The sequence below is a fragment of the Brachyhypopomus gauderio genome, chromosome 3, assembly GCF_052324685.1.
Source record: "Brachyhypopomus gauderio isolate BG-103 chromosome 3, BGAUD_0.2, whole genome shotgun sequence".
Classification (NCBI taxonomy): domain Eukaryota; kingdom Metazoa; phylum Chordata; class Actinopteri; order Gymnotiformes; family Hypopomidae; genus Brachyhypopomus; species Brachyhypopomus gauderio.
Window position 1 is genome coordinate 21,890,994 of NC_135213.1, and position 471,893 is coordinate 22,362,886.

Sequence of the window (471,893 nt, forward strand, 5' to 3'; positions counted from 1 at the left end):
TCATTGGCTGCCTGTGTGGCAGCCTGGACATTGTGCAGTGGTGGCAGAGTTCTGCAGTGAACCACAATGATAAGCGCGGAGTGGGAGTGTTTATTCAAATGAAGCAGGATGAGGATGGAATGTGACATCACATCAAGTAGCCAATCCCAACAGCCGAATCCCATGTCCTCTGTAAAAGGGCCACAGTGGGCACTTCAGCTTATCCAATCCTTTGCCTGGTTGATACAATTACACAATCCTCAGAACACAGGAATATGTGGACTGCCAAGGAAAATGCATTATTTCCAAAATAAAAAAACTGGCAAGCCAAAGGCAATATGTACCCAAATATTAAATAGGTCCTTTTAACACTAGGCCATATATCATTACAACTGGAGTTCATATTTGTTTGTTCAGTTGATGTCAAAGCCTCTACAGTTCAGTTACAGCAGGGTAATATTTTCTTTTGGTCTGTTTTTCATCATTGTGACTTAAAGCAGCTCTTTATACAACATCCTCATCTTAAGTAAGGTCACCATCACCTCTGTCCTGCAGCTAAAGACAATGCATGGAAATCACATTCCACTAGATGAGCGAAACGCACTGTATGAATAAAACGTTGGCGTGAAGAAGCACATTCAGCTACACGTGGGCTACGAGCACGCCTGGACACAGCCACACGGGTTCTGACGGGCTCGACAGGAACATCTATAATCAGTTATGCAGGATCACAGGTGAAAGGAGTGGGTTGCTGGAGCAAACATCTCCACGGCTGCCGGGTCACAGAGCGGCTTGTGCCTGATGAGGAAGGGGAGGAGCGTAGATGAGGAAGGGGAGGAGCGTAGATGAGGAAGGGGAGGAGCCTAGATGAGGAAAGGGATGAGCGAGGATGATTGACGATCTAGGGGAGGAGCGTCGAGAAAGGGGAGGAGTGAAGATGAGGAAGAGGAGGAATGTAGATGAAGAAGGGGAGGAGTGAAGATGAGGATGGGGAGGAACATAGATGAGGAAGGGCCCGAAAAGAGTGCGCACCATGCATAACGGCCACGCTCGCAGTCTCTGGTCAACGAGTACTCCCTCTGCAGTGACATTTATCTGGCCTTCCAATTAGCAGTGTTTTAGGTACGCTCACAGATGAAAATCAACTTCACAGTATGTTGTAGTAAATTTGTGAGTAAACATAGGAGATTCACTTTTACATAGTGAGTTATAACTATACTATTCATTAGAGTGCAACATACTCACTAGCAAACAAAACTCATTCATTTATTCATAAATTCATGGCATAATTTATGCATATGACATTATGCATTACTCAATATATCATGGTAATTAAAAGTTTAGGGACAAACACAGATAAATGGCAGACATACAGACAGAGACAGATACTCAGAGAGACAGGCGCCTTTGGCTGTCTGGCCTTCTCAGTGGTCTACAGCTGGATTTTGTTTTTCACCCTCATTCTCTAGTTGATGAATAACAAATATTCTAAAACTAAACATCACAACTTTCATTCTGGCTTATAAGGACGTACCTTCAAAACAGCATACTGGTGCAGTGTAAAGGATGTAGATATTCAAAACTGCAGTGACATACAGTTTTCAGACATTTTTGGACAGAGGTCCTTCATTAGGCTGACATGTGAGAAAGATATTGTATTGAGTTCCTAGGACAGCTGATGAAGGACCTCTGTCTGAAACGTCCTGGTTCTCTGGGAACTGTCCTTCTTTTACTCTGGTGTGTGTGTTTTGTTTAGAAATATTTATTCAACAAGTCCACTTTTGACACAACATAGCAGTTAAGTTTTATACATTTATTCAGGTATCAATTTCACTGTTCTTTTAAGGCTGGTGGCCATTGCAAGACAGCCGATATCTGTGAATCCAACTGGGTACAGAAGGAGCTTCATGTACGCTACACCACCGAGTAGAGGAGGTGCTTCATGTACGCTACACCACCGAATAGAGGAGGTGTTTCATGTACGCTACACCACCGAGTAGAGGAGGTGCTTCATGTACGCTACACCACCGAATAGAGGAGGTGTTTCATGTACGCTACACCACCGAATAGAGGTGTTTCATGTACGCTACACCACCGAGTAGAGGAGGAGCTTCATGTACGCTACACCACCGAATAGAGGAGGTGTTTCATGTACGCTACACCACCGAGTAGAGGAGGAGCTTCATGTACGCTACACCACCGAATAGAGGAGGTGTTTCATGTACGCTACACCACTAAGCCCATTCAATACAAAAGACTGCAGAAGACGCAGGGCTTAACACAGCCGTTATGGCAACGTGTCCTAACACACGAACAGAGCACTAATGCAGACTAATGGCAGTGCCATTACATATACAATGCATTTCAACAATGTACTCATTTGAATATGATTTCATTTCGATGTACATTATGAGTTTAACAGTCAGTAAGCAATGACATTGTCATTTGTCATGGGGGCTAAATGAAATGGAAAACGCAGTGTGTGTGTGTGTGTGTGTTTGTGTGTGTATACAGGGCATCCCGTTGCGCTCCAAGGTAAGACTCCAAGGGATTTGTTCATTTGCTGGGTGCAGTTCCACCCACTGATGTAGTCACTGCTAGTTCATACCGGGTGTGTCCCGTGCAGTTAGCTTCTCTACAGAGACGAGAGTGGAAGTTCCCATCATGCTTTGAGAGGCATGGGGTAAAACCAGCCCCTCCTACCTTCCCCACACAGGCCAATACATTAACCTTCAGTTAAGCCAAGCAGCATGTTTACGTGTACACCGTTGTCATGCCTTCCACTACAACCTTCGTTTTCTTTTTTCTGATACACCATGAACTTTAGACAACATTTAAGCACTGGGGGGGCAGTAATGATGCTTGGCTTTGTCCAACTATTAAGCTGTCGTTTAAGAGTACTGTAATATGTTATTGCACCTAACATACAATATAGGTAAAATTAGGCATAAAATAAATGTGTGTTTTGGTCGAGTGGTGTATGGGACCATGTGCAGCTTGTTTGACCATGACGCCACAGCTGTCGTCATCACTGGAGGTTCATGTGCATGTGAGAGTTCCATCCTGATTGGTCCTCAACAACACTAAGCACCACAGTAACAGAACGCTCCACCGCAGAACCCAGACACAGGAACCCAAGTGGGTTCCAGACTCCACCCCTGCAGAACTCCCGCATGTCCTTGGCCAAGCGCAGCCCCGACAGCGAGTCCTCAGGGTGGGGGCCGCCACCCCCCCCTCACCGACCAGTTACTTCCCACGCAAAGCCCATGAGTCAGAGGTCAGCAGCTCTCCCACTGCAGGTCCTCCAAGCAGAAGGTTAAAGGTCGCCGCTCTGGGGTTCAGGGTTGCGGGCCTCGCGGCTGGAGCCGCGGCCGTGGCGGGAGAGGCGTGCCGAGGATTTGTGCCGGCTGGTCTTGGTCCCGCCCTCACTGGAGCTGGGCGTGTCCCTGCAGAAACACAGATCCGTGACCTGATGGGCGTGCTTATCTGGGCTAGGCTGTTCAGCACAGTGACCCTGAAGACTAAGGTGACCCTGAATTCACAGTGACTGTCTGCATCATTCTCCAAACTGTTTAAGGTAATACTGGAAACAAAAAGTTGGATTTCTGTACTATATAATAAGCTGTTAAACTAAAACGGTTAAATGCACTTTCAGAAAAAAATTACATCTGTAATGTTTGACATGCAGCATTATATAAATAGATAATAATGAAATCATAATGAAAGAACATGGGAAATATTCACAGTTGTATAAACAAACAGATTGATTTATTTTCTGTTTGAAAAAGCACATGGCAAACAAAAAGGTATGATCAGATCATGCATACAAGTTTGCTCAGCACAATGGAACATGGTGGACATGCTTTAGATTCAGCTGTGAGAATCGCTAGCTTAAAGGAATCTCCTTAGTTTAGCTGACTCAAACAATCGTGTGGAAATGTGGAACTGTTTTCTGCACGCAGTTGTGGGTGTGCGGAGAGACTTGATCACTATGAGATGAGCTCTACAGCGAGGGTCTCTACGGTTGCTAAGGATGAGAGTTAAAGGCAGTACCACATCCCTGAGGTAGTACAGAGTGCTGATCAGAGATACACACACACACACACGAACGCGCACGCACACACACATGCACACACGAACACACACACACACACACACACACACACACACACACACACACATACACACACACGTGCCATACAGTTAGATAGCTCCAACGCTACCTCACTTGCTGGCTACCATGACAACCACACTAGACAGGAACCAGGGGAGCTATCGACCATCTGAGAAAATCATGCCCCTGTGGCTTCTTCATGAGCATGAATACAAGGGTGTGTGTGTGTGTGTGTGTGTGTGTGTGTGTGTGTGTGTGTGTGCGTGCGTGCGTGCGTGCGTACGTGTGTCTGTGTGTCTGTGTGTGTGCGCATGCATTTGTGTGTACATGTGTCTGTGTCCTTCTGTGTGTGTGTGTGCATGCATATGTGTGTCTGTGTGTGTGTACATGCATGTGTGTGCGTGTGTGCATGCGTGTGTGTGTGTGCCGGTGGGGAGACGTAACAAAGACATCAGAAGCATGGTTGATTTTCTGCCCTGAGGGTGGGAGTCATGTTGAGGCCACGCTGTGGTACAGTGTCTCTGCTGGGACACACACACACACACACACACCCCGCATCCTGAGAGGAGAAAGACTCCTGTCTGTTTCAGCCATTTACCAAGACTTCTATTAATGACTGCTGGAGGTTGGAAGAGAAATGGCCATCAGAGTTCATGATACTTTGAGCTTCCTTTCTGCCTTTAACTCTGTTTCCTCAGGCCACAGAGACATACACACACACAAACACACGCACACATGCGCGCGCACACACACACACACACACACACACACACACACACACACACACACGTGCACACACACGTGCACAAAGCAGTGAAAGGAAATGGCTCTCTCACAGAGCATGGGCAGGAACACAGCTAATAATATCAGGACTGATAAAGGCTGAGCTGCAGTGAGGAGATGTGTGAGTTTAGTAAGCGCAGAGCCCTGAAACACGCACACATGGCTGCATGGGTGCTGCGTCTCCTCTATATACACCAGTACACCACTACGCCTTCAGATCAGGGTGTGTGTGAGAGAGAAGAGCGAGAAGAGTGTGAGTGAGGGAATTAGAGAAAGTGTGTGAGAAAAGGAGAGAAGGGGAAAGAGAGAGAGAGGGGGGGAGATGGGGAGAGAAAGGGGGAGGAAGAGAGATGGGGAGAGAGAAAGGGAGGGAGAGAGAAGAGGTGGGGAGGGAGAGGTAGGGAGGGATGCCACTGAGCAACTTTCAATCAAGCCTGAACAGCAGGGAGAAGTTAGCCGCAGGTAAGTGGGGCACTGCCATCCATCCCCCCTCTCCCACAGACACTATTCAATCTATTCATCCATCTCTGCCTTCACACACACGCACACACATGCACACACACTCTCTCCCCTTGTCGCATACACTAGTCTGTACACAAAGAGACGACCTGAGCTGCAATCTAAACAGCAGCCATCCAGCCCTGGCGTAAGCCCCCCAGAACAGAGCAGCTCATCTCCCGACCACAGAACCGCCTGGCCCAGGCCAGCGTGCTCGACGCAGCAGGGAGACCTTTTTAAAGACCAGCCCAGGATAAAGGAGGACGGCGTGTCGAGGTACGCGCTGTGGGCAGACCCAAAGAGTGTCGGTCCAGATGCCACATTAGCTCCGTGGCCAAGACGAGGGCAAACCGGGCGTGTGCGCCATGGGGCACGCCCCTCACCCCGACCCCCTCCTCCCTCGGCCGGCCGCCCTCGAGCCGAGCCTCGTCTGCTTCAAAGCGCTTCCCGAGTGCGGCAGGCGTGCTTTGTTCTACAAAGACCACGCCGCAACAGGCCTCGTTGTCTAAAAAGATTGGCCCTCTCCTCCCTCACACACACCCCACACATGAGCCGGGGCTCTGCTGTAGCGAGGAGGATTCCACACTCGCGTGCACACGTCTGCAGAACTTCACATGAAAGGGAGGCCAGCGTGACGGACACGGCTCTCCGCTGCACCTCCACCGAACGGGGGGGCCAGTTGGTGGAGGTCGGGTGAGGGGGGGATTTGGGGGCCTGTTTGTTTGAATGTACGGGAGCGGAGCGCGAGAGGGAAGGTCTCAGAGATGTTTGCTGCCGCATTCAGAGGAACGAGCTCGTAAACACGAAACAACAGCGGCACTTAGTAAAGACCAAACAGACGTCTGCAGCACCGGCACCAGAGCACACAGCACCGCACGGAGGCGTAGAGCAGCAAAACAGACACTGCACACGGTCGTACAGCATCAGCCATACTGTGTCCTGAGAACACACCCCAGCAGACTGCACTGTAGGCTGTGACCCACATTTGGGCAGATACCCACACACATACCTACACACACACACACACACACACACCTCACACACCTCACACACCTCACACACCTCACACCTCCTCCACACCCCAGTTGGACCCATCAACGCCTCATCTGGCTCGACGTGCAAATGACATCAAGCCGAAAGCCATTAGATTAGCTCACGATCTGCTGAGCAAGGATTCCCTCTGAATTGATCCTGATCACTCTGATGCAGGGGAAGAGCGTTCTTTAATTAATCTCCTGTTTGTAATTGGAGCTGGCTGGGAGTCCGTGTGCTGACAGGAACTCGGCGTTATCCAGCGCGTGAAAGGACGGCAAAGCTGAGAAACAGATGAGCCAAGTCTGGGCTCCGAGACGTGGTGGAGATTGAGCCAGTGAGACTGACGAATGACAGATCCACGCCGCACCATTTACAAACACACACGGCGCCAGCAGCAGCGTAAATGACATGATGAATTATACAAATGTGATAGCAAAGCGCTTTAGCTTGTGCTTTCAGCAGTGGACCCCTAAATGATGCCACCTAAAATATCAGTCTCCACAATACGGCAGCAGGATTTATTCAACGAGCTGAGTGTGATGCAGTGTGTGTATGTGTGTGTGTGTACATGTGTGTGCGTGTGTATGTATATATGTGTGTGTGTGTGCGCATGTGATTATGTGTATGTGCGTATGCGTGTATGTGTGCACGTGTGTGTGTGTGTGTGAGCACGTGTGTTGTGTGTGTGTGTGTGTGAGCACGTGTGTTGTGTGTGTGTGTGTGTGTGTGTGTGTGTTGTGTGGTGTGTGTGTGTGTTGTGTGGTGTGTGTGTGTTGTGTGGTGTGTGTGTTGTGTGGTGTGTGTGTGTGTGTGGTGTGTGTGTGTGGTGTGTGTGTGGTGTGTGGTGTGTGTGTGTGGTGTGTGTGTGTGTGTGTGTGTGTCTGTGGTGTGTGTGTGGTGTGTGTGTGGTGTGTGTGTGCGTGTGTGGTGTGTGTGTGTTGTGTGGTGTGTGTGTGTTGTGTGGTGTGTGTGTTGTGTGGTGTGTGTGTGTTGTGTGTGTGTGTGTGTGTTGTGTGGTGTGTGTTATGTGTGTGTGGTATGTGTGTGTGTGTGTGTTGTGTGGTGTGTGTGTGTGTTGTGTGGTGTGTGTGTGGTATGTGTGTGTGTGTGTACCCACAGGCAGAAGGGCAGCAGCTGCAGCAGGGTGTCCTTGCTGGGCTGGGCGGTGAACTCAGGCAGTGTCTGGATCAGTTTGTTCATCACCATGCGCAGGTAACCCTGCAGCTGCTTCCGCCGCTCCTCCACAAACTTAGCATCCTACACACACACACACACACACACACACACACACACACACACACACACACACACACACACACACACACACACACACACACACACACACACACACACACACACACACACACACGCAGTGAGAACACAGGCTGCAATATTTACATTGTGCATAAATTCCTCGGGTAATTCCTCTGAGTGTCTAGTCTCGCATCAAATGACGTGTTCCTGAGGAACAGACAGCAAACTAATAAGAGACTAGGAGAGACGGAGAGAGAGAGATGGAGAGAGAGACGGAGAGAGAGAGATGGAGAGAGAGACGGAGAGAGAGAGATGGAGAGAGAGAGATGGGGAGAGCCGCGGTAGAAGAACCACTCAGAAAACGTGAATGTGTGAGTGGGTGAAGAAACGTGCCTGGGGAGGTTCCCCTGAGGCCCGAGGAGCCGTGCTACATATAGGATGACTGACAGCACTTCCTCAGAGCCTGTGACAGCCAGGTGAAGCAGACGTGCGTCTGGATGTCCTGTATCTACGTGCAGATATCTGTACACGCGTGGTCACGTGACCCTGTCCATCAGAACATGGAGCTCGTGTGCACTCTTTAGCCCACTGTAGGCACAGCCAGACTAGATTGTGCTTACGCAATGACGTCCTAATAGTGCTTCCGCGGTAACAGGCGTGAAAAGGCAGGGACGCAGGTCATGAACCAGGACGCAGCGGGGGACGGGGGACGTCACGTCGGCTTCCCCGCATGGCCTCTGCATGCCAGGTCACATTAACTGCTCTGGCTCTGTCCTCACGTGTCCTCACGTGTCCTCACGTGTCTGCCTTAGCGTGGACAAGACAGTGGAAGATGCACCAGATGCACGACGCTCCGATATCGCAAAGTCAAGGCATGTGTTTAAAAAATATATAAAATTTAAGTGTTTTAAAAGAGTTATTTGAAATGGCTTTGAGAATTTCTTTGTCTTACCGCTCTGAGGAGGGAGAACAAAGCCACCTTGAAACACCACAGTGTGTGACGAGAATACAGACGAGGTGAAATGATCCCTCATGAAGAGGCAGGAACAACAGAGGAGCAGTGATGGGGGAGATGGTCAGGGCAGAGCACACGCCTCTTAAACACCCAGGGCGAGGTGGGCAGTGTCCGGGTGAGTGATCCACTGGGCCTGGCAAGACGGGCATCTGCCTGGGATGCGGTCATGGGGAGGGCCGGGTGCCCGTGCTGAACAGAGAGGATGCAGCGAGCACAAAGAAGAGTGGGAGGCCGGCCAGCACATCAGAGCAGCAGTGCCTTCCCCAAACGAGAGGCTCAGAACTGGGCTAGAAGTGCGGGACACCAGGTCAAGCTGCTGGTGACTGCAGCAAAAGGAGGTTTCAGGGTTTAACCGGGGCTTTTGTGGGCCCGATGTCAAACCGCTGATCCCAGGTCAGTTTTGGACTTCTTTCTGAACTGTTCAGGTCAAAGCAGCTCAATTCACTGGATCCAGCTCAGCTTAAGAGCAGGCAGAGACAGGTCAAGATGTTAACTGCAAACTGATTTAAAACCTGCAATAACTGTATAATCCTTAATAATGAATGTGAAAAAAGCTATAATGGACAAGGAGTAAGTTATTATGGTGTCACATACGAAGATAATTTAATTTAAAACAAGGGTGATTAAATGAAATTTTATAGGAAGTCAGTGTGGCTTCCAAGTGCTGTGTGCATATGAACAAGATAATACGTTGATCCTTTTACTGGGGATCCCCAGCCTGCTTTTGTGGTACAAAACCAAATAGTATATTAATGAATCTCTGACCCTTTCATTTAATGAAATAGGCTACTGGGAAACAAAGGAATCAACAGCACCAAGCTAATATTACAGAGGACTTACACAACAGCACTGCTCCTCAAAGACACTCCCAAAAGCTTGAGTAACCCAGACCAACGCCCTGGACCGGGCCAGTACACTCTCCCACACATAGGGTAGGGAGGTTAGGTGGGGGGTGAGGTGAGGTAGGGAGGTTAGGTGGGGGGTGAGGTGAGGTAGGGAGGTTAGGTGGGGGGGTGAGGTGAGGTAGGGAGGTTAGGTGGGGGGGTGAGGTGAGGTAGGGAGGTTAGGTGGGGGGGTGAGGTGAGGTAGGGAGGTTAGGTGGGGGGTGAGGTGAGGTAGGGAGGTTAGGTGGGGGGGTGAGGTGAGGTAGGGAGGTTAGGTGGGGGGGTGAGGTGAGGTAGGGAGGTTAGGTGGGGGGTGAGGTGAGGTAGGGAGGTTAGGTGGGGGGGGGTGAGGTGAGGTAGGGAGGTTAGGTGGGGGGGTGAGGTGAGGTAGGGAGGTTAGGTGGGGGGGTGAGGTGAGGTAGGGAGGTTAGGTGGGGGGTGAGGTGAGGTAGGGAGGTTAGGTGGGGGGGGTGAGGTGAGGTAGGGAGGTTAGGTGGGGGGGTGAGGTGAGGTAGGGAGGTTAGGTGGGGGGGTGAGGTGAGGAGATGAAGTGGAGAAGAGATGCTGGCTCCTCCTCTTGGGCTCCTCCTCTGTTGGTCATGTCAGCACTGCCACTTTAATAGCGTGAGAACGAGGCTGTGTCCATAACTGACTGTAACGACGGAACCCTCTCAAACATTCAGGATGGAAACGCGGAGGAACGTGATGGGAGAAGCAGGTAAATCCATGCTCCTAGCACCAGGCCAGTCCCTCTCTCCATCTGTTCAGCACACCTGCCAGGGGAGCCGGGCGACTGACTGTTGTGACAGGTGAGCTCAGAACAAGTCTTCCACCAGTGTCCACTCACCAAAACAGCAGCGCTGGAGACCAGCACACAGGGGGACATCTCAGAAGCAGAGGGGAAAAAAATAGAACTGGGTGTAGCTCAGTTTGGAATATGAGGGTAAAGCAATATTGTGTGTATGAGACAAGTATTTCTGCGACAGTTAACAAAGTTGACAAATGTGTTGGTTCAGCAATTCAGCAGCTCCCCATAGAGCAAAGCGCCTCAATACACAGAGGCCAGAGTGAGTGGTGGGAAAGGGAGTGTGTGTGTACCAGAACTCCTGCAGGAGTCTCGGCCCAGTGCAGGGAGCAGGACGTGACGTAGAGCCACCGGGCTCAGTCGTTCCCACTATACAAGAGGTCTAGTCATCTGCAGAGAGAAAGTGCAAGAACCTGGGAGCAAACAAATGGGCTGCAGCCGTACACTCGCATCCTGCTCCCTACCCCTTCCTCCCTACCCCCCGCTCCCTCAGTGCTAGTGCTAGGATGCACACGACCACCCTCCACACCAGCCCCATGTCATTCCTCTGAGCCACAGCATGTAGATTCTTTCTGCAGCAGCAGTCCCAATTCACAGAGCTGCTCCAGCTCATTCGCAAACCGGGAGTGTGGTGGGATTTCCCAGCCAGTCTCCACAGTGCAGGGGACCCCAGCAGCACACTCAATCTGAAATGTGCCATACAGCACACACACACACACACACACACACACACACACACACACACACACACACACACACACACACACACACATAATTTCAATTAAGACTTTTTACATTTGCTTGTCTCACTAGTTTATCACTCTTCTTACACTTCTGGCGGCTCATGAATGACACATCAGACTGAGAGGAGCCCCAGGACACCCTCTGTTCCTCCAGGGCTCTAGAGCTGGGGTCCAGGTTTGAGGCCAGTTGCTTCATGTGAACAGGACCATAACCATGAGTTGGTATGTAGCCTCTGAGGAAGGACTACCCATCATGCTCACCGCTCTGAAGCACGGGAAAGATGAACAACACTGCTTGCTGATGTTCAGCTGCTCAGTTAGACCATTCTGGTTTTCAGCAAAGCCTATCCTATACAGTGAGTTCCCGATTAACGACGGGTCTGGTTAACGACAGATCGGAGTTACGACCGACTTTTTTTTTTTCCACGCGGTGCACAAAGGAGCAGTGGCAGCACAGTGGAGTGTTGTGTTGTGTTGTGGAGTGTTGTGTACGATAAGCTGAGGCAGCGTAGCCTCCACCGCAGCCCATCTCGGCAACGTGATCACTTTTTCTCACGCTGTACGCACGCACAAGAACATTGTTCGTTTTTTTCTATACTGTATTTACTATCAAAGCGTATCTAAATCTAGGGTCACACTTAACAACGAAAACTGCTTTACGACGGACTTTTCAGTCTCTAACATCTTCGTTAAGCGGGGATTCACTGTATTGCTATAATGATCTGGCTAAATGTATAACACCATGCGATGCATCAAAACTAGTCAAATAGTGCAAGAGGAAAGCTAAAAGTGTCACATGAGGATGTGTGCACTTAAGTCAAGCACAGAGGAGGCCGGTGAGGCCTGTAGAAGTGGGGTTATAACATTAGAGTATCTGGGGCACTATAATGTAAAGGGTGGTGAAGCTTGAGAAGATCACATGTGACGGCTCATGAGGGGTGGGGATTGAAAGGCTGGAGGCAACTTCCAGTTGAGTCAAGGTGGACTAGTGTGAAAGGGACAGGACGTTGTCCCGCAGAGCCACGAGCAGCAGGACACTGGGACAACAGATGTGTGTTGACAGTCAGTTCAGCACCAAATATCGACTGCAAACTTCACCTGGTCTTGCAAGTTCCTCTACTACATCATCAGGAAAACTTGGCCAATTCTCTCATTCAGTCTTGGTCATCTCCATATTAGGCTACAATAACTTGCTTCTGGCTCGTCTTCCCCTTTATGGCACCAGACCAGTTGCCCGCCCTATTTACTGCCTCCAGAAGGTCTACCATGTCTCCCCCCTGCTGCACTCCCTCCACTAGCTCCCTGAAGCAGCTCATATCCAACATCAAACACAGACACTCGACTACAAAGCAAAAACGAACCAGCTCACCTTCTTAAAGGCTCTCCTCAGATCCCACTGTGTACCAGGTTCCCTAAAGGCTCCACCTGCTCCTCAGATCCCACTGTGTACCAGGTTCCCTAAAGGCTCCACCTGCTCCTCAGATCCCACTGTGTACCAGGTTCCCTAAAGGCTCCACCTGCTCCTCAGATCCCACTGTGTACCAGGTTCCCTAAAGGCTCCACCTGCTCCTCAGATCCCACTGTGTACCAGGTTCCCTAAAGGCTCCACCTGCTCCTCAGATCCCACTGTGTACCAGGTTCCCTAAAGGCTCCACCTGCTCCTCAGATCCCACTGTGTACCAGGTTCCCTAAAGGCTCCACCTGCTCCTCAGATCCCACTGTGTACCAGGTTCCCTAAAGGCTCCACCTGCTCCTCAGATCCCACTGTGTACCAGGTTCCCTTCGAGGTTCCAGCATGACTCAGCTTGAACCTCCTTTCCTCAAGACACGAGGAAGACGCGCTAGGAAGTGTCTTCTCTCTCTTGGCACCCAAGTGGTGGAATGCAGCTCCCTTGACTGCTCGAACAACTGAAACACTGGCTGACTTCAAAGATGCACTCAAAATACCTAAAAATGCACTTTAATTCGAAAGAACTTTGTTTTCACAGACGCTTTTTTGCTGTACTAACTCGTCTCAACCAGCGCTACGGCCTCTGTTTGACTAGTTTTGAACTACATCTTGTCACTTATCTATGCCAGCACGAGGTTACGATTGCAGTTCCATCCTCTGGTATCCCCTTCAAGTTACACTGTTGTTGCTACTAGTCTCAAATCACTCTCTCCACACATCATGGCTATATCATAATCATTCTCCAAAATCTGCAGTGGCCTACCATAAAGCCCAGCTCAAACCATAGGATAACACTCTCTATCATAAAGCCCTGCTCAGATCACAGGAGAACCACTCCACCATAAAGCCCTGCTCAGACCATAGGATAACCACTCCACAATAAAGCCCTAGTCAGACACAGATCACAGGATAACCACTACTTCTTCACCTTCAAACTCTGGATTGGCCCTGCTTTCAGCCCTACTCTCCTACAGACACTCCTCATTTCCACTTTCTGTTTGTCTGCTGTTTGATCTCAGGCTTTCAGACCAAATGGCATTCTATCTACGGAATGCTGTCTAAAACATAAAACACCCTTGAATTCGTTGGACCAGTTTAATTATCATCTCAGAACTCATCTGTTCACCTTCTACTCATAGGCCCAACTTTCTACGGATAGATCCAGTTTTACTCATAGACCCACTCTTCTACTCATAGGCCCACCTTCCTACTGATAGACCCACTTTTTCACAGACCCACTCTTCTACCCATAAACCCACTCTTCTACTCATAGGCTCACTCTTCTACCCATAAACCCACCCTGCTACTCATAGGCCCACTCTTACACCCATAGACCCACTCTTACACCCATAAACCCACTCTTCTACTCATAGGCTCACTCTTCTACCCATAAACCCACCCTGCTACTCATAGGCCCACTCTTACACCCATAGACCCACTCTTACACCCATAGACCCACTCTTCTACTCATAGACCCACTCTTCTACTCATAGACCCACTCCTCTACCCATAGACCCACTCCTCTACCCATAGACCCACTCCTCTACCCATAGACCCACTCCTCTACTCATAGACCCACTCCTCTACCCATAGACCCACTCCTCTACCCATAGACCCACTCTTCTCGTAAACTAAACAAGCCTATCCGGGTGTGTATTTATGTGCCTAATTAAGTTTGATGTGGTGAATTTCTTTCCCACATTCTTGACACGTTGATGTCCTTCGGTTTTGTCCACGGACTTAAGCTCCCTGTAGCCAAACGCTTCACTTACGGTACTCCATCTGTAGCCATGGTAAACATTTGTTTACATATAAGCCATGGTAAACATTTGTTTACATATAATGCTTCTCTCCGTTTTCCCACTGGTGATAAGTGATGTTGTGATACGTCACGAGAAAAGGGGCTGCATCCCAAATCACCGAAACAAAAGTAAGAAATAATGGCAAAATTAATACACAAAGAAAGTATTTTTCTATAAACCGCATGCAGCGCCTGGACAACGAACCAACTCTTATTGTTGATGAATTCGAGTCGCGTCAAGAGTAATTAGGCATGAGTTTTAAGTCAGGTCTGAAGTCTTTTTGTAGGTGACTTCCGACTCAAGTCGAGTGCCCATCTGTGCTGTATATGTAAATGCAAATACACTGGCTTCTTCTATCAACTTCATGAGCATCAATCCCACATTCAACAAGTTAATGGAAAATAAAGGGTAATTAATTTATTTATACACATACATAATTATTACCTCTGATAATAATAGTGTATTTATAATTAGTAATCATTTATTAATCTTTAGGAGCCACGAACATGCTTGAGGATGTCCCATCTTTGATTTTCTGTTAGAGAAAACCAACCTCAGTAAGAGAACCCACACGGGCCCTATGAGCAGGGAAGAGCTGATATTAGAAGAGGCATGTCCATTGCCCTGTGTTAGCTGGAGGGGAGGCAGGCTATGTCACACTTTACACACCACCACTGAGGAGTGGCTGCAAAGGACTGTGGCAGGGGACAACAACGGGATTAAGAGCAGCAAGACAGCTGATCTCAGCGGCCGTGGTGATAACCGCCAGGGAGAGGGGAAAAAAACGCTGTTGCCATCAAACCTCCACCACCATGCTTATTACACTGTAAAGCCTCTCTCTGTCTCTCTCCCCGGGTCCCCACCTCTCTCCTCCTTGTCTCTTTCCCCCTTGTCTCCCTCTCTCAGCCCTGCTTTCTTGTTCTAACAGAGCTCCGAGGGCTTCTACACTCTAGCTGGATTAGCACGTTGAAGCTCCTGCCAACACTCTGGAGGCAGGTGGTGAGTGGTTCCTCTGCGGTAAAGGCCGAGAACAGAGGAAGCCTTTCTGCTCACTCTGCCTCAGCCCAACAAACCCATGAGCCCATGGAACCACAAACAATGCTATACATAGTTTTCCTGGACCACTATCATGACTAGGCAAACCTATTTTTGCTGGAGTACTATCAAGGCTAGGAAACCTTGACTGGCTGTACCACTACCAGACTAGGAAACTAGTTTGGCTGGACCACAAGAGGCTATCTAGTACTTGTCACACAACTGCACTTCATCACTAGACTGAAATGTGCTTAGCTTGATTGACAGTTTCCATCAATGGGACTCAGAGAGCAAAAACACCTCTTTTTGGCAGACTGCCAGGAAACGGTGTAAACTAAGTTTTGTTAATTGACATACTGCTTACAATTGCTTGTTTTTGTTAATTGGCAAATTGCATTTTTAATTGGCCAAGCTGTTGCTGGGTCCAGGTGAATTAACTACATCAAGATAATGGACAGTGCTATCAGGGAACAGTGCTATCCATTCAATTCTGTTGTTTGTTCTCAAGAATCACATGTGACCATGACTAGCCAGTGTTGCTGAAATATGCCACACTTCCCTCCCTCCCTGAGAGTGCTGCTAATTTGTTCTCATTGCTGGTTATGGTATCAATGGAGAGCAAACTTGCAGTCTCCCAATGATTGGACGAACACTTTTCTGTTGTGCCCGAGAAGTCCACCAATGAGAGACTGAGAGAGAAGCCACAGGGCCTGCCTGGCACCAGCTCGGAAATCTCAAGCAGTGAGAGAGGAAGTGATGTCATGAGTCAATCATCACCAGCCACCACTAATATGCCATGGAATAAGCAAGGAACCTGGATGGGACCAGAGGGGCTGCGGGGCAGAGAGCTGGGTGTGGCCACAAATAACTTCTGCCAAAGTAATCTGCTTTGTTCAAGCAGAGAAGAAACGGTCAGAGGGAAAATTCAGCAAGGATGTAAAAGATCAGTGCACATCAAACTTTAAGGCACTGATCTGGCCATCAGTGCTTTGTGCTGAAGGACGAGTGAGACTAGTGATTTCAAAAGGTCAATGGACCTTCTTTTGCCTGTGTACTCTGAAGTCCTTGATCAAAATGGCCCTTTTGGTTCTGAACTTCCAAATGCACACAGCGTTTCCTCAGCCTCATCCTGAGATCCATACACAGTGTATGTTCACGCTACGTGCTGAAGCAGCCCACCCACTTTCAGGGAGATTTCACATAGCACACACACATACTTGGCATATTTGCAGAACATGCTAGTATTCAGGGCTACAAGGGACCCAACACAGGTGGAGACCTGACTCTTAATGAAGATGGGCGAAGGGGATAGAGAGAGAGAGAAAGAGAGGGGGGGACGGACGACAAGTGTGTGTAAACCAAGGGCACCAAGTGTGCAAGGGCTGCTCTCACCTTGTTTCCAATGGCCTTTTTGGGGGGGAACCTGAAGGAGTCGACCTGGGGGAACTGGGCCCTCAGCTGATAGTGCAGCGCTCTGAACTCAGTGTAGCGCCGGTACACGTTCCACTCGTTGTCCATGATCCTGATGTACACCTGAAACGAGACACAGCACACATGCCTCAACGTCTTACAGGTCATCAATGGCCTCAGGTTGCCAGTTGATTCCTTCTTGTTATTGTACTATTTGTTCTTTGGTGGGACAGTCCTGAAAATGCTGGTCATCCAGGCCAAAGGTTGGTCAGTTACATGAAGTGAAGGAGGGGTGGAGGAGGGCGGCGGCGCCATGTTCACACCTGCCTCTTTCCTCTCCCCTCTGGTCCTGGCAGACACCCTCACAAGATCACACACTTTTCTGTCACGCTGTATGTCCACCAGGCATACGGTGCAGTGTATTGTGTGTTCGTCTGTATCTGTGTGTGTGCGTGCATGCATGCAAAAGAAATTTTCTGCGATTGTGAGAAGCACAGAGACCGTAACAAAACATCCTAAGGACAGTAGTGAATCTTTAGCTACATACTAAAGAAGAGAGGAAAAATGATCTGATTTCCTTTCTGGGAATGTCAAAGATGGGTCAGAGTGCTGGTTCCTAAGCTTCAATTGAGTTATCGTTTGCTTTAATGTCAGATTTTAATCACCCGTCAGTATGTCATGGGCCTAAATGAAAGGGCACCTGAGAGCAGGTGAGTTCTCACACATTTCAAAATGAAACAGAATCACTGATGTCCCCAACACTCCGATTCAGTCGTGCTATAACAGTAGCCAAACAAATGCACTTTGACTCCATATGAAGTCAGCACGCTTTATTGTGGTCATTTCTAGCGACAGCACCAGCCAGCATGAGGGTGCGCTTGTTTAAGAGAGCAATCGCGCCGGGGGCGGGGCTAATAATCATGCTGCATCAAAGCGCCAGATGAAAGCAGGAGCAGGCGTGTGCACACGACAGATCCCAGATCAGAGTGGTGGTCAAAGGATGTATGAGAGCTTTGCATTCCTATACTGAACTCGGAGAGCACTGATATGGACCGACAGTGACAACATGTCTGACCAAGTCATTCACCCAAACGCTTGAATTACTGAACTACGACAGCTGCAGGAAACGTGCCGATGCAGCTGATGTAAGGATCTGATGAGGAAGGGGGAGCTGTGACTTGTGTGGAGTTTCATGACATGGTGTTTTATATGATTATAATTAACCTGCATTAAGTATTGTGGGCAGTCTATGCACTGGCTGTGTAAGAGCATCTTTCTTCCAAGCTTTGTAAAAGAGGAGACCCTAGAATGGCCTGACTGGCCTTCACTGCCAAACAACCCATAGACCGATAGCCTGGAGGAAGTTTGGAACTGAAATCTCTTTTAGTGATCATGTGGATAAGAGTTTTGTCTCTAATGACCAAAGACTGGTCACAACACCCATGTTAAAACCTGTCAAAGTGTCTGAAGTGCTTTCTTTGGAGAAGGTTTATGCTGCGAGTGCTAAAACGTCACTAGGACATTTTTTCTTGTTGAAGGCTAAAAGAACACTAATATCCACCACAATAACCACACAAAACCTTTAGCTTTTTTGCATGGTTCTGTTTGGTTTGAAGTGTTTCATGATTGCGCAAAAATCTGAGTTTAGTTTTTTTTTTCCCATTCTCTGAAGAAACACTACTCGGTCAGTGCCACACTGATTCTGTAGAAGAATCATAGACAAATCTCTTTAGGCTTAGTTTTTATCTTCTTTGGATTGATATGAAAAATAATCAGACCTGATCAGAATTTGTTCAGATACTGTCACAGCTATAAGAGCCTAATGCACTCTCTCAGCTAGAGGAAGAAAATTACAGACTCATGGTGCGTTAACGATAACATAATCCCATTGAGTGAGCCTAAATAGCATACATATTTATGGAAACAGATCATCCGCTAAAGAGCCAATCATTTCCCCTCAGTAATTGCAAATTAATTGTTTTTTTTTAATCTTTAACAACAAGTGATTGAGGATGGCCAAGACACTACACCAGCAGAAATCAACTTAGTGTTGATATAAATAACATCATAATTTTATTTGTATCAAGACATTATAAGATACTGGAATAGGTCCAATTAATTAAAGAAGCCAAGGAAAAGCAGCAAGTCTCGTCAAAAGTCATAATAGACATGCAAAATCCAACAAGATCAAAGCCCACATAAAAAAAAAAAAACACACCCAAAAAACCCTTTGCTAAAATATTCACATTCAACATGCATTCATATCTGGGCATGTAAACCACACATGCCTGTAAAGTGCACGTGTGTAAAATGCCTGTCAAGAATGGAGATTTTTCACATCCTTCCACACACAACATCACTGTGAAGGAACCCTACAAGATCTTTCAGTGTGATTGAGGCTCCGTTTGTAGCATGTTTGTTAATTTATTTATTTAGGAAACAATAACAGGGGAGAGAAAAGAGCAGCCAGAGTGAATGATTCATACTAAAAGCAAATGTCAGCCTGGGGGAGGATGCTAATATTTTGCCCAACCATGAAGGCATTTACAATATCTCATTATATTCTTATTGAAAGAGGAAGTGTACCTCACCAGGGGGACCAAGAGAAGTGAGACACACACACACGCACACAAACACACACACACACAAACACACACACGCACACAAACACACACACACACACACACACACACACACACACACACACACACACACACACACACAAACACACACACACACACAAACACACACACACACACGCACACGCACACAAACACACACACACACACAAACAAACACACACACGCACACACACACACACACGCACACACACACGCACACACACACACAAACACACACACAAACACACGCACACAAACACACGCACACAAACACACGCACACAAACACACACACACAAAAACACACACACAAACACACACACACAAACAAACACACACAAGCAAACACACACACGCACACACACACACGCACAAGCAAACATGCATGCACACACGCATGCTTGCACATACATACACAATCGTAAACTGGTGTGAGAGAACTCCCTAATTGGGTATGTTGGTGAGGGTACGTGGGGGGGGTTGGCGGGTGGTGCTAGTGAGGCTGGAATGTGCTGGGTTTGAAATGCTCCTGTGCAGCTGTGGTAAACGCTGCGGTCTGACCCCTTCCATCTCCGCCGACGCCAAACCGAGAGGCCTCGTCCTCCCCTCTGCAGGGAGCCAACAGCTACCTAAGGACACCATGCACATCACACACACACACACACACACGTGTGCACTCACTCCCTACACACATAAAACCCAAACCCACCCACCCGGCTGAGCCACTCGGCAGAACCGGAGCCGTCAGTGGATGAATGACTGAGCTGTCAGTGTGATCGTGACGCCCCGCGCCTCGGCGCTGAGCTGGTGTGGTGAGCTCTTTTAAATACGCCGGATTAATTCCAGTTGCTCTAATTCACAGTGTGTTTCAGTTCACGGCGAAAAAGCTAAAACAGAATATCACAGATACTGAAGGAACTCATCTCTGTTCATGATCACTTCCTTTCTTAACAGGTGACTTTTCTGGCCAAGATTCTAGTGCAAATTGGCCTCTAGCTGGCCTGTGTCCATTTCACACGGATTCCTTTGTGCACTCAATGAGCTGCCTGTGTAAAAGTGAATAGTGGCTCTGGCAGCAGGAGTGGACCCACCAGAGGAACACTCACCTATACAGTCTAATTGCACTGATTTTACAGCCAGGACTTTCCAGGCTAAAGCAAAGACAGAAGCTGCATGGAACAGATCCTTATCATTTGACAGCCACCCAAGTTCACATTCTCCTCTACCAAATCTACAGAGATGCAACATGTGCCAAATTATGCAGAAAATAGAATTCATTTGGAAAACTGTCGGGAGAGTATGAGGAGAGAGGGAGAGAGGGAGAGGGGGAGAGAGGGAGAGGGGGAGAGGAGGAGAGAGGGAGAGAGGGAGAGTATGAGGAGAGAGGGAGAGAGGGAGAGGGGGAGAGGAGGAGAGAGGGAGAGAGGGAGAGAGGGAGAGGGAGAGTATGAGGAGAGAGGGAGAGAGGGAGAGGGGGAGAGGGAGAGTATGAGGAGAGAGGGAGAGGGGGAGAGAGGGAGAGGGAGAGTATGAGGAGAGAGGGAGAGGGGGAGAGAGGGAGAGGGAGAGTATGAGGAGAGAGGGAGAGGGGGAGAGAGAAAGAAGGAGACTGAAGCAGATCGATAAGGAGAGAGGGAAAGGGAAGGAGAGCAGAGGTAGAGAAAAGGAAATAGAGGGAGAGAAAGGAAGACGCAGAAGGAGAGAGAGAAAGCGGGAGAGGGAAGGAGAGAGATGGAGGGAGAGAAAGAGGGAGAGAGAGTAAGACACAAAAGGAGGGAGAGGGAAGGAGAGAGATAGAGGGAGAGAGAGTAAGACACAAAAGGAGAGGGAGAGGGAAGGAGAGAGATGGAGGGAGGAGGGAGAAGGAAAGAGCAGAGAGGGAAGGAGAGAAGGGAGCATTAAGGAGTGAGGAGGGAGTCCTTAATTAGAAGTGTTCAGCAGCAGCATCTGTCAGCTGTGAGCCGAGCGCTGGAGCTCTCAGGTGAGCGTGGGGGGGCGGCCGCTCCAAATGACATTTTGTCGCCAAGAGAAATCGAAATAGAGCTAGGATATGAACGTAAGACACACACACACACACACACACACACACACACACACACACACACACACACACACACACACACAGCTATGCTAAAGGCACCGTGGCAGCTGGGCAGTGGAGTGCTACCTCCGCCCAGCTCGCAGGGGAAGCCGGGTTAAACGATCAGCCATAATCCAGCGCTCAAGACATGACAGCCTAGCCTTATCCGCCCTCCTCGAGAACACACCGGCAAACAAGTGGAAACACCGGATCACTGCGCCGCTGCCGTTTACAAAAGCCTAGTGAGCACCTTCTCAACAGAAACTAGGAGGAGGAGGAGGAGGAGGCGGAGGCGGAGCTTCAGGAAGGGCATACCTGACCCTCCAGCACTCACCACTATGCCACGCAGCCTGCCATCCAAACTACCCACAGAGGAGCTGACGAACAGCGAGGAGCGCCTGGGTGTGGGCGGGGGGCTAGTGGGAGTGGGAGGAGCTGGCCGGGTCGGGGGCTGGGACGGGTCGGCACGGCGTACTGCTCCAAGCAGGCGGCCAAGGGCTTCATCCAGGCGGCCTTCGAGCAGAGGCAGAGGGCCAGTGGGAGCCTCACCAAGGAAGAGGAAGAGGCAAGAGAGGAAGAAGATGAACAACCGCACGTGGCATCATCAAATCAGCACAGCGTGGAGCCCAGGGAGGGGGAGGTGTGCACAGTTAGATGGCTCATATAGAGAGCAGCGTTCAGAAGGTAACGTTGTCCCCCTATTTCACATGCTCTTCTATTTATGAACAGACAGTGGTTGTCAATATCAGCTTCACAATAAAGAGCCTTTTTCATGAGTGGGGGGCCTAGCAGTGGAATCTCCAGGAGGCCAAGGGTAACATACAGGAGCCACGCATCTCTCAGCAACCACGCGATGTCCAGCACCTGCCGTTGGTCCAGCGCCTGGAGCAGGCACACACACACAGAGCAGCAGGGAGCCCTGACCCTCCGCATGGCCCCGCACCTCTGACTGGTCCTCAGGGTTTTCTGAAAAGCGCCTTTCCCACCCTGCCCTCTGCAAGGATGGAGGGGTTTCATGCCGAGGACGCGTTTGCATTCCTGGAGTTATAAAAGCCTGAATCATTTAGAGAGTTGTGCAACAGGCCCTCGCTGCACATTTGGCATCGTGTTTTCAACCTCCCGTTAAGCAGAAAAGTAGAAAAGAGCAACATTTGGCTTCAGCGGTTCTAACAACACGTAGCTGGGAAGCTCTTAGCTGGCGTATGGAGCACCCGACGCACTGCTCAGCATTTCACAGATATCACACGCATCATTCGGGGACAGACGTCCCAGGGAAAGTCCTTTGCTTGCTTTTGGAGGGAGGGGCGTGACTCTGGACACACACCTCCATGCATGTGGGTTGATACCTGATCAGGTGTGCTTCACCTGAGATAAGGAGGATCTTTACTGCCTGAACACCTGAACCATTTTTCAAAGCACAAGAGAAGATCATGCAGAGGAGACGAGAGGGGAAGGAAGGAGAGTAGAGGAGAGGAGAGGAGAGAGGAGGAGAGGAGAGGGGAGGAGAGGAGAGAGGAGGAGAGGAGAGAGGAGGAGAGGAGAGGAGAGAGGAGGAGAGGAGAGGGGAGGAGAGTAGAGGAGAGGAGAGGAGAGGGGAGGAGAGGAGAGGGGAGGAGAGGAGAGGAGAGGGGAGGAGAGGAGAGGAGAGGAGAGGGGAGGGGAGGAGAGGAGAGGGGAGGAGAGGAGAGGGGAGGAGAGGGGAGGAGAGGAGAGAGGAGGGGAGGAGAGGAGAGGAGAGGGGAGGGGAGGAGAGGGGAGGAGAGGGGAGGAGAGGGGAGGAGAGGAGAGGGGAGGAGAGGGGAGGAGAGGAGAGGAGAGGGGAGGAGAGGGGAGGAGAGGGGAGGAGAGGAGAGGAGGGGAGGAGAGAGGAGGGGAGGAGAGGAGAGGGGAGGAGAGGGGAGGAGAGGGGAGGAGAGGAGAGGAGAGGGGAGGAGAGGGGAGGAGAGGGGAGGAGAGGGGAGGGGAGGGGAGGGGAGGAGAGTAGAGGAGAGGAGAGAGGAGGGGAGGAGAGAAAGTAAAGGTGAGGAAAAGACAGGGAAAAGCAAAGAATAAGGGAGCAGTTGCCCGTTCCCTTAATCCATCCCAGTGGTCAGTGGGCTTTTAGTGCTCCGAGGTGGAGCTCTCTCATCCATATAAATGAGCAGTGAGTGCAGACTCCCCCATCGCCACAATGAGGACGAGCAGATCAGCCCAGCTTTGTAACCAGCACCAGTTTAAAAGGTTAAACACTCTCACACTCACACACACACACACACACACACACACACACACACACACACACACACACACACACACACACACACTCTCACACACTCTCACACACTCTCACACACTCTCACACACTCTCACACACGTACACGCTCCTTCGCTCACTCATTTTCAAAGAGGATTTCTAACCACTCCTACCTTGCTGAGATTAGAATTACATGAAAGATTTTCATTCAAACCTGTATATGTTTTGAATCTATGGGTTGAAACAGGGTAAGGCAACATGCAAGTTTGTGTCAAATATTTACAGTTTAAGGTTCTCCTAATCAGCTGAAGGTCTTTAATAATTATCTATTTATCAACAAGCACTGCATGTGCAAGACTTCAATCAAAAGTAACAGCAAAATTGCCTGGGGGCAATCGTAAACGCTCACAGACTCTGCCTTGCGATTAATAATAGTCCAGAGATGATCTGACTGCAATAATAACCCTTATACTTAGTATCATCACAACTCTCATTATCATCATAATCACCACCAACAATCACGTGCATCATTATCCCATAATCAGAATACGAATACCTGCAAAAAGAAATCTGGTTTGGATCCGGCCAACTTACGCCCCCCCCCCCCCATCCCTCTTGATTTGCGATGCGAGATGTGTTCTGTATTAATGGTGTAATTGTTGTTAATTGTCATCCAGTGTGCTGACTGGTGCTTCTCTAACCCTTGAACTGCAATGCGTCCTTCAGTTTCCAAGTATTATTAGAGCTGGCAATGCTGTGTTGCTGGTCTTAACTGAACAAAACAGTCGTAATATTGTTTTCACCGTATGAAGGCAAGTGACAGGTGAAAGGATGCAGTGACATCGATATTAAAGGCTCTGCAATATCTACCAGTGTCCTCTCTGGAGATGATGACATGAATTATGCAGCTACCCACATTTATACAGACTTATCTAAATTCAATAGACGTGGCTTTATATGTGCATATTCAATGACATCAATACAGAAATTAACAATAAACTTATATAATAACTAGACAGAGTACGCATAGCAGAGAGTTATATTCATATTTCCCCCTGCCCCCATGCAGACACATACATTAATAAACACACACAATTTCCATCCAGCCACACTAATCATAAAAAATGGGAAGTGTTCAGAATTCAAATAAAAGGGGTGAGAGAAGAAGGAAAACCAAGAGGTATCAAATCTCATTAGCCTAATAAAAGAAAAGAAAAGAAAAGAAGGCAGAACTTTGCTGAGCTGGGAGAACCGTCAGGCTCAGCTGCACCGCTGATCAAACCCAATAACTGGTTGAAAACAGCTGGGTACGTCTGGAACGCTGGAGCTAGAATGCAGGCTCGGAAACTCTGCGGTTGGTCCTGAACCTATTCCCACATGCTGCCACAGGGCGGAGCTACAACTGGGCCCCCAGCGTTTCAGCACACAAAACCAGGCCCTGTTCAGCAGACCCCTGCTCAGCAGGGTTGAGAGTGGACCTGACACGGCCTGGGTCTTCAAAAGGGAGTGTGGACCCTTTATCAAGAGGCAAAAATGGATCCTTTCAAAATGCCACCTTTAGGCCACGGAGAGCATAAGGGGCTGAGCCAATAACACTGCTGCTAGAACAATCTGGGACAAGTCAATCAGTCCTGGGCTGGTGTGGTGTGGTCACCGATGGATGCTCCAGGACCTGACTGCCTCCGACATCCCATAATAAATAAATGCCCATCGCCACAGCAACAGAAGGCGTTTTGAAGAGGTGGGCTGCCACCATTAACACCAAGAAGGATTCTTCTGCTCACACGAGCAGGAATCACACACAGGCATCTTCGTTGGCAGACACAGAGTACACAAGCCAATGGGCAGGGACCACAGAACACACCCTGCGTGGTGGAACATTAACACGAGTGTTTCCTCTGATGCAGTCATTACACCCTCTTTTTTAATAACCTTTTTTCTGGAAAAATCCTATAAGCCCAAGCAATTGGTTTTGCAGCAGCTGTTATATTTTTTCATTATGTGACAAGAAAGGGAAGGAGTCAAATTTTTCACAGCAAGACAAAGCGGCGGCAGTATTACTGAAGATCACTTACACTCTTTCCACAGGCGTCCCGAGCCACTCGCCTTATTTCATCGAGCACAATTTCTATGTGGGGATTTCTCCCCCGTGGGGAGAGCTCCATTCAGCAGGACCCTTTTTTCAGTGAAGCCCGAAGCAGGAGCTGGCTGGTTGGCCATGGGGTCTCCTGGCCTCCCTGAGGAGAGCATGAAGCCTCCAGCCAAGGCCCTCACGAGACCCCTGATTACACTGAGCTCACCATACCTCGCTTTTCTTGAGGGAGGCATGATTATACATGAACCCCAGTGTCCCACAACCTTCAGACGTGAGCCATTTGAGTTCATCCGGGGCCTTTAAGGTTCACCCCAAGCATCCTATTCACCCAGCTGACTACCAGTGCCAATCCAGAGAATCTAGCATGGAAAGGACGCATTGTAAGCCACAACTGCAAATTAGACAACAATACAAGGAGGAGGTGGTGCTGTGACCCTTGACCAGTCATGCTGTGACGGTAAACCACCACCCATAGGTCAGCAGTGGGCAACTGTGCTACACATAGGGTCAAGGCACAACAACTCTGGTAAAAACCACAAATAAGGAACAAAAAAAAACAGAGCAGGGCATCAGCTGTCACTGGCGCAGTCTCAGAAAGGCGCTGGTTACTGAGACTCTGCTTGTAAGCCAGTTGCCGTTCATGCTGCTATTCTGGTGTGGGGGTAGCTGTCCTGGCCAGTCAATACTCAGACAGACAGGAGTTTACTGGACGACGCTTGAAATGTCCCGACCAGTGGGAAGGCACTGGTGCGGAGGGGGAGATCGTATACCAAGCAGCTGTCCAAGTCACTTCAGCTAACCATCTCCCCAGAGCCCATGAACGAAGCACTTCTTACGCAAAGGGAAAAATGCCCGTGTGCCTGCAAGCTTGGCTATTCAACAGAGAAAGAGCATGATGGCAGATGAACATCAAAGATGTCCCGAAGAACAAAAAGAGGACTTCCTAAAGAACAAAAGGCATGGTGAGTGCGAGGAAGCAGGCCAGCAGCATTGGAGATGAAAGGAAAAACTTCTCTCTTCACCAAAACAGTCACAGAACGCCCCAAGGAGAAAGGGATGAACAGCACTGAAACAGAACTTTCAATCATCTGAAGGTCCAGTGAGAAGAAAAGGTTATGGGAGAGGTTGACAGGTATTTCTTTCTTGCTGTCACAGGGAATCAAGTGAGGACTTAATTGGAGACAGGACAAAAAGTGTGCAAAGGCCTACGGTCACGATACTCAGGCTTCAGATCTGGTTCTGGGGGACCTGTCTCACACGCCCATTCAAATGTAGAAAGGGCTTGTTAAACCAGTGATGGCTTGAGTCAGGTGTGTTGAGAACAGATAAAACATGCAATGCAAGGCCACTCCTGCTAGGTTTTAATCAGCCTGTCCCAACTGGCTAAAGGGATCACTGGATTAGTTTCAACAAATAGAAGTCAAATAGAGCATTAACCAAAGGAACTTAAAGAACTGTGCCAGATAAAACGATCAAAAGATTTTCCACAGTAGCGATAATGTCCTGTAATGTGCTACTGGAATCAGTCTGTCTGGCACTCTCCCTCTAATTCTCTCGCTGTGTGTCTCTTTTTCTGTCCCAGTCATCCTCACACACACACACACACACACACACACACATCATCTCTCTCACTTTCTGTCTCTTCCGCCCTCCCTCTCTCTGCAAGGGTGAGCTGCTCTGGTAAAATGACTCTGGTGGGATAGAGCTACACACCCTCCACTGTGTTGGATTGCAGTGCAGAGGCTAAAGGGAAGAGCGTTTAGGGCATCACGGACTTCAGGAACAAATGCGTAACCTTCCTGCTTGGCTTGTGCCCATTTTCACATGTGCCGAATGAAACCCCTCTGCTTTAACTCGAGGAGTTCGTGGGCCAGCCTGTTGAAGGTGAAACCCAGTCTGTTCTCAGTGCAGAACCCCGGCAGGCCACACATGGGTGATGCTCAATCACGGTTCCATCAATCAGTGAAAAATTAAATATCGGTATGTTTCCAGATATGGGAACACAGCCGTGCCATAAGTGCTTGTGTGGGAACGAGTCTTCATCAGTCTTACACAGAAATGGGAGCTGCACAGATAACCGGGTTAAATCCAAAATGATGGAAAATGTGAGCCTTCCACCATGCACGGTGCATAGGGCAGACTGGATTCTATAGGGTTTCACCATAACATTCAACTCAGGACAACAAACAGAAAGATTGTGCCTGTGCGTGTGTGTGTGTGCGTGTGCGTGTGTGTGTGTGTGTGTGTGTGTGTGTGTGTGTGTGTGTGTGTGTGTCTGCATGCAGTGTTTATAGGGGATAGAAATCAATTCTCTTAGCCGTTAACCAAGGCTGAAAAATTGCTTTGGTTGAACAGCAGCCTGAGACGCCCGACAGTCTAAGATGTGTCTGGGTGTCAGCCCGGCCCGTAATGTGGTTTCAGGCTAGGGACACACTGACCCAGCGATCTGCTGTCACACAGTGTCAGACCATTGGAGGGTATCCGTGACTGGTCAGCGTCTGTAACTGGTGTAATCTAAACTTTATAAGGGTGTTTTTGTCACATTGGCTTGATTTACAATGGTGGTTTGCTAAGAAAGTAGTTCTTTTTACTGGAGGCATTTCTGCCCATGCCCACCAGTCGGACCTCCTGGGCAACAGGGTGAGGTAAGTGAGGCGGGTGGCGGTCAACTTCCAGAAGGCGGCCGTGTGCGGACAGGACGCGGTACCTGGTATACGTGGTAGGCGTTGGCAGCGTGGCCTTGCAGGAACACGGAAGGGATCCACACGTTGATGAGAGCCCGCTGAGCTCTAGGGAAGAGAGCAGGGGGGGTAATGTTGAGAGGGGGTCGCCCCGGATCAACCCACTCGCATGCAGCCCAGCAAAGCCCACTGGCACTGCTCCTCAGTTACCCCAGTCCCGCAAACACAGACACTTCTGTCAAACACCTGATGTTTTCATTATGCAATTTATACAGTTAGAGACTGAAGCAGAAGGACGGAGTAATTAGTTACAGCTGTATGAACAGCCAACAACTTCACCGCAGATTTAAGACTTAAGAGTGATTTTACTTCCCCAAGATGGGGGAGAAAAAAAAATCCTGATAGGTTTCATCGCCCAAATGGTTTTTTTTTTATCTTGGTGTGTTGGATATTTTGCTATTAAGCAGCCGAGACTCGCATCACGGTTGCTATGGATTAAGAACCACAGGAATGAAATCGTTACAGCAAAGTGATTTTTCAAACAAAAATGAATTTCATGTCCAATAAGCTCATCAATGGTCTTTATGAAGGGCAGGAGCCATTAATATGGCTCCCAGCATCCAGACCGAGCCTCGCTGTGCTTTTCATCCAACCTTCATCAATGAATGATAGGCAAAAAAAAAAGAATATACCCTTTAACATTTCAAAGGTTCAAACTTGGTTCTTGGTGTTTGCAGTGATGTTTCTCAGAAAGTGTGAGCGTTCAACAGCTCCCTGTAATTTACCTCTCTATTCTTAGACCATTCACTCCAAGTTACCATGACGCAAGTGCCCTATATGGATCCAAGGGCAACTTGCAAGGCAGCGAGGCCTCTTGGGTCCGATCCCCTGCTGCCTGCCACTCAGAACAGGTGCTGTGCAGAACATGTCCGGAGCGAGAGGGCGCCGGTACTTACGTCTCCACGTCGGACAGGCTGGGATCGTCGGAGGTCTGACTCAGGTCTCCAGGCACCTTCACCAACAAAAAACACAAGATTGTGGGAAAACATGCCTTTGCATGTTGGTCTTGGTTAAAGTGTTTGAGCAGTTTAGATGTGGTCAGAGAACAGCACACATTCTCATTGGAGCCTTTAATGGTTTTCTGAAGACCTTCAGAATGCAGGTGTTTTGGTGAATGATGGTGTGCGTGAGGAGGATGAGTCTGACAGTGGAGGTGAGATTACCAGACTCTCCTGGTCATCCCATCCATCTCCTCATATTGGTGTAAAAACACTGAAGCCTGTAATGTGCTATATTCTAGTGGCCCTATAATAGAAGATTACTGCACACTGCTGAAACGCCGTATTTGGAAGGGAAAAAGTAAAGCTCAATAGCTAATACATTTACCTACTACACTAATCCCTTCCCCTTAAATCATTCAGGGCCTAAAGCAATGGGACTCTAATCCTGTGTGTGTGTGTGTGTGTGTGTGTGTGTGTGTGTGTGTGTGTGTGTGTGTGTGTGTGTGTGTCTCCAGTAAGGATCACTGCACTGTGGCAGCCTGCAGTGCTGCAGGGTGTGTCTCCAGTGCATCACCTGCCCTCGCTGACAGCACAATCAGAGCCCAGCAGAGAACAGAAAGGAGAGAGAGAAAGAGAGAGAGAGAGAGAGAGATGAGAGAGAGGAGAGAGAGAGAGGAGAGAGAGAGAGAGAGAGAGAGAGAGAGAAGCATAGAGACAGAAACAGAGAAAGACAGAGTAGGGATCACAGAGAGAAAAACTCCATGTGGTGACAGAGCCAATCCAGGAGGAAGCACTAGGTTTAGAAAGCAGGGCTGTGTTAAGAGACTGAGAGAGTTATTGATTGAAGGGATGGCAAACCTATGGAGGGAGATAGAGCAGAGAGTGTCTGCATTGTAGAAATGAGAAAAGAGATCTCACTGATTCCCTAGGTATGGAAAACAGATCTTACTGTGGTGTACCATATATGCCCATAGGTGAATGCTTGTGAGTGTGTGTGACAGAGAGAGTGTGTGTGTGTGTGCGCGCCCCCACACTCACTGGCCCCCGCAGGTCGATGAGCTCCTGTCTCATCTGGCCAATCAGGATGTCTTTAGCCATGAGTGACCGATACAGCTTCTCATTAAACTCGATCAGCTCACCGTGCATCTCAGCCACCTGCAACACACACACACACACACACACACACACACACACACACAACCGCTCAAAACTGCACATCTCATTACCCTCACACATGCAAAAATAACGAAATAAACAAATAAGCAGTTAAAAACATGTCGCATCAACCATTCCACGCCACCACCAGAGTGGCAGCAGTGCTACGCCAACCCCCCCCCCCCCCCACTCACACACACACACACACACACACACACACTAACACACACACACACACACACACACACACACACACACACACACACACACACACACACACACACACACACACACACACACACACACACACACGCGTGAGTGGGCCGGACTACCTCGCACAGGTGCCCCGCTACGGCAGGCGGAGGACAAGCCGGCGCTCATTAGCGCACCTCCACCTCCACCTCCTCCGCCAGGCCGCTCATCAGCTGTCTCCGCCCGCAAGTGACGGACGCGGAGGAGACGGACGCGCCGCTCATTTGCTTATGGAAATCACACGTCAGTGCACGTTTGTGCAGGCAGGGCTTCGCCTGGCAGACGGATTATGTCAATTCTGACACGTTTGTTCCGATTACCGCCCCCCCGTGCTTCAGACGCAGGCTTCCCCCCTCACACACACACACACCATAATGTGGAGAGATCAGTGTGAAAGTCAGGTGCCGACTGACACGAAAGTCAAACTCACTCTCCAGAAACCAAGTGAAATGTGAGGAGATGGTTTAGTAACAGTGACACACGTCCTGTGACCTGCCGGTTTGGATCTGTGTGCTGGCTCCAACACCTGGGCCACCAGGAAGGAGTCTGCATGGCATTTACCCGACATGAATCAAACCCAAAACCACCAGCTGAGGAAATAGTGTTTGCACACATTATTAGTAACCTTTACCAAACCACCAAAACACTACTGCTAATACGTTTTTAGTAATGATTACAGCTAATCAGCTCTTTAACCGATGTCTTTAATATTTGAAGAACTCAAAGAATCATACTTTAAATAGCGTTTAGGCATTGCTATTCACAGCATAATAAATGTATTTGCAAGTTTATTTCCTTCTTCCACCTTTTTGACAAGTTAAGAGGGATTTCAACACCCCCCCCCCCCACACACACACACACACACCCCCACACACACCAGCTCCCCCAACACTCACAACCTCTTCAGCACATGAAGCGTGCTGGTGCTACAGAGCTTTGAACACACAATTATGAAAAACATCCAATCTGCCTAAAACTACTTTAAATTCGCTGCTGGCAGGTGGAATGGTGGCGGAGCTGAGGGAGGGAGGGAGGGCCAACACTAGACTAAACCACCGCACTTCCTCACACAGGGAGAAACTGTTGCAAATACCTGCTTGGCACAAGCGTGTGAGAGTAGTCATCTCCAACACACACACCGGGTCCGCCATACACAAGCGTGTGAGAGTAGTCATCTCCAACACACACACCGGGTCCGCCATACACAAGCGTGTGAGAGTAGTCATCTCCAACACACACACCGGGTCCGCCATACACAAGCGTGTGAGAGTAGTCATCTCCAACACACACACCGGGTCCGCCATACACAAGCGTGTGAGAGTAGTCATCTCCAACACACACACCGGGTCCGCCATACACCATCGCACCACATTCACAACTCTCAATCACCACAATTATTTATTGGGTACCCCAGTTTTCAAATAGGGCATTAAAAAATGGGAATTAATTATTAGCGTGAAAGAGACCAATTAATTTTTGTGTGTGTGTGTGTATGCCTGCATGTAAGAGAGAGACAGAGTGAGAGAGAGAGAGAGAGAGAGAGAGGGAGGAGAGAGACAGAGAGAGCGGAGAGAGAGGGAGCGAGAGGAAAGAAAGAGAGAGAGAGGGAGGAGAGCACCCTAATCACTTTGCCATTTCTCTGGACACCAGTAAGTAAGGGTGTATTTTCAGACATAGGCCATGTGCTGCGGGTGCCTCCAATTTTTCAAAGCGGCCGACAGGTTCACGCCACTCAGAGGCTCCTCAGCCCATCATAGCTCATTAGTGAGCTACAGGAGGAGGCTGAGAGAGCAGCTACCCCTGTGCTCCCATCCTAATGACGGCCTGGCAGCTCTGACCCATGCAGCTACGACTCTAAACGCACTCCACAATTAGCCAAGCCCAGCAACTCCTGTGGCATCCGTGTGGAAGGCTGTCCACACGCAGGACTCCTTCAGCGCTGATCCGGGGCCATGCCCATCCCGTTTACGCTGGGTGTTGTGTACGTCGGGACCTCCACCTTCCCACAGCTCCACCCACCGAACCTTCTCCGCTGCAGACGAGAGGTGGCGTGTTGGCTGGGTCAGGGGCGGGGTCGGCAGGGTCAGGGGCGGGGTCGGCTGGGTCAGGGGCGGGGTCGGCTGGGTCAGGGGCGGGGTCTCCGTGGGCTCCTTTAAGCCGCTCGCAGGAGCCGCGTCGGGAGTCGAAACACCACGAAAACATCCTACAGGAGCCGGCGGGCTCTCTTTGGGGCTGACGGCTGGCCTACAGGGGGCAGTAGCGCACACAGGCGGAACAGCGAGGGGGTAGGAGAGCTCAAGCAGCACTCCTGAACAGCAGAGACTCCGGGAGAAGCGGGGGGCAGCGCGGCCCGACGCAACTCTAATGCGCGTAATTGGATGTGAAACAAGTTTGAAGCACGAATGGAGACGACAGGCTTAGCAAACACAACCAGACCTGAACTGGCAGGAGAAGGGGAGGGGTGTGTGTGTGTGTGTGTGTGTGTGTGTGTGTGTGTGTGTGTGTGTGTGTGTGTGTGTGTGTGTGTGTGTGTGAGAGAGAGAGAGAGAAAGAGAGAGAGAGAAAGAGATGGAGAGAGAGAATGCATCCTTGTGTCAGTGTGGACTCCCAACAGATTCTCTCAGACAGAGGGAGTTTAGTGGCTGGCTGAGAAGTTCCTAATAAGAAGAGAAAAATGCAGTGGGTGTGGAGCAGGACGGGGAAGTGACAGAGGCAGAGGGAGAGGAGACAGACAGCCAGGAGGAGACAGACAGACAGGAGGAGACAGACAGACAGGAGGAGACAGACAGACAGGAGGAGACAGACAGACAGGAGGAGACAGACAGACAGAAGGAGACAGACAGCCAGGAGGAGACAGACAGCCAGGAGGAGCCAGACAGACAGGAGGAGCCAGACAGACAGGAGGAGACAGACAGCCAGGAGGAGCCAGACAGACAGGAGGAGACAGTCAGACAGGAGGAGACAGACAGCCAGGAGGAGACAGACAGACAGGAGGAGACAGACAGACAGGAGGAGACAGACAGACAGGAGGAGACAGTCAGACAGGAGGAGACAGTCAGACAGGAGGAGACAGACAGCCAGGAGGAGACAGACAGCCAGGAGGAGACAGACAGCCAGGAGGAGCCAGACAGACAGGAGGAGACAGACAGACAGAAGGAGATCAAGAGACAAACAAAGAACGAACGACAGAGGGAAGAGAAAAAAAGGAGGAAATGAGATGCAGGAAACGGCACCTCACTTAATTCAACCCCCTACTTACCCATAACGCACCAGCCGCTCTGACACATCATCGTCATCATCTGATTAGCTCATCACCAGTCTTCATTAGGCAAAACATATAACCCAGTTCATGAAGATTACAGCTCACTCATGATGAGATCAGAATTACCCTCATGATGTATAGGACAATTAATGATTCCTATAGCTATAACTCAAACATCACTACACATCAAGACACACAATGTTCAGCCAGATGTGTACGCTCCCCACTGGGTAATGTGTGACTGGATGATGTTAGTCTTCACAAGGTCATGTGATCAATAATATGGCTAACGGTGAAGCTTTATTCTCATACGATCCTTTTGGAGGAAACACACACCATATGGTGAGACACAGTGGAGCAATGATACAGGGCCTTATCATGCTCAGTTTTAATATGGGGTAGGGGGGAGAGGAGGATATAGGCTGAAGAAAAGAGTGAAAGACACTGTGTGTGTGTGTGTGTGTGTGTGTGTGTGTGAGAGAGAGAGAGAGAGAGAGAGCACATGGAGCAGGATGTGCACAGCAGGCTACGCGACTCAGCGGAGCAGGAAATGTGTGTAAGTGAGAACACACTCTGGCCTGGGAGTGGAGCCCCAGAGCGTCTAGAGGATCCTGGCGCAGAGTTCCACGGCCCTTTAAATGCGCTCGCCACCTGCCAGGGCACAGCAAGCAGAAGCTCGCTCGCGCAGAGCCGACGCACCGGGCTGCCCGCGTCCTCCCTCGTGCGGAGCGACATTCGGGTCGGGACCTGCTCGGGCTGTCAAGGTGTTCGCAGCGTGAGCCAGACAAACGAGGCCAGGTGGACGGGTGAAGTTACACTCCCATGCCGAGCCTCTCTCCACCAATCAGCACGTCTGCTCCACACCTCTCCCTTATTCACAAACTTAACGAAGTCCGCTACAAAAGAGTTTATCAGAGGTGACGGCTTATCTGATCCAAGGTCACAGGTCGTTATCCAAAGCTTTTGAGCGGGCTTAGCCCAACCTGATTGGGTTTTAAACATTAATATGCCCCAAAGGAAAACAATGCACGCCTGGGTAAGAGCGGCAAATCGATAGGAACAGGTTTGTTGCAGCCATCACTGCAGCGGTGAGGGGCGGAGCATCAGAGAGGGGCGGAGCTGATTGGACAGAGGAGACGTATTCACACACACGTCTTCACATCACCATCGACATCCTGCACTCAAGTATTAATGGAGCAAACCAAGTCTCTTTAACGACGGCCCATCCTGCAGCCCACAGGTGTGGCTAAGCGCTCAGCAGGGATCAGCATCCCCCCTGCCCGACTCTGGAGGTCCGGGGGGGGAGGGGCGAGGGGGGAGGGGGAGGGGCGAGGGGGGAGGGGGAGGGGGGAGGGGCGGGGGGGGGAAGGGTGAGGGTGGAGGGGGGAGGGGGGAGGGGCGAGGGGCGAGGGCACACTCACCTCGATGAGCTTGCGCTCGTAACTGGCCGCCAGCTCCTCCACGTCTGCCACAGAGCGGTGGGGCACAGGCAGGACACAACCGTCACAGCTCCTCACAGTGGGGAGCACTGCAGGGAGATCACAGCAGCTCGTTAGCCCCAGGGCCCACACATACACACACTCACACACACACACTCACACACACACACTCACACACACACACTCACACACACTCTCACACACTCTCACACACACACACTCACTGAGGACAGCAGTCACAGTGCCATGCTATCCCCACAACCCTTGACCCACCACCGACCCCACACTGCAGGGAGGGTAATCGGAACGCAGCATTAGCTCCAGAACCCACGCCATGCAAACAGCAGCCATGACAGGAGACTACCAAACACCGCGGGCTGGACAGACTTGCGGGCCCGATACTGCAGACCTGATACAAATTAACTAAATTAAATGGATTTCACTTTGTTTTGTTTTTTTTCTGGACTTCCACATATCTACAGGCTACTTTGCTCCTTCTAAACACTTTTCAAAAATCGTTTCTTACTTAATGGCAGAAAACAGAGCACAGCTAGCCTGCAAACACCTAAATTAGTTTCAGAGAAGCGCTCAGAGCTGCTGGAGGAGGCTGAGCTCTGACGATTTCATAAGAAGTGCGATGGAGCTGTTCCCCACCCTCCAAACTCAATTAAAAACTTCAAAAACTCAACTACTGACAACACACGTCGCCTCAGCCTCTGTGAGCAGCAACACGCCTTGGGGGAGGGAGCAGCAGAAACTTTCACTCAGACAGAAAAAAAAGAACTCAAGCCTCTATGCCGCCTGGATTTCTAGCGAGCGATCATTCGAGTCCCACTCTCTTGCTAATCCCCGGGCTCTCCTTTTCCTACACAATGAAGCGTTCCAGGCTCTAGAGACTGGGAAATTGATCTGAGGTGGAGTGATGGTGGGATTAGGACACCAGGGTCTGCGGCGAGTATCAGGCCAATGCAGACGACCTGATAAGGGAAGGGGGGGGGGGGGGGGGGGGGGGGAGTGGAGTCCGGTGGGCAGCGCGGGGCAGGGAGGTCGTGCGGCGACGGGGCGACGGGGCCCGAGGCGCGGCCGCACAGGGTCCCTCGGAAGCACGCGGAGAGGGCGCGAAGGACGGCTCGACGGGCCCGATACGGTCGGAGCGTTATCGCTGCACCTGCACACAGTCTCCTGCCATCTCACCAGGCGGGCTTATCTCTGCTCTTCCAACCAGCACAGCACTGCTGTCAGCAGGAGAGCTGAAGAACAGCCCACGCCGTGGATTCTGGGACACCGCCAACCCGAGACGTTCGTAATAAGAGGTGTGGGCACGCCTTTGTGTGCATGTGGGGGGGCAGTGTGTAGCCCAACATTATAAAAACAGGCAGGGTGACTAGCTTGCAATAACTGTACAATTTAACAGTAATTTTGAGTCATTGAATACATTATCAATTTATGAGCACAATACCACTGAGACATTCTTCATTCCTTTGTATTGATTGGGCCAAGTGACAGTGACATGTTTGTTTGTAGATTTCAGCCTGTACATGAGCGCTGAGGTGACAGAGGCTCTTCTTCTGCCCCCTCATCCTCATTGTTGTCTTCTCATTCAGTTCAAATGTCTTTCAATTCAGAACCCCTGGACTCCCAGCTAGACACCTGCTGGGGATTCTGGCTCTCCATCCCATTTATGCTTGCTCTAAATGTCAACACATGAGAACTTATATTAGGACTTAATAAAACTACAGCTAGATTAAACCACACTATAAGGCAGACATTAGGAAGGTGTATGTGGTTGTGACTGAGAGTGAGATTTTGGGGAGGTCGACCTTCTCACACTATCCCCCCTCCAGAAGAGCAGTGCTGAAAATTAAATTAGCCATTATCCAATCTGCGTTGAGCAGCCATTTGGTAGGCGGCCCCTCGCTGGGCTGTTGGGTGAGGGTTAGCCCCGCCCCCCGCCCGTACCCTTCAATCACGCTGACTGTGGACACACGTTCCGCATCCCCCAGCACCGCTTGTCGCCGGGGTGCAATCAACAAAATGGAGCTAATTCACTGACAAGTGCCCTTGAACCGTGAGTGTCAAGCTTATATAAGCTTCTTCATGGGGTAATAATAAGCATGTGACAGAAGCATAGCGAGCTCTAAGTATCTGTGATGCAGCCGTCGCGGTGAAAGTGTGGTAAAAGGGCCCTAAACGCCGGGCACTGGCAGGGAAATGCTCCTTCTGCAACTTAACAAGAACTCCTGCCATCTGTGCCACGCTGACATAGAGCTCTGTTCATCAGCCCAACTCTGCAGACTAGACGCGCAAGGTCATGACGACTCTATCGTTAAGAGGAACGCACGTCCGCCGGTGGAGGTCTGAGCAAACGGATGCAAATGCTTCCAAAAGGAGATGCTAACTACCCGCGCTAACTTCCGACTCCAGGCCCGGGAAGACAAGCGCAGCTGTCTCCGGCGACACGGAGACGCACAATCGCAGTCTGTTGCCGTGCTACTCAAGCAGAAAGCAAAACATGCCGCAGAGTTAATGACTGTGTTGATGAAAGTAATCGCCCTCCATTTTACCCATCAGGCAGCAGCCGCCTCCTGCGAGATAAAGATGGCGTATCGTTCTGTCGCGGGTCCGTCTCCTCAAATTACCGGCCAGCGCCAATTTCACAGCCAGACGTGGAAGTGCATACCAAACAGGAGGCAGACCTTAGCGGAGACGAGTTCCCCAGACCCCCACATGCTTTTAGTAAACGTAAGCGCTGACCTGCCCGTGAGCAGATTTGAGGTCATTCAGCACGGTGCACCCATACAGGCAGAACAACGGCTGGAGTTACAAACACATACAAAACAAAATGCTTCATTTGAGACTGGGACTTCCGCAGTCATGAATTTCAGTCTCTTTTCGGCCAACACGCAGCTCTGTTTCTTTTTTCCCCTCACGTCAAAATTGTCTGTACTCTCTTCGGCCCCATAATGTTCCCTTCACACATTCAATAATATCCCATAATGCCCAGCACAGAGGGGCCATTCCCCTCCTCCTCCTCCTCCTCCTCTTTTTGAGTATGAGGCAAACACCTCCTTTATCTTTGGTCTTCCACCAATCAGAGACAGGGCGCCCTCTGTGTGATCACATCCCTGTATGGGGAAATTGAAATAGAGATCAATAAACGAGTGCAGACTGATAACAGGCCGTCGTCAGGGCCTACGCTGAGGCGATAAGGGAGACGGATGGAGTGTAGCTCTGGAGTCGATGCACCAGACCCAGCCACAGTGCCTAATGCGCTGGAACACAAGGTTCGGCCAAAAGGACTGCAGTTTGGACCAGAGAGACCAGTGCTTGCACTGAGCCTAGAGCTTACTATAGAACCCACTAGTACGACAGAGCCCACTCGTACGACAGAGCCCACTCTTACTATAGAACCCACTAGTACGACAGAGCCCACTCTTACTATAGAGCCCACTCGTACGACAGAGCCCACTCTTACTATAGAACCCACTCATACGACAGAGCCCACTCTTACTATAGAACCCACTAGTACGACAGAGCCCACTCTTACTATAGAACCCACTCGTACGACAGAGCCCACTCGTACGACAGAGCCCACTCGTACGACAGAGCCCACTCGTACGACAGAGCCCACTCGTACGACAGAGCCCACTCTTACTATAGAACCCACTCGTACGACAGAGGCCACTCTTACTATAGAACCCACTCGTACGACAGAGCCCACTCTTACTATAGAGCCCACTCGTACGACAGAGCCCACTCGTACGACAGAGCCCACTCTTACTATAGAACCCACTAGTACGACAGAGCCCACTCGTACGACAGAGCCCACTCTTACTATAGAACCCACTAGTACGACAGAACCCACTAGTACGACAGAGCCCACTCGTACGACAGAGCCCACTCTTACTGGGACAGAGAGGGGAAACAACACAGAGATGTGGACAATTAGCAGAAAACAAAAAAATACCAGAGGAGCTGCAACTCTCTATATTAGGTACACACAGAGAGGAACTGGACTTTTAAGCTATTCACAAGCTGTCTGTACTGTTCGTCAGGCAAGAGGAGGTTTACATTTCTTACAGAAAGCCCAAATGCGCAAGTCATGATTGGAATGAAGACCAGCAGCTCTGATGTATCACACTGAAAAAATATGACATGCCAACCACAAGTCATAAAAAGGCATTTTATGAGCCATAAAGAAGACATTTTACACTCTCAGTACGAAAATCTGTGATTGGCCCATCACTGCCAAAGCAGGTGGTGAGGATTCCGATTCCAAAAAGCTTTATGAATATGTATTTAAATGTTGAACATTATTCAAATTTTGCCACAGCCATGCCCTGCTCAATACTTAGCATGCAAGGTTTTATTTCTACAGCTCAGTGCTTGTATAACACTGCATGTCAAATGAAATGAAGCTGTTGAAAAATACTATCTCCCACTCTGTTCTGGGTTTTTGGTTTTGGAAGCATGAGTGTAGTCTCAGTATGAGTGGACTTCTAAAACGTTAAGACAGCTGTGAAGAAGCAGATTAAATCACCCTCGCCATTTACTGTTTCACTTCTCTCTCCAGATGCTTGTTAGGGGGTTGTTTACTGCAGTCTAAAATAACTGTGTGTTTACACTATGAGAAAGAGAGAGAGAAAAGAATTCCTCATTATTTCCATTATGATCAAAGCAAGTATTTATTATTTGACCTAAAAATGTCATTGGAAATGGCGAACCACTATTGCCATGGCCTATTAATCTGAAAAAGAAAAAAATAATAAAATATTCCGAACTGTACCAGCGTTTGCGAGAGGCAGGCACACAATGCCTCTGCAGTAATGATGGCTGGAAGAGGCACCATCATTTCCTGCCCAGCTATCAGAGAATAATATAGCAACCATGGGACCAATGGGCAGACAACAGGGGCCACGCTAGGGATCCGTGACATGCAGCATTTCCGTCAAAGGTGAAAGAGGCCTTGGAGAACAGGAAGGCAGGGATCATCAGCCGTGTGTGTGCCCAGCCGCGCCCCCCCCCCCCCCCCCCAAGCTCCACGCCGTCTAATAAAAACAGCCGGCGATCTCATTGAGGAGCTGGAGGTGAGGGATGCCTGGTGTTATCAGAGGGAAGCTGCTTTATCAGGAGCTGAGCTACCCCGTTGCAGGCACCATAATTGACTGCCATTTCCAAAAAGTCAATCTAATTGCTTTTTCGTTATTGTGTTAATAGCCTTGACAGTGGTAAAGGGAGCTGTCCCTCCCCGGGAGAGAGACTAGAGCGCACAGGCGATTAATTCGCCTCCCTGCGATAATTAAATGCATGACGGCAGATAAACTCTGCCAATGACTAACGACAAATGTTAAAGTGGGTCAAATCAATTATTTCAACATGAGGGGTGGGGTAAACCTGCCCCACCCTCGACGGTCCTCCCGCGTAGGAAAAGCCCGTCGCAGCACTTAAACGAATCGAGGCCCGCCACCCGCACGACCACTCGGGACCGGCCGTGACCGGGCAAGAGTTATAAAGCCACGCAGCGCCGTTCGTTACCGAAACGAATGCAAAGGTTCCGTCACGGCCCAACTCTTAAACGGGAGTAGAGGAGTCATTCGCACAATGATTCGATTAAGATCATGTCTCAGCTTAAGAAGATACAGCACAAGCGAAGTGAGGAAGTGTTATTTTTTATCCCCCAACTGGAAAATCTCCAAAGGTAGTCAACGGCAGTCCGCAGCCTCATGAATGTCGGAATTATTACTCATGATACGAGCTGATCTCGGAGAGACAGCAGAAGGATGCACTTACTCTGGAGGTAGTCTGCCAGCCCTTCTTCTGAAGATGATGGAGATGTTGGATTCTGTGAACATGACCTGGTCAGAAAGACCGGAGATGGGAACTAAGCAATTCTTCCTGCCCAGAGAGACACCAGGTAATGGACAAACTAAGGCACCGTTCTGATGGCAACCTTCTTGGGGAGTCCCATGTAAACATGAATCCAGGTTTCAACTGTAGCCTGTAGCCTGCTTCAACTGTAATGGTAGTAAAATACAGAAAGCAGTATCCTGCAATGCTCCACTAAGACTTGAACTAAGACAGCATGGAGTAAAAAATGATTAATAACTCAAATCAGTAACAAGGTTTTCTACATCTATCTACAAATAGAGGTCATTTTTGCCTTCTTTTCTTGAAGGCATTAAAAAGGATTTCTGTCACATGTCAAGTTCAAAGCTAACCCTAGTGGAAGGAGCTGAACTTTTGTGTTTGATCAGACTATTTATGTTATGTTATGAGTTCCTTTCGTTTATGGGTTCTGATGAGGCCAATTTCCATTCGAGGCTGGGCTGGGTATGGTGAAGTAGTGTTGGAGACCACGCACACATTAACTATTGATGTCCCCATCTGGTGAGCAACACAGCACTGCGAGAACAAAAAACGAGAACAAAAAGTCAGGAGTCAGTGAGGCACTCGCCCGCAAGCCGATCCTAATCCCCTCCCTAATCCCCTCGCCTCCCCTCACTCAGATCTCCCCTCTTCTCACGCAGATCTTCTCCCCTCTCCTCCCCTCACCTCCCCTCACCCAGATCTTCTCCCCTCACCCAGATCTTCTCCCCTCACCCAGATCTCCCCTCTCCTCTCCTCCCCTCACCCAGATCTTCTCCCCTCTCCCAAATCTCCCCTCACCTCCCCTCACCCAGATCTTCTCCCCTCACCCAGATCTTCTCCCCTCACCCAGATCTCCCCTCTCCTCCCCTCACCCAGATCTTCTCCCCTCTCCCAAATCTCCCCTCACCTCCCCTCACCCAGATCTTCTCCCCTCACCCAGATCTTCTCCCCTCTCCCAAATCTCCCCTCTCCTCCCCTCACCCAGATCTTCTCCCCTCTCCCAAATCTCCCCTCACCTCCCCTCACCCAGATCTTCTCCCCTCACCCAGATCTTCTCCCCTCTCCCAAATCTCCCCTCTCCTCCCCTCACCCAGATCTTCTCCCCTCTCCTCCCCTCACCCAGATCTTCTCTCCTCCCCTCACCCAGATCTTCTCCCCTCTCCCAAATCTCCCCTCTCCTCCCCTCACCACTCCCCTCATCTGCTCATAGAGTTGATAAGAAGAAAAAAAATGCTTTTCATTTCATTTCAAATGAAATGTGCTCTCTGGCTGATAGAGAATTAAAAAGAAGCGGTTGGGGACGAGTGGGGGATCACTGTCTCTGCATTCCATTACCAAGTGTAATTTAGCCGGTTCCTATTTTGGGGCTGGGGAGGGAAGAGGAGAGAGGCTGTATCTAGGCTGGCAGCGGGACTGGGTGACGGCTGATGCTATCACAGCTCTATTATGAGAGCGAGCAGAGCAAGGCGGGCCAGAATAGCAGCTTTCCCTCACTTTTCGCGCCCATCAATAGGGTAATTGAACACATTCCTCCAGAGAGGCCTGACAAAGAGTCCCCTGAGAGGCCATGAGCACGGCACCTACGACCCTCATTAAAACTCCCCTGCTTTGCAGATGAGCTGCGACTAGCAGGGCCACTGGAGGTCCTCTGGGCAGCCCAGCTCCAGGTAATCACATGCAAATGAGGCTCCAATGCCCCTTCAATGCATTCAGGTTCAACACATGCCACAAAACTCCAGGGCGCAGCTACAGGACGATCCACCGGGCCAGAGCGAAGCGAAGAGGGACTCTTTACACTGAGCACGTCATTTCCTAAAATTAGCCCGTAATACACTGTCCAGAGCTGGGACAAAAATACACTGTTCTGTGGCTTCACTGGAAGTGACTGAAATTACTGGCCGGTCATTTAACAGCAGCATCTTGCATGAACCTCGTTCTCCCACTGTTGATGTCTTAGAGCACATGTGCGTTAACATGCATTACAACAGTAGCTTAATCACAAAAACTGTACAACATCTATCCTGCAGTTGTAGTGTAGAAGTAATGCATGTCCAAATTTCACATTTACTTCCATTCAATATGATCTTGCACATCTTGGTCATTTGCAGCAAGAGTTGTACTTCAGACCCAAAAAGAACATACGCCGAGTGCCAAACGTGGTTAAAGCATTCTTAATCGGAAATCGGCTAGATGGTCTGTATCATCTTTTGGAACTGCAATTAAATTCACTTAAACAGTTATATAAGAATGATTATGGTCGCTGATCCACATCCTTGGAAAGGTTGCGATATAGGGACAAGAGCCAATCAAATCAATACAAGCAGTCTACCAAATAAGGGCAGTGATTTCCTGTTTGGCTGCAGAAAAAAAATGAGGAAGGCAAAAGGCAAAAAAAGCTTCATAGAGAAGCTTTGAGAGAGGTGGTAGCAGTAGAGCACCTGGAGACGGCGTGTATATTTACACTGAATGGCCACTTTATTAGATACACTTGTCCATTCATGCACGATTGGAGCTTCCTTATACATAAGTTAGACACGTGAGCCCAGGGGACAGCATAAAATCAGGTAAACATGTTTTCCATATATTTAGTTTCATGGTGCCGTGTATCAGGAGGACAATGCACCAATACACACAGCAAGACTGGTGACAGACTGGTTTGATGAAAATGAAAGTGAAGTTGAACATCTCCCATGGCCTGCAGAGTCTCCAGATCTAAATATTATTGAGCCACTTTGGGGTGTTTTGGAGGAGCGAGTCAGGAAACGTTTTCCTCCACCAGCATCATGTAGTGACCTGGCCCCTATCCTGCTAGAAGAATGCTAGAACTATTGTGGTTATATATATATACACACACACACAAAAATCAAACAAAAAGCATGTTGGCAATTTCCCATACCACTTTACAGGGTGATTTTCCAACTTTGTCATTACAAATAAGCTGGCCTTCAAGCAGACTCCAAGGTTATCACACAAAGTAGGCCCTGAGAGGCATGTCTTTCTGAGCAATTTAACAGCAAATTCTTCCTTCCCTGCAGACACACTGCCGCCTATCTGTAGTACAATAAGCTGTAAGTGCAGATCTGCTCATTTTCCCTCCCACATGAAAAGGAAATGTAGTCGCGTGATGAGATCCGTCCAAGGAGCTTGTCGCTAACAGCAAAAGCTAATCTGAAACTGATGAGTGTTATTCTGACGTCTGTCTTCCTTTATAGGTTTCACCAATCTCGATTTTCTCGTGCAGTACAGATTTCAATACATGCACTGGGGGAATTGGCCAATGATTAGTACCAATCCTATACAAGTAATCTTCCCCCCTCCTGTTTAAAACCAGTACACCTCATTATGCAGCGCTGACTGAGATCATTCTTCTTTCTAGCATGAAGCCGTAGCTACACATGCATTTTTAAGTTGAGAATTCCACAGTGAGGTGGAGGTGAGATTTGAACAAACACAGAAGAGTTCAGTGTATGGGACTGTAAGCAGCTGTTATGAGAGAATGTAGAAATTAAGGATCTGAGAGAAATAAAGGAGGTTGTAGGGAGTAAGGATATGAGAGAATGAGGGAGGTTGTAGGAACTGGAGGAGCCCCCAAAACCAACCAATGAAAGGCTCTGATGGTAGTGAGGAGCATTTTATAGTGGATATATGAACAGTTACCAATGCAACTCACTATGAATGGAGGTGAGGTGAGCAGATAAACAACAGTATCACTGCCACTGCCAATCCAATAATGTTCCTGGGTGACCCAAGACATTTGCTCCACATTGTGTGCCACAGCCATGATCTCCAAATGACCTATAAATGAACTGCAGGGCTGCAACTCCACACCCGGCTGGTTTGAGTCTTAGGCGACCAGCCACCGTCGGCGTGAAGATATGAATGACATCATGCCAGTCCAAACAATCCACAGTCAGCGTCTGCAACCACTGTTTAAATGCAGTGAAGCTTTTTACCTACACAGGATTCCCATCTGGGATTTCACAGATGACAACAGACCAAGTGCTCTCACTCCCAAATCCCAGTATATAAAAATCTATATACAACCCCTCTTCCCTTATATAGCACTGACAATGAAACAATTTACATTTCATACCAAACAGAAACAATCAAAGGTGCTCATGAAGGTTTTAGGTGAAAATGTGGGTTGGTGTCAAAATTCAAGTTGCTATAAGAGAAACATCAGAGACATGGAAAAAGTCTCAGAAAGTGGTTGTTGTTTTTGTTGTTTTAGTCCAAGTATTAAGGCTGAAATATGTCTACATTGGTGATGATGAAAATGACATACATTTGTTTGCAAGTGCATATGCCTGTATGCATCTTAACAGCGCATGGGGGAAGTCAGATTCTTAATATGGTTTCAGACTCCTTTTTTTCCCCTCATCAATGTATATACAGTACTCAAAAACTAAAAAGCAAACTCGATTGGAATATTCTAAAAATGTATTAAAAAACTACTTTCCTTTGGCATAAGTATTCATACCCTTCACTTTGTACTTGGTTAAAACACCTTTTGCAACAGGGATGGCCTCAAGTCTCCTTGGGAATGATCATACACAAGTATGGCATAGCTTTCAATTGGAGGTTTCTCCCACTCTTCTTAGCAGAACCATTCAATGTTCAGGTGGGCTTGGCCCCATAGGCCACCATAGGACTTTCGCAGTATTTCTCTGGCAGTATGATTCGGCTCGTCATGGTGAAATGTGAAACTGCGCCCCTGCCTGAGATGTTGGGTACTCTGGAGAAGGCTCTCAGCCAGGATTGCTCTCTCTATATTTTTTTACATCCATCTTTCTTTCTATCCTGACTATTCTCCCTGTCGCAGAAAAACATCCCCACAGCATGATACTGCCACACCAGTGTTAGACTGTAAGGACCGTATTAATGAGGTGATTCTCAGGGCCTGGATTCCTTCAAACACACCACTGGGAACTGTGGCCAAATAGTCCAAGGTTTATTTCATCAGAACTGAGGATCTTGTTTCGCTGGGTCTGAGAGTTGAGGTGCTTTTTTTATGAACCAAAATAGTTCCAACAAGCGTTTTAGTGAAGAAAGGCTTCTGCCTTGCCAACCTAGCATAGAGGCCTGATTGGTGGAGCGTTGAAATGATGGTTGTCCTCATATAAGTTTCTCCCATCTCCATAAAGGAACCCTGGATCTCCTTCATATTGGATTCTTGGTTACCTGTCTGACCAAGGCCTTCATCCCTGATGGCCAGGCAGTCATATCTAGGAAAAGCTTTGGTCTTCCATCTTAATGATGAATGCGGTTGCTCTCCTTGGCTCCGTCAAGGCTGGGGATGTGGTCCTGTATCCTTCCCTAAGTACATGCCTTGCCACAACCCCGTGTCGCCGGCCTACGGATAATTCTCTCAATCACGTGGCTTTCACTCTGACACACGCCATCAACTGCAAGTCATTACACAGTGTATCCTTCCTAATAATAACCAAACAATTAAAGTAGGCATTACGTTGAAGCCATTTAAGAGGAGTCTAAAAAAATGTCTGTAGATATGTCTGTATGTGTGGGTATGTAGCCTAAGGGAAGCATTTATGCATACACATCTTTCTAGTTAATAGTAATATTGCATTGTATTGCTGGCCTTTTCATGTACAAATTGCTGCCTCTCTTTGTAAGAAGTCCATTGGGTTGTTAGTGTAGCCTGGCTTTAGACTGCCGTGTGCCAAACAGCGGCTAAATATGTTTCATCTTCATCCATCGGAAGTCAAACTGTTGCTGAAGACTTCCGTTGTTATTTACACGTGCACTGTACGGAGAGCCTCCTCAAGGTTGAGGAGAGGATGTTGTGTTGCTGCAAATTAGGTATATCTCTTCCTCAGACATGCATGAAAACACACATAAATAAGCTCCAACATGCATACCTAATTTAATCTAGCAGGAACCTGATTACAATTTAGATTAAATGCCATTAGATATTAAGGCACTTCTCACAAAGCATTAATAACCTTATGTATTGTGATGGGGACTTCTGCTGATGTTCCTCCAAACTCGTATGTCTTATGCATTTCTGATAGCAGTGACCATTAACATAACATTCTCTCACAGGTTTCAGGCGTCTCAAATAACCATCATATCAAAGAAAAAAGACAAAGCCGCAGACAAATAATCAGGGAACTCAATAAACAGCCTCCACTCCGCAGTAAATGGAGGGCAATTTTTGAGTCACATTTTCTGGCTCCTCGTAAAGTGGTGTTCTCCTGAAAAACAACAATAAGAAAGCGGGGGATGGGCAGGCATGGAAGAAATCGCATATTAAGAAAACCGCAATATGTAGAAGCAGGCCGGGCGCTCGAAATGGCCCGGAGGTTCTAACGATGCCTTTTCTTCTGTGCTGGAATAGGGAGCTGCGGCCAGAGATGTTTAAGAGGAGAGCTCAGCTGGTGCAGACAGCTGCTCCAACACTTCACCAGTTTGGCTAAATTTATGCTGCATGCTAAACTGACAAACACAAAGAAGAGCACAAAATAATTCAAACGCTCTTCTGTCTGACAAGAAAGAACAAGTCATTTCTAATTTGACAAACACTTGGCTAACTATCCACCATCTGCCCTGCTCTTCCATTCTGTCAAAAGTCTCAGGAGAGAGAGAGAGAGAGAGAGAGAGAGAGAGAGAGACAGACAGAGAAAGCAGAGAGAGAGAGTGTCTAGCTGAGTTTACCTCTGGGCTCAGAGGTCCAGATGTCAGTCCCAAAGCACACGTGAAGCACGTCAAAGATGCTGTGTGTGTGGTTAGTGCAGAAAAGCTGTTATGAAACTACTTTCATATTCAGTACAAATTCATCTCAGCTATAAGTTTCAGCTGGATTTGAATAAACGTTCCTGAAAGCCAGCGAGTACAGAATCTGGCCACAATGTCCAGGAGCTGATTAGGAAGGCACTTCCAGAAATCAAAGGATTCTGTCTCAGAAGCCAAATTGTTAATCTTTATTCATACTGAAAATACTAATGCTTTGCCTCCATCCAAATGTCATCATTTGAGGGGGAAAAATTAAATAAAATGAGATGAGAAGGTGTGGTTGCTGGACACTGTGCACCAGTTTTCTATTTAATGACCAATGTGTGCTATGTGAGTGATTACAAAGTGAAGAGAATGTTACTTTTACCATCATCTTAACTTTAGGGGTGGGGGGTGGGGGTGTTCTTTAGTAAAAAAAAAAAAACTTATCTACATAGGAAGCATCTTCCAAACTTTTATTTTCATCTTCTCTGTGCGCTATATGAAAGATGAGAGTCGACACCACCTCAAGATTCATTTAGAACCAAACAAGGAAGGAGAATTATCTGAATCTTTCTAAATAAGGAGACAGGATATTCCACTTTGATGGAAAATTTTCTCTAATCCAGGTTTTCTTTCTACCTTATCAAGCACTGGAACAAAGCCAAGCAGGCAAGCTAGATGTTCAGTCAAAATGAATTTTAATCTGTTTAAATTAGTAAAGATCCATCTAGGCAATTTTCCTTGCCTTGAGCTGTATTTGCATTATTTTACACACATTGTATGTCATATGACTTCATGAATCACAAACATCTCACAAGACATCTGCTCAGAGACACACAGTCAGCAACAAATGCTTCCTGACACTAATGGAAACCCTTAATGAAAAAGACCTAATGAAAAGCTCTTAATTAAACCTTCACCCAAGCTCTTAAACAGAACATAGGACCTATTTAAACATCAAACCACCACCAAAACCTAATTATATTATCATGCAGCATACAACAAAAGAGCTTCTGGGATCAGGAGGCCTTAAAAGGCTGTTGAGATGAGAAGCCAGTTCTAGCTCTTAGATCAGAGTTTCATCAGTCAGGAGAGAGCAAGGAGTGCCTCCAATTAGTGGTCCGCCACACGAAAGAGCGACCAAAGCAGACGTCTAATCTTCCATTTTTAGCTACAGACCCCCATCTCAGAAGCAAAATGCTGATGCCCACTGCTGCAAAACATAATCGAATTTAATCTTCAGCTTGAAGGCAAGGTACGACAGGGCCTCTAGGAAGCACTGAAGCCCTTAGAAAGCCATGACAAGAGGCGTTATCAGTCAGTCAGTGCGGCGAAGCCTTCTGTAGAATGCATCCAGATTACAGCAAGTCATAAAAGTGCTTGAAAGGTCTATATTAAGTTGTTTATTAAACAGCACAGTATACTTTTCACACAGTAAATTAAGAAGCTTATTAACACAGCCACATAAACTGTTAACTCTCAAAAGGATATGAACTGAAGGGTCCATCCCACTACAACCACACTGGCCACGAACCGTCCAGTTTCCCGATACCGAACACTGGATATTGTCCTTGTGCCCACCAGTATGATGTAAGGTGTAGGTGGGTGTAGGTGGTGTGTGTTGGCAGGGTGTGGGTGGGTGTAGGTGGTGTGTGTGGGTGTTAGTGGTGTGTGGGGGCGGGTGTAGGTGGTGTGTGTGGGCAGTGTGTGGGTGGGTGTAGGTGGTGTGTGTTGGCAGTGTGTGGGTGGGTGTAGGTGGTGTGTGTTGGCAGGGTGTGGGTGGTGTGTGTGGGTGTTAGTGGTGTTTGTGGGCAGGGTGTGGGTGGGTGGAGGTGGTGTGTGTGGGTGTTAGTGGTGTGTGGGGGCAGGGTGTGGGTGGGTGGAGGTGGTGAGTGTGTTAGTGGTGTGTGTGGGTGGTGTGTGTGGGTGTTAGTGGTGTGTGTGGGCGGTGTGTGGATGGGGTGTAGGTGGTGTGTGTGGGCGGTGTAGGTGGCCTCATCAGCCCGCCTCATTAGAGAGAGCCAGTGGGCAGCGGGCCTCTGAAGTTCGTCCTTCACCTGAGCGACGGCACAGAAGGAGCAGGCGTGTCGGACAGTCAGCTGCTGCTCCAAAGTTGCTGACACAGCTCCCTCACAACGAGTCTGAACCTCCTCTCAGAGTTAGACGGAGGAGGTGACGTTCGGGGGGGTGTTTTTGTTTGTTAGACAAACATAGTTAACAAACAAAAACAAGAACCTCCCTGTTCATCATCCTGGATTTAAAACCTGAACTTGAGTCTTCTCCGGCAGATCAGTGAGGCATGCTCTAAATCATCCGGGGCGGACACGCTCACCTCTTCCCCCTCCCCCTCCTACAGGAAGGCAGAACAGAGCCTGAATCACAAACACCGCGTCCGATATCCACCGAGTGCTAGGTCTCAACGGAGGGACCGTTATGCCATGGGCCTGCACCCACAGAGGTGTCGAAAGACCGATGGCACACGCGACAAAGAAGCGCAGGCGGTGCGGGACGGACGGGCCCGGCCAGGTGCTCCTCCCGCGGGGCGCGGAGGCAGAGACGGAGCCGGCAGCACCGGAGGCTCGGCGGGGGAGAGCGTGCAGATCCCTGTTTAACCTGCAGGTGATGATTAAAATGTTCATTAACACTGTTCATTAAGAGGTGATGGGGACGTGGTCCCCTGGACGGTGGGCCACCTGGACCCGCAGGCCTGCACTCTCACTTCCTCTCCTCCACACCCCCCCCTTCTGTTAAATTAAGAGCAGCCTCCCCCGCACTCACCGGGGGGGGGTGTCTATCTGGACGCGTAAGTCAAAGTAAACACAATAACCTGCAAGCACTCATCTGCACCTTTTAAGACAGTACAGAGGGGCCGGAACAAACCGGCCTCAGTCAGCAGGGGGCGACGTGGAGGGCGGGAAAATGAACGGCCGTGTAATGAATATGAAAGATGGAATTATTAACGCTCTTCCAGCTAGGCGGGTGAATAATGGTGCTCATTGATTCATTAAGCGTAGCTGACAGCAGCACACGAGCGCATAGTGTGTGTTTATTCAGTCGTACCTTGTGTCGTAATCCTTTCTGGGATGCGAGATTCATCATGCACGGATGCACAGAGCTCACAAATAAATGTAAAAAATCGATTTTTTTATTGGAAATGCGTAAATCTAGTTTAAAAAAAAAAAAAAAAAAAAGCACCCTCTTCTGATTAGAGGATATTTGCAGAGAGGGTGTCTATCGTGACACTACTAGATACACAGCAGTAACCACACTGGACAACAGCCACATACTATGGTTCATACTGGAGATCCTTAGTCACTACACACTACTGCTCTTACGTCTGAGGCTGGGAATAGTTTCTCTAGGGTTACATGCCAGTCCTCTTATGACCCAGATAATAAGATAATCCGATAACTCCACGGAGGACGAGGGCTGTTCCACCACTTGCCCTTGCGTTTTGCTCTTTTTAATAAAGGGAAATTTGATAAGTGCTTCTATACCATCTTTTATCTGGCAACTCTGCAGCGAAGCATTTAAAGGGTGGCAGACGTGATCTAAATAAACATCACGACGCGTCGGTACGGGTGATGGTCGGTACGGGTGACGGTTCCACTTTGAGCGCGTCGGGTCAAATCTCAGCTGAGGCGGCAGCTCACGTGCCTTCTTGAATTCGTAGCAGGAGCCCAGAAATGGGAATATAAATATACAAGCAAGCGCAAGCACTCCGACAGGGCATGATGGGAAAAGGCTCGTTCTGGGCACCTGTCCATCAAGCTGAAGTTTCCCCATCACCCTTTCAGGTGTGACTCAACATCAAGGTGGGGCTACAGCAGGGCACACCATTAGTGTGGCGACGTCTCGAGTGTCACGAGGGAAGGGGAGGGCTTTAAACACGGACACAAACACACACACACACACACACACACACACACACACACACACACACACACACACACACACACACACCCTCAGAGTGGCGCTGCACAGAAGAGGCAGTTCCTCTAGAACATTAGAGGAACGTAGTGGCTGATTACAAAAGGTTTGTGGCCATTTTCTGGCACTGCACATGACATCCAATTACGCAGATCTACTGAGGCACTACAAACCCTAAAGCTCCCTCAAGACCTTCAGCATGTGAAGTCCCACCACCAAAAGGCTGCCTTCAGCGTCATGTTTGTTTGGATTGTACGCCCGTAAGCACCTTCTCTTACAGTCACGTTTATGATCGACCGCCCCCTTGGAAACAATCTGTTAGTGAATGACATGCACATAATTGTAAGTTCATCTATTTCCGAGGGAACAATAAAACTGTGCGATATAGACTTTCCATGCGACAGCAGAGCACAAAGCCCACTTGCTACTGTCTGAAAGAGAAATGAAGCCCCCTACAGCACAAATTTCAGTAAAATAATCACGTCCATTTTAAAATACTTTAAACAGTGTTAAGTTATACATGGGCACAGAAATAATAAAGCCCTCTAAGCTCCATTTTCACAAACAGTAGTTTTATTATACAATTACTCTAGTGTGTCCCACCTATCAAGACCCCCAGAGCGGTCAGAGTCTCTGAGGATATTCCCTTCTCAGGTGACACTGATAACTACCTTCTCCTCCCAAAATGCAATTAGCGATTATTTTTCCCCCAAAATCTACCACATTAGGCTTATTTGGGTTGGATTCATCCCCAACACCTCACAGGATTTTCATCCTCTAAACTTTTATTAAAAGCCCCTAAGGCCACGCTAAAAAGCCAGCATCCTCAGAAACCAGGCTAATGAAAAAGGCATTTCTGCCTCTCACTTTGCGATGGGGAAAGACACAACGTGCAGCTCTGCAGCGGTTTGAGATGTCGGCCATTTTAAGTCTGGTGTGCAAACATGTGATGTGTGCGTGAGCGTGAAGGGCAGGACTCACGGTCCACGCTTTGGCTTCCTTCCCTCTTCAGCATCTGGACGGCACCCACGTACTTCTTCAGCTGGACCTTCAGGACCTCGTTTTCCCTGCAGGAAGGAGAGAGGGGGCGTGTCAGAGCCTGGGACGCCCACAGGTCCCGTGGGCTGGTGCGTCTGCTGCTTCAACAATTTGCGCGTCTTTTCGAGCTTCCAGTGAAGGCAGGCATGAGAGCATATGAACCCGGACACCTAGTTGGCTTGGATCGTTTTATTATTGAAATCGCAATCATAAACTTGCTTCGGATGGCTAGTATTTTTACTGGAACACACAAGTTTCAAAACACAGACAGATGTAAATGAAATTTCAATTTTCAAAAAAAATAAATAAACCCCACCTTTAAAGCACTTTAAAGTTACGCAGATCTGTGACACACCAGAACTCCCACGTCTAAAAGAATGACTGCACAATCCGAGCCGATGCAGTGTGCGGCCTGGGCTAATAATGAGCTGATTTTCAGGTGCTGTGAGTAACTTTTGGAAGGCTATTTCCCGAGCCGCGGGACATGTGTTCTTGCAATAAGCTGCACTGATTACCGCCGGTTCAGGAAAAATCAATCAGAATCAATCCAGCTCGAGACTGTGAAAAGCAACCTTCCCTATTCTTACACGCCACTGCCGTCGTCCCCTGATCACCCGACGCTTTGCGGACTTGGGCGGCCTGCCAGAGCGATTTGGGCGGAATCCTGAGTGCGCACAGGGCACCCGCGTCGTTAACGGGAGGCGGAGAGCTCGGCGCAATTCCGCAGTGATTTAATTAAAGCTAACGAGCGGCGACTCCTCTGTGGGCATCTCGTCGACGCCCAGGTGAGCAGCATCGATCACACCCGCCGTCTCCAGCCTCGGGATTCTCGCGCGCCGGAGAAATGATGATGGCTGCACGAGGACAGCAGTGCTGGTGTCTCCCTGAAGGGCGGCGATGGTGGGGGCTGGTGAAGAGCACGGCAATAAGGGAGAACACGTTTATCTAATGAGCCCAGCTTGGGCAGCCGCTGTAGATCATGGCTTACACGTATACACATGTCGTGCCCCCACACGGCCGACTGCAGTAATTAGGAGGTCTATACCTCCATGATCTATACTACAAACATACCAGTATTCAGTAGCCTGGGGGATGAAAAGCACTTGAATAATTGGGACTGATCTTTCATTCAAAGGAAAATTCTGACAGAAATATTTTTTCCTGCACTGCTCTGTGTCCATGGGATATGTTTAGTCCTCACATAATTGGAAGAATTATTAATGCTAGCAGAGCTAATATCTGCAGGAAATGAAAATGTGATTTTTTACATTTTCTTGCACTTTGGGTTTGGCACAGACAAAAGCACAATTCTCCAGCAGACACAGCGATTCTCGTTTCCACAACAACACTGGACCCACATCTACCATAAAAAAGGGATAAGAAAGGAATGGCTCCAGCCATGATGCGCCAGCCTCTCCCTGGGATCTCTGTGGAGCCTGCACACACACATCTGTGTCACAGCGCCACGAATTCCCAAAGCATTCTGGGTATTAGAGGTACCTCACAGTAAGGAAGTTCTGTCTGGGTTTTCACAGTACGTTCACAAAATTTTGCAACCATTGCAAACATATATGATGACATCGGGCGTGGCCATATGAAGTTCAGCCCTGCGTTTTCCCTTTAAGCCTTCAACCATCAGAACTGCAGTCTCTCGCTCAACGACGCGACGCGGTGATGGCGTGTTCTTCCTGGAGACAACCGTCATGCTTTCCCAGGAGTGCCGCCGGTCCCGGTTGCCTCTGGGGTAGCAGAGGCAGACCCATGCCTGCAGATACGGGTCGTGAGGGCGCTCCATGAGGTTCAAGGGGGCGGGGAGGACCAGCGTGCCTCTCCCCAACTTACCCCCAGCCCCACCCCCAAACCCCAGTCTAAATGGATTCCCCAACACCATTAGTGAAATTGGATCACAGAAAGGGACCAGAACAACAGGGACACTGTCGTGCAGCTGGAGGAGAGACAGCCATGGACAAGCAGTCGCCCGACACAAAGACCAACAAAGGTGAACAGCCTGGAGACCCACGTGAGACAGCGTGACGGAGGGCACACGTGCGTTAAAGAGGGGGATGTGTACAGAATGACTAGGCACGACAGGCGCAATCTGGCAACATCAGCACCTCTGGTGCTCTCGCTACCCCTGAACCTGCAAACGGAGAAAATGTCAAGTGCTGAATATTATGCAGGATCAGGCATGCAGGAGGGGCAGCGTTAATGTTAGTGAGCTACCGGTGCAGGCACTTGTGGGCATGGCAGAAGTAATGTTTGCTGGCGGGCCAGCACAACGTCCAATCGGATTAAATCCTCTCGTTGCTTCTAAAAGCCAATCAGAAACCAGAGACACAGCACATCCACAGCTTTGTTGTGACCGTGCAGGAACTTTGCAGATGAGGAAACAGACGTTTTCAGGGCGAGTCACCACACCAAAGCACTCACAACATTATTACTGTTCTTCCTAATGATGAGAATAAAATATCTATTTACAAAATTGTGATATGATGAATTATATAAATTATATAATTTCCATGCAGAATGGCACACTGACTCTATGATTCACGTTCAATACTCAATATAAATAATTTAAATCTGCTGTATTTACTTTGTAATCAGGAGATGTGTGTTTAGTGAGGTGATGCCTGTGGTCAAAATCGTGTTGTGAGAAACTGGGAACGCCTGCTTGAAGAGAGGAGAACACAGTGCTGTATATCCTGGGTTTCTATAGGAGCAGGTCCGAGGAGGCGGCAAACACTGTTTAAAGCCAGAATGGTTCCACACTACCGCATTTCACCCCCTGGCGCCACCTCCACTCACTCCACCCACCATGTCACAAGCACATTTATTTCAGTCCACCACATTAACAAATGGCGATAGATGTGTGAGCACCCTATGAAATTAGTAAAATGTGGTGTTAGGAGGCTTTTTACACCCCAGCACAGCTATGAAACTAGAGCCCAAAGTGGCATGGCACACGTACACCAAACAGAAGCCCCCATCAGCCCTCAGAGAACCACCCATCAGCCCCCAGAGAACCACCCATCTGCCCTCAGAGAACCACCCATCAGCCCTGAGAGAACCACCCATCAGCCCTGAGAGAACCACCCATCAGCCCTGAGAGAACCACCCATCAGCCCTCAGAGAACCACCCATCAGCCCTCAGAGAACCACCCATCAGCCCTCAGAGAACCACCCATCAGCCCTCAGAGAACCACCCATCAGCCCCCAGAGAACCACCCATCAGTCCTCAGAGAACCACCCATCAGCCCTCAGAGAACCACCCATCAGCCCTGAGAGAACCACCCATCAGCCCCCAGAGAACCACCCATCAGCCCTCAGAGAACCACCCATCAGCCCCCAGAGAACCACCCATCAGCCCTCAGAGAACCACCCATCAGCCCCCAGAGAACCACCCATCAGCCCTCAGAGAACCACCCATCAGCCCCCAGAGAACCACCCATCAGCCCCCAGAGAACCACCCATCAGCCCCCAGAGAACCACCCATCAGCCCTGAGAGAACCACCCATCAGCCCCCAGAGAACCACCCATCAGCCCCCAGAGAACCACCCATCAGCCCCCAGAGAACCACCCATCAGCCCCCAGAGAACCACCCATCAGCCCTGAGAGAACCACCCATCAGCCCTGAGAGAACCACCTATCTGCCCTCAGAGAACCACCCATCAGCCCTGAGAGAACCACCTATCTGCCCTCAGAGAACCACCCATCAGTCCTCAGAGAACCACCCATCAGTCCTCAGAGAACCACCCATCAGTCCTCAGAGAACCACCAAAGACACTGCATGTGGATATCTAATGTAAAACAAACACAAGCTAAATGCTGGGAGAAGTGAATGATGGGCAGCTCCATGAGGCGGGTGAAGGGCGGAGCAGGTGATGGGGCAGGTCAGGGGGCGGAGCAGGTGATGGAGCAGGTCAGGGGGCGGAGCAGGTGATGGAGCAGGTCAGGGGGCGGAGCAGGTGATGGGGCAGGTCAGGGGGCGGAGCAGGTGATGGAGCAGGTCAGAGGGCGGAGCAGGTAATGGGGCAGGTGCCACGCCAATCAGACTCTACATGCCCCCTCGCCTGCCTGTATGCCACGTCATCCCCCCATTAGGTGCCACTTAGCTGCAGGATGATCGGGGTTTCTCTAATAATAGTGCACAAGCGACGCCATGAACAGCCGCAGACCTGCGTTAAGACCGCCCATCTGCGTGTCTTCGCCCAGACCGCCTTCTTCACGTTGGCCGCCTTCCTGCACCTGGGCATCTCACGTCAGAGTGGGCGGGGCCCAGGCTGGCTGAGGAGGTGCGATTGCGTGAGAGCGCATGTGTGTTGGCCCGGCGCTGAGACCCACGTCCTGAGCTCCACCCACCGTGCTGGCCTGAATCAATGCGGCAACAGCTCGAAGGATCTCTCACCGAGATCTCTCACCGAGCGACAAGCTGAGCTCTGCCAGCCCTCTCCCTTATTTTTAGAGTGTATTGACTAGGAGAAGATCATGTTTGAGTCAGACACTTTGACTTCACTGCTCCCACTGCCTCCCGGAGCAAAGACGGAGACTGAAAAAGCCAAAAATAAAAGAGTGGCCTAAATCACCCCTGCTTGAGCAGGAAGCACGAAACTGCATGACAAGAGTTTCAAAGGAGGAAATAAAATGTAACTTTCTGATTTGGCCGATTTTGTCTTAGAGAATTCTAGAATCTTCCGAGCATTCTGGGCAGGTGGGGCGGCGAGCGTGGGGACGTGAGCGGCGAGATCAGAGAAGGAAGAGTGGCTACCTCCCGAGGGCGTGGACTCGGACGGTGTGTCTCTCCTCCAGCTCGGCCAGTTTGGTCCTCAGGCTGTCCACCTCCAGCCGCAGGCCGGCCGAGTGCTCCATCTCGCCGTCCAACAGACTGCGCAGAGACCTGCGGAGACGCACAGTTCAGCGATCAGGACACGGGGGGGAGGACAGAACAACAGGACTCTCCAGCAGCGGATCTGTCTCAAATGCGTGAGAATGATGTCACGTGTGTTCAAAAGTGTGAGTGCAGGTGGGGGTGGGACTCACGTGTTCTGCTCCGTGAGCTCATCTTTCCTGTTCATCATGGCCACAATGGCTTGCCGTAGCTCGACTGTTGGGAACAGAGCTATCTTAATAAGGCATCAAAATAAGAAGCAGCTCAAGCGTGCACGAGTCACGGAGCGACATAGGATTATGGAAACTATCTGCTTCTGAAAGAACAATAATAATAAGATTCAATATCTTGCTGAGATTTAGGGTCCCATGCAGACCTGTACTTTTGTCATTAATGAATACTGTTCCAGACTGCTGACATTTTCATTTATGTAGTACCACTGAACTAATAAAGGGAACTTTGTGGTGCTTAAAATACCAGCCAGACACTAATTTCTTTTAAGTGAAGGTGACAACAAAGAGGAATACACTTCTAACGACGCAGCGAGACTTACACTGCTGATTTCAGTTAAACAACCAACTACCTCCATACAAAGAAGGGGAGATGGAGGACTTCTGAGAGTGTGCTTTTATCCAGGAGCCTATTGTGACAGTTCTAGCAGCAAAAAAAATAAAAATAAAAAACTCTAAACTAAAAATACCAGTGGGAAGTAACGCCCAACTAATCATGGTCCCCGTAATGATGCAAGAACGCAATAATACAAATGAATGACAGTCAACAATGAAGAAACAGACATTTGTATCCAGCGTGCAGGCGGGGAGGAAGTACAGAAGCAGGGCAGGGCACACAGAGGACGTCCACGCAAGAGGCACCGGCCCCGCCACAGGGAGGAGGTGGTGCGCTTCAACACCTCCACCGCTAACCTGCCTCTCCCATTTGCAGGAGAAAAAGACCCAACACTCCCACCAGCTTAGCGTCATTAAAGCCAGCTCAGAAGGATCTGTGGATGCAATTATCTACATCAAAATGGCTGCCCCCCCTCCACACGCAGGGGGCTGGAAAACCGTGCAAGATCTCAGCAAGAGAAACCCTTAAAATGTCTGGATTATTTCTGAGGGAGGTGAAGGTCTTGTCAGTGAGCACTGAAGTCAATATCGATCGATTGTTCTCTACCTGGGAAAACCAAACCATAACGCACACTAGAAGCCCGAAGGGTTCCAACACAGCCGCTGTTTACTGTACCCATGTAGAACAAAAATCAATAAGACCGAATTAACTCTTATAGTGTCCATTTGAGTCCAACTCTGCATGGTTCAAACTGAACTCACTGAACAGATTTTGTACCAAAAAAAAGAAGAAAAGAGAAATTGTGAGAATTTGTTTCAGAAATTGTGCAACAACAAAAGAATGAAACACATTTTAAATTAATTTTGATTATGTGTACGTGAAATGACAGCTTCTGCAGGCAAGGTCTGAGAGAGAGAGAGAGAGAGAGAGAGAGAGAGAGAGAGAGAGAGAAAAGTGTATGTGTGTGTGTTTGTGTGTGTGTGTGTGGGTGGTACAAGGGGAGGATCCGCCTGAGGAGTCCGGCAGATGAGGCCGCCTCCTCCCCGGAGCCTCCATCTGGAGGTGAAGCACACCCTGGTGACTAGTCCACACCTCACACACACACACGCGCGCGCGCAGGACAAGCGTGCACGCATGCACACACACACACACACACACACACACACACTCACGTGCCCACACAAAATTTATGAGTAATCGGAATGGCAGAATGCACACACAAAGATACATGTACTGACACACCCGCAGACAACCTCAAGGTGATATTTTGGTATTTTATTCCCTTTGTTTTATTAATAGCTTGCCAAATTAATAAATAGAGGGCTGTTATGTAATTCTAGAATTTTTTGTTTGGGGGGAAATCCATAAAGATGACATTTTAATTCCTACTGTGTCCAGAGTGGGACAGGGCAGGACAGAGCGGGACATGAGCAGGACTCAAATAGTGACTCTCAAGGTGGCACGCCTTCTTTTCTTTAATAATACGCCACATTCGCTGCCCACGGAGCACAGAAATATCAGGTCAAGTGTTACATTTCCTCTCTGCTTTTGTGCGCACAGATACATTTCAGAGCTGTGTCACGCTCCAGTATGGCACGCACACTTTTCCCATCTACCATCTTTCTATCTGAAAGCCAAAGGAATGGGCTGTGCTGCCGCGAGCTCTGTCTCAGCGTGGCGTCTCTACACACCACAGGACGCTTGAGCTGAGCCACGTCTGCCACTGAGCCAACAGTGCCCTCTTCTGGAGAACGGTCTCTGCACTAGACGCTACGGGAAATAGCAACAGGAAGGAGACCAAGAGCTCCTTTTTATGTTTAAAGAAATATTACTTTCTGATTCTGTCCTGGTTAAAGCATCTCCGTGCGTTCACAGATAGGAACCATGTCACCGTACACAGCCAAAACAGCATGGGCGACTGAACACGCGTGAGCCTGTGGCCATGTGGGAGTGGCATCTTGGAGGATCAAACCCAGTTAAAGAACTCTCTCTGCCATAGCTGCCTAAACTATCTGTGGATCCATCTAGAGGACTTCTGAACAACTACTAAGTATTTTTCCCTTGATGGTAAAGTCAAGGCAAGAGCACAGAACCCTTCTTTTAATATACATGTTGACAAGTTACACCAAAGAGCTCTGTGCTATTCTAGACTCATTTGGGCTCTCTCAGCATGTGGTTGGGAGTACACACTGTCATGGTCACACTCTGGATATGGTTATTTCAAAAGATCATTACTGCGTGGTCTATGAAAAGAAAACCCGGAATGTCAATTCTAAGAAGAGGTTTATCAATGACAGAACAGCACAAGCAAAATGAGCACGGCACCATATGAATCATCAGGATCTGTTGATTATTTGTTGAACAATTTCAACTCAAAAATTGTTAGTGTTATGGATGAAATTGCTCCACTCAAAGCTAAAACTATTTCAGGTAAACAGAGAACACCAGGGAGAAACGCTACTGCAGGAAGGCTGAACGCAGATGGCATAAAACAGGGGTGCTCATTACGTGAAGGAAGTGTCGGTCGATCGCGAAGGAACGTGCATAGATCTCGTCACATAAAATAGTAGTAGATGAATCGCACATCTGCAGTGACGGTTGTATTTGGATTGACATTCACGGTAGCCAATCTGCAATCCACTCAACAAATTACGTTCGCCACCCCCCCGCTCAACAAATAATGTTCGCTCCCCCCCCCCCCCCCTCAACAAATTACGTTCGCCGCCACCCCGGTAGATCTTTCTGACTTGGTCATCTTATAAGTAGCTCGCAAGCCGAAAACTTGTGGGCACCCCTGGCATAAAACAAAACTTCAGATTCACAAAGAAATATATAAAGATATGCTGCATGCTTACAGTATAATTATATGTAAAGCAAGACAAACCTTTTAGTCCAACATTTTCAACAATAACATTAACAATAGCAAATTACTCTTCTCATTGGTTGACAAATTAACTAATGTGCACACACAAATGGTCCCTGAACTAATATCAACCCAACATTGTAATGAGTTTACCGTACTTCTTTCTTTAACAAGAAGATATTAGTCTGTGTCTGCTCACAAATCAGGCTGTGATTTGTCCATCACCACATAAAATGATCATGGAAATGCCACAATTTAGTGCTGTTAACAATGAATTCTTAATTGAGACAGTGAGGGACCTTAAATCATCTACGTGCAGCCTCGACCCTCTACCTACTACCTTCCTAGGAAGAATGTGTTTTACTCAATAGCAGATAACACACTTCACATAGTAAACACTTCACTCTTATGGGGTGTTTTTACTAATGCACTGAAAACTGAAGTGGTGACGCCTCTGTTAAATAAGAAAAACTTGGGGGCAACTGTGGTGAGTAATTACAGGCCCATCTCAAATCTACCATTTAATGGGGAAATAATTGAGAAAATCGTCTTCAAGCAACTCTGATTTTCTATCTGCAAGTGGCTGTTTAGACAAATTTCAGTCAGGTTTTTGACCTGCTCACAGTACTAAAACTGCTCTAATTAACGTAATTAATGACATTCATCTGAACACTAATTCAGGTAAGCCGTCTGTTCTAGTACTGCTTGACCTTAGTGCAGCCTTTGATACTGTAGACCATGACATTCTTATAAATAGACTAGAGAAGTGGGTTGGTCTCTCAGGAACAGTCCTAAAATGGTTCAGTTCTTACCTGCAAGGCAGGAATTATTTTGTTGAAATTGAAAATAAGATTTCTGAAAGAGTGCAAGACTTGGTGTTCCACAAGGTTCGATTCTTGGGCCATTCTTATGTAATTTATACATGCCTCCACTTCTGCGACAGATCATACTAGACTCTGGGCTGTCGTACCATAGCTATGCAGACGACACTCAGATCTACTTAGCCCTTTCACCAGACAACTACAGTCCCTGTAACTCTCTCTGTAAGTGCCTTGAGCACATCACTAAATGGATGGATCAAAACGTTCTACAGTTGAGTAAAGATAAAACAGAGATTATTATATTTGGTAATAGCAATGAAAGGCATAAACTAGCTGCCTACTTAGACTCTAAAACGCTACACTCTAAAGAGCTAGTTCTTAACCTAGGCGAATTAATAGATTCTGATGTTTTAGCAGTCACATGAAATCAGTAACTAAGTCAGCCTTTTATCATCTTAAGAATATCAATAATATCACAGATTTCTTGACAAAAGCAGATATTGAGAAACTCATTCATGCTTTCGTCTCTAAAAGGGGACTGTTTGTAGCTGTTTGATTGTCTCCTAATAGAAAGACAATCAAACAGCTACAGCTGATTCAAAATGCAGCTGCTAGAGTTCTCACTAGGAGTAAAAGAGGTGATCACATCACCCCCATTCTTAAGTTCTTACACTGGCTACCAGTAAAAAAAAATGTTTTAATGTAAATTGTCAATTGTGATTTTTCACCGCAATCGAAATTTGTCCTCCGCTTTTTACCCATCTGTGCAGTTAGAACACACACACACACACACACACACACACACACACACACACACACACACACACACACACACACACACACACACACACTCTAGTTATTACTAGGGGGCTGTGGATCACACGTGCCCAGAGCGGTGGGCAGCCATAGCCCGGCGCCCAGGGAGCAGTTGGGGTTAGGTGCCTTGCTCAAGGCCACCTCAGTCATGGCCTCAGGTCTGGGAATCGAACCCACGCCCCTCCAGTCACAAGACCAGTTGCCTACCACCAGGCCATGATTGCCCACAGTCAACACAGTACAATACAGGATAGACTTCAAAGTGTCTATACAAACTGGTCTATAAATTACTTAATGGTGTAGGACCAGTGTATCTATCCAACAGGCTGCAGAGCCATGAGCCAGGCAGAAATCTTAGGTCACGGGGAACTAATCAGTTAGTCGTGTCAAAGGTAAGAACTAAGCAAGGAGAGGCAGTATTTAGCTATTATGCTGTTTCTAAATGGAACCAGCTGTTGGAAGATACTAGCAGAGCTCCAACGATGTTTTTAAATTCAAGATATTAAAGATATTTATCTTTTATTTATTCTTATTTATTTTCTGTGTTTCCAGTTTTATGATTTTATATTATCTTTTCAAATTCTTTTATCTTAATCTTATCTTTTAATTATTTTATCTTTTATCTGAATATTATCATTTTAATTCCTATTTAATTTCATTATTTTATTCATTTTAATTTCTACTTTCATTCCTTTAAAATCTTGTTTTTAATTTTATGTATTCCATTTTGTGGGCAATGACCTTCCCAAGGTGATAGACCTCGGGTCGTAATAAGCTTCTTCTTTTCTTGTGTAAAACACTTTTAATTGCCTGTGTGTATGAAAAGTGCTGTATAAATAAACCTGCCTTGCCTTCTGCCTCCACCGGCACATGCAGAGAAACAAGGCCAAAGGTATGTGGACACCCCTGCTATTTCAGCTGTTTGTGCCACATCCACTGCAGGTGTGTAAAGTCAGGCACACAGCCATGCAAACTCAGTACTGGCAGCAGAATGATGAGGCACAGTCAGGAGATGCCCAACTTTGCCACGTCAGTTAGTTAAAGTTCTGTTCCTCTAGCTGTGCCCCGGGCAGCTGAGTGCGCTATAACTGTAACACAGATCAGCAGCAACACAGACGGGAAGCGCGAGAACACGGCGGGACGCAGAGCGGGACGGTGCGCCGTTGAAGCACGGGGCGCAAGTGCGTCGTCCGTCCCGTTACATCTCGCTGCAGAGATCCAAGCGGCTCGTGGGGACAGCGTCGGCGCCACGACTGCACGTCTGGGGCCCTCACCAAGTGGATCACCGTGGCTAAGCAGACACACGCACGCCTAAAGATCGCAGCGCATGATGCTAAGCATCAGCTAGAGTAGGTTAGAGCAGGCCACTGGAGCACGGAATGGCAGGACCGTGTTATCTATAGCGACAAATCACACTTCACCATCTGCCGTTCTGATTGGCCGAGCCGGGTTTGGCAGAGTCCATGAGAGCGCCAGCTTCCGGCCTGCGGACAGTAAGGGCTGGTGGTGTAGGGATCATGGTGTGGGGCTGTTCTGCAGGGTTTGTGCTAGGTCTGCTGGTTGCACTGATGGACAATGTTAATGTTACAGCGTTGCTGCATACATTTTACACAACTTTACCCTCCCGACATTGTGACAAGGTGGTTTCCTGTCCCTAAAGACGTGACTGTGTGTGGTGGAACTCCGGTAGCCTGCACTGAGATCAGGTAACAGGTGTGACTGAACACACATGGCTGAAATGCTGGCCGAGCTTTAAAACCCAACACACGGTGAGGTGCTTCAGGGTCTCTGAAGGCTTCCTGAGGTGGTGTAAAGTAAGCTGAAGGCAGGGAGGTCTCCAAGAGGGTCTTTACAACTTTTAAAACAGAATACTTATTTCGTTCAATAAGATGTCATATGGTAATTCAATATTATTCTCTTTTCCAAATAACATTACTTTTGCTTTGCTTTTACAAAACCTTTTAATAAATGCAAGAGAGAATATTAGTAATAGCATTAGTAGGAAAATGCATTTAGCAGCCATGAGGAAACAAACAGCTCAAGGTTTGCTATTTGTTTCTAAACTCACTTTGCCCACTAATACACTAGGTCCTATAAAAATTATAAGACCTACATTATCTCCAACGGAAGCCTGGCTTATTAAAGTAATACATAAACCTTTCCCAATTATTAGACCATTAGACTATCGCTGGTATAATAACAGTAATTAACTATAAATAGGATTTAAATGTTCATAAAAATAAAATCCTTTTATTATGAGACTAAATGTTTAGAGCTATTACTTAGAAAGTAAGCTAGAAAGTTACTTAGAAAGTCCCAAGACATGTCAACACAACATGGAGGCAAGTAATACGTTAGTTCCTTAAAACAGTTTATTTACTTCTAAGGTAATATAATTGTTAAAGTTTATTATAAAAAATAAAAATATTTAACATCAATTACTGTTTAAAACGCTTTCAGCCAACAGACAGCCTGTTCATCTATTTATTTAAATATGGGACGAGAGTCAGCTTTATCGCCAGACTGGACACAAACACGAAGTAGTGTAGCATGGCATGTCTACAGGAAGCAGTGGTGATGTATTATAATTAATCAAAGAAAACAGATTCAAGGCTACAAAGTCTAACACAACTGCATTAGTATTAGTGTTCATGAGTAATGTAAATTAGCTGAAAGATGCCAGGAGCAGTTTTTGGAAGTAATGAAGGCAATTAAGTAATGAACTTCAATGAGACAGCCTGATTCTAAAAAGGAAATGAGCTATAATGCTTTGCTACTCGTATAAGTTTTATGGGCTGTCTGCGGTGTCCCCAGCAAACTAGTTCCTGACAGTGCACAGCCTGATCTCTGGCTGAGGAGGAGGGCCACGTGCTCCTCTGCAGTGTGATGCCAGCCAACGGGAGGCAGTATGGTCATGTGTACACAAGTGTATGCCTTCAGCAACACTCACACTTGTAGGTCTGTAGCAAAGCAAGGGGTACGTATTGAGGGAAGGCCGGGTAAACATGCCCTAAGAAAGTTATTACTGCACATCGCACCACACAAATCCATCCTAACACTACAGTGAAGGTATCTGGAACTCACCCACGGTCATGGAGTCGGGCAGGCCAGCAGTGACCAGCATACTGGACACAGACGCATCCTGGGTTGGAGCGCTGGGCTCCATGCTGAGGTGGAGAGAAAGAGAAAGAAAAACCACGTCTCAGGGAGAGTCTAGCTGCCTGGAGCTTACCTCAGCTCCGCAAGACGTGCCACGATACGCACGACCCAGAAGAACGCTTACCCGAACCGGTCTTGATCTTGCAGGTTCTCAGGATCCACAGGTGGCCTGGAGGCCTCGGTTGGGCCGCGCAATCCCTGCATCTCTACAGAGCTCGCAACTGAAAGGCACACGCTACACACCTCAGTGCTGCTGATACGAGTGTTACTTGAACTGGCTGCAAGTACCTCAAATGGTGTTAGCATGACTTAAAAAAGGCCCAAAGCCACACACCTCAATGCTGTTGTGCACAACAACTTCACAAACAATGGCACACAAATCCCAATAATATTCGTGCTGGATTTACATAGACAATGGAAATGCAGATCGTGCCTCACAAGGACACTGTGATGGATCCAAACAGTCAGAATTGGACTGACCAGACGGCGGTGAGGGAGTGAGGATGGGCAGACAGGCCACGCTGCCCTGGGAGACGCACTCAGACGTGGTGACGGGGATGAACGCATCCGAGCTGTCATTGTCAGTCTCGGTAATGATCTGTCTAGGACTCCATGTCGACACACTGGACAAGCTCCCGACAACAACACTGAAGGAGAGAAAAAACAACCCTGGAACTCGTTTGTCTGCTCTGAAAACACAAATATATATATCCATCTACATACACACACACACTTCTCACATTTCTGCAAATATTTTATATCTTTTCATGGGGGACTTGGATATAACTCAAGAGTAGTGAGTGCACAGCTTGTATAGCAGTGTAGATTTACTGCCTTCTGAAAATAAATCAACACACAGCCATTAGTGTCCAAATAGCTGGTGACAAAAGTGAGTACATCTCACAGTGGACTTGTGCAATTGTGCAGTTGTCTCTCCCTGGTGTCATGTTACTCGTTAGACTTACAAATCTCTCATACTGACCACTGGAAATTCAACATGACACCTCATGGCAAAGAAGTATCTGAGGATGTGAGAAATAGAATTGTTGCTCTCCAGAAAGATGTCTTAGGCTAGAAGATTGCCAACAGCGAGTGTTGCAGAGGCTGAAGAAGCTGCAGATCGGTCAGTGCCCAGAGCACACGCCACACACTGCAGCAACACGGCCCACATGGCCATCGACTCAGAAGGAAGCCTCTTCTGAACCTCATGCACAAGAAACAGACAGGCAGTCCAAGCACGATCCACTGGGCCACACGACAGGTTTCCAACATGATGACGACCCCAAACCGCCTTGCTGAGAAAGCCGAAGATAACTGACAGGTTAGCCAAGCATGTCTCCAGACCTACACCCATCTGACCACACATGGAGCATCCTCAAGTGGAAGATGGAGGAGGTCAAGGTGTCCAACATCCACCAGCTCCGTGAGGAGTGGAAGAAGACTCCAGTAGCAACCTGTGCAGGTGAACTCCATGCCCAAAAGTGTTATGGCAGTGCTGGATAATAACGATGGTCACACAAAATACTCACTCTACGGGTACAATTTGGACCTCACTGTGAGGTGTACTCACTTTTGTTGCCAGCAATTTGGACACTTATGGCTGTGTTGAGTTATTTTCAGAAGGCAGTAAATCTATACTGCTATACAAGCTGTGCACGTACTCTAAATTATATCCAAGTTTCATTTCTATAGTGTCGTCACTTGCAGTGTCCTGCACCCCAACCTCCGACATAATGGATAAACGAGAACTCACTGTTCTCCACTCCCAGGCTCCTCCCGAGGCTCTTGCCGGCATTTTCCGTAAAAATCCTCATCGTCCTCTTCGTCGTTGTCGACGCTCTTCGTGTCAGGGAAGAGGCCGTTCTGCGGTGGCGTTTCAGCCCAGCTCACGATCCCGTGCTCAGATTCGGCCAGACCGTTGTGAGCGAGGGGCGACCCCACATGCTCCATGACCTCCGACCCCTCGTGAGGTGCCACGCTTTTCCTGGCAGCCCCGCCCACCCTGTCAGCGCCCTCCTCCTCGTACTCCGCCCCCACGTCCAGGTCGTCGTCGAATGAGATAATGTTGGTGATCTTCTTCTTGCGTCGCCGCTCCTTCCTCAAACCTGGATCTGGAGAGCGCAACAGAAACCGGGAGGCGTTACGCGCTTAAGCCACCAAGCCGTCGTTCGGACACCAAAAATGTTCAGGCAAAACGTTCAGGTCCCCTCACAGTCATTTTACAACAAGCAGCACAAAAATAGGAGCCCCCATCACATGGAGCTAAAATAAAAGATCTCTCGGCGCACGTGTAGGAAGCTCAGTCGCTCCAGAGTGCTGTGTCGCCCCGGCCTACCTGCGACAGTGACGTGGGTCAGCACAGGAAGCGGGTCGGAAGGGCAGTCCGGTCGCAGGGTGAAGCCGGGCACACCTCCCGTGGCCGTGCCGATCTCACGCAGCAGCGTGCTGACGCCCTGGGCCGACTCCTTCCACAGGCTGCTCATGCCCTGCGTGGAGCCCTTCAGCAGATGTGACACAGATGGACCGGCGCGCACCTGCCCGTTCAGGTCAGCGTTGTCGATGTTGATGGCGAACAAAATGGAGTTGAGTCCTGCTCGGGGTTCAGAAAAAAGCACACATTCGCGTGGGCACTGATCAAAGACCCAATTGATAAAAAGATCCTTATAGTTTTACAGTTTTCAAATGTTATTTTCCACAAGCTGAATAAAAAATAATAAATGGTTGGAAAAGTAAAACAACGACTTCTAGCAATTTGGTTCAGATATGAGTGGATTTCCAAAGTGAAAAGTAGAGGTGCAAAGCTCAGTGTGAACGAGACCACTGACCTGCAGCCATGATGGGCAGCATGCTGGCTCTCTCCTCATCCAGGATAAACGCCCACTCTTCATAGAAGGCACTGAAACACACATACTGCTTCACCTTGCATGCAAGCAATGTGCAGTCTTCTCAGTTACTTGCTTGGATGAAGTTATTCTCCCAGAACTGTGGGGGGTTAGGTTGGGACGGCAGCTGGGTTAGGGCGGTGCGGGGCATGGCCTGGGTTAGGTTGGAGAGAGGCGGGGCGGAGCAGGTAGTACCTGGGGGGGGGGGGGGGGGGGGGGGGGGTAGAGCGGAGCTGGGGCAGGTCGTAGCTGAGGCAGGGCGGGGCGTACCTGAGGCGGGGCAGGGCATACCTGAGGCGGGGCCGGTCAGCCAGCAACATGTGCAGAGAGCGCTCCAGGGAGTGCTCATTGAGGGCACAGCGTAGCCACGCCCGCCCGCGGCCAAGCTCAGAGGAGATATTGCACAGCGAGTAAAAGCGCTGCAACTCATGCCGGTTCAGGTGCTCCTTCACGTAGCACCAGAAGGTGAGCTCTAAAACACACACACACACACACACACACACACACACAGCAGAGAAAGTGTTCTGTCATACACTATAACACCACGTTCACTGGCGCATCTGTTAATGTAGCCGTTTTTGAGACTTTTCTGAATTAGTCACAAATCATAACATCTAATTTTATAAAAATGACTCGTGTCTGAGATCAGAAACATCAGTAGTTTATGAGGACCTGAGACAAACAGGCAGGAATTTTCTGTTCCTCATTCTGTAAGTTGCATGAATATCTCAGATCTCAGAGTAGGCGGTCATTTGGGGTAACATTCCAATTACTCACACAATCCACAAGACTGGTGTGATTTATTCATGTTTAAACAAAAAATTAGCAAAATGGTCCTACGAGACGTAGTGGCTTTCGGTTTCAGTGGCGGGATAACTGAATGAAAAGTGGGGGCCCCACCGTCACACATGTGAACACAGGAGCCCAAGACTCTGATAAAGTCTCTTTAACAGCAAAGCAAGAGAACAGCTTCACAACAGGCAGCAGTAAAAGAACAGAGAAGGTCAGATTGATCATTACCCCAACACCTTTCCAAAATTATCTCAGTATAGCTCCAAAACACGTCACTCTTGTAACCCTGTTATGGTTCTTAACATCTATTCTTGGTGATCATAATAAAAAGGCCATGTTACCAGTTGAACTTACAGCAAATAAAATCAAAGAAAAAGTAAAGCCGACCATCGCCAGCTCAACTGCAAAAACGCATGCAAAACAAAATATCCAGAAACATGACACTAACACCAACACTCAGCATCCCGCTAACAACACTGAGTTACAACCAAACAAGCATGTCAAATGTTCCTAACGCTATACTCCTGACTTTCACCTCACTGTAAACCACTGTGCATTGATAAGTGGTATCGTTCTTAGTCCTGCTGTTGCTTTTTAAAAACTAAACCACAGCAGGTGCTGGGAGGGAACCTCAGAGACAGCCCGTTTCTCCTTTCTGCCCGTTTTCACAGCTCTCGTTGCATAACCATCTGGTTTCAGATGGCCTCTGCACACCTGCAATCCCTCACTGGGCCTTCTGAAGCATCTGTTTCCTCCCTGCAGGTACTGCAGGTACCCTTTGTCACTAAAGAGACTCTTTGTCTCCCAGGAATAGAAAGAAAGACACAAATAATGCCAGCAGTGCATTTAACGAACTTCTGTGAAAACAAAGTGTCTTCGAGGGCTTGGTTCTTGGGAGGAGGGCAGTGCTTATAAGGGCCACTTCTTCACAAGGCAAGCCCTCACTAACCATGAGAGGAGGGCCCGCGATGCTTAGCTATTGAATGGGATGAGCGCAGCCATGTTACCTGCTTCTGTCTTGCTAGTGAAGCCTGCTGCGTGCTTGATGGCGGCAGCTGTGAGCGCGAGGCCCCGGCTCTTGCGCAGGCCGTGCTGAAGCACAGCCTCGAACTGGGCACACAGGCATATAACTCTGTGGAAACACACACATACACACGTCAGCCAACTGTCACAGGAACAGAAGCGTCATAACAAGAGTACACAGCAGAATCCAAGTGAAGGTCATGATTAGTGAGTAAACACTAACATCTCAGTTATAGATTTATATATTTATATTAAATATGTTACATTCAACAAATACACAGATATTTCACAACTGAAAGTAAGTCCTCATAAAAGAGAATTTCCATCTGACCTGCTATCAGAGTCTGAAGCTATCTCCTTCCTTCCACCAAAGCGGATTTGGCACTGAACAATTATTAAAACAAAAACATCACCTTTCAGGATTTGAATAAGATGATCCAATAACCATTATAGTTTAAGGCTTAACTATTTTTTTTCCATTGTGTTTACTGACATTCTCGCCACATGCAGGCAGGACATAACTGAAAATAATTTATAATTTCAAATATTTTAAGTGGATTATGTTAGAAACAATTCAAGTCATTTTGTACCTGTTTAACTGCATCCAGCAGTCTCTCTAAAAGGTGCTGTCTTTTCACATCATTTTGCTGTGTGCCTGGAAGGTACAAGGTTCACATCTCGTACTCATTTACTACTAATCTGTTAACTCCATTGTGCAGAGATCTATGGTGAATTTCAGAACCACATCTTCTGTGTACATGTCAAGAAATAAGGTCTTTCCATACTGATAATCAACTGAAGATAGCAAATGTTGTATTATTTTTAATAATGTATAAACAATACATTACATGTGTCATACACACAACTTTCACATTTCTGACCAAACCACAAATTTTAACATGTAATTTGAACATTTTGGGCAGATACTCAAATCTGGACCTCAAAACCAAATCCAGTCCTGGATTTTGTAATCCGTTGTGGTTTATTAAATGATTAATGGAACTGGTTTGACACTTTGCCATAACACCTGATTCCTAGATCCAGAGAGTTGTAAATCTTTAGGACCTAGACCTTGAGCACTGTGATTTAGATACCTCTGGTTTTTGTTGTTCTTAAATTTAACAAAATCTAGACATGTTCACGTTATACATCGCCAAAAACAGTGTTTCATTTTGAGATATTAAACACAAATCTGACTACACAAGTACATGTACTTCAAGTACGCTCTGTTTACAAATGTACATTCATTCAGCAATCCATAATTTACATATGAAAGTTAATGTTCTGATTAAACGTTAGCTAGCTAGCAAGAAAAAACAAACGCAATGCAAACGTGGATTTAGTGAAGTGGAAATAAAGACTCAAGACTAAAAGTGAAAGTAGATGCACTCTGAACTTAACTCTGTCCACAATCATTTACATGTGGGTTTAAAGGGTTTACATGTAAAGGGTTTAAGCATAATTCTGTTTCATAGCAGATAAAACATCGAGTCCCAAACTGGGTAATCGTAGGTGTAACTATGGAACCATAAATCTAAGAGGTTTAAAGCAAAACTTTGAGCATTAGTCAGCTGCCCTAGCTAGCTCGGCTAACTCGTACGCTACTGAGTGTGCAGTGTTGCGGATGTGGTGGCATAGCCGAGATAGCTGTTTTAACTATGACAAAAATTGCCCAGAACTAGAAATGGTGCCAACTCTAACAAAAAGTACCACAAAAGTGGCGTTTCTCTAAAAAATCTCTCATATTTGCAACTCACCGTTCATTCTGTCAATCCAAAAAATATTAAGTTGACTCCTTTACTATACGGCATGAATAGAGGGGATCTTCTTTAAATGAGCTATAGCAGCTGTCCCGGACAGTGTCCAGACGGGTTTATTTTACAGGACAACTTCACATTTTGAATGATGGAGGAGACACTGTGGTCGCTGCGACTCCAGTCAAGAGGACGCAGGAGGTGGAGGGACTCGGTCGGCTAGCGCGGCGATGAGATGACAACGAAGGCCTGCTCAGACAGCCCACACCTCTCTCTCTCTTTTTACGTGTGCGGAGACAGTGTGCAGCAAAGTCATCCTCAATAGTCAACTTAAAGACTGTCCCTCCGTGTCTTTCCAGAGGACATCTTGCGCCAGCATGGGGAAGAGAGCTAGCGACCTGGCTACAACTCCAACTGGAACGCGCTTCGTCAGTCACCTGATGCAGCACTTTTGTCATATGACCGTTTCGGTTATTTATTTATTTATTTGTTTGTCGACAAGTAATTATATTTCATTCATATCTATATCTAAACTTATTTTAAATAGGGTTCATATTTAAAAATACATATGTAGTATGTTGTGTTGACTGGTGAAGAGATTACTTGAATTTTAAACGTCTAGCTGATATGCGTTCCCCTGCAATATTAGCGGTTAGCAAATACTGTTCCATTTTTTTATGAGCATATCCTTAATAACGTTATCGTGTATCTGGAAAATTATTGTTTTGTAAAATGAATGATCTCAGACAGTAAAAAAGAACTTCGGCACGGAGCTCTATCTCCTCGTTTATTGTAAGTCGAATGTTTCACACATAATACTAGAAAATACTATTTATCATCTTTTTCAGCAAGATATACTTGGATCACAGTCACTTCAGTTCCGGAGTGCCTAACCAGCTTTCTTGTAGCTCAGTTCCTAACCATTACAAATCACACTTGACCCAGATATTCCATCTTCAAACGCTGAGTATGGTGTAACAGAACAGGGCAGGACGGATCTCCAGCAGCAGGGTCTGGTACTGCAGAACAGCAGTCCATGCGCTCAGTCAAATATTAAACGTCTATGCCCAAAACGGCTCAATAAAACATACAGCAAATAGGTATTTGGTAGTTTGTTGCTTATTGATTGGCTAACACTTTTTGATTATTAAAAGATGTAGTCCTTCTTCATGTTTTAAGGAAATCCAAATATTGTCAGTCTAGTATATCGTTAGTCTACGAAGTCCTGTGTATATAGGTTTCCAGATGCACAATGTGATGTCCTCCATGTAACAAGTGCTACAAATTGAATGTTTGCACCGTCTTCGTTGTGACCAACACAGTGGCACCTTCCTCTGTAGAGGGGAGTGGAAGGGTGGAGTTGTAGAGACACATTGCCCCCTCTATGTCCAGAGATCCACTGTCACCCACATCTGCAGCATCAGATTGCTCAGTCGATTTAGAAGATCTTTCGCATGCACACGTCTCTTTATCTTGAGATGCTATTAAGGGATAATAAATGGATTTTTATCTCCACAAATCAGTTGTTTCATAGGATTTGGCTAATGCAAATGTATTTAGGAGGATAATTATTTGTACATTTTTATAAGTGCAATTTATAAGTGTTAAAATTGTCTTTAACAATTGTTATATTGTTGTTATATTGTTATATTGCCCATATTTAAGACAACATTTACAACACAGTAAAATACTATACCTTTGGCTATTAGCATAATTTTGCAGGCCTTTTGGCGTATGACCTGCAGAATTAGAGTCAGTACAATGCAAGTGACAAAGGTCAACGACAGAACTATGAGGATAATGCGGACACTGTGGTTCTGTGCACCTTCATCGCCTGATGCTGTGGAAAACACAAAGCAATGAAAACCTTCTGAGGTAGTTCATTTTATGATTTTAGTTCTGTATTTTATTTTATTGCAAAAATTAATTCCAACCTAGGAACATTATTTCAACCAAACACGTTACGCTTCCTTTTTTGCCAAAAATCACTCTTACCCAGTCCAATGACATACTCACTAGATTGTTAAGACTTGTATCAAGTGCATATGAAAGAATTTTTAACAATACTTACATGAGGAAATCCTACAATATGTTGCACAAACGGTGGGAGGAGAGTTGCATCTAAGGGAGCAATGCTGGCAGCTCTCAAGAAGCCCATCATAGTAAAAGTCCTGAGCACATTTACTCTCAATCACTGGAGTTACGTAAAGTACAAACCCTAAGCAGAGGATCATCTTTCATTAAGGGCTTTGTGTCTACCCAGTCAGAGGAAGGGCAGCATTTATATTGGTAATATGTAAATAACTACAGAGATTGGGGAAGTCCCTTCATAGTTGCACAAAGTCATACTTCAAGAGATGGGTTAGTCATGTGACCATTCATAATAGAAACCAGTCCCTTTTCTTAATCACTCTCACTATAATTCAAGATGAAATATTTTACTCCTAGTTACTTCACATTATGTAAATCTACAAAATCACTTCTTTACTCTGACTCCTCTTTTCTCTGACTCATTTTTTCTGATAAATACATGTAAATAAAGCCGTCTTGTTATAGTGTAAAAAGACGCATGTTGTACTTGTAGTACTGATATTAAAAGAGATCTTAATTCCAAGTGCACTGACAGTCAAGACATTCATATTCAATGTTCTATTTTAAGTATTTGCTTAGATGTACTGAAAAAGTGCAGGAATAAAGACAAAGTCAAATGTAAAGGACAGAGGCACTACACAAAGCTGTGTGCGCAGTGGATACAAACATTTTTGTATAAAAAAGTAATCATTTTACATAGATGTATTTAAAAAATAATCATATAAATATACAGCATCAAAACACAGATAAACACAGAAAAAAAATCCACAGTATGTCCAACATATTCTAGTGAAGCACTTTCTTGACCGTGCCCTGGTGCAAGTTCTGTTTTTTATAACCCTGTGGGAAAAAAGGTTGTGTTACAACCAATCAATATTCCTCACAGTGCAAAGTCTGCAACAACTGTTGTAAAAGATAAGTTTGATTTGATTCTCTCAGCCAGCCAACTCCAACCACTCTGTAGAGCATAGGCAATAATTAACAAGCTGCAAATGTACGATGACAAACAAATGGTGTTATTTCAGCAATTAATAGTTTCTAATTAATGTCTCAGTGGATTGTGGACGTTACCTGAAACTTATACTGAAAACGGCTCTCTGCTGAAGCTGTTGGATGTGCTCTGTGGTCGCATGCTTATACAGGAGATCATGGAGATGGCTGTTGGCTGGTCTGCTGGCTGCAGGCTGCTAGAGCCAGTTGGCTGAGAGTTTTCCCCCAGTGTGCTCTGCCTCCCGTTCTTCCTGAAAGAATTTCTGAGCCCACTTGAGAGACGATCAGAGACCCTCTGCGCGACAGCAGAAATTCCTCTGTTCCTTTTATACAGCGCAATGTCATCTTCCAACTCCTCTGGAGGAACTTCAATGTTACCAGTGTACCAAAACACCCACCAGATGAGGCTGAGAAAAATGATCACAGCTCCAGCATAGATTAAAAAGTCGTGGAAGAAGATGCGCCAAAATATTCCCGACATGAGGATCAGGAGACCCAGAACGTCATGGACCACAGCAAACCAAAATGCACATTTACAACGGCCAACGCCCTCACCACTTTTTTCCATGGTGATCATTCACGCAGTCGCTTTTCTTTATCCAACTGATATGTAGCATTAAACTACAATGATCATATTTTTAAAAATATCTGTGGTACCAGATAGACTGCAGACACGTGCGACAGACACACTGAATAGGCGATCTAAAACATGACACCCTTTAAAAGTGGGCAAAGGGCATTGTGAGGGATTAAACCTTTGGCAAGTACCTGCAGAACAAATGACACCCTTATCTTACATTGTAGCATGAGCAAACTTCTGGCATGCAAAAGAGGTGATTTAAGAGAAAGTGGAGAACTGAAAAATGTGGTCAGAATTTCTATATTGTGTATATATATATATATATATATATGTTTAAATATACACATACACACAAACATACATACACGACAACTCTATCAGGGTTTCATTTATCTACTTAAAACATCTCAATTACATATATTTCCTTTCTGCTTGCTTTTTGATCATAACATAACATGGCCTATAACTGCTTGATCAGTGAATTCCACTCATAATATATCCAAAGAGGGATCACTCGTCTTCAGCCCATTACGCTTTAGTTTGTCTTTGATGACGGGCAACCACACCAATGCAACGATGAGGAACATCAACCCAATTGATAGGCACACAGGTCCCATGACTTGTGGCACACTGGCTACCTCATTTGCATTTAGCAGGTACAATACAATAGCGGTACATAAGACCAGTGCTCCAATAACCATGACAAATATGGGTTTGTGGTAGTATGTCCAGAGTGGGCGAGGTGCAGGTACAGAATCCTGTGCATGATATAAGGGACTCTGGATTGATGCAACAGTCACGCTGGTCTGTGGAACCTCTGCACTGGAGAGCATCCTGAAGGAAGACTGCAAACATCCACTTTGTCATGCATGCAGAAAGCCACGGAATAACACTTATTAACCGCGACAGAACCCAACATTTAAGTACATATCACATTGGAGGAATTACCTCCAAGTTCAGTAGCTTACATAACTTACCAGTGTGTAAGAGGTGATTCAGCACCTGAAGTAGCTCAGCACATGAACACAAACCCTGCACTTAGCCTGTACACGTCTACCCACGTTCTCTTCAGCACTGTGGACAATACAAGTGCTCGCTCGCATGAACTTCCACTGATGTTACAAAAGATGCAGGAGGGGCAAAACAAAGCTCGACTCTGCAAACAAAGCTGCCGGGCATTACGTCGGTCTCCTGTACCACACAATAAGTCTTAGCTCACCTTTGATTAAATTATTTTTTTGGCACACTAGTCAAAATTTAAGGGGGAGAAGTAGCAACAACCATGCTCCTTCAGGTCATGTGAAATATATATATATAATATGCGGCGAAGCTGATATTATGAACCACAGTTCATACAAGCTCACCAGCCCCATAACACACTGCCATCAGCCAGAAAAAGCAAACAGCAGCTGGTCTAACACAGGGCTGAGGGTCCAGTTTGCACCACAAACAGCCTGTAATCAAACACCGAACGCTCTGAGAGCTATTGCAAACACAGACGTGCTCTCCAGAGAACTCATGGCTGAAATTGTATGTAAAATGACATGGACAAGTCACAAAGATAGGTGATGACTGAGCAAATACCATTTATTTATTGTAAATGAACAAACTGGTCTTATAGAGAACATATGTACATGAGGGTGACATTTTAGGCAGAAAATCCTTTTCTTTTCCTCAGGGTCTGAGCCTTTGGAGTCTGAGCCTTGGGGGCTTTTTTGCCCAGCTTTCTCTGACCCCGTTTGCCCTTCTGGCCCATTCTGTTCACAGTCGGCTTGGAGGTTTTCTTTGGTCCTTTTGTGGATGGGACCTGTATGATCAAAATTGGATTGCTTTCAATTTTCTGCATGCACAACACACATTTCCACAGTGCAGAAGAAGCATAAAGCACCCACCTCCAGCTTTGGCTTTTTCCTTCGAGACTCAATAGGTACCAGCTGTGGAATCTCTTCATCATCTTCCTCCTCAGCCTGCTTCTCTGTGATCTTGTTCTTTGCCCTTTTTGTCCCCTTGAGATAAAAAAGTAAAATGAACATAATGCCATAACCCGTCTTCACAAGGCCAGTGGCTCAGGCAAAGCAATAAGACACATGCAACTTTTCCCAGTAAGAACCATCAGCCAATATACCCACAACAGCACACTCGCATTACGCATATCTGTGACTTACAGTTCAACCATACACATGTTTATAGACTAATCTGAAATGATCTGGCAGCTCCAACGTGAGGCAGAACCTCGGCAGCCTGAGGGGCTTTAACCCAGGCCCACCTTTGCCAGCTTGGTCTTCTTTAGCTCTTCCTCCAGCAGTGTGAGGTGACTCAGGTCTGAGCTATAAACAGGCAGAGCCACAGAGGTGCGAGACTTCAGGTGAATGATTTTGATGTTTTTTCCTTTCTGCACAAAGAAAACAAAACATTAACAACTCTAGTGAATAGATATTTATATTCATTCATTCATTAAAGTTTTTATAAAGTTATTTAGGAGTACTCCATAATGAACTCACCATGTACAGTTTGGATGAAATGGTGGTAAATGCAGTGTTAATGTTCTCAACTATTTCATCTGCAGTCATTCCAGAGTTTGCTATATGCACCATGCTGTATGGGGGGGGGGGGGGGGGGGGGGGGGGAACAAAAGGTTAATCAGGACACTGGGAAAACAGTGACATTTTGGATTTGGTTGCTCATGAGTCAAAGGTTGTAGGGATGAACTCCAGTGGACAAAGAAGCTCGTCTGGATAAACTCTGAGTTTCTCTGGCACTTTGTTAACCCATGCCAATACTGAGCAGGTGGAATGGGTTTGCAGAAATGCCCTCTGCTAACTGCAGACATGAGACGATGGGTTTACCAGCAGGCGCCTTTCTTCGTGACTTTGAGCGTGGTGCCCTGAATGAGCCGGTCCATGTCTCTGGCCAGGTGTTTACTCTCCATGTCCACAGACAGAGGTGCCCTGAGACACACAACCACACAAGAGAGATTGAGAATCGAAAACAAACAGATTAACATCAGAACAATTACAGAACTAGGCTAATTTAAAGGATCTGTTCAACTGAGATAGCCACAATTTAAAAGACTAAACCAAAATGAAGAAAAAAAAAATCAAATGAATCAAACAGCTTCATGTTAAAAAACCCATAATACACAGAGGATCTTTATAATGAGAGACACTTTTAAACAAGAACTTACTTCTTCCTCTCATAAAAATGCCGCCCAATGTGGGAGGACAGATGGCCACGAATACGTGCATCAGACAGAAAGATGTCAAAGTTGCTGAGCAGCTTCCTCTTAGCCTCAAATGGCTTATATTCAGTCTTCAGGACTTTGAAGGGAATCACCTAACAGAACAGAGAAAGCAGCTGGAATGGCACTACAGTCGGTCAAAATGTCAATTAGCAAGCACAGTAAAGCACAGATGATTTTGTTTCAGGGTCTGTAGAGACAAGACCCAACGAGGTCGGGTACTCGTCTGGATTTACTCTGAATTACTCTCGCACCACTTTCCCCTTCTTCCCCCACAGCCACAGAAGGACAGGGGTTGCTAGTGCCAATGCAAAAAAAACCCACACGCCCCACCACCCTTAACACACACACACACACCTCGGTGACGTGTTTGACACCCCTCTGCGTGAGTAATTTTTTGTAGAACCTCTCGGTCTGGTCTGAGGTCATCTTCGGCTCATCCCGCGTGAAGAGGCACACCTCGACGGACTCATTACGGAAAGGATGAGGCAAAGGACTGTGGGGTGAAGGCACAGCAGACAATGAGCGCATGAGAAGAAAAAACCCGAGGGCTATACCCCTTACTTTAATGAAAAATACAAACCATACTGTTCATGCAAGGGCATATGCAGTTTAAACCTGCATTATCAGCCTTTCCTATGTGGTCTTGCAGTTTAAAGCAGATGCAGTGCAACACAGAATATCCCGGGAGTGGAAGAACAAAACCAAAATAAATGGGCCATGAGAACACCAGCTACTTATGTGTGCATTTTATAAAGATGACATTAATGAAGAATTCCAAGGAGGATGAAGTGGCTTCTGTTGCACATAGAGCCATGTCACACTCACATGCGAATGTTCTGATCTTGTTTCGGGATCTTCCACAACGTGAGGAGGAGGCTGATTTGTTGACTTTCGGTCAGCAGAGAATTCTGGGATGACGTGCTCTTCAAAAACGCCTGTAATGCCTGCACCGACTTCTTCACCTGCAGTATAGGGAAGAGCAAACGAAGGATAGGCTTTAATGGCACGCGTCATTGCTGACAAAGATAGATGATCACCATGACACTCAGGCTTCAGGACTTTGAAGGGAATCACCCAACAATGACAGAACAGAGAAAGCAGCTGGAATTGCACTACAGTCGGTCAAAATGTCAATTAGCAAGCACAGTAAACTACAGATGATTTTGTTTCAGGGTCTGTAGAGACAAGACCCAACGAGGTCGGGTACTCGTCTGGATTTACTCTGAATTACTCTCGCACTACTTTCCCCTTCTTCCCCCACAGCCACAGAAGGACAGGGGTTGCTAGTGCCAATGCAAAAAAAACCCACACGCCCCACCACCCTTAACACACACACACACCTCGGGGTGTGTGTTCGACACCCCTCTGCGTGAGTCATGTTTTGTAGAACCTCTCGGTCTGGTCTGAGGTCGTGAAGCAGGTGTAGACAGTCCAAGCTTAGTAATGCTTAAACATCACCATAATATAGTTATGCGTGACCTAGCTGTATTACAAATGACATCTAAGATGTTTCACCGTTTATTTACTGGAAAAAATGCATTATGGAAGGTGAACACTGACGATGTGAATGGATTGTTAATTTATTTAGGGACAAAGTCGGCACTTTGAAATAGCTCACTAGCTAACAGCTAAGATTGTGGTAAGAGTGCTGTCACGACCTGCCTGCTGTAGTTGGAGTTCCCTGCCATTGGTTTTCTCATTCTTATATTGGGATGGTCAACCATTGACTGCAGGGGCGATTTTAGGATCTGGTCTTTAGGGGTGCCCAGCCCCCAGTGCTCACAGAGGCACAATACCAAAGTATTGCGCAGGTGCAGAGCAAGTTTTTTGCATAATATAATATTTAAAAAATGTGTTGAGCCAGGGGGTGCTGAGCAACCTCACGGTGGTGCTCTAGCACCACTAAAAATACCCTAGCCTCGCCCCTGATTGACTGTATATATAAGTGGACTGGACGACGCGAGTGAAAAGTGAAGCCTCCGTTAGTCAGCTGCCCTCTAGTGGCTGGCTGCAGTACAACTTTTAACCCCGCCCATTCCCATGTTAGTGAACGGGCCGGACGACAAACTTAATTTTTATTACACGTAAAATAAGTTTTTTGAGCAATTATATTTTGTCAATTCTATAAGACCCCATTGCGTTAGTATCTCTGCCAGTGTTTTTCTCTACGATAAACAGATTTTATAGAAGTTATTAAGTGTTACTTAAAGGGGTGTGGCGATAAGGTGTTTGACAGTTAATAGCTGCGTTGGTTGACATCTAATACCAGGCGCTCAAACGTGAACGCGAAACTCTCGACAACAATATTAAAACCTTTTACCTTTGTTTATTTTGTAAAATGTCTAAAGTGTCTATACTGGTGGGTGTATCCTAACGAATGTCGGGGCGGAGATACGGTCTCTGGCGGAGATACTGTCCTGCCTACTGGTTCTAATGCGCATGCTCTGGCTCCAATTTTCAAGATGGCGGTGTCCGTGCGGCCATCTTGGTGGCTTCAAAAACTCACAATGGGAGTCAACGGTGACGTACCGTCCATTATATATACCAGGGGTACTCAAATAGAAATGATGACGGGCCACATTTTATTTTTTTAATCACTGACGGGGCCGGTTACGGGGGGGCTAGCGTAAACTGTCGGGGGGAGGGGGGTATGGGGGTGAACGCATTTGGGCGTCTGCTACCTGTTTGTTGTTGCCATAAAGGCAATCCCCGGCATCGTCTTGAGATCGCGGTGCGCGATTTCAAAATAAGAGCGGATAGCGCGATTGAAAAAAAAGATTCCTAAAAAAAACACTTTTCAAAACAGCTCGAGGGGCAGAGATAGCCGCTATTTGAGTATGGGGGATATATACGGTCAATGTGGTCAACACGGAGAACTGCCCTAGTGGTTAAAGACTAAAAACCTGTTGCTATAGTTTTACTGGTCGCATGATCCATTACATTTTCGGTAGCTAATGTTTCGAAGATTACAAAAAATATTTGCTCATTCGAGACATTCCTTTCATTGGAACAAACACCAAAGCTTGCAGCTAAAGGTATTAAACATATCCGACTCGAATGGGCGATAATAACCAAGTTATGTATGGCTCATATAAACTCTTCGTTAGCATAGCTGTCCTAGCTAGTGAGGTTCGTTTTCTGAAGATCAACAAAGTTTTGGTTAGCTCGCTAGGGAGCTATTTTTGTCACATATCAGGGAAGACAACGTGATATACAAATGAACATTCGGCTAACGACTAATTAGAATAAAATAAAGAGCTACCTGATAAAGGTCGAGAGCGCAGTCTGCCACCGAAGGTTCCATAGTACACGTGTGTAGAAAGACCTCAAGGCGCATGCGCCAGTTACGTCACTGCGCAGTCAATGACGACAACACAAAACAGCCTGTTATTTTTTTCCTACAATAATTTTAATATCATGACTTATTATTATCATGACTTAATACTTATTAAATATTAAATACTTAGTGATGGGAAATTTCTACTCCTTTCCGGCTTAAAAAAACATTTAAGCAGTTTTTATGCAACTTTTCTGTCCAAACCGAACGTTTGTGTACTTTTTTCCTGATTAGCGCTTCCTTGTGTAACATTTGCAATGCCATTGTATTATTGCAATGGAAACACTGGAAAGAATGGAAAGTGCTCTTGGTAGCGTGTGGCCGTCATACCAGCAATAAAACAAAATGGGTATGTCCACTGATGCCCAGTCTGAATCATTCTTTTCTTTTAAAAGGATGAAAAGCTTATACATGATCTACATTTATTTGCTTTAAATAATCTATTAGAAAAGGGAGATGCTATCTTATAGATCAGGCGTACTCAACTAAATTTGTCCGCGGTCCAATTTTGGCAGATACCTGTGACCTGAGGTCCGGTGCGGCGGGGGTGGCGAACGTAAGTTGTTGAGCGGGGGTGGCAAACGTAACACTCGTGACGAAGTGCTTTTTCAATAGCCCTGAAATAAATGCTCCGTTTTTTTTAGGTCCGTATCCAGTTTATCAGGAATGAGATTGGGTCCGGACAGGACTGCGTTCGGGTCCGGATCCGGACCGCGGTCCGCCAGTTGAGTACCCCTGTTATAGATGCACCTCCAGCAGGTGGCGCTGCAGATCAAGAGCCTCTGTGAGCTGAACAGGTTTCACATCAGAATGTTTTGTTTATTTAATTCATTCTTAAATAATAGCCAACAGGAACGTTTAAATGATCAATTGAGAATTTTTATTATTTAGTAAGGTTGATGTTAAGATACCTGGCAGGAGTATAGAAAACAGTGGCTCTGATAATGAAGTGTGTCGGCAACTGTAATATTAAAGTCACTGTACATTTGAGTGATTTTTGTGACTTTAGAGTAAGCAATTTCTGATTTTCATGTATATAACCTCTGTCTTGAGTGGGATACTCTTTGGCTATGTTTAGACAGTAAGCTATAATGAAAATTTTTCTGATTGGATCCATATGTTTATTAAAAAAAACCCAGATTGTGGTTATTAACTAAAATGCATGCACAAAGCACAGCAGTAATGATTCCTGGAAAAGAGTGATCATCTGACATAAGAGGTGGTCAGACGGGAGATGTGCGGCAAGAAATCAGATGTGGCTACCTGGCTAAACACTACTCGCAATGGCTCCATGCTCTTCCTGTGCTTGAGGTCCCCAACCAGTCTGAATCATGACATCACAGTATGAGAAAAGGCAATGCTGCTGACCGCACGTGGACCCTGTGTGTGGTGCCAGTGGAATCAGCTTTTAATAACAACTTCTGTCACAGCCATCCATCACCAAACCCTTAAAGGCTCAGGTCACCTTTGTCTGAGATCTTTTTTTTTGTTTGTTTGTTTTAAATACTTTCTCCCCCTATTATCAGACTGTTCGAGGACTGTTAAAGAAATGGCTTTAATCCTCCAAACAAGAGGGCAGTTGAAAAGCCAATAGTCTAAAAGATGATTGCATCCATTTTACCATCGAATGTGGGCGGAGAGCACCTGGCTGTGGACATGGGGCTACATGAGTGGCACAGCTGCACTCTCAATATGAGAAGGCCATCACACTGAACTTTTGGGGGGGGGGGGGGGGGGTATATGATATTGTTCTTCCTAAAACATACTCTCATTTTGATATTGTCCTCTTTCAAACATATTTCTCTCATTTCTCTGTAATCTGCAGTAAGAGAGTGGAGCGGTACGGAGGAGTCCAGTTGGGAGTCCGGTTGGAGTCCGGCTGCAGCCTCTGCCTCTGCCCGCAGCACAGCAGAACCGTGGCGCTGGGCTGAATTAGTCCTTCTCTGGTACCAGCTTCAGCACTTTGCCGATAGCAATAGTCTTACCTGCAAAGAGAAAAGCCTTCATTTAAACTGCATTCCTTCAAGCTATGGATTGTTACGTCCTCTGTTATTGATTCTAATCCTCAATAACAATCCCATACGTGCAAAGAAAGCTCAATGGGATATACTGTGATTAAATAGATGCTTTGACCCTGAATAACAATATAATTAAATGTAAATAACCTTGGATTGGTTATTTAAATGATTAACAACAAGGATTTGTAAGAACACCTTAGGATAGTGAAGAATAATTTGATCATTCTTCTCTATGCAAGACTATAACATTATGATGCTTCACATGAACTCCCAAATGACCGCAGAATGTACTGAAGATCAATCTTTTCAATACAGTCAGGATCTTACCCTCATCCCTCAGAGTAAAGCGACCCATCTGGGGGAAGTCTTTAAACGTCTCTAAGCAAATAGTTCCCACTGTTCTGAGGCGGGCGATGCAGACTTGGTCTTGTTTGACAAAGCGTGGACGGGTCTTGCTCTTCTCTCCGGTCTTCTTGTCCACCAGACAGATTAAGGCCTTTTGGCAGAAGAGCATCAGAAGAAGGGTGCAGTGTTATGAGTGAATCAGGGATGTGCACACACATCTCCTACGTGTTACGAGAAGACCAACATCCCCGTCTTACTGTTATCTGCACTTCCTCTATGCAGGTATGGATGTGTAGGACTGCATTGTAACCTGGACATATAATGGATTTGTGTTCAATAATGACAATCTGGAAAACAAAACAAAAAAACAGAAAGAGTGTGAGGCACAAACATGATGGACACTCAGAGAGCAGCTCCAGTTAGAACGCTACCTGAGCGTCGAACGTGCGGCCCGAATGGCAGAGGTTCTCAGCGTTGCATAGGATAAAGCCCGGTAGGATCTCCTCTTCTTCAATGCCCTTCAGGCGCAGTTTGAGGTTCTCTCCAGGCCCGGCGTCATCTGTCTCCAAGTCGTCAGACAGCAGGCTCAGCACCTCCACAGTGTGCTGGGAAACGTACACGCACGCACACACAAACAAACACAGGCACGCACACACGTATGCACACAGATCCAGAGTCACTCGTATTCAGACTGCTGGCCGACAGAATACAGACAGCGAATATGAATGTTCCACACAGTCGTACTCTGTTTGGCATCATGATGAGCTGCTGTGCTTTGCTAATGGTGCCAGATTCCAGCTTCCCAAGGACCACCGTGCCCATATCCTGTAGACACAGTTAAAAGGGACAAAAAAAGAAACATCACAATAGAGGCACAGGACAAAAAGAAGCCATTTCACTTTCTGCTTGTCAAACGTGGTCTATGATGACATCTCATTCTGAGTCACTGTCCCAACCGTAGCACAGCGTAGCCGCTCCAATTATCATGACCTGAATCTCATTACAATGGCTGCATACAGCTTATATCAACATGTTGGCTTCGTAATCTGTTTATAACATGTAGACAGTATGGAGCTTTCTAGCAAGTCTGGTCACACATTTTTCATTTCGTACTGTTTAATTAACAGCACTTATCTGTTTCCAAAGAAGTTAAACGGAGGTTATTTCCTTACCCTGTACTTATCTACGATGGGCAATCTGATAGGGCCATCACTTGATCTGTTGAAATTTGGCAAGCTGTCCAGGTGTTGAATAAATGGTAACCCCCTAAAGAGGCAGGGGTACACATAAGACTCACTGTTTAAATGACTTATTAAAAAGGTTTTTCCATTTATTATTCAAGTCGCCATTTTAACACACCATAGTGGCAGCCAAGAGCACATTTACAATAATGGGAACACGGTGCCTTGGCGCTCTACTAGCTACCAGCTTGAGTGACTGCGAGGCACACACGTCCTCCACAACATGAAGAGCCAAGTGTTCATCTGCCCAGCTCCAACACATCATGGCCCAGAATGCCTCAGGAAGAACGCTAACTGCTCAGTTCAGTCCAAATGACCCACTCTGATTGGCTGCCAGGACTCGGTACGGACAGGGAAACGTTCACTTACGTATACCAGGGACACAGCTCTGAAGACTCCTTTAGGTTGGCTCCTGTCAGACCAGAGCAGGGCATGAAATGGATATCTTTCTTTGGGTTAAAGCCCACCTTCTTTAGAAATGGCACTAATTTCTCCTTACATTCTTCATATCTGTGGAGAATAACTAATTTGAGAAGCATGTCACAGCCAAAGTAACAACATGAACTAAACAGTGTTTTTTTTGCAGCCACGCAGTGAACTCATTATTTTGATTTCGCTATGAACAGGAGCCATCTTTCATTCACCTGTCCAAACTCCAGTTTACAGTGGGGTCATCCATCTTGTTGATGAGGACTATCAGGTGCTTCACTCCAGCAGTTTTGGCTAACATGGCGTGTTCGCGAGTCTGCCCTCCCTTTTCGAAGCCTGTTTCAAACTCCCCCTTTCTGGCAGAGATAACCTTGCAAGAGACAAGAATTTAAATTAAAATAAGGAAAGCACCTCATTGTGCCATGAACAATGAGGACCCAGCAGAATAAAAGACAACCCTTGGCATTTTTACTACAAAGACCTAACAGATTCCAGATTCAGTCTCTACACTGCGACCCTGACGATGCCCCCCCCACCCCCCGAGCAGTGGGGCTGAGAAAATAAACAGTGGCAAAACTAACAGTGTAAGAAACCCACCAGCACGGCCAAGTCAGCCTGCGAGGCCCCACCAATCATGTTGGGTACAAAGCTCTTATGGCCCGGGGCATCCAGGATGGTGAAGTGCTTTTTTTCTGTTTCAAAGTAGGCTCGTCCCACTTCAACAGTTTTCCCCTTGTCTCTTTCTTCCTGGTTTGTGTCTAAAGCCCAGGAGAGATACCTGTAAGAAGTCACTCAAATGTTATCCCAAAAATAATTTTAAGCAGCCTTTGAAGAAATGCTTTATAAAATACAATTCCAATCTGACAGAGACAAAAGAGGTTTCATAAAAACATTTGCATATTTCCATCACAAAGCCTTCTTACCATGTCTCCCTGTTCTTCTCTTTTGCTTCTCTTTCATATTTCTCCAGGGTTCTTTTGTCCACCATACCAGTCAAATACCTGGAGGAAACAGCTCAAAATCCATATACTGGCTTGAGCTCACTTTTAATCTAAATAATAATGTATTCAGGTTATACATCACTTTTTTAGTTTTCATTGCAGGATTGTTTGAAATATTTTTTTATGATGCTTTTACGTTTGATAACGTTGACTTATATTTATATATTTAAATGATTTCTGCATAACCCACATGATCTGTCCACCAATTGTTGACTTGCCAGCATCTAAGATAAAAAGAAGGACAGTGATTGTACATCTGATCTCTCAACAATCGTTTAACAAGTGATCATAATTACAGAAAAATACAGTTACTCGGCACTCAGACATACCCACGTGTCCAATGAACACCACATTAACGTGCTCTTTCTTCGGGGCATCGGGTGGTGGAGGGGGCAGTTTTGGAGTGGGCATCTCTTCATCCTCTTCCATCGTCTCATCCTGAGCTTCATCACCAAGGGTTCCGCCCTCCTCCATGGCTCCGCCCCCTGGCGCCACCTCCTCAGCCTCCCCCTTTTCTTCCCAAGTCTCGGCTGAGCTGGCGTCTGTTTCTCCATTCTCCACAGTGGCTAGAAGGACAGCACAAGATCCCGACCCGTTACTCTCAAATGAAACTAACCAGTCTCACATCATTGCTACAAAGCAACACAGCATTTACCATTGACATTCTATAGCCAAGTTTGACACGTTGATCTGCCATATATTTAGATATGCAGTGTCTTCTCATATCCGAATATACAAAGTGACAACAGAAGAAAAGGGAACAGCAGGCAAACATTACTTTAGGCAGAAACAATACTAATCAAAAACAAAACTGCATTAGTCCTTTCAAGCACCAGGGTGATGACACCTTCCTGTCCTTACTGCTCAATTGTAGCACAGCTTTGCTGCTGGGAAGTCAGTTGATCTAAATGCTTTGTGGGAAGGCCGGGTAGAGGGGTCTTTTTTTTGTGGGAGGGCCGGGTAGAGGGGTCTTTTCTTTGGCAATGGTGCCACAGACTGTAGCAAACTGTTAAAGCCTCTTTCCATATTCATATTAGCTGAAAAGCATGCCACGTATGTCTTTCCATATTGCTTTAACTGGCCAATCAGGGTTCTTCTATAAAATTCTCAAATAACTCCTCAGTGTGTTTAAGTATTGTTTATTTTTAACATGCAAAATAGTATTTCTATATTTAGGCATTATGTACAGGGCAAACATGAGTCTCCTGATGTAAACAAAGTGTGTTTACCTAAGCTAAGCCACAGAGAGACAGAAAAAAACAAAAAATAAAAATCTCTGGATTCAGGGACTACTTAATGCTCCTTAAATTAGCATTATTTAAATGAACCTATTTAACAATGTAACAGTCCAGCTATAACAGTCCAGTATTAAATGTAATATGCTGTGTAATAGTTAAAAAAACATGTTTTAATGTTTAAAAATTGTGAACAGCTTGAGGTGGAACTCCAGAAAATAAATGACTTTTTGAGGTAGTTCATGTTTGTCCTTTTTAAAGCAGTGGGATAATATAATAAAGTGAAATATTAATAATTATCTTATTTTCTAGTCACTCAGTGTCTGGAGTAGTGGTGGCTACAGAAATCAAGCAGAGAGAAGACCTGTAATATGAGTATATAGGGCTGCACAGCTAGGCTTATGTAACAATGTCCAGTTGGCCTTTCCAGAGTTAAACCAACAGTAATGGAAGCAGTAGTGCCACACCCTAATCCACAGGAAGAACTTTAATGTGCCACTACTGAAAACTGAACTGCAGTTTGCCACATCTGTTCAAATTTCAAAGAGACATACCCATTGATTCTGAGATCTCCATGTTTGCAACTGTATCTGTACCTATGGAGAGAAACAGGGACTGTAACTTAATAGCTTAGATTGCATGGAGCTGTCTGGTCATTTGCACAGAGCAGTACTAATGCTGTTTAGATGCAGCTGCTGATATGTCAATTAACTGTGTGAAATAGTGCTTGGCCAATTTCCGGATACAGGAATTACAATCTGAGTTAAGTATAGACATAGGTGGATTAATAACAGATCATTTAGAAATTAATAGCTTCTGTTGTGAAGGTATAATTTCGATTAATAGCTAGATATGTCCTCAATAAAATGCTTACTGTTTACTAAAGTACTTAGTGTTTTGCTAAGTACTATCTACTCACTCAAGGCTGGGAACAGCTTTGGGGACCCAGGGACTAATTATGCAACTGCGTGGTTCCATCTCTAGCAGGTGGCTTACCAATACAATACTCAAGTGAGACAGTTGTGCACATGCTAGAGATTATTACAAACCCAAACCCGTTAAGGCTTAGACCATAAGATGCCCTGCTGTTGGTCACTATTATATCACTAGTTATACACAGAAATGTACTGTGCAGTGCCATTTCATTAGGAAGCTCGCCCAAGTTAGCCAGCAAGATAGCTAGAAGTGTTCACTGCCACCTAGTTATTATATCTTAGGTCCGTCGACTCCGTGTGCCAGCTAGCTATGTAATTCGTAGGTTACGTTACGTCCTTCATTTCCCCCGATACCGAACAGCCAGAAAAAGTTACAAGTAACGAAATATGACCGAACATCTCTGGCCATTGAGGTATTATACAGATTGACAAGGTTTGTGTTATTGTAGCTAGCTTCAATCCATAATTTTGTTTAATCTCCGACAGCTTCCACGTAAAAAATAATAAAAATATTTTTGCACAACGTTGTCAACTTAACAGAGTCTCTAGCTACTTTAGGTGGCTGGCACACTTCAGTCTTCGACGCTAACGTTAGCTAGCTAGCAACCGAGCTCGTTGGTGGAGTTCGCGTTTAACGTTGCTCCGGACAGCCTTGCTGCGGGCAAATCGTGTTGACAGTCGTTACCGTCGGAGCCGGCGCTTTCGGGGAGCCCTCTCGGGATAAAGGACGGTACAAATTCTGGCGCGTTGACGTTGAGACCGGTGAAGGCGGACTGGAGCTCGGCGTCGGCTGGGGCCTCCACATCGTCCTCCTGCTCCCAGGAATCAGGGGCCGTGTCACTCGTGTCCATAGTGTATTTCTACGGCTACGCCGAAATGTCTCGTCGTCAGGGCTAATAACTAATACGAAGTTAACTATGAAAATAAACCAACTTGTGTCTTAAACAAGTATTCAACGGCCGTGGTATCTGAAAGACCCAAGAACGTAGTTAACTTAAGTCATGAGGTGTCTAGGCTTCCTTGCTACGGCAGAAACGTAGTTGGCTGCTGCTGGTTCTTGCACGGGCTCCCCGTGTTGAGTGTGAACACAGAAACTGTGGAGAAGATCTCGCACAAAACGGCCGCCAAATGAATAGTTTTTCTCATTTAACAATCCAGTGGTTTAATTAAATTACATTTAATGACACACAAATGAACTCAACTAAGCAATTAGAAAATAAGCACACAAATAAAAAAATACTGTATGCAAATATGAATACATAACAACTTAGTCTTGTTTACAAAACAAACTCTTATGTTAACATAAATTCTGTGGGAGAAACGACCACTTTATTCCTTTGCGTCCGTTACCCCTCCAGCAGTAATGGCAAAAGTGGCTTCATTTTCTGGCATGTCAGGGCTTGAAGAAAAGGGAAAAACATTTTCACAAGGAGCAAATACTAATTCTAACTACGTATTACTGATGTCAAGTTCTGATGTCAAAGTTTTTTGTTGTTTTGCTGTCATGATGTAAGATAATGATCCATGGTCATTCTTAGTTATTAAAGTACTTTAGTTGAGCTGGCATTTTATTTTCAAAATAGTACCTATCAAATATTTTGGCAATTCTCATTTCACCACGTCCTTTCCTCAGACTGATGCGCGTGGTGGATGCGTGTGCCAGTATGTGACCTCCAATAGGCTTCTTGGGATCGGCCTGAAATCTGCAGTAAAGTGGTGGCAGTTCAGCTACATATCCTAAACACAGCTAGTCATATTCATTAGATATGTCCTTCCTTAAAAAATACAGTGTACACTGAGTAATTATATTATGTATTCCTGTTATTTATCGATACCTATTAGGTACCACTGTTTTTTCAGTAAAATCTTTGTACTCATATTGTAGCTGATGGTAACTTGCCTTATTTTCTGCACCATATTTCCAGTGGCCTCTTTTATCAAAAAAATGTTGTAAAAACAGCGTAAAAAGTATCTGGATATTTTGTGAATAAATTTCTATATATCAGGTTATGCTGTGTTGATGTTTTTGCACAACTGCATTTACAAGTGTATTTATAGTAAAACGTAATATTATAAGCATCAAGCTACACATTCAATCTGGTCCAAACCAGGTCACCCATGATTCAGGTCAAGGGTCAACAACATACATGGTATGCATTACCCCATTTAGCCCATCAGTTAATGTCATAGTACTATAGACGTGTTAGCAATGATGGATTACAAATGACTATAAAATGTATGCAGGCTTAGTATATTGTCCTAAAAGAAGTAATCACTTCATGTTTGTGCTTCATATTCACAGGGCACTTCACAAAGTTGACAAACAGAATTTGTCTTTTTTTTTTCCTTTTCCTTACGTCATCCCAGCTCCTGGGTCCGCTGTCATCTGATTAGTGACAAACACAGCAACGTTGTACTCTGTTGATAATAATACCCAAGAATGCTTTTAAAGTCTTTTAGACATTATGCACTTGCTTTATGTACTTTATTTCACTGCCTTGTCCATAATAACAATGAACAGAACCATTGGACCATGATGGGTACAAGATTTTGATCGATTTTCTGCTTGTGAACATGAGGTTGGACGGTTTTAGCAGAGCAAATCTGACCTTCAGAGATCTTCTGCAGACGGGAGAGCATCTGTGCCAGCTTCTGCTGCCTCTCTGCCAGCTCACCTCTGCCAGAGAAATCCACCCGGAACAGAGCCATGATGGAGTCTATGATCTGAAAGAAAATAAATCCATGACAGTTAATGGAAACTTCACCAAAAAGTACCACAAGAATCAATGGAAAATATGTTGAGTATAGAGCATATTAGTAAAGTGTTTTTTTCTTTCTCTACTACTTACCAAGAGCTTAAAGACACCTCCCTCTTCATGAAACTTGGCTGCAACAAAGTCTAACAGTTCCATCTGATGTTCACCTAAAAACGACATACAGAATGATGTACAGTTGTGATCAAATTTATTCAACCCCCACTGAAATAAAGTGTTTTGGCCAGTTTGACATTGATTTTGATCATTTCAGTCATCTTATTTACAATTATATCAAAGAGGCACTTATAAATTAGACAAACATAACATAATATTTATGATGGAATAACCACAAATGTCTTTACTGTGCTCACATCATTATCAGTTTTATTCAACCCCCTAGTGACATTATTTTTTAGTACTTAGTACAACATCCTTTTCCAGTTATGACAGCTTTCAAGCGTGAAGCATAGCTTGACACAAGTGTCTTGCAGCGACCTATGGGTATCTTTGCCCATTCTTCATGGGCAAAAGCCTCCAGTTCAGTCACATTCTTAGGCTTGCGCACTGCAACTGCCTTCTTTAGGTCCCACCAGAGGTTCTCAATTGGATTTAACTCTGGTGATTGCGATGGCCACTCTAGAATGTTCCAGCCTTTCATGTTCAACCATGCTCTAATGGACTTGGATGTGTGCTTCGGATCATTGTCCTGTTGGAAGGTCCAACGTCTCCCAAGCCGCAGGTTTGTGACTGACTCCATCACATTTTCCTCCAAGATCTCCTGGTACTGAAGGGAATTCATGGTACCCTGCACACGTTGAAGCTTTCCTGTACCATTAGAAGCAAAACAGCCCCAAAGCATAATTGACCCCCCGCCATGCTTCACAGTAGGCAAGGTGTTCTTTTGTTCATAAGCCTGGTTCTTCCTTCTCCAAACATAGCGCTGGTCCATTGTCCCAAACAGTTCTAATTTAGTTTCATCTGACCACAGTACACTGTCCCAAAACCTTTGTGGCTTGTCCACATGACTTTTGGCATACTGCAGTCGACTTTTCTTGTTCTTTGGAGTCAGCAAGGGGGTGCGTCTGGGCGTTCTGGCATGGAGGTCTTCGTTATGCAGTGCGCGCCTTATTGTCTGAGCTGAAACTTCAGTGCCCACATCTGACAGGTCTTTTTTCAGTTCCTTAGCAGTCACGCGGGGATTTTTCTCCACATTTCGCTTCAGGTAGCGCACAGCAGTCGCGGTCAGGATCTTCTTTCTGCCACGACCAGGTAACGTTTCCACTGTGCCCTTTAACTTGAACTTGCGAATGATACTTCTGATAGTGTCTCTTGGAATATTTAACAACTTCGCAATCTTTTTATATCCATTGCCATTCTTGTGAAGAGCAATAACCTCTTCTCTTGTCTTCTGGGACCATTCTCTTGCCTTCACCATGCTTGGAAACACACCAGTAGATGTCTAGAAGGAGCTGAGTATCACAGTCCTTTTAAATCTGCCTAATTGGTGCTTATCATGCTTGATTGCTGCTCGTTGACATCCACAGATGTTTTCAATACCTGATGGAAAACACTGGAATGAACCTCTGTTCTTAGGAGTGGTAGTCGTAAAGGGGTTGAATGATTGTGTCAATGAAGAAATCACAAAAAGGCCATTTAATACTTTATGACAAAAAAAATTGATGCTATCTTAGTTGCATTTAGTTCTTTAACAAGTCCTTGTAAGATTTCATTATGAACACAATTACAAATGTGCACTGAATTCCATAAAACCCTTCGCAGCATTGGGGGTTGAATAAATTTGATCACAACTGTACAAAAGATCTGCTTAAAAGCAGACACAACTAAATTAAAGGCTAAGATATGCATAACAATACATTTGCCAAATCTGGGCTCTAAGAGAACAGTCTTACTAGTGTAGGCACGGGCATATAGCACATTATCAAGGACTGCTTCATGATCCACGTTAAATCTGTTTGCAATATCCTTCAGCCTGTCTGGGCGACTGATATATTGATTGAGGCAAAGAAAGCTGTGTAAATAAATGTGTAAATGTGTATGTGTAAAATAAAAAAACCCGGTAGCAGAAAATGTGCTCACGAGATCAAGTGAAAAGGATACAAAGTATTTTCAGTATCGATGAAGACGACCTTGCCTCCAGTGTACCCGTCCTCACCAGGAAGCTGAGTTGTTACTTCAGTAAAAAAGATACAGATAACATTTTTTTCAGTGTTTGCTGTTACGTAAGAAGTATTGTTCTTTCATTACATAATTCCATTTTTGGCACTTACCACAAAGTGTATGAGAGAGCTGAGTCTTTCCAGTTCTGAACTCTGCAGAGTTTCATGAAAAACAAAATCACACAAGAAAGGCCAAAAGGTACAGACACCTGAGCACAATAGAGTATAACTATAGGAGCATAACAGATTATAACTATAGAAGCATACCTAGAAGCATAACAGTATAACTATAGGAGCATAACAGAGTATAACTATAGGTGCATAACAGAGCATAACTATTAGAAACTGCTGCTGACCTCCAAAAGCCTCTGTGATTGCCATACTCTCTACTCCCCCTCCTAGAAGTTTACTAGAAATAAATATCAATGTATTTAATTAAATGTATTAAATTAATTAAATATAAAAAGTTTTATACTTTGCCTAGTATTAACTTGAGAATGTAGAAATGTAAAAGCAACCATATATACACACACATAACAGATTAAAAACTGTGATGGTGAGCAGCAAATAGAAGAGGGAAATAAGCTCAGAGTCCAAAATAAAAATGACTAGATGCAGGCATGAGGCAGAGTAGAAGCTAGAAGAGAAGCACATGGCTAACAACAATAAACAAACACATGAGAGGGAACGGCAAATAGCTTCCAGTTTCAGAGTACATATTAATCATTCATACTAGTATGTTTTAAGATAAAGAACTGAATAATAAATATATGGTTTAAGAGGGTAATAACCACAATATGCAAACTCTCTATGTAAGACCAAAGTATTAGCTTGAATTCAAGAGTAAACTGTTCACATGTGTGTGGTTACTTGTACCATCACCTAATACAAATAATCAGTAAAATTTGTCATTTCCAACCTGACAATTAACACTGGGTTGAAATGTCCTATTTTTAAATTGCAACTTCTTACTCAAACTCCAAACTGCCTGTTGTGATGTGGAACACTTGTTTCCTCTTCAAACTGTATTCAAAAGCTGTCTGAAATCCAATGATCTTCAGCAAAGCAAAAAAAAAGTCAACAGAGGACTCTGCCTAAACATTCACTTCCTACAATCATATAAAATCATTATACAAATTAATGTGGGAATTCCAAAAGATGCATACAAGCCAGCTTTACCAGTAACTTCCCAGCAGCTTCCTTTATTTTTTCTACTTTTGCTTCAGAGAGTCCCTTAACACTGCAGAGTGCACGGCGCGTGGTCATTTGAATACCCTTCACTGTACAAATCCCCACAGACTTCAGTTTCTTTATGTCAGCCATGTTCTGTGGGGTGGACAGCAAACGAAATATGCAACATAAATTAATTATAGCTAGTGTTGCAGTGACCAACACCACAGTGAGTCCAAGTCAAGAGTAAGACTTTTAGTAGTCAAGTCAGGGTCAAGACCATGACCTGCACTGATCGAGACCTAGGCAAGACATAGACCTGATTAGACTAAGAAAAAATCAATTAGTTTAAAATTCACTACATGTTAATTATTGTTCATTATGCAAGTTATATATGAATAAATGTTATATTTTGTAAAAAGAAATAATTAAATAATGTATAGCTTAATATTATTGTTCTAACATTATTATTAAGTATTATTATATTGTAGTTTTAGTAATATAAAGGTATTTTAACTTTTGGGAGCAAATGATGGTGAGGTTACCACATGAAGTCAACTGAACATAAACTGTCAATACACATCCGTTTTTATTGTTAGTGTGTCATGGTAGGCCGCCTCTTCACAACACTCCACCTCTCCTTCATTCCCCAGATCTCAATCACCCACCTACTAGTTAACCACTGATCACCTCTCATTATCACGTGCACCTGTCCCTCATTACTTTGACTCCCTTTATAAGACCACAGGTCCCACCACTCGTCACTGTGCATTGCTTGCGCTTACATGGACCTGCTGCTGAGTTTTGAGCTCTCTACGCTCCTCTGTCCTATTGTACATATTTGAGTCTTGAGCTGTGCTGTGTCTTGTATGGAGATGGACATTAAACCAGACCCAGCACTACCTCCTGTATGTGCTGCTGCTTCTGTCACACTATTACAGTTAGGCTAAACTAAAACATCTCAATCAACATTTCAATCTTCCCTCAAATAAAAAACTAACCAGTAAGCCATCATTTAAAGGAACAATTAGGCCCTGAACCAGCAACGGACCAACCTTTCTGTTTTGCTGTTCAATGTCTTAATTTTAGCTGCTTTGTCAAGTCCTCAACCACAACTACACCACAACAGCTAAATGACTTTTACCAAGTGTGATGGCTATGGCTTGAAATTTTGCTATAGATGGAGGGATGAATTAAATGATACAAGATCTAGACAGACAAGTGTTGTCAGTATGAAATGCAGTTTTGGTGCTTATCTAAATATCTGAATTTTTCTGTGGGTTCCTATAAGAGAATAAGAGGTAGGAATTAAAGACATTAACAGTTGAGTGTCAAGAAGTGCAGTTTAGTAATTGAGCATAGTAGTTTAATCAGTGCAACACAATTGATTTGTCCTTTACAGCTGAAGGAGTTATAAAATCATGGACTCATATGGGAGGGCAGAGGAGTGAACAAAAGGTTAAAATAAAAAAATTAGTGGAGAAGAATAAATGCATGTGATGCAGATGGGTTATTTAGATGTTGGGGTAGTTATTGAGGCCTATTTGTTTGATTGGGTAGTAGTGATTAAAGTATATAGGCTAACGAGTTGTTTAGCTGCCCATGTTGTTCCATGTTGAGGGATTGAGGATGAGAATTGGGTGTAACAGATGAAAGTGGCCTACTGCGGCATAACAGAATCTTAAATGTTTCCAACATTCCGCCATTCGTTCCCTATAGGAAAAAAGGAGCGTAAGTCCAAAGAGCACGAGCGCACTATTTCTGTATGAGATCTACGTTTGTGCCGATGTAACGGTTACATCTTACGGTTAAAAATGTTAAAAACTTGTTTCAGTAGAATAATAACTACAAATAATAAAGAGGAATGGAAGAACATAATGTTGGCTTTATATACTGTTGGCTTAAATACTATATTGGCAACAATCATAAGAAAACTAAAAAAATAAATCTGAGAACCGAATGTTGCCTTTGTCAAGCTAACAGTTACCTCAGGCAGAGGTGTCGCACTCGGTCTCGAGTCCGCTTCACCGAGACACAACGTCTCGACACAGCATTTCAGTAATAATACACCGGTTATAACTGATAGTTAGCTACCTTATATCAGCTACATGTCGCTCTTAACTTACAATGCCATATTTCTGTAGGAGATCGATGTCTTGAAAGAAAGATTCCTGTGGGTTGCAAAATAAACACAAATTATTTATTTAGCACCCAATTACGTTAATTGGTGAGAACTAAAATTATCATTCTACAGTAAGCCTGAACTATTCATCTTCCCAGAAAGCTGTTAACCTCATACTTGTGTTCCTAGCTAAGAAGCTAACAAGATAACAGCTGTAGTCACCTCATCATCCTGGTACCCCCCCTCATCTTCCACAACTTGGTCCTCCGCTGATTTCATACTATAAGGAGCCGAAATAAAGTATATAATTAGGTTACTTTGGGGAATATCGGGGGAAAGTTCGTTAAAATAAGTAAAATAGATTTCTGACAGGACACCCGTGGCTAATTTATTTGTTAAATCTACAAGCATTAACGGTAGTTAACCAAGCTAGCTAATTAGTTATTTGTTTAACTTTAGCTATCTAACGTTTGCTTCCGATTTAATTGACATCACTACAAGTTTTACAGTTATTTTATAATATACGTTTGCCAGTAACGTAGGTATCTGTATTTTACCCGTAAACTAGAAACGCAGTTTACTGACAATTTAAATCTTTAATGAGATGTTTGACACTACAAAAACGGACTAAGCTTACTTGATCTGTCGCCACTTGGTTAACAACAGGGCTCGCGCACGTCGAACTCCTGGAGACCAGCTTTTTGCAAACTGTTCATCTTTGTTTTATATTTAAATATATGTTTCAAGTGAAACACTTTAACCAGTTTATACATAAATGTAACAAATTGGTAGTAGAGATAAATATAGAATATGATGTTAGATATGTTACTCAATATTGGACAACATCTTAGGTCACACCACTTTAATTTTGTAACTAAAGTGCAAAACCTAAGGCGCAAGACTTAAAATTTGAAAATATCTTGGCGTTATTAAATCGCCAAGATATTTTCTGAGGCGTTTTCACTTTTTGTTAGCTCACACTCCCTGATTTAGACTAGTTGTTCTTCTTCTTTCGGCAATTCCCGTTTAGGGGTCGCCACAGTGGATCAAACTCCTCCATCTGGCCCTGTCCTGAGTGTCCTTCCACTGACACACCAGCCACTCTCATATCCTCTACCACTGCATCCATAAACCTCCTCTTAGGTCTACCTCTCCTCCTCTTGCCTGGAAGTTCCATCCTCAAGACCCTCCTACCAATATACCTCTCCTCCCTCCTCTGTACATGTTCAAACCATCTCAATCTCGCTTCTCTAACTTTATCTCCAAAACATGCTACATGTGCTGATCCTCTAATAAACTAATTTCTGATCCTATCCTTCCTCGTCACTCCAAATGAGAATCTCAACATCTTCATCTCAGACACCTCCATCTCCCTCACCTGTCTCTTTGTCAGTGCCACTGTCTCCAGTCCATACAACATAGCAGGTCTCACTACTGTCCTATAGATCTTTGCTTTCATTCTAGCAGACACTCTTCTATCATAGATCACCCCAGACACTTTATGCCATCCACACCACCCTGCCTGCACTCTCTTCTTTACCTTTCTTTCACTTCCTCCATTACTCTGTACCCTCGACCCTAAGTAGGTAAACTCGTCAACCTTCACCAAATCAACTCCTTGTAGCTGGACCTGTCCACCGTCTGCCCTCTCAAACACACACATGTACTCTGTTTTACTCCTGCTCACTTTCATTCCCCTGCTCTCCGAAGCATATCTCCATCTTTCCAAGCTCACCTCCACCTGCTCCCTACTCTCCTCACCAGACAACACATTTCCATCTTTATCCTTTATCATCCTAACCTGCTGCACATCCTGCCCATCACGGTTTCTGTCTGGCCAATCTGTACAGATCCTTTTCCCCTTCCTTAGTGTCCAACTTCTCATACAGCTTGCTATATGCCTTCTCTTTAGCTTCTGCCACTGCTCTCTTTGCCTTACGACACCTCTCCTTGTACCTCTGTCTACTTTCTTCATCTCGCTGAAAATCCCAATTCTTTTTAGCCAACCGCTTTCCTCTCAAACTTTCCTGAACTTCCTCATTCCACCACCACAATTCCTTGTCTATCTTCCTCTGTCCTGAGGTCACACCAAGTACCTTCCTAGCCACATCCCTCACTGCATTTGAAGTCTCATCCCAGGTATCCAGAACACCACCACCATTACCCAGTACCTGCCTCACCTCATCCCTGAATTTTACACCAGTCTTCATTCTTTAACTTCCACCACCTGATTTTGGGTTCCGCTCTCACTCTCTTCACCTCCAAAACCATCCTACATATCACCATCCTATGCTGTTTAGCTACACTTTCCCCTGGTAACACCTTACAATCACTAACCTCTTTCAGGTTTTGTCTCCTACAGAGGATATAGTCGACCTGTGTGCATCTTCCCCCACTCTTATACGTTACCCTGTGCTCTTCCTTTTTCTTAAAGTGTTAACTACAGCCATCTTTATCCTTTTAGCAAAATCTACCACCATTTGTCCTTCTGTATTCCTTTCTTTAACACCATATCTACCCAACACCTCCTCATCACCACTGTTCCCTCCACCAACATGTCCATTTAAATCTGCTCCAATAACCACTCTCTCTTCTTTAGGAACCTGCAAAACAACTTCATCTCTCTCCAGAATTATTCTTTCTCCTCCACATCACAACCTACCCAAGGAGCATAAGCACTGATGACATTCATCATCACCCCATCAATCTCTAACTTTACACAGATCACCCTGACACTTACTCTCTTTACCTCCACTACACTCTTACTAAACTCATTCTTCAGGATTACACCTACTCCATTTCTCTTCCTGTCTACACCATGATAGAAGAGTTTGAAGCCACCACCAATGTTCCTGACCTTGCTCCCCTTCCACTTGGTCTCCTGTACACACAGTATATCTATCTTCCTCCTCTCCATCGCATCAGCTAGCTCTCTCCCTTTACCTGTCATAGAGCCCACATTCAACATACCAACTCTAATCTCTAACTTCCTGCTCTGCCTCCTCTCCTTCAGCTTCAGAACCCTCTTCCCCCCCTCTCCTCGTCCCAACAGTAGTCCAATTTCCGCTAATGCCCTGTTGGACAACAGCACCAGTGGCGGTCGTTGTTAACCCGGGTAAATTCGGTATAGAATTGCTATTTTTGATTCGCATCATTTGAATTGGCAGTTTTTACACCGGATGTCCTTCCTGATGCAACCCTCTCTATTTATCCGGGCTTGGGACCGGCACTAAAATACACTGGTGTGTGCACCCTACTGGCTAGACTAGTTGTTAATGCAGATAAACGAACAAATTCCTAAAATGTGGCACAAAATTCTCAAAAACTACTAGTAATGGTGTTGGGCATATTGACAAATTAATATTCGAAGCTACAAACACCACAAAGCCTACTTTAAAATGTCTAAGCCTTGGTGTTCACTTAAGCACACAAGTGACTTGCCCTCAATAACTGGCATCTGACTTACTCTAGTTTGTGGCATTAAAGATCTGAAAAAAAATTACAGTACATAAACTACTACAAATGTTAACTGGAATTTACCTAGATACATTTATTTATTTTAAAATGAAAGGTCTCTCTGGAGCATAGACATATTAAGATTCAGCATTCAAGCACACCAGAATATAGACCTTAATATTTGTTTGGGTTTAAGTTCATCTTTTTTATTCTTCAATGCAAAACAGTCACAAGTAAAAACAATTTACTGAGACCATTGTTAAACAAAATTCTCTGTGGACTCTATGATGTTAGGCTACGGCTTTTGAGTCTTCTACTTTAAATTATCTTAACATTTATATAGGACATTGTTGGTACAGTACAGTACAAACAGTACCTTTACCAGGCATAAACATTCATCCCAACAATTTGAACCTGTGGATGTTTACGTCTTTCAGAACCACCATAGCTTCATAATCTTTTTATATTCCATTAGACAACTTTCATAATGGGCACTTAACATCCAAGTGTTAAACTATATTTTACATTGGAACTATGTATGCATTTAGGGCAAACACAAAAAATACTCTGACAGTCACTGCGTTACTTTCAGAAACACATGTAATAACAGAGCTATAACAATGATGCATTTTCCATGCTCAAAATGTTACACAGGAGACTGAACAAGAGACGCAGGAACCTTGTTTTGCGGCTCTTTGGAAAGTACATTCACCCTTCTCCTATTCACATACAAGTTCCGCAGTGTGTTGACCCAAGCTGTGTTTCCTAGACGTCCATCAGGAGGGGCAGCTTAAGGGTGGTGCAGGGAACGTGCTCTCAGAGTTTTCCAGGAGCAGGGGGCATCATTCCAGACATTCCACCAGACATCCCAGCATTTGGCCCTAACAAAATCTGTTTGTGTGATACGAATGTAACATTATTAATTTAAGTGTAGTTACAATATACAAATTATATACGAGAGATGCTGCAGATTTTTGTGAGTCTCATTTATTACAAATCCTCAACAACAAACTACTTTCATTGTGCTGTCGACTGGCTGTCACATTTACTGTAGATAATCTGCAGATAATGTTTAGAGAAAAAGATACTCCTAACCACTGCAAAACAGGATGAAAGAATTTCATGTGAAACTGAAAGTCTGAATTTTGCAGAGTTTGTGGAAACAGAAAGCAGACAAACATATGCAAACACTGTGAGGTACAATATGAATGTGTTGGCCGGTCCCCACCTGTCTCTGCTGTTGGAGCTGCTGCTGCTCCAGCTGTAGTCGCTCCGTCTCAAAGACAACTGGAAGGACCAAAATCATAAAAGAAGTGGTGCCTACCCAGAGTGCACTGCGGGAAAAACTAAAAGAGAACAGCAATGTGATGAGCACTTCACAGACCATGAAACTGTTAGCATAAAAACTGTATAAAGAATGATAAATTCTATTTTCTTTTTTTATATATATATATATATATATATGTCAAAAAAAAAAAAAGAATGACAAATGACATCAAGCTCACAGTCATATATACAGATAGACGTGTACAGGGAGATACGGGCTGACCTGTAAAGTCTCTTTGCTATAGACAATGAGCAGTGCGCAGACACTTCTGCAGCTGAGCGCAGCGTGTCTGGGAACATCTCTGTCAGCCCCCACAACCTCTCCAGCAAGGTCTCGTCCAACTGAGGAGAATAGGAAACAAGAATATGAATTACAGCATGCTGGAGACACATAATTTATTTTAATACTGAGCCAGATCATTAGACAAAACACTAAGGTTCAACACTAAGGTAGGTGCCATGTCAAGAAATCCAGAGTGAATTCCCTACCCCGTTTTAATGAATATCAAAAGTGGCACTCGCTGTTTATGGATGGGTTTCAGTTACTGGACGGGATATTTTTTATTCACTTATTTAGGTTTAGGTACACGTGGATTGGTTGTCCAGTAGAAGGTAGAAAAAACCAAATTATTAACTGCGTGCGCCAATTACACACACACACACACACACACACACACACACACACACACACACACACACACACACACCCAATGCACATAATCGATTAGCCATGAAAACCCCTGTGATTTATGGAACCACCCCTTTCCTGTAGATAAGTGACCTTGCAAGCAAAAATAACATTAAGGTAAAAAATTTTAGTTTTCATGTAACTTGCAGAGTCATTACAGCAGAGAAAATTAAATAGCCAAAAAAACATACCAGCAAGCTACACGAATGGTGGTTAACTTAAGGTTTCATCGGTTAGCGAGCAGCTAGCTACTTAGATAAGCGAAGAATTACAAGCTAGATTTTAAAAACGACCAGGCCGAATGTTTCTGTTGCGGTAGCTAATTCACCAAAATGGACTAAAGTTTTCAGACTTACGTCTTCGTCTTCATCATCTCCTTCAATCTCGTCTTCTGGGGGCCGTGTTTCAACAGGGCCCGCGTCGGGAGATAGTGTCTGTATTCCAGCCATTAACGATGTTTCCTAAGTAGCTAGCTAGGTTAGGTACTTTTTTTCCAATGGGAGAAAGCTGACGATATTAATTTGCCCGTTATTTCTGTCTTTCTATTATTATTCTTGCTGGTTCTACACTGTTAATAACCAGCTTAAAAAATAGACCAGAAAAGCACAAATTGGTCGTGCGAAAACCGGAGGTCAATTCGGTTACATGTGCAACGAAGGAACACATTTCATGACTATTTCTGCACATTACGAGGAAAGAAAATTGCGCCCCCTGTCTGTAGAGAGGACTTTCTACAGATTGTTTGATGCGCAACATGTCCCAGCTACAGTAGCAATGTTACAGACCTAAAAAGTGTCTATTTGGCATAAAATACAAGCTGATTAACCACAATTTCTTGAACGTTCATGTTCTTAAAGCAGAAAAAAGTGATAATGATTAAAAAAATATTTCTTAAAGGGCAATAATAAATAAAAATAAATTATATATATATTTGTATATTTTGTCCATATTTCCATTTTTTATAAAATTTTCATTAGTAGCCCTAATTCATTTTTTAGAGTTCCACACTCTGTCGTTATATTTATATTTTCATTTCTTTATACGTTACCATATGTAAACCACCTCTGTTGCAGTCTATTAAATGTTTTAATGTGGCATGTCGATTTCGCCAGTCCATATGTTGTTTACGAGCGTTGAGGAGGCTGTGGGGGCGTCGATGCCACGCCCACATTCTCGAGACCCTGCGTCATCGCGTCGAGGCCACGCCCTCATTCTCGAGTCCCTGCGTCATCGCGTGTTTTTTATGAATGAAACAATCCCACGGACCGCGAGCGGCTGATTCCGGGAAAAGGCGGATTGCTATGTTGTTGTTTTAAAGTTACGGAATTGTGTTGATGCGGATTTTACGCGTGTAAAGACGAATCACCTCGACGATTATTTGTTATCCGGCTACGCCACAGGAGGAATTTTCAAGAAAATACGAGGCAAGCCGTTTTCTTCTGCGTTTGTTTACAACATCGGTAGTGTAGCGAGCTGCCCACCCCATAATCCTGACTAGCCAGCTAGCTTGCTAACCTAGCTTAGCTAGCCAGGGAGCTAACACCCAAACGGGCCTGTCATTGTTTCTTCTTTATGTTAATTAGTATAGTAATGGCCTTTGATTGACGGGCAAATTACCCCGTCTCTTTTAGCAAACTAGGTTAATTAGTTAATCTAGTTGGCTACATAGCTAGTTTTCTTCGCTAAGTTGGGCTGTGTTTACTAGCTAGTTAAGCTAGCTAACCTGTGATGACTGCATGGCGCTGCTTTATTAGTTAGCTAGATGGTTAACGCGATGTTCACTATCGGGATAGTCAGGATGGCTGTGTTACTTCTACAGTAGTGTGTGTTGATCGTGTGTCAACATGCACATTCGTGTTGATACATTCAGTGTTGTGCATACGTTGGGTCCTATAACCATCTTGGCTAGCTGAAATAAAATGGTGAAGTGTAGACCACCTATATTTTATTGGTTCTAGGTCATTAAGCTTGTATCTTGACTTACATTTAATTTAAATGTTGTGACCTTAAACTCCTATTTTGCTAACCATTCTTTCTTAAAATGTTAATGGCGTTACTAGCATAGACATTTTTTTCTTATCTTGCCACTAGTGTCACTGCTAGTTGGATGATAAAGCATGTTGGCTTCCTCGTCTGTGGGCAGTGGGCCTTACGAGCTAAACAACAGCGGTGGAAACATGTTGGTGTTCTTACAAAACTGGAAACCATTAGATGAATAATTATATATTTGGCTGTATGGTGAACTGAAGTAAATTCAGTAAATATATGGAGGCCGTTGGTTCCTAAAGAGTTGTGCTGAATCACCGTGACTCGAAGCCAAACGGTCACACTCTGTGTAAGCGCGTCGTGGTGCAGCACCGTTGGTCCAGCACTTCCTATATGTCGCATTTCGTGGACATTAGGCAGCAAAGCGAAGTGCTTCATTCACTTAGATTCACACCACTGTCAGAAAACGTGCATCTACCTGTAAATATTGCAGAGATTATGCAGGGGACGTGCGGATTCTCATTGTGAATTGACGACAAAATTGGAACTAGTGGGTCATATGCTTTTAATTTTCGATGTATTCCCGATTAATTTTTTTAATACCACGACTTCGAAAATTTAAAATATTATAAATTATTTGTACTTCTAGCAGAAACGCCCTGACAATTTGGTAAATGTTTACTGGTCATATACCAGCATAATGCGTTGCGTTCTTATTGAACAGCTGTCAATTCACTTGAATTCGCTTAGCCTATACATTTTTTTCTGTCTTCAAATTATGTGAAAGTACCGATCCATGAAAGTCATCCCGGACTTTCTGTAGTAATAGACTAGTCCTGGGTTTAAAAGGCAGTGAAGATTCTTTATTGTAACTGTGTTGAGCATGAAAATATTCTTTAATACTGATCTTGAGGTTAATGAGTACACCCTTTAAATTGGTATTTACAGGCTTCTGAAAAACAAAACAATGACATCGGATGGCAGAGCCAGCAAAGCCCTCAAGGTAACATTCTTTCCATTTACAGTTTTGTTCTGTCAGCATGTTTTTTTGGAATTAAAGCACATTTTTTTACAAGTATAGATTCTTTACAGAAAACGGCCATATAGATGTGGCACCTGCGTGTCCCTGTTTCTGAAAGAACCGGAGTGCCATCACTGCCGTTGGGGTGTCCTCTCTGCAGGTGAAGAGGGAGTGTGGCGAGAACGTCCCCGTGCTGTCCGACAGTGAGCTCATGTCCCTGTCGGTGCGCGAGCTGAACCTGCATCTGCGCGGCTTGTCCAGGGAGGAGATCCAGAAGCTGAAGCAGAGGCGGCGCACGCTGAAGAACCGCGGCTACGCCGCCAGCTGCCGGGTGAAGCGCGTGTCGCAGCGCGAGGCTCTGGAGCAGCAGAAGAAGGAGCTGCAGCGGGAGGTGGAGCGGTTGGGCGCCGAGAACGCCGGCATGCGGCGGGAGCTGGAGGGGCTCGGCGCCCGGCTAGCCGCCCTGCAGCGCTTTGCCCTGGGCTTGGAGTCTGGAGGGGGTGGCCTCCTGGCCACGGCCCCGCGCCTTAATACAGCCTCCGTCATCACCATTGTGAAGAACCCCCAGCAGGGCCATGCACCCAGAGAACAAGAGGCAGCCTAGGGATCGCTCGTACTGGCAACATGCACGCATACACACACGCACATGGGCAAGCGTTAAGGTACACAGCATAGACCAGATGCAACGAGTGGACCATTTCAGCTAAAACGAATAACTGATGACTGGCAAACATTTCAGATAAGGAATTATTTAATAGCTCTGTCATTGAAATCAGTTATATTGGTAAAGAAGATATGCTTTCACGTGGTGTTTTTTTCTTGTCTTCGCCCATCTCCCACTACTCCATGTATATTAGTCCACCATCGTACCACAAAGTTGCAGTTTATTCACATATTGTGTGTTTGTGAATTCCACTGTTTTGTAAACATCGTATAGGCTGGTTTGTATCCCACTATGCCTCAAGCTAACGATAATACAGTGCATAATAGTCTTTATGCCTCTATTAAAGGTATAATTGGGTTTTTGGAGCAAAAGATTATATTTGACTTGGATATTCTGGTTGATGGTTAGCCAGTATAAGCAAGGTTTGATTAGAGTATTGTTGTTCTGTTTACATGTGGTTTAGCTTGAAGACGTACTGATTACCTACATGCTTTTGATCTAACATGGAAAATGTAGTCATAACTGTACAGGTCTTCTTTACTGGAGTTATGACTGAGCTTGACTTATCTTTGACTACCAACTTTTTATAAGTTGGAAACTATTGCTGGAAAATACTCTTAATTGCAGTAATGGAACAGACCAGTAGAATGCCATGTCAATGCAAGTTTCTTGATACATTCCTATACATTTATTTTAAATACCTAATCTGCAACATCATGATTTATTTAATCTGTATTTAAGATGAAGACCTTAAAGCTAATGAGTGCTGTGATTTTACGTCCAAATATTGCTTATTGTATGACTAGTTTGGGGATATTTTCATGTCTAATTATTGTAATGGATATGATTTAATGTAGGGTTCACTGTTTTGATGAGCAGTTTAGCCATGCAGGTGCTTCCGTCTTTCTGGTGCTGGAGTGCCCCTTCTCTATACGGTATTGCAATGTTTTTTCCTGCTTTAACATATCTGTTTTAAACTTGCATCAGGTTGGTTAGTAAGCTGATGAGTTGAATCAGGTATTTTAGGAAAACCATAAAATATGCAGTAAGGGGTAACTCCATATCCAGGATTTGGGGAGCTACACCTAGGGATAAGGCCCTTTTACTGGAAAATGATTCAGTATCTGTGAAGGTCCTGTTTTGTGCTAATGCAGTATAGTGGTTTGTTCGTAATGGTATTTTTGTATTTAAAAGTAGAATGATTGGTATTTATAATGACAAAGTACATCAGGAGGTTTAAGGAGCATCGAGTGAAAGGTGTGAGATTAGACAAGTGGCAAAATAATGACAGGAAGAAGTGAGAGGAAGTGCAAGAAGGTTTGCGGAGGAAAGGTGGTCCTGAACGTGTCTGAAGGAACAAGACCGACATGACTTGTGGCTGTATGTGATCACATCAACCCATGGTTGACAGAGATTGCCAACTATTAGCCTTACTAACTCCAGCAAAAAGATGTAATATGCTGTAGAGGTATTGATATTTCTAAATGAAACATTTTTATTGCCGATTCCAATTAAACGTAGTTGTTTCAATGTTAATATTGACAGGCATCTGACCTAGGTAATATCACGCTCATTGGGCTTTGTTTCTAAACATGCTGGATGTTTTGTGATGTAGCAAAACACAAGTCTTGTTTGTATTTATTACTTGTATTTTTCTATGGTAAAGTAAATATATTGTCTATTTTATACCATTAATTGAAATAAATGTATATATTGTACATACATTTGTGTGCACTAATTGAAAGTGAAGCACTGAAAACAGGTGACCAAATTTGTATTTTTACAGACAAAATCCTCATTTATTGTTTTTCAACTTTGTTGGACATGACAAGTAAAAATAAGCATAATCTCTTAAGGAATAATATACAATAGCATTAAAAATGTAAAAAATAAAGAGTTTACTTGATCCCCACAACTGTTATCTCAAATATCTTCTAGTTATTGTAACATTGCATGGGGGTCTCTCGAAGATATTAAGAATAATTTGGGGATTAGCTTTCTAAATTGCATAAAATAGTAACAACAAAGAAAGCCTGTAACAGTTACCTGAATGTAGAGGACATTCGATTGCCCCCTGAAAATAGCATTGTGCTGAACATCACAGCACCTTTGGAACACTGGGACCTCTTAGTGCATAAATATTGTCAGGAAGCATCACCACCCACCAAAAACAATATAAAAGCATGTACCATAAATCAGCTGATGTGGCCAGATATTTATATTGGCCTCTACTGTATAAATATTGGAAAATTAAATATTTTACTCCAATGAGCAGAATGCTTACTAAATACATAAAGCCCACAATATGTCGGAGCCCAGGTGGCCTGTAATGAAAATAGTGCTACCAAAAGAGTGAGCCACGGAGGACCATGTAGAAAAGATCAGAGTGGCTCTTTGTGAAACAGGAGTGGATGAAATATTGAAGATAGAGCTTTCAGGTGAAAGTAATGAATCAGCCTACCATATCTAGTTCAGTTTCCATCAAAAGCACAAAAACACAAAACCTTTATAGCATAATTTATACCATGTAGTTAAAATATATTTGGGATTTATATTAAGAGTTGTTTTTCTATGAATAAGCAGCATCAGATATATCCTACACTACTTCAGCTCATAACTATCGCTTAGTTTTGTATGATCCCAACACAACTAACCCAGATAGTGGGTTTACTGCAGCGTCTGACAGACTGATAGAGGCCTGTGCTAATCTCTAGCCTGTGTATAATGCCCCAGTTACAACCCTATAATCCAGTCTTCTGAGCACTCCCCCTTATGGGGGCCTAGAGCAGATTTCGCTTCATTTGTAACCGTCTCAAGTACCATCAAGTGTCATCTCATAACCTCCTCATGTCTGTCCCTGGCTCATGAGTCAGAACGAGACCGTATTCCAGACAGCTGCCAAATATTCACTGAGATCAGGGCACACCGCAGAGTCTGAACATCACAATCTGTAAACACTGTGGGTCTGACAACGCTGAGCTTAAACATGGCAAGCAAATGTGGTTGTTGTTTGTTTTTAAAAACATGACTTGAATATGGTGCTAGTAGCTTTTATAAATTCAGTACATCAGGGATTTTGGTTTCTCTTTATTGGTGAACACAAGGAGAATCCAAAGACGTGTCAGTTCAAGTTTAACGTTGACAAATGTCCGTGTCCACTTACTAACCTATATAAATATTGCCTATATTATATTAGGTTATATATCCCCTAAACTAAACCATCTGCAAGGCAGAGCATACCAAAATTCCTTCTCTAAAGACTTATTTCACCAGGTGAACAAAAATGAAAGCATGTAATAACGTAAGCAGCACTGAATCTAATATTCTAACAACTTTCAACGATCATTGGACTAGTTGTCAAATCCTGTACCGATATGGCCCCTACTGAACGGAACCATGAGCACGCCACTGTAGTGCAGAATCCACCCCAGAGAACTTCTGCGTACATACGTGGACGTGTGAGGGAGGCTAGAACTCATCATCAGAGCTAAGCAGGAGGGTTTTCTCATTGTCTCGGGCACCAAGCGAACTATGGTTCCGGGACAGGGGGGGTGCGGAGGTGCCTTGTTCCAGCGTGGACTGCTGGGTGTACTGTTGGTAGGCTGGCGAGAAGTTGTGGATGGCATCCTGAACCATGTCACCAGGGTTCATAGTCTCCTTCAGGCTGCTTGAGATGCTCTTCATAGGCGCTGAGCGTCCTGGGAGAAAGGGAAGAGGGCAGAGTGGTCATTACAAGCCTAGCAACACGACACACAACTTCTTCTTAAGGGAAGAAGACCGGAGAACAGAAGCTGGCTAGAACGTTTTTAAAAAAATCTATAAGAACATCTGTGGAAAGGAAGATAAGAGAGTACGCGAGGAAGCAGCGTGTGGCCTACCGTTCTGTCCGTATGTTTGAGCAGGGCCTTTAGGCAGCGTGAAAAGGAATAGGAACGGACAGGAGAACCCGAAGAGAGTGCAGCATCGGAGCAACAGAAGGTTGGAAAGGAGGGATGACAACCAGCGAGAGAGTGACGAGAGTTGAGAAGGGACAGAAATGAAAGGTGTGAACAGAAGTGTCGATGAACGGAACAAAGTGGGTGGAAGACAGAAGGGATGGAAGAGAAAGGTTTTTAAAAAAAAGGAAGAGGAAGGAACAGAAGAGTAAGTCAATCACGTCAAAGGAGCTGTGGTAGATGTTCTTCAAAGAGACGTGATCTAAATGCAAAGCAGTACAAGAGAGCTCCACGATGGCTCTAAAACCCAAAGCTGGCACGCCCGCCTCCTGTTGCCACCTCACCCTGGGAGTCCAGACGCTTGTCCATGTAGACTGTGTAGGTGAAGGCATGGCGCAGAGCCAGCGCCGCAAAGAACATCTCCACGCAGACGATGAAGTTCTGATAACCGGCCGCCACGGTGCCCTCGCCAACCGACACCTCCGGCGAGCTGATCTGCGGGATGGTGCCGCACTTCTCCAGGACAGCCAGGAGCACACCTGGAAAACAACATCCAGCACCATTAGGGGCAGAGCATCTCACTGCCGGAAAAAAGTGAGTGGAAGGCAGCAGCCCGGGGTGGGGGAGAAGACACGGAGGAAATGCCGACTCACCTTGCCAGAAGGAGAGGAAGATTACGGATTTGACCATTAAAAACTTGAGCATGGGGCTGTAAGGGCTGAGCAAGTCTCGTGTGGCAAAGTAGAAAAGGAAGAGGGCGTAGAGGGACAGGCTGACAGACACGTTATAGATGATGGTTACGTACAGGTAACCGCTGGCTACACTGTTACAGCAGAGGGCAGAAACAAAGAGCGATCCGTATTTCATTCATTTATTCAGAAAGCATTTTTATTCAGGTTATATTTGCTTTTGAAAATGACTACTATGTGCATGTTATGCTATTCGAATGAGAATGTGTACTTGAAGTCTCCGTCACGATATTTCCCGAATGCCTGAAGGATGACGGTGACTGCAGCCATCAGAGGTTTCACCACACAGAACTGCAGTGTGGCCTGAGGACGGCACAAGGCCCCAGTGTAATGAGGGTCACTGTAATCGGCTAAAATGTTTAGCAAATACATTTAGAAATGTGAAAGAAAACAACACTTACCTGCTTGCAGAATCTGAGGAAACCAATAGAGTACGTTTTGCCCCAAAGGCAGCAGGTCCCATACACACAGCTGGACCTTCAGCAAAGGGAACACATTATATAATGAAGAGAAAGACCTCGTCTGAACTTACAAACACATAACTGCCCTCTACTTTCCTATAGCTGGGCTGATTCTAAAAAGCTGCAGATGTTCAGAGCTTGAGAGGACGCAAGACTCACTCAATAGGCTTCCCTCTGATCTCCGCCATGATGGCACTTTCACCTCCTAGGTACTCATAACAAAGGCTCAGGAAGTTGTAGATCACAAATGCTGAGTTAAGGAACAATGATGAAGTGAGAGAGACAGAAAGAGAGAGAGAGAAAGACAATTCCATATTAGCGTAGTCTAGCAGTAAACAATGCTCACAAATCCAGTGGGAGATTAATCTATCTATATACACACACCTGCTTTTGTTTATGCCTCAGTAACTCAGACAAGAATCTGACCTTTGATATTTCTGTTAGCATCTATATGTCCAAAACTCTTGCTGGGGGGGATTTGGGGGGACTGACTGTATTCACTCCAGCATTTTGGGAGAGCTGGGAGCAGATAGCAGAGCAGCAAGATTCCTTTTATGGTCAAATACTGATCGGTTAGAGCGGACCTTGTTCTTTGAATGTTGTGCCCGTGTGTCTTGTTCCTGTTCTATTTCTGTATCTACAAGATGAGACTGTCGACCACTTTAAATGCTTAAACTAGACAACACAGACACGCAATGGCCTCAATTTGCATACTGGACTACATCCTTTTAATGGCTTTTAGTGAATTACAAATGAATGCGAAGTTAAGAGATCAGGGATTGTTGTTTGAGTCTTACTGGCCACTGCTATTTTTAAATCATCTGCCAGTGTTTTAATTTCAATTTTAACTGAAGTCTCACTTCACCCATTATGTGGACCATGATTCTGAGTACAAGACAGTTGCTTTACTAGAGCAATTAAAGTGCAAGACAAAGATTTCACACCAGAGCAGAAATAGCCTTTTTAACTTATGAGGTTACTGACCTAGATCATAGATTAAAAGATTTTATTTTTTGGCACCAAAACTCTGAATTCATCTCTCCCATTTTAGCTCCAACACCTAAGCCAACACCTCATTTATTGGACCCTAAAGTTTCACACAAAGCTGAATACATCCCTTTAATCTAAATAAGGACAGCTGGAAGGGTCCTCATTTCTTCTGGCACTTGAATGTAATAAATTACATGGTATGACACAATCATGATATGTCTGTCATTTAGCAAGTTAAATATTGTTGGTAAGATAAGGTAGGATTTGGAAGATGACCGCAATTAAAAAAAATTATATTACATAAAATATTTCAATAAACCTATTAGCCAATTAAAATGTAATTTCGAAATAGAAATTTACTCATAAGCATATGCAATCTTACCCAGTCATCCTAAACACAAATCATAAATTAATCTTGACGAATGACCAGAACTTAAAAAAAACAAAAAACAAAACAAAAACCTCCCCACATCACATGTGCCTCTTCATCCACCTCTTGAAAACATGTACCCTGCAGGTCCCATTATCTGCATGAGGTCCAATAACACACACAATATGGAGGAACACGGCTCTCCCAGGCGTGAACACAGCAGCCTCGCTGCTAGGCCCATTCCACGCCCCCCCACCGGTTCCATTTGCCCTCGTCCCATGGTGTGTTAGTGCGCTGAGCTGTGAGTATGTGCTGCCAGTGTGTGGGTGCTCAGTGTGGGTGCGAGCGCTATATATATATATATATCTGCCTCAGGGGACACAGCTGCCCGCCGTGGTTGGCTGCTGCTTCAGTTGGAGAGATAGACACAACCACACGCAGCTGACGGGCTTGTTACCACAGCCGTTGACTTTCCTGTCTCACCCCCCACAAACACACCCCTCTACAGGGTGTCTGTCTCTCCGTCTCTCTCTCTCTCTCTCTCTCTCTCTCTCAACCCCTCCCTCCCCCAACACGTGGGAACACTACACCACTGACAGCAAGGGTGACAGCAAGGATCATTCAAAATAAGGATCAGACAAGACTATTGAAAATGTATAAACATTACTTGAGAGAAAGCTGTTTTAAGGCAAGGATGGCAGGCTCTAATTGTGTAGTAAGAACATTAATTTCAGTGTCATACTACTTACTGTGGGATATATACAGCACTCTAAACCATCTATAGACAAAAACGGATTTAATCAAATCACATTTACTTCAGCTTTTAATGTCGTTTTAGTTTTAAAAATCATTTACTCGCTGATCTAATAATGAAATGGATTCATGTCAAAGGGCAGGTCTAGTCCTTTATCCACGAGCCAACTCCTCCGTAGCCTCTCTATAAATGCTAGCTAAACAGCTAAACACTGTTGCTATGAAACAGGCCTCACTCACAAAGTATTCTCAGCAGACCAAGTACATGAGGACAAACAGGCCTCACGCCTCAGAGGCAGCTCCGAGTACACACTGCAGGCTAATATAAAGAAACAGCTGTGGGAAGCCATACGGACCAGAGGACTCCCCAAGTTCACCACAATCTCCATATGAATTTCAAGCTGGCCCAGTGTACAAATGCAGCCGAACCTCTCACCCTCGTAGCAGTCCCGGACTGTGTCGAAGTAGACATAGTACTGGTCATTGGTGAAGAAGAGGAGGCTCAACCATGAGTCGAAGGCGTAGATGGGCACGATGAAGAGGATGCGCACTATGTGTCTCTGCTCATTGGGAGATCTGTAGTAGCGCAAGTGCATGTAGATCTGGAAGGGACAGAGGCACATGTTCACAGTCCGAACCAGTCCAGCGGGCCACTTCCTTTATTATACTTAAAGTTGCACTTTTCAGTTTGACTTAAGAAACAGTTTACCTTGCCCTCTGCCTTCCTTTTACTATTACTGTCCACTTTTATCACAGTAAACCTAATTTCCTGATATACACATTTATTAATTATATTATAATGCTTGAAGAGAGAGTATTTTCTTCATTTCTATAAAGAAGAGCTAAGAAATTAGGCTATGAAACAGAATGAAAAGGCTTTCTTGTTCGTTTCATTTCTCAATATCAAGAGATAACAGATGCAGGCTTTTACCTGGTGACAAGTAAACAGCAGTGCTGACCACACGAAGAAACCAGACAGAGCTTGTGCTGTGGTGGTCATGAGGAAGATGGGCTGTTCAGGGGTGAGCAGCGGGACCTCAGGGACCCAGGAGATGTTAGGCCCTGTGGGGTCCACTGTGGATGGGGAGCCAGGGGCCATCACAGCTGCTGAGTCCTGCCCAAAGAGTTCTGACAAGGGCACGTCACGCCTCTGAAACCTGTACATCTAAAGCACAACAGAGAGAACTTCAACCTTTAACCCTTTACTTCTTCCCTACAGCCTGGTCTTCAGCATGTCTGATGCCTTAAGTGACTCAAGCAAAAACATGCAGAACACTTCTGAAACATTTAAAAGCACATGCTGAAGCCAAACACGAATAAATATGTTAGACAAAACATTGGAGAATCCTTAACTAGACACGAGTGCATGGCATTGCATGTCTAATAAACAAGGGCCGTGAATAAAACCCAATGACTGCTTAGCTTAACTAGAAACCAGCTACCTGCCCAGAACACATAAAATAGGTCTTTAAAGATGGGACTGTCACCAGAAGGAACATAACCAATGTCACACAGCAACCAGTCATATATTACTATGTATGCAAATATTGATTTTTTTCTAGAATGTCACAGACAGTATGTCATGGTACAGCTGACAAAAGTTAATGACACATATTGAGATGAAAAGAAGAGTGAACCTAGAACATTAAAAACAACATTATTTAACTCACAACTGATTCACTCAGTTAAAAGTCTTTAATGTTTAAATATATCTGCTGTACGTCTGTCCGTCAAACCGGGAAACACTCAGGTTTGGCGTAGGCAACACAAAGTCCATTCAGTCTAGACTCAAATTCATTCATTGATTTATATAGCGGACTGGATCTATGGCTGGATAAATCTGTTTATAGACTTTTTTTCCTCTATGACTCAATTTTTAATACATCATGTTTATATATTTATCTATTCACTTAGATACATAAATACAAAAAATTACAAACCTTAGACTGCAATAGTTCGCGAAACTTACCTTATTTGTTTTCCGAACCGCTAAAAAGTGAACAGTAAAATATTTTGGACATGAAAGAGATTTACTTACCAAATGCAGTAATGGTATCTCTTAAAACAAATTGTACACGGGATCACCGAGGACTGCAAAAGAGAGTTGGCCTTAATTCCTCAAAGCCATCACTGTTCCCAGTCATCCATGTTTATCTTCCAGCGCTTTACAGGAAAGCTCTGCGGGTAACTCTTTGCAGTTTTAATGGTGCCATGAAGTAACCACACTATGCAAAGTATATGGTAGCATTCAGAAATGTACATCTGTTATAACTTTAATTAGAGTTTGCTCGTGGAAGTCCGTAATATAAATTTTGCTGAAGAACACTGTACGTACTCTCCGAAGGGATTATCATAGTTGTGCGGAGATTAAACGGTGAAGTTGCAGGCTCCGTAGACGTAAAGCCAGCGACAACTACAGGACTTTCCCAAAATGGTTGAACTACTCACGACCTTTCAATATAAAAGTCTTTCTTGCGTCGCAATGGAGTGCTCAATTCATACATGTACGTTTTCCAGAGCAATCAGTTCACGTAGTCTATTACATTAAGGACATATTCGTTTATTTATAAATCAGGGTACCATGGCTAAACATGCCAGTACAGAACTTTTTAGATTAAATCTAGTTCTATATGCCATATATTTCTATTGATCTGACATGAAGACACATTGGCCTGTTGTAATGCTTGGGATGTTATTTAAATGTTTTAATTGGTTGACATTGGTTGACCCCTGGTATTCTTAACATCTTGGATAATTTCAGTGTTTTCCATGCTATGCAAATACAGAAATTTTCTTTAATGTTTCACTGCATGATTAGTCCATTCTTCACCTAACGAAGCAATCATTAAAACCCAATTGAACACACTATTAGTTTCTTAGCTTGTTCATACAATATGTCAAAACATAAAAAGATGTTTTCCACTATACCATCTACAATAGCATGTATGACAACATACAACAATTTTGTGGGCATTAAAGTAACTGTGCGAGTGATACATTTATTTGGACTCACACTTAATAAACAATCAGATTTAACCTTACAGTCAAAGAAGTTATTCCATATCATTCCCAGTATCAGTATGTCAGACCACACAGGAATAACAGTCAAGTTGTGGCCAAAGGTCCTCATATCCAGTGATCATTTATCTGCCTGAGACTTGTGATCCAAAATCCTGTTGTCCATGGCTGAATCATGCCTCTTCATCTATTGTGTCTATTCAGTCAAACTCGCAGTAACGTTCAGCACTTCAGAGTCGTCATATTGTGAAACTCTTTGTCCAGTGTAACAGAGTGGTCACACACTTTCTGCTCCTTTGCCCAACTTCTGTTTCTTTGTCCCACTGATTTATATAGAAAGATGAATACAAATGCTTTAGGGGAGTTGTTTGTTGAAATCCTAAAAAAAGAAGAAAACAAAACAAACAAACAAACAAGCAAAACCCATAAGAACACATTTTAGCTAAAGTGAACATTTTGGCAATTCTCTTCATAGAACTTACCTCCTAAAAAGAAAAAAATGGCTGCAGTTGTCAAGTTCATTTCCCCATGTGCTCAAATGGCACACTAACCTGAGGAAAAGAAAAGGTGTAGACCAAGAAAAAACAGAGAGACGTTCAAACTTGAGAGAAGCTACAGTGAGAGAAGCAGTCCAAACACCTGAGTCTAGAGATGTGTACCTGTGGGGGAGTGATGCGGATCTGATCATGGCGCAGTGGGAGATCAGGGGAGGCGTTGGCTGGAGCCCCCCGGTGGAGGCGCAGGCACACTCTCCTCTCCCGCTCGGCTCCTCGCCCTGCTCTGGGAGACGCATTCCCTGGAACCAAACACACCACTGCCATCACGCCGCAGCTCCACCAACAACGTGTGTGTGATCACCTGCTGTGGAGCTAGACAGATCTTTAAAACATCTGCGTGCCCATCTGATTCTGTGTTGGCTTTAACAAGCCTCAGAGCTCACCGGACTGAGGCACGCGTGAGGCAGGGCCGGAGCTGGTCGGGTCTGGGCCATTGCGGACTCTGTTGGGAGCAGGGAGGTTTGGGCCAGAGGGCAACGCCCGCGCAGCAGAACCTTGCGGTGCTCCCCCAGTTCTCTCCTCCCGCTCCTCTGCTTCACCTCCTCTCTGCTCCTTCTCTTTCTCTTCTGCTGTCCTGCTAGATCCCTATAACGGCCACAAACAAACAAAAATGGACAGGATCTAAACGCCACACAATGTCCATCCACAGCATTTGTCCAAACTCAATGTTATTTCCAAAGCAGAGAAACGTACAAATTTCAGCATGTTCCAGTCAAACACATAATCGTAGGAGAAACCCTGTCTGTGGAAGAGATTTCTGAACAGCTGTCTCAGGTAGGAATAATCAGGTTTGTCATCAAATCGCAACGAGCGGCAGAAGTTCATGTATGTGGAGAACTCAGCTGTGCACAGAGACAAAGGAGAAGATTAGTGAAGATTAGAGTGCTACAAGAGACCCAGTAACAAGAGCCACAGAGATGATCTCACAAAGAACAGAGAGAGGCATCATCAGGCAATCAGTGGAAAGCAGTGATACGGACACCACATCTGATTTGCTGTCCGTCCTTCTACTCACATGGATAGCCCTTGCAAAGCACTTCAATGGGGGTCGACATCTTCTTTTCACTAATTCGCTCATACTTCTGTCTTTTGGTGGCAGCCTTGAGACCTTGCCAAGGCAGCGAGCCCAGGTTAAAGTACATGAGCACATAGCCAAGAGACTCCAGGTCATCCCGCCGAGACTGCTCTGTGGGAAGAATTCATGTGCGTATGTTAGAGAACACGACAGCTCCGAGTCTCAACCCGTTTCATTGACCCACCACATCTATCATTACTGGCCCTACCACCCTCTTACCAATGCCCAGGTGGGTGTTGATGGAGGCGTAGCGGGCGGTGCCCGTCAGGTTCTTGTTCTCGCGGTAGGGGATGTGCTGGTGGGTGCGGGCGTCCCGGTACTTCTTGGCCAGGCCAAAGTCTATGATGTAGACCAGGTTGCCCTTCTTGCCGAGACCCATCAGGAAGTTGTCTGGTTTGATGTCTCTGTGAATGAAGTTCTTTGAGTGGATGTACTCAATGCGACTGATCTGGAGAGAGCAGGCAAAGACCAAAGTCAGTAAATAAGCAGGTTGGGGGAAAATATAGGTTACAAAAGTGAAGAGTACATTTAACATATATTTAATATAAACTTAATTAACTGGTAGTGATCTTTTAATTGAAATGTAGAATCACTCCTAACATGAAGCATCTCTCATAGGCTTTCAGCACTAGATTCATCCTTTTACCATCTGGTCTGCCAGTAACAGCACAGTCTTAAGGGTGAACTTCCTGGAGCAGAAGTTGAACAGGTCCTCCAGACTTGGTCCAAGCAGCTCCATCACCATCACATTATAATCACCTTCGGCTCCACACCACTTGATCGATGGAATACCCACTAACAATAAAAAAGAAGAAGTTAAACTAACAAAACAACCTGCCTTCTTGATGCAAAAAACTGAATGTGATGAGCATCACTAAAGTCCCACCTCCTCCCTGCATCATCTTGTAGAATTTGCTCTCGATGTGCAGCTGGGGATGCTTCGTCTTCACACTTTCCAGTTTGATCGCCACCTCCTCCCCTGATGTAATATTTGCACCTGGCGAGAAGGGGGTGTGGAGTACATTCTGCATTAGGGATTCAAATACATTTCAAAAAAGTATTAAAACTACTTCAGTCTAAACAAGACATTTTGTAATTAAACAGTAGTTACCAAGGTAGATGTCCCCAAAAGAACCACTTCCAATTTTTCGCCCAAGGCGATATTTATTTCCAACACGTAACTCCATGATTTCTTTCTAAAGGTTGCCTGAAGATGAAAACAAAATTATTAACATTTGTTAGCCGTCAAAAATGGTAGGTTTCCTGATTAGGTTTATTAGCAACCTGATACCAAAGCGTGCAGAAACACGTCCTAAATTATATTTTATCTAGGTGACCACTATAATACTTTGTGTATAAATGATTTGATTTCCCAAATGACGTAGTCGTAAAAAAACATATCTCCTATTCATTTTCAAGTGAATCACATAAATTGCTAACGTACACAGGAAAAGTGAAGCCGTCTCATCGATACTTGATCTGATTCCTGGGCAGGCTTAAATGCAGGCTGTTAGCTGCCGCTGAACTATTAAATGAAAATAATTTGATCTAGATCTGTAACGTACCGCGTGTAAAGCTAATCGCTACAAGCTCGGTTTGAAGAAATGTGCAAATTAAGAGGGCTGCTCAAAAACATTTTTTTAAATCACTGGCATGTTACGCGTTTGCATAACCACAGCAGCGAAGCACCAGCAGGCCACACTGGAGGAGCCGATTGTTTGCTGCCGATTCTGTTGCAGCCGCACCCTAGACCTTGTTGACTCCAGGGCCACCTCTGCCCACCCGTTAGCGACGATTTTTGTAACCGAGGACGATTAAATAAATGCTCTATATTCACGTCCCGCTTTGACCTTAAAAGAGAGACATGATGCCTACCTGATATGAGGGTGATGAAGAACAGGGGCTGGTCGACGGGCTGGCGGTGGTAAAACAGGACCCTGGACAGCGAAGGGTGTAAGCCTGATTTTAGACGTCTCATTCCAAACGAATAACGAATACTGCACTTCGAGTAAGAATTTCTAAACCCTTGATTCTTAAATTCTAGGTCTTGGATTGACCTACTTGCATTAGCAAGCTACCTCCCAACCTTGTTTGTATCCCAGCGCACTTCTGACAAAAATGATGTCATTCATAAACTACCAGAAGGACCCGGATCACTTCAAGGGGCCGCGCAATTGAATCCCGTTTGTTCTCAGGTCTCTAAAAACTGACCAAACCGCACGAAAATGCGTTATATTTCTATTTCACATTTGTCCGAACCTTTATAGAGGCGTAAATATGGCTTATGGCTCATTCTATAAGAGCAAAACTTGCCTATTAGCTCATTATTATATTAACTTATTTGACAAACGGACCGTTCGACGAAGGTAGGTCTCTGCCACTGATGTCCCGTGGCAAACTGACACATAAAATGAACATGGACCAGCAGTTTTCTCTTAAAAACACTTTAGTATTGGGAAGACATTTTATTATTCCACTTTGAAGACAAATATGCACAAATAAGACACATTTTGCACACCACAAAGAAACTTCAATTCAACCTTTATTGTCGTGTTCTTTTGTTAAATTAACTTCTTTTTCTTGTAAAATCAGAAAACAAACAACCCGAACAGGAGTGATGAAGCCTGCCTTAATTTAAAATGGTACACAACAACAAAAATAAACAACTGGTAACTTTTAAGTGTTCCTAAAACATCCATCCAGCTCAGCTTGGTACAACAGATTTGGCATGTTTCAGTATGAATGCCTTCAGTTGGTTATTTCTTCTTTAAAAGAAAGAAAAAAATAAGCTTTTCTCTTTAATATTATTGCAATTCAGACAATATATAAAACAAAAAAAGGCTGCTAAAACCACAACTTAAGAAATATTAGTGCCAATGTTCTTGAACTTGCCATCTACACTCACACATACCTGCTGCATACACCTATGCAGCACAGACATACCCTGCTGCATACACCTATGCAGCACAGACATACCCTGCTGCATACACCTATCCAGCACACAGACATCAATAGACCTGAAATAAGCTGTCATACATACATTTATTCGCCTCCCTAACCAGCATAATAGCACACGCACGCACACATTCACTGATGCCACATTAATACTCCATGTCACCACCTCCTCCATTAAGGGCTTCTCTCATGCACGCACAGGCCAAAAGGGCACCTTGTACAGCTAATTAACATCCAAGTGATCATAGTCATTATGACAAACTTGATTGAGTAGGAGGGAAAAAAAAACAAAACAAAACCGAGGTCAGCATCTTAAGGAAGAGAGACATCTCTGGATTACACTGTTCCACATTTAAAACAAAGACACAAAACAGTCAGACATCAGAACAGCGTGGCCAGGTAAGTGTGTTTGACTTTGCCAGTAAATGGGAGCTGTAACAATATGAACCATCCTCTATGTTGAGTATTCAACATCACAGAACATTGTATGGTGCATATACGAGTCTTTGTATTTTCTTACAGTGCATGCCTGAGTAATGCTGTCTCAGTATGCAAGTGAAATCTTACATAAACTCAAGATTTAGGATTCATCCAGTTGCATTTGTGTTTAAGTCCAACTGTTATCTTTTTTTTCTTTGTTCTGTTCAAGTCTTGCTGTAAAAGTCTTCATTTAACGGTAAAAGGCGTACGAGAGATGTGTGGGCATATGTGTCCGTTTGTCAGTCAGCAGTTCAGCACTGCAATACTTGAGATGCTGTGCTCCGTACTCTGAGGCCCCCGTTACTCTGAGGCCCGTTACTCTGAGGCCCCACGCTCCTGAGGATGGACTTTAGACTGGAGACCGCATTTTGGAGAGCAGAGTCAGGAACACGACTCAGGTGAAACTGATGTGTTAACAGTGTGTGTACATCCGCAACCAGTGTTGTCTGAACTGTTATGTAATGCATTTTTGTATGGTACTGGTAATAATGGAATTATTGACTTTTGAGTGTGTATCTGTACCATGTGTTTGAGTGCTTGTGTTGAAGTATGTTATGTTGGCAAATGTATTTGAAAATTTCTTTAAATTAATGCATCCTGTGTCTATCCACGGAGTGAATGTATGTATATTGTAATTCTATTGATCTGAGTTGATCTGCAATAACTTATTTGTTGTACTCAAGTCTTCATGATGTATGTGCTGTTATGCGTGTGCGCATGTGTCTGCGTGTAAGTGAACGTGTCAGTCAGATGGAGTCCGAGCCTCCACCCAGCAGGTCTCCAGGCAGAAGTGCTGCAGGGCTGCTCATCTGGTGTCGGTCCTCCAGAGCCGGAGTTCCCCACAGACTGCTGCTGGGGTACCCAGCCGCCATCCCCCCCCACAGCCCCTGCCTGCTGGGCTCCGCCCCCACCGCCCCGCCACCCACTCCGCTTCCCCCAGCTCCGTTGCTCCACTGAGCAAAGATACTCAGGCCCGGGCCCTGGGCAGAGACCGGGTCTGGGGAGCTGCCCGTACCGTCCAAGCCCTGCCAGCTGGAGCTCGTAGGCACGCCTCCTCCTCCTCCTCCATTGTTGCCGCCTGAGGCGGCGCTTCCTCCTCCAGCCCGTTCTCGCTCTCCACCAGGGACGCCTCCACTCCCACCGGCACCTACTGCACCTGCACCAGACGCTCCTGCTGTTCCCGCCGGCCCACCCCCACCGGTGCTCCCGGCCCCTCCAGCCTGGGAATGTGCAAAATAGCGAGCGACCTCCTCTTCGCTCACAAACTCAGCCAGGATTGTGGTGTTACCCAGAACGCACCTGAGGAAAGAGCCAAGAGCTGGGTTTGGCAAGGCTCAAAGCAACATGCTTACACACGCGGAGGACTAGCGCACAGACTTACATGTGCAGAGCACTCTGAGCTTTGGCTGCTTCTTGGCGAGTACTGTAGCGAATCAGAGCACTGCCCTGGGTTAGACCAAGGTGAAAGGTCAACAGAGGACCATGCTGCATACAGATAGTGCGCAGGGTAGAACCATCAATCTTAAAGAGAGGAGGGAAGGGGAGGGAGAGAGAAATTAACCTGTGCTGGTTTGCAACAACACATACAGAAATTCATATAATTTAATTTGCTTTCTCAACCGCCAGATTGACTGTTTGGTGTCAAACCTGTACTGTGCAAATATTTGCCATTTCCAAACAATCTCAAGCAACCAAATCAGTCTGTCTGATCACCAGCAGCATACCTGGGGAGTAAGATTACTCAACACCAGCCAACAACTTCCCCTTGAGGCGCTACCATCACTCCATGCTGAACCTGTCACACACGTGCAAACACAAACCATCATGTATCTCCAGTTATGAATCTAAACAGTCAAGATTTTTTAATGCTGTTACTTATACACAAATGTGTGAGGATTCAGAACACATCCTCAGGAATCAAAATATAATTTGATTGGCATTCTGATGAACAAAAGCATGCTTCACTAAGCTATTACAACTTAAAAGCAGACTGCTGGATACACAATTAACTAAACTCTTGATTTATGTTTCACATGTTGAGAACTGAAGTCCTGAAATTACCAGGCCCGTATCTGCTTTCCTGGCTGCCTCCAGAGCCACTCCAGCCCCGGCCCAATCGTGGAGCTCCTCCCGCCCACGGGGACATGGAGGGCTGCTTCTGATGACTCAGTCCAGGAGGTGGGCGTGGCATCTGGGATGTGTTGCGATTAGTCTTCCAAGGCTTGTTGTGTCCAATGGGCTCGGGGGGCCAGCTTGGCTTGTACTCTACATACTTAGCTGTGGGTACAGAACAGGAAATAATCATGGAGCCTTCCAGCTATTCATACAGGGATTTAAAATACAAAAAGGGAAAGAGAGAATCCAGCTAAAGAGAACCAGCTAAAAAACTGAAAACAATTATCCCTACTTCACCACAAGAGAAAATGTGAAACTGGGAGTTCTGATTCTTTTTCCATTGAATTCCCTTGCCAATTCCCAGCCCTGCCTCCACCTCCACTGGGAGACCCAAGGCAGCCACATGCTTCCTCGGAGACATGAAGCCAACCACAAAATATTATCAAACCACTACTTAAACAACACCTTATGTCAGCTGAACACGCTGGCATGTAAATGGGCAAATGCTCAGGCTTGGCAAGAACTGTTGTACATCAATAAGTGAGAGAGAACCCAAAAGACCGCTGAGTTCCTGGGGTTTCCCACCCGTGGGTGGCTAAGGTAGTCAGGTCCTGCTAACAGCACTGCCACACAGGAGCTGAATCAGTGCTCTTGCCTGGGTTGTGTGCATTGTTGAGGGGACTGTCTGAGGCACTGTAGGGCCAGGCACCAGGTGAAGGCAGCAAGGTGTTTAGGGAGGGGTTGGATTCTGGAGGAGGAAGCGCACACACACACACACACACACACACACACACACACACACTACAGTTCATATTTTTAACTTACAAGCTTTCCAGTTCTGTCTGTCTGTCAAAAACCTTATCTGCACTTAGTACCTGTGTTATCTCTTAGCAACTGGTGCTCAGGATCATTGAGGCTTGAAACTGCAGATGAACTCATCATACCGCCAGGGGTCATGTAGGGGTCAGATTCAGGGTCAACACTCTGTATTCCTTTCCAGGGCACCCCCGGCTGGAATTCTACACCACACCGCCACAACAGATGGTAAACTCACTTGATAATGAACACTGAAGGCTTGTGTACTGAACACTCTGAACACTGAAGGCTCGTGTACTGAACATGCATCTCATTTACCTGGAGGCCAACTGGACGTGCCCGTCTTGGCTCCCATCTTGTTTCCTGGACTTCTCTGCCAGCCATCGGAGGAGCCCTGGAGAGGCCCCCCCAAACCTTCCACCCCCAGCAGCTCATACTGAGAATAGGGGGAGCCGCCTCTCTTCATAGGAGCAGCCATGGGACCTGGTGACGGGAGCAGTGAGCATGAAGGCAGGGCAGAACCAAACCCCGACTGGACCTGCGCGAGGCCGACCCGAGTCCCGCCAGGCACGGCACGGCGAGCGGACCCGACTCACCGTTCTTATGAAGCACGCTGTCAGGAGAGGAGGAGGCTGGCGAGTGGCCTTCCATCATCCACTTAAAGCGCGACTGCTGCCCCCCACAGTCCTTCAGACCGCCCACCATGGAGCCCAGCTCGAGACCAGAACCGAACCCTGACAGGACCAACGTAGAGGGTCACTCGCGGGGCTGGGGTTGGGGGAAGGGCGATAGGAGAACAGCCGAGAAACAAAAAAGACTGAGCTCAAGCGATCACCTGAATATGCGGCCGACGGTTTTTGATGCAGGTCTGCCACGGGGCCGCCCAGGCCGGCGTGAGAGAGCGGGTCAGACATGGGCATCTTGGGGCCGGCGCTGCCGTGCGAGGGGGAGAGTTTGGAGCTCCCTCCTGCAGGGCCCACCTGCTGCTGTCTCTGCTGCTGGAGGACAGCCATGATTCTGGCAAGCTGCAAAACAAACACATTCCAATCTGCTTAAAGAATTTTTTTCTTTTCCCCACTTTTTCCAAACCAGCTGGTTAATGGAGGCTAGCTGGGCTGCCAATTCGACATTGTCTAAAGGAAATGTAGCCCTGTAATTAGCTGCAAGAGTTATCAATTCATTACAAAAAAGCCTAGTTAAACAATGAAACAGCTTCTGTATTATGGTCACATAAGATACCAATATGCTAGCATACTGCAGAAGCAACATAGCATAGTTATACAGTTGTTATACATAGGGCTGAATGATTTTGGAAAATAATCTAATTGCAATTTTTTATCTATAAATTGCGATTGCGATTTAAAATCGCGATTTTTTCCCACTGTTTTCAGGAAACTGTTTCGGCATTTTTTATACAGCTCAGATACAGGGTTGCGGGGGGGGGGGGGGTTGTAAAATGGACTAAATTTAAGTATTATTATTATTATATCGTGATCGATCGATCGCCTGTTGTTGGCGCCAGAGCGAACTACTAACTTTTTAGTCTAAGACGCTCAATGCGTGAGAGTTGGCAACCCTGCAGGTATAGCAACTTGGCTAAAATATGTGCGTGAGGGCGTTTGGTAGCGCATATCCAGTGTGTTTAACAAAGTCATGAAGCTGGGCTTGTTCACTACATTAACGGGCATCATGTCATTCACTATGAACTCTGTTACTGCCCGAGTTATTTCAGCCTGCCGCTTCAAATTATATCCATAAGGAGTTACACTTTCAAACGGTTCGGTCAGTGAACCCTGTCTGCTGGACCTCGGTCAAGCTATGCGCGCTTTTGCGATTCATCCGCGCTTTAAATCTTATTGCGCCTATATGCGTGATTTTACGGTATTTCGCTGCTCACCGCATACTAAGGCTGTATAAGCGCAGAGAAACACTTTTGCGTATTTGAAGATGCAGCACTGGTCGTTGGCATTTTAGCCTTACAAATATCATATGAGGCTTTGTGGTGTTTTTTTAAATGCTGAAGAAGGTTTGTAGTGTTACCTCGCGTCATAGCAACAGTAGCAAGGCACGTTTTGCAGGGTACCTGACGTTGAGCAGCATCTTTTTAAAAGCCAAAGTAATTTCACACAACTGATGTGCTGCCCCTCTTTGGTATTAGACTTTCAGTTGTGTCAGCTTCTGTCGAGCCTGAAGCCATTGTGCAACAAGTTAAAGTGCGCTGTGTTAACTTCACTTCTCCACCTCCCTGCCTCCTGCTCGGGTTTGCTCCGTTCGTCCTCGGCTCGCTCCCAAGTCACGTGACCAGTTTAAATCATTTGACACTGTTGATCATAACATTTTGATGAATGAACTTTACAAAATGGGATTATCTGCCCAGACTGTTAATTGGTTTTCCAACTATTTATCTGGTAGAACTCAATGTGTTCAAGCTGATGGGCTTAGTTCCTCCCTTCTTCCCGTTTCAAAGGGAGTGCCTCAAGGCTCCTTACTAGGGCCTTTGTTGTTTACTATTTATGTTAATAATTTATGTGATAACCTGCCTGCTGCTGAATCTCATCTTTATGCTGATGATACTGTTATTTATTGTTCATCCTCATCAGTCTCACAAGCTTTTAAACTTCTGCAATCTGCTTTTGACATTGTTCAGTCTCGTCTGGCTGGGCTAAAGTTAGTCCTCAATGCAGAGAAATCAAAGGCTATGATATTTTCAAATGGTAAGCAGCTCCCACCTTTACTCCCCAGCTTGGTAACTGCTCAAGGGGTCGAAATTGAAGTTGTCAGACACTACAAATATTTAGGTATTTTGATTGATGAGAATCTGTCTTTCAAAACTCACATTGATAATTTGGCTTCAAAGATAAAACTTAAATTGGGATTCTTTTTTAGAAATAAAAATTGTTTCTCACAACAAGTCAGAAGGCATCTGATTATGTCAACCATTCTACCTCTATTGGATTATGGAGATATGCTATTTATGAATGCCTCAGCCCGACAATTTAAAAAATTGGATGCTGTCTATCATTGCGCCCTGCGTTTCATGACTAACTGCTGCTATAAAACCCATCACTGTACCTTGTATGCAAATGCAAAAATTCCGTCTCTGACTAATCGTAGACTGTCTCATTGGCTGTTTTTCATCTACAAATGCATTCTTGGGCACCATCCTTCTTATTTATGCTCACTTCTGACTAGACCCATCAGCCATTTCGGCCTGCGCTCTCAAGACATCATTTTGATGCAGGTCCCAAAGGTCAGAACAGAACTGGGTAAAAAGGCTTTTAAATATTCTGCCCCTTCCGCCTGGAACAACTTGCAGAAGGAATTAAAGTTATCTTCTCTCATCACTCTGGGGAATTTTAAATCAATTTTAAAGGACAGACAAAACAGATCATTTGGCTTCTGTAATTGTACTAATATTTAACTGTATGACATTTCTTGTCTATGTTTTTGTGTATCTGTTGTTGTATTTTAAATGTTTTATGTGGCTGTCTTGGCCAGGACACTCTTGGAAAAGAGGTTTTAAATCTCAATGAGTCTTTCCTGGTTAAATAAAGGTAAAATAAAAATAAAAATAAAATCGCAGCCTGTGCGATTAGACAATCGCGTTTTTAAAAATCGCGAAATTATCGCAAATGCAATTAATCGTTCAGCCCTAGTTATACGCTTGCTATACAGTTTATTTATGATGCTAGCAGATAAACACAATCTTGACTAAATGGACAGTATATTACCTAGCCAGCTATTAGGTAGATGTAAGCTATCTAAGGGCAAAGACAGAGCAGTCAGGTGATCTTCCCTGGGAGGGGTTCTTCTGCACAAGTCCAAGGCCCGTGCGGGGCTGTGGTCCCTACCTGCTGGGGGTCTGCCTGACGCACGTTCTGGGGGAACTTGCGCTGGTTCTGCAGGAGCTGCTGCTGTTGCTGGGGCTGCTGCTGTTGCTGCAGGAGCAGCTGACAGGCCTGGGAGCGGCGAACCAGAGGGTCACACACTCAGACAGACACCAGCCTCACAACCGAAAACGTCATGACTAAGGATTAAACTCACCAGCTGGAACTGGATGTGAGGTGGGTAGATGCTGCTGAGCATGGCGATGTGCTGTGGGGAGAGCTGAGGAGGGAAAACCCCTCCCCCCACCCCTCCGACGCCCCCGCTCGGAGGCGGCATCTGTTTCAGCACAGAGCCCGGCACCTTGACGACGGGCCCAAACGTGAGACGCACAGATAAATAACAAACACGATTGCTGATTATGTTTCATTTACAAGACTGTAATAACTTTTGTTTTGTTGCAGCCTCCATTATAATGTAGTACCTGATAAGAACAGACACTACAGTGAACCACAACAACAACACAGTAAGACTAACACATAGTTTGCTAAACCACGGCTGGGCGGTCAAATAAACAATATCTGGTAGGAGAGAATTTTCACACTTGTTGTTGTACCTGAGGCGACAGGAACTGATGAGGCACTTGAGCACGTACGGTGGGGTTAATGGGCGATACACCTGGCTGGTGCCTGGGTTGGGCCATCCCACCACCAGAACCAAATATGTGACCACCCATCTGTAGAGAGAGACAGGCAAGACAGCATAAACACACATTCATATAATTCTCAGAGTGGTACAAGAGTGAAAAGGGGGTGGGGGTGGTTGGGGTGGTGAAGAGCTTACCAAGAGAACAAACATCAGAGGCAAGAGGGAGCACAAATGGGTTTTTGTGGGAGTCATATTGGGATTTGAGGAATGGGGGCACTTTGCAGACAACACTTATAGGTAAAAGGCCTGGGGTGATGCAGTGTGGACTATGATGGGCTAAGTGAGATACAGTGGCACAGCCTTACTTGTCTAGGGGGATTGGGGTGGTTGTAGAGGGGAGAGGGCTTGAAGACAGTGGGCGGAGAATATGAAGAACATGGCCCCTCCTCCCCAAGGCACCCATCCTGATTGGTGAAAGGCAAGGTCTGCTCATCACAGCGAGAGCGAAGCAGACAGGGCCAAATACAGGGGTTGACAAAGGAGGAGAAAAGGTGCAAGAGAGAGAGAGAGAGAGAGAGAGAGAGAGAGAGAGAGAGAGAGAGAGACAGACAGAGAGAGAGACAGACAGAGAGGGGAAGAGAGAAGGGAGGTCGAGGAAATTCAGAGAACACAGGGACACAGAGGGCGCTCAGTTAAACGAACGGAAAGCCTAAGTAAGAGTGTTCTGAGAAGCGGAGTTTAAATTACCTTGTCATAGTAAGGCCCAGGCTCACCAGGCCCCGCCTCTTTGGAACCAGGGGAACGGAAGACTCCTCCTCCTCCTCCACGTCCTCCTTTGCGCATCTCTCCATTGTAATCACTCAAACCCATACCTCGCTTGTCTCCGTCCATCTTCTTCTCTTGAGGAGGGCCTGGGGCCAGGTCCAGAGGACGGCCACTGGGGTCCTCTCCCTGCATAACCATATCGGCATGAAGTGAACAAATTCAAAAGCTGCAGACATTTTAATGTGTTAACACACTATTAATGAATCAATACACATGTTATTACACATCAACCTATTTTCACTCGCTCACCAGAAGCCCCATGTTTGAAAACTGTCGAGTCATAGGGTTCATCCAAGAGTCACCACTCTTTATTGGACCCTGAAGAGGGGAATACCGACGAGCATTTTAAAGTTTCACATTACAGCAGCTTCAAGATTTCGGTCATTAATTCATTAGCTCAATAAAGTTTTAATACGAGATAAAATGCCACTCATTTGGATACAATCACCATGCAAAAGCAGCGTAGCGCACCTTGTTGGCCTTCTTGCCTACCCAGCCCCCAGAGTTGTAGGAAGAGCTGCTGCCTTGTGAGCCAGCGCTGCTCCACACGACCCCTCCGTCCTCCTCCTCCTCCCAGCTGGAGTGACGTGAGGCGCTGACAGAGCCCTCTCTCTCACCCCAGCCTTCTTGCATAGACTTTGAACCTGGGGGAGACAAACATATTTGCCACTAATCCCAGACGGAGCAACACATAAATAAATAAACAAAATAAATTGTATAGCTTTGCATTTGACATAATGATGACTGGCATAACAACTTGCATTAGTTGCAAAGTAAATTGTGTTTATATAATATGTTAATTCCTTGTAATAAAATGGCTCACCAGGTTTGACTGGGTTGGGTGAGGGATTACCCCAACCGGAGGCATTCCCAGATTCGTCTGGGTCACCCCAGCCAGAGGGCGCTTCGGCAGGCTTGCCCCATGCTGCCGTGCCATTATCCACACACGGACTTGAGGGGGAGCCACTCCCTCCCCATCCGGATGGAGCTAATAATGAGTCAGAGGAAGAACAGACAAATCAAACCTTTACAACCTTTAAAGTAATGCACGTTGAATGCAATTTTACACTTTGTGCGACTATACATGATTTGTATATTTGGACATCTTTATGAAACTACACTAAAAAATTTGTACTAAATGAACTAGTGGCATTTCAACTGTTTCTATAATATACAGGTTTCCTTTCGTCAGACTAATGTCAAGTAAAAGTGTGCAGTAAAACAATTTTCATGCAAACATTACAAATGGTTCTCATTACCTTGACAAATATTTTGTCTCAAGATGTAGCAAACATTTCTCTTACCCACTGCGGTGCTCTTGTTGGATGAATGCGTGTTCATCTCCCTGTTCCCAGGGCCTGTGGCGGTTCTCCCTGATGGAGGTGGAGGACCCTGCTGCTGAGCCTGCACTGGCTGTGCCTGGGCACACGGGCCATTGTTCTTGTCCCAATAATTCACATAGCTGTAGTTAGTGGGATCACCCCAGGCAGATGTTCCATCATCTATTTCTTTTTTCCTACTTATTGACTGTGGAGAAGGCTCTTCCCAGCCACTAGGTTCTGAGCTGCCTCCAGGGCCACTTGATATTTGGGGTATGGGCCCTGAGGTCCATCCTGAACTTTGGCTCTGGGCTGAAGAACCTCCTTGTCTTCCCCAGCCTCCTTGCATGGCCCCTGTATCCAGCGACTGTGACTGCTGGGGCTGTGATTGTTGCTGCTGTTGTGCCTGACCTTTTAGAGAGGCCGAGTGGCTGTTTGGCATCTGTGAAGGGTGCATGTTCCCACCCCAGCCCTGGTGAGACTTGCTACCCTGATCCCCCCCTCCCCCGGTTTCTGTACCTCCTTTTCCCCAAGCTTTCCTTGGAGCACCCTCATCCCAGCTGCCCCATGTACCTACTTCTGAGTCTCCACCTGTACCTCCACTGTCCTTCCCATCACCCCACCCCCCAGTGTTTGCTTTGGATTCCCGCTCTCCCCATTCACCACCACCTCTCTGCCCCCAATTCCCCCCATTCCCTCTCCCCATTTCCTTCCAGCCCCCAGTCCCTTTCTCCTCCTGGCTAGTTCCCCAGTCTCCACCAGCTCCTGCCGCTGTACCCTGTTGTCGAAAATCCCCCCACCCGCTTGATCCACTCTCCGCTGCGTGATCTCGCCACTCTTGTCCCTCGCTGCCCCAACCTTTCCCTTGGCTCTCAGCTGAACTTGACTCTCCCCAGCCTCCTGAAGACTTGGTCTGCCCCCCTGCTGCATGACTCATCCCGGCTTGTGGACCACCAGGGTTTTGGACACTGCTGCTAGATGGTGGTGGGCCTCGACTGGGCAGAGACGAACTGCCGCCACTACTGTCCCAGCCTTCACCGGGTGAGACAGACGGGGGTGCAAGGATGGAATTTGTGTTCAGGTTGGTGTTCTGAGATGCAGCAGGAAGCAGAGGTGAAGCTGATGGAGCAGCTGTTGATGTGCCAGCTGAGCCAGAAAATGGTGGAATATGGCTCGGTGTGTTCATTACAGCAGAAGATCTGGTTCCACCCGTCCCCCCTCCAGCTACCTCCAAGTCCCATGCCACATTCTGTCGGATCTTGGTCTGTCCCCACCCAGTGTTAGACAGCACTCTGGGGTCCAGGTCAGTCCGGCTGAGCAGACTCTGTAAGGCCACGTCAGAATTGGGAGGAGGATGATGAGAGCGGTGGTGACCGTGGTGCTGATTGCCACTTCTCGAATTACCTCCACCGCTGGAGGATGAAGTACCCTCACCGGCTCTGGCTCCCTGGCCTCCCCACTCACTGGAGTCTCCTGCCCCTCCCTCCCCAGCTCCTTTCTGATTGTCCCAAGCTCTCGTCATAGTCGAAGGTGTGGAGGACGTAGCCGAGGGTTTGCCGACACTGCCGCTGCTGCTGCTACTGCTCGAGCCGTCTCCATTTCCACCACCTGGATTGCTGACACCACCTGAATGACCCCAATCCCCAACTCCCCCACCCCATGCTCCCTGAGATACCCCAGACATCTGACAACCACTTCCCGTGCCCCATGCACCCCCGCCCCCCGGCCCTACTCTATCGTCCTGCCCACTGAACCCCCATGAGTTCACCCCCTCAGCAGAAGCAGAGCTCCCTCCAGCCCCACCCTCCCACGCATCAGTCCTAGAGGCACCCGTTTTGGAATTTGCAGGGAAAGGCTGAGCTCTCCAAGTAGATGAAGAGGGGGAGGAGGAAGAGGAAGCAGAGAGATCCCCACCCCCTGTACTTCCACAGTCTACATTGCCCCCTTCTGCCACTCCTGTATTTTTTGGTCCTGCTCCTGGCTCTGGTGCCGCGGCACCCCACTCTCTACCGGATGGCTCTATGTCTCTGTATTGCATTTGGTGAAGTTGGTGCTGATGAGAGGCTTGATTCACAGAAACAGGGTTGTTGGCAGACGATGACGTCGAGCTTTGGAGAGGTGAGGGGCCGCCCTCTGTTGCAGCTGCCCCAGCTCCATCGTGCCCCAGCGCTGGCCACGCAGAAGGGTTGGCATTAGGGTTAAAGTTGGCACCTGGAACGCTGCAGTTGACACCTACAGAGCAATCAGTCCCTGGGAGAGGGGAGGCTTTGGATATGGAGGGCAACGACCCTGCTGCTACTGCATTTCCTCCCATCCCTCCCTGGGACCCCCAAACAGCACTGCTAGGCTGTATACATTCATTGTTTGCACAGGAGGACGAAGGAGGGGAGGGGCTACCGGAACCGACACCTTTCCCACCTTCATTCCCTCCTCCCACAACCTTCTGCTGCTGGAGGTGCCGCTCACCCCACGAGGCGTTGCAGTTCAGCACTCCACTGCCCTCCGCTGCTCCAGTTACTGTTGTATCTCCTGTTCTGGCCCCGTCCCCGGCAGCAATGCTAGGCCATTCCTCTAGGTCTGACCCATCCACTATCACCTTCTCCCTGCCCTGAGAGAGGGGCTGGCTGCCAGAGCTTGCCCCCCACATGGAATTTGCATAATTTGAAGAAGTAGTAGTAGAAGAAGCAGCGATTGATGAGGATGACGTGTGGGGCAGAGAGGGAGCAACTGGACCTCCAGAGCCCAGGTTGGAATCTGCAGCATGAGCAGACAAGAAAAATCTCTTCAGAACATGATTCCATAGGTCCTGAACTCTCAGGCATATGGGGATTAGTTTATTTTATATTGGGGGATTGGTTTCTCCTATACATTACATTTAATGAAATGTTATAACCACAAAGATGTATCTATGTACTTAAGACTCAAAAGCAGCTGAAGTAAAGTTGTGTGTTGTGTCACAAATCACAGGGCCCGCTGCCAGCTGTTAAGAGGTTAAATTAGCCATGTTCATAACTCTCATAAAGCAGATCAAATAAGTCACTAAACTGCATTCTATTTCTACTCAAACTGGTTAACTGAACTCTGGAAGCTTCTTTCATTTACTTAGTTAAAACAATAGTTTGTTCTATAATGTGAATAAAATGCACAATGGTGGTTTACCTGAGGCAGCAGCCACCGTTGCATTGGGGCTGTCTCCCCCACTGTTGCCTCCCCCCAGCAGCATGGAGGACAGTGGTGGCTGGCCCCTCTTCAGTAGCACTTTGTGGTCCTGCTGGCAACGGAATCGAGGGGGCACTTCACGGGGCATGTAGCGCTGGGGGGCCTGGGTACTGGGGGAGGGCTGTCCGTTGGCCACCGCCGACCGCTTAGCATTGTTCCCACCCTGAGGGGGGGCGCCAGCAGCCGGGGTGGCGATGGAGGAGGTTGTAGGAGGGACAGGGCCAGGGCTAGGGGAGACTGAGCTGGGGGTGGCAGGAGACTGGGCAGATGGAGGCTTTGTCAGTTCTGGCACTATCCAAGAAAAAACATTTATCAGGATCAAATGCAAAATCAATGAAAATTCATTAAGATTTCCAAAAACATATGGACATGCACAACAGTGAAAAATGCATAAGCAACAAAACATTAACTGTTAATTGAATGTAGTTTAAAGTAGTGGAACGTCGTGGTAACTGAAATATTCAAGCTACACGCATAAAAATGGAAATAACTGAACTCCATCAAATGAATGCAGAAGTCATAACTACACTGTAATAACCAAATGAGTGAGCAAACATAACAGAAGTACAGACAGATCATCATGAATAAGGCAGATTACCTTTGTTTTTTTGCTCAACCACCTGAAACATAAAAAGTTCAAAGTCAACAAAGCAAACTCTTTGCAACACATAAGCATTAACACAACTATAAAGTTACGGAACTAAATTTCACCATCACTTTGGTTTCTCCATTACAAAAAGTGTCAGATTTGGGTATTGTAGGATCTTGCTCCCCAAAAATTAGATGACTACTAGTACCAGTTAAAAAAAGAAAAACAAAAGAATGAGTTGATTCTCTGTAACTAAGAACCACCTCCAAAACTATTTTAAAAGATTTACCTTTTGTGAGGATTCTCTTTTCCTTTTATCTTCCTTTTTCCTTTTCTTGTCTTCCATGAACTGCTGTTCCCTTTCCTTATGCCCCTTTTCTAAAATAAGACCATTGAAACGGTTTATATATGTATACTGTTTAAACTTAGAAACAATTAACTCAACGCAAACGAAACCCCGTACAGTAGTCATGTCGAAAGCACCTCTGCCTTCATTCTACAACTACTTTTGTTTCTTAGATCATTAGCTAACTAACACTAATCACCTTAAATGATACAGACAGTAGCTTTGAGATGTTAGTAATAATGACAATGATACCTGACTGTCTCCTGCCAAAATACTGCTCAAGTGCTCATCTGGCAAACAAACAGATGACTACGATGTTGCACACTGTTTATTGCTAGCTAACCAATTAGCCTGGTTGCATGTATATGCACTCCTAAAAAAATAGACAAAAGGCATACAACTCAGAAACCAAGCAAGCCTGTACTAAAACCATCGGTCCTATAATACCCGAGAGCAGTGAAACACAGTGTGCCCTGCTGCACTGCCATCACACACAGTCAGGTCTGAGGCGCCAGCCATAGAGGTTCATAATTTTTGACACTGCTGGCATTCCATTCACCCGCCCATTTCCTCGTGAGCATGCAGTTTGGTGCAACAGTGCGTTCCTTTGATTAAATAATATAATACAAGAAAATATTATAACAAGGCAACATTGGGATAATTACAATACGAGTAAAGCCCATTAGCCACGCCGTTCATTCTAAGTTCAAGACAGCGTCAGGTGTCGAAAGTAAGTGGATAAAAGCACGTTAGCTGGCGGAGCAATTAGCTGGTTAGCTAGCTAGTAAGTGAGCAAGCAATAATTGCCATTAAACTCGTTTTCAACTATTGTACAGTAATCGCCTCGCGTGTTACAAAACAAGGGATTTCAGCAGGCAATAAACGAACGAGCTTACAAACTGAAACCAGCACCGGATGACAACTCGCACCAAGAAGCTAACTGGCTAAGATAAATAAGCGATGCTCTCCGTAATCAGTCACATATTCACGGTCTTTTGTTAAACGCGCAACTTCGAGTCGTGTTTCTATCGTCAACTATAGATACCGTCTGTGGTCGTGTCATGGTGATATTAAACCACTGCTTAGCTACTGTAGACAGAGCTGGAAACGCGTCGCTAGTCACTGAAGCTGGAAGACCGAGTAGCTTGCAGTGGCTAAGCTAAGCTAACTTAGCCAGCTCGTCAGTTTAGGCTAGCGAGCTAGTTAGCTCCACAGACCTCTCCTGTCGTCGAAACAGTTTCGCAACGTTAATTCTTCAGTCACAAAGCAGCAATGTTTAACATTTCGAGTGCACATGAATGCGGTTGGGTTAGTAGACTATACTTATGCAGCGTATCCCTCACAACAATTCACTTACCCCAGGAATTACATGAAATGTAGCTAGGAAGCTACTGCTAAAGTGCTTCAGTGCGAAATTCTAATTTTTGAGGCATTCGAGGCAACTTGAAATGCAATACTCCATCAAGAGTACTCAACGGCTAATTATGGAAATGTTTTCTCTACAGTGCTATTCTGTATCTACGTAATACGACAATGTAAACGAAAAAAGCAAATTCGTTTTAAAGCGCTGAAAAGTCAGTTGGTTGACGGTCGGCCATTTTACTGCTCGGTATGAATCGTGTGTCTGATCAGCTCTGACGGAAGGGGGGGTAGCGAAGGGAAATTTTTGACCTTCAGTATTAAAAGTCCACAGACTGCTATTGGCAAAGATTGACACCGACTTCCATTTTCTGTTGACTGGTTCTATACGTAAAGAGAAAGTGAGCGTAAACCTTATCGATATTTATTTTTCCTTCCTCCCTTCTGCACCGACTACCCAAATGACGTCATATTTCAAAAAAGAGTGACCAAAATGGAGTTTCTGTCAATCTGTGGCATTTTAACTTAAAACAATTATACAGGATACATCAAACATAGGTTTATATCAAGTGAATATATGCAGTATTTAAATGATTTCCCTTGTCGCTTTATGTCACACTTGCAAAGGGCCATATAGGGGTTTATCGAAAGGTGTTTTATGAGATGCCACTAAGTGGCGCTATTGACTATATAATAAATAAACGACAAGCATTCCTAATGTCGCTATCTACATGAGATGCATCCAATTGCACAGCCGGAGAGCCAACTGCAGTTCTAGACCTGCAGTTTTAGACCTGCAGTTCTAGACGTGCTGTAGTTTTAGCCATGCGCCACCTAGCGGCTCGGAATGTAGCTAACGACAGCCAACCGCAGTTCTAGACCAGCAGTTCCAATGCATGCCGTAGGCTCAGGGGCTTGTATATTGTAATAATCCATTGTTTATTTGTTAAATAAGCCCATTGATTCTGAATTGTTTTAGCCAAATCTATAACATTTGACAAGTTTTAAACGATAATGTACACCACATTTTGTATTTAAATAGAAGTAGTACGCCTCATTTTCCCTGTTCTTTTAGGGAGTTTTGATTAATTTTGTCATTTACACACACAGCTTGTCTCCTGAAGATATTTTATTTTTAATTAAACTACTGGATTACTGGCATAGGCTATTTTGTATTAAAAATCAGCAAAAATTGCATAATGTCAGGATGCTTTCAGTGAGTAAGCATACGTTTCCAGAATGTTAGGAGTGATTTATTTTACTCGTATACCTTCATTGGCATGCAACTAGCAAATATTATGTGATACTTGGGGTTTTTCGCTCACACGCCACACATCCGATTTCTCACGCCGAAAAAAAATCTAGTTTATTTACCTCTGATCCATATCTATGATTCAATGAGTTACCAGTTCGCTCTGGCGCAAACACTGGCGACCGATCGATCGCAATATAATACAAATTTTTGTCCATTTTACGTTCGCCACCACCCCCCCCCCCCCCCCCCGGCAAAAACTTACGTTCGCAGGACTATAGCATTTCTCTCAAAGTCGAAGTAGCTACAAAGTAGTCATAAAGGTAGCCAGAACTAACGAACTAAGACACACTAACGCTAGCCAGATTCATCCTTCATGACATAAACATTACGATAACACAAAAATGACCTTCAGACCGATCATATTTACATTTACATTTATGGCATTTAGCAGACTAAATATATGTGTATCATATATTAATATGCTCAATTGTATCAATATTCAGAACATAGTCTGGGTTCTTATGGGTTAATAATGATGGGGAAATGCTACTTTAGCTTGCTTACTACTTTTAGTATTAATAGTAGCGTAGTAAGTGCTAATTTCCTTCCTTTAAGTTGTTTCAAATTTAATCAAAGTAGCTACTAAGTAGCCATAAAGGTAGCCAGAACTAACGAACCAAGACACACTAACGCTAGTCAGATTCATCCTTCATGACATAAACATTACGATAACCCAAAAATTACCTTCAGACATTATCATATATCTATCATATATTATTGTTGCTTATAAATATTCTTCCATCTGCTCCCGCGACATACTAAACACTATCTGGATATTACGTTACATACATCTAAAACTACGGCACGTCTAGAACTGCAGGTCTAGAACTGCAGGTCTAAAACTGCGGTTGGCTCTCCGGGTGTGCAATTGGATGATGTAGATCTACATCGATGGTGGTGTTTTTAAGGAAATCATAAAGTTGGAGGGTTATGGGTCCACGAAAAAGAGGAGTAAAGAGAGGAGCGGAAGATTTGCCCGAAGTGCAACATTCGAGTGCAACAGGTGAACCATCAGAAGATGGTGCTGCAGAAGTGGCAATGGGGAAAAGGTGTAGGACCAAAGGACAAAAAAAGTACATCGGTGCTCATGTGTCTATATCAGGTAAGTTCCATTTTGCTTATTCTCTAATATAATTGAAACAAAATGCTAGTAATTTAATAATTTCCCTCGCTTGTTGAAGGAGGCATATGGAAAGCAGTTGAAGAAAGTGTTGCTATAGGGGGTCGCAGTTTTGGCTTATTTCTGGGCTCTCAACGGTCCTGGCAAAGACCTGCCCTCGATAAGGCCGCTGCTGTCAGATTCCAAGAGGCTTGTGTTCAACATGGTTTTGACCCGACACACATTCTGCCGCATGGATCCTACCTGATGAACTGTGGCTCTCCAAAGGAAGGTATGTAAGCCGCAAACCTACAGCTGATGGTGAAGGCGTTACACTAATAAACGCCTGCTAAATCAGACTCATTGATTAGAGAGGCATACCAAGTTAGACGCATTTCCCGGATATTATGAAAAACATTTTCTTTATTTATTGATTTTTATTTATGTATGTATTTATTTGCATTTTTACACGGTTTGATACAGAATACATCAGATCTACACATAACACAAATATGTAGTTTTATGTATACAAAGTATGTGCCACATATTTGAGGTAAATGTGAGACACTCTTATATTTTTAATTCTGAGGCTTTTCCCTGTTTTCTGCTCAGCATTTGATTGACTGCCATGTGCAAACACTGATACCAAGTCCCAAAGAGAAGCACATCACACATTGTTGAATTAGCTCATATACCAAACCAATTTTGCTTCATGAAATCATTTTCCATCTTTTTTTGTCTATTGTGTCCAGGAGACAAAAGAAAACACAGGTGGCAAATTATTTTCATGGGATCACAGAGACTTTATAAAGACAGTGTGTGTATTCTGTTCCATCTCTGCCTTGATTTAGATGTGTTTGGAAAGAGCCAGGCCATGCTGGTTGATGAACTGAGTAGATGCAGCGCGTTGGGCCTCACTCAGTTCAACTTCCACCCAGGTGCCTCTATGGGCTCTGGCACAGAGAAGTGCATGGAGAGGATTGCCCAAGCTATAAACCACGCTCACCAGCAAGTACCCGCTGTTATTACTGGTAAACTGGTCTGATCTCATGTCACCACAATAACAGATTAGACAGAACGCATATGATTGTGATCAGCTGAGGCATCCACATGTGGTTACAGCTCGGTGTAACAACTGTGATGTTGCACTTCTCTCTCTGTTGGCTTTCAAATTTTTTGGTAGTGCTTGAAAATATGAGTGGACAGGGAAGCACTTTGGGTGGACAGTTTGCTGAACTGAAGGGTATAATTGACCGTGTTCACGACAAGACACGCATGGGAGTGTGTCTGGACACATGCCATGCATTTGCAGCAGGTAAGGAGTGATGGAAAGGGTGTCTTCCTCTACCTGAGATAGAGTACATTTATATACAATATATCGTAGATTGGATAAAACGATATTTGAATGAAAAATATTAAGTAATGCAGCATCACACCAATAAGACATGTCACTGAAATCAAAATGTTAAAATAGTTTGGCCAATTTGCAGGTTATGATATTTCTTCAACGGGAGGCGTGAAGTCTATGCTTGAAGAATTTGACCTGGTAGTTGGCCTGCATTACCTGAGAGCTGTTCATCTTAATGACTCAAAAGGTATCATTATGGGATATCATCCTCTCTATCAAGTCATGTTTTCAGTGCTTAATAAAAAAAAGGGGGGGGGGGGGTAAAATAGTTTAAAATAGTTTCATCACACATCGCAAAACTGTTATTTCAAATGTGTTTTCAACATTGGTATCAAAGCTCTTTCATACTGTCATATTTCCAATAATCTGGACTGTTTCAGGTAAGTTGGGCTGTCACCTGGACCGACATGAGGACATAGGGCGTGGCCAGATTGGGATCCCTGCTTTCCGAGATATTGTGAATGAGCCTCGACTAGACAACATCCCTCTCGTTCTTGAGACACCTGGCCGGTAATTTTTAGCAAAGCTAAATAAGAGGACATTAGCAATGGAATCAGCGGTGTTCACTTGATCTCTCATCATGTTTCACTCGCATTATCTCTTTACAGCACAGGTTTTGAGTATGCTGAACAAATAGAATTGCTCTATTCTCTCTGTGAAGACTAGAGAGAATGCGGTGAACCTCAAAAAGAAATATGGATGTTTCACAAAGGACGGATCATCTTATTTTCTTTAATTATCCTTACATACTGTTATGTTTGTTTTTATATGTTTATTTCTCACTGTGAAAAATATAATAAATACAAACTTCTTTTGGACTAAAATCTTTCATGCTGATGTAAATAGTTTCTGTGATGTAGTTCTAAAATTGCAGTGTATGGAATTTACCATTTTTATCAGCAGAGGGAGTCAGAAGCCAGAAAATATCTCCGGTCCCAGCATCAAAATCTTAAACAAAAGTTTTGCTAACGCATCCTTCGCACTGTAAAGTTTCTAAAGAACTCACCTCATCACACAGTTTTTCCATTTTCACATTACTGAGAAGTGTTCTCCCTCAGAGTCAAGCTTGTTTTCACTATTTTATATGAATGGGAAATATGTCATTCTCCACCTTCTTCTGCATCCCACGTCTCCCCCTCAAGGGCAGATGTTCACATGCTGAAAGAAGCCAACCAGACCACACATGAACATCGCTAATCTCCAGTAAACACCATTCCTCCCACTGCTCTGGAGGTGTCTAGACATGGAGTAGTCACAGGTCAGACAAGGCACCAAGGTGAAACCTTTGTGGTACATAGCTTTAACAGCTAAATAAAATCACGAGGTGTTTCTAGACAATGAGACATCTGACTGAAGCTGCAGTACTTTTTGACTGTGGTGGAGGGGCCGACACAGGAAGCATGTCTGAGTGTGAGTTTCAACAGGAAGGGAAAGGTGCCTGGTGTAGGACACTTTTTTTCTCCGATTCAGTGCCAGCCTACAGGAAATGCCAGACAGGCATGAGTCTGAACTAACTGGCCTCTAGGAGTCTGCTTTGCACCTCAGGGCTAGACAGTGATTGTTGAGCCATAAACATCACACTTCTTGACTTTATTTAGTATGTATACGTTAAAAAATCTAAATTCCTGTATAATTTTAAGCCTATAAGCCTAAGGTAAATTCAAATTAAGCATAAGTCAAATGTGTGACAGAATACCTGTTACAGTCTCTGTTAGATAAAACTGGCCTTTGCTTACAAATACTGTTGTAATAGAGGTTAACACAATGTAACAACAGCCTAACAATTATAAGTGTAAAGAATGTAATGACCACTAGAAGTACCAGTAGTCTATATTGGTGCTTTGGGTGATTGTGAAGTGATTAGCTCTGTTACTGGTATCATGAAGAGCTCAGCTGGGGAAGAGTGCAGGGGGGCACATGCCCTATGCTTTGGTGGGTCATAGAGAGAGTGCGTGTATACCATCTGCAAGATTATAGCACATACTACATACCCCCCCACCCCCTCTTCTTTCTCTGTTATAATTGCATATTCATCTGATACAACATGTAATCTAATATAGCATCAGCCAGCTGAGGACAAATATAATTCTAATTTAGCTATATCCATTTTTAAAAGCATAAAAAAGAAATAATAAAATGCAAAAATGTTTTTTCAAGTTAATTTTGATACGATTCCTAGATATTTTTTTTTACATTTATACATAGCTGATCACAGCAGTCATGTCAAATAAAATGGAGCGAGTGACATGTAAACCTTCCTGCACCCCTACAGACTTGCAACGAAGTAAACATTTCACGAGGTGAAATCACACTGTGCTTAACTGTATAAGGACTTCTGTGCTTCTCCACGCCTGCCCTTGACCATGGAATGTTCCGGAGAGTAGTGGCTGGGCATGGAGCCACGAAGCCTCAGGCGGCCCATCAGACCAAGCAGCCGCAGGCTCCGGCCTGGTCCTCCACCAGTGCTGTGTGAGAGTGAGCCTTGCTCTGTGAATGCGGTGTTTTCTGAGTCTCCATAAAGCTGGTGCATGTCTCATGGTCAGGGGTGCATGTGAGAGATAGTGAATCTGTATGGGGTTATAAAAGTTTACTACTGCTTTTTTTGCAAATAGCAAACAGGTCACATTTAGCACATTTAGAGTAGTTTTATTTTTCCAAAGGATCACTTTGTAATCTAATGCTTAACTAAACTTTGTTATATTGCAACATTTATAAAGGCATAGTTGTTACGCTGTGGCAAAACTCCATGGATTAAATTTTAAAGTCCCTTCAATGCAGCATAAACACACACACACACAAACACACACACACACACACACACACACACACACACACACACACACACACACACACACACACACACCAGTGAATGTGCCAGTCTATTTCTACACTTATACACCCATTATCACAACCCAACATTTAGACTCCATTATTTACTGCAGTTCGGTATGCTAAAACCTTATATGCAAAATTGTAGTATAATGTGGATAGGTTTTTTCTGTGATTTACCTTTCCTGTTTAAGTAGATGACATCAGAGCAAAAAGCAAGCACTTAACAGTCCCCATGTTTGTTTTAATAATGAGAAATTTGAATGTACTTATATTGAATTTGGCATTCACAACAGTCTGAAGGGGAAGGAGAGGAAGGGCTATGTCATTTTGCGTGTGCATGAGTAAGAGCGAGAGCAAAGGAAAACACACACACACACACACACACACACACACACACACACACACACAAACACACTTACACACACACAGGCCCTGGAGCAGAGGTGAGACTGTCATTACTTACAGCTCTGGACACACAATCCTGACCTCTAGTTTCTAAAAATGTTGACCATGCAGGGTAAACTAAGTAAACACACATAGTTACATAAGTTATCCTCTTCAGTATAATCACATCAGCAGATTCAGGATTAGGTAGAAGTCTGGCTTCTTCCATGGGACCAGTTGCCTCCTGATATCCCAACCTGCAAGCCTGCTGCCCTCGGTCACACATCAAAGTAAAGAGCTCAGATGATCGCCAAACAGCAGAGACTGCTGGAGACTTCAGCAGACACATCCTTCATGCACCAGAAAAAAGTTTAACAAACGGGCCCTCGGAGGCAATCTATTATTTTAACCTTCTTTGGAAGACACTGGCCATGACAGCCGTGGAGCTGAGTGTCTATGTGCAGTGTGTGCATGTGCGGCTTTTCCTGTTGTAACCTCGTACCAGCACAGGCCCAACCTCACTATTGTCCATTGTCCACATCCCGAGCCACACTTCCTCACAGGCCAGAATTCACGGAAATGGGAACGAAGTCCAAACAAATTCCTTGGGTTACACCTCCACCCCATCTTGGTGCACTCCGCCATCCGAGGAGCCCAGGGCTTCTGGTGGGCTTGTTCCCAACAGGATGTTCATTAGCGACGCACTCTTCAGGAAGTCGGGGACGGAACAGGTGGAGATGAAGATTCACATCTCAGGCTCGTAGCAGTTTTTATCATGCTAATGTATTAATACAATCAAATGTTTACAAAACTTGCATGACAAAACTATCTTCACTCTATTTTTGTTTTAACTTTAGAATTTTAATATTGAAGAGTCATAATGTTTCTTTTAGTCTCCACCCTTTCCACAGCTTCCCATTTTACCATGTTCTTTTTCAGTCTGCAACATCTGGCTTTCATAACCTAAGTCAACGCTGCTTTCCAACTCCTAATGGACTTCAAATAGGAGGTCTGGCCACTGTGCTGTGTCTGCACCCTGGCATAACAATTACATAAATATTTGCTTTTTAGGGGGAAATTGATGGAGGGGAATATGAAACAAGATGTTATGGTATTTCTGTCCCTTAAATTTAATTGGTAACTGATTACTAATTACTGTTGTTGGAAACAAGAGAGAGAGAGAGAGAGAGAGAGAGAGAGAGAGAGAGAGAGAGAGAGAGAGAGAGAGACAGAGAGAGAGACAGAGAGAGAGAGAGAGAGATGCAGAGAGAGAGAGAGAGATGCAGAGACAGAGAGAGAGAGAGAGAGAGACAGAGAGACAGAGACAGAGAGAGAGAGAGCAGTGTACAAACACATGCACAGACACTAATACTGTACTGTATGTGTGGATCAGAGAAGTACTGAGAAGTGTGGATCAGGAAATAGCTTTTAGGAAAACAAGTCTGCAAAGATTTTCAGCAAGCTAATAATTCACAGCAATGACCCCTAAACCCATCACTCATTTCACAGCTCTGAAAAATTGAAAGATCCTGGACAAACTTAGCATGTGTCCATTGCATTAGGTCTCAGTTTGAATGGACATCAGAATTATTTTAACAACTTATTTATTACCTCATGGCATTTAATTTTCAAAAAGACAAATTAAATAAAGCCGTTTATTATGGTATTGCTTGCGTTACTACCGATGACTATGCTAGACAGTAGTTTAGACAATGGTGTTTTAGTCTGTAACTAAGGCACAGAGTAATTGATTGAAATGACAGATGTTAAACTGGGCACACCTACACCTTCATTCATCTTTGCTTGAGCTTCCATGAAACTGCACATGAGATGTGTCCATTTTCAGTGCACATGCTAAAGAGGGTTCAAATCTGGCAGGCTGTATAACCTGTGTGAAAGCCTTGTTTTTTTTCTCTGATATAGCTATGTGTTTATTAACCCCATGCACCGCCCAACTCTCTGTAGAGCACAGTTAGGTGTTGAATTAAAGCCCCTGGACTCATTTTGGTGTATGTGACCAAGCAGAGACAGAAATTATTACGACTGTGTTTGGTCAGTTTGCGTATTTCACAGGCTGCGCTTGTTCCGTCGCTGAAAGTGGTACCTGCTAGCTTTAGTAGTCTGAAAGCGGGTGGGTAAATGAACCCAAGGTCGAGTGCAGACACAGGCATGTAGAATAGTGTGATCGCATTTGCTATTTGCACTCGCAGACATACGTTGCATTATCGAGATATGCTAAAATAACTGTTCTCCCATGTGAAATAAACCTCTCATATTAAATGACTGCTTTCCTGTACATAACTCAGTCTCTTAGACATGGAGTGAACCATAACTAAACCAGCTAACATTTTGCATACACGTTTTTGTGATTTACAATATTTATAGTGATATATTTTCCTGTTCAGGGTTTTCTTTGTTCAGATCACATATGGCTGCATGATCCTGCCTGTTGTGTCACTTACGCCGGTCGTTTACGTTGCCAGCGAGACATCACGGTCAATCTTTATGCGATCTGACACACCCCCCGAGTTCTGTGCGAGCAGCATCTCGAGTTTTTGGAGCATTTAACTACTATAAACTTTATGAATACATATATATTTCTTGGAAATCACGTTGTTGAAAATTATTCTAATGCATACCTCTACTATTAAAATGATTGTAAAACTAAACACGCACTTTAGCACCAGGATAAAGTTTGTTGTGTGTTTTGCTACCTCTTTTCCATCACTATGATTTTTCACTTCACCATGTCAGAGATTCTGTCTAGTAAAGAATTACACGTGAAGTGTAACCGCAAATGGGTTACCCAGCCTGATCCCATGAAGAATCTAATAAAATTCTATCCATTGACAACTAGGTTCAGACATTATCATCCAATATCAGTAGGCTATGGGTGACACCAGCCAAAGCATGGCCAAGAGACATGTTGACTTAAAAGTGGGAGAACACAGACTCACTGTTTCCAATCAAACGCCAAATCCACTGGCTTCCTATTTCCCTGTTTCCATATTGGTTACCATAATTCTTCTCTCGTCACGTTCAGGAAACAGCAGCATGATCTGTATCTGTACAGAAGGGATGCTGGCCTAGTCTAAACACGGAGGAAGCACAGAGATGCAATCCTGCCTGCTCCATCACAGGGCATGAACATCAGCCATGATTGCACAAACACCAGCAGCAGCAGGAGTCTCATGGGCTAAAGCCAAACACGCCAGTCACTCCGCAAGAGGCAAGAATGGGAAAAGGCCTGCCTGAATAAGACCAACAGAACAGCCAGACAGCAAACAGGGAAAGAACTGTGCACAAAGTCATGCAGCTCTTGATTACACCAAGACTAGGGCCCCATGAAAGTTAATCTTTCAAAACATACAGGCACTCTAATTTACCAACACAGAGAGGCAAATGTTGGAATGACAGGAATAGAATTCTGAATCCTATTCTCTTTGTCAAAGGCAATTTTCACAGTTAAACCATGTGTGAAAATGACCAAGAGCTTGTAAAAATAACGTTTTGTCTGTGAAACTCTTCCTGGTATGCACTGTGGCGATACAAACGTCAGCTCTGTATTTGTTGTCCCAGCGTTCATTGTGAAGCAACATTGAGGAAGGGCAGCAGGACATCCATCAAGTTGGTGCTTGATAAACATTTCCATCATAAGTAAAAAATCAGGGCTGGACTGGCTCCCGTTGGCTCTCTTCTCAACACAAGAATCACAGCTGAGCAGCTAGAATACCAGTGGTTTCTGTGAGAGAACTGTTGGAGATGGCAGAGAGACCCCATTTGAGGGTAAAAGTGCTTGATTTAGAAAAAAACCCACTGCACTAATTTCTGTTTGTATAGGGAGAATAGACAGCCCTATATAAAGGGTGGTGAGTGAGATGGTAAAAACTAGTTCTAGTTAGAGACAGTTAGAGAGTTATAGGTCAACAGATGGGTGGATCTCTTAAACCTATGAGGAAACAAGCAGGAGCAACTATAGGGGGAAATGGATTATGGAAGAGTCAAAATGTAGGGAGAGAAAAGGCTAAAAAATTTAGCCTGGCCTCCCTTTTGGGACCAACATCTGAACCCAGTCCAAAAGCTACATGTTTTTCTGAGCAAATAGCTGGCATGCTTAAGCAGAAGCAATTGTTTACTCTGGGAAGAACTGGATGGGGTTGCTTCAAGGAACAGAAAGAAAGCTTGGTCAAAGAGACGAATATGGTGGTTAGAGGAGCAGAAGCAGAGATTCATCTAATCAAATTTCCAAATGTTTTCTATTAACCCTTTTAAGCATAAACCAAAGTTTCACCACATGCTTAGGAATGCGCGAGTATAATCAATTTTTCATGGAATTTCTGTTATCTGATCATTTGCTGCCGTCAATAAGAGTGCTTTAGATTTTACATGGTTTTAAACCAACCCTGGCAACCAAAGTAACCTATGACATCTCTATGGCTCTGTTTGTGGTGATCTGGCAAAAGCATATGTTCTTTGGTTGGCTCATGTTTACCAGAAATGCACTGAAAGGTTTCAGAGAACTGAAAGAATTAAAGACATTCTAAGATTTATAGCAGTGCATTAAACACTTCGATCTATTGATGAGTCTATGGCAGCGCTCCTGTTTGTCATCTGGCATCCTAATCTAAATGCTGTGGGTGTAATTAGGACGTGGGTAACATTACCGTCTATTTCAGTATTACATACTGAAAATATTTCTCGGAAAGTTTTAGTAATGATTAGTAAGAACAGCTGTAGTAGGACTAGTGGCTTACTGTGAAAACCGTTAGGTTACATCGGCTGACAAGTCCATACTGACAGTCAGTCTACATTATCGTGAACGTTATAACGCCATTATGATATTATAACTTTTAATAACGAACCCACTCCTGGATTTGACCAGTATCTGCGACGTGGAAGTCAACTTCCTCACAACTATTAACATGACATCGTTCGTATCGGTTTATAGAATGTCGAAATGAGTAAAACTGTAACCAGCATTTCATAATACATCTTCACGCGTATTTCCCTACGGAGACAAAGAGGCTGCACACTACTGCTAAAATAAGAGTTTTCCTCAGTCCACGAAATCCGCCCCTTTTTGTCCCCTGTCCAAATTTGCCCTCAACTTGAGCAGACCGCTACTTCGAAGTGTGTGCGTCAGACCCAGTGGTGTGTATTGACCCAACGGTTCATGGTAAGAATACCAGACGCTCAGTGGAAAAGTTACAGGCTATCAGAAAGCAGGAGCGCGTAGCCTGCTGGAATGTCACACGCACGGACTACATGTTCAACGACCAACGGCTGTGTGCTTAATTGATCTTTATCAGGTAAGATGGCGTGGATGGCTACGAAAAACGGGTTTATTTTAGGCTCTAACTGCAGCTAGCACGTCAGATGTTGCAATTTGAATTCGATTTGGCTTTATTAATTCTGACAGATTTTTACACGTGGCTGAACAATCTGTTTGTATATAGTATATAAATATAACAAATTATAGAGTTAAATATTTAGGTGACTGAGAGATTACTTCCAATTCGAGATGCTGTAAATTTAGTATCATGTATATGGCACAGCATTGCAGCCGAACACAGCACTGTTCAAGTTTAGATTTATAGAGTTAGGCTGTTAAGTCTTACAGATTCTACCACATTGCAATACTAGAATGTATTTTAAAATGAGAAATAAATCTGAATATTGACACATACTAATATTTCTTGATGTTTTTTATATGCGTGGGGTAACAAAAGATCTTTAATTATTTATATAACTTTTAGCTTGATCTATATCCAGTCTCGGAGGCAGCCTGCTGGTTAGTCATAGTCAGTGTGAGGCCTCTCTCAATTGGTCACACAAATGAAAGTACTCAAAAATGAACTGCACAGCACAAAGAAGTTTCATAGTGTTTTTATTACACTATTAGAGAATCCTTCACTGTACTAACAAACCTTTATGCACTGCTGGGAAACACATCTCAAATTAACTGTCCAGTCTTTGATCAAAGGTTGGGCATCATCCAGGCCTAATGGATTATGGACATATGGCATAGCATCAGCACACTCTTATCCATACAGTATAACAGTTTGCTTCTTATTCATTGTTGTATAATAGATTGGTCGAGTTGTTCTATTAAAAGTATATGACCTAAGCGGTATTACTTTACATGGTTATGCTACATTAACATAAACCACCATGAACCACTTTTTAAATTAAATGGTCTTGGTCTAAAGTCTAATATGATAAAATTGGTAATAAAAGTTCGATAAGGGAATAATCCAAGAAGACTTGAAAGAAAATGCATGTTTGATTTGACAGTGTTTCTATAATAGGGTGCAAATCTGATTCATTTGTGTCCTTACAAAAACATGGTTACCCTGGGAAGGAGGAGTCATGGAAGTAAGGTCACTTAGTGGGTGAAAATAAATGAGTCTATTATCTCACTTGTTTGTTCACCTGGTTAACTCAAAGGGCAGGCCCACCTGAGAGAGCTGGTCTTTCTCAGAGAGGAACGAGGAACAAGGCAACATAATGAGAGTGAGACTTTAACTGAGTCTCTGTGTCCTTCACATCGTGAAATAAGGCCCGAAGCACATGGCTTGGATATGCTAACAGACCTATATCTTTACAGTAAAAGGGAACACGAGGAGCGGATCAGATGATACGTCTCCTGTCCCCCTGAACAGCAGGCCTGTTACCCATATACTGGCAGGCTAGTGAGGATTTTCAGAAGAACCTAAACATGTTTCCAATCTCAGAAGTAGACACTCTTCAGTAGGGTCCAGTACTGTTGTGTCCGGGAATGTGTTCACACACACGGGTCCCATTATTGTGCGGTTTCAGAAGTTTACATGCAAACCTCCCTTATGACTACGTGCCTTTCCTGGTTTTCAGAACAGAGCAATGATTGCATTGTGTATATGCTTTAGGGTGCATCAGGACTTATACCAGGTTTGTTTGCCTGCACAGCCTGTGTCTAATTTTGTGAAGTTATCTGGCAGCATGGTTGAAAACTTTGCAGTTGTCCATGCATTACTGGAGCATTGTGCTGACATATCAGGCGACATTGGTGACCTTCAGGGCAGTGACTGTAGGCAGGACAAACAACTGGAACCCCTTTATTTCCTCTTTGTTCCATTAGTTTAGAAATAGGTGATTAATTCATGATAAGAACCTCTCACTTAAAGTTTTGGGACCAAAGTCAGTAGGATGTAGATGACAGGTATGTTTATTAGAACATTTCCAGTTGTTACAGTCATAGCAGACACCAGCGTGTAGAATCCAAACAGGCAGAGGTAAATGTAGGCAAGTCTACTATCAAAATCCAAAAAAAGAGGTGAATTAAGGTGTGAACTGGTTAAAAAAACAATGTCAAACAAGGAACAAAGAAATAAGGAACAAACTGATGGCATAACACTCACAAGATTTCGCAAAGGACAGTGATGGGGATGATATCACATACAAGTGACGGGTTCAGATAGTCATGAGGAAGGCGGAGCAGGGCAGAGCTAGGGCGTGATAGGCCAGACAGTTGGGGAGACTTGTAAAGATCTATGACTGTGAATTATATCGCGACAGGTTGACATTTGATAACTTATTATTTAGCCGATAGAATGGAAAGTCTTGATGTTGATTTACAATGTGATGTTCTAACCTCAGTCTTCCCTTTTAACGCAGGCTGCTTATCTTCAGAAAACCCCTCACAAAATGCCAAATGGACTGATGGAGGCAGAGTGGACTGAAGGGAGGGACATGAGGAGACAGGTGATTGCATGGTGAGGGCAGAGTCCACTGGCCAGGACCTTGCGTAATAACGCAGGGCTAAAAATGCAAGGCTGCCCAGCTGTCATAGACAGAGATGTTGTGTTGTTCTGGCCTCCCTCAGTGAACACAGCCTACAATAAGAGCCAGGGCAGAGGTCATAGAGTGAACAAGGATCATGGGAGTGCTCGGTCTGACTAATTAGGCACAGGGAGCTGTTTCTTCAGCTGATAGCTCCATCATTCAAAGGATTTAGAATGATGTGATGCTCATGACTCAAAGTATTTTTTTATACTTAACTGCTTTGATAGGAATCATGCTTGTGGGTGGATGACATCAGTTTTGTCAGGGGATATTAACACTTTATTAGCACAGTTTTGAATTTCACATACACTACTGCAACAAGAAGGACTGCTGATGTGCTTCGGGCCATAGAGCTCGCCATAGCTGAAACAGGGCTGAGCTGTTCTCCATATGAGGACGTGGGACACAGTACAGAGTGGGATAAAGAGAACCTACCACTCTTAAAAGGGAAGTCAGTTGAAATAAGAGGCCGGGAATTGGAGTGTGGACAAGAACAAATTAAAAGGCTGTCTGGGAGCTGACGTAACCCTGTTGGAGCGCTGTAATAATTCATTAATGAAGTCAAACGTAACATGTGTGGGAGGTCAGTCTCAGTGGAAAGCTCATAAAACAGAAAAGCCTGTAAAAGTCTACATCTTTGTCAAAATCTTTAAGAAGCAAATGCCATTACACATTCCTTATAGAAACAACAACAAAAGACAGGTAAGGTATGGCAGTGTGTGTTGATTTTCTGATAATATTTTTAGATTAAGTGAGTTTAGAGGATTTCTGTTGTGATAGCACTGGGCATCTTGGGTGGTTCTGGCTATAAATAATTTTTCAAAATTTGAATATTCAAATGGTTGCAGCTGTGCTTTGTAAAGAACTTGTCTAATTTTTCTCAACCCAAAAGTCAAAACCTCTTCACTTAAAGCAGTTCTTTTTGCCATACAATATATTTAAAATGACCATGATTCTGTGTTATTTGCAAAAACTAAATATTTCCGTCTTAATTTAAGGTCCGTAATTTAAGGAGTCACTTGGAATTTAGACATTTTGGAAGAAACGGACTTTAGCCTGGAAAATTTGGCATGGAACACCATCTCATTTTTCAGAGTGTAGAATCAGCAGGATAACCAACAGCACAGCAGTAACAGCGCAATTATTTTTGTATCTCGGTACTGCCCGCTCATACCACATGGACCACGTCACTTTCTTTCTTTTTCTTTTTTTCAAAAACAGAGGCTTGCCGATATTTTCTTAGCATTTGATCTTCCCCGGCACACAGTAGTGAGGGTTCTCAGATTCACTGGAGAAGGAATACTTGGTTTCAATCCTGAACCACAAAGATATCTGCAGCTGGAGCTGGATTTATTTCTGAACTTGTGTTTTCTAAACCAGAAACCCAAAACAACTGTGCAGCCCAGCATCTCTGACCACATACACAGTCCAAGTTTCCAGGAATTGGAGACATGTATATTTTCAACTTGCTTGTATCTCAATGGGATCATTTTGGATATGGACAGGAACCAGTGGCAAAACCCTTTGTGTACCTTCTCATGGAAAAACCTCTTTGAGAAACATTTCACTCAACTGCAATTTTTCTGTTCTACTCCAAGGAGCTTTGAGCTATGCATAGTTTTACGTGAATGGTAATGTGTGGATAATTTCCTGTCTAGATTGGGCCAGATTCTTTTCACCGCATAGGAGAAAATCTGAACAAAAAGCCTTGCTGGAATAGCAGGAGTTCTAGTTGGAATTCTAGGACCTCTGACTCTGGGAACCTTTGAGCTGTGCTTTTGTGTGGGTTTATTGTCAGCTCAGGACCTCTGTAGTCATGAACCTGGGCAAACTGTCTGGGCTGAAGGGCCTGGTATCACACTCCTCTGGGAAGCGACGGTTCAAAGCTGAGCTGACCCCAGACATGATCAGCCCTCCGCTGGGCGACTTCCGCCACACCATGCACGTGGGCCGGGGCGGCGACGTGTTTGGGGACACCTCGTTCCTTAGCAACCACGGCGGTGCGGGGAACGGTGGGGATGGAGACTCGCTCACCGCCTCGGAGAAGAGCGAAGGCTTCTTCTCTCGCACCCTACGCTACGTCCGCAAGACTCCAGACCGGCCGCGGGGGGGTTCCAAAGACCTGTCCCCACCACCTCCACCCATCTCCCCCATTATAAAGAACGCAATCTCCCTCCCCCGTCTGGATGTGGACTCACCCAACGGCTGTCCTGTGAAGGTGCTGTTTCCTAGCTCCCCGAAACCTCCTGAGGACTCCACTTACTCTTACGGTAAGAGCAGTATGACAGCACACCAGACCCTTCACCTGGACATCCTGACTTTCATTTATTCTGGGATCAGTTCAGTGTTATATCATGTTTTGCTTATATTTTTTGAGAATTCTGAAGCACTTGGTGTTATGCTTCAGAGCTTGAGATTATAATCATAAAATTGTACCCTGAGGCAAATTCTTACAGGCTTAACAAAGGCTTTTCTCACTCAGTAATTAATAATGCCCTTGAATGTCAGTACACATTCACACCCACACAAATCACCTCTACCACATACAAAGTAGTGTCTGAATTCCAGTACTACTCATATAAATGTAAGCCATGCCTCACTGTCTGATCTCTTCCGTATACACATATAACCAAATGCACGAAATAGACCCATAGCATAGCAGTCTATTTCTCCACGTTGCTAAGAGGTCTAGAGTTACACTTGTGAGTATGGAGTCCTGCGGAAAGCTTTCTGAAAATGATTGAGCCTCCATTTTCTCTTTAATGTTACCAACTCTGCCATGTTCAGAGTGTTTTCGTCTTCTCGATCTCACTGGGATCCCCCATGCTGAGTCACCCTTCTCTGAGCCAGCATACTCACAGAGAAAAATAAAAGGTGCTGTAGAAATGGCGGATTAAGGACAGACTGAACTATGATCTGTGTGTAGGAGTGGGTGAATTTACAGTACAGAATAAGCGACATATTTTTCATGTAGATTCACTGACAAAGTTGGAGCCTCTGGTAACCAGTTTCAACAACTCACCCATAAACTCAATTTGCTTTTCTGACAGTGATGGAATACATATTAAGCAAACAACATGGAAACAGACAACTCTGTGGGTTCAAACATGTTCACTCCAAATTCTCCACTACAAAGCATTTTGTTTTGGTGGTCATGTATTGAACAGGGACACGATTTATTGTCTCAGTGTTTACATAGTACATTGTTTGTAGTATTTCATGCCTTTACTATATTGACCTTTTGTTTTTCAATACATTTATTTTGTTGAAGTTAAAAATGTGATTTGCTTTGCAGTCTCTATCCTTTTGTCAGATACAATCACTGCTTGATTTTGTGCATGCTGTACTTATGATTACACATTAAATGAAGGGCAGTGCATGTCTGCATTTCTTTAGGCAAAGCCTGATGAATTTAAGGAGTGGTCTGTGCTGTCACAGCATGAATTAGGCATGAAAATGTACAAGGCCCACGTATTCTGGACATACTCTTAGTCTTCACTGCCCCCTGCTGGAGACTAATGAATCAAACCCCCTCTTTCTTCCTCCTACATTAAAGGCAGCAGCTCATGCGTTATCATACCAGCAGTTACAGGCACCGTCTGGTTTCTGTCTCACACTCTCTGTAGGGGTGGAGTCCGGTTTTGTCACACTGCCCAGGCTGTCCCGCACAGAGCGGTCCTCGCAAGGTGCCTCTCCCTCGGGCTGTGCTGCCGAAGTCCGCCGAGGGTCTCTCACAGACGGGGGAATGCTGTACCTCACCTGCCCTGACTCCCTCAGCCCTTCTGACTCCATGAACTCCTTCACTGTCGACCTCGGCCCCTCCCTCATGTCAGAAGTCTTTGCCATGATTGACAGCCCAAATGCCCACCAGGAAGCCAACAGGTCCTCCGAAGTGCCACGCAAGCCGGAGCCCTCCTTTGGGCTGGCCAATGGAAGCACCATGCCGGACACGGACACGAGAACCTCATTGGTGGATTCCCTCCTGAGGGAGGACTCTGAGGGAAGGAGCCGCTTGTACGGAGCAGAATGGGCCTATGGGAACATGGTAAACGGTGAGACCCAGAAAAGGGGTGTGGCCAGCGACCTGATGTGGCCCTCCCACGTGGAGGAATGTGGCATGGAAGCGGAGAGGTTCCAGAAGGCCACCGATGTGCTGGCACGTCACTACGGCAATGGCAGCACGACACACAGGAGCACGAGCGGCTCCCAGAGGAGAAGCCCCTGTGCCTATCCAGAGGATGAGGAGGAGATCAAAGTCTAGCCTTGAAATAAGGATATGCTACAGCTCACACTAGTTTACACATCAAATGGAATCAAACTGAAGCTGATACCCTTGACTGAGCATGTTTCGCATCGACGGTCTTAAGTGATGCACAGGACAGTGAGGTTGAAAAGGTAATGAAGTCTGTTGTATGTGTGTCGGGGCATTTGAAGTGTAGTGTGCGTGGTGACAGAAAATGAAGAATGTGAAGAATGTTTGGAGTTTATCAGAAGTGGACACAGCATTTAATACATGTTTGAGTGAGATGATTAGAGAACCAATTTACCTTACTATCCTTTTGCTTTGTTTAAATATGAAAATTGGTTACATTATGAGCCAAAGAGCAGGAATCCAAGTAAGGTAGCATTCAACCTTCAGAAACTAATTGTGAGAAACACTTTTCTCTGTCAGTGGAGTTAAGCCTACAAGTGTAGTAATAAAAGTCTTACATTAGAAAATATATCACATTTAACTCAAGATATTCAAGGTAAATGCCAGTGCCTGCTAAAAGCCTTTTTTTCCCCTAAAATTAATTAACACGTTTTTGTGTCTTTGTTGTGTCAAAGTCATTTTTTTGTAGTCATTGTGTTTTTAACCATCCATGTAATTTATATGGTCTTTTTTATCTGGGACAGTTGTTTCTGTTTGTCAGGGTTATGCATACATTCTGATGCTCTATGCTGTGATATCTGAAATCAGGCCACACAGTATATTTTTAACAGTCCTGGATTTTTTTTTTATATTTACTGTAGTTTATTGAGCAATAAATATTTACATATACAAATAATCTATGGATTTATAAAAACACTTTTGCCAGTTTTGTAATAAAGTTATCTTTATACAAACATGTTCAGCACATCAAAGCTGCAGATTAAGACAGCTAACATAATGTTTGTTTTAACTTCTTTTTATATAAAGACATAAGAGTTGATTCCTCAATCATGTCATGATATATGTTTTACATGTACGGATGTGCCTCTTTGCACAGGAAATATACACAATGCCAATATTCCTATATAAATGATACCAATACTATTTGTAATAAAATAAAGACAACAAAAGCGTGAATGAAAACACTATTTTACATGTGACTGTAATTTTCCTACTGCAGATTATGAATACTCGATCACTCGAGGGCATTCTTACACGTATTATGTGCATTGGAGCACAATTCTGAAACCCAAACATTTTCATCTCTTAGTACAAAGGCTGATGTAATCAGGCTTGAGGAAAACAAAAACGATATTTTGCTAAACTGTTATATACATGGAAACAGCACAGCGTTCCCCCAGTCAGAGACACTGATGGAGCTGGCGCCGCCCTGCAGGACGCACTCACTCAGCTAAGGACGACAGCTCCTTCACCAGCTGCTGGGGTGGCAGAGGAGGGGGCACTTTGGGCCTCTTGCCCTGGTATTTTTTCTGCAAAGCTCCTTCGGGGGGAGGGGAGGGCGGAGCTTGAGGCTTGGCCGACGCTGGCGGTGGTGTTTCGGAGATGGTGTGCACACTTGCTGGATAGCTTCTTGGCATCGGCATCGGAGGAATTCCAGTCTGGCTCGAGGGAGCAATGGGGGCTTTGGGCTTCCCGTAGTTTATAGCAGAATCTTTGTTATACGACCTGCTCTGAATGAAGGACCTCCTTGCTACAACACAAAAAAGAAAAATGACAATTTAGGACAAGGGGGTTTTTTTATTTTGTTTTCAAAATTTTTTTAAGCACTGGGCATTACTGCAATGTTTGTGTAAATGGAAGGCATCATACGTTTGAAAGGGGTGGTGATCTTTAGTGTGGCTTCTGGAGAACGAGGAGTCGAATCTGAGTGAGTCACCGGACCACTGGAAGTCTTTGGTTCCGTTTCAGCCTGACTCTGGAGGAGCTGGGGCGTAGGTTCGGATTTGGGTCGGGGCAGATTTTGACAGGCGACTCGATTTGGACCTGGGTCCTGAGCGGGTGCCTGACCATCCTTGGCTGGACCATTATTGTCCCACACTGTTGCACCACGCTGCAGTAGGCCAGTCCTAACAATTACCCCTGTCCCGAAGACGTCTGTTGAAGCTGAGCTAGATGGGATTAAGGAGAAGAGACTATATCAGCAGTACCGCTGAGACCTAAATTGTTCTTCTCATAAAATGGAATCTGTTGATTTCCAAATGTATATGCGTTTATGATGAAGTTGTTTTATAAAAAACTTGAAGTACAGGATTGAACTCCTGTGTAATTAGCTAATACCTGTCGGTTTTTGAGACAGAAGCAGTTGGGGAAGGCGGAATGATGCTATCAGACAGGGACCTTTGAGGTACAGAAGGAGACAGTACTGGCAGTTCTGGAATCTCAAAGTCAACCTCTGGAGAACAACAGTGTAAAGGCAGAAGAGTGGCATTAATATAAGGGGGACTGATATAAACTGATTCTGTATATATCCATTTCCCAGCAGCGTGGTGGTTTACCTTCAGGAAATAAGCTCTTGGAGTACTGGATCAGTGGTTCTATAATTGTTACGACCTGAACCGAGGAGGCTGATGCCATGTCCAGTAAGGAGGTCTCCCTTGGGGGGGGGGAAGTGGGGGGTTACAAAAAATATCCCGGAACAACACTTCTTGATCACCTTCTCTGTTGCAGTGTGGTGAAGTGAAACACCTGTGTGTGTTTAAGTGCGTGTTATACTAACCCCTCAATACGAGGCCATAGGAGGTTGGGTCCAAGCACTATTGCAATATTACTGGGACTCATTTTGTTCACTGACTGCTGCTCTGATAAACACGCCAGGAACTGAATAAGGTATCTGGGCCAGGGAGGAAGTGGTTAAAAGTTAGTCTTGACAACTCCAGTGAAATTCAACAGACAAGAGTTTCAGGAGAACTTACCGAAGGTTGTTGTAGTTTTCTGGTGGTAGTTTTATCAATGCAGCTCGCAATTGATCCAGTTTATCCTGTAATTCTTTCTCTCTTCAAAAAGAGTTAGGGACATGGAATTACAAATTAATGTTGGTATAAAAGTATGCATGCATCTGAGCATTAAGTGCATGCTTTGAATGTAAGTGACTCCAGTGCACAGGAGAACTTACCCTGCAGCTCTGAACCAGTCACTATATAGTTCAAAAGTCATCAGTGGTTCTGGTAGCTCTCTTAGGTAAGACTTCAGAGCACCTACCAAGGCATTCAGTCCACATGTCAGTACTGACATGCAATGATTTGATCATAGCAGACATTAAACTAACGAACAAAGCACCTTGACTGATTGGAGTGTTATTGTTGAAACTGTCACCTCCTGCCAAAAGCCGTAAACACCCACATACCTCAAGTCACACTACAGACACCATTGTCAAAATCAGGTGTGACATATCAGGCATGTCAGATTGACTCTGACTGCTCTGGTCCTCTGACCTGCTACAGCGTGAGGATCAACGTTGAACTCCATTTGGTCCACAGCCCCTGAGTCCAGACTAAATTTCAGCTTCCTCACCACCGAGGTGGCCGCAGCCAGCCGGAACAGGCCCTAGGCAGGTCCGACAAGCCATATGAGGTCATGATCAGTAATAGGAACAGAAACAGTTCATATATAAACCACACAGAAGGTCTGGACGCTTAGTGATGTGCACGTGCATGTGTGTAGATGTGTGTTTCCAAACATATTTTACCTAAAAATACTAGCAATGCTAAAAAGGAAAGATAGCATAGACTGAAAGCACATTTATGATAGTAAATGCAAACAAACAAGTTGCTTTTAAATGAATAGCGGCAATAGCTCTTCAGGCTAAAGTCAGGATGAAATCATCTCACCTCTTCCTGGAGCCCAGTGCGCAGCAGCATGTTAACACACTCTTGAATGGGCAGAGCAATCTCTCGGTTGCAGCTCCGCAGGTGTGAGAGTAGCGGCTCCCCATACACTTTCCTTATAGAGAGTCCCACCTGGGGCTCTGTGTTCACACACCCACACACACACACACACACACACACACACAAGAAATGGTTCTATCTGCTAATTAAAAGAATTTAGATCTAAACCCTGATCCAGATGTTTACTTCTGCGTTCCACTTTGCATTTCATTGGTCCTTACTTGAAGAACCTGCAGATCTCTGAGCACTACATCTGAGCAGTAGACAGTGATCCTATATACTAGTAATCCCGTGTGTGAGGGATGAGACCACACACTACTGCAGCATTCCTACCGTGTACCAAAACTAACAAAGGATTCTATACAGGGATTACAAACGTATTTCAACTACTAACTGCTCATTAAACAGTTTTATTAAAAACTAAGCTAACCCATATGTAATTAAATGTTTTATTTATCTATTTTGTTATTGGTAAAAATGGATGCCTTGTTCTACTTGATTCTGTTAAAGAGAAACTAACCTGCTTGACTGTGACTTTCCTTGAGTTCAGTGATATTTTTTTCCAAGAATTCATAGGAAGCTTTGTGATGTTCAGCCTGGAGCTCTAAAAGCTACAGGGAGTAAACAGTAAGTAAACTCTAACTTCAAACATTTCACTTACACCAAAAGCATTCAGTACTCACGCGAGTGAAGTAGCTGGCGTACTCATCTTCTTTAGTAGCAAAATGATATAGGTCTGCTGAATACTGATCCTATGAATGAAAACTAACATTTTACTTCTTCCATTATGAACACTGTCTAAGATGGCAAATATGGTTTCTCAGTGAATAAAGAGAAGCATCTATTAGGAGCCTGTACTAATGAATGGATTTAGCCTGTACTATTAGTAGCGACTTAATCCCTTCTTTAGTACTTGCTAAATCCCTTCATTAGTATGTGCTAAATACCTTAATTAGTACATATTAAAATTCCTTCATTAGTATGTGCTAAATACCTTCATTAATACATGCTAAATCCCTTTATTAGTATTGGCTAAATCCCTTCATTAGTACGTGCTAAATCCCTTCATTAGTTTGTGCTAAATACCTTCATTAGTACATGCTAAATCCCTTCATTAGTATGGGCTAAATCCTTTCATTAGTACATGCTAAATCCCTTCATTAGTATGGACTAAATCCCTTCATTAGTTTGTGCTAAATACCTTCATTAGTACATGCTAAATCCCTTCATTAGTATGGGCTAAATCCTTTCATTAGTACATGCTAAATCCCTTCATTAGTATGGACTAAATCCCTTCATTAGTATATGCTAAATCCCTTCATTAGTACATGCTAACTAATAAAGAGATTTGGCCCATACTAATGAAGCAATTTCACCTTGATTGCCTCCAGTCTCCTCCAGGCTTCTTCCACTTCCTCTCTCAATCCGTCCTGCTTGGCCTGGGGACCTGTACTAGCCTGGGACCTGAGCATATCAGAGTGACAAGAGAAGCTAAGATCCACACAGGTTTGTGCCCTCACCAGCAAAAGGCAAAAATCTGCACACATGCAAGCTAAACATCACCTGCCCGGGCAGTGCAGGGGTAACATCTACCTGGTCCTTGCATTGTTCCAGTCTGTCGTGAGTTTGGCAAACTGCTTCTTGTTCCTTAAAATTTCAGGAAGGTCGTCCTGATCAGAGAGAATGTGCTTTCAATGATGTCAGTGGTTTCAGAATGTCTTGCGGGGGAAATAAGATCAAAGGGACGCAGCACAAGTCATTACCTCGCTGAGTTTACTCAGAGGCTCCAGGACATCTTTTTCCAGCTTCATCTCGAAGTCGGCCAGAGTTTGTGCCAAATAATTTTGCATGAAGCAGCACATTTCCAGAACTTTCCTGCAGAGACACGGGAACCAGGAGGGTTACGCAGTTTATGGTGCCCTTTTGTGTCTCACTCAGTGTCTGACTTCAGTGAGCTATACAGACCACACTAAATATTACACTACTAAATATTACAGCCTTCCCTCACCACTCAGCTCAACTTTCACTATAAAGGCCATAAAAAGAGAACAGGATCTTTTTAAACTTTGAAAAAACAGTCTGGATATCCATGGAAACTCACCTAATAGTAGAATCGCCATCAAAATCTTTGAAGCTCTCTGCCATACTGACTGAGAGCATCATGAGGGGAAGCTTTTTCTATGAGGCAATATGGAGGGTGAATAAGGTAAGATAAACACATGCATGTTATGCCTTTAGATCTGACCATAACATGCATTAAGCTTTAACCTTTTGTAAGCAAGTGGGTTTGTCAGTTCAAATTCATTAGGAGGTGATGTATAACAGATGAATGAGTTCTTGGATAGCAGGAAGGAGAAGCAGGCGGGGCGGTTCGTCACCATGCGTTTGTCTGACTCCAGTCCCTGTGGGCTCTGTAAGCAACCCAGGAGCTTCTTGTGAATTATCTGAGCAGCTTTCTTGGTTGGCTCGACGCGTTGTTCCACCTTCACACAGCCACATGACATGTACACTGATCATCTAATAATCTTATGAAAAAGGTTCTGTCTGATTGTGTGTGTGTGTGTGTGTGTGTGTGTGTGTGTGTGTGTGGCTACTGGTAATAGCTTGTGCACAACAAAAAATGGTAACATAGTGGTTAAAAAATGACTCACCAAAACCAGATCCTCAGACAGAAGGTCAGTTGCATCTTGGGACCTTTCATTATAGGAAGAGTTGAATTAAAATGTATCAGCATTCTTACAAGATCAACTTTATAGCATTAGTACTTGTTCAGCTTGCTAACAATAACTCTTTATTTGTGACATGAGCAAGATCAGAGATCAAGATCAAGATTAGAGCCACATATGACATACACATTAGTTATGTTGAGCTCTCTTAATGCAGTGCTTATCAGCTTCAATGCCCAGGTTAATGTATTTCACCTAGAACCTGTTCATTTTTTAATCCATCAAATCAGCAATGGGCTCTGATATTCATGTTGAAGTACAAGTAATATCGATACACAAAGTCAGAAAAACGAGGCAAACTGTTCGCATCAATTTTTTCACAAGCGGTCCTTCCGCTGTGTCAGTCAGCCAACATGTACATCCTAAAATTAGAGAGTGAGGGGTGCTGTGGTTATGAAGCTGACCAGAGAGAGTGGAGAGGAAGTGACTGAGGACTGAAACAGTGTTACAGGCTTTCAATTCTTAACCAAGCAACACGTCAAAGTTATAAGCTCACGGCACAGCCCAACTCAGCGGTCACATGCCCCCTTATCTAGAACTGTATGCCTTCTCATGCTGTGTGTGTCACACCCCACAGACACACTTGCCTGCTGCTGGAGGCTCTCAGCATATACAATGTTTTGAGCATGAAAAGGGGGGGGGGGGATCAAGCGAAACCACCACAGAGGATGCCACTCCTTGTTTACTGGGTCACACGCCTATCATCTCAGGTGCTCTGGGAGCCTGTTTAGTGTGACTCTTTGCACCATCAAGCAACACGTAAGCTTTAGGCAGCATTCTGACAAGGGGACAGCTTCCTGTTGAACACTGCTACAACCTTCTTCGCATCTACGGCTAAAACATCAGCACATGAATAAGCGCATTGATGTTTTAGCTAAGCCGACTAGACAGCAGACTGAAGCTTGTAAAACTCAGCACGGTATTCCATTTGCTTGGTCTACAACAGCTACTGAAAGGTTAAACCAGTTGCTTGAGCACTGTGCATGTTTACACAATTGAAGGTTGCAGTGACTTCTTGCAGTGGGTGGTGGTTTCAGAGCAGATGCTTTGTTCTGTTCGAGCCCTGCAAATCTGCCATTGTGGACCTTAATAACGCATCACGAACATCAGATACAGCAGAACAGGATGCAGACGAAATGTCTTTTTCCGTGCAGCCTGCAGACCATGCACCCTACCACAATTCAACAACACGGCTCAACAACAACACAGCTCAATAATAACAGCCAGAGCATTCCAGCATAGCTCCAGCATTGTATTCACAGCATCTCAAACAATAGCTACCGAACAGCTATTAAGGAAACTTGAGTCGTATCCTTGTAGGAATTATCCATATAATGTTTCGTCATAGGTCTCCACAGACAGATCAGTGTGATGCCTGTGGAGTCACCAGCATAGTGCAGCGGTTTGAAAGTGAACCTGATGGTGAATGTGAGGAGTCTCAGATTTTACCTCAAATCAACATATGAGGCTGAAATCTCAACAAAAATCTAGCAAGTGCTACTTTAATACTATCAGTCAAATATGTTAACACCAAGTTCATATTAACAATGTAATTTAAACAAGAAAGGTGTTAAAAGTTTCGGTAAAAATGGCTGCAAATCACTAAGACAAAACCTATGAGATTCATGTAACTCTCATATGAGAATACTTACTTCCCCACACTTCCAAACTGCTTTAGGATGTTGAATTGCTTAAGCATTATTACAACGGTTAACTTCCCTTCCAACTGACTTGTAATCCTTCTTCTTAAGCCTTGTTTAGAATTTCTTTACTTTCATGTAATGGTTAATATTGCTCTATAATTCACATAAGTAGGGAAAACAATGTCATTCACCGGAGTTCTCCATTTGAAACACTCGCGATCGACCTTCACAGATGCACACACCTCATTAAAAAAAAGAGGAAGTTACAGCATGCATTCAGGGAAGGAGATCTATGCATCATGCAGTGAAACTCTTGCAGGCCTTTCAGCCCACTCTGAAAACAGAACTACCATCACATTGCTGTATGAATCATTTTCAGGCATATTATTACCAGAGGCTTTCATGATGATGACAAAATTGAAGTAATGTCAGATTTTAAGTGACATTACATAAGGAATATCAGTTGTCATGGGCATGGTGTTAGTTAATTAAAAATGCTCCACTTTGTGTGATTTCAGAGTCATGAATTGTTTATGAAAGTTTCATTAGTCCCGTTACTAATACCTACATGAAATTATACACATCATTTCGATCTACAAATTACTGTATTTAAAGAAATTGCTGTTTTCATTGACAAATAGCATGAAAAATTGCATGTTTGGTCAACGCCTTGTTATAATAGCACAAAACAAAAACAGCAGTGGTTTCCAAAAGCAGATGTGAGAGCAACTGGGTGAACAGTACACTGATATTTCAAAGGCAAAATGTTACACTGTATAACCCAAAGTATGTGGACACTTATTATATGTGTTCATTGTACATCTTGTTCCAGAACCATGGGCATTTGTGAGGTCAGACACTAATGTTGGACTGTCCAAGTTATCCAAAACCTGTGTGATGTAATGGAAGTCATGCCTCTGTGCAGGTCACAGGACTTCTTCCAGACCAAACTAGTCAAACTGTGTCTTCGTGGATCTTCCTTTGTGCACTGGGGAAATGGTCATGTTGACAACAGGAGTGTTCAGTCAAAACTGTTGCCACAAAGTTGGAAGCAAATAACTGTCTAAAATGTCTGTATGCAGTAGCTGCAACTAAGGGGTCTAGCCCAAAGAACCCCAGATTTTTATCTCTCCTCCACCAAACATCACCATTTGCTTTCTGGTAGGTTGTGTTTTCTTGGTGTCTCCCAAACCCATATTCATACATAACACTGCCAGATAGGACATTTCTGCTACTCCAGAGTCCAGTGGCATCCTGTGTTACAATCTCCATCCAACAATTGGTCAGTAAGATTAGGTGCTGCTTGGTCTTAGAAACCCATTTCACCAAAATCCTGATGTGAGATTCTTGTGCCAATGTTGCTTCTACAATTCATTTGGAACTTTGTTGTAAACGCTGCCACAAACAATAAGCAGCTCCTTTGGCAGCAACAGAATCAAACTATATTATATTCTATATTAACTATAACAAACTATTAACTTCATCCCAAATCCTCATCAACTCATGGCTGAAGTTTTAAAGAAATACTATATGTAACATAGTAATATACACTCACCGGCCACTTTATTAGGTACAACTGTCCAATTGCTCATTAACGCAAATGTTAAATCAGCCAATCTCATGGCAGAAACTTAATGTATTTAGGCATGTGGACATGGCCAAGACGATATGCTGCAGTTCAAACCGAGCATCACAATGGGGGAGAAAAGTGATTTAAGTGACTTTGAATGAGGCATGGTTGTTGGTGTCAGACGGGCTGGTATTTCAGAAACTGCTGATATACTGGGATTTTCACACACAACTATCTCTAGGGTTTACAGAGAATGGTCCGAAAGAGAAAATATTCAGTGAGCAGCAGTTCTGTGGGCACAAATGCCTTGTTGATGTCAGAGGAGAATGGCCAGACTGGATCGAGCTGATAGAACGGCAACAGTAACATGAAAGCATGGATCCATCCTGCCTTGTATATGTAGGGCATATTTTCCTGGCACACTTTGGGCCCATTAGTACCAACTGAGCATCGTGTCATAGCTATAGCCTATTTGAGTATTGTTGCTGACCATGTCCATCCCTTTATGACCACAGTATACCCATCTTCCGATGGCTACTTTCAGCAGGATATCGCGCCATGTCATAAAGCGTGAATCATCTCATTACTTTCTTGAACACGACAATGAGTTCGCTGTAGTCGAATGGCCTCCAGTCACCAGATCTCAATCCAATACCTTTGAGAACCTTTGAGAATCTTATGTGGTGGAATAGGAGATTCGTATCATGGATGAGCAGCCAACAAATCTGCAGCAACTGCATGATGCTATGTCAGCAATAATTCCAGTACCTTGTCAAATCTATGCAAAGGATTAAGGCAATTCCGAAAGCAAAAGGGGGTTCAATCCGGTACTAGCAAGGTGTACCTAATAATGTGGCCAGTGAGTGTATAATGTACTCATTAAGGAATTATAGGTTGTTTTTCCTAAAAACTTCAACACCATCAGTAGTAGCAGTCATGTTAACAAGTTGAGGGTGTCATAAAATGTTTGATAAATTAGATAAAAATACTAGGGGTTGGTTGAGTTTCAAGACCACACGATCTTGTGCACTTGGGCCACTCTGAAAGGTTATGGCATCTGGAACATTCTCCATGCAGTACAGAACACTCAAGAGTAAATCCAACAGATAAATCAAGGTACTAATGAATTTATTTCTATACATCATGTGAGTTAACAGCTGACAAAAAAAAAACAAAAAAAAAAAAAAACAAATATTACTTTTCCTATCAATGCCTCATATTGTAAGTACTTATTTCAATCCTGGAGAACACTTTACAAATATTCAAATACTTTTGCAAATATTTAAGTTTAAGAGCAGAACTGAATCTTGCAATCACCTGCATCCATGTAATATTGCTTTCCTTAATGTTCAAGGCAATTCAGGTCCCACCAACAGGCTGAAGCATACAATAATTATACAAGAGGCATGTCGATGTTTAATGTGAACAGATAAAGGACAATTTGCAGAAAAAAAAGCAAGCACAAGATAATTGTTACATAAACTCTTCTGTTCGGTATTGGATTTTCAAATGTGTGTAATGTCATCATAATGAGACAGTCCCTTATAAATACTGCTTAGCTCCCCTTGAAACCTTCAAAGTTAAGTCATTTACTTGTTTTAAAGGAGAATCACATAGAATGATAACCTCCTATGAATTAGCATTAATGGAATTTGATACATTTGGACATATGAATGGTTATATTAAAAAAAAGATGGCAGATGAACTGAAAGGTCTCATTAAATGTAGCTTATTCATCTGAGAATAAAAAAAATAAATTCTGCAACAAACACAGTGGGCACAGGCCAGAACAGGAGCAGATGGTGTTGTACAGGTGCTACAGGCTTGCTAGTGTTTCCCCTTTCACTACTCTACCCTACTCCAGACCTGGAGAGGTAAGAATACAATCCTGCCCAACCCTTGGACAGTATCCCAAAGAAATGTATATTAAAACATATCAAAATGTAAGCAAATTTAAGAGCAAAGCAGCTTTAGGATCAGAGCACAGTGGAGGTGATGGGGAAAAAGACACGAGCATGCCATGGTGTTGCACTCCCAGCCTCCCAGCAGCACAGCGGCAGGATGCCATCTTTCACCCCCACTTCTGTCTGACTCTTAAAATGGCCAAATCCCTGTCCTGTCCCTCTGAGGTGAAAGAGCGGATGGACAGCGTATCTGGACACCCCTGAGCTGTTTCCCCATTTAATTTGGTCCCTCTCCCCCCTCCCCCCAGCAAACCCTGGTCCTAAGGGATGGGAAGGAGGCTTAACGTTTGGACTTGGCCTCCTGGGCTTCTTTTTCTAGAATAGATTCACAAAAACAAAAACATACATTTGAAAGACATCCTAATATCAGGATTAATTAAATAGCACCTTTATAAACCAGAGTACGAGTTCTATTCAAAACATTCAGAATAACAAAAATATTTCTATGTTAATAGAAAATGTTAAAATTAATAGCACAGACAAAAACCAAATCATCAGCTAAATGTACTTTTAGGATACGTGTTTAGGAAAGATCAACTTTCCTAACACCAACACAAATGTTTACTAGATCCATTGAGTGGATTCATGTGGTACAGGCCAATATAATTCAGACCAGAAAGCTGCAGTTAAGTCACCTTTTCTCATTTCATCTCTCTTCTTTGCTGCATCTTCTCGCTGTTTCTTAATGATAGCCAGTCTGGCAAGGTCAGCCCTGGCCTGTTCCGTTTTGCCCTCTAGATGCATCTTCATGTAGCGTTCCTTAGCCTTCTGTTTCTCAATCTCCTCCCTGACACAAAAACCCACATTTACTTTAAGACAGGATTAAAATAATCCGTAATTCAGTGAACATGAACCCTGTTCAAACTCCAGTGTACACTGTAGAAGTACGTTTTGCTCCACAGCTGTTTCCACATACCTCTCTCTGCGTGAGAGTTCCCTTGGTGCTTCAACATCTACTTCAGCAGCCTTTTTGCTCTTCTGGGAAATGCGGTTGGGATTCTCAATTTCAATCAATCCTTCCACACCATTCCTCCTTTGACTCTGATAGGATAGACAATATTAAAACTACTAAGAAATGTACTTATCAAAACGTATAACTGTGCAAGAAACCATGCTTGCAGGTATTCTACTCAAAAGACAACAAATCTTCATACTTTTTCATCGTCACTGCTACTTTCCTCTTCCGATTCTGACAAACTTTCACGTTCAGCCTCCCCGTTTTCTTCCTACAAAACAAACCTGTTACACTCGAACGTGATTCGAAACGTCAAACTGAGAAAGTATTTGAATAAAGGACACGTTAAACATAACTAAACTATGAGGTAGTTGAATAGTCAAAAATGATTAACACGCTGATACTGACCAGTTCTTTCTGTGCTCGCATCTGTCGGTCGATTTCCTCGGGATTGCTGAACTGTTTCCCACGGCCTTTGTGGCCCTTTTTACCTAAGAGTTCATAAAAGACATCACCAAAACGGTGAATAGGAGATTAGATTTGAAAATTAAATAAATACTTGTATAAAAGTCAATAAAGAGAAAAGAGGCACGCAAATAGCTCCATAATGTAGACTGCGTGAATTTTCAGGCAAGGTATGTAAGATTTTAAAAGCCAATAATTAGGAAAATAGTGCTAGTGTGCTGCTCTAGAAAAAATAACGGACGTGGCTGACCGGCGGTCGCATGGAAGTCACTGGCTACCAAGTAACCAAGCTAATGTTTCTGATCAGTTAGCCAACTGGATTACTAACTTGCTGGCTGCTCGTTGTACCTAAGCGTATTGTTGGTTTTTAGTTGGTTTCTAAATATGCTTTTCGACGAAAAAAAAGTTAGAGCAAGCTTTATAATTCCTTTGCTAGGTTGAACAAACAGCTAGCTTGGCTAGCTAGGTAGCCAGCCAGCTACACGTTTGCTACACCTGTGTGACGGCAGGGAATACCAGCTATCAGGCTAACATAGAACCACATGTTTTCTCCTTACCTCCTCTGGGCATTGTTATTATAGTCTGAAACACTTGGGAGAAACAGCGGACTAAAATAAAATCACGAGTCGTCTAGAAAGTATATATGTGGTTTTCACGAAGTCTTAATAAAAAAGCAATCGCTACTCGTTGGCTAGGGCCTCAATAGCTAGGTCTACTCGAAGAACAATGTTGCCGCTTCCTGAAATGTGACGTTCCATGAATCGGGTCGAGTAAACTTCAGCCAATCGCAATCAGTATAACTAATAAGCTCCGACTTAGACCAATAAAAACCAGCGTTGAACTGACGTTGGCTCAACGTTAACTTCACATCCATGCCTTGTCCCTGTAATTCAAGATCATCAAATGTTTCGAATTGCTTGGTTGCAGCAGTGGCCTTACGGTGTTTTAAATGAAGGGAAAATATGTAACAACAAAAAGAAGGGATAACGTACGTGCTTAATTATGTACCATAATTATGGTTTATTTTCGCCTATTTTTCATTGTTTTCTAAATAGAGCACATATTTGATGTCTTGTATATTTGGTAAATAAATATATAAAAACGTCAAATCTGCGGTCAGAGGTCTAGATGGCTCGGGTGTACCTTACATTTCATAGACAAGTTTGCAATATACGCAAAATTACTTGAAATTAAACTCATAACAGGGTACTGCAATCACAATAAGATATCAAATTCCGGTTTTATGTATGGCCCTACAATTTCCTGACTGTGTTTAACAATTGATTAATTGATTTTTATATGATAATTAATAGAGGTCAATGTTATGCATACAGATCATGGCGTGCTGAGTGAGTCAAATTGCTTGCTACAGACAATGTAATAAAAACAGAAACAACTGACAAGAACATTGGCAAAAACATAAATGGTAAACAACTACTACAATTATAACATGTGCATATTAAAATAAACATTGTTAAACTCTGTGTGTTTCGTGGCATAGTTTAATTTAATGGTGTACGAAGCACAGTGGATGTGGGGGATGTTTCTCACTCCCAAATTTGAAAAAGAAAATGGTGGGTGGGCTCTAATTCAGCAAATATGATTATTTTATTTCCATGCTGATTACATTTACTGACGTCTGCTATAACTCGCCAGCAGAAGGAGGTCCAATGAGATCTGCTACTAACTCAAAAAAGAGCACTAGACCAAGGGCACTAGAAAACTGTTCCTACAATGCCCATGAGCATTTCAAATTACAGAGCACCATGCCATAAGAAAGCCATTGAACACAACTCTGTGATTTTATTTTAAATGCACTGAAACTGGAGTATAGGAACTTGTACTTGGATGTAAATGTGACAAACAAGACAGCATTGATTCAGATGTAAAATCAGTGACATCCATAATAAAATAAAGACAACAATAATGTGCAAAAAGTCACACAAAAGCCAAAGAACTAACTACATTAACAATTCTACATATCACATGACATTCAAGGCTTACATGAAATAGCTGGAAAAGAAAAGCAAATATGGAATAACAATAAAAAATTGTTATTGGTTATTTCAGTTTCAATGCACAAACATAGATAAGCATTCAGCTGTACAACAAAGTCTTATAAAACCCATTTTTATATTACAATTTCTAAGAAATCCCTGATGTTTAGTACAACAAATAACTTCAACAACACAAAATCCAATGTTCAGACTCAAAATCCCACTTTTCTATTCTTTCCATCACTTCTTTCGTTTGTAATGATTCTTCATGTCTTCTAATTCCTTTTGAATTACATGCGACTCAGCTGTGGTTTCCGACAGCTAAGAGAGATCAAAGGAGATTAAACAAAGGATTCTAAAAGTTTATGTTCACAGATAATTTGACACAAATACATAATCATCTTAAAAGCATGAGAGCAATAACACTTCTCAAACAGAACATGGACAATATTTAATACTTTGGATTCAAGGATTTTATTAATACCCAAGTTCAGTTACATAAAACTTGGGTCAAGACATCTTAGCTTGGGTTGTTGGATACATATTTATTGTGATTTGAACGTGAGCATGGTAAAACTCACAGGAGATCAGATCTGCAATTTAACAAATGTAATTTTAGATATGTTTTAACATTAAACAATGAAAAGCTCTTAACCTCTTCCAAAAAGCTATTTTAGGGGGTCTTAACACAAGTTCTCTGAAGAATAATATGAGCAAAATTACTTAAATAACGAATGGCTTTTAACTGAACAGCAAGTCAGGTTAATCCTTGATAGCTCACCATATCTAAGAGAATGTCAATCTTAAGCTTTAAAAGATTATTTTCTTCTTCCAACTGTAGATTCCTCTTCTTCAATTTCTGTACCTCTTTGTTTGACACAGTACCTCCTGATTCTGTAAGTGATGAAGTCACATGATTGGACTATACCACAAAAAAGGCAACTTGGGAACAAAACATGCCACCATGAAAAACACTGCACAGTGATCAAATGGAACATGGAATTTGGATTATCCCTCTGACAGCCCATTACCTGTAATCCATTGCCCATCTTCAAATTTCAAACTCTGACCACCAATATTCATCACAGGGGCCCCATACTCCAGACCTAACTCTACCTCCCTGGTGGACCGATCCAACTGTTAGAACACAAATGGCAGATTTTATTACTTCTGTAACACATATTTCTATTAATATCCATCATCTAATACACTAGACTTTCATTATCATTCATTATCAGAATTATGATTCAAATCGTTGTGATTGTGACATTAATATAGATGCAGTGATAGTTAATATTTACTGTATGGAGATTAGAGAGAGATGCTGATTTCCGAGGTGGCGTCTTCTTGGGGCTGAAAGTATTGCCAAAAAGGGGCATTCTCTCTCACCTATGGAAACGTTCTGCAAGTAAAGACTAGAGAGAATAATGGCTAATATTATCCAAGCTGTGGTTACATACACTATGCCACGCACTATACAAAGACATTCAGCTAGTCATTGCATACTGCATAGTACTCATACATTAGCTATAGCCTACTTAGTTAATCTATACATTGTTTAAAATTATTGTAAACCAACGTTAATTAACATAATAAAAGTTGTATCGGCAAAATAAAGCTACAGAAGTAGCAAAACAGTTTAAGTTAAAGCTTATTTGTGTTATGCTCGTCATAATTGACCGTTAGCTGCACTGCAAGCAAATAGGCTAGCAAAAACTAATTGTGTAAACCCGCAAGTCGAGCTTTTAGATTGTAAAGACAAACATTACTTCCAATGTAACTGAGCCTTCTTAGCCAGATAATGTTACCTGACTAGAGTTCGTCAACTAGCTAACGGTAATTCACGTTAAACTTAAAGCTAGTTGGGTAAGGCAAATGAATGAATCGAGACCAAGTGGTACTGGTACTGTGCCTATATGAAAAATGATTCATATTGATTGCGTTATGTGACAGATAAGATAGCTTACCGTAACGAGTCTATGGATGTTCTACTTTGTAAACATCGGGGTCCTTCCGAAGGTGCTTAGCAACAGCGGACATGCCACTGCAGTTAAAAGTCCTCCTTAAGGTTCGATTCTAGACGAAATAGATACACGCTCAACTGAGTATACTCTCTAAATAAAGTTTAAAAACGATACTGTTTTTAATGATATGATAAAAATAGTATCTGTTTTTACATTTAAGTGTACATTTACATTTAAACAACCTAATGTTCATGCAATTCATTTAAATTATTAAAGTTAACTGAGGGTATCTAGCTATTCATGTAATCGGTAAGTATCACTAGCGTTGATATACCAAGAAAAATCACTAAACTTATAAAAATTTAATAAAGAGGAATTTTACTAAAAAATTGGTTAGTTTCATGACATTTTACATTATGCACCTTCTGAACAAGCCTGTCAAACCTGTCAAGACTGTCAAGAGTTTCTCGTAGGATAAAATGGTTTACATTGTACAAATTTCACTTACCCTATTCCAGCGTATTTTTGTTGTTGTTGTTGTTTGCAATAGTTTCATAATGCCCTCTACTGGGTCAAATGTAGCTTTGATTTAAATTTAATAAATGTAATGCGTCTACCTTTAGGACCTGGCAGCGAACGTGCACTGGCCCGATTAAACTTGAGCGCAACTTATAGAAATCGTCTGGGAAGTATCACATGTTTGGTTCAGCTTCAACAACCTTAATTTGGGCAAGGGTTACTTTGAGAGCATGATTTTAGAAGACTAAAAACAAACCGCGCGATTTCCCTTTGCATGGAATTTACTGGTGTCTAAAACAGACTGTGGAAGCGATAAAGATTTGCCCTAGGTGGGTGAGCGAACGTGCACAAAACAATCCACTATTTTAAACAACACAGCAAGTTAACGTTAGCTAGCTAGCTTTCAATATAAAATACCAAACTTTATTGACTTAAATGAGCTGTTTGCCCAGCTAGTTAAACGTTAAATGTATTATTGGAAACCCGGTAACAAGCTATACACGGTGGCCCTAAATTCGCAATTGATTTGCTAACGACGAGGTCTACCAGACACTGAACTAGCAAACAGTAGCTAGCTAATAGTTAGCTGTTTAGCGAGTTAGCCCACACATTACTACAGCACAGTGATTAGCCGCATTCTTAATCAATATACTCAAATTATATTAATATCGTAATTAATATCACAGTTAACTAACACAGCCTTTCGTGTGCTTTTAATGGACTCCTGAGGAAGCTAGGTTAGCCAACTACCTAACCTAGCTGTGTAGCAAGCTATCCTAGCTAGCGGTTACAAGCGTTAGTTAGCTAGCATCTATTTACTATTAGCTAACGCAATATAGGGAGTGTTTCATGTCATGTTCTCTAGAAACCCCATAAGATACTTTGATACTGCAATGCGTTTCCTCTACGTTTTCTCTACCTACGACTTTAAGCTTTAGTCCGTCTAATTTTAAATGCTAAACTTTGCTTGGAAACAGTCAATGCCAAATTTTCAACATCGCCTGTAAACAAACCCGTTATGTTAGCCAGCAAGCTAACTATATGGTTAGCCCGCTAGCTCGTTTCAGTTTTGCTACTTTTTAACTGCTAGCTAGCGAGTTAACACATCGAGTTCAACCTTACGCGAATTAATGTTTTTCCAGATGTCTGCTGACAGTTTCGCTGGCCTGTACTTTTTTGTAGTTTAAAATAAACTAAAACGAAAAATAAAGAGTCGGCGGGCGTAATTCCTTGCATGGTTAATTGCTTGCTAGATAAATTACTAGTTTTTGAATTTTTACCTGAACTAACAAGGGTAGCTAACCTTGTTAGCTTATTAGCTAGCTGCTGGTGCCGGCTGTTTCCCCAAGCAAGCGCCTGGATGTGCAGTAAAGAAAGTTTGGGCCTTAGAAATGAAATACCTGATCCAGTTAAATTTTTATTCGCTTTCGTACTTGCATTTTATTTGAGATATTTTAATATAAAGAGTTGGAAATATGTAATTGACTATGATGTTTCATCTTTTTGCTGATGTTTTCTAGCTAAGAATATTTTTAGACTAATAACATGCTTCCATGAAAACAAATCGGTTTCATTTTGTAATAAGATGGTACATATTATAAAATACCAGTTTGTGTATTTTTGACACATTTGGTCATTGAGGATTGAAGATTATTTGCCACTGATCTTTTGTCACTTTGTAGCTATGGATCCTGAGAGACTGAAGCGAAAGGAGGAGATCGAGAAAGCCCTTGGATTCATTCAGTAAGATTTTTTTACCCAATGTACATATGAAAGTAGGTTTTAAGTGGCTTTGTCGATAGTTCTTTAAGTGCTTTCTTTGTTCCTGCAGGTCATCATTGCCTTTCCCTGACCCTGAGGGTTATGAGGTCAGTGTCTCATAAGAGCTTTCATTGGTTGTTTGCAGCATGTTAGTAACATGTTTTGTTTATTGATTTGGGATTCCTTTAATCTATTTTGCAGGCTTTTTTGACCCAGTTAGTGTGCAATTTGTTGGATGAAGGTAACACTGTGTTTCGCGATGGAGACTGGAGGCAAGCGGCCATGCACTACAGTGAAGGAGTGAACGTAGCCCGCTACGCTCAATCTGAAGCGCTGGTCATCCCTCCAGAACTGCTGGAGAGTCTCTACGTCAACAGGGCAGCCGCACACTACCACCTTGTAAGTACACTCAATCAGAGTCTGAGTCTTTTGCACTGCCTACCATGTTGTGTGGCGGCCGTGCATTAGTGAGGGGTGGTGAAAGTGATGGAAAGTTCCTGTCCTCTGTGCTAACTCTCATCACTTTGTCCAGGGGGAGTACGAGCGGGGCGTGCAGGACTGCGACAGCGCGCTGTGCGTGTCTGAAGGCAGCCGCAGGGCGCTCTACAGGAAAGCTCTGTGCCTTCGAGAGCTGGGCCGTCTGCGAGAGGCCTACGAGTGTGGAACTGGCTGCCTGCTCACGGCCCCTCACGTAAGTACTCTGGCTGGAGAGACAGCGCCAAGGTTTGGGCACGGATTTATGGACCAGGGCGTTGGTCCAAGTTAGTTATTGGTGCCTTTCGTTGCGAAGGGAAGTGACTGGCCTGTGTCAGCATTTTGCATCAGTAGTCATGTTAGTGATTGGTGATGTCAGTCACTACTAATTCAGAAGCGCTTTGCTTGCACAGCTGATGAACATCTATCCGAAAAATCTTGTTGCTCAGGAAACTTTGTGTACTTCTATCATTTTAACTATCACTCTCTCTCTTTCTCTGCAGTAGATAGTGTGTATGTGTGCATATTCATTGCTCCACTCAAAACATGCCACGATATTTGTCATAAGTGTCCTGATATCATATTTCTGTCATGTGGCCCACTCTTACTCCCAATCATACTGGTGTATTAAATAATCTATTTCAAATTAAAAACTGTTTTATGAAAAGTTGCTTATCTTTCCAATACAGGACAGACAAGTTACAGAGCTGGCTAAGGACCTTGCTACCAAACTTGGCTTGAAAATCCGCAAAGCATACGTCAGCCCTCAGGTATGTAGTCCGTGCTGCTTCTGTAATTATGATCTTCATAGAAAAGACGCAGACATGTTCTGAGCGTTGTAGCCTGTATTCATTTGGTTTTTATTCTTTTTGTGCCTCAAGGTTGAATCTACGACATCTAGGCCAGACAGTAATGGAGAAACTGCTCCATCGGCGGGGGAGGTAAATATTGCCTTCTGAGTGCATGAGTAGCGAGTTGTGTTTTCTGGGTAAAAGTAGTCCAAACTGTCCTCTTCTCTTTCTCTCCTTTAATTTTTTTTTAAGACGTCCCCAAATGGTCTCGAGTCTTTAACAGACATCGGCTCAGGTACATTTATCTACTAAAATTCATACTGATGTTGCTTTAGCATTTATCTCCTAGTGCTTTTTTTGTCACATTTGAGTGTTGGTGTTTATTGCCACCTTCCTTCAGTGTTTTTCTCTTACCCTCGATGTACAGACTTGTCCAATGCCCAGTGCATCCCTGCACCTTTGGCAACCCCAATCCCCGTCAGCGACGACCCTCCTCTGCCATCGCTGAGTCCCATAGTGCCCCAAGAGAGCCCAGAGAGCCCCAGCCAGGGGCCAGCGGGACGGGTGCAGTATTCTGTGCCCGTGTCCGAGCACATGGGGGAATGTGTGATGAACAAGGACCTGGACAGCATGCTGGAGAACATTCCTAAAGGATCCGAGGACAGCGTGGTGAGTGAAGTAGATCAGCACTAGAGCAGCTCGGGGCAGAGTGGTGAGTGAAGTAGATCAGCACTAGAGCACCCCGGGGCAGAGTGGTGAGTGAAGTAGATCAGCACTAGAGCAGCCCGGGGCAGAGTGGTGAGTGAAGTAGATCAGCACTAGAGCAGCTCGGGGCAGAGTGGTGAGTGAAGTAGATCAGCACTAGAGCAGCCCGGGGCAGAGTGGTGAGTGAAGTAGATCAGCACTAGAGCAGCCCGGGGCAGAGTGGTGAGTGAAGTAGATCAGCACTAGAGCAGCCCGGGGCAGAGTGGTGAGTGAAGTAGATCAGCACTAGAGCAGCCCGGGGCAGAGTGGTGAGTGAAGTAGATCAGCACTAGAGCAGCCCGGGGCAGAGTGGTGAGTGAAGTAGATCAGCACTAGAGCAGCCCGGGGCAGAGTGGTGAGTGAAGTAGATCAGCACTAGAGCAGCCCGGGGCAGAGTGGTGAGTGAAGTAGATCAGCACTAGAGCAGCCCGGGGCAGAGTGGTGAGTGAAGTAGATCAGCACTAGAGCAGCCCGGGGCAGAGTGGTGAGTGAAGTAGATCAGCACTAGAGCAGCCCGGGGCAGAGTGGTGAGTGAAGTAGATCAGCACTAGAGCAGCCCGGGGCAGAGTGGTGAGTGAAGTAGATCAGCACTAGAGCAGCCCGGGGCAGAGTGGTGAGTGAAGTAGATCAGCACTAGAGCAGCCCGGGGCAGAGTGGTGAGTGAAGTAGATCAGCACTAGAGCAGCCCGGGGCAGAGTGGTGAGTGAAGTAGATCAGCACTAGAGCAGCCCGGGGCAGAGTGGTGAGTGAAGTAGATCAGCACTAGAGCAGCCCGGGGCAGAGTGGTGAGTGAAGTAGATCAGCACTAGAGCAGCCCGGGGCAGTTCCCTATTCCTCAAATGTCTTGACACATACTGTAAATTTTTATGTGGCCAAAAACTTTTACATGTATTGGCAATGATCCCAAAAGCTACGTACAAATATAGGCTATGTACAAATATAGTTACCTGTAACCTTTTGATCCTCTGAAATAAAACGGGTCACCTTTAATTATAGAAAACAAGTGTTAACTTCTTGCGCTAAAGTTCCAGGGTGGTGTCCCGGTGATGTCAGATTTCTGATCCACCTCAGCACTACCAAGATTGTTGATTTGATGTCATCATCTCTCACATTTTGTCCTTCCTTGCCATCAGAACCCTGTTCAGGGAGCCATCCCTACTAACCTCCCCAACACTGCAGTGGGGCTGCGCACCCCATACCCGTCCGCTCTGCCGCCCCCATCCACCCCCACTTACTTCAGCTCCGCCGTCAGCCCCCTCACCCCGCTCCATCCCTTCTCGGCGCTGGGCCAGAGCGAGAGCTCCCCCGGTAGCCTGGAGCCCTTGATCCCTTTCGGCTCTGGGGTGGGAGACGGAGGAGGCAGGGCCCGTGCGGGCTCGCTGGGGGCCGAGGGTCTGGACTCTCTGTCCGAGTACACGCTGCCAGGTAAATCGGCACGACGGCCGGGGCTCTCCTGAAAGACCACTTGTGTAGGATGCAGAGATGACCACAGAGCCGCTACTGTTAAATACACACAAACATACTTTAACAAAAGAGCAAAAGGACATGTGTTCCGCATCTGTGTGAAATGGTGTCTGTCTGTCCCTGACATCTTCAGCAGGAAGAGCCTCTACCAGCTTCATCCCTGGGTTGCGAAATCACAGTGCCATTCACACGGTAATTGTGGTGTTATGAGTCATGTGGTGCATGTTTATGTTGGCGGTACCGTTTTGCCAAGCGATCCTGCGCTGTTTAAGCCCCTCCTGACTTCACTCCCTGCAGAACGGCTTGGCGGCCACCAACCTTTCCCTGTTGTCCCGGAACCCACTGGCCGCCACCCACGAGTTTCGGCAGGCCTGCAACGCCTGCTACAGCCGCATAGGTAATGTGGCGAGTACCTGTAACAGCATCACCATGAAATATGTTCCCGTACGGCTGAGCACCAGCGTGTAATGCAAGCGTGCTTCCTGGCACAGGTCCTCGCGTCATGGATTACAAGTACCAGCCCGAAGCAGCTCATCGCTGCAAGAGAGACGTGCTCCTCTGTCGCCTCAAAACGTCCGACGACAACACGTGGAAGAGGATCCGGCCGCGTCCTGCCCGCAATAACTTCCTCGGAGCGTTCGTGCTTTGCAAAGGTATTCACTCGCCGCGTGAGCTACGTCGCGTGAGCTACGCCGCGTGAGCTACGCCACGTGAGCTAAGGTGTAACACCTCCGTGATGGTGTAAGTGCAGCGGAAGGGGGGAGGCGCTGACCTGTCCGCTCCTCCCCACACAGAGGTGCAGGAGCGTCAGGAGTGCCAGTACGGGGAGAACTGCACCTTCGCCTACTGCCAGGAGGAGATCGACGTGTGGACCCAGGAGAGGAAGGGAGCTTTGAGCCGAGAGCTCCTCTTCGACCCGCTGGGCACAAACGAGAGGAGGGCCCTCAGCGTCACCCGCCTGCTGCAGATACACATGGGCATGTTCATGTTCCTCTGTGAGGTAGGACACCACAGCTCCGCCCATGCGCACACCGCGCACCACAGCTCCGCCCATGCGCACACCGCACTCTTACCTACAGCTGACGTGTCAAGCTGACGTCTTTTGTTCTCCGTGTGCCGTAGGAATGTTTTGACAGCAAGCCTCGGATTATAAGCAAACGCAGCAAAGAGAATCTGGGAGTCTGCTCCAACCTTACTGCCAGACATCCTTTTGATGATAATAAGTGAGTCACCTGCACAACTGATCTGCCCTTCTTTACTTTGGTCTGTGTTATTGAATTAGATCTCTTACGTCGTTTGGCTGTTCCATAGTCTTTAAGTGGTCGTGTTTGACCGTCGCGCGTGTGCCTTCTGGCAGGTGCCTGGTGCACGTGGTCCGCTCGGCTAACGTGCGCTACAGTAAGATTCGGCCCCTGCACCCTCTGTGCCAGTTTGACGTGTGCCGCCATGAGGTGCGCTACGGCTGCCAGAGGGAGGACAGCTGCTCCTTCGCTCACTCCGTCATTGAGCTGAAGTGCTGGGTGCTGCAGCAGGACACGGGTACACCTCACACACACCTCACACACACGCACTCCACACGCACTCCACACACACTCCACGCACACATCACCCACACACACCATGCACGCGCCTCCCACCCAAACGCGCGCGCACATCCCACCCAGACACGTGTGCCTCCCACACACAGGCGCACATGGTTTGGGAACTGCGACTTTTAATGCTAAGTGGAGAGTCAAGGGCATCAGGACAAAACCACAGACCACAGCAGTGCATGAACATGCGTCCCCTTGTCACAGAGATGTGTAAATAAGCCTGAACAGGTGCAACACATTCACTTGACACTACTCATTTGTATTATGCACTGAAATGACTGAGCTGTAGTTGCCTGTGAGTGTGTTGTTGGGTACATCAAACACAGACCCAGTGTTTATCCACAGTTTCTGCTCATCAAAGGAGGCAGATAGAGGGGAGGGGGGTATCATGACATGTTCTACCACGGACTTACACATTAGACACAAACATCCCCAGTAACAGATACTTCTTATGTAAATGTATTTAAATAATTCATATTTATATATTTAACCAGGATGCTAAGAGAACACGTTTGAGCATGTCTCCTGGTGTTTTTTTTTCCTTTGTTTTTGAAATATTTAAATACATTTCTGAATAAAAACCTTTTATGGATGGATTCACTGGTCCGTAGGTATCACCCATGAGGAGATGGTGCAGGAGTCTAAGAGACACTGGCAGAGACTGGAGCAGAATGCACAGAGACAGAAGGTGAGGAGCTACTAGCTCTTCAGCTGTGTACCCAGCCATGTCGCCAGGCTCTGCTCTGGCTGGAGGAACAGACAGTTTGTCTTATCTGTTATCTTCTTATTCCTTTGTTCCTCCTCCGTTCGTTTCGCCTCTGGAAGCCCATGCATGTGCCTCATCAGACCACCACCAGCAGCAACGCGGTCAGCAGCGCTGGCGTCGGAAGCGCTGGCGTGGTCGGAGGGGGTGGGGACAGCATCGGGGGCGGAGTCTCAGGAGGAGGCAGCTGTGGGCGGAGCCGCGGGCTCAACCTGAAGATGAAGTTCGTGTGCGGCCAGTGCTGGCGGGAGGGCCAGGTCAACGAGCCGGACAAAGCTCTGAAATATTGCACTGCCAAAGCCAAACACAGGTCAGCTCACAGCAGCTGGAACTCACAGGGGTGTTGTGTAACACCTGTCTTACATTCAATGTGAACAATTACCTGGCAGAGAAGCCAAAAGAATGACCTGGGGTTAACATTTCTTTTTATTTGTTTGTTTGAAATCGGTTAGCGAGGTACAGAGGTAAAATTCAGTGGGTGCTTTTGATGACTTTTGGTCTACATTTCGGGTAGTTTCCGGTAGTAATCTTACGCAACCTGTGTGTTTGGATGAGCTGTGTGAAATCTGCGTCACTCAAATCACGCATGTGTGTTACATCAACGCGCTCCAGTTTGTCCCCACTATTTTACGGACATGTGGGTCATTCATCCTCTTTTCTTTCCTCTCCTTTGGAAATTTCTCCTTTCAGCTGGACAAAAGAACGCCGGGTGCTGTTGGTGAAGTCGTTTGAGAAGAAAAAGTGGGTCGTAGTACGGCCTTTGCCTTTCTCTCGGACATACCCCCAGCAGTATGACGTAAGCACAGAGCCCTGTTCCTCTTTAGAGTGTGACGCCTCAACCAACTGGGCCAAGGCTGCCTCCCGCAGACTATAAGGGCCTCTTGGCCTGAAAGATCTTTAAAAAATAATAATAATAATAATAAAATGTTATTGATTGACAGTGTTGATTATTACCAATGTTGGGGTTTTATCTGTAGATGTGTGTCCATGTGATGAAACAGAAGAAGTGCCACTATATTGGGAACTGCTCTTTTGCGCACAGTTTGGAAGAGAGAGATGTGTGGACCTACATGAAGAACAACAGTTGTAAGAAGCTTCTCATTATTGCTCATCATTTCACATTTAATTGTAGATTGTGGCAGTCGCCGTTTTGTTGCTCTTAATTTAAAGAAATTCTTAGCAAAGAAAATTTTTTGGAGTCGCACACTGGTGGGTGGTGGCCTTTCGGTTGAATTTTGTGTGGATATTATTGTTTTATTTCCAAGATTGTAAGCTGACTTTTCATCTGAATCCTACAGTGAGAGACATGCAACAGATGTACGAATTGTGGCTGTCACTGACCAATCAGAACCGTCGTTCAGATGGCACCTTGATGACTCCACCCCCTGATGACAAACAGAATACTATGCCAACTGACTACACTGAGTCAATGGTTCGTGCCTTGCTAATGGTTTTAAGTGTGTGATTCAGTTAGTTTTGATGTTTATAATATGCAAATGGAAAGTTGTTATAGGCACCAAATCAGGAATGAGAATGTTATACTAAATAGAGATTTAATGTTATTGCCCATATGACCTCAGTACTTAACTCATACTTTCACAGTCAGCGTGCATCACAAATTCCTGCCACCTGAATTTTATTCAGTTTTGTACATTACATAAATATCCTTGGCAATGACACCATCTTAAGAATCTGGGCAGGGCACATTAACCATATGGAACAGCTTGCAGCAATAGGGCTCTTATTAAACTGCACGACTTTGATCCACAGGCCGGGAGGCAGTTGTCTGGAAGTGGGGATCTGTGATTCCAACCAAAGCATTAAGAAGCAGGCCATGTGGTTGCCTGGATGAGGCTTCCTGCGACAAGAACCAGCCATGCTCCAGAAGTGAGTTTGTACGCCCTCGTTCTCCTCCGTGTGACTCCAGGAAGCCCCGAGGACTCCTGCACTGCACCCAGCCTGACTGTACGACTGACACAATGACGGTCAACACATACGTGACCTGCACGCTTTCTCCTTCGTCTCCAAATGCATTCAATTGAATGCAGACTGGTAATTTGACAGCCTTTGTAATTTATGCCCATTTTTTAATTCCTAAAATCAGTTCATGCCAAACTCCCCCAGTAACTAAATATTGTATTTTGGGGCTTTTTTTTTTTTTTTTTTTTTTTTTTTGAGTCTTCTCATGTTTCATTAGAGCCATATCAGACAGAAAATGTGAGACGTTTTTTAAAGAAGATGTCTGCCCCGCCGCTTTATTTTATGAGTGGTGCGTCACTCTGTATACTTGCCATATTGGCAGAAAAACTAAATGAATGTATAGCCAGTAAAGGCCATTGAAAATGAATTTAGATGTTAGGAATGTGGAGTGTGTCCGACTCCACAGTCATGTAATCAATTCAGATCTTGCCCAACCCCTCCGGCTGTCTTCTCAAACTTTTAGAAATGACGTGGGTTTAGTGCGTGTGACTCCGCTTGTCAAGACTAACGTGGGTTTAGTGCGTGTGTGACTCCACATGCCAGAACTGACGTGGGTTAAAGCACGAGTGACTCCACCTGCCTGTCTTGCGTGCATATACTTATATATGTTTCTTCTTTCCGTTTGTACTGAGTGAGTGGTAACAGGAACAGTGTTTTATGATGAGGAAGGAAATCACTGGAAAGGTTTTTTTTTTTTTTTTTTTTTTAGTTGTTTTTCTTTTTTTGCACAGTGATTAGGGTAATGGTCTGCTTCTCCGGTCAGACTAGTCTGATTTAAGAAGTTCGAAAGTTATATTGGTCAAAGGTTCTTGTTTCTGAAAAGAACTGTGATTGCTTGATTGAGCAACTTGAGGAGGGTAAGTGATTGGAACTGATGGACCCTGTGCTACTGGAGACTATCAAAGCACAGGACTCGCAGGGCTATATACTAACATGAGTTCTTGAATCCACAAGAGTTGTCCATAATGTCTACTGATTTCAGGTGAGAAACCTGGATGGACCTGCGGGAAAATAGGCAAATGAGCATGATGTGGTATGCCTAGTCATAATTATATTCCCTCCAAAAATATATTCTCATGGCATACCTTGCTACATTTAGTAAGCTTTGTCCACACCTACGGTGGGCATAATGTATACATACACATATTTACTATATCGGTATACTACTAATGATTATTGATAACTTAGCAGTTAAGCTTAATTAAATATAACCAGACCTTGTATTAATTACATAGAACCTCTTGTTATTGAGCTATGCTATATGACCTGTGTTGCTGATTAGATGACTAGTGACTTTTTTTTTTTTTTCTTCTGTGAGGGTCATTCCAGAGACGTCAGTTATTTGGGCCTTTCTCCAACCCAATAGGAAGCCATTCCAAGTCTACAACTAAAACCTGCCTGCACATCATCACCTAGTGCATGATGGGAAAACCTTTTAATCCAGACGTTGAAATATGAGACAGGACATTGTAGAGAAGCAGGCTTGGATGTATCATGGGTGCTTCAGGTGTAAGGAGGTGGAGAACCACAGGAGTGGATGTTGTGATGGGTTTCTGGAATGACCTAGGTGTATGCTTCACTGAGGGATCGTATTATTATTACTACTATTATTATGATTATGATAATGATTGCTATTATGGCGATTTCTCTCCTCTTATATTCTATTGATATATGTATGTTAATTGCGATGTATAACTCTCTCTTTAAAAATATGTATCCATGTATGAATATAAAACTTAACAGTGAATAGTCTATGTATGCTGAGTGACCTTTTCAGTTTAGAGAGGGTTAGTGTAAATACATGTGCTTGAGGTTTTGGGTGGTTATTAGTTTGTTCTCAAATTGGAAGACAAGTAGGAAAACGTTTTTTTCACTGTAGTGTCCAGAGTGAATTAGAAAAAGTTTAGAGTTTTGTTTTAAACGATTGGTACTGGCTGTACTGCTGCCTTCAAGTATAGTTCTAATGTATATTTTGTTCTTTTTGTGCGAGACGTGAATAAAATATCACTATGTAATTCTCACCTGTAATGCAGACGGTACCAAAATCATGGATATCACAAGGACCCCAAAATGAGGTCATATTGTAATTTACATGGAGGTTGGCTGACTTGCTTTGACCCCTCCCCAGGAAATTTTATTTCATCTCTATTGGTTGGAAATCTTAGTTAATTATACTTTTCCCCGCCTCTTTTCAGTAGTTTCTTGCTCTTCCTGTCTCTCTGCAGACACCCTCAAGCACATGTATTGTCAAATTTATGGTGAAGGAATACTAAGCATACATATATTTGTTTGTTTGCATAGCGCCTTATACAATATAAACATATATACAATTATAAATACCCTAACATATATAATCTTTCTCCTTCAGTATATGATAATTATATACACACTTAGACAACTTGAATAAGGTAATAGATGCAAGGTTGATGGATGTTAGGAGATTTTCTCTGTTGGCTGTTTGCTGATGTTAGTTGACCGTGCAGATCTGGTTGTCTCAAGCATGCTCCTGTGGAACAGGGTGGCTTTCTGAGGAATTGTTGTTTTGGGATTTGATACCAATTCCCCCCTTGACCACAGGCAGACAATCGGAGAAAGCTGAGAAAGATGCTGACTAAGTTTAGAGTGACGTCTCGGTCATGTTTGTGGGTGCAAACAGTCATCAAAAGGTTTGAATCTCTGCCCATCTGCTGTTTGAGGGGCGAGAGACAGAGAGAGAGAGAGAGCATCATCCAGTCAACCTAGTTCACCCATCCCTGCCTTCTCAACTTGAGGTTACTTCATTTGAATGTGAACATGCCCCCTTACAGGCTTTCCTGGACTTTGACTCCTTCCCCAAGCAAGTTAAACAAAGGAAAGATTGCACATGGTTATATGACCTTTGTGTTTGATACTATCTAAACTGTCTTCAGTGGGAGAAAGTGATGTGTTGATCATGACATGAAATTCCATATTCACCCTGCAAGGACTTTGTGTTTTCAACTAAACACAAACATAACAGATCGATGATGCTCACAATGCTGTTTTCTGTCAAGATGGGTTATTTTTCAACTGCTTAATATAACTGATAAAAATCAGGGTTTTGAAAAGAAAAAAAAAACAATGCCTCTTTTTGTACTGTATTTTTACATTTGTTTGTTTTGTTTCTCCTTTTTGCTCCCTGGTTGAAAGTGAATAATGTTCACAGTGGACCAAATCTCATGAGTGTTTAACAATAAACCCAACAGTTTTAGAAAAACGTTTTCTTGTGTTTTTTCTAGTTAAATGTAACACTTTAGAATTGTAGTTTTTAAGTTTATGTACATCCGGTGGATTTCATTTTTAAAATGTGTGGAGTCTTGGAAGGAATCAGAGTGACCATGGAGACTTGTCCTCAACACAGACACTGAGCTCTAGTGTTCTTAAGAAATGTGAATCTAAACATTCTTCTATACATGCTGAGCCGTTCAGATTAAATGTGTTGCAGTGAACCACAATACTATTTCATTATTGATCCACTGTTCAATGTGACCCATTTATTTAGCAGTATTTATTCGTAGCAGTTTGTGTACAGGTAGAGACGACTAGCCATCAGTATAAAGGTTCTGGTTCTGATCATAAAATATAATACGGATCGTGCAGCAGATAAGCTACTATCTGTAATTGGCAAGCAGCGACTGCAAGGTATGTTTGTTTTATTCCATACTTAACAGCGTTATAGATTTGTCACTGATATTTTACGTTGCCACTAGTCCAATAAAATTTGCATTATTACAGCAATGCTATATTGTTTCTTGACCAGACAAAATGACGTAAAGTTCAACTTTAATATGAGTAGTTACTTAATTTGACAGCAGTATAATCCACATGTTTTGGGTTTGTCTTCGCTTGTCCTACTGGCTGCCATTTGCAGTACGGACGGGGTTGACGACCAATCCCAGACCAAACGTTAATGAATGTTTCATCAGAGGTTAAAATGATATTCATTGGTTATGCTCGGGCTCCGATAATAAACAAACAAGCGAGTTTATACAAACAACTCCGTAGTTTACGTGCAAATCTACCTGATCTTATTTTGGCGCTGGAAACGCAGATATATTTTCTTTCTTTTGTTTTACAGTTGTAATATGAATTATTCTGAGATGTCTTCAGATGTTCCGGAAATATTGAAAGGCCTGTTTGAGTACTCCTCATCTCCTAACTGTAATGACCACGGTAAGAGACATGGGGTATTCAACCTACCTGTTCTCCCCATTCGTGTCTTGACTGCGTTTCACGTTTTATCCTGACAGATCATGGTCTTATACGAGCACTTTATTACGGAGAAAACACCATTTGAATAGCTAGATAACATTTGTTGACGGGGACCCACTAAAAGTGTCGATTTTAATTCCAAGATGCGCGTCCGTCTTAGGATGTTTGGAAAATATTGGATTTGTTAACCTGCGCAGAGAATTACTGATAAATTGATTTATATTTTACAGATTGTGTACTGTGATATGGACGTGTGTCCAAGTTATCCAAATGTGATTATTACATAACTTAAATTTACGATTAATTACGATAATTCAATCTATTGTCACGAAAGCAGAACTTTCGACAATGAGTAGTGGCCTGCATTCCTGTTCAAACTCACTATGACACGAAATGATTTTACTTGCCGATGCCGATGTACACAGTCTTTAGGCCTATGTATTTGTAAAGTCTAAATGTATTTGTGTGTGTATACATTTTCAGGCTCTTATGGGTTAAACTGTAACAAACAAAAAAAAAACCCACAACTGTCCAGGTCAAAAATGGAGAGCTGGTCAATGGTAAGGCCACCATTTGCTTCCTGCAAAACCAAGCTTGCTGTACTGACTGCCTGACAGACTGGGTTTGGATCACTTAGTCGTAGTGCCAAAAACAGTCCCTTCACCCACATAACATCACTGTATAATCTGTTTTTGTCAAGGTACAACACGTGAGAATAGAGACCAGACCTGCTTGCATCATGTGTATCCCGATATTCGCCTTCTCCCAATTCATGTTATTAACTGCCACATTGCTTATTTGCCGTTTGTGTGTGTGCATGCTCAACACGCCATATCAGCACATGCTTGGCCATGTGAGTGTGTGTGCACGAAGTCTGCGTGCAGCTCTTGGCGAACTTGTTTTTGTATTGTAAATGCGTTAGCGATCCACGAGGAGTCAAATTAACAAATCAAATTGTTATTTACTGTTTTTATTTTGTTTAAAATGACATTTATATGGAATTCTAGTACGTATCGCGAACTTTTAAAGGCTTGGATGACTGTTACTAATTGTAAGATGTTCTGATGTGTGGAATGTGTGATTGGAGGCTTTGTCTATCAGTTGCACATCCTAACCATGGCAATCGTGCACAAGGTCACTATTTTTACATATAAACTATACCTTTGACATATTTTCTGGTATGTTCGATGAGACGTGCTTATAACACTCTGGACTAACCAATGGTGAGTTAGTGTGGCGACACCCTTTTAGCGGCGGTCTGCCCGCCCATCTGTGTTTGTGATCAGAGCGTCATTCACGTTAAGCTTGAGTGACGTAGACAGTGCACGCCTGGTGTTGAGGGGGCAACTTGAATAAACAACTAAAGCAACCTGGCCGCGTGTAGAACCGGGTCAAATGCCTGTAGGATGCGGTAGAATCGGAGTCCTTTCAGTCTTAGTCATAGTGAATAAAACTCTATACTTTTACAGCTCATCACAGGGCGGATAAAATGTCAGCGGATCACATAGTAAGCGTTGCTGTGGATGAAGGCACAGCAACGCCAGTTGCGTTTCCAATAGTATTAAAGAATATAATGGAAATTTGTCCACCGAAAATATTAGAACGTGACGAAGGTAAGTCGCGGCGTTTTTCTCTCTGTGGACACGATCAAGTTTTGTGTAATGCACGCCTCATGTTACCGGCTATAATCGACGCAGCTTTACCCATTTGACTATAAAACTATGTAAACGATCGGTTTACGTCGACAGTTTATTAGACGGATGAAGGTGAAGTCTGCACGGTGATCACAAATAAGTTGTTAGTCTCATTATTGCGGGTAGGACTTATTTGCATGCGGATTTTGCGTTTCTATGGTTAGAGCAACACTAATAATACCAGCCTAATTATTATTTTTGCTTGTTTAAGGTCGTATACATTCCATAACTCGAGGGTTATGGTCCTTTGTCAGATCGTCCTCGAAAGGGGTTAGAAATATTTTATATATATATATATATATATTGGTATTTCAGAAAGTGACAAAGAGAAGCTTTCAGAAGATGAATTGGACTGTGAAGGAGTGAGTGGATTAGGACAGTCTGCAGCCTTGACTCCGGCCATCTGGGAAAAGACTATTCCCTACGATGGCAGAACCTTCCACCTTGAGTACATGGATCTGGAGGAATTTCTGATGGAGAATGGCATTCCTGCTTCTGAAGAAATCCAACAGGAGAGTTCCCAGCAGACACCTGAAGGAGCTCCCGCTGTCATCCCAAAGGCAGAACCTACCCCTTCACCTCCCGAGTCTCTTCTGCCAGTTGTGGAGTTGGACCAGTGTGAGGAAGAGGTGATCACAAGCACTGTATCAAATTCTGAAACAACAGAGACCAAAGCAGGTCAGTATAGGAAATGCAGAAGCTAAGTCTACACTTCTTAGTCAGGTTTATGCCAAAATGGAATAACATTGTTCAATAATGAACTGCAGTTATGTAACAAGAAAAACACAGTAATTTTGATAAATTAATATTTATTTTGGTTCATTCATATAGTGTGAAAATGCAGTAAATTCATTTACCCTGTCATGTTTACTCTAGTTTTCAAAGCAGAACACAGAAATAATAGACCTGACTCAAGAATAGCATTAAGAAATGACAAATGTTAGACATTCTTGTTTGTAGTTGTAAGCAAAAAAAAAAAGCAAAAAATTGCAAATTGACTATGATGACACAATTCAGGTACAACAGCAGAGGACAGGCTCACCCCAGACCCCATTCATCCAGAAGACATAGAAGTAGAGGTGAACTTTGACCCGGATCCCACTGACCTTGTTCTCTCCAGTATACCTGGAGGAGAGCTCTTCAACCCCCGCAAACATCGCTTCACCGAGGAAGATCTTAAACCACAGCCCATGATCAAGAAAGCCAAGAAAACATTTGTGCCTGAAGACAAGAAGGTAAGACAAGAAGTGTGTGTTTACATCAGATCGAAAGACCCTTTTTCTGCAAATGAGGCTTCTGTAAAAAAATTTTTGAAAAGACAGCAATATTGTCAATAACAATGATGTAATTAATTGATGTGTTAACTATAACTGTAATACATGTTGAAATTGTTCCCGCGTCATATTAATTCTTTTTGGAAATCACGTCAGGATGAGAAATATTGGCAGAGAAGGAACAAAAACAACATTGCAGCAAAACGCTCGCGAGATGCTCGGCGGCTGAAGGAGAACCAGATCACGGTCCGCGCTGCCTTCCTCGAACGCGAGAACTCCGCCCTGAGACAGGAGGTGGCTGAGCTGCGCAAGCACTTTGGACGATGCAAGAACATTGTGGCTCGCTACTTGTCCAAATACGGCCCACTGTAAAAGCCTCGCCATGGTGAGGACTAGCCAGGTGATTTGTGTTGGTGCGCCACGCAGCCAGAAGATCCACTCCTCCTCTTGACTAAGTGAAGGCCCTTTTTTATTGGAGTTGAGTTAAGCTGAGATGAATTGTGTAATAAAAACTCATAAATATGAGTAAAATTGTAGGGGAGCGATTACCTCCATGCAGAAGCAATAATGTAATACAGTATGTGATTCTGTGCTGGAGTTATTCAGCCAGCTTTCTGTAAATGTAGCTGGAATTCAAGCTAAATAAATGATAATGCAACCTGGTAAATGGAGGATAAAGTAATTCTCGGAATATTGGGTGGCTTCATGTTGCCACTCATTTACAATTTGGAATTACAGAAATATTTTGAATTGAATGCTTTAAAAACAATAGCGGTAAGAATGTTTTATGCAATACTATGAGACAAAAAAGACAAGCGGGCGAGTGTCACGACGCATGTGAATGATATAAGCAAGATGGTCATGTTTCCTGTGGATACTGAATTTTTTTGTAGGCTTGTGTTCATGATAATTGTCTCTTCAGGGCATGTGTATACTTTTTTCAATGTACCAAGAGTGATGTAGCCTTTTTACCTTACATAGGCTATTTTTATTTTGGGGAACATAGAGTTGGGATAATCTTTTGGTCAAAGAGATTTCTCAAGAAAGAATGGTGGTGATTAGGAACAGGAGGCCATGGCAGCAGGCTGTTTTGAATATTCATTTCGCACTTTGTTTTGATAGTGTCACCCCCTCAGGCTCCTTGGTGTTTGGTTATACGTTTGTCTATGTGTGAGTGTGTGTTCGTATCACTCGTCTCTTGTCTCTTTATCGCATATGTTATGTTGTCTCATCAGTGTATTTATATTTAATTAAGTGTGCATGTTGTCTACATTTTCTGTCAGTCTGATTTCAGTCCTGTCTTGTTTACCGTAGTGTTATTAATAAAAGTTACATATTGAATAGATGCTCTCTGCTCAGCATCCCCTTTCCTCGGACCGCTACAGATAGATTGTTATATCTGTATCTAGGCTAATAAAGTACTAGGAAGCTGAACTTGTTCATTATTCAAGAATATCAGAAAGTAAACATGTACAGAAGCATTGTAATCTTTCATCTTTCTTTGTATTGTGACCAGATTGACTCTGAATGAATTAGTCCAAAGTCTGTAGTATTTAACAAAGTATTATTTTAAAGATGAATTTTTGTACTAATAAAAAGAATATTAGAATACCCAGTGATCTTAATATAAAATATTGACAATATTGGAGTTTTCAATATTATTTAAATCCAGGTCCCATTCACTGAACACCTTGCAATAGAGGTTAATCAATCCTATGTGAGAGAATTGTGATTAATCCGAAGAACATGAAAAAAATGTACTTTATATGTAGTCTTAGAATTTGCAAGGCTCTACATTTTCTTTGCTCGCTCTGGGATCCACAGGTGTGCATAGGCATAGTAATAACACATTACACATGAGTGTGTTCACTGTGAATTCAGCCATATATATTAATTTATATTGGTTTTTATGTGCTTCAAATGTACTTTTAAAGCAGATAATTCCATTATGAAATATAACCTGGTTATCTCAAGTTCAGTTGAATATTATGTATGGTAAATTCATGTGAACATGCTCAGTAATAGTCAAAAATATCAATGTTTCGTTTTGACAATATTTTATCAGTTATCTCCACCATCTTCTTGGTCCTTTTGTGTCCGCTATAGTACAAATTCATTAAAGAAAATAGAGTAAAAGTGAAGTTGTAAAATGAAGTGAAGTTGAACATGATCTAATAATTTTATTTAAATGCTAACGTCTTACTTAAATTTGAAGCCAAGGCTTAATTTTCAAAAAGGAAAAACATGTCATGGACAATAAAGGGGCTGTATTACTTTCTGTGTTCTCCACATTTTCTTCAGCATCTGTTGCTGAATTAGTCTAATTTGTGGGAAATTATGATGAATTTTTAGCTTTTTGAATTCTAAACTGGTGTAGCATTAGAGCATTACAACAGGCAAAAGAAAAATCTGTAGTAAACAGTTCCAAGTAGCTACTGTCAAAATATCATACGTTCTAGGCAGAATAAAAGTCTGCATCAAAAATATCCACAAAATTCATAATACATATTTGTGTTATTAACAGTGACAAACTTCAGTGATGGACTAAAAACAAAGTTTTATTAATTACATTGTTAAAGCAGTACAAAAAACCTTTTACAGAAAATAATGTTGAAACCACATATGAAGGGTCATCTTCAACACTGCTTCAAGCCTTCACCTCTTTTTAAAGCCGTATTTTTTTCTCTCATAAAAGAGATCAGTCTTTGAGCTACCAAGGTTCACGATCTTGGGGCAGCCATCTCGCTGTGTAAAAGAAAGACAGACATTTTAGAAACCAACATACGCCACACATACTTTTACAAACTTGGTATTCTCATCAAACAAAACCAAATTTAAATTCTAGTATAAGCATACAATATGTGCTTTAAGCTTTAACAAGCTTCTTGCAGAGAAATAACTGAATAATTGACATATTTAATAATTCACACCTTTAATAATGTACTCACATCTTTTTCCTGTATGGTGCATTCCTTGCAGTAGTAAGCATCTGACACACCTGGGCCTCCGCATATTACACAACGTCCTTGGTAGGACCCATAGTTACATTCATCACATATACGTACAAGTGTGCACGGCCTGACATAAGAATCACATATGACGCATTTTCCGTCACCTAGAAAGCAGGATAAAAATTATATGAGCCAATGTGAAAGATTTTAAAAGTTAAAAACAATCTTTATATGTCAAGACCCGTTCCACTACTTTCACATAGTAAACTATTTGTACACCATGTCAATCACCATGTTATAAATGTGTATAACAATACCATAATTGCATATGTTGCAGTCTACTTAGGTAAGATACATAGATATAATTTTAGTAAAGTGTGCATATGTGTGTGTATATATATATATATATATATATATATATATATATATATATATACACACACACATATGCACACTTTATAATATATATATATATATATATATATATATATATATATATATATATATATATAAATAATATTGTGACCATACTACTATAATCACCATGTCATTATTACTCTGATATCACAAGGAGCTGAAAACATACTCATTAATACATTGTGTCAGCTTTGTTCCAGATAACAAATCAACAAATGGCTTCTTTGCACATAAAAAGTTTAATTAGACAAGAGAGAGAACATATTTGCATTGCAGAAATGTTTTATGTGTTTGATTCAATCTGTAAATGTTTTTCTTAACCACTAATGGATCTTTCACTTACATTTCTCACAAAGTCTTCCAATGGCTGTAAAAAGGGGGAAAATGCAAAAGAGTTCATTATATAAAAAAACTGACTACCAGAGCAAAAGAACAACTAATAACATTCGCGGCATCTTTATATTCTATGATTAGTTATTTATAGAGAACGAACATGATAAGTTATAGCCCAAGTAATGTCAGGCTATTCTCGAGCAGACCCAGAGCAGACTGTTAACAAAGCTATAGGCATATTTCAGGCTCGCTTTCAAATCATCTAGCAAATAAGAATATCGAGAAGATACTCAGAGAAGATGGGGACATGGTGATCCCCCCCCCGATTCAATAAACACTAAGCTACAAATAGCAAAATGAAATGACGTAAAGTGCAAGAATGTCTAACATCTTCGCATTATGAACTCTTTATTCATTATATCTTTATTCATTATTGTAAACTCCCAGGGCACCTGAATGTCCCAGCTCACACTTGATGATCCCCAAATCTCTGCGAGAGCTGCCTTTGTAATTGAGCTGTTCGGCTAGGCTGCTACATAGATCACATAGGTTGGCTAGCTAGCTGATTAACTTATCTATAAACACCACCAACGCCCAAAAATATGTAATTATTTTATATTCATTTACAATAACATTTCAAAATATATCTTAGTTAAAATAGCTAGAATACTGATAAACTGCAGTGGATCTACAATACAGTAAACTAGCAAGATTGTGGATCCTGCAATGTGACAAAGTAGCAGGATAGCTACTTAGCTACTTCCAAATTTCCACATTTTTCAAATGCAAGTTGCTAACTAGTTATCTTGCTAGCAATACGAAACCTGTCAGAAATAGCATCCATCTGTAGACAGAAAATCTTACCGACACCGGCTTGCTTCCTACAAAAGATTAAGTCAGGATGATGTTTTGCCATTGTCTGTTAGCTAACCAAGTTAGCCTAGCCTCCACGCCAACTTAACGTTATAGCGTAACCTCTGAACTTTACCCGAAGGCTTCTTCTCCAAAAAGCGGGTATGCGCATAGCGCCCCCTACTGCGCCCCTAGTGCACATTCAGTCCAAAATGAACCGCAAGTTTGAGAAATTATTAAAAGTAGCAAAGGAAATCGTGGGAAAGTATTAGTCGTGGAAAAGTATTAGTATTTCATGCATCTAAACCAGCATCATGGACCATTTATGGACCATGCATGAAATCATCCATAATTGTATATCCTTTGGATTTTAACTCAGAAGATCCAGCTTAAGCGGTCATAATTATTTAATTCTCTTCCCAGACTCGAATTATATCATGCCAAGTTTTAATCCTCAAATTTGTTACGGTCATGTTTTGAAAGGTGTGTGTGTGTGTGTGTGGGGGGGGGGTGTTTTATGGTTAGTTAGTTTTTTTTTTATAACAAATTATCTGATCAGTTAAGTAATGAGGTTTATGACCTTCCCCTGTCATCACTGATTCTGCCCTCCGTCCAGCCACCGTTGACAATCATCACCGAGGACCACCACAAGGCGATTCAACATTAGAGTACTTAAGGCTGCTGGTGAGCACCATCCATCAGTCACGCATCTTAGCATGAGAAAGAACGACATTTGGCACTGAATAATCATGGTTACTGATTTCATATACAAATACTGAAAAAATAAACCTTCCCCCCATCAACACCTTGAGCAGTTATAGCAGAGTCTCTGAGTTATAGGCGTTAAGGTGCGACGTCATTTTCAAGCGTCACATCTTTGTCAGTGAACAAAATGGCAACCTACTGCTTGACTGTCGCCCGGCTTCAGGTAATTGAAGAAAATATGTATTCCAGAGCTTAACCAAACACGTTTCATAGTCTAAAAATCGATTAATGTAGACAATTTCTATCTATAAAAGGTTTTGGTACACTATCTCAAGAGATAACGAATGAGACCTCGTCAATACTTCCCAGGTCATCGCTTCCAAGGATGTTGGCCACAAGCTAGCTTGGTTGCTAAGTTGAATGCGCGAAGGATACTTGTGATTCCTATGCGGTTGATGCAAAATGAGAAAACCATTCATGTAAAATAGGTCTGGGTGTTAAGAAATGTTATGTTTTGCGTATTCCAAACAGTGGGTTGGTGTTTTATTTGCAAGGTTAACACAAGGTTAAAATAAGCTTTAGAGCATAGCAACCACGTATGGCGGTGGCTCTGTTAAGTGTGCCGTTCATCCAGCAAAACAGCAGCTAAAGTTAGCACAGTGTGGCCGAAAGGTGAGGTTTCTTAAGATAAAGCACAATAATGACTTCTTAAAGTAATGAGCCTACTGAAATCATGTGTTTTATTTTAGCATTTCGCTGTTTTTGTTTCGCACTAAGACCTATCGATAGTGTGTAAGACTTAATTTTCCCTTTAATTTCTTCAGTCTTGTTGCTTTTTAATTTCTCTGGAAAGTAGTAGCTACTGAAGTTAAAGTAACAATGGGAAATCTTCATTTGCCACAGTTTGTGTCATGAAACTTTAAATTTTAGGCTTAATATGTGCACCATGATCCATTCATATAATAATATATTGTTCATTTAAAGAAAAATGTCTATTTTACCAGCTTGCACTGGGGCATGGCGCCCGACGACTACATGTGTCGGCGGCCCTTAGTGCTAAGGCGAAGGTATCCATGAGCCGCTTTGAGCCCAGCTCCTTCATCAACTATGAGAAACTCCAATCAAATGTCAACATTGTTCGCAAAAGGTCAGGCTGCTCCACCAGCTTCCAGCTTTGTGTTTGTTTTTCCTCGCTTATCAGTGTGACTGTTTTACTACCACTCTCACTATTGATTTGCCCGCTCTTGGTTGACTTTACTGCTTTTTCCTACCTAATAAAGTATTATTGGAAAAGTTATAAATACTACATCAACGTGATCTGTTTGTCTCAACTAGGCTTAACAGGCCACTCACCCTGTCAGAGAAGATCGTGTATGGCCATCTGGATAACCCAGAAGGTCAGGAAATTGCTCGAGGACGTACATATTTGCGCCTGCGGCCGGACCGAGTGGCCATGCAGGATGCCACTGCACAGATGGCCATGCTGCAGTTCATCAGCAGTGGGCTGCCTAAAGTAGCTGTGCCATCTACCATCCACTGTGACCACCTTATCGAGGCTCAGGTAGGAGGAGCCCAGGACCTGCAGAGAGCTAAGGTAAGCGTGAGACAGAAGGCTCCTGTTGCACCTTAATGAAATCTGAGCAATTTCTGCTGTACAAGAGCAGCTGGGTCTAAGCATGCAAATGTACACTGTTATTAAGGTGGTTGGTAGAAAGTGCTTGGGTGATTACCAGATTCATATTCTAATTGTCTCAGCTGTGATTGGGCAAATTTGGTTTTGTCATTAATATAGCAAATTCTCTCAGTCTATAGTTAGCGTGTAGTTTGAGAAACATGAGCAAATGATGCATGGTTTCTATCTCTCCCCTCCCATTGCATGGTATAGGAAGTGAATCAAGAGGTTTATAACTTCCTTGCCAGTGCCGGGGCTAAATATGGTGTGGGTTTCTGGAAGCCAGGTTCTGGAATCATCCATCAGGTACTGTAAAGTGGCTTCTAATAGTGGTGACCACTGGAAAAGCCCTTAAAATACCTTAAAATATCCAAGTGTGTTCACCTTTGTGAATCAGAATTTTTAAATCCTTCTTTCAGATTATTCTGGAAAACTATGCCTACCCTGGAGTAATGCTGATAGGTACAGACTCCCACACACCTAATGGTGGTGGACTGGGTTCTATCTGCATTGGAGTTGGTGGAGCTGATGCTGTCGATGTCATGGCAGGAATTCCATGGGAGCTTAAGTGTCCCAAAGTGAGTAGACATATTTCATATTCAGAGTAGCTGCCATTGTTGAGTTCACATCAATTCACATCCATGGTCATTTTAATGCTCTAATTTAAATCCTTCAACATCAGTCTATATGAATTCTTTGTCCAGGTCATTGGTGTGAAGTTGACGGGCATGCTGTCAGGTTGGACCTCACCAAAGGACATAATCCTGAAAGTGGCTGGCATCCTGACCGTAAAAGGAGGCACTGGTGCCATTGTGGAATACCATGGGCCTGGAGTGGACTCCATCTCCTGTACTGGTGAGGATTCCCACAGTAACGATTAGGCGCACCTTAGACTTGGTTTCATTGGCTTTCTTTTTACATGGATCTTTTCTCCTTATAATTTAGGAATGGCAACAATCTGTAATATGGGTGCTGAAATTGGAGCCACTACCTCTGTTTTCCCCTACAATCACCGCATGAAAGCATACCTGGAGAAAACAGGCCGTGGAGGTTGGTGGTTGTATACATGCTATAAGAAGAAAAATTGGTCCAATCATCTACTTGATCTTTTCATAGTTTCTTTTCTTGGTTCTCAGAAATTGCTGCTTTAGCTGATGAGTACAAGGATCTCCTGGTCCCAGACACTGGCTGTGAATATGACCAGCTGATTGAGATCAACCTGAATGAGGTGTGGACTACACCCCCACCAACATCATATACCATTTCTCTATTACAATAAAAAAAAAATATTAGTTCTTACATAATGTAATTAGATAAGGATAGTCAAGTTTTTTTTTGTTTGTTTTTTTAGGATGGACTTGCAAAGGGGAAATGTACAAAAATAATAAAAAATCTACAGCAGTGAAATAGTGAAAAATAATATTTGATTTAAATATCCTTAACTGTCTAGTTTTTGGTCATGGTAAAACTTGAGTAAGTGTTCTGCCTGTAAATGTTGACCTTTGCTGATTTTTACTGTTATAACCTCTTGCAGCTGACCCCACACATCAATGGTCCCTTTACCCCTGACCTAGCTCACCCAGTCTCAAGCATTGGATCTGTAGCAGAGAAAAATGGGTGGCCCCTGGAGGTTAAAGTTGGTGGGTACCACCAGAGGTCCACTGACTTACTCAAGCTTATACAGCTTGATATAAAATGATAATCACTTTCTAAAACTGTAACACCAAACTGTTGCTATGAATACACATATGTTTTGTGTCATTGGCATGTTTTATGTTCACCAACATCTCAGGTCTGATTGGAAGCTGCACCAACTCCAGTTATGAAGACATGGGAAGAGCTGCCTCTCTGGCCAAACAGGCTCTTGACAAGGGACTCAAATGCAAGGCCAAATTCACAATCACTCCTGGCTCAGAGCAGATCCGTGCCACTATTGAAAGAGATGGTTATGTAAGTACAATTTCTTCTTTTAGAGACATATTTAAAATCACACTGATTTATGACTTATAACCATATGTAGATGTATGCATGTATGGAGACTGAGTATGAGAACGCTGTTAGTATGCTCACCATCAGATGCATTATTGGGTAGCTCCATGAGCGAGTTGATGGAGTTGACTGAAGTTTAGAATTGTTTTTTCTGGTTGCAGTCTAAGATCTTCAATGATGTTGGAGGGGTTGTCCTGGCCAATGCATGTGGACCATGCATTGGACAGTGGGACAGGTAATTAGAAATCACCCATATGTGTGTGTGAATATATAATTGTGAATTTAAACAAAAAAGAAATGTTCTGATTCATGTAATGTTTTATGCATTTGCAATTAATACTGGTATTTTTTTAATGTTCCCCAGACGAGATGTTAAGAAGGGAGAGAAAAACACTATTGTCACGTCATTTAACAGAAACTTTACAGCTAGAAATGATGCTAACCCTGCCACCCACGCATTTGTCACATCTCCAGAGGTACTAGGCTGGTGGTCTCATTTGAAAAAAGGCTAAATTTTTTTGTGTGAACCCTTTTGCTATTTTCTTTCATGTTGTCTTTATTTCTTTCTTGACTGATTCATTGCCATAGATAGTCACTGCTCTTGCCATTGCTGGCACACTGAATTTCAACCCTGAGACGGACTTCCTGACCGCTGCCAACGGAGAGAAGTTCAAGCTGCAGCCCCCCACAGGTGACGAGTTGCCTGCCCGTGGCTTTGACCCTGGCCAAGACACATACCAGCACCCTCCAGCAGATGGTGTGAGCCTGCGAGTGGATGTCAACCCACAGAGCAACCGCCTGCAGCTGCTGGAGCCCTTCGACAAGTGGCATGGCGGAGACCTGGAGGACCTGCAAGTGCTCATAAAGGTGTCGTGCACAAGTGGTGCATTTGGTTGGGTGTGGCCTTCAGCTCCCACTTTTCTCCAAATGACCTCTGACCTCCTGTCTTTTTCAGGTCAAAGGTAAATGCACCACAGACCACATCAGCGCAGCTGGGCCCTGGCTAAAATTCCGTGGTCATCTGGACAACATCTCCAACAACCTGCTCATCGGAGCTGTCAACATTGAAAATGATGGTGTCAATAAGATCCGCAACCAGCTGAGTGGAGAATTTGGTTGTGTTCCTGATGTGGCTCGAGACTACAAGGCAAGAGCTTTTTCTGATGATTTCTTTCCATTATTTTCTATGGATTGCCTAGACAGCTTGTTCCATCAGCATAATCTGATTCATATACCAGACATATATATCAGACTTGCCAAACATCTAGGCAGTATTGCTACATAAAAGGACATGTTCTTTAACTATAGTTGTTTAACAGCTTTCAACAGTTTAGTAGCTCATGATGTAAAAAAAATGGTTGTGCTTCTCAATTCCCTGTAGAGGAATGGTGTGTCATGGGTTGTGGTGGGAGATGAGAACTACGGTGAGGGATCTAGCAGAGAACACGCTGCCCTTGAGCCCAGACATCTAGGAGGCAGGGCTATTATTGTCAAGAGCTTTGCCAGAATCCATGGTGAGCAAGTGGAATAATTTTTACCTCTAAAACGATTTTCTGACTCCCTCGTTTTTATCTCTGTTCCCTTATCAAATGTTGATATTAAACAGGTTTCTATATCAGCTTTTATTAGCACTTCAAGCTATTGTTTTGACATCCTTCATCTCTTTACAGAAACTAACTTGAAAAAGCAAGGCCTGCTTCCTCTTACCTTTGCTGACCCTGCTGATTATGACAAAATCCGTCCAGATGATAAAATATCTATCACAGGTCTAAAGACTTTTGCCCCTGGAAAGGTGAGGAGTGTCTTTCATCAGCCAGCTTGTATGTACTCTGTGGGGAAATTTACTTTAATCTTTTATTGCCGTTTGCTTTGGTTTCATGTCTGTTCTGTGTTGTCATTATTGTCTAAACATAGTCTTGGTGTACACTGCCACTTTATTACATGTCATGAAGGTATACATTTAGAACATACAGCCCATCTGTTGTCATGCACAGTTTTTGTTTACTTTAAAATTAAACTCTTAATAGAATAAATACTATAGAATATAGACTTATAGAAGTCAGATTTCAGCAACTTTGATGGTGCTGCTGCTGAGAATGAAACAGCACCTGAATAATATCAAGTGCTGCAAGGTGGTGGGAAAATTGTGCTAGAGATTGTGCATAGATTCTAATTAGTCAGTGGTATCTTGATATTTTGTCATAACATCCCTGGTAAAGAACAAAAGGAATGACTGTTTTTTTGTGTCTCTGTACACCTCCAGCCTCTACAGGCCGTGATCAAACACAGAGATGGTAGCAAGGAGACCATCGTGCTGAACCACACTTTCAATGAGACTCAGATTGAATGGTTTCAGGCAGGCTCTGCCCTAAACAGGATGAAGGAGCTGCAGAAGTAAAAAGAAATTCCCGAGGAGGAGGAGCTTCCTGATGAGAGGGAGGAGTCTGATATCAACCAGAGTGATCATATTTGGGACAGGAGTAAACACACTCCTATGTAAAGCATCCCATCTGATTGACTTAAGTGCCCAATTAAACAAACAAAACCGTAGAAAAGTCGTCCAAATATATAAATTGATACAGAAGCACATTTTAAGTTGCATTAAATTTCTGTTGTTCAACCACTAACATTTTTGGATGGTTTAATTTGAAGATCTATGTTTTGGTTCCTCGGTTATCACAAAATGGCTTAAAAATGATTGGTTATGTGTCCTGCCTTTTTATTGCTTATCACATCATATATATACACTGCAATGTGTATACTAGTGTTCTGTAGTCTGCTGTGGTATCTGGTGTTATCCAGGTACAACAGTGATGTGTGCCGTATTGCCACAGTGTTCATTATTGTCTAAACAGTTTTGCTGGAAGGTGGAGACCTGGCTGTCTGTGTTCTCTCATACTAATACCTTCTTGCCTGTATATACGATCAGTACTTGTGCTTCACGTGACAAATCTCAAAATATTTGAAAGAATGCTTATTTATTAATGTCAGACACATTCAAATATGCATTAATTTCTGTCCTTAGCTATTGATTAAAGATCTAAATGAAAACCTCTTGTTTTGAGTTTTTTTTTTTTTAGCACAAAATTTGAGAAGGTGGGCGGGTTGTTTTGTTTTTTAACACCTTGTGTGAAACCCTGGGCCTATATGCTCTAGAATGCTGGAATTGAGAGCTTTTCAGCCAAATGTGATGATAATGCTAATACAAGGGGATGCACTTGTACTCTTCCATAGTACAAATTAATCACTCAAATGGTTATTTGGATTCTGTTTCTCTCATAATATGGGGAGTGTTGATGAGAAAGGTTTTTCAACTAGCATCGTTATTAGAAAATTATAGCAACATGCATTTATTGCCATTAGGGTATAACACTTTTTGGCTCAAGACAGGTTACAGAATTGATTTCTTATATAAACAGAAGAAAGGCTCAGGCTTCTGTATGTGGTGACTCGTCTGTATTTACTTGTCATGAGGACCCCTGTCGTTCATCTCGACTGTCAGTAAGATTGTGAGGAGCGATCCAGATCAAACGTCCTCCGACGCCGCCGTCGTCTTTCCCGCCTCCTCTTCCGTCCCCCCGTGCGGTAGGCTCCGTCTTCGTCTTGCGTGAACCAAAATAACGGGCTTGTCGGCCATGGATATCAGGGTCCGCTTCGGACATATGAACTGCATGATCGATTGCCTTACTGCAATGTAACGATTCTAACTCGGTTCCGCTGCTGACCGAACATAGGCCTATTACGCCCACAGACGCAAAAAAAATAAATACATACGGTAAGAGGTAAGAGCCAGGTTTGAACGTTATTTTTCGATTTCTAGAGTAGCTGGTTTTTTTGCGTAAGCTAGCGGTCTCATTATACTGTTATCGGTAAATAAAAAATATGGTGGTTTTATAACGCAGTGGTATTTACAGAACGAATGGAGGGAGGAACAGTTCCATGTCATTTGCCGCAGTTTATGGTGTTAAGTTGGCATTTGTGTGGCTGTTCGTTTAAATGCAACATGATTTCTGTCAAAATGTAACATTAACATACTAGGTTGCTGCTGTAGTCCTTAAGACACTTAATCTATCCATATGACAAAAAACCAGCTACTAATTTTCATTAAAGAACGATCTTCACATGTCCGTTGTTCTGGATTATCTTTTAATACCCATACTAAATACCCATATATATTGACCAGCTCTTTAGGAAATAAAACCTCTTCTAAACCACAAGATTAAATGTTCTGTTGAGGCTGACCAAACTGGTGTTAGAAATCTTTTGTTGTTTTTTTGGTTTGTTTCCAGCCCCAGAAGCCTGTGGGTTCAGAGGGGGTTAATTGCTCTAAGTGATGGCTGATTCAGATTCCTCATCCAAGCCCCCACTGCACTGTCCCCACACTCCCCTCTCACTGTCATTCCCCTTCCTGAGAGAAGGCAGTCGTGTTTGGGAGAGGAAACCACCACAGCCTGGGGAGCTGCCAAGTCCGCTTCCCACCCGGCGCAATCGCACATATTCAGCGTAAGTCAGAGCAAGTTGTAGCACAGTGTTTGGGGGGGGGGGGCTCCTGTGTTTGAATGCATATTATCATAGCATCCTAAGTCTTGAAGTGTGTGCTGCTTGTGCATTGAGGGGGAACTTTGCTTTGCTGTTTATATATGTGTTTTCATTTCCTTTTCTTGCGTTTCATCTCCACACTTGTTAAGTACGGTGAGGGCCAGATCTGGACAGGTTTTCAAGGGGGTCTGCAAGAATTTCTCCAGGTCCCAGGGACATGGTTTTATCCGTCCTTCTAACGGGGGAGAGGACATTTTTGTTCACATCTCAGAGTAAGTGTCACTCCTTAGCACACTCAAAGGTAATATAATGAACAGAGCATATACTGCAGTGCGCAGGTTACTTGCTTAGTTACTGAATTTTAAATGTAATGTAATAACATGCATTCTCACTCATCAGCATTGAGGGTGAATATGTACCAGTAGAGGGAGATGAAGTGACCTACAAAGTGTGTCCTGTTCCTCCCAAGAACCTGAAGCTTCAGGCTGTAGAGGTGGTCATCACCAGCCTTACACCGGGGAGCAAGCATGAGACCTGGTCCGGACAAATAATCAGCTCCTAGCTCAGAACGGCAGAGCTGACAGAATGAAGAATGGACATTTGGGCTGTAAGGGTTCTGACACAGGAGAGGGTGAAGGCATATGGAGCAAAAAATAGCTGAAGGGTTTAAACAAACACCTAAAAGAGAGCTAATGAGGACAGTGACCTAATGAGTTTGAAATGTGTTATGCATAAGTAGGTTATGGATGGAAATGGGAATTAGGGTTATGTAATTTCTGTTTCTTAGCTCGACAAATGTGTGGTAAAAGCAACTTCTAGTGAGAGCTGCTTGGAATTTACTGGAGTCAGTTTAGCAAAGTCAACTGAACTTTGGGGCAGTATCAGTTACAAACACTGACTAAAAGTGTCCTTTAGGTTAGTGTTGTTTCTGTCTTGATGGATGTTATGTATTTATTTCTGTATTTATTTTTATTAGTTAAAAAAAGCAGATTTTGGTATTTACATGCACTCAAACCTAGAGAGTGTGACTTACATTTCACACACTACTGGATAACCAAAATTTAAACAGTGGTCCATAGATTAATAATAATAGTTATCAAACAATAGTTATAATAGGAATTATGTCAAATTGAGTTTCTGTAATAAAAGCAGTTTTGCATAACCTACAGTCTTGCCAGTGGAAACCTGTTGTTTATTAAGAACCCTGTAAAAGCTCACAAACCTGATTCTTCTGACAAAGGGATGTTTATTTTTTTACATCAGTCTGTCATTGTCCTTTTGTCTGTAACTACATTGACTTGTCGGGTACTGTGCAGACGCAGCTGTCTGAAGTAACTTTTGCATATTAGTGTGACGGTATGTAGGTGCTCCCTGGAAAGTAATACTGATAATATGCATTTTGAGAACTCAGATTTGAAGAGCTTTGGTTTAAAAATCCATATAATTGGTAATTTCAAAGCAGATGTAAAAAAAAAAAAAAAAAAGAAACACATGATTCAACAGCTGAAGGGTTAAATAAAATAATATACACATAACACTAGAAAAGAAAAAGTTGCTTATAAAATGAAATAAAGGATTTGCATCATCAATGAAGATGATGAAGGTAATGAGAAAAGTTTCCTTGGAAGATCATATGCAGAGTAATAAATGAGTAAGAGGTACGGTTTAAAATGAATAGACAGGAAGATTTATATTCTGATCTATGAGGATGTAAAAAAATATCATTGTCATCATTTTTCAAGTTGGAGTTTATCAACAACAGATGAGCTGCATTAATATTTTAAGCCCAATACTCAAATCCAAACCTCCTCGTAATAGGGCCTCAATGTCATTTATTTCCTTGCTAGAGTGTGAGAAACTTATTGTGGACACACCACATTAAATGTTTAAAGGGTTAAAAGGGTTCAAAGTGCAATCTCTTTGCACTGAGAGTGAAAAACATAATAAAACATGCTCACACTATCCTGAGAACTATAAATGTCACCAGTTTATAGTGATTTAAGAAAATTAGCCATACCACTGAACACGGGATCACATTATATGACTGCTATAATTTGCTTCATTCAGTGGCAGTGCTATAACATTAATCATCTGTCCACAAATGATAATAATATTATTACATTACCACAAATAAAACAAGTTAACGAGACACTCATTTTCACACATTCCAAGTCAGGTCTGATTTTCCGTCCATGACAGCCGCTGCACATGAGGGTTCTCTTAACTCTGGAGTAGCAGACCATGAAGCTTTATTATCTTTTAAACAGTACCATGCGCTTTGGGAAAGTGAAAAACTCTTTGTCAGTGTCTTTCACACTTCCTCTAACTCTTTTAAACATTAATACGACACTGAATGAAGCATGTGTACAGTGCACGTCATAGCTTGATTATTAGGAACAACTGACTAGAACATTTTAGCATGTTAGAATGTTCAAATCTTTTCTCAGGAAGTACTCTTTATGATACATTCCACTGACCAGTGTATTCTGTATGTCATTTATGTTTGTGATTCTAATAAATAATAAACTGATCCCTCATTGGATGGATGTTTACATAGAGCAAACATGCTTTATGTTGACTTTATGGATGTATGTTTACTCAGAGACAATGCTAATACTTTGAACAACAGCAAAGTTTTTGCGTTTTTTCCTGTTATGTTGATAGGTGACTTTACAGTACAGTCTTTGTGTTACTGGACAGTAAAGTGTTGTGTGTCATTTCGGGACATCCTGTACTCCAGGATTTTGGTTTGGGTTGGACAGTGGATTTGAAATGACATTTAAAGGTTAAAGTACAGATTGCATTACTGTGAGGACATTATAGCTATACAGGGTGAACCATATAGGTAATCTCAGCCCTTTTTATACATAACTCTAAGGTTGGGAGAGGCACATTCTCTTCAGTAAAAGCAGAAATAACATACTGTAATACTACTCTATTAAAGGTAGACATCAAGCATTCAGGAATGCTCTACAGTTAATCTTTTGCCTGGTGTGCAGGTGTGTTTACGTGTGAAAGAATTGCTGCTTCTGTAATGTATTCAAGATATTCTTCTGTCCAAACAACTGCACTTGATAATAGTAGTATGACTGGACAGTTTCTGTCTCAGTTCATTCTTATTTAAAATATGAACTTACCAAAGCCACTAATTCTTAGACAAATGTAGAGGAAACAAGCACAACCCATTATGATCTATTTTAATAGTACATGAGTTACACAATGTGCAGTGTCTCTGCCTTGGGGGGGCCATAATCTCACACTGTCTGCATCAAAATGTCTACACTACAGCCCTGTAGGAGGATCACCAAGGATCATCAAATGGTGTCTATGGATTGAATAATATTTTTGTTTAGATAGATTCCATATGGTCTCTAAATGTGGATACTGCGTATAAAAAGGTGTACCATCCGCTAAGGTGTACCATCGATAAATCAGTTTGGACCATCAGTCTTTTCCCAGGGAGTGAGTGTGCTTTCTTGGTCATTTAGATACAGGTCACTTTATCGAGAGCAGCATACACTATCTTTTATGGCAGTTCAATTTATCAGTACCACACATTTCACACAACCTCAACCTTTGCTCTCTGATTTTTTAAATATATTCCCCAATATTACCCTGTTACTACTGTTACTACTACAATCATGTTTGACATAAGGTTCAATAAATTTATTTGGTAAAATGGGCAAATGATTAATTATTCCTCCTATTAAATACAGTATAAGAGAGCCTGGGAATTATCTGCGAGTAAATGAAAAAGGTTATAGCAAGCCACATTCACCAGCACACATTTCGTATACCCACATTTTAATTTGTCATTTGTTTATAAAAGTTAGGCATTAAATACAGTACAGTTAAGACTTTTAGTAGAGCAAAGTAGTCGAGTTAATTGTCAGGTGTTTTTGCAGGTTCTAATATCTCGAATAATGCCTGCATTTATAAATTCCAGAAAAAAATGTATTATTAATATAGGCCTAATGAATATTATTTTCTCAAATGATTTATTATATTATTACATGATTTTAATACACCACATAGAACACCGGATACGGACATTTTTACAGAACCTTCCACAGAAAATAAATCGATTCCTGACTAAGGAGTTGGATTAACTCCCTTAGTGTTTTTATAGTCGAGCTTTCACGTGACGCTTTCGGTTGTTCATTAACACAGACAGCAAGTAATAATCCTGAGAGCAGAGAGGTGTTTGACCCATATTGGCTGTGAACACATTTTGCGTCGTTCGCCTTCTCATTTATTCATTAGTATATGCTAAACTACAAATCTATTAGGCTAGGGTAAACAATAAGAAGTTTCCTAATCTTGTTCTGTATAGACTGCAGTTGAAGAGAATAAAAAATAACGTATTGCACTTTCAAATTTAGTCTTTTTATGTGACTTTGATTCTTTAAGATAGTTGATAATTAATAGCCAATCGGCCTACACTCAAACCTTTTCTTTTTGGCTTTAACTGTTTTTTAACATGTAGGATAAACAGGGTGGCTGTAGCCTACAGTACTAAAGAGATTAAGTGGAATGGAATCATCAGCACTTGGACAACAGTGACTGCTAACAGATGGAAAGTAAATGATGAATAACTGGTTAATTTTTTTCCTCTTGTGGATTTTACCAACTGGAAATGATTTCCTGGCTCCGTCTTGCCTCAATGGGGAATACATTATGAATGTCGTGTTGTTGAAAGACGGTGTTTCACCCTGGAGTATGGATTTAGTGAAGCCTGAAGTGGAGAAAGCTATTCAAGACGATGCTGAAATAAACTTCAGCAATGGTAAAGTCTCTCTCTCTCTCTCTCTCTCTCTCTCCAGATAAACCTTCAGATAAAAAAATACAATTAGTTTATTAGTCTACTTTTTGCATTTTGTTATTTGTTTTAAATCTACTCAGGACAACTTACTCAACCCTGCATTAATTATACGAAATGATTACATATTCTAAAGGATCCTTCATGTAGTGATAATGGCATCTGAACTACACAATCCTTGTTATGTTTTCTGTGAGACATTGTTAAGCAAACAGGATTTCATTACTCAGCCTTGTAATTTGTGTTGGATACCTTTCACATTAGTTTCCCTGTTGTTATTGAGAATTTCATTGTTGTTACTGTCTGATAATGTATTTTTCAAGATTAATAATAAAATAAAGAGCCTGAAATGTAAGAGGTTAAACACAATATTTATATAGACACACAAGGTACTTTTTACATGAACTAGATTTTGATTACAGGTGTGAACCGGAGTCTGACTGCCAGCTACCACGGGTTACAAACTCTTTATTACCGAAACAAAGGCTGTGCCAGTAGTATCTGTGAAGGTGTAGAGACGCTTAAAGACCTTCAGGTGAGTGTTGGCTTTGGATCTCACCTTCTATAACACACATTCATAACCACCATATTATATCTCATTGGTGATGTTTTGTTACAGGCTTCAGGGATGGTGGGCTGTGCTCTCCTAGGACCAACCTGCACTATGGCAACCTTTCAACTTGTAGAGTGAGTTAGACTTTTCTTTGCTTTGCCATATACCCATGGCATTTCATTCAGTGGATTCATGTTCAGGTGCTAATACCGGTTTGTGCTTTGGCTCATGTCTCTTTGCCATTGACCCACTCCTTCATTACTACTACATTGTTTATGGTTTTTTAAAGATTTTCTGTAGTTTTCCAATCCTGTTCTGACCACACAGCAGTGTCATTGTGTTTTGGTTGTTTTCCAATGTGCATTCTGCCTCATATCCGTCAGTTTTGAGATTGGTCTTAAGATCAATATGCCCATCATCTCAGCCGGAAGCTTCGGCCTCTCTTGTGACTACAAGACCAACTTGACACGGTTACTGCCTCCGGCTCGCAAGGTTGCCAGCTTCTTCATCAACTTCTGGAAGTTTGAAGACCACCTTAAACCTCCGTGGAAAATTACATACATGTACAAGAAAACAAACTACACAGAGGATTGCTTCTGGTGCGTCACCTGAGATATTCTTTGCACAAGTTAGTGTTTGATGTGTGTATTGCCTGCTTCATGTGTTATTGGGATATTACCTATTTACCTGTAGGTACATGAATGCCCTTGAGGTTGAACATGGCCCCTTTGTGCCTAAAATTGAAAAGCTTGTTGTGCTACGGAAGGACAACAACGTCAGTGACTTGCTAAAAAACAAGGAATTGGAAAGTAACTGTAAGAAAAATTTTTTTGGTTGGGGAAGTGAGGTTATGCCTTTCCTGTCAAATGTCATTAACCCAAATCTCAATATTGAAATGGGCTTCGTTCTCAGTGTTCATTTTGTGTGGAACTCCTGAGGACATTATGGTCTTGAAGAATGGAACGATGGATTCTGATACACACACTACATTTCTCTTGATTGATCTGTACAGGTCAGTTTTCCACCAAGGCCTCCTCTATTGCTTTTATTTTTGAATCTTATATACCCACAGTTTGCTCATGGACAGCTGACTCGTAAACAATACCACATATCTTCTACAGTGACAGATATTACAATGAGGCCTCCAATCCTGCTATGAGAAATGTCTTGGTGCTCACCATGCCTGATAGAAGGACCTACAACATCAGTTCAAACAACACGGTCAGATGCTTTGTTTTGACATCCTCTTCTATACCGCCATTCCACTCACAGTTGAGTGCTGTTTGTGTTGTTTGAATCATGCCTGTTTCTTCTGTCTGTAGATGAACGACTATATGGCAGCGTATCACGATGGAGTACTGCTGTTTGGCCAGGTGATGAGGACCATCTGGAGTACTCCCTCATCAGAACTCACGGACACTGAAGCCGTTAACATCAACCACTTCAGGAATATTTCCTTTAAGGGTGAAGTGAACGTACAGCAGTCCTTGTTCAGTTTTAGCTTCTCATTAAAACCACCAGATTGTTCATTTGTTTATTTGATTCATGTGTGTGTGATCACAGGCATTGCAGGGGATTATGAGTTAGATGAGAATGGTGATAGAGATGTGGTATATTCACTGATTTACACCAATGCTAACAATGAGGTAGGCCATAAATGTCACTCCTGCAGCAGCCAAAATGTCTAAATCAACTATAAATGTATTACTCTTCTCAGTAAAAGTGAGTACACACAGATTCTGGGCAAAAGGGCACAATTGATTAGTGCTATCAACTATAAAAGTTTAATTGCTCCTCTGTTCTTCAGTACAGAGTTCTGTATGAGTTCAACACCACCCTTAATCAAACAGTACTGGTTGAAACCAATCCCTCGTTCATCTGGGTGAACAACCGCCTTCCCGGCGATCGACCCCTCAGGGATCATAAAGGTGCTGTGGCTCTCAGCTCTCATATGGCTTCAGAAGCTTGTAGTATTTAAAGGTGTCTGATACTGACAGGGTCATATTCAGTATTGTTAGGAAATAAGGCATCCCAAGTTGTGGAATAATTACAGTTGAACTTTCTGCCACTTAAAAACACAGCAGAATTCCTTAAATTCATATAGCCATCATTTGCAGACACTTTGAAAGTCATGTGTGACTTGCTGTGTGGTTATGTTCAGCCATAGATATCATTGTCATGGCACTGGGCTCCTTGGTAGTGGGACTGATCGCCTCCGTCGCACTCACCTTATACTGGTGAGATTGACACGTTTGGTCACTTCAGCCTGTTGTCATATTATATATCCTTTTGTTTGTTGTGTTGTATTCTCACCACACAATCACATGCCTTTTCTTTTACCAGGCAAAACAGGTCATATCGGCATAAACAGAAACGGTGGTCGCACATCTCTGCAGAGCTCATCACTCCTGTGGAGTCCAGTGAGATGAACATGGTGTCTCTAAAGGTGATGTGGGTCACCTGCCAAGGCTTTAGGCCTTATGCTTCCAAATCTCGTAGTACCCTGATTCATGATTTACTCTTCATCTGCTCAGGCTGTGCAACACCACAAACAAACATGTCACTATGGAGATAGGACTTTTATTACATTTTGTTCCATATACCACACTTACCTTATATGAACAGTACAGTTTCAGTTTAAAGCACACTTATAATCAGACTTATATGGAAAGTTATTGATCCACAACCATACTTTTATTAACTGTGTTGTTGTGGTCATTCAGATTGATGAAGATGGCTGGAATGACAGGAGTCACATGATTCGCCGTGCGCGCTATGACAAAAAGGTGCTCTGTCATTCTTCCTGTCGTTTTCCCACTCTCGTAGTGTAAAAAGTCACCCACCTAAACAAGTCTGTGTTTGTATTAACATTTTTTTACATCTAGGGCATTTAGCAGACGCTCTTGTGCAGAGCAGCTTACAAAGTGCTTTGCATCTGTTCACAGAACTCATCCTAGATAATAGCACAGATGGGCCAAAATTCAAGATACCCTTGAACCAGACTACTAAACTACAGGAATCAATGTCATTACCTAGTATTTCGATTAAATGGGCTCACTTAAACAGGAGTTAACACTTTTTACTTTGTAGAAAGTCATCCTTAAAAGACTGGCTACTTCTGATGGCTACTTCAATGAGATACAGAGAATCGAGCTTAACACTGTAAGACAACCCGCCTTTCATTCCCTTTATGACTTACCTTGAGATTTGTGTTTGAGGTTGTTGTTTAAATAAATAAATAAGACCATCGGTACTGTATTTTTCATTTTAGAAACATAGTTCTTTACAGTTGTCATTTCCAAGGCACCTGACAAAAAAGCTTTTAAACTTTAATTTCAGTTGTTGCAAATAGATTATTACAATCTGATAAAATTCTACGGCACAGTCAAGATTGAGCAAGAGGTGTGTGGCGTGTTCGAGTATGGAGAGCGTGGATCCTTGAGGGTGTGTATACCGATGCGCCTCTCACCACCTCACAGCCGAATGTGCAGATGTTCACCTCATATTTACACACGCTGCTCCTGTAAAACGCCACCTTTCCATGTTCTTTCAGTATGTGCTCAATGATAGGATCTCTTACCCAGAGGAGACCTTCATGGACTGGGAGTTCAAAATCTCTGTCATGTATGACATAGCAAAGGTAAAGTCATCGACATCACAGAACCTTTGTGGGCTTTTAGAATGATTCTTAAAGGGTTTGGACATTACATGGATTTGCTGAGAAACTGATGGCCTTTCTACTGGGTCATATCAACATGTCTTCCTGCATTGCAGGGCATGTCATACCTCCACTCAAGCAAAATTGAAGTCCATGGTCACCTGAAATCCACCACATGTGTCATTGACAATCGTATGGTGGTGAAAATAACGGGATTTGGTTTTAATAGTATTCTCAGTCCAGACAAAGGTATCGTTTCTACTGCTGCTGACTGTACATATACCAGAATCTTGTGTCTTTCTAAATTAGAGCACTGTTATGAGTTTAATTGATCTTTTTGTATAATCTATATTAAATTTCTTTCTCAGATCTGTGGACTGCCCCAGAGCACTTACGAAAGGAGGGGGTCTCTCAGAAGGGCGATGTCTACAGTTTTGCCATAATAGCTCAAGAAATCATTCTGAGAAAATGCACTTTTTATACCAAGGCCTGTTCTGACCAAGCTGGTGAGATACTATACTAATCTTAAAATTATACACATAGTGACCTCTGCTGGTGAACATTTACTGTCCATGTCATATTCATACTCGTGAAGCTAAATAGATAAATAAACCCACAAAAACAGTGGCAGAGAAGAAATGTACGTATACCAATCATTTATAATATAGCATTTTTTCTTCAACAGAAAAGCTTTACTATGTGGAATATCCCAGAACGATGTCCTACTTTAGACCTGATCTAAACATTGAAACTGCTAGTGAAAAAGAACTAGAGGTAAATTGAATGAGTACACACATGCTTAAACATCTATTGTTCCTCAGATGTAACTAATAAATGTAGCTTTAAGTTGTCAGGGCAACCCCAAAAGAGGATATGGCTTGTATTATTGTATTTTAAGTATTGACCAATAGTTTCAGGTATACACACTAATTAGAAACTGTTGGGATGAGGATGCGGAGAGAAGACCAGATTTCAGAAAGATTGAAAGCACTTTAGGAAAGATTGTCAGGTGATTATTTTGGCTATTTTTTATTGAGAAATTCCCAAAGAAAATAGACATTGACATAAAAAAGGATATAGAAGTATTGTTCTTTTTCAAATGCTACTTTTGCTTGTTGCTTAAAGTCTGCACAACCAGGCCAACGAGGGATACATGGGCAATCTCATTCGCCGGCTGCAGATGTATTCACGCAACCTTGAGTACCTGGTGGAAGAACGCACTGCTCTGTACAAGGCCGAGAGAGATCGAGCGGATGATCTCAACATCAGGCTTCTTCCTGGGTTAATCTCAGCACAGGCCCTGCTCATCATGTTCAGACTTTGTTGCTGTCAGCAGCCCTTATTATGTTCGAGATACAGCATTCATTCCATGTCTGTTGTCTGTGTATCTCAGGCCAGTGGTGCGGTCTCTGAAAGAGACTGGGAGGGTGGAGCCCGAGCTCTTTGAAGAGGTCACCATCTACTTCAGTGATGTTGTGGGGTTCACCACCCTTTGCCAGTACAGCACACCCATGGAGGTGGTGGACATGCTCAGTGACATCTACAAGCATTTCGACAGCATTCTCGACAACCACGATGTCTACAAGGTGCCTCCCATCACACAGCATTTCAGTAGTCTTTGAGCTTCGGTAAAAACACTATGACCTTGTATTTACCTTTGTCTGATGTAGGTGGAGACCATTGGTGATGCGTACATGGTTGCCTCTGGGTTGCCACGGCGGAACGGCAACAGCCATGCGATGGACATTTGTCAGATGGCGCTGGACATCCTGGCCTTCATGGGGACATTTAAGCTGCGCCATCTGCCGGTTCTGCCTGTCTGGATCCGTATAGGGGTGCACTCAGGTGCCGTCCAGACACCAGCCCCAACCATGGCCTTCTAGTGCTGGACATACAGTCCAGTGACATACCTCTTACGTTTTTCCCTCTTACTTAGTGTATGCATACCAAAGGCTCTTGTGTAACATATTTAACATTACTATGAAATATCCAAGTTACAACATTCATCAATTGTGTAGTTTGCTACTCCGACACATGAAGTGAAATTTCACATCCATCCTCCTGTGTCTGCAAAGGCCCTTGTGCTGCCGGTGTAGTGGGAGTTAAGATGCCCAGATACTGTCTCTTTGGAGATACAGTGAACACAGCCTCTCGCATGGAGTCTACAGGATTACGTAAGAATTGCCAGCCCACCATTACTAATGCAGCTGCTGGTAGCTATATTATATTGCTGTTTTTCTGTTTTAGTTAAGATGCCAGAACGGTTCCTTCTAAATTTTTTTTATTGCTAAGTAACGATTGCCCTTCTTTCTCAACATCCAGCCTGGAGAATCCACGTGAGTCGGTCAACTATCGACATCCTCAAGCGCGCTGGCCGCAAGTTTGAATACGAGAAGCGAGGAGAGACGTATTTAAAGGTCCGCAACCTTTTTCAATGTCATTTATGAGTATCAGATGAATACATAAATAAATACAACTGCAGAAAAACCTTTTCCACTGTTAACAAGAGGCGACCATCACTTTGATTACATTTGTGCAAATATTGTTTGATGTTTAGGGTAAAGGCAAAGAGACAACGTACTGGTTAACAGGAGTCACAGGGCAAGACTACAACCTGCCCACACCCCCTGCACTGTGAGCAGCTCACCTTTTCTCCTTCATTCATTATTCACATATATTGAACATGAGTATGTGGAATCCAACTGGACTGTAGTCAGGCTAGATAAACGTTGCTTGTTACATTGAAATATATTCTATTACTTACAGTTTAGCTTTACAAAAACATACCAGAAAATGAATTGACGTTTCAACAAGGGCTTGTAAATACAAACACTCTGTATGCTTAGAATGTAATCCGCTGATATGCAGCGTGTATTTCAGTCAGAAAGGTGCTACTGTGTGGTCTGTAGCACTAAGACACTGGCCCATGCGGACTATGTTTTGCAGCTGCCCACAACAAAGAATATGAGAGCTGTTCTCCATTGAAGTTTAGAGTGCTTTAAAAATGGCGGACCGGTAATCTGGTGATGTTGGGTTGGAAAAGCAACAGGTCGAGCTTATGTGTTTCCCCACTGGCTACGGCAGAGAGAACTTCGAACAGCTGCAGCAGCACCAGGCCCAGATGATAAAGAGCTTGCTGGAGGAACACTCTCCAAACTTGGGAAAGAGGAAGACGCTTTCAACACGCCAAAGGAAGCTCCGAGCCAACTCCGAGCCCGAGTACCTGCACCTGGCTACCGTAGACAACCTCAGCACACACCTGTAACATTCTGTAAGGCCCCACCAACACATGTCGGCACCATGATGGTACTTAGTACAGATTTCCTACAGAATATTGTACTTGCTGTATTTAAATATAACTGTTAGGTTATACTTTGAATTAGTATTATATTTGTTTGAGTAGTAATGGTTTGATGTGTGCTTTTGGCTAGGTGACTGTACATTTTTGATATTTACTGTATTTTTTTATGGCTGTTGTGTATCTTTTAGCTGTAGTAGCCAGTGTCAAAGATAGGTGGCGGTATCTACAGTCTATTACACTTCTAGTATACTGTATTAGGGAATGCTTGGTTTTCATGTGGCCGTTCCATATTTTATTCTGAACTGAAAAAGCAACTTAGTTTAACATACAAATATTTTTGTAAAAGGAACAACGTTTATTTCAATACTATGACATATGCTACTCACAAATTGTTCTGTATGCTTAACAAAAAATTCCTGGAAAATGCACTGATCCAAATTTCTTTGGTTTGTAAGATTTAAGAAATATGTTTCAAACTAAATTTTGATTGTTTATCACATGAAGTCTTCTCGAGTATGTTGAGAAATATGCCTAGGATTATTATCAATAATGATAACAATAATTGCATATGTTCTGTACACAGTTAATAAGAACACAAAATAAAACAGGGAAAAAGCTTATGAATGCAGGGACAAAATTGAAAAGTTATTTCAGTTCTGATTTAGGACTGTGATTTAGTCACATTCAAAATGGCAGTATACAAAATGAATAAAAACAAATAAATAATACAGCAGTGGCCGTTTAATCCAATATTCCATAACCTCGATGGATGTATAAACCACGACTAATTTAACAACTTATTTTACATCTAAAACATTCAGCATGTGCACATTAAACAAAGGTGTATAAAAAACAGGATAATTTAGCTTCATAGTAATGCTGACAAGTGACAAAAATTCTGCTCCAAATAAAACAACAAAAACACATATAATGCACATTTCTGAAAGATAAAATGAGACAAGTACAAAGATTTCCATATGTGTCCTATGTCTAAAGCCCACAGTGAATTGATTCAAAACTGAAGTTTGTCGTATCTAAACTTTGTTATTTGTGTGTTCCCAAAAAAGCTTTGTTAGTGGAACAAAATTGGATTGCTCGCTGTCTCTGAGTTTAATGTGCCCTACTTGATGGATGATGGATTTCCAGTTGACACAGGATTTCCTAACTGAAACTCACTGGCCCGCTAATGCACTGTCCGACTAAATAATTTTGATTACAAATTCCTGCTTTAACTCCAATTAAGTGTTTCTCCAGTTTCTATGCATGTTGTCTATGTAAAAAATACAAAACAATAGAACAAGCACAGTAATAGCAGACCAATATACCACCGTACAGAAACATACCAAACGAAGGCTACCTTTACCAGCACAGCACTGAAGGAAGCAGAAGAGCTCCTTTTAATCTGGTGTTATACTCCATCTTGTAATGTTATATAATGATGTGACACATTCTGCTTTAAAGTAGAGTATATGGGAACCTTAACTGTGAGTTATTGTTGAATTGTAATTAATCCAGAACAGCCAGGCATCGCCTTATGTCAAAACTACAAGGTCAGACCCCATCACAAATGACACATTGTATAATGAAGTCAGCTTTAATGTAAAGATTTAAGATAAACTAGTCTGGGTATTACAGCACCACCCAGTATGTGTCAGTATGGTGGGCCAGGCACCAGAGACCATCAGAGACTGGGGTTTTCGTGGACTGCTGTTGTTGGCCCTAGGCCAGGGTGACACTGGGACACGTGTGCACTGCACTCGAAAGTGTGCCATTTAATGCATGCACGCTTGCAGGAAAAACTGCCCATGGCAGAGCTTTAAACAGCCACCGTGTCAATTACAATGTCAACTGTGCTACAACTCATCAGCTAAGACCTTTGCTTTTTAAATATACCCAATATCACTAATAAAAAAAGAACACAGGTATTCTATGACACTGCTGTTCTAGTTAATGCCGAAACCTCAGACACCCAAACACTGAGAGCTAGGGATAATGGGGATAACAGGGTTAATATTTTATCCCCGTTTTCAGTGCACCATAATGATTTATTCTGTATTATGCCACGATTACATTGCTCTTTGGTTACAGTTTACTAAGTTGTATACACTTCATTTTCTTGAGCAGTATTGCTTTCTGCACATATACCACCCCCATGTTTATATGCAATTCCACACTTTTTAATGTCATCTATTTTTTTTTGCTGCTGGTTGTAATGTGAGTATTTTTCTCCACTGATCTAAGGGGGGAGGGGCAATTCAGTAATTCAAAATGGTAATTCTGATCATACTAAACTGAAGCTTGGTAAAATGCAGAATAAAAAAGTGTGTACTTTACATCCGGGATCCATGAATCTGGAAAAGCTGTGAAACAGAACAAAAGATTGTGAAAGCCTTTTCTACAATGAACAATTCAGTTAAAATTAACAACACTTCACACCAGTAATAATGATGATGTAAGTGGAATAAATACTTTGGCACAAGAAAAATGTCTCTCCAGATGGAGATGTGGGTGAAGATGACGTTGAATAAATGGCAGCTTATGGCACTAAGACTGTGCTGACCAAGACAGGTCTTTTGTTATTTAGACAGCAGTTCTCAAACCCTGGCAACTAACACTGCATTTAGTGCAATATTTATGCCATACCAACACTGTACCAAAAGCCTGGTTTTAGTGGTGGACTTGAAGGGAAGCAAACATATACTGAAGATAATGATAATATAGTATATTGAAGATATAAAGTATAATGAAGATACTTAGCAGTGTGTACACTGTGACATTTTTAATAGAGGCTGTCTAGGCTATTTCACTTCAAATATGGTTTGACCTACACACAGCAACTGAACTTTGAACCCCAATACTGGATGTCCTGAATGTGTGATGTAGCTTGGGTCTAAAATAATATAGTAGTGCTCTTTTAAACCAGTGATACCAAAATGTGTAAACATGCAAAATGTTATCAAAAACAATATGCAGTATAAATTACATTTTAACTTGCCAAACAGTGTCTACTGTTTGATGCAATGGAATCCAATACCCCCGAGTCCTCTTACTATTGGCCGGTAGTTGGAATTTCTACATCTTCCACTATGTGAAAAGAGCTAGCGTGTGTTCTCACCCATTTCTGTGATTGGTACAATGACACAAGTGTCCTTAATCTCTAAGCGACTCATTGGGGCTGGCATTTCTCTCCCTCTCCTCCTCCTGTTCCTGCTGCTCCTTTGCTCCTTCCTCCTCTGGAGTCTCTGAAGTCTTGACATTTAATGGGTGGCAGACAAAAAGAACCGCAGCCATACAGGTGGGTGTAAAGAAAAAAGGAATGAACATGATCACCAAAAAAGATGTAGAGATGGACACCAGAGCTTTTGTATATAAAAATGCTATTGCTAATATGATATGGAATGGGAGTGATTTTAAAAATGTCAATGTACTAATAGGATATTCAGAGACTCCATAACATCAGAACTGATACTTAGTTTGTAAAGAGCTCAGCACTCTGGCCCTGTGACCAAGCAAAACAGAACAGTAACTGTGAGCAGGAAGGTCCAACCTTATTTTTGTGGCTCTGATCGGTGCTCAAGCCCCCAGATGACGTATGCAGTTCTTTGGATACCACACAGAGGAACTCTGCCTGGTCCTCAGTGCCATAACTGTAGGACGAACCAATGTTTACCATCTACAATACAAAGAGGGTGAAGAGAGAGGGTCTTCCATTAAAACAGGTCCTCAATACCCAAGGATGTTATTTTTTTCAAGGTCAGACTGGATCAAATATTTGAACACATCATGTCATATCATATTATATATCATATTGTATCATATAAATCATAAACTGGTCCAGGTTAGATCAGATCAGCCACCTTATAGACATTTTTTTATGTAGTAACAACAGTGCTTATTGCAATTGCTCAGGTGAATCTTAGTAACCCTGGCAGCACATAGAATGCAGGTGTCATTTCAGATCCATGGGATACGACACTGGACTCTGAGTTCTGGAAGGAGAATGGAACACTGGGGGCAGGGAATAGGATGTCAGCTCAGTGTCTGTCCAACCCACAGTCCAGAGCAGTCCGGGGCGGGGCTTTCTGCAGGCACGCACGCTGACCTGCTCAAACTTCCAGCCGTCCGACATGGTGGACACCATCTGGGTCAGTTCCTCCTCCTGGCACTGCAGCACCCTGTAAACGTGCTTTGGGGGAACCTGCTGTAAGTGTGACAAGAGAAAGAGAGACACGGACTGAAGAGAGAAGAGGAAAGAAAGAGGTGAGCTAAAAACGAGGCAAAATGTGACAAAAAGTAAAATAAAATGAGTCATGAAAGGTGTACATGGAGAACCCTGGAGCAGAGAGCAGAAAGTGTGGGTGGGAGATAGAGGGGCCATTGCGTAAGAAACAAAAGAGTGATGAGATACTGAGGTGTAGAGCTGTACTGTAAACCTGAAGGATTTCAGCAGAAGAAGATAAAATCCTCATAAAAGTCTCAGCTTGAAGAATCGAGAACAAGCTGAATCACTCAGGGTATGGTTTCAGTTTGACATGACACACCTGAGATGCTTTTGAATCTCGTTCCAGAATCCTCTCTTTAATCAGTTTTATCAGTGGAGTGATGTTGTAGAACTCTGCTTCCTCCAGGACACCTAAGTGACAAACAAATGTTGTGCAAAGTGTGAAAGTGCCTAAATGAATCAATAAATTCCTCTTCGGTTTTGCTCATGTTCATTTATTTAAGTACAGTTTGAAAATATACATAACACAAAACACACCTTCTTCAGCCAATTCCTTGTTATAAACCAGTTTCCCGTGTCGAAGGTAGTTGAGTATAGGACCAAAATATGTTGGATCTCTGTCAATAACGTAGGCGCCAGATTCATCCTAGACACAAAGGCTCAGGCTTAGTCAGGTTTTCAGCAGTCACATGGATTTACGCAGGCACATCAAATGTCTTCATCTAATTATACTAGACATTGGAGAATGGCAGGGTGTAAACAGTGTCGCCGAGGAACCATTAAAGGACTGAAAAGCATATAGCTACAGAGAATGCATAACATGACTGGGAGCAAGAGGTAATTTTAAACCCAAGAGCATAAAGTGAGGCTGTAATTGTAGCCGACAATGACAGGGTTACCGCCATCACCTCCCAGAGCTGAGTGGCCGCTCTCTGAAATGAATTAACCTTAAGAGCTCAGTGGGGCACCCCTGGGGCCCATTACATTCACTTCACTTGGCTTTTTCTTAGCTCAGAGATTAGGGCTCTCTTTTACATCATGCTGGGTGCAGGGGGACATTACACAACCCATGGGGTTGAAAGTAAGCAGTGAGAGAGAGAGAGAGAGAGAGAGAGAGAGAGAGAGAGAGAGAGAGAGAGAGAGAGAGAGAGAGAGAGAGAGAGAGAGAGAGAGAGAGAGAGAGAGAGAGAGAGAGAGAGAGAGAGAGAGAAAGTAAGGATGAAATCACACAGAGTACAGTGTAACAGTGTGCCACAAAAGAGAAAAAAACAGTTCAGATGCATAACATACACAAATGTCATTTTTCACCATGTGAACATATGAAAGAGCAAAATCAAACAAAGCTATCACACAGAATACGACTTCTTCAGTGGATTAGCAACCATCCACACACACACACACACACACACACACACACACCAAAACAGACACCTCAAAGCTGGCGACAACTTGACTTGATTTCATGGGTGACAACACCTGCATGGGAGACCCTGCCTCTGTAAGTCAGTCAGTAGGTGACCTTCTACTCCTGGATGCAAACGCAAGCATTCAACACAATAAAAGCCCTCATATTACATTCACACTTCCTCAATCAAGGGTAATTCCAGAGGAGACATGTGTCCAACAAGTCAACACTCGTCCTGTTGTTTTGGACTTTTTTTTTGGCCACTCTGCATTTGCACAAGGAAATATGAGGAGCAACTCCCTCTTGCCAACCACCTGCCTCCCATAGGAACTACATGGTAAGCAAACAAAGGGCTTGTTTATATCAACATGGGCCCCACATATTCCTGCACTTGCTGTTCTCATCCAGGCCTTTTCATGTTGGGTCTGTGCACTTTGTCATTTGCCCACTATTAAAAATGGGAAAAGAGTGCGTGTGAGAAAGGCTTTTTCAGTGCAGTGTGTTGAGTCAGACGCAGGTCCTGGTTGTGGTGGGTGGCTATCATAGCATCTCATGCACTACATCCCACTCACAAAATGTCTTCATACTGCAACTCATAGGGACCTTGGTGGGTTGAAATCTAGCTTTAGAAAATTCAAATTACTCATTCATTACATAAAGGTAAAGAAAACAAAGGCGGGGTCCTTGTCTTCCATAAGCATGTTTAGCGTGGAATCTTCTAGTACCTCCACGTGACATCATTTGAGAGTTGTAATGACCATAATTATTATTATTAAGGATAATGTATTAAGAGTCTTCATATTACCTACGTTAATGGTTCACTTAAAAACAAAACCAAGTGACCACAAGACAAATATATTCAGTTGTCCTCAGCAAGAGGAGAAAATAATCCTCGAGTATTTGAAAATGAGGAAAAAACAGGACCCAGAATAGAACCGACTATGCTCCATAGATATTTTTGTACGAAGATCTGGCAGCCATCAGTGTACCATGCCTCTAATCTCACTGTAAGGGTGATGCATGGCCAATGTGTGTGTCCACACCATCACAGAGGCTCACAAATTACAACAGAGACTCTGAGATGAACGCAAAGTCTTTGCCTCATGCTGAGGGAAACCCTTCTGATTATGGATATGGGGTTTCAGTCAGATGAAGGTCACTGCATGCAACAGTTTGCAGGATACTGAAGCATAAACACAAAATGACACCTGGTCTATTATAAATTTTACAAAGTAGTTTGACGAGGAGTTATTAGAAATTAACTAAAGTGAGAGTGACAAAGAGGGTGTACAGAAAGGCACATGAAATGGTTGGAGAGGAGGAGCAGAGGAGGAGGGGAGAGAACGCTAGAAATGGTGAAGGGTAAAGTGTAAACGATGGTGACTGTCCTCCTGGGCACAGACTGACCCTAGTCATACACTAAAAATGGCTTTTTAATGAACAATTCCAAGTGTGAATGTAAGGCACAGAAGATCCAAGCCCAGTGTGAAGGTTATCCACAGGGGGCTCATGTTCATTTTCCATTCCACTCTCACTCTATCACCTATATCAAAAATAAGGAGGAATTACTCTTCCTAAGGAAATGAGAGGTGATGTCCAAACATAAGAGACGTGTGAAATCAGTTGAGTGGGGTCCCACAGAACATTATTACAGGAGCTGGCCCTATGTATTAACTGCCACAGCACGTGTGCCTATCTGACTCACCATCACGTTAATGGGAAGAACACGTTGTTTTTTCTAAGATCGTGATGTGCTTTGGTATTTCTGCTTATCTTCAAATCGGCCAAGTCGGTCGTGTCTTACCGTGTCAGAATGCAAATCCTGCTGCTGGCATAGTCGATACAAAAAAGAAGTCTGTTCTTTCAATAGCGTCTGTCGCGTCGTTAGGAACACGGTGCCGCCAACGTTGAGACGGATCCATTTCCCGTTATTGCCGCCAGCCGTACTGATTCCAGATCCATTCCCTATAATATTACTGTCGGTACCGCTTGACTCAATAGGAGCAGAAGTGCCCGTCGTTGTTCCTTCATTTCCGTCGCTGTCTTTATTGTTATTGTTGTTGTTGTTGTTATTGTTGTGGTTGCTGTGTGTTGAAAGGGGAGCGCTTTCTGTTAAAATCCGATGCACCGGTTTTCGTTTCTCCTCCGAAGCCATTAGAGGTAAAATTCAGATGGTTTTTGTAGTGTCTGGATGTGCGCCGCCGGAAGCTGCTCCTGCCGCTCGTGCTCGCTACTGCTCCGTTTCTCGCGGCGTCGTCTGTGATGTCAGTTCCACGCGCGTTTCCCCGCCCACCGGCCTCACGCTGCAGCCATCGCGCAGGCTGCAAGCAGTGCTCAAACAATCGGCAATATTTGTCCCTACCAAAGTAATTAGGGGCCTGACTAGGTTTTGTTTCACTGGAGAATTAATCTCATTATTGCATATTTTGTATTGAAATGAATAAGTAATTTATAATGCAATGTATACATTTTGAAAGCAGTGCAAACTATACTTGAAGTGCAAACTATACCATAATCAAATCTAAATAAACCTGGTCTCTTACCTGGAAATATTATCAAGCGCAACCTTGGTAGAAGCTAGAAGACGGGAATAAAATACACCATTTGCCATATACAGTCAGTTATCTAGCATCTAGTAATCTGATGAATTGATGCTTAAAAAACAAAAGGTTTACCACTTCTAAAAATGACAAAAACGAAAATGCTCAAGGACTATATATCCGTAATAACAATTCATGCAAATTCAGAAATAATAATAAAAACTCTTTGACAAATCCCTGTCATATTCATGATTTGCATGTTCTTACTCACACATATGTTCCTGTAAACGTCAATTTGTCAGTTTGTGGTTTGTGGGTAACCATGTATCATAGGGTGCGGAATGGGGGTGGGGGTGATCTTGTTATTTAAATTGACATTGTAGACTTGCTTAGTAAACTTGTATCCTTGCTCAGCTCACTTCCAGTCTGTTCACATAAAACCTACAGTGAACCCTAAAGTGTAACATGGAGAGAAACACCAAAGGCAGAAGCACTCAACATTGTGTCTTATAATGTATTTTAATAAGGCTAGGCAAGTCACTGTCCTTGTGGAAAATCTTGGCTCAAGGACAGATTTGATAATAAAAGTCTCCCCCAGTGTTTTTTACTGCATAACAACTGAAATTACATATTGTAGAATGATCATTAACCTTTCAAATGAATATATTGCAGTTAAGCATATTTATTTCAACTGAACAGTTTGTTACAAAATAATTATGCCCAAAATATGTTTGTATGTGTTTGATCTTTGCACACCAGCAGGTCAGGGACCTGCACTACCATAAACTATTCCCATCCTTCAACCTCCTGCCTAGCAACACCTCCCTGTCCAGATCCACCACCCTGATCATTATGTATGCCTAAGAGATGGAACAGAATCTCCACTGACAACCTTGTCAGAAAGCCAATTCATAATGGAAAACATAACACATGCGCGTCATGTTTGTAAAACACGTCATGTTTGTAAAAGTTCAAAACAGACATTTAAGCATAATTTGTCCACCAAATTATACTAGAACATAAAAAGTTGAATGTTTTAATCTCACTCATTCTCTTCACAGAACTGTATTAGGAACTGCTCACCTGTGTGAGCAAGTCCAGGTTCTAGAGGTACCTTCACCATGCTAGCAAGGCCTGGAGTCACCAGAGAGAACAAGGAGGTATTGAACATTTTGTTTGTGGTCTAAGTCCTAAGCAACCCATTACTCAGCAGATAAAAGTCATCAAGGATAACAGCTGACTTGTTAATAAAGAAATTACCAGTTTGTTATTTGTATACAAAATGTTAAAATATACAACTTTTGATCAGACTATCTGCTAAAGATATGTTAAATCTTTTCAGGTCTTCTTTGAATGACTGAATGAATGTTCAATTTATATAGCACCTTTCAAGGAACCCCTAGCAATGGCTAATCCTTTATAAACATTTACTGAACAAATACCCGAATGACCCGCAGGAGAAAGAGAGATCATATTACACCTGCACTCCACTCCACTGCACTGGTTAACTGTCAGCTTTAGAATAGATTTTAAGGTTCTAGTGATGGTTTTTAAATGTCTTCATGGTCTTGCTCCTCTTTACCTCAGTGAAATGATGGTTAGATATGTTCCAGTCAGGTCTCTCAGGTTTTCAAACAGTAATCTACTGGTGATTCCTAAAAGCCGATTAAAGATTGGCGAGGGTGCTTTTAGCCACTATGGCACAAAGGTCTGGAACTCTCTTCCTGAAGTGTTCAGAGGAATTTAATCCCTGCACAGCTTCAAGAAGAGTCTCAAAACCGTTCTGTTTAGATCTGCTTTTAGTTAAGAAACTCTAACTCTGTTCCATCTTATTTACTTTATTACATTATGTGGTCTATTATTTTATAATTTGTCACTTTATTACATTACTTTATTGTGTTTGTTTCCTATTTATCTTTTAATATTTTCTTTTTGTCTTATTTTTGCTTCCTTTTAATGTTTATTTTTTATTTATTCTGTAAAGCACTTTGAGTCGCATGTATGTATGAAAGGTGCTAAAAAATAAATAAATTAATTAATAATAATAATAATAATAATAAAAATAATAATAATAATAATAATAATAATAATAATAATAATAATAATAATAATAATAATAATAATTATTATTATTATTATTATTATTAAATACAACATGCAATTGGTCCACAGTTTAAAATGATTACATTAGCTAATACATGAATAAAATTATAAAATGAGGCTTTATCACTGCATTACATCATTCCAGGTTAAGAGATGTGTGACCCAGCCAAAGTGCAGTTTGTGTGTTCTTGGCTCAGTGAATACCCCTCTCATGCAATCTATCCAACATGTCCATACAGGGCATGTAAGCTGCCTTAAAACTGCATCTCTTCCCAGGCAGTATTACCTTCTCCTGTGTCCTGGTCACTACAGGACAGAAGCAGGAATATGGTACAAAATGACATTTACTGTAGATATAGAGTTCCTGAAGTGCTTCACTACAATTATTCTATGTCAAAATTACTCATCCCATTATGTTTTACAATGAATAGTCAATATTATTAACAAAGATAAACAAAGGTTTTTTTTTCAAGAAGCATTTCTAAACGGTTCTGAACTTTAACCTTTAACTGAGACTACATATTGAGATAATGACTAGTCACCATCTCACATGTCTGTTGGTATAACCAGATGTTCATTCCTAAGCTAGCAATTAGCTAATACAAAAACAGGTTTTACATTATGTATGTCTTTTCAACTGTTTGATTACTGAGCACCTGAATTAATTATTTCAGTGCTTTCTTAAGCCTCTTAAAAATCAGCAAGCAATTCCTGCACTCATCACCCCGTGTCATTCAAGTTTTTGTTATAGCTTCTGTCACACTCTTTCAGTACCACAGACTTTGACACAAGGCTGCAGTTTCAGGATTACAAAAGCTGGAGCCAAGTTTGACAGCAATATTGCTTCTTTGTAAAAATGCATTCACTGGGTAATACATTCACATCATTTTCTACTCTGTAAGAATTTTGACCTAATTTCTAATTCACTCTCAAAATCATTCTCGGAATTCATTTACAATGGCAGCAGGGAATTATGTATTTGTGGAATAGATAATGTATTTATCAGTTTTTTTTTATGGGCTTAATTTTTTTTTCTAATGTTTCTAACATGAGAGAGACCATGACACTTACCTGGTAGTGGCTTGGTATTGTGTGTGATTCTGGTGTTGGGGTTTTTTTTAAACAATTTTTAGAAACTACACTTCTGTTTATGAAGGTATCTGCTGCAGTAGTTTGACTAAATTACCGAGATCCCTAAAAATGGAACTATCACCCCAGATGGGACTCGAACCCACAATCCCTGGCTTAGGAGGCCAGTGCCTTATCCATTAGGCCACTGGGGCTTGTTCAGCGATGGTGATTGAACGATTGTAAATTACTTATAGTAACAATTAATAAAGGTTGTGATAACAAAATAATAAAACAATAAATTATCTGTAGTTGGTCTACTACAACCAGTAGAATCGATCTAAAGTGCATTACTGGAGACCGGAGACCACAAATCGGGAAGGACTTTTCATGTCGCAAGTGGCTGACTTTGCAGTAGAAGTTTAATGTCAATACTATCAATGTTTAATGAATGCCCTTTACCATATGAGCTGGTGCCCTCGGCGTCCTACTTGTGTACTGACTGCAGCTAATATATATATATATATATATGTATGTATGTATATTCGGGGGATTCGTATGCATTATACAGCAAGTAATTGTATGATAGTAAAACCAGGAAGTACGCATACACAAACACCGGTATGCCTCCTCTCATTACTCCACGAATGGGGGGGGGTTAGCGTAACGATCTGTGCTTTTATTTTGAAAGGACCAGGAACCGGCACCGTATGTAGCTGCGCGTGCATGTGTCTCAAGTAGCGATGTAACGTTAGCTGGTAAACGGCGCGTAGTTGAAGCACCTACTTTGAAAGTCTTTGAGGTGTGAGGGTCGGAAGCATCGTCTACATACATTTAAATACCTGGTTGGTAATGTCTGAAGTTTTCAAACATGGAGATTTTAAGGAACACACGCAAGTTAGCTAGATATTAAGATGGCCAGGCAGTAAAGTTAAAAGTTTATCGCTAGCTAGTTGGCTGGCCGCACAAATTTAGCTGTATAATTTAGCTAGCTAATTAGCCAACGTTAGCTTGTGTTAATTGACTAGCTTTTTTGTTAAACTCCCATGGCCATATAAGGCAAGATTGTCTTTTCATACGCAATGATAACTCAAGGTTAACAGGTTAACTGCTTAACAGGTTTACTAGCCAAAGTTAATTAAATGCCTCGGTATACTTTTATTTATTTTAGCGAGTAAAGTTAGCTAGCTAACGTTATTTATACTGTTGCCTAACGTTAGCTTGCTAACTAACCTATATATGAATACATCTAAAATACCAAAATTAAAATGACAAATATCGTTTACAATTTTGTGACTAATATTGTGTTTAATATTAGCCAGCTACTAATATTAGTAATGGTATTAATTTTGCTAGTTATCTTGTGTATCGCTTTCTAGCTAACATGGCATCTTTTCTTCAGTTAACTAAACTAGAATTGCTTGCTTACTGGTATTTCTTAGGATCTGGGCTTGTAGACTGTAGCCTATTAATACGCTGGCATGCAGAATAATAATAATCTTCATGGTTTGAGGGCGTTTAAAACTTAATAAATTTAAAGAGGGCTTGCAAATACAGTGTTTTGAATATGTGCATTTACTTATTAAATCAGGTAGTTACCTATGCAAAACCTATAACATTGGTTTTATTTGGATTAATGTTCAGGTGATTCAAAGGATACTTTAATGGCTTCTGAAGATATTGTTCAGCTTACAGAGGCATTCGCCAAGACCCATGTAGGGGAAGAACTAAGCTACAAAGGTCAAGGTCTCAAGTTGGACAATAAACAGTCAGGTGTGGATGTCTTTCAATGTCAACATTAAGTGGATGATTTAAGTGAGGAATTGTGATTGACATCTTCATGCTGTGGTTTAATTATCTCTGTAGTGGAAAAAATAGTTCGGGATATAGAACAGTTCCATGGTCTGAAGTCATTGAAACTGGAAGGAAATACAATTGGAGTGGAAGCAGCACAGGCCATTGCAAAGGCTCTTGCCTCCAAAAAGGAACTCCAGGTACCATTTTTAAGGTGTATATTCTTTTTTTCTTGTATTGTGAGGCACTCTAACTTTTAACCTACCCCCCCCCCCCACCCCCCCCACCCCCAATTTGTGTGTGCGTATTTTATTTTATTAAGCGATGTTACTGGAGTGACATGTTTACAGGTCGCCTTCGCTCTGAAATTCCTTCTGCCTTGGTGAGCCAATATATTGATGAAAAAAATTACTAATTTCTTATTCAACATAAATGTATTAACAAATGTGTGAATATAAAACATTCAAAACTTCATTCAAAAATCTATAGAAATCACTGAGCCGTGCATTGATCACCTCTGGAGCCCAACTTACTGAACTGGACTTGAGTGACAATGCATTTGGTCCAGATGGAGTAAAGGGCATTGAAGCCCTCCTGAGGAGTCCTGTGTGCTACAGTCTACAGGAACTCAGACTGAATAATTGTGGCATGGGTGCTGAAGGCGGCAGAGTAAGTAATGGTAGTTCATAGCAGTGGTTAGAAGAGCTAAACAAATAGACTTCAGCAAAATCCAAATCAAGATGTATGCTTTCTGAGGTTTTAGGAATGTACAGCTTTTTTGTGTTTGTAGATCCTGGCCTCTGCTTTAAGTGACTGCTACAAGCAGTCACACGCTGCCGGCTCCCCTCTGAAGCTCAAAGTCTTTGTAGCTGGACGAAATCGTCTGGAAAATGATGGCGCCACTGCTCTTGCCCATGCGTTTAAGGCAAGAAACGCTCCTTTTTTCTGTATCTTTTTTCATACAGCTCTAATTGCTGCATGCATTGTGACTGTTTTTTTATTATCTATCTTTTGTACAGATGATTGGCAGTCTTGAAATGGTCCACATGCCACAAAATGGGATCAACCATCCTGGAATCACAGCTTTGGCCACTGCAATCCAGCACAATCCCAACCTCTGTGTGCTAAACCTCAATGACAACACCTTCACCAAGCGAGGGGCGGTAGCTATGGCCCAGGTATGATTCGTATTCAGGTTATGTCTGCAAATTATAATTTCCTCACAATGTTGTGTGTATATTTTACAAAAAATATAAGGCCATTAAATCAGTGCAATGTCAGTTGACAGTCATTTATGAGTATTAATTGTAAACAATAATAACAACTACCTGTGGCTTACTTTATGTAGACACTTTGCAAACATTCTATATGAATAAAAATTCTTAAAGTAATGGTTAAAAATATCTTCCAATATAGTAAATGACAGTATAGTATATAGTATAGTTTTAAGACATGTAAAAGTATGATTGCATTATCAGTGTGGTAAATCACCTTAACTAGTATAGTAGACTACAGAAATACATTTGTTTTCGTTCTCACTTTGCTCTCGTCAGGCCCTGAGGGACCTGCGCAGTGTTCAGGTTGTTAATTTTGGCGACTGTCTGGTGCGCTCTGAAGGTGCCATTGCCATAGCAGCAGCCCTGAGAGAAGGCCTACCTGTTCTCAAAGTAAGTATTTTATCATGAGCTATATGTATGGAGAATACTGAGTTTTTATACTTTAAAAATGTATTCAGTTTTTGTGAATGTTTGCATGATGTAAGCATTAATTTAACAGACAGTATATTAATCCACACACTACTTGATAATTGTCACGTCTGCAGGAACTGAACCTGTCCTTTGGGGAGATTTCAGAGGCTGCTGCATTAGTTGTTGCTAGGGCTGTACGAGACAAGCCTGACCTGGAGAAACTGGACCTCAATGGTAGCTTATGGTGTTACATTTTAGCTAGAACCCTAAAGTCATGCATTACTACAGACTATTATCTATTTTGACTGTTGAGTTGTTATTGTTGGCTAAACCAATATTCACCGCTTTATAAAGCAGTTAGAAGTGAATGTTATTTTCACCAGCAAACATATTTGTAAATTTGTTGTAGTTCATGAGTTAATACAATTTATATCAAAGCCATCATAATTGCACTAGGACCAAGAATACTTGATCATTAATAATAATTATTTTAAGTATTTATGTTACATGTTAAGTAGGAAAATTGCATGGAAATGAAACACTCCCTAAAATGTGGAGGATTGGTTGATCGGAACAACTATGTTCATCCTCTGGGATTTGTGTTGGAGAATGTCTACAGTTTTGAGGTGAACTCAAGACATGTTTCTGGGGTTTTGCTCAGGAAACTGCCTGGGGGAGGATGGCTGTGAAGCCCTCAGAGAGGCCATGGAGAGCATGAGTCAGGGGGGGGTGCTCACCTCACTCAGGTATTCAGATTATTATTTTATAAGTTTGAAAGTGCTTGTATTCTCATTGCAGAATTAATGTGTACTTGTAAGTCTTCAAGTTTCCAGTTAGTTGCCCTGTTTGGCTTCTATATTAATGTTGCCTGTGGGTTAGCTGATCTTTATCAGGATGGGATTTGAAAACTTCAAAAGGGTTTTTCTGGGTGAACAATAAAAATGTTCCTTCCTGGAACAGCCTCAGGAGGTATTTTAATGCATTTAGACCTTTCACATCTGCTGTACTAACACCAAGCTCTATAACAGAAATGATAAACAGTACAAAATCAAGTCTCTAATTGTTTCCTTGTAATGTACATAACTGTAGTGATGATGAAGGGGAGCCAGATGAAGAGGATGAGGACGAAGAGGATGACGATGAAACCCCGGAAGAGGATGAGGAAGAGCAGAGTTGTGTGAACGGGACAGATCATGGCACAGGTGAAGGAAGTCCAGCCAAGGTGAGACAGGTTGACTGAATATTGCAAATACTTCATTAGTACTGCAAAGGAGAGTCTTCATTTTGGCACTCCGGCAATAAGGATGAATGGCTAGTTTAACGCCACCTGTCTCTGCAGGAGTCCCTCTGCAGTCCGGACCTCCTGTCTTTCCTTCATTCCCCAACATCCGAGAAACTGCTCAGCCTTGGAGATAAGAGGACCCAGCTCTTTGAAAATCAGGTATTGTAGACTGCTGGGCCAGCTGGTGAGAACTCTTTGTTTATATCAGGAATTGTACGCTCCTGCTATGCTAGTTTGCCTTAAATGCAGCATGTTGCGTTTCTAGAAGTCTGTTTATTTTGCCTGTAGCATGTGTACTAAAATGTGGTCCCTGTTGTCTTAGCTAAATTTTTCAGATGCTGCAAAAATTGCAGAGGTTTTTCTTCAGATTTCCTCTGTGTATAAGGAAGACCCAGAAGTGAAGCAAGCTGTTTTAGAGACTACCGGTATGAGCACAGAGCTTTATGCAACAGTGTATTTCCTGTGAAAATGGTGAAAGTTTTTCTCTCGTTGGTATTTAAACCTTCCTGCCTCCCTCATGTTACACAGACACCCTGTTGAGGAAAGCTTTTTCAAGTCCTCATTTTCAGAATTACATTTTTATCTCTTCACTGATGGTGAATCTGGGGCTTTTAAAGGTACTTTTCCAATAATGTGATTTCTTTATTACCCTGACCAAATCAGATTATTAATTTGTTTCTGAAACATCAGCATGGCTGACTCAGTTTCTACTCTGTCAGGGTGAGGTGAGGTTTAAGAAGGTGCCTGTCCTTCCTGGACACCTGCTTGTTCTGGAGTATTGTGTTGGACAGGAGTACTTTCCTGTGGACCAGGCTGATGTTCTGGAGGCGTTTCTATCTCGGTTAGTGCATGTGTTTGCGGAGCAGCAGTACTATTCTCTACACCACAAATGAATTAGTTCAATATTCACAGTAGTAATTTTTCAAAATATAAATCTTCAGAAACATTCATTCTTCATTACATCACAGTCACTTTATTTGTAAATTGACTTTCAGAAATGGCAAAGTCTTGGAGTCCTGCTCCAGTGCTAGAGATGCCCTTAAGACTACACTGGAGAAGAGAATCACTGTGTAGTACACCACTTGGAACTCACTCACGCCATCTATGGGCCAGCCTGATGGATCAAACAGAAGGGCCAGTTACAGGGCAGGAGATGGCCCTCACCCCTTATTACAACAAGCATGAAAACATTAGCTGCGGTGTCATGCATCTCTATTTGTTTGTTAAACATGTGTAACTTTATTTTCATAAATAATAAGAAAATGTAATAAAAAGCAGTGAATGATTAATGTTTAGGGCTGAAGTATAAAATTGTATATTTTTTTATTAGCATATGTTGCGTTTAAATTTTGTATAATGGTTTAAGCCACTGTGAAGGTAATTACATTGTAGTGTAGATGTCATGAAGTGGGATGGTAGTTTTGCTGTTTAAAAATGATTTTACTAGTTAAACTATACAGGGAACATAATAAAATTGTTAAGTATTGTACCTCAACAAATATGTGAAGTACTTTAAAATTGCCATACTCTGTACATTCCATTCACAATAAATTGTGAAATTATTTTTGTGAGAAAAAACGTGTTGCCTTGTTGCCTTCACACTACACCTTGGAACCCTAAAACAAGTTCATTAAAAAAACACTATTGAAAGCTTCTCTTTAATTAGTTATTTAGTGATATTCGAAAAGAGCTGTTATGACCACTTCACACCAGTGGTTGTAATGGGTGATTAATATTAGTGCTAGTGGTCTATTCATGAAACACTGGCCAGGTTATACTCCTGTATAAAAGTTATGATTTAGAGCTTTATCTTTAGCCCATAGGAGACAATCGAATTGCAGTCATACTGCATGCGGAGGTGGGGATACGTTAATTGTGTATGAGGTTTCCCGTGGGAGAGTTAGAGAAAGCAACAGGGCCATTAACAGAACAGGGAAATTCAGCCTAATTTGAACATAACTACACATAAAATTGTTGGACTTATCAGATTGTTGGACAAGGTTAGTTTGGTTAGCACAGTTAGAAAATTGGTGCAATAGTGCATTAAAAAGAACTAGATATTTTAAAGGATTTGAAATGTTCATGTTACCAATACTGGTAGAGAAAAATTGGTAAGTGTTCCCTTACCTTTCACTTGAAGCTCTTTACACCACGGTTTATACGAGAGACTGGCTGCGAGTCTGCTGCCTAACGGGAAAACACTGCGCCTTTGTGTGCAATCAATATACCAACTGAACTGCAGTTTGAAGCCTTTTCCCCCAGAGGAAGACCGACAAATACCACGCCACTGGAAATTCCTCCGTCGTTTTCGTTTGCCATATCTGGATTAGAGGTACCGAATATATATATAAAACTTGTACCCAATTATTTTTCTTAGCTTGCATATTTTGACGAGTTATTAAATAATGGTAGAATCAAACAACAGTTCACGCAAGCTGAATATAAGGTGACAACCAAACGGTGACCACGAACACGTCAGCGTGATCTAATGTGAATTTGTTTTAGCAAGGAAGGTAGGCAAGATTGAAAGTTATTTTGCAAAGATGAAAAGCATGGTTTAACTGCGTTTTTTAGAGTGTGCAAAAAAGTAAAATTTGGCAGCAGGTAGGCTGATTTTATGTTATTATAAGACATTCCTAACCTAGTTCCATTCAGTTTGAAGTCGGCGACTGTACAGAATGATTCTATATTTTAACATAAGCTTTTCTGTACAACGCTTTTCTCTAATCATGTATATGGATATTCCAGAGCAGTCTGTTGGACTAACAGGGCAAGGCACCATTTTACCTTGAGATTTTTGTAAGTGAATAGCTTCAACTGATATGCTGAATTCTTGCTGAATTCTTGTATCACCCAAGTTAATATCCCGTTTGGTAACGAACGAGATGAGTTTTCGATTAGTTGTTCTGTTTGTGTTTTTTTACAAACACACACACACACACACACACACACACACACACACACACACACACACACACACACACTTTCTCAGTACATGACAAATATTTTGTCTTATTTGTTTGATATGGTTCTCTTTATTTACTTTGTTTCATGTCACAAAGTTTTATTGCAAATATGTGCAAAAATATATAAACTTCTAGGGTTTAGGGTAAAGGGTTTACAAATTTTCAAGCATCCCTGTATATCCCTGTATATGGTTTATACATCAAAGTGTGAGAATAAACTTGATGCTTCCTCTGCACATGTACAGATCAAGATGGGTAGCATTGCTGTGGGGCCAGTAATGTTACTTCTTCTACTCGGCATTCATGAAGTAAAGTCAGGAAGGTGCACAAAATTCTGCATATGTGACAGTATCCAGCTTACAGTGGCATGCGTCAACAAGAATCTAACAGAGGTTCCGCCTACCATAGACGAGGTACAACCTGTGCAACAAAACACCTCAACAATTTCTCTAGATTCTCACAATCTTGTAAACTAATATGTCTCACCAATAGCAAATTATTTAAATGCCTATTTTGTAAGCTAATTTGTGTGTATTCTTTCCAGATAACAGTTAAACTGGACCTGAGAGGTAATAACATACAGGAGCTTCCTACAGGAGCGTTCATCCACACACCTTACCTCACACACTTGTCCCTTCAACGCAGCAACGTCCGCAAAGTAGGAGAAGGAGCCTTCCGTAGCCTTGGCCGTTTGGTCCTCCTCAACTTGGCTTATAACAACATCGAGATCCTGTACCAGGTGAGCCGAGTAATGCTGATGAATATGAGCTTGTATGTGTACTATGTGCCATAATCTGTGCCAATCACGAAGCTCCATTTGTCCCGATCACAGGAGTCATTTGATGGGCTCTCCTCCTTGAAGCAACTCCTTCTTGACCACAACAGAATAGAGGAAATCCGACCTGGAGCTTTCTCACAGATGGGTTTTCTTAACCTCCTTTCCCTCACCCATAACCAACTTGTGTACCTCCCAAACATGGCCTTTCAGGGCCTGCAGAACATAAAATGGCTGCGGCTCAGTCACAATGCCCTCAATTACCTTGACATTGAAGCTTTTGCTGGTCTGTTCACTCTTACACGTCTCAGCCTTGATAACAATGAACTGCAGTTTTTTCCTACCGAGACAATGACCAGGTAAGATTCATCATATTATATGCTCCATCACCTTTGAAGGTTGCACTTGTAAACTGTCCTGTATGCAGCAAGTCCATCATTTATGAAAGCAGTATTTTTCAAGAGTGGAGCAAGTGATGTGGATACAAAGATTTTTTAAAACTTTTTTTCTGTCTTCCTCTGTCTTCTCTCTTTAGACTTGCTGAGGTGACTCGTTTGGATTTGAGTTACAATCCTATGACCTACCTTGGAGAGGAAGCCGTGTCTATGGCCAAACTCACCCACCTGTTTCTGGATCACAACTCGCTGCAGGATTTCTCCAACATGGCTGTTCTTCCCTCTTCCCATCTCACCCACCTGGACCTAAGCCACAACCAGTTGCGAGTTCTGCAGCCTCTGGCCCCTGGTTCTCCCAACCTTGCCCGCCTCAACCTGGCCGGCAACCCTGTTTACTGCAGCTGCTACCTGCGCCCACTGCGGGAGTGGGCGACCCGAGAACGGGTCCGTCTCGGAGGAACCTGCAGTGGTCCCCCGCACATGTCAGACGAGAGTCTGGAGGCAGTGCAGCCTTCTGAGCTGCGCTGCCAGAGTCAGGAAGCCATGCTGAAAGCTGAGTTAGAGGAACGGAGGAGATTCCCACCATTACCCACAACCCCACCCGCGGGCAAGGTCAAGTGCCCAGACAACTGTGTCTGCGAGGTAAGCAAGTACAGTAGAACTGCATCCTGGAGTGTATTTACAAAGTAAAAATATTTCCATCCATAAAAATATTTCAGAAGTGTTTTTTGCTTCTAACCCTAGGCTGAGAACCATCACTCATCGTGTGAAAACCAGGGCCACACCAAAGTCCCACGAGGTTTCTCTCCAGACACACGCTTGCTGGATTTACATGGCAACCATTTCCACTACATCCCTGCCAACAGTTTTCCAGGTGTGCCACAGGTGGTTTCCCTCCACTTGCAGCGCTGCAAGATTCATGAGCTGGAGGGCGGGGCCTTCAGTGGAATGAAAAGCCTGGTGTACCTCTATCTCTCTGAGAATGACCTCACATCACTGAGCCCAGATGCGTTCAAGGGTCTGCCCCACCTCACATACCTCCACTTGGAGAAGAACCGTTTCACCCAGTTCCCCAAAGGTGCCTTCAAGCTGTTGCCTGGATTGCTGGCATTACACTTGGAAAACAATGCCATTGCTAAGCTTGAGACAGGGATCCTGATTGGTGCTGAGAGACTGAGGGGTCTATTTCTCACCTCAAATGCAATTACCAACATCGCATCCAGGGCCTTTGACCCAGCACCTGATCTTGATACACTGCATTTAGGCACCAATAAACTTAAGGAGGTGCCAAGTGATGCCCTTTCTAAGACCTCCAGCTTAGCAGAGCTCCGTCTGTCCCACAATCCTATTCGGTGGATTGGAGCACAGGCTTTTCTGCCAATTGCAACCTCCTTAAAACATCTGTATCTTAATAACATGGGTCTCGAAAAGGTGAGACTTAGTAATGGACACTTAATCCAATACAGTTCACATTGTATAATGTACTACAACTACTTGGTGGTGACAAAACAGGCGTTACACGCCATTCCGTATTATTTATGATCTATGTATATCAATATGGTTCTATACTAATTATTTTTACTTGGAAATCCTGTTTGAATGACTCTTCAGCAGTAGTTTGCATTTCCCAGTCTATAAAAAAAAATCCAATTTGGAAGTCTGGAAGTTGAATAAGTTTTTCAGTAGAGCTGACTGTGCAGTCCTGTTAAGAATACTTACATGCAGCCAATGTTTAATCTCCTTTCCATTTGCAGATGTCAAAGGATTCACTTGCTGGTTTTGGGCCTGACTTGCAGAGTCTGTTCCTGGAAGGGAACCAGCTTGAAGATGTGCCTGATTTGAGTCCACTTACGAAGCTTGAGGTTATTAATCTGGCAGAGAATCCACTGCTATGTGACTGCCCTCTCCTACCCCTGCGCAAGTAAGATAACTCCCTACTGACCGTCAGGGTTTACATGGCATTGAGCTCCATACTACCCCTTCTATTTATATTATAGCTGCATCTTAAACATGATGAGAAATAGAATTATTAACCCAATGAATTAATATGTTTTTTAAAAAGTTGCTGGGGGGAAAAAAGCCATCAACGTGATTCTTCCAGATTTTGGGTCATGCATGTGAAGTTTTCATCCCTTCCTTAAAATGACAGAATGCGGAAATTTAAAATGCAAAAATGTGTTTTATTTAACTAGATGTCTTTTTGCCTCCTTACAGGTGGATAGAGAAGGTCAACCTAAAGGTCAGGGCCACCTGCAGTTACCCACCTGAGCTCAGAGGTCGCAGGGTCAAGGATGTTCATGTCTTTAAGAGCTGTCCAGGAGAGAGACCTCCTCCTGCACATGGGCCCAAGACCTCCACGAGCTCATCAGTCAGCAGATCCAAACCTGCCTTCACTGGTGCCCCAAAAATCCTCAAAGTGGGTAAAGTCATACCCAAATTGGGCAAGAATGCCAACATTCACTCTGGGCTGAAACCCATCACCAAGAAGCAAAAGTCAGTGTGATCAGACATGTACAAATAAGAATTTAAAGATGTTTCATATATTTCTTGAAAGAATACACAGTAACATCAATTTATGTATTTAAAAAGGTATGTAACTAGGATATTTTAGATCAATTCCACTTAGAACTACTTCACTTGGTTGAGACAATCTATTAGTAATATAGGTAATGTTTTATTATTGTATTATTGTGTTTACATACAGATATGGATATCTGACAATATTCTGCAATTAAATGAAGAGAAGAGGTTCTACTTGGTAGTGATTCACAAAGCAATTATGTTCACTTATTTAAACATCGCTAAGGTCTGAGATATGCACTCAGTTTTAGAATAGATTTTAAAGTTCTGGTGAACTGGTTCTGGTTTTTAAATGTCTTCATGGCCTTGCTCCTTTTTACCTTAGTGAGATGATAGATATGTTCCAGTCAGGTCTCTCAGGTCTTCAAACAGTAATCAACTGATGATTCTTAAAAGCCGATTAAAGATTGGTAGGGTGCTTTCAGCCACTATGGCCCAAAGCTCTGGAACTCTCTTCCTGAGGAAGGCAGACATTTCATCCCTGTACAGCTTCAAGAGTCTCAAAACCTTCCTGTTTATAGCTGCATTTAGTTAACTAGATGTCTTTTTGCCTCCTTACAGGCGGACAGAGAAAGTCTAATGGTAAATTATTTGACAACTTTATCACACTGTTTTACTTAATTACATTCTATGTCTATTTTAATAGTTGTCATCTTATTTACTTTATTACATTATTTTGTCTATAATTTTAATTGTCATTTTATTATTTTGTTTCCTTTTTAACTTTAAATGGGAGCAAAGATTTAAAATGTTTTATTCATTCTGTAATGCACTTGGAGTTGCATGTATATATGAAAGGTGCTATACAAATAAAGATGATTATTATTATAAAATAAAGCCGTTTTTATACTTTGTGTATCTTTAATGATTCTACTTCGCATCTCACTTCAGTTAAACAGTACTGCAGGTAGAACAAATGAAATCAGTAGTGAATGGTAGAAAAAATATATATATACACAATATGCAAAGATATAAAGTATATACAGTTTCCTCATCATAGTTCCAATGTTTGTCAGGTGCTTCATGCGCTCTAGCAGCAGCTGTGACTCTGCCAGTGTATTGCAGCCTTGATCTCATACAAAGCAGGATCTGTGGCTCATGCAGGACCCTCCTGTTTGAGTCTGCTGAGGATGGTATCGGCGACGTTGCTGTCGCCTTGCAGATCCGCAGTGATGGGGGTCTCCACTTCCACCTCCTCCACTTTCACTTTTACGGAAATGACTACAACAAACAAGACCATTTCAGTTTGCTGCAGGCACACCTTGACAAGATACACCTTGTTTCAAAAGGAATTTTTTTAAAGCATGATTAATTTAGAAGTAGAATGCCAATGATACGTACTTTCTTCGACCGGCTCAGTCTTTAACTGAGGGCTGAATGACATGCTCTGTGCCTGGAGAGGTGTGGCAGCAGACATGGGGGGCGTGTCTGGGGGGAGAGCAGGTGCAGACTGCACCTGTCCATCTTGCTGAGGTACAGGGACATTAGAGATGCCAGCTCCTGTTTTTTTCTTCACGTTTCTTCTCCCTGAGTTACCCCCAAAAAGGTAATTTGGTTAATTGTAGAATAGTGAGACAAAAAAAAAAAACAAACTTCATTTGTATGAAATATATTATTAGAACAATGATAAATGTGACCAATGAAAGACAAAAACAAATAGCCAAGAGAAATTCACAGTTTACAGTAATAAATACAACATACTCTTTTTATTCATCGTGTTTTTGTTTGGATTCTCCTGAGTTTCTGCAAAAAAAAGGAGAGAGAGTAATAGTTTGTAATTTAAGATCTTCCTGACAAGGACTTTTAGAAGGTTTTTATTATGCCCTGTATGGTGGTGATGGGATGATTTTTGATGGTATGCACTTTAGTTGTTACTTATTAAATAAATACATTGAATTCGTATTTGTGAAACAAAACCTCCCTGAACAACTACAAACCAAGTGTGTTTTTATTACACTTACAAATTACTGTACTGGTGCTGAGATGAATATGTAAGTAATTAATTTTTAATTGCCTACTTTTCTCTCACACAACGACTGCTGAAATTTCCCCCATTCACTGACCCCGACAGCCATGCCAACGACACAAGACCAACACCCCTCTACCTGAGCCAATGGGGGGCTGGAGCTGGTAGCCGGTAAGCTCGCACCAGCCCACAGGGTAGATCTCGGGGGACTGGCAGTCCACCCACTGGTCGAACTCCGTCTCCCAGCCGTCGAAGTGCAGCAGGAGCAGACGACCCACGCAGCGCTGCACGGTAGCCACACACACCAGGCGGGGCTCCATCAGGTCCACCGCCTCCAGCTTCATGCCTGGGGCAAAGCCGTGCCCCACGGGGTCCTGGAGGGGTGGGGGTCAACGTTACACATTTTGCACTGTAGAAATGCACATGGAAAGTGTGACTAAAGAGATGTGGAGTTGAAAGAGAAGGCTTTACTGCGTTGAACAGTCTACGTGGAGCAGCCACGCTAGATGTTTCTTCCAAATATTTGGGCCATGTGAAAGTCGCTTGATCGTAGCCTAGGGTAGACAGAAACAATCAACGCATCACAATGTGCTGTGAAGAGTGATGTGCAGTCAGAGATTCTTAGACTGGGATTAAGAAAAAGTTATTAAATACTTAACACATACCAGGGGGCAGAGTGAGAGCTATGTCATTGTTCTGGCAGTATCCCGTAGGCAAGATAGCATGTGAGCTAGCATGGTAGCAAAACCAGTCTGATCCATCACCAATCTCCACACCATCAATACTGACCATGAGGTAGCCATCTAAAAGCACCTGTTCAATACAAACAAGGTAAGATCAACACTAAACCAATGCCAACAACTATACCATGCGCTTATACATCACGTGGCCATTCTAATATGAACCACACCAACACATAAGATGTCCTCCACCTTTCGAACTGATGCAACACAAATGTTTCCCAGGTTCAGAGGATCAACGGCCTCCAGCTTCATGCCCTCCTCAAAAAACCCTCCTTCCATATAAACGGTCCTCAACTGGAGGGACGGGGAGGGGAGTTGAAAAACAGAAAATGAAGATTATAACAAAACTATAACTAAACATGAAACATCCAAATGATGTTCAAAGAAAGCAAGCAAAAGGAACAGTAAAAAAAACCAAACCAAGAGTTAATCTAGCAGCTTTCTCAGGGCAGGTCACTGACCTTCTTAAACTGCCTTGGCACACTATCGTACAACACCTTGCGGAAGGCTGGATGACTGCTCATGTCCACAGACGTATCTGTGAAGAGATTGCATGCAGCCTAAAAATGTCAACAAGCATTGGGAACCTTAAATAAAAGACAAGTTCTGTAGATATGTACATTATCATGATATAAAGGACACAACAGAAAATAAGACATTTACACTTTTGAAATCATGCATATAATACGTTTAAGAACTATCGTTTCAACATACAGTGGTGCCCATCAATGGGATAGATATATTATGCAGAACCTTGAGTTCTGAAATTTGGAGTATTGGAAGCAAGAAACATGGGCAGGAATAAGGGTGTAAGTGACTTTGACCAAGAGCCAAGATGCAATGCCTAGACAACTGTCAGAGCATCTCCATGTTGTCAAAGTAGCTCAGATTCTTATGCTTGTGGGCCTTTCCTACTTCCAACACAATGTTAAGAACTGCTCACTTGCTGTCTAATATATCCAAAGATAGATAGATAGACAGATAGATAACACAAACAGACAGATAAACAAAATATCAGTACAAATACAATGGCATGTCAATATTTTAAGCATGGCCCTATGACCAAAAACAACCCAAAGATATGAAAGACCAACATGTTGCAGTAACTCCAGCCCCTGTCTCCACTCACCAGTTTCTTTAATGAGATGGCCCACTCTAGACGACCAGTTGATGGGGTGCACCAGAGGACTCCACATGTGACACCAGAAGTCCGAGAGCACTTCGCCCGATGGTCCAAGCCCTGCATCTTCATGGATGAGTCTCAGGCGTCCACCAATCACCGTGTCTACCACTGCTGTGCGTGTGCGGCTGACCAGCGATCGATCCACGACCTCCACACGGATGCCCTGCCTGAAAGGGCACTTCAGACTGTCCGCTACCTGAAAGATACACAGAAAGAAGACAAACAGGAATAGGGTGTGGTCACGTACCATGCCGAGAACAAGACAAACACAAGATGCAGCTCGCAGCTGAGGGTGACCTTGACATGAAAATCCACAGGGAGTGTGAATGCTCCAACGAGCCTCTTCATCAAATACGATTTCCAATCAGGTTTGGATCCGTGGACCACTGAGGGAGAGAGACACAAACAGAGCGTCAGAATGACACTGTATGAGGAGAGTTAGGAAATCCAGGCTCCATCGTCATTGCTCCCGCTCACCCTGTGGGGGCACAAGCAGCTTGCTGTGTACTGCACACCAGCCAATGGGATGGACCTCAGCAGTGCCCAGGTTGCACCAGAAATCGTGGCTGTCATCCTCGTCGAGGCCCTCATATCGAAGCTGGGCTCTGTAACCTGAGATCAAAATTAAAAATCACAGTGAAGCAAGAGTTCAATCAGAGATGTAACATGCATCACAGTGGTGTCCATGCATCTCCTATAATATGCATAACTGCATCTGCTTAATAGTGTTCCATGTTTCAGGACTACACAGCTTAATAGTGTTCCATGTTTCAGGACTATACAGCTTAATAGTGTTCCATGTTCCAGGAAATGTCAACACTGTACTTATAAAGGCCAACTTGCATTTTGGATGTAGTGTGAGAAAGTGGAAACCTTTACTCAGCCAGGACCAACAGATAACAGGATGCCTAAACCAAACGGCATTTTCCTTACCACTTCAGATACACACATGCCTCTACTTCTAAATTATCAGGCAAGATGCTGTGAAACATAAAGTGTCCATCATAGTAACACATTAGCTGTTTTACAGACATCATGCAATTTAACAAGCTTTTTTTTTGGTCACATTGAGCAAACAACCTCAGGTAAATACTCCCACTCTAGGATTAACAGCGGTCTTTCACCAACAGCACAGGGTCACATTGGGCTACATACAGCACAACTATGTTACATTCAGGAAAAATTGTCTACTTTATATCATATATAAACTGTAGCATGTGTTCACGTTTGCTCATGGATTTAAATTTCGTCCTTCCATCTTTCAGTCTCAGGTTAATATAAGGTAAAAAAAAATTACACAAATAGTTTCTTTTTCAGAATCAGAAAATGTTTCTCTCTTTTCTTCCTTCCATACCACCTTCCAACTTTTAAGAAATTGCACTGTGTACTGTGTGTAGGTAAACACAAACGTTACTCACTTCAGGAAGGAGGAATGGAGGGAGGGAAGTAAGGAAGCAATCCCATACCTGCCACTCGGAGGATAGTGGCGATCCAGTAGACCTTTGTCTGCAAGCCAGCATGAGTGTGCAGGACCTCAACGCGCAGCCCGACATCAATGTCCTCCCACAGGGCGCAGAGTGGAGCCTACCCAGAGATATCCCAGTGCTCACCTATCCACTCGTGCCAGTGGGCCAGCATTCATAACTGCAGCTTCACTTTTTTTAATTACAGTTGTGGATAAAAAGAGAAAACTCACATGGTGGAAGCAGGTGACTGGAGTAGCTACGGAGCCATGCTTCTCCAGGTAAACACCCCAGTCAAAGCCAGCAGGGGCTAGCACAAGAACAAATGGCTGTGACCATGAAAGAACACGTTGTGGGACAATATAAATCAAATACATTTTAAAATACCATGCGAGTCTCACCATCTTGCCCAACAGCTGAGCTGCCTGGGGAGAGTTCTGGGCCTTGTGTGTGAGGAGTAGAGCAGTTCTGTTGTGTGGGACCCTTCCTGATAGGTGACTTTCCCTATGCACGCAGGACACACAAACACCCACACAGGTGGTCTTTAGCAACACGCATCACTCCACATGGATGTTCCACAACAATGCTAGCTAGAGAGTACAGTGGGGAAAATAAGTATTTAGTCAGTCACCAATTGTGCAAGTTCTCCCACTTAAAAAGATGAGAGAGGCCGGTAATTGACATCATAGGTAGACATCAACTATGAAAGACAAAATGTGAAAAAAAAATTGAGAAAATCATTTTGTCTGATTTTTAAAGAATTTATTTGCAAATAATGGTGGAAAATAAGTATTTGGTCAATAACAAAAGTTCATCTCAATACTTTGTTTTATATCCTCTGTTGGCAATGACAGAGGTCAAACGTTTTCTGTAAGTCTTCACAAGGTTGGCACACACTGTTGCTGGTATGTTGGCCCATTACTCCATGCAGATCTCCTCTAGAGCAGTGATATTTTGGGGCTGTCGGCGGGCAACACGGACTTTTAACTCCCTCCAAAGGTTTTCGATGGGGTTGAGATCGGGAGACTGGCTAGGCCACTCCAGGACTTTGAAATGTTTCTTACGAAGCCACTCCTTTGTTGCCCTGGCAGTGTGCTTGGGATCATTGTCATGCTGAAAGACCCAGCCACGTTTCATCTTCATTGCCCTTGCTGATGGAAGGAGGTTTGCACCCAAAATCTCACAATACATGGCCCCATTCATTCTTTCATGTACACAGACCAGTCGTCCTGGTCCCTTTGCAGAGAAACAGCCCCAAAGCATGATGTTGCCACCCCCATGCTTCACAGTTGGTATGGTGTTCTTTGGATGCAACTCAGCATTCACTGTCCTCCAAACACGACGAGTTGTGTTTTTACCAAATAGTTCTACTTTGGTTTCATCTGACCATATGGCATTCTCCCAATACTCTTCTGGAACATCCAAATGCTCTCTAGCAAACTTCAGACGTGCCTGGATATGGACTGGCTTAAGCAGGGGGACACGTCTGGCACTGCAAGATCTGAGTCCCTGGCGTCGTAGTGTGTTGCTGATGGTAGCCTTTGTAACGTTGGTCCCAGCTTTCTGCAGGTCATTCACTAGATCCCCCCCTTGTGGTTCTGGGATTTTTCCTCACCCTTCTTGTGATCATTTTGACCCCACGGGCTGAGATCTTGCGTGGAGCCCCAGATCGAGGGAGATTAGTAGTGGTCTTGTAGGTCTTCCATTTTCTGATTATTGCTCCCACAGTAGATTTCTTCACACCAAGCTGCTTGCCTATTGCAGATTCAGTATTCCCAGCCTGGTGCAGGTCTACAGTTCGGTTTCTGGTGTCCTCCGACAGCTCTTTCGTCTTCACCATAGTGGAGTTTGGAGTGTGACTGTTTGAGGTTGTGGGCAGGTGTCTTTTATACTGTTAACGACTTCAAATAGGTGCCATTAATACAGGTAATGAGTGGGGGAAAGAGGAGCCTCTTAAAAAAGAAGTTACAGGTCTGTGACAGCCAGAAATCTTGCTTGTTTGTAGGTGACCAAATACTTATTTTCCACCATTATTTGCAAATAAATTCTTTAAAAGTCAGACAAAATGATTTTCTCAATTTTTTTTTCACATTTTGTCTCTCATCTTTTTAAGTGGGAGAACTTGCACAATTGGTGACTGACTAAATACTTATTTTCCCCACTGTACGCAGTAACATTTGGTTCTAAACTACAGTTCGTTCTCTAGACAGAGCCTCTCCTGTCCTCTACACATGTTCGCCTTTGAGGAAGGTCTTCTTGCTCACCTCTAGTCGGGCTAAGATGGAAGACTTCTTCAAGTTAGAGGAGAAAGACCGGGAACAAGACACACTGCAGAAGCGCTTGCTTCTTGAGTAGAAACTTCCTTTAATCCCAGAAACACCACACATCTCGCACTGCACTGAAACTAGACAAAGGTGCAGGAAAATCAGACTGGGCTAATTAAGAAAATTATGGACTTAAACAGTAAAAATAAAAACTTTTAATAACCAAGTTGACTGAATAGGTGTATTAATTATATTTCTCATAATATAAAAATCTTAAAGTTAAAATCTATCTTCATTGGTTGCTAATCTGCTTCATGGGATTCATAAGCAAATCTGCTTTGTCTAGTCCAGTTTTCCCCAAACCGGTTCTCATGTCCCAACCGATGGTCCAACTGATTTTGCTCTATTCCAGCACCCGCCACATTTGAATGAAAGTGTAAGTGCAAGAACACTGAATATCTGCTGAATATACTGTGTTATGCTGGCTTAGAGCAAACATGCAAACTTCGGGGACCAAGTTAAGAAACGTAACTAAACTTAACTAAACTTAAAAGAGCTTTTTAATCAGCTCTTTCATAAAAGAAAAAAACACACCCTAAACACATCTAACCCATGTCCATTAACTGTACCTTGTTTATCACTATGCTCCAATGGAGAGATGTGGTCTAATGTGGGACTAGTAACCCCTTCCTCATCAGAATGCATGTATTCTTCCCCCTCTTCATCATTTTCTTCCTCCATAGCGTCCAGGTCTATGTTCACTGCACCCCCCTCCCATCCACCCTTCATGGGGGAACAAAAGAGATATATTTAGACTGAAAATCAATGTACAAAGCAGTTATTATTCAAAGTGAAACAGTTTTACATGTGGCGCTGCTACACGCTACTCTCCGAGGGCTGAGAAAGAAGGTTTACATGTACCCACCGGTTCATGGTTCTGAGGCTCCGTGCTCACGTTTGATTTCTTTCCCTTAGGACTGCAGGTCGAGCAGGTGGCGCCTCGACCTCCACATTTACTGCAAGGAGGTCTGATAAAAATGGTTGGAACTGCGCCTTCCTTTAGCCTGATGCCTTTGAATCCCATTACCTTGGCGACTGCTGTGGGTCTAGGCTCAAAACAGTCTTTGCTAAAATGTTCAGAGCACAAGAAAGAGAAAGTCTTGGCGACCCACTTGGGCTTCGTCTTTTGTACCTGCCTTTCCCACTTGCGAAACTCAACAGGGTGTTTGGGAAATCTGAACATAGTAACATTGTCCCCATACGACTTTCTACATCCGTATGCTGCACACCGATTAGGCATTTTCCCTCTTTAGTTGTTAAAGTTAAGATTAGATGAGTAGAAATCATGCAGTGTCTCTATGTCTTTGGTAGAATCATAACAATACTCCAAAAACAGGTTCTGTTAAACCAAGGACCGTTGGAGGATATTGATATTTGTCAAGAAGTACCAAAATCGTTAGCTAGCTAATAAATTCTACTTGGCTAGTTAGCCAGCTAGGTAAACTTCAGTAGTACTTGTCCTGGACTCCCACAGCATTAGTTCACAACGTGAGACCTAGATCATTTCCAGTACTCAACTAAGGAGGGTTTCTAGAGATAACCAGACCGTCACAGTCTAGAAACAGGCCGAAGCAATAGTGGATATAAACAATTTACTCAAGATTGTAGCGAACTATCTTTTCTACAATAGAAAATTCACATTCCCTGCACACGCTTCTTCTACCTCTGTTGGTGGATTTTGCACGGAAAGACGATTGCTGCCATCCAGTGGAGAGAGCTTTCGCGACATCTTAACTCCTTTAACTTAAACGTCTTCATTTGATGCGCGTATTTCTATTCCATATAGCAAACTATATAAAAAATAAATTCAAACAGAAATGTAATTTACAATAATTAAACATATTATTTTTAAATATACACACAGTAATATGGAGTTTAAGAGGTTCCATGGTGTAATGGTTAGCACTCTGGACTCTGAATCCAGCGATCCGAGTTCAAATCTCGGTGGAACCTATCTATTATTTTAACTCATTATTTTACATTAGGAATTGTGTTTTAAATATTATTTTCAATGACAATGAACCACATTAAATCCAGACCTTCAATACTAAATTGATTATAACGGAAAACAACAAGTTCACAATCACAGCCCCATCAACTTAGTCCATGCATAAACAATTGCTGGTTCATATATAGTTTTGCTGGCTATCCCACGAAACTAGATAGACTTTCAAAATAACATTCTGGCCTTAATGAAAAAAAATAACACAAGTGGTCACAATTACAGTCTCTACTCTTGTAGTGTTTCTTTTGAAAAGGAATCAAAGATGGAAGAATGTCTGACAGTTTTAAGTGTAACAGATTGCAAGAATATCCTGTTTGTTTTGGCTCCAGCACACTGAATTTTAATGTAACAATTAAACATTTGCTCCTTTATATTAAAAATCACTTGAAAAGCCATCACATTGTCTTCTCAACGACTATTGCAATCACAGCACATTTTTCAATTTTTATATAATTTTACATTTTTATGCTCCATCCATATGCTGAATGTAATTTTACTAGCCTATGTTTTTTAATTCATTATTCTCTTTTTAATGTTTTGTATTACAATCTTGGATATCTTAAGATTAAAAGTGCTGACCAAATGCTATTGATAAGGAACACACCACGAAAAAAAAGATGCAATATGTACCAGGAAATGAGGTGTTTAAAAGCAACTTCACAAATAAAAGTAGCCTAATTTCCAAATGCCATTTACTTGCAGATTATAATTTTCCTTAATTAAAACGAGGCAGTGAATGTATACAGGCAGGAGTTCCTAATTTGGAAAATCTTCAAGCAAACTTCAAGAATACAGTGGAGTGGATAAAAAGGAGCATGTAACTGTTGGTACATAGCAAAATGCAGACGTGTGCAGACTTTCAATAAAAAAGGTTTAATATTAGAGGCGTAGTCAGACAGTCCAAAGGTGAAAACCAGATAATCAGCAAAGGCACAAAAACAGAATCCAACAGCAATGTCAAAGCCAGTCTTGATCCAAAACACAGTAGAGCAGTAACAGCCAGGCAAAGGTACAAGAGGTCAAATCCAAAAGAGACAAAGAGTAGACAAACCAGGTCAAACCACAGACAGCATAATAACAAATACACTCAACACATTTCCTGCAATAGTTGACAATACTTTGAAATGAAGATAAGTCATGTATATATGGAGGTGTGGAAATGAGGAACAGGTGTGATTAGTAATCAGGAGAGGAGGATCTAGTTAGCCGGTGCTGGGGATTCTGGGAGATGAAGTTTCCAGGTTTGTGCTGCATGACAGAGCCAAGAGAATAAGATGAGATCAGGGTTTAACAGTGCACATTGACAAGCCAAAGACAAGCTGAAGACAAGCTGGACTACTGCATTCTGGACTATCTGTAATGGCTCAGTGGTGTATGCTGATATGTCAGGAGGTAGAGATTTGAAGTAGTCTAGACATGAGAGGATGAGGGCCTGGACAAGGAACTGAGAAGCTTTATGCTATACAAAGTAAAGGAGATTTGGTGCATCAGAAAGCTCATGTCTTATCTGTCAGTTCCTGTCATCTGCTAAGATTAAGAACAAAAAATATTTATTGTTGCTAGCAAAGGAAGCCCTCATTAGACTGAAAATTTGATTAAACCCATCAGTGACATAACCAAAATATTAGGCATATCAAAATTTATTTTACACTGTTAGTAATAATTTACTTATGACATCGGCTATTACAAATGACTTGGTAGACAACAAACTAAATTAAATTTAAATTGTGAAAAAGGTGTACAGCAGTATAATACCAGAAGGTTTACTGTAAAATCCAACACTGAGAATAGATAACAGCTGGATAAACATTTACATAGACCAAAACTTTATGTACAGAAAAAAGTCACTCATAATTCAAAGAAAATCCTCACAGAAACCACTCTGAAGAAAATGAAAAGAATACCACCTTCTTAAAACTTTTCTTTACTGACCATGTGAAAGATCTTAACATCTGCATTCTGACTCACAGAGAAGCATCTTATCTGCTAATATACAACGATATACCTCAAAGACTATGAAAAGCACTTTACCTTGTAGCAGGACAAGGGCCTCATAGCGTTTTTCTGTGTCACAATGTGAAATTCATGTTAAATGCACATTCCAAAAAAGCATATGATAATTATGGTCCATGGTATGACTGCCGACCAGTGTTTCTTGCCTCAGGTAATGTTAGAGTCCATTTGAAAGAACAAAAAGAGTGACAGTATGATGTGATACGTCCCAGGCATGTCAGTTTGAGCTTTTCACAAACAGCTGTCATTCTGGATTTTTCACACACAACTTTTTCAACAGTTCACTAAAAATGGTGTGAAAAGATAAACACCTCTTAATCAGCAATGCTGTGGAGAAAGCAGCTTTTTGATCAGAGTGATCAAAGAAGAATGGTGAGTATTGTGTAAACAAAAAGGCAGCCCACAACTGGGCCCAAGACATGAACATTCACTGGAATGTAGCATGTTTTTGGACTTTGGCTGAAAAAGGCTGTGACTGCTTAGTGTTGTGTTCTGATGTTGTCAGTGAAGAGTCACCAGCACTTATGCATCAGACTGATGGAAAGATGAGAATTTTGTACAAGTGTCTTGAGGGTTGCCCTGTTTATTGTGGACAACACACTGATACTGTCAGTGCAGTGGTGTGAGGAATATTTCCTCATATTCATTAGGTAATGAAGACATTTTGAACAGTTTGGCATATCCAAACATCATTGCTGACCAGTCTTTTGTGGTTCTGGTTTATTCACACTGGCAATGTGATGATACACAAAGCATATATAACCAGTGAATGGTTCCAGGAATGTCACAGTTTTCATTGCTTCATTGGCCTGGGCAGGCATTGTATCTCAGACCTGATGAGCATCTTTGGATGAGATGGAAGGAATGTTTATAGCCAAGCAACATGTTACTAGATGGGGTTATTTAGTGCTCTGGCAACCCAGTGCCCAGCCACAAACACAGTCAAACCTTACCAGTAATCTAAAAAGGGGAGATGATATATGCTATATACAAACAGAGAAGTATGCAGACCATTTGGGTATTTTTTATTTTTTCAAAATACAGTGTTCACTACTGCAGCAAATTCCACTTATTTGTAAACTTCTATGCAAAAAGACAATAGCAATAAATAATAATAACAATAATATAAACACATTTTTAGAAAAACAAAATGAAATATGAAAGGATATTTATAAGGACATTTAGCACATGGATTGACCTTGGTTTAGGCCTAGCAAGATGATGCAAAGAGATGAGTGGTATGTTTCTTAGCATGAAAGTGGTCAGTTAGACTGTGCTATAAACGCTTACAAGAAATGGGAAAATTACACTTTAGGGACCCAATTTTTATTGTATACTAATGCTAAGGTATTATTACCTTAGTATTAGTATTAGTATTAAAACACAACTTGTGTCATTGAACAAAACAATGTCTTAGGCTCATGACACATCTGACACTTCAACACCAGAGATATGTGATGGTAAAAGTGACTATTGTAATATAAGTATGTGTCTGCTGGCTTTTAACAATACACACTTAACAAATGCCACAAAGAGGAGACAGAATTCCAGCGTTAGGCTATACATTAGGACTGCTAAACCAGGCTTTTGATCAAGTAAGGCATTTCAAATGAAACCTTATTTATTCTTCATAAAACTTCTGACAGTCTTTTAATGTGGCCAAACATTTGATTTTATTAATTTCATTATTAATTTTTATTTTATGTTTTATGGCCCAGTTCAAAGACAGTAGAAAGTGACCATATGTGTGAAACATTTGCTAAAAAACACGTTTACCTAGGCCTACTTTTTACAGATATTCAGATATCTTAGTTTTCTTTTTCAGAGCATTTCATTACATTTAAGCCCACGAACGAAATCTTGACAACACCGGTATTCAGTAAAAAAATATTTATGACACATAGAGCATAAAATTTCACAAGCAAGCAAGAAAAAGAATACCCATGTTCTTGTATGCGCCTTGCCATTAAGTAATGAGAAGTTCATATTAGCTTTGCACTGCACCCTTGTGACCAGTTTTATTCCTCAAAATAAACCTCTTCTGAACGAGGATGGGGAGTACGTGCAAAATTGAGAAACGTATTCATTTGTTTAATTCTCCTACTTAATACAGAATTTCTAGGAGTTGGCAGGAATTGCTACGTGTGTCTTTTTATCCTCTGTCACTGACTCCCCCTCCCTCCTCCTCCGCTTGCAGAAATTTATAAAGAACAAAAAATCTGACTGGGGAGGGGGTTGATACGCCGAAGCTGAAATCGAGAGGCGAACCCAGGAAAGAGGAGTATTTTGTACACGGGACTTTCCCCTCCTTCGTCCCCAAAAAGGAGGGGGAAAAGTCGACTTTTAAAGGAGACGAGAAAACAAGGATCGGTAATAGGCGACGACGCCTATCTTTGTGGATATATATATATTTTTAATTCGTAAAAATATGGCCGAGAACGTTCTGGATTCTGGCCCGCCTTCAGCCAAGAGGCCTAAACTCTCCTCTCCGGCACTTTCTGCCTCAGCCAGCGATGGAAACGGTAAATATCATTATTTGATTACGCATAACCAAAGACTAAATAATTTTTTTTATGTTTATTTATTTATCGCATCACTATCACTATCACTATTTTGCCGTAGGTAGCAAACCGAGCTTAGTTTGTGAGCTAACGACGTCGGACCACACAGGACTAGCTTAGCTTGTCATTCCAGCTTTGCAGCAGCTACGCCAGTTAGCCGTCGAGGCTGCTAGCTGCTTAGCGCCAGCGTTAGCTCGCAAGGCTGCCTAAGATCAACTAGCTGGTTAGCTACCCATCTAGCCAAGTTATGAAGTACTGTTCATTTTCAGGTTGCACAAAATGCTTCGCAACATGGTACATGCAGAGGATGTAGTCCTTATGTATTTAGTAGAAACCCCTCAGCAGAATAAAGCAAGTGTTCTTGTGTAATGTTAAATTTTAGTAATATTGGCTAATGTGCCAATGAGTAAACAGTAGCGTTAACAATCAAATTCAGGTAGTTTGACTGAGGATACTTGGCCAGTTTAATAACACGCTGTCTTGAGTAAATCTCCAATTACATATCCCATTCATAGCCAAGAGCCTCACTGGCATATTATGTTAGTTTCTCGTTGTGACTGCGAAGATAATTGGAGAAACATTTTTTGCTGTAAAGTTTCACAGTTGAATACCTCAAACAGACGCAACTACCTTCAGGCTTGTTTCTTTTTTAGCTAGCTAGCTAACAATCGACCAAGATCAAGGCTCATCGGCTTTTTTTTTGCTAGTTTACCCAAACAACTTCATGCTTGCAGTTCAGGTGGCTATCTAGACATATGACCTTAGTTCGTTTTCAAACACACGTCCAGTTTTCTGCTCGCACCACTCTACTTTTTTTGTTGATTTTCACCTGAAATTTCATTTGCAGCCCTGGAACATTGATCAGAGGCTTAACTGAACGTACAGCTAGCCAATATTGTTAGCAGGTCAGCTATTTGGCGTTAACACGGTAGCTTTAGGTTAAATGCCGCAGCCTCAGGCCCAGTTGTTAGAACTCCGAGTCCACCGCTGCTTCTGGCATTGTTAGCTAGCGAGCTATCTGGCTAACTAACTAGGTACGGCTTCGTCCTTTGAGGCACCGCAGTCGACCAGGACTTTAATAGGTTAGGGTAAAAAATCATCTATAACTAGTAAATTGAACAGATGGTTGTTAGCTGCTAGCTAGTTGACCATATTTCGCAGAATGGTCCTAACTACTGGAGCGAGCTAGCCCAGCTAGCTAGTTGTTTGAAACACCCGATTGTCTTCGGTCATTTTTTTCATCTATAGCTCGCAATCTCCCTTCCATTGTTCAATAACACTACAACTCCTCTTAAGTCCTGAAATGGGCCACGGATTTAGAAATAAACAATTGCTGCAAGTTTAAACGATACGTTGAACTTGTAGCCATCATTTGTTTAGTATGATAAAAGTTCCGTTGAGTGTGTCTCGAACGAGGGCAGTTTAATTCTCAAGTCAGGGTGTTTTTTTAAACACTGTAGTATTTCTCACTCTTTGTCATCTTTTTTTGGGAGGACAGTGTAGGTACTTGACTGGAAAACGGGCAACACAGTTAAACAAGCAGAAGTGCTTTTAATCTATATAATTTGTGTCTGTCAAACGCTGTGACTACAATTTATTTCTGGCTTGGTAAATAGCATTCGTTTGTTAATGTGCCACAGACCGTTTACAAAATAAGTATGATTTTGTGAGGCATATAAAAGATGATGCACATTGAATGCTATACACTTACAGTCTTGGGCATAATTCATTGAATATGCTGCATTTATTTGCAATAAAATGTATATATTGTTGAGATTCCTTATTAAACTGGCAGTGATTGAAGAGGTGGAAGTTGGACCATTGTAATTGGATAAAATCAAATGGTCACAATTATATTTATTTTGAATTTCTCTAGAAGTTCAGTAATACTACATGTTTTCCTAGTCATGTGCAACTTCATCCATGTAGTGATGAGTGCACAGAAGTCTCGGAGTGGTGTAAAGAGTTGACTGTAGGAGTCCTTTAAGCAGCATGTCTGTGGTTACTTCTTGAGGCTTTATGCTGTGGAACTCCAAACTGTAACGTCCACTAATGTACATGCATTTATCTTTCTTGTGAGCTGGATATTTGTGTTGATCTTTTGCTTAACCCCTCCATAGATTTTGGCTCGCTCTTTGACCTTGAGCATGACCTCCCAGATGAGCTCATCACCTCCTCTGAGCTGGGCCTGGCGAATGGAGGGGACCTCAGCCAGCTCCACACCAGCTTGGGTGGTGCTGGGGCAGTGGGTGGTGCCGGGGCAGTGGGTGGCGGGCTCACGGGGCCCGTAAATGCCGGCCAAGACGCAGCGGCAAAGCACAAACAGCTTTCCGAGCTCCTCCGGTCTGGAGCCCCGGCCGTAACGCCGCCGCAGCAGGGAGGTGGCACGGTGGGGGCCTCCGTAGGAATTTTGGGGGGTATGAAGACATCTCAGGGGCCCCCGAGCATGGCCCCACAAGGACAGCAGCACCTCTCCCCTCAGCAGGCCAGCCTGCTGCAACAGAGGGCAGGAATGGTGGGTGGCATGAACAGAGCTATGCTTGGCCCCCAGAAAGGCAGCAGTCAGCAGCAGGCAGGTGTGCCTGCACCTCAGCAGCAAGGCATCATGGGAGGACAGATTATGAACGGCACACCCAGAATGGGGTATCCCAGTCCAGGCATGGGCAGCAATAGTAATCTGCTGGCTGAGACTCTGCAGCATCAGGCTGCTGGAAGCCAGGGAGGACTGAGAGCACAACAGCCTGCACCAATGAACAAGGTGAGTTAATGGGGATTTATTTCCCTACCTGTTTGGGGCAACAAAAGCAACCAAATTTCACCATATCTTAGGAATGTTCTTACACATGGTATTACACATGACACATTGATGTTTCTACACAGATTGCATTGAATTTGTCAATTTTTGTGTTGGAAAGAATATCCAAACTTTCCAACACAAAACAAACTTTTCAAAACAAATAATGGCAAAATTATTTTACCTCCTGTTTTTTAAAGAGTATTTAAATGTGTGACTTTAAAAATTGCAGTTTAAAAATAAGTTTGTCGGCTGTGGAGGGAAAACGCTCAGAGAATCACCATGGCTGCAGTGTCTATTTTGCAGTATATCTTTAATCTGCCTATAAATGTTTCGCCTCTTCTTCATCCTCCTGTTTTCCTTCCTCTTCCGTGTGACCTCAGATGGGAATGATGGGAGGTCCAGGCCCCTATGGAAGTCCCTACAGTCAGAATGCAGCTCAGGGCCTGGGCGGTGCAGGCATGGCCCCACAGCTCCACAACAAGCCTGGTTTGCCCAACAGCCTGGCACAGTTCAACATGGACAAAAAACCCCAACCCATGCCAGGCATGCCGACCATGGTGAGCATCCATATTGAGCACAGACATCCATTAGGAGCCTGAGAAGATTGACATTAGTCTAGTTGGCCAGCTGTCTAGCTGTGACTTGAAAATAACTTGAAAATGCACCTTTGACAGGTTCTCATTAACATCTATGGAAAGGCATTTGATGATGCATCATTTATAGATTCTGATTGTATACTTGCATTAGTGCTCAAGAATTTCTGCGATCCGATTGGTTTGATGTGTCCAATCAGGGAGAAATAATTAGATGGAACTGTTTCACTTTCTGTTTTGTTGTGGTTGCATACCTCCAGGTGAAATTCAAGCAGATAGAGGCCAATTGTAAATATCAATGTGGCGCCCTCACTGGTTGTGTTTGATCCCAAACACGTTTAAACTGTACCTGCAAAAAAAAAAGCCACACGGCTTCCCCATAAACTAAACACACGCACTCTTACACCCTTTCCCCCTCTCTGTCAGGTTTCCCAGCAGCCACCAGCAGGGGGCGCCGCAGCCGGCGGGACGGCCGCCATGGTTCCCAACTCCCAGGGAGGACTCGGCCCGGGAGCTGCGTCTTCGGTAGCGGGCGGGGCGGGCGTTCCTCCGACGGCCGACCCGGAGAAGCGCAAGCTGATCCAGCAGCAGCTGGTGCTCCTGCTCCACGCCCACAAGTGCCAGCGGCGGGAGCAGGCCAACGGGGAGGTGCGCCAGTGCAACCTGCCCCACTGCCGCACCATGAAGAACGTCCTCAACCACATGACCCACTGCCAGGCCGGCAAGTCCTGCCAGGGTGAGTCTGGGGGCGGCAAACGCTCCGCCAGCCGTGTCTAATATTTCCTGTTTAGCGCCGCCCTCCCGTCACTGCACCAAGTGTCTGAACGCTAACGCTTCTTTACCGTTCCAATCTGCAGTGGCGCACTGCGCCTCGTCCAGGCAGATCATCTCCCACTGGAAGAACTGCACGCGGCACGACTGTCCAGTCTGCCTGCCTCTGAAGAACGCAGGAGACAAGAGGAACCAGCAGAGTGAGTGTGTGTATCAGTCTAGCACAGGCCCGTTCCCTTTGTGTTTTAAAGCTCTGGCACCTTGACTGTCTGTAATGACCGTGGTCCTCCTGACTCTTGCTGTTTTAACTCTCTTGCGTCTCTCCCCCACAGCTCTGCTCGGCACCTCTAGTGTGGGTTTAGGTACTTCTCTGGGTTCCACACCAGGTGGTGCGCACAGTGCTCCCAGTCTCAACACGGCGAGTCAGATAGACCCCAGCTCCATTGAGAGAGCATACGCGGCTCTTGGCCTCACCTACCAGGGCAACCAGGCCACTACCCAGCCTACACAACAGACGCCTCGTCCCCTTAACACAATGGGTAAGGGACTAACTCTTCTCGCGTTGACTTACTGCTGTTAGTTTACGGTTAAAGAGGCAAAGCTTTGTCATATTCAGTTATATCCCGGTCTTGCTTTTCTAGCTGGCAACCCTATGGGTGTTAATGGGGCCGTGGGTGTCCAGCCTCAGACGCAGTCGTCTAGCCTTCTTCAGGATACCATGCTGAGCCTCAACACCAACTCTCCAAAGTAAGCAGCTCCATCGTGCTTTCAGCACACGGCGATTACTAGAAACTCGCGATAAAGTCCTAGAGTGTGGTGTTCACTTGGCTACGTAGTTACTGCAGTGTGCTGTAGACTGTGATGTGCATGTTGAAAGGCCTTAACCCAACTGTTCCTCTGCTCCTAGTCTGCTGGGTGACGGTAGTGGTGTGGGCAGCGTGGGCTCCATGCCTGTGGCATCTCCAGCTGCTGCTGCTGGCATGAGGAAGAGCTGGCACGAGGACATCACCCAGGATCTGCGCAACCACCTCGTCCACAAACTGTATGCATCTCTTACTACTCTGTACCACTTCAGGGATTTGCTTCTCTTAACTTGACGTTGTTCTAGTTGTTAAGAGTAGGAACGGCAACATTTGCATCTCTTGTACTTTGAGTACTTTTATACTGGCTTCTGTTTTTATGTTCTTCTGTTCTGAAGCTTCTTTGCTCTTTCTGTTGCAACAGCGTTCAGGCCATCTTCCCCACCCCAGACCCAGCAGCCCTGAAGGACAGGCGAATGGAGAACCTCGTAGCCTATGCTCGTAAAGTGGAAGGGGACATGTATGAGTCTGCAAACAGCAGGGTAAAGCCCCTCTCCTGTGTGTGTGTGTGTGTGTGTTTGTGTGTGTGTGTTTGTGTGTGTGTGTGTGTGTTTGTACTTTCTAGTCTTTTTGCTGCGTTCACATCGACTAGGAACTTGGCTATTCCTACATTTACTCTGAGATTAGCTATCTGAAGTCATTAGGTTCATACTTTGATAATAGACTCTTAACAATGACAAAATTCAGATCAGTTTGATTCATTTTGTTGTAGAAACTAAATTCAGCATATCAAAGCATTAACCAGAATTTGGACATTGTATTTCTAGACTGAAGACTCTTAAAAGCTTAAAATAAACAACCAGCAAAAAAAACACACTTATTTTTCCCAATGAGCACTGCCGTGTTGGTAATGCCAAAGAATTTTAACTGTGAGAAGTCGGAGCTCTCGAAAAATTTGCCTTTCTAAGTTTTTACGAAACATACTTTACCTCGTAGGAATTATGAGTTGGATGGCCATTCAAATAGATGTCAAACGTCCTGGTCCTCCTGTGGTCATGATGCATTTACATATTCAGCATTTGAACTGATGGTAAAATTGTTTTCCTTGATTCCCCTTTATAGGCAGAATACTACCACTTTCTGGCTGAGAAGATTTATAAGATCCAGAAGGAGCTGGAGGAGAAGCGGCGGACGCGGCTGCAGAAACAGCAGGGCATTCTGGGACCTCAGTCCGTCATTGCTCCCTCTGGCATGCAGCAGGGACCACCCAGCATGGGGCACCAAGGGCCACCCACAGGACTGCCCCCTAGTGAGTGGGCGCGTTAGTATCTTGGGCTGATGGGAACAAGAAGTTCAAAAACATTCAAGCTGTCCTATATTATATGGATACTGTAATTTGCAGTGAGAACACTATGGTAATATTTCCGTAATTGTATCGTTTGCAATTTTAAGAAGAAGCCTAACGAATGTTTGCCCCCTCACTGCAGATGGCCCTCTCCCAGACCCGTCCATGGTGCGGCCCACCGCACCAAACCAGATAGTCAACCGGATCCACAGCCCTACTGGTATGTGTGTCGGCTGCTGAACGCTCCCGTTTTTCTTTTATGCAACAAAATGTTAAGTTTTTAAGGAAAAAAATCCTTCAGCACTAACTGGTAGTTCTTGTGTGTGGTGTAGGAATGAACTCGTTTAATCAGATGCAGCCTGGAGGTCAGAGGTCCCCTGTTCCGCTTGGCACACCCCTCAACCAGGTGAGGAAGAGACTCGCTCTGCCGTCTCACTTAGCATCTGGAAAATTTTTACAAAAGCGTGTTCACTTTAATGCAAAAACAAGTGCTAATATTTTAAGCCCTTCCCAAAAGAAACGTAATATAAAACAAATGATTGAAACATGGTAAAAATGTGTAGTTAGTTAAACACCGTCTTTTAACTATATTTGAACTATATCATGGGAGCCGGTTCCTGACTGAGGCAACACATGGGGCCCTTTGGGGACCTCCTAACTGCCAGAGTGCTTGTGCTCTTAGACCTGATGGACGCTGACACACAGCTATTTTGTTCAACACGCTTTAATGTTTCTGGCTTGTGCACCGGTGCCTAAGATCAACCGTCAGTGTTTGGTTGTTTCAGATGAATGTGGGGCCTGCACGCATGACCCCACCAAACGTGGCAACGATGCAGAATCAGTATCTAGCGGCATCGATGCTCGGCTCTGGTCCTGTGGGCATGGCACAGTCTGGCACGCAGGGTGGCATGTCTCAGGTAAGAGAGAACGTTCCTGCAGATGGATTATAACAATCACAGCCTCCAACACTTTCTCAAGCTGCGTATAAATTTATGAAGTGGTGGGTAAATTTGATAAACTCACCAGTCACAGTGGCAGGTTAACAATGTGGACGGGAGAAGCAGACTACGTATGTGCATAATTGAACATCATATCTGATGAGTCTTACGGCAGATGCTGCAGGCTTATGGCAGCCTGTTTTATGCATGCGTAAGACATGTTGGTTATCAGATCATAACTTTTTCCACCCAAAGCCAAAGAAACCTTGAATGTTTGCATCAAACCGCGATCAGCATTCCACATATCTACTTCATTGTGAATCTGAAGTAACAGATAGTTATTTAGCTAATGTAGCTTAAATACTAATGTCCAAAACAAACAATATTAGAAAATTTTGTGTAGAATTATATTAATTCAAAAGTGGCTGGCTACCTAGATGAAGGAAAACACTGCATAAATCTATATTTAGATAGTTGCCTATTTAGCCATAGCTACGATGAAGCTGCATCCTAAACTTTTTTCAGATGTTTTACTAATTTCAGAAAGGTTTTACGGCTGCCACATGTTTAATTTACCTTATGTACCCAACAAATGTTCTAGCTAGTGGATTCCACTTTATTAAATGATGCTGATATGTCTGTTACAGTAGTACACGTAGTTTAGGATGCAGCTTCGCCGTTGCTGTTGATTCTGATTCAGATGCAGAAGTGAAATTGAAACCAGAGTGACAGAGACTATGAGTGTTGGTACATTTCTGTTGATACAGAAAATTAAAAAACAAAAAATGAATAATCAAAAGTAAGATTTTTAAAAGAACCAGTTCCATTAATGTGTATTGATGATTTTTTTTCTAACCAAGACAAAATTGTGATTACAAAATGGTGGAATTTTGGCAGGTGCCACAGTGGCAGGTGGAAGAAAGATAGAATTTCCAACACTGCTTATAACCTACACAAATATCACAACTATTTTAGGAGTAAAATGCAGCTTCGTTCCATGTCTTACACTCTTATTCTTACATTCTCTCTCATTCTTATTCCCACCCACTCTTCCCTTCTCCCCACACACCGTCCTGCCCTGTGTAATTAGGTGTTGTATAGTAGTAATGCTGTCATACATGTTCCATGTAGAGCTGATTTATGAATGCGTGATGACCACTACTGTGTTTGGCTGTTTCAGCAGGGGCCGATGTCCACCCCGCCGCCTATGTCGGCCAGCAGCCCTTTAGCCCAGCCGGGCTCTGCTGGGCCGGTCGGCGGTGCCACATCAGTGGGCTCTCTCGGACCCAGCGGCATGGTCGGGGTGCCCCCGACATCGACGCCCTCTCAGCCCGTCAACCTTCCCCACTGCCCGCCCATGCGACAGAGCTCCCCGTCCCCAGCGCGCAGCCGCACACCCACCCCGCACCTCACGCCTCCTCCCAGCCTCCCGGGCTCGCAAACACCGCAGCCCCACACCCCCACCCTGCCCCACACCCCCACCCTACCCCACTTGGGTAGCGGACAGCAGCAAGTACCCCAGCCTGCTAACTCTGACAAAGCCCTGCAGCTCCAGCAGCAGCAGCAGACGTCGGCAGGGGGTCCTTCGGCCACGCCCACCTCCAACCTCGCGTCTCAGCATCCGCCCACTCCGGTGAGTCTTGCAGCCGTGGCGTGAAATGGGTAATCACGGTGTTAATAGCTCCGCTCACGCCCCCCACGGTGTGGGGTGACGCCCGCTTTTCTAACATCTGTCGTGTGTTTTTGTTCTTTTTGCCTGCTCAGCTGTCTCAGAAGGGCCAGGCTTCCACTCCTGCGTCTGTGAGCAGCGCGGACACGGCCTCCCAGCCGCTGGCCTCGGACGCCACCGCCACCGCCCTCGAGCCCAAGATGGAGGTTAAGCAGTCGGAGGAGGAGGAGGAGGAGGAAGAGGATGAGGAAGAGGGGTCGATGAAGGGAGGAAGAACCGGAAAGAAAGGAAACATAAAGGCCGTAGAAAAGCCTGAGGTACAGACGAGCGAACCGGTCTGTGGGCAGACGGGGACGGTTGCTCGGCGATGATGGCGGCTGCTGAGATTTTGCTTTTGCTCTCCACCTTAGATAAAGAAGGAAGAGGGGTCCAGTGAAGGATGCAAAGGTATTCCCATGGAGACAGCTGCAGGGGAGGACAAAAAGCCTGAGCTAAAGACCGAGCCTAAAGAGGAGGAGTCGGGCACGGGCTCCTCAGGGTCCCACAGCCTACCCGCTGGAATGCCCATCAAAAAGAAGAGTGAGAACATAGTCTTCGGACAAGAATATATTCAGATGCAACGCGTAACGGTGCTTTGGCACGTTTTGTAAGCAGGAGACTGATACGTGTGTGTTGGTTCCGTTTGTCTTGCTAGTCTTTAAGCCAGAGGAACTGCGGCAGGCGCTGATGCCCACGCTGGAGTCTCTCTATCGCCAGGATCCAGAGTCTCTCCCCTTCCGTCAGCCTGTGGATCCATCCCTCCTGGGAATTCCTGTACGTGATCCCTGCAGTCCTACTTGCAAACTCCCAACAAGTGTTAAGTTCTTAAACGTGTGCTCCTGTAACCCTGACTAATACAGTTTCCTGATTCTTTTGATCACCTGTCTCTCAGGATTATTTTGACATTGTGAAGAATCCCATGGACCTGTCCACCATCAAGCGGAAACTCGACACGGGCCAGTACCAGGAGCCTTGGCAGTATGTGGACGACATCTGGCTCATGTTCAACAACGCTTGGCTGTACAACCGCAAGACGTCACGGGTCTACAAGTACTGCTCGAAGCTGGCAGAAGTGTTTGAGCAGGAGATCGACCCCGTCATGCAGAGCCTTGGCTATTGCTGTGGGAGGAAGGTATGTGAGGAAGAGGGAAGGAACGTTCTGTAAACTGCGTACTGTCGATCCTGACATTTCCATTCAAAAGACGAGCAATTGTTAAGCTATTAAGTTGCAGTGTAGCTAGAATGCAGTCTACCAATTCTGGGCAGAGTTCTTGTGTCCTGTGTGTTGGCTACAGTGTAGATTGCTCTCATAATGATGCCTCGTTCAGACTGTTTCTGAAGGGCTATAGGATCAGTTTCACTGCACTGACATTGTGATGTGTAGAATGAAATGGCTACTCACAGATTCAAATAGGTGCCCATGTCCTATATTTTTCTCTTCTGTGACCGTCTCCATGTCTTCGTCTGCTCCTGCGTTTCTCTTTATCATCTTTTCTGGTTTTGTTTGCTTGTTTTATTTATAGCTGGAATTCTCCCCTCAAACTCTCTGCTGCTACGGGAAGCAGCTATGCACTATACCACGAGATGCTGCTTACTTTAGTTACCAGAACAGGTAAGGGACATGGAGGGGGGGTCTCACACACACACACACACACACACACACACACATACACACACTCGCAACCTGCTTTATTGGTATAGTAGATCAATTTGAATCTCTCCTACCAAACATGACCACATATCAGTCATTTAAACCAAGTCATGAGCTGCTTAGCTAGGACGGCTAAACTCAAAAGACCAAATATATCCACTCCATAGGCAATTTATAAGTGAGGTTGCTACATTCGTTTTTCCTTATTGTCATATATACATATTAGCATATATACATGTGTTGAAAAGAAGCAGAGCTGGTTTGCCATTTAAAGACTTGATGCATATGCATGTTTCTTTTGAGGAAGGGTTTCCTTCAAATGCCAGTCTTTATCTGAGCGTTGGCTTCTGCTGCGTGCGTACATGTTTTAATGTGCTCATGTGTCTGTAAGGCTTCCCCTCACCCCGCCTCCTCCTGCAGTTGATCCTGCCCTTGTTTAGCTGTGATGTTTTGCTCATTACACATGCAAACGCTAATCTGTGCTTTGCTTTGGCTTTCTGCTTGTCTTGTCTGTTGTCGTCCCCCTATCCATCCGTCCGTTTCTACCGATGTCCTCCCCCCCCCCCCCCCCCCCCCTTCCCTGACACCTCTCCCCTCCCTGTAAATTCTTTCACGTCTGCCATGGCCTGCTTTCGTCTGACCAATCATCTGCACCATTACCCTCCCCTCCTCGAAATCCCTGCTCAAAAATCCGTGCATCTTGATTGGCTCCTCTGACGACGACCCTGTTCTGCGCTCCTCATCTGTGCCTGCTTCCCCTTTGGCCCGCCCTGCCTTGCCCTGCACTGATTGGTGTCCACCTCCTCATGGCCTGTCTGTGATTGGCTGTGGTGTTGGGGAATGGTATAGTTCACCAAAATATGGGCTTCTTGCTGACAGGTACCACTTCTGTGAGAAGTGTTTCAACGAGATCCAGGGTGAGAGCGTGTCCTTAGGGGATGATCCATCCCAGCCTCAGGCGTAAGTATCTCTGCCTTCTCTGTGTTTTAGATCTACATATAAAAGAGCATTAGTTTAGTTTGGACTGTTCTTTTTCAAAACCGTTCCCAAAATGATTCTTTGTTCTAAAGTTTTCTAACTTTGGCAGTTGGTAAGGGACTGCAGTACAGAATAAGACAGTCCTATTAGAGTCAATATAATTTGGTTCCAATTTTCAATGTGCCTTTTTTTTACCATTTCAACACACTGAAAACATCTGTGTTTCAGATCCATCAACAAGGAACAGTTTGAAAAGAAGAAGAATGACACGCTTGATCCTGAGTTGTAAGCTTCTTTGTTATCTCTGATCTAATGCTCTTATGCTTCATAAATACACTGCATCCAAATGGATAAATGTGTCTGAGGGTGTGTGTGCATGTGTGTAAGGATTCTTTCAATTCATCTGACTTTATTAAGCATTCAGTGCCTGATCGGCCTTATTAAAATGTGCTTTGTTTTGACCATGTATTCCTGTCTTGGGCAAATATTAAAGCAAACTGTGCTGCTCCTTTTGTAGATTTGTGGAATGTATGGACTGTGGACGTAAAATGCATCAGATCTGTGTTCTGCACAATGACGTTATTTGGCCGTCAGGGTGAGTCTTAAACGTTTCACATAAAATTCAGACTAGACTTAATTTAAATAAGTTGATGTAGCTGGCTGTATTTCAAAGAGTACTTAACCTGTATATCTTTTATAACCCTATCAGCTTTTCGTGCAATGGGTGTCTGAAGAAGTCCAACAAGACCCGCAAAGAGAATAAATACGCTGCTAAAAGTATGTGGAACTGGGCTTTCAGAAGGCCACTGATTCAACAGAGAATTCAGTTAAACAGATGATTGTCAGTAATGTTAACTTGTGCAACAGTGTCCTGGAGCCTAACCGCATATGTTTTTACAATTTTTTAGGGCTACCACAGACAAAGCTGGGCAGCTACTTAGAAACTCGGGTTAATGATTTCCTGAAGCGACAGAACCACCCAGAGTCAGGTGAAGTCACCATCCGTGTTGTCCACGTCTCTGATAAGGTGGTGGAAGTCAAACCAGGAATGAAGTCCAGGTGAGGGAGATATAGGGATGTAGTCGGCTCTGGTTGATGTGGAGGTTAATGCTGTCTGATATTTCACATGGTGTTGGGTCTGGACTAATGTTAGTGTGGCGGAGAGACGCTGATGGGTGCGGGGCATCCCAGTTTGATGCACATGACTATATTCTTCAGATAATTTAAGGATCTGATGTCTGATGTGTTGATTCTGCATTCTCAGGTTTGTGGACAGTGGGGAGATGGCGGAGTCTTTCCCTTACAGATCAAAAGCTCTCTTTGCCTTCGAGGACATCGATGGCGCTGACGTCTGTTTTTTCGGCATGCATGTGCAGGAATATGGCTCTGACTGCCCACCGCCTAATCAAAGGTCAGCCGTCTTGGACCATATCACAAGATACTGAATGATCTGTAAAACCTGCTGACACTCTCCCTTATGCTTTGATTAATGCCAACCCTCTTCCCCTCCAGACGGGTGTACATATCCTACCTGGACAGTGTTCACTTTTTTCAGCCACGCAGTTTGAGGACAGCAGTTTACCATGAGGTTCTTATTGGGTATCTGGAGTATGTTAAAAAACTAGGGTAAGAAATGTATGAATGCAGCTAAAGATATGACTATCATAAACGGCTTTAACAAATGTAATGTACATGTAGAGCGTTTCCCATTCTAAATGCTAGAATTGACCGTCTGGCTGTTATCTCAGGTTTACCACGGGCCACATTTGGGCCTGTCCTCCCAGTGAGGGAGATGACTACATCTTCCACTGTCACCCTGCCGACCAGAAAATCCCCAAACCTAAACGGCTGCAAGAGTGGTACAAGAAGATGCTGGACAAATCTGTGACTGAGCGTATCGTACACGACTATAAGGTGAGCGTGGCTTCGTTTTCCCGTGCGCGAGACATGTAACGTGTCTTCACTGAGACAAACGGCAGTTCGAGGTGCACTGACTCCTCTTCATGCCATGTGCAGGACATCTTTAAGCAAGCGACGGAGGATCGTCTCACCAGCGCGAAAGAGCTGCCCTATTTTGAAGGTGACTTTTGGCCCAACGTGCTTGAAGAGAGCATTAAAGAGCTGGAACAGGAGGAAGAGGAACGCAAACGGGAGGAGAACAGCACCTCCAGTGAAAGCGTGGATGTAAGTCAGAAGCGTCACGTCCATAGGTTACCTGCTCATGAAAACTAGATCGGCATATAGCCATGGGCTGTATATAATGATGAATGTGTGACTGCACGCCGGTTCTTCTTCCAGGCCACAAAGGGTGACAGCAAAAACGCCAAGAAGAAGAACAACAAGAAGACGAGCAAGAACAAGAGCAGCCTGAGCCGAGCCAACAAAAAGAAACCGGGGATGCCCAACGTGTCCAACGACTTGTCGCAGAAGCTCTACGCCACCATGGAGAAGCACAAGGAGGTTGGGAGGAGAGGGGCAGCTCAGTTAGCTGTGTGCAATTCTGAAAATGTGTGGCCTCTTCTAAAGCCTCTGGTATCTCTTCTAAAGCCTCTGGTATCTCTTCCAGGTGTTCTTTGTTATTCGGCTTATCGCTGGGCCCAATTCCAACGCTCTTCCGCCCATTATGGACCCGGATCCCTTGATGGCGTGCGACCTGATGGACGGGAGAGATGCTTTTCTCACTTTGGCACGGGACAAGCACCTGGAGTTTTCTTCACTCAGGCGCTCCAAATGGAGTTCCATGTGTATGCTGGTGGAGCTACATAACCAGAGCCAAGACCGATTCGTTTACACTTGTAACGAGTGCAGACATCATGTTGAGACACGGTTCCACTGTACTGTGTGTGAGGTAAGAAATATGATCAATTTGAGGGGTTTTTTTTGGTTTGGTTGTTTTTTCACACTCCCTCAACTAGGGGTGGGAATCTCCAAGCACTCTACGATTTGATTCGATTACGATTCAGAGGTCCGCGATTCGATTATAAAATGATTATCGATGCATCTTGGTAGTAGCAATCCATGATGAATTAACTTCAAATTTATTTCCATTTTAAAACTCTCATTTTATTTTATATTTTATCAAATGAAAGCAATATGACAAGTACAAGGCCACACATTCCAGAGAACTGAACAAAGAAATACAAACTGAAAAAGTGCACCTGTAGCAGCATGTTTGCAGTAAATTAACAGATTTCAGCAAATGCCAACTCTTAACCAATATTATGTGCCAACAACAAATATGTGGTACCAAAACCACAGCTTCCACACAAGAGTAGAATTATGTGCTAACAGTAGGGCTGCGAATCTTTGGGAATCCCACGATTCGATTCAGAATCGATTCTTGGGGTCACGATTCGATTTTTTAATTTTTTTTCCCCCGATTCTTTCAGATCCCAACGATTCGATTCAAAAACGATTATTTTCCGATTCAAAAACGATTCTCAATTCAAAACGAGCTACTTCGGTATGCTGGCATGAAAGCAGAGTACATTTATAAAGATATTGTAATTGTAAAGGTTTTATCAACATATTGTAATAATGTAAACACACAAAGGTAAATCCAAGACAACATGTCTGTTTGAGGCAGACACTCAGAACACTACATTAAACTAATAAAACTGTAGTAAAGTAAATAAAATTGGTAGGCTTGGGATAGCTGCCAGAACTGGCCACTACTCAAAAATTTTATTATACAAAAATACTCTTTCTGTAAAAACAACAAATTGCTTCGTACAAGAATTAGGCTTAGGCTAGTTGCTGAGAACATGCCACTTCCAGAAACAAAATTACACGTTTTTCCTTAACAAATCACAAAAATATAAAATATATGAAAGTGCTTCCAAAAATAAAAGTGCTGTTACATTAATTACGTTAGCTGCCAGAACTTCCACTTCACAGATGGAAAAAAATATATATATACATACCGTATTTTCTAAAAGCCGCATATATCTACTGAACTGAACACATTTAACTGAACTGATCAGTTTCTGAACGGTGCCTGTAGCATTTCATGTGCGACAGATTTGGCTTGTGTGTGTTGTGGCGAATTCCGACTCCCCTCGTTTATCCGCATAAAGATGCTACAGATCATATTGTTGATTTACGTTTCTATGCATAAATAAGAGCTAGACTTTAATTATCCATCACAGCAAACGGCATTATCTATGTCCAAAGACACAGTGGCTCAAGGGTGTTAATTATTTTAAATAAAATACACACCGGCTATACCGAAGTTCACCTCTGACCACGACTTTGCAGTATTACAGCAATATTATGTCTGAATATCTAGTTAGGACAAAACTAGAGTGCTCAATGAACTAAGTTATTTTAATTTTTTATTTTACCAGGAGTTATAATCATTGTAACTCCTGAATATCATCTGTAGCGTCTTTATGCGTGTGCAAACGATCAAGCCCATTCTTACCCGGGCCGGGTTGACGGTAAAATCTAAAGTGTTTCCAAATGGTTGCTTTCAAAGACCGCGGAGCCGTTTGGACTTCATACTTTAGCGGCGCAACAACAAATAGGGCAGTCATGGCCTGGTGGTAAGGAACTGGTCTTGTGACCGGAGGGTTGTGGGTTCGATTCCCAGACCTGAGGCCATGACTGAGGTGCCCTTGAGCAAGGCACCTAACCCCAACTGCTCCCCGGGCTCGTGTGCTCCCCGGGCTCGTGAGCAGTGGGCAGCCCTAGCCCGGCGCCCGGGGAGCAGTTGGGGTTAGGTGCCCCGTGTCCCGTCTAGGAGATATTATTTTTCAATATTTATTCTGAAGTCTTGGAATCTTTATTTTTATATAAGGAAGTCGTTTAAGTTATTAGTTATTCAAAATTTTCTGAATGTGTGTATGAAAAGTTGTTTGTGATTTTGGTAAATTTCTGATTTTGTCTGAGGAGTTCTATTCCCAGGATATTGTTTTAAGTCAGCTGCTAGCTAGGGGTGCAGGAAAAAATCGATTCGAGCTCGAATCGCGTTTCTAACATAGAATCGATTCTGAATCGTTCATTTTTTTTTTTTTTTTTTTTTTTTGGGTCCGTGTGTGCCTTCTCAGCCACCGTAGTGCTAGGCAAAACAAAGAAACAGCTTTGACTATGTGCAGGCATGCTAATAAAGCTACAGAGAGTTGTGTAGTGTAAGGTATTGTGCCATATTTTTGTCAATTATGATTTTTTTTTTTTTTTTTTTACACCACTATTGACATTTTTAAATGAAATCCAAGCTTTTAAAAGCAGAGGACAAATTTTGATTGCGGTGTAAAAATCACAATTGACAAAATATGGCACATTTACATTTAACTCTGCTCCAATGTGTGCAGCAGGGCGCGAAAGCCCTGGTTCTCAACGACTGAATACGGACGTAAATCCTTCGCTATGAAAGTTGAGATAGAGTTAAGCACAAAGCGAATTTTAATGTTGCTTTGTGTTTCAGGTTTGAAAAGTGCTGGAATTTAGGCTAAAGTACTTGAAAATGCTTGAAATTGTAACTACTTGGTTTCACAACAAATAGCTGTCTGACTGAACAGTTCTCCTGTATTACGTTAACAAATACATGAGAGAACGTGAAGACGTTAAGATTGGGCATTTTGAAAATAAACAACCTTTTAATAATGTGATAAAATTATTTTGAATAATTTCTAGTATATGTATAAAATTTTAACTTTAGTTTAATATGCTGGGAATTATTGAAATGGACCTTTAAAGTGACGTACAAGTGCTTGAATTCCACCTTGTAAGGGTGTATGAACCCTGCAAACATGACTTTGTTAATTGCGCTGAGGCGTGGTGCGCGTGAAGTTACAAAATACGAGAGATGCACGACCTCCTGAATCGGCAGCGTGCGAGGCCCTCACGCACGGGCCGAGCCACCACAATTATGTCATTTTCGTTGCGCGGACCCTCGCTCCGCTTGCGATGCGTCAAGTATAAACCAGGCTTTAGTAAGTTAGTGCCGGCTAGATTTGCCACTCTTCTTGCGTCTTTGTTATGTGCGCAGCACAGACTGTCCCGGTGCAACACCTCCGCTCTTCTGAGTTCCGCTCATTACGTTCTCAGTTAGAGCTAAGGTCTAGATAATCGATTGTCATTTGTAAATCGATTCTGAATCGTTCACGTTGCGCATCGAGATGCATTTAAGAATCAAATATTTTCCGTACCCCTACCCTCAACCCCCAGAATGGAAAGACCTCGTTAACAAATACATGAGAGAAAAAAATAATAATTTAAAAAATCACGTCTTGCACTTGGTCCCCAGTACCCTGTTCCTCATCATTCTGCATGTCCTACAACATCTCCTCCTCTCTCTCTACTCACAGGACTATGACCTTTGCATCACTTGCTACAACGTGAAGGGTCACGAGCACAAGATGGAGAAGCTGGGCCTGGGCCTGGACGACGAGAGCAACAGCCAAGCCGCCGCCTCCATGCAGAGTCCCGGAGACTCTCGCCGCCTCAGCATCCAGCGCTGCATCCAGTCGCTGGTGCACGCCTGCCAGTGCCGCAACGCCAACTGCTCGCTGCCGTCCTGCCAGAAGATGAAGCGGGTGGTGCAGCACACCAAGGGCTGCAAGCGCAAGACCAACGGCGGCTGCCCCATCTGCAAGCAGCTGATCGCGCTGTGCTGCTACCACGCCAAGCACTGCCAGGAGAACAAGTGCCCCGTGCCCTTCTGCCTCAACATCAAGCAGAAGCTGCGTCAGCAGCAGCTGCAGCACCGCGTTCAGCAGGCCCAGATGCTCCGCAGGAGAGTGGCCAGCATGCAGAGGACGGGCCAGCAGCCCATAGGAGGGATGCCCTCGCCCGGGAACGGCAACGGTGCCGCCGGGCCGGGCACCCCCACGCCCAGCACCCAGCCCCCCACCCCCCAGACGCCCACTCAGCAGGGCCCTCCCCCCGTAGCCCAGCCCGGGCCTCCGCAGCAACAGCCGCAGTTGGCGGGCGTGGCCCAGCACCATCAGTACCCACAGATGCCTGCAGGGGGCGGGATGATTACCTCCCCGCAGATGGTACAGCAGGTGCAGCCTCCTGCGGGGCAGCAGCAGCTTCAGCATCCCGGCGGACTTCCGCCCTACGGGCAGAGGCCTCCGGGCTCCTCTCCGCTCTCCCAGTCAATGGGGAAACCAGGCGTGGGCCCGGCCAACCAGCAGCAGCCCAACCCAGGACAGCAGCCCAGCGGCCCGCCCCCCGCAGCCCTAGAAATGGCCTTGAAGATCCAGCGGGTGGCGGAGACTCAGAGGCAGATGGCTAAACAGAAGACCCTTCAGATGAACCCGGCACCAGCGATGATGCCGCCGCATGCCATGCACCAGGGCCCGCAAGGCCAGAACCAGCTGGGCATGACCCATCCTGGAGCGGGAATGGTCGGGGCCCAGGGAATGACGGGCCAGGCGCCGGCGGCTGTGGCCAGGGCTCCGATAGATCAACAGCAGGCAATGGTGGGAGGAGGCATGCAGCAGCAAGGAGGCCCACCCAACCAGCTGCCTCCTCAGCTGCCCCAGCAGGCTCCCCAGGGTGGGGCTCCACTTCATGGTCCTCAGTGGGGAGCCCCGGGTATCTCCCCTCAGCAACGACCTGGAATGATGAACCAGATGGGACATCCAGGAATGGTGGCAGCGCAACAAGTGCAGCAGCAGGTCCCCCAGCAGCAGGGCCATCCTGGAGGGATGGGCATGTTGGGCGGCCCGGGTGGACCTGCAGGCGCTGGGCTGGGCCCCGGCGGCCTCCCCCAGAGTGCCTTGCAAGACCTGCTGAGGACTCTACGGTCCCCCAGCTCCCCTCTTCAACAGCAGCAGGTCCTGAACATCCTGCGCTCGAATCCTCAGCTCATGGCGACCTTCATCAAGCAGCGAGCGCCAAGGTACTTGAGCAGAGGGGGGCCTGGAGCCGGCGGTGCGGGCCCCGCAGTCATGGATGGCCAGCAGGTGAATACTGGGGCTCCTCAAGCGGGTATGCACATGGGTCAAGGGACGGGCATGGCCCCCATCAACCCCCTTCAGCAGCAGCAACTACAGCAGCAGCAGCTACAACAACAGCAGCAGCAGCAGCTACAACAACAGCAGCAGCAGCAGCAGCAGCTACAACAGCAGCAGCAGCAGCAGCAGCTACAACAACAGCAGCAGCAGTTACAACAACAACAACAGCAGCAGCAGCAGCTACAACAGCAACAACAACAACAGCAGCAGCAGCAGCAGCTACAACAGCAACAACAACAACAACAGCAGCAGCAGCAGCTACAACAACAGCAGCTACAACAACAGCAGCTACAACAACAGCAGCTACAACAGCAGCAGCAGCAGCAGCTACAGCAGCAGCAGCTACAGCAGCAGCAGCTACAACAGCAGCAGCTACAACAGCAGCGTTCCATGATGGGTGTTAACATGCAGCAGCAGGGCATCATGCCAGGCCCGGGCACCAACATGGCCAACATCTCTCCCCAGTTCAGAGAACTGATGCGGAAGCACTTGCAGCAGCAGCAGCAACAACAGCAGCAACAGCAACAGCAACAACAACAACAACAACAACAGCAGCAGCAGCAGCAGCAGCAGATGGGAAACCACGGTCAGTTCCAGCATCCCCAGCCGCAGCAGCAGGGTTATCACGGCCAGCCCGGTGCGCCTCCATCTGGGGGACTCCAGCAGGGTGGAGCGCAGCCTGGAATGCAGCAGGGCTACTCGGGCTCCATCGCTCATCAGCAGGTGGCCGCGGCTATACAACAGAGGCTACAGCAGCACCTTCAGATGCAGCAGCAGCAGCAGCAGCAGAATGCTATGGGTGGACTCCAGGGGGCTGACGGGGGTCCTGGAGGTTCGCTCCAGCCCCCTCCAGGTAGCTCCCAGCCGCAGCCTTCCCAGGCCATGCTGCAGCAAGCACTACACCAAAGGCTCCTGCGGGAGCGGGAGCAGCAGCAGCAGCAGCACCTAGGTGGCAGCTCTCCTGCCCAGCACAACAACCCAATAAGCCCCCAGCAGCAGATGTCCCAGTCTCCCCATCTGCAGGGCCAACAGATGCCCACCTCCCTCAGCAGCCAGGTGCGCTCGCCCCAGCCGTCGCCCCGCCCACAGTCCCAGCCCCCCATCTCCAGCCCCTCCCCTCGCATGCAGCCCCAGCCATCGCCCCACCGCATCTCTCCCCAGACCCAGACGGGGTCCCCCCACCCCGCCCACCTCCCCCAGCACCACACGGGCATGGGGGCCCCTCCGCCGCCCCAGCAACAGCCCAACTCTTTGGACCAAGCACAGTTCGGGTCCGACCAGAATGCCATGCTTTCTCAACTGGGTGGAATGGTGGCTCTGCACGGTCAAGGGACAACGGAGATGCTGGCTGGCAACAACCAAGACATGGGGACAAATATTAATCACTCGTTAGACCTAATACAGCGTTAGTCCTCAAAGAACTGTCCTGGTTCCCAGGAATGGGTGTTGCAGTTTTAGAATTTACCATTGCTGTCTTTATTAGTGTTATTATTTAATATTTTTGAAGTAAATGAAAAGAATACAACTTCCTATGGGAGATACTACATTAAATGCGCAAATGAATAAATTAAATAAATGGTAAGTTATTACTGTTAATATATACATATATATATTTTTAGCCAATTGTGTTCAAAGGGTCTTGGGTGAAAGGATGGGAAAATTTGCCTTGGTATATGAGGAGTAGTATTTTTGGGGATGTCTGCCTTTTTTTTATAGATATTTTTTTAAGATTTTAAAAGCCTAAAAATTAAAGAATAACATTAACCCGATAGATCTTTTTTTTTTTTTTTCTTTTCCTTTTCCTCCATACACCATTGCACCCTTTTTTGAAAGTGTTAAATTCTGACTAGTTAACTACTGGTGGTGGTGGAGAAGAGTTCTACCTTAGTTATTTATTACCATCACTCTCTTGGTCAGCTTCAGTCCCCAGTGTTCATTTTCAGACAGCTCATAACATATTCTGTTTGAAACAGCTACAGTTCACAAAGAATATATTTTTGTTAACCAGTCAAAAAAATTTATATTTCCTATTTTTCTTTTTTGTATAAGTTTGTGTGGGGGTGGGACTTAAGTGAAGTGTGGAGAGTGTTAAGGGTTCTGACCGTGTTCTGGTGGCAGATGTGCGGGAGCCGTCTGACCTTCTGTGCTTCTCGCGTTCTCCCTCTGCTGGAAGCTCCATGTGAATGTGTGTGCGCCACTCCCACATCCCGCCCTCCACTGGACCTGTAATAGAACGGCTGACACTACAGGTGTGCTGTGATCACAGGACACAGTGCAGTGACTTCTACCAAGACGACTAGTTGGCGAAATGATGAGAGAATGTGGATTTCAACAACTTTTCAACGCCCCCTTTTGCTAACTTACTCACTCTGCCCTCCAATATGCCCTCTGTCCACAAAGGAACTACTCTCCTATGGCTTTTCAATGCTCACAACTTTTGGGAATTCAGTTTTTTTCCTACTGTATAGATAACAACTTGAATCTTTCTTGTGGGGTGGGGGCTGATAGAATGTATATGGATATGGGCACGCAGGCATAGACTTAAGAACATTTTTTTCTATTGCTGTTTCCTGTTGATTTAAGCTCTTGAGAGTTGTAGACCTGTAGGGCAGCTTAGAGCAACCAAGCTCAGTCGAAGTTTTACCATGAGGTTCTTTAAATTGGGTGTTGGTAAGACCAGTACTATTGCAACTTTGTATGTGAACTAAATTAGAGATTTTCACTTGAAAGTGATTGGTGTGTACTAACAGGGCGATTCATGCTCTCTGTCTCCATGTTGCACACACATACGATGTGGAGGGCACATACTGTGTGTTTCTGATGATAATGGAGGGCAGTTGGGCAATGGGAAAGAGACAGATACCCTGTCCACCCCCCTCCCCTAGGTTGACCAACAGGGGGGAGAGGGATGACCACATGAAATAAACAGTGGCAATATGGATTGAGACTTATTTTATAAAAATGAAAAAAAAAAAACTTGTCTTTTATATATAGGTATATTATTTAATTTAATTTTTGGAAAAATAAACTTGAAGCAGCAGGAGCTTATAAATGACACTTTTTCTAAAGATGTAATAGTGATGCAAAATGACACTGCAGTCATAACTTACACGTCCCACTTAGGGACTGCTGAGAAATATCATGCCGTTTTGATGAAATGTCTTATACATCCATATATGAGTATATACATAAAGATTCACTGTACAAACCATGGTAACTGAATAGAGGGTTTTGTTTCATTTCTTTCTTTCTTTGAGATACAGACTGGAAAAAAGACCATGTGATTTATTCATTTTGACCACTTTCTCCCTTTTTTTCTCTTGCTAACACTTTTTGGTGCTTGCTGAGAGGAGCAAAAAAAAAAGCTCTGGTTTAAATGTTTTTGTTTTTTTAAATTATTTTGGTGGTCAGAATTTTGCCAATTATTTAATTGTACATTAAAGTATGTTTGTACCAATGGAGATCACTTGGCTTCTGGTGTGATTTTGCTGTTTAAAATGCATGAGTCATGAAGTAAATGAGGGCTATTTGGTTCTGCTGGTGGGCAGTACGCTTGTCTGAGGTTGTGGGGTCGTGTCTCCACGCTGTTAGTCTGGAGAGTGTGGCAGGCCCTGTACAGGGATGTGTGGAACATCTGATGGTATTTGCATGTCTCTTCTGTCCTTTTAAAGAAAAATGTACACGTCTGTGGGTTTCTCACATTTAGCTTTATTACATTATAAAAACACTTGTCTAATAGATAATACAAATACAACAATGTATTTTTAAGCATCACTACCAGATCATCTGTTTTAAAGTGCAGTTTTTCAGAAGCAAAAACAACCACAGATATCTTGGTAATATATGAAATATGTAGATGTGTTACTTAGCTACCACTAATTATAAGAAAAGTACAAAATAGTCACTTCAGTCGCTAGAGATTATGTTCAAATATACATTCAAGTCGACATAGAAAAATACAGACAAAATTGTCTTCAGTTATCTTCAGCTTTCCACGGGCATACAGATCCAAGTTCTTATGGGGTAGTTTTGTACAGTTACGTTTTGGTAGAGTCCACAGCATAACAAAAGGGTCTATCAAAGGTTTGACACAAGTACACAGTGCAACACAAGTGCCATGGCTGGACAAAGAGGAATCAAGAATGCTACACAAGTGCCGCATTATTCGGTTCTGTGTATAAACTACGTCAACACATTTAAAAGTGGAAGAATGCTCTGGTTTCCCACATAATTTTGCAGCCTTTGCATTGTTTTGCTGTTATTACTCACAACATGGAAAGGTCAAAGTTCACTGAGCTTTTTTGTGATCTTGCCAGTGTCTCCCAAACTAGGGATCCAGATCGTATTCGGGCAGGTTACCAACAGCAGATGCAGTAAGTCTGCACTATATGACGACGCTGCGGCTAGATGAGTGCACTCCATACAGATACCTGCTTTCTTTCTGCGCTAGATAGGTTGTACATTGAGTGCAAGTAATTAACTTATCTGACCGGTACTAGATTATCAAACCAAATTGTGGTTTTAAGCATTAAGTCATATTCAAATATTTTAAGGCACGCCACCTAAAAAAAGAGGAAAGGATATGACACAACTGAAGTGAAAATATTTGGAGATCAATAAACTGACAACTCCAGCAATCACAAATATCAACACTTTTGGTTTGGAGAATTACTTCCATAAATGGCAGTGTGGTAAATAAACGGTTTACTGGTTGCCAATTGCTTGGTTTTTTTTAAAGGAATTGTACATTTTTCACATTTTAAATGATAGCTTTGCTTAACTCAGTTCCTTGAAGCACTGCAATTTGAGTAGAATTTTATGGAGCATCTACAATGCTTAATAACAGCGAAACACCCTGATCATTATGGACAAGCTAGATCATACAGACTTGCAAAAACAGTTTCAGATTAGTTTGCATACCCACCTTTTATCAGTCAACTGAAAATTACCAATAAAGTTTAAATCATAGGTTAAACCTTGAAATCCCTCAGGCTGGAAAGATAAAATGTTGTTAAATGTAGGTCCTTCTCATTTAACGTTAACAGTGCAAGTTCAGAATTAAAAAGAAGATACGTTCTATCCATGCTGATTATCATAAATGTACATGGAAATCTTAACAAAAGACATGCAGCAGGGTGAATTGCGTGAAAAGGCTGTGTGAACGTAGTGCATTTCATAATTGCCCCATACCCTTCTCCCTCCTTTCTCTCAACATCTTCAGATTTCCTCTTGTCTGAACATTAGAATTCCAGTTCCCAGCCTCTGAAGAAGCCCTTTGCAACCACAGCCTCTCTGAAAGTAACTGTCAGTGAATTGATGGTGACGTCTGTCACAGTTACCTCCTCTGGATCCATAACTGGCCTCCACTCCTCAGACAAGGGAGACAGCCCCACTTCCTCGGACCCTGTTACTGGATTCCAACCCTCAGTCCCAATGTTGCCTATGAAAGATCCATAGGAAAACTTTAGGTTTTGATTCAGTGCAGTGAACCCTTAATTATACGGAAGCAATGGCAATATATAAATGTCTAGCAAAGGAAGATAAACATTTCCTCCATCAGATTGTTCAAATGCAGCATCAAAGTTAAAAGGGTTTATTGTCATTTGCACAGTAGAAAACAAGTTTCCAAATACAGTGAAATTCTTACCATCAAACATACATCTTGGAAAAAGTGGATCACATCAGTATAATATGCAGACATGTAAAAATATGCAGTGTGTATGCCCTGTCTAAAAATTGTGCCTCAAAGCAAAGTAAATGTTAATTCCAGTTTCTGAATACGTGTGCGAAACTTCCTTTTGGCACAGCAATAAAAAAACAGGCTCCTGACCCCATATTGAGAGGCTGACTGCTCTGAATCTCTATCTGACTGAGAGCTGGCAGATGAAAGACAACACTGCAACCCTAAATACTGAATTAGGTCAACAGTGTTTACGACAGCCTGCCCTCTAACCATCTAACATACTTACTGGTTGGACTGGCAACAGTCTCTGTGTTTTCCTGCCTTATACCCTCCTCATCCTCATCCTCTTCCTCATGCCTCTCCCAGTCCTCCTCTGACGGGTCCCTGGAGTCTCTCTTCTTTCTCTTGTGCTGAACCAGATGTTGACACACGTGGTCTCTTTTGGACTGGAAACCCGGGTCCACACGGCGGGGCTTTGGGTCGAGTGAACTTGTGAGGGACAGATGCAGGTGTGCTGGAGACTTCTCTGCAGCTTTATGTGTACTCCGAAGATCCATGGTGTAAATGTTCTACAGGATACAGAGAGGTGGAGAGAAACTATACAGCAAAGACAGACGTCAAAAAAGTTTGTGAAAATTTTTTACAATTATCGTGGAGATAGCCAAAGAGTAGATGTAGAGGGCTTTACCTGCACAAGAAGCCTTTTTGGTTTAGGTCCTCGTTTACGCCAACCCACTGCTCTGTCCCTGTGCTCTCTAATTGGCAAGTGAAAATCACATTTGAGAGAAATGACGCAGCAACCATGTAAACAGTTTCGGTCAGTAGTTTAATTCCTGAATTTGAACAAAACTTACTTCTCTTCATATGCTAAAACAAGCCGAGGATCCAGGATATGCTCTTCAGGCTCCCATGTGCTATACCTGTGAAAGAAACACTTTCACATGTACCACTCCATAATAATGATAATGATCATTAAATACACACACACACACACACACACACACACACACACACACACACACACACACACACACACACACACACAGGCGTGCAGCCTTCACAGTTAACACAAATGCTGTGAACGAAAGAGAAATTCATACTTACTTTGGGGGCCATCCCTTCCACTTTAGTAAATATTCCACATTTCCCTTAAATATCAGGAAAAAAAAGAATTAATTCTATCCGCTTTTACCTACTTTTGAGTGGTGACGTAATGGCATATGGCCACACTGGCCATCAAAATGAATATTGAAGGAGCGACGCAAAATTACCTCATTCAATATAATTATCGTCAAAAATACAATGTCATGTTGTACTGGAAGCTATAGATGGGAATAACACGCGTATGGGCATTAAGTGGCGCTTTTCTAACGAACAGGCTTTTTTTTTTTACACTTGACGTGTGATGTGAGCCCAGTCCGACGTGCAACTGCCCATCAGATGTAGAGCAGCGCTGCACTCCGTACGTCATTTCAGTTAGTGCGCAGTAAATTAAAATAATCCTAGCACAGTATATGAATCAGTCTATCGCATTAGGAACCCTTATTAAAACAATCCGACCGCTGTATTTTCTCTAACTTCAGCGCACTTATTCGTGGATACTACGTGGTAAAGATTTTCAGTCTCCTTGGAGCATGTGAAAGGAGAGAAGGCAAATGAAATATGTGGTTCACCAGCTGGTTTCATAACATGCCAGAGCCATTTGGGTCTTCTGGGCTTTATTAAAACGCGATCCCACGTTGGTGGAAGGAACGCTGGAGCTCCCCGCCCCTCACAGCGTGTTGGGATGTTAATGATGTAAACTCTGCTCTGCCTAAAATCCTAAGATTACAAATATTAACCGGACAGTTCTGCAAACGACAGAAACAGAAACAAATGCAATGGCTTCTCGAGCATTACAAATACGGCTCTTACCTTCCTTACTCTTTTCTTTATGATTGATTCCACAGCAAACACTTGTTCCCCGATAGCTGACAGTTCCATGGGGTTAGTTGCGCTTTTAAAACGCTCCTCTGAAATAACGCTTTCTTGGTGTATTAGTCTTCTTCTGATCGCTAAAGTAACTAACAATGTTAAAGAGAAAACAATGCAATGCTTGTCGTTCTCTCGCTGTCTCCTTCGCAGTCTCGTCTTGGTTTAGTTTCAAAATCTTTTTTCAACCTTCCATTTCCTCGTACTAGATCTTTCTGCGAGTACAGTGACTTTTAAAATCTGCGACACATCTGCATGTCTCAGCGCGCCCCCGTGCGGACAGAGCCGCGCGCTCATGGCTGGGCTGTGTCTGTCCACGACGTACACTAGTAGGTCAACCCAAGTTCAGTTCTTTTACCAGTGGAAAAACGCTTCGTAGACCTATTCCTTGCGTCGTGCTGCGCATAAGAAGCGATCGCCACAAACCCATATACATACAAAGACATTTTATTGGTCACAACACATCTTGGATTATACATAAAGTGCCATTACAAGCATTTGCACAAGAAACAACGGCATGAGCAAATTGTGAATATACCTCTTCTAAAAAGGGACAAGGGGGATTGAGATTGTCATGGCAAAGAAATCAAAACACTTCTACAGTTTTATAAAGCACCCTGTTTATGTAAATGTGGAATGTTCCTTTATTACATCAGAATTTCCCATTAATGTAGTTATAGGTTTAGCATGAATAAGTTACTAGAGTGGAAGTTGCCTTATTTCTGGATCCAGCTGTTATCTGAATCAAGTGTTAAAGTTCTTAAGAAAACCTGAGGCATTCGTTCAGATTTCCCTTTTGAATATCATGCCTATCTTGCTTCCTCAGTAAACAGTACACACAGCCTTGATCAGTCCAAATTACAGATGTATTGTTATTTTTTTCTTCATCATCCAACTCAAAATGAATGACTTAAGAGTCCCTTCTTCAACTTAGTTTAGGAACTCACTCATTCTTAGAGTTCCACTGTGCTTCCAACCTTTACCTATCATTTATATTTTGAATTTTCAGAGTAAAAAGAACATCATACTCAAAACAATTTCAGAATTACTTCAAAATACAGTACAAATTGTTTGGCAGTTGGACACAATGATACATCTTATGTTAAACAATAATCATAAGGCTTCGATCCAGAGTTCTTACTGTAGCTAATTGTAGAGAGGAACTGTAACCACTGAGAAGCACATGTGTAATGTTATAATGAAAGTGGCAATTTTACCATGACCTGTAAAAAGCAAAACTTAGATGAAACATCCAGTTATTACTGTACCATGCTGTACTGCTTTAGCATCTTATTCAGCACTCCCTACATCAATAAACAACAAACAGACCACAGTTAGACAAGGTGCTTCATGTTCCTTTTCTTGTTGGCCTCCCATACATCTTCCACTACATGTTGTAATGCAAGAGAGGAGGTGCATGGCAGAAAAGTTATTCAGCCACACAGACATATGTAGAGTCAGATAGAAAGGAAAGTGATGCTGGATTGGTGGGTTCTAGAGTGCATCACTGATTATTCTCACTTTGAAATAAAAGAAATAGTTAACATATAAAAATGCATCAGAATCCCCAAATGCTTAAACAAGACTCATAGAACAAGTGTAATTTTGTCAAATCCCTGTGTGTAGGTCTTGCTGTTACTGTCCAAGTCCAGCATTTTGTGTTTCTTTAGGTGCAATGTGTGTGTATGTGTGTGTGTGTGGATGTGTGTGTGTGTATCTGTGTAAACAAAAAGTCTGGCCAGTGTGCTTTCAAGACTGGTTGAGTGCAACTCCAATTGCTCGTATAAGGTTCCTTGATAGAACCTTACATTCCCTCCTGAGCATGAGCTGAAGAATGTGAGAAAGCTATCAGAAAGACTCAGATGTTATCAGACCTCCATGTCTGGTGGGCCTCCACCTCCTCAGGCACAACCAACAAGAGTTCACAGTTCTTCCCTCGAAGCTGGTGACGCAAGAACTTCCTACGATGACATCAGAATGCAAGATTACAACATGAGCATATGAAACTGAGAGCTACATAACTAAAATATCATCAAACCTTCTTTAACAAACACTTGTGGGACAATTGCTTTCAAATGACCTGAGTTCATCAGCTGTTCCAATGGCGTGGGGACTGCGCAGTTTTGAGTCCAGGTTGTAGTAGACTCCTCCAACCTCCCGTACTCCAATCCAGTGCTGTCGTTTGAGTGGCAGCCGTAGAGGTCCCCAGCGTAGGTTGGATGGCACGTTTAAAATGAAGCCTGTCACATTTGGCAGTGCAATACTGCAAACATCCCTGTGGCAAACAAAAATTCCAAATTCCAAATATAAAGAAGCACACAGAAAATACAATTTACTGAAAAAATAATGTCTCTCTGATAAAGAAACTACCTTCTTTTGTCCCACCACACAGCTTCATACCCACGGGTCTGCAAGGCAGCCATGATGACGTTTACATCATAGTTGCCATTACCCAGCATGCTCTTCTTGTGGGGTGTTACCAAAGTGCTGGGGGACAGCCTGTAGAGGAAGAAGGAAAACAAAAAGGGCCATGAGAGAAAGTTGTGACATGTCTACAAACGTATGCACACCAGAGCCGTTTCTGGGTGGAAGGAGTGACATGTCTACAAACGTATGCACACCAGAGCCGTTTCTGGGTGGAAGGAGTGACATGTCTACAAACGTATGCACACCAGAGCCGTTTCTGGGTGGAAGGAGTGACATGTCTACAAACGTATGCACACTAGAACCGTTTCTGGGTGGAAGGAGTGACATGTCTACAAACGTATGCACACCAGAGCCGTTTCTGGGTGGAAGGAGTGACATGTCTACAAACGTATGCACACCAGAGCCGTTTCTGGGTGGAAGGAGTGACATGTCTACAAACGTATGCACATCAGGACCATTTCTAGTTGGAAGTGGCATGAGGTGGTTAAACTATAAATGTTTGATCTCCAGGATGTAGACTGGTGAAAGTCTCTAAACTATTCATATGAATTACACAACATATTCAGACACATTTGTAAAGATGGCTTATCAGACAATTATTCAAATTGACTCTTTATGGACATTTGGTAAAGAGAATCCCAGTCTATAAATATAATAAAACCAGGTAACCTGACTGAATCATAAAAGACACTAGATGTTTGAAGTCAAATGTAAACAAATTACATTCAGTACATTGTATTTACACTGCTACAAATACACACATGCATATGTACCTGAAATAGTCTTTTCAGTACATAAAAAAAAATATTTAAATTGTGCATGTTTTATATCCATAAAAAACCTACATTTGTGAAGCAAACAAACCTAGACACCTAGGATCACCATTTTGAAAACACCTTGTTTTACTAGTTTTCGAGAATAAGATTGCACTCAAAGAGAAGATAGAAACAAAGAAACATCACAGCTGACACACCACTATGTGGCAAATTTCAATCAGCACAATACAACATGTTAGTAGTCAGTTGGTTTGTTATCTGAACTACATTAAGTTGACTTGGGCATGTCTCCTAAATTCTGAAATTAGCTGGACCTCCATTTAGTTTGCTATATACAGAACAAAAGGGGAAATAAATGCTCAATTTCAAGAATGATTTGGATGCGTCTCCCTTGTGCAAACATCATCCAGACGTTCTGCTACTTACGCTCATGCGATTTCTAGGATCTCCTAGAAAGGCAGAGTAGTAAAGGCTGATCTAGATTAAAGACAGGATATTACTGCAACAACATGTTCATTTTCACCAACCTCTGGTAGATGTCTTGAAGTGCATCTCTGCTAAAGGCAGCACCGTCCTGGAAGACATTATTTAGTGCGTGCAGGGCACACAACTCTCGGCGCTGCTTCTCATGGTAGATGGACGTTGGCTGTGCGGGAGTGGGAAGAGTTCTGGCATCGTGCCCTTCATCAATCTCAGGGTCACATGTGCTTCCAACACCATCACCTTTCTGCTTGCTCACCTTCCATGGCATACAGCCCAGCTCCTGAAACCCACCTACCCCCCTCCCCTTACCAGAACATGGCACACTCCCCATCCCTGTGGCTACTGCGCCAACACCGTCATCTCCACAGCAACCACCGGGTTGCTTGAGGTGTGTGGCAAGGGGAGGGGATGGTAGCTACAGTAAGAAATGGGAAGCCAGTTCAGTGTATTTACTGGGAGTGTATCAGTGAAGATGATGAAAATATCAGATGGCAAAACTGTGGAAGCTTATTGGTCAGCACTGATATCCACTTTCTGCAATCTCCATGTGGATCTACCACGCAGACCTTCACGAGACCAAATGTGTCCACTAGCACAAAGCAGTTCTTTCCATTTGGGATGGGATCAGATGGAACAAGACATCACCCCTCATTACACACACAGGTAAGTGGATGAACCCTCTGAACTCCTGGCAAGATAACGCTTTGGTGGCAAAGACACTGAATTCACGTAGAGTCTCTTCGTGAAAAAAACCTAAAGAAAACAAAGAACATGTAAGGTTTTATAAGTTATTATTACTACATCTACTAATGTTTTCTTAATATCAAAATGAAGCAGACCGCTGATATTATCTGCTTTACTGAAGATCACTGCTTATGAAAGAAAATTAATGTACAAGTAAGCATGATTTCTTATCGTAAGCTAGTTTACAAAGGTGTCAGTATTTGCATGCAGAATTACTGCTTTGGGTACAGTGACCCAAAACTTCCTGATGACTGGAGACACACTTGGTATGGTGTGTGCTATATAAACACGGTAAGAAAAAAAATCGTTTTTAACACTTCACATCGTTTAACAACTAGTTATTTCCATACACGACATATCACTGATACGCGGCAAACTGCATTTAACCTTGTCCAATGCATTATTCTAAACCATGTTCCAAATCAGTTTGTCATACTCTAGCTACGTGCTATTCGTTTGATATCATTTATCAGCCTTAAATAAAGCTTATAGACAATACGGAATGAATCCTTCTTCCCACGTACCTCTGCCTTTACACAATTCTGTGGACTTTAAGCTGTTCCTCTACTGCTGAATTGATGTTCTAACCTCTTTTCCTGGGGTTGTTTATATGCCTTTGTTTCTCACTTTTCCTTATAGCTCCGTATTTCAACATGAGCATGCGCAAGACGTCATTCGCTTTCTGCTGGCTTGTCAGGCCTGCGTCACGAGTAACGTACGTATTGCAGTGCCACCCTTGCGACGGCAGGTTTTACCTCTTGTTCTCCCCCAAATTTGAGATTCTTTTGGATATTATAGTGAACGTTTGTGTCAGAGACGCGCCGTTCGTTACAGTGGTGCACAATTACCCTGATGTGTGACATAGTGTGGTACATTTTAGCTTACTCTGTCCTTCGTTGCTCAATGTGTTAAGGAATGCTACCCAATAGTAATATTTATAGCAACAGTAACGGTAATGTTGCAAAATCTCCAGTCTGTGCCCAACGACCAGTCTATGACCCACATTTGATTATTATATTCCTAGACAATTGTTAATATCATGTTGAATCACGGGTCGATTTATCAGGGTATGGCTGAGTGAAATGTCCAAATCAAAATAGTAGAGATAAATGGAATTGCTTATATATTTATACACAAATGTAATTACTGTTATGTTCATATCTTCCATCCGCACCGTCTAGCAAGGGCCCTGGCATCAGCTAATTCAGTTCTAGTTTGAGTCACAAGTGGACAGGAGTATGCACACAGTCATCCACCATCTATCAGCAATTCAGCATGACCCTAAGTGGTCAACTTCATGCAAGCAAGTGGGTGCTGTATGAATGGGTGAATCCGGATTCTTAAACAGGACTTCTGCGGGTGTTTTTTTTTTGCATAACTAGTTTGCAGAGGTGGGTATTCCTGGTTCAGAAAGTAAAATTCCTTCCCAGGATTTTACTCAAGCTTGATGGATTTTCTCATTAGTGCAAGCCACGTAAAATTAGTGGAATCAACACAATCCAAAATGCCTAAGTAAAATCTTGGTGAGGACTTTTTCTTTCTTAACCAGAAATGCCCACCTCTACTAGTTTGTTGATGTGCTCAGTAATTCAGATTATATTAATCAAATTGCTCCTTTTAATGCAGTATATATAAACTATGAATATTTTAAGGCCTCTGAAAATCATCTTACAGAACATTATTAAAGTGTTATGAAATCATTGCTTAATGCCTTGTAAGCTGTTTTATGGACAGCAACACAATAATGTTAAACAAGTACATGCAAGAGATATATATGACATATCTGGTTTAGCATTATCTGAAGACTAAGACATTCAAATTGAAAAGATCTTTAAGATTTTACAGTATACATTCATGTTCACCAACACTGACCTATAGTATGTATAAATGTTAATGAATTGTTTCAATCAATATTAAGCTGATTTTTTACCAACACAGGTGAGTTATTAACTAGATGTTTATCTAGTTAAATGTGTGGGGGAGGGCAATACAATGTGGGAATTGACAAAATGTTTTCATTTGACCTAATTAAGGAAGGTAAGCTTCAAGGTTTTCTTAACTGTTGAACAACCATTAACTTCCAGGTGACAAACTTGTGCTCTAATCACTTGACAGTCACTGTTACTCTGCCACTCCCCTTTGTGAAGCACACCCCTATCATTTTTCTCAATATTTACCTACATCATACCTAAAAAGAGCATCATCATTCATGCTCTTTAGAGGAAAGAATGCAAGAGTTTCAATTATTGTAATTGTATAATTACTTTAGTATTATAAACAGTAAGGACAAGTGTAAAAATCAAGGTACAGTGAGATATGCTAAGGAGTTATCAAATGTGGGGTGGGTGCCCCACACTCCCAATAGCAACAACCACTACAATGCACAAAGGAGTTACACAGATCATTACACAGATAAGTCTGACCTATGCTATAGACATAGGTCAGACCTACATCTGCTTCAGCATCAGTTTATTTATCAAGTTGGGCAGTCAAGGCATCTATAAGTTCCTGCTTTTTGGTCCCTGTGGTCTGCACTCCAAACTGTTTGCAGGCATCTTTAAGCACAGGTACTGTGAGCTTGCCTAGTGTGCCTTTTGCCACATGGGCACGCAGCTCATCCTCAGAGATCTCCACTTTCGGCTTCTTGGGAACCGCTCCTCCAGCCTCAGCTATGGACACAAAAGACGGATCTTTTTCAGCAGTAGAAGCAGTGACAAACATGGCCCCTGAATGCTTGATGCTATAGGCTTCACAACCCGTCAGAGGCCCTCACCTGGTTTACGTTTAGCTGCAGTCTTGCTGTCTGGGTTGTAGTTGGCTGGATAGACCAAATCTTTGAATTCCTGAGCTAGAGAACCGAGGCGATCATCCATCATGTTTAACTTTGGCACTGGAAAGTGGCAAAAAAAGGAATATGAATAAATGTATGAAAATAAAACATGCATGATTCCTAAAAGCACAAGTTACTTGGTTATTTCACACAAACAAAAACACTTCTGTTTACTTGTGAAGTCCTCAATGGCTTCAGGTGCAAGTAAATCTAGGGCCAAGGCCTCCAGATTTCTGTAGTGCTGCTGCAAAACTGGATTTTCAAAGGCATCACTCCTGAAATGCACAACACATTTACAATAAAGACAGCAAAATAGTATAGGAATAGTATAGAAATACTACTAGGAAGTACTAAAGCAAAATTTGGTCTCACTCATCCAAATGTTAACCTTTTAAAGGTCTGCAACTGTTTTGATTTGATAGATCCAGAAGAGCTAATTTCTACAACCATCACAGCACAAATGTGAGGTAATGGACGCAAAGGCGAATCACACCTGTATCTGAAGCGGAGTTTATGCACTATTTGTTTCATCTTGTCAACCTGTTCATCATTGGCTGTAGGACACTCATGCACATCCAAAGTGCGTATGTCATCAGCATAGGGTAAGAAAATGGCATGAAAACCTGAACACATGGAAACACAGATTTTATAAACTATATTGTGGATTAAATTTTTTTTAATTTCTTGGTTGGAACCACTGCAAGTTGTATATTAATTAAGATGTTTGTCATAATTGATGTATTTAATATTACCTGGAGGTGCAGCCTGGACTTGACTGCTGTCCAGAACCTCTCTCTGGGGTACCAAGGCAACAAAACGAGGTGGAGTGTTTATTCGAGGAGTGAGTTTGCAGAGTGCAAATACATCCCTCTCACTACACTTCTGCAGCAGAGCTGTGAACACACAGGAACTCCCTAGAAAAGTATTAAGATATGGAGGTGAAAGACACTGAATGAGTTTCAAGGACTGAATGAGGTACCTCATCACTAATCATATGTGAACCTCACAACCAGTATTTCATAACTGATCCTCATCAGAGCAACAACTAATGAAGACTTGCCTGTGACTTGCTCCTCTTCAGGAAAAATGAAGAGTGCAGGCCGTATGTGGTGGTGCAGTTTCAAACAACTCATTGGCTTGAACCCGATTAGGACCAAGCCTGGATCACTGAACTTTTTGATTTCATCTACCTCACCCTTCTCCATCACAATCTGCTTGTTTCCATAAACCTACAGGACACAGAGAGAGAAACAAAAATGAGTCGCCATATATTCTCATTTCTAATAAATAACAACAACAATATTTTTGCAGTTACCTGGGCTCTTTTCGTATCACTGGGCAGTAACAGGCTTCCATGTTGGGTGTGAAAGAGGCGGGTCTTAGTACGTACAGGTTCATTGGTTTCACTGTACAGCCTGACAGCAGGAGGTTTAGTGGCTGTTCTAGCCAGTACGTATACACCCACAGCTATGTTCATCCCATCTCCCAGGGAGAAAGTCAATCTTAAAATAAAGAAGTGCAAAACCAGATCATCAGTGTCAAAGACCCCAATGTCTACATGGTCCAAATGTGGACAGATTCTCTTGATGAAGAAAGGACAGGATGGGGAATTACAAAATGTATAAATGTGTGGACTGAAGAGTATAACACATTTAAACAATTTATGTAATGGTCAGTGAAGTCTCCATTTACAGTCTTCACCTGCTCTGAGCCCTCTTCTTCATTTCTTTAGCCCTCACCCTCTTCTTCAGGTCCTCAAGTTTACCACATGGTTCCAGCTGCAGCCCAAGCTCACTCTCATCCTCAGGGGGACTTACAATGTCACAGAAAAAAAGGGAAACATCAAATCCTCCTGGTTTTGTAAGATGCATCAGATCTATAACCACTCCTGTGGGGAAAAAAAAAGAAATGTGTGCGTAAGTACGTTATACAAGTCAAACCAAGATCAAATTCAACAAGAGATGCTATCTGCCATTTCTCTCAGTCTGTTTGTCCCACCTGTCTCTTTGAGGTCAGCAGCCTTAGTACGAGCCTGTCTGTCCCGTGCTCCATCCCCTCCGTGAGGGTCATCTCTACAGGTGAAAATCATGAGGCGTTTGTGAGAGAGACGCAGCTTCATGTCACTGAATAAGTTGGAGCAGCACCAAAGAGCATCTCCAAGGGACGTCTCCCCACTGCCCATGATCTCTGCTGCCAGCCGCGCTCCTTTCTCCTCACGCAGACCATCTAAATCTTGCACCCGCCGAGCACCTTAGACAGCAGAAACACTTGTTTAAGAACAGAAATCATCCATGTGTATGTATGCTGTATGGTATGTGAAAAGTCTCCCACCAGGGCAGTCCAGGTCATGGTAGATGTAGACATGTTTGAAAGAGTTTCTGGGATTTTTGCTCTGCTCAGTCCCATAAAACACCAATGCAACCAGGTCTTTGTCACTACTTATGATTTTACTGGTGTACACACTGCGCACACACTAAATAACAGAAAGAGACAAAATAGGTTTGCAGATTAAAACGTTTCCTGATACTAATACAAACAGGGACGTCAAGTTCTGAAGACACGGCATACCTGAATAGTCATGTCAAAGTTAGAGGGCTCCCCATCTTCACCCTTGATGAACATTTCTTTAGATGCATCCACTAAGAAAACCAAACTGTCTCGCCCACTGTTCTTATAATCACCTATTGAAATGTTAACGTGAGGTACTACAGGTTAGCAACAAGTAATTAATGAATCGAGCAAGTTTGTAACAAGTTCGAACTCGTTTTCCACCTTTAAGAGTTATCTATAGGGAAAAACACACGAGGCTTGCGAACCTGCGGACTCTTCTCCCTCTTCTTGTTCAACCTCATCATCTTCCTTCTGATAGTAAGCGTTCCAGTCTGCCATTTCCTTCAACTAGCTATTCACCCTGTTGCATACAGGCAAAGTAGTGTGTTCGGAGTGTGTTCCTTTTTGCTCACGTTTTATTAACACAAAGAGCGATGTAAATTACAACTTAAACAAGTTAGCCAGCTAGCAGAACTGCAAACCCACACTCACTGCCGGGTCTACTGTTCAACAAATTGAGTGACTACGTTATTATCCAATCAATGTGAAGTAACGAAATCCCTACACCAATAAAAAGATCAGAATTAAATTGACCAATCAGAACGCACGAGGGCGTTACACTTTTGTTGTGAACGTGCTTTGGCGGGTAAAAACAATAAAACACATCTGTGTAAATATTACACAATATATTAAAGTACGTACACAATATGAATGTACAAATGCCCCACCAATATGTAGAAACTGGTTAGAATAACATTTCATCTCGAAACTTGTATAGACGTCCAGATTTATGAAGACAACAGGAAATAACTTTATTGGTTTGTGTGTGTTATAGCGCCCCCTATTGTTGTGGAGCGTCCACTGTCCTCTTCAGGTGGATCTGAGGAACTTTTGTACCAGGTTTTTAACTCCTGTCATGGTGACATAGCAGTACCGGACTCTGTGCTCTAATTTAACCCGGCAAACGAACATAAAATTAGTTAGGTTGCTATTTTGTACTTGTAATTTAGTTAGTTTGAATTAGCTAGCTAGTGGTAATCCTGAATTAAATGACATCTGAGCAGGAGCAAACGTTAGTGTTGCGAAGTTTTTAAACCATTATAGCGACATTTTGTTTGTTAGCCAGCTTAGCTAGCTTCGACAATTTGCACACAAATTCATAGTTCTCTAGCTAGCTAGTTGACTAGCCATTTATATATCTAGACTATATTTATAGTTAGTTTAGTTTATAATTTAGGTTTGGTTCTGATCAGTGATGGGTGATCAAACCTCAACATACACGGTGAAGCTCTATGTTTATGACTTGTCAAAAGGACTCGCTCGTCAGCTAAGTCCCATGATGTTGGGTGAGTATTTAATGTTTCAGTGATATGGAAAGGAACCTTGCTAACTAGGCTAACTAACTCAAAAGACATCTGCTCTCCGAGGATCAACCGAGCTTTTATTAGCTAGGATAGTTAGCTAGTACCCTAGTTTGCAAGCTATGCTAGCTAGGTAGATACCTTTTAATTATTTCTGTTGTGTTGGTAAATGTCCCTTGTTTGAGAATAATGTTTTATATCTGTGTCATGTTTCAATATTTCGGACTGACAGGAAAACAACTTGAAGGAATATGGTAAGCGTTTGGAAGTTATATGTGAACGTATTTATTTACTGACGTAGTATTTATTCACTACACAGGAAAATATTGATGCGATTTATGAAATACAGTAATATGTGTAACCAAAAAACAATAATAAATCAAGTAATGAATCTCTCGTTTTAAATCCAGGCACACCGCAGTAGTTATTCATGGAGAAGAATACTTCTTTGGGGGACAGGGTATATCAAGCTGCCCACCAGTAAGAAATTTCAAACTCATAATGTGTCATGTATCACACTATTATTGTGACTCTATGTTTGTATAAAAAATTTAAATAATCAGGTGTTGGTGATGTAAATTGTCAGTCAATCAAGATTAAATTTAAATAACTGAGTCATGTATTGTGAATATTTTTGGTTCATTGATTCAGGGTGGCACATTATTGGGAGATCCTCATTTCATAGTAGATCTAGGAAACACTGAAGTGAATGAGGATATCTTTACAGCATACCTTTCATCTCTGGGCGAATCCACATACAGGTTTGTTTATTCTCCCTTTGCAAATGTGTTTTTTTATTTTACTATATTTTACTATATTTTTCATGATTTGTGAAAGAAACATACAGTAGTTTTGCTTTTGTTTGTCTTTCTACAGAGGAGATAGGTACCATCTTTTTGAACACAATTGTAACTCCTTCAGTAATGAGGTGGCCCAGTTTTTAACAGGAAAAAAAATTCCATCATATATTACAGACCTGCCAGCTGATGTGCTTTCCACGTAAGTCTATAACTTAGATTTTGTCTTAGTTTACAAGCTTAGTGTTGTGGATTATAAATAAAACACACATACACACACGTACGTGTATGCGTGTGTGTGTGTGTATGTATGTATGTATATATATATATATATATATATATATATATATATATATATATATATATATATATATATATATACAAATATAAAATTATTGCTTTTTTCCTACTAAAATGTGTGCTTTTTGCAGGCCTTTTGGACAAGCACTGCGCCCTTTTATCGAATCTGTCAATATCACCCCACCTGGAAACAATATGAATGATCATTATGGACAGAGGTAGACTTCACTGCATAGGAGCGTATCTTTATAACACTTTGTTTTAGCCTATGACACTCACAGCAATGTGACAAAGTGGGCCATAAATTACCAAAACAAACAGCTTATTAGATCAGTGAATTAGCATATCTCACAACCCAAAATGACTGTATGCTCTCACCATAAAATGCCGATAAAATTGAGGATAATAAGAGTAACCTTTCTGCATTCAGAGATTTGTAAATCAGTTTCTAAAGCATTAAGGTCTCGCTGTCAAAGAGGTAAAGATGATGTGGTTTTATATGAAATTAGGAAAAACTAAAATCCTAATACTTTTGTAAAAACATTTGTTGTACATGGACATAATTGCTCATACTGTACATGTGATTTTTGAATGTACAAGTGATTTATGCATGAGATCCAATGTGTAAGAACTACATGCTTACAAATTTTATTGAGGTTTCTGGCAGCAACAGTTCAATCTTACATGAACATATTTTTAGTGTGTTTGTGTGTATGTATTAATATATATTCATTAATTGATGAAAAACCACATTCTCTTGCTTGCACACACTCGTATGTTATATTCAGTTATATCGCCTATTATATTTATTTAATTTATATTACAGTTATTCCATGTTATGGGTTCCCTGCTTGTATTCTATTTTACATTAGCATCATCCAAATATACTCTATTAAAACACAAATCTCATATCCCAGAATATTTTGAAGGTTTAATAGGATATGGTCCCTCTACAATGCTACTGAATGCTACTACACTGATACTGATACCACATATTGGTATGATGTATAATGGTGGAAATGGGAATGTATATTGCTCAGGATATTTTTGGTGTGGTCCAGCATGATTTGTTGTTTGGGATTGTGTCCTAGCACTGGTCAGGTAAATGTTCTCCCTCCTCACAGTTATCTTGTAGAGATCTTCTTGGAAAAGAATAGTAATAGTAAAATCCATATGACTCCCAGGGGAAGGGCTGTAAGGATGAGTTACAGGTAAATTAAACACGTTATATCTTAAGCTAATGGATGTCTTGAACTACAAGTGAGTAATGAAAGCTAAATGAGTATTTTGGGGCACCTGTTTACCTTGCCTCAGTCAAAAAAGACATTTTGTTCATGTCCTCATGATGGTGTTTATTAATGATGGGAAGTTACATTGTCTGAGCTACTGTTAACTGATCTGTTGGGTTAAAGTTGATATAATGATTTACACCTATTAAAAACTTGTATTTATGTCTCATGATTAATGGGATGCTGTACTTTTGGTTTAACTGGAATTTGTTTTTGTTTTATTTAAGAGTTTTCTTTAAAAACAAATATGCTCTGTACTTATGGTGTAATACTGAGAGTGGACGCTAAGTGGCAGAAGTAAACTTTGTTTTTGTATTTAAATTCTACAGTCTAAAAGTGAAGGTCTTACAGTCAAGCATTATTTAGAATGATTTGAAAGTTAGCTGTAATATTTATTGAATTATTAAATTGCTTTTATATAATAACCTATAATTTAATAAATACAATTATAAGTCACATGTATTCTTTGTATAGGCCTGTTGAATAAGTGTGAAGTGGTATCTCCCCATTAGTGTGTGTGTGTGTGTGTGTGTGTGTGTGTGTGTGTGTATATATATATATATATACACACACACACACACTACAATACCTAGTTTTAAAATGATTATTGCAGGTCTCAATCAATCAAGTGAACAAATATTCAAACTAAGCCATTAAAATCCATCCATCCATTATCTTTACCGCTTAATGCAGATGTCCCAGCATCATCACGCTAGGGCAGGTACACCATGGGAAGGTCACCAGTCTATGACCAAGCCATTAAAATTTAATAGTGTATATTTGCTTGATTTGCATTGGACGGAAGTATGTATTAATATTTATTATTTATGCATAATGACAAATGGGGGTCCTAGGTTTCAGTGTTTATTTCTCTGCCTTAGAAAGATTAGAGACGCTACAACCATAATGATTTTTTGTTTAATAGAAGAAACATTCATTCAAAAAACAGGTTTTATCTAGTGAGTACTGTATTAAGAATCAAACTTCCAAAGCAAAGATCCTAAACTTAAATTATATAAAATAATGCTTTAATGGTAATGATGCACCACTTCATCATCACAACCTTATAGTCAAGATTTTTGTCATTATGAAGCTGAAGCAGAACCCAGTTGAGATTCTCTCCTGTTGCAAGCATGTCCACAAAGTGCTTTTAAACATTATCATTCCTAAAATTACCCTTCAACTAGGGTGCGCAAGCCAGGGGCTAGAGAGGTGTGAAAGAGTAGAGGAGGAAGACAGCTGGCTCCATAAGCTTTTGTTTTTCTGGTGATGTCGGTGAGCTGTGTTTTCCTTTCTTATCTTAGGTTACCTTTAACTGGCAACCAGTGGCCTACAGTGGTAGTTTCATTCTTACCCCTCTATGAATGTGCCTCTCCCCAATGATGTGCTTCTGCTCCCCCCTGAACTCACCACTGAGGCTTTACTTTTCCTCCCATCAGATGGACAACAGGAGGGCAAATATGGCATTTCTATCATTTTGGCCCCAACATGACACTTTATATGGACTGTGCTGTGAGCCTGTGCTGGAACACTAGCGCAGGCGTGTTGGTGTGGCACATGGGGAAGGACACAGTGGTGACTGTGAGAAAGGTTAATATATCTCTGTTAATATATCACCTGTGTTGACCTGTGAATTCTCTCCTAAGCCTTTGCCTGTGCAGAGAGTTCTTTTCTACTGTCTGGCCGCGTTACCTCCAACCATAAGCCTTCTTTCTCTTTAGTCTATATCAATTTCTTCTGTGGCCGTAATCAAAACCTCTGCAAACTCTCCAAAGTATAACAAAACTGCTAGAGGGTCTTCGTGTACACTTCGTGCAAATCAACAGTTCCCCAAAATAGCATCTCCTTGTTCTCTGCAGATCTGCAGGTGCAGCCATGAGCCTGGGGCTGGGGTTGAGTCAATCTAGCGGTATCTGCCCCACTGTTCTTAGATACTAGTGTGTTTCAAGAGCCACTCACGCGACAGCTCACCTTTGAAATGCTATAGTGAGCTGCAGTTTTCCTTCCACGCTTGTTATCCTGATTATTTCTGGGACTTCAAAACAATGGGAGCACACACACACACACACACAGACAAACAGATTGAGTATTTATAGGTGGAGGGGATACAGAAGAGAGAAGAATTTGGAAGATTACAGATCAGGTGTACAGCTTGGAAGAAAATTAGGAGCACATGGTTTAATTAGAGTTTACACAGCCTCACTCCTCCCCAATAAGTCAGTGATTCTTCATTTTTCTAATTGTATCCGCTATTAGCTAAATGTTGACTCATTTCATAATTTCAGCACTTCGTAATGAAACATGTCAGGAAGATGTATTTTACATTAGTACTACTCGCCAGATTAAAATAGACTTCTGCAAAGATCTGAGCCAAACTATTTTTCATGTATTTTTCCTATGAGGCCTTTTGTTTGTGGAAATACATTGAAAATAGTCAGTTATTCTAGGGTTTGTTTTTTTATGTTGGTCATCTTGACCATACAATGAGCAGAGAAAGAGAAAATTAATATTAAAACGCTGTGAAGAGTGACGGGTTTTCTCTGCGGATCAATATGCGTCCAGAGCAGTTCACAACAGTAATGAAATCAACACGGAGTGGGTGTTCCATCTGCATGTCTGGTAAAGGTCAGGTTTGACACACAGCTCTGTGAGGTAGCAGGCAGATTTTCCTGCTTATGACAGAGGTGCTGTAAAATGCGCAGCTCAGCAGAGTATTTCTGACCATCACATTCTTTTGCTTTGCCTTCTCTTCACTTGTATTCTTCTCCATTTATCCCTTTCCTCACTTATTGATGCTTACTGGACTCCATTTTCCTGAATGTTGATTTCCTCTACTAATCTCCTCTTGTCCGCCAGCCAACCTCCCTCTCAGACACACTGGAGGGTTTGAAGTCTTGAGAAAAGAAAGAAAAAAGAAACAAACTGTGCTGGATCATGCTTATCAGCACTGAGTAAATGTATATTGTGTGAAAGGAAAATGAAGTCTGGGAAAAAAGACTTGAGAAACACCGTCACAGGTGCCTGTGTGCGCGTTTGTGTGGGTCACTCGTTCTGAATTCCGGGAGATTATGGCTGCATCTCAATTCAGGGGCTGCAGCCTACGTACTTCGAAGGCCGGGTAGGCTGCATCTCACGGCTGGTAAATGAGACAGTCTAGTCTTCGCAAGACGTATGTTTGCGTGACCACACACTGCCCCGTTACATACGTTACATACGTGTTAGCGAGCTGTCCGACAAATATCACATCACCCACAAATGCCTAAAAGAAAATGCGTTGAACATGTATTCACATGTTTGTTGGGAAGTATAACTTCATAACAAAATTCAATGTATTTTTTATAAACGTTACTCTTTAGTAAATACTCAAAGCACAGGTTTACCTGCAATATCATTAATAACTGGCATGTTATTAGAATCTCATTGCAGTATAAATGTCCATGTTTAAAAAATACCGACATTTAAAAATGAATTCTTCGGCCCGTACACTAGACTCCGCCTGTTTATTGTTCATGGAGCAATGAATCCTGGGATATGGTGGGACGCGAAGGATACTCCGATGCGTCCTTTGTTTTCGGGGTTTTGAAGGCTACATTCGTCGGCCGCATAAGAAATAGTCTACTACATACTACTGGCATACTGATCAAGCCCCAAATCAGTATGTCGTATGCAGTATGTGACCAAAATGAAAATTTCCAGTACGCGAAACATACCCGGATGACTTACTACTTCTGCAAAATATTCCAGTACGCGAACAGAGCTATCTTCGTGGTGTACTGCATCCCATCATGCAACGCTACGTTCACGTGACCCCGTAGTGTGCTTTGCTTTTGTCGCATACTGGAAACTGTACTGCATACTACTACGAGGACCAGTATGCAGTATCCAGTATATACCGAGTCCAGTATGCAGTATCCAGTATGTAGTAATCTATTTCGAACACAGCCCACGAATTGGGACAGCCTCGTTGCGGCGCAGTGACGTAACCGGCCTACAAATACGCACTTCGTGGGCTGCAGCCCCTGAATTGAGATACACCTGTGACTCGCGGGTATCAGGGAGACACTACCGAAATGCGGGAGACTCCCGCAGCTTCCGGGAGACTTGGGATGTCTGCCGTCAGTTCACCAGTGCAACCCTCCCACTAGACCCCAACTCACCACACACTCTCTGAGGTGGGACCCTGAGTAGAGCCAGTAAGCAGTGAGGACCACACTGGCTCACATGCGGGGACATTATCACACAGCAACACCCTGGGAGAGGAAGAGCTTAATCCAGTTAATCCAAGTTACATGTTACAGCTGAGTGGTCTCAGCAGTACTATTAGCATTAGCACTAGCATTTACCATACACATTAGCATTTCCCCCAGATCAGGGGCTTCAGAGGGTTGAGCAAAATACGTGAAAGTCGGTGCAACCTAAAGTATCCACTTATTCTTCTTAAAATGTCTGCCTTGGGTTTATCGCCTCTTCTTATATACACTTTTTTTTTTGTGTTATTCATTAAGGAGAATGCTATAACAATCCCCATCCTTACTGTCAAAATGACACTAGCCTACAGCTCAGCAGTAGTCCTCTATTTAATGATCAAAGGGCTGTCGGAGGTGAAGGAGTGAGAGAGCAAACCTTCTCTTCTGCAGCAGAGACATTCACACATGCTGTCCCAGTAAAGCAGTCAGAGTGAGAGCACTGAGCATTGCAGACACTCCCGAGTGTTTGTGGACGCTGCCACACTCTGGGTTTCACATGCTGCTTTCTACACGTCTGCAGTACTGTGACACAGGACCCGTCCCTATCCAAATCAAATCCTCTGTCTTTCCTTCAGAAATAAAGTGATACATCCTATAAGATAATTTTTATATTTTCTGCTCAAGTCTTAGTTTCTGTTTACACTTTACATACACACAACTCTGTGGCTTTGACCTCATAATCCGCTTGCTGCAGTATGTCAAAGCTATTCACAAAACGACTCCAACACCATCGATTAACATTCACCATGACCTTTTAACTAGGGGTTTGAGAAAATTGACTCATTGAATTGTCTCCGACTGCATGTGCATGACTCTTGTGGTGCAGCACAGTTGGTTTGGATATATTTACTGTGTGAAGCCTTCATTGATTTTTTATTTACTGGTATATAAAATAAACAAATATATAATGTCAGTAAATTGTCAATAATTTTGTTCCAATTTGTTTCTATGAGATAACAATGTCTGCTGCTAAAACTTTTACAATTCTAATTGAGAAAGATTACAATAACTCTGCATCCTACACCACAAAGGTTTTAGTCAGGTGTGGAAAAAATGCTGAAAAGTAAGAATGCTTTCAAAATATTAATAGCGTTAATAGTTCATTTTTGTCAAGTGAAATTAACAAAAGTGAATGAACAATAGAAAAATCTCAATCCAATCATTATTTGGTCATTCACTATAATTATAACCTATTAACATGTCTACTTTTCACAGCATGCTTGCTTTGCTGTATTTTTTCCTTACCTGCCTAAAATGTTTGTGCGGTACATGTGCAGAGTTCTCCCTGCTATTGCACATAACTCATTCTCTTCTCCCTGGGCTGCTACTGCGAGAGACGTGTCTGCCACCTTTGTGCTAGCAGCCCGTTCTTTCATTCTGCACAGACCTCCCTCTTCTTCACCTCTATATTCTCTTATCAGGAAATCTGAGAGTGCTCTGGGTGTGCGAACACCTCTCCATCTCCGGACGGCCTGTTTTCATGCTCCATCAGGCTTGTTTCAAACCTGCATCTAAGAGTGTTCATTCCAGCAAAGCAGAGCATGACGAGCCTGTTCACGGGGCTAGATGGGAGGCATAAAGCTGATAAAAAAGGTAGGAGCAAAATACAAGAAAGAGCTAGGAAATTGGGGAAATGAGAGAGAGAGAGGGAGGGAGAGAGGGAGGGAGGGAGAGAGATTGCTTGGAGCTGATGGTAGTGCAGAACAGATTCAGTGTGGATGAGAGTATCTTTCCCTGGGTAAAAGTAAGGCAGCATCATCCTAATGGTGAGATCAGCAGAAGCTACAGGAGGAAAGAGAGAGAGAAGGAGAGAGAGGGGGGGGGTGAAGCAAAAGTGAAATGCACTGGTTGTATCAGCAGCAAAATTACACGAAGATGAATCAGGTTAAAAAAGAAACTAATGTCAAGAAAAGGGGAGATAAAATATTCAGGAGCATCTGTCCCCAGGCTAGAAAGGTTTCCTAATGAGAGGGCACACTAATGTTGTACAGAGAAACCCAAAGCCCCTGTATTTCAGAATCTAGCTCATTATTAATCATTTAAAGTGGATTAATTTTTTCAGACACACATCAGAGCTCTCGTCTTCAGATCTTTGCATGTACACAAATACAGGCATTAACTAATCACACACACACACATACACACACACACACACACACACACACAGAGGCTTGTACTTACTTCCAATGTCCTCTACAGAGGACATTCCCTCACTGGCCCTTCGTCTTCAGTGCTTTCCTGTCACTCCCCTGGTTTTGGTTTAAATGGTGCATGAAATACTTCCACTCTTGATCTCTTCCTCTCCTGTGTGCTTGGCCAGAGTGAACCCCTCTCCTAGTCTTCATCAGTGACCATCAGCCTCCCTGCGGTGCTTCTCCAGTGGATACAGAGAAGGAGGAGGTGCAATAACACAGCAAAAAACAATCAAGGAATATTGAAGGAGTCTGAATAAAATAAATACAAAGAGAATTAATTAGCTGGAAATAATATTTTTACATGACAGATTATCTTAGAATGTAGGTAGATATCCACCAAACTGTCACGATGGACATTAAAGAGGACATGGTCTGTGTGTGTGTCAAATGTGTGTGTTAAAATAACGAAGATACTTTTATGTAAAACATGAAGAGGACAGGAAAAGGTAGGAAAAGAAAAACAGATCAACTAAGATAAGCTTTGAACCCCCCCCCCCCCCCCCCCAAATAAATAAATAAATAAACAATGAGGAACAAACCCCACACCTTTAGTTTATTCCCAGTAGCATTCTGGCCTTAAGCAGACACCAGGCGTAAGCACAAGCTGCCTCCGTATGGTGCCTTTGGCTGAGCTGAGCTGCCGAGCATTTCTGAGGCTTACGGAAGACCAGCGTGATGGACAGTGGGTGGGGCAGTCTTGGCAGCCATAACGGGCTTTGGACAGGTTTGGATTTTGCAAATACACGAAGAGGATTTGAGAGTCGGCTTAATCGACCATTTGCAGGCACACATTTATAATGATGCCCAAAGGTGTTTATCTTCAACCTTGATGTTCAGGGAGGGTTTGCAGTGACAGGCAGGGCCTGGAGGAGGAGAACCACGCAGAAGCAGCACAGTATCAGAAGGATTCATCAGCTAACCTAAAGAGGCTCCTGAAAAGTCATTTTCTCTTCATTTGCCCGTTGACGTACTGCTGCAAGCTGCTCATATTTTAATTCACACAAAAATGCACAATATGTTTTGCAGGCATAAAAAGCATTTTTGGTTTAATTCAGACAAACATCCAAAATTTTGCAGCCATAAATATAAAATCTCTGCTTTAAAAAGTGCCCTTCAACTATAATAGACACTCCTCCCCCCTACACTGTGAGGAGTGAGGAATATATACTCCCTCTCCCTCCCACTGTCTCTCTCTCTCGCTCTCTTTCTCTCACTCTCATGCGCTGAGAGTTGAGAGTAGTCTTCAGACAGGGAGGTGAGATTTCATTTGAGTTCTGAACTGTTGCACCTCACAGGTCTCTACCGTCCACACTCTGTGTGGAGCAAACGGGATTAACACAACGTGCTGTGTGCCCACCTGCTGAGAACTCCAGAGGACAACTTACTTCTTACTTCACGGGGAGAAGCTAAACAGGAGCTTTGATTATTCGCTTGTAGTGGTAAAAACTGAACTGGAACTAATTGGATGCTCTACAGGCCAGTGCTGTTCACCAGTCTGCAATGCAATAGGAGAAACTGAAATGCAGGAGCAAGAGAAAGCATCAAATATCCCCAAACTTGTGTTTCATACATTCCTTCGCAGTAATGAGGTATTCTTCTTGAGCTGTTATTGATCAGTGATTTTTTCACCGTCTACAAATACTTTTACATGTCTTTTATGTACTAAAATGGTTAGCCTTGTTGATTACTGTGGAATTTTTAAAATACTCTACATTGGTAATTTACAGATTATTTTATTGTCTTAGCAAATTAATTACAATTCACAAATTTGTGATGTTTTAGAGTAAAGAATCCTATTAATAATTGATCACTGAATGCTGATCTCTTGCCCCAGCATTGGAGTGTTAGTTTGCCTCAATCTTGTAGTATTTGCTCAGTATTTTGAGCACCATGGTGGGCCACTGCATTCTACTCCACATGGTTCTTACCGCACTACTTGGGCGGGCCTCACAGGTCCAGGATGAGACTACCACAGAGATGGACATGCAGTTGACCAATCAGACAGTGGATCACACGACGACCTCTGTGACATCAGAAGGAGCTTTAACTCTGAGCTCACCTGTAGTAGAAGTAGAGGAGGAAACAGTCCCTCATGCAGGGACCCGTTGCCAGGGCTACTATGATGTGATGGGCCAGTGGGACCCTCCATTTAACTGCAACGCTGGCATCTTCCTGTACTGCTGTGGCACCTGCTTCTACCGTTTCTGCTGTCAGTTCCATCAGCATCGGCTGGACCAGACCTCATGCTCCAACTACGATACGCCAATCTGGGCCAATACGGGCAAACCTGTGGAACCAATCACAGAGCTGCAGCCAGAGCATGAGCATGACCGCAGTCATTTGATTGTCTACATGATCTGTGGGGTGGTGGCTGTCATGGTTCTGGTTGGCATCTTTACCAAACTGGGCCTGGAGAGAAAACGTGGTGGGCAAAATGACCTCGGGAACTCAAGGTAGGTTTATGAAGGCTCCCAAATGTAAGCGCGTGGGTGTTTAGTCATTTGGCTAAAGAGTGCATTTGAAGATAGAAAAGCATGACTTAAAACCTTACTGGTTTTACAGTGGCCAGAGAGGTCACTTCTCCAGGAATGTGTTCAGCTTTGTGTCTCTGCTTAAAGGTTAATGATAATCTTTATTTACTGCAATGCAATGTAGTCTCTCCTTGCTTCTAATGATCTTTTCCCTGTAAAAAAAAAGCAAAGTAGATAGTATTTATAGAGGGTTCTATAGAGATTTTGTAGGATACAGAGCAGTTCCAACTGTTTAACGAGCTAATGGGAAAATCAGTCTTAAAAGACATTATAATGCTCATTGAATGATAACATTTATTGTAAAAAGGCTCCTTTTTTTTGCATTCATTTTGCCGGTCATTATTTCTCTTGGGCCTCACAACCTTTCAGCACTCTTGGCTTTGTAGTCCCTCATACAGATCTCTCTCCCACTCTCTGAATCCTGCCTCCATTTACACTCAAAGCCATTTGTCCTCATCATTTTGAATATTCATCATTTTGGATATTGAAGAGCACACTGAAAACCAGATAACCTGTCAGGAATATGGAAAATGGAAAAAGAAGTTTGGTTCTGTTCTTACTCTGCTCAGGGTCTTAGGGGATGTTCTAATAACACAACAATGCAAAACCTTCAGAGGTGGTCACGTTTTGGAGGAAGAAAAAAACCCTTAGCAGATTTGTTATTTTCTAAGGTTAACACCTCTCTGAAATAGAGCACTGCTCAGCACTGCTTCCGAGATAAATTCTTCTCACAAGATTAGAAGTCCTCTCAAGATTAAGACGCTGTGCAGATTAAGCACACTTCTCTCAGGATTAGCGTTTCCTCACATAGCTCCCTCTGCACTTTTACTGCTCTCTCTCACGAGCCTTTGTCAGATGCCCTCACTGGGTGCCTCTGTAGATGCTGGGAAAAGCCAAAGAACAACATTTAAAATTTCTGTTAGTCACTAATTACCTTGGTGACATGACTATTATTACTGCAAACTCCTTTAAAATTAATCTTTAAAAATACATAACAGGAGGTGAAATGGTAAAGACAGAATAACCGCAGAACATCTATTCCATTTGTGTCCAGTCATGTGGACATGTCTCCATGGCATCATCTCTGGTTCTCATATTTCTTTAGTTATGCCAGTTGGACAGGTGTTTTAACATCATTTGAGGAGGGAGAGAATAGCATTACATACTCCTGAGGTATTTGCCCAGCCACTGAGGCATAATTCAACCTAAATCAAACACTCCAGTGATGACATGTAAGGGTGAGAGGGCACGGTTCAGATCACACATTAATGAGCAGACTGGGAACAGGGGCATGACTGTAACATACAATAAGGTCCCTGCAGCCATAGAATGGAGAGAATTAGCATGTCGGGCAGAGTCTGCAATTCTCTTCTGTTATGTCTCTGTGAGCGAGTCCTGAGGGGACCGGGGCTTTGAAATCCCATTATATGAAAGGGATGCTCTATGGATGTTGAAAAGTTTTGGCCCCTTGGATCTAGCCAGTGCATAAACAGAGATCAATAAATCTCAGTAGACTGAGGTGAAGGACAGCATTAACATAATCTCCTCTAACTTGGGGTTTTGAGCATCTCCTCCCTCATCATTTGCTCTATCCCACTCCCCCTCCCGTCTCTCTTTTTAATGAGCAGCACCTGAAACATGCTTGTGCCCTTTGCTGCTGGGGTTCCATTGTAACTCTGCTTGCCACCCCCCCCCCCCCCCCCCAAAACATCAGACAGGTGTGTTCTCCTGCTGACATGTGAAAAGATGTTTGTCATGATTAAAGATGGAGAAGCTCCCTCCTCCCTTCAGATCCCCGGTGCTTGCCTGCAGTAGTCATGTCCTTTGCTCCTGCTCAACCTCCTGTGGTACAAAACTGTTCCGGACTATTCTGACATAAATACAAGGTGCCACGCTGGCATGGGGGCTCTGAGCAAGCGTTTGCATGTGTGGAGGTGTTTCTGTCTCTCTGATTTGGAAGCCGTGCCGTCTCCTGCGCGGCTGACCCGTGGTGGGGGAGCGCTGACATTTCCACGCCCCCGGCCCCCTGCCCCCTGCCCGCCCCTCCCCCTATTCCCTCCTCCTCCGTCGTCTGGGCAACACGAGGGTGCGTGCTCCCTGACAAAACTGTGCTCATCACCGCACTGTCGTTCTGGACTGATCGTAAAGTGAATCTGTGCCTCCAGTGGCTCAAACCTGCTGTGAAGCTCCTAGGAGGGTCTGAAGGGGATGGAGTGATGTCTGCACCAGTGGCTGGGATGAACTGAGCTGAACTTGTTCATGCATTCAAAGTACAGGGGGAGGAGTGGTGTTGGAAACCCTTACTGCAATTATTGTGTGTGCTTTACAGTCCGCAGTTCCAAGCTGGATCTTAGAGACTGAAGGGTCATTGGACATTAGTGTGACAGTTGGGCATGTCACTGAATGAGATGATTAGATACATTTTCATTCTAATTGAAAACTGACTTTGATTTGATTTTAGGAAATTGGTTTTCAAATTGTTCATATTATGAGAACTACCTTCACTACAGTAGAAGATATGACATCTTTTGCTAATGTCAAAATAAAGAGGGGCACGAGAGAGAGACAGAGAATTTGTTTGAGAAAGTATGATAGACAAAAATGCATACAGCCAATACAATGTAGACTGGTAGACATGAGGTCCAAAATACCATACCATACAATACAATTCTTTTCTGGATGTTTTGTACTAAGTAAAATGCAACCTACACAGGGCTCTGTGAAAACTGATTAATTAAGTTAATAAGTAAAGCGCATGACTGGTCATTAAGCTGAAGTCTCAGGGTGATTATGAATAATCATATAGCAGAATTGGACAAGAGGAGAAAAACAGATTTGTATCTGAAATAAAAAGACATGTAGCTGATCTACAAAGACCGTAAGTGCAGACGTGGTGTTGGTTTGCTATAGAAATGCCAGGCAGGTTCTAGTTGGCTTGACTGTTACGTTGTTGGAACATTTCTGTTAAGAAATGATGAAACAAAGACAAACATGACATACTGCTCTTCCTGCTCAGTGCTGTGCAATGATCACATTTCCACTGTGAAATTATTCAATCATTTAAATACAAGAAATCTTCATTAAGCTCCCATTGGGTTTATTGAAAATTTTATTGAATACCTGAAACAAGTAAAAGAAATTGTAGAAGAATCTTATGAAGCGTTCTGAATATGCCTCGTCACACTTCTGGGCAGAAATATGCTATTTGCATTAAAAAATAGTGGTGATAATTTGTATCTATTATTAATGCTGGACTTAAATAGGAAAAAAAGTTTTCTTTTGCAGAGTTTTCTGAAATAGAGCTGGTTCAAAAAAACAGATGCTGAGTAACTTTAATATTCATATCAGCAAGTAAAGGAGGCCTCTGGCAGTCGAAACTTGTGAACTAGAAAATATCCTCTGCATAGTTAAGGGGAAACCAGTCCAAAAAAGAGAGGGTTAGAGGCAAGAAAGAGGCAAGATATAAGATAGTGAGGGAGCGGGGAAAGGAAGATCTTCTTCAAATTTCATGGCACACAAAAGATGCGGTATCTCAGAGGACCACACACTTGCTCTTTCTGATCAAATCAACAGCCCATTTAGAGTTCTTCTTCCAAGCCAGAACCGAGCACCAGTAAAACAGGATGGACTCTGCAATGCCTGAGGTTCCTGTTCCATTCCGATATGTGTGGACTGGCAGGAGAGGCAGGCTTAGTCATGAATTAAAGACCAGGAACGCATCCGCCGCGTGGCAAAATCCGTATTAAGTGACTTCATGAGTTACAGAATGGGACTCAGCAGTGGAACCATGTGAACATGTCTGTGCAAAGGCGTAGGACATGGTGCCACAATGGCTGATTTGTTAATGAGACTGTAGGTGGTTAAGAGAAATCCCAGTGTGAAAAAACCAGGTGTGTTGGAGCGAGGAACACGTGAATTGTGCTCATGTCTTCCTGAAGGGAGGGAAGTATCCAGGGAAACCAAGCTGGTGCTTGATCAACGCTATAACCATAGGTAAAGAGGCTTGGAAAAGTTTTGAAAGCTTTTATTGAAAGCATCTCTTTCAATAAACAATCATAGTATTTTGCTACTTAAAATATTACCCAATAAATAAATAAATCATACTAAATTAAAATGTTTGACAAATTAAACTATGAAAAATGACAACCTATTTGTTATGACAGAAGTAAAAATGAATCGGTCCTAGCAAGCCACTGATCCACAAGTCTCAAGTCAGTGATCACAAAGTCCAAGCTGAGACACAGGTACTCCTTAAGCCACTCTAATGGAGTCCTCTCTGATACTGAGCCATTCATTCTGCTTTAATATACTGTTAGAGCAGAGTGCATATATGTTGGATTCAGCTCACACAAAAATCTTCTGAGAATTTGACTGATGTGTCTTCTTCCTCTTGTTGTCATACAGGAACCTGCAGGAGCTGTTGAAGCAGTCAGGTGTGGAGGTGAACCCCAGGGACGGAGCCTGTTCTCCACCTCGAGTCGGCAGCAGTGTCTCATCTGGGGTCCCGCACAGCCACAGCGGTGAGAGACGTCCGGGCTGTGGCACGGCTCCTTCGCACTTTACACACTTGTTTGCCCGACCGGGTGCAGTAGGTTGGCACTGATCTATTATAGTCTCTTATAGTCTAGGATATAACGTATTAGTGCATTAAATGCAGTGGGGAAAATGGCAGCTTGGTCTTGTGCCATAAACCTCTGAGGAGAGTTGAGCGCTTCTCTGCTCACATCCACACACATCACTTGGCAGCTGAGAGACGCTTCAGTGCTTGTGAATGTATGCATGTCCATTTGTCTGGATCCTGAGGGTGTGGGGAAGGGACGTTTCCCCAGGTTATGATGGTGGTGCACGCTTGGTGGTTTAGAGGTCATGTGGATGATGGGCTGTGGGCCGTGAAGCGGGGGAGCTGTGGTACGGAGCTTCGAGTCAGAGGATAGGAGAACTTCTGTGAGTGATGTGTAACGCTAGTGTGTCTCAGCTGGCTCAGATCCTATTGTGTGATGGGAAGAAAGATACAAGGAGAGATTTGAAGAAGTGGGAGGATGAAGAAAGAGTAATGGAGATGTTGTGAGACCATAACTGTGCAGTAGCTGAGGTCTCATCACTTTTGTATCACTCAACTCATCACTCATCTGCATCTGCAACGAAGGCCGACTGCTTCGCACATGTTACCACTTGGCAAATTTGTGCACAGTTAAGGTGCGGAAGGTTTCAAACTGATGTGGGATTAGTGCTGTAATCCCAAGTGTGTGTGTGTGGCTTAAGATGCACTTTTTCCTCGCTGCTTCATGGCAGGGATTAGTTTCGCTCCGCAGTGCTTAAGAGAGTTTAATGTGTATGACTGTTCACATCTACTGCATACACTCCAGCGACCTCCTAGTAATGGCGTGGAGATTAAGGACCGGCACCACTGTTGTCATAGCGGTTTTTTAAAGAGCTTTCTCTGGGAAGGTGATGTGTAACACTGGCACCTCCAGGAGCCTGACACTTCTCTGTGTAGTCTTTGATCGAAGTAAAAAGGCGCTGTGCTGAGAATAGCAGCCTACCGCACTGCCTCGTATGCAAAGGCAGGGATTTACAACAGCGGGTGCAAGCCCCACTGGCTATGTAATGGCCAGGCTTCTATAAAGGGACATGACCTGGAAATGTTGCCCATATCACAGTGGGTGAACATCATATTCAGTGCAACCGTAGCTACATTGGTCAGCTCGTGTTACTCTCTTCAGGTTACGTAGTAGAAATTGACTTTAATCTAAAGTGCAATAATGTATTATGGGTAAGAGAGTAGGAGAAAGTAGGAAATGGTAATTGTGTTATGTGCAGTGTTATGTCCATGTTACTTTTGTTTATGTAAGTTGTATCCTGTTGCATTCTATATACTGTATGTTGATGACCTTCCAAAACTTCATATGTATTTTGGGTGATGTTAGTGGCATTTGTCTGGGCTGTACCTGCTCTTCTCACTGTTAAGGGTTAAGAACTATTTGTGAAATAAAAGAATAATAGAATTACTGAAAAATCTTATACTGCTCTAGGAAGATACCAACTCCTGAAATAAGCCCGAAATTCCTGTAAGAAAAGAATTTCTGTCACTGATGATCAATTCTTGTGATTCCATTCATCTCTTCTTTCGGTTTGGAGAACAGCCCCACCTTCATTCTCTTTGGGCCACAAATTCTTTGTTGCTCTCATGTAGTTCACTGATTTATTCCTTCCTCGTCTTTTTTAGCCATGTTCTTCTTTTCTGAGTGCTCTCCTCCCTCACCCCGTCCCGACCATCATCCTCAGGCCCTCCATGCTTGATCTGTTTTCTGTAAATCGGTAAGCATAGCGACCCTTAGGTATCATGTGCAGCAAGGAGGGAATTTTTGTAAATGTCGTGCCTAGATATCTAGTGTCTTGATGGTTTCTTTAATCTGATGTCTAAAATAGTGTGAAATGTGACTATTATTTTTGCAGTCTAATCTTGGGCATTTATCTTGATCTTTCTATGCTTCAAAACAAATGTATCTTAACAAACAACTAAGAATTAGTCAGTAGACAAAATGGTGGATCAGGCACACAAAACAATCACTTTGTTGGCTATGTTTGTGGGTCTAATCTCTCTGATCAAGGTGAGAGCTCACCTAATGCAGTTGGTAAACAGATCAACGTTTGCATCCACATGTGTGAAACACTTCATCTCACTTTTTCAGTTCTGATTCATATATGCATGCATCAAAGGCTTATTTGGTCAGAACGCTTCAGGGCTGTACAGTGGTTATGTGGTGGGAGTGGGAAGCATTACACTTACTGCTGAAGGCAGGCAGTAGTGCACAACCATCCACATCCCGCATTAGTGCATCTGCACACGCTCAGTGTCTCATGTCCCGCATTAGTGCATCTCTACTGCACACGCTCAGTGTCTCACGTCCCGTATTAATGTATCTCTACTGCACACGCTCAATGTCCCACGTCCCACATTAGTGTATCTGTACTGCACACGCTCAATGTCCCACGTCCCACATTAGTGTATCTGTACTGCACACGCTCAATGTCCCACGTCCCACATTAGTGTATCTGTACTGCACACACTCAGTGTCCTGCTCTGTTCAAATTCACAATCCAGACTGGAAGAGTACTTTTCCTTAAAACTCAAATAGGGACAACAGATCACTTTGTTGTTAAATCATATGTTTCCATACATGCACTCCTGTTGTGCCGCTACCTTAATAAATGTAACAAATAATGTAAACATGAGAATATTATATGCATAAGCCAAAAGGCAGTGAAATGTCTTTGATTTCTCATTAAGTCAAAGAAATGCTGCTGCAGAGCCCACATGGCCACATGGACACAGATGCATGAACACAGATGTTATAGTACTACTCCTTCTCCTGTGTATTATCTGGAATATATACAGGCTTAAAAGAATTGTATAATGCATCAAAAACTATTACTACAGCCCTAGGCTCCCTTAAGAGGGTTTTGACTTCAAAACGTTTGCTTATTAATAACTAACGAGGATATTAACATGCATAGGGGACCCTTTCCTACGTCCTGAGAAGTATTTATCTGTATGTACATGGTGGTCTGATGGCATTTCATGGGCATGTATCAGACTCAGACTCCCTGAGAGACGGTTGTGCCTGGCAGCTCCCCTCATTAGTCTCTGCATTAAAGACGGTAAAGGGTGATTAGTGTGACTGTGGGGACAGAGTAGGGCTGTGTGCAGCTCCATCCCCAGGATCCTTCACGGTGTGGGAGGCGACATCAGTGCTCCAAACCTAAAAGAGAAAAAGGGGTTCTGCCAATGAGATTAATGCAGTTAACCGCTTAGACACATCAAATGGCCAATTTGCCACGTGAGTACTGCCTGAGATGCAGAAATACCATGTTAATCATCATTACAATGTGGATACTATGCACTTTACTCTCCACGTAGGTAGAAGAGACGCTCACCCCTCCATCAGGTTGACACACTGTGTCCTGTTTAATGAGATGCAGCTAACCAGCAATGGAACAAACAGGAAAGGAAAGGAGCCGATTTCCACTAATTGTATCTGGGTCCTATTCATGCTGGCACTCAAGCACAGAAATAGGCCATCCGGACCGGGGCGCTTCTCTGAGTGCCCTGTGCTACATTTCTGTGGTCAATACATGCCGTGGCCAGACTGGGTGGGTGAAGTGGGTAAAATGGGCCATGCGGTCAGAACGCCAGAGCGCACCCCACCAGCTGAAGTGTCCACTCTAGACCTGCTCTCAGAGTTTGTGCTGTTTTTAGGTTGTCACCTTGCAAGAGTGCCACAGAATATCATGATTTAAACTAGTTAGTTGATTGGTCTGCCGAGAATTACAGACATGCACACTTCCACACACACTCTGAAATCATCACCAAGTATGTCAGCAAGTGCTCTAGGTCTTAATAGACTTTTATTTAAATAAAAAGTGGGTGGTTTAGTTCTCTGTGTAATGAGGAGCTATTCTTTTGTTAGTGTGTATGACTGTATCCTCATTCAGAAGAATGAAAATTCAAATACCCCTATAGTGCAGTTCACGATTATGGGCAATACACCACTGAGATGCACGTGCACACACGCACACACACACACACACACACACACACATATACACACTCCTACAGCTCAGCATGGCAGCACAGGGAATGTGATGAGGAAGCATAAGTAGAGATGACAGTCTCATTGGGACATCAACAAGATGAAAACAGCATACACACAAACCAAAGAAGGAAGTATATGAAGTATGACGTATATCCTCCACTGAGCTGCTCTGTTAAGGGAGTGAAATAGTTCAGGTACCCATGTGGGTCATCAACCCCAGAACTGGTATAATAGTTGTATATACTGCAACGTACCAGCAAACAGCTCTGTCCTTTTGATCAGGTACACAAAAGCCAGCACATCCCTGTGTAAATGTATGTCAGCTTCAGTGCAGAGCGGCGCTTACATGTTCCCTCTGGTACCACAAACAGTGTGCAGAGGGATCAGAACTGAGAAACACAGCTACAGAACCTAGTAATGAATTTCACTACCAGTAGGTATGTTTGTTGTTTTGTCTCTTTTAAAGTCTCTTCCATGTTGCTTCTTTCTCCCATTCAAGAGCAGTACCGTCTCAACGATGCTGCTTACCCTTCATATATCTCCATGGCTGGACTATCTCACCCCCAAAGGAATTCTCACCTGCCGGGCGCCGTAGTTAACAAATATGCCTCACTGAAGGCTGTTGGTAAGTTAACTAATCACGCCGAGCATGAGGAGCATTAGTCAGGGGGATTACTAGTAGCCTGTCTAAACTGACTACAGCCATTTTCTATTCAAAAGAAATATTCTATTCTATAAAAATTTTTATTTTTAAATGTTCATCATGTAGTTCATTTATCATTTATTTAATGAAATATTTAATTCACAAAAAGAAGCAGTGGCTCGTTTAAGACCTGAACCAAAGAGACTGTTTCTCTTCTTTCTCTCTGACTAGAACTAGGAAGCCCTTCAGTGGAGTGGTCCAGGGTTTGTTCCAGGACCACGGGCCTGACCAGGACCCCCCTGGCTAAAGCAGATCAGTCACACACATGCAGGTTTACATGACATACTGTGCTCTTATAAAACATCTAATGAGCATCTGATGTAGAGGTGCACTCACAGGATTATTGCCAATGCCTGCTAACACAACACCATGGATACACTGTGATGAGACTTTCCCAACAGTATCAAATCAGCAATAACCTCATGATAAGAGAATGTAACAGAACAGAGCGCTCTGACCGGACTGTGCCTGTAATGGACCTGCAGCAGGGCGTGTTCTAGTTCAGTACTTTACCATTAGACCTTTTGCAGTCAACAAAAGTCAAGCCTGGTAATATAATTAGAACATTATTTGTGTTTTTGATAGTATTACACTCATATCATTTAAAGGATGTACAGTTGTGATCAAATTTATTCAACCCCCACTGAAATAAAGTGTTTTGGCCAGTTTGACATTGATTTTGATCATTTCAGTCATCTTATTTACAATTATATCAAAGAGGCACTTATAAATTAGACAAACATAACATAATATTTATGATGGAATAACCACAAATGTCTTTACTGTGCTCACATCATTATCAGTTTTATTCAACCCCCTAGTGACATTATTTTTTAGTACTTAGTACAACATCCTTTTCCAGTTATGACAGCTTTCAAGCGTGAAGCATAGCTTGACACAAGTGTCTTGCAGCGACCTATGGGTATCTTAGCCCATTCTTCATGGGCAAAAGCCTCCAGTTCAGTCACATTCTTAGGCTTGCGCACTGCAACTGCCTTCTTTAGGTCCCACCAGAGGTTCTCAATTGGATTTAAGTCTGGTGATTGCGATGGCCACTCTAGAATGTTCCAGCCTTTCATGTTCAACCATGCTCTAGTGGACTTGGATGTGTGCTTCGGATCATTGTCCTGTTGGAAGGTCCAACGTCTCCCAAGCCGCAGGTTTGTGACTGACTCCATCACATTTTCCTCCAAGATCTCCTGGTACTGAAGGGAATTCATGGTACCCTGCACACGTTGAAGCTTTCCTGTACCATTAGAAGCAAAACAGCCCCAAAGCATAATTGACCCCCCGCCATGCTTCACAGTAGGCAAGGTGTTCTTTTGTTCATAAGCCTGGTTCTTCCTTCTCCAAACATAGCGCTGGTCCATTGTCCCAAACAGTTCTAATTTAGTTTCATCTGACCACAGTACACTGTCCCAAAACCTTTGTGGCTTGTCCACATGACTTTTGGCATACTGCAGTCGACTTTTCTTGTTCTTTGGAGTCAGCAAGGGGGTGCGTCTGGGCGTTCTGGCATGGAGGTCTTCGTTATGCAGTGCGCGCCTTATTGTCTGAGCTGAAACTTCAGTGCCCACATCTGACAGGTCTTTTTTCAGTTCCTTAGCAGTCACGCGGGGATTTTTCTCCACATTACGCTTCAGGTAGCGCACAGCAGTCGCGGTCAGGATCTTCTTTCTGCCACGACCAGGTAACGTTTCCACTGTGCCCTTTAACTTGAACTTGCGAATGATACTTCCGATAGTGTCTCTTGGAATATTTAACAACTTCGCAATCTTTTTATATCCATTGCCATTCTTGTGAAGAGCAATAACCTCTTCTCTTGTCTTCTGGGACCATTCTCTTGCCTTCACCATGCTTGGAAACACACCAGTAGATGTCTAGAAGGAGCTGAGTATCACAGTCCTTTTAAATCTGCCTAATTGGTGCTTATCATGCTTGATTGCTGCTTGTTGACATCCACAGATGTTTTCAATACCTGATGGAAAACACTGAAATGAACCTCTGTTCTTAGGAGTGGTAGTCGTAAAGGGGTTGAATAATTGTGTCAATGAAGAAATCACAAAAAGGCCATTTAATACTTTATGACAAAAAAAATTGATGCTATCTTAGTTGCATTTAGTTCTTTAACAAGTCCTTGTAAGATTTCATTATGAACACAATTACAAATGTGCACTGAATTCCATAAAACCCTTCGCAGCATTGGGGGTTGAATAAATTTGATCACAACTGTAGTTTAAATCTTTCTGACAATAAACCAACAGTTTGGTTTCCTGGACATACCAAGTCTAGTTTGGATTGAATTACAATGCCATTGCAATTTTACATGTTTAAGGTTATTCTGTGAAATCAGATGCGTTTTATTTAATTACTCCTTTTCCTGGTATGGATGTTGGAGAGAGATGCATATTACATATTGTAAAATCCGTACATAACCGTAGGACAAGGACATTAGGTTGTCTTAGATTACTGTCTCACAGGTCCAGTGGTAACAGAAACCTACTGATCTAGGCATGCGTCCCCACCACCCCTTGACCACATCTACATGAAGTAAACCTCCTTACATTCTTGTATATTCTGTATAATCTATTATTTACATGCACTGATGTGTCATTCGTTAGAATCTCCTTACAGTTTTCAACTGGCATCAAATCAAATCCCCCTGGTAGTCTAATGAATAATAAATGAAGGAACTCAAGTTACAAGCATAACTTAATGAAGCAGTTAACAGAAAGCACATGACAGAAATGTACACAACTTATATGGTTGTTCTGCCGCATCTTTTATCTGATTCAAATATTCAAGGTTATTTTATTCCCTGATAAAGATAATAATGATCATTTTGATATGACTAAATTTTGAAGAAGCAAGCGTGAAACTGACAATGTTGTTTCAGCATTGGTTAATTTATTAATTCACATTTACATTTTTGCCATTTAGCAAATGCTCTTACCCAGAGCCACTTACAGATGTGCTTCATCATCTTCTCATTGAGTCTATTCTAGCCAGTTCAGCTGGTTAAAATTCAAGATGTACTTTCAGATGCATTTACGAGTTTAACAATAGGGCAGTAATAGACTGCAAACACGAACAGTCCAATGATACTAGGACATAAAGTACATTAACAGTGCAGTGATGCGATTACGTGGCAGTGTTGAGTTCAGCAGGGCAACAGCCTCTGGGAAGAAGAAGCTCTTCCTGAATGTGCTGGTGATGGAGCGGAGGCTCCTGGAACACCTGCCAGATGAAAGTCGATGGTCAGGATGAGAAACGTCCTTGATGATGTTTCTTATTCAGGCAGCACACTTACGATGAATGTTCTCAATGGTGGATAACTGGGGGCTTGTGATGTGTTGAACAGTTTTCACCACCTGCTGGAGCACTTTGTAGCATGATGCTGAGGAGTTGCTCAGTGTAACGGAGCTCTCGGCCGTTCCATGCTGTGAGATATTGTAATATATACAATATACTTACATAATATAATATATATACATTAATATACATACTTATTTTCCACCATTATTTGCAAATAAATTCTTTAAAAGTCAGACAAAATGATTTTCTCTCATGATGACCTATGATGTCAATTACCGGCCTCTCTCATCTTTTTAAGTGGGAGAACTTGCACAATTGGTGACTGACTAAATACTTATTTTTCCCACTGTAACACATAACTAGTGTCCTACCTGATGGTGCTAAATCAGGTAGTACACCTGTTTGAGAGAAGGCCACTTCCCCTGTCAAAGTGAGCATAGAAGTGACTGTGCCAGTAGCTGAGGTACAGTTGGTAGTGGACACTGTACTCACTGTACTCACTGTAAAGTCAGTGAATAACTTTATGCCTTGCTATACCCTGGGGGCTGGAGGAGTTGAAGCACTCTTCGATCTGCTGTTTGTAACTCTGTTTTGCTTTTGTGATGCCTCTTCTGAGGTTGGGTCTGGCCAAACTGAAAACATCCTGTTCTCCAGACTTGCTTCTCCAGACTGGAGTTGGACCTCTCTGTTCATCACCATCAACACCAACACCATCACTGCAGCTCTTACCCAATAGGCAACCCATCAGTTCTGAAGACAATGCTCCCCTCTAATTCCACCACACTGTTAGAAACATTGCTGCCAAACCATGTTCCCAAAAAAACCTCAAAAATTAATGTTCATTTTCAGTTCATTTTCCAGAGGCCACATGTTGGTGAAACACATGCCAAGTAGTACTGGCCAGTATAGGTTTAGCCTTAGCTAACCGCTTCCTCCATGCTTCCTCCACACTTCCTTCACACTCACCCTGTCTTTGTTTACCCTCTCAGCTCTGGACTCTGGGTGTCAGGAAGTCCTATTTGCAGTGGTGTTGTGTGGCAACAATGGACCGAGTGTTGAGTATCTGGGTGAAATGCTGCACAAGGCTGTTGCTCAGCCATGACTTCTGACTGCTAGAGCTCCACCAGTACCTGAAAACTAGTGGAAGAACTCCTGAACTTGATGTGCCACCATACGGCAGTGCTTTCTGGGCTGTGCATTGGCTGTAGTAGGGCACGTAGAGATCCATGTCTGTGCATTAGCCTGGCTAGAAGAACCTCTGCCATAACCACTTTAGAGTCATGCCTACATCACAGGACCCCATGCCAACTGACCCGTGCATCATACCCAGCACAATCTTCTTCAGCCTGCACAGCAACAGCAGTTGGCTCGCATACAGCTCAGGAACCGGCTCTTGCCCATGCAGTACGGCAGCTAATCACACATCTGGAGGCTGTCCCAGCCAGCATACAGCGTCTTCCCAAACCAGATTTCCTCCTGCTTGTAGCCATTGGTATTCCCAGGAGAGCTCTGCAGAACTTGCATTCTTGAAAGGTGCACAGGCGGCGAGAAAGGGCCTTGGCATTACAGTGTAGGCATGTGGTAGGAAACGTTAGCACTAGTGCCTCACGCAGCTCACACAGCTGCTCGGCCTCCTCGTCCCACTGAAATGCCCCTTGTGCTGCGGGACAGTGTAGTGGTGTGGTCGTATCAGTAAACCTGTACATGAAACGGTGGTAGTATGATGCCAAAACCGGGAAACTCTGCAGCTCACAGATGCTCCATGGCGATAGACCACATTGGTTAACTGCATTCATCTTCCTGGGTCTGTTTCCATACCATCTGCTGACAATGAGCCCTAGGAAGCTCACATGCCACTGCAGGAGGTTACACTTTTTCAACATTTTTGGGGGGGGTTGATTCTGTGGTCTGTGTATAGTTCCTCTGTGCTTCTTAACTCACTGCTGGTGTCCAACATGCTGACTGCTGTCCACTGCATAGTTGGTGGTGATGAGGGTGCTGCTCACAGTCCTCAGTGATCCACCAACCAGCAATGGTGCTGCATGTTCAGTTCTTCTAGCACTTAGTGGAGCTCCTTTATCACTTCAACGTAAAAATGCACACAGAGATCTACTTATGCCCACAGATCTACTGCACCAAGAGATCTACTCATGCATCCAGAGATCTACCACACCCAGAGATCTACTTCGTGTTCACCTCCTCCACAGCTGCTGGTTTCCCCGACAGAAAACCACAGTTCCAGGGAGCCCTGACTTCCCAGCTCTGCTCCACCTCTGTCCTGTGCGAACATCTTTACTTTTCTCTTCTCTGTGCCCAGCACGTTGTTCATGAGGATGAGCACATATGCTGTGAGGAGTGTACGTGCATCTGGTAACGTTACAAACCAGAACTCTCGGCTCAGAACCCCCACCACGACCAGGAGCTGCTTCCTCTGTCTCATGTGACTCCCATTTGTTCGGTGCGCCATTCTCAGTGTAAGATGGCGTGCAGTCCCTTTTTCCATCCCCACCAGCGCACCGGTCTTCCTGCTGCCACTGTCGTCTCAGGGGCTGTCCGGCATGTCACCTCCTCGTCGATCCTCTCCATCCCATATTGCTTTGCTGCTCACTATGGAGCCTTTAAGCAGCGGCAGCTGCTTGAGGGCTTGTGGTTGCAGTGAAGTGGGAGTGGAGTCAGCAGCACTCAGGTGGTGTAGAAACACCAGTTCTTCCTGCACAGTCTTCCCGGACGCCCGGTGTGCCTGTTGAGCCGTTACGCCCATCGAGTCCACCAGCATGTTTATCTGCTCTTATGGCTGGTGCTGGTGGTTTGGTGTTCACACTTTGCTGGAGGGCCGTGGAGCAGATCCATAAGCTCCTGTAATGTTTCCCTGTGATGTGCCAAACACAGCTGCTTGTAAAACTGACTTAACAATAGAGAATGGAGAGGGAAGGAGGGAACTAAGACACGCCACAATTATGGTAAAACGCAGTACTACACTTAACTACAAAAACACAGTACTACACTCTATTAACTACAAGAAACAGTACTACACTTAACTACAAGAAACAGTACTACACTTAACTACAAAAACACAGTACTACACTCTATTAACTACAAGAAACAGTACTACACTTAACTACAAAAACACAGTACTACACTCTATTAACTAAAAGAAACAGTACTACACTACAAGAAGAAAACCAAACCAAACATATACATTCATTCTTGTATTACTGCACTTCCTCTATTGTCAGAACATACAGCCTTTGCTATAATGTTACAATGCAATCACAGTCCAAGATGAAAGGTCAGGTCACAGCTCCTCTGATATACATAAATACTGATGTCTCTTTGAAGTCCTAAGCCTCACAATTTTGTTAAATGTCTCAATAGAAAATGAGAACTGGCTTGTAAAACATACGAGTGAATAGGGGGACCCTAATGAGAACACAGCAGTACGTGTTCAAGAACTTCTGGCTATGGGTATGACATCACATGACCTTCAGAGGAAGCTGCAGTAACAAAGGATGGACACAGTACAGCTGTGTTCATTTTAATACCGGTCTGCTCCCGTGTACACCTTTTAATGCCCTTTGACCTGAGTGAACTCAGTGGTCCCTCTCCCTCACTAAACTGCTAAGGCAACATAGCTTCACTGTCCTAGAAATGTTTTTATATTATAGCGCTTACATCTCTTTGAGTTAGGCCTTTACACATCAAAACATATGGCCCAGCCAAGGATTTATTAGGACAGGGCTTGACTGAATTCAATTTCAATTCTAAAGCATCATTGGTCAACCGATTACAACCAATTACTTGATTCTTGCTATTAAACAACTGTTTGTTAAAGCTGTTTTGGGAAAACCTCTTGATCAAGAGATCTTATCTATATTACTCCTTGATATCTGTTTTTACTTCTCATACATATCTCTCTCTCTTCTTTTTCAGCAGACACTGCTGCCAGAGGACCCTACAAGAGCAATCCCCTCATGGACCTCTCTCAGTACCAAAACCCACCTGCACCCTTCCAACTCTTCCGTGTTGTGCAACCCAAAGACAAAACTTACATGCACCAGGACAAACCCTATGTGCTCAAAGCCAAGCCCTTCATGCACCAGGCCTTCCTGACCCAGGACATCCACTCACCCCTGTCCATTTCCATCCCCGCCAGCCAGCTAGTGAGGACGCACACCCCAAAGACCCCTGCACAGCCCCTGCTGTCCGGCTCCGCCTTCAAAACGTGGGACTGCAGGCCTAAGCGTGTCCACCGGCAGGTCCCGGAGCCTGTGCACTCCAGCCACCAGCAGACCTACTGCAGCAGGGGGCGCTACAGCACAGATGCACTGCCCGAGTTTCTCTCACAGCCCACGGCCTATGAAGCATCTTTGGCATATCATGACCTACGCAGGCAGAAGGCCTACCAGACCAGCAGCAAGACAGAAGTCACCGTCTGAGAGTCTAGACCTCACAGAGCAGCAGCTCTTACAGGCCACCTTGATGATCTCAATCTGCTGTTGCCCTCCACACCCCCAGACAGAGGGGGCAGGTTAGTGTAGATTAGGCTTCATCCTGGCTACATTAACTAACATGTACACAGATAACGTCTGTATCTCATCAGCCCCGCATCTCTCCCCACACTTACACTGGAACAGACGGAGACTGTATCATAATCATCATCTTGGCCATGTGTACAGCATATACTGCATAGCATGGATCAATTAACAAGAACAGAAATGCAAAGCAGGTATGATTCTCTGATGTGAATCAGAAGGACTCTGCTTGTCAGCTCTCATTTAAGGATGCGCATTAGTCTTGGACTGGCTGACCACGGGCTCATTTCTGCAGGTCCTTACCACGAGAGGGCCTAGAACATCCGTTTTTCTTGAGTCATGTGGTCAATAAAGGTTCCAAAGGTTACAGTATTGCAGGTGACATCTTTTGACTATTATCCATCTGTTATCTTTGTTGAAGAACTGCAACCGTGAATATGTTCTAAATGAATAAAAAAACTTTTTACTTGAACCTTGCTAAACTGCACATTTAAAGTGTTTTCAGAAGTCTGAATCTATAAAAAGAGAAATGGGACATGATCAGGCATTTAAAATCATCCCATCCTACTATACAGTCTCACCCATGGGTACTGTTCTTTTCATGTTTTTTTCAGCTCCACCAAACTGAAGACAGTTGAGATCCCACTGTGATGCAGCTCATCTTAGCTGTTCTCATACACCCAGCACAAAGCAGGGGAGAGCTCCAAATCTAACACAAAGGCATTAATGTAATGATCCAGAGCACAAATCTGGAATGCACAATACTTAGCCCTCATAGGCATGAGACTAGCTAAAAGGTCTCTGGCAGACATTGACCAACTCTGACATTTTATCATTTGCATGGACAATATGGAAGGGATCATGTTGCTTCATCATTATATACAACCTACGCAAAGACAAAAGGTTCATCCTACCTGAGTCAGACCATGACCTTGAAGCTTCTGCAAAGTGACGTCATTTCTTGGCACAAATAAATCCAGATTTTTTTTCACGCATGATTTACCGCAGACTTTCAGAATATTTGATAAAGTGTTTATTCCTGCAGTCAACACTTTGCAATCTTGTCTTTGTTCTGAAAACACTTGATGGAAACTCCCAAGATATCCAAATGTGGGGAAGGGAAAGAATAAAATTAGATGTCATAGAGGATCCAGCAGTTCAAATGTATTTTATCTACAGCAGTTATTTATTTATATGTATCTTAAAGTGATTTTAATCATCTTCAGTATGGAATGAGTATTCATTTGAAAATGATAACTTCACCACCACCACCAGCAGCCTGAACCGTTGACACAAGGCAAAATGGATCCATGCGTTCATGTTGTTGACACCAAATTCTGACCCTACTATCTGCAAGTCGCAGCAGAAATTGAGACTCATCAGGCAACATTTTTCCAATTGTCGATTGTCCAATTTTGGTGAGCCTGTTCAAATTGTAGCCTCAGTTTCCTGTTCTTAGCTGACAGGAGTGGCACCCGGTGAGGTCTTCTGCTGTTGTAGCCCATCCACCTCAAGGTAATGCATTTGTTATGCATTCAGAGATGCTCTTCTGCATGCCTCAGTTGTAACGACTGGTTATTTGAGTTACTGTTGCTGTTCTATCAGCTCGAACCAGTCTGGCAATTCTCTTCTGACCTCTGGCATCAACAAGGCATTTGCACCCACAGAACTGCCGCTCACTGGATATTTTCTTTTTCTGACCATTCTCTGTAAACCCTAGAGATGGTTGTGCATGAAAACCTCAGCAGATCAGCAGTTTTTGAAATACTCAGACCAGCCCGTCTGGCACCGACAACCATGCCATGTTCAAAGCGACTAAAATAACCTTTCTTCCCCATTCTGATGCTCGGTTTGAACTGCAGCAGATTGTCTTGGCCATGTCTACATGCCTAAATGCATAGAGTTGCTGCCATATGATTGGCTGATTCGACATTTGCATTAATGAGCAGTTGGACAGGTGCACCTAATAAAGTCGTCGGTGTGTGTGTGTGTGTGTGTATATAAATATATATAAACAAAAAGGATAGGGCTTTTCTGAACAATTAGGAAAAGACTCGCACATCACAAACAGAAATGCCTCAAGCACAATATTAGCATGTGTGTTATTGGATTTTGGTGTTTTCAAGAGATTTTGGATTTTTTTTTGTATTGTTTACAGATTACAAATTATTCTTGGTTCGTGGTGCTGGTTCACAGAATGTTAAAAGAAGGGCATCACAGTGCGTAGAGAATTCATGCGTAACAAAGTTTTTTCTCAGAGGGTTAGTTCTCTTCTAGATCGTGTTATAATAATGCGATGTGGTCATGTAAATTTCCCACGTGAACTTTGGAGAATTTATAATAACTTGTTTGTCAGCCTGAGAATTCATGTCAGCTCAAAAATATCTGTAGGAAAATATGATAATCAAGATTATAAATTCATTACAAAGCAAGAATTTCTTAGGCGCACCTTTTTGTAGATCACAAAACTGTTTTCAAAGTTGGTTTTTTAAAGAAAAAATGTAATGTATATTTGAAGTTTCTAAATATATTTGCACCATTCATTCCAAATTGGCATATAAAGTTTAAAGTCTACCTGTAAAAACACTAACTGGATGTCTTGCAAACATACTTCAACATGAAATACTTTAACATATCAGTCTATTCAAAACATCATGAAACCTTATGGTCTTCGGAGGACTACAAATTAACTTATGAACTTTATCTCCCTCCACTGGACAATTGTGGCATTACAGACAGAGGAATGGGAAAAGGGCATCAAAACAGTACAGTACTTACAATGGTTGCATTAGTTGTATTTAAGTCTCCTCTAATTTAGTTGGTATATTGCAAAGCCACATCTCAGTCATGTTAATTTCTTTTTTGGCAATTCCCCAATTTAATATAAAAATGGTAAATGTAATTTAGAGAGATAAATTGATCAAACATTTAATAGTGCACTTAATAATGCACGGGCAAATTATTTTTCTATAATGAAATAACAAACCTATGCAATATGTCCTGCAACCATTAATTTGCATGGTGATCTATTTTAAAAGTTAAAATAGATGAGTTAAAAAAAAAGAGGCAAACAAAGCATACCCCAAAAAATAAACGTTTTCTTTCCATTCTTTTTATTTTTTTAAAAATTATTTCCAAATACTCTGAAACCTGAACCCCACCCTTGACCTCCACCAGCTCATCTACACAATTAGAGAAGAAAAAGGCTTTAGTCAATAATATGTACCTCAAATACAGCAATGCATAGAGATCTGGTGAACATCACCAAACCCAGTTCCCAGCTAAGTTCCTCTGATTGGGAGGTTCTAGACCAAAACACTGGTCGGGTCAGCTTCAGTGCACAGTTGGAAGCACGGGCATGTTGGAAGCAGCTGCAAAGCCACATTTAGAGAGACCAGGAAACAGCAGTGGCTCCTAAATTCTTCCTCCCATGAGCGCATACTCCACCAGAGCACAGCGACATGGCATGGGTAACCCATTCAAACACTATCTGACAGAGAGGGACATCTTTCATTAAACGATAACCCCCAAAATCCTCATGTTTTAGAGACCACCAGGAACCCGAGTGCTATGTATTCGTGTGAGCGTTCATGAGACCAGGCAACCAGCTGTGCAAGCTTGCAATCAAGAACTGAAAATTCCTTGCCGGGCAAACAGTCAGCCAAAGGCTGGTCCAGAACTTCTTTTTTTTTTGGTTGGAGATACAAGAGCCTTTCATGGATGTGCAGAGTTCCTCAAAGCGAGGAGAAGAGCAAGCAGGGACTACAGATTGGTCTCTCTGTTGGCAAATACATCAGTGCAGTGCACTGTGAGTACATGTGCGTGTTGTCGAGGTGGTGGGCAGAGAACACTCAGTGCTTTAGTAGACCTGTCAAACAAGATGTGATACACTAGTCTGGTGGAAAAATGTTTTTCAGCATATGAAACAGCATGTGGGTTGGAGTGTTTGTATGAAAAGCCTGTACACAGTATAACGATGAAGGTGCTACGTTGTGTTGCATCTGCTGAGCAGTTAAGACCAAGAGCTACAAACAGGAGTCCCAATGGAGCTGCAGGTCTGAACCATCCAAAAAGTCCGCTGAGAAAACACTGGGAGGCGTGTGGGAGGCCAGAGGGATCAGAATCGTGCCCCCTGAGCTGCTCCCTCCGCCCATGGATATGTCCAGCCAATCCATGCCATCTAGGGTGGGGTCTTCGAAGTCCAGGCTGGAGGGATGGGGGGAGAAGCTCAGGTCGCCAGTGTCCATTGGGGAAGGGGGATGATCCAGAATACTGGAAGTACTCAGCATTTGATTGTGGAGGTCATCGATCAGCGTCAGTGGGCCGTCGGGCTCCACCCCGAGCAGCGGAGTCCCAGTAGTGCTCTCCAGGAAGTCCTCCAGGCGCCCGGTTCCTAAGCAGGGCCGTTCATGCCCGTTAGCAGGATGCTGGGAACGTACTGGGTCCGGGGTCAGGGGGAGGGGTGACAGGTGCAGAGGGGAGGAGGGTGGGGAGGGGGTGGGAGTGTTGGAGTGTAGGTCTGACAGGGAAGGGTCCGGGTTGGCCTTGAACCCAGCTGAGATCTCTGCTCCAGATGTAGAAGACAAAATGCAGACCAGGCAATAAGAGACTTTCAACATGTGTAAAAACAGCTAGAGAATTTCAGGCTTACTATGCATAACTGTCAAATAAAAGTCAAAGAGGATTTTTTCTTACCTCCACTCTTAATGAGAATGTCAAACAAATCATCGATATGTTGACTGTTAGAACCATTCTCCTGTGGGAAGGACAGATCAATAACCTTTTAACTACATTTACTGCATCATCAGGAATGGAGAAAAGAGGCTTCTAACACACCCAGAGCAAACAAACCAGAAGCAGACAGACAGAGTCATACTTTGGGATGATGAGGGGAATGGGACGCCAGTTTTGGAGAAGGTGGGGTAAACAAGGTGTGTCGGTCAAAACCTGGACACACCTCTCCCTACAAGAGAGGGAGACCATGGCAGAGGACAGAAATGAGACAAAGAGGAAAAGAGGCTTCACCATCAATTAGCATGTGGAGACAAACCAATAAGGGGAAGAGGGAAATGAGAAAGAAGAGGCGTTTGGTGTAACACGAAAGAGAACGTCCAGGTTGTGTTGTGAAAGCGGGCGTGTGAACGGGTGGGCCGGCCTGTGCCGTACCTTGAGCGGAGGCGGTGATCCGGGCTGGGTGAGAGGGCTCTGCTCTGCACCGAGGAAGAAAGGATGGAGACTGGGCGGGGCGGACACGGTCTGGCTGGATGTGTGCACCGCCGTGGCCTCCAAGTGCAGTCCTGCCCTTTGCACCTGCGGGGAGAAATCCAAACAATTTAGAGACAGTAATCTCTACAGCAATCTTTTAAATACAGTGTGTGTCAATACAGGCCTTGATCAGGAGAACACCTGTTCTCAGCTATTTGCATGTGGAATATCGCTCATGTTCTCTATACGCTTGTATCAGGGTGAAACTGAGCACAGATCCACATACCTTAGCACTGGGCTGTTTGACCTGGGCAGTGCCTTGCTGGGGCTGTTGGGACTGGTTCACAGGACCAGTGCCTTCATGCGCTGTCTGGCTAGGGAGTTTTATAGGAGTGGACTGCAATCTCTGGAACAAAGACAACACACCAACAAGCAGAAGTTCAGATTTTGCACATGTGTTACTTTTGAAATCTGTATGACCAGCCCAGTGCATTACTCTCACACCGCAGGACATTATTTGTACTCTTGTACTATTACCTGCAAGGTGATGCGTCCATTAGATTTGCTTTGAGTGTCTCCATTCAGGCTGTCCACACCATTATTGGCAAGCGCAATAAGGTAATGATTGCCATTGCCGTCGGTGACGAGGGTGGGTGCTGGGTGAGCCTTCAGGAGATCCAGTGGGAAAGATGTAGTCACCTGTGTGCTAGTCTGCTGGTTTGCCAACACTTGTGACACCTGTAAAGCCAAAATCACAGCTATAAAGCTAAACTGACAAGTCCGTTGAAATACTCCGTGTGAATGAAATAATAATAGCGCGTTTTGTTACGCGGCTTTAATAGCTATCATCATAATTATTATTGGGTGCCATTCATCCTTTGACATAACCTGACCGACCTGCTGCGTCTGTAACGGTTGCTGTTTCTGCGGCTGGTGCTTTTGTGGCCTCTGCTGTTTCCTCTGATTGGCCTGTGGATGCTTCTGCTGGCCCATCAGCTGCTGGAGATTGTGCTGGGGCGACTGGTGTGGTGACTGGGGCGACTGGTGTGGTGACTGGGGCGACTGGTGCACCTGCAGCCGGTGGACCTGCTGCAGCCTGAGCAGCGTCTGCTGCGAGCACTGCGTCTGTGTCTGCGTCTTGCAGGGCAGCCGGGTCTCAGCCTCCCCTTCCCCCTCCTCCTCCACCTCCTCCTTCACTCTCGGGGCGTGGGGCGGCCCCTCGGGCTGGCGGCCCGGCGGGTCATGCTTCCCCTGCTCCAGCTGCGAGCGCAGGGTCTCCACCAGCCTCTGCTTCTGGCGCAGCATGCGGGTCAGCTCCTCGATCCGCTTGTCCTTCTCCTGAAGCATCTGGTCCTTGTCCACCAGCAGGGGGCTCGCGGGCACCTCCGGCGGCTGAGGGAGGGGAGGCTGTGTGGGGTTGGCCCGCCACTGGCAGCAGGGAGCCGGCTGCCCCGGCGCCTCCTCTTTAACCGGGGAGGAGAGGTCTGGCGCGGTGTACAGACTGAGCTGTGTGAGGGGGGACGTCACCTGTTTGGGGTGGGAGAAAGAATAAGAAAGAACTGAAACAAGACAATATGGCATATTGTTAAGAAGTGGACAGGTAAACTACGGCATTCTGTTTAAAAGCGAACTGAAACATATTATAAGGTCAGCATGGAACAAAGAAGCGTTATAATGCCATCTGTACACACGTCTTAAGGAGGAAAAAGAAACTACCATTTCTCCAAACACGTCTCCGTTGCAGCTCGTCTCGTCTGCACTCATTCCAGCCAATGAGCGATCGGATGGCGTAGGAGACACAGGGGGGGAGGAGCTTGTGCTGCTGAAGCGCATCATTTGGGGCGGAGCATGGACCCCATTGGTCAGTGCCACTTTGCCGTCTTTGGATTGGTGCGCCGCAGGGGCGGGGGCGGAGGACTGGGCAGCGGACTGCAGCAGCCCGGCTGGGACCGTTTTCACAGCCCCGGCTGCTGTTCCCGGCCCACCATTCTGCTCCTGGTAGTTCTTCAGTCTCTCGATGAGGTCGTTCTTGGTGCCAGACACAGTCAGACCCCTCAGTTTCAGCTCCTGCTTAAGCTCCGCAACCTGGGAGAGGAGGACAGCAATCGTACTGCATACAGACACAACAAGCCGAACACACTGTAACGCTCAGACAGCAGAGAGGGTTTTACTTTGAACTCGTCCAAATTTGCAGGCAACGCCACTGGTTTGGCCCCTCCGGACGCCGCTTGGCTCTGACGATTAGATCCACTCTGACCCGACGGGGCAGCAGAAGGTGCGGGTGCTGAGCGGGAGGGGGCAGGACCGGGGTTGGGGGGCGCTGGCTGCTGCTCGGCAGGAAGTCTGGCAGTGCGCAAGACATTAAGGTCATTACTCTGGGACAGACACACTACTTCACACTGGAAGAAAACAAAGACAAAAACAAACACACACGCCCATGCAGACGCCCAAACGCACGCAGACAGACGCGTGAGCAGACACGTGAGGACTCACTTGGGCGGGGCGGGCAGGATGGTGTGGTAGTTGTAGTGCTGCTGCTGTTGGCTGATGATCTGCAGCTGCAGGAAGAGCTGCTGCTGGTGGAGGATTCTGGCGTAGGACGAGTCCAGCGGTGGGGGGGGCTCACGCTCGTTCTTCTGGTCGGGGGGGATGTACTGGTGGTACTTCAGCTTCTTCACCTTGGGCTTGCTCTCTTTGGGCTTCTTGGGCCGTTGAGCTGACCGCTCGACACTGGTCTTCGGCTGCTGCGAAGGTGACACAAACGGTTACGAGGGGGAAAGAACTAAGAACTAAAGGGTTAAAAGGGATCATTTCAGGATATGCAAAAATATGTTAATGATGGGTAGTCACTCACTTTGGCAGGTCCAGAAGGAGGACGGGTATTTGTGGCCACTAGAGTTCCATTGGTCAGATTTGGTGTAGGGGAGGGGTCAGAACCATTAAGCAGAGATGGTGTAACCTGAGTGAGAAACTATATGTTGTTCAATGGTTAGTTACAACATGAAGACACAAGTGCACTGTGGTCATTTCTCTGATCCCATTCCTAGCTCCCGCCTGTGTGGACTGCACACATTTGACTTGGGCAATCATTTAAATGTATTTTTTGTATAATGAAAGCCAGAATGTACCTGTGTAGGTGAAGGGTTTCTGTTCACACTGAGCATATCAGAGGGGGAGTGCTGAGGGGCGTGGCCTAGCGGAGAGTCCTGACTTCCTGGTTGGTCAGGTGACAGGGCGTCACTGCTGTCCTCATCCAGTGAGGAGTTCTCGCCCTTTGGAGATTCTGTTCCTGGGAGAACACGGAGAAAGCCGATGGAATCAGAGTAAGCTGGGCACATGTTCAGAGTGAAACTGCTTCAAGTGACCCGTGGGTGCCAGACTGCTGTGTTCTTCTGTCTTTTCCCGCTGACCTATGAGTGCGGGCACGGGCAGAATGTTCTTGTGGATCAGCTCGATGGGTCCGGGGCGGTGAGAGATCTTGTCATTGAGGTCATCGGCCAGACGAGCTCGTTTCAGCTTCAGCTGCTTGGCCTGCAGAGACGGCTCGGCAGAGGTCTCTGTGGGAGGGGCGGACAGATGTACACACACACACGCGAACACACACGCACGCACGCACGCACACACACACACACGCACGCGAACACACACACACGCACACACACACACACACACACACACACACACACACACACACACACACACACACACACACACACACGCACGCACACGCACGCACGCACACAGTACTTATAAACCCACAGTAAATGCATGTGCAAAACTCACAATAGCCAAGAGCACAAAATAGCATCACTAATCTCCAATCTAATTTAACCATCATATAAACATATCAAATTTCTGCAAAAGAAAAAAGAAAAAAAAGGTTTCTTCCTGTTGTGCTGCGCCTGTCAAACTTGTTGAATACAAAGCATTCCTGTGTTACATTACATTTAATATCATTGGAAAAACATTTAAAATATTAAACAAATATAGCATTGATTTATTATAAAACAAACAGTTTTGCAGTCCACTGTTTGTTTCTGTGTTAGAGCTGCACACAGATCCGGCCTCACTGACCATCCTGTAGGCAGCATGTGTGATGTGCACTAATACATTGTGCACCTGTTTAACCTACCAGAGATGTCGGAGGTAACTGCTAATTGTCTGCTTTGACCACTAACCAGACCATTAGGAAGAAGAAGTGGATATATTGCTGAAAGTAACAGCATATCACACCTGAATTAAAATAGCTTTGAATTACATAGATTTTGATTACCGGTATGTTTTCAAAATCCTGTACTGAGTCTGTACCTCACCACCTTAATAGCTATGGCTTGAAGCTAGGCATGGTTATGTTATGAACAACATTTAACTAACATTAATACATTAAGCATTAACATTATATTAGAATTTGTATTATAGCTGCCCATTTTCCTATGTGAGAATTAAAATGAATAATAGCACATTCAGTCTAACAATATCAAAACTTTAATATCTGTGCAAAAATAGAGCAAGACAAAATAAAATAAAAAAATAGAATTAAAAAATTATATAATTTTTGAAAAAAATAAAGAACAAAGAACAAACAGAAGAGCTGGGACTGTGGCACTCACCCTCCAGTATGTGCATCCTCACCAGCTCCGACCTCTCCGGACGACTCCGGATCTTCCTCTTCAAATAGTCCTCCGTCTGACGGAGGAACACACACAATCAGTGAATTACATCTGAGGTGCAAAGCAGCCAGACGTTGGATGTAAATTTCTTATGTGGCACTGGCCCGCATTGGTGGCCCCACTAGACGGTACACCCCGCGTGGAGGCGCTCGGCCCCGCGTGGAGGTACAGCCTGCGTGGAGGTGATCACACGTGTGGAGGTACTCACTCGTGTGGAGGTACTCACCCGTGTGGAGGTACTCACCCGTGTGGAGGTGATCACCCGTGTGGAGGTGATCACCCGTGTGGAGGTGATCACCCGTGTGGAGGTGATCACCCGTGTGGAGGTGAGTGTGGAGGTGATCACCCGTGTGGAGGTGAGTGTGGAGGTGATCACCCGTGTGGAGGTGAGTGTGGAGGTGATCACCCGTGTGGAGGTGATCACCCGTGTGGAGGTGATCACCCGTGTGGAGGTGATCACCCGTGTGGAGGTACTCACCCGTGCTCTCTCCAAGCTTCTTCTCTGCTCGTGAAACGCAGCTGGACTCTTCAACGCTGCAGAAGCACACAGAGACACACTCTCATTCTGACTCTAATACATAATCATAGTCGATATTGAGGAACACACTCAAAACAGAACTGTCTATTGACACTGTCACACTGGTCAGAACATCTCTGTGTTTTTAATATCAGTAGGAAAGTTATGAGAAATGAACAGGGGAAGAAAAACTGCAGTCAGACACATTGTGTGATGGGTAGTGCTGCTGGAGAGAAGGAGCCACTGCTGTTGTGGCATCAGTGAGCTCTGGATTACATCCTCTACTTCCTAGAGAGACAACGCAACTTCAGAACTGAAGACTTAGAAGACATTTAAGCTTTATTGTGTCCTAGTCCACAGTTCAGACCCTGACTTGTAGGGCCCTGTTTAAATCACACAAACCTCCATGACACTCCTGCTAAAAGTGGCATACAGACATGACAGACTAGTAGTAGACCTGACACTCATAAAACATATTTCTCTGTATAAAACAGACTAATGTTCCAGTGCTTCTCCATCAGATATAAAATAACCCCAGTCAAATTACTAAGCCCATATGATTTATGAAAATTCTGGCTATGCTCAAAAATGAGGAATGACAGTTGGTTATGGTGTAACTATTCAGATTTGGTAACAGATGATGACATTTCCTTGGTTAGCAGGCTGGTCATGATTGATCAATAATCCAGCAGGGGCAATCACAACTAAACCTGTGCGTGTGCGTGTGTGTTCGGGGGAGGGCACGTCAATGTGATGTCATGCCACCTGAAGCCAGTTTGAGAAAATACAAAACCAGTGTGAGCTGCCCAGCTGTCTAGTCTCTTTAAATAGCGCGGGGGATGATACAGGAACATAATGTGATAGTGGAAGAAGAGCCCCCCACCTGTTCTCACATCCCTGAGGTCCCACCCACCCCTCCGTGCTTACATCAACCGCCCTGACGTACAGTAGCGGCCGGCGGCTGACGGGGGGTGTGTGTGTGTTAATGGGGGTTAAAACACGTGCTCCAGCAATTCTGCGGCGCCTCTCCAAATACACTACACGGGGCGCGGGGGGCTGACGGCCGAACTGCGTTAGCGGCCGACACTGAGCTGGTCACGCTGAACTACTGCAGTGTGTTACTGGAGCTGCATCACTTCCTCCTTCCCACAGAATGCAGCAGAACAGAGAGTGTGTGAACAGTTCAGATCTTCTTGTGTGACGAGCAGAAGCCAGAATAAGGAACTGGAAACAGATGAGGAAGCAGGACCACCTGATAACACAAGCAAAGCCTTTCACAATGACTGAGCAGAGACACTAGAAGGCTTCTAAACACAAACACACTCACACCCACACACCAACCCACAGGACCCAAACAAAACAATGACTAACACTCACTTGTTGCAAGCAGCTGTGCAACGTAGTGTATTGTAGTTGACTGATAATCATAGACTTTAAGTTTCCGTTTATGCAATGTAAAAATAGTGTAGTGTGCTGCGAAAATACCCCTCAGAGTAACACGCCAACACTGCCTGCACTTTGCAGATTAATATGAAACATTAAGCACTAAATGAAACAGCTTGGCATAATTGGTCTTAGCCAGTGTAACCCAACTTAGGGCTACCTAGTATTTCCAGAAACATCTGGTATCGTTTTACCATTACAAACAGTCCTAATGAAATTTAACGTAAAGTTTTGCAACACACTTCATGTGAGGCAATCGCGCCCGTCTTTTTGTCTGCTTCTTTTGAACAGATCCCACAGTACTGCTTGTACTCTTCAATTCTTTAATGAATAGCGGTGCTTCTTTAAGAACCGGCGTCCAGCCGTGGCGTCCTACATGAGGAACCACTGCACGCCTGATCGGGGACGGCCGCCGGCTTCAAAGCAAACACCACGCGAGCAGAGGCGCTCGGCACGGAGCCCAGCGCTCGGCGGACGGACGGGTGGGCGAGGAGAACTTACGCGGCATGATTCCTTGACTGACGAGCTCCTCTCGCGTCCTCCTCTGTTGCAGCTTGAGCTGGAGGACTGCATGAGGGCGGGGGGTGAGAAAGAGAGAGAGAGAGAGAGAGAGGATTAGAGAGCAGAGGACTGGAAACAGTGCACACACTGCTCACGCGAGCGCCTCGTCGGTGTCCTCTGCAGCCGGGTCCGTGCGGGGGGTTGGCGGAAGCTGGTGCGCGCAGGGCAGAGCTGGCCTCAGAGAAGGAGCATCGCACAGTTCCCCCTCTCGCTAAAGTGCACACGGAGGGGCGGGGCGGAGGGGCGGGGCTGCGAGAGTGGCGGCCGCGTGCTGTCACTCACTTCCTGTTTCTCCATGTGCAACCGTTTTCTTTGATTCAGAAAGTGCACTGCAGAAGAGCGTAATGGATGGGGAGAGTGAGAGAGACAGGGCGAGTTCTGGTCTGGCCCACAAACAGGAACATGTGGAGCAATGGCACAAGAGAGGGCATAGTGACTCAACAACAGTGAGGGCTGCGAGCTGGAGTGTGTGCATTATGTTGGGTGGGACTCTTTTTGGCTTGTTTTGAACAACGTTAACATTGTTTACCAAACTATAATAGCTTTCACATTATGAGTAAACGTTTTAAAACGTATAAGCTCAGTCTGTTGGAAATAATACATCTAATAGATTCTGAAGTACTGAGTGAGCCCTAAATAAGTTTAGTGGATGGTGAGTCTGCCTCCCTGTCTAGAATCTAGAGTCACGGCACACCTGTCTCCCTGATGCAATGACGTCATGGGTGTTGTAGTGTTCCCTGGTCAGCTGTTCTGCCCTTCATGGGCTCAATGTCTGGGGATTATACCACAGATTGAGTGAGCAATACCACCCTGGTTCACCCTGACCACTATATGTAAACACACGCACACAAAACACACGCCAAGCACGCGCACACACAAATACGTACACTCACACACTCACACAACCACCTGCTCCCCCTACCAGCCATGCTGGAACTTGCCAAAGCACAACTGATCGTCAGTGCCGGGAATTCTCCTGGGAGTCACAGTCCGAGTTAGTTCATGCAGTACCCCTCATCCACTCTCTATTGTAATGTGAATCTTTTGTTAGTTCCACCGTTACACCAGGTCATCTAAATTCTTCTCATTCCCACTTTAACTGCACCCTTTGAACATCCCTTTCCCCCCAACACCACACTAATGAGTGCCTACCCCCGCCGTCTCCTGCGTCTACATCTCCTGCAGCCTAACCCTTCACGCTGGGAACACAGAACCTGGAGAACAAACTCACAGTGGCCAACTGGGTTAATCCCCAAGCCTGCCAGCTGGAGGTTTCAGTGAAACGTCTCCTGATCCCAAAGGCCTTAAACTCAACACTCATCACTCTAGGCTTGACACATGGCAAGTATATCAGGGCAATGACTTCACCTCTTAGTAGTCCTGATGTGCTAAGGCATAATGAAGAACAGAATCGCACATCGTGCTCAACAAGACTGTTAAACAAACTGACTCAGTGCCTATTGCACTTCTGTGTTTTATGTTTAAATGTGGAACATGACAGATTTTGCCCACCTTCTTTAAGGCTATGATAGGCACGTCTTTCATAGTCCAGCCTTACTGGATGTTTATCTTGATCAGTTCTGGTTGGTCTATCCTCAAAGGCGTACGCACCAATGTGTAGGCAACGGTTGGTGTCCAGCATGACTCCAGTATGAAAGTGTCCCGCTAGTGTCTCAATTCAGCACAGACGCTGAGGAACGGAGAGCAAACGCCAACACTCCAGCCACTTCTCCCTGAGGTGTGAAAGCTTCTCTCATTTGTAGTGGTTCACAGCAGGAAATTCTCCATAACTGCTCTGTGTGTTCATAAAGACAGTGATGTTTCCTCTACTGCACTCGTAAGACGTTGACGGAATGAATCGCCCCTCCTGCCTGAAGCTGCTGCACCCGCCTCCTTTCTCCTGCCCTCGGGGCTACTCTTCTGTTGCAGGGGGTAAACGACAGACCTCCAGACCCAACAGAGAGCCTCTAGCCGTAGGTTATGTCCAGAGGAACCGGCGGACTAAAAGAGCAATCGCAGCAGGAAGGGCAGGACAGTGCAAAGTGTAAGTGAGGCAAACACACTCTGAGCGCGCCATCCCCCTCACTGCCCAGCTCACACCCACCCACACACACCCACCCACACCCACCCACACCCACCCACACACACACACACACACACACACACACACACACACACACACACACACACACACACACACACACACACACACCCACACACACACACACCCACACACACACACACCCACCCACACACCCACCCACACACCCACACCCACACACACACACACACACACACACACACACACACACACACACACACACACACACACACACACACACACACACACACACACACACACACACACACACACACAGGACTGAGTGTCAATGACTGCACTGTCCTCCTCAGCTGTTCCCACTCCTTCACACGCTACAATCTGCAGACCCTCACACACTCCCTCAGCTCCATTACACCAACCCAAAGTAGCTCATACACACACACTCATATCATACGCAAAAAAATAATAATACAACTCACACACAAAAAAAAAAACAAGGGCCGTGTCCAAAACTATGAATATAATCTTTATCAGCGGACGGCATAAGGAAAACAAAACTAACCTCTCAATTTGCACTGACATAGGAAAAGAGTTGAGAAATTAAACATGCCACCTTCAGGAACCAGATATTAATGGCCTGGTCATAGTTCATATTTCAAGAGGCATTTACAGACTGAGCATTCTCATATGTTACACTATACAGTAACATGTGAGCTCTCCAAGATCTAACAACTATCTAACAGAAGGAAGGCCTGTCACCAGGAGAATGGGGATCTCCTTTGACCTGGGGACGGGGTTGTGGAGATTGGGCGGAATAACTCCAGCTCTGAACAAGCATGCGTGAATGCCCAGCATGCTCTCTGTGCCTCCTGTAGAATGCCAGCGAGGTCACTCCCGCACGCCCCCCGCCCCCCCCCCCCCCCCCCCCCCCTGGGGTCCGCTCCCAGTTTTAAATAGTAAGGCCAGCTGGCCAAAAGGCTCTATATTCAGATCAGTGTCACCTGTGCAGGCACTGGATAGAATTACAGATATCCCTACACTGAGAGACCCACAATTATGGTGACACCAACAACAAAATCGGCCAACGTTACAGAAATACAGAGAAGTCAATAGACACATTGGCTTTATATATACACAGTGCTTAAAGTTTGTTAACTTGAGCACTTTAGATTTTTATGTCGTTTTACAATGATTGTGTTTTTTATAGCACCAGTACATGGTTTATGTTCATATTCATCAGTTCCATTGTTGACCACCAACCACTTTTGTACTATAGCGTAAAACACGCAGAGATAAAAGGAGAAATTTGAGGACATCAGGATGAAGGTGGTGACAGCCCGTCAGTCTGGGGAAAGCTACAAGATCATCTCCAAAAGATTCCAGCTCCATCCATTCACTGTAGGACAAATCACAATGGAGCATCACCGCAACTCCGCCCAGAAGAGGACGGAGTTAAAACTTACACCAAAAAATGAATATTAATTCAGGTAAAGGTCAACGCACACATCACCTCCAGAGAGTGGCAAACCTCTCTAGTATTATCTGGGATACATGCACCATGTTTGGAGAAGAGTCAACACTGCATATAAAGAAGCTCCTCCCAACAGTGAAGCATGGTGGTGGAAGTGTGAAGGTCTGGGCCTGCGTTTCTGGATCTGGACTTGGATGACTCCATATTATCCAGGCAACAATCAGGAAGTTGAAGGTGAGACAAAGTGAATGACCCAAAGCATTCCAGCAAAACTACCAAGGAATGGCTTAAGAGAAATAGGATTTGCACTCTGGACTGGTTCAGACCTCAATCCCATAGAAATGCTGGTGGAGTTCTGCAAATGTCTCACAAAAAAGCAGATATGAGACACTTGTTTGTGGTTACAGAAGTTTGGTTGAAGTAATGGCTGCAAAAATCAATCTTTTTGTGGACATATTTATGGAGAGAGATGGTAGCTTTGGAGGCACAGATGTTGTACCACAGAAATCACTATAAGGACACATGAGCATGAGAGCTGGTGAGAGCTGCTATGTGAAAATCTTCTGTTTCAGCTCATTTTAGCCCGAGCGATCATTCTCAGGGAGTGCTAGCTCTCTGGAGCTGCAGCACAGATCCCTAAATGTTAATAATTCCATCTTAGTACACGGTAATGGTACCTATGATTTCCACCACTACCTCCCGGCCCTAAAAGCAGTGCTGTCATGCCAGCAATCACCAGAAGGGCTGTGAGGCAGTGAGAGTGAGCGCACAGGAAGCGTAACAGTTCACAATCTGCCCACGTCTGCTTGCAAACAATGACACACCACCCAGAGCAGTCTATGGAGAGAACAGGACCAAAGTCTGCTGGTCCCTCACATCTATAAGCCTGAAAAGGCCAGACAGAATGTTTACCTCCATCTTACAGTTTATCACCATGACTAATGCAGTGAATGTATTATGGCTGTAAGAGTCATTACGGATTTATTGCTGCAGGAAGTTCTGAGTTCAGCATGGGATGGTGAGCTCAAGCAAGCAGACATACTGACAGATGAACAGAATCTACGTACATGTTGACATGCATCTCCTTAGTGAGGAAACTGTGTTTATTCCAACCCCATGTTTTTCTCAAGTGCATTCAGCTACAAACTCTAGCAATGGCATGGAAGTCCTGCCCCCCCCCCCCCCCCCCCACCCCCCCATTTAGGGAAAGGGAGAAAAAGAGGAAGATGAAATCTGATCTAGCTGGCAGCATGAATAAATATGAGGCCCTGGAAGGCGGAGATTTGGCCATATTCAGCACATGAGGTTCGAGGAAGAGGTTCACGTGCAGGCTGGTGCACGCTCTGTGTCACAGCATATTACATAACATCCTATTTACCAGGGCCCATGGAAGCCTGCCTGGAATAATGCACGTCCAGATCTCTGGGTTACAAAAACAAAACAATTCCTTAACACAGACATGAACCATGCTCAGAACATCCATAAACTTAGCTTGTTTTAGTTCTGTGAATTTACAAACCACACACAGGCTGAGTGGCAGTGTGGTGTAATGTGCCTCCAGACGTGTGTGATGGTCTGGTGAAGAAAGTGGCTGGGGTGTGTCACACTGATCTCCATCTCGGGACCAGCGGCTCTCATTAATACTGATCATCTCAGCATTCCAAGACAAGCTGCATGTCCGCTTGGAGAATCTACTTGTAGAATATTTTATATTGAGACTCAATTCTATATATATTCCAAAAACTCAAAGACATCATAGGAGAGCAAAACAGACGAGAACACAGGTAGGAAAGGATAAACTGATGTCTGAATAAAAATGTACTTTTATACACTGTTTCTTAACAGAGGTAAATATTTACAGCTGAATCACTATTAGTGTTAATCACTGACAAATTCCTCTATGTATATTGTTGGTATACTGGCCCAGAAAGTCTTGAATATTTACCCTTCAGCACAGTTTGTTTTGGAATTGAGAGCATAATCACAGCTAACTGTGTATAATTCTTCATTTGATCTCCACTCACTACACACAGCTATTAGCATCTGAATCAAATGCAATCTGTCCTTTGGTGAAAACCTATTTAGATATGAAAGAAGCATTGCAAGACTGAGGCCAATGGGAATGAAGGGAGAAATAACCCTTTGTGTCTCTGTAGGCATGTTCATCACCCAGGACGCAGTGGGAAAGCAGCATGGCTGGATACAAACTGCAGCACACCACACCACCTATAGCGTTTCTCAAGGAGCAAACATGTCGCCACGGCACTGTGTCAATAAGAGCAGCGGGCGGACCGGCGCGTTCTGAACAGGCCATTGGCATCGCAGGCTTCAGATAACAGTAGAGCTCTTCCGCTTCACACTCAGTCCATCCAACCACACCGACGTGTGAAAAACAACCATGAGAGCGTCGAACCGCCACCATACTTCCTATCGCTCTGGGACAATAATGCCTCGCTGGGTTTGGCGCAAACAAACCCAAGAAGAAAGTCAAGCGAGTCAGCGGTTTGGAGCTGCATGAGGCCCAGGTTACCTGCACATGTACATGCACGCCTGGGCTTCAACAGGTAGATAACAGGCCCCGTCTTCTCCTGTGTGCACGACTCGGCCAGACACATTAGGAGTAATGCTAGTGTGTGTGTGTGTGTGTGTGTGTGTGTGTGTGAGCCCCAGGTGCCATCCACTCTGGACTTAGTTACATAACAGAAGATCACACAGCCACAGACACAGCTGGTGTGTGAGCAGCCTCATTCTCAGGAAGGTGGCACGGTGCCCACTGCAGTCTCTCCTTGCAGCAGCATATCACACATGCTCAGGCTTCTCCACGTCTCTGCCGCAACGCCCAAGTTCTCAGTTCTCTCCACAGAGAGGAGATAAAATCTCTATAAATGAAAAAAAAAAATCTTTGGAGAATTTGTGGTCCAGGTTTGCGTTGCCCCGTCACGTGAGGTATTGCAGGCTGAGTCATGTGCTGAATATCTTGCTCTCCAGACATGTTATACCGAACGCTCAAGGCACCATGTAAGCTGCAGTAGCAGGAACACCGTGTTAAGTGCCAGATACTGTCCAATGTCTGTTTAAATGCATTTGAAAATCAATACCGAGACTACATAGTATCTGATGGCTGTGGATGCCAGTTACTGGTACTGCTATTGAGAGGAAAGTGGTGCAGAGCACTCTACACAAATCTAATCAAAAGTACAGCAAGGTCTCTCCCACCCAACGTCACTTGGCGACAATACGTTAACACATGGCCAACGCAAGCTCATGACTTGTCCAAAGATACGATGGAGGAATTCACAAGTCAACGTGCAAAGGACCTTGAAGACAAGGATTTTTTCTGAAATCTAACCCAGGAGGAGGAATCCATGCCAGGCTCTTGCCATGATCTAGAACCTAGTCAGGCGTCAGGAGCTGCTGATTTACTACATCACACCTTAAACAGGAAGTCTATGTATGCTTCTGTTCCTTGTCCAGTACATGCAGTACTAATGCGAGTGTGTGGACTAGCTCTTGGTCTAGTGCTCTAGTGCTTAAGGCTGCTCTCTCTTTCCCCAGGGAGCGGACAGCTGGTTTAGAGATAGAGACGGAGAGGGTTCATCTATTCACCACAGCACGCCCCTTCCAGCTGGGACGGCTCCAGCCACAGCTTCACTTAAGGTGCTCAGAAAGCTTCTGAAATTTTAGTATGCACAGTTGAGGGCTGGACTATTGTACATGATAGAGAGAAAACGAACACACCAGCACACGTCTATTAAAGATAGTTCAGGACAATCCAATATTTTCATATCCCCGACATTCTTGACCCAGCGCACTGTAGCGTCTGAAGAACCTTAAATAGCTGACTGTAATGCTCTTGTGATACCTCAAAGCAAGCAGGGTTATAAAGCCCATATATGACTGCTAAGACCAATAAGCTTAGCCCTAAAACCTCAGCACTGTCACCACTCTCTACACCAAGCACAGGTACCGCTCCCTCTACCCCTGAAGTGGCACCTTTAGTTCAACCGCACGGTTCATACACTAAAAAGTAAACTCCATACCTGAGTGTATAGCCATATCCTTCTGGCCCAGAAGAATTAAAAAAAAGATCAACGATCCATTGGTAGGTCAGGCAAGCAGGAACAAACCATGGAAACAGAGTAAGAACAAGTATGGAGAATGAATGAGGCAGAGTGCCGGGTGGTGTGTGTGGAGAGAAACTCCAGCAGCTGTCCCGAGACCTGCAGGGTGGGTCTGTGCAGCTCTCTCACCTTCCCTTCTGACGGCATCCAATCACTTCAGTGTTGGCTTGTGTGGGCGCGCCCAGCTGAAGTGGGTGTGTGTTGCTGCAAGTCTCTCTGCAAGCCAGTTTCTTACTTTGTAATTAGCAGGTAACTGTGTAGAGTTTTCAATGTTACCAAGTACCTCCAGAGGAGTTACCAGAGTCTTCCAGCACCTTGTAAAAGGAATTACTTCTCTTCTCTCAAAGAAGTTTTTAAGTCACAGGACGAGCTCTCTGCCTCGGGTCTTCAAGAAGGAAGAGCACACAGGCAGCAAGTACAACACTGCTGCCAAAACACATTCCAGCTCACCTTTGACCCCTAAAGTGCTCCCTCCCTTTCTCTCAGTGAATGTTCTCCGCTCGACGCCCTTTCCTTCTGTACACAGAGTTATGCAACAATCCTTCATGCCACCTTCAGGAAGGCTCCCTTGTTATTCCCCTCTCACACTTCCCCCAACATCCACTTTTCTTCCCCCATTCTAAAAAGTCTTAGGGCATCTTATTTCTAATGTATAGGTACAAGTTGCCTCACTGCAAAATCATTTTCCAGGAAGCTAATTATAAATTTAAAAAGCCACATTATTCAACAGTATCTCTTTCATAGCTTCAGTGTAAAGAGGAACAGCATATTGCTATAAAGTATTTTAAACATGATGGACAGAAGACTTCTGCTGTAAGAGATAAGAAAGGCGCCCTGCTAAAACATGCCCTGCACACGGAGGCAACCCTCAGTGAAACAGAGCCCCAGGGAGAAAGTGCAAGAGACAGGGGCGTGGTGCACCTACACTAGGGGCTGGGGGACAGGGGCGTGGTGCACCTACACTAGAGGCTGGGGGACAGGGGCGTGGTGCACATACACTAGAGGCTGGGGGACAGGGGCGTGGTGCACCTACACTAGAGGCTGGGGGACAGGGGCCCGGTGCACCTACACTAGCGGCTGGGGGACAGGGGCGTGGTGCACATACACTAGAGGCTGGGGGACAGGGGCGTGATGCACCTACACTAGAGGCTGGGGGACAGGGGCCCGGTGCACCTACACTAGCGGCTGGGGGACAGGGGCCCGGTGCACCTACACTAGAGGCTGGGGGACAGGGGCGTGATGCACCTACACTAGCGGCTGGGGGACAGGGGCCCGGTGCACCTACACTAGAGGCTGGGGGACAGGGGCGTGGTGCACCTACACTAGAGGCTGGGGGACAGGGGCGTGGTGCACCTACACTAGAGGCTGGGGGACAGGGGCGTGGTGCACCTACACTAGAGGCTGGGGGACAGGGGCGTGGTGCACCTACACTAGAGGCTGGGGGACAGGGGCCTGGTGCACCTACACTAGAGGCTGGGGGACAGGGGCGTGTCCCACACAAGTAGGCACTACATGCTCAGTGTCATTTATTCCAATGCATCTGTACGTGGTGACAGCTCCCCCTGAATGTTAACTCCTCGATTAATTTGTATGGAAGCTTACCCCTTCTTGAAGGATGCCAGTAAAACAGAGTGTGAGCTCGAACACAAAAGAGCTGTGCAGACATGTCCATGTAGTGCAACTCAAATTGACAATGTCAATAACTTTTACACCTTGCCAGTTCACAGAAACATGCCAACCCTCCCACCTCAACCCTCAGGAGCTGCTGAATCCAAGACATCTGGATGAGAGCAGGTGGGCATTCCAAGGTGGGCTCTGTTGTCCGACAGCAGCGAAGGCCCAACCTCCCTCAGATAGCAGGTAAGAGCGAATGTAAACGATGGGCAACAGATGCAACAAACCTCTTTTAAGAACACGACCGTAATGGAAACCACACGCAGGAGCAGTAAGAGTAACACGGGCAAAAAGAGAAACCTCTCGGCCAGGAGCAGTCGGCATCACCTGCGGCCCGTCGACTCACCGTTCTTCCTCTCGCTCAAGGGCAGCACGCTGGGCAAGGACTGCAGCGACAGGTCCTGCAGGCCACCGGCCACACCCTCGCCCCGGGGGCTGGTGGAATGCGCGCCCCCACCAGACGCCATGCCGCCGGGGCTCAGTTCCTCCCTGGCTCTGGGCTCCGGGGCCGCCAGCGTGACGGACAGGCGACGCCGGTCGGACCTGTGACAGGTGGTAAACAGACACAGATGCAGATCACATTGCGACACGTTGCCAACAGACCCTGTGATGCAAAGGTTACGGCATTTTGCAAAGAAAAAAGGGAAAAGGTTGATGAAGGACAACAGAGACCTCATTTAGCCGCTGTGCTCTGTGATGGCTTTTACAAACTGCTGCTCCAAGGAGCAACCTGGTTTATGGACTGGAGACCCATCTGATCACTGCAAGCTTTAAAAGGATAAGCAGGCCTTAGAGTTTGGCAAGAGACCTCAAAGCTCAACGTGTCACACATTAAACACTACCAACAAACAAATATGACTCAATTCTACACTAAATGCTTATAAAATAAAGGAAATAAATATTTACAAGTGGGTTCTGCTATAAGATGTATGTGCAAACAGTAGCTTGCCTGTTCCCCTCACCTAAATGCAACACTTCTACTAATTAAATAAAATGTGGGGAGTCTACTATGTGCTATAAAACACAGAAAGACTTGAAACTGCAGGAATCCCACAGTGTTAAAGATGGAGCCACATGGCGAGTGCAAACATGTCTCATGGTACTTGTGCAATACAGAGAACCCAGAACATACACCCCAAACACCACTCAGTAGAAAATGTTGAGCCTCCAGGAGTTGAGGAAGACAGAACTGCATCTCATATCCTCATATAGCCCAGATCACAGGACTTTCCAGGCCAAATCATTTATCAACAGTTGATAAAGGGCACATTTAACAGTTTTTGTAAGAGACACAAATTCACAGTATGACATTTGATGAATAACTGTCATACTACTTTGGAAACCCAAAGCACTGCAAATATGACCTAAAAGAGGTCTTAGGTCTGGCCCACACCTTGCCTCACACAATATATATTACATGTGTGCATATGAATCACCTTGCTTGCACAACAAATGAAATCTCTGTCTGAAACATCCTGTTTCTCTGGAAACTGCTTTGCTCCGATTTTGAATCTAATCTTCTCCCCTATCTCTCTCATTCAGAGATGCTTTTCTGCATACCTCAGTTCTACTGAGTGCTTATTTGAGTTACTGTTGCTGGCCATTCAGCTCAAGCCATCCTCCTCCTCCTCCTCCCTCCTTTTTACCCAGAGAACTGCTGCTAACTTTGATGGCTGTGCAGGAAAAGCCCCTGCACCAACAACCACGCCACCTTCAAAGTCTCTTACATCACCTTTCTTTGCCAGTGTGCTTTTTTTGAACTTCAACAGGTCAGCCTGACCAAGTCTACATGCCTAAATGCACCGAGTTGCTGTCATGTGATTGACTGATGTTGGACAAGTGTCCCTAAAAAAGTGGATAGTGAGTATACGGACACGAGCAAGAACACATACAAGTGTAAAAAAAATGGTCTTAACATCAGTAAAAGAATGATATTTCAAAATATATATATATAATAATAATAAAACGGATGATCATAATAGACAACATAATCCATATAATACCTCCATTAATCTGTAAACACTAAATATTTTATACAAAACCTATTTAGAAAATAGAAATTATAGAAAGTTTTAGCTGGCACTGGTTCTGGAAACATATACAAACTAACTTTACTACAAATACATTGTCCAGAAGACACAAAACCTTGTCTATTGATAAGCCTATGTAAACTACTACCTTTGTCTTGTATATTCATTCTTGACCCATTTTTCAGGGGAAAATAGGCTGTCTTGCAGCTGTACTGTACTGGTTCCAAAAATAAGTGGTATTAAACTGTGTTCTCTGTGAAGTCATTCAATAATAAAATTAGTGCTTGGCCTAATTTCAGGATTTGATGCAATAATTAGGTCTACAAATATATCAATCAGTCCCTCTGGGTGTGTTCTTTATAATGATCAGCATTCACTAGGTGGTTAGGTACCATCACTGGTTTCTAAACTTAGGTCATACCTCTGACCACCAGACCACAGAAAGAGCTCCTTCATATTGCCCTCTCACTCATGGCAGTGACAATCTGTCTTACAGTCATCTGGAGATTATGGAGACTGCATGAACCTCACTGTGAAAGAGAACAACAGTGTCCAGACACGTAGCCTAAAGTGTAGGAAGGACACATTCCTCATTCTGCAGGCCCACACCTGCCTGCAAAAACAAATTACCTACAAACACAATAAGAAGGAACATGCCTTCAACTAGAAGGATGCTGCAGAGGAATGAAGACAGCCCTTTTCTCCCTCTAGAGAGCAGATTGATATAATCAAAGCAAATGAATGAAATACATTCGAAACACGGTTACTTTTCATTAGTATGCAAACTATCTAGTTACAATAAAATATTGCAGGAGTACAGTACCTTGTTTATAAGATCCTGGGTAAGAACAGTTGCCCCATGTCCATATCCAGATTGATTATGTTTACTGGAATCATACACGTACGACGTCATTGCGGAGCAAATGACAAAATGTTTGACTCTTACAATGAATGTAACTGAACACACAGCACAAAAATGAGAGGGACCGGATGTGCAGAATGTTCCGTTACCTCTTAGGATAAAAATAGCCAACCAAATCTAATAAACACACACGTATGTGCACAACATTTGTATGTAAAACACACACCAGGCGTTACCGAGACAAGTATGTTGAATGAAGAACTAGCTCGCTGCTCCAGCTGGCCGGTCCGCCAGACCAACGTGAGCTAGCACAATGAATCACACATGTTGACTGTGGGTAGGTGTGTCTCACAGCTGCTATTATTTCATACACGGCCGTCACATGTCAGTATATGATGATATACGAGCTCAGATGAACATTAATGTACGCAGCAGGTCTGCCACACACACATCTCGCCTCGCCACCGTGTTATTATCCATTCAGGGCGAAATGGCAGGAAGTGCAATGTCAGTAAAACTGGGTTTTTTTTCTTTGATTTATTATTATCGTTACATTTATACAGTACAGGTCATTAACACAAACAGATACGAAACAAACGGGCGTGTAAATGTTCAACACTATGACTGGCCTGCTGGAAGAGGCGGTTATATAGGCGAACATTACAGACCATCAGACGGATCAAGTGCGCACACTTCACTCGCCAACACCACTTCAGTTATTAGCTCCCTGCTAACTACTTATTAGCCAACTAGCTAGCTACTTCCCTTAACTTAAAGGTACGCTCTTAGTCTTGCTCAACGCGCCTCAATGACTTACCAGTTTGCGGGGAACTAAGTGTAGTAACAGCCTGGATTTTCAGACTCTTCATTTATGCACCGAACTGTGTTGCCATGATTAGCATAAAGCTAAGCTGAGAGATCCCGACCGAACCTCCGCAGTGCGCGTGAAGCCCCTGACGCGCCACTACTTCCGGGTGAGACTCGTCAACATTCTACACAACTACAAGTGTGTCTACGCGTTATATATTAGACCTGACTGTTTGTGTTGGGGGTTTGAACTAACTTAGATTTGCCGTTATCAGATACAAAATTGGAATTAATAGGTGTGATAGTGAAATGTCAGCATGACACACACAAATAAAATAAATATAAAACACGTTTATTTGTTTTTGCCATTAAGAAAATTATGGACAGAGAAAACCAATAACGGAGGTTGAGTGGTGCTACTCTGGGGTTAAGTTCACAGTAAAGCATGAGAGCAATGAGATCAATACTGTCTGTGCATTGTTGTTGACTCATTGAACATGTTGAACATGATCATCGTGTGCCATCTACTGGTGTAGTAGCAAGAATTGTATTTGATAAAAAAAACTGAAATAGATCGGAAGGTATGACCGCTGTGATATCGTTTCGTTCAGGGGATTCAACTCAATAGTGTCATGAATTGCCGACTGGCCAGATTTGTACGATTTTGCTCATATTTAGCTGCAATAAAAATGCGTTTTTTGAAATATTTTATTTAGGCACACGTGTGAACTATTACGTTGTAAAGGTAATACATTCGGACAGTCACTTTCCTACGTTTTACTCTCTTCCTAGAGATACAACTATGAAAATATTTATGATTTCTCGAAGAGATTTACATGAATGCATCTTTAATAAATAGAAAATGACGCACATACCAGGTACAAAATATTTGTTTTCATTACTAAACAATTTGACAACAGTTTTGCGAAAGGAAAACTCTAAAATAAGGCCTCCTCTTGTCATACCCACATATAGTACAACAGGCAAATACAGATATAAAATCCCACGTTACAACCAAGTTGTTCCACCAGCTACTAGAACATGTAGGCACTACTTGAAAGCTATCAGAAATACACACAGTTAATTCTGAAATGTTGTTACTTAAAATGTCTACACCCAGATGATGTCTGCGTGATATAGATGGTGACTCCTTGACATACACGAGTTTTTTCTGCATAACCCCTATTTTTCTGTTCATAGGTCTCCCTCTATCTTGCTCCATCATGCTTGGTCACTGTTTCCCATGGACATATAATTTCCTTCACACCTCCTCTTGCTGCACCTGGACTCCCTTCCTCCTCGTCCTCTGAGTCAATGGGGTAGATACGGCATTCGGGGGGGATGTCTACTTTGATTTGGAAAAAACTGAAGATAAGATGAGACAAGTGGGTTACTTGTAAAAGTAATAAAATACATAATTCGTGTAATACAAGTGCATGATTAATTTACAGTTTTGTAATTGCATACTTTTTTTAACGCTTCAGTTTGCGATTAAATTAATGATAGCCAGAAAAGCGTTTGGTGTGTATGAACGTTAGCTGTCGTCTAAGGCTCACTTTGCAATCCTCCTTGGCTGGGGTTGCGCGTGCGGCTCAACTCCGAGTGGTTGCACTTTACCTCCCCCTGACGTCACAGCACATTTAGGCGACAGACTGGCGAACACCGAGGGGGCGTTGCATCCCCGGCGAAGGAGTCGGCTCAGGGACAGGGCTACGCGGGACTTGGACGCAGGGGGCTGCCTGTCCTCCACTCCAGACGCCTCGCCACTCTCCGCTATGGAGGGGAAATGGGACGAGGCAGGCCCTCCGCTGTCAAAGCGCCTCTCCGAGGCGGGGGTGCTGTCGATAGCGACACTGATAGGAGAGGGGCAGGCGGCACTGTTGGGCAGAGCCACGAGTCCTGGGGAAGAAGTGGACTGGCTCTCACACATCCCTGTGTACACAGCCAGGTGAGGTACGGGCGCGGTGTACCTGCACAGCTGAAGGAGCACAGCAGTCAAAAGGGTTATGCAGCAACCTTAATACATACTGATATAACATTACAGAAATATCACAGCAATCGACTGTTGCGATCTTTCATCCAAAATTTTTATTATTATTATTATTATTATTTTGCGCAGTAGGTTGCTAGCTTGAGATGAGAGAGAACCATGACATCCAGGCTAGTTTGTGCATCCTCTCAAAACACTACATGTACACTGGCATAGAGTATGTTTTGAATGTGTTGCTATACCAACTTTATGTACATTCAGAGTTAAACAATCTATATATATACAATGTCTAACTTGTATACATCTAATAGTAATAATATCATTGTCTTTGTTTATAAATACATTATGCTGTTTTGTTTTTTGGAAATAAATGCAGTCAGTTATCAATTATAATGAAGATGATCACAATGCTTTGCTGATCAGAATGAAATTTAAAAATAAACTACATACAGGAATTACATGATGGTATCATGAACACATACAGGATTTTGTATTATTATGATTATGAATGACAAAGACATGATGACAAGAGATTGGTTCAGTACTTGTGCATGACTTTATTTCATGGATGGAAACAGATCACACTCAACAGACAGGATAGTAAAGAACACAAAATGGAGAAATGGAAAGAGTTTATGCTGATGAAGCCTTTTATGTGTAACAAGATGGCTAATGTGAACATTGAGAGCCACCACGTGGATTTGGGTAGGTAGGACCCAATTGCTGAGTGTACTTGACTGGGAGTGAGAACAAAGAGGGACCAAAGGAAACAGCCGGGAGAAGGTGGAGGATCAAAAGAAAGGGGCAAAATCCCTGAATGGTTTGAGCAGGAAGAAAACAAGGGACATCAGGGAGAGGACAAAAACAGAGATAAACTTCCCAACAAAAAGTAGCCAAAAGAAAAACGACACAGAGAGGGGGACAAACTAGTCCGTCTAGACTTTAGAGTAAACGCTTCTGGAGAAGCTGATAAAATAACCCGAGACCAGACAGAGAGGGACTCGAGAGTAAAGAAGAAGATTCCCGAGAGCAAATCCCATAACCTCTACCAAAAAATACCAGCAGAGTTGTATGCCAGAACACTGACCAACAATTGAGAAATTGATTTCCTGAATGGAGCTACTTAAACAGAGCTGTCAAGCAGGTGTTGCTTGTTTGGCTTTATTAGACTGTTGACTCCCTCTGGTGGCCAGTGGTGGAATGGCGCCAAGGCCAACCCTTATATCATGACTCATAATGAACACAAAATGAGAAAATCTGACATAACAGACATTATCATGGCACTATCTAATGTTAGCATATAAACTGTATGAACCCCTTATTGAAGACCATTTGAAACCTATATGCCTATGTTGCCTATATTCATTATATATTAGAGCTATTGAATCATTAAATTAAAAATTAGCTATATAACTGCTGTAACTGAGACTATCAAAACGATGTATCAGTCCAGAGACACATAATTTTTTTTCCCTCATTTCTTTTGAGCCAGTCTGCTCATCACCTGTGTGATGTCCACAGGGCCGCTGGCAGCCTGCTTGGCCTTCTGCTCCTCCTCCTGCTGTCTGAGGATGATGGGACTCAGGCTGGGCCTCCGCTTTCTGGAGTTCTGCTCCAGCTGCGCTTCGCTGGGAAGGGAGATGATGTGAAATGCATCATGGTCGTGGCACTTGTGTATGAGTGAGAGCCTTGTTCCTGAGGCAGTGTGTTTTATAGCCAACCTGAATCTGTGGGGCTCAGGAGACACCGCCTTACTCTGCGTGTCCTTAAATACCGGGGACTTCAGATATCGGCCGTATGAGTCCTCAAACAAAATCGAAGGTAATATTATCTTCATAGTTGCAGAAGTAATCAGAACAGTGAATAAATTATGTTGTTAATGACGGTTTCACAGTATAAGAACAACCTTTTTCATAAGCATGTAGATATGGGTCTGGGCAGCATCCAGAACATAACGATGAGGGTGAGACAGACCCTTCACAGTGATCTCCATGGTCTTTCCATCAATGTTAATCCACCGAGGGGCTCCTCGAGCCAAGAAAGTCCTAACAAGAAAACAATCATGCAATTTCTAAGAACTGTTCATGAAAATGCTGTATAGATTGTGTGCATATAAAAAACATAGCAATGTATTACAAAATGAGCTAAAACATTGTTCAATGTTCACTGGACATCTACCAGCTGACAGCACACATAACTGAGCATCCATTTGACATCACACATAACTAGTATGAGGCACATACTTATAGATCTGCTGCGCTTTCTCTTGCATTGTAGCTGCAGCACCCCACTTCAGATCTTCACACGCTTCCCAGAATGCAAGGTTCTCACCTATTAATCACCAGAAATGTATTCATATCACTCCAATCCTCCATAAACTTCACTGGCTCCCGATTTCAGAACACATCCGCTACAAAATCCTCTTAATGACTTTTAAAGCCCTCCATGGCCTCACACCTGTCTACCTCTCCAACCTGTTGCACCCTCACGTTCCATCGCGTCAGCTCAGGTCCTCTAACTCGGGTCTATTAACCATCGTAAGACACAGACTCTCCACTATGGGTGGCAGATCTTTCAGTGTTGCTGCCCCCACTCTCTGGAACTCTCTACCTTCCTCTCTTTGCTCCTCTGCCTCTCTTCCTATTTTCAAAGCTCAGCTAAAGACCTTCCTATTCACTCACTACTTCCACTCTCACTGATACTCCCTAACTCTTCTCTCTTATGTTTGACTATGTTTATGTAAAGTGACCTTGGGTTTGTGAAAGGCGCTATAAAAAATAAACTTATTATTATTATTATTATTATTATTATTATTATTATTATTATTATTATTATTCAATTAGCTTGTAGCTGGTATCTTATCTTATCTATATATATATATATATATATATATATATATATATATATATATATATATATATATATATATATATATATATATATATGAATGGAGATATATATATATATATTCATACTAAACCAGTCAAGTGTGTTTTCTGAGTGTTTATTTCAGATTTTAAAATATGTAAATGTTATCAGCATGTTTCAGGAGTGATAAGTTGTTTATTGTTTAATAGTTGCCACATACCACTGAATTCCTTCTTGAGGAAGAGACGGAAGTCCGCCCGACCGCGAGGATCAGAGAGCAGTTCCCCAAAGCTGAAGGTCCAACGTTCCACTCTCATCCTTGTGGGATTCTCAACACTTTTGAGGCACACACAGGATGTAACACATGTATGACAGGATGACACACATGTACACACATTCATACGTGTACTCACACACACACACAGTTCTTCTTCATTCCAATTCAATAACTAAAAGGACAAAGTCTAAAATCCGAAATCTGAAAGCAAAGATGAAATATAAAAATTCTGTCAGTAACGTTTACTCACTTCGGTTTGTTAAGGTCCCAGTATGTCACATCATCGGTCAGCCAGGGGTTACTGGGAAGGCATGGATATAGGAGGGGGTCATGCTGGTTGTAGGTTGTGGTGTACTTCACAAGGCTGAAACGATATAATACCATAGATATTACATACATTTGTTTTTATATTTAAAATTATGTTTGATTTCAATCCAAAAAAATGTTTATCCAAAAGTTTATGTTTATTTCTAGGTTTTGGACATACGCTCCGATCGACACAGACGACTTCACTCTGGGCCTCATGATACTTTGCTGAGTGAAGATGATCTACAGCAGACAGGAAACATGGTATTGAAGAAACACTCCCACGTCTGTTCCTACAGTGTAGTATATATCACTACTGTAAAGTAAAAGCACACACTCACTAGTCTTCTGTAGAAGTCAGATGTTTTTTTCTGAAACATAAAAGAAAACCGTTTTGGGAGTTAGGCCCAAAAAACACTTGATTCTTTGACCAGTTGACTAAAACTGCCCTAGACACCTCTAGGCTCTATTCTAGGCTATAGACTGGCTTTTTATTACTCTTATATCTGGTTTTTAATATACAAACAATGGCAATTCTCTTACTATAATATTATAATACTATAATATCTTACTCTTACTATTATATTCTTGAAAAACAATTGTCATACATAACTGATGGTGCTTTCACACAGATTTCAGACAAAATCTGGAAAATATGAGAAACAAGAGAATAGTTATAGATAATACCCTTAACAGATGACACACTCTGCTGTGTGCTACACACCCCTACGATTAGTCCAGAATATTGGCTATCTCTGTTTGTTCACATTAGATTAGTTAGATCACATTAGTGAATTTAGCACGCTCTCCGGTTGTGCAGCAGTACTGAGATTAACACACCACAAATCCTCTTGCATATAAGCTGACAGAATAAACGTGTCCTTGACAGGCTGGATGCTTTGGCCTCCCTCTGCATTAATAGTGTCAGCACTTTCTCATACATTAGACCTGTGGTTGCGGTTGTGGTTGGTCAACATTTCTGCAGCTAATACCACATTCATGGCACCTGATAACAAAGTTGTATAGCTAAACCTTGTTATCACAACGCTTACCTAATGCTAACCTTTCATGAAAGGAAGTTCATTAAACCTCAGAAGCAAAACTCACCTTCTCACCTCATCCTGACTGGGGTCCACCAGTCGGTCTAGTCCATAGTCCATCCCACTTACTGCTCCTGGCTGTTCAGTGAAAACGGTGAAGAGAGGGTTGCTTTGTGGATTTATAAATCTCTGTTGTAATAGTATCTGTTCAGTCAGGATTATGAGTCTGCAGTGTCAATCTGGATGCCACCTGGGCATTAAGTGATAGTGTTTAAACAATATTGGCACTTTCACATTACATATTAGAGCTCCTTCCCTTACTTGCTTGAGGGTAATTACTCTTCATCAAATAAATACATCATTCAAAGGTACATGTTCCAGTTTTATTATAGATTACTGCTTTAGTACAGTTTTTTGAAATCACAAATGTTCACAATTTTCTTTCTCACATTAATGGCAAAAATCATTGCCTTATCAACTTACCGGGGGTCTGTGCACTACCCAGTATGCTCTCTCTTGGCAGTCAAACACCACTCTATCAGGTTTCTTCCTCTCTTTTCCTGCCCTGAACATAAAGACGACAGGTTGTGATACACAAAAGAGCTTCCAGTTGATTTCCAGACACCCTCCAATATTTCAGCACAGAAGCCTCTAAATATTCAATAAAACTTTAATGAAAACTTTAAAGAAACTACAAAATGCACAAAACCTATTGCTGTCTGTATGATGCTGCTCAACTAAATATTTCAATCAGCTTCATACACCTGACAGACCTGTATTGCTCTTTGGCCTGCATCACAATGAAGTCCCACTTGTGGTTCATCCATTTGTGAAGATGACTGTACTGCTCCTTACATGAAAAACACATTCTGTATTAGTTCCCGCTCCAAGGGCTGCCATGGCAACAACACTGACAACTATCTTAACGAGAGTTGTTTATTGGAGAGGTGAATGTGAAAGCGATCATGTATTACCTGTTCATGCAGCTCTAACATCCCCTTTTTACGTATATTTCTCTTTGCCAAGTATATTGCTTTAAAATACAGAAAAGTAATTGAATTTTTCATTATATATATATATATATATATATATATATATATATATATATATATATATATATATGAATGTGTGTAGATGAACAAACAACAGAGTAGTTTCTGACCATAGTCTGTGTCTTCCACTGGCCATTGCTGTGCTGGCCAGAAATATGGTGTCTGTGATAGAAAAGTAGACAGCTTCATTATTTAAATAATCACATAAACACTGCAATATGGGATATAGGATAGGATATGAATCCTAGGATTGGCATGAACACTACCTGGAAACGATACAGAGAGGCATCTGGTTTCATGATGAGTCTCTTGTGATCCTGCAGTGGATAAATGTATCCGAAGGAAACCATCAGGGTGCCCATGACACGGGCCTCTACATTCCAATGTGAGAGAGAGATTATTACACACCTGTTACAAAATGCAACTCATATAGAACTCTTGCTTTGTCTAATATCTGCTGTGTTAACATTGAAACCTAAGAAAATGCTTTAGCCAGTGCTTTAACAATGAGGGGTTCATGGGCAGAGTGAAAAATGCAAATGTTGTATAACCATGAGGAAATGGGTTTAAATTTAATTTGAATAAAATAGTCTATCTATATATCTATCTATATCTATACCACAATCAACGGGCTGTACTTACCAGCAGCATCTATTTTGAAACGATTAGCAATCCATTCAACAATATCTTCACCTGATGGAAGATGACACATGCAGTTACAATAAGAAATGCACATACTCCTTGTAAGTCCTTGTAAGAAACAGGCATTGTGTTGGTCACACCAGGAGGTGGGATAGCTGCTTTGAAATCTGTAATGTGTTTTGCCAGTGGAGTCCATGGATGCCTTTATTGCTGACTGCAAAAACCCACCTTCATCCTCACTCGCAATACACACTTAGGTTTTTCATATTGAGGACACATAATTCAGCACACGAAGGCTCTGATTATTTAATCCTATTGAGGAAGCACAAGGCACTGCAGTACTTTCTACTGACTGAAAAAGTTTTTAAATTACCGTTTTAAAGCCATAAAACCACCCACAAACTATTAGATATAGGAGTGTTGTGATAATAGAGGTGAGGTTATGGCTGGGCGCACCGGTGCGTGGCCAGCAGGAAATCTTTTAATTGGAGCCAAATGAGCTCAGCCCTGCATGAGTGGATCAGAGCAGCTTCATTAGTGAGGAGAATGGGTGGGCCTGGCCACCCCATCCACGTGGTTTCGATAAATCATTCATGATCACCTTGAGCACCCCCCCCCCCCCCCCCCCCCCCCCACACACACACACACACACACACCAAGTGCACTTCCAGAGCAAAAAATTGCGGACAATGTTTATGACTGAAAGGGTGCATCGGTCGTGTCAGTATTTCATCTGTATTACAACAGTGTTATAACATTCCACACAGCGTTTGTAGACCACGAGGGGGAAATGCAGTGTCCTGATCCCGCGCCTCAACCATCACATGGTTGCTGAGAAGTGAGGAGAGGAGAGGCCACACAGCCTCGAGGAGGCAGTCATTGCAGCCAGCTGCACAGGGGTTGTCATGGCAATAGATACTTCAATCTTAGACCAGCATGAGAGGACTCTAATGCATGATCTGCTGTAGTAGCCAGAGCAGTTAAGAAGTGACATCTCTCCACAGATCAATACAGGTGTGATCGGTTTATGCTAGTCAATAATGTCCCACAAGTTGTATGTTCTGTTCTTTTCACTTTATTTCATCTGTCAATAGGCATGACTGCTGACTTAATGACATGCATGCCCATGCAGGCTTGAGGCGGCGACAGGTGCGAGGCAGCTACAGGTGCGAGGCAGCTACAGGTGCGAGGCAGCTACAGGTGTGAGGCAGCTACAGGTGCGAGGCAGCTACAGGCGCAAGGCAGCTACAGGCGCTCGTGATCTCACCTGTGATGGCATGAGGGATAGTGGTGATGACCAGCCTCTGTGTTTGGGATTTCACCCCAGTCTTGGGTTCTTGCATTTCCAATACCACAGCTTCCATCTGCCATTAGAGCCAAATAAAACATAAGGATGGCAAATGTAATAAAAGGATGAGAAACTAATGACAGACTTGTGTTTGCACTTGCCTGCACCATTAGGAGTCATTGGTTCAGTGGTGCATTTATGTAGGGATAAATATTTATGGATAAATATCACCCAGACATTCAGGCGACTTCCAGCATAGTGTTTAAATTTTCTTTTCCTCTTAATGTTATTTTCCAAATTGTAATTTAGCTGCACTTTTAATAGCACATTTCATACTGGAGCTGGTTTGCACTTTTAATTTTATGTACATATGTATAGACTGAAGCTTGAAAATCTTATGTATTGAAGATTCAAGATTCAAATGACAAAAAGTAAAAAGGTCTTTTAACTGGTCAACAATTTAACTGCTGAAAGGTCTACAGCTTGCAGTATTCAGACATAAAGGTACCCCTACTGGTGTTTTGCCTGCTGTTTCATGCCCTGATGGCTATGTGCCTGACCTCTTTGAAATATGGCTGGTGATTGATTGGTCACACTCCTGGGGTGTTTGAAGTTGCTTCTTGCTTTGCCAGGGTCTCTGGCTTTTGAAGACTGAGGAATCAGAAACCTCTTCTGGATCACAGTGAGCTCTCAGACAAGTGATTACATTACATTTAGTGGACCTAACAGGCAGCCACAGAGTATTTACAAAATGTTATTTTGGCATCACACAATGTAATACCTTAAAGACTCAAGAGTGGTTTAATTGTAGCACCTAGGCAGGTGATAAACCCAGACTAATGCCTTTAACCACGCGACGACCTTAACTCTGGTGGTAATAAATGGAATATTTTTAGATACAGTATACGCTTTATATTGTACATACAAAAATGAAGTAGATGAGTTAAAATTATAAACTGAACATTTTACAGGCTTTAAAAGGCTCAGGGTGACAGAAACAGCACCGAGGATGCAGACATACACTGTGAAATTGTTGATAGCTTATATTGTGACTTCTTTTTCATTTGTTCTTAAAAAGGCTTAATAAGAAAGACAACCTTTAAGAATAGGAAAACTGTTGAATATTAATTAAGGTGTATAGTGCAATGTTATTGATAAATAGACCTAAACGTACTTGATAAACAAAATCAATAATTATCACGCAGTTGTCTGAGGGGAAGTGCAGAGTTGGAGATATTAATCAGTTAAAATACATTTACTGGTGGTGTTCAGTGAGCTACTGTAAGTAACCCGGTGAGCCTCAGGAATAAAGGGTTTCTCCCCAATCCATTATTCACATTATACCAGTGGAAAATAACCATTTAAAAAATAATGTACTGAATAGCAACACACCCCAGTTGATGCTGTTTGAGGAGTCCTCTCCTTGCGTTCTACCCACCTTTTTCAGGCAAGCCATCCGTGGTCTGTAACGCTGTCCGTGATCCCGTACATTTCTTATAGTCATGGTTGCGTCTGTAGCCCACACAACACGTTACAGTCGAGAACCAAAGAATAATGGATAAAGTCCTCGGATAAACGCGTGACTGTTAAATACTGCCTACGAGTCTAATCTCTTATTATTATTGATACACACAAGACGAAGGTCGTCTCCGCCAATCAGGTAACAGTGTAAGACTACAAGTCAACCTGTCACATCCTGCTAGTCTAGGCGATGAGACGTTATACAATAACCGACATATATCCATTAGGTGGCGATGTTGGCCTAGCAATGAGTCTCTCTCTTTTTACTTCTGCTGTCGGAATCAAGGCCGTACATACCTCCGTCTTTCACGTAACCATCGCTGGGGAACCAAAGCCACACTCAAGATAGCAAAATAAAATCTGTTTTTACAAAAACAAAATCGCATTATTATGTGAAACCATACAAGGTTTTAAGAAATTGGTAGACACGTAGAATTAAATTCATTATAAAATCTCTTTAAAATGTTTACCAATTGCCTATTTATCTGTGATCTAGGTATAGTTGTCTGCCGGTAGTTCTATTCTAGTAGAAAGATCAAATGGATCAGTAGTATGGAAATCAAGTTTCCTCCGAACGTTAAGCTATAGTTTGTTAAGTGTGTTGGAATAGCTTTTATTCACTCTGGAAGTTGTTCGAGCCTTTAATTGAAACTGTTAGAATGAACGTTTTACCAACTTAACAAAAAGTTACCGCCCAGATTTGTGAACGCGCGAGCAGCGCGCTCCCGCGAGTGATGTATCCATGAAGTTGTTACTACAAAAATGGCTGATTTCCTGCCCTCCCGGACTGCAGTAGTTTGTATCCCCAATTGTCTTCTCTCCAGCAACGAAATTGAACAACAGAGGAAATCTAAAGAGATCGACAGATGTATTTCACGGGAAAAGCCCTATGTAAAGCGACTAGTTAAGATTTTACTTCTTGGAGCTGGTGAAAGTGGCAAGTCAACTTTCCTCAAACAAATGCGCATAATTCATGGGCAGGACTTCGATCAGCGGGCCAAAGAAGAGTTCCGGGCTACAATCTACGGCAACGTTATCAAAGGTGGTTATCTTTCCTGTATCGAAAGAGGCGGTTTGTCGATTACAAAAATATACAGATATATCAAAAGTCAATGTTATTTACTAATTTCAAAGTGAAAGTGATTTCGTGTAACGAACATTTCCGATAAGTTTCGTTACAGGCGTACACGACCAATCAAATTCGGAATGGGCTACCTATACAAATGTTCGCGCCGCGCCTTTGTGCTTATACACAAAACTGAAGTTTTGCGTTTTCATCGATTCGTTTGTGTTATCATTTGGTTATTTTTTTTAACTACGCACAGTAAATCAAATGATGGAAATGCATTCCAGGGTAGGGTAACCTCTGAATTAAGTAAAATTAAGCAAGTTTCTAATTTCTCATATTGTTTAGCTATTGGTGCATTTTATTTTTCCAAATGGATATAATAATGTGCAATGAAATAATAAGAATCGAATGAGAATTTCATGAAAAAAGCAATCTATGTTTCTATGTTTACTGCAGATGGCTGATTAACTTTATTAAACTCAAAGGATCCAGCAGTAGCTATTTCCATCCTTTTAAAATGCTCTTGTTGATGTGTGTGTGTGTGTATACAGGAACACGAGTGCTGGTGGATGCCAGAGAAAAGCTGCATATCCCATGGGGCGATGCCTCTAACCAAGCCCACGGGGAGATGGTGATGGGGTTCGACACCCGATCAGCCATGATGGCCCAGGGAATAGTTGAGACCAAAGTTTTTATGCATTATCTAACATCCATCCGCTCCTTGTGGGCTGACAGTGGGATACAGAGTGCCTATGACAGAAGAAGAGAGTTTCAGTTGGTGAGTTACATACTCTGTGTACGGCTGGTGTCAGTAGCATCCTAAATTTTGCCAGTTGCCTTTGCTTTTTTTCCTATGGATCTCAGCTTGTAAAGCATTTGAGTGTGAACTGTTAATTTTATTATGTTCAACATTCCACTTTTTGTATTTTTATTTTTATTTTTTGCATTTGTGAGTTTGGAGCTGTTTCACACATCTGGTGTTTGTGAGTTTTCTTAGACTGAATGCATGAATAGTGGGGATAGTGGTGTGGAATGTTGATCCATGTAATTTGTTGGTACTGGTCAATGTCGCTAATACGAACAAAACCATTTTCCTCATGGCTGATCCATGCATCTGTCTTTATTCAGTTAGCATGCTAATGTAGCCCCATAGCTAGCAGCTTTCTCCCTGTCACATCCATCATCATTCAGTAAGTATGCTTGTGTGGCCAGACAGCTTGCTGACTTCTTGTTTTGCATGCAGTAAGATGTACACTACATTACACACAATGCAGTGTAATAGGATCATTACTTCCATTTACGTAGGAACTGCTGTCGCAGCGCTACTAGAACTATCATGGGCGTTGGGCTTCACTCTTGGACTACACTCCATTACTGCATACAGTCCTGTGAAAGTCCCATCAGCATGGGCATACTGACTACAACCACCCATCATTAATCGGAATTACATATTAAGATCAGATGCAGTTTAGGTTTTTGTTAGGGAAATTTGGGCTAAAAGATCAGCCCCGCCCTCTCTAGCTATTAACACTGGCTTTGTAACTGGCTTTTTTTGCATTGTGCTTGTTTTGTTTTCTTAATAGATATCCATTTTCAGTCTGGCACTCTTTGGGATTTAATGAACAGTCACACAGTAACGGCAACAGAAAGTGAAACTCGAGTCATGTGGTCACAAGTTTCCCTATTCCTTTATATTTGTAACAGAAGCAGCCGGTTATTTTACCACAGTAAAGTAGCAAACAATATAAGTTATTTTGATTTTTTTTAAGTGATGCTCACATGACTTTTAAAACCTAATTGCTTTGTTATTTTCCAAATTTGGAGTGGGTCCCTAATCTCTAATTCTTTGGACATGTTGAAAATTGATTTAGTACAGAATATCAAACATCCAGGCCTCCAGGTGTCAGTATAATGTATGTTACATAATGTGAAGGGAAAATTGTGAAAAAGTAATAATATTGTGATATAATATTATAATGTGATAATATTATTGTGATATAACCTGTTGAAGAATCACACTAAATGAAAACACAGGTTAAACTCAGTCATGTTCTCGGGACATTGAGATTGGGGGGAAAATGAAGGATTTATTGTTTGTGCTTGGATGCTCAAACCTAAAGTCAAATATCACAGGTGTTTTGCCTGCAATCATTTGAACAAAACTAAAATGCTCTAGGACTCTAATGTGCTTTATTTTATTATTAATAAAAAATTTTTTAATAAAGATTCTTTCAACCAACATTTTAATGTTTCATTGTACATGTTTAATGCTAGATTCAGCCACACCAATTTAGTCAAATATTTTAACTAGTGCTGTCAATTCCAGGTGCTGCGATTAAAAGTCCTCACCAGGATTTTGCTCAAGCTTGCTAGATTTTCTAATTAGCAATCCAGGTAAAATTAGTGGAATCAACACAATCCAGGAAGCCTGAGCAAAATCCTGGTGAGGACTTTTAATCACGGCACCTGGAATTGACAGCACTAATTTTAACTGATTGTTTTTCACATACGTTTTTTAATTTAAGTTTTGTTATTATTATTTCTTTAGTTTTTTTGGAATATAATGAACATCTAAGCTTGCTGTGTGGCCATGCATAATTGTCTGGATAATTTATTTTACTCTTATCTTTTTCTCTGTCCATAGGGTGAATCGGTGAAATATTTCTTGGATAACTTGGATAGAATTGGGCAGCTGGTAAATTTTAATCTCCCCTCCTCCCATGCAAAATATTATCAGTATAAATGTTTGTGCGTTTTAGATGTGGATATTGCTACTTGAATTTAATCCTGAGCGTTTGTCTTTTTTCCACACCACTGCTCATTTGCAGGACTACTTACCAACTCAGCAGGACATTCTTCTGGCACGGAAGCCTACCAAAGGCATCCACGAGTATGAGTTTGAGATCAGGAATGTTCCTTTTAAGATGGTGGATGTGGGTGGTCAGCGGTCAGAGAGGCGCCGTTGGTTCGAGTGCTTTGATTGTGTCACTTCAGTCCTCTTCCTGGCATCATCCAGTGAGTTTGATCAGGTTCTCATGGAAGACCGCCAAACCAACAGGCTCACAGAGTCACTCAACATATTCGAGACCATAGTCAACAACCGTGTGTTCTCGAAAGCCTCGATCATTCTCTTTCTCAATAAGACGGACTTGCTGGAAGAGAAGGTCAAGATTGTGTCCATCAAAGACTATTTCCCAGAGTACTCGGATGAGCCACACAACCTACCTGACGTGCAGAATTTCCTGGTGGAGTGCTTCCGTAGCAAGCGGCGGGAGCAGCAGAGACCACTCTACCACCACTTCACCACTGCCATTAACACGGAGAACATCCGCCTCGTCTTCCGCGATGTCAAAGACACCATCTTGCACGAAAATCTGAAGCAGCTCATGCTGCAGTGAGAGACATGCCACCACCTTTCAGACCATTCCATTGCAATGAGGTGTTTATTATTTAAGTTGTAGTGCAAGTGATTCAGCCCTGATATTAGCACATTCCCCCCAAAGCAGGTAGATTTCACCGCTGGAAGATAAGACTACTTCTCCAAGCACATTTCTACTTGTTTTGCCCATTTTCATGGATTCTAACCTAATCATAACTATGCTTGCACGTGAGTTCTTGCTGTTGTCCTCTGGACCAGTGTTTTGTGTGGTGTTTCTTGGGTGTATAACTCTCAGAGATATGAATCTACATACAACCTTTGCAATATATTATTTCAGTAATAGCCAAGAAATATTTTTCATTTTGCTTAGGTGTTTTCTTTACATTAGCGGTTGGTTAGTAATAAGAACAATGGAGGTAAATGTGATTTGGCAGTAGCTTAATTAATGGAAGACCAGTAGAGCTGATGAATTTTGGACACAAGTGCCCCATGAACAAGTCCCATTGAAATATGAAACATGTAGATTCATGTTTCTGTGTGGCTTGTGGTTAATGTAGAATGGACAGTAGGTTGTACTGATCCCTGGTTCTGAATAATAGTCTGGCAATGTTTCACTTTAGTATGTACTTTAAAGTGAAAGTGTTTTAGTTGGGTTTTGTTTGTGTACCACAGCAGCTCATGGACTGAATGGCTAGTTTCAAGTTCTGTTTCAGGCTTGGTTTATCCCCCTCCCTTGTTTTGGGATTTGGCTTTCATATTTGTGGAACAGGTATGGACATGTCATAGAGCTCTGTGGTAAATGAAAAAAGTGAACTGTACACTCAGTAAAGCTGGCCCATATTATGAATATATATATAAATATATTAGATACGCACTCCAAATTGCATGCTAACTAACTAGTCTTAAGCTTGGTTAACTACTGAGACTCAGGTCTGTAAATAAGCATTGTAAAAATACATCCGAAGACTAGGATTGTGTTGGGACTGAAGTTTTTTTACCATTTTAGGATTCAGATTTTTTTTAACCATCCTCTTTCAAAACACAGGATCAGTGCACTTGGATCGTACTGAAACTGTAGTATCCTAAATTAAGGTACATGTGTATGTAATACTGTTATCATTGTCCTTATCAAAAGGGAATCTTAATGTTATATAGAATGTACAGTATGTTGTACAGATCCCTTATTGATAGGTTTTAATCATGGTCTGGCAATTATTCACTTTACTATGTCCTTTAAATTGAAGTCCGTATAACCTGAATTATCTATAAAAGCCAAAGGTAGTCTATATGCTACTTTACTGAACGCTACGCTTTTATTATATCGGATTCACTTCAACTGTTGAGATGTAGATTTAAGTGGACAATTTTGCCTCAGGGTTTGTGGTGTGTGGGATTTTACATTTTCTTTTACTTTTTTCTAAATTTAGCCTATGACATTCAGCTGTTTCAAGTTTGTTTCATCAAGCTTATAAGACAATGTAAAATAGAAAATATTTTATAAGTTTTCAGATTGCTGGAGGTTTCCGACAAAAGATGAAGACTGTCCTTTTAAGAAGGTCCCTTAATCTCCTGCTAGCCACTGACTATTATGTAAGAAATATAATTTCTTGAAGCATCCTCTAGATTGCATACATTAAGTGGTGGCATATTTAATATATGTCTAAGCCTTACTGTATTTTTTTAGTGGTAAGACTGTCATTTTACTGTAATCTTGTGGTGGTGAACAGTATCCTGAAAACTGGCACTGTGTTTTTGTCTCATCGCTCAGCTAAGTCATAGTCTTGTCTTGTGTTGTGTTGATTTTCTTTTTTTCTTTTTGGTTACTTTTGTATAAATTCTTTGGTTCATTAAATCTATATTTTATGAAGATATTGCTTTAATTATCTTTCAGACTTAAATAATTCTTTCTTTTTAAATCAACAATGTTCCTGTTTGTAAAGAATGCTGTTCTAATGTAAAATATTTAGGTGATCGTTGCTGAATTGCTTACAGTTTATCATATCGCCCACTGAGAACACCTTTTAGAAACATGTGATTCTATGACAATTTGATGTAACATTTTAAAAACATATATGATTATTCTATCAGATTCACTAAAAAGGCTCAAAGTTGTCAACATAATTTCTTCCAAGAGCTGTAATTTGCAAATTGGAAGAGATCATGGTGTTGTGTACTGTTAATATGCAAAGCTCTGTATAAACAGATCTGTGAAAAGAAAAAAAAAAGTGTTTTTCCAGTTTGGGGAGTGTGTACACAGTTTAAGAAATGTTACAAAAATGCAACTGTGTGAATTGTTTGAAACCTGGAAAGAATTGTGGCTTGCATGGCACTTGACAAACTCAGGGAGCCTAAATTGTATATTTTCTTTCAAACTAGGTTCATTGTTCTCTACTGGGTCCAATAGGCTTTGTTCTACACAAAATGTACATGTATAAATTTTGTCCTATGAACGTCAGTTCAAAGTCCAATAAATGCCAAATGTTTTCACTATATGTATAATGGGTCTTTCTTGTGTTGCCTAAAGCACATACTTTTAACAATGCAAAGGTCATAGCATTAGTTAGGCAGTTTTTTGTGTGAGGACTAGTTTAATTTTCATCTGTAAAATTTATTCCTGCACCTGTGCACAAAGCTTATCTGTTGCCTGAACATGTGTATCTTCGATGGTATGTTTGTGCATATAGGGTTAATGCAGTGGTTCCCAAAACTTTTCTGGTGTTACCCCCTTTTGTAGCTGAGAATATTTTCAAGCCCTCCATGTCCATCTTTTTTAGCAGTTCTCAAACATGCGTAGCTGATGTGCCTTGCTGCACCCTCCCTGCAATTGCTCCCCCCCCACTTTGGAAACCACTGTATTCTCTCTCCTGGCACCATGATATTCAGTTCTGCTTGGGTAACATAGCAGACTGTGTGTCTGTGGTAGCAGTAGTGTTGCCACCTGTCCCAGTTTTCACGCGCCTGTCCCGGTTTTCCCGGGCTGTCCCGGTTTTTCTTCTTTTTAATATTCGGTCTCGGCAAAAAAAAACTAGGGTAGTTCAAACCACGATTCAGACTGTTTTTGCACACTTTAAATCTGTTTTTTTCTTTTTTTTCTCGCTGTGTCCATTTAAAAAAACATTTTACGTTCGCCTTTTTACACATTTACTGAATGTGTAATGTAACATTCTACTTTAGTTTGAATTCTTTGAATAATTTGATGTGCCCTGTGTCTTTGAGAGTGTTGTACTGGGGAACTTTCAATGTGAAGATCCTTGGAAACACTCACGGAAAGTAATGTACACTAACTCACAAATCTTGACTATTAACAATAAGGCTTGCATGTGTTCAGAATAGTTTGGCCTTAACTATCATGTCTATCGTAACTATCGAAGACGCAGGACTTTTGTTTTGAAAATTGTATCTGTCCGCCGTAAGCCTAGCTAACTTCCTCCAGATTGATCAACACGGCTTCGTGCGATTTCAGCTTTAAAGGCATCTAGGTAGTCAGATACACGCCTAATGTTTGACATATCTATCAGTGTCTGACAGATGAATGGTCATAAATGTAACTAACTTATCTAACTTGCTGGTGAATCAAAAGGAAGTCATCTGAGCTATTACATGTCTAACAAGCTGTAGGTAAACTTCAGGTTGTGTACTGGAGATTGTTGGAGATAAACCTGACTATTAGATATGGCCTTTGCGTATCACCATTTAATCGACAGCAAGGGAGTCGTTATTAGACTGGAAACCTTTAGCTTGCTAGCTAACTGTTACATGATATAGCTAGATTACGAGATGTAAACTTCAGTGACACCTAGTAGCCTACAAGGTGAGATAAGTATTCATCATCCAATTTAATAGAAACATCATAATACCTGATCACTTCATTAGGAATATGAATATCTCATGCGTTTTATAAGCATAACGTTACAGACTTTAAGGCCACCCTTACCATGTTCATCACTTTTGAGTTTCGAACCATATGTTGATATGGGTATTACTGGGATGGTGGACTGTTTGTACCACAGCATCGGCACTGACACGGTAATGGATGTAGGTGTTTATTAGTCACAGCTCCTAGGATTTTACATGTGTCTGTCTCTGGATTTGTAGTGATCCATTACCCAACAATATCCAGCTGTCAGTAGTTATCTGCTCAGAAACTGACCACTGACAAAAAGATAGATGTTATCTGTCATAAATTGGACTCGTACTGCATAGCAAAAAATACAGTATGATTTGAATAGTGTATTATAGCTACTAGTACTTGCATGTCACATTTGCAGATGCAGGTGATCGAGCATCCTGTGGAAAAACTGCACTCAGCTCTGCGTTCCACTCGCAAAGAACTGATAGAAATGTACGAGAAGTACAGCAAAGAGGAAAAAAGCTTCCTTGAAGGATGTCTCATTCCTGGAGATTCACTGTTTGGACCCATCACCATTCACTCAGATTCAGATTGGATTCCCTCACACCCTGAGGCACCTCAGGACTTCCTGAGCTTCTACAGTAACCCATACCGCAGTACTCCTAACAACGACCATAAGACGATTTATATACAGACTATTGGTTAGTGTAGGTTTTCTTTTGATACTAAGTCTTTTTTTTTAAGTTAATGCATTTTATGGTAGAATGTCATCTGTCTGCAGGTTCTTTTGGAGAAGGAGCTGGAATCACTGAGCAGTATGTGGAGTGGCTAAGGGAATACTGTCAAGCCTTCTACTATGGGCTGGTGGTTAAGCTCCTCCCACCAGTCACAGTTGCTTCAACAAATTGCACTTTCCGTGTCAACAGCAATTCATACAATCTTCAGCTTCATGCTGGTAGGCATTGATACATGCAATGGGTTGTGCACAAGTGGCGGTTGTGGTTCGTTTGGGGATCAGCATTTTCAACCCAATGCCCTCCAGAGGGCAGTCAATACACTTAAATACACTTAATTATTTCTATGACATTTACAAGCCAGTACATTGCCACCCTTTAAACTAGATGTTTTGTGGTTCGTCTTCAGTTCTTTTAAAATGCTTTAAAAATTATTTCCTTTATTTTCAGTTCACAATATTTTTTCTTGTCCTATTTTTCTCATCCTATTGATAGGGGAGCTACTGAGTTTTCTAAAAAAGAAAAAGCCAAAGGATGCATTTTGTATTGTGGGCATCACCATGATTGATCTATACCCAAGAGAGTCCTGGAATTTTGTTTTTGGTCAAGCATCTCTCACTGAAGGTTGGGTTTAAGTGAGCCGTGTTGATCAGATTTCTAATGTAGTATTCTAGTTTACCTAATTAAAGTTGGCACATTCATCAATTCTGATTTAAATCTTTAGTGGCTTAACTAAGTGTAAGGAGCTAATATATATTGTATTCAGTTAACATTCATCATATTCCTAAATGATCTATTCTTACATTCCTATTCAATCAGAAGTTGTTATCCATAAAACAGTTGAACAGACAATTGATAACAGTGGCACGCCTTTATACTGTAGGAGTGGGTGTTTTCAGCTTTGCTCGGTATGACGATGATTTTTACAAACGGAGCTACGCAGGCCGCCTAAAGAAGGCAGTCAGGCTGGAGCCAGGGAACTATGCTTTATTCCAGGGCTACTACACGCCTCCCATCACCAGCAAGCTGCTCCTCCGCTCATGTAAGGTGTGGTCATAACCAGACACCAGTCTCAACCTCTAACATGGATTTGATGTCTTTTTTAGTAGTACCTTCAATACTTGCAAAAATTCATTTGTTGATCGTTTAACTTTGAATGTACTTTGGAATCCCCTTGAATTTTGTGACGATGCGGACCCGAGTTGCCACTTTCTTCCCCTGTGTTCTTTTGGCAGACTCTGACCCATGAGATCGGGCATATATTTGGTGTCCAGCACTGCCAGTGGCTACAGTGCGTCATGCAAGGCTCCAATCACTTAGAGGAATCAGACCGTCGGCCAATGGATGTCTGCCCCATCTGTCTGAGAAAACTACAGTCTGCCATTGGCTTTAAGATTGCTGACAGATACAAGGTATGATGTCAGCTGTGCATCAGTGCACCTGTCACCTGTCCTACACCTCAAAGCAGAAAATTAGTCATTTAAATGACCACAGAGCATTTTGGCCTTATCCAAAAAAATGGGGGCACATATGGCAAAGTGTAATATGTATAAAGTGGATGCATTATGCACATGATATAAGTGAAAACTGGTCATCCGCATGAGTGTATTATGTTGTGTTTATGATTCCTGGTGCGTGTGTTAATGTGACGCGTCCCCTTGCAGGCATTACTCTGCTGGATAGAGACTGAAGGAGGAGCTTCTGTCCCACACTCAGGCAAACCTACTCAGTCTTTCCAAGACTTCAGACAGTGGTTGTGTAAGTGTTTGAACATTCTGCAAGACGAAATGTTTTAACTATGTCACATGTAAAGATGATAAACAGAAACAGACTTTATATATGAGGTTACTGGTCTATTGCCTCTCTGTAATTGCAGGATAAATGTACATAACATGTACAGTTTTATTTAAAATAATTAAATGCAAAGTACTATGCAAAGTAGTATTATTGTGAAATGAAAGGATTGTGCTTATATTTTCCCAGATTTCTTTATTGCAGATAAAAAATAAAAACTGGTAATAATTATGTAGGTTGCATTACTCTTCCAGACATAAAAACTCTTTTAACAAGATATTTTCAAAGAAAAATTCACACACTGTAACAGTGCTTAGTCTCTTGTGTTTTTCTTTAAGATGAGAATTATCCTTTAAGGATTACCTTGCAAATAGAGTTGTTTTTATGTCCTTGGCATTGTATTAAACTCACACTAATAATGAACATCCTATTCTCATATTCACAGTGATTAGAAACCTGAGTTCTAAGTCTTATGTACTGTAATACTCTTCATCTTAAAAAAGATTCACAGTTGAGTTGATTAGCTTACTGACACTGGAGGAACAACCACAGCTGTCCTACCCAGAAACACTGAATCATTCTCAATATGAGCTGTAATGTCTGGTTGTTCAAGCTAAAAGAGTGACAGTATATACAGTGATATATGACATGGAGGCTTACAACCAATAAATATGTCATTATCTTAAGATAAGAGCAAAACTGGTCCAAATATCCAAAACAAAGTTACCGTACATTGAATTCAACTGCAGCAATTCAAACTGTTATACAAAATTCTTCAGTTGTAAAAATCAAACTAAAATAATATTAAAATAATTAAATAATGTTTTCTCAAGGAATGTTGAGACCCCAACAATTCAAATAATCTCAAACCTTTGCTGTGACATTGACAGCACACATTGGGGTGTCTCTGGTTCTGTAATGAGTTTGTACCAGGTGAACAAATGAAACACTGAAAAAACAGCAGTAATAACTCGAGGGTCGTGTAATGGTCAAGGTCTGGAGGTGCTGGTGCAGGTATGCTGCAGCACCACTGGAGGTTCAGCACTGCACTGCTGGGGGCAATAACCCAAAGGCTTAAACAGGAGGGAGAACAAACGAGGGAAACAAGACGCAGGTGTGTGTGTGTGTGTGTGTGTGTGTGTGTGTGTGTGTGTGTGTGAGAACTAATAAGTGGGAGATTTGAAGCAGTGCGGGTGTGATGTCTGAGAGTGTGTGTGTGTGTGTGTGTGTGTGTGTGTGTGTGTGTGTGTGTGTGTGTGTGTGTGTGTGTGTGTGTGTGTCCCTCTTGCTGGGTGCTCTGCATGCCAAGACATTTACTTAATAAACATGTTTGATGAGTTGTGTGTTAGTTTTTGTCTTTTGATGTACAATGTTTATACTTCTGAATCATTTACAGTTTTATTGTAACATATTATTTTATAGAATTTAAATAGTGTAAAACTGCGAAGTATTCTTTTTCTGCAATGTATTCTCTGCAATTTATGTCTTTCTATGTATTCATTTATTTATTATTTTTTTAGTCATTCACGTGTGATGTGAATGAAACCCCCTGGAGAGTCAAACCTAGTCACGCATGGCTGGACTCATGAAAGTACATTGTCTATTCATCCTCTGAATTGTACACTTAATCCAGAGATATTTCCTAGCTAATTTTAAAATGGTGAACTTCTATAAACTTAAATCACAAAACAATGTGTAACATTGTCATACAATCTACTGCTGAATGATTAATATATCCTTCTTTTAGTGAAATCATGTTGCCTCATTGGTGTTAATGTAAGGTATGAATGTAATTTCAAAAGCAGTCTCAGGAGGAATAGGGGGCGCTGTTGCACAAGCAACGGCAGTGGGAGAGGCGTACTCCCAGGAAGGACAGGGGTTCATTTTGGGTTGTTCAGTTATTGGTTTCAGTCCAGCATGTTCCAATTTTATTTACAGGAAATATCTTTCCTGAAGTATAAACACCACTGAAGTATAAGTTCTATATCACACAAAAACAAAAAAAAAAGCTAATAACCCATTTCAGGATTTGAAATTTGAATGCATTTAGTATCCTTTGTAATCTCAGTTGCAGTCTATGACCAGTATTGTGTGTTCCTACCTGTTTAATTAAAGGGATTTCAGTTCCAGTGGAAAAATGCTAAGCATTTTTCATTTGCTTTAATACACTTCTTTCATCTAATCGACAACATGAGGTTTGTGTAAAACAGCAGGTTTCGCATTGCAGCTGCTAAGCTCATGAAATTCTGACCGCAGTGAGTTGGCACTTTGCTTGAATATGACTGGATTAGGGCAGTCACAAAGGCATCGGTGTCAAACTGTTTACAAACTTTAAAAAGTCGCATCCTGAAGTGAATGCATGGTGTTGCAAATCTGAATGAAATCACACTCTGGAAGTGGTGGAAAAATCTGATGCCCTAAACAGACTTTTCTAAGTCAGCTAGTTCATGAGTGACAGGCATTGGGGAATCCTGCTGTTTTTGTCTATTCACCTTAATAAAATGCTTTCAGTCAGATTTACACAGTTTGGAGGTATTTAGCAGATTTACCAGGTTTCCTCAGCTTTACCAGTTCAATATTATCCTACCTAAGGAGAATGGAGTTTTTTTTAGGACTAACCTTGTGGGTTTGGGGGAATGTCTAAAATCTCCTCAGGCACAATGGTATCTTGATTCACGTGCTCAGCCCCTGGACTGTTCTGGTGAGAACTGATGCAGGTCTTTGTGCGCAGATGACCCATCTTTGCTGGACGTACCAGCCCAAGGAAGAGAGCACCTATCCCCACTCCTACAGCACATGAGTAGAAGGCCGAGCTGTAATTTTGTGTGATATCCACCAAGGCACCTGGAACACACGTGGATGATGAACATGCATCCATAATAGGTCATCGCTGACAAAGTAGACTGTACCTTTTAGCTCTGCAGCAGCAGAAACGAAATGTGCTTACCTCCCAAAGGTGGCCCAGCTAGCCCTGCGAAACTCTGGATACAGACGTAGACGCCCACTGCCAAGGGCATTCTCTGGATGCCCACCACATCATCCTCGGCCAGCATGGGGATGTGCGTGGATGCGATATTACCTAGCAGAAAGCCATACAGCACACAGCAGAATGCCAGCCCCAAGAAGCCCCTGACTAGGGTGAAGAGCACCAGCACCACACACATCAGCGATACACACCCGAGCAGGACAAATATCTTTCTAACGCGCCCCCAGCTCAGGAACCAGCCAATGGAGAGCCGTCCAAAAATCTCTGCCACAGCCATTATCGACAGCATGTAGGCGGCCTTGTCCCTCTCGATGCCCATGCTGGCGCTGAGCTCCACCACATACAGCTGAGGAGCAAAGAAGCCAAGCGTCGCAAAAAGACCGAATGCAGCGTAGCAGGCAAAGCTGGCATCTTTTAGCACGGACAGGTCCAGGAGCTTGTTTCCTGCCCGTACCCCTGCAGCCTGGTGGGTTGGAGGAGCCCGGAGGGGTGACTCCTCCTCTTCCTGCCGCTCCCCCAATCGAAGGCCCTGTTCCTGCTCCTCCAGAGACGAAGTGCCCGAGTCTCCGCAGCTCAAGGGGCCATTGAGCTCTGCGTCTGGGAGAGAGTTAATGACTCTCTCCTGCTTTCCGGATTGAAGTGGCTGGGTACAGCTGGCAGTAGTCTTCGTCGTGATTATCATAGGGCGAAGCAGAGCTCCACAGATTATGATTGTACTCTGTAGTGTTCCAAGCACTGCTATAGTGTATCTCCAACCAATATGTGTCTTAAGTGCTGTGAGTGCTGCAAAACAAAACACAAATGTTTTGTGCAGAAAAAAGCTATACGGAATACAACATGTAGTCTATTCTTAAATTAGGGATGAACTGATAATGAAACCATTGGCTAGATTCATTCAGGTGTATTATTGATAATGTTACCAATCAGTAATAGCCCTACATTTCATGATGTTTTATTACATATAACGCAAAACCACATTTGAACACCCAGGAAAAATTGCATCAGTTTCAGGATCATTTAACACACACTGAACTGTAACATAAATACTGCTGAACATGTTTTACACAAAGTCAGTAGCCAGTGCTTTTGAATGGCATGACGTGTATCATGGACGTAGCGCTGGTCAATGAAACACGCAAAGTGTAACTGTACTTACCTGGAGCAAAAGCAAAGATGGCGAAGGACTCCCCCGTGGAGGCCATGGCGGTCACCAGGGACCGATGTCTGCTGAAGTACTGGGACAGTATTGTGACAGTGGGGAGAAACGTCAAACAGTAGCCTAATCCTAAAAGAAGATAATAAAGAAGTTTGAGATTCTCTCTGCTTTACGGCCCAGCATTTTACTGCCATTCTATATCTTATTGTATACCAAATAGTAGTAATACTATGCCTGGGTATTATGGGTATTAGGTGTATAAGTGACAATTAAGTCAGTTGTTAACATGGATTTTATATATAAAATGTTATTGATGCTATCCGCTATTGGAACATCTTCAAAACATTTAGATGTTTGAGAAGTGCTACATCTTTAAAATGTATTTGGAAAAGAGGAAAGAGGAAATGGCTTTGATTACCGGCAACTATCCCAATAGTGATGTACATCTGATTTATATAGCTGGTGAAAGCAGTGGAGATTGTTCCCAGGGAAACGAGGAATCCACCAAGCATCACGACAGGCTGGAAGCCAAATCGATTACTCAGCACAGTCGACAGGGGTGCTGAGCCAAAGGACAGTATGTATATGGACAAGAAGGTTAAACAGGTGATAACAGAGACAACAAGCACGATTTCCACTGAAGCTAGCATTGGCAGCATCCCACATAGATCTTACCTGTGAAGGTCATTACAAACACGCATATAGAGATGACCCATGAAACCCCACTGTTGCTTTGTTTGAACTCGCACATGAGGTCCTTGAGGAAAATGCCGAAGCTTTTGATGACTCCATAGGTGAAGACCTCTACAAGAAAAAAGGCTGCAGCCACAGTCCAGCCCCAGCCTCCATCTGGGACCTCCGTGTACACGTTGGGCCCCAGACAGCCGTCCGGTCCGAAGGCCCACAGCACCATGGTTGGCAAGGTCAAAGCTGTGAGGGAAAAGATGCACAACAACATTTGTGTGTAGCATGCGAAATATTAATATCTTGAAAACGGTGACCTTTGTAGATTATTAACAGCCAAGGTCTCACCCTGGGATTGTAATGTTTTTCATATTTATTAGTAATATCAGTGGCAGACATTTTATATTGTCAGATATATTTTCTAGTTATTTATATTACTAATATCTATTACTTTCTAGTTATTTATATTATTATATTTATATTATTCATATATATTATTTCTAGTTGTTTATTATATTATTATTAATAATAATAATAATAATAATAATATTATTATTATTTATATCAAATACAGTTACTTTTTTCAGCCAGTATGGTCATTGTTCAATACTAGTACACTAGAGCTATATATTTTTTCCAGCTGCTCGTTTATTGTACTATTTTATGTCTCATTTTAAATTACATGTGAAGCACCTCATGTAACTACCATGTAACTCACTCACTCATGCACTCACTCACTGATTCACTCACTCACCCACTCACTCATTCACTCACTCACACACACACACACACACACACACACACACACACACACACACACACACACACACACACACACACACACACACTCACTCACACACACTCACTCATTCACTCACTCACCCACTCACTCATTCACTCACACACTCACTCACTCACTCACTCACTCACTCACATACTCACTCACACAGAGTTAAAAACAAATTCTCCACTTAGGGTCACTGGTGGTGCTGAAATAGCTTTGGTGCTTAGCATCGATGGCATTGTGTCCTTGTTTTAATTATTCGGTCCATTATTGTTTGTTTCATTTGCTTAGTGTCTTTACGAGCTTACACTTATTGACGTCAAAGGTAGGAGACGCCAGATCCAGAAGGAAGTTTAACCCACCCTTCCTTCTATTTATACCCCTCTAAAACGTGGCCTGGGCACAAAAGTGTCATAATTCCAAAACAAAGCTTGAATGTATAAAGAAAGATGTTAGTTTCATTTAAGTAGCCCAGACTTATGGAATAAACATGCCATTGTACTGTGTAATTATCTTATCTATGTTTAGTGGGGGTTAGAGCTAAGACTGGAGAAATTTAAAATTTGGGCCTTCAATTTATAATCACTCATGAAAACAAAAAGTAGCCTAGTAGTAGCTGTAGTTCTTGGGTTTTTATAGTGGTTGGCAAACGTTGATTTGGTGCATTACTGCTACCTGCCAGGAATACGGATTTAAACAATACAATTTCATCTTTTGTTCTTTCTAGTCTTTCTAGACTCAAGTGAAGTACAAGTGTTTTAATGCTGGCAGCAGGAATTAGAGCTGACATGAGAGAGGATGAATTTCCCGTCGCAGTGAAGGTGTCTGAGCCGAGTGCTCAAGTTCTGGCTCATGCCTGGACAGGATGTGTGGTCCTTGTTTGCGTGAGGTAAAGCCTACAGCTGAGAAGGAGCTGAATATGTTATGCCACGGCCGTGAGAGGCACATGTGAGCGGCACCCTCGTCAGCATCGGTGACATAGCAGACGATGGAAAGCGCGAGGACAGCAGCAGTTAGTACAGAGGAGGTGGTGATGGAGGAGCAGTGGGAACACTCCTCCACCACCTACACACTGTGCACCATCACCCAAGGAATCATCAGGGAGACACGGTCACCCCCCAAAAGCGAGCGTATGACTCACAGTGCCAAGGACAGCCACTCTCAGCCAGAGGCGTGAGTGTGACTGGACAATCTGTGTAGAAAGAGATGCTCCACCAACCCTCAATCTTCATGGGACCGGGGAGAGAGAAAGAGGGAGAGAGAGAGAGAGTTGGGTGACAAGGGCTGTTGAAGGGCCTTTGCACAGAGGAGACATCTCCAAGAGATGACTGGTGGTGCCCCCTGTCAAAGAGTAGGTACTTGTGTTGGTCAGGATGAGGGACTGTGGAGAGGCTGCTAGTGAGTGGAGTGTGGAATGCTAGAATGGCTGTGTGGTGTCTGCCATTAGATCTAGGGAATGGTCCAGCTGTTAGAGTAACGAGGACTCGCAGAATGCTGTGCACCTCTCTTTATACTGTATTTGGGTCATGTTTAATGTTGTTTGCTTGTGCTTGAATTGTGTAGCCTATATCATTTTCAAATCATGTTCTGTTTAGTTTAACCAGTGTGCTAGAACTTTTAGCCTCCTCGTGTCATTTCTCCTTTCCTGTTTGGTGCGTTTTATTTTTCTTGTTTGTTGGGCGTGTTTTTCAAGACTCTGCGCTGTAAAATAAATGTCTTTGAATTGTTCCTCCATACTGACACTACTATAAATCTATATATACGTAGTAAAATTACTTAAAGATTTAATTTGGTACATTTGGACTTACGCCAATGCCCATTTTAACTAGAATTCTAGTTCCGTTCTGCGACGTAACATGAATCACGAGCGGACGTAATATCACGTCAGATACGTTACAGTGCAAAGTGAGCAGTAGCGCTGTTCAGAACGGAAAGACTAACTTTAGGTGAGATTTTTATAAGTAAGTGTTTAGATCATATTATCTGCTTATAAACACATTTAAAATGGCAGCTGTTGCTGTTCCGCTGTTTCCTGTCGTCGGTTTGAAATTCTTAGGCAGCTAAGGCAAATACCCCAGAAATGTAGTAACACTGCTTGTATTTGACAGGCAAAACTAAGCACACTTGGTGATATTCAAATGATTATACAAAGGAATCTCCGCAGGTGTGATGTGTCTATATCACAGAATCTGTGCGCAGTCTACGTTACTCGAATGTATCTTTTAACAGAACCACCTTGTATAAAGTACAGTGATTCTCCAGGTATTCTCCAAAACTATGAAAATGTAAGGCAAATGATCTTCTAATTCTGGGGAAAGTCTTATCCATAAGATTTAGAAAACAATAACCGAATACATTCCTATGACTGGCGTTTCGGTTAAACGACTTTCACATTGTATGGACTCACATGTGGTTTACCTTACAGTAGGAGCACAAAGCAGTTACTTTAGGAAAATAAAGGGGTTAATGTCTGCTCTCTCGAATAAAATTCGAATATGTTCATTACTCTACATCTCATTGTGCAAAGCAAAAGCGAAGTTAAATAGCCTAAACCAGCTTAGGAAAATTGGCTGTTTTGAACAGATCAATACTGGACAGTCCCAGATGGTTGCTTATTTGCTTTTCACAAAATATAATCAGCAGCTACTGATATAACCAGTGACGGGCCATCAAAACAATTTGTTGTCCCTCTAAAGTATACCAGTTGTGGACCAATATTTTAAGTAAGACATTTCTAAATGTTATTTATTTACTTGTTTGTTTGTTTCGTTGTTCAAATTATTTCCATAAGAAAAAGGCTAAACAGCACGGAGAAGCCTAATTATTCTTACCTGTTCTCCCAGGTTAAGAAGCGCGAACACTGGGAAGCTCCAGCCGGTCACTGCGGCGTGCACTCGTACAACGTGTAGTGACGAGAACGTGAGCCGGCTGGGGGAAAGTGCAGCGTGCCTGGTGGGAGGTTACGACGTTTATGATGAGATTGGGTTACTCTTCACACTGAGAAACCATGCTCTCAACATCCTTTCCTGTGAAGAGTAATGGATACTAAATTCTAGAACCTGCGCCTGCCCCGACCTCTGATTCCACTAGACTGAGTTGGTTGCAAGGTACTATGTCGAGAGTTTTGAAAGAGGACTGGTGTATTAAGCGAAGTTTGTTAGCTTTGTTATGCAACAACCACTGCTGGAAAGCTAGAGGGCCTCATTGGAACCAGAGGAGTCAGCATACACATAGAGAGGACAGTACATTGACACAGGGCCTGAGTCCATTTAGACATTGGTTAAAAAATGATTGTTGTACTAATTGTTATCAGTTTTTAAGTATGTTATTGTTTCTACAATTTTAGTGATCGTCAAAAAATGTTTCTATTTTTTTTCCAGTGGAATGTAACTCTTTTTGATAGATTTTACATCCCAAGATGGCGGAAGCTGGATTCGGTGTGTTGCTCTTATTTTGCTTCCTGGTGTCAGGGCTGGTGTACTACATTAAGAACTGTCCTGAAAATGGAAGTAAGACGAAGTTGGGAGAGAGGCCCAATATTATTGTTATCCTAGCTGATGATATTGGTTGGGGAGATCTCTGGACAAAACAGTCTGATAGTACTACACCCTGGCTCAACAGGCTGAAACTTGAAGGCAAAAGGTATATCGGAGCAGGTGTAAAAGTCCTAAAAGACTATTTTATGTTTTCATGTTTTTCCATGATTGGTGATCTTGCTGTTATTCATAGAGCAAAAAAAGCAAAACAAATAAATAAATAAAATTCAACAGAACTATCCATATATTGAAAATGTATACACACACATGTACACATACATGTACACATTTAAATATACATTACATTTTTTTTTTACAAATGCATAATGTATGCAGTTTGTCTTTTATCTGCACATTTCTGCTATATACAAAGATTTTGTTATTGAATAGTCCTCATTTTGGTCAATATTGCGAAATAGTTTTCCTGTTATCAAGTTTCCAATTATTCAGACTCTAATATGACTTTGCGTTTTTCCTGCGATTGGGTAAGCGCAATCATTTCTTGTTTTTGTGTGCGGTCGTTTGCAGGTTTACAGATTTCCACTCGCCTGCTTCGACTTGCTCCCCATCGCGCGCTGCGCTGCTGACTGGCAGGCACGGCTTACGCAACGGAGTCACTCATAACTTTGCAGAGGGGTCTGTCGGCGGTCTACCGCTTAACGAGACGACGTTCGCTCAGCTCCTGCACGATTCTGGATATTACACTGCCATGATTGGTGATGACAGAATGCTTTACGAAACATTGTTCAACACAACCCTGTCTGGTTAACAGAATCAGAAACGCCTTTATTGTCATTAGTTTGCATTTAATTTCAAAATACATTGGGCCTTCAGGACAGGGACGTAGCAAAGCATTATTGCTAAAACACAATCCCCACCCAACGTTTGTCAGATTAAAACGATATTTAAACGATATATAAAATATGTTATGCATGTTATGACATCCCAAAACACCAAAAAGCTCGATACACCCCTACATCAGGATTATTAAGAACTAATTCTGTCCTCATTTTCAGGAAAATGGCATCTTGGACATAATGGTCCCTATAACCCAGTCCACAGAGTTAAGTTCATGTGAAGCAATTTGCTATAATACCTTGTAATCTATATATCATACCTTGAACTATCTACTAGAGCAGTAAACTAAGAACAGCATGTCTCAGCTGTTTACACACAGATGCTGTAGCGCACCAATATAGCGAGAATGCTATGGTCAGACCTTGAATCACATTGGCTTGTTTTATGTACTGCAGGCTTTGACTATTACCTTGGTATCCCGTATAGTAATGACATGGGCTGCACTGACCGACCGGGCTTTAACCTTCCCAGGTGCCTCCCGTGTGCGCAAGGCAGGTGAGGATATACACGTCACTCGCGCCGAGACAGCATATGTGTCGGAGGCATGACATTTTGGCTAACACACATTGATCTCTTAACTCAAAAGCGCCACATTTCTGCTTGGCAGGAAGCACGGAGGATGTGACACTAAAATAGCATTGCCTCTCTTTGAAAACCAGAGTATAGTTCAGCAGCCCCTGGACCTTTGGAACCTCACAGGACAATACGCTAAAGCAGCAGCCAGACAGATGTTGACCGCTAGGTCGGTTCCCTTATTTCCTTGTTTCTAACGATGATGACCATATGCTTATTTCTAATAGGATATATGATTACTAATTTTAACATTTTGCTAAACATATTAATTGTATTAATGGATACCAACTGGCACAATGAGTCAATCAGATGTTTCTCTGGGAAGCAAGTGAGAGACTGTGATTGGTCAGTATGAAAAGACTAGTCTGCAATCAGCGCTGTTTGACAGATCAAGCACAGAACTGTGACTTTGACCTCTGACATAGTCCAAGGATAGATCACAAGTTGGTAGGGTATTTGTAGCCTAGCTTCTCAAATTTCACATTATAGCTCTACCCCAGACAGCTTTGACTATTCCTTATGACTCACCATACATACCCATCCATTTAAATCATTCAGTGATTTGCATGTCCATACTTTATAATAATAATTATTATTATTTTAAATATAAACAACTGCAGTACTATTTGCTCCTGTACATATATTTAAAAAAACACATAATCATCATAATAATAATAAATTTTTATTGCACTTTTCCCAGTGATGGTGTCATGGCAGTGTTGAGAATGGCATTGGCCTCCTTCCTATCAGTTTTCACCCACAGTGGTGCTGTGTGCAGCCACTCACCAGTGAGGAACAGGGCATAGAATGGGCCTTCCCACAGATTGTGCCTTCTGTTTAGTACAGATGTGCGACACAGTGTTATTGTAGACCTATTACATGCCCCTATAATATAGGTTTACCTAATATGCTGATCAGTGTGCATAGATGCAATGTACATGTATAATAAAGTGGATGGTAAGTAATATTGTTAATAGTGTGTCTGTCTCTGTGCACATGTGTGTGTAGGGACAGGGGACAGCCTCTTCTGCTGTATGTGGCACTGGCACATATGCATGTCCCTTTGTTCCATTATCGATTCCTGGACGTAAATGCGAAGGACGCCTACTCCGCCAGTCTCAGCGACATGGACGACCTGGTGGGGTCAATAAAGCTAGCAGCTGAGGCGTTTAGCATGGACAACACACTCATATGGTTCACAGGTAAGTCATTTATTAAATGCCTTTTTTGAATTCCTGATGAAGTCCCTTAGAATTGTTATTGGTGATGGTGGTTTTGTTTTGTTAGAGAATAATAATTAAACATTAATAATGTAAAGGCATTTCAGGATTTCCAGAAGGCTGTGGATCTCATGCGTGATAATGTGCACCTCACAGGTGATAATGGGCCCTGGGAGCAGAAATGCCAGTTTGCAGGGAGCGCTGGGCCTTTTGTAGGAAGGTGGCAAACCAGCAGAGGTAATGATTAACCATCTCAGATATTCACTGTGAACTTATAATGAAACATTACGAAGAATGACTGTGAATTTACAATTTATGGATCATTGATTTTCTTGTTATATAAAGGGCATCTCCTTGTGTGAAGCTATTGTACCATCAGCTATCATTCTGTTTCTCAAATAATCTACAGTAACAAGCCTATATAACTATCAACTAGTAACACTCACCTCCATAATAATGACGTTTTCAAAAACCAGTCAAGGCCCACATTATATGTGTCCTTCCTCATTCATTCGACCCTTTATAGGTATACATGTATGAAATGTTTATCCACAGCACTTCAGTTAAACCTAGATCACCTGGATAAGAAAACCTATGTAGAATTATGTAGATGACACGGCAGTTGTGGGACTCATCCGTGGTCAGAAAAACCTGGTCATGCATGTTGATAAAACCAAGGAGATGACAGCAGACAACTGCAGGAGAAATCAGCCTATGCATGAGATTGTACATAACACAAAGTTCCTCAAGAGGACCCACCTCATACGAGCCTTTCTCATCACGCTCTATCGAGGCACAGTCGAGTGCTGTAACCCGAAACATACCACTCTGCAACACCTCAGAGAAGGCAGCATTAAGGAGAGTGGAGAGGGTAGCAGAAGATGATTGTGGCCACTCTCACACCTGAGGTTCTAGCCCTGAAAGTCAGGAACATTATCAGTGACTCCACACACCCGTCGTAGTCCTGAACTCTACTTTCCCTTAGGTAGAAGGTACACAACTAGACTCATAGCTCTACTTACCTCATAATATATTTTAGTATCATAATGTGTAATAACCTGCTGCATTTGTTTTAGACCTTATATGTTTACACACTCACTAATTATTATTACTCTTATTTGTGTTATTATTTTATAATATCAATAGGACTATATTGTTATTACATTATATCATTATTTTATTTGTATTATTTTATATTATAGCTTATTTAATGTTGTTTTTTTCTCATCAATGATGTCTTATATTGTCTTTGGTTGAGTTCAGTGCTTTGGTTGAGCTTTGTTCGACAGTACTGTGCATCTCGGTGTATGCCTGAATAACAGAATACGATCTTGAATCTTAAATCTTTTGGTCAGGTGGAGGCTCAGCTAAGAAAACCACCTGGGAAGGAGGTCATCGAGTTCCAACCGTGGTTGTTTGGCCAGGCAGGATATCTCCCAACACCAGCAGCAGTGCCCTGCTGAGGTACAGAAGGCTCCTCAAAGACTGGTAAAGGACACAAATGCTAAATGCTGAATTTATGGAGAAATCTCTCTCTCCGCTTTATCTGCAGTGGTTTGGACATCTTCCCCACAGTCCTCTCCATAGCTGGGGTGAAGCCCCCACCTGACCGGCGTTATGACGGCATCGATATAACTGGCATTTTGCTCCAGGACTCACAAGAGCTCACAGGACATAAGGCAAGATGCAATTCAGAAAATGTGGTATATGCTATATAAGAAAAGAGTGGCAGTTCATAAAGGGACTCTGGGATATATGACAGCGCACTCTGAGACTAATGTTGCCCTCCATCATCAGAGTCTCGTGCATCCAAACAGCGGGGCGGCAGGGCAGTTTGGCGACCTGCAGACTGTCAGACTTGGTCATCACAAAGCCTTTTACATCACAGGTCTCTGGCATGCTTCACATGCTTCTATGGCAGGAGGAAACTATAACTACTAGTTTAATAATTACTTAATACTATTACTAGTATTACGATGGATGAATGTTATAGCCAGTGTGGTGGTAGATTCACAGTGCTTTGCCTCTCTGACGTATCTAGGTGCCCTGTTCTGATGTGATAAACTGAATGGCTAGTGATCCACTCAGTGACATTCCTCTGACAAACACAGTGTACAAGAGGTTTTTATTAATGCAGTACGTGTCATTAAGTGACTTTATTACATGGACAGCAAAGTGCTTTTTCACTTCCAGTTAAAATAATTCAGCATCATTAACGCTGTATTATATACCTGCTTTTAAAACAGTATTAAGCATTATAAACAGTTGTGGCTCACATGCAGGTTCCCAGGTTTATTTCACTGCTCCCAGTTCCTCCCAGCGAGCTTCTGGTTTGCGTTCCCAGGGAGCGCGGAGGCGTGCGGTGGAGCTAAGGGGAAGGAGCAGCTGCACGACCCCCCTTTGATCTTCGACCTGTCCAGCGACGTAGCAGAGGGCTCACCTCTGGACCCCACCAGCGCCAAGTACCAGGCCGTCCTCCGGGAGGTGGAGGGAGAGCGGGAGGCGGTGCTCTGGGATATCGCCACAGACAACGTGTCCACCGCGGACTACAGCACCACGCAGGCTGCTCTGCCCTGCTGTACACCTCAGAACCCAGTCTGTCGTTGTCATGGCGTTAGCTAGGCTCTTTCACAACGCTGTCGGGAAAATGTTTTTAAGCATAGCCTTGAAGGCAGTGTTTGGTATATAGATGGGAAGGAATATCAAATGCCATATGTTCCAAGAAGTCATGGACCAACAGTAGCAGCTAGCATGTCTAATATGTAATAATCTTCGGTCAGTGAGAAGGTATGTAACAGCTGTGGTCTGCAGGCTTGTTGTTTCTATTATGCTGGCTCATCATATATTCAAGCCACAAAATCACACTGTGGATTAGTTTTCATGCTATAACGATTAGTATACTATATTATTATTATATTATAATTATATTACTGTTATTATAACCTTTCACAAAATGTAAAAAGACATTTTTCCATCAAATGTATTTTACCCCAGGCATACAAAAATGTATTCTGGAGTTAGACAAAAATATTAACTTACGGGTGCCATTGCCATTTTAATTCGAATTCAGTTCGATATATATCACAGTAACTAAAAATACCCCCACAACAGTTGTTCACTTGTAGAATAAGTAACATTGTTAATGCTGCTACTCTGTTTTGTAACACTGTGATCCTTTGGGAAACTAGGTGCGTTCTGTTTTTCAGTCTCACATCTCCATCATGTGGCCAACTCAGACACACTCCCACTACCAAGCATCGGTTGTCCTTTCATTATCTGAGTTAAAACAACAAATTTTCCTTGGTACCTAATATAGTCAATTTATTACATAAACACATGCACAAGCATCAAGAGTATATTAGAAAACTTTTTTAGCTGTAAGCCAAACTGTTGCCAGACGTGTTGGACGACCAGCAATTTTTGGGTTAAGCGAAAAGCATTATTTGTTCAACTATACCTTTTGCATAGGTATAGTATAGGTTAATAATTGTTTGAAGCAACCACAGAAATGTACAGAAAGCATTGGATGAAAAACGTCTGGTGAAAATATGTAGTGTTTACATTGCACTTTCAATTTATTGGTCATTTGTAAATAAATTTAAAATTACACATTTACAGGCTGGAAGTTCAGCACAGAGAGTTCTGGCCTCCTTCAACCACAGTAAAGCAGTGATTTAATGTCACAACTAACAGAACGTATGACATCTGATAGCATCTGTTAAAACCAAATATACATTTCCACCAAATTCATGTTAAAACAAATATGCTGAAATCAGTCAAATGAAAAACTCATTCACAGGAGTATTTAAACAGAAACCACACAGTTCCCTCGCATAACAGTGCACTTAGTCCAGTGTTTTCTAATTCCAAATATGAACGACATAAGCAGCTTTAAAGAGACAAAATGATTTTAAAACATTACATAAAATTCCAGTGGCTCTTAGTGCAACATTAACGCAATAAATCCATGCCAAACACTGTTATTATAGTCCAAATTCTTATACGGCCTATAGGGCAAATGATGTATTCATGTATTCCTTCTGACAGAAGTACTGTTGTGGCTCTACTCGAATGTGAATCCAAGGTTCATGGGTACTGCCTGTTAGTTTTTGCTTCTTGTTTTTGTTTTTGGTGTCAAATTCAGATCCGTTTTGTCAAGAAGTATTACCTTGGGGCACAATTTTCATAACTGACCAATCTTTCCATCGTAACACTTGTGTGTTAGAGCTGTGGGTGTCACAAGTATGGCAGATTTTACAGCAAGAACAAGTAGTCCTCTGATTTCAGACTTCTTTAAGGCAGAGTAACATCTGTACATTTCTCATCATCGGATACTGAATTATAACAGTGGGATCAACACAAGCATCAAGGTTAAACAGCCTGTAGGCTATTCACGTGAGGAAAAAAAAGTCCCTTTACAAAGAACCTGAAGAAAGGACTAGGGCTGCATAACACACCATCTGGCCTCAGATCAGTGTCAGGTTGTCCAAACTGAACATTGTTTATAGAACTGCCTTTATGTGCTCCTGAAATCATCTATTTACATGGTGATACTCTGCAACCTTGAAGAAACACAACTGACAACGAATAAATTCAGTGTATTCACCCTCACCATGAAAACATACCCAACATCACCTCACCATTACTCGCCCTGTATGATAGCCACAAGGCAAAATATGCAGACATGGTGGGAACAGAAGAAACTCAGATTCAACACACCACAGAACATTTCTTTCCAGTCTTATTACCACTAACCTTTTCATTCGAGCCCATTGCAGGCACAGTTGCACTTGACTGAAAGAAGTAGAACTCGCATTCTCCTGTGGGTCTGTCAGTGTTCTGCAGGACTGTTAGATCACACAGACAGTCTTTTGATCCATATAGCTCACGTCAGCCTACTTCCTCACCTTTGATCAGCAAGTTATTTTTGTACCTTGACAACATTCCCTTCTACCGTCTACTCTGTGTGTACTCCCCTCGACACTGAGCAGCACCTCGAAGAGTATACCTTTAAACAGAAGAGTATACCTTTAAACAGAAGAGTATACCTTTAAACAGAAGAGTATACCTTTAAACAGAGACTTTGTTCAAAATCACTTAAATCTTTCAATCATGCCACTCACAAACAAGCCAGGACCAACTCCTTTTAAAACCCTTTAAAAATAACAGCAGCCAACTCAGTGAATCTGAGTTCCCAAGATTCTACTGCAGTGAACATCAGTAGCCAAAGAACTGTACAAGCATATGAGTGAAGAAACGAAGAACAGGCATTCTATAAATATGCGTATGCACTCTCAAACACCTGGATGTGTCAAACACCTTGGCTCGGATGTCTCAGACACCTGGATATATCAAACACCTCAGCCTGGATGTGTCAAACAACTCGACCTGGATGTCTCAAACAACTCTGCCTGGATGTCTCAAACAACTCTGCCTGGATGTCTCAAACAACTCGGCCTGGATGTCTCAAACAACTCGGCCTGGATGTCTCAAACAACTCGGCCTGGATGTCTCAAACAACTCGGCCTGGGATGCCAGGCAGGTTTGCACTTTGTCCTCAGAATCTGTGCTCTTCACAGCAGCTATGTCCAGTGTCCAGGCATTCAGTACTGTCTTAAAAGCATGCCATTACTTAAGTAGTCCCTTATGCTTAAGATTCTTCGTGGTATATGAATATCGGTTGAAATTACCGTGTCCACCTTCCCTTTACTCTTTGGTGAATGATCACAGTCTCAGGCTTGACTTGCTCCTAATTACACTGATACTGCACCCTTAACTATATTTCTGTGAGGATCATGTGATCTCAAATAATATTATATTAGCTGTACCCTCTGGTACACTGAATGACTTTTGAAGGGTCCCTTTTGAGTACATGTTTTAAGTCCTTTCAGCTAAACAAATTACTGTGAATTAAACTCTTAATTCCTCCACAAATTAAGAGTTATTTTATTGTCATTATTCACTGAGTTTCTTACATGCACTGTGATCTAGCTCTTGATGGTTTCCTCTAATAGCTAGTAACGAGAGATGGACCCACATAAGACCATGGACACTTTAGGACATTTAAAACCATGGTTAGTTGAGGTTCTCTCATAAACTGAAATACATTTTTCGATTGGGTCTGCTTGCTGCAAATTATTATGGGATTAAAATTCAATGTAATCTAATTGTACTGTAATAATATTAAAGGAGTACTCCTAGGTCAGGTTTGCATTGTGTGTGGTTAAAAAATAATTCTGAGAAATGTATCTTTGCTAGCTACATGTATGGGCTGAGACTTGTCCACTGCACTGTGAACCTGTGGGGCTGTATCAGCGTGTCCATCCCCATCAGCATCAACGTCCCTTGCATTGTCGTGTTGTGTTGTCTTCTCAGGTGTGCTGAGATCACTTTTTTCCTTAGTGTCTTGATTTTCCAAAAGAAGCAGCGATTGGTGGACCTCCACTGTGCCATCATTACACCTCAGCCCTTCCTCTGATCTGTGCCTCTGATTGCCTCCGTGAGTCGGATCTGGTATCACGGCATCTTCCTCACATGCTCGCAACTCTACAGAGATCAGGTCAGCGGCAACCAGCATCGGCTCGTTAGTGGCTCCGTCATATTGCAAACTGGGAACATGAGGAGAGGGACTGCTGAAAAACAACAACAAAGGTCAGAGATCAGATTCCGGCCTGTTGCATTACGTTACAAGTGGCCGTTGTAACCCGCTTGCTCCCTCACCTCTCCAATGATTCATACGAAATTGGCATGGGGCTTAGCTCCTGGGCCCCGCCCTCTTCCTCCTGAGCCCAACCGCGGTTGGAGGAGGCGTAAGTTAGAATGGCGTCAGTCACAGTGAAAGGGGTGTGGCCATGTACGCAGTCCTGAATGTGAGCGACAGGAAGCTGAGTCTGCAGGAACAGATGGAGCTGGCTGTCTGACAGACACACCGTCATGTGCACCACCCTGAGCATAAAGAGAACCTCAGTTTAAATCATGCAATGTCACATCCCATAATGATCACAGGTTACAACTTGGTACATCTATTGTGCAAGTTAAGAGGCTGTAGTCAGAGATGCAAAGGTTTGCTAATAATAATTCATGTTGTTAAACAGTAATGAAATCATAGTTGTTTTGGTATATTGCCTGTTTTTAAAAATAAACTCATCTGAGGTTGCTAGGGTGCATCATTTTCCACTTTACACACTTTCTTTTCTTAACTATTAAAAAAAAAAATACTGAGACAATCAAAATTACATACCCCATTTAAATTTCATTTGCCCACATTATAGATTAAAAAGATGATACTGACTTGTCCAGGAAGCTCTGTAGACCTTTTCTTCGCTTTTCAATGAAGTCTGTATTGTTAAAAGAGAGGAAGGACTTTCCAGGCAGGTCAGGAAGAGGTCTGTGTAACAGTTGAGATTAGTAATGTAACAGGGCAAAACACACTCATTTTGAAATAAATACTCAGACCCATTTATCTGAAATGTTAAATAATGTTTTTAAAATCAGGCTATAAATGTATCAATTCTTTATTCAATATCAAAGGTAATTTATGTGATTTCACTATTGGTTTAGATTTCTTTTGCAGTTCATCTTACACCAAGCCAGCATTCTTTTGAAGTTTCTTCTTCAGCCATACAAATTCACTGTAACGGCGGCGCACGCAGGAGGTTTTAGCTGTGAATGCCTTGCTGTTAGTCTTTGAACAGAGAGAGCATTGTTCATTGCACATTTTCCTTAACATAATGTTTGGGTCCAATTTTGCAGCTAGGAAGTGACTGTAGTTAAATTAATTCAATTCATAAAAGTCTGTTGCTATAACTTAAGTTAGGGTAATTATTTTAGCTAAAAGTAACAAATATTTATATGTTTTGTCAATCAAGCAAGCATAATTTGACATTATAAAAAGAAAAAAAAAATCTTTTTTAGAAGATGCTATAGAATAAAAATGTACTCCATTAATTATAGTGTCAAATATCTTACATGGAGGAAAATCTTGAAGTCCACGTAGGAGTTCCATGATCCATCGTTCATTACACGAGGATCCTGAACCCTCACTGCAATGAATTCCTGTTAAAAACAAAGCAAAAATTATTTTGCAGAATTGCAATGCCATCTGTAATGGATTATATATACTTTCAAATTCCAGCTAGTACTACGACTCATAGATCTTAATTACTACAATCCTGGTAAGTATAAAATGAAACGGACAAAAGCAGACCAAAATCTTACATCATCTTGACTTTTGATCATCCTACCAGAAGTGCAACAGCACAGAGAACCTCTACAAAAGAAAGAAATGACAAGAGAGCAAATGACAAAACAGCCTGAAAGTAGTTACATAAGAGATCAGCAATGTGGTGTAGAGACCTTAATCTTATCAGAACTAGAGCAATCAATTTGTTGATGAACCCAAAAACAAACAAACAACCCTGTATTTTAAAACTCCCTGGCCTTTTCATCCTTAATAAGGATGTTACAGATATCCTTAATGAACATAACTGAAATATGCAACGATGAGTAACAATGACCACCGATTGGCTGAAGCTATGACATACATAAGGCGGTTAGTACACACTTCGCTGATTTCTGCATTCGATATGGACATTAGAGATTTTTTTGTTTGGTCTTTAAACCTTTGCTTTAAACAATCATCTCTCCTCTTTCTTATAAGGTAGTCTACATACATCGATATTGACCAAGCATATAGTCAGATCCTGTACCTTGCATTCAGGTTAAGTGACTTGTGTTAAGAATGACCCATATTTGGCCTATTTCCCTGTGCAAATATACATATAAAGAAAAATACAAGAGTACAAGGGTAGGCAGCTAGAGTTAGCAGTAGAAGCTAATGTTTAAGAGGCGAATTCTTATTATTAGCTAGTGTATCTGTTTAAGAAAAAAGCAAAACGTGTTAGATAAACGTAGACATACATATCGTTTGTTAGTCGAGACAAGAACAATGCTAGTTATACTAGCTCTCGTGGCCAAAACCAACTAAAATGATACGTTTTAAATCAAAACCAACCAAAATGATACGTTTGCCATCTCCAATACAGAATTGAACTCACTCCCATACATTCAATTACTCAGCAAAGTGAAGTCACCTCGACAGCCCCTATATGTTTCCTTCAGCAGTCCCTAACTAGTTTAGGAAGCCAGCTAGTTAACGTTTTATTACAGCGTGTTCAATCAGAACCAAACCATATGGTACGAGTCAACAACAAACGCTTAATATAAAATACAATTAAGTTAGCCTACCTTTATAAAAAAATCAGCTGACAAGAACATATCTTTAAGATCTTGGCTCTCAGGATTAAGCGCTGTCTTGTTGAATAATCAGTACAATTTGAGTTTACATCAAGTTTGGACGGATAAAATAAATTGTGACGCCAGACGTACCCTCAGTGTTGACTTAAAAATAATTAACCTAACTTCCTTCTTTGGCTTCAACAGTGATAAACAACGAACATAAATGTGCCATATTGAAAATTCCGCCACCTACTGGAGTGGAGATGCGAAAGCAGTTCATTGCAACTCCCAATGTTGGTCTCCTGTTCTGTAGGCTCTAGGTTGAAAATAGTGACATGTTATCTACAGCGGGCTTTCACACCATGTTTTATTTATTTATTGTATTATTCCATAATTTGTGAGGCACCTTGTTGTATTGTACAAAAAGCCTATGTTTCTTTGGACAACAGCTCTGTTTATTTCAACTGTAGGTCTACAGTGTGAAGGATTCCAATGAAAGATGTGAAATGTTTTGTGAGGTTTAAGTCCTATAAACAGCCTTTATTGGCTTGCAGGTAAATTTACCAGTGTCTCTTTGTCTCCTGTCTTTGAACAAGCTGGTTTTACTTCTGTATCTTTATAGCATGTGCTTCCTTATAGATTTTGTATATGAGTAAGTCAGTACATTTGAACTCTTTACTATGTTTACATAGTAAATAAAGCTTTTAAAATTATTGTTGTAGCACCACTCTTTCTAGCATTGCCTAAACCTGTATGTGTTTATGCCAGTTTCCTGAATATTAAATGTATATTAAAACATTATTATAAAACAAATATAAACAAATACTTAAGAATATATGAATGTTATTCAACAGGTTCTACCATATAATAGCACTGTATGCTTATAATAACATATAATAGCACATATTACCACCAAAAGCAGTAATGTCCAAAATATGTACTGTGATTAGTTTTATGTTTGCTAGTTGTAAATGATTTTAGATTATATTTCTATTCAATGTTATAATTTGCAGAATTATAATATGGGGTTTGTTGTAATGTACTCCCAAGGTAGACGTGAATACAAATAAATAAATGTGAATTAAACTACTATACTTTAACTAAAAATATATCTTGTTGATCACGCCAAGTCTCAGGGCAAAAGGATGGTTTAATAGAAAGTGTGCAAACCAAAAACCCGTGCAATAGATCCAAATCAAGGATATAATGACCAGCGGTCAACTGGTACAAAGACAAGACATATATAGGCAAACAAACGACCCTCAGGTGAGACGGAACACGGGCTCCGCCCACCTGAGGGACGCACACGACATAACAAAACAACAACAACAACAGTCGCTGTGGACGGAGGCGACCGGTAGGGGGCCGCCTCACCCTGACAAACATAATGCTAATTGACTTAACTTTAAAAAGTACTGAAAACTCTGAATTGTTTTTACAGAGGAAATTTTTATCAATTGATGTAATCAATTTAATGTATTACTGTAGTTTATAGATTAATGTGGTGATAACTATGCCTTGGAGTAAAGTAACAGAATGGCTCTGAGCTCAGTCATGATGGTAAGTCCACTTTGCATGGCTGTTCAGAGCATCTCAGAGCTGTATGTTGTCTAAGAACATTATCTCCTCTAATCTTCTTTCCCTTCTGTTACATGCAGGTGGGGAAGTCAGACGCAGCTCAATAGATAAAACAGAGATTTGATCCAATTTGCTTTGAAACACGTCATGCTTTGGGATTTCATCTACAGTTTTGCATCTTCTTGGTACTGATTTGGCTACATCATAACAGAGGGGACTAAACAATACAATTTTAAGGACAAAATGGAGGGCTATGAAATCCGTCAGCAGAAGCTAGACAATCAGGTAAGACTGCACAGCTCTCCTCAATTTGGTTTCCCCTACCAGAACCTTTGAAATCCATGAAATCATGTTTTTTTTTTACCAACCAATTATAATTTTATTTACAGCATGCAAATCTGAATTTTTGTATCCTAATTTTTAATTGAATTATCTGTATAAAGTATTGGTAATCATTAGCAATATATCTGAGGCTAAGAGACATTTTACCTTGATATTTAACATATAGACAACAGATCTTACACTGTACATGTAATGATTATACCAACAGCGAACTCTTTTAATGAAGAAGCAGCAGAAGAGGAGAGCTAATGCCCAGATGATGACAGCCAATCCCGATATTCAGATAAAGAGCCACAGGCAGAAAGCCGAGGCTGAAGACATGGCTTTGTTACTCAGTCAGTCTCTAAGTAGCAGCTCCTTAAATGGTAACCATAAATATCCTCTCTCCTAAAGTCAATCTGTCGCTTGAATATCAAAGTTTTTATTAGATACATTTTAAATCATTAGTCTGGGCCAGAAAGTCATTTTCAAAGTCAAAGTCAAAGTGAACTTTATTGTCAATCCGACCATGCAATGTTGATTATACAGAGGATCAAAATTACCCCAAAACTCAAATGTGCAGTAAATCTAAAGAGAACATGGACACAGCATGAGTAGACAGGCATGAGTAGACAGATACTGAGTGTGCATTTAAAGTCAGAGAGATAATTAAATAAGTTATTAAGGGGAGTTTTCAAGGTGCCGTAATAAGGTGCAGTATATCAAATACAGTAAATAAAGTGTAAAGTGCAAAGAGGTAGCATGCAGGAACAACTGTAAACATGTTATCCATGCATACACAAATACAAGTGCATACGTATGTTTAATACACACACACACATACACACACACACACACACACACACACACACACACACACACACACACACACACACACACACACACGTCTTAATTGAGTTAAGAGTTAAGGGAAATGCTTTTACTGAGTCTGGAAGTCTTGCATCAAATGTTGCGGAAGCGTTTTCCAGATGGTAAGAAGTTGAACAGTTTGTGTGCAGGATGGGTGGGATCTTTGCTGATACCGATGGCTCTCTTGATCCTGTGGTAAAGGTTTTGAGAACAAAGAGTGATTTTTTTCCTTTACGGTAGCAGGTTTTCATTTTCCTGTAGTGTCTTTTTTAGTCTTTATGTGACTATGTTTTATTCTTGTCTGTGGCATTCATGTGACATTCATGATACCCTCTCTCTCTCTCTCTCTCTCTCTCTCTCTCTCACACACACACACACACACACATTCAGACACTCAGCTTGAACAGGCTCATGATAACATGGTTGAAGTGATCAGTCTAGGTGAAATGAACATCTCATCTCAAACATCAGTGATATGGGATATGTCTCCACCTGACCCATCCCTCACCAAAACTGAACTGAGTCCAGATAACCCAACAAGTCTTATACATACACCAGATACAGAGAATCAAACAGAGGGGACAATGAAGAAAAAGGGGGTTAAGAAGGCTCAAGGAAAACGTACGTAAATACACAGTACTACAGTGCAGAGTTTGTTGAGGATAATCACCATTATTATATTTTTGCCATAAAATATGTGCCCTATTCAAATAATAGCCATTGGACCAGCTACCAGCTTTGGCTGGTACATTCACTGTACAGTTCATTACTTACTTCTAGAAAAGTAAGACTGGTAGTTGGATTTGAGGTCTTACTGTTATAAACTATTTTCTGTTACATTTAGTATTTGGACCTCATGATGTGGGAGATGAAGAGGAACCAAAAGATAAGAAAATTATGAAGAAAAAGAAAAAGAAGAATGACACTATAGACAAAGTCAAGAAAACAGAGGACGAACTAAGTATTAACTAGTATTAACTCAAACACCAGCATTTATGCCACCTAAACACTTTTAAATTTCTGTTTCCCACAAATACACCACATCTGGACAGCTGGCCATCACACTTCCTGCTGACATCCGCTGAATCCAGATCAGCCATTATTTTAGCACTCATCACTCATGAACGTTTCCCATTTCAGTAAAACGTCCACTGCACCATTCTTGTGCCAATGTTGCTTCTGGGGCAGATTAGAACTCTGTAGTATGCAGTGCAACATAGGATAGGCAAGACTGCATAATTTTATCACATGCTAGCCCCACTCTGTGACTTTGTATGGTCTGCGTTTTAATGGTTGAGCTTTCATAATAATAGAACAACTGATGAGTTTCATGCTTTAGCCTGTGGGGGCAGCTGTGGTCTAAAGGTTAGAGAAATGGGCTCAGTACAAAAGGTCACCACTTACATCGCCTGGACTGGCAGGAAAAAATAGGGGTGGGGGAAGAGATGGAGCCCCCACTTCCCCCAGTATTCATGGATGAATACCACCAAACTGTCACCAGGCATGGAGGCTGGTGGTGGTCCACTGACACTAGTTGCTCCCCTGGGGCACCTCTTTTTTTTTTTACTCATTTATATACACCTGTTACCATTGGACATTATGTAAAGCTAGGAGGGGTATCTATAAACATTTGGTAATACAGTGTATTTATTAGCACATAATTTTAACTTTCCTTTGCTAGCAATTCAGATTGATTCAGTGATAGAGGTGAACATCAAAGAGGAAAATGAAGCTAAATACAGTAAGGACGAAAGGAGTGACTGGTCTGACAGCCCAGGTTCTTCTACTCCAAAGAAAAAACTTTTGACTGCAAGTGAGTTAAACAAAATTAAGTTATTTTAAATAAATTATGGAATTATTTCATTTTATGTCCCCAGTCCCAGTACACCTACTGGTCCAGAAATCACTTTTCACAATTTAATGTTGATTCACTCTCTGATGTTCCTTATTTGTTATGCACATACTGTATGAGACTATATATTGTTACTGTGTATTGTTTCTAACATTACTTTAACTATCAACAGCAAGGTGCCATCTAAGTGAGACTGATGATGACAGTGAAGTTGAGGAGGACAAGGAACACAAGAACATTTTAAAAACTCAGAAGAAAAGCAAAAGAGGAATAAAGAATAATTACAGTCTTGCTTCACTAAATACTAACTACAGGCAGTCCTCGTCAGAAAGTCAGTCCACAGACATAGAAAAAGTAAATCTAAATCCCTCACATTTTATTAGTGTACTTCTGCTATCCAGAATTCTGTACTTGTCATATGAATCTGCATTTCTTCCATGTTTCCTGTATTTTGCCAGGCTTCTCCAGTCTCCATAGAAGAACGACAACAGTTTGCCCTTCGCCCTGCTCCAAGGGATGTAACAATTCAGTGTAGAATCACCAGGGACAGGAGAGGAATGGAAAAAGGAATCTATCCTGCATATTATCTTCACATGGAAAAAGAGGATGGGAAGAGAGTGAGAGAAAAAAAGTTGATTTAACATGTTTATATCTCTGCAGCTGTATTGTTTTATTTTTTACTGTGCTGCTGTTCTGTTTCATCTTTTAGATCTTTCTCATGGCTGGCAGAAAAAGGAAGAGGAGCACAACTTCAAATTATCTGATCTCTGTTGACCCTACTAATTTATCCAGAGACACAAGTAGCTATATAGGGAAACTAAGGTCTTGTCCTTTTTCTCACCGTATCTCACTTGGCCAAAATAATCAGAAATGTATTTTTGTGATGTTTAATTGTGATACTCTCCTCTCAGGTCCAATGTTTTGGGGACTAAATTCACAGTGTATGATAATGGAGTGAATCCAGAAAGGAAAGCATTCATAAAAGAAACGGAGTTACTTCGACAAGAGCTTGCAGCAATATGTTACGTAGGTCAACAACATTGTTAGGATCTCAACAAAGATTAAACTCTATAAACTACAGGAACTAAACTACACATTGCTTACTTGCACACAGGAGAAAAATGTGCTGGGTTTTAAAGGTCCCAGAAAAATGACAGTGATCATTCCTGGCATGCATGAGGATGATGAAAGAGTCATCATTTGTCCAAAAAGTGTAAGTTTTAAAAATCCCTGTGAAAGTCTGTCCAACGCCAAAGATTCATGTTAACAAACAGAGTTCATAGCTTTTCCAGTAGCTTTCTGAACCATATTGCTGTCATATAAAGAATACAAAATATACAGATTTTAATTTTAAGCTTTCATAACATCAAAAAATTAAATAGCTACTAAATAACTCTTTTACCAACTGATCCCTCCCTCAACCCCTCTCTCACACCTCAGGAACTTGAATCTCTGCTCACTCGCCATGAAAATGGCAACAAAGATAATTTAGTCTGCCTTGTGAATAAATCACCCAAGTGGAACGAGCAGACTGAGTCTTATGTATTAAACTTCCATGGACGAGTTACGCAGGCATCTGTGAAGAACTTTCAAATTGTTCATCCTGAAAATGGTAACTTGGAGCAAACCCTCATTATGCATTTCCTGTTTGTGAATGCAGAGGTGCAAACAGCAGTTTTGTGCTAACTGTTATAAAGATATCAAACAAATGAGTAATTGTGATTTTCACTTGTATCTTGTCCAGACGACTACATGGTAATGCAGTTTGGGAGAGTGGCAGAAGATGTGTTCTCCATGGACTACAGCTTTCCCATGTGTGCACTGCAAGCCTTTGCCATCACCCTGTCTTCTTTTGATGGCAAATTGGCTTGTGAATAACTCATTTCATTATAATATAATATAAATTATATGAATTTGCTAATTTGCTTCTTGTTTCCCTTTTATAAATACTGGTAACTAGGACAGAACTTATTGTTTGTTATTATGCTACTATAGATGCAACTGGTTTAATAATATGTCATGTGCAATACGTAATATAATAGACAAGTAAAGGCTTAAGAATTTTACTTTCCCTTTCTAACCTGAAAGTTTTTCTTTTATAGTGAGTTAGTTCCTAAAATTATGCCAGGCTTCAAACAACAAGACGAATCAAGGCTGCAGCTTCTTTGTTTACATATACTAGCCTTCTTTTAACTATTAAGATACAGGACAATAATACATTTTACACATAATACATAATACATCTTAACACATGTCATACGCTCACACATACACACACGTGTACTTTAATAAGACAAGTGGAGATATAAAAAATCGTAGAGAACTATGCAGTTTCCAGAGATATATTTCTATATACATAAATGAAGAAGATTAATAGTAACAGATATTCAAGATTGTAGTGACGTACAGTTTCCAGAAAAACAGGACGTTTCGAACAAAGGTCCTTCATCAGCTGTGCAAACAAAGCTTCCTGTTTCTATAAATAGATAGAAAGCTAGAGAGAGAGAGAAAGAGAGAGATATTAAAAATTGTAAAATACATTTTACATTTAGAGCACTTAGTAGGCATTCTTATGCAGAGATCCAGTGCTTTGCAATCTGTGTCTAGAGTAGATAGGACAGAATTCAATATACATTTGAATCAGATTGCTGCAAAGTTACATATATAAACATTTATTTTCAAATACATTTAAATATATGTAAAAAGTAAATATAAAATTTGTTTATTGTGCCATCAATACAAATCCTTGAAGATGAACAAAATAAAAGATGAAAAGCACACTAGATGGTGATGATGTACCTTAAATGGTGGACGCCAGCCCCCGAAGAAGAAAAGTACTCGTGAACGACTTTGAATGGAAACTCCCTTCTTCAGTTGTTGATGTCAACAGTTTTAGTGTTAGATGAAGTAACAGAGCCTTCAGAGTCCATTTACAAACGGAGCAAGAATGCGCGACCGAACCAAGGAGTTGGGAAATGTAAGTTAATTAATGTGCAGAGACCCTCAGATAATCGAAACTAGCTGGTTTGCAAGCGACTGCTAGCTACGTTAGCTATGTTTGTCAGAAATGGTAGCTAGCTAGCAATGTTAGCTCACTAGCTAGCTGTTTGTCATTGCTACTAGGCAATCAACTAGTTAGTAAAAAGCAGACAGGCAAATGTTAATATATTTCCCCATCACACCGTGTTACAAATATACAATGCAGCTGCCCTAGGACAGATATTCTTCTGTGTAGCACTAATAGCTATCTAGCGTTCTCCTAACTTAACTATGTTAGCTAGGTAGCTAACTTGGCTATTACAACAACCATGCTCTAGTCCTACCGCATGAGCTGTCATGTGTAGTTGTAGCTCAAGCTGGAGTTCTTGTCACTTCGAGAAAGAAACAAAACACTTGTTACAAGATGTCGGCCAGTTTTCTACGTTACCTAGCTGTCCTAGCTGTCATCCCTCCAGCAAGCCACAGTTACACCTTGTTTTTTAGACTCAACAGTGCTAAAAGTTTATTTAGTGCGCGACGTTTTCTTTTCGTTTACTGTATGTTAACTGGCTATCATATCTAGCTAACTGATAAATCGTCTCTAATATACATTCAATACAGTCTGCACAGAATTCAGATGACGATGATGAAAGTACAGCTCTCATGATCAAACCGGGCACGGGGGCCGCCATAAAGAACGACAAAGAAAATGAGGCGTTCTTTAAGAAGGTAAAACTGACATTTCTAACGTCTTACCCTTTAACTTTGATTTAAGTCATTTTAACATTTCACCTTACTGCAGTTATAGCATCATTGTACACACAAATGTGTGTGTGTGGGGGGGGGGGGGGGGGGGGGGGGGTCAGTAGATCATCTGATCATCTTTTCCTTAACATGCTGCTCCAGTTTGCCATGCAAACAGATATTTATTAAAGTTGCAGTCGATCAGATTGGACTTTGGAGCAAGTACAACTACAGGCCCCTCCCACTCCGCTCCAGCCACACCTCTAGAGCCCCTCCCCAAATGAGGCTGCTGTTCCTTGTGAAATGTAAACATTGCTGGCCGACAACCAAATAAATCTTTTAGACGTCAAATATAATTTACAGGAATTGGATTAACTCCGTCAAGGTTGAAATTTCAGGATCTCCAGGACATCATCCTCCTTGCCTGCAATTAGAGCCATTATCCATCTTTTATTATTCAAATGCATTTAAAGAACAAGTACAAACCTATTTAAATGTTTAATCGTTTGGTTGATGTCATAAACTGTTGTGAATAGTACTTAAAAGCAGTAAACTCCTCATGAGGACATTTAGCTGTGTGACCAAGACAAACCGCAAACTAATATGGGACCTTCACAAAGTTTCAAACTTTCAAATTATTTTACCTTAGCCTCAGAAACAAGCTAACATTAGCCTGACATAAGTTAGATGATAAATGAGCTGTGAAGTGGTGGTTGTTCATCCTCTGTTGCTTTTGAAACATGCCTCATGCTGCTCATTGATTGCACCGAGTAAAGAAGTGTGTACACAAGCAGTGGTTGACGCCGTCAGACACGCACCCTGGCACTGAATGGTGGTTTTGATTTGGGAGTGGTGGATTCTTGCAGATGGCATTAGGAGGAATAGGTGGATCAAGATGATGATCTTATAGTTTCATTTCTCTTGACTAGCATGTCTTGGATGTTTTTATTTAACCTGTAGGAGTCTAGTGAAGACGCTTTAAAAAGGGATGCTATCTCTGCATCATTCAGGAGAATTCAGAAGTGTTAAATTAAAACATTTTATTTATAGCTTGATAAGTGAGCACCAAATTAATTAACAGATTGTTTACACATCAGTGGATATGTTTTCAGATTAGGTAAAACACATGCAAAGACATCATAACGTCCTTAGGAAATCAAGTTATGAAAATTGTACATTATGAGGTCTGGTTGTATTGTTCAAAAATATTTCTCAACATATTCAACAAAGATTGTCCCATTTTAATATCCATATTAACTCCTCGTATGTGTGAGTGGTAATGGAAGTCAAAGCCAAAGCAGTTTATAGTTAACACAAGTTAAAGTTAATAACAGCATTAAGAGAATATATATAGGAGTGTTTTTCTGGGAGGATCTTTTTTTAATGTTTTGCATCTGCCTTACTGCCCACAAACTAACCATGCTTCTACAGATTAAAACAAGATCTCAGGTAGTCAGCAGAGTTCATTAAGCTAGCCACAGATTTCTAAAATTACAACTGTTCTCATGACTTGACTTTCAAGCAAGGAGGTAGGCTGTTATTAGTAATATATTGCTGTTAGACGTGAACTGCATGGTAGCTGTTATCTCTGTGTTGAGAGTACTTGTATTTAGAAGCTAAATAAATGATAAACATCAGAAGAGAGATGCAACCCTGCTCTCTCAAGTGCTGTACATATTCTGTTTGTTATAGCAGAGGTGTTTGTCCAGGTATCAGACTTCAGTGTCTACGAGGCACGGTCATGCTTACATTTTCCCCTGATGTGTGGAGTTGACCATTACTAAAATTCTTGGTAGTGAAAACATAAACCTATAACCTAAACATACAGGATTTAGTTCATATTAATAAGGTTTTTTTTTCCTTTGTGAAGAGTCCAGAATATCTTTGTAATCCGCTTCCATGAGTTTAGCAGTCATTGCAGCTCGCTAGGTAGTTATCTAGCATCATTAAAGGCAAGTGAGTTTGATGCGCACACATTTATCCGATTTGGGGTTTACCTAAAGCATTACTTTAATTAGCACTCTAAGTGAAAGATAATGTCAATCTCGAAGTGAGAGTAATCTATTTGATTCATTAGTAAGGTCTGTCACAAATTACACAGATCACATTTGCATATCCTACCTGACCAGGCAGAATATCACAAAGGCGGAATATCTACGTCCAACTTCATCCCTTTCCCAATGTCCTAATTCTTTTCATTTTGTAAAATGAATGCAATGTTTTGTAAAGTTTCTGGCAACACAGTGTGTGTTTATTATTCACAGTACAAGCACCTGGTGCAGTACAGTGCAGTGTGCTTACCAGATTCCACCATGTTATTTTTAGCCTCACAGTGTTGAGGATGTGCCTCATACAGGAGGTTAATGTAAACGCAAAACAAGATTCCATCTCAGAATCCAGTTTTTCAAACAGGTTTTCTCAAGCACCTATTACATGTGCTGATGTCCATCCTGGGTGAGCTGTACTACCTGAGCAACTTCTGTGGGTTGTAGACACCACATCATGCTACCTCTATGGTGAGAGAACTGACAAAATGCCAAAGTGACCAGATCATCAGCCAGAAAGGATGAGAACAGGGAAAAGGACTGTGGTCACCACCTGCAGAACCACTCCTTTATAGGGGGTGTCTTGCTAATTGCTTCTCATTTCTACCTGGTGTGTGTGTGTGTGTGTGTGTGTGTGTGTGTGTGTGTGTGTGTGTGTGTGTGTGTGTGTGTGTGTGTGTGTGTGTGTGTGTGTGTGTGTGTGTGTGTGTGTGTGTGTGTGTGTGTGTGTTGGGGGAAATGTGTGAGTTGCCAAAAGACTACATGAGACATGGAATCAAAGCATGTGTGTAAATGAACAATTGGTCAAATCAATTAGGTAAAAGACTCGGGTGAAACGTGTACAATTTTCTTGTTTTACATGAAACATCTTTTGTTCTTGCCTTATAGGTCCAAGAGATTCGTGAGGGGCTTGAAACTCTTAAGAAGAAAGTGTCTGAACTGGAGAACAAACAGAAAACAGTTTTAGGAGTAGCTCTACCAGAAGACAGTTAGTAGCTCAGTCATGTATTTTAATGAAACATTCAACTGCTTTTGGTACTGTATTCCCATGAGCTTTCTTGTTCCAAGTTAACATTAGAACAAATTAGTACATGTAATATAAGCAGCACATGATTAATAGCCATAAAATATTGCGTGTAAATATAATTAAATATTTTTATTTATTTAATTTTAATGTGATTTCAGGTATGAAAAAGGAACTTCAGACTCTTAGAGATGAGATCAAAGTCTTAGCTAGCCAGATCCACAAGAAGCTCAAGAGTAAGTCTGATGATTAAATTATTACTATAGAACATGCACTGTAGTTGTTATGTTTTGAATGCGCATTAGTGTCATCATTGATTGACCTACCCATATTGTAGGTCTTGAACCTGACAAAATTGATGAAGATGGCAAATATGTTCCAATAGGCTTAAGAATGAAAAGAACACAGGTATGATGTGTGAGAGGAGGTGTTAGATGTTCAGCAGCACTTCACAACCTTCAGTGGTTTCCTTTTTTTTTCTTGTTTGTTTGTTTTTGTTTACATTTTACAGCTGTTGTTGAGCTCAGTCCTCTCAGGAATCCCCTCTGACCTTTCTTTCACCAGCATGGAGTCTTATCCCGAAATTTTGTTGAGGTGATGGCTGAATGCAACACTATTCAAGCTAAGTACAGAAATAAAAACGTGGAGAGGATACAGAGACAGTTAAAAATCAGTGAGTGTTTTATCCTTTCACATTCTGATTATAAATGACCTTGAATTAGAGTTTAAAACGATGCTTATGTACATGCAGTAGAAAGGTTTTGCAAATTATTGTTTTAGAGTAGTGTCGTATGGTTGTCAGCATCAGGTGACGTAGCCTAACAGAACCACCAAAATCAGAGATTTGCAAACGCATTTACATTTGTAGATGAAAGATCAGGCCAACTTTTCCTCTGCTAACATAACATTTGTCAAGCAGAATAAATGTCCCTAAAAAGCTTTGGAAGAACACACTATAATGTCCTTGCCAGAAAACAGCATCTTCAAACAAAAATGAAACCGAATGGCTTTACACTCTACGGTAAAATATCTTGCAAGTTGCTTTCTTCCAATACTCTTCCACAATTCTAGGTCAAAAGACTAGATCTTTTTTAGACATTTAAGCTTTCGAAACATTAGCATTATACAGTTTGATGAGCTTGCTGTCTTGGAATGTGGCATTGAATGTTTGGTGGTTTTCTGAATATATAAATGCCCGCCTGATCCTTACATGTTGCCATTTTTTTGTTTCAGCTGGTAATGATGTGTCTGATGAACAGTTAGAAACGATGCTGGAGAGCGGACAGACAGACGTGTTCACTCAGAATGTGAGCTTTGTGATCCACGTATTACTGATCTAAAGTTTTAATTGGATTTATTTGGGGGTTTCCAGTGGCCATATGCATGATGTTTATTTTAGAGAATTGATATAATTGGGTCAGATTACAGAACGGTCACTCCAGCAGTTTTCAGCAGTTTTGATTTTCATTTTTCTCACATTGATATTTTATTGATTATATATAGCTAGGGTTACTTTGTTGATGGTAGTAACTGAATTGGTTGGGGTCCTCAATGTAGCATGCTGCAATTATAGTTTATATGATTATCAACTACATTCAGTTAATCTCACATTTCTGTTCAAGTTCTGTTTCTTGCTTTCTATGGAGTGAGAGTTAATTTGGTAAGATCCTTTACATAATCAAAGCTACTTCCTCCTTATAATGTGTATGTATGGATGTATGCACCTGTATACAATAAAACCATATGTAAAGGTATTAGGAATCCCATAACTTGCAGTAAAATTCGTAATTCCCTTTAAACAGTTCCCATGACATCTGTGAGTGTTGGTTTTGTTTTGCTGTCCTGTCATCATTGTTAATATCGCTTTTCAACTGCAAGTTTTACTGTCATTCCTCCATATACTTAATATACATTGATACCAGTTGTTGCTTCTTTTGGTCCGTGGTGCAATACAACAGCAGAACAGCACACAGGACTACAAGATGCAAATGCACAGCTGTGCTGGAAGAGTACAAATGTTGTGGCATCAGGGCTAATGATTAGTGCTGCATGATCCCATTACCTCCGCCTGCCGCCAGTTCCCTCCTCGCACTGTGGTGCATGTCACCAGTTTATTGGAGAACTACATTTTTATGCAGATCTTAGGAGACGCTAAAGCTACCAAGTTGGCTCTGAATGAGATTGAGACACGGCACGAGGAGATTGTGAAATTGGAAAGAAGCATCAGGGACCTTCATGACATGTTTCAGTACCTTGCCATGGAAGTGGAAGCACAGGTGAGTAATGTATTTATAGAGTTATAATACGTACGGAGTTAACAGTATGTATCGGTTTATAATAAACAGGCTTATTTTTAATTCCTTTCCAGACATTAAGAGTATGTTGTGCGTTTTAGTTTTTTTTTTTTTTTTTTTTTTTAAGAATTTACCAGGCTCGGGTTCACATCACTGCTTATGGACTGATTTTGCTTGCAGGGGGAAACAGTGAATCGTATTGAAAGCAACATAATAAGCTCTGAAAACTACGTCGAGACGGCTGTTGAAGAAACTGGGCAAGCAGTTGTTTCTCAAAACAGAGCACGCAAGGTTTGTATTCACAGCTTCATCACAGAGTTTAAGTTAATCGAAAGTGTCCAGCTGCAGTTCTAAAATAGTTTTATCATTGTTTTTTCCCTTAGAAAAAGGTGTGGATTGCAATATGCTGTGCAGTTTTAGTTCTTATAATAGTCATTGCCCTGGCTGCTAGTTTCGCAGGCTGAGGTGAGTTAACATTCAGAGTTGCAACCTAATGCAGTGTACTACACAATTCAATGAAAATTACATTCGCATCTCCTCAGAAGCAGTTGTTTTCCTTCTGATTCTCTACACAACACTTGCTTTTAGTTATTCATGCTAGCATGTTTAGGGCATTCTCACTGATTTACTTAAAAACTTTAAACTTCACTAATAAAAGTCTTATTGCTGTATTGAATGCTACCATGTTCATGTAACTAATGTGATCTTTTCTCCATTGCATTTTTCTCTGTGATATTCTTGTCAGATATAATGTAAAAGACAAGGTGATCTCCTATTTCTAGCTTTTAGAGAAGTGGAACCTGAATTAACCATACTTCTGACCACATCAAACCTGTTTATTGAAATACACTTGAGTGAGAAATCCACAGGATATGAATATATTTGAGTAGTTCTACTTCAAAGGCCTTTTTTAATCTGTAATCTTTTTTACTCTTTTTTTCAGTGTTTTCTTATGGGTCTCACCTGTCTGGCATTTCAAGAAAAAAAATACTGTGTTTTTCAGTTTCTAAACCTAACTAACATTCTCATATGTTTATAGTCTTCTCAACACTTTCAGGTCTTGCATTCATTTATTCTTGGATGGCAGAAACTATAATCTTCCTTTCAGTGTTAATATCCTAGCAGAATGGCCTTCCATGTATATTGAACTGCAGACATGTAATATTTTTCTTTTATTTTTTGTGCTGTACTACATTTGATTCTCTGTAAAACCAACACTTATTCTCACCAATAATGACTCTAGAAAAGGAAAAAACACTGGAGTTCTCAGGAAAACCCCATGTGAGACAAATTATTAATATATGCATAATTATGCCACAATGTAAAGATCTCAATTTTAGAGGTTTGAGCTTTTTGTGCTATTTTTATCATTTTGAAAATGTATTGAATATATTTCTTGGTGTTGCTCTGTATTGTTTTGTGAGTTCTTGAACAGAATGCTATTTCAACACTTGAAGTTTCTGAAGATGAGTATCCACATCATCTCTGTATATACACAGTTGTCTTTTATTGCTTTTACATTGCAGTATCAGCTCCATAATTCATAATTACTGCTTGTCATAAAATAACATGATGTACATGTTGTTTTTCCAAATGTCATAAGTTTGTATTTAGGTCTATAGTGTTGGCTGCACCCTAGAATTGCAGATAGGCAGTTTCAATTGTTCATCACTCATTTTAAGAAAAATATACAGATAAAGGTGCTGCAGGTGATTAATTTGGGCTTCGTCTCAAATAGGCCAGGTGCCTTTTGCTTTAGCAACTTTTGATACACTTGTATAGTTACTTACTTTAAAGTGCCTCTGCCTTGGTGCTTTACTCAAGACTTCTATTATTGTATGCTACCTAAATGAGTTTAGTGGAGGGTAAGATCAAGAGAGTATATAATGTGTTTTGGTGCATGATAAGGTGTACTGAATTTTGTACTGAACTATCTGATCCTGGTTATTGTAATGTAGAACTATTGTTTTTAAAATAAAGTAAATCTTGTACTAAAGTGTTGCATTTAATTTTCCCGATATTTTAACATTGAATATTTAGTTTTATACTGATTATATATTTCTGTTGTGAAAAATATAGCTGTCTGTGTAGTGTAATTGTTGGACGTCAGGTAGTCAATCGGCAGAGTACTAATTAGTGTATCACACGATAGAACTACATTTCCCATACCGTGAGAAGCTTTTCCCTAAACTCTGGACCCTGTCCGGCATCCCTTCAGCAGAGACCCGCAAGATTGCGACACTGCAAGGTTCAGGTAACAGGCAAAGTTTATTTATAGAAGTTTGTCTTGTGCTTAAATTAAGCAAATTAAAACAAATTCCTTTTTTTTGTTTCTTTAAAAAATACGTTTGACACGAACTATTATATCGATTCTAAATTTAAAGACTGTATAGTAGGCGTATTAAATGATAACTAAGATCATGAAACACAAAAAGGGCAGACACAATGAGTCTTTAAACAAACCGATAAAAATTGTAGGTTATTTGATACGTAGGCCTGGTACAGTAAGTGAAAGCGAAACTATACTTGTTACTCGTCCTTGATTTAGAAACATTGTTACGTGACAAATTAGGCGCAATTTTGAGATGTTGTAATTAGAACTTTTTACATGTATTGTCAATATAGATTAGGCCTATAGGTTATCTTAACATCTTCCTTGTGACAGGTGATCAGCATAAATTTTTAATCAAAACAATATGAACGACGACACGCTGGAGACTGTATTTGCGGACAAGGAGTCGTTTTCTCAGGTCGTCTTCGTTGATGTCGCGCACTCTTACCAGATTAACGCTCCTGTGCGCTGTTGTTACACCTTGACTGGAGGACTGAACCCCAACACCAGGGACTGGATTGGCATTTTCAAGGTTGATCTTTTTAAAATTTATTTCAATGTTACTTACTTAATAATACCTCAAACCTCAATCCTCTGCGTTTTAAACAATACCATAGTCTGATGAGGTTTCTGATTAATCTTTACTGTAGGCTATCAGCATGAAGTAATATATATATATTGTGCCTAGGTTGGCTGGAATTCAACAAAGCAGTACTACAACTACGTGTGGGTTCAGCCTTCACCGGAACATGATGGGTCTGAGCCCCTTCAAAAAGAAGTTGTCTTTAGTGGTAAGAAATGGTTGATCATGCATACGTGTTAGCTGAACGTTAGGCTATTTGATGTGTTTTAATCGCAGTTGATGTTATGCTACAACTGTAATAAACATACGTAGTGTTAAGTCTATTTTTGTATCACACGTATCACATTTTGAGGGATCTTACTAGGGCGTCTTGTGACGTAATTAGTACCTCAACAAATACTTCAGCCACCTGCCTTCCCCTTGGCAGCTGACGTCATGTTTATTGCCAGTGACTAGGGACTGCCAGGGTGGGGTGAATAGCTGTGTTCCTATGTAATCATTGAGCTTTTAAAAGTGCTGATGATTAGTCCATATAGTGGTTAATGTGTTGGTGTTAGTATTCACTGGTGGGTTTTCCTTTAGAGTACTACCTCCCTAAAGATGATGGGGAATTCTATCAGTTCTGCTACGTGGACAGCAGCGGTCAGGTCCGGGGAGCCAGCACTCCTTTCTGTTTCCAGAACCCAGCAGAAGCGAGTCTAGACGGCAGCCTGGAGAATGACCTTTTAGTAATCACAACACAGGTACATTTAGCCTACGCAGGTCAGGGTCAACTGTAATACGTATTTCTGTTTCTGGAGCTGTAGCTTCTAATATGTTAAATATTACATAAAGTGTTTATGGACAATATAGCATTGCTACTTGCATGTGTAACAGTTTGCCTGTGTGTTGTCCGTCTTGCTGTCTTGCACTCCTTGTTCACTTGGAAATGGGTCCAACAATGTAGAAACTATTCTTCGCTACTACAAAGAACAATCATTTCTGATACTCTTACAGCAGAAGGCAGCGATCTATAAATAAACCCTCCAGCTAAAGCAATTTCCCCCTGGGATTAATAAAGTATTCTGATTCTGAACTAATTTGTTGTGTGCTGTGACCAATGAAAACCAAGCTTTATCTAAATCTGTAATGTCACATCAATGGTTCATCAGCAAATTTTTAATTTCTGCAAGGCATTTTACAATAATCCAATCCATTAGTTACTAAGAATAAAGAGATTGTGTGTACAGGAACAAGCAGAGCAGATGGAGAAAGATAAAGAGAACCTCCTGGCTGAGATGGACCATCTGAAGGAAGAAAATAAGATTCTGAAGAATGAGCTGGATGACCGACTGCACGAGATCCACCGTCTCAGGGTCCGTCCTTCGGGGCCACCGTCTGCACTGTGTTGGCCTCCATGCATGATGTTGTCACTAAAAAAAAAACCCTGTGGTTCCTCACGCTGCAGATTCACATGGACAAACTGAAGTCTAGCAGTTTGAATGAAACACTACCGCCCATCGAGGAGAAGCCTCAGGTTGATGGGCAGATTACCCAAGAGCAGCAGTCTCTCTCTCACACGCTGGCAGAAAATGAAACCAAACAGGAACAAGAGGTGCCAGCACTGCCTACGCTCTGCCTACGCTCCGCCTACACATTGTTCAATAGACAATACACATTGTTTCAAAGTAATTGTAAAATGTCCATAATTTAGGACCGCTTCCATGAGTGTGTTCTTCTTTATTGCTCTCTGCAGTCACTGACTTTCATCCATGAGAAGTATAAGAAAGCATCACAGAAGATTATCATGTTGAAAGAAGAGAGGGCCGGGCTAATGCAGAAGCTCGAAGCCCAGCAAGCAGAGATTGCACAGTGAGCACGACACTGATACTGAACCGTGAAAGAACAAAAGTAGAGTTTGTGTGCAGCTCTCTGAGTGGTCAGCACGTCCTCTTAAAGTTCCCCTTTCACCACGTGTCCCTGTAGGCTGAACCCCAGGATCGAAGAAGCAATGCATGGTTACAACACGCTGCAAGATCACCTTCAGCTGCTGCAGGTCTGGGAAAGAAACACATTCGGTGTTGTTCCAATCAGCGTACCAGCACATTTCCCTTTGCCTACAGAAAGTGCTTCTTCTCTGCCTTCCCAACTCAGGTGGATTTGCAGAGCAGCCGGAAAGAAAACGAGCGGCTGCAGGCTGAGAAACTGACCATGAAGACGGAGCTGGAGGAGCTGCGTGGGGACAATATGGCGCTGCGCACAACCGTATCCAGGCAAGGCCCTGCCGAGGGAGACAAGGACAGCAAAAAGGTGCAAAAGACTGAACCCTGTTCAAGGCCCAACACGTCCAATAATGTCTGCTGCGCTCATTCACGAAACCTAAAAGAAAAAGAAAGAAAAGCCCATGGGTGACCTATGAAATTCAACTCCATCTAGATACAGATTCAGGCCCTCCTCAGTCAGCTGACCGAAGCCAGAGGGACACTCCGCAAAGAGATCCAGAACAGCAACGACGCAAACCAGCGAGCAGACCGAGCCGAGCGAGAGGTGGCTGAGCTAAAGCAGCAGCTTGAGCAAATGACTGCAGCGAAGGACAGGAAGGAGAACCCTTCTCACACTGAGGTTCCTGTTGTGATCATTTATCGAAACGTCTTGGGTCATTTGCTTTTTCTCCATTTTTATTCATAAAGTGTTTGAGATTTTTGAAGTCTTGTTTTTGGGAGACGTTATATATATATATATATATATATATATATATATATATATATATATATATATATATATATATATATGGCATAAGCTCTTTGTTTCATGTACCATCATTTCAGGCACAGCTTAAGGAAGCCCAGAGGAAAATTGATCAACTGGACATGGTAGCACAGGTGGAACAGTTGGAAAAGAAAGACCTGGCTGAAGAAAACAAGGTGATTTCCTCTGGCATGGTTGCTGAAAACAACTAATTTCCCACATTCCCCAGCTGTGTTTGCACTGTGTAACAGCAGTGCATGAATTGACACTCTCTTATTCCTTCTTATCAGAAGCTCAGAGGAGAAACCGAGAGGTTACAAAAGGTGTTGTTTGAGCTCCAGGTGGCCTCAGTAGCTGCTGCTTCTCCGCACCATAAGAACTCTCTCAGTCCAGCGCCTACTACACCCTTCAACCTCCAGCTACAGACCCAGACACACTCACATTACTATGAGCACATAAGCGACATTTCTGGTGGGTATCTTTACAGCAGTTAGATGACATGTTGATTTTTTTTTTTTAACACAAGCTGCTTTGTTTTTGGAGAAAAACATTTTTCCCTATTTTCTCCCCCTTAGTATCACCCACTGATACAGAAAACAAGGTAGTGTACATTCAATACATAGACACATGCATGTTGGTCTGAAGCTTGTTTCTTTGGTGGGCTAATAGTTTTTTTTTCCTGAAACGAATTCTCAATTCATTCATCTTAGTCAAGAGTGTGCCGTCACTGTCACGAGAGCTTTCCTGACATCACCGAAGAAGAGCTGGAGATCCATGAGCAGTATCACAAGGTGTGTCCATTCTGCACGCTGATCTGCGACGACATGGGGCAGCGTGAGTTTGAAGACCATGTTTACAGCCATGAGGAATAGGCACGCCACCACTGATTTCTTAATAGAAAATAAGACATTATTAATCAGTTAACCACTTTTTCTTAAGTCTTGAAAAAGGAATAAATTATACAGATGGTTGCATATGTCCAGACACTTATGAATACTTACATTCTTTGCTGTTACATGTACCTTTTTTTCTGGAATATTTTTTTCTAAGAATTAGTGGGGCCAGGATGGAACAAAATCACTAATAGTTAAGAGTAGTAATTAACAAATACTTTGAGTGTATGTATGCATCCTATTTAAAGAACTGTCAATTACATGTACAGTACTGGAGTGTTTAATAAGTAATTCAAAGAACAACAAAAAAACAAAATACAGTAGTACCCTGCAAACAGCAAACCAAAACATACCAAAGTGTAAATGACACCAAACGAATGTAGAAAGTCCCACATAACTTAATAGTTCATAAAACATGCTTAAAACAAAACTTGAGACAAGTTGATTTTTGCATATTAGTTTTAATGCCCTTAAGAAACTCATCAAGTAATTTAATAGACCCAATGCTGTAATCAAAATAAGGCTTCAAAACCTTCAAATATTCACAGTTGGATCTTGAAAATCCTGGATGCCAAATTGTGAAGAAGAACAAATCACAAAACAAAAACCTCCAGTGAACATGAACCCTAGAATAGAACGGTAGGATTTTGTACGCAGGGTGGTATTACATGCTATTATTTAAGGTTATTGTAAACATGTCAAACTTTTGTACAGGGAGAACAGAACAGTTTAGCTGTTTAACTTATTTGTAGATCAGGCCAATTATCAGTTTCCTTATGAGCTGAATCATGCATGTCAGTAAAAACAGGTTTGGGTAGTACTGTTATCCTCTGGGTCTGTAGAATGTCATCTCTGTTAATGTCATTTTTATTAGATGTCTTATCATGTAGGAGGTCTTGTTTGCAGCCATATAGGGCTACATTCATTATTAAACAAATTTATCCTAATTGGGGAAATGGGCATATCATACAAAGTCTGTGATTATATGGCCACTGGCAATATCAAAATCATATTAAGAAAACATCTGCTTGACTATGATTACCCTGAGAATTATAAATGGACTACTCTTTAAACAAATACATTGCATATTAGGTAATGGTTTTTCAATTATAATGCACCCCATTTCAAATTGTATTGTATTTTATATTATTAAAAATGTTTTTAAAAATGTACAGAAAATAAATGTGTTTATATATTTATTTCAGTGCACTTTCATTTGGCTTACATGTGTCAGACATGACTTCAGCATGCCCTAAAATTCAACCTAGTTGAAAATTCTTCGGTCACCGACAGCTCACCAAACGATCTCTTATCAAGGTGTCATTTGATTAGCCTCCTCGGGCGTGACGTCACGGGAGGAAAGTTCCGAGAAGAGAGCAGGCAGCCAGTACTGCGGCTCCCCTGCAGCCTGGGAGTCCAACCATGCTAGACCTTCTTTCAGCAGATGATCCTGAGAACAGCAAGGACACGTGTTTAGAGTGTGCCTGGCATGTCTTAATAAAAACCCAAACACAGTGTCTTCTTCATGTACACTTACGAGTACATGACAGGCCCGCTCTTTCTCCCACTTGAGGCTCTCCCTGATCTCGCTTACAGTTACGTAGCCCTTTTTCTGGAAGGGAGCAACAATATTTATGTCAATCTGACAATAGTAGCTTAGCCAGCCACTTCATTTTCAGCACTAATTACCTCGGCCAGCTGAAGGACTACAGTGTGGTCCATGTTGAGCTCTGCTGGGACAGACTGAACCAAGTAAGAGCCTCCGACGGGAATCACTCCGAAGCCGTTCCCCATTGCCTTGAGCTTTTTGATGGCCCGTATTAAGTCGTCCCTGGTGGTAAACCACCACCAGATCATCAAAGTCAAGTACAGAACTGGCATAAATTAAGTGTGATCACACTTGTGTGCTAGTCCAGACTTGGGTACTGCTAGTCCAGGTGTAGCCAACAGTCAGTGTAGTACTAAACTTTCTATTGGGTTAAGTGCCACCGTTTGAGTGGACCTACTAAAGCTACAGAGAGCAGGAACGAAATGATGGAGGAGAAAGACACTCACTGGCTCACGTCCTGCGCAAACTTTCCTCTTCCCTTCAATACACGCTGATGAAGTTCATCCAATGTAATGAGTCCTATTGACATTTAAAGATGTCATTTAAAGAGCATCATCTTTTTTGTGTATTTCTGGTCTTCAGATTTTTATATCCACAACAAAATGTCTGGAATTTCTTTTTCAAACCCATTAATATGTGCTGAGATACAATGGCATCTAAACTCAATTTACCTCCATTTCTATGTTTTAGGGCTAGACAGACTTCAATTATCTGTACACCGAGCTCATAATAGAAGTCTCCAACTCCAAGCATCTCGGACCAAAAACCTTTACCAGCTGTTCATGAAAGAAAGCAATGGGAAGAATCGAGAAATTCAACATCATCTAATAACCAAGTTTTTACATATACGTAACTTTAATGTACACTATTTAAACATCAAAAGACATGCTCTCAGACAATACTGTTGCGCTTTTAAGCAGCAACCTTTAGGGTACGTTACTTACAGGCGAGGGGATCCACTCCTATTGTAGCACACATCTCTTGGAACTGCACCCTGAACTGTGAACTCTTCCGAATCTCTTGTTTGTGTTTGCTGGCAAACTCTTCCAAATGAGTTTTGAACGTTTCTAACTGTTTAGACATCTGCAATGGAAAAAATGTACACCGAGGTGCTATTCAGCACAATTGTACACATCATTTGGTTATTTTGCAAATTTTCATTTCCATGGGATAATAGAGGATTAAAGTGACTTTCCAATACCTGTACTATTTGATCTTCAGCGAGGACTGTACCCCTTTCTTTGTACTTGGCCTATAATAACGAACATGACATATATGTTAACGTATGTAATGTGTGCATTAAGATATCGTCAAAGAAATCGCTGTAAAATATCTGAAAACTACCTCTGCGAGTTTCTTTTTAGCGATTGCTCCTGCACCAACGCCTCTTCTGTGCATGTTGGCTATCGTCTTCGTGCTCTCGAGTAGCTGCCAAATCTTAACCTACCTTCGACTTCAGCTTAGCCGTCTATTCTTTTACTTACCTTTTAGCTAGAAATGTAACCGTAACAAACATGACCGATGTATTCTCGCAGTTCTCACGGATACATTAACTCACTGTCGGCTAGCTAGGTTAGCCAACAAATCAGATTACTAACAATATATCAGCATTGTAAATAAAACGAGAACTGAACTCTGTGCCAACGCCAACACTGTAGATGCCTGAGTCTTCTTCGAATTGGCAATGTAAACGATGTTTTTGTTACTTTAAACTGATGTGTGTGTGTTTTGTTATTCTTTTTGACACACCAACGTTTTTTGACAATCAAGGAAGAAAAAATGCTTCTTCTTCTTCTTCTTTGGGGACGTATGGTAGAATTAAATGCTGCCACCTACTGGTGTTATCAATATCTTTAAGTTATTTATGATCTTTAAGTCTCTGATGCAAGATTACTTGAGCCTAGAACTCATACCACTTTCAGGCAAAAAGATCTGTGGTCTTTTGGCACCGTAAAACTTGAATTCAGTCTTACACGCAAGTAGCTAATTTTTATTTTTATATTAGCTGGCTGAGGCCAGTATGAACCACGATAGGAGGCCCTGTTTTCTAATTTTCTATTTTTTCTAAAATTACATTTTACATTACTCTTTACATACATTTGTATCAACTTACAATAATTTTTTTGTCAGTTATTCAGTTTTACAGCTGTGATGACATTGTGCGTATGGTATTGCCTATTTCCCTACTTAGCTCTAAAGCAACAAACACACTGAAAAGATTTTGACTTTGAAATATGCTTTTATTTAAAATAATGTGGATAATGTATACTTCACAGAATGGGCCATGTCAAGTGAAGGGTAAGAGAGAGTCCACCGCCTGCTGTCCTCTGGTCAATCAGCATATCAGCACTGTGTCTTACTGAACATTAACGACTTCTGTGGAAGAGGATGAAGAACAATTTGTGTTATTTTTTAATTTACACTTTGGATGTTTGTGACAAGGTGCACAGATACATGTTTTGTGTCACTATAACACTTACTTGGATTTATCTTCTTTGTTTTGAACCCACATTTTCATACCCTTCTTTAGAAGATCATTGAAGGCTTGATCTTCTGGATCCTCTGCCATCACAACTGGTCTGTGTCAGTGTGTGTTAAAGTTGTTTTTCTGTTTATATGACTTACAAAATATTGAAATTATTACTGAATACCTCATGCATATCATCACACATACCCACTCTTTTTCTCTCTCTGATTTAGAAGAAAGTTCACAAAGTTCTTCTGTACCAATGAGTCCATTATTTTACTGATGTCACTTGCAATAGTTGATTCAGCATATCGACGTTCCAGGTGTTGTTCGTCATCTGCTGAGCTGTTAGTTTTAAAATTGTGATAGTAAATTATTTTGAGTTATTATTAAAAAAAAACATGAGTTTGAAACACATTGGTTATACTAATACAAAGATGAAACAACAACAATAGTATAACAGTAACAACAACAACAACAACAACAATAATAATAATAATAATAATAATAATAATAATAATAATCATCCTCATATGCAAACATTGTGGCTTGCCTGCTGTCAATTGATCTTGCAATGACTGTCATTGTGCCTCCCAGGCAAAGGCAAACGAGTGCAATAAGATTGGCTTTCATCTTTAACAATCTGAAATTCAGAGCCAAATGATACGGAACAATTTCTGCACCTGTCAAATATAAATATATGTCATTGTCAAAGATTTTGTTATCTACACTGACAAAGTTATATTCTAGCATGACATTTTGGAGGAAGCTGTATTAAGACTTACCTTGGCCAAATCTTGTGCTGCAGCAGTGATGATTTAACGGTATCTGCCATGTTCCAGTGAAGCTCAGTTCAGCTTTTATACCTCGCCAAAGGCTTCATGTCTGGAAAAATATCTTAGTTACACATCATTAATGTAATAATTTATGTGAATGACACGCTGTTGTAAATACTGATAAGCTCACATATCTATGCTCTGTCTAAACCTGAACTGATAATAGAGGTCCTTTTGCTTTTGTCAAGGAAACTTTCGTCATATAACCTGTTTCAACATGTGAAAATATCATGGAGCTGTTTGTGTGATGTAAAGCTTATAAGGCATTGAATGTATTACAGAGCTTATCTGGTTAATGACTCGACTCAAAATTTATATAGCCTATTTTAAAGTCAATTTAGGAAGGAAGATGTTTATGGAAACGACACCTGACCCCCAATATTTTAATTATGGGTCTTGCTTCTGACTCAGTAGGCTTTTTCAAACAAAACTATAAAACATTGACCTCTATGATTTTAGAAAAGCCAGTGATGATTTTTTGTTGCATATTTGTTTACAACAAATGATTAAGGAAGCAGTTTGTTAGGCCATGCAGACTGTAATTAAGCTTGTTTTAGGTTCAGATAAGCCAATGAGTAGGGTTATATATTGCAGGATAAGTGATCATTATGGATTTTTTTTCATACTAGAAACATTGAGAAAAATGTGCGTGATATGCGTAATAGTATAACTATTAGACCCATAAAAAGGCACTCTAAAGAGGCATTGGTGCAAGGTTTGAGGCAAATGATGTCAAGGATATTTACTTTATTCTTGCCTAGAACTGTTAGTTAAGTAGTTCCCCAAGGAAATATTTTGGGTCCTTTGTTTTTTCTTTTATATATAAATGAGGTAAAATGTGCTAGGCAGAAGAAGCTAAGAATATGGTTAAGTATTTAGGATATATGTTAGATAATTAAATGTCGGGTCAAGAGTATGCAGACAGAGTTTGAACTAAAATAAAAGGATCCACTTTCAGGATTCACCTTTTTAGAACATTAATTATGTTGTCTGTAATCAAAGTACAGCCGTATTTTGATTTTAGCTGTTGTTTATAGTATGGTGGTATTCCAAAGTATTTTTAAAAACTTTCTCAAAACAAATAGTTGGTTATAGTTGTTTTAAATCTCCAAATGAAAAGGTATTGGGAATTGTTTCATTAGAAAATTATGAGAAAAAAAGTGCAGGTTTTATTGATAAAGATTTAAGATATGTGATACATTGTAGGCTCCAAAAAATTTGCACAAGGCTTATCACTTCATGCCATTGTCTTATAATCACATGTTCTTTCCTATGTTTCCCATGTGCTTATGTTTCTTCCCATGAATATGCTGCCTTGTGTGACACCGCATCCAGGCCCAGCTAGTCTCACCCACTGTCTAGAGCAGGGGTACTCAAATAGAAATAATGACGGGCCACATTTTATTTTTTCAATTACTGAGAGGGCCGGTTAGGGGGGGGTAGCGAACGTAAACTGTCGAGGGGGGGGGTTGGTTGAACGCATTTGGGCGTCTGCTACCTGTTTGTTGTTGCCATAGACGCAATCCCCGGCATCGTCTTGAGATCGCGGTGCGCGATTTCAAAATAAGAGCGGATAGCGCGATTTAAAAAAAAGATTCCTTAAAAAAAAAACACTTTTCAAAACAGCTCGCGGGCCAGAAATAGATAGCTCGCGGGCCGGTTGTGGCCCGCGAGCCGCTATTTGAGTATGGGGGGTCTAGAGTCTGGATTGAGACAAATAAATTGAGACAGGCCCCATCAAGGTTCCAGTGTCTGAGTGAAGCTGAATGTTCACCCCTGAGAAGGCATGACATAGCATTGTGGCTTGTTTGGTACAGCAGACCCCTTGCCATACCACACAATGACCCAGATGAAGAAACCATGGCAAAAAATGTCAGTTCTGCAACAGATACTAGTGGTATATAATTACTTTTCACTAAAGGTTCAAAACCATCACTAACCCCTGCATAAGTTTGAAAAAAGCAGTAAAACTTTCACAAATGGCTTTACATTTGTTTCATGCCATATGAATATTTAATATTCCTAACAAGTTGCAAAAGGTCTGTAAAATCATATATGGCCCTGACTTTGTCTTCAATCTAAACCATTTCTATGTATTTTCTTTTACAGAAACCTGGAAGGTGTTGTGACCTAATCAGTTCCCCCTCTATCGCGTGACAGGTCCCTGAAACTACGGAAGCCGAATCACAACAAAATACTGGTAAAGTCGGATTACGAAATCGATTTGAAAGATTTATGCGGGTATTCCCTTATTATAATTTTGACTAGGACAACAGAAAAGCTAACAGAATGATATGTGCGTTTTACTGACAACAAAAGTTTTATGGAGACACGTATGGATTTCAATATTGTTAAACGTTAGCCAACTAAAGTGAATGAAACGTTTAAACACATATTACTCTGAGATTTTTCTCATAAAGATAAAAAATATCCTTGTTTCGGATTTATTAAGTGTATATACAAACACGAGGTTCTTTGGGCGGGGGTGGGGGTGTAAATTTTGTGACAGGTGGAAAAGCTTGTCAGATCTGTTCCCCTGCCATATTCACCTTACTGTACACTTTGGGGATCTATTACTGGTGTGAGTGAGACATTTATTCATTGACAATTAAAACAAACTTTGACTTTTGGAAGAGACAAGCTGTGTCTGTCGAGCACTGGATTTTTTTGTGAGTGCGTGCGCCCGCGAACACAAGAAACAGGGGAACTGAATCGGTCACAACACCGGCAAACATTACAAAACGTCCTAGTAAGACCAGTGATCTATATGGTCTCTGGGAAAGACCAGTTATCTATACGGTCTCTAGACCAGTGATACAGTCTCTGAGTAAAGACCCCACCTACCACATTTTGTAAACACGTCTTGGCTTTACGCATGCGCAGTGAACGGCTTTTAAATCGAACGTACGCTCAACATGGTGCTGAGGCTAACGCCTGAAAATGGGGGATACTAATAAAAGTAAAGTATACCGTTGCACATTGTGTTTTCTCTGCTAGTGAGTACATCGCCTATAATCCGGCGTGACAATTCGATACAATAATTGAATGTGCGTACTTAATGTAGTTGGTATAATAAAACGTAAGATCTGAAAGTGATTGTTATTGTTTTACCTTTCCTCGTTTTTGCTAGCTAGCGCCTAGCTAGTTAACTAGCAAGCTAGTCACATAACCGGCATTGCGGATCAAAATGGAGGCGAGTGCTGAGCGGCTACGTGTGGCAGTTAGAGAAGTGCTGAAATGCTCCTGAAGCAGAATATGACACAATTTGCCTTAACGCGTTTTGGGAATTTGTTCATTCGTCTGCCGATGCATAACTGCGCATATCAAGTAGCTATGTAGCTAGCTATGTTACCAAGCCAATTAGCCAGCTAGCTTGCAAACAAATGTTAGGCAGTGTGATATATTAGCAACTTCGTCTCCGTAATGGCCAGACGAAATCTGTCGTGCTGATTTGCGGTGTCTTTATTTTGTCTATTTTGTAGTTATTTCACTGGATGAATTATTTGTATTTTTCTGTTCGCAGGTTAGGAAGACAGACCGGTTCTTTAATGTGTTCGTTTTGTCACTAACCATCATAAGCTGAGATGGACGACTATGCTTTATTTTGTAGCTTACTGTTTTCGCCATGAGTATGCGCTCTGAATCCATCTCTAAGGTGGGACTGCGCTCAGAACCTAATTTTTACCTGACAAAAAGAAGCCTAGGGCACATTAGCCCTCCCCAAAAATCATACACTTTTGGCACAGAAACGCAAGACACTCTTGGCATCACTCTTAACAGCGCTGGGCATCACTTCATTAAATCAAGAAACCTGGACAAAAATCTCGTTGGGAAAGATACTCGGCCTCTACTGCTGGGAGGACAGAATCAAGCAGTAGGTGCAGCTTCTGGAGTCAGCTCTGAGAGCACAGACACACCTGCATTTCAGCTTAAACAAATGGGGGGCGAAGGAACCCCTGTTAAAAGTAAAACTCCACTTGGACAGACCAACGCTATTGATAACAAGGCAGAGTTTGTTTCAATGAATTCACACAACTCCAGAGACTCTGGAGGGGAAGAGAGCACAAAGGGTTTGGAAACTATGCGGCCTCTCAGTGTGGCATCTCACGAACACACAGAGGGTAAACGAAAGAACATCAGGAAAACCTCTGGGCATCCCAATTCACAAGCCAGTTGTCTTCGACAGCTCCTCCTCCTTCAGCTGGACCTGATAGAGCAACAGCAGCAACAACTCCAAGCAAAGGACAAGGAAATAGATGAACTAAAAGCAGACAGGGACACGGTATGTGAAGCATTTTTTAATTGGACATGAATTTTGTACCGTTTTGTTGTCTACATTCTTGCGTACATTCTTGTGTATTGGGACTTTGTGTCTGTTAGTTCTGTTTTTAGTAATTGGTTGTTTAAAGTGGCCTCTGTTTTACATTTCTTTGTTTTACACAGCTTCTTGCACGGATTGAGCGTATGGAACGTCGTTTACAGTTGATGAGTAAAGAACCACGTGACAAGCGTCTCTTTCAGCCATTAGAACGTTGGGTCCCAGACACTGATGACTTTTGGGACTCAGATGTAGGAGAGAGCCCTCATACCCCAACACCTAAATCCTCTGTATTTAGTCGAGGCAGCAAGGTGCCAAAGAGGTAATGGATGCATATGAGTGTTTGATATGTCCCATCACATTTCAGTCTCTCTTTCAGTCTTTGTTTAATTTTGCTGTTAATCTTTTGCTGGTTAGGAAATTTGGCTTTGTGGATTCCAAAATACAGAGGTCACAAGGAAAGGCTTCTAGGTTAACCCCACAGAAATCGGACACAGGAGGAACTTCACCATGCCAGAGGGATCTACGAAATAAGGAGACCCCTGAAAAAACAGGACGGTCATCCAGTCAGATGGAAGCCCTCTCTGAGGGAGAAGACAGTTGTGAAAACGATGACGTCCCATACATGACCACAACTGAAATGTACTTATGCTGCTGGCACCAGCCTCCTGTCTCTCCACTACGTGAGCCATCCCCCAAGAAAGAGGAAGATGTTGCCAGTGAGTGCCTTAAATGCATGGATTTCCTTTAAATTATAAATATCATGCTGGTATGTCACTAAATATTATGCATGTTTATACATTTTGCTCAGTCCCATCCTGGAGAGAAAACTGCATTGAGCCTTTGAGGGAGGAAGATGTTTTTGAAATCTCTGAGGTGAGATGATGTCTTAATTGGTGCATTTTCTCTACTTTGCTATTTTCCATTTCTGCTCATTTTACATTGCACTTATATACCTGCTTTTTCTCCACCACCAGAATCTTGAGGATGGTGCCTTTCTGAAAAGGCATTCAAAGCTAGAGCTGGATGAGAAGAGAAGGAAGAGGTGAGGGTGGTGGTACTCTTGCTTAGTTTTGTTAGGATTCCCATGTCAGCATTGGACAAATTTATCTGAACATAGACCTTCTTTTTCCTGTGTATTACTGGTGAGGTGACCTGTTTATCTCGCTGTAGATGGGATATTCAAAGGATCCGGGAACAGCGTATGCTCCAAAGACTGCAGCAGCGAATGGAGAAGAGAAAGATGAATATTCAGGAGAGTGAACCAGAAATATCCTCCTTTTATCCTGATATCGATGATGGTATGTTTGTGAATTAGTTCATTCACGGTTTTAAATAGTTTAGTCACAATTTTTTATGACAATGAAAAAAAATGGATTTTGTCCTCAGAAAGATATGACAGGTTTGTGATTCAATTCCTTTTCCCCTCAGTGGAGTCAATTGTCATTACACCCTTTCTACCTGTTGTGGCCTTTGGCCGGCCTTTGCCCAAGCTGACTCCACAGTGAGTATCTCTTATTATTTACATAAAATTGCTGTTCAAACCTTTAGGTTATAATATAGTTTTTAAATTCTCTTTTTCTCTGTTTCGTCCACTCACTTACCCACAGGAACTTTGAGCTGCCATGGCTTGATGAAAGAAGCCGTTGTCGTATAGAGAATCAGAAAAAACAAACTCCTCACAGGACCTGTCGGAAATAAGCTAGTCATTGAAATTGATTAGATAGGAGTTGAATGCTGCAGAGGGACATGGCCCCGTTTTAGATTACAGGACACTTGATTTGTGCAGAGGTGTGTCTCTCTGTGTGTGTGTGTGTGTGTGGTTTTACAATTAATCTGTAATAAGACTCCCATGTGACAATACGAGAAAATTGCTGTGTTGCAGATTTATTTATATTAACTGTTAGGACAAATCGGGACCCTGTGGGGTTTTTTTTTTTTTGTATAAATATGTTTAGTGTTGAGCCTGGATTGTATTCTGTATAAAAGTAGTCTTGGTCCAGCTCTGTCTATTTTTTTACCTAAATTATGAAAGCAATGATTTAAGTAACACCTTCACATGCAGAACCCTGTGGATATGGAGGAGCTGGTGCATATTTTGGATGTTATAGGTCAGTGGGCATATCTCATGCACAGTGGGTGTCTAAATAACAAGCTGTACTAAACCAATACCTTTTATTGTACATGCACTATGCAGGTATAGTAGAGAGAGTGAACCAAGAATACTCATTGAGAATACAAGTGGCTTAGGACTTTCTGTTTTAGGATGCATGGTTGTCTTGAATTGATAGACATTTTTCTTTTTTGTAAGTACAATAGAAATTCCATTAAAACTGTTAACCTCATGAAGCTGTATATTCTAAGTTGTATCTAGAAGCTAGTTCTTATTTGTAGGCTTGTACAGGTCTGCATGCCGAGTTGCAAGGCATGCAGGTGGACTGAGAGGATGTCTAATAATGAAGGTCAGTGACCTTACATTATTCTGCTTCATCATTCTTGTCCAAGCCCATCTTACTGTGTAGTTTGGAAATATGTTATTACTTTAAGCCCCAAATCTCATCATGTCAGTTAATAGTCATGATGTACTACGTGCCTCACACAGTGTATCTTCAACTAACAAACCACCATCATGCACTGCAGTAATCTAAAACATAGTTTTATTTTGACATGGGTTTGTTTTGCCACATCGTTTTCCCTCTGCTTGAATGTGTAAAATATTTTTGTGTCTAGCTCTACACTGCTTGTAGAATGTATATAAGGGAAAATGTTATTTTTTTATTATTTAATGTTTGGCTGATATATGTTCAGTATAGATATGTTGGTAGTACATTGGAAAACGTACAGAAGAAAATGGTTTAGAAAAAAATAGAAACCATTTGCTTTTATTAGATTTTGGTTTCATCCTCTTTGGCATTAGATTTTGTTCTTTTGCTTTGAATATACCATGAAGTCTTTTGCTGAACAATTAAAATATTCAGCTCATGCTGTATTTTTGTATAAAGCTCGAGCTATTACTATGTGATTTGTGCAATGTTACCTTTATGTAAATGTAATATCAAAAGTTTTAATTCTTAAGAAATCCAGCAAAATAAGTAAAAGCTTGGCTATATGCCAATGGTAAGACACGTTTTACAAGGCTAAAATGAGCAATTCCCAAAATTTGAGCACCAATTGTTAAGATGTTCTGAACCTTGATCATTTTGTTATACTGATCCCTTAGTATAAGGCTTTATTTAAACTAATGTAACTTGGTGTAGAGGTGAACTACCACTCTCCGCATTGTAGCTTCTTACAGTCAAACTTACAAGTGTTGTATTGCATTCTTATACTTAGCTAAACGCACATTCAATTACATTCAGCCCAGGAATGTCAAATTGCCATTTAGTCTCTGCTAAATGTGAAAAATGTTTTATTGAGGGAAAAGAACAAGTCAAAATACATTTCCATTTACTTTTAGATAAATACTATAATACACTGATATCCATAAATTTGTTTGAACCCTTTCCACCAATTAAAATTTAACTACTTCAACTGGGAGAAAGTAGTGAAGAATTATCATTTTTAGATATTTAAAACCCAGTGGCCCCTTACATGTTGATGGTGAGTAAAGAAAGAAATTAGATAAGTATAAGAACAGCATTTTCTAAACAGGACCTGGTACCAGAAAATTAAGTACTGTGATATATAAACCATCATCCTTGCAAGATTTACAAATCTGTAGTAAAACCACAATATTAATGTGACATGATATATACTTGAGAAATAGCAAGTTGAGGTAACTTAGTACATACAGATTGTAAAATTGTAGCAATTCTATTTTGCACTAATATAAAATCACTTTCTCCATTAACATTTATTTGAAACTGATGGCAAAATGCATGTCCTTTTAAAGGTAGTACTACTTAGTGTTTGTTCCTCTCATCAATTCCCAGGTGTCTTGGCTTTAGACTTTTTATCCAGTAAAAGCTTTCATTATTAAAATAAGATCTGTGTGGCATGAATGTCCTGGAAACTGAAGGACGACATCTTTGTTTGGAGCATTTGTTTGGTTGAATATAATACGGCACGTTTCCCATAGAAAAACAAAAAACAAATGAAAAGTAACATTCACATACGAGTGCCTTATACTGAAACGAATAAACAGACCGCACGCAAATCCTGCAGTGATCCTCCTTACGCTTTAATCGCTTAACATCTCAGTGGAGTGTTAGAAAGCTTTATACACTTATTTCTGTACTAAAGCCTTAACCAAAAGTCCCATTCCCCTCAGTCTCTCCTGAGGTTATTCAGTCTTTCTTCCAGGTCTGCGTCTGCGTCTGCCAGAGTGGGCTGGGGCTCAGCTTTCTTCCCAGCAGCAACTGAAAGGCTCCCACCAGTCGACGGCAGATCTGTTTGAAAACACGCCCAGATGTAGTAGATACATAGATATAGCTAGAGATATCATGGTAAATATCCTGTAGCCTTTTATTGAAATTGCAATGCAACATAAATTCCATACTTGATAGCTCATCGGATAGATTAAGGCCCAGCTCGTCTAGCACCTGGGAAACCACAGCATCACTGCAAAAATAAAAATCGAGAGGTGAATATGAAGACAATAAAGCAGTGACACATGCACATTCCCATTTCAGTCTCCTATAATATGGTCTTACCTCTCCTCTTCATCATCTTCATCTCCCATTGCATCATCAATTGCATCATTCATCATCTCCTCCTTCATATCCATAATTTCACTTTGACGCTCAAACTCCATCATAATCTTCTGAATTTGTGGCAATTTCAACTGCACAGGGGACAAAGATGTCGGTGAATACTGGGATTCTAAGGCTAGTTTCCAAACTGATAATTTTGTGGAACGTGTATGTGGTTAATATAGGTCTTCAGATGCATGGTTCAACATACACTCTGCAACCTCACCACCGTGTTGAGTATTTTATTAGGGTTCTATCAGAGCATTTGGCAAATACTACAGTGACGTACAAATTGATCAGTGTGGCAGTGTGTGTGTGTTATCCCTGGGGATTGACCCCATGGCCTTGGTGTTACTAACAACTTGTTCTACCTGCTTTACCAGGTGAGAGCAATACCACACCATGTGGTATTTTGAGCCTTTCATTTTGTTGCACAAAAAGCTTTAAAGTGTCTGGACAGTTAATATAGTTTGATGTAGATTATGGAGTTGAACTCTTATAAAATCTGCATCAGTGCATGCTCAGAAATGTGGTTATATTGTGCACTTTATTCATTACTCAGAATGAATGCCTTTGCCACACCCATCACATTCAACGTTGCTTTACATCTATCCCAGGGTTTCTGTAAATGGAGCACACTAGTATGTATTTATTTTAATAAACAAAACACTGAGTGGTGCATTAGGTGAACTGACCTGTCTGTTCATTGTGGCCATGGCTTTTGTGACTCCCTTCATAGCTTGTGCCATGCTATTGTTTGACTTGAGGGTTTGGATTTTGAGACTGACTGCTTGAATGTTGGCTCTCATCATTATGAATTTTTTTACATATCGCCTGGTGCGAACCAAGTCTTTGGCCATTATTTTAACTGCATCCTGTAACAAAAAAATAATAAATCATAATTGGTGCCCAGACAGACAGACAGAAAGACATAAACAATTTGAATCTCCAAAGAAGATTCCAGGTGATGATGAGATTACGATGAAAGAATGAAACAGGATGAAGCAAAGTGCTTCTGGATTTACAGGAGGTAACATAATACAAACAGTATAAACAAGATCCTCCTCCTGTAATTTCAGAAGCTCTTTGCTTGCACAGATGATCTATCCAAAACATCTTGTTTCTCTGGAAACCTTGTGTACTTCACTACAGTTTTGAATATGTGGAAGATATGAATGTTATATTCTACATATTTATAATTATGTACACACATACATATAACAAGCCTATAATGCCATATTTAGAAATGATACAAATACATTTTTAAAAGGTAGAATTTTTCCTTCAAGCTTGTGTATGTCTCGGCTCATCATAGAGTTGTGACTATATTAACACGACACTACTCACCATCTGTCCCTGTTTGGCCATTTTCTTTATGTCAGCAATGATTTTCTTTTCCTGTTGTTCCAGTCTCTGGCGCTCCCTGTCTAGATCTCTCATGGCTCTGTTCAGTGCTCTCTGGTTCTGTCTCAACATCTCCTCTGGGGTCTTCCTCCGCCCAAATAAAAACTCCATCTAAACAATGAGCCAAAATACATGGTCTGTTGTGTTACTTTATCTGGCACCAAACCTGAAGTACATGTTGAAACCCAAATTAACACGCCTAATACTGGTTCACACATGCTTAAAGTATCACATGACAAACAAGGCCAGCGACTTACGTATATACGACAAACATCACCCTGAATTAAGATGATCATATTAATTATATAATTTACTCCATTTATAATGAAAGATTTTACAGTATCCGCAAACAACGTAGATAAAAGAAGCTGCTAGCGGTCAGTTCAGTAACGGCAGCGCTGTGGCGGATCTATGTACTTTTGAGGACAGTGTCACGTACACCAACGATACAATTCTGGTTCACAATACTTTGAATATTACAGATAGACGGTCATCAGGATCAGGATTATAACATGTTTCCATCAGTAGCCAGACAGCGGCTCGAGCATGAATAAAACTGGCTAACAAGTAACTAGCTATGTTAGCTAACTAGCTAGCTATGTAACGTAAACTGGTAGCTTACGAAACTCAGGCAGAACAGCAATGACAACATACTGTTTTTAAAAATTACCTTAATTTTTTGTGTCGTCGGTAATGTATATGAACTAAGTAGTAACTGCTTTCCAATGGAAAGACTCTGTTGTTCTTTTCCTTTCTATTACTAATTGCGAGTTGGTGGATTTATTCGTTTGTTTTCCTTATAACACTTCCGTATGTCAGCGCTTCCTACGGACGGTTCACGCGTCAAAGGGCGTACGTAGGATTTAAACAAACACACACAGATTTAGACTGACAGTCCTGGTTATGATCAATACATAGAGCTGCTGTCATCGCTTTTTAAGGTTTATTATGCATGAGTTTAATTATAGATACAAATTAACAATGTACACGCAGCTGGAACTTGTTTATATAACAAACATTATTAAAGCTAATCATTAAAACTATAGTGTGCAGATATCAATACGTCTGCAGCTGTCTTTTAAATTTGACAGTTTTCCGGGTCTGGAATTTTTAGAAAGTGCACAATACATGTACTGCGGGATTTTGTATTAACTTCTGAATACATGATGCTGCTGCAAATAAATGTTACCAACAGGTGGCAGTACTGCCCTATCATTAGGTGTACACAGCTGTCCGTGAATCATAGAGGGAAAAAATCGACTGAAGCACACAATGCAGTTTCACTGTAGGGTTATCCACCCAGCGTTTACGTATTGCCAGCTTTTCAAATAACATGAAAATATATCGAGATATCTAATTCCGACTATCAGAATTAAGCATAACGTTTTGCGAATTACTTCAAAGACTTGTTCTTGAGACAATATTGAACGCGACCGCGAAAACAAGAGAATAATTCAACTTTACACGACTCAGTGGATTACACAGTGGGCCGCGGAAGGAGGTGGCCGGCCTACTTCACGAGCGCTTGGCCGTCGTCCATGGTGATGTAAATCGAGCGCGAGGCCTCGGGGCCGCGAGCGCGTCGTCAAATGGAGACCGGACGAGAGAAGCACAAGCCCGCACAACAGGATCACGCACATCCACACCTTTCGAGTGGTGGGTGAGATCGGAATAACGTATTTTTTAAATGTTCGCACTTCGGTAAACATACGCGTAAGGTTGTTTTATGTTTTTAAAAGACGGTTAACTGTCGAGGAATCGAGTGAATTAGATCCTTCGTCCCTCTGGTGTATTCACCTTTCTCTTGCTCGTCAAAAGAATGCTAACGTTAGCGTAGTTAGCCACGTAACGTCGCTATAATCGTGCGTTGATTTTTAAAAACGGGTTAAACGTGTTCGCTGCAATTGATCGACTTTAATTATCTGAATCGCGCTTCTGTGTTAGCTTGGTACCCGTTATCGGCAGCTAAGACGGTAATCGTAGTGTCATCGAATCTCGGGCAAATTGGTGACGGCTAACCGAGCTGTAGCTGGTTAACGTCTATATTTTTAGCTGCTTAGCAAACAGCCCGAGTTAGCCCAGGGTAGTGTAGTTAGCCGTTAGCACGCTGAAACGTATTGACTCGCTGTCCAGCTGTTTTTGTAGCGGAGCGGCCACCGGGCTGGACGTGTGTGGACGATGGAAACGCGTCCGTTAACGGCCAGTTTCTGCGCGTCTCTTGTGAATGTCCGATAACGCCGCTTATACATCACTGCCGGCTTATCAATAAACATGTTTGCACGGACTAGCACCACTAACGACAGTTAGCAAGCTAGCGATATGGTAATTACCTTACCGTCATTTCTGAAGGGAGCTAGGCCACTGAACCTAGCTAGGGTTAGCGAGCAGTCAGCAGACGGAAAAACTGCTCAGCTTATTTTGGGGACGTCTTTCGGTCTTTCTCTTACCATGTTTGTATTAGGGTTAAAATAAACGTTTGTGTCTCTTTATTGTTCACATATTAATTAAAAAAATATATAAAAATGCGATATTTTTGTTAAGCCATCATATATGTTAGCTGTCAGTTTAATCTATCCACATGAACTTGGTGATTTAATTAAGTCAACATTACCTCACGTATTGAATATAACAGCTACCGCATATACTGTTTTGATTATCTGATTTGGATGTAGTTATTTAATAGTCGCATATTTTGTTTCTGTTTGACCTCCATAGTTTTACATTGTTTTCCGCCCGCAATACATTTTTCTTCCGCTGTAAGCTTTCTTAATGAATCAGCTACTGTGTTTTTTGAAGCAAACATAAAGACTATAATATACGCTGGTTTGTTGGTAACATCATGATTTTTTCTCTCTCCTAGTTGAAACTGACAATGTCTTGACACGAAGACAATAACGAGGAAGGGAATATCCTGAAGAATAAGACGGGTTTTTTTTTTCGTTTCTTTTTTTTTATGGAAGACACACACACAGATGGACAGACATGACTTTCATTGGACAACAGTGTGCTGATGCCATGTGGTCTTTAACGGGAACAAAGCTATAGGCAGGAATATTACCTCCAAACTTGATCTGGGATACCTATATTGGTCCAGAAGGTGTTGGGTTTTCTTCAGTAGACGTAAAAGGCCCTTCCAGGGACAAAGGTGTTGGTGCCTTTTGTGCAGACATTGGTGCAGTACGCTTTGACATGGACGGTCCGAGTCGAAGCGGAGGGTTAAGACAGAGCCGTCGCTCCCGTTCTCAGCGTGACCGAGAGCGGCGCAGACGAAGAGCAGACCTCCGGCCCTCCTCTCCTTCCTCGGCCTCTGATCAGGAGCTCTGCAGAGGAGACTCTCTCCTTGGTGCAAGTGGTGGAGAATGCCGACCTGTCTTTACTGGTGCCAGACACCGGCCTCCTCGTCGGAGGAAGCGAGAATCGGTTTCTTGCGAAGAAGACATTATCGATGGATTTGCTATAGCCAGCTTCATAAGTTTGGAGGCATTGGAAGTATGTGTAGTTGATCTGTATTTTTCATTTGCCATCTCGTTACTTAAGCGTAAACGATTGAATTTTGTATATTAAACTACACTGTCTTTTGGGTGACTTATTTCACATAAATACTCCAGCCTAGATTTTTGTAATGAAATTATAATAATTTATTGCAGACCATTTTGAGCAACACCATAGCTCATGTGTATTATTGTATGTGTTCTAATAGATGGACTGTTCTTTGAAGCCACCGGAGAGAGCTGGCATGTTGGTGGGGAGAGGAAGCAAAAGGAAGAGAGGCCTGGATGAGAACGGAGGACCTCTCACAGAGCCTGAGGAAGGAGCTCCTGCTAATTACACCACCAGCAACGGAGAGAAGCACAAGAACGACAAGAGAAAGAGAGAGGCTAAGGTGGGGGGCAGGGCAATAAAGAAAGAAAGAGTCTCTTCATTGTCCTGTGTTAACTTGTCAGTTGACATTCAGTTTCAGGGTTTACTGGAACCTTTTTGTTTCTCTATATGTAAGTGTTTTGTTAGCCATTACTCATTTAGAAAGTACATCCATCTTGTGTCTGTCATGGCCAGTAACATTTGGATATCGCTGAATAACAAAACAAATGTGATCCGTAGTATGCTTCTGGTCACTTAATAACATTGCAGACAAAAGTGTTGAATGTGAATGTCTTACAGGTCTCTGGAAATCTCATGGAGACAGGATACATTGTAAGTGTGTGTGTGTATGTATGTATGTGTGTGTATATAATAATAATTATATATATATATATATATTAGGGGTGGGCATAGATTAATTTTTTTAATCTAAATTAATCTCACTGAAATCTTGAAATTAATCTAGATTAATCTATATTAAAATGGCTCATATGCGTGCTACCCAAGTAATGACTAAAAGTCAGTTTTTGAGATAGGGTTTCTTAATACAGGGGGTGCGTTAGACCAGGAGCTCATCTCCTGTTTCCAAAATGCATCAATGACTGCTTGAGGAAGCTGTTCTACTTTGATACTTGAAGAAAAAAAACATGGTCAATAAAATGTAGGCTACTCGTTTTATTCAGTTAAACATGAATTTGTAAGCCTACATACTGTACATTAAAAGGGGTTGATAACATGTTTATTCAGCTAAACATTATCTTTGAAATGTAAGCCAACATTTAGTACATTTAACCTCACGGACGTAATTTGGGGGGGACTTTTTCAAAGTTTTGGTCCTCTGCAGTTTTAACGGTTAAAAAGAAATATTTAAATAGCGACGAATCTAGCGCTAGGACCATGCAGGAAACGACCGCTCCGAGCTCCGCTCCGGTAACACTTTACGTTCCTAAAAATGAATTTTCCATGAAGCAAACCTGGCGACTTCGTGGCTGCATCCATGTAAACACACATACAATTTGTAATTCACAGGTTTGAAAACTCGTTCTCGCCCCTACTGTGCAATTTGGTTAGGAATACAGCTGAGCTAAACTATCAAGTTGAAAGTCATCATAGTTTGCTTACCCATTTTGACCCAATTCCCAACCCAACTTTAAGAATAGATTAGTGGCGATAATTTTTATATCGCCCGATAAGAGTATCAAATTAACGAACGCCGTTAACGGCCCACCATATATATATATATATATATATATATATATATAAAATTTGTGTGTGTGTTATGTATGTATACTGTGTGTGTTATGTGTGTTTCATACTAGTATATTGCCATTTCTTCAGATGTTGATATATATGTTGATATTTCAGTATCTTAATGGTTTTTTTCTCTGTGGTTTTGTCTTCTTGTTACTTTGTATTCAGTGTGACACAGAAAGTGAATCAGGAGATAAGGTGGGTGGTTTTCCTTTATACCGAGAACCTTGTGTTAACAGATTTTTCTTTTAGTTTCTATTTTTTCCTTTGTTAGAAATGTTGGTAACGGGTGTTGTTTTTCTTACCTCCAACCCAGGCCTCTGACAATGACATGGAGCCTACATTCATCGTTAGCACTAGAGAAGGTACAGGCCTTGCTCTCACCAACATGCACTTTACCTGGAGACACTGCCGATATATCCAACATCCACAACAGCGCTATTTTTGGATGAATTTATTGAATGCATTACAAAAATAAGAATGATGCAGTACTGCATAGTATACTGCTAATATTTGTATAGGCATTTTATTAGCTGGTGAAAATGTGTATTTTAAAGTCATTAACTTCACATAAGTTGCATTTTAAATGGCTTTACAAGCAAATGCATTGCATTACACAGCAATATGCAAAATAAAAACTAATTCTCAACTGCACTACAATGCTGAGGTAGTCCATCTTCACAGCAGGTGTGTTCCTCCAGAGGTCGGCAACACGAATAGCTCTGCTTATTCTTTACTTACCACTATCAGAACTCTAGTTGGAGTTAAACATCTTGGCGATGAAGAAGTGTTTACAGTGTTCTTGTACATTTCACACACTGATTTTGAATCCAGTTGCTTAATTGTAATAGCTAGTTCAGGGTGCTCTTAAAGTATGAACTGTAAAGCATTACAGTGGTGGTGATACAAGGTTCCCTTTGGTAAATAAGTTGTGATATTTATTTTATGTTTTTAGAAATAATGTTTAAAATCAGGTACATTTATTGTACTAAATAGAATTCAAATATCCGATTATATTAAATAGCTAATATTTATAAGATCTTTCACTTTAAGTCTTAATTGTTTTGCTTAACTAAACTAAACGAGTAGCATTTCAACTAGGCTGTTTTAATGCGTTTTGTCTGTGTTAATTAATGTATTGAAATATTGAATCTATCTGTTAGATTCAAATCTGCATCTGTAAAACCAAATTAATCTGTAGCCTTATCTTTGGAACATTCCTAAATTATTCCAGACTGTATTTGTGGGAATGTCCAATATCATAAAATATCTCCATAATTTTTGTTTCCTGGGTCATGTCATCACTTGTTGATGTTGTCATGTCATTTCATCAGCTTGTTGGTAAAACAGAGATTACATTATACATGTAACTCCAAGTCTCTTTCACGTTCCCAGCTGTGGCCCCCAACCAAGTGAACGTGGCGTCTACTGTGAGCAATGGCTGCACCCTCTTACCTTCGAATAGTGGGCCATCTCGTCTGTCGGTGACACCCAGAGTCTCTGGTCTGGAGCGCAGTCAGGAGAAGAGTCTAGAGCTGCCTTACCCCGAAGCCACCTCTACCTCGTCCTCTCTCCCCTGTCTCCTCTTCCGCTCTCCCAACTCCACCTCCACCCCGTTGCCTGAGCAGCAGAATGGAAATGCTGGGCCGCACCATCGCCACGACTGCAGCCCCCCACGGCACAAGCATAAGCCCTTCCTCTCGTTCCCTGGACGAACGCAATCGTTGTATAGTATGGGGAACAGGTCAGTAGCGCTCAGTGTCAGGCTAAGCAGTTTCTCTAATAAAAGTTCTGACCAAAATAGTAACCGTAGACAGAGAGACCTCATAGCGGGCTGAACCACACATTTTCCTATTTGGTTTTTATCAGGAACAGTACTTCAGTCAAGCCTCCGTCTTCATCGTCCTCTTCCTCATCAATTCGACCACCTACGCCCTCTAATAGTGTGTCGGCTGGCCGAGGCCCGTCTGCGGCAGGTGTGCTCCGGCCTTCGTCTCGACCGAGCCCTGGTACCCTCTTCACCCCTTCTCCTCTCCCTCCGCCACCTCCACTCTTGCAGACATCCCCTCGCTCTGCGGGTACATTTACCTCCTCCGCATTCCTCTGTACTTTACACACTTGCTCTGCTTCACCGTTGTGTTATCGCTTGCGACGAAGCGGTGTTCCCGCTGCTTCCAGATAACCGTGTTCTCTGATGCTCCTCTGCCGCTCACAGATCAGGACCTCCACCGCCAGGAAATGAACTCGCGCTTCTCCACCTCCCAGGGCTCAGAGCGGGAGGGCAGAGTGTCGGCGAGCAGCGCTGGAGTCAGCACTACGTCTGCATCAGGAGGCCCCTCTGCTTCCACTTCCAGCTCTGGGACCTCCAGCAGGTCCACGCAGGCCCAGACTTCCATGCCTTTGGCCTATCAGTTCCATCACCACAACCATCAGCACCAACACACCCACACCCACCAGCACTTCCTGCACCCACCTGCTGCTGCAACTCCTATGGTGAGGAGCTTGCAAATGCTCATATGTGACTTTCTGTGAGCAAATTTTGGTTCTGAAAAGCTGGATTTTCCTGATGGTTATGCAACTACATTATCAATGTGTGTATGTATATTTTCTCCTCTAGTTTGAGAAGTATCCAGGCAAGATGGATCTCTTTCGACACCCAGTAAGATTTATGCTTTTAAAGCTCATATACCGTGAATGTGTGACTCAACGCAAAGCAGTTATCATTTGTCTAAAATGGAAACCTGCATCGTATAATCACTAAAGACTGAAATTCACTTAATGACATACTTTTGAACACTCGGCAGTCTATAGATATGCTGTAGTTACGATGGTGAGGTAACTACTCTTGTATTGTTGTGCGTTAAGTTTTTTCCTCAGTACCCACCACCTGTGCCTGGAATCCAATCTGTACTTCCCCCCACTGGACCATTTAGTTCCCTGCAAGGAGCTTTTCAACCCAAGGTGAGGAATCCTACACTGGTCTTATTTTTATATTTGTGTAACTGGTGACACACCTCTTAGCATCTTATTTCGAATTTCTTATTTAAAAATGGAATCCCATACAAAACTCGTCCCGATATATCGACTTTCCAATATATCAGTTGACCTTATATTGCTAGTGCATGCTGTTAGATGTATGTATATCTGTATTTGGTTACAATGTCCTGTGATTGACAGCTTGTTGCCCTCCAGGGAACTGCCCCAGAGATGACTGCTCGTCTGGGAGTTGTACCTCCTCACTTGCAGCCTAAGGACCCCAGGGTAAAGACATATCAATCATTAATTTATAGGTTTGATTTAACGCTTGTCTTAACTTATATTTTACTATTAGTATGTGCCTGCTGCTTCTGTAAAACGCTATGACATCCACAGTTATATAGTGTATAGTTATCAAATTTTCTTTGGTGATCACAGATAACTGACCCATTTGGACCATCACTGAAAGTCAGTAATGTAAGTATATTGTTTCTTCATTGTTTTCATTTTTGCCAATTGTTCCCCTTAATAAGTACCATTCATTCCACTTTGACTTTATTCCAATGCTGCAGAAACCTGGAAAATGGTGTGCTATGCATGTGCGTGTGGCCTGGATGATTTTGAGACACCAGGAGAAAGTTAAGGTTTGTTAGTCTATTTACCTATTCCTGCTTATTTTTGTATTTGCATAACAAAAGCCTATGCTTGTTTATTCAATGCGATTTTCAGAATTATGGTATCGATATTAATCGAATGACTTATTAAATGACTTTTTATAATGAATATATATCTCGTCCTGTTTACGCTTTGATGTTTGCCAGCTGATGCAGGCAGATCCTCAAAAGCTGAACTTCGGTAACGACCTGTTGCCTCGTCTTCCTGGGCCTGGTAGCATCGGAGGAATTGGGGGCCTTGGAGGACTTGGAGGTCCTCTGCCTCCGACCCATGACCTCACCAGACCTGGCAGCCTCTTTACAGGTGCAGGTACAGGCCTTCCTTTTACTTTCCTGTTCCTGTAGAAACCACCTGGCATTCAAATGAGGCTGGTGGTGTGTGTTTGGGTGTATGGGCTTGTTGCTGTTTTATTTGGTTTTTTTTCCCTTTGATGAAACATTTGAGATGTTTTTCATAAATCCTTATCAGATGTAGTTGCTAAACTGTTATTAGCTATGACATAAGCAATGTACTGTGCACAGAGAAAATACAGATGGATTTCCTGACCTGGGACTTAACTATAGTACTCTGATAGATTTCATTAAAATACTTGGAGTGGACCTAAGACTTAAAATGAGTCTCTGAGTCTCAACACTCAGTGGTGCCCTATTAAAGGGTATTAAATAGTGGTGCCCTATTAAAGGGCATTAAATAGTGGTGCCCTATTAAAGGGCATTAAATAGTGGTGCCCTATTAAAGGGTATTAAATAGTGGTGCCCTATTAAAGGGTGTTAAATGAGTATTTCTTCTCAGGTGGAGTCAATCCGTCCTCCACTCCCTTCATCCCTCCACCAACGCCCCATTCTTTCCTCACCCCAGCAACACATCTGGGTAAGAGATTGGACCAGTGAGCCTAGCTGTAGCCTAGTCTAGTTTTCAGAATGTCCTAATTCAGGAAAAGTGGTTGAGTTCTTGAAGTTGAACGAGTGGTGTCGAACACATTAAAACTGGATGATAATGTGCCCATCATGGCAAGCAGCTTAAATGAGTCCTTTGTGGTTTACCTTTTTGTTTAGTTTGCTTTTACATTTGTACACAGAAAGCTGTTAGACATTTATAATTAATGACGATGTCCGCTGTGTTTATTTCAGATCCATATGGCCGCTCACCCCCTTTCACACCTCTCGGAGCTCTGGGTTCAGGTGCCTTCGGGGGACTCGGTAGCCCTTCACTGGGTAAGTCAAAAGATTAACTTGATTGTCCTTGGTTTAATTGTGTATATACTGATTCCATGTATTAATATGTTCTGTTCATTTTCTCTGTCTTAGCTGCCAGTTCTGTTTTTGGACATAAGGCAGAATCATCTGCAAGTTCAGTGGGAGGATTAGGCAGCCCGCATGATCCGTGGAACCGTCTGCATGTCGCCCCTCCCTCTTTCCCCACAGGGCCCTCTTGGCCCAAAGGTCTAGAGAAGAGGGATGAGAGAGACAGGGGTAAGGACATCGAGAGAAGAGAACTGACCCACATCAAAGATGAAAAGGACAGGTATAACAGGACTCATACTATATACATTACTATGCATAAATTACAAAAAAAAAGTTTTTTTTTCCTCGTAAGCATGTATGTACTCATGACTGTATCTGTTTGCCTCCTTTCACTTCATGTCTTACAGGGATAGTTTACTGTACGGGCGTCAGCCTGTGCGAATGTCGCCCAGCGCCCCGACACTTAAGCATCGCAGCAGTACCCCGAGTTTCCACGTAAATGGCCTGGGACCCTTAAGTGGGGGAGCTGGTCAGTCTGATGGACAAAGCAGGGAGAGAGAGCGTGAAAGGGATCGTGAGCGGGATAGAGAACGAGAGGCTGAGAAAAGGCAGCATTTGCTCTTGGGCTCCAGGGCAGCAGTGGTGGCTTCCTCGGCGCCGGACAGACCTCGTTCGTCCACTTCATCTGTCCTTGCAACCCCTCCTCCGAGTGCCTCAGCAGCACCCTCCCCTCTGGACCTGTTTCCCAGACAGCCACATGCTCTCAACTCAGAACCCTCCCATTCATCCCAAAGAGAGAGTAGTGGACCTGCCTCTTCCTCCTCCTCCTCTGTCAGTTTACTTCCGATCAAGAAGCCTGATCGGACCACAACCCCAGTCTCTAAGCAGCCCAACAGTCTCACTAGTGGGCAGCTTCATGCCCCAGTGAAGGTCAAAGAGGAGAGAAAAGAAGAGCCTGAACCTGTGCCTATCTCTTTACCGCACCCAGCCGTACCGCCTCACAGCTTTGAGAGGCCCAACAGTCGCCACACTCACCATCCCTCAACCCCTTCTTCCACTCTTTCCTTGACTCCCACATCTGGAGTGCCTCTTCCCCCTCCTAGCCCTCACCATCTCGCTATCCTGGATCGCTCACGAGCAGCTGCCATCGAAGCTTTTCTCGGTAGCGCCGGGGGCTCGCCCGGACTGGTTCCGCCGGATCGGTTTTCAGCCCATCCGCACACGTCTCCTCAGGGCCCCACGCAGGCCCCGCACAGCTTCCCCTGGGACCCCTGGAGGGAGCTCGCCGCCCGGGAGCAGCAACAGCGCCGAGAGGTCTTGGCCCTGCGGCCAGACCCCCACCTGGCGCTGCGCTCCGACCCGCACCTGTCCCGTCTGCTTCAGCACCAGCACGCGCGATACCTGGAGGCGGAGAGAGCGGCTGCGGTGGCAGCGGCGGTGGCAGCAGGTCCCCATCACCCCACCGCACCTACCTCCACGTCCGCCGCTTCTTCCTCGGCGGCTCGGCCCGAGTTCGGCTTGATGTCTCACCCCTTCGATCGGCCTCATCAGGTCGGAGCTCCTGGCGGTGGTTTGCTGGACGAGGAGCAGCGTGCCCAGATACTGCGGGAGGACTTTGAGAGAGTGCGGTACTTCGGCATGCATCCACACCTTTCCACGCCTCACCTGCCTAGTCCGTCTCACCCAGCCCACCTCGAGCAGCTGCACGCGGGCTTGCTGTCTCACTCTCAGCTTCATCCTCCTGGTGCGTCCGCGCCAGCGTCCCATCACCCAGGCCTCTACTCTCGCTTGGGCCCCTTACATCCTCATGTTCCCAATGGAATTCTCAATAAGGCACCCAGTCTGGTTGGGCCTTTGTCAGTCGGTCCACCTCCTCCTCTAATTCCCTCTGTGACTAGGGCCTCCACCCCACCTCGTACTTCTAGACTTGGTGGGGCTGGAGATTTGACCCTGTACAGCACACATAAGGACGGTGAGTCCAGATAGTAGTAGGAAAGACTAGGAGATGAATTTACTGCTCTTGAACTGCTCTTCCTACAAATGGAAGTTCATGCAGGAAGCCCAACTTGCTGAAGCTAAAGTAATTGTACACAAGTGTTAAGATGACCTGAGTGGAGGGCAGAGAGACTTCTAGGGCTGCTCAGTATATTTATCCACTGTGGTTATATTGGTGCAATTTAAGGTACTCTTTGGTTTTTTTTTTCCTCTCTCTCCTGTGCTTTTTGATTTATATTTAGAATTTTGTTTCTCAAAGAGGCCTGTGGATGTTTAGACTAAAGGATATGTACTGTTATATGAACAGATGTATGTACAAGCCTTGTGGGGCCATCTCCAAGCTGATGGATCCAGAATTGTATGCAGAGATCAAGTTTCATTTTAACACATTGGTTGACGTATCTATTTCACTCTATGAACTCATGGCTGTAAAAAAAAGCCTGCTATAGAGATTGAGATCTGCTTTTAGGATGAAGTGAAAAGAGGAGTTGAACAGCTGAAGTAGTGCTTCTCTCATTGTCTAGTGTGTACTTTGCCTGTAACTGGAGAAACAGCACTGTTGGAAACTGAATTTTAAGAAACACATCTTCAGCTTTCTGCTCTTAATCAGCCCACAGTAAGTCAGAGGCAAAGCTTCCATGAAAATGATGGTCTGCAGATTTATTTTATTTTAATCTTTAAAAAAATATTAACTGTACATCTTGTTTGATAATATTTTAAAATTTAAAAGAAAAAATCCATTCTCCTACACTCTGACTCAATACGTGAGCTGGGGCAGAATACAGTAGAATAGTGATAAACTGCTTTTGTAATTATTATTGTTAACATTAATTACCTTATATAATAAACATATTCACTGTTTGTTTTAATGTCATTGTTTCAGGTCTCACCAATTGCACTCCCTTGTTAGAGCAAGTTATTATTAGTTTTATCCAGGAAATGGCACAGTCAGTCTGCTTCAAGAAACCAAGGATATAAAATACCAGTGAACTGGGTTTGAAACCACCACAAAGCCTGTTCCCTATACTGTTGGTTGATAAATGTATTTGTAAATGTAGAGATTAATGTGACATTATGATAATCCCCACATGGACAAACATCTTCCACAAACAACACATGGGGCAGGTAGGGGACATTTCACTGGACAAAACGTGTGCTGGTTTTGTATAAGAACAGCAAGATTGAAGGGACTCTTAACTTAAGTACAGGACATTCTGGGTTAATTATTTGAGCAAAAAACAATTTTATACCTTTAAATATGTTCCCCTTGAAAAGAAAGCAACAAAGATTAATTATTAAACAAACTGTTGGTTATTTACACGTGTGTTGGTGTATTGCTTCCTTGCAGCCTGTAAAGTACATATAAAGTTGAATCAACATGAACATGATTTAGTATCTACAAGACTGACCATGGGTCGAGAAACCAGCCACTTAAGAGTTTACATTCAGTTTAGATTAATCAAATTTAGCTAATTTGTGTGTTATGTTTGGTTTGAGAATATCCAGGTTTAATGCTGGACACCATTGATCAAGGTTTAATCCACTGAGTGGTCACAAGTTCAAATCTATTATAGCCCACACAATACTGCATGTTCAACATGGCAATTCAGAAGATTTTTAGTTATAGTGGTTCACGAAACAACTTTAGTTTCACCGACAAGTGAAATGTACGAGATCTTCATAAATTTAATTAGGAAACCAATGTAGATCGCTAGCAAGATAAGTATTTTCCTAACTGAGTGACCGTACTGTAGCTACATGGCTGAATTTTGGTTTCCCCAAAATGCTAATTTTACCCTCTTACGTATATTAACTCTAGCAATTCAATTCACACTTCAGGTTATTCAAAGAGTGGAATGGCATAAAATTCAAAATCAAGTATTGCATTGAACATACTGCAACTATGTAACTAAACTGTTTAAGGTCCAATCAAACTAGTCAATCGCACGGTGTAGACCGCCGTATCCGTCTGAAATGCGGCATTACAGCGCGGTAACTCATGTCTCGCGAGATCTAGTGGATTTAGTCCGCACTTTGTCAGCAGTCGCTTGTTCCTCCATTTCGCTGCGTCGAAAGTCTCCTCCCCGCAACCGCTAGATTCAGCGATCCAAACCCAGTCTCTCTTGGACCGTTCTTTAACTTGATCTCACGAACCTGCCAGTACCTCGTTGGGTACCGAGAGATAGTTTGGAATAGCCTCTTCACGGATTGAGTACGATTTGACGCGGATGGCGACTCCTTCAACGAGAATTTAGTAAAAGAAAACTGCTCGGAAATTTCAGGTAGGTGGGAACTTAAGATGGCGGCAGTGAGAGGAGGAGGGGGGAGGGGGATAGGGAGGAAGTGTAAGGGGAGGGAGGGGGGTTATTTGGATGCGGTGGGGGTACTTGGACATGGCGGGATAAGTTTGCTCTCTTAGGCATTGACTTGATAAACATAACCTTGGAGAATAACAGCCTAATTGGGAGGACTGTAATTTTAGGTCGACTTAATTTGGCGAGCTAGACGGCACTATAACCATACATTTATTGGCGAAAACTGTGAGAACGCCAATGCTGTCTGACTTTACCAAATACGTTTTCTGTCAGTCTGATTTGAGTTTGAATTGGCAAACTTGAAACGTTGACCAAGTACCTAGCAATGCTAGCTAAATACTGTAGCAGCAACATTAACCAGCTCCCTATTTTCACAATTGTCAACTGTAAAAAACCAAACACTGATCAACAAATCAAGCAACAGTATTCAACTTCATTTATTAATAGGCGGTTAATTGGTGGCCTTCTTAACTTCTTAATAATCGCAGCATTGTCAGTGCAGACATTAACATTAATCCGAGCATAAATCTTTAACTCCAATGACTGCAAATTATATTTAAACACTAAAAAAACAAATATGTATCTGACAGGCCAATGACGAACTAAGTTAAATTTAATTGTAAAAGTTTAAAGTATATTGCAGGATTGTTGACTGTCATCTTTAGATCATACACATGACCCCGCGTAGTGACGTCATTGCCCCCCCCCCCCGGCTAACACATTAGCAAGCCATGTAGCGGCATATGAAAGAATAAGGACTATACTTTTACGTACTATAGTTACAGTCAAGAAGTCAATATGAACATGTGGTTCTGTTTAGACCGCTGGGTTGTCGATATGTCTATCTGGCTACATAACTCAACCCCTTCTGTTCACGCCGCTTGAGGGTTCAGTCAACTAGCCAGTCAGCGCGTCTGAAGCTAAGCTATCGTCAAGTTTTCCTCGTAATCCCACACGGAGCACCGGCCAGTTAAAACCGAAAGCCCATAACGCTGCACACACACACATGCTCATAGATGGTTTTCATGTTTAGACAAGATGCCTGTAGCGTTCTTGGTGGTTTCTACAAAGGCCTGTGTGCGCTGCAGACCGCTGCAACAGCCGCCACACCACGGCGGGCTGCCGCCGCAACTCACTCAAGTTCTATATGACGGTTATTATTGCTAACGAGGAATACACTTCACGTCGTGCCCGTTTACGTCCAAGTATAACCTACGATTTATGATCACAATCGACTGATGTATAGCATTAGCTGGATAGCTTATTAGGCTAGCAAAGTGAGCACTGAGGCAAACCTGTGACCTAGCCTGTCGGCTAGCTTGCTACATAATGAGAACGATTTCAAGTGTAGCTACGAGGCAAGCACTTTCAGGAGTCAACACTCATGGAAGTTGTACATCACTGTAATGCTTAAACCTCTATTGCAGATTAACGTAAGAATCAGCATTATTCTGTACCAAATTAGATTTCCCATGTCATATTAATCCCATGCCACTTCATAGAAAGCACGTGTAGGAAAGGTTTGAGGAAGTTGGCATCACAAAGCACGTAACTGAATTGAGAATTTTTATTTTACTTGAGCTAATTTTTTTTCTTTATTTTCTTTTATGATTATTATGCCAAGTCCACTTGAGCTTATTTGGTTTCACTTTTTTGTTCCTTAGATGGAGTGGTGTCCTTGATCTCAGCATCCTGGAAGTGGAAAGCACTGAAGAGACTGGTCCTACTCCACATACAGGTAAACACTTGCATACTAAGCCTTTGTTGAGCATATGCTAGGGTACTCGTCAAAGCCAACCGTATTGGTTTGTAATAGAATTTATTCAACTGAAACTAAGGTTTGTGTAATTACTCATGTGTAAATGTATAAATATATTTGTAATTTTTCAAAATGTGACTGTCCTGCATCGTTTTAGGCGCAGTGTGTAGCAGAGGACGTCCAGAAGGAGAAAAACTCGGGGAGGAGGTGGTGCAGGAGTGCACCCCTCCGGTGGTGGCTGTGCTGGGTGGCATCCCTGCGACTGCACAGAATGTGGCCGGGCCACCCCAGCATGCCCTGCAGCCGGTCGCAGCTGCCCCCCTACCACCACCACCATTGGTCAGCCCCACCACCGACTTGGAGCAGCAACAAGGGAACATACACGTTGCAAATAAAGAGCAGACCACCAAAGTGGCTTGGCAAAACTGCAACACCAAGGAATCGGAGGAAAAATCAGCCCTGGAAAGCAATATTGTGGCTGTCCAAACACAAGTGGTGTCAGCTGCTTTTAGAGACTCTCAGAATCTCCCAGAAAGACTTTCAGTTTGTGAGACCGACAGGAAAGAGCAGGATTTGCATTACGGGTGTAACACTGATAAAAAAAGCCTTGCACACATGGAAGCAGACATGGCAGAGGACACTAGCATGGGCCACTGCCAAGACTGGACTCCTAAATCAGGAGTTGCAGGAGACATCCCTGCTCTTAAGACAGAGAAGGGACCCCTGGCTCCAGAGAATGCATATCTGGAATATAAATTGGAGACTGGTCAGGAGGAATTCTCTGGGACACAGCACAAAGCTGGAGAGAGCACCCACATCCTCCCAACGCAGTACAGTTCAGCAGTGTCAACTACAGATAAAGCAGCAGATGGAGATCACAAGCAACCTGCTGGCATGCAGCAGTCCCAAAATCTACCGCTTGCACACTCAAGCCCAGGAGGCCTGTTGCCTAACCCCGATGTCCAGCAAGACGTGCAACAACCTCTTGCAGCAACAATCATTACAGCATGCAGTGAGATATCCAGTGAGCCTGTCAATGCCCGGAATGCCATGTGTGCACTGCCGAGCAAGGAGATTGGTGTTGGTAAAGAGGAGCATGAGTGTTCAGGTACAGGAGCAGCTGAGAAACAGGAGCAAACATACAGTGAGCAGTGCCCAAACTCAGCAGGCTCTTCTAGACTGTCCTCTTCCAAGGGAAATGGACATGGCACCCCAAATGACACGGATGAAGGTGATGGATACCTCCCTAAAATCTTACATCAACCTTCCCTTCCTGCAGTGGAGACTGAATTGGCCTCTACTACACAGAGAACAACCATCCCTAGTGTTACCTTGCCTCACAAAACACCTAGTTCCTCTGACCAGCCAGAGAACGCACAGGCTACCCAAGAGAACCAGCTGACTCTGTCGCTAGATGGAGATCTGTTTGGCAGCATGGCTGTTACAGAAGTACTTTATGATATTTCTGTTGAAGAACCAAAGGTGCCGGGGGATGGGACGTGCACTCTCAATGTTCAGGCCCCCAGAGTGACTGAAGGGTCCCATGTACTGGTATGTGGCTCTTCAGATGTGATTATTAAACAGAATGACTGTGCCAACAGTATACAGATGACTCTGTACCCAGATCGCCAATCGGATGGGAGCTGTCTACTCTCACTCACAGACAAATGTACAAATTCAGAGGGATTAGACTCAAATGAGCCATGTCTCTCTCAGACCAGCAATGACTGTTTGATCCAACAAGGACAAGAATCCCTTCAAACAGATTGTAAGTTCTCACAGATAATATGTCTAAATGATGGCTTCTCTACACCAGATGATATAAACGTGGGTGAGAAGCAAGATGAGGGCACAGAGGCTCTTTCTGGGCTTAATACTGTTGAAGTGAAAGATTTTATTGATGTAGGTATCTTAATGCAGCCAGGTATGGAGGACACGTGGTTAGTTGTTAGTGAGTCTTCTCCACTGATAGATGGGCAGTGTGAAAGCACAGAGGATGCTGAGATGATGGACATTGACACAGAGACTGTGGTGCACTGTCCTCAGTCTCAGCCATCTGTTGCTGTCTATGAGTGCACAGTGCCCTGTTTTTCCTCAGATGCTATTCATGAAGATGTAAAGCTGCTCTTACCTGAAAAAGGAGATGAAGATGCTGCAGATACACACACTTTTGAATCTTTAACAGGAACATTGGCAGGGGAGCTTGACCCACTGTCCTCTTATCCCTCAAGTGTTTTTGCCTTACACAATGCTTCATCTTGCCCAAAATCTGTAACTCTAAGCCCTTCTGAGAGATTACCTTCTGTGTCCTCCACTCAAAAAGAATTGCCTCAAATTTGCAAGCAAAATTTGGTTCCAAAGCTGTTTTGCTCCACGTTTGCTATATCAGATGCAGCCCTGATCAACACGCTCTCCTCTGAACAAGAGGAGCAGGTAAAGTTGACAGAAAATAAACCAGATGTATCCTGCATTTCTCTTTCATCTGGTGCTATTGATCCAAAGCTGCTCGTCCTCAAAAGAGGTGAGACTCCTCTACTTAAACAACCTCCTTCCATGTTAGCCAGGACTTCCAGGAATCAAAACCCACCTGTCCAGTCTGGCGCCCCCATTGATGGCTCAGGCACACTCTCTGCAGAGTGCCTTTCTGAAAATGACTCAGTGCGTGAAGGCACAGCTGTTCCAGCGAAAATGGAGGGCCCAGCAAATCCCCCCAGCTTTCCTGTCCCACACGCTCCCCCCAATGTTACTGCTTCATTCTTGAAGGATGAGTACAATAAAGAGGCCTTAATCGAATCGGAATATTCCCTAGGGTTTAAAGACCACATTCCCCAAGACGGGCCTCTCTCAGACCCTGCTACATCTTCCCCAGCTCAGTCCCGTAACCTGCCTCCAACGTCGGGTGCTATGTGGAGCAGTGTGTGCAGTGCCATCACTGAGGGGAACCAGTCTAAACAATCTCCAGCCAGCCAGCCATGCCAAGATTCCATGTCATTGGGGGGTGAGCTGGAGGTGGAGGAGCAGCACTTGCCTGTTCAACACTTGGCTGAAAAAGATGCTCAGCACAACGCATCAGGACAGCTTGACGCTTCTGTAGGAGAGAGCAGTGATGGAGAGGCGGACAGTTCTATAGAAGCCCAGACTGATGACAGCATCGTCATGCCCAGTCCTGCCCCAAACAAGGTATGGATGACATCATCAAGAGGGCTTTTCTGTGATTGATGCAAGTGATGTAATGATGCTTTATTATTATGATATAAAGCATGGTGATGTGATGTAATGATGCTTTATTATTATGATATAAAGCATGGTGATGTGATGTAATGATGCTTTATTATTATGATATAAAGCATGGTGATGTGATGTAATGATGCTTTATTATTATGATATAAAGCATTGTGAGTGCCCTGTAACGCTCGCTTATAGTCACGTGTCTGGATATTTTAGAGCGCTGGCTAAGTCAGGAGTGGTAAGAAGACGAAAAAAAGCAGTTGAAAGTTCACAGAGTAGTGTGTGTGTCAACTCGCTGTTAACTGGCAGTGTTTCAGAGTGTGGTGCTCTTCATAGCCTTGTGAATGCCATGTTCCCATTCTGTTGGGTCTAGTAGGCTGCATGTTGAGCCATGTGTGTTTTGCAGCATGGACAGAGCAAGACAGACAATCGGGCCTTCATACTGAAGGTAAGAGGTGTCAGAATCTTCTCCAGACATCTCGCATATTGAGATTGTCAGTCTGAACATCGCCTACTGACACTTCCTCTTAGAATTCTAACATGGCTGGAAGCTTATAGAAACATTTGTGAAGGTCAGAGCTGTGGTTAGTTACACTCACAGTTGTGTGTTTCACATATAAATAACATGAAGAAACAAAGTGGTTTAATGGGTGTATTTTTTTTTTCATTTTTTTTCTCTTCACCCAGGTGACTACTTCTCTATGTGGCCTGGTTGTAGTTGTCTTTATGAAAGCCTGTCTGGTCTCACCCTTTGTTCTTGACTTCTCTTGCTTTGTTTATTCTTGTATTTTATTTTGTTTTCTACATGTATTTTTTTGTGTGGCCCTATCTAGGTTCGCCAGTGGATAGCAGGCAGGACCACAGCGGGCTCCACTCCCTCCACCTCTCGCACGCCGTCGCCGCCACCACCTGCCTCGTCGTTAGGCGACTGGAACCAGGCTCACGTAGACAGGGCTTCGCCTCTCTGTGGCTCTCATGGGAAACACACACTGCCTTCTCAGAGCTCTGGTGGAGCCTCTCAGTCAGATCAAACGCTTACCCAGCGGTCTCGCTCAGAGAAGCATGCCGATATGGCGGAACTGGCCAAGCATGTGAGTGAAGTGTTTGCTTTTTGGTTACTGCATAGGCCAAGGTACCCCAGGAAGGTACATGGTTTAGCTACTTGTGAAAGGCCTAACGAATTGGATTAAAAGATGTCAGTCATAAAAAATTTACTTTTTTTGATGCAGGAAGCAGAGATCGAGCATCGTACACTTGCTTTGAAACGTGAGGGGTTCTGGTCCCTGAAACGTCTGACTCGCGTGACCGAGCCGGTGCGGCCCAAGGTGCACTGGGATTACCTCTGTGAGGAGATGCAGTGGCTGTCTGCTGACTTTGCACAGGAGAGGCGGTGGAAGCGAGGGGTGGCCAGAAAAGTGAGAACCCCCTTTCTCTCTGTTTTTGAACTTGTCTGTTAAGAACATATGTCCTTGTATTTTAAAGTGCACACAATGTTGCAGGTGGTGCGCATGGTGATGAGACACCACGAGGAGCTGCGTCAGAAAGAGGAGAGAGCGAAGCGCGAAGAACAGGCCAAACTGAGGAGGGTTGCTGCTTCCATTGCTAAGGAGGTCCGCGCCTTCTGGAGCAGTGTTGAAAAGGTGACGCACCTCCTACCTATGCTGAAATACTTCCCCCTATGGTGATCTCTCCTGTTAACAAATGATCAGGACTAATGCCGCTGGCTACAATTTGAGTATAAATGATACACCAAAGCAAGCTAGTCAGTCATGTTTTGTTTGGAATCTGAAATTAACCATGTGTTTTCAAAAATCTTCTGGCTTCGCTACTTGTGTTTTGTTGTCTGAGATTTGTCTTTCTCACATGTCTCTACACACAGGTAGTGCAGTATAAACAGCAGTCTCGCCTGGAGGAGAAGCGCAAGAAAGCCCTGGATCTCCAGCTGGACTTCATCGTGGGGCAGACGGAGCGCTACTCGGACCTGCTCAGTCAGTCGCTGCAGGCTACTCCTGCCCCCAGCACCAGCGTTACCCCCCAAAATAAGCCTCTGAATGTCGCTGATGATGAAGGTGAGAACCCATGCTGTAACCCACGCTGAAAACTGGTTTGTTGTGAATGAGTTGGCTGGCTTCAGTTTTATGATCACACATCACTAAATACTACTAAATACTATAAGTAAAGGGTTTTTTTTTTTTTTTTGCGTATTGGATTCTTTGTTTCGTTTTTAAAGACAAAAAAGTCTTTGACAACAGTGATTTGATACTAGTAGTTTTACCTTGTAGATGGGAAAGTTGAAAAACCAGTTGTATGTTCCAAGTTTTAAATAGCTTATTTCCTCTGCAGACAGAGACTTTGAGCCTCCATGCGAGGAAGAAGATGACGAAGAGACAATTGAGGTGGAGGAGCAGCAGGAGGGGAATGATGCAGAGACCCAGAGAAGGGAGATAGAGCTTCTACGGCAGGAGGGCACTCTTCCGCTGGAGCAGCTCCTGAGTACTCTCACTCTCCCTCAGGTACTGCGAGTCAGAATGTGTCCAGCCCATTGTTACTGTTATACAGTAGTAACAGTCCACTAATATGCATCTTTTGAAAGGCATCTGCTCACTGTAAAGCATGTTTTATTTAACAGGACTCTGCATCAGAAGAGGACGCTTCAGATGCTTCGTCCTCCACAGTAGAAGATGAGGACAAAGAGTTCTCAGCTAACGAGGAAGATGGTGAGCAGTTGGACAGCCTTATGTTTATCTGTCGAAAAAAAAGTTTAAAACTTTTATTCAAGCAAAACATTATTATGTATTGTTGATGATTGCTCTCTACATTCCTAAAGCGGAAGACATGGAGGACACCATTGCAGCCCAGGAGGTGATTGAGGGAGACGGAGGTCATGAAGAAGAGCTTGATGACCTTGCCAGAGAGGGTAACAAGCATCACTTTTAGTGTTGTTGGCTCTGTGCTCATTGGGGACTTTTGCTAACCTATACACATAAAAAAAAACTTTGGGCATCATTCCAGTCAAGTCCATTAAGTTATTTATTCATATTTTACTTTTGGATCGCAGCTTATGTGTTATCTTGTTTACTTGGCTCGCTCTCAGGTGAGATGAGCGTGGAGGAGCTGCTGGAGAAGTATAGAGGGGCATACACGTCAGACCTTGAGGAGCCCTCAGCCTCACCAGACTCCTCGGAGTCGGAGGGTACCGAAGAGGAAGAGGAGGAAGAGACAGAGGGGGATGAAAGTGATGAAGACAGTGGGACCTCCTCAGGTATTTTAGTGTGCTTGTCCAAGACTTCTAGCATAGTAGTAGTAGTAGTAGTAGTAATAGTGGTGGTAGTGGTGTTAGTAGTGGTAGTAATGGTGGTGGTAGTAGTAGTAGTGGTAGTAGTAGTAGTAATAGTGGTGGTAGTGGTAGTAGTAGTGGTAGTAGTAGTGGTAGTAGTGGTAGTAATGGTAGTGGTGGTAGTAGTAGTGGTAGTGGTGGTGGTAGTAGTAGTAGTAATAGTGGTGGTAGTGGTAGTAATGGTGGTGGTGGTAGTAGTAGTAGTAGTAGTAATAGTGGTGGTAGTAGTGGTAGTAATGGTGGTGGTAGTGGTAGTAATGGTGGTGGTGGTGGTGGTGGTGGTGGTAGTAGTAGTAGTAATAGTGGTGGTAGTAGTGGTAGTGGTGGTGGTGGTGGTGGTGGTGGTAGTAGTAGTAGTAGTAGTAGTAGTAGAAGTAATAGTAGTAATGGTGGTGGTAGTGGTAGTAATGGTGGTGGTGGTGGTGGTGGTAGTAGTAGTAATAGTAGTAGTAGAAGTAGTAGTAGTAGTTCCTCTGGGGCCTCGGTGTAAAGCATCACAATCCCAGAGCAGCCGCAGCATCAAAACACGCCAGCATTCACAGATGGGAGGGTGGGGATATAGAGAGACACAAATTATGGTCACAGATTGTCCTCTCGACAGGACAATAGTCTGTGAGCATGCAAAAAATCCCCATAGCACATACAAGCATTGAAGTGACACAGACAGTCAAGCAGTGAGAGGCGTGTTCATCTAGACAGGTGGGGGAGCCAGAGGTCTGGCACAGTTTTTGTGTCAAAGTTTGCGATGGAAAGCGAGAGCCATCCTCTGACCTCTGTGTGGGGGAGGGAGCAGGTCACCAAGATGACGACCTGCAGGGAGAAATTTGTTTGGGCGGCAAATGTAGATAAGCGAAAATGTAAATTTAGTGAGAAGCCTGTCCAGTTTGAGCAAGAGAAACTCAAGTCAAAGTTAGCGGTCCCCAACTGATCCAACTTCACCCGTAGAGCTGTGAGCCTCCATGATCGAATCATGTTTTTACTAATACTAAAAGTTTGCATTCCAACAGCTCTACCCATCTCATCAATCGTGTTGGGCAATGTCTGCGGGTGTTCGATAACTGACCCCACTCTAGTAATTTAATAGATATATGCAGATAAGCTTGCCTTGCAGTGTTCCCAGGTTGTAATTTCTATAAGTATATATCAATGATCTATAGAAATTCAAATGATGGTTCTGTTTAACTTCTTTCACTGTTTGAGAGTTGTAATGAGCCATTAATTTTTATCTCTATAATTTATAGTCTTCTTATTAACTGAACATTTAGATTCGGCTGAAGGTCAAGACAGTGATGAAGAGGAAAATGCTGAAGCAGAGGAAAGTGATGATGATGACGACGATGATGATGAGGACGATGGTGGAGAAGGAATGGAAATTTTACTGAGAGAAGGAGACCATAGCCCCTCGATTCCTACATCTCCACGTCCGAAAAAGGAGATCAGCCATATAGCTGCTACTGCCGAGAGCCTCCAGCCCAAAGGATACACTCTAGCCACGACGAAGGTAGCCGCTCTTACCAATTGGCCAAATCCTTCAGCTTGGTTGTTTTTGTTTTGTTCAAGAACATAGTCAGCCAATATTAATATTATTAACTAAATATTAAATATTAACTATAAGTGGTTTGGATATGGTAAAGGTTTAATAGTTCACTGATGATTGATCATGTTTTTGCTTTTCCTGTACTCAAGGTGAAGACGCCTATCCCCTTCTTACTCCACGGCACCCTGCGTGAGTACCAGCACATTGGACTGGACTGGCTGGTCACCATGTATGAAAAGAAGCTCAATGGTATTCTGGCAGATGAGATGGGACTTGGTAAAACTATTCAGACTATTGCTCTGCTAGCACATCTGGCCTGTGAGAAGGGTGAGAGAGCTCATGTACAAGTGGTCTGCTTTTAAACATGAACGAATAATGGCGTTTGTCGCCATAGTCAGTGTATGATGCAAGTACACTGATGACATCGCACAATATCTTGCATTCTCACAGGTAACTGGGGACCCCACCTGATTATTGTGCCCACCAGTGTGATGTTAAACTGGGAGATGGAGTTGAAGCGCTGGTGCCCTGGTTTCAAAATCCTCACTTACTATGGTAGCCAGAAAGAGCGCAAACTCAAGAGACAGGTAGGCCTGAACCTTTGGTCCCCTGCGTTTAGTAATAATACCGTCCACAGCTGTATGGGCCTTGTGTGCTTGTGATAAACTTGTGGTAGCCTTTTTCATCCTTCTTCTTTTGTTAGGGCTGGACCAAACCCAATGCCTTCCACGTGTGCATCACTTCGTATAAGCTGGTGTTACAGGACCATCAGGCTTTCAGACGCAAGTCCTGGCGGTACCTCATTCTGGATGAGGCTCAGAACATCAAAAACTTCAAGTCTCAGCGATGGCAGAGTCTGCTCAACTTCAACAGGTGTTTGCAGGAACAATGGTTCTTGATTTTGTTTATGTATCAGAGGGTTCTTTTGTAAATAGTATGTGGGCTGTTGGTCGTAATCCGTCCACAAAGACAGACCTGAGTTGTGATGGATAGGATGCGCTGTACAGGTGTGGCGATGATTTGAACATCTGCTGTTCTCCTGTTTTCTTTGTGCGTGCTGGTTGTTGCGGCCACAGTCATCGGCGGCTGCTGCTCACAGGTACACCCTTGCAGAACAGCCTGATGGAGCTCTGGTCACTCATGCACTTCCTCATGCCACACGTCTTTCAGTCGCACCGCGAGTTCAAGGAGTGGTTCTCCAACCCGCTGACTGGCATGATTGAAGGCAGTCAGGAGTATAACGAGGGTCTTGTTAAAAGGCTTCACAAGGTGGGTTAGCCTCATTTTAGCAGAGCGACTGAATTTGCTGGTTGTATGAAAAATGAAAAATAGCGGTGACTGTTTGCAGACAGATGCAGGTCCAGCAGTGGTCGTGCTCCCCTGGTTCACACCTGGTTCACCCCTGGTTCACCCCCACCCTGTCTCTGTACTTCAGGTGCTGAGGCCCTTCCTTCTGCGGCGTATCAAAGTAGACGTGGAGAAACAGATGCCCAAGAAGTATGAGCATGTTGTGCGTTGTCGCCTCTCCAAAAGACAGCGCTTCCTCTACGATGACTTCATGGCACAAGCCTCGTGAGTGTGTAGAATGCCTTAATGATGGTGACGAGACATTTTCTAGGGCCTTGTGGAAAAGAAGGACTAGGCTTATGGATTTTGATTTTGTTTTTCATTGGTTATTGAGTGGTAGGTAATATTTGTCTGGGTGGTGCTCGATTAACCCCACCACCCCCCCCCCCCCCCCCCAGTACAAGGGAGACTCTGGCCAGTGGCCACTTCATGTCTGTGATCAACATCCTGATGCAGCTGCGTAAAGTGTGCAACCACCCCAACCTCTTTGACCCACGGCCCATCCAGTCCCCCTTCATCATCCAGCCCGTCATCTACTCCACCGCATCCCTGGTCTTGAAGGCCTTGGAGGTTTCCCCTTTCCAGGTGAACATTTTTAGACTGGTGACTACCCAGTGCCTCTAAAGGTGTATCCATTCCAACTTTCATTGTCCATTTGTTTGCTGGAATGAAGCTGTGTACTAATGTTTGTTTGTTTTTCTTTCTGCTCCCACAGCGCTGTGATCTCTCTATGTTTGACCTGATCGGTCTGGAGGGACGTGTATCCCGTTACCAAGCGGACGTTTACCTTCCTCGCAGGAGAGTGAATCGTCAGCTGATTCAGGAAATCATGGAGTCCCCTGAGCCTCCACCCAGACCAAAACCAGTTCGCATGAAGGTCAACAGGTAAGACATTCACGGTTCACTGTCCATTTGAATAAATATTGCTTGACAGATGATACTGTCATCAGAAGGGTTTGCGGGCTGTAATCCAACAATGTATTTTGAACATGTTTATGTAAAGGATGTTGCAGCCACTTCCCAAATCCGATGGGCGTTCAGCGGTGACAGCTAACACCCCAAGGCCTACGTGTCCTGTTTCTCCTGCTGTCCAGCCTCCAAGACCCCCTCTAATCACAGAGGTCACCCCTTCTCAGGCCCCTCAAGGTCAGCAGTGCTCCGAGCAGCCGGTTCCTTGTATATAGAAGTGACACCAGGTTGTCATTGCCTGTCCCTCACTCTCTCTGGTTGGGTTTCAGTGTGTCCCGTCACCCCCGTTGCTGCTCCGCGAGCGCCCCTGTGTCCGAGCGGCTCTTCTGCTGGGGCCGCGCTTAGACCCAGCGCTCCTCACCCAGCTGTGGCTGCTCGACTCCCGGTGACCTCTGCTGCCCCGGTGGTGTCTGTTCCCACTCAAACCTCCAGTAACGTCATGACCCAGAGGGTCCTTCTTAGCCCGGACATGCAGGCTAGATTACCATGTGAGCTCACCACACCATTATTTTGCTTTGTAATACAGTGTATTATTATTGTTATTATTATCATTGATCTTATATATTCAAAATGGATATTTTGTGTTTTGCAGCTGGGGAGGTGGTGAGTATTGCCCAGTTGGCCTCCTTGGCGGGCCGTCCTGTGTCGTCCAGTCAGGGCAGTAAACCCGTCACCTTCCAGCTGCAGGGGAACAAGCTCACGCTGTCGGGCGCCCCACTGCCCACGCCCCAGCCACGGCCCGTTCAAGGTGAGCGTGCCCGTATGCCTCCGCACGCTTGCATGAACGGCCACGGGGAAGGGTTATTTCCTGCACGCTTGTAGCCTGCAAGTGTTCGTGCGGTCTATGGCCTAACGTTTTCTCCTATGGTTGTGCCCTTTAGGGAATGTAATGCATCTGGTTTCCAGCGGTGGGCAGCACCACCTTATTAGTCAGCCAGCTCAGGTGGCAGTCCTCCATACACTTAGTCAGTCAGGTAGCAGCTCAGCAAATCCCAACCCTGCCAGCACAACCCCAACGTGCTCTGGACTAGCAGTACCCCTCACTGCTGCTCAAGGTACTGGTGCTGTCCTTGAGTTTATCCTTACAGTCACTCGCACAGTGATGGCTACACAAGCCTGGGTACCAAACTACCTGTTACTCAGCAGAGCAGGACATGGGTAGTCTGGAAATGGTTGCATGGTTTTGGCTGGAAATGGTGTTTTTAAAAAAAGGCGGTGCCTTGTTGGGCATTGATAGAATAGTGTGTATCCGGAAAAGCAGTTTTATTTAAAACATGGGCCGTATATAAACTTTATAATGTTACAACTACTGAAGGACACATGACTAATATTGGAGTGGTGAGTTTCAGGGAAGCCCTCTGGATCTTCATGGATGCTAATTTGTTTGTAAAAGCTCTTTCACCAACAAGTATATGCTGTGCTTATAGACACTGATATTTCAGTGCATTTCTTTCCTTTTACATTTGGAGTAAGACGCCACTTAAGATGTCACTTAACACTTTGAGACTTTTCACTGTGCTTTTGTGTCAACCGCAAGCTTAATTTAACAGGCATTTGGACATTGGATAAATGCTTACGGAATTTGCCGCAATTTCCAACAATGTTTTGCTTTGGATTCTTGCCTGAGCTTTTAAGAGCTAGAAATTGCCAGACCTAGTGATGATTTAGCTCTGCTACTGTAATCCATAGTATGGTGCCCAGTCCAAAGAATTGGCAGTTTGACCATGTTCAATCTCGAGTAAAAACATTAATATACCGTTTTTCATCCTTTCATTTAGTACCATCTTCCATGGTAAGTGGACCAGGAATTGTAAAGATTGTCGTGCGCCAGGCAGCAGGCAAAGAGAGTGGGCAGGTCCCCACTCTTGCTGTGCCTCCATGTCCCCGTGTTGCTCCGCCCCAGTCGGTCTTGCTCCACCCACATGGTACCCCAAGCCCTGCTCTCAGGCCGACTACTCCTCAACAGCCTCCCCAACGACCTCCTGCTTACGCTGCACCACCTCGAGCTCCTACCTCGGCCCCTGGCCAAACTCCGCCCCCTCGCCCTGTGCTAAAGGTGGTACAGGGATCGGCGCCGAGCACTGGGCTAGGTGAGAGGACACTAAGTAGGATTTGTAACAGTATTACCTGTGTGTGTGTGTTATACAGTAGAATCTTACTGGCTTGTTTTGAGTTTAAGCCTAATAACTTTGTGTTGCGTGGTGACCTCTATACTGCTTCTTGTTCCTGTAGCCAAGGTGAATGCTTCGTTAGGCAGTGAGGAGAGCAGCAGTAGTGATGTCCTCACTCTCCGTATGGGCAGTGTGAGGCCTGCGTCCTCCTCTCAGCGCCCCAGAGTCCAGCCTCCACCTCCACCACGATCCCCCTTCTACATGGTATAAATTAAACATTCTTGCACAATAATATGGTTGCTCGGGGCATGTATATACTTTCAATCTCCACATCTAAAATTCAAGCCTCATCTGTCATTTAATCTCAAGATGATGCATCTTGGCCTTTGTTCCCTTTCTGACAGTCATGGCTTTCAGACTGCCGCAAGTCCCAGAGAAATGACCGGATCTCTCAAATCATTCGGGTCAATGAACTGCACTGCAATACCAAGCCTGTATATGGGAAAGAAGTGCTGGCCTTCCTCACCTTCCTGACGGGAGTCGGTCCCACTCCGGCCCGCCCCGTCCCCAACAGTTGGAGCCACTCAGGGTACAGCTCTTGTCTCACTGCTCAGTCACAGCTAACGAGGGACTATCTGGACCAGAGCAAGATCCTGCGGCAGGCCATCCACAACTCCGAGGAGAGGCTTCGCTCGTTGTCTGAAGTCATGGAGCGGTATGTGTTTGTTTTTTTATTTTATTTTATTTTTTACTATTTTATCGTCAAACCCTGCTGCGCAGAGGGGACACTTCGGTTCAGACGTGTCCATGTTTCGCATACAAATTGCCCTGTAGCTGTTGCCCTTCCTCACTCCGCAGGTTCACGTTCGTCATCCCTCCAGTGGAGGCGAAGCCCATCACTATGCACTGCTGCCATCCACCTCCTTCTCTTGGTCACAAGCAGGCTCTGTTCTCCTCCATGTTGTCGGCCCACGTTTCTCCCCTCACACGTATGCTGCACAGCATTCAGTGCAGTATGCGTACTCAGTTCCCTGACCTGAGACTTATCCAGTATGACTGTGGTGAGTACCTCATGATCACCCCACCCCACCCCCCCAGCTCATGTAGGGTTTCAATGATGTCAGCACTGTGACTTGTGAACATTTTTAGCAGTAGTATGACTGCAGTTTCCAATATGAGTTCTCATGGGTTGTAACAGTTTTTTTTGGTTTGTATTTTAGGCAAGTTGCAAACACTCCACCTCCTGCTTCGAAGGCTGAAGGCTGGAGGTCACCGAGTGCTCATTTTCACCCAGATGACCCGCATGCTGGATGTGCTGGAGCAGTTCCTCAACTACCACGGACACATCTACCTACGGTTGGACGGCAGCACACGAGTGGAGCAGAGGCAGGTAAGTGATTTGGGAGCTTTCTGATGGTTGTATGCGATCCCTTAACTATCAATATTTCAGCCACTTTTAGTTATTTTTGTTTCACAACCAAGGTTTCATTTTAATCAAAATTATTTATTTTCTCTGCTTCTCAGGCCCTCATGGAGCGCTTTAATGCAGACCGCCGCATCTTCTGTTTCATCCTGTCCACCCGTAGTGGTGGTGTGGGGGTGAACCTGACTGGGGCTGACACTGTGGTGTTCTATGATAGTGACTGGAACCCCACCATGGACGCTCAAGCCCAAGACCGCTGCCACCGTATTGGGCAAACTAGAGATGTTCACATCTACAGGTACCTGCTGGAGTTGTGGAGATTTCATTTAAATCATTGGCCTGTAAAGATTTTGGACTCCTCAAAACAGTATGCCACATAGAAGAGAGGCTGGGCAGGTGCTTTTATGGAAGACAATGTCACGACATTTTGACTTATAAATAAATAGATAAATAATTTTCATCTATTTTCTTTAGATTGATCAGCGAACGCACTGTGGAAGAGAACATTCTGAAGAAAGCCAATCAGAAGAGGATGTTGGGAGACATGGCGATTGAAGGAGGAAACTTCACTACTGCCTTTTTCAAACAGGTATGTTTTGTGCCTTTCTTCTTTTGTATTATGGCTGCCATAGTTGCTAATGTGGTTTATGTAAAACATGTTATCGATTTCTCCTCCTTACAGCAAACTATCCGTGAACTTTTTGATGTCTCTGAGGGGGAGAAGAAAGAGGCAGAGTCGAGTGTTCCCACATCAGATGATGAGGAGTCCATTAATAAACAACAAACCACTATTTTAGAGCAGGTAAGAGTCATTGAATTTTACAAATAAACATAGTCATTGTCATCTTGGCAAGCTTTGCTGCAGTTCTATTTGTTTCAAATGACTAAATGATTAATCAATCCTTCTATAAGGCTTTGTGTCGTGCTGAGGATGAGGAGGACATAGTGGCTGCTTCTCAAGCCAAAGCGGAGCAGGTGGCTGAACTAGCAGAATTCAATGAAAATATTCCTCTGGATGATGGCGAAAGCAGAGACCATGAAGAGGAGGAACTGTCTAAGGCTGAGCAGGAAATTGCTGCCCTAGTTGAACAGGTAATCATTTGTCTTGATATGACTAACTGTCTGGCCTTTGACTGCTTCCATTGTGTCTTATCAATACTGTTATTCATCCCAACAGCTCACTCCCATAGAGCGATATGCCATGAATTTCTTGGAGGCGTCGCTTGAGGATATTTGTAAAGAAGAATTGAAACAGGCGGAGGTAAACTGGCATTAATTGAGAATGTACTAAGCTAAGATCGTCATGGTTGTAAATAATAGTATGGTAGTATTAATGCCATTTAATGAAATATTTAGATGTTAAAATACACAAATGCAATTGTCTCATCTTTACAATAGGAGCAAGTTGAAGCTGCGAGGAAAGGACTAGATCAGGCAAAGGAGGAGGGGCTAAAACTCCATCAGTCATCGGACAATGATGAGGAGGACTCCATGCCTCCCACTCCCGAGGAACATCCTTCAGCACGCCGCACACGCAAACACAAAGAGAAGGGAGCCCCCTCTACGAGGGTCAGTGGCAGGCTTAGAGGAACACCTGCTAAAACGGGCGACGATGTGTCTACAGTACGCTCATCGTCAGACATGGAGAAGGGGAGGAGGGGGGAGATGCTGATCTCTGAGCCCAGTGTCAGTCGTGCCGGTCTCAAGTCCCCCCAGTCTAGAGAAGTGCCTGACAGACCTCGTATTGGTCTACGAGGGAGAGGGGCAACCAAAGAACCTGTGGCCTTCCCAGCACACACCCAGCCAGAGCATTCAAAACTTCAAACCGATCAGCAACTCTCTGATTTAGAAATGACACAAGATTTAGTCCCCAAGTCCAGACAGGCACTATCCCCAAATCAGCAGCCCCTCTCTCCCTCAAATTCAGTGGCTTCAGCTGCTGCCTCTCCATCAGTGGACAGAAGCTCTATTGGACACACTTCTGTACTGCCTTCACACAGAGAAACGGGAGATGAGCATGGAGCAGAGGCACACACTGATACTCCTATACCAGACATAGGAGAGCGGGGAGCGTCAATATCTATGGACTCCACCTGTTCTTCTGAACATCAGCTGGAGCAGGATGGCCAGAACTCACAGGCTTCTCCACACCCACGTTCACCACGTAAGCGTCAGACTGCTGATGGAGAGGTCTTAAGAGGCCTTCCAGAAGATTCCCCATCTGCTAAGGTTCTTAGGAAGCTTCCTGGCCGCCTGGTCACTGTGGTTGAGGAGAAAGAACCGAGGCGGAGGAGGAGGGGGTGTAGTATGAGTGGGGGCGTGCACACTGAGGGTTCATCAGAAGAGACAGAGCAGGCTGAATCGGCTCATGATGCACCCCCCTATTCTCCGGATCGAGTAAATCAACTGCTCAAAGAGAAGACTCTTCCTAAATCGCCTTCTGTGTCACCCTCTCAGACACCGCAAGGGCAGGATCAGGTCTCCCCATCGTCACTGTCAAGTCCGGGGAGAGGGTACCACCCATACTCTCCAACACACCATTCACCAGATATGCCTGTTCTTAGGAATTTACCAGTGCGTCGGCGCCTGGAGACGGAGTCTCGTATGGCTGCCCAGTTAGGAGAACAATACCCAGGCAGAGGAAGAGGCCTAGACCGACGCACTCCAGTGTCACCAAAGAAACAGGAACCTATTTCAGCTAAGGACAACACTGCCACCCCTGCTGTTGCTACTGATCCCAGTGCAGCCGATCCCAACGCAGCCAATACCATACCAGTGAAGCGAAAAAGGGGTCGACCTCCAAAAGCAACGTCTAGGCCACCAGAAGCCCCAGAACAAAAGATTCCTGTAGTTCAGAAATCAATAACTGAAGAACAAAGTCCGTCGCCCCCGATAATAAAACGAAAGCGGGGTCGACCTCGCAAAGATTCCACCATAAATATAGCAGATGGTGGTAAATCTGAACAAGCATCAAGATGTCCAACAACTTTTTCCCCATCTGTTGCACAAGAAAACCTTTCCTCTGTAGAAATTAATTCTCCTTGTTCTGTTGTTAGGCCTTTCATTTTGCCCTCTGACCCTGAGTGCCCAGTACTAAGCTCTCCATCTGATGTTCCTTCTGCATCATCTAAAGCTGCTGATTCTACACTCTCTCCTAAAACAGACACTCAGTCCACTACACTCATTCCTAAATCTCCAGCACCAAATGAATCTCAGATAAAGCTAACGTCCACATCGCAACTCTCCTTTGGTGATGATCACACCACGCTGAATGTTAAAGCTTCACATTCTGATTCTCCAACTGGTTCAACATTGACTTCACCACAGGCAATTCCTACAGAAAATATTACTCCAACAAACACAAAACCTTCGTCTTCACTACAGCCTGCTGTTCCCATAAGTGAGACGTGTGCTAACTCTGTGCCAGCCCAACAACCTGCTCCTTCATCTACAGTACCCGTTTCTCAAGATAGTCAAATCTACACCGTGTCTTCAGAACTGACAGCTATTACAAGCAAAGACGCGGTTCCAGAGCCATTGCTGAAATCCAATCAGAGTGCTTCACTGCAAGACTCAACCTCATCGATGGAATTAGTGATGCAGCACCTTGAAAGCAACTTGGCAACAGCAGTCCCTCCTGATACCTCTGTTGGTCCCACTAGAATTAGAAGCCCTCCGCATTCTTCAGCCACACCTGCAGAAACGTCTAGTGAAGTTATATCTATACCGACCATGATCACTGACCACCTTCAGCCTTCCTCAATACCGACTCCTGAATTGTCCCAGCCTTCCATTGCACTCAGCACACCAGAAGCTGCACAGGAATGTACATCTAATCCTAACCCGCCAAAGACTGCTGCACCTCAGTGTCAGGCAAAATGTGAACCAACAATAACATCTACATCTTTAAGCCAAATCTCTGTAACCTCTGCACCTTCCCCAGCATCCCCTGACCAAATGACAGTTGATCCTCCTCTGTCATCTGTTTCCACTCAGAGCAGCACACACAAGCCTCAGTCCCCAGCAGAACAGAACATAACTGAGTCTGAGAAACAGCAAGGCCATAAAGTACCAGAGAAAGAGGGACTGATTGAAAGCAAAGAGGAAATGGAAATGGAAAATTCTGGAAAGCCAGAGCAAGTAGAGAGTGGTGATATTCAGTCTCAGGCCAAAAGGAAGAGAGTGGATGATCCAATGTCTGATGCATCACAGCCTACGTCCTCAATCTCGGAAGCAGTGATGCAAACTGCTCCTGAGAGCGACAGTTTGGATAAGCCACTAGAAGAAGAGTGTCAGACGGAGCGAGAAAACAGAGCCTCTGGCAAAAAAAGAAGCATTAGCAGACAAAGTAGTCAGGAATCTGTCCGATCCTCCTCTCCCTCTTCTGTTTCTTCCTGTGGCACTCGCTTGTCTTTGTCAAAAAAGGCTGGAGAGAGCAGGATGCCTTCAAAAAGAAAACGAGTGGAGACGGACTCAGAAAAGGAGAGTGCACACGGAGAGGCTCCTAAAGATCCAGTGACTCCTGTCAGAAGACGGTGTTCAAACTCCTCATCCTCATCCTCAGACTCTGAAGACTCAAATGGCCAGAAGAGACGTCTTACTCGCTCATCACATAAGAATTTGGAGGAGTCTCAGAGTGACAAAGGTGAAGAAAGGACTAACAGATGCAGGAAGAGGTCAGATAAGAAGAGTCCTCAAGCTACCACAGAGGGGGAGTCCAGTGGAGTAACGTCTAATAGGACAACCCGTAAGTCCACAGGCCCCCAACCTGCATCACAGCTGGCCACTCCAACCTCACCAGAGCCTGAGGTGCTGGGCAAACGTTGTTCAGCCCTCAATGCTGCTGCCAAACTCTTGGCCATGAGAGGACGGGGACCAGATGCACCAAGTCCTAGCTTGAAGGGTAAATCCGCCGGACAGCAAACTGTCTCTGATAAAAGTACTAAACCTAGAGGCAGGCCAGGACAGGACTCCCCGAAAACAAATTCGGTTCATAAAACTGGTAGCGGTCAACATACCCCTACTAGTTCTACTGATTCCCCACAGTCGACCCCCGGGGCAAGTGTTTCTGCAGCCCGTTCTACTCGGCAGCGACCAGGCAATCTGGTGCCTCCTCTGGCATCTGAAAACAAACGGGCAAAAAAAGAGGAAAAGAAAAAGACCTCTGAGCAGAAGGAGGAGGCGGAGGACGAGAACAGGGAGACGAGGTCCTCAAGGGGTCACAGCGCATGCAGCAGTATAAGCAGCGAAAGAGCAAGCAGCAGGAGCCGGAGCAGTAGTAACAGCAGCCAGTGCGCGCACAGTCTGAGCTCCCGCAGCACCGGGCCACCACGTTCTCGCTCACGGGCTGCGTCCTCTGGCAGCGACACAGAGAGAGGCAAGTGCAGGCAGGAGAAAACGGGAGGGAGCAGAGGTCGTGAAAGCAGGAGAGAGAGACGATCGCAGAAGCATGAGAAGCCCGAGTTGAGCGCTGGGTCCAGCGAGGGGACCCCTGACAGGGTGCTACGGAGTGTTGCCGCCTTGGCCGCAGCCCAGGCACGGACTCCTGCTAGCAACACCCGCTCCTCCTCCACCCAACACAGGCACTCCAAGACTTGATCAGGACAAAAGGCAGAACTATGAGGTGGTGAAATTAACTAGTGAGAATTGCAGTGGAGAGGGGACACATTTTTACGGGTTTTGAGGAACAGGGATCAGTCTTTAAAACTTGCCATTCTTTAACACTGTCAGTGAGGAGGGGGTAGGATTGAGTCCGTTGCACTTTGCGATAAAGAGATGAACTCGCTTTTGGCGCATTCTCACCTATGTCAAGTTAAGCCATCTTCAGTGTGGAGAGGGGGCATCGATGCAAGACAGATGGGAGCAAAAAGGGTACCTGTTCAAAATGTGGGATTGCTGTCGTGGTGACTAGCTCTAGACAGTGCCTCACCATACTACAAGGACTTTGTAAAGCTGGGCAAGGGGCAAGAGTTGTTGTTAGTTCACACTATGTACTGTAATCAATTAAAGACTGGAATACTAAAAGAAGTATGTGTTAAGAATGGGTCACTTAGGTTGTACCCTTTATACAGAGTTTACTTGTGCTGCAGAGCGGATCGCGATACATCATTTATGCTACATTCAAATGATTGAGTGGGATTGTACAATTGTTATAACATTTTTAAACAGTTGGGTTCTGACAAAATGTTTGCCAGCCGTTGACTATTGTTTGTTTCAAGTCGGTTAATAAATTAAGAATGTTGTGGTTCCCTCCAGGGTATGAAGAACAGAACAGGTTGGCTAATGTGATTTTTGCTGCACTATGCTGGAGTTAGTCTTCACTCAGACCTTGTCTTGTGTAATTCTTTTCCCCCCCTGTTCATTACTTTTACATCCAGCCTGCATTTTTCATTTGCACATCTCACATGACCCTGGTGTGCATTATGATGGGGCTTTTTTAACTCAATCAGATATACTTTTCTGGTACCTCACACAGTATGTACAACTCTTGAGCTTGTGATGAATCTTGAAGTCTGCTTGTCATTCTTTCTGGCAATACAGATGTGAGGGGAAATCTTTTTCCATCTTTTCAAGGTATTAGTCTATGGTCTATTTTTGTTAACTTGTCAGTCTCACATCATTGTGACAAAGTGAGAGTGCCTGTTTATCCATGTAGGAGGTTCATCCCTGTATGCCTTGTTAAAGAAAGTTTGGGATTCAAACATTTTTAATGTTAAAAGTGTAATAAAGACATTTTCCATCCTAAACCACAAGAGGTACATCTCTGTTTGCAACCAAATTGAAAATGCCTCTTAAGTGTAAATTGCTGTTTTCAATAGAAGTCATTTTTATGGCAAGACTAAATGGAAATACTCTTGCAAGACCCTTCAGTATGGATTTTTTTTTCTTTCTTTGCTTCTCTCCCAGCTGAACTTTGGCAGTCGATGGGTTGTCTTTGTCCCATTTTAAGGGAAGAGACGTCTTTTGGGGATTGCTGATAGAATGTGGTGATGGTCTTATTTTTATTTTGTTTGTGTCTAATTTGTTACATTCCTTATGTTCCCTTGTAATTCCGCATTGTTTTACTTGAAAGATTGAAACAACAAATGTCGGTTGAATAAAAAGACCAAAAATAAATTTCAGTTGTCATTTGTTGCTGGATGCGTCTTCTGAATATTCATTGATCAATGACGCTGTGGATACTACACGAGAGATTTCAGTGTTCGGCTGCTTGTGTGCCCAAGTTCCTGTTGTGTTTGGCTCCTGGTCCTGACTCCTGTCCTTCTCAAACTAGTGCGGTGATCGGAATTGTACAAGAAACTGCACACACATATGTATATAATGCATAGATGTGTGATAAAGTCGAGAACCCATCGGAAAGGTCGAGTAAATGAGCGCGAATTGTGATTGGGCGGGCCTGCGTTTCGTGGACTAATCCTACCCACGTTGAGAAAACACTAGCATGTGAAACTCTTCAGAAATGTCATGACTAGCGGTGACAGAAAGCCATTTTATGTCATTATTTTAGTTTTCTGCCCTTACTAACGAAGACGGGTGAGTATTTTCTTCACGTTGGTGTATAATGTAGCTACACCGTACTTTATTTGTATTGTATACTTCTGTCTTGTTAGCCAACTAGCGTCTAATCTGTTTAGAATGTAGCGTCCGGTTGCCATAGCAAATACACTCCTACGTAGGTGTTCGGGCTAAGGGTGAAAACATGGTGAATTTAAGAGGTTAGAATACAGGTTAGTTGCTTATGGCAGCTTTCTCAATAAATATTTAAATTAACTTTCAACATTTTCCAGTGCCTGCTATTATCTGGGTTATTTCGAAGTAAAAAATATGCCTGGAGCATATTAGAGATGTGTTACATATTTCTAAGTTAACGTATTTTCTGTATCCCGTGTCGGTTAGTTTTGACACTGAAACGGACTTTAACTTCGTAACTTATGTTAGATGTTGTCTAAACCGTTGTTTGTTCCAGCACTGATTTGCATAGTGATCATCTTTGAGTTCCCTGACAAACATAATGTATTATGTCTCCATTCTTGCTTGCTTCCTATTAATGTTTTTTCGTGTTTTTGGGACAAAGCAGGTGTTTATCGCCTGTGTCCATATAATTGGTCTCCTGTGTTTCTAATTGCTTAATAGATCTTAAGGTTTGCAAGTGTTTCCGAGTTAGGTGATCCATACACAGAGTGGATGAATTTGTGCCTTTTTGACATGCCAGCTCTTAGACATGTGGCCTAGTACGTCTCCCCAGCAGGGAAACTGACCAGTGAAAAATAGCAAAAACTAAGTTTTATAGACGGTAGATTTTTCACCTGACGTTTGAGAGGCTGGTGAGGCCTTTGTCAGTACTGCCATCCTGTTCATGACCTCTTCACAAGTAAGTGTGTAATACTTTGAAAATGTAACAATTATGTAACAGTTTCATCTTTGAGTTGTAAAAAGCTCCAGTACCCTATGGATTCTACAGTAAGATGTAAGATCTACAGTAAGTGTCATAGTTGTAGTTAATATCTGGTGTGTTTCTCACTTACTATCTGCTTTCAGTTTTGCTTAGGAAAGTGTTTTGGTAAAATATTAGAGAAGCAGAGATATAAACTGGTTTTACAGGTACTGTAAGGTACTGTAAATCCCACAATGTTCAGTTGTAACATTATCCCTCTGCTAGGTAAGTGGACTGTTCCAGCTATGAGTTAAAAGTTCATGGTCAGGATTATCCAGTTCACTGGATCAGAATTCGGTTACCTAGCACACGGGCCTCCTGCAGCTTTCTAGGTGTCCCTCCACAGCTTCCTGTAACATTGGACAATTGGAGCCAAATTGTCTTGTCCATGGTGATGAGGCACAGAGTGTTGCACCCTATATTTAGTCCTGTTCATGATGACTCATATAACTGTGGATTGAAATAGCTTAGTCACCAGTGGAAAGAAATGGAAGCAGAAATGTGATGCAACATCCCTCTTTGCACAGTATAACCTGTAAAATGATACGGTTGGTTGAATTTCAGCGTGGAGCCGTGACTGCACATGGTTTTTGCACAATCCTAATTAATATTCTCTTTAGTGCAACATTTAGAATGTATTTAGTCTTGAGCTTATGTTTTGCCATTTGTTCCACATGTATGGAGATAAAATCGTTAGTTAATTCATAACCTTTTCTATCTCCTTTGGGCCTCTAAGCATGGGGCTTCCTGCAGAGAGTCCAGAGCTTCAGAGCTCCTGTAGGAGTGAGTCCAAGCCAGGGGTGGATGGAGAGGGCAGTGAAGGTCATGCTGAAGCCTTCATGTCAACCCCTTTATCTGGAGAGAGCAAGAGAAAGAAGAAAAGGAAAAACAGGTAAGCTGCTTAAATCAATGGAGGCCATTATTTAGACGGTATTGTGTATTTTCACCAGTACAACCAGAAGCAATAGAATAATGAAGTCATGACCTTTATATATTATACTACTAGGAACTGCAGTGGATGTCAGGTGGCCCCTTTCTCCACAACAAATGAAAACTGAGGAGTGATGAGGGTGCTTCAAATCTCTGAGCAATGCATAGGTCTGTCCACGTGTTTTCCTTTTCTCTTTCAGATGACTGTGGATCAATCTCACTAACTGTAAATATGAGAGTGGTGAGTTTCTGCTCCTGTGTATTGGATTAACTACACCTACACCTAGGGAACAGTCCTGCAAGAGTGTGAGGAGTCTGAGACTCTTACAAGTGTCCATCGGTGATCTGCAGTTCTCTGAAAGTACTCTCTCCTTTATGAAAGTGCGTCGAGCTGCTCGCAGGTACGGCCTGCGTGAGGCTGGGGAAGGGGAGGACTGGACCTTATTCTGGACAGACTGTTCTGTGTCTTTGGATAGAGTCATGGATATGAAGAGATACCAGGTAGTTAGACTCTCTCTCTCTCTCTCTCTCTCTCTCTCTCTGCTCAATCTCAGCTGGTTAGCAGTGGTCCTCTTTTTGCACTCTCAGCTGACGTAATGCTTGTTGGCTTCTACAGAAAATCAACCATTTTCCAGGAATGAATGAGATTTGTAGGAAAGATCTTCTTGCACGAAACATGAACCGCATGCTGAAGCTCTTTCCCAAAGACTATCGCATCTTTCCCCGCACGTGGTGTCTCCCTGCAGAGTGAGCGAGGTTTTATTCCCACAGTCATCTCATTCAATTTTAATGTCATGTCCATGATGCAATTGCACCTAAAGCTTAGTGACCGATTGTTATTGGCTAAACATTTTTTAAACATGAATTTTCTTCAGTTACAGTGATTTTCAAGCTTACACAAGAGTCAAAAAGCACAAGACCTACATTTGCAAGCCCGAGTCAGGTTGCCAAGGGCGCGGTATCTTTCTGACCAAGTCGAGTAAGGACATTCGGCCTGGTGAACACATGATCTGCCAGGTATATATATCCAGGGTAAGTCACTATTCATGAACCCACATTGCCATTACAGTAACCAAAACTCTGTCCTCATGTTCTCCCCATATTACAGATATACATCTGAATGAAGCAGGCATCCTCAGATATTGAAAAATATTATCTTTCTCTCCATAGCCATTAATAATTGATGGATTCAAGTTTGACCTGCGCATTTATGTGTTAGTGACCAGCTGTGACCCCTTCCGTATCTTTGTGTATCATGAGGGGCTGGCCCGTTTCTGCACCAGCCATTACAGTGAGCCCACCAGCAACAATATGGTGAGAGCCAGACAATAACCGAGTTACTCACAAACACAGAACAGAAACTAAATTGCCCGTTTGTGTGCTCAAAGCGAACATTCCTTTGTTATTGCCTGTAACCAAGTGTTTGACGTCAAAAAAAGCAAACACTGAATTTGAAGTGTCAGATACAAACTGTTGAATATGGATGTCTTGCTCATTGGCACTGACTCAGAATTGTCTCCCACTCACTTCACCTTTGCCACTGAAGGAGGATATTTGCATGCACTTGACCAACTACGCCATTAACAAGCACAGTGAAAATTTTGTCCGTGATGATGACACAGGCAGCAAACGGTAGGATATATTTCTTTTTTGTAGAAAAAATGTCAATAAAAAATGCAGATGATATATGTTATTTGATACATTTATTTTAAAATATTATTTAATCTATTTTCTTAACCTGGAATAGTTTAATGACTTTGAGGAAGGATGTTGATCCTTCCCGTGGGTGTGACATTTATTATGATTAAGTTGTTTCTGCTTTTAAACCAAAGCAATGCAACATATTTAGCCCTGCAAATCTCAAAAATAAATAAATAAACTGATTTAAAAATAATGTTTTCACAGGAAGCTCACTGCCTTCAACAAGCATCTGGAGGCCATGTGTTATGACACAGAGAAGGTGTGGGGGGATATTGAGGATGTGATCATTAAAACTCTCATCTCCGCTCATCCCATTCTGAAGCACAACTACCACACCTGCTTCCCCAACCATGCTGCAGGCAGTGCCTGCTTCGAGATACTGGGCTTCGATGTACTGCTGGACCACCGCCTAAAGCCCTGGCTGCTGGAGGTCTGATCCCGGGTTGAATGGTCTGTGTGTCAGTGTTGGACTACTGTGTGTGTGTGTGTGTGTTTTAATCACTGGATCAGGTTTTCTCGTTTAAATCCTACTAATGCAGTTCTCTTATGGTGCTGCATGTAGATGGGTGTGTGGTTGTGTTTGTGTATATTTGGATGCATGTGTGCATTTCTGCTTCCCTGTCTGTGCACGGATAGGTGAACCACTCTCCCAGCTTCACGACAGACTCCCGATTGGACCGCGAGGTGAAGGACGGCTTGCTGTACGACACGCTGGTGTTGATTAATTTAGGGGCGTGTGACCGCAGGAAGATTACAGAGGAGGAGAAGCGTAGGGTGAAGGAACGACTACAGCAGAATCGCTCCAGAGAGGCCAGGTCATAAACTGCCACAGTAAACACCCACGGCTGATATAAGAATTTTATGTACTTTTTCAAATACTTGAAAAGTACAGGAGGAATTGGGTGGCATTGAAAGGCACATTATCATTTTATATGCCTTGGAATTCTCCAGTCATATTCTGTAATTATCAGGCAACCAAATCTTAACCATTCTTAGATACCTAACTTAACGCTAAAGTTACTGTTCCCAACTAAATCTACCTTGGTGATTAGGAGTGAAGAACTTCGCCAGTCTTATGCAGCCAGTGTGGAACAGATGCAGAGATACGAAGCCAAACACCTGGGCGGATTCCGCCGTATCTACCCCATAGAGGGAGGTGAGAAGTACGAGAGGTACTTCAAACACAGCGGCTCCCTCTTCCAGGAGACAGCAGCCTCCAAGGCGAGGGAGGAGTGTGCGAGGTACGTGCTCCGTGCCGCTCTTAGACGCCACCAACGCTCAGACCTTTGCCGGCGAGAGTAAATGAGATGTTGGGCTGTTGTGTGTGTGCGTGTGTAGGCAGCAGCTGCAGGAGCTCCGACTGAAGCAGGAGCAGAAAGAGCAGGAGCCGAAGGGCACTCACAGGCGGCAGCTACAGGGGGAGTCTGCGGGCGAGAGATCCAGGCCGCGCAGAACGCCAGCTCACCCTGCACACCCCGATCTCAACTCTCAGCAAGACGTACGTCACATCGTTCAGCGTGGCGTTCTGTCCGTTTGTGCTGACAGTTTGTTTCTTCAATCACTCTTAACAACTTGATTTGTATCACTGAAACAGGAGAACATTTAGTATTGGGGAATTGTTTCTTTTTGAGGGAAGTTTGTGAATGCTTGTAGTGAAAGGCCTCTGAAGTTTCACTATGGAATGGGGGTGTTGCATTGTTGTACCACTAGAGGGCGCTGAAATTTTGTATTGAATTAAACTCTCCCTAGACAACAGAACTAGTGGATGAAATGATACAATAAAACTAATAAATATTTTATTTTATACATTTTTATGACATCATCAAGTGTCCAGTGTTATCCATAATTCTTTGTTCCTATTCTCTTCATTTCTTTTCTATAGCAGCTGTCTATGCCCCAACTTCCTGCCTCAGGAGAAGGAACTTCCTCAGCTCTGGTTGTATCGGAGGAGGAAGAGGTGGAACGAATCAGTGGCCTCCAGGAAAGGGAGAACCTGTTGCGGGACCTGGGTGTGGTTGATCAGGTGTACCAGCTGCTCCAGGACACGCAACGTCCGTCTGATTCTACCAGGCGGCCATATGAACAAGCCAATTTCCATTCCCACAGTACACATGACAGACCCAGCAAGGTAAGAGAGCACTGTGAGGACAGAGATCGACTAAACAACAGTTTAGATTTTTGCAAAAGTGAATATTTGTATTATAGATTATTTAGATTATTGTCATATTTTTCAGTTATACTACGTTATACTAAGTGAATACAAGCATGCAGAGTTTGCATCTCTCCTGATCTGCTGTTATTTGTGCATGTAGATGTATCCTGTGATGGAGATGCAGAGGCAGAAGCCCCCCTGTGCTGTGGTTGAGCAGCAGGTGCCTCCAGGAGCCAAAGCCTGTCTGCAGTACACGCACGGCCACCTCCTGCAGCGCAGCTGTGCTTGGGCCACCCGCGACCCGGGGCCCCCGTGGCCGGCCCCGCGCAAACCCACCGGCGTGCAGCACTACGTGCTCAACATGGCGACTGCATCTGAGACAGAGCAGCGAGTTCCGCATTACAGGAAGGCCGTCGGTCCTCAGCACACACCATGGTCAAGTGAGCGAACGAGCTAAAAGAAACACGCTACGCCAAACATGCCAAAATGACTTTGATACTTTCCATAAACAATCAATGCTTTATACTCTCTGTGTGTCTCTTAGTCACTAGCCTACTTGCTAGGCAGGCCAGTATGAGCTGCTGCTTGGCTGAGTCGAGGACCCGGGTGGCCATGGCCACTGTGCCACAGCTGATCTCAAAGCGACTTCACTGCACTCCAGTGTCTTCAGACCCTAAAGCCATGCAGAGTCTGTTTATCACGTCCAGCCCTGCTCGTCTGGTCCCCCGACCACACCTGTCCTGCACCCTGCGCAGAGCCCCCCGAAAAGCCCCCCACCACGGGCCTGCCAACTGATGCGTCACTCCCAGTGTTCAACAACCAGCAGCCCAGTGTTCAACAAGTGCAGGACCTGCCCTGAACACATCCATGCAGTATCTGTTTTTTTTGGATTGTTTAATAATAATAACTATACTTTATTTTTATATAGTGCTTTTCTAAAACCCAAAGATGCTTACAACCATCAGTACAGTGTTTTTTTTATTATTATTATTATTATTTCTTATTGGGGGTTTGCTCAGGATGTTACGTTTGTTCAGGTCATCACAGGGTATAAATGAACTCTACAGAAATGTGAATTGATGTGAATTTGTCTTGATGTTTTCTTTGGGTAATTAAGCAAACCTCTGAGGGCATCACTACTTCACTGAGTCGTTATATTCACTGAGCATGTGTCAAATATTTAAATGTCAACAAATATTTGTTGTTTGTAATGTTGAACAGAATGTGAAATGTGTTTAATTGGTTGGCCTTGTAGACATAGATTAACATAGATTGTGGTCTATGTATTTGAAACAAGCAAACAAAATCTGTATAAATATTCTAAATAAATACAATTTGTAAATGTTACTATAATTCTAGATTGTATAAAATATTGTGGTTAACGGCTAAGCTGTAGAGGTAGTATTGCATACTCTGTGTATTTGTTATAATTGATTGTATAGTTTATTTTGTCTTTTATTCATTGTATAGTTTATTTTGTCAAAATGCAGAGTGAATGAACAAAACAAATATGAATAAAAACGCAATATTTGGTCTGACCAACTTTTGCCTTTAAAAATCATAATTTTCATATGTAGGGAGCACTGATCTCTCTCTCCCTACACACACACACACACACATATATATATCCAAAAGCATTCACTCACCCATCCAAGTTATCGGAATCAGATGTTGCAAAAATCTAATAGTGAACTTTCCTGGCTCCTAAATATTCCAGTCAACTGTCAGCTGTGTTATAAGAAAATGGGAGTGTTTGAGAACGACAGCAACTCAGCCACAAAGTGGTAGATCATGTAAACTGATGGAGCGGGTCAGCAGATGCAGAAGAAGTGTGAAGAAGTCACCAACTTTCTGCAGAGTCAATCACTACAGACATCCAAACTTCATGTGGCCTTCAGATTAGCTCAAGAACAGTGCACAGAGAGCTTCATGGAATGGGTTTCCATGGTCGAGCAGCTGCATCCAAGCCAAACATCACCAAGTACAATGCAAAGCGTCAGAGGTTGTGGTGGAAAGCACGCCGCCACTGGACTCTAGAGCAGTGGAGGTGCGTTCTCTGGCAATCTGATGGACGAGTCTGGGTTTGGTGGTTGCCAGAAGAACGGTATTTGTCTGACTGCATTGTGCCAAGTGTAATGGGGTGGGTTTCCCGAAACGTTCGTAGCGCTAAGTACTTTGTAACCTCGTATGAAACGTACGAGGTTAAGAAGTACTTAGCGCTACGAACGTTTCGGGAAACCCACCCAAGTTTGGTGGGGGGGGGATTATGGTGTGGGTTGTTTTTCAGGAGCTGGGCTTGGCCCCTTGTTCCAGTAAAGGGCACTCTGAATGCTTCAGCATACCAAGACATTTTGGACAATTCCATGCTCCCAACTTTGAGGGAACAGTTTGGAGCTGGCCCCTTCCTCTTCCAACATGACTGTGCACCACTGCACAAAGCAAGGTCCATAAAGGCATGGATGGCAGAGTCTGGTGTGTGGATGAACTTGACTGGCCTGCACAGAATCCTGACCTCAACCCGATAGAACACCTTTGTGTTGATCACCTTTGGGATGAATTACAGCAGAGACTGAGAGCCATCAGTGTGTGACCTCACACATGTGTTTCTGGAAGAATGATCAAAAATACCCATACACTGCTAAAACGTGGGGACAACCTTCCCAGAAGAGCTGAAGCTGTTCTTGCTCATTTTAAACTCTTTGGAGTGGGATGTCATTTAAATCATTTCGTTAAGGATATAGTTCTGGTAGCTAATAGTTCGTCGATGAAACAATGATAATGTATTTATTGCAATATTTATAAAGTCGTTTTGCTGAGCCGTTTGTGTTCAGTGAGAGCTTCTTAAAAATTTGCGCTGGTAAAATATTTCTCCCGCTTTCACAATTTAAGCGTAAAACGTAAGCCAGGGTTCCGTTACGTTTATGACTGCTTAGGCTTCAGTGGCCTGTAGCCCATATGCTGCTAACGTGTTTTTCTATTGTATATAAAACATTTTGGAGGGTGCGGAGTTTTTCACAACTTAAATATGTCAGGTCGAGATGTAAAAAAAAAACACAACTTTGATTGCTGTTGATCTCGTTGATTTAGTCACTACAGCATTTGACAAAAAAGGAGAGACAAAAAAAAATACAGCATTTTTTCCCGCAAACATCACCACTATTATTATTATTATTATTATTATGCAACGTGCCTTGATTAAAAAACTTGGGAGCCTATAGGCTTATTTGTATAAATAAATGTTACTCACGTGTAATTTTTTACAAGGCCTATATGAATATTTTAGTTGTTGTCCTCTGTTGATATTTTATTATAAATTCTTAGTTATAAACGCTTGAATGAGAAATTGAGAAGAATTGCATTCACCAACTTTTCTATGGCGTGCAAGCAATTAAGTTAAACGCGGCAATTGCATGTTACAGTGAGTTTCTTGTGGTTAATGGTAGTGCACATGGTATAAATCAGAAGTCAGTATAATTGTCATTGCTTAATTTTAGGCTATAGTAAAATGAAAAATGAATTTTAAATGAATTTTACTTACTTTTACTTATAGCCTACAAACCAAGCGCGAATTCGATT

General features: G+C 43.1%; 48 protein-coding genes, 4 long non-coding RNA genes and 5 other non-coding genes across 122 annotated transcripts; 27 read left to right on the top strand and 30 right to left on the bottom strand.

The window, feature by feature from the left end:
• Positions 1 to 1,224: 1,224 nt before the first annotated feature.
• On the bottom strand, positions 1,225 to 73,206 carry snx29 (sorting nexin 29). Of its 2 annotated transcripts, none has more exons than XM_077000332.1 (21): positions 72,762 to 73,205; positions 71,595 to 71,659; positions 71,336 to 71,388; positions 70,989 to 71,113; positions 69,481 to 69,661; positions 69,133 to 69,203; positions 68,643 to 68,897; positions 68,061 to 68,418; positions 66,788 to 66,954; positions 66,432 to 66,528; positions 66,233 to 66,315; positions 58,234 to 58,297; positions 57,962 to 58,090; positions 53,140 to 53,225; positions 35,608 to 35,714; positions 30,556 to 30,672; positions 29,473 to 29,528; positions 28,543 to 28,624; positions 16,790 to 16,930; positions 7,527 to 7,666; positions 1,225 to 3,425 (listed from the first exon to the last, which is right to left on the bottom strand). In XM_077000332.1, exons 1-21 carry the CDS (start codon positions 72,766 to 72,768, stop codon positions 3,296 to 3,298), a joined length of 2,514 nt encoding a protein of 837 aa, XP_076856447.1. In that variant the 5' UTR covers positions 72,769 to 73,205; the 3' UTR covers positions 1,225 to 3,295. The 2 variants fall into 2 exon arrangements, 1 of the variants encoding a protein (XP_076856447.1); XR_013130075.1 differs by lacking the exon at positions 1,225 to 3,425 and adding an exon at positions 10,661 to 11,053 and having other exon boundaries at positions 7,528 to 7,666; positions 72,762 to 73,206.
• Positions 73,207 to 73,532: 326 nt separating this feature from the next.
• tnfrsf17 (TNF receptor superfamily member 17) lies at positions 73,533 to 75,130 on the bottom strand. Its single transcript, XM_076998595.1, has 3 exons — positions 74,830 to 75,130; positions 74,455 to 74,598; positions 73,533 to 74,239 (listed from the first exon to the last, which is right to left on the bottom strand). Exons 1-3 carry the CDS (start codon positions 74,990 to 74,992, stop codon positions 74,037 to 74,039), a joined length of 510 nt encoding a protein of 169 aa, XP_076854710.1. The 5' UTR covers positions 74,993 to 75,130; the 3' UTR covers positions 73,533 to 74,036.
• A 2,851-nt stretch (positions 75,131 to 77,981) lies between these two features.
• Positions 77,982 to 83,063, bottom strand: rsl1d1 (ribosomal L1 domain containing 1). Its single transcript, XM_077000337.1, has 9 exons — positions 82,923 to 83,063; positions 80,486 to 80,622; positions 80,015 to 80,153; positions 79,604 to 79,752; positions 79,266 to 79,367; positions 78,921 to 79,014; positions 78,686 to 78,811; positions 78,312 to 78,425; positions 77,982 to 78,226 (listed from the first exon to the last, which is right to left on the bottom strand). Exons 1-9 carry the CDS (start codon positions 82,995 to 82,997, stop codon positions 78,068 to 78,070), a joined length of 1,095 nt encoding a protein of 364 aa, XP_076856452.1. The 5' UTR covers positions 82,998 to 83,063; the 3' UTR covers positions 77,982 to 78,067.
• Positions 79,101 to 79,229, bottom strand: LOC143511067 (small nucleolar RNA SNORA55). Its single transcript, XR_013130143.1, has one exon. It is a non-coding gene; the product is annotated as a small nucleolar RNA SNORA55 (small nucleolar RNA).
• On the bottom strand, positions 79,834 to 79,962 carry LOC143511069 (small nucleolar RNA SNORA55). Its single transcript, XR_013130145.1, has one exon. It is a non-coding gene; the product is annotated as a small nucleolar RNA SNORA55 (small nucleolar RNA).
• LOC143511068 (small nucleolar RNA SNORA55) lies at positions 80,822 to 80,950 on the bottom strand. Its single transcript, XR_013130144.1, has one exon. It is a non-coding gene; the product is annotated as a small nucleolar RNA SNORA55 (small nucleolar RNA).
• A 791-nt stretch (positions 83,064 to 83,854) lies between the features above and the next one.
• Positions 83,855 to 91,291, bottom strand: gspt1 (G1 to S phase transition 1). Of its 2 annotated transcripts, XM_077000333.1 has the most exons (14): positions 90,887 to 91,291; positions 89,821 to 89,862; positions 88,361 to 88,597; positions 88,222 to 88,255; positions 87,954 to 88,031; positions 87,628 to 87,808; positions 87,246 to 87,400; positions 86,971 to 87,111; positions 86,533 to 86,626; positions 86,105 to 86,185; positions 85,792 to 85,965; positions 85,618 to 85,707; positions 85,343 to 85,511; positions 83,855 to 84,982 (listed from the first exon to the last, which is right to left on the bottom strand). In XM_077000333.1, exons 1-14 carry the CDS (start codon positions 91,050 to 91,052, stop codon positions 84,930 to 84,932), a joined length of 1,695 nt encoding a protein of 564 aa, XP_076856448.1. In that variant the 5' UTR covers positions 91,053 to 91,291; the 3' UTR covers positions 83,855 to 84,929. The 2 variants fall into 2 exon arrangements, with proteins under 2 accessions (XP_076856448.1, XP_076856449.1); XM_077000334.1 differs by lacking the exon at positions 89,821 to 89,862.
• A 56-nt stretch (positions 91,292 to 91,347) lies between these two features.
• Positions 91,348 to 99,125, bottom strand: dmc1 (DNA meiotic recombinase 1). Of its 2 annotated transcripts, none has more exons than XM_077000340.1 (14): positions 99,064 to 99,125; positions 98,649 to 98,706; positions 98,431 to 98,475; positions 96,314 to 96,460; positions 96,107 to 96,189; positions 95,491 to 95,543; positions 95,246 to 95,287; positions 95,076 to 95,148; positions 94,868 to 94,959; positions 93,051 to 93,124; positions 92,811 to 92,925; positions 92,559 to 92,619; positions 91,788 to 91,904; positions 91,348 to 91,600 (listed from the first exon to the last, which is right to left on the bottom strand). In XM_077000340.1, exons 2-14 carry the CDS (start codon positions 98,703 to 98,705, stop codon positions 91,531 to 91,533), a joined length of 1,029 nt encoding a protein of 342 aa, XP_076856455.1. In that variant the 5' UTR covers position 98,706; positions 99,064 to 99,125; the 3' UTR covers positions 91,348 to 91,530. The 2 variants fall into 2 exon arrangements, with proteins under 2 accessions (XP_076856455.1, XP_076856453.1); XM_077000338.1 differs by having other exon boundaries at positions 98,984 to 99,069.
• Positions 99,126 to 102,072: 2,947 nt separating this feature from the next.
• On the bottom strand, positions 102,073 to 105,008 carry tomm22 (translocase of outer mitochondrial membrane 22 homolog (yeast)). Its single transcript, XM_077000343.1, has 4 exons — positions 104,253 to 105,008; positions 103,432 to 103,550; positions 103,111 to 103,228; positions 102,073 to 102,773 (listed from the first exon to the last, which is right to left on the bottom strand). Exons 1-4 carry the CDS (start codon positions 104,343 to 104,345, stop codon positions 102,699 to 102,701), a joined length of 405 nt encoding a protein of 134 aa, XP_076856458.1. The 5' UTR covers positions 104,346 to 105,008; the 3' UTR covers positions 102,073 to 102,698.
• Positions 105,009 to 105,132: 124 nt separating this feature from the next.
• Positions 105,133 to 109,289, top strand: maff (v-maf avian musculoaponeurotic fibrosarcoma oncogene homolog F). Of its 2 annotated transcripts, none has more exons than XM_077000342.1 (3): positions 105,133 to 105,320; positions 106,831 to 106,885; positions 106,975 to 109,289. In XM_077000342.1, exon 3 carries the CDS (start codon positions 107,115 to 107,117, stop codon positions 107,505 to 107,507), a length of 393 nt encoding a protein of 130 aa, XP_076856457.1. In that variant the 5' UTR covers positions 105,133 to 105,320; positions 106,831 to 106,885; positions 106,975 to 107,114; the 3' UTR covers positions 107,508 to 109,289. The 2 variants fall into 2 exon arrangements, with proteins under 2 accessions (XP_076856457.1, XP_076856456.1); XM_077000341.1 differs by having other exon boundaries at positions 105,134 to 105,320; positions 107,064 to 109,289.
• A 55-nt stretch (positions 109,290 to 109,344) lies between these two features.
• On the bottom strand, positions 109,345 to 117,234 carry tmem184ba (transmembrane protein 184ba). 2 transcript variants are annotated; one of them, XM_077000335.1, is made up of 10 exons: positions 116,864 to 117,234; positions 115,757 to 115,990; positions 115,262 to 115,427; positions 112,872 to 112,962; positions 112,653 to 112,728; positions 112,463 to 112,554; positions 112,156 to 112,325; positions 111,847 to 112,041; positions 111,446 to 111,472; positions 109,345 to 111,265 (listed from the first exon to the last, which is right to left on the bottom strand). In XM_077000335.1, exons 2-10 carry the CDS (start codon positions 115,988 to 115,990, stop codon positions 111,036 to 111,038), a joined length of 1,281 nt encoding a protein of 426 aa, XP_076856450.1. In that variant the 5' UTR covers positions 116,864 to 117,234; the 3' UTR covers positions 109,345 to 111,035. The 2 variants fall into 2 exon arrangements, with proteins under 2 accessions (XP_076856450.1, XP_076856451.1); XM_077000336.1 differs by lacking the exon at positions 111,446 to 111,472.
• A 135-nt stretch (positions 117,235 to 117,369) lies between these two features.
• On the bottom strand, positions 117,370 to 121,608 carry csnk1e (casein kinase 1, epsilon). 2 transcript variants are annotated; one of them, XM_077000345.1, is made up of 11 exons: positions 121,351 to 121,608; positions 120,587 to 120,682; positions 120,362 to 120,472; positions 120,122 to 120,270; positions 119,695 to 119,923; positions 119,416 to 119,586; positions 119,094 to 119,242; positions 118,784 to 118,985; positions 118,503 to 118,639; positions 118,326 to 118,394; positions 117,370 to 118,166 (listed from the first exon to the last, which is right to left on the bottom strand). In XM_077000345.1, exons 2-10 carry the CDS (start codon positions 120,660 to 120,662, stop codon positions 118,362 to 118,364), a joined length of 1,257 nt encoding a protein of 418 aa, XP_076856460.1. In that variant the 5' UTR covers positions 120,663 to 120,682; positions 121,351 to 121,608; the 3' UTR covers positions 117,370 to 118,166; positions 118,326 to 118,361. The 2 variants fall into 2 exon arrangements, with proteins under 2 accessions (XP_076856460.1, XP_076856459.1); XM_077000344.1 differs by having other exon boundaries at positions 117,370 to 118,222; positions 121,351 to 121,607.
• A 391-nt stretch (positions 121,609 to 121,999) lies between these two features.
• tnrc6ba (trinucleotide repeat containing adaptor 6Ba) lies at positions 122,000 to 138,110 on the bottom strand. Of its 2 annotated transcripts, XM_077000346.1 has the most exons (22): positions 137,970 to 138,110; positions 136,556 to 136,644; positions 136,276 to 136,297; positions 135,618 to 135,968; positions 132,444 to 135,212; positions 131,963 to 132,127; positions 131,611 to 131,783; positions 131,389 to 131,457; positions 131,062 to 131,265; positions 130,680 to 130,799; positions 130,283 to 130,402; positions 129,886 to 130,029; positions 129,693 to 129,800; positions 126,677 to 126,866; positions 126,438 to 126,575; positions 126,160 to 126,324; positions 125,901 to 126,044; positions 125,681 to 125,773; positions 124,972 to 125,187; positions 124,635 to 124,705; positions 124,292 to 124,431; positions 122,000 to 124,209 (listed from the first exon to the last, which is right to left on the bottom strand). In XM_077000346.1, exons 2-22 carry the CDS (start codon positions 136,610 to 136,612, stop codon positions 123,657 to 123,659), a joined length of 6,012 nt encoding a protein of 2,003 aa, XP_076856461.1. In that variant the 5' UTR covers positions 136,613 to 136,644; positions 137,970 to 138,110; the 3' UTR covers positions 122,000 to 123,656. The 2 variants fall into 2 exon arrangements, with proteins under 2 accessions (XP_076856461.1, XP_076856462.1); XM_077000347.1 differs by lacking the exon at positions 130,680 to 130,799.
• Positions 137,156 to 142,588, top strand: LOC143510717 (putative endonuclease 4). 4 transcript variants are annotated; one of them, XM_077000348.1, is made up of 8 exons: positions 137,156 to 137,342; positions 140,195 to 140,388; positions 140,468 to 140,677; positions 141,237 to 141,416; positions 141,569 to 141,700; positions 141,876 to 141,980; positions 142,174 to 142,303; positions 142,402 to 142,588. In XM_077000348.1, the coding sequence occupies exons 2-8, from the start codon at positions 140,217 to 140,219 to the stop codon at positions 142,457 to 142,459; spliced, it is 987 nt and encodes a 328-aa protein (XP_076856463.1). In that variant the 5' UTR covers positions 137,156 to 137,342; positions 140,195 to 140,216; the 3' UTR covers positions 142,460 to 142,588. The 4 variants fall into 4 exon arrangements, with proteins under 4 accessions (XP_076856463.1, XP_076856465.1, XP_076856466.1 ...); XM_077000350.1 differs by lacking the exon at positions 137,156 to 137,342 and adding an exon at positions 138,097 to 138,221; XM_077000351.1 differs by lacking the exon at positions 137,156 to 137,342 and adding an exon at positions 138,254 to 138,372.
• Positions 142,589 to 150,100: 7,512 nt separating this feature from the next.
• Positions 150,101 to 157,811, top strand: cdc42ep1a (CDC42 effector protein (Rho GTPase binding) 1a). 3 transcript variants are annotated; one of them, XM_077000355.1, is made up of 4 exons: positions 150,101 to 150,318; positions 152,663 to 152,760; positions 153,829 to 155,100; positions 156,457 to 157,811. In XM_077000355.1, the coding sequence occupies exons 3-4, from the start codon at positions 154,647 to 154,649 to the stop codon at positions 157,089 to 157,091; spliced, it is 1,089 nt and encodes a 362-aa protein (XP_076856470.1). In that variant the 5' UTR covers positions 150,101 to 150,318; positions 152,663 to 152,760; positions 153,829 to 154,646; the 3' UTR covers positions 157,092 to 157,811. The 3 variants fall into 3 exon arrangements, with proteins under 3 accessions (XP_076856470.1, XP_076856471.1, XP_076856472.1); XM_077000356.1 differs by having other exon boundaries at positions 152,663 to 152,749; XM_077000357.1 differs by lacking the exons at positions 150,101 to 150,318; positions 152,663 to 152,760 and adding an exon at positions 152,776 to 153,532.
• Positions 157,763 to 165,533, bottom strand: sh3bp1 (SH3-domain binding protein 1). Of its 2 annotated transcripts, XM_077000353.1 has the most exons (18): positions 165,306 to 165,533; positions 163,579 to 163,621; positions 163,306 to 163,410; positions 163,029 to 163,105; positions 162,691 to 162,802; positions 162,521 to 162,597; positions 162,304 to 162,391; positions 161,611 to 161,679; positions 161,448 to 161,538; positions 160,871 to 161,007; positions 160,475 to 160,586; positions 160,156 to 160,237; positions 159,956 to 160,036; positions 159,760 to 159,873; positions 159,539 to 159,636; positions 159,321 to 159,435; positions 158,853 to 159,151; positions 157,763 to 158,733 (listed from the first exon to the last, which is right to left on the bottom strand). In XM_077000353.1, exons 1-18 carry the CDS (start codon positions 165,350 to 165,352, stop codon positions 158,426 to 158,428), a joined length of 2,055 nt encoding a protein of 684 aa, XP_076856468.1. In that variant the 5' UTR covers positions 165,353 to 165,533; the 3' UTR covers positions 157,763 to 158,425. The 2 variants fall into 2 exon arrangements, with proteins under 2 accessions (XP_076856468.1, XP_076856469.1); XM_077000354.1 differs by lacking the exons at positions 163,579 to 163,621; positions 165,306 to 165,533 and having other exon boundaries at positions 163,196 to 163,335.
• Positions 165,534 to 167,977: 2,444 nt separating this feature from the next.
• On the bottom strand, positions 167,978 to 171,011 carry pdap1a (pdgfa associated protein 1a). The gene is made up of 6 exons (XM_077000358.1): positions 170,808 to 171,011; positions 170,194 to 170,276; positions 169,985 to 170,056; positions 169,747 to 169,871; positions 169,466 to 169,617; positions 167,978 to 169,145 (listed from the first exon to the last, which is right to left on the bottom strand). The coding sequence occupies exons 1-6, from the start codon at positions 170,818 to 170,820 to the stop codon at positions 169,111 to 169,113; spliced, it is 480 nt and encodes a 159-aa protein (XP_076856473.1). The 5' UTR covers positions 170,821 to 171,011; the 3' UTR covers positions 167,978 to 169,110.
• Positions 171,012 to 172,022: 1,011 nt separating this feature from the next.
• On the bottom strand, positions 172,023 to 174,872 carry cby1 (chibby 1, beta catenin antagonist). Of its 2 annotated transcripts, XM_077000362.1 has the most exons (6): positions 174,720 to 174,872; positions 174,215 to 174,323; positions 173,549 to 173,662; positions 173,279 to 173,384; positions 173,029 to 173,141; positions 172,023 to 172,568 (listed from the first exon to the last, which is right to left on the bottom strand). In XM_077000362.1, the coding sequence occupies exons 3-6, from the start codon at positions 173,624 to 173,626 to the stop codon at positions 172,488 to 172,490; spliced, it is 378 nt and encodes a 125-aa protein (XP_076856477.1). In that variant the 5' UTR covers positions 173,627 to 173,662; positions 174,215 to 174,323; positions 174,720 to 174,872; the 3' UTR covers positions 172,023 to 172,487. The 2 variants fall into 2 exon arrangements, with proteins under 2 accessions (XP_076856477.1, XP_076856478.1); XM_077000363.1 differs by lacking the exons at positions 174,215 to 174,323; positions 174,720 to 174,872 and adding an exon at positions 174,056 to 174,194.
• A 28-nt stretch (positions 174,873 to 174,900) lies between these two features.
• On the top strand, positions 174,901 to 187,534 carry zc3h7bb (zinc finger CCCH-type containing 7Bb). 2 transcript variants are annotated; one of them, XM_077000359.1, is made up of 22 exons: positions 174,901 to 175,059; positions 176,413 to 176,473; positions 176,562 to 176,598; positions 176,693 to 176,890; positions 177,024 to 177,182; positions 177,655 to 177,735; positions 177,847 to 177,906; positions 178,009 to 178,051; positions 178,184 to 178,425; positions 179,634 to 179,925; positions 180,098 to 180,156; positions 180,262 to 180,361; positions 180,456 to 180,617; positions 180,759 to 180,964; positions 181,087 to 181,187; positions 181,322 to 181,503; positions 182,168 to 182,244; positions 182,382 to 182,629; positions 183,010 to 183,115; positions 183,297 to 183,405; positions 183,618 to 183,751; positions 184,090 to 187,534. In XM_077000359.1, exons 2-22 carry the CDS (start codon positions 176,415 to 176,417, stop codon positions 184,123 to 184,125), a joined length of 2,691 nt encoding a protein of 896 aa, XP_076856474.1. In that variant the 5' UTR covers positions 174,901 to 175,059; positions 176,413 to 176,414; the 3' UTR covers positions 184,126 to 187,534. The 2 variants fall into 2 exon arrangements, with proteins under 2 accessions (XP_076856474.1, XP_076856475.1); XM_077000360.1 differs by having other exon boundaries at positions 180,101 to 180,156.
• A 722-nt stretch (positions 187,535 to 188,256) lies between these two features.
• tefa (TEF transcription factor, PAR bZIP family member a) lies at positions 188,257 to 192,931 on the top strand. 2 transcript variants are annotated; one of them, XM_077000366.1, is made up of 4 exons: positions 188,257 to 188,490; positions 190,539 to 190,901; positions 191,241 to 191,458; positions 191,654 to 192,931. In XM_077000366.1, the coding sequence occupies exons 1-4, from the start codon at positions 188,403 to 188,405 to the stop codon at positions 191,867 to 191,869; spliced, it is 885 nt and encodes a 294-aa protein (XP_076856481.1). In that variant the 5' UTR covers positions 188,257 to 188,402; the 3' UTR covers positions 191,870 to 192,931. The 2 variants fall into 2 exon arrangements, with proteins under 2 accessions (XP_076856481.1, XP_076856480.1); XM_077000365.1 differs by lacking the exon at positions 188,257 to 188,490 and adding an exon at positions 189,751 to 190,142.
• A 1,106-nt stretch (positions 192,932 to 194,037) lies between these two features.
• On the bottom strand, positions 194,038 to 196,196 carry phf5a (PHD finger protein 5A). Its single transcript, XM_077000367.1, has 4 exons — positions 196,063 to 196,196; positions 195,209 to 195,232; positions 194,446 to 194,612; positions 194,038 to 194,242 (listed from the first exon to the last, which is right to left on the bottom strand). Exons 1-4 carry the CDS (start codon positions 196,112 to 196,114, stop codon positions 194,153 to 194,155), a joined length of 333 nt encoding a protein of 110 aa, XP_076856482.1. The 5' UTR covers positions 196,115 to 196,196; the 3' UTR covers positions 194,038 to 194,152.
• A 625-nt stretch (positions 196,197 to 196,821) lies between these two features.
• On the top strand, positions 196,822 to 203,467 carry aco2 (aconitase 2, mitochondrial). The gene is made up of 17 exons (XM_077000364.1): positions 196,822 to 196,978; positions 197,760 to 197,902; positions 198,091 to 198,349; positions 198,641 to 198,733; positions 198,847 to 199,005; positions 199,132 to 199,282; positions 199,373 to 199,477; positions 199,564 to 199,655; positions 199,962 to 200,067; positions 200,220 to 200,377; positions 200,578 to 200,651; positions 200,781 to 200,892; positions 201,005 to 201,283; positions 201,372 to 201,563; positions 201,798 to 201,930; positions 202,087 to 202,208; positions 202,680 to 203,467. Exons 1-17 carry the CDS (start codon positions 196,943 to 196,945, stop codon positions 202,812 to 202,814), a joined length of 2,349 nt encoding a protein of 782 aa, XP_076856479.1. The 5' UTR covers positions 196,822 to 196,942; the 3' UTR covers positions 202,815 to 203,467.
• A 385-nt stretch (positions 203,468 to 203,852) lies between these two features.
• csdc2a (cold shock domain containing C2, RNA binding a) lies at positions 203,853 to 206,443 on the top strand. 3 transcript variants are annotated; one of them, XM_077000370.1, is made up of 4 exons: positions 203,853 to 204,001; positions 204,706 to 204,919; positions 205,105 to 205,227; positions 205,355 to 206,443. In XM_077000370.1, the coding sequence occupies exons 2-4, from the start codon at positions 204,750 to 204,752 to the stop codon at positions 205,515 to 205,517; spliced, it is 456 nt and encodes a 151-aa protein (XP_076856485.1). In that variant the 5' UTR covers positions 203,853 to 204,001; positions 204,706 to 204,749; the 3' UTR covers positions 205,518 to 206,443. The 3 variants fall into 3 exon arrangements, with proteins under 3 accessions (XP_076856485.1, XP_076856484.1, XP_076856483.1); XM_077000369.1 differs by having other exon boundaries at positions 203,910 to 204,191; XM_077000368.1 differs by having other exon boundaries at positions 203,911 to 204,198.
• A 2,726-nt stretch (positions 206,444 to 209,169) lies between these two features.
• Positions 209,170 to 219,068, top strand: gucy2cb (guanylate cyclase 2Cb). Of its 3 annotated transcripts, XM_077000372.1 has the most exons (27): positions 209,170 to 209,741; positions 210,197 to 210,309; positions 210,394 to 210,461; positions 210,711 to 210,926; positions 211,021 to 211,142; positions 211,240 to 211,339; positions 211,449 to 211,548; positions 211,650 to 211,791; positions 211,891 to 211,973; positions 212,135 to 212,255; positions 212,489 to 212,564; positions 212,671 to 212,773; positions 213,051 to 213,113; positions 213,418 to 213,489; positions 213,667 to 213,771; positions 213,881 to 213,967; positions 214,102 to 214,234; positions 214,354 to 214,491; positions 214,671 to 214,759; positions 214,897 to 214,994; positions 215,111 to 215,266; positions 215,379 to 215,571; positions 215,656 to 215,830; positions 216,061 to 216,159; positions 216,308 to 216,402; positions 216,543 to 216,619; positions 217,070 to 219,068. In XM_077000372.1, exons 1-27 carry the CDS (start codon positions 209,540 to 209,542, stop codon positions 217,248 to 217,250), a joined length of 3,207 nt encoding a protein of 1,068 aa, XP_076856487.1. In that variant the 5' UTR covers positions 209,170 to 209,539; the 3' UTR covers positions 217,251 to 219,068. The 3 variants fall into 3 exon arrangements, with proteins under 3 accessions (XP_076856487.1, XP_076856486.1, XP_076856488.1); XM_077000371.1 differs by having other exon boundaries at positions 211,650 to 211,973; XM_077000373.1 differs by lacking the exon at positions 217,070 to 219,068 and adding an exon at positions 216,932 to 217,047 and having other exon boundaries at positions 211,650 to 211,973.
• kctd17 (potassium channel tetramerization domain containing 17) lies at positions 218,010 to 225,167 on the bottom strand. 6 transcript variants are annotated; one of them, XM_077000376.1, is made up of 7 exons: positions 224,718 to 225,166; positions 222,046 to 222,154; positions 221,828 to 221,919; positions 221,341 to 221,484; positions 220,834 to 220,959; positions 220,402 to 220,535; positions 218,010 to 219,646 (listed from the first exon to the last, which is right to left on the bottom strand). In XM_077000376.1, the coding sequence occupies exons 1-6, from the start codon at positions 225,066 to 225,068 to the stop codon at positions 220,437 to 220,439; spliced, it is 921 nt and encodes a 306-aa protein (XP_076856491.1). In that variant the 5' UTR covers positions 225,069 to 225,166; the 3' UTR covers positions 218,010 to 219,646; positions 220,402 to 220,436. The 6 variants fall into 6 exon arrangements, with proteins under 6 accessions (XP_076856491.1, XP_076856493.1, XP_076856490.1 ...); XM_077000378.1 differs by having other exon boundaries at positions 221,389 to 221,484; positions 224,718 to 225,165; XM_077000375.1 differs by having other exon boundaries at positions 221,341 to 221,487; positions 224,718 to 225,165.
• A 3,599-nt stretch (positions 225,168 to 228,766) lies between these two features.
• trnar-ccu (transfer RNA arginine (anticodon CCU)) lies at positions 228,767 to 228,839 on the bottom strand. The gene has a single exon. It is a non-coding gene; the product is annotated as a tRNA-Arg (tRNA).
• A 487-nt stretch (positions 228,840 to 229,326) lies between these two features.
• Positions 229,327 to 234,966, top strand: rangap1b (Ran GTPase activating protein 1b). 2 transcript variants are annotated; one of them, XM_077000381.1, is made up of 16 exons: positions 229,327 to 229,469; positions 230,269 to 230,397; positions 230,491 to 230,618; positions 230,741 to 230,800; positions 230,908 to 231,087; positions 231,209 to 231,343; positions 231,438 to 231,596; positions 231,972 to 232,085; positions 232,241 to 232,340; positions 232,768 to 232,852; positions 233,196 to 233,328; positions 233,446 to 233,547; positions 233,711 to 233,813; positions 233,917 to 234,005; positions 234,108 to 234,229; positions 234,384 to 234,966. In XM_077000381.1, the coding sequence occupies exons 2-16, from the start codon at positions 230,289 to 230,291 to the stop codon at positions 234,460 to 234,462; spliced, it is 1,698 nt and encodes a 565-aa protein (XP_076856496.1). In that variant the 5' UTR covers positions 229,327 to 229,469; positions 230,269 to 230,288; the 3' UTR covers positions 234,463 to 234,966. The 2 variants fall into 2 exon arrangements, with proteins under 2 accessions (XP_076856496.1, XP_076856497.1); XM_077000382.1 differs by having other exon boundaries at positions 229,355 to 229,426.
• A 448-nt stretch (positions 234,967 to 235,414) lies between these two features.
• On the top strand, positions 235,415 to 240,741 carry chadlb (chondroadherin-like b). 2 transcript variants are annotated; one of them, XM_077000385.1, is made up of 8 exons: positions 235,415 to 235,720; positions 236,600 to 236,767; positions 236,899 to 237,093; positions 237,187 to 237,488; positions 237,665 to 238,166; positions 238,269 to 238,955; positions 239,279 to 239,445; positions 239,739 to 240,741. In XM_077000385.1, exons 2-8 carry the CDS (start codon positions 236,606 to 236,608, stop codon positions 240,025 to 240,027), a joined length of 2,304 nt encoding a protein of 767 aa, XP_076856500.1. In that variant the 5' UTR covers positions 235,415 to 235,720; positions 236,600 to 236,605; the 3' UTR covers positions 240,028 to 240,741. The 2 variants fall into 2 exon arrangements, with proteins under 2 accessions (XP_076856500.1, XP_076856501.1); XM_077000386.1 differs by lacking the exon at positions 235,415 to 235,720 and having other exon boundaries at positions 236,653 to 236,767; positions 236,899 to 236,923; positions 237,000 to 237,093; positions 239,739 to 240,738.
• Positions 240,742 to 240,833: 92 nt separating this feature from the next.
• Positions 240,834 to 249,477, bottom strand: l3mbtl2 (L3MBTL histone methyl-lysine binding protein 2). The gene is made up of 17 exons (XM_077000383.1): positions 248,649 to 249,477; positions 248,353 to 248,506; positions 247,724 to 247,863; positions 245,861 to 245,963; positions 245,693 to 245,769; positions 245,463 to 245,580; positions 244,474 to 244,608; positions 244,294 to 244,382; positions 243,943 to 244,192; positions 243,275 to 243,351; positions 243,003 to 243,107; positions 242,736 to 242,883; positions 242,542 to 242,624; positions 242,210 to 242,444; positions 241,806 to 241,847; positions 241,446 to 241,631; positions 240,834 to 241,325 (listed from the first exon to the last, which is right to left on the bottom strand). Exons 1-17 carry the CDS (start codon positions 249,021 to 249,023, stop codon positions 241,201 to 241,203), a joined length of 2,442 nt encoding a protein of 813 aa, XP_076856498.1. The 5' UTR covers positions 249,024 to 249,477; the 3' UTR covers positions 240,834 to 241,200.
• Positions 249,478 to 249,664: 187 nt separating this feature from the next.
• On the top strand, positions 249,665 to 249,736 carry trnaq-cug (transfer RNA glutamine (anticodon CUG)). Its single transcript has one exon. It is a non-coding gene; the product is annotated as a tRNA-Gln (tRNA).
• A 4,115-nt stretch (positions 249,737 to 253,851) lies between these two features.
• Positions 253,852 to 277,373, top strand: ep300a (EP300 lysine acetyltransferase a). Of its 5 annotated transcripts, none has more exons than XM_077000387.1 (31): positions 253,852 to 254,323; positions 256,483 to 257,120; positions 257,540 to 257,716; positions 258,179 to 258,488; positions 258,610 to 258,729; positions 258,856 to 259,062; positions 259,165 to 259,270; positions 259,431 to 259,565; positions 259,748 to 259,865; positions 260,446 to 260,632; positions 260,811 to 260,888; positions 261,001 to 261,074; positions 261,454 to 261,585; positions 262,787 to 263,239; positions 263,371 to 263,592; positions 263,686 to 263,854; positions 263,970 to 264,088; positions 264,207 to 264,446; positions 264,838 to 264,926; positions 265,815 to 265,925; positions 266,172 to 266,228; positions 266,461 to 266,538; positions 266,653 to 266,720; positions 266,852 to 267,002; positions 267,208 to 267,354; positions 267,456 to 267,569; positions 267,692 to 267,857; positions 267,960 to 268,127; positions 268,242 to 268,403; positions 268,510 to 268,791; positions 272,252 to 277,373. In XM_077000387.1, the coding sequence occupies exons 1-31, from the start codon at positions 254,230 to 254,232 to the stop codon at positions 275,315 to 275,317; spliced, it is 8,238 nt and encodes a 2,745-aa protein (XP_076856502.1). In that variant the 5' UTR covers positions 253,852 to 254,229; the 3' UTR covers positions 275,318 to 277,373. The 5 variants fall into 5 exon arrangements, with proteins under 5 accessions (XP_076856502.1, XP_076856503.1, XP_076856504.1 ...); XM_077000388.1 differs by having other exon boundaries at positions 262,790 to 263,239; XM_077000389.1 differs by having other exon boundaries at positions 258,610 to 258,723.
• Positions 277,374 to 277,595: 222 nt separating this feature from the next.
• Positions 277,596 to 281,820, bottom strand: cbx7b (chromobox homolog 7b). Its single transcript, XM_077000392.1, has 6 exons — positions 281,505 to 281,820; positions 280,695 to 280,738; positions 280,445 to 280,510; positions 280,279 to 280,345; positions 279,877 to 280,159; positions 277,596 to 279,347 (listed from the first exon to the last, which is right to left on the bottom strand). Exons 1-6 carry the CDS (start codon positions 281,571 to 281,573, stop codon positions 279,148 to 279,150), a joined length of 729 nt encoding a protein of 242 aa, XP_076856507.1. The 5' UTR covers positions 281,574 to 281,820; the 3' UTR covers positions 277,596 to 279,147.
• Positions 281,821 to 281,992: 172 nt separating this feature from the next.
• josd1 (Josephin domain containing 1) lies at positions 281,993 to 286,668 on the bottom strand. The gene is made up of 5 exons (XM_077000395.1): positions 286,516 to 286,668; positions 285,292 to 286,000; positions 283,932 to 284,060; positions 283,642 to 283,836; positions 281,993 to 283,522 (listed from the first exon to the last, which is right to left on the bottom strand). The coding sequence occupies exons 2-5, from the start codon at positions 285,576 to 285,578 to the stop codon at positions 283,420 to 283,422; spliced, it is 714 nt and encodes a 237-aa protein (XP_076856510.1). The 5' UTR covers positions 285,579 to 286,000; positions 286,516 to 286,668; the 3' UTR covers positions 281,993 to 283,419.
• LOC143510738 (uncharacterized) lies at positions 286,199 to 289,432 on the top strand. Its single transcript, XR_013130076.1, has 3 exons — positions 286,199 to 286,282; positions 286,631 to 286,706; positions 289,244 to 289,432. It is a non-coding gene; the product is annotated as an uncharacterized LOC143510738 (long non-coding RNA).
• xrcc6 (X-ray repair complementing defective repair in Chinese hamster cells 6) lies at positions 287,786 to 291,882 on the bottom strand. Of its 2 annotated transcripts, none has more exons than XM_077000394.1 (12): positions 291,638 to 291,882; positions 291,390 to 291,502; positions 291,153 to 291,294; positions 290,820 to 291,071; positions 290,523 to 290,709; positions 290,137 to 290,323; positions 289,878 to 290,050; positions 289,574 to 289,731; positions 289,315 to 289,444; positions 288,996 to 289,096; positions 288,765 to 288,881; positions 287,786 to 288,660 (listed from the first exon to the last, which is right to left on the bottom strand). In XM_077000394.1, exons 1-12 carry the CDS (start codon positions 291,708 to 291,710, stop codon positions 288,461 to 288,463), a joined length of 1,833 nt encoding a protein of 610 aa, XP_076856509.1. In that variant the 5' UTR covers positions 291,711 to 291,882; the 3' UTR covers positions 287,786 to 288,460. The 2 variants fall into 2 exon arrangements, with proteins under 2 accessions (XP_076856509.1, XP_076856508.1); XM_077000393.1 differs by having other exon boundaries at positions 287,822 to 288,660; positions 289,574 to 289,735; positions 289,882 to 290,050.
• Positions 291,883 to 292,191: 309 nt separating this feature from the next.
• Positions 292,192 to 295,576, top strand: desi1b (desumoylating isopeptidase 1b). The gene is made up of 6 exons (XM_077000397.1): positions 292,192 to 292,717; positions 292,965 to 292,986; positions 293,143 to 293,212; positions 293,384 to 293,493; positions 293,609 to 293,731; positions 293,961 to 295,576. Exons 1-6 carry the CDS (start codon positions 292,627 to 292,629, stop codon positions 294,049 to 294,051), a joined length of 507 nt encoding a protein of 168 aa, XP_076856512.1. The 5' UTR covers positions 292,192 to 292,626; the 3' UTR covers positions 294,052 to 295,576.
• A 7,251-nt stretch (positions 295,577 to 302,827) lies between these two features.
• shisa8b (shisa family member 8b) lies at positions 302,828 to 322,422 on the top strand. Its single transcript, XM_077000422.1, has 4 exons — positions 302,828 to 304,013; positions 308,496 to 308,611; positions 313,188 to 313,313; positions 320,637 to 322,422. Exons 1-4 carry the CDS (start codon positions 303,451 to 303,453, stop codon positions 321,140 to 321,142), a joined length of 1,311 nt encoding a protein of 436 aa, XP_076856537.1. The 5' UTR covers positions 302,828 to 303,450; the 3' UTR covers positions 321,143 to 322,422.
• A 2,442-nt stretch (positions 322,423 to 324,864) lies between these two features.
• Positions 324,865 to 346,827, bottom strand: mrtfab (myocardin related transcription factor Ab). 13 transcript variants are annotated; one of them, XM_077000403.1, is made up of 20 exons: positions 346,672 to 346,825; positions 345,816 to 345,879; positions 343,635 to 343,730; positions 343,309 to 343,505; positions 333,575 to 333,640; positions 331,592 to 331,647; positions 331,054 to 331,129; positions 329,854 to 330,000; positions 329,572 to 329,732; positions 329,298 to 329,402; positions 328,937 to 329,184; positions 328,615 to 328,786; positions 328,160 to 328,528; positions 327,341 to 327,970; positions 326,981 to 327,181; positions 326,730 to 326,849; positions 326,405 to 326,548; positions 326,115 to 326,201; positions 325,934 to 325,994; positions 324,865 to 325,802 (listed from the first exon to the last, which is right to left on the bottom strand). In XM_077000403.1, exons 3-20 carry the CDS (start codon positions 343,637 to 343,639, stop codon positions 325,264 to 325,266), a joined length of 3,384 nt encoding a protein of 1,127 aa, XP_076856518.1. In that variant the 5' UTR covers positions 343,640 to 343,730; positions 345,816 to 345,879; positions 346,672 to 346,825; the 3' UTR covers positions 324,865 to 325,263. The 13 variants fall into 13 exon arrangements, with proteins under 13 accessions (XP_076856518.1, XP_076856517.1, XP_076856516.1 ...); XM_077000402.1 differs by having other exon boundaries at positions 328,937 to 329,187; positions 346,672 to 346,824; XM_077000401.1 differs by having other exon boundaries at positions 329,298 to 329,414; positions 346,672 to 346,824.
• On the top strand, positions 346,706 to 348,010 carry LOC143510751 (uncharacterized). Its single transcript, XR_013130078.1, has 2 exons — positions 346,706 to 346,828; positions 347,862 to 348,010. It is a non-coding gene; the product is annotated as an uncharacterized LOC143510751 (long non-coding RNA).
• On the bottom strand, positions 347,047 to 358,409 carry rgs9b (regulator of G protein signaling 9b). Of its 4 annotated transcripts, XM_077000413.1 has the most exons (21): positions 358,116 to 358,409; positions 357,943 to 358,005; positions 357,563 to 357,636; positions 356,104 to 356,200; positions 354,837 to 354,887; positions 354,461 to 354,567; positions 354,305 to 354,356; positions 354,117 to 354,175; positions 353,916 to 353,992; positions 353,626 to 353,707; positions 353,218 to 353,280; positions 352,444 to 352,473; positions 352,284 to 352,345; positions 352,047 to 352,160; positions 351,740 to 351,855; positions 350,895 to 350,982; positions 350,558 to 350,696; positions 350,373 to 350,455; positions 350,156 to 350,279; positions 348,218 to 348,639; positions 347,047 to 348,026 (listed from the first exon to the last, which is right to left on the bottom strand). In XM_077000413.1, exons 3-21 carry the CDS (start codon positions 357,626 to 357,628, stop codon positions 347,870 to 347,872), a joined length of 1,989 nt encoding a protein of 662 aa, XP_076856528.1. In that variant the 5' UTR covers positions 357,629 to 357,636; positions 357,943 to 358,005; positions 358,116 to 358,409; the 3' UTR covers positions 347,047 to 347,869. The 4 variants fall into 4 exon arrangements, with proteins under 4 accessions (XP_076856528.1, XP_076856529.1, XP_076856527.1 ...); XM_077000414.1 differs by lacking the exon at positions 358,116 to 358,409 and having other exon boundaries at positions 357,943 to 358,045; XM_077000412.1 differs by lacking the exons at positions 357,943 to 358,005; positions 358,116 to 358,409 and having other exon boundaries at positions 357,563 to 357,883.
• Positions 350,184 to 352,562, top strand: LOC143510750 (uncharacterized). The gene is made up of 3 exons (XR_013130077.1): positions 350,184 to 350,472; positions 351,729 to 351,816; positions 352,271 to 352,562. It is a non-coding gene; the product is annotated as an uncharacterized LOC143510750 (long non-coding RNA).
• gna13a (guanine nucleotide binding protein (G protein), alpha 13a) lies at positions 358,378 to 364,585 on the top strand. Its single transcript, XM_077000423.1, has 4 exons — positions 358,378 to 358,687; positions 359,266 to 359,492; positions 361,359 to 361,409; positions 361,543 to 364,585. The coding sequence occupies exons 1-4, from the start codon at positions 358,408 to 358,410 to the stop codon at positions 362,110 to 362,112; spliced, it is 1,128 nt and encodes a 375-aa protein (XP_076856538.1). The 5' UTR covers positions 358,378 to 358,407; the 3' UTR covers positions 362,113 to 364,585.
• Positions 364,586 to 365,326: 741 nt separating this feature from the next.
• On the top strand, positions 365,327 to 371,823 carry amz2 (archaelysin family metallopeptidase 2). 3 transcript variants are annotated; one of them, XM_077000426.1, is made up of 7 exons: positions 365,327 to 365,363; positions 366,362 to 366,644; positions 366,725 to 366,898; positions 367,173 to 367,301; positions 367,561 to 367,724; positions 367,913 to 368,089; positions 368,342 to 371,823. In XM_077000426.1, exons 2-7 carry the CDS (start codon positions 366,362 to 366,364, stop codon positions 368,471 to 368,473), a joined length of 1,059 nt encoding a protein of 352 aa, XP_076856541.1. In that variant the 5' UTR covers positions 365,327 to 365,363; the 3' UTR covers positions 368,474 to 371,823. The 3 variants fall into 3 exon arrangements, with proteins under 3 accessions (XP_076856541.1, XP_076856540.1, XP_076856539.1); XM_077000425.1 differs by lacking the exon at positions 365,327 to 365,363 and adding an exon at positions 365,469 to 365,572; XM_077000424.1 differs by lacking the exon at positions 365,327 to 365,363 and adding an exon at positions 365,502 to 365,904.
• Positions 371,067 to 377,051, bottom strand: slc16a6a (solute carrier family 16 member 6a). Of its 2 annotated transcripts, XM_077000419.1 has the most exons (7): positions 376,913 to 377,051; positions 375,223 to 375,307; positions 373,289 to 373,543; positions 373,032 to 373,175; positions 372,614 to 372,742; positions 371,419 to 372,240; positions 371,067 to 371,315 (listed from the first exon to the last, which is right to left on the bottom strand). In XM_077000419.1, the coding sequence occupies exons 3-7, from the start codon at positions 373,524 to 373,526 to the stop codon at positions 371,086 to 371,088; spliced, it is 1,563 nt and encodes a 520-aa protein (XP_076856534.1). In that variant the 5' UTR covers positions 373,527 to 373,543; positions 375,223 to 375,307; positions 376,913 to 377,051; the 3' UTR covers positions 371,067 to 371,085. The 2 variants fall into 2 exon arrangements, with proteins under 2 accessions (XP_076856534.1, XP_076856535.1); XM_077000420.1 differs by lacking the exon at positions 375,223 to 375,307 and having other exon boundaries at positions 376,913 to 377,048.
• arsg (arylsulfatase G) lies at positions 377,049 to 384,874 on the top strand. Of its 3 annotated transcripts, XM_077000416.1 has the most exons (12): positions 377,049 to 377,188; positions 377,462 to 377,723; positions 378,146 to 378,333; positions 378,634 to 378,679; positions 378,869 to 378,970; positions 379,083 to 379,217; positions 380,057 to 380,250; positions 380,425 to 380,505; positions 381,624 to 381,732; positions 381,821 to 381,947; positions 382,066 to 382,156; positions 382,613 to 384,874. In XM_077000416.1, exons 2-12 carry the CDS (start codon positions 377,500 to 377,502, stop codon positions 382,888 to 382,890), a joined length of 1,575 nt encoding a protein of 524 aa, XP_076856531.1. In that variant the 5' UTR covers positions 377,049 to 377,188; positions 377,462 to 377,499; the 3' UTR covers positions 382,891 to 384,874. The 3 variants fall into 3 exon arrangements, with proteins under 3 accessions (XP_076856531.1, XP_076856532.1, XP_076856533.1); XM_077000417.1 differs by lacking the exon at positions 379,083 to 379,217; XM_077000418.1 differs by lacking the exon at positions 382,066 to 382,156 and having other exon boundaries at positions 382,613 to 382,817.
• On the bottom strand, positions 383,820 to 389,687 carry snx11 (sorting nexin 11). 2 transcript variants are annotated; one of them, XM_077000428.1, is made up of 7 exons: positions 389,515 to 389,687; positions 388,486 to 388,537; positions 388,237 to 388,323; positions 387,852 to 387,952; positions 387,560 to 387,655; positions 386,989 to 387,213; positions 383,820 to 386,897 (listed from the first exon to the last, which is right to left on the bottom strand). In XM_077000428.1, exons 2-7 carry the CDS (start codon positions 388,504 to 388,506, stop codon positions 386,492 to 386,494), a joined length of 936 nt encoding a protein of 311 aa, XP_076856543.1. In that variant the 5' UTR covers positions 388,507 to 388,537; positions 389,515 to 389,687; the 3' UTR covers positions 383,820 to 386,491. The 2 variants fall into 2 exon arrangements, with proteins under 2 accessions (XP_076856543.1, XP_076856542.1); XM_077000427.1 differs by having other exon boundaries at positions 383,820 to 386,900.
• Positions 389,688 to 389,758: 71 nt separating this feature from the next.
• LOC143510756 (uncharacterized) lies at positions 389,759 to 397,061 on the bottom strand. Its single transcript, XR_013130079.1, has 4 exons — positions 396,926 to 397,061; positions 396,534 to 396,620; positions 392,349 to 392,464; positions 389,759 to 389,821 (listed from the first exon to the last, which is right to left on the bottom strand). It is a non-coding gene; the product is annotated as an uncharacterized LOC143510756 (long non-coding RNA).
• LOC143510753 (tubby protein homolog) lies at positions 391,675 to 396,004 on the top strand. The gene is made up of 11 exons (XM_077000432.1): positions 391,675 to 391,790; positions 392,665 to 392,895; positions 393,119 to 393,235; positions 393,956 to 394,087; positions 394,299 to 394,480; positions 394,585 to 394,743; positions 394,836 to 394,948; positions 395,038 to 395,152; positions 395,241 to 395,339; positions 395,567 to 395,738; positions 395,871 to 396,004. Exons 1-11 carry the CDS (start codon positions 391,682 to 391,684, stop codon positions 396,002 to 396,004), a joined length of 1,563 nt encoding a protein of 520 aa, XP_076856547.1. The 5' UTR covers positions 391,675 to 391,681.
• Positions 396,918 to 405,208, top strand: stx4 (syntaxin 4). The gene is made up of 11 exons (XM_077000433.1): positions 396,918 to 397,103; positions 397,727 to 397,834; positions 400,783 to 400,882; positions 401,080 to 401,154; positions 401,256 to 401,326; positions 401,483 to 401,591; positions 402,152 to 402,225; positions 403,057 to 403,194; positions 403,393 to 403,503; positions 403,596 to 403,677; positions 404,156 to 405,208. The coding sequence occupies exons 1-10, from the start codon at positions 397,074 to 397,076 to the stop codon at positions 403,674 to 403,676; spliced, it is 897 nt and encodes a 298-aa protein (XP_076856548.1). The 5' UTR covers positions 396,918 to 397,073; the 3' UTR covers position 403,677; positions 404,156 to 405,208.
• A 129-nt stretch (positions 405,209 to 405,337) lies between these two features.
• On the top strand, positions 405,338 to 410,739 carry calcoco2 (calcium binding and coiled-coil domain 2). 2 transcript variants are annotated; one of them, XM_077000431.1, is made up of 14 exons: positions 405,338 to 405,466; positions 405,878 to 406,076; positions 406,233 to 406,335; positions 406,710 to 406,870; positions 407,357 to 407,482; positions 407,575 to 407,721; positions 407,863 to 407,978; positions 408,093 to 408,162; positions 408,261 to 408,416; positions 408,543 to 408,728; positions 408,935 to 409,030; positions 409,145 to 409,325; positions 409,430 to 409,455; positions 409,565 to 410,739. In XM_077000431.1, exons 2-14 carry the CDS (start codon positions 405,909 to 405,911, stop codon positions 409,724 to 409,726), a joined length of 1,698 nt encoding a protein of 565 aa, XP_076856546.1. In that variant the 5' UTR covers positions 405,338 to 405,466; positions 405,878 to 405,908; the 3' UTR covers positions 409,727 to 410,739. The 2 variants fall into 2 exon arrangements, with proteins under 2 accessions (XP_076856546.1, XP_076856545.1); XM_077000430.1 differs by lacking the exon at positions 405,338 to 405,466 and having other exon boundaries at positions 405,660 to 406,076.
• Positions 410,740 to 410,926: 187 nt separating this feature from the next.
• On the bottom strand, positions 410,927 to 413,152 carry snf8 (SNF8 subunit of ESCRT-II). The gene is made up of 8 exons (XM_077000434.1): positions 412,701 to 413,152; positions 412,558 to 412,608; positions 412,301 to 412,439; positions 412,028 to 412,132; positions 411,803 to 411,875; positions 411,437 to 411,578; positions 411,285 to 411,359; positions 410,927 to 411,197 (listed from the first exon to the last, which is right to left on the bottom strand). The coding sequence occupies exons 1-8, from the start codon at positions 412,752 to 412,754 to the stop codon at positions 411,060 to 411,062; spliced, it is 777 nt and encodes a 258-aa protein (XP_076856549.1). The 5' UTR covers positions 412,755 to 413,152; the 3' UTR covers positions 410,927 to 411,059.
• A 467-nt stretch (positions 413,153 to 413,619) lies between these two features.
• Positions 413,620 to 417,541, bottom strand: gip (gastric inhibitory polypeptide). The gene is made up of 6 exons (XM_077000452.1): positions 417,504 to 417,541; positions 414,609 to 414,708; positions 414,377 to 414,466; positions 414,031 to 414,168; positions 413,837 to 413,935; positions 413,620 to 413,732 (listed from the first exon to the last, which is right to left on the bottom strand). Exons 2-6 carry the CDS (start codon positions 414,656 to 414,658, stop codon positions 413,723 to 413,725), a joined length of 387 nt encoding a protein of 128 aa, XP_076856567.1. The 5' UTR covers positions 414,659 to 414,708; positions 417,504 to 417,541; the 3' UTR covers positions 413,620 to 413,722.
• Positions 417,471 to 423,218, top strand: msl1b (MSL complex subunit 1b). Of its 3 annotated transcripts, none has more exons than XM_077000448.1 (9): positions 417,471 to 417,618; positions 418,183 to 418,941; positions 419,103 to 419,299; positions 419,395 to 419,696; positions 419,789 to 419,853; positions 419,955 to 420,022; positions 420,151 to 420,278; positions 420,409 to 420,481; positions 420,588 to 423,218. In XM_077000448.1, exons 2-9 carry the CDS (start codon positions 418,285 to 418,287, stop codon positions 420,676 to 420,678), a joined length of 1,581 nt encoding a protein of 526 aa, XP_076856563.1. In that variant the 5' UTR covers positions 417,471 to 417,618; positions 418,183 to 418,284; the 3' UTR covers positions 420,679 to 423,218. The 3 variants fall into 3 exon arrangements, with proteins under 3 accessions (XP_076856563.1, XP_076856564.1, XP_076856565.1); XM_077000449.1 differs by having other exon boundaries at positions 417,535 to 417,655; XM_077000450.1 differs by having other exon boundaries at positions 417,587 to 417,706.
• chmp2a (charged multivesicular body protein 2A) lies at positions 422,370 to 425,913 on the bottom strand. The gene is made up of 6 exons (XM_077000451.1): positions 425,743 to 425,913; positions 425,016 to 425,183; positions 424,364 to 424,543; positions 423,630 to 423,760; positions 423,476 to 423,537; positions 422,370 to 423,365 (listed from the first exon to the last, which is right to left on the bottom strand). Exons 2-6 carry the CDS (start codon positions 425,181 to 425,183, stop codon positions 423,244 to 423,246), a joined length of 663 nt encoding a protein of 220 aa, XP_076856566.1. The 5' UTR covers positions 425,743 to 425,913; the 3' UTR covers positions 422,370 to 423,243.
• Positions 425,914 to 426,302: 389 nt separating this feature from the next.
• Positions 426,303 to 437,935, top strand: fbrs (fibrosin). Of its 5 annotated transcripts, none has more exons than XM_077000443.1 (19): positions 426,303 to 426,728; positions 427,933 to 428,561; positions 428,791 to 428,955; positions 429,234 to 429,266; positions 430,353 to 430,382; positions 430,501 to 430,549; positions 431,580 to 431,928; positions 432,054 to 432,262; positions 432,400 to 432,677; positions 432,802 to 432,843; positions 433,050 to 433,145; positions 433,362 to 433,445; positions 433,599 to 433,637; positions 433,733 to 433,804; positions 433,982 to 434,144; positions 434,628 to 434,705; positions 434,966 to 435,049; positions 435,143 to 435,359; positions 435,487 to 437,935. In XM_077000443.1, the coding sequence occupies exons 2-19, from the start codon at positions 428,262 to 428,264 to the stop codon at positions 437,063 to 437,065; spliced, it is 3,867 nt and encodes a 1,288-aa protein (XP_076856558.1). In that variant the 5' UTR covers positions 426,303 to 426,728; positions 427,933 to 428,261; the 3' UTR covers positions 437,066 to 437,935. The 5 variants fall into 5 exon arrangements, with proteins under 5 accessions (XP_076856558.1, XP_076856556.1, XP_076856559.1 ...); XM_077000441.1 differs by having other exon boundaries at positions 426,304 to 426,728; positions 428,773 to 428,955; positions 433,982 to 434,138; XM_077000444.1 differs by having other exon boundaries at positions 426,304 to 426,728; positions 428,773 to 428,955; positions 432,054 to 432,160.
• Positions 437,936 to 439,093: 1,158 nt separating this feature from the next.
• srcap (Snf2-related CREBBP activator protein) lies at positions 439,094 to 462,216 on the top strand. Of its 4 annotated transcripts, none has more exons than XM_077000435.1 (35): positions 439,094 to 439,356; positions 441,054 to 441,127; positions 441,306 to 444,328; positions 444,783 to 444,824; positions 445,210 to 445,467; positions 445,606 to 445,791; positions 445,876 to 446,016; positions 446,256 to 446,445; positions 446,720 to 446,889; positions 447,006 to 447,093; positions 447,204 to 447,293; positions 447,471 to 447,638; positions 448,979 to 449,214; positions 449,400 to 449,577; positions 449,701 to 449,837; positions 449,954 to 450,123; positions 450,327 to 450,519; positions 450,686 to 450,822; positions 450,996 to 451,182; positions 451,313 to 451,482; positions 451,601 to 451,743; positions 451,836 to 452,054; positions 452,159 to 452,314; positions 452,448 to 452,621; positions 453,345 to 453,656; positions 453,799 to 453,941; positions 454,082 to 454,392; positions 454,536 to 454,738; positions 454,898 to 455,067; positions 455,202 to 455,398; positions 455,575 to 455,689; positions 455,783 to 455,902; positions 456,013 to 456,192; positions 456,278 to 456,361; positions 456,499 to 462,216. In XM_077000435.1, exons 3-35 carry the CDS (start codon positions 441,764 to 441,766, stop codon positions 460,696 to 460,698), a joined length of 12,033 nt encoding a protein of 4,010 aa, XP_076856550.1. In that variant the 5' UTR covers positions 439,094 to 439,356; positions 441,054 to 441,127; positions 441,306 to 441,763; the 3' UTR covers positions 460,699 to 462,216. The 4 variants fall into 4 exon arrangements, with proteins under 4 accessions (XP_076856550.1, XP_076856553.1, XP_076856552.1 ...); XM_077000436.1 differs by lacking the exon at positions 439,094 to 439,356 and adding an exon at positions 440,155 to 440,822; XM_077000438.1 differs by lacking the exon at positions 452,448 to 452,621.
• Positions 462,217 to 462,304: 88 nt separating this feature from the next.
• ttll6 (tubulin tyrosine ligase-like family, member 6) lies at positions 462,305 to 469,860 on the top strand. 3 transcript variants are annotated; one of them, XM_077000445.1, is made up of 15 exons: positions 462,305 to 462,633; positions 464,271 to 464,425; positions 464,667 to 464,705; positions 464,847 to 464,965; positions 465,081 to 465,211; positions 465,340 to 465,496; positions 465,635 to 465,778; positions 466,011 to 466,096; positions 466,370 to 466,595; positions 466,802 to 466,980; positions 467,218 to 467,406; positions 467,504 to 467,663; positions 468,048 to 468,293; positions 468,478 to 468,757; positions 468,862 to 469,860. In XM_077000445.1, exons 2-15 carry the CDS (start codon positions 464,272 to 464,274, stop codon positions 469,110 to 469,112), a joined length of 2,361 nt encoding a protein of 786 aa, XP_076856560.1. In that variant the 5' UTR covers positions 462,305 to 462,633; position 464,271; the 3' UTR covers positions 469,113 to 469,860. The 3 variants fall into 3 exon arrangements, with proteins under 3 accessions (XP_076856560.1, XP_076856562.1, XP_076856561.1); XM_077000447.1 differs by lacking the exon at positions 462,305 to 462,633 and adding an exon at positions 462,841 to 463,471 and having other exon boundaries at positions 464,271 to 464,426; positions 464,665 to 464,705; XM_077000446.1 differs by lacking the exons at positions 462,305 to 462,633; positions 464,271 to 464,425 and having other exon boundaries at positions 464,665 to 464,705; positions 468,051 to 468,293.
• Positions 469,861 to 471,893: the final 2,033 nt, after the last annotated feature.

What these genes read in the sequence shown, in the direction of transcription:
- aco2 (XM_077000364.1), top strand. Translation starts at nt 196,943, where the DNA reads ATGGCAACCTACTGCTTGACTGTCGCCCGGCTTCAG. An exon ending in TTGAGATCAACCTGAATGAG is followed by an intron (nt 199,656 to 199,961) that starts GTGTGGACTACA and finishes AACCTCTTGCAG; the next exon opens with CTGACCCCACACATCAATGG. An exon ending in AGACTTTTGCCCCTGGAAAG is followed by an intron (nt 202,209 to 202,679) that starts GTGAGGAGTGTC and finishes GTACACCTCCAG; the next exon opens with CCTCTACAGGCCGTGATCAA.
- ttll6 (XM_077000445.1), top strand. Translation starts at nt 464,272, where the DNA reads ATGGGGCTTCCTGCAGAGAGTCCAGAGCTTCAGAGCTCCTGTAGGAGT. An exon ending in AGCCCACCAGCAACAATATG is followed by an intron (nt 465,779 to 466,010) that starts GTGAGAGCCAGA and finishes TTGCCACTGAAG; the next exon opens with GAGGATATTTGCATGCACTT. An exon ending in TAAAGCCCTGGCTGCTGGAG is followed by an intron (nt 466,596 to 466,801) that starts GTCTGATCCCGG and finishes GTGCACGGATAG; the next exon opens with GTGAACCACTCTCCCAGCTT.
- shisa8b (XM_077000422.1), top strand. Translation starts at nt 303,451, where the DNA reads ATGGTGGGCCACTGCATTCTACTCCACATGGTTCTTACCGCACTACTT. An exon ending in GGTCCCGCACAGCCACAGCG is followed by an intron (nt 308,612 to 313,187) that starts GTGAGAGACGTC and finishes CTCCCATTCAAG; the next exon opens with AGCAGTACCGTCTCAACGAT. An exon ending in TGCCTCACTGAAGGCTGTTG is followed by an intron (nt 313,314 to 320,636) that starts GTAAGTTAACTA and finishes CTTCTTTTTCAG; the next exon opens with CAGACACTGCTGCCAGAGGA.
- snx11 (XM_077000427.1), bottom strand. Translation starts at nt 388,506, where the DNA reads ATGATCAAAAGTCAAGATGAT. An exon ending in ACTTCAAGATTTTCCTCCAT is followed by an intron (nt 387,953 to 388,236) that starts GTAAGATATTTG and finishes CTCTGTTCAAAG; the next exon opens with ACTAACAGCAAGGCATTCAC. An exon ending in TCGTATGAATCATTGGAGAG is followed by an intron (nt 386,901 to 386,988) that starts GTGAGGGAGCAA and finishes GTTGTTTTTCAG; the next exon opens with CAGTCCCTCTCCTCATGTTC.
- gspt1 (XM_077000333.1), bottom strand. Translation starts at nt 91,052, where the DNA reads ATGGACACGAGTGACACGGCCCCTGATTCCTGGGAGCAGGAGGACGAT. An exon ending in AGGCTGACTTGGCCGTGCTG is followed by an intron (nt 87,401 to 87,627) that starts GTGGGTTTCTTA and finishes GTCTCTTGCAAG; the next exon opens with GTTATCTCTGCCAGAAAGGG. An exon ending in CCATCGTAGATAAGTACAGG is followed by an intron (nt 86,186 to 86,532) that starts GTAAGGAAATAA and finishes CTGTGTCTACAG; the next exon opens with GATATGGGCACGGTGGTCCT.
- pdap1a (XM_077000358.1), bottom strand. An exon ending in TGCGAGCACAGAAAGAACTG is followed by an intron (nt 170,057 to 170,193) that starts GTCAGTATCAGC and finishes TTTGTTTTGTAG; the next exon opens with GAAGAAAACGGGGAGGCTGA. An exon ending in GTAGCAGTGACGATGAAAAA is followed by an intron (nt 169,872 to 169,984) that starts GTATGAAGATTT and finishes CTATCCTATCAG; the next exon opens with AGTCAAAGGAGGAATGGTGT.
- cbx7b (XM_077000392.1), bottom strand. Translation starts at nt 281,573, where the DNA reads ATGGAACTGTCAGCTATCGGGGAACAAGTGTTTGCTGTGGAATCAATC. An exon ending in TAAAGAAAAGAGTAAGGAAG is followed by an intron (nt 280,739 to 281,504) that starts GTAAGAGCCGTA and finishes CTGATATTTAAG; the next exon opens with GGAAATGTGGAATATTTACT. An exon ending in CAAAAAGGCTTCTTGTGCAG is followed by an intron (nt 280,160 to 280,278) that starts GTAAAGCCCTCT and finishes TGTATCCTGTAG; the next exon opens with AACATTTACACCATGGATCT.
- desi1b (XM_077000397.1), top strand. Translation starts at nt 292,627, where the DNA reads ATGGGTGATCAAACCTCAACATACACGGTGAAGCTCTATGTTTATGAC. An exon ending in GCTAAGTCCCATGATGTTGG is followed by an intron (nt 292,718 to 292,964) that starts GTGAGTATTTAA and finishes TCGGACTGACAG; the next exon opens with GAAAACAACTTGAAGGAATA. An exon ending in CTGGGCGAATCCACATACAG is followed by an intron (nt 293,494 to 293,608) that starts GTTTGTTTATTC and finishes GTCTTTCTACAG; the next exon opens with AGGAGATAGGTACCATCTTT.
- snf8 (XM_077000434.1), bottom strand. Translation starts at nt 412,754, where the DNA reads ATGCACAGAAGAGGCGTTGGTGCAGGAGCAATCGCTAAAAAGAAACTC. An exon ending in CTGAAGATCAAATAGTACAG is followed by an intron (nt 412,440 to 412,557) that starts GTATTGGAAAGT and finishes TTTCCATTGCAG; the next exon opens with ATGTCTAAACAGTTAGAAAC. An exon ending in TTTGCGCAGGACGTGAGCCA is followed by an intron (nt 411,579 to 411,802) that starts GTGAGTGTCTTT and finishes GTTTACCACCAG; the next exon opens with GGACGACTTAATACGGGCCA.
- dmc1 (XM_077000340.1), bottom strand. Translation starts at nt 98,705, where the DNA reads ATGAAATCAGCGGAGGACCAAGTTGTGGAAGATGAGGGGGGGTACCAG. An exon ending in AAGCTGCTGGGAAGTTACTG is followed by an intron (nt 96,190 to 96,313) that starts GTAAAGCTGGCT and finishes GCTTTGCTGAAG; the next exon opens with ATCATTGGATTTCAGACAGC. An exon ending in ATCGATACTGAAAATACTTT is followed by an intron (nt 94,960 to 95,075) that starts GTATCCTTTTCA and finishes TCAATATATCAG; the next exon opens with TCGCCCAGACAGGCTGAAGG.
- srcap (XM_077000435.1), top strand. Translation starts at nt 441,764, where the DNA reads ATGGAAGCAGACATGGCAGAGGACACTAGCATGGGCCACTGCCAAGAC. An exon ending in CCCTTCTCAGGCCCCTCAAG is followed by an intron (nt 451,744 to 451,835) that starts GTCAGCAGTGCT and finishes GTTGGGTTTCAG; the next exon opens with TGTGTCCCGTCACCCCCGTT. An exon ending in GGCGCCGAGCACTGGGCTAG is followed by an intron (nt 453,657 to 453,798) that starts GTGAGAGGACAC and finishes TTGTTCCTGTAG; the next exon opens with CCAAGGTGAATGCTTCGTTA.
- xrcc6 (XM_077000394.1), bottom strand. Translation starts at nt 291,710, where the DNA reads ATGGCAGACTGGAACGCTTACTATCAGAAGGAAGATGATGAGGTTGAA. An exon ending in GTGATACGAAAAGAGCCCAG is followed by an intron (nt 290,051 to 290,136) that starts GTAACTGCAAAA and finishes TGTGTCCTGTAG; the next exon opens with GTTTATGGAAACAAGCAGAT. An exon ending in GAGGAGCAAGTCACAGGCAA is followed by an intron (nt 289,732 to 289,877) that starts GTCTTCATTAGT and finishes TTTTCTAGGGAG; the next exon opens with TTCCTGTGTGTTCACAGCTC.
- tomm22 (XM_077000343.1), bottom strand. Translation starts at nt 104,345, where the DNA reads ATGGCTGGAATACAGACACTATCTCCCGACGCGGGCCCTGTTGAAACA. An exon ending in GAGATGATGAAGACGAAGAC is followed by an intron (nt 103,551 to 104,252) that starts GTAAGTCTGAAA and finishes TATTCTCCTCAG; the next exon opens with TTGGACGAGACCTTGCTGGA. An exon ending in AGCTCCAACAGCAGAGACAG is followed by an intron (nt 102,774 to 103,110) that starts GTGGGGACCGGC and finishes TCACACAAACAG; the next exon opens with ATTTTGTTAGGGCCAAATGC.
- cdc42ep1a (XM_077000355.1), top strand. Translation starts at nt 154,647, where the DNA reads ATGAACCTGGGCAAACTGTCTGGGCTGAAGGGCCTGGTATCACACTCC. An exon ending in GGACTCCACTTACTCTTACG is followed by an intron (nt 155,101 to 156,456) that starts GTAAGAGCAGTA and finishes CACTCTCTGTAG; the next exon opens with GGGTGGAGTCCGGTTTTGTC.
- rgs9b (XM_077000413.1), bottom strand. Translation starts at nt 357,628, where the DNA reads ATGACTATAAGAAATGTACGGGATCACGGACAGCGTTACAGACCACGG. An exon ending in CCTGAGCCCCACAGATTCAG is followed by an intron (nt 350,280 to 350,372) that starts GTTGGCTATAAA and finishes CTCCCTTCCCAG; the next exon opens with CGAAGCGCAGCTGGAGCAGA. An exon ending in CAGCCAAGGAGGATTGCAAA is followed by an intron (nt 348,027 to 348,217) that starts GTGAGCCTTAGA and finishes TCTTATCTTCAG; the next exon opens with TTTTTTCCAAATCAAAGTAG.
- rangap1b (XM_077000381.1), top strand. Translation starts at nt 230,289, where the DNA reads ATGGCTTCTGAAGATATTGTTCAGCTTACAGAGGCATTCGCCAAGACC. An exon ending in GGGCGGTAGCTATGGCCCAG is followed by an intron (nt 231,597 to 231,971) that starts GTATGATTCGTA and finishes TGCTCTCGTCAG; the next exon opens with GCCCTGAGGGACCTGCGCAG. An exon ending in CTGGAGGCGTTTCTATCTCG is followed by an intron (nt 234,230 to 234,383) that starts GTTAGTGCATGT and finishes ATTGACTTTCAG; the next exon opens with AAATGGCAAAGTCTTGGAGT.
- josd1 (XM_077000395.1), bottom strand. Translation starts at nt 285,578, where the DNA reads ATGGGGAGTGTGCCATGTTCTGGTAAGGGGAGGGGGGTAGGTGGGTTT. An exon ending in CTTCAAGACATCTACCAGAG is followed by an intron (nt 284,061 to 285,291) that starts GTTGGTGAAAAT and finishes CTTCCTCTACAG; the next exon opens with GCTGTCCCCCAGCACTTTGG. An exon ending in GTGTGGTGGGACAAAAGAAG is followed by an intron (nt 283,837 to 283,931) that starts GTAGTTTCTTTA and finishes TGTTTGCCACAG; the next exon opens with GGATGTTTGCAGTATTGCAC.
- rsl1d1 (XM_077000337.1), bottom strand. Translation starts at nt 82,997, where the DNA reads ATGCGCCTTGAGGTCTTTCTACACACGTGTACTATGGAACCTTCGGTG. An exon ending in ACGAAGAAAGGCGCCTGCTG is followed by an intron (nt 79,015 to 79,265) that starts GTAAACCCATCG and finishes CCCCCCATACAG; the next exon opens with CATGGTGCATATAGCAAACT. An exon ending in GGAAAAAGCCAAAGCTGGAG is followed by an intron (nt 78,227 to 78,311) that starts GTGGGTGCTTTA and finishes TTGATCATACAG; the next exon opens with GTCCCATCCACAAAAGGACC.
- amz2 (XM_077000426.1), top strand. Translation starts at nt 366,362, where the DNA reads ATGCAGGTGATCGAGCATCCTGTGGAAAAACTGCACTCAGCTCTGCGT. An exon ending in CAATCTTCAGCTTCATGCTG is followed by an intron (nt 366,899 to 367,172) that starts GTAGGCATTGAT and finishes TCCTATTGATAG; the next exon opens with GGGAGCTACTGAGTTTTCTA. An exon ending in TCAAGCATCTCTCACTGAAG is followed by an intron (nt 367,302 to 367,560) that starts GTTGGGTTTAAG and finishes TTTATACTGTAG; the next exon opens with GAGTGGGTGTTTTCAGCTTT.
- msl1b (XM_077000448.1), top strand. Translation starts at nt 418,285, where the DNA reads ATGAGTATGCGCTCTGAATCCATCTCTAAGGTGGGACTGCGCTCAGAA. An exon ending in TAAAAGCAGACAGGGACACG is followed by an intron (nt 418,942 to 419,102) that starts GTATGTGAAGCA and finishes TGTTTTACACAG; the next exon opens with CTTCTTGCACGGATTGAGCG. An exon ending in TTATCCTGATATCGATGATG is followed by an intron (nt 420,279 to 420,408) that starts GTATGTTTGTGA and finishes TTTTCCCCTCAG; the next exon opens with TGGAGTCAATTGTCATTACA.
- csnk1e (XM_077000345.1), bottom strand. Translation starts at nt 120,662, where the DNA reads ATGGAGTTACGTGTTGGAAATAAATATCGCCTTGGGCGAAAAATTGGA. An exon ending in CAACACCCACCTGGGCATTG is followed by an intron (nt 119,587 to 119,694) that starts GTAAGAGGGTGG and finishes TTCTTCCCACAG; the next exon opens with AGCAGTCTCGGCGGGATGAC. An exon ending in GCTTTGCAAGGGCTATCCAT is followed by an intron (nt 119,243 to 119,415) that starts GTGAGTAGAAGG and finishes CTCTGTGCACAG; the next exon opens with CTGAGTTCTCCACATACATG.
- maff (XM_077000341.1), top strand. Translation starts at nt 106,850, where the DNA reads ATGACATCGGATGGCAGAGCCAGCAAAGCCCTCAAG. An exon ending in GAGCCAGCAAAGCCCTCAAG is followed by an intron (nt 106,886 to 107,063) that starts GTAACATTCTTT and finishes TCCTCTCTGCAG; the next exon opens with GTGAAGAGGGAGTGTGGCGA.
- tefa (XM_077000365.1), top strand. Translation starts at nt 190,019, where the DNA reads ATGTCAGCGGATCACATAGTAAGCGTTGCTGTGGATGAAGGCACAGCA. An exon ending in AATATTAGAACGTGACGAAG is followed by an intron (nt 190,143 to 190,538) that starts GTAAGTCGCGGC and finishes TTGGTATTTCAG; the next exon opens with AAAGTGACAAAGAGAAGCTT. An exon ending in TTGTGCCTGAAGACAAGAAG is followed by an intron (nt 191,459 to 191,653) that starts GTAAGACAAGAA and finishes AAATCACGTCAG; the next exon opens with GATGAGAAATATTGGCAGAG.
- tnfrsf17 (XM_076998595.1), bottom strand. Translation starts at nt 74,992, where the DNA reads ATGATCCTCTGCTTAGGGTTTGTACTTTACGTAACTCCAGTGATTGAG. An exon ending in ATATTGTAGGATTTCCTCAT is followed by an intron (nt 74,599 to 74,829) that starts GTAAGTATTGTT and finishes TGTTTTCCACAG; the next exon opens with CATCAGGCGATGAAGGTGCA. An exon ending in AATTATGCTAATAGCCAAAG is followed by an intron (nt 74,240 to 74,454) that starts GTATAGTATTTT and finishes ATCCCTTAATAG; the next exon opens with CATCTCAAGATAAAGAGACG.
- gna13a (XM_077000423.1), top strand. Translation starts at nt 358,408, where the DNA reads ATGGCTGATTTCCTGCCCTCCCGGACTGCAGTAGTTTGTATCCCCAAT. An exon ending in CTACGGCAACGTTATCAAAG is followed by an intron (nt 358,688 to 359,265) that starts GTGGTTATCTTT and finishes GTGTGTATACAG; the next exon opens with GAACACGAGTGCTGGTGGAT. An exon ending in TGGATAGAATTGGGCAGCTG is followed by an intron (nt 361,410 to 361,542) that starts GTAAATTTTAAT and finishes GCTCATTTGCAG; the next exon opens with GACTACTTACCAACTCAGCA.
- snx29 (XM_077000332.1), bottom strand. An exon ending in CACTAGCAAGACAGAAGCAG is followed by an intron (nt 69,662 to 70,988) that starts GTAACATGGCTG and finishes TGTGTGTTTTAG; the next exon opens with AGCTCACCTTCTGGTGCTAC. An exon ending in AGCCTGTCCGACGTGGAGAC is followed by an intron (nt 28,625 to 29,472) that starts GTAAGTACCGGC and finishes TCTCTTCCCTAG; the next exon opens with AGCTCAGCGGGCTCTCATCA.
- fbrs (XM_077000439.1), top strand. Translation starts at nt 428,262, where the DNA reads ATGGACGGTCCGAGTCGAAGCGGAGGGTTAAGACAGAGCCGTCGCTCC. An exon ending in TTGTATAGTATGGGGAACAG is followed by an intron (nt 431,929 to 432,053) that starts GTCAGTAGCGCT and finishes GGTTTTTATCAG; the next exon opens with GAACAGTACTTCAGTCAAGC. An exon ending in ACTCGGTAGCCCTTCACTGG is followed by an intron (nt 435,050 to 435,142) that starts GTAAGTCAAAAG and finishes TCTCTGTCTTAG; the next exon opens with CTGCCAGTTCTGTTTTTGGA.
- kctd17 (XM_077000375.1), bottom strand. Translation starts at nt 225,068, where the DNA reads ATGGCTTCGGAGGAGAAACGAAAACCGGTGCATCGGATTTTAACAGAA. An exon ending in CAAGGAATTGGCTGAAGAAG is followed by an intron (nt 221,920 to 222,045) that starts GTGTGTTTTGTG and finishes TTTGTCACTTAG; the next exon opens with GTGTCCTGGAGGAAGCAGAG. An exon ending in ATCAGAGCCACAAAAATAAG is followed by an intron (nt 220,536 to 220,833) that starts GTTGGACCTTCC and finishes TTAAATGTCAAG; the next exon opens with ACTTCAGAGACTCCAGAGGA.
- zc3h7bb (XM_077000359.1), top strand. Translation starts at nt 176,415, where the DNA reads ATGGATCCTGAGAGACTGAAGCGAAAGGAGGAGATCGAGAAAGCCCTT. An exon ending in GCCTGCTCACGGCCCCTCAC is followed by an intron (nt 177,183 to 177,654) that starts GTAAGTACTCTG and finishes TTTCCAATACAG; the next exon opens with GACAGACAAGTTACAGAGCT. An exon ending in ATCACAGTGCCATTCACACG is followed by an intron (nt 180,157 to 180,261) that starts GTAATTGTGGTG and finishes CACTCCCTGCAG; the next exon opens with AACGGCTTGGCGGCCACCAA.
- chadlb (XM_077000385.1), top strand. Translation starts at nt 236,606, where the DNA reads ATGGGTAGCATTGCTGTGGGGCCAGTAATGTTACTTCTTCTACTCGGC. An exon ending in TTCCGCCTACCATAGACGAG is followed by an intron (nt 236,768 to 236,898) that starts GTACAACCTGTG and finishes TATTCTTTCCAG; the next exon opens with ATAACAGTTAAACTGGACCT. An exon ending in CCTCTCCTACCCCTGCGCAA is followed by an intron (nt 239,446 to 239,738) that starts GTAAGATAACTC and finishes GCCTCCTTACAG; the next exon opens with GTGGATAGAGAAGGTCAACC.
- cby1 (XM_077000362.1), bottom strand. Translation starts at nt 173,626, where the DNA reads ATGCCCCTTTTTGGCAATACTTTCAGCCCCAAGAAGACGCCACCTCGG. An exon ending in CTCTCTCTAATCTCCATACA is followed by an intron (nt 173,385 to 173,548) that starts GTAAATATTAAC and finishes GTGTTCTAACAG; the next exon opens with TTGGATCGGTCCACCAGGGA. An exon ending in TTGACATTCTCTTAGATATG is followed by an intron (nt 172,569 to 173,028) that starts GTGAGCTATCAA and finishes GATCTCTCTTAG; the next exon opens with CTGTCGGAAACCACAGCTGA.
- l3mbtl2 (XM_077000383.1), bottom strand. Translation starts at nt 249,023, where the DNA reads ATGCCTAATCGGTGTGCAGCATACGGATGTAGAAAGTCGTATGGGGAC. An exon ending in CCATCTTAGCCCGACTAGAG is followed by an intron (nt 245,964 to 247,723) that starts GTGAGCAAGAAG and finishes CTGCGTGCATAG; the next exon opens with GGAAAGTCACCTATCAGGAA. An exon ending in CCATCTCATTAAAGAAACTG is followed by an intron (nt 243,352 to 243,942) that starts GTGAGTGGAGAC and finishes ATCTCTTCACAG; the next exon opens with ATACGTCTGTGGACATGAGC.
- mrtfab (XM_077000398.1), bottom strand. An exon ending in CAAATTTGGACGAGTTCAAA is followed by an intron (nt 328,529 to 328,614) that starts GTAAAACCCTCT and finishes CTCCTCTCCCAG; the next exon opens with GTTGCGGAGCTTAAGCAGGA. An exon ending in GATCACCGCCTCCGCTCAAG is followed by an intron (nt 326,202 to 326,404) that starts GTACGGCACAGG and finishes CCTCTCTTGTAG; the next exon opens with GGAGAGGTGTGTCCAGGTTT.
- tnrc6ba (XM_077000346.1), bottom strand. Translation starts at nt 136,612, where the DNA reads ATGGAAGACAAGAAAAGGAAAAAGGAAGATAAAAGGAAAAGAGAATCC. An exon ending in GGTTGAGCAAAAAAACAAAG is followed by an intron (nt 135,969 to 136,275) that starts GTAATCTGCCTT and finishes TTTCTTGGATAG; the next exon opens with TGCCAGAACTGACAAAGCCT. An exon ending in GTTGCTAAGAGATAACACAG is followed by an intron (nt 125,774 to 125,900) that starts GTACTAAGTGCA and finishes TTCCTCCTCCAG; the next exon opens with AATCCAACCCCTCCCTAAAC.
- slc16a6a (XM_077000419.1), bottom strand. Translation starts at nt 373,526, where the DNA reads ATGGTGCTGTGGGCCTTCGGACCGGACGGCTGTCTGGGGCCCAACGTG. An exon ending in CACTATTGGGATAGTTGCCG is followed by an intron (nt 372,743 to 373,031) that starts GTAATCAAAGCC and finishes ATCTTCTTTTAG; the next exon opens with GATTAGGCTACTGTTTGACG. An exon ending in CATCTTTGCTTTTGCTCCAG is followed by an intron (nt 372,241 to 372,613) that starts GTAAGTACAGTT and finishes TTTGTTTTGCAG; the next exon opens with CACTCACAGCACTTAAGACA.
- csdc2a (XM_077000370.1), top strand. Translation starts at nt 204,750, where the DNA reads ATGGCTGATTCAGATTCCTCATCCAAGCCCCCACTGCACTGTCCCCAC. An exon ending in CGCAATCGCACATATTCAGC is followed by an intron (nt 204,920 to 205,104) that starts GTAAGTCAGAGC and finishes ACACTTGTTAAG; the next exon opens with TACGGTGAGGGCCAGATCTG. An exon ending in ATTTTTGTTCACATCTCAGA is followed by an intron (nt 205,228 to 205,354) that starts GTAAGTGTCACT and finishes CTCACTCATCAG; the next exon opens with CATTGAGGGTGAATATGTAC.
- chmp2a (XM_077000451.1), bottom strand. Translation starts at nt 425,183, where the DNA reads ATGGAGTTTTTATTTGGGCGGAGGAAGACCCCAGAGGAGATGTTGAGA. An exon ending in TGGCCACAATGAACAGACAG is followed by an intron (nt 423,761 to 424,363) that starts GTCAGTTCACCT and finishes TCCCCTGTGCAG; the next exon opens with TTGAAATTGCCACAAATTCA. An exon ending in TCTATCCGATGAGCTATCAA is followed by an intron (nt 423,366 to 423,475) that starts GTATGGAATTTA and finishes GTTTTCAAACAG; the next exon opens with ATCTGCCGTCGACTGGTGGG.
- gip (XM_077000452.1), bottom strand. Translation starts at nt 414,658, where the DNA reads ATGGCAGATACCGTTAAATCATCACTGCTGCAGCACAAGATTTGGCCA. An exon ending in CAGCACAAGATTTGGCCAAG is followed by an intron (nt 414,467 to 414,608) that starts GTAAGTCTTAAT and finishes TCTGAATTTCAG; the next exon opens with ATTGTTAAAGATGAAAGCCA. An exon ending in GCAAGATCAATTGACAGCAG is followed by an intron (nt 414,169 to 414,376) that starts GCAAGCCACAAT and finishes TAAAACTAACAG; the next exon opens with CTCAGCAGATGACGAACAAC.
- ep300a (XM_077000387.1), top strand. Translation starts at nt 254,230, where the DNA reads ATGGCCGAGAACGTTCTGGATTCTGGCCCGCCTTCAGCCAAGAGGCCT. An exon ending in CGCAGGGTGGCATGTCTCAG is followed by an intron (nt 261,586 to 262,786) that starts GTAAGAGAGAAC and finishes TGGCTGTTTCAG; the next exon opens with CAGGGGCCGATGTCCACCCC. An exon ending in GTATCGTACACGACTATAAG is followed by an intron (nt 267,858 to 267,959) that starts GTGAGCGTGGCT and finishes TGCCATGTGCAG; the next exon opens with GACATCTTTAAGCAAGCGAC.
- arsg (XM_077000416.1), top strand. Translation starts at nt 377,500, where the DNA reads ATGGCGGAAGCTGGATTCGGTGTGTTGCTCTTATTTTGCTTCCTGGTG. An exon ending in AGACAGATGTTGACCGCTAG is followed by an intron (nt 379,218 to 380,056) that starts GTCGGTTCCCTT and finishes ATGTGTGTGTAG; the next exon opens with GGACAGGGGACAGCCTCTTC. An exon ending in CAAAGCCTTTTACATCACAG is followed by an intron (nt 382,157 to 382,612) that starts GTCTCTGGCATG and finishes TTGCGTTCCCAG; the next exon opens with GGAGCGCGGAGGCGTGCGGT.
- LOC143510753 (XM_077000432.1), top strand. Translation starts at nt 391,682, where the DNA reads ATGATGACAGCCAATCCCGATATTCAGATAAAGAGCCACAGGCAGAAA. An exon ending in GAAAAAACTTTTGACTGCAA is followed by an intron (nt 394,088 to 394,298) that starts GTGAGTTAAACA and finishes AACTATCAACAG; the next exon opens with CAAGGTGCCATCTAAGTGAG. An exon ending in AATTGTTCATCCTGAAAATG is followed by an intron (nt 395,739 to 395,870) that starts GTAACTTGGAGC and finishes TATCTTGTCCAG; the next exon opens with ACGACTACATGGTAATGCAG.
- sh3bp1 (XM_077000353.1), bottom strand. Translation starts at nt 165,352, where the DNA reads ATGCTTAAGCAATTCAACATCCTAAAGCAGTTTGGAAGTGTGGGGAA. An exon ending in TGTCTGAGGATCTGGTTTTG is followed by an intron (nt 163,411 to 163,578) that starts GTGAGTCATTTT and finishes GGCTGTGTGAAG; the next exon opens with GTGGAACAACGCGTCGAGCC. An exon ending in TGGAACAATGCAAGGACCAG is followed by an intron (nt 162,392 to 162,520) that starts GTAGATGTTACC and finishes TGATATGCTCAG; the next exon opens with GTCCCAGGCTAGTACAGGTC.
- tmem184ba (XM_077000335.1), bottom strand. Translation starts at nt 115,990, where the DNA reads ATGTACAGGTTTCAGAGGCGTGACGTGCCCTTGTCAGAACTCTTTGGG. An exon ending in TGCTGTTTACTTGTCACCAG is followed by an intron (nt 115,428 to 115,756) that starts GTAAAAGCCTGC and finishes TGTCCCTTCCAG; the next exon opens with ATCTACATGCACTTGCGCTA. An exon ending in CTTCCTCTCCTTCTGGCAAG is followed by an intron (nt 112,042 to 112,155) that starts GTGAGTCGGCAT and finishes GTTGTTTTCCAG; the next exon opens with GTGTGCTCCTGGCTGTCCTG.
- stx4 (XM_077000433.1), top strand. Translation starts at nt 397,074, where the DNA reads ATGCGCGACCGAACCAAGGAGTTGGGAAAT. An exon ending in AGTAGCTCTACCAGAAGACA is followed by an intron (nt 400,883 to 401,079) that starts GTTAGTAGCTCA and finishes ATGTGATTTCAG; the next exon opens with GTATGAAAAAGGAACTTCAG. An exon ending in TAAGAATGAAAAGAACACAG is followed by an intron (nt 401,327 to 401,482) that starts GTATGATGTGTG and finishes TTCTTTCACCAG; the next exon opens with CATGGAGTCTTATCCCGAAA.
- calcoco2 (XM_077000431.1), top strand. Translation starts at nt 405,909, where the DNA reads ATGAACGACGACACGCTGGAGACTGTATTTGCGGACAAGGAGTCGTTT. An exon ending in AAAAGAAGTTGTCTTTAGTG is followed by an intron (nt 406,336 to 406,709) that starts GTAAGAAATGGT and finishes GTTTTCCTTTAG; the next exon opens with AGTACTACCTCCCTAAAGAT. An exon ending in ACGAGATCCACCGTCTCAGG is followed by an intron (nt 407,483 to 407,574) that starts GTCCGTCCTTCG and finishes CTCACGCTGCAG; the next exon opens with ATTCACATGGACAAACTGAA.
- gucy2cb (XM_077000371.1), top strand. Translation starts at nt 209,540, where the DNA reads ATGATGAATAACTGGTTAATTTTTTTCCTCTTGTGGATTTTACCAACT. An exon ending in ACACCAATGCTAACAATGAG is followed by an intron (nt 211,974 to 212,134) that starts GTAGGCCATAAA and finishes TCTGTTCTTCAG; the next exon opens with TACAGAGTTCTGTATGAGTT. An exon ending in TGAACATGGTGTCTCTAAAG is followed by an intron (nt 212,774 to 213,050) that starts GTGATGTGGGTC and finishes GTGGTCATTCAG; the next exon opens with ATTGATGAAGATGGCTGGAA.
- phf5a (XM_077000367.1), bottom strand. Translation starts at nt 196,114, where the DNA reads ATGGCAAAACATCATCCTGACTTAATCTTTTGTAGGAAGCAAGCCGGT. An exon ending in TAGGAAGCAAGCCGGTGTCG is followed by an intron (nt 195,233 to 196,062) that starts GTAAGATTTTCT and finishes CCCTTTTTACAG; the next exon opens with CCATTGGAAGACTTTGTGAG. An exon ending in TGGAAGACTTTGTGAGAAAT is followed by an intron (nt 194,613 to 195,208) that starts GTAAGTGAAAGA and finishes CCTGCTTTCTAG; the next exon opens with GTGACGGAAAATGCGTCATA.
- LOC143510717 (XM_077000348.1), top strand. Translation starts at nt 140,217, where the DNA reads ATGGGTCCACGAAAAAGAGGAGTAAAGAGAGGAGCGGAAGATTTGCCC. An exon ending in CTGTGGCTCTCCAAAGGAAG is followed by an intron (nt 140,678 to 141,236) that starts GTATGTAAGCCG and finishes GCCTTGATTTAG; the next exon opens with ATGTGTTTGGAAAGAGCCAG. An exon ending in TCATCTTAATGACTCAAAAG is followed by an intron (nt 141,981 to 142,173) that starts GTATCATTATGG and finishes GGACTGTTTCAG; the next exon opens with GTAAGTTGGGCTGTCACCTG.